This window comes from Pholis gunnellus (assembly GCF_910591455.1).
Source record: "Pholis gunnellus genome assembly, chromosome: 11".
Lineage (NCBI taxonomy): Eukaryota > Metazoa > Chordata > Actinopteri > Perciformes > Pholidae > Pholis > Pholis gunnellus.
The window spans coordinates 1,712,941-2,289,656 of NC_136538.1; the positions used below are offsets into that span (position 1 = coordinate 1,712,941).

A 576,716-nucleotide genomic window follows, 5' to 3' on the forward strand; every position below is an offset into this window, starting at 1 on the left:
GTACGTTGCTACTGCTAGCGTTGAACGCCAATTATTATTAATATAGTAATTATTATACAACGTCAAATCATTTGTTGGCTTGGAGTTCAAATAATAATGTAGTGAGGATTTCTTTGTGTACTATACAGAGCTGCACTCATGTCCCTGGTTGACACTATTAATATTGTCAGTTTTCCAATATACTGTATAGGCCATCCCATATTACACACAGAATATCAACAAAAAAAGTGGCAAACCTCTTTCCCTTTTTATTTTGTCCTCACTTTTACGTTACGAATAAGCCTACCTCTCACCTCTTGCAAGGCAAATCATTGAATTGATATTTGTACAGGACCGTTTTTCAATGCAAAAGCATATTCCAATCATTTCTTTCTTTAATTTCAGTATGGTATTTCCATTCAATCATACAGTACACCATAATGTTAACCCACACCAATGTTATCACGTTGTCTTTGTGTTATGGCAATAAGTAACTTTACTTGTAATATACAAACTATACATTATTTTGCTCTTTAATTAATGTCTGAACAGTCTTAGTGAAATAACAAATGTTTGGATACTAAAGGAACATTTACATACAGAATTTCTCAAGAATCCTCAAGATTTATTTTTAATGACCTCCTCCCAAAACTCTTTTACCTGAACAAAGCCCCACATTCAATGAATAAGAGTTTCTTTTGGCACAATATATTCAACGCACCATAGGTAAAATCACAGTCAGTGGCATATGTGTGGGTGTTAGAGAAAAGTTGGTGTCCCTTCAAGTGTACCATTAATTACTGACCCATCCTAGAGTGTGATAACAGTGAGTGGGATGTTTGTGTTGCAGGTGAGAAGCCATTCCAGTGTGAGTTCTGCGAGCGACGCTTCGCCAACAGCAGCGACCGGAAGAAGCACTCACAGGTCCACACAGCCTCGAAGCCCTACGACTGCAAGGCCCTGGGCTGCACCAAGTCCTACACCCACCCCAGCTCCCTGCGCAAACACATGAAGGTTCACGTCAAGTCGTCACCTACCTCTGAACCCCGAGACGTGTACGACACCATCCCTCATCAACTCCAACAACCTCATCAGGCTCTCCTAGAGCCCCTCAACCTTAAAATGAACCGCCTCTCTCCATCATTTGCCAATGGAAACACCAATTTTCCTCTTCTGTCCAATCACGCACTGGATATCAGCTCAGCCAGCGAAGTTGACCATAAGCTGCTTCTGCGGAGTTCATCTCCAATGGCGATGCCTCTGGATCTCTCTCTGTCAGGCCTGAAGAGTCAGCTGGCCCAGAGGCAGCAGAGTGGTAGGACCCGGCGAAGGAGCCAGCGCTCAGTCAACCCAGCCTTACCTCAGTTGTCTAACATTAAGGAGTGGTATGTCTGTACCAGGAGTACAGCACCGCATTTTCCTCTACTTCACCCAGACCACATCAAATCAGAACCTAGTGATGACGAGGAGTATGTTACGTAGGATGGAGGGACTGGGGAATTTGAACTTGAAGAACATATATTGTCAGGCCAGGGATGCTCTGTGGAATCATAGTTGCTGTACATTTCCAGAACCAGCAGAGTTGTGGTTCAACATCAGTGGCCCCTCTGAGATGGAGAAGGCTGTGATCAGATGGAGACTTTTTTACTCTGTCATCACTATCTGTGGACTAGTGTCACTATCTGTGGACCAAAAATCAGTGGCTCAAATGTTGCCAGAAGGGACAAGAGGAATTCCATCATAATGGTTTGACAAAAAACTGCAAGAAAATCCAATCAGTGTCAGCTAGATAACCTGGACTAACAAAGGGGAGAACGTTGTACAAATGGACCAGGGGGTGGTGGGTTCTGCTCTGCTTGCTGTTAAAGAATATGAAGAGGCTGTGTGTACATGATGACCTCTCTAGGGAGACATATTATTGACCAGTTTATCTAAGAGCTCCACCTAGATGAAGCAATTTCAAGGGCTACATTGACACTGATGGAAAGTGGTTAATGTTAACCTGAGCTACTGATGGCGCTGTACACATGGTAACACAGCAGGTCCACAACAGAAGGCACATGGTGTGGATGTGAGTGTGGGCCTGTTATGGCCTCAGTATGTTTTTAACAAACTAGTTTGTACAACTTCAGATAGTTACAAAAAGCAGCTGATTCTACTGTCGAAAACCGGGGTTCCAGATGTTGTTAGGTGATCCGACAAGCACTTTGTTTGAAGCAAACTGAGGCCTTTACTTACACACCGTTGGTAGTAACTTGTTTTCTGTAATCACAGTCTAATCTGACAAAGTAGCCAGCAGTAAAGCTGCAGTTTGAAGACAGTTGGGCTGATCCTTCTTTGTACTGATCATCAAGTGTCTCCTTATCCTCTTCAAGCCTATGGACCTCTCTCAGTGGGTTAATCACCTGTATCTGTTTACACTCCATGTGCAATTTAGTGAAGACCACAAGGTTTCCAAAATGACTATATGTCATACACATATTTCTTTAACATGAAACTATATTAAATGATGCAGAAGGCATCCAGTATTTTCCCTTTGATCAAATGGTGCCGCCATAAAAAATGGATTTGAAAATTGACTCAATGTAAGCATCATTGAATATAGGAAACAAGCAGAATGTATTGTGTAAGATTGTGTTACAGCTTGGAAAATGTTTTATGTTTGTTTGAAGTTACTGCATTGAGAACAATTTAAATGGTGAATAAGTAACTTATACCAATGTACATTATCCATCCACAAGTAGCTCCTTTCAAGCTGGATTTGAACCTGGGATGTGAGAAAACCTACTTGAAGCAGATTGTTTAAAGTACAAAGTAAAGGTCTTACAACCTGGGTAAACCTGAAGGTGAGCACACCTGAAATGTGTCTAATAATCCCTCGTTGCACAGGAAAACTGGGTGCACAACTACACTAAGTACAGTAGGGCAAAGTGATGGATGTTCACAAGGGATAGTTTGGGAAATGATTTTAACGTTCATCTTTGTTTTCTCTTCCAAGTAAGTTTGTCTAACAAGGCGTTCGTTTAAAACCTTTTTACTCTTTTTTTTTTTCCCAAGCTATTAACATGTACATTATTATTACTGACAGATGATGGACAAAACTGCAGCTAACACTCAAGTTGAATGAAACTTAAAACAGTATGAGTGATTTAAAAAGTGTGAGTCTCAATTTCATTCAGGTTTACTAACGACAAAGCTATTGAGTGAGTAATCAATCTGCAAGTTGAGAGTGGAGACAGTACATGTGCGATTATAAGTACAGAACAGAACTTTAAAAACAGAATTGTGTCGTTGAAGTTTTGATTCTCAAGCAATAATCTCTATGAGTGAGCAACGACTCACACCCAGATTATGAAGTTTGTATTACTATTACATAGTCAGCACGGCACCACCTCACCGCTAGAAGGTCCTCCTGGATTTCCCACAGCCCAAAAACAGCCTTTATGTCTGATTAATTGGAAACTGGTAAATGTGAGTGTGAATGGTTGTCTGTCCATATGTGTCCTGTGCTAGACTGGTAACCAGAACTGGTGCACCATGCCTCTCACGATGTGAGTTGTGATAGGCTCCAGCTCTCTGTGATCCTGCTCAGGATAAGCTGGTATAGATACAGATGGATGGATGTCCCTGGCATGCAACCACAAACTAAGAGCAGAATAAAATCCATTGCCTTTGATCTGGAAGTGTCATCAAGTTAGATGCTGCCTTTTAACTACCATCAGGCCACTTCCCAGTGTGCTCCCCCGGCTTTTTTGTTAAAAACACATTCAAAGTACCTGTGGGAAACTACGGTACTTACTAACTAAGGTTAAGGGCCCCTCATCATATCAAGGGCTCAGAAGCTCTCAGCTAATAAATACTAGTATTCTAAACTTACCCAAATTAGGTTGTTGCTTTCAAATCTTCTGAGTCCAAATCTGTCCCCAGATTGATAGAATTTGTCTTCTACACAATGATCATTGAATAACACATCTCTGTGTTCCTTTTCTGCAGTTTTATGAGAGAGAGCCTGTGTGATGCAGTATAACACCTGATCTCAAGTCATTGAAGGCTTCTAGTTCAGACACCCACTGAACCAAACGTTCCGTCTGTAAAAAATGTTCATAAATTCAACGCAGCAGATGAAATGCAAGATGAAGACAGCTAACACAAACTCCTGTGAGATTAACCTTTTCTTTCCCATCCCAACCCTCTGATTTAGCAACACTAAGTCACAATCATGTGAGTAAACAAGTGAATAAGAAATGAAATTAGAACCAACAAACCTTTCCAAACGTTCATGCTTTTGCAATAAAGTAATGTCAGTGTTTTTATCAACCATTTTTGTCGACTTTACTAATGGATTTTTGTAAATGACTCTCTGGAAAAAGGTGAAACACATTCCTACAGCCTCTGTCTGTCTATTAACAAGGCTCTCTTTAGGCTTAAAAAGAACAAGGCTTAAATCATGAGTTAAGTGTGAAGCTAAAAGATTTGATGCAAAATCTGACCACAGAACAGCAAAAATTCATATGCCTGGATGCCAGTCTCACTTGGCGCCAGCAGAGCATGAAAGCTCATTCTTGACCTTGGAAATATTATCCAACCATTATCGGTAATGGCTCGCGTTCTGGGCAGTTTAGAGTCACTAATTAACCTAACCGGCATGGCTGTATAGACTGTGGGAGGAAGCTGCATGGTTAAAACCCATGCTGATACCAGGAACATGCAGACTCGTCACAGAGGTTCAAACCTCAGCACTCTTGCTGTGAGGTAACAGTGCTAACCGCTGTGCAGCCCTTTGAAATACTAGTTGGACAAAATAAACCCTCAAAGCCCACTTTCTAACCATAAGACTATCTGATGTTCTGGAAAAAGAACATCAAAGTAAGTTGCCTACAATATTTCTGTACCACTAGCTGAACTGTAGGTGACAACTGTTGGGCTTGCTAGACAGCTACTTGCTTCCAGCCACATAATTCAGACCAACTAAATGAATCGGTAGCCTGGTGCTAGGTTAAATGATAAATTGACGTCAGGCATGAATAGGATCAATAGGCTGGTTTAAAGTTTGCATAAAACATACACATTTTCTAATTAGGAGGCATCTTCAATCTGCATTTCCCAACACAGTGTGTGAGATTGTTTCACACCAAACCTGATGACCCGTGTCCGTCTGTTTCAACAAGAGAAGACACGAGACACAAGTCAGGCAGTGTCTCAGTGATAAGAAGGTTAAAAGACAGTTCACAAACTGAATGAGTGGTTTACGAGTTAACAAGTCAATGTATTTTTTTAAAATTATTATTATTGAAAATACTTTGTAGCCCACATTACTGGTTGGAGGCACTAGCAGGTTTCTGATAGGTTACGGTGATTAACGGTCCACCGGTTTACAGCATGAGACACATGCAGTCCTCACAGAGCAATACAAATAACATCTATAGTGAATTTCTCATTGAATTGTTTTTCTCATGCACATGAAAATGTAATTTGTTAAATAAACCATTTAAATCTTAAGAAACTTATTATTAGTCTTTTGTTAAGCACATGTAGCTGACATCCACTGTATACATCAGCTTCTTAATCCCATTCCATGTCCAGCACAGGAACCTGGATTTTACAACGTAGATTTTTTGTGGATAAGAATTATTTTTGTCTGATTTGGTTAGAAAAAGAACTAACCAGTAGTATTATGATTATACCATTTGTTAATTTCTTTTCTCTTTTTTTTTACAAATGTACATGTTACAAAAATGTGCATATAGAAGCAAATGCAGCAGCCACTTTAAAATAAGTAGATGGTGAAGTATTCACTGCTAAATGAGTTTATTTTATTTATCAAGGCATCTGTAACCATTTTCTTTCAACAACAAAAAAAGGCTACATGAGGCTAAACAGGATCTGACAGGCCACATGTTTTGGAAACATTTTAAAATGAGTCATGTTATCCTGGCAGCCTATTGCTAGCAACTAATGCCCACCTACATTAAAAGCTACACATGGCAACAGGTTGGTAACACCCTCCCATTGCCTGAATAATGAAGATAGTAAATCTGCCTGTGTCCACCCCTCTGTCATCAAGTGACCAGGATTACTGACGTGGAGCTGACTCAGATTTTCAGTTGGGATTGTGCAAGCGTACACTTTTGTGTGACATGTGAATTTCTGACTTTCTGATGTCTGTGGAATGTAGCATTTAAGAGAGTATTAAGAGTATTACATATAGTGTGGCTTCATAACCTGAGGGTCAGGACCCTCACAATGGGTCACAAGATAAATCTCCATGGTCATGAGATGATTAACAGCAGAGGAAAACAAACAGTAACATGTTTCTGCATTGCAAAGTTATGTTTGCAGACTTTCTTTCAGTCTTACCTTTGTTATTTTTTTCATTACTGGATATTTTTTACTTTTTCGGGACTCTTAAAAGCAATTAAATAAAACAAGAGAAACAAATACAGTTTTAACTGTGTAGAGCAGAGGTCTTCAACGTTTTTCAGGCCAAGGACCCCAAACTGATAGAGATGGAGCAGGGACCCCCTACTATATACAGTATATTGTATAAAATTGTGTTTTATATTAAACTGGGCCTAGTGCCATGTATAAACATACCTCTTTATTGTGCATTCAATACTAAGCTGTTTAAATAATACACAGGTTCATATATTCCTGTTTTTATTTGAAATAAGGTACAGTGAGTAGGGTGGCCGTGCCACTGCCATTCATAAACATACCTTGTCAACTGATGCCAATATCAACGTTGTCTGTCAATTGCATGATAATCATGCATACAAGCTATTCAAATTGACGTTTTAATTTTAAACATAAATGTGGAAACGAAAATGAGTGATGGCCTATTAGTGCCTCTGCCATGAATAAACATATCTGTTATCTTGCATACAATGAATACAATGAATCTGTCCATTATTTTAATAAATAAATAATGGACAGATGAATCTGTCCATTATTTTAATAGAAAAAAAAAAAGAAGTAAATTGTCTAATCAACCAAAAATTTCGCGGACCCCCTGCAGTACCTGCGCGGACCCCCTAGGGGTCGCGGACCCCCTGTTGAAGACCTCTGGTGTAGAGACACTATTGGAGCAATAAAATGTCTCTTTGACTCCAGAGAGCAAAGTGTCCCCACATGCATCTATTAGGATTATTTGTTTTGCTACCATGGTCAATTCAGTCTGAAGGAGGAGAAGTAAAATGGAGATTTACAATGTTAAAAGATAATTATTGTGCTCATTTTCAGGTTCATATATTTTAATTGACAACGAATCAGTTTAATCAAATATGGAGTAAACAATTGATTACTCTGAACATTTGACACTTAGATGTACCAAAAGCTTGTAATTTAATAGAAGTTTCTGGTGAAAAAAGTAACATGACCTTGTGTTTCTTGTAATGCAAAGAGAAACTACATGACTGCAACAGGGGAGACCGAGGGCTGTTGATAGTATTACAATATATATGTTACAATGTAACAGGGCCACAACAGTCACTAATACTACCAGGGGCAGCCCAGAGGAAGAGCGGATCGTCTTCCATGGGTGTGAATATGAATTAGCTGAGTCATGTAAAGCCCTTTGAGTGGTCGGAAGACAAGAAAGGTGCTTTATTGTGCATTCCAACACACATTTATTTTTTAAAATCTTGACAGGCTTACATTTGAAATTGTATTCAGGGATTGTATTCAGGGATACAACACCAATATGAATACGATTTAAAATGTATCTTTTTTTGGCATTTAAAAAAAAAGCTAATATTGGCATTTTTCTGAGGAGAAAGGTTTTGGAAAAATGTAGTCAGAATGGAACAATGATTTTGAACAGGCATTGCCCACTTCCTTAAACTGCCCCAGGGAGGAGAGCTTTGGTGGAAGTTTAGCTAACCCAGCTAGGACCTGAGGCTACTCCACTACCCAGCATGCTCCTGGTTGTCTGATGTCCAGTCGCAGAAAAATAAGATAGATGAGAGCAGCGGGAGATCGGTGACTATTGAGCCCACATCTTCACAGAGACCTGGATCCATCGTTTATCCCGGATCAAGCTCCACTTTATGGGCGGACAGCAGGACACATTTAAAGATGATGGACAATGTTTTTTAGTTTTTTCCTCATGTTTAATTTTTAATGTGAAGATGTCGGCCATATTATCTGCCCAGAGAATTGGTTTTGTTGCTGCTGTTTATTCCTTGTGATGCAAATTAAAAAAATGCACTACAGGAATGCACCACTGTTTTTTTGTTTGTTTTGTTTGTCATGTGTTTGTTGTTTTACTGAATTTGATTGTGCATCTTATGTTGCATAATTGCAATAAATGATCCTTGAATCCTTAAATAAGATTCAAAAATATGAATCTACCCTTTATAATATTTGTTTTCCATTAAACAGGACTTTAGTCCCTAAAATGCCACTATTATAATACAAAGCTTCACATTTTGAGTTAACTTATTCTTCCAAAAATTGCCCCACATTAAATTCAAGGAATCTTGTTTCTTGACAGAAAATCCATATCCCACCAGAAAAAAAGCTTCGGGAGTATGACTGTCGTGTCTTCTAAAGGATTTTAGCGTTTCAATTTTTAAATTATCATTATTTTTGCAGGTATGTCAAATTAAGATTTTTAATAAAGTTGAGAGGAAAAAAAAGGTTGAATGGCGTTGACGCCTCTCTCTCCACCACTCAGGCGTCTTTAAAGTACGTCATCACGTCGGTGTGTGTAGTTGTCCGTCACAGTTTGGCAACATGGCGGCGCACAGGCTCCCTCCATCACTGAACAGACTGCTGTTAGCTGTAAAGGTGAGCTGCTCAGAGTGACCGCGCAGAGCGCGAGCTCCTTGAACATTGACAGTCGTGTGTTTACTATCAGCACTCGACGTACATAAGTAATGTCGGCATAGTCCATGACCTGCTAAAGTCCACTACCGAGAGGACAGTCCTTGATGGAACATGCATACTGACAACACAGACATATAACTTCTTTAGATGAGGTAAAAAGAAATACAGCCACGCTGCTGACGTTGTGGAAAAGTTGTTTGTTTAAAGCTTAACTTTAAGTAAATAAAAGTGTGTGGCATTTCTTTAGTCAGAAAGAGAATGACGTTAAATCAGGTGTGACTTTGACGTTATCTCACGCAGACGCGCTGTGCTCCAAACGGGTGTATACAACTATGTCATGGTATGATGGAACATTTCTTTTATCCTGTTAAACCATTGTTATTGCATTTTAGTTGCTTTCGCAAGACCCCGCTGGATAATGTTAATGAGTCCAGACTGGGCTCCAAAGATTTTGTTTTACTGCGTCCTCTAAGGTCACAGCCCGCTAGGGGCCCCCCAAGCCAAAATGATCGTTGGGCCCCTTGTAGCCACTTGTTTTTGGTCAAATTTAGCAGCAAAGGTAAATCTAAATGGTTTACACTCAGAATCCTTGCATGGATTTTTCGTTACTGAGCCTGCATGCTGACATACGTCTGAGCTTTTTTGCACATTATTTTCTACATTGTAAATGAATAAAGGATATTTAAATGGCTTAAAAACTACATATTGTAGTCTTCATATGAGTTGGTCATTTCCTCAAGGCTTGTGCATCAGCAGGCCTCACTCACAATTTTTTTCACTCATAAAAAAATATCATGCAACCTTACAATTGGTCTTTGCGTCAGACTTGTCTAATCTCTGTGATGGACATATATAATAGTAACTCTTGGATATTTCAAGGATCTGCTGGTAGATTTTTCATTTTGCACAGAAATCAGTGGAAAACAATGGATTCCTGTGTCCTGACATCACCAGGCAAAATGCAAATTTGTCTGAAACTTTCCAAGGGGTGTTATCAACGGGCATAGACCAAGATGTTTCTGGGCACATTAGAGTACAGAGATGACGTACGTTTGTTTGTCACCCCTGCACTTTTTTACAATCAAAATGTTTATGATACTTTCATGTTTTGTTCAGCAAGATAATCTCCACAAATTTACGCCACTTTCATGATTTGTATAAGTGTAAAGGCGATTGCCAGAAGTAAAAAGGTTATGTTTAGCTCTAAACGAACTACACCACGGTCACATGACTTTACATCGTTACTAAGTTAATGGCGGACTGGTGTTCTAGTGACGAGATTTAGTCTCATAATCTCATCGCTTGTTGGCGACGTAAACGTTTCAAAACTCATGAGTGGGGGTATTTGCTGTCGCATCTCATGTCAGAAAAAAAATGTTCAAATCTGGTAAACTTGTGTTAACCACGGACCTTATTTTCAGGCATCTAACCAAAAACCCATTCAGAAAACCTCTTGGCTTGATGAGGGAACCGGAAGTTAAAAAGAAGGCAATTCATTTAGGGGTTTTAGGACTCTATTGACTCTATTGAATAGACCTACAACCAATTAAATCAAAGAAACGTAAAGTAGTGCGGAGCGATGGGAAAATGCAAACCGACTACAGCATGCAGAGATGATGAGCTGTGATGTTGCAGCGTCAATATGTCTGTGAGTGAGTGTTGCTGTTTTTCGCAGCAGAATTTCAAGATAAAAGATGTTTTTACTTTGCCAGGGAACCAGACAAATCACAGAGCTTATGCTTTATTTGCTCTGCAACAGTTTCACATCAACTGCAACCATCTTGGTTGTTTTCGAAAATGCCTGAACAGTGTTCCTCATTGTCTCAAACGCACCCCATATTAATTAAACTGGTCAGATTTGCTGGAAATCTGTCCAAAGTGGACGGGGACCAGACACATCTGACCAAGCAAATAAGCCATGAGCTCACAGATCCGTCTGGTTCACAGGCAAGGATATCTGTACTAGTAGACAGAATACACTTGAATTCTGACTCCCAGTAGCATGGTTTTAAAATGATCAGTTCTATTTTTAGTTCGTTGTGGTTTAACTGCGGCAGAAAGTGCAAACCCACTGTTAAAATAGTTTTAAGGCCACTGTGTGCTGAGTTAAGTTCAAAAATAACTTTTACCAATAAAGCTTGTAGAAGCAGCAGGGGTCTGTAGCACTTTACACTTGAAGCAGCATGCGCCTTGATTAATGGTTGTGGTTAAGTCTTCCAACACAGAATGAGATCAAACAAAGGCTCGAGACTGACCATTGTATAATTATTCATTGTATCAATTTGCTTTACATTTTTTTTTTTTTTTGACAAATGTTTTTATTGTCTTTTCCACAAGACAGAACAAGGCACATCAAAAGGTACACATAGGCACTTGGAGATATTTCAAATAAAGATATCAGTGGCATGTTTTGTTGTTGGGCGTTACTGACTGTTTCTCAGCAGAAATAAAAATAACAGTAGAGGGTGACAGATATGTACATGCACAGATAGATGCATATTATACCCCACAAATAGAATCCCACATTCCCTAATGTGACCAGTGAGAGAAGAAAGGAAAAAAAAGGGGGAAGGGAAACAAAAAAAGGGGAAACGGTAGACTACAGAGTTACAACAAAATCTTCCCCCTCCAGAAACTCCATAAATGAGCCCCAAATCTTTGCAAAGATGTTATTTTTCCCTTTAAAACTACATCTGTACATTTCTCTAGGGCAAGGCAAATACAGGTTGATTTTCTTGCAACACATTTTACTTTGACATAGAAATTAAAAAAGGAATTGATACACCAAATTCCTCAGAAATGGAGTTGATTTAATGGTATAACCCCAACACATACCACTTACAACTACCCTAAGTGATCTTAACAGTGAATTAAATGAAATGATACAGTAGCCTTATATTGTGTATCTCTATTTGTTTTGCAGTATGCGTCATTCCGGACCAGATGCTGTGCAGTACACCCTAACGCGCAATACTCCACTGTCTACAGTCCCAATGAAACGGTAAGGCCTTCTCCCTGTTTGACTGTAACCATTGATGTATTCAACAAGCAGATGTTGACACTGAGGAAAATGTACAAATAGTTGTATGGCAAGATGTGGGTGGATATTGGTAAGTACAGGTGTCATTTTTTGAAACAAAATGCCCTGCTCAGGAGTTAGACGGTAAAGAAAGTGTTATTAATGACAAATAGGAGGAGTGACCTCCTTGTTGTGTCAATGATCAGCAATCCGTCTGCTGTTTCCCTCCACAGACTTTTGATAAGATCCTTATTGCCAACAGAGGAGAGATTGCCTGCAGGGTAAGATTGGCTGACACAAATATATGTACTGTAAATGAAATCCAACTCAAACTGTTATTGGTTTACAGTTGAACACATGAAGACATACACTCACTGGCGCTTGATCCCACACCACCGCAGATGAAGCTTGTAAAGAAAACTCAGTAGTGCAGAGTTTTGAACACTTTTGATCACTGCACTGTGCTTTTGCTGCTTTTTTGTGCTGCTTTTGTTCTTGGCAACCACTAGCCGTCAATATAAATCACTGCACTGTATTTGGCATTGATCCTTGAGTGAAGTGTTAATGTTGAGTGTTTTTCCATCAGGTGATGAAGACCTGTCACAAGATGGGCATCCAGACTGTAGCTGTTCACAGTGATGTCGACTCCAGTGCTGTGAGTCACCATCTGGGTTCATTCTTGCCAGCATCTACTCCTTTTTAAGCCTGGGTGTTTGTGGACTGAAAACTGAGTTTAAAATGTCTTGATTTTTGTTTTGTTTTTGTGACTCATAGACAGACAATGGGACTAGGTGGTAGCTGTGTTCTAAGTGTGTCTTCATCTCACTTTCTACTGCTAAGCTAACATCTGAATTCAACTTCTCGGTGTATGTGTGTGTCTAGGTTCATGTAAAGATGGCCGATGAAGCAGTGTGTGTTGGCCCCGCCCCTACCAGTAAGAGCTACTTGAACATGGACGCCATCATGGATGCCGTCAGAGCGACTGGAGCACAAGCTGTAAGCTTTGTCATGGCTCTTCCTACATTATGTGACTGTGGTAAACAGCATGCAGTACATTTTGTGTACTTGATAACGATGACACACAGAGCTGTGTCAAGAGGTTCACTTAATGCACCGTTAGCAGCTTACTTGTATGTGTATACTATCTCTCGGCAATCTGGGGAGATGCTGGTGGTGCCAAATACTTCTCTCCATTTTATTATTTATAGAATACAACCATGATTTTATGAGCTAGAAGCTATAACTTTGTGTTTAAAGGCCTTTGAAACAAATCAAGTTTATTTTTTCTCTATAAAGGTTCATCCTGGCTATGGGTTTCTCTCTGAAAACAAAGAGTTTGCAAAGCGACTAGTGAGTATTACACTGAATTGGGCACACACTTATTTTCACAGATACACACACACACACACACACACACACACACACACACACACACACACACACACACACACACACACACACACACACACACACACACACTCTCTCTCTGATGGCACAGCCTTCGAGAGCAATTTGGGGGTTTCAATATCTTGCCCAAGGACACTTTGGCATGCAGACTGGAGGAGCTGGGGATCGAGCTTCTGATTCGTGAACAACACGCTCTATCTCCTGAGCCACAAAAATCAGACATGGTAACTTTCATGGTGTTATTGTTTTGTTGCTAGGCAGCAGAGGGCGTGGAATTCATTGGTCCAGACACTCATGCTATCCAGGCAATGGGTGATAAAATTGAGAGCAAGCTGATCGCTAAGGCTGCTAAGGTCAACACCATCCCAGGATACGATGGAGTCGTCAAGGTTCGGACACACATGCATATATACACAGAGAAATGCATGCATGCAACAAGAACAAGTGCAGGAGAGGAATGTTCATGGCCACTCTTCCTTATTCATTCATTTGTAAAAATCCGTATTATTGTTTATGGACAGTAATGGGCAATACCAAAAGTATGGTTAACTGTGTCCTGTATCAGCAATAATACATTTAGTCTTTTAACCCATACACAAAACATTTTTTACCAGAAACAACACATTTAGAAAAACACCAACAGTCATCACATGCAAATGACTTCATGTAGATGAGAGTCCCAAACAAGACGAGGTACTGTTTCCTGACTAATCCACTATGCAAGTCCAGTGTTTATATTATATTTCATTATTCTTCTTCTCTCACAACCTGAGTGAGCCAATAAAACAACACTACACAATGACAGTTTAATCTAGAAACATGCAGTTCACAGCAGGGATGAGACCATAGTTGTCAGTAATGCTTTGGTTCATCTTCAGTAACCATAAGCCTCTCTCTGTGTCAGACTGCTGAGGAAGCTGTGAAGATCTCACAGGACATTGGTATGTCATCACTTCAGTGTGTGTGTGTGTGTGTGTGTGTGTGTGTGTGTGTGTGTGTGTGTGTGTGTGTGAGATCCCACTCAGTTCTTTTAATGCAACTGTTTTCCCTTTTACTCTACATACATTCACAGTCAAGGCAATTTCTCCAACTTGTTTTTCTGTAGCAGAATGATTGGGAAATGTACTTGTTCTTTGTTACAATAGAAAAGTTTGATTTGTTGTATACCGATTTCTGAAAACATGAATACATTTAATGGGCCACAGATTTATATCCCGCACAGATAATTTGGTTGCATGTGCCTTAGCTCTTAATTAACCACTTTTGCTAGCCATTAAGCTCCTGGACCACTCATCTTGGCAGAATTGGAATTGTCAGAAATGTGTTGCTTTTCTAGTCAAATACATATTGGACTTTTCAGGGTAGCGCACACATTTTCAACAGGGGTTGAGGTCAAGACTATTCCAACTTATATATGTTATATATTTAATTTATATATATATTTTTTTCTTGATTTACACATCCCCAAACTACTTTTTGTTCAGTTTGTTGTCCTGTTGGTGCAGGTAATCTTCATTATTCATTTCAACCTGGTTTATTTCCCATAGATGTGGACATTGTGTCGTGCTAACTTCTACAACAGAGGTGTCGAGTGCAAAGCCTCACAAAGCTTTTTAAATATACATGGCTTTTATATGAATAATTCCAAACACTTGTCTTTAAGTCCGACCGAAAGTAAACCCAGAAAGAAGCCGTCTAAAATGGCCGTTATATTAAACTGCACAGGGATCTACATTATGTGCAACTTGCTCATCGATTTGTTTACAAAAGCCTTCCATGTACCATGTGTTTGTGCTGGAGACATGGTACCAAACAAGTTTGTAATATTCCGAATTGCAGGAATAAAATGGCAAGATACACACAACTTTCATTGACTAATTTTACCGCTGCATGATAGAGACTCCTGTTGTGGCTAAACACCTCATTTATCTGTGACAAAGAAGTACATTTCCCAATCATTCTTTTAGGGATAACTGTTGTAGAAATCATTAAAATACCGAAACTGCCAGATTTAAACTTTGGATACAAACTGGAACTCTATTGGCAAGTATTACAGCTGTCTGACACTAGCTTAGTTTGCATTGTTGGATGTATTTTAGTTGACTGTCTAGTAGCCTACTTTGATGTTCATGTCACATCTTATTGCTGGAGGTACTTGTGGTCAAATGTATGTGGTTAAAACAAGGTGAACATGCACCTTTACAGTTGTGGTGATGCTTTCTTTGTGTTGTTGCTAGGCTATCCCGTGATGATCAAAGCATCTGCAGGAGGAGGAGGGAAAGGAATGAGGGTTGCTTGGAATGATGAGGAGACTAGGTTTTGTTTACCTCTTTCTGTCACTCTACCTAACATTTACTTCTTTTTGACAACTTTATTCATGATAATGCTTAAAGAAAAAGATGGGGAGTTAATCTACTTCTACAATTACTGTATGTGCTACTAGAATGACTTAAACTACTAAACCTCAGATACTACTGCAAAACCTTCTTTTATCATTAGAGACCTTGTTTCTATGTCTACTTTATACTACTACAGACCACTGGAAAGACTGATGTTTGTATTTGCGACCTTTATTTCTGATGCAGCTTTTGTGTGTATGTGTTCTGTTACAGGGAAGGCTTCCGGTTCTCGTCCCAGGAGGCAGCATCCAGCTTTGGAGACGACAGGCTGCTCATTGAGAAGTTCATAGACAACCCCAGACACATTGAGATACAGGTATAACATGCATGCACACAGATGTCTGATATTCAATATTGTCAATCTGAGTGTGATCAGGATGTATAGTTTTAATTATTACACTTCATTGACATGAATGTCAATAAATGTAAAACTTGCTGTTTCAAAAAAGCTATTGTAACAAAAAAGTCAAAGGATAACAATGACTCAATAAATTCCTATCGCCTGTCCTTCACCAGAGAGAACTATAGAATGCTGTTTGTGTTGTAGGTACTGGCAGATAGACATGGTAATGCTCTGTGGTTGAATGAGAGAGAGTGCTCCATCCAGAGGAGGAACCAGAAGGTGGTGGAAGAAGCCCCCAGGTTAGTGAGAAACTGTAAATGATGTTTGTTTTTGGGTTATCCATCCATGCGTAGGTCCATCCCATTCTCATGAACATGAAATTTGGCACAAACGTCCACTTGGACTAAACGATGAACTGATTAGATTTTGGTGGTCGAAGGTCACTGTGACCTTACAATACATGTTTTTGGCCACAACTCAAGAATTCATATGGTAATTATGACAATTACACACCTATGTGATGAAATGATGATATTTTTGGCACCTTGTATGGTGATCCCTGTCATCAGTGTGTGAATGGGTGAATGATGTAGTGTTAAAGCGCTTTGAGTGGTTGGAAGACTAGAAAAGGCGCTATACAAGTACAGTCCAGTTACCATTTTCTTTACCTCTGCACCTGCGAAAGTCATGGCTGGAGGCAATATGTTTTCAGGTTGTACGTCCGTCTGTACGTACATCCGTCCGTCCACTTGACGTCCGGATTAACGTCCGGTTAACGCATTGTCTTCTAGTAGTTTGATAAAGGTGACTTCCAATCATTCAGAGCTGAATTCCTATCTGTTTACTTGAATTGCAGTTCATCTGTTTTAATTCCCTTTATGTTCTCTAATATGTGGCTGAGTCATTAAGATTGATATATGAATATGTGCATGTTAGGGTTTTCACACCTAATTAGATAACTTCTGTCTTTTACAGGATGTAGATGTATTAGTGTGTAACTACAGAGTTTCATTTAGACAAAAGACCTTTTCATTGTCCTGTTGCTATGGCAGTGGTTCTCAAACTTTTTCTGTCACGCCCCACTTTGGAGGAAGAAAAATGTTCATGCCCCACCGCCCCAACAAAGTTGGAACAAAATGGTCCATGTTGAACTTTTATTGAAATAACATTGTGTGACGCCATATGCTCACACATATCAGGAGAATTTTATTTTAAATATGAGCTTTAAAATGTAGCATTCTGGTGTACTCTGAGAAGAACATTAAGTGATAAAACATTTACTTTAAGCAAAAAACTAATTTATTATTCAGTTATTAATCAGTATTTCAGCTCTATTATTATTAACCTTTAAAAGTTTGTCATATAAAAACAAAGATAGCAAGAGTAGCGAGAACCATCGCCTGTACAAATAAAGTGATTAGTTTTCATTACTGTATGTCTTCATATTAACTTCTACTGTTACTGTACAGCTGTTAGGATTGTGGCCAATCTTCTATTTGCAATTAATACGCATTCAATCCAGTTCAATTATTTAAATGAAAATGATAATCTACTCTGGCTAAGGTAGCTTATCAAGAGTAAAATAATAGCTGTGATTTAACTGCACGTGGGACTGTGGGACCGGAAGTCCACTGGCTGTGGTCATCAGTGTCTGTGTGTGATGAGAGGACAGTGAGCCCTTGTTGCTGTACTTTATCTCCTTGCATGTTTCATCACGTTACGTTTTTTCCTCCTAAATCGCGATAATGACGAACGTTAACAGTCCACAAGGTTCCGCATGCAGTGGACGTTAACTTAACCCAGCAAGTCTGAACTATAACGGAACTTAAACTGTAACGGAGGGAAAGACGCTGTAGACATCTTAACGCTGATTGGCCAAGACTCGACACGTCACATCAAAGATGTTTTATTGCGAAGATCACTACATCACCTTTTCTCCTCGTCTCACTCCAATCTGAGAAACGCTGGCTGGCCAGTTGACCCCCCCCCCCCCCTCCCCCTCCCAAAAAATAAAAAAACTCTACGGATCTACACGATTCACGTGGATGATATATTTTGATTCAAAATGGCGAATTTCGCCAAAAAGCGACAAGTTTGCAGGTATGAATAAAGTTCTGCATTTCCCCTCGCGCCCCACCTGCAATACCTAGGGCAACAGCTTTGGTCCAAGTTTACTTTCTGTTAGCCAGTCAACATTCATTGCAACAGGAAATACAAAGTGCCCATTTAGAATGTTAATGATAGTGTTAATAGCAAATGCCTAAAAACACTTAGTAACATCCTTAGGTGCCTCGCCAGCATTGTTCGGTATGTGGTGAATGTTTAGAAATTAGTTTTATTTGTTAAGGTGAATCAGAATTAAAATGTAAATGTTTCATATATGAAATGGTAAGCTGATGCCCAAGCCTAGGCCTAAAAGAGTGATTGTTCGACAATGTTATTTCATTTTGTAAGTCTTCTGCATCTACCTCGTACATCATTGCAGCAGGACATCGTGGCAGCCCAGCCACCCAAACAATATTCAGCATTAAGATTCTTACATTTGAGTTTTCAGTATGTATCTAAATAAGATGGGTTTGTTGAATATCAAGCTGTGGAATGTTAGACTCGCCATTTGCACCACTGAGGTGAGTCTGAGTGTCTAGTGTTGTGTCCTCTCCAGTACTTTCCTGGACCCAGAGACACGGCGGGCGATGGGCGAGCAGGCAGTGCTGCTGGCCAAGGCTGTGCAGTACTCCTCTGCTGGCACCGTGGAGTTCCTGGTGGATTCTAAAAAGAATTTCTTCTTCCTGGAGATGAACACACGACTACAGGTGTGTGTGCGCGCATGCATGCGCAATTCCAGAGTGGAATTGGAGTGCAATCCTAACTGCAGCTGTGACTGTGCATCTCTGCGCCATGGGAGGGCCACGAGGTACTTCTGGTGTCACCAGAATGACCGTTAAATTCTCTTCCTGAATATGTGCTAAAAGATGAGCAATCAGAGGAGCTGTGGGAAATGCGTAAAGGAGATCTCCAGGCCAAGGTCGGTGAGAGAATGCATCCACTCTTAGTGGAGGGTGGTCTTGTGTATTTATGGAGAAGCACAGTGTACATTTTGTGTTCTCTCATGAGGCAAACCGATCCACCTTCCCAATCCTGTCCCACAACATCTGGACAAGTGCGGGGCTCATTTTTTCACTCATTTATGGGGCAGACCCACATGAGACATTAAGTCTGCAGCACAGTATTGTGGGAACCTCCAACCACAGAACACAAATATGGTTTTCCAATATGCCAGGTCTGACTGCAGTGAGGGAAGGATGGGCAGCATTTGCCACCTTTTGTATGTTTCTCATGTGGAGTCCAGGGGGACCACCACATGGCTTGTGGACTTCGTACCTAGCAGGAGCATCACTGAGAGTGCTGTGTTCATATTCTCACCGAAGGAACCTGCAGCCGAAGTCAGTCTGCCGAGCTCTACACCTTGGAAACCTGGGAAATGAGTTTAGATAAAGATGGTGTGTATAGAAGAGCTTAACAAGTAACATCCGTCAGCCAACTTGTGCGACAGTGAAGCTGAGACAGGAGACAGGGGTAGATCAAGGGCCATGACATTGAATTAAACCGTGGACGATGTCTTTATGTGGAATGCCCTGTAGCCATTCAGCTACCAGGCCGCTTCAAAATGATCATTTTTATTGCACTGTTTTGAATGACGTTTAATGTGAAGTTGGCCAGTATATTTCCCACAACCCTGATGCCCAAACACATTTCACAATGTACATAATAGGGAGATGTATAATATTATTGTCATGTATATTTTTGGGCCATTGTGTGGCTTTTATTATAGAGACGGTAAAGAGATGACAGCTATTGAGTGTAGAGAGCTGGGGAACAACATGCTACAAAGGTTCCCAGCTGTGCCCCAAGAGAATAACAAACTTAACTTAAGTTATATTTACAAGCTTTTCCAGAGCTTTCAGCCACATCTCAAGTCATCATCAGTACATGGAGTTTGACTAGACAATCTTTAACGAAATCCATGAGAACTGAGCAAACTGCATCTGCTGATGAAGACTTTAAGTTGTGCCAGTAAGGGTTCCTAGGGTTTCATGCTTAACAAGCACACTACAAATGTGCTTCTAGAAACTGTATCCTCTGTGTTTAACCTTTGACCCCAGGTGGAGCATCCAATTACAGAGTGTATTACTGGCCTGGACCTGGTTGAGCAGATGATCAGGGTTGCCAAGGGTTACCAACTGCAGCACAAACAGAAAGATATCCCAATAAACGGCTGGGCCATTGAGAGTCGAGTCTACGCTGAGGTTTGTGCAAGATGTAGTAATTGTTGTGTTTGTAGAAGACATCTTGGTAACAATCTATGACGCCCATGTCTAAAATGTATTATTAACATACTTATGTTGTAATGAACTGCTTGTAGCACAGTCAAATTATAGTTGTAAGCAGTCCTAAATATTGATAATGCTTTTTTAGCAATAATCATTACACATCGTAAAGCATTATATATGATGTTCTATGTAAATATTAAATGGACTTGGACTAGCGTAGCCGGGGACGACCCGCTCTACTATTAATGTCCCACGATACATGCATGTTTTTGCAAGGATCATGGTGTATTATAATTCACATAGCTGTAATATATTATAAAGTTCACATAATGCATTATAATGTCATAAGTGACTAAGTGGTCCTAGTTTGCTTTATTATAAAATGATGGCAATAGATACTTGCAAAAAATGTCAGTAAGTGACCAGCAATTATGAAGTACTTTGATTAATGTTATAACATTATGAAGGAGGATTAAATAAAATGATTTCCATTTTAAACCTTTGCGCAACATTCTGCTTGAGCTACTGCTGTGAGTGAAACCTGTAGCTTTAGTGTTTTCCGTTTGTCCACCGTTCTACTTCTGTTAGGATCCTTACAAGTCTTTTGGTCTTCCCTCCATTGGACGGCTGTCTCAATATCAAGAGCCACTCAACCTCAGCAATGTAAGTGTGTGTGTGTGTGTGTGTGTGTGTGTGTGTGTGTGTGTGTGTGTGTGTGTGTGTGTGTGTGTGTGTGAGAGTGAGTGAGTGAGTGAGACCCGGGACTTAAAGCTTCACAGGGCAAGATGTTTGTGTAACAGACCACCACAACCTACATAACAAATTAGAGCTGCATCAGAGAAGAGCTCTCAACCCTCTCAGATACTGTAGTTTGACGTTTTTTACTTTTCAAATGATATCCTCCTCACACACAATCCACTCTGGCAAGTGTCCTGCCAATATGTTCTCGTCTGCGCCTTGCTCTGTCAGGTCCGTGTAGACAGTGGAATCCAGGAGGGAAGTGACATCAGCATCTACTATGATCCCATGATCTCTAAGGTCAGTGATGTATTGAATGTATAATGCTTTTGTAAATAATGTGTTTCTTATTTTAGGAACAGATGGTCACAACAAGAAAGTAGATTACAGAATTCCACCAGGGTTTGTGGTGCAATCATTTCCTCTGGTATCTATCTATAGTTGGTTACCTATGGAGCGACGCGAGCTGAAGCTCTTGCCAGGATGGAGGACGCTCTGGATAACTATGTTATCAGAGGTACACAACAGATTTTCACAATAATAATAATAATAATAATAATTAGCTTATTTTTCTTTCTGTAAAGAAGTTTGGTGATCTTCTCTCCAGGTGTGACCCACAACATTCCCCTCCTGCGGGAAATCATCACCCACCCCCGGTTTATCTCTGGTGACATCAGCACCAACTTCCTGCCGGAGGTTTACCCCGATGGCTTTAAGGGTCACCAGCTGGAGGAAGACCAACGCAGGGAGCTGTTGGCCACGGCAGCAGCGCTCTACATCACTGCTCAGCTCCGTTCACAGAAGGTCCTGGGTAACCAGAGGTGAGGACACCAGCAAGCTCCATGTCGTTGGGGCTACAAGGGCACAACACGCTCATTACAGTCAGTGAACCATTTCCTGAAAAATGCAGTTTATTCATAGAGCCTCACCACATTATCAACATAGTGGAAAATAGAATGTTGAAGTTAATATTTGGCTGACCAATTGTGCATGCTGTCTGGTAGTGTTGCAGGGCTCCACGCTTACTTTTATTTACTTATATTTTAGGGGCATTTAAGTAAAATAAATTAGGGACACAGTCATTTTATTATGAGAAATAATAACACATCTGCATTTAACAATACAAATACCATATGCACAAGATGCAGGAGCAAACGTATTTAGATAAGAGATTACTAAAAAGTAAAGAATATAGGGTGTACTTGGGACCTAACAAAGGACAGAATTGCATTGTGCTTCTCTTTACTTTCACCTTTCGGAGCCATAGGGCTCCATTTGTGTTATGGGAACCAGGAAAACACTCACAATTGTACAGTTGTTTTACAGAGTGGAGCTCCTTCCCTCAAAAGTTATCTTAGTACAAACACTGGCTGCAGAGAGTATGGAAACTGCAGTTTTGTCTGCCAATCAAGTTACTCAGTGGAGTTTTGCACATTCTTGAGTGCTCGCACTACACAGCTGCCCTGTGTTGGCTGTAGTAGACAGTTGGTGCAAGATGTCAAACTGGCCAATCAGTAGATAGTCCACTTTCTTGTTTTTATTATGTCTTTAGAAATAATCAAGATTTTACTTATTGAACATAGTGGAATATTTTGTCTGGATTTTGCTGACAAGCTAAATTGTTCAGCACCACCCAGAAACTAGAAACAAGTGGTAACATAGTCAAGTACTAAGTCATTTTGACTATAATTATTAAATAACCCAGAATATGATTAGGGTTTCTCTTGAACACTGGAATTAATTTATTAGGCTCCATGTTTCAGGTTAAATGATAATGATAATTTATGGTAACTCATCAAACCCGACACTCGGGAACGATCAGCCTCACGTCACTGAATGAAATGATGATACATGATGTAAAAAGTGTTTCTTCTCTCCAGCTCTCTCTGACTTTAATTGTATCCATAATAACAGTTATTGAGGGAAATATCAGATCATGAATAGACAAATCTTTCTAATAAATGAGGAAAGTTGTTTGTGGTCCTTTGGTTTAAATAGATGTTTATTGTAGACTGAACAACAAGACGGTGAATCAGAAAAGTAATCAAATATAAAACTTGAGTTTAACCACTGATCTGTCTTCACTCTGGTATGAAAGTGATGTTGAGAACAATCAGATCAGTCTGATCAGCTGCAGCGTCCAATCACATAACTGATGAACAATGAGGGGGCGTGTCGGCCGTTAAAATGTTCTCAAGTGTCCTCGTTCATGGCTCCTCAGAGATCCCTCCTCGCTCCTCAGAGCAGAAATAAGAGCTTGGTGCACAACAACTTCCAGTTCAAGCGAGGATTGAGGAAATTACAAATAAGAGACTTGGGATGTACCCACAGAATGCCACATATAAGGTGTCATTCAACTAGATGACACTGGTGTGTATGGTTTGCAGGGTGTTTTCCACTCCTGTGGAATGTAGCCATTGGGCGCTTTGTGTGGAGCTGGACGAGGGACGCCATTCTGTGGAGGTGACCAAATCAGGAAACATTTATACTGTGAGTATTTAATGTCTTTCCATGAACAAATGAGGTATATCAATATCTTTGGCCGACAACAGAGTGTCCCTGAAGCATTAGAATCGGCTCTACTGGAACCTTCAAGCTGTGATGCATTAGCATCAAGTATGTAAATCAAAACAGTCCCTGTGTAGATTTACAACAGGATGTCACTGTCTCTGGGTGATGAGTCTGAGCCATCGCAGCCATGAGGACACTTACGAACAAAATAATCTGTGTTTGTCTCTGTAGGTGGAGGTGGATGGAGGTAAGGTGGAAGTCAATGGACAGTGGAACCTGGCCTCCCCACTGCTGCCACTCACCATCAACGGCACACACAGGATGCTACAGGTAACACACACAGGTTCAGGTTGTTGAATTATATCATTTTATCATATCGTTTTTTACCTCACACTAAGCACACAGTAAGAGCTAAAAAAATCACCAGAGATTACAAAATTCTCGACGCTACAGAAGCAGGGCAGCTGATATTTTGTTTTTTGTTTAAGTGTCTGTCCAGAGATGCTTCAGGAAAGATTGTCCTACAGTACCTGGGCACATCGGTAAGGTTTTATGTCTACACAGATCTGCAACTACATAATCACACTTTATCCAACAGCCCGCTTAGATAGATTGAGAACTAGAGACAGCAGCCTGTGTGATAGTGTAGTGTGAGCTCCCACATAGAGAAGAAACGTGGTCATTTTTAAAGTAGGTCATTGGATCCAGAAGCCCAACAGATAAGATATTACTTATAAATAGAAGTATTTTAACTAAACATTTCCAGTGCTTTATTTTATTTACAGTCAGAGAATATCACACATCACAAAAGATAAATACATGTACTTTGTACATGTATATTTTGTACATTTTATTGATGGACAATCGAAGCAAACCTTAATTAACATGTATAAATTCTCCAAGAGACCCATGGCTGTAATTATATGTAAGAACTGAATTCCCAAATAAATGTTCAATGCCCTAACCAACACTCAGGTGACATCACTTTCACTTGAGGACATTTATCAGACTTCACACAGCTTTCTCTGCAGCCACAAAAGGGTCAAGTCTTCTTTATTGTACTTGTTTTTATTGTGTAAACTGTAGCACTGTAATAAACTCAATTTAGTTCCCTGTATACTGAATATTGTGTATTGAAAGAAAGACAATAAATTCTACCTTTTCCTCGCCAAGAACTTTAAACACTCCCTGCAGTTTTGTCTTCACTTTAATAGATAGCATTTCCCCTTGATCATGTTGCAGTACAAGAAACTTCTTTCCTGTGTTTCTTATACTGAGTATTTTTATGTAGTTTAAGGTTCGCGTTCTGTCAAAGTTGGCTGCCGAGTTAAACTCCTACATGCCAGAAAAAGTTCCAGAAGACACCAGCAGCCTCCTGCGTTCACCGATGCCAGGCACAGTGGTGGCTGTGTCCGTCAAGCCTGGAGATACGGTAACACATCCCAACATGTAGAGGTTTACTGCACACCTGCAGACAAGATCTACGGCAATTCTTAAGTCATGTCACTGCCTGGGAAATCTTTATCCACTTAACCTGATATTACAGGAGAGACTCGACAAACAGAAATTCCTAGTTGCAGACTATTTTATAGACATACTGATGCAGTGACAGGATGCCGGAAAAAAAATGCAGCAATAATGATGTCACTTCCCTCTTGGATTTGTCGGCAAAGAAAATTTGAAACGGAATTAACTTTCAGAGAACCTGATGTCATGCTGCAGCGGCTGATCGTATAACTGGCGATCAATGGCCCAATGAAATTGAGTGTCACTCATTTGGGCCATTTAAGTGACACTCCCACACACCTGCACTATCTTGCGCTAATCGCCGCAACGGCTGATTTGGTGTGAATGCAGCCCTCATCCTTTTGGCTGAATGGGAACAAATCCTGCAGCCAGTTTCCAAAATATAGTGGAAAGTCTGAAACCAGAAGAGTTGAGGTTGTTATTGCAGCAAACTCATGGTTTTGGAGTGACATGTTTAACTTTCACACATGGGTGGTATTTTCTTATGTAGTACATGTGCTGCAATACGTAACCTCTGCCCCCTTGGTCAGCCAAATCTAAGTTGAGTGAGCAGCGGTTGTTTAAATCATAAGCTTATCATGGCACCTATATTACAGTTATGTTTTACTGTACTGAGAGACAAACCGCAAACATTATAAGATGGACTCCAATGCGTGTGTGTGTGTGTGCGTGTGTGTGCGCGCGCCTGTGTGCCTGCAGGTTGCAGAGGGTCAGGAGATCTGTGTGATCGAAGCCATGAAGATGCAGAACAGTTTGACTGCTGCCAGGCAAGCAAAGGTAACGATATAAAAACACTGGCAGTGGAGCTGCTGTTATCGTCGTCAGTGACTACTTTACAGATTTGAATAATGACCCAGTGTTGGGGTGCAGTTATTGGGAGCATTATTGATAAATAATCATGGAGGTCTTAGGCACATATTTATTAAATCGAAACAAGGAAAATGATAATATTCTGTATGTATGGGCCTTTAGAATTTTCATGTTTTAACTTTTAACTGTGCGTTTGCCCTCCAGGTTAAGAGTGTCCACTGTAAGCCAGGGGAGACGGTGGGAGAGGGAGACCTGCTGGTAGAGCTTGAATAAAACACAACCTTTGACCTTTGATGTGTGACAGCAGCATCTGGATGAGCCTTACTCCCCTCTGTGTCCTCTGAGGTAGACCCACCTTGGCAAACGGACTGGACAATAACAGCTGCTTGATTAATGTTGCCAGTGGTCAGTCTGCGGAGTGGCCTCCAGCACAGTTTAGGTTCCCTGTTGGTGACTCAGCTGAGCTCTATAAACAGTGATGTCTGTTAGTCTCTCCACATTTCCGACTCATTCATGTTGCTTGTTTAGATGCAGCTGTAAAGAAAGAAACTCTTGTAAATCTTTCCATTCTGCTTCTGTTTTATGTGTTTTCTCAACCTGATTGCTAGTTTTGTTACCTTCAGTTCCCCCATATCATCTTTTTTTTTCTTCCATGTAACCCGTATGCTGTGTATTCTTGCAGCTGGTTTTGGTTTATTTCCCAAGGTTTTGAGATCACTACATAGGAAATGTCTGCTGCCACTCCAATACACTGGATATGGACCTTTTGTTTGTAGGCTGCTGATGAGGTTTTCTTTTTTTTAAATGTCCTTGATATGAGCACTAAAAAGAAAGTTCCATTCACCTTCATTGTATTGGAGTGGAGGCAGAAATCTCTTTATCTTAAAACCTCACTGAAAAAAACCAGAACTCTATACATAGCTCAAGGTAAGGAGGAGAAATGTCTTTTTGAAAAATCACTGTAACCAATAAAGTGCTCCTTCTTTTCAATATACAGTCACTTAGACTGAATTGCTGTCTGGCTACATACAGAAACAACAGTTAAAAAAAAAAAAGATTCCTCAAAATGACTAATGGAGAGTATATTATGCTGATGGCAATAAATGACTCAGGCTGTGGATGACAGGACTTGGACACTTACAGATGGGTGACAAATTAAATGGAAAAACCTGAATAATTAAGTCAAGAAACTCAAGAGGGTCTGGTATCCTTAGTATTCTGTGCAGGGTTTGGATCCACTTCACAGTTAATCACCTGATCATTCTGTTGGTCTGTCCGCTCATGATGGGTTTTGATTACCCGTTGGCCTTTGCTGACTGCTTACCTATTGCTGACTGTTTGATTACATTGTAACCTTGGTTTTCTGATTGAAGAGTTTCTCTCCCTTCGCTACATATTTGACGTGTACACGGAATAAAACCCCAGTGGTCAGGTAATATGGAATCTCCTTTTAGACACACTGGTTACCGGGCCCTCCCCTACAGTTTACCTATAAAACATCTGCTGGCATGGAATGACTGCAGTTCTCCTGCCACAGCCCACCTATACATTTCATGTCAAAAGGTCGAGGTAAAGCTTATAATTCATGGCCTGCTTCACTGAATCCCATCAAACAGTGAAGCTCTACAGAAAGCCAAGAACAAGGGCAAACCAACTCATGAAAATCCTGAAGGATGGGAGTTTGTCTCATGTTGGTCAGCTCTCACAAGAATGACTTACACCAATTTCACACTGACAGCAAAGTGAAGAAATGTATTTATTCCTGGCTTGGTACCAAAGCAATAATGTGGTGTGTAATGTTGGGTTGTGAGGGACAATGACTGGTCCAATCATCGTGCCTCAAGACCAAACTGTCCGTCTCTTAAACGTCACTAATGGCTCAGAATATACATTAGTTTTGTTTTTTACAGTTGGTTACACATAGTTCTGAATTTGGTTTTTCAAAACTCTTCATTGAGCAAAACATCAGTTGATAACTTTTTATTGCTTGAACACACAATGCATTAAAAATCAACATATTTTTAAGTTTCTCAAATAGGTTCACTCATACGCAACCTCCAAATCGTGAATTTACAGTCCCTTGTGCATGCTCGCATACGGTTTGAAAAACAACTTTTCAACTCTTCAAATTAGTCTATAATTTGCTACATCAACATCTAAAAAACAAACAAATATTCATTTCATTCCTGAATTATGAAAGACTCGTGCCCGCTGAGGAAAGGGGTCAGAGCGGACATATGGTGTGATCTGGATGAGAACTTGTGGCCAAATCCAGAAGGGTTCACTAGGACCGCTGTATATTTACATCTGAGGCTGTCCTAAGCATGCATGTGTAGTTAACACATTTGTTTTGTACTGCATCACTAGAATGACTTAAGTTTCAGAAAATAAAGCCAAGCATGGTGTTTAAGAGAACTGTGACATGTTTTTACAAAGTGAGCTCAGTATAGAGAAATGAATGGAACCAATTGTGAAAAACTAAAACAAGACAGAGCAGGAAGGCAGCAAGGTTCCAGAGACCCTTTTACAACATACGTCCCTCAATCCCTCAGTTTGCATTATTTGCAAGAACAAGTCATTGCTGGGAAACAGGACAGGGGTGTATCCGTGACGCAGCAAGACGCCCCTCAAGTGTGTTGCATTTAATAGAACACGGCACGGCACCCCCCCTCCCTAAATGGATGTAAATACATTTAGGGACACAATGTGTTAGCCACAAAATGGTGACACGTGTATGTTTCAACACAACAGCTCTGAAAAAACAGCTGTTAAGAAGCAAACACTCACAGCTTTATTTGCCTGACTGCAATTTCCAAATACAGACTCTCTGCACAGTCCAGCTGTGGGTCACTGCACTGTGTGAAGGTGGCATGGTATGAACCGTCTTTCTGTGTGTCAGATACTGGAAACAGGCTTGTTCAGATTATATGCAGATAGATACTCTATGTTCAAAATTACAACCCAGTCACATGCTCACACGCAAACATTTTAGGCTCACAAAGAAAGAAAGTTGTCGTCTGTCGGAGGCACAGTTCTCTCTCTGCCTGAGGAAATGAGAAAGTAAAGGTTCACATTGTAAAGTTCAGTCCAGTTTGATAGTGCTGAACGTTCCAGAGGTTTATGGGAGAAAACCAATTTCCAGTCAATAGTCTGTTGAGAGTTTGTATCCTTCAGTCCACTTTGACCACACTGTAGATCTTGGTAACAAACCAGAAACAGGCAAAGAAGCCGATTGCACCTGAGGATAGACAAGATATACTTTTAATTACATCACATCACGTTTTTCTTGACCAATGTGAGGCTGAGAGGCAGTGGATCTCCACCAATGAATCAACATTCTTTAGCACTGTAACTCTCAACCTGTTGCAATGTCACGACACTACAAGCCTTACTGTTTAATATTACAGCGTTTCTTATTGCTCGGTGCTCCCAGTCTTAGCTCAGTAGCTGCTGGCTAATCCGGGGAGCATTCAAAGAGCGGAGCCATTATCGCCAAGTTTAACTGTATTCCATTTGTTGCAATAAATGGTTAAAATCTATAACGAGAGTGTTCCTGACTGAAGTCTTACTTATTTAAGCGATATGCATTCTTTTCTTTTCGTCAGTTTTATTAAGCCACGTGTAGGCATGTTGCTGTTTTATAAAATCCAGAATTGTAGAACTGGGCACATGTCCACTGCCACAGAGAGACAGACATTGATGTAGAACTGTTTGCATATGAACGTGGAGAAGCTCTTATAAAAGCCCACCGTACACGACCTGCTCAGCAACAGACAGCAGACAGAGGACTGAACATAGTGGAGCATCTAGCGGCTATAGAGAGTTGGTGGAGACCAAACCAGAGCTAAAGGAAGAGTGAATATTGGACTTGGGTTAAGTGGCAATCGAACACGTTAGTTTGATTGGCTCAGGTCATGTCACTGTTCTGTCAATGAAGTTTGATGGCCCCATCACACATAGCGACACTGGAAATGAACCCGGTCACAACAGTTGTACACATTTTCAACTGTAAAAATGATTGAAGTCTGTGCAGATAGACAAGTCTTGATGTCCTCTGCCGCTGGATACCGTTTTACTGTAATATATCATCAATCGGTCAAGGACCAATGATCTAGAAATGGCACCTCCATCCTGACAGCACCCTCCACCCTCTAAACTGAGAGCTCTCCTTTTACCCCAATAATACATGTTGTAGCTGTATGCAGTAGAAAGATCACAGCCACGACAAACAAAAATGGAAAAATACATCAACCTTTATCCTTCCCTTCTTTTTCATACACTGTACGTACCTGTGAATAAGAAAAAAATGAGAGCCATAATCATGGTGTATCCGAAGTACAGGATGGTGCTGGCTAGTCCAGTGATTTGCAGCTTAGAGAAGAAGTAATGAATGGCGTAGACCAGGAAATAGACAGCAGTGAAGCCACTAGTCAGGAAGGAACGCCACTGCCAATGGTAGTCCTTTGAAAATGAAAACAACAGCCAGAGTTGAGATGTAAGGGAAGAAACACTCAGTTTGGTAAATTGAGGCCCTGACTGAATGGGTTAAAAGAGTGAGTGCCCCTGTTATACAGAGACTGGTTTGCAGAGCCATGAACCAGCGGTCAATGCCTGCGAGTGTTAAATCAATCTCAAGAACACAGAACTAAATCAAATCTAAACCATAGAATAGAGGGCAGCATTTCACCTCTACTGGAGTCATACAATCTAAATGAAACCAAATACTTACAATGAATAATCTCATTCATATAAAAAAGAAACTACTAACAAACAGCAGGAGAAGAATACATAAAGTTTAACCCAACTGCTGACATGATGTGAGAGCCGGTCAAAATAACACTGCTATCTTATAATCTTGAACATAATATATGTAATGCATTAATCATGCTGTTTACCTCAGCACATAAATGGAAGTAGCAAAGCAGGATGGTGGCCTCAGAGCAGGTGATGACCAGGATGATGAAGACAAGGAAAAGGAAGCCAAACATGTAGTACATCTGATGGGACCTGGAGGAAAGGCAGAACTATGTCCTTAAATGGACTACAGTAAAGACATCAAACATATCACTGTATGAAAATACATCATATTGTTGGTTTGCCAACATATTTGGTGATAGGCATTGATACAGTAGATTTTTTTAAACATTATTTTCTTTTGGCATTTTTGCCTTTATTGGATTTTCTATGACATGCAACAAATGTCCCCGGCTGCAGTCGGACTGGTTAGAATTTAACCCCTTGACATGTCATTAATGTCTAGCTCTGCCAAATTAGATTATTCAATTGGGGTTATGATATACCCTGTATAGGTTGAAGTTGATGAAAAGTCAGGTAATTTCTGTTAATGAGCAACTTTACAGTAATAGAAAAATACAGTTAATTACGATAATCCTGAGTATGTCCCACTATAATCTAAAAAACAAGTCTGAACAATGTATTTATGCTCGAGACACTTCAGAAGTACAACTATTTTACCAAAAGCTTTTACTTGATTGTATTCTGTTCTATTTATCATATACTTATTCTCCCAATCAAAATCAGTTTCTGATTAGGTGAGAAGTAAATCAATGCAGTTGCAGAATTGTGCTTCTTATTATATCTAGAAGGGCTAGTTTTAATACCTGTTAATGTGTTTCAGGCTTTCAGAGGTTGTGAGCCGCATCACCATTTCAGGATTCCCCACAGCTCTGACTAAAAACAACTCAACTGATTCTTAGCTTTCCATACTTACTTAGAAGCAAAAACTGAGCTGGCAAGTTGTGTTTAGACTTTCTATGACTAATAACGGTTTCTTTATTCTCACCAGATGGAGTTTAATATGAAGAACAGCTGAATAAATATACATCCAAAAGGCAGAATTCCTCCCATGATGATACCAGGGAAAGGCTTTGTGTAGAATGACTGCTCTGGGACCTGACGAGGAATCTGATTGGTCCGCACTGGGTGCTCAATACCCTTAAACAATCAGTCACAGTGTAGAAAAGAAAGAGAAGAGAATTAAACACGGGGTACACCCGGAAATAGTTACTCCAAAAAAAATGATGACAGAATGCATTACTTATAAATGGATGTACATTTATATTTACTTACTGCCTTCTTGAAGCCAAAGTATGCTCCTATAAAGGTAAGAGGCACTGAGATACAGAACCAAAGAGCCAATATGGCCACCAGGGTTCCAAATGGCATGGCTGCTGAAGACCCTTCACCCCACAGGATCAAGTTCATCACAAAGAAATCTGCAAATACCACCCTGAGCAGAGACAGAGAGGATGGTAAATGAAGGAGTTCATGAGTGTTCCTCTCATGTAGTAACCTTCTACCCTGGTGTTGTGTCCATTATTATGTTCAGTGTTTGAGTCAGTCTTACCCAGGACAGAGAAAGGCTGTCAGCAGAACGTTGGTCTTCCACTTCTCTCCTCCAAAAGCTGTCAATTAACCAAACATAAAGACAAAGAAGAAAAGGATTTATAGAAATCAAATCAAACTGGATTAGGAAAATAATGGCAAGCTGCAGCCCTACCTGGAATCATTTTTCTGCGTTTTCTTTTTTTCCGTCAACATAAAACACTTCCCTTTTTCCTCTCTCACTTACATTTGTAGAGGCGAGCAGCCACATATCCAGCAGGAGTTCCCAGAAGAACCCAGAGAACCAGAGCACATGTCATCAGAGCCCCACGGTTCGCAGGAGAGAGGAACCCAAGACAGGCAAAGACTGGAGAATGGGGAGATTACATGTGCCGTTAGGAGAAGTAAGGCCCTACTGATACTGGATCGTTTAGGTTAAATATTGATAACATTTTTATGTAGACAAATCATTTCAAAAACAGAACATCCACAGAACTATGAGAAAGGTGCAGAATTGCATCGCTTTTCCAACAAAAATATTACAATTGTATATAATAATGTTTAAAATTTTGACGGTTCCAAAATGAATGTTTTGTATATCTCCGTGGAAGACATCTGACATTTGGTTCCCGATTCTTACAAGGCTAGTGAGCCAATAGTACAATGACGGCAGCGTCACGTGGCATCTCTGTGCTGTCAGTGATCAAGCTGCCAGTTAGTGTGGAAAAAACGGAGAAATGGCAAAGTTTGACAAAAAGCACACCACTTAACGCCAGTTCAGCTACAAAAGGAGTCAGTCTCTGCCATGCCTGGCCTCACTGACACTGAAGTCTGGATGTCTTGAATAAATACAGTTGTTTGAAGGAGATGTTTTCACACCAATAAAAAAAGATATAATAAAAAGGGAATTGTGAGCCGTTTAACTTCCTAACACTAGCTCTAAGCAGTTTATAATACATCATTATACCTCCTCATGCCAAGATTTATTTTTGATACATTTCCTAATCATTTGAATTGTGTGTTTTTCATGCAAATAACCACTATAGATGACTACAAAAGGATAACATTTGGCAGTTTTGACCGTTTACACCGACTTCAGGGCGGTTGAAATGATTATTGGGATGGTGGTGAAAAAAAGTAGACTGTAGCCTTGTATACCAGCTGCTATAATAAAAAAACCAAAAACAACGGAAAACAAACAATCTGTAACAGCCGATATGGCTCATTAACGATCGGCAATTGTATCAGCAGCAAAATAACGTGATCGGGGCTTCTCCCTACTGTTCTCATGATCTGATCATTGATTCAAATCAGTGATAGGATCCACATTGGGACTTTTATGATCCTCTGCAACTCAACTGAACACAGTCTTACCATGCTATTGTGCATCTGTATAAACCGCTGAAATGAATCGAAAAGTTGATTTATTTTAAAATAAACTTCATTGTTCTCTGGTGCACAAACTTTGCAATGGAGACACTGATTCTAAATGACCTCAACATATTTCTTGTTGGATTATATTGGATTTGTTTAAAAACTAAATATAAATATTTATAACTATGTTTAAATCAGTGTATAATCACCTGAAACTAAGAATTGTAGTCTTTTCCTTAGCTTAGAAAAGGCCATTTCTATCGACGTCCTGTTGCACCTCCATGTTTCTACAGCAGCCCAGAACAGCTGGCGAGAGCTATCTGCGTTTGAAGGTAGGGATGTTTACCAAAACACTGTATTAAACGGCCCCGATCCTAAATGATTAAAGATTGTAGTATTTATAAGCTCCGACATTACTGTTTTTTTATTTAATGTTTAATGTTTTGATGAAGTGATGCAGCTGTGTTGACGGGAACTACGCTCGTTACTGTACGTGCAATAAAGTATTTGCGAGTAAAAGGCCAAGACTTTATCAATACCTCTTTGCAGCAAGAACGGACATGACAGACAAGAGGGCAGAGGACAGGAGGACTGACTGATACTGACGGATGTCTATGTTCTTCTTCATGCAATCTGCAACTCACCAGTAGATGCCACTAAATCTGACACACTGTTACTGTAAGATCTGTTACATTGCACAATGTAAATGTGTAAATGAGTTGTCCTGAAGAGAGGCAGGGCGGTACATAAGATATTTGTGCAATTTTACACCATCTTTCAAAGCCGGAATAATAGATTTTTTGTAATTATTTGATACCATGAGATGTTGCATGTTTTGTATTTTAAAAACTTGATTAGGCACGGCGAAGAGTCAGGCCTGGAACCCCGGAATCTATGACTATTTTTTTAAATTCTTATAAACAATTATGAAGATTAAAAAGACATACAAAGGGTGACGAAGGTCATAATGAAGATCTGGGTTCCAGAGCCGAGGAAAACAGACAGCAGCATTCCCTTCCTGGGAGGTCGGAAAACATCTCCATGGACCAACTTCCACCCAAACTCCTCCTGAGCATCCTCCTGGAGAACCAGACGGATGAACAGATATGATGACAACACACCCCTAACGTCCATCATCATTGCGTCACGTTCTAGTAGTGCCATGACTGCCATGACTGATTATGTTGAATATGATAGTAAATATAAAGTTCATCATTGCTGTAACTATGAACTTTGAACTATTTGCAAACTGTTAGACCACAGCTTCATTTCCTTAATCAGAGGTGATCCACACAGACAGGTACTCACCACAGAGTCCATCTGATTGTATCGGGCGATATCTTTATGCAGAGTCCTCAGCATGATCATTGCTACCATTCCAGACAGGAACAACACAATCACCAATGAGTTCATTATGCTGGGGATGAAAAAAAACACCCAAGCCAAGTTAGTTATGGCTGTTTAACAAATTTGGCTCATTTCTTAATTCATGTTGTATCAGTGGATTGTCTCTGTACTTTGAGACAACGGGTCAGCTGATAGACACCAGGGTTGATCAATGGTTTAAAGACACACAAACTGCTCAAACAGAGCATGCAGCTTAGAAAATCTAGTAAAGAAGGCCCCTATTGCTTAATAAGATCCAGATGCTTGCTTTCTCAGCACTTCCACATCTGTCCCTGCATGCTCTCAAACCTTGACGTGTAAACTGATTATCATTTGACTTTGTGTCAACAAATTTTGTTCATGAACTTCAAAACATCAGTGGCAGAAAATGCATGAACAAAGGCTCAAAACTACAATTAATTCTAGCAAACAAAAAGCATTCATACATTTTTCCAGAGTTGCAAATTATGGCAAAAAAAAGGATGTCAAATGTATGTCAGTGTGTGTGTTTTGAGTCTTACCTGAACCACTGGATGTTGGTGTGAGGCATTGACTCCAGGATGTAGTCCCATCTAGATGCCCAACGAATATTCTTGTCTTCCTACACACGCAAACATACACACACTGTTTGCATTAGGGCTGCAACAACGAATCGATAAAATCGATAAAAATCGATTATTAAAATAGTTGGCAACGAATTTCATTATCGATTCGTTGTGTCGCGGGATTATTACGCCACTCAATAAGTCGCGGAAATGTTTGCCTCTCGGCGCCCCTCGATGCTCTTAACTGAGTGTCCCGCGGGGTCCGAAGCTTTGCTTTGAAAAAATGAGAGTGTTCAAAGCAGGCCCGGTCGCCTGAATACCGCAGCTAGGAATAATGGAATAGGACTCCGGTTCTATTTTGTGGGTTTTTCTCTGAACTGGGGCCATGATTAAGAGGGACGGCCGGGACACTTCGTATTGTGCCGCTAGAGGTGAAATTCTTGGACCGGCGCAAGACGGACGAAAGCGAAAGCATTTGCCAAGAATGTTTTCATTAATCAAGAACGAAAGTCGGAGGTTGGAAGACGATCAGATACCGTCGTAGTTCCGACCATAAACGATGCCAACTAGCGATCCGGCGGCGTTATTCCCATGACCCGCCGGGCAGCGACCGGGAAACTAAAGTCTTTGGGTTCCGGGGGGAGTATGGTTGCAAAGCTGAAACATAAAGGAATTGACGGAAGGGCCCCACCAGGAGTGGAGCCTGCGGCTTAATTTGACTCTACACGGGAAACCTCACCCGGCCCGGACACGGAAAGGATTGACAGATTGATAGCTCTTTCTGGACTCTGTGGGTGGTGGTGCATGGCCGTTCTTAGTCGGTGGAGCGATTTGTCTGGTTAATTCCGATACCGAACGAGACTCCGGCATGCTGACTAGTTACGCGGCCCCGTGCGGTCGGCGTTCAACTTCTTAGAGGGACAAGTGGCGTTCAGCCACACGAGATTGAGCAACAACAGGTCTGTGATGCCCTTAGATATTCGGGGCTGCACGCGCGCCACACTGAGTGGCTCAGCGTGTCTCAGCGTGTCTACCCTTCACCGAGAGGCGTGGGTAACCCGCTGAATCCCACTCCTGATATTAGTCAATTTTTTTTTTAATTATTACTTTAACAGCTCAGGGATGTTCGAGCAACCTTTGTGCACTTTCTGAAGATTCTTTGCACTGTGAGTTCTGTTTTTGAATAAAGGGTTGGAAATTAATGCTTTTTTGTTTTTTTATCCGATTCATCGATTAATCGAACAAATAATCGACAGATTAATCGATTCTTAAAATAATCGTTAGTTGCAGCCCTAGTTTGCATAGTTAAGTTCCTTTACATCCAAATGTATACATGCATGCATATATATATCTATCTATCTATCTATCTATCTATAGGGTGGTGCCCCAAGGTGAATTTAATGCAAGTTAAATGTATTTCCTCAGTATAAATACTGGTAATTTCTCTACTCTACATCTTTTGTACCAGTTAATGCATTTACACTACATATTTTTGTGCATTGTATAAATGTATTTACACTACAGAGAAGAAGGTTGAAACCAGGCAGAGCACATGAGTCCAACAGATTACAGTTGGGTGTAGTTCGAGACGCAATGGCTCTCCAAAGCCCTGGAGAAAAGCTTTTAGTTAGGAAAAGAAAAAAGATTGGTAAAATCACATTTTTGCACTGCACTGGTCCAATCTTTAATTTGAAATGTTTTTAACTAACATAACTACATGTGTGTCATTACGTTTTTTACTTCCTCCACATTCCAGCATGGGCTGTTTTCAGTTTCTAGCCAAGGTCTTCTTTAGAGCCCAACAAAACAGCATAAACACAGAGACGGCACAATTGTACTAACCACAAAGTTGACAGAGTAAGTGTATGGGATCTCAAACACTCCTGTGTGTTTGTTTCTCAGGAACTTTGGCCCCCCAGAACAAGCAGGGCTATCTTCATTAGAGTCGTCATAGCTGGATGGAGAAAGTAAGACAAAAGAAGTCAAGTTTACCAGTTCATTTACATATTGAGATCTGATCACAATACAGGCAGGACCTACAAGAACGCTAATGAATACCTTAACATAGTTACAACATCTACTAGTCGATGGAACGAATGGCTTTCATACCAGTGGCATCCCCAAAGAGTTCTACAGTTGACCCAAATGTAGAACTACCCCACACTGAGCTGAAGTCAGAGGTGCCTAGCTCCAGAATGCTTCTAACAAATGTTTTAAATGAACAATGAAACAATATAATCAGTATAAGGTTTTTTTTTAAATTAACAATATAACCAATGCATAAATATATATGCAATATAAAGGGTGAGGATGACATCAGGATGACAAAACTGTATGACAGGTGGATGTAATATTAATCATATGTGAGGTCACTGGTTCAGGACAGCTCCATACCAGCTAAAACTGTCACCTTTTGGGTTCAATCTTGGCAGCAACCAATCGAGCTCCCAGTTGTTCATTCTCAACGATGTGGTAATGGATGGTGATGTCCACATGGTTAAAGATGTAAAAAGCATCCTTTTCATTAAAGTTAGACTGGAAAACAAAATTGAGACACAAAAGGTTGAAGGCACAGACAGGGTTATAATGTGGTATTACAGGAACAACTATGTGTACGATATGAAGCATTCTGACATTGTGGGCAGAAACAAATGACACTGTGGCAGACAGGGATGCATGCCGCTGACCCGTTTCAACCCCACAGCAAATCTGACCCATAGACACTAAAGACCAAGTAGAAAAATACAAAATAAAAACTGACGACAATAGGTTGATAGATTCCATGCATAGTGGCCTTAAAAACCTAATGTTACAGTATTTAGTAGCTGCCAACAGTGTCAGTGTCACTGATGTAACAGAGACCACTGTCTAATTTTCTCATTTTAATACAGATTGAATCTTGTAAATTACTAGTCTTTTGTGAATATGCTGGATTGATTAAATGTTAGTTATACTGTTGAAGAGGGCTTTGCGTGTGTCCATGTGCAACCCACTCACGTTGACCACGCAGGCATCTTTGGGTCGACCTGCTTCTGTGACGAAGCAGCCAATAGGGAAACCAGGATTACAGAACTTCTGTCCATCTTCAACATCATAGCACCAAGTGACTGGCATGTTATCCACAATCCTTCACACAGACACACACACACAACAAAAGCCTGTGATGCCCACTAATGTACACAGTGTACTGACAACAGCGTACCGAACTTGGTCTTTTACACGACACATGCCAGAGACTGACTTCTAAGATGTTATAACGATAAAAAGTATCTGCAGACACATTTACTAACACAATAGCACCACGCGTGTTATACACTTACCTGTTTAACACATCCCTTAATGTATTTCCATATGGATTCTCACATAAGCATTTTAAGTCCACCTCACATTTGACACCACCACATCACCCACCACCACTTGTTCTATATGAATCAATTTTGTTTTGTTTGTTGTTACATTTTTAAATCGCCACGTTTGTTAGTAATATACTCTTGCCTTATTTATTTATTTATTCGATCCACTACCAGACCATCTCTTGCCCACGTCCTGATGCCGTCTCACTCCCTTCTTCCTCTCCTTGCAGTTCTCCTACAACTGCTAACGGCCAGTGGAAACACAGTTTTTTTTTTTTGAAACTTCATCGTATTGGATTGTGATGTTTAATACAACAATAATTTTCATTTTTACAGAAATGCTTGAAGGCATCATAATGGAAGTCATGCAACCTCTGTTAACATCAGCTGTTAGTTCCGTTATAAGCAGGATTGTGATGGGGAGAGACTGACGGCAGACGACCCTGTCACTGTGATTACTCTGAGTAGCATGCATGGCAATAGATTGTAATATAATAAGTGTCTAATTAAGTTAGTTGTTCCAAATGTTTTAAAGAGTGTTCCTCCAAGGCTGTGACATCAACGTCTGTGCTGCTGTTTGCCGAAGTAAAACTATCATGGGGCACATGTGACTGGCAAATAATCGGAAATATGAGACTGACCGGCAGACGATCGATCGGTGCACCTCTAGTTCATGTACAAATTTGAAGAAATTTTGCTCAAGGTGGGAGATATCGCGCACACACACACACACACAAGAATGGACCGGACGGACGGACAAATTAACCCGCAAACATAATGCCTCAAGCCACGGCAGCATGGACCTTCAAAGTCCAAATTTTAGCCACCTAGGACAAAAACTGTTTAGTTGGAGTTGAATTGTGTCAAGCTGCTTAGATGTTGCAACATTTCTTGTGTACTTTAGTCCAGTTTGATATGTTCTGCTGTTGCATTAGTTCACTTGTGGAGATGTTAAAACTATGGTTAAAATACTGCCAGTTTTATCTGTATCTTGCCTTTTTTTGAGCTAGCATACTTCCTTGTCAGCCTCCACTCATATCTACTTTTGTCCAGAGGGCTGTGCTGTTGCAGTATTTGTACCTTGCCTGATGAACCACAGGGATTGTTTTACAACTCAGACTCCTCATAATCCCATGTCTCACACACCTTGTGATCTGAAACTCATTGTGTTGGCTGATAGCACACTCACGGGGACAGTACAGTTCCCTTACTACTCCTTCCAACATAAAGTTAGAACTACTGATCAAACCAACTCATATAGTTTCTACTATTTATCAAAATGAAGGTTGACAAAAATTACAAGTTTTCCACATCACACAGTTAATGTGTTTTGGTGTATGTGCAAGTCTTTAAAGATTTGGTTACATTTTCCTTCACTTTGTGATATGTGTATGTCAGTGAACCATACATACCAGTGATGCTGGTAGTTGAGTAACATGCCTTTCTTGAGGAAGTCCAGTTTGGCTTTGTCTAATGGGTTGTTGGTGTTGTAGGTTCTGGTACACACCTTCTGACACGCCGCAGGTTTCTTAAACTCAAACTGACACACAAGACATAGTTAGTATGTGTGTGCTCTTTGACACCGGAACAACTGGGTTTTGTTTGTTTGCCATCACTGTTAAGAATCAGTCTCCACTGTGCTACATTTATAACTAAACTAATTTGGAAATATAATTTTTCTTGACATTGTATTATGTCTCATTGAAAGTGATTATCTGGATAGTTTTGTTTAACACACTGACCAGAATTTCAGCATGATAGCAATTATGTGCTTAAGGATGCCTTATTCTTAACCCCTAACCTGTAATGTTATTCATTAGCCTGGTGAGGACCTGGGACACTTGTTACCTGTTCAGTCTGAGGGGTGGGCGATAGAGCAGAAATCTTTAGCACAGAATTTTTGGGGAGTTTTGCGGGGACGTTATTATATTAGGGTACTACAAAATTAAAAAAGGATACTACACACACACACAACATGAATCTACCAATCTTCACTCTATTGGCAATGTAAGGGAACATATCTTAAGAGAGTGAAGTTTATTTAAAAAAAAAAAGCGAATGTGTCTATTGGCTTCAAATAAGAATGAAAATTAGGTCTTGACCTAAATGTGTTTTGGAAGGAGGACCCTGCCCCATAATGTAAATGTAATGCGATTCATTTGTGGTATACCGCACACCCCTAGTCAGACTAATATAGTCCTAGAGCTTAAAGTCCTTCATTTTTAACGTCACATGCAGGAGGCCAGGGGAACAACTTGGGAGTCAGTGTCTCGCTCAAAGACATGCGGATAGGAGGAGCCAGAGAGGAGGACCCACTCTATTCCAAGCCCCCAAGTTGTCACAGCTATAATCCAATTTTCTGTACTTAGCCTAAAAAAAAAAAAGAGTAGATTGCATCTGCAAACAACAACCTTCTGTGTGTATTTTGTGTATGTAAACACTGCCACTGAAAGACTTCATTGAAGGAATATCACCTCAACAGTGAGTGAATGAGTGAGTGTTTCAATGTTTGTTGCTGTAAAAGTGTGTGTCTGTTTCTGTAGATGTGTTACCTTGTATGGTGAGGGTTCGATCCTCTCCCCAAAAAGAACCTGGCCCAGATTCTCCGATGGACGTTTCATTGTTTTCTCTGAGCAAAAGTCGAACCTACGCAAACAGGAGGCGACTGTTTAAAATATTGGGGCAGAATACATTAAAAACCATTTAATTAACATTATACAGTAGATTTCCAGATGAGAGAACTCAAAATGGATAAGACGTAGAGGCTCTCTGCACTGTTTCAGACAACTGCTGCTGTGTTTTAATCACGCTGAAATTATCAACATGCTTTCAACAGTTCTGATCATTGTTGGAAATAAACTTTTATTATTCCAAAATCTACCAGCCACTCAATACATTTACATTTCTATTGTTGGCTGGTGAGTGAAGCAAATCTACATCCAGTTATATGCACAATAATGGTTTTCATACCAGAATTTACTATTTACATTAAGTCTCATGTGAATAAAGCATGACAAAAATAAATTAAAGAAAAGAGTAAACAACTTATAGCATAAGTAGAGGTGTTCTCTGTTACAGTTTATACATTTAATGGCTCAATATTTACCTATTTATCCACTTTAGCTTTAAACTGCAACAATAATTCTATAATGCTTTTGGACAAAAATAATGCACAGGAGAAGCAAGTTGTGCAGCCTGAGGGAATAACTCAAAAGGGATAAAATGAAAAAAACATACAAAAGCTACAACAGACACATTGGTACAGTGTTAAGCACCTTGCACTTACGCAGTATATTCATAAGGAAGAACAGACTCCACTGAATCCAACCTGTTCACAAACAGCTCAATGGTCGACTAGAATTAAACAAAGCAGACAGACACATATTAGCAAGACAGGAATATTGCTTCAATCAGGCTTTCATTTTCATGTTGTTAGCTATTGATTCTTGATTGCTTGGTATTGGTGTTTGTTGAGAGGACATTGCAATAACATTTTAAAAACGTACCAGCTATGCATCTTTTCCAGAAACAATGTTCTAGATACTCTGGGTAAGTAAGAAAATGTGTTGTTTTTGTAATTTGGGTGAATAAATAAATCATGAAAAAGTTCAACGGATAAATGCTTTTTCTAGGCACTATACATACTATACATACACCACAGTCACGTTTGTTGTGGTTGAAGGCCCCCTCGCCAAGTGTATTGATAATGCCTGGTCACGTAATACAAAGTGAAACTCTGCCGACCCTCAACCGGTTCTGCGCCACTGCAGCACGGGCAGCGCAGACAAACAGCTTCTACCCCCCCATGCCAGACACCAGGTAAGCAAAGAACCTCGGCAAAGGAGCAACGTTCTACATGCACCGCCCGCACTGCGGTGGAGGTTATAACAGTCATCTCTTTACAGATCAATTTGACCCAGAAAGACGTGGTCACGGTCAAATTCAGATAAACGTGACAGGATCAGGGCTAGAGGCTAATGGCGATAGACAATGGCAACAGAGGTTGCACTGAGTTACATTATGAGGCCTTCATTTTGTCGGGTAAACGTGGCATTCCCAGGTAACACTCTCTCTCCAGTGTGTTCTGTGTCTACACCCCGGCCTCTTACCAGTTTGAAGTGCCTGGAAAACCTCTAAAGGAAGGCCTTCATGAGGCATCATGATCAGATGTCTGAGCTCCGCACCATACAAAGTAAGCTCCATTTGGCCGATTGTATCTGCAATCTCATTCTTTCGGTCACTACCCAAAGCTCATGGACATAGGTGAGGGTTGGAATGCCGATAGACTGGTAAATTGAGAGCTTTGCCTTCCAGCTCAGCTTCCTCTTCACTTCCTCTTCGGTGCTGATGCCGCACCGAACTGCCTGTTTATCTGCCACTCCCAGATAGCGTATGTGATACTCAACAGGTTTATTGTAATTGTCTCACTTCTCAGTCCAAAGGTCACAATTTATTGAAAGAAATGCAGTTAGGCATTGGTCAATTAGAACATTTCACGTCTTAAGTTTCCTGGCCACAATAATTGCAATTCACAATATTATCCTGCAACTCCCTACTTGCCAGAGCCCCGGGGTCGGCCATCCGACCTCTGGAGCTTGTCCAGAAAGCTGCAGCTCGTCTGGTGTTCAATCGCCCCAAGTTCTCCCACACAACTTCCCTTCTCCGTGCTCTACACTGGCTCCCTGTAAGAGCTCGCAACCAGTTTAAGACTCTGGTGCTAGCCTACAGGGCAGTGAAAGGAACAGCTCCTTCATATCTCCAGGCCATGGTCAAGCCCTACACCCCCGCCCGACTACTTCCCTCTGCTGCATCAGGGCGATTGGTTGCCCCGTCGCTCAGAGGTCCCTGCGGCCGATCGACCCGGTCACGGCTGTTTTCTGTCCTGGCCCCACAATGGTGGAATGAACTTCCCACTGACATCAGGACAGCAGAGTCGCTGCCCATCTTTCATCAGGCTGAAAACTCACCTCTTCAAGAAGTGCTACCCTGAGCCTTCCACTTAGCACTCATTGTATTCGTATTAGTATGTTGCACTTATTGTATGTTTGTTTCTGTACGTTTGCTCTGGTTTATGCTCTTAGATGCTTGTTTAAAAAAGGAGATGCACTTATGACTTCTGGTGACTAGTAGTTCTCTTGAATACCGATGTTGAATACACTTATTGTAAGTCGCTTTGGATAAAAGCATCTGCTAAATGACTGTAATGTAATGTATCCTGATAATAATCAAAATGTGTCAAACTATCCCAAGTAGAACAAGCAGCTGCCATCTTCAAGAAGTTGGTGAGTGTCTTCAAAATATGATTAAAACTCTTAAAATGGCACTAAAACATACTATAGTCACTTTACCTTATATTTTGTCAAGAAACAAATGTTTGTATTGCTTCTCAGATAGATCGTTTTTTAGTGAACATCCTTTTTTGTGAAAAACAAAAATAAATAAATAAGGTAATCATAAATCATGCCACTGCATAATCAAAAAATAGTGGATGTCTGTTCTTTCTTCAATATCTTTTTGTATTTCTTTCAAATCAAGCTCTATTATTCACTTCTTGATAGCAAGATATACAGCTTTTTTAAGTCACTTTGTGACGATATCAGAATGTTGATCATTTTTTTTAGGGTGCTGACGTCACAAAATATAACTACAAGCATTACTGTATGTTAATGTTTTAGTTTTTATAGTAACAGCCACATGGCAAAACAAATCTGCAATTGAGTTTCCCAGCATACATAAGTTAGTTTAAAAGCTTAAAATCCAAAATACGCCCCCTGACTTTGCAAACAATTTTCAAAAGTCATGATGACTAGTATATAGTAAGAATAAAATATTATTTTTAAAGAAAAAAATGTATAGAATATACAATAACATGCGTTACCTGTCCTGTAAAGTGTAATATATAAATATTGTCATCTGCGAGAAGTCTCAGACGTGAACTGACCAAGGCTCAAGCAGAACTGGGCTTGCATGTTCCTCAGCTGATCACAAGCCATGTGGGGCTCCCTGCAACAAATGATTGAAAGGGTCATAGTGCAGGAGAAAGCTCTCCCACAGGTCCTCCATGCAGACAATAAAACACAACATCTGTTCCTTACTAGGCAGGACTTTGATATTCTGGAATCTGTGAATAAGGCATTAAGTCCTCTCAAAGAGATATAAAATGACCTACATCTGGATAAAAGATTTTGGCCATATTGCCCAGCCCTCGAACCATCATCTGCAAAGAGTTGAGACTCAATTCAGAGGTCCCCAAACCATAGACTCTCCTCCCCCTGGCCGCGCCTTGAGATCTTGTCCATGAAAATCACAAACAGAATCGGTGACAAGGGAGCACCCTGGCGGAGGTTGACATCCATTGGAAAATGTGTTTGACTTTGGGCTGAAGATACAGACACAGCAATCACTTTGGTTTAAGAAGTACCTGATTGTTTGTAGTAAGGACCCAGTTATCCCATAAACCCACAGGACTCCCCAGTGGACACAGTTATAAGCCTTCTCCAAGTCCACAAAACACACGTAGACTGGATGGGCAATCTCCCTTGGCCCCTCCAACAGACCTGCAAGGGTTAAGAGCTGGTCTACTGTTCCACGGCCAATCAGTCAGAGCCTCCTTTCCAGTATCCCAGAATAAACTTTCCCAGAGAGGCTGAATTTTATTAAAATGGGAACCCCAAACCCAGTTTGCCACTCCACAGGCACTGTCCCCGACCTCCATGCGACACAGAAAGAAGCATTTCAGTTAAAACAGCCAGAGCCTTCAGCCTCTAAGGGCAAATCTCATCCACCCCTGGCGCCTTGCCACCAAGGAGCCTTTGAACTACCTCAATGACCTCTGCCAGGGATATGGATGAGTCTTCCACAGAGTCTGCAAACTCTGCCTCCTCCACGAGGTTGCGTTGACTTGCATGGTATGTTTAAGCTTTTTTCAGATAAAAATGAGAATTGGACAAAAGTTATATAGCTATCATGGTGTGTTCAAATGTAATCTTGTAAAATGTCGTTTTTGGTGAGAAACCTGAATAAATAGTTGTTAGAAGGAGATGTTTTCACAGCAATATAAACTAGATACATTTTGACCAGTTGAACTTCCTAACACTAGCTCTATGAAGCTTAGAATAGATCATTAAATCTACTATTGCCAAGTTTTTCAATAAAAATAGAATTATTTATTTCCTATTCATTTGAATTGTGTGTTTTCTGCAAATAACCACTATAGTTGACAACAAGTAAAATAAACATTTAGAATTGTATTCGGTTTACACTGACTTTGGGATGGTTGAAATTATGCCACGCAGTTGCTATACTAGTGCATTACCCTGTCAGAAGCATTTATATTGGAAAAATAAATATACTGCCATACACCGTTACCGTCCATGCTTCAAAATGATACCGTGATATACATTTTAGGCCATACCACCCAGCCCTATGTCTGTCATATTTTATGATAGAAAAAAGAGAAACATTTGATTTAGCGTTGTTGTGGTTAGTATATAAATGCAGGTTCATTTATGATTTTGTTAGATAGCTGGAGATGGGAGGAGACAGTTTTGCCCGCAGAGGCTGGAAATTATTACATCTTTCTATATTACATTACATTACATTACATTACAGTCATTTAGCAGACGCTTTTATCAAAAGCGACTTACAATAAGTGTATTCAACATCGGTATTCAAGAGAACTACTAGTCACCAGAAGTCATATAGGACTGAGCACCGCAATTCTTGCTGTGTGTGCATGAGAAACAGAGTGACATCCTTTGCTTTATTAGTGGTAGTAAGTAGTCAGTCTAACATGTCTGTTTGTTGCTGTGAGCAAAAAAGTTAGGAATCATTTAGTTTTTAATATTCTAATTAAGCCACTAAGTCAATATAATTTGGAAATATCTGATACTAGCTTGATGTCCAGAATATCGACGATATTTAGATTTATTTAGCTAAGGCTGTACAGCTAACTTTTGCTTCCTATCTAGCTTATCTTTGTATCCGTTAGCTTGCTGTTTGTTTTTTTTGGCTAACGTTAGCCACCTCACATATAGTTACATAAAGCTAACTGTTTATAAAGAACTACCGTAAGCTAGCTCAGCTACTGCCTTTTGTGTATTTATTTAGTGGTTGCACTATATATTGGATATTCAGTTATTTAGTTGTCAACATCTGGCAGCTAACGTTACACAGGTGATCTGTGACATGTTTACCTTGCAGTCTGGAACTTGGTCTTTTCCAGGCTCACAGAAGTTCACGGGTGCCAGACCCGGGAGGTAGAAGCCTACCGCTGGAGACAGCAGCGCAGCTCCAAGCAGCCAACGCAACATCTTTTCACCTGCCAATTTTCACTCAATGTTTAGACAGTTAACTTGCTCCTCTTCGCAGTTCAAACGGCATCTGACATCTACACTGGACAGCCACCAGCATCCGGTTCTGCAGCGGCCAACACGTCACAAGCCGGAAGTCCTGCTTCGTGAAGTGGCGCATTCTCCTTCTTTCTTTTTTGAGGTATATTGGCGGTTGGCAAACAATGAATTGGTGCATTACCGCCACCAACTGGTATGGAGTGTAGATCAGGATGTCTAGTACTTATATTTTTCCAATACAAAATAAATCAACTAATTAAATAAAATAAATTTAAAATGGGCTTACATTTTCTTAGTAATATTAGGTAGCCTAAGATACTGAAATATTATTTGATAACACTTACTTCTTGAGTTCTTTTGCAGAATGTCTATTATATAAAAATGTACTTTTATCTTGCTGAGGTTTCCAATTAGCTGCCTTCTCTCTTGCTCATGTTCTATTGTTTCCTCTTGCCCACAATAGTCGCATTTCCCTGTATCATGTTAGAAGTGGAGCATTGTGGGATCGCGGTGAAATAGTAGTTACCTAGATGTAACTCTAGTTCTATGTGCATAGCCAGTAGCGAAGCCCGTTAGCGGGCGGAGCACATACGAAATATAACCAGAATCAAGAGGAGCATACAGGCATTTTGCAATGTTGTTGCAACAGTACTGTAATTCTTACAAAAATAATAATGATACAATCAACATCATCCCTGTGTTGCGTGAGTTTTCTCCAGCTTCCTTCATTTACATTGTAAAGACATGCATGTTAATTGTTGACTCTAAATTGCCCAGAGGTGTAAATGTCAGCATAATTAGCTGCCTGTCTCTATAGTTTCAGCCCTATAGTGAAATGGAGATCCTTCCAGGGTGTACCCCGCTTCTTGCTCAACGTTAGCTGGGATCAAAGATAAGCGGTTGGTCTACGGGATGGTTGGATAATAATCATCATTTACATTATCAGTGTGATGATTGCAAAATGCACATACATTGCACTTAAAGGTAAGCCTAGCTCAAAATAATTATTAGAAGAAATTATAACATTTTGAAGTGAACTTAATTCATTTTTGGAAGTGATGGAAATGAGAGATAGGCCTATGTTTTTCTTAATTTAACAATGATAATTCTTGTGAAATGTGTGCAAACCTGCAAGAATGAATCCCACTAATTCATTATTTTTGACTGCATAATCCAGGGGATATGAAGATAATAAGGAATGTCAATAACTATTGTGAGTACGAGTGGCCAAAAAGACATTCTCACCCTAAGCATCTGGGCCATTAGAAGTCCCCTGTGAGTGGTGCAATGTGAATATGGGGTTTTTATGGAGTGCTGTGGAAAAGTTAAAGGTAATTATGGCCAAAGATGAATGAGCTGCTCTCCAATTGATATATTGTCCTTTACCCTCCATCATTCTTCAAAACAGAGATACGAAAACGCAACATCTAACTGTAGTACACAGAAAGTGCGAGACAGGGATTGGACCGCCAACTTGTGGTTAAGAGACGACCTGTTCTACCTACTGAGCCACAAGCACCCCTAAAATGTCTATAAAGTGAGAAAGACCACTCACACAATCTTTTCCACCTACTCACTTAACAAAGAGGTAAACAACTAGTAGGCATGGTATTGTGTTGCCAACACAATACCATGGCTGGTTTAACTGTATCTCTTCTCCCTTATAGCCAATCATTGGATCCTGTCTGTACTTTCAGGTCGAAAATTAAACTGCAGTGTGCTGTCTGGAACAGCAAGAAACGTTCTATGTGACATACGGTGGCCCTAAAAGCTCAGCCCACTGCAGATTAAGAAAAAACATGCAAATAGACAAAACACAAAACTTCACAAATTTGCACAGCATTTTGAAAAAACACTGCGAACAAAACCAAATGCAAAAACTCTCTGGAAGTAGCAAACATGACAACGGAAACTGTTTCAAGGGGACACTAAAAAGTGATTCACACGACTGAAATTAGGTTAGCCTTTATTATTATTAGTCTACTAATTCAAATAATCTGTAGAGAATAAACTCGTAATTGTTGTGCTATAGTGTAGCGTAGCTGCTTTAGGGCTAACATTATGTTTCTTTCAGAACCCATAATAAGGGATAAGCAAGTTATATTACGATAATTCTATCATTACAATCTTTTCAAATTTCTTAATCTTTTAATCAATTTGACTTTGAATAATCTTCTTTAATCAACACCAATATGGCAAGACAGTGTACACCCAACTTCACTCTCTCTGGGTTCAAAGCAGACTCTCCACTCAACTGTTGCACATGTTACTCTGAGACTATCCACTCTTTTACATTTTTGTTTTAAACAATCTCTGCACACAAACAGTTTAGCACCATTTCAGAATATCCGTCTAGGGTGTATTGATGAGGCGGACGCAGAATTCATTCACTTTATTTGGCCATAACTCTCGTAGTGTATCGATGCACATGTGCATACAACACCTTGATCAGGACCTTGTTCGCAGAAGTCAAGTAATGCGCATTACAACCATACAATTATATTATATGTCTGTGTAGAAACAGGTCTGCTGGGGCTGTCCAGTTGTGTAAACGTGTAGTCGTGTCTTCAATATTCATGTTTAGCTAGCTTTTTCATTCCTGCCTTGAATGTCTGGACATATCTCTCTGCCAGAACATTTGTTGATAGATATGCCGTGGTGTGCAGAATTCCATTCTGCTTGTCAAAAGTCCTCAAATGTGCGTGTCACGGTTGGGTTCAAGCAGACCATAAGAGGTAAACAGTCTACTCATCCTTGTAATGGTAGCTTGTGAGGTGCTTTGTGACATGCGAAACACTTACAATCACTTAGTGTATGAATCAACCATGAACATGTTGTTCAAGAAGGGTCTGCAGTCTATATGAGGTCTCTTGCAGGACTCACCCGGTCTCTCCCATTGGTGTAGCCGTGGAACCTGCTGAGGCACTCTTTGGTCCACGGGGAATGTTTCACATTCCTTGCAAATTTTCTACACATCAGTCAAGGTTTGGCCACCTTACAAATTTGCGAGCAAATTATTTAGTTTTCACTGTGCCTTGGTGCCCAGAATACATCTTCATGCGCAACACAACCTAGCTCTGTGGACAGCTCATTTCTCCTCATGAAAAAACAAGCCGAACTTCCATTACATAACTGTACACTTAGTATTATCTCACTGTTGGTGCATGTTGTCCTTGCAACTTGTGCGACATTTAGTGCTGCTCCTTGTAAATGCTCTGCCTGCATTAAGTGGACTAAAGCTGAAGTCAAGACAGTTCCTGTGTAGCTGGTCACAGGCAAAGGACAGCAGGAAGGTGCATCAGCATTACTTTGCTCTTCTGACTTGTTATAGACAATTTGTGTCATACGCTGATAATATAATTGCACACCACTTAATGTATGCAGTGGCCAGTGTCATAGGGGGTGATGATCAGTAACTACGTTTAAGTGCCTACCCCACTGGTGGAATCTTTTTACACACATTTTTTTTTTTAGCTGGGGACAGTATTGGGAGGCACGTAGTCCATTTTTCTGAAGCTGTTGTAGAACCTCCTGAAGTTTGTGGAGATGTTCATCACGAGCAGGTCATTACCACTGGTAAATCTTTCATCAGATTTTCCATAATCTGGCTGTTGATGGTAGTGTATTTCTTGGAGTCATCATCCAGCAACACCTGCTGGTAAACTGCATGGAAAGTCTATCTTAGAGAGGACCTTACCGCTCCCAAGGGTTGCTAAAAACCTCTAAATGAGGCAAAGGGTAGGTTTCCGTTTCAACTGTTAGAGTTGCCGACACTATAATCACCACATAGGCTGAATTACATGTCACTTTTCTCAACCGGCCCTAGGCAGTTCCCATTCACTGTGCTTAACTGGAGGTATAATGTTAGCTTCCAGGTTCCTGAGCTTCGCCTCTCCTCTGTCTTTCATAGCAAATGCGAGAGATCTGTGTTTTCAAAATTTTGGAGGTACATCAGGTTTATCTCTGATTGAGGCTTTAATGTCTTTAAAAGTCCCTAACTCCTCTCTGACCACCTCTGAGTATTTATCCAGCACCTTACTAAGTGCCTACGCTTATCTGCTGCCAGTTTAGCCTCAGTTTCTTAAGGTGTGTTCACACCAAACGTGATGAACGCGGCGCGAATCGCGTTCATCGCGCCGCCGGCATCGCCGGGGACTATTTGGGCCTTTCTCAATACCCAAGTTCACAAGTACAGAGAAGTACGCATATTGAGAAAGGCCCTTTTGTGTTCATTCGCGTGCATCGCGTCCATCGCACTGGACGCGCCGGAGAGGGGGCGTGGCTTATCGGCCTGAAAGCTGTTCAACTGTCCGCCATCAACCGTAGGAAAATAGCCTCTATTTCTGATCAGTACGTGTTGTGGAAGTCCCAGATATCACGGGGAACTAAACGCCGTCATGTCTGGTTCATAACATAGTCCGGAGGAGCTCCGTGGATTTCATCGAGCTCACTGTGTCTAGCGAGCCACACGTCGGCTGTTTACTACAGCTGTATGAACACACAATAAACTGACTTGGCTGTGATTTAACGGCAATAAACCGACAAAAAGGGACTCCGAAATAACTACGTAATGATGCCGGTTTGTACTTGTTTTATCAATGAAGCTCGGATCGATCGGTGCTAGGCTATGCTAACATTATAGCAGCTCCATCAACACTCACGATAACGTCATATAGACGTAAATACGGCAGCGTCTATTCATTGTTTGTACCATATGGTTTACACACACACATGTATACAGATAGTTTGGTCCGGTCTCTACTGATATGAGGTATCGTAGAGCTCTGGGTGAACATGGCGGCTACATTATTTATTTCCTGATTCAACAGCAGGACTTCACTGATGACGGGGAGAGCAACTCAACGCTGATTGGCTATCGCGCTGGAGCGTCACGCGATTTTTTCGCAGAAGTTCAAATATTTTAACTTCTGCGTTTGGGGCGTTTCGGCGTTTCGGCGTTTTGACGCGTCAAACGCGCCGCGCCAAACGCGCCAAACGCGCCGCGCTATCGCGCCATCGCGTTCATCGCGTCTGTACATAGACTTTGTATGTAATCGCACCGCGTTCATCGCGTTTGGTGTGAACACACCTTTAGCCAGTTTCTGCCACACAGTGTTGATCCAGTTCCCAAGCTTTTTTTTTTCTCTCTGTTTGTTCCTTGTGAAAGGATTCTCCTTCCAGCCACAGTATCTCATCTCTAAATCAACATTAGCTACAAAGAATGTTTCTTCACACAGTTTAGCATCTTCACTTGTTACAGAGAGTAGCCTCCTCTGTACAGCAGACATCTGAAATAATATCTGAATTATATGATCACATAACAAAAAACATTTTTAAACACCACTGAAGGATAACTGAGTTAAATAACCAACAGCCAAAAACTATGGCAACAATAAACGCATCTCAGTCGTATGTATTATGTTTTACTGTTCCATGGAAACAGTTTATGTTGTCATGTGAGCTTTCTGTATTTGGTTGTGTTTTCTCTTAAGACAATGAGTATGATTTCTTCAAGAGTTTTTAAGATCACCACGTCTGTGAACCAACATAATAGTGACAAATCATTTTTTAACTTGGAAGTTTAGTGTTTATGCCACATATATTTTCATTCCTTTGCCTGAGATGTCTGGGAACTGAAAGAGCTGCTTTTGATGAGTTTAAACTCCTGTCTGACAAGGGAAATAAAACCTAAAATAGCCCTCTTAATCAGATCTGTTCTGTCAAGCATCGGTTCATGGTGTAAAATCAAACGAACATGGCAGCTGCACACATGTTGCTTTTACAAAACTTAATGATTTAAAAAATATTTCATCATGTGAAATCATCAGAGAAATCAGCCTTGTTACGGAAAAAAACCTGCTGCGCTTTTTAGCCACGTAATATTCACGTTATGTGTGAAACAATTTAAAAAAAAATATTGGCTTAAAAAAAAAACACCACTGGTGTGTTAAGGACTTAAGTATGGTTGACAGCATTGGTATGTTATCAAATCAATTGCCTTACCAGGACAGTAATTGCAAATGGTTCAACCTACAATTCATTTCAGGTTTTAGCCACAGTCACTCCACGTGGGTGGCTCAAATACACGGAGGTCAGGAATGAAGTGTCCAAATCCTGCAGGACAGACATCCAGCTGCTATCCATCCATTCCACAGTGGAACTGCAATTGCACTTTCAGTAGTCTGTAGTGTAAGGTAGTTTCATGAAAGTGCTCAAGCAGCTGTGAAGAACAGCAACAGGTGTCTAGCAACAGGAGATGTTTCATACAGTACGTCTATTTGTGTACATCTCTTTTTGTGTGTCTCTGTAAAACAATGTCCAGTCTGGTAAGGAGTGTTCTCAAGAAGCCTCCCTTGGGCTGTCCTCTGGACATCTTTACAATGTGCTTCAGATATCACTGTATGGTATTACAACCAAACATCATGTCACCTGGTGGCAGACAGTCAGTATCTGTCATGGTCTCGGCTGTGCATGTCCCTGGTCCATTTGATCATAGTCTCTGGAGATCGATAGAGGAAGATCAGTTTGGAGTAAAGTTCCTCTTCTAGCTCCAGCTCTCCTGTCTCACGCACCTGAATCACACAGAAACAAAAGCTTGTGGATGAGGATTATAAAGAAATTATTTTCCATGACACTTCCAACAATATGGCATCAGCCCTGTGTGTTTTGAGGACCCATTATTAAAAAAATATATGCTAATGATCATAATCATGGAAATATTCTTGGTTCAAGAACTGCTAATTAAAATCTGGAAAACATATTTTACTCAATTCCTGATATGTGTGTGCACGAGTACAGTAAATACATAATGTGTGTGTTAATATGCACACACCAGAAAGATGTCTGTGCAGAGCTTCAGAATGCGGTCCACACAGGGCAGCTCCTCAAACATGATGGAATGGGAGATCTCACTGAAGAAGCCACGCACAAACTTCCCAATGACTAAGACCACAGACACATAAAGACCCATGATCCTGAAAGGAGAGAAAAGAAAAAGAATATTTACAATGAAGAAGGGAACAGTATGGATATCAAAAGCAGAGTCTCGTGGGACCCTAAACCAAGATTGCCCCCCCCCCCCCCCCCCCCGAGTAAAAAATTGCTGCAGTAATTATTTGAGACCATTTTTTCCACAGATTTGGTGATAAAGCCTTTTTTACCACTCTAGAACTGATGAAAATGATATACAATAGATAATATAATATAATTATATCATTATGTAACCCATTAGGTTACCATGGCCCCAAGAAAAATGTGGTATCCAAAACCTTTGACATTTGGGGATTTCAGAATTGCATTTTTTTTTGCAATTGGATGAAAGCACTTCTGTTATTGAAACTGCCCAGAAATCCCGTTTTTTTTCAATATACATAGGAAAGCCATACAGCCTCTGAATACCCTAGGTCTCTAGTTTATGGTTGTAAAGTTTCATGAGGCTGTAATTATCCTAGAGGTCAAGTGACGTCAAGTTTGAAAAAAAATGGACATGTCTGTAAAGGGGAAGCTTGTGGATACCCATAGAACCCATTCAGATATCTTTAGGTATGAGGTCAAGGGACCCCTTTGAGAATGACCATTCCCATTTCCCTCACCAAAGTTTGTAACATTATTGGGCCCCTTACAGAAAACCAAACATGACATGGTTGACAAAGCTAGCTTCAAAACAACAATAATTTAAAGACAGTAATGTTGTGACTCAGAGCATTACAAAAAAACGGACAATATGAAGAGTGTCAGGATACTGCAGGACATTGTACACACAGACAGACTTCTCAACCTTTGCCTTGCTGAAAATGACAAACCAAGAGAATTTGTGAGAACAATCATATCTTAAGCACTGGGCATAGACTTGTCAGAAACAGAGATGTATAAAATGAGGGTCAACCACTGAGGCCAATAATTATGCATTCTAACTTGCTCCAGGCTGGAAGACAAAGATATGAAGAAAAGAGGGAAATTATCTGGAACGACTGTAAGATCTCTTTCTTTCCTGACATGACCAAAGTAGTGGTTAAGAATAGGAGGTTTGCCGACGTTAGGAATAAACTTCATGACCTCGGCATCAGATTCACATTGGATTCACCCGTTGTCATCGCCTTTTCCGGAGTTGCCTTTACCAGTTTCTCTGAGTAAGAGGCACCAGATGGGTATGGGTACTCACGCACACTGCTGAGCGCCTCTGTGTTGAAGTTCTCCAAAGGAGAACGAGAGGGTCAACTCTATGTAATTGCAAGTCACTGGGAGGCACTCTCTGATGGTTGTTTGTGCTCATGCACCGGACAGGAGCTCAGGCTACCTGGCCTTCTTGGAGTCTTTGGGTGATATCCTGGAACAGGCGCCGACTGGGGCTCTATAGTTCTGCTAGGTTACTTCAACATGAGCAACAATGGAAAAACGTAGAGGGAAGTGATAGGGACTCAGGACTATTGTATCATATACCTCTTTTGCTATGTGTTTACCACGCATGTTCACATCGCAAGTGCGATGATAGTACGATTGATCGGTCAGCACTAGTGGTATGGATCGGGATTCCCCAGGTAGAGCTGAAAAATGCTGCTGGGGAGAGGGACGTCCGCAATACTTTGCTTAGCCTGCTGCCGCCACGACCCGGTTCCAAATAAGCAGTTGAAAATAGAAGAATGGATGGATGATTTGTAGACTCTTTATATGCCTCTGCATCCCTGTTGTTCAGTGAACGGGGCTCTGGTGGTTATTCCTGGATTTTAGCTAGAACCAAAGTGATCCTGAACCTTGGACCATCTTTAACTTATTTTACATGGCTCCTTTTATTCTATGAATATAAAAAATGTACATATCCAAGCCTTGTAAACGTTAGTGAGTGTGGGTTCCTTACCCATATCCAGCCAGAAAACCCAGGCTGGGTGGACTGACTTTGTCATTGAATATGACTATGGGTAAAACCCCACATGAGGAGGATGCACAACCTGCAATGGCAATGTCCCACCACTCCTGGTTCCCACTGCCATTCAGTGACCTGTCACTCTTCAGGGACAGGGTTATATTCAGGTAACCATCTTCATTACCTATAAGACAAACAATCAGCTGTGTTAAAACAGATACTTTATGGTTTGAATACAAAACACAAATGCTTTTACCTAGTCTGAGAATATGTATGTATAGTAACTGTAATAGAAAGATTTTTCTTTGGGGGGGGGGTCCTTATCGGATGGGAGGGTCCAAGGACAGAGGATGTCGTATGTTGTACAGATTGTAAAGCCCCCTCAATTTGTGAATTTTGGGCTCTATAAATAAAATTGAATTAAAAAAAATGTAATGCTGGTCATTAACCTAATGCAAGCACCCAAACAGGCACTTTACCAGCATTGTGATATTATTCTTGTGATCTGTGACACCAAGTTGGTCAAATCCAGTTAGAGGATACGCTCACATGTTAGACACTGTATGGACTGGACAACTTTTGTCAATGATATATTTACATTTTCATGTTAACCATTGACCTAATGTTTCCTTATGGAAAACCTGCTTGTTGGAACTATTACTCTCTACTGTACTTTGTAGAGAGTAACCATAACTGATTTGGGTATTTTGGCTGCCCTTTCCATGACTGGTGGAAATGATTCTGTCTGTAATATGTTTCATGCTATGAAAAATTGCATACATTTACACAGTAACTAAATTAACTCTGACCTTTATATAGTTGAGTGACTGGTTTGGCTTCAGCTCCATTGGGGGCACGGATGTAGTTCGGGAGTATATTAGGAACATGCCTGGGAAAGAGACAAGACACCAATTGTAAGATACAACTATGTGTATTATCTAAAACACAAAACACTAGTGTTTACATAAACATCCTTCCAGGGGGTATACCTACACAGGCTTGGTGCGATTGCCAACCAGTAGTGAGGCCAGATCTGCTCGGACTGGGTTTCCAGGTTCCAGGTCTATAGAGTGTTTGTCAAATGTGTGTTCAACCGTCCCTCCTTTACCTAAGTCCCTGTCAGAGACAGAAACATTACGAAAGAAAGAGAGATGGATGCAGTCAGCCTTTAGAAAGTAAAAATACATAATGAAAAGTAAAGGCCATTAGATGTAATAGCTATCCACAAAATATTACTTTTATTATCTCAAAGTATCTCATAGGACATTTATACTCTATGTGGTTTGTATGTGCTACAGCTTATTTTAATGTTGATATTACAAATGAATTGGCAAAACATTTTCTGTCTAAGGGTGGTGGCAGAAGAAAGCAATGTTGTAACATACTATAAAAAGCTGTATCTTTTACATGGTGGCTCTTTTAGGTCTCATCACATACTCCTGAAAGCTTGTCAGACTTAATGCAGGCTATCATTTGTAATCATCAGTATACTAATATAGTGTACAGTTTACTTTAGAGCAGTGGGTGCTATTCTTTTCATGTTTATTTATTGGGCCTTCCACCACGTTAAACAACGAGTTCACATTTACATGACTTTTACATGTAATAGCAATTACATTTTCCGTTTTCATTTAAAAAAATGCTGGTACCATCTAGGATGACTGAACCTGCAGGACAAAAGAACTGAAATCCTACTGCACAGTTAGTTGTTGTTGTTTTAATTTTCGCCTTTCAGCCACATTCCCACTTCCCTAGACCATTGCATTTGTATGAAGCTTTGTCATTGCCATTCTCCATCTGTCCGCCAGATAAACTCAGACTGAGACGTTACAATGACTCTGTGAACCTAAACTGCTCGCTGGCAGGTTTTCTTCAACAAACCCTGAGTTTCTCTCTGTCTTACAAATCCACACACTGAATTATTTTCTTATTGATTGCGTATTGAAGCACATTTGCCCACATATTCTAATATTACAACACTGAATAGAACTTTATTGTGTAAACTTATTGAAACTCTGACTCAGGCTCTTTTTCAGAGATACATTTGCACAGTCCATAAATAGCCTACATCACATGTGTCAAACTCAAATCCGGCCCGCCACGTCATTTTATGTGGCCCGCGAATCCGCCAGCAAAAAAAAAAAAAGTAAAAAAAAAAGAATTTTAAAATCAGACTTGATACAAATTACAATTATCCTCTGCTCTCTGTAACTCGCACAGCGGAGGTCCTCCCCGATCCGCGCGCGCACCAGCGGATGTGGTGGAGATGCAACAGTCGCTCTCCTGCAAGCACCGCTCTCCCGCAAGCAAGCAAGCAGATTAAAATGGAGACCCTGCCTTTTTTTTACCTGTGGCCATGGTGAATCGTGGTATCGCAGCTCCATTAATGATGGCTTTATTCATTCACCACGTACAAGCTTAACTGAACAAACACAGAGTTGATTGAACAAACTCTGATCAGCTTTTCTGGAACTGAAAACGCAGAGTTTCCAATTTAAGGGTTAGTCAATTCAGAGTTCAAGGTTAGACTCAGAGTTTGTTAATTAAACCTGCTTTCTGAAACAGGGCCCGACTCATGTGTCTAATTCTCCAATCACCATGTCATTATATACATATATATAATGTTGCTTTGTTCCATTGCATTCTTTTAGTGTTCAGTTCCAGTTTGCCCTATTTCTTGCCTGGTGTTTCATGCCTGCCTCCTCATCTTTACCTGCGTTTGGGTCCTTCTCCCATTGCCTGCGCTCCGATTGTGACAGCCCGGTTGTCTGTATTTGGGTCCTTTTCCCTGGTGCCCATGTTAACACTCCAGCCCCAGCCTCCCATCTGGTGTCTATACTCGTCGTTTTTCAGTCCCCAGGCCGCCCACCTGAGAATTCCTGCTTCTTTACTCTAAGGCCACTCATCCTTTTTGTTCTTCCCTCTGACCCACTACCCACATCCTGTGACAGAAAGCTTGTCGACTTACAGCTTTACACATTTTTGTATACTGATATACATCATTGTGCAACAGCGCATTCTTGGGCAAAATTCACAAAGATTGGACTGCAGCTGCTGAAAGCACCATGAAATGGGCCGATTTTGCACCAAATGTATGCATAACACCTGATTTGAATACGTGCAAATAGCACAGAAGTACTGAAACATTATTTCCTTGGCAGCACAATTTGAGTTGCATTTCATCCTTTGCAGGTGCTTGGAGCTTATTTTTGTCTTATCTGTGCAGGTTTTGCGGAAGCTGTGCAATCCTTGAATCCGTGAATTGTCAGTGTGGTATAACTGTTCCCAACATCATGTCTGTGTAAGCTGTCTTTCACATCCCTGGTATAAATGAAAACTAGGACAAGGACTCGCCTGGCACAGAACCTAATCTGTGGATTGTTTTCTCTTTCCCTGCATCAAAAGAAAAAATCCTGTGAAGGGGTGCCATTGTTTACAAGAGTTTGAGGTCACTACTTTACAGTTGTACCTCAGCAGTCAGTTGTCACGGTCAACTGTTCTTTGTTAGCTTTAACATGCTAATTTAGGAAATTTGACAATTACCCAGTTAGTTTGGTGATAATTATGTATAATGTATATTATAGTATAATGACATTTTGTTATTAGGAGAGTAAAGGTTTTACCTCTGGAAAGTCCAGGCCAGGCGTAGTGTTAGGTCAACAGGACTTCCAAGTAGTTCTTTAATGACTTCCTGTCTGCTGGGAGGGCTGATCCTCCATACGGATCCTGAACTTCCTTCAATCATGGCCGTCACGATATCCTCATAACTGTAGAGAGTGATGAACTGCATGGCTTTCTAGATGCACATACACACAAAATTATGCATGAAAAATAGATATACAGAGAGACAGCAACTCAAGTAGGATACACACACACACACAGTTCCAGCAGAAACAGTCCTGTTAATTTGAGCATCTGTGAGAGCTGTGCATGCTAAAACAAATAATTTAGTCCAAATTATGAGGAATTGTGATTTGAACTATCAAAAGGGATTCTTGGCATTGAACGTGAAACATGTATAACTCATGTTCATGTCCACAGAATGACGTAACTGTTTAAATACACTAGAGAATGGCACACGTAGCCTGACAGAACTATAAAGAACCTGTGTGATAATTGTTTTTATTTACTACAACACTAAGAAAGCAGGAAAGAAAGACAGTAGCAGCACAAACATATCAATCAAACTGAAATCAGTACGCACCGCATTGTCTCCAAATTCTTTGGTGAGTTGGTCATATTCAGCCTCTGTAAAGGGCTGGATGGACTGCTGCTGCACACTCATGGTAAACAGGGACTAGACATACACATAGAAAAAAATACATCAGTGGATTTTGCACATTTTATATACCGTGTCTCGCTATGTCATTTGCACCTATTTTCAATTTGACTGTACTATAGGTAGACTGTAAAGATCCATTGCTACTGAATTGATTTCCATCTGTGAATGACATTTGGCCTAATTTTTGCATACTATAATCTGATCTGGGATGTGGATAGTAACCCTCCTTCTAGGACAACTGGCAGAGACATCTAATGATAATCTATGGGATTTCACAATTTACTGGCGGTAGATGTACCTGCCAGATGATCAGAACAAGTACAGCCTCAAAATGTACAACAGAATTCCATGGAGTCACAAAAACGTCCATGTCTTTCAAACTCCAAATCCCCGGTTTGTACTGTAACACTGGCTTTCTGTAGTTTTAATCTGAATCTGGGATAACCCTAATTAAATGGTAAAAATGTACTTGTATAGCCCTTTTCTACTCTTTCTGACCACTCAAAGAATTTTCACAGTATTTGTCATCAATCACCCATTCACACTATTCACATTCATACACCGTAGGCACACGGTGTGTATGGAACTGCCAATCCTCTGATTGAAGGACTCCACTTAGCCATAGTCACAGCCACATCTGTTAATGTGATTTCACTTTAGAATTTCTGAATTTCAAAATGTCAAAATTCATGATTGCATTGGCAAGCCATATGGTGCTCAAACATAGTAAAAGTTGTAAGTTTAATATTAAGATGCCGGACATGTTATCTGACCAGATAATTGTTTTTGTTGCTGCTGTTTGCATTTTTCCTGATGCAAATTCAGAAAATACACTACAGGAATGCACTACTGTTTCATTTATTACATTTTTTTTGTCTTGTTTTCTCATGTTGCAAATCGGCAACAACTGCATTTCATTTTGTATCCCTGTGTTGCATAATGAAAAAAAAAGGATCACTGAATTCTTGAATAATCATTAATATATCAGTGTTTATTCCATTTGTCTAAGCAATTTATCAGTACCCGGAAAGCAGTTTTGGGTGGCTTGTTGTCAAATTGTATTAAGCAGGAGCTCTGCCATTGATTTAGATTCATCAGAACATTTTAAGTTGATTTTTTTCTGTTTTAAGAGACAGTAGAAGAGACTGCAATATGAAATGTCGATTACCTCATATCCTCCCAGCTTGACAGTCACGGTCACATCAATGGGGTGGTTGACCACACCCACAACTGATCTGACCAGTGAAATGAAGAGAAGGGGAAACCAGATGATGCAGATCAAGAAGAAGATGATGAGTCCACCCATGCCATATTTCACTATCTTCTTCTTCTTCTGTCCTTTGGGCTGTGGGTATTTCTGAGGGTAGAAAATATTTGTTTTAGAGAAAATAAATATTATTTTTGTTTTTTTTAAATGTACAATGTTGAGTATTTTCTTTACTTATAATGCTAAAAAAGGCAAACAAAATGTAAAGGAACCTGGCAGTGGGTTTTTGTGTCCCTGGCAATAGCCCTTGTTATGGACTCCAATGGCAAAACACATAGAGCCTTACAACAGGGTTACTTCACTGAACACCTTTTAGCTGGAATTCAGACACTGACGGACATCTGAATAAGTCCATCTTTCTACACCTGATGTATAATTGATCATGCATCATGTATACTGTACACATGTAACTGAAACCTGGAGGTCTTTTAAAGCTTTGAATCTGTTTTTCTTCTTTCAGATGTAAGTATGTGTATTGGGTTTGAGAATTCTGAAACACCTCTGGGTTCACAGCAGTACTGTCACTTTACAGATCCAGTGTTGACACTGACAGAGGACCCGCTGTGCTGCTTTCAAACCAGCCAGACAAGGTGGTGCCAGTTGTAGGGTTAAAAAAGTCTATCCTGAGACTTAAGACCATGGGGTCATTCAAATTGAAACGTCTCACATTGATGATAAAATCCACAAGTTTTACCAAATGTGTAAGGTACAGTCACATTAGTCATCTGTTCAATGAAAAATTGCCCTGCACTCAGCCTAAAAAAATGATGTGATATAGGTATTAACTTAATATTGATCCGTGATCACAGACTGGATGGTTTAGTTTATAGTCTGTAGTGTGATATACTACAAAAAAAGATAATAATAATAAATAACTAAAATGAGTTCTTCTTTACAAACACTGTGCATCACTGTTTCTGGCTGACCATACAAATTAACGACAGAGTTAAACAAAAGTAAACTTTAAGGTCCCTGGAGCCCGCCAATCGATCACAACAAAACAGGAAACATATGTTGAAGTCGTCAGTCACATGGGCTTCCATTGAAGTGAATGAGAGTCTGAATATTTAGAGAGACTGGTGCTAGTGTGGTTTGGTTTTGATCATGAAAACATTTTGTTGTTACTGATTCTGAAGAGTTACTGCCTTTCCCCTTTGATTGAATTTGCCTCGCCAAGTACCCTTATACCAGTCATTTGGTCTGGTATAATCATATCACAGTACTCATACACTTCATACCTTCTCTGTCTCACGGCTGCATTTAATGATGAAGATGTTGGCATAAATGTCCTCCACACACATCCAGTTTGACAGAGACAGGGTGGTGTCAGTCCAAACCCAATCCATCACTGCTCGCAGCTCCACCAAGAATGGCACCAAACGGAACCTACACTCACACATAAGCACAATATTAATATAATAATGCCAATATACTATATGCTGATTCTTGACCTATTTAACACTCTGTGTCCTGTAGTAATGATAACAGTTCACCTAATCTCTGTCATTATAGATACACATACTGTTTCTACTGGATTGTAGATATCCTTAAAAGAGAACTAAAAACAAAGCTGCAGACTGGCTTTGTGTCCATACCCTTGGAAGAGAAACAGGTTGAGGTGGTTGTATTTCTTGGTAAGGATGTTGCCAAGGATACGAGTGGGGTATCCACAGCGGATCTGATAGGCTGACAGGCCGAAGTAAATACACTTGACAAAGTACCAGAGCTGGGCCACAAAATTCTGATTGAACTTCCTGAACAGAGAGGAGAAAAAAGGAAGAATAATTTCTTAATAATCTAATTTGCAGTAGTATGCTGAAGACTCAACCCGTATTTGTGGTTTGGTTTTATCAGAATGATGCCTTTTTACTCTAATCTTTTACCAAGACAACCCAAATTACAAGTCACTCCCTGTGATTTAGTTCATTGGTAATAACCAGTTAATACCATCAATACTCCAATAATAGAAGAAATACATAATATATTTTGACTTCACCTCTCAGTCACAGCAGGCAAGATGAAGAACATCCACAGGTGGATCCCAAACACAAGAATCACCTGGAAGGAAGGAACGACAGGAGACAAGTCTGGTCATCCTAACAAATGGTGCAGGCCACTCTTGGCCCCTCCAAAAGATACATAAATGCTAATAATCTGAATACATGAACTGAACCTGGAAGATGAGTTTTCCCAAGACAGCCTTGCGCAGGTACAAGGCTCTGTCGATGATCATGGTGCTGAACTGAATGAGCAGCATCACCAGGAAGGCCTCAGGAACCTGGTCTTCTGACAGGGTGGAGGCTATATCAGCTGCTGCACTGTGTTTCTGAAGGTGAGAGACGTGTGTCATGTTGGATTTTCTCTATAAAATATTTATATTTTCAATAATGTAAATCATTGATAATTAATAAATAATTACAAAATGACAACTTCCATCCATCTCTCACCCCAAATGCCCAAAAGCCAAAGACTATGATGATGAAGTCAACAACATCAGTCAGAAACATGAGAGCATAGACATCTGTGGCAGCCCGATACTCAGCATGGAGAATACCCCTGAAGAATCCCTGCATTGGCCTGTAAACACTCTGAATACTGCAAAGGAAAACAAATTGGCATGAAATAAACCACTGTATTAGTGGGACTCAGTAACCCATTACACTGTTTTTAATCCCTCCTTGGATTGCAACTAAATTATTTGTATAAATATCTGAATAAATGACGGAATAATTAGTCGTTAATGTAAGCTATTTTTATAAAGGATTTTAGAGGGTGACTTGGTGACTTCGGCATATGTTGACATTATAGTCTCTATATCCAACTCACCCAGAGAGGAAGACTTGTTTTATCTTGTATCCCACAGCCAGCAATCTTTGACTGGCTGCCTCTCTCCTATTGCCTTTCTGCTTCTCCTTCACTGGTTCTGCTTCACAGGGATCTGCAGTCTCAACTGTGGACTCCACTGGAACAGTCCAAACCGGAACCAAGGACATGAAACACATTTTCTCTTTGTTACACATGCTATGTTACTGTGTTGTGGTCCAAATGACAAAGCCAAAAGATAATCTCAATACACAGATATCTGCATATGAATGCTGTTGTAAAAATCCTTGTGAACACGGCCTCATTTGGCTTATTGCTTAATTTACTGTTAAGCTTCCAAAAGTAACATTGGTATTTGTGACAGAAAATACAGATAGTTATGACGATTCCTGTAGCTCGCCTATTATTTATTCTTTATAATAATTCTAATTGGGATACAGCTAATATCTTCCTTCCACCTGAGAGACGTGTCCCACAAAGGTGCAGCCTTCAGGCAACTGAATGGTATTGCACTGAACCAGCACCAATTTCCCAGCAACAGTCTGGCCTCACAGAGACCAAAATGAATGGTGCACTCAAGTACTTTTCATCAGCTTGGAACTTTCAAAGCCACTTTGACGATAGTTAAAACAGTCCTGGGTCGTGACACAGGGACTGGGGATATGAACACAAGGCTTTTCCAAAATGATCTGACCCCACTGTCAATGTTTGGGAGGATCTCACGTCTGAAGGCAAACCTGTTCCTATGTGCTTGAAATAGCCACACAAGGCAAAGAAACTGCCATCATTGAATGGGGCTAGACACAATAATAAACAAATTCACATGATTGTTCACATGAAAAGTGACAGAAGTAGTTGTGGGAATTAATGAAAAAAATGGAATGCAGCTGGTGTCAATGTTATGAGTCACACAGTCCACACATAATGAAGCCACAAACCTTTGCTGAGTTGTTGTTTGGCTTTTTTAGGTTTCTTGCGGAAGCGAATACTGCTGCTTTTCTTTGGGACTTCCTTTATCACCTGCTCATTGTCTCCCAACATCTTATCCTCCCTCGGTCTGCTGGGAGGATTCAACCTGTCCTTTAGCCCAGATGGAGTTTCATGCCCATCCTTTGACCCACTGGGTGTTGGTTCAGTTGCAGGAGGTTGTGTGGTACCAGCAGCAGAGCTGGTACTTGGTTCAACATAGTCCACATTATCCTAAAGTGATAAACAATTGATTTTAAAAAACTAGGAAAGTAGTCTAATATCTTTAAAAATAAGTCTGCTAATAGTATTACATGATGTCACTGCTTTAGTCAATGGCCAAGAACATAGTCTTTGTTATTGATTGGGCAGTAACCAATAGCAACTAATATCAAGTATGTGAACCAACCTTTTGTAGTTGGTCCAGTTCAGTAGATGTTGAGCTAACTCTGCCCTCCTCCTCTTCTTCTCTACCATCCTTCTTCCTTCCATCTTCATCTCCTTCTCTATTTTTTCCTTCATCCTTACAACTTTCTGGTGAGGGGATCTGCTCCTCCAGGGGGCCCTCGTGGTCCCACAGGCCATAACGCTGTACAGACACACACAAGTGGACACACAAAAATACAAATGTGGGAGGATGAAATTGTGCTGGATGAAGTAAAAAATAACTAGCTTTACCCTGCATTACAAGAACAATTCTGTTTCTCAACATCAATTGATGAGAAGACACTGAAAGTAAAAGATGCAGACTTTTCCTCTTGGATAGCCGTAGGCCTCTAGTTTCATAGCAGTGAGGTACAGCTGTATTTACTGAACGCATATGTGGCCAAATAAAATAATGAACTGTGGGGTTTTCCCTTTACTAACCATCTCAGCTAATGATATTAGTTTTTGATATTCACTATATTTAAAAAATGTAAGCCCTCTAACATTTCTTTATTATCATATAAGGACTTAAAACATACATATTATTGTATGTAACATCAATATATTTTGTTTATGTTTCTAAAGCAATTTACATGTTTTTGTTGTTTTGGATTTCGTGGCTTTATTCAACTTAATCTAAGTCTTTATTTATCAGATAGTAATATTTATTATGTTGTACCTACTCAACAGTTTTATCATTTTATCCGTGCATGTTCTCTCAAGAGGCTCTCCAGATAATAAGGGAGAGGTCAGCCTGTCACAGGTGGTATTGCACTTGTTAAAGCTAAACAGAGTAGGCAGATAAATCATAATTCATAATTCATAAAAAAAACTCAGCCAGAGATGGATGTTGATAAGCTATAGCTGATGAAATTTGAAATACAAAAGTCAAATGAAGTCTTTTTTTGTTAATTCTTTCTGAAATCAAGGAAAGGAATAATAAATAATGGTTTTCATCACTGTAATCACTGTGAATACTAACTGACCATGAGAAGGGATCTGTGGAAGAACAGAGCCAGCAGTTGAAGAAGATCATATCTGATGTAATTGTCAGTCTTCTCCAGGCCCAGAATGCGAGGTGGGAAGAAAGGTTTGTCTTCATTTAAAGTCATCTCATAAGCACTGTTCCAAGGAAAAAATCCAAACTGGAAAAGGTATTTCACCACCACCATCACCTGGAAAGAGAACAACACAGCAATACAGCCATGTCAGTCCCGAAAGGAGCACAGACAAGGGAACATCACACATCACAGGTAATATCTCATGTTGTAAGATGAACAAACACAGGAGATTCTTCAAAGTTTAAGATAATGAGATCATCATTGTATGGTTGAGTCTGAGTCTGCCTTTCACCATGTCACAGCAGCCCTTCCTGAATACAATTATTTAATTATTTACAGTATAAATTGTTATTGTAATTATTTTATTGCCAGTATTGCAAAAGGAACGTACCCAGAGTGTTATTCAAATCAAATGAATCATTTTTGACTACTGCTTGTTGTCAACGTTTAGGCACATCCTCACCCTAAAATCATTGTAAAATCTTTCATTTTAAAATCTGTAATCATTTATATTCTTGGCAACTGGGGAAGTCCCTTTTTTGCAAATATCTGAAATGGTCGTGGTTGTTTAATGTATAGTTATACCGAACAAATCAATATCTTTACTTGCAACCACCGACCTCTATACCTCACATGAACAATAGTTTATTATGCCTAGGGAATAACTTTGGATTTGGCTTGTACTGGATTTTACAACTTTTGGGACCTAATGATTCAAATAAGGGCAGTTATCAAGTGTTTAGACCCCAAAAAATAAAAAATCTGCAAATTAGCCACTGCAAAAATTGGCATTACATCACATCTCTTTTCCTGGTGGCTTGGTTAGCACTACCCCCTATACTCAAGCTACGCCTTCTTTCATAACTTTCATAACCATTTCTTATAGACACTAGAGGTGTGTGAATGCATGCACACATGGTCGAAGCTATTGGAAATTCCCACTTATTACATTACAAATTGATAACATTACAGTGTGTTATTTGAAAGGGGGCACAGTGGGCAATGGGCACCCTGCAAGAATTTACACCAACTCTGCAGATCATTATCAAAATGATCAAAACTAGGGGCTGATATACATCAGACATGTATAGTACTGTACTTTGGTGACAGGAGATACTGTGTTAAGTGAAGACAGATATCTGCTGAGTCTTGTTGGCAGCTTGTAATAAGACCATTGTGAAGAGATGGTACAAAGCAGAACCACCAACGAAAGATGGATGGCTTAAAATTGTGAATAAAATATATGATATGGAACTGTATCATACAATAAGAGCGATGTTGAGAGAAATGGGAAAAAAGTGCAACAATGACAATGACATGTCTGTGATTCAGAGAGCAATGCTATTTTTTCAAAATATTGTTCTGTTTGGAACCCGTTGTGCTGGTATTTGTGATCCATGCAGTGAAATATTGAAAACAATAGTGCACAATTTTCCTGTGATGCTTTATGGTAAATAAGTTAGTTAGTTTCTTGAGTGGGTCTGTGTGTCTCTCAGTGCTCATACCTCTGTGTAGACTATAGCAGTCATCCAAAACCTCTTGGTTGGTCTTGGAACAGCCAACATAGCCCATAGGAACACAAGTATGGGGAGGAACAGTGATATCACAGAGGCACTGACCGCGTTGTTTAACACTATGATAAAATAGCAGACTAGCTCTGAATTGGCTGCCAGCAGGTTGTGCATGGCAAACAGTAGCTTCAGCAGACGGTTCTGGTTGTTATAGAACTCTCTGCTCTGTTCTAGCTCCTCAATGAAGAACTGCCTGCAGAGAGAGAAAGGGAAGTCACAACCATAGATTTGTATTCAAATATCATTATTATTAATAATTATCACCAGTCTTTTAACAAATGATAAAATCAATGGCAAGAGCGATGAAATAAAACACAATCTGTAATAAAACTATTATTTTCCTTTCACACATTCATGACGCAAACATTGTGGTAATACTGGAGGTCGGCGCTAAACACTGTGAAATCAACGTTGTCATGTGAAAACCAGTAGCTGCTGTCAATGTGGATTATTGTTGGCTTTATTTAGTCATAAGTTTCTTTATCTACCTTTCTCCCAGCAGCTCGCTGGCTGTTCTAGAGTGTCTATGTTGTTGTTTGGATGGCGCTGGTACAAGCTCCATGCTGCTAGATGGGGGTTCTGGACTCAAGAGGTTCCCAATGCTGTTGAGCCTTGGCCTGGGGGTAGACCGGTCTGTTACACCCCTGCTATCCACGTCGAGGCAACTGAGAGAGATTCAAACACACATACACATAAAATGTATGAATACATAAAAACTAAGAAAACTGAGGATCTAAAGGCCCCCTAACTGCCACCCTATGCAACAGGTGGGCACAACAAACACACTGTTAACTATTCTAAGAGCCTTTACATATCTAGTTGGTAAAAGAAGACACTAGTGATACACTCTTTTCCACACTAACCTGTGTCTGGTGGAGTCTGCATCAGTCTCGTCCAAACAAGTCTCCAGTGTGGAACTCTCACTGCCCTGAGATACCTGGTCATCTGTGCAGTCTGCTGTTGTATGCTGCCAATCAGAGGGAGACAGACCTAACTTAAAGTGTGTGTGTGCGTATTTGTCTGTGCTGAATGTTCAATTCCAAAAGAACAATGTTTGCTCAACAAAAATCTCTGTGTTATGTTTACCTGCTGTATCTTGTGTAAGATCAAGTAGCGTTCATTGCACAGAACAGCAGATGTCTCTCTGTACTGTTTAGTCAGCAGGTTGAGCCACTGAGTCAATCCATCCACCATGGCCAGAACTATTGCTAATAAGAAGCGCAGGATATCCAAGATCCTCTGAACCATTTCACCATGACCTGCAGTATCAAGACAGATAGAGACAGGGGGAGGAAAAAAAAGGTGATAAACTTTTACTGACTGTACATTTAGCAGAAACCTCCATCTACTATGAATACTTTTTCTACACTTTGAAAAGATTGTGGATAGTGACCTCTGAGGCCATTTATAAATGCATGTACAGGAATTACAAGGAAAGCAGTTTACTGCCAAAATATTCAAACATCTTTACTAGTTTTGTCTTGTAAATCTTTTTCGATAATGGCAACGGTACAAAAGGTGTGCTGTTGCATGTGCACGGCTGTCTTTGTATTGTCTAATGAATAGGGCTATACCAACCTAATGGAGTTGAGAATCTGAACTAATCAACGGTACTGGCTTTATGATGCCTAGTAAAATTATATTCAGTTTAGGCTCTTGTTCAGTACCACTTTTACTGAACACACAACCACTATACTTAAAATAATTATTAGTTACTCTCATGAGTCACTCTCATAATCACAATAACTAACTACAAACACATTACTTACTAGCCATATTTCAGTTCTATTGTCAAGCAAATTTCAAGCAATCTTTTGAAATGTTGCAGAAATGCAAATTAGGCGCGTTTCCATCAACTGTTTTTTTTAGCAAATAACTTGGCTGCAGCATAGTTTCGTCGCAAGTTGCCGCTTTAGTATTTGCATTACTCTTCTCCAGCAGTAAACAGAGTAGAAGAGGAAGAGGTTGCGAACGGGAAATAAAAGAAATAATAATAATAATACAAAATTATGGGAATATCCAGGAAGACAACATGATCTCATCCCTACTTGGTATATTTTGCCACCTCGGCAGAAACAAGGGCAGCCTTTTGCAGCCTCATGCAAATCATGGTTTGGCCTAAAATAGGTACGCTTGTAACGTAAGGTCATGGGACTCAGTGCTAGAGCACCACGTGACAGAATGTCACAGAACATGGTAGAATGGGACAGAATGTCAACTGACATAATTTCCTTTGGTTTCACAAGAGGCATGAACACTGGTCCCCAGATTAGAAGTACTGTTTTGACTCATTCACCAATTCTCCGTCCCACTCTCAGAGGACTTCTCGCAATCAAAACTACATTCCTTGCTCTGCGTGTCTAATAATGACGCAGATGGTTTTTATATGGTAGGTAGTTGAAAGCGTGGTTCGTCTCATACAGACGCTAAAGGGGGCCTTGTGTGCCTATATCATGATGCTGCCCAAGCATCCGTATTGGCCGCCCTGGGAGTGAGACCAGGCTGGGGAAGACGCCGAGGGCAGAAACAGCTGATCAGTCATGTTCCCCAGTCATGTGTGTGCTTTTTGTTAACGGTTTCCGTAACCCATTCAGGGCATAAACTATTTTTAAAAAACAAAAATAAATCACCTCCAATTAGCTCAAAAACGTTTTGCGCGATTGGGGAAAGTTTATTGATTTTTCTGTTTTGATACAGCATGCAATACTTAAAAAAAAGTACGTAAATGGAAACACAGGTACTGTAGAATGGAAACAGCAAAAGGTGAAAGGTGGAGGAGGAAAAGACAATGTGAACCTACTGGACTCCTTTTCCTCTGGTTCCTCTTCCTGAAGGCCAGGGTCCTCAAACGCATCATCGTCCCCACAACCTACACATACACACACACACACACACACACACACACACACAAACAGTATACATACTTCATTTTTTCTTGTGTTTTCTTTTAGATTAAACTTTTTTGTCATTACTGAGACAACGATATGCCGTTTTAGTTGCATCTAACTAGAAGTGCCAAAACTGTGGTGCAAGGTGACAGATGAGGGGAAGAAGCTGCAATGAGCTGCTGGTCCTGGAACTGAGAGTCCTGTAGAGATGTCCACCAGTTGCTTGTGCTGGACAGCCTCAGTGTGGGAGAGTAAATGGTAAATGGACTTGTCCTTATATAGCGCCTTTCTAGTCTTCCGAACACTCAAAGTGCTTTAACACTACATGTTCATTCACCCATTGATTCATACACTGATGGCAGGGGCTACCATACAAGGTACCTGCCCATCAGGACTAACCCATTCATACCCACACATACACCGAAGGTACAGCTTTCGGCAGGAATTTGGGGTTAAGTGTCTTGCCCAAGGACACATCGACATAGACTGGAGGAGCCGGGGATCGAGCCACTTTACCTCTGAGCCACAGCCGCCCCTAATCATTTTGCATTGTGCGTTTTAATTGACAAGGTTCCACCAAGAACTTGAACTCGGATCACTGGATTCCGAGTCCAGAGTGCTGACCATCACACCATCGAACCCAGAGAAGTGGAGTCCAAGTGATGCATTGGGCAGTGTTCACCACCCTCTGCAGCGCTTTCTGGTGCAAGAAAGATAAGTTGCCATACAATACTGTAATGGAATTGGTTAGGATGCTCTCGACTATGCAGCAGTAGAAGTTCACAAGAAACCGAGGAGACGTTCTTTCTTCAGTGCCCTCAGGAAGAGGAGATGGTTGTGTGCCTTCAGGGTCAATGTGTTGAGGGTCCAAGAAAGGTCCTTGGAGACACAGACACCTAGAAACTTTAAGCTGGCGACACGCTTAGCCTCTGTCCTGTTGATGTTAATTAATTCTGCACAGTGCACACAGGGACTGGTAAACATGGTCCAAGGTCTTTTCCCCTCTAGTGTGGTAGGACACATGATGGTGGAATTTCGGGAGTGCAATCTACCGGTTCAAGTGGTTGAAGTCACCTGTAACAATCAAGGCTGCCTCCAGATGTGAAGTCTGTTTTGGCTTTTGGCAGCATGCAGTTCTTAAAGCTTAGGATTTGCTTCGAACAGAATATATTTTGTAGTCAATGTATACTAGGCAGATAGAAAGGTTGTCACTTAACCATGAGATATTCCAGGTTAGAAGAGCAATGAATCTCGATAGGAGCAGTGTTTGTGCACCAAACGTTGTTAGCATAAATGCACAGTCCCCCACCTCTGGTCTAACTGGTGTCATCTGCTATTCTATCTGCCTGGAAGATGTAGCGCCAAAATCATAATGTTGCAATCCATAATCCTTTAGTGAGTAATGATCAGCAGCCGCAGCACATCAAACAAATTAATTAGTGATGCAGCCTGTGAGAGAACTGATATTACTCTTCTTCCTACATCAATATATTACAACTCATTACCTCACAAGCTACACATTATTGTAGACTTACAAGGTTCAAAGTGTCATTCTACAACACAGGGTTGCACAACAAAAATAAACTGTCCGCCAAAAGCGTTTTGTTGGCGTGAAACACTTGTCAAATACAATAGCTTGATCCGAGCTGTTATGGAGTCAGGTATCTGTAAAGATGTGGGCAAAGCAGTCTCTGATTTCCCAATGCTGAGTTAGCCTGAGGGTTATTTCATTCAATTTATTGTTCTTTGACCAAACAATAGCCAAGAGTAGGCTGAGTAGTGGAATACCCTTAGGTCCAAACTGGGTTAGCTTAGCTCTCTTCCCTCTCTTGCTGCGGCTGTCACGCTGCTTTGGTTAGCGTTTGGCCCAGTTGGGTTGGCTGGGTAGATGTTGTGGGCATCTCAAGGACACTTCATCCAATCCCTGCACTTCCTTTTCCTGGTGTCAATAGGTGTACTTCTGTCATGGGCAATATATGCTTCAGATATGGTAGATAAAGGTGAAAAGATAAATTAATACAAAACTGTCAAGAACTTTTTGGGAGCAACTAGCCACTGCATCTGCATGCTCCGCCATCACCATAGTAATAAAAAAAGGATGTAAGAATATCTAACCAATCGCAGAAAAAGCCTCCTGTTGTGAATCCACTCTTCCTTCTCTCTCTTTCTCTTTTCTCTCAATCCTCCTCAACTGTCGTTGGTGTCTCTGACGTTCTTTCAAAGCTGTTTTCACACTGGTCACCCATGCCAGGTACGCCAACTGAGGGGGAAAACAAGACAAAATCAACAATACAATAAACATAAGAAGTTTTTACACAGCTTGTTATCATAGCAGTGTTAAATGTTTCAAACATTTTAATACAACAACTGCAACTATATGCAGTATATAATATTATTTAAAACCAGATATTGTGGACATGTGACTCCACTGGACACAGCTTTACACAACTGTCTGCTGCAGCATTAGACCTGGTGATGGACTGTCTATGGTCATGTTGTAGCCCTATAGGTGTGTTTGTCCACAAACTCTGTGATGAAGGTTACGCTATTGTAACCCTTGGTCGAAGCACCGGCGGAGCCCTCTACTGGACTCTATGGGTAATACTTCAATTACAAATATAAGCTAGCATGATCAGATCATGCAAACCTGAATACTTGCCGACCCCACAGTATAAAGGGCAACACACAACTCTTTTCACAAGTCCTGTCTCAGTGTGCACAGACCCTGAAATGGAGCCTATGTCCAAGAGATGCCGCCGTACATTTGTAGTGGACACTCACCAAACAAGGTTTGCTCCCCTTCCAGTTGATCGTGATCCCCAGCTCGGTTAGCTGTAAGATCAACTGGGCTGTGTGGAACATAGCCCATTCTTTGGACTGAGCTATGATGACAAGTTCTTCAAGATAAATGAAGACCCTTACGCCTCAGTCACGCAGAAGTTGATATACCATGTCCACACATCTGCGAATGGCGCTGAGGGACAGGGCATAGCCGAATGGCAGTCTGTGAGCCAGAGACTTTACCCTGGATGGTGAAATGCAAGAACATCCTGTGTTTTTAAACCACCTCGACCTGAAAGTATGCAACTTAAATTCAACAGCAGCGAACAAGCTGTGATATCCTGTCTCAGACCTCAGAGCTGCCAGACCTTCCATAAATGTAAGGCTCGCTCATGGGAGACCGAATTAGAAAAGTCCACGAATGCAACGTTTCCAGCTCAACGGCAAATAAATTATTCACAGCTACTATATCAGATGAGGTATGCTTTCTGACATCATGCCGATTATAGCGTTCATGAATAAACACATCACTGTGCCACCAGCTGTGACCACTTACACTAGCGTGATCGTCCAGGCCCACTGCCTCCTTCACCAGAGATGGGGAATGGCTTTGACACTGGGCAGCTAGTAAACATCATATTTGGTTTGGGCCAAGTTTAATGAGACGCCATAAAGAGCCATGGAGGTGGAGAGGGGAAAGGAATATGCTCTTTGAGAAATGTAAATAGTTTAAATCTAAACTTTTTTCACAGTTTTAAAAGTATAAAACACATTGACAACATCAACTTTATTAACAGCATGGAAGGAGGGGGCGGAAAACCATAGTGCAGGTAGTGGTAGCAAAACATGTTCCACCGCAGTGGTCATCACTAACGGGAAGGGGGCGAGCAGGCTGGTGGCTGCTGAAAACCTCTCTCCTCGTGGTCCATGCCTAGGCACTCAAAGTAGGCATCATAAAGACCGTCTCGGCGAAAGGGCCGGAACTTGCCAGGCACTGACGAGGTTCTTAAAGGGATGACTCCGTCAATGGAGGAAGTCAGTGGGCCAATCGCCCTTTCTGCATTATATACTGTAGGGTCTGCATGCTAGCTACGCTTAACACATTTTCAAAGGGCATGATGGTAGAGTATTACCCATAGAGTCCAGTGGAGAGCGGAGCCTGTGCAAGTAAGAACTTGGCATCCATGATGACAAACATATCAATATCACATTGACCATAGAAATGGTACTGATATATTATATATGCAAGAACATTTTGTGAAATAGTTGTGTGTCTGACCTCACAGGCAGTCTGTTTTTGAGGCTTCTGTTCTTCAGAGTCCTCTTCATCCTCACTGTCTGATTCAAACAGGTAATACTCTCCTGAGTGGAGCACTGTGAATGGAAGAAACATATTACAATGTCCTCTAACTCACTATATATATATATATTACCTGATGTTATATGAGAAGGACTACCTCAGTCTCATAGTATGTTTTTCACCTATAAGCGACTTGAGTGTTTGCCATACCTGTAGCATGGTCCAGCCACGGCTGGGACCAATTTTTCTTCTTGTCTGTCTGGGTCTCTGGAACAAACGAGAAGATTTAGATTGGTAGAGGTACTGCACAGCACAAAGGTAATGATGGTTTTTATTATCTTTAAGTTTTAAAACATAAACGTAACCTGAGGGAGTAAAGGCCATGGGATCATTGAATTAAATGGTTCATCTTTATGGAAATGTAAATGTGCCCATGTGATTTCATGGCATATTGCCTATAAGATTAGCAAGACAAATATAATAGGGGGATATTAATCAATTTGTTTACCTTTCAAAAATAAAGTTGCAGCTTGCTTTAACAAAACAAAACGTGCCAATATATCAGGTTTGTGAGTCTCTCAGCTTGCTTTGGAGTTTAGTAGTAACAAATTGATTAATGCAGTTTTCCGTAAAATTATTAGCAGTAAAATGCACTCAACTAACAATGTGTGGTAATCTTTGTGAAGAACAATACAGTTTAGTTCACATAAAATCCTTATTTCGCCATTTTTTGGTATTTTGACGTCCTAACTCACATAGGTTCCATCATATACTGGACTCTATGGATAATACTCTCCTCCAATCATGAGTATGCATTCATCCACTGAAAATGTGCATAAGCATAGCCAAGCAATCAGGACATACCTACCCAAATACATGCGACCCCACAGTATATAAGGCAACACACCCCGCTGCCAAACTATCCTTTTTCTGCAGCAAACGGTGAAAAAATGAAAAAAATGTGCCCTCTGACTGCTTTTCTCCACGGATGGAATCGCCACTTCAAGGACCTCGACGGTTCCTGTTATGTACCGGCAATTTCGCTGGGACCGATCTCCATGACACCTACTTCGAATGCCATGACACTGACCGCGCAGAGAGCACTGTTCAGCAGCTAACATCCTCCCAGGCCTGGCGAGCACTGCCCAAGATTCAATGCCAGCAGCAGGTATATCACTTCCGATGCTTCGATGTTGTGTCTTGATGTGATTCTTCATTGCGATGAGAGTAAGCAGGAGCTCAAAAATGACGCTGTTAAAGTCCCTGTTGGGGCATCAGCTCAGCATGGTTGGATGCTAGGAGGCACAAGCGGTGCTTGGTTGGCATACCCCCCCTCCCTGGTGGGTGGGGAGGCTCCTGCCTGGGTATATATATACCCAGATGACCGATGGAGAACCGACACATCAACCTCTTTGAGCTACAGGCAGTGTCCTTGGTCCTCAAACACTTTAGGACGTAAGGTGGACGCCTTTGCACAATTACCATGGCCAAGTCAGCCATGATCTTAGAGAAATCTCATCCCTTCCCTGTTGGATAGAGTGAGGCAAGAGCAGTCGTTGGTCATTCTAGTAACCTCAGGTCGCCGGTATGCAGACATGACTCAGCCCTGGAGAGTCTTCCAGTTCTGGGGGGCTCTATCTCAGTAAGAAGGTGCATCTGGGCCGTTCTCTCCAGGCTTGGTTCCTGAGAGGAACAAGCTCAGGGGGGCTGGACTGTCTGTACAGGCAGCAACAGCAGGATCCAGCAATGCTTGTCTCACTTTTGCAGAGATGGTGGAGAGAGAGCTTTCTCATGGCACTGTGTATGCAGCGGCCATTTCTTCGTGCCCCGCGGGTTTTGGCGACAGAACGGTCTTTGGTCACCTTCTTGTGAAGAGTCTTTTAAAGGGGGTGAGGGGAAAGCACCCAGTGATGCGTGCCTCCTCCGCTGCCATTGGTGCTGGAGACCTTAGTGAAGGGTCTTTTTGAGCATCTAGAATGTTCTTCTCTGAAAGCATTGTTGCACTGACCTCAGCTAAGAGAGTGTGTGAACTAACTGCTCTGTTGCTGCACCCTAGTTGTTTCTTGTTTACCGTAGCATGGCTACCCTCACACCAGGGTTATACAGCTGTTGAACTCAAGGCCACATCAGACACACTGAACAGCTATTTGTGTGCTTTGGGGATGATGTGGGCGTGCAAGCCCTTTTCAACAAATGCCTGGCGGGATGGCTTTGTGTGTGCCTCTCCCAAGCCTATGGGTAGGCGGGAAGTGACCCTCCCACTGTCGTCCGTGCACACTCTACACGTGATGTAGCAGCATCGATGGTTTTGTTTGGAGGGGTGAATGTCGCGGATATATAGTATGTACGGCGGTATCGTGGTCTGGTCTGTTCATTCGGTTTTATCTCCTGGACATGTCGGAACCCTTTTCAGGATCTGTGGTCACTTGAACAACACAGCTCTGGTGAAAAGGGTAGGTGTGTGTTGGTTGTGTTGAAGCTGACCACCCCTGTGGGCATGATACACCTACATGTCCCTCTGCTCCTTGATGACCTGGTATTGTGATGTGCAGGATGTCTACCACCCTGCAGGGTTAGGCCATGACTCGACCCAGTATAGGTACATACTACGTGTTTTGGCTGGGGCCCCCACTCCTCCGCTGTGGCGGCCTAGGTTATAAAGAAGTAGGTGGGCTGCATCAGTCAGGAACAGTGTGGTTGGGTCAATGTTCTGTTGTGGCAGGATGTGCATTTATTGGATACCACCCACTGTACCCATAGAGTAAAGGGTGGCGCTTGTGTGAGTTAGAACGAAGGTTATATTATTGTTACCCTAGTTCTGTAGACATCTCTACCAAGGCAGCCTTGCTGCACTTGCCTGATACACTGTGGGGTACACATGCATTCAGGTAGGCAAGTCCTAATTGGCTGACTTCGCTTATAGATATTTTCAATGGACAAATGCACACTTGTGACTGAAGGAGAGCATTACAAAATTTAAGATAATTGACTCTGTGGTCACCCCCTCCTCCTGTCATTTTACTGATGCCTCACAAGAGATGTGTGAGCAGTTTTTTTAACTTTTTTACAAACAGAGTCAAGGACATCAGACAACAAATTACAAATTTCCAACTACTTTTAAACTTGCTGTGGTCCAACCTCTTTTTTAAAGAAACCCAATCTTGATTCTTCTGTACTTAGCAATTTTAGACCCATTTCTAAACCTCTGTTTCTAACAAAAGTTTTAAAGGAAGTGGTTTCAACACAGATTTTAGCTTTTATGTGTCTTAATAACGTTTTCGAGAAGTTTCAGTCAGGTTTTAGAGCTTTACATAGCACAGAAACTGCCCTCCACAAGGTATCCAATGATCTACTTTAAGCAGCTGACAGAGGGGAGAGCTTGATTTTAATTCTTTTAGACCTAAGTGCAGCCTTTGACACAATAGAACATGATATTTTAATCAACAGTCTTAAAACCTGGGTTGGCATCAAGGAAACTGCACTTAGTTGGTTTTATTCTTACCTTTTAGACAGAAGCCACTCGGTCACCATAGGCATTTACACATTACCTGTGGTGTACCGCAAGGTTCAATTTTAGGTCCAATTTTATTTTCCATATACATGCTCCCACTTGGTCATATCATCCAACGTCACAATGTTTCTTTTCATTGTGCTATGCAGACGACACACAGATATACCTTCCCTTGAGACCTGATGACCCTAGAAGCCTAGCTGCTGTTTTAGACTGTCTTAATGATATCAACTGTTGGATTGCGCAACATTTTCTTAAACTCAATAACTCAAAATCAGAAATCATAATATTTAGTTGTTTTCTACAAATTAGAACCATCGTCAAAATCAAAGGAATGCTCTCTCAACCTGAACTGGAAAAAGTAATTAATTCATACTGTAACTCCCTTCTTTCTGGCATCAACCAAAAGTCACTCTCTCGCCTCCAACTAGTTCAGAATGCAGCAGCTCGGCTTCTCACTGGTTCTAACAGACGACATCACATCACCCCAATTCTGGTCTCTCTCCACTGGCTCCCTGTATGTTTTAGAATTGATTTTAAGATTTTACTGATCACTTTTAAAGCATGTATGGGCCTGGCCCAAACATATATAGAGGAAATGTTGACCCCCTATGAGCCAGCTCGCAGCCTAAGATCCTCGGGTGGGGCTGTTCCAAAGCTGAGGCTGAAAAACTAAAGGTGACCATGACTTTGCCATCAGGGCCCCTCAGCTTTGGAACGAGCTGCCTGAGGAGATAAGGCTCGCAGAATCAGTAATCTCTTTTAAATCACTTCTTAAAACACATGTTTACAGACTGGCTTTTATATGATGCTTTCCTGTTCGAATTCTGTTTTCATTTGTTGATTTGACTAAATTATTTTAATAAATGCAGTTGCACTCGATTGTTCGGCCCCTATTGCGGGTTGGGTTTTGTTGGTGGGATTTGGAGGCTTTCGGCTGTTTTTCGGTGAACAGCTCGGACGGGAGCAGTTTGAGTGGCTGGGCACTGCTGGTGTTGCAGGTGGTTTCTGCGGGTTTGGCGCTGAGTGCCGCTTTTGGTGACTGCTGCGGTCTCTGAGTTGTTCGGTCCCTTCATGGCGGGCGTCTTTGGTGCTTGGTAGAGCGCCCTTTTGCTGTTGTGGATTCTGGCGGTGTTCCTGGGGAATCTTAGCCCATTAGCCCAGGGTTGGGCTGAGATTCCTCGGGGACGCTGTCGGGGCCTGGTGTCTGGCTGTGCGTCGCGTTTGCATCAGGTCGTGGCAGCGGAGGGCAGCTCTACCGGGTACTGGAGGTGCTTGTCATGGGGGGGTTGAGTGGTTTTGGGACTGTGGTTTTCATTGGTGGTGGCACTTTGTGTTGGATTTGGGGAGACCACTTGTGGCATTGGTTGTATTGAGCTATTTGGGTTGTCCTTGTTTGGGTTGTTTTTTGGGAGCGGCTGGGGGTTTGTAGATTTTGCGGATGGACCTGATTTGCGGTGGGGGTTGAAATATTTTGAGTGCAACTGTATATGAATCTGTGTGTGTATGTATATATGCAGTATGTATGTATATGTATGTATATGTGTGTATATGTATATTTGTATATATGTATGTATATGTATATATATATATATTTCTATTTTATTTTTATTTTATTGATTATTTTATTTCATTAATTTCTTAGTTTATTTTTAAGGTATCCAACGGTCTCACTGAACTTTCTGTTGTTACTATTGCCTTGTTTTTGCTGCTTTGACTGCCAAAGCACTTTGTGAACTCTGTTTTTAAAGGTGCTATATAAATAAAGTTATTATTATTATTATTACCCATAGAGTCCATTAGAGGGCTCTGCGCATACAAATCTAGGATTTACAAGGTTTACAATATCGTGAACTAAATTTTCAGATCAGTTGAAGAAATGAAATAATGACTTCAGTGCTGGGTTCAGTGCAAAATGATTAAGACCCGAAGGAAGCTTCATCTGCAGCTAAAAACAAGCAGTTGTGGTACACATGTTTACGTGCTTGTTTAGTTTTCTAAGTTTTCCAACAGTTTGACGAATATTTTTGCAGTCAGCCAGTCTTACCAGCATTCTGACTCTCGTTAGAATCTTCATTTGTTTTGTGTCCATCCCTGTACTTCTGCTGCTTCGTGCGAATTCTCTGCATCCTGAGAGAACATGACAGAAAAAGGGAGGGCAGAAGACAGAATAATTTAACTTCAACTCTCTTTGAAATTAATTCATAATATTTGCTGTGGGCTAATGTAAAGCCATGTATTCTATACCTACCTGTACCTGGTGTCTACCATGGTATATTTATACAGGGCACAGAGTTATCATCAAAGGTGGAAAACTAAACTAACTGAAAACACTTCAAACGCATAAATCTCACGATTGCATGGCCTATTGTTCACACAAATGTAACTTCACCACCTCCGATGAAGTGCTTTTCAGTGGGAAGCATTCTGGAGGAGAGAGACGGTCCCCAACAGAGCAAAAGTGTCTGTAAGCGAGGAGGACGCATAGAGAGAAAGTGATACAGAGCTAATGGTCAAAGGAAAGACCCCACACTGCATGTCAATATAACTGTAGGTTACAGTAGCGTATGGACTGTTAGTAAATACTAACGCAACATATTCTATTATGACTTTATTCTCAAAATGTCAATTATTTAACTAATTTTCTAACTAACTAACTGTGTGTCTTTATTAGTTACTATTGTTAAGTACAGTGATCATGTGTACAGACACAAACTTCTCAAAATTCTCTCTAGCTGTTAAAGCCGACTGACAGCTGATCCAGCTGTGATCAGAGCCGCCGTCATCAGAAACAGACGTCGCTTCACGTGACGCTTCAGAGGAAAGGACGTCTCATGTCTCTTAAAACATATTTCCTCGTTTCCTCTCTCCTCGCATGGTTTCCTCCATGCATCCCTGGTGGGAGGGACCAAGACGCAAGGAAAGGACCCAAGTGAGGGAAACAGGGATGCAATTAAGAGACTTGGGATGTACCCTTGGTCAGGTTCAGGTCCAATACTTCCTTATTCCTAACCCACATGTGCCAGTCTAAGTCCTCCTTGCTTCTCATTGGTTAGTTCAGAGAAGTGCGTTGAGAGTGTGCAAAATCCACTTCGCAATTTTGTGGCCAGGCTTCCTCCGAGGAAATGTGGTCCACAGGGTGGATCTGAAATAATGCATCATTAGAGGTGGGTGCATTAGAGGCTGTGACAATCATGGCTTATCACAAGCGGCCGTCTGTCTATCTACCTGCAGCAGGTTGGATAAGCAGATAACTTATCTATACAAACTTATACAAACTTTTGTGCTTATCAAGTACATGTTAAGATATTTCATTGGATAAGTGAGAAGTTTGTGGTGGGGGCACCATGGATATCGATACCAAATGTCAGGGCTAACCACCATGCAGTTCTTTAGATCTTTCACTAAACACCAAAAATGTCAACCTCATTGGGGCACAAGAGGAAAAATCAGAGGATCACCAAAATCAGTAGGATTCATCCCCTGGGAACCATGAAATTACAAAATGTAAAAAAAATAATTGCAAAGAGGTGAACGGACAAGAGTATTAACATTGCCATCCCTAGAGCCTTCACCTTCTATCAGCTTGTGTTGAAGGCAGCTGAATTTCATCATCCAGCTTTCCATCTTACTTGTTCTTTGATGTACCATTACAATGTTACTCCCAAAACAAATGTTATCAGCTGCACTTACTGTACTGTGAACACTTACGATCTCTTGAGCTGTGACAGAGATTTCCTCTCAACTTGTTGGTGGAACTTAATGTTTTTCACGATACTGGCTCTGAAGAGCTCAAACCCCCTGGAAAGAAGAAACGTCTATCAATGCATTTGTCAACAAGTAACTGTCATTAGGAAGTAGCTGGGGAGCCAATATCGATAGCAGCTTCATTTGAATTAACAAAGAAAGTGTGTTGAATTAATCATAGTAGTCCGTACATTTGGGATCTATCAACAGGGGTAATATCTGTTCTTGAAATTAGCATTTTTGATGTTCATCTTTTCATTGGGTACCTGTGATCTGAAGGGAACTAATAACCTGATGTGGTTTTCACTAAAGCTGTTGCAAACATCATGAACTGTCCATGGTGAAAGTAAAAAAGATACTACAATTATAATAACATTTTTACCTCTTATTCATCTCCTTGAAAATGTTCACATTTTACTGTCTTACAACATTAAATCAAAGTAGATCTAATGTGACATTAAAATCTGATGTGGAAATTGTCGACCAAACATGATTCAACATGATGATTGATTGTGTGTCCTTTTTGAAGTGAGTGAATATGTGCTTATGCAAAGATGTAGTTAGTATTGACTTTTTGTAATTAATTACGATCGCTTTTTAGAGATGTCGGTTTACACTTTGATGTTAAATGTTTTCTTTCTGTTGAGCAGTGTCAATAAAGAAAAATTAAATCTACTTGGATTCAGTGTTGTTAAACAATAAAACCTAAATACTTTTATATTTGTAATATTATATTTAGGCACTGTACACACAGGACAATGAAAGTCACCTTATCTTGTTAAATTGACAGTTAAGTTAAATCTGAGCTAACTCATTTCTGAAGAAAACAAGTGAAGTGAAATGCAATTGAAAGCCCTGGAAAATAGTGGAATAGTTGGTGGACCTTTAAGCTTGGAATTTTTTTGTTACATACTGTACATACTGTCCACAAAGTTCAAGAATAAACGTAAATGTTCAAATGCATTATTTATCATATATTCATCCTAAACTTTTTGGCTTGTGAAACATTCAAATTAAATCATATTTTCTTTGTCTATTTGTGTCGCCTGAACACAGTTCAGGACCTTGGAGAAAGATCTGAGAAAGGAATCTTTAGATTGTTTGAGTTGAAGTATTTCAAATAAATGCAATTATGTGTAACAGACATTTATTTTGCTTTAATATATATACTGTATATATATCATATTATCATAATATCTGGTGAATACTAGCATTGGAACAACTGCATTAGCTCACTCATTCATTCAGTTCATTGTCTTACCTCGAGGCCTGTTTGGCAGAAGCCTGTAGCTCTGCCATCACATGCAGGAAGTAGAAACTGAGGAAGACCCTCCTCTGCAGCAACAGGCAGAGAAAACAGATACCGTCCCAGATGATCCCAGCCTCTTCTACCGGGAGGCTGCAGGTCTTGTCACTCACTGCTTTTGCTGTTATCAGAAAACAAACAAACACGATGACACACACCTAGATAAAAAGGCATTCTGTAGAATTGTAAATGCTTCTGTCAGGTGTGAATGCAATCTTATAGATAAAAAAGCCATCTAATATAGAAAGCTTCAGTTTCAAACTCGTCGGAGAAGGGGGTTTTCTTTTCTCCTACTGTTAAATACCAAATCACTTGTCCTTCTTAAACCTCCCAAGATATACAGTATGAAACAAAATGCAGTAATACATCACCTTTGCTTAATAACATAGATACTATTCCTAATGGCCATGGTGTATTATTTCTACTTAAGCACTTACGGTCATAGTATCCTTTGACCGTGCAAACCAGGCTGAAGAGTTGAATCACCCAACAGAAGCCCTTCTGCATCTCAAACACAAACACACATGCCAGGATCTGAAACACACACACACACACACACATACAGAGAGGCAGAGAAATACAAAATTCAGTGAGAAAAGTTTGAGGCAGTCCTTAGACACCTGAAGACCTCCTTAAGACCTACTCACAATCGGTGAAATGCTGAAGAAAATTTGCCTAGTTATCATTTGATGGCTGTTGAGTTTGTCATCAAGCTCAGAGACCTAGAGTTCAACATCACCCTCTGTGATTGGATCCTGAGCTTCCCGACGGGCAGACCCCATGCTGTGTGGATAGGCACCCCCACTTACTCCACCCTGACTCTCAACACCGGAGCCCCACAGGGATGCGGTCTCATCACTCTCCTGTACTCCCTATCCATGCATGACTGCACCATCCACAGCTCCAACACCATCAAGTTGAAAAAGTCAATTCAAGTCAAAAAGATACGACCGTCACTGACATAATCACAGACGGCAACGAAACAGCCTTCAGAGAGGAGGTGAAACCCCTGACATCTATTAGCCAGGACAACATCCTAACTCTCAACGTCAAAAAAACTAAGAAGGTTATTGTGGATGACAGGAGGCGACAGAGAGAAGGACACGCCCACATCTGGTGGAGAGAGTAAGAATCTTCAGATTCCTCAGCTGTCAGCAAAGACCTGACCTGGACTCACCACACAGACGGGATCTCGAAGACAGCGAAACAACAGCTCTTTTTTCTCCCCCTGCTGAGGAGTCTCCAAATGGACTCCAGGATATTCTGCAACATATATAGATGCACCATCCGAGTATCCTGACCAGCTGCATCACCACCTGGTATGGCATTTGTACCGCCGTTAACTGTGGTGCTACAGAGGGTTGTGAAAAATGCTCAGCACATCACCAGGATAGAGTTGCCATCCATGGAGGACCTCTACACCCTGTGGTGCAGGAAGAAGTTCAACAGGATTATGAAGGACCCCAGCCACAAACTACTTTTCCTCCTGCTGTCGGCTAGTAGATGGTACTGCAGCATCTGATCTATAATGTCATCCATAGCAATGGGGTATCTCAGACCCCTCAAGAGTCGCTTTCAGCAACTTTATGAAAAAGGTCTTAGAAAGAATCTCTTTGTTAGTACCTTTTAGCCCGACTTGACAGGACTCTTGTCTCTTCACTTTGTGAATATGGCCCAAATTCTACAACTTAAATTAATGATGTTAACATTGCATGGACGTATTTTGAGATTTACCAGAGGGGGGGTTGCTGATCAATACCAGCAAGGCCAACATTCAACAGCGGTAAAGCTGGTTTATACTTATTTACTTACATTATACTCATACCTGTGGCGTAGTATGATTCAAAGTTAAGCCTCAGATTTAATCTTTTAACAGCATCACTGCAACACTTGACGGACGTAGTTGTTTAAAATATTTTTTAAATTATGTTTCTTATTTAATCTAATTCTATTCTAATTTAAAGTATTACATTTAGGCAGTGGCGGGCCGTCAGGGCCTGCAAAGCCTTCTCTGCTGGCCTAAACAGAATCACAAAGTTATAGCTATTTTATAATTTAATATTTTTTCTTAAATACATTTAATGTTTTCTTATATGTATTATAATTTATAAAAATATTTTTCCCATTATCTTATTTTCTCATTGCACAGCTACTGTGTTCCTCAGTTGCTCTGCTTCAGTGCAGCTTGTTTTAAGTAGAGCTTTTATCCAATCAGATTTCACCTCTGTGTCTCTAGGTAGAAGAGAGGCCCCAGCCTGCAGACTCACCAGTGAATCTATGTGCAGTTTAAGTTGAATGGGGACGATATTGTTGATTGACATAGTCTTCAACCAATCAGATCTTTAGTTTGAGATTCATGGACGCACCAGAGCGGTGTGCAGACCTACAGTTACGTCAGCATTACTGCAGCTGAGTCCAGATGCCTCTCTGCCGCAAGGTGCAGAGTGTGCCGCGAAACATAATGCTTGCAAGCAGAGCTTTGGTTGAAGCAGACAGAGTTCAACTGGAAATATTTGAAAGACATTTTACCTAGCTTTGTTTTTTTAATATCAAATGACGGAAGGAGGAGGACAAACGGATTTAGTGGCGGAGTTACTGGGAACACTTTTCTCAAGGACATTTCTGAACAAACAGGACAGTAAGAAACGACCCCACAGCTAGCAGCCCTGACCAGCCAGGAAAAGGATTTGTATGCAGCGTCGGAGAAGCGTTGCACATGTTATGACTGGGAATGTGTTTCATTTTAACTGAGCGTCGGTACTTTTGGAGAGACTCGAGTGGATCTACAACTCAACGACCACGTTCGCAGGGAAACAGCTCCACAACCGTGGCCCGCCCTTCGTCGGTCCACGGCCAAAGACGACCACCGAACGGCTGTCGAAGACGACCACCGGACTGCGGCAGAAAACGGACAACCGACCGGCGCCGGATCCGGTTGAATCGAGAAGGACTTCTTACTGGAACTGATGTACTGGGATTAAACTCTTTGTCAACAAAGAAAGGAGGATAGACAGCATTTGGTAAGTGAACTTCGTTTGTTTACCTCTACAGTTACTACTGTTCATTTGGCGTTTTTATGAATAGTATTTGAATGGCTCGTGCTCGTGTGGTGGAATGTGTCGATCGGCTGCAGGTCTGCTGGATTGATTTGTTGCTTTGTTGTCATATGAATATATGCGACTGCTCTTGTGAGTTTGTCATTGTGTTACATTGATTTGGACTATATAGTCCGTTAATGACGCAGCGTCCCGTCATGCTCGTATTCATGTATCTGCACTCTGCATTTCGTGTTTTGTATGCTAGGTGTTGAACTTCATGTAACATTTTATTTCATTTGTCAAATGTTGCAGTGTTATGTGAATATGCGGCTTTTACACGAAACAAATAATAACCCGTAGTAGCTGTGACGTCATAATGAGGTTATTAGAAGTGTAGAACAGCACTGAAGGCCCAGGTATAAAATCCACGGCCCGCCACTGCATTTAGGTTATACATTGCAGTCAGAGTTGAGTGCAGCAGCACCATCTCAGTCAGAGCAAAGTCACAAATATCGCTTTTCAAAAAAACACATTAGGTTAGTGGTTCACATTAGCGTTGACCTGCTGTCATATTAGTCATGTATATAAGGCTGGTCATGCAACAACATGTAACCTTCAGTCGCTGTATCTCTTTGTTTGGATTCTGTTGGGGATCTTTACAGACGTATCTGCCCCCCTTTTTGATCGTTTCAACAATTGATTCATGTGTCTTTGACGTACAAAGATAAAACTGAGCTTGACTCTGATATACCTAAGCTCAAAGCCTCATTTCTACTAATCATATGCAGGCACACACACCGAAAATTGCATTAAGAACGGCATGTACATCACTTCACTTTACTTTTGCTCTACCAAATACCAAGACAAAGGGTCCTAGGAACAAAGGAGCCCCCCAAAAAGCTGCAAACTAGCACCAAATGATGAGTTTAGTACTTACAGATAACATATTTTTAGATATAATGACTGCCACGTTGTAGATGATGAGACAGTCCCACATGGCAAGGCGGGTTCTGGATGATTTGACCAAAAACCTGGTCCCAAACAGCAGGAAAAAGAAGCAAGCGAGCAGGTAGCCCAATCCAAACACAGAGATTCTCGTGGCGCCGGTGATGAAGACCACTGACAGCACAAACCAGAAGAGGTGACGAAACACCAAAACTTTAGCCATGTCCAGGTAACTCCTGGAGGAAGACAAGAAAAGAAACATTTCATGTCCAAACAATACAGATTTTATCAACAATCTGAGTGAGGAAAGGCAGAGCAAGACTAGGTGCGATTTAAAAGGCAAGTCCAACTTCTTGTTTTTATTCAAAATTTCAAATTGCCATTTTGCTACTTAATACTAATTCAACCAACAGCCAAATAATGAAATCATTAGTCCAACCATACATCAGCTTGGACAATATTCATATCTAACTTAGCTCATGGCAAAAATGTTGGTATCTGTCTGTTGGTTATTAAGAAGTATAAAACTGCAGTACAATAATACCAGACATACAGTATGTATCTCCATTACATACATATCTACCAGAGAGCTAAAATCATATCTGGTCACAATGTTTATTATACTTCAGGGAACTTTATTATATTCCAGATTTGTTGTTTGTTTTATAGGCTGCATTTTCATATATTTACATCTTGTTTTTTGAATCCTAACTTACTGTTCCATACTATGCACAGGTATGTTTATGTTGTTTATATATATATTCTATAAGACAAATATCAGTGGATAATACATCCTTATCAGATTTTTTCCCTTCCTGAAAACTGACTATAGTCAAATGATCTGTCTTTCTGAATGACAGGACCTACAGCTGATAACAAATGCTAACAGAAGCAGAGCAGACAGACAGCAGGTTAAACTATGGATGACTGGTAAATTAGACAGGCAGAGTGATGGTAAGACGGACAGACTTATGCTGTATTTACCTGCAGTTGATGAAATTGGGTGCAGGGTTAAATAGTCGACCTTCCATTGGTTCAGGGTCATCTGTGTTCTCTCCTGCAAGGACCATCCACTCCTCTGTGTGCTCACACTCAAACACCTTCCACTGCTGGGATGCACACATCAGCAGCACAAAGTCCGCTTTGGACACACAACAACACAATACATCATCACCATCACCATCACCATCACCATCATCAAGGGTGTCTGTGGCTCAGAGTTCCTCTACCGGCTTCTCCAATCTATGTTGATGTGTCCTTGGGCAAGACATTTAATCCCAAGTTGCTCTTTAGCTGTGTCATCGGCATATGCACGGGTGTGAACGTGATAGTCCTGATTGGGGTAACATGGGGGGATTAATTACCTGTAAATTACCTGTTAAAAGGCACTCAGGAATTTATTTCTTCAATGGACTACATTTACCATCAGCACTGATTGGGCATCTTCATAATAAGGTGGTACATTTCCCCTTTAAATGCAACAACATTTACATTTCCACCACATTTTAACTAGATACTGTTCTCTTTCGCTGATTAATTTCAAGTGCTCCTATTTTGGGTTTTTTCTATCACTGTTCATAAGCTACTCAGTGAAACTCAACCCTTTCTAACGATGTATCACATGGAAAGTCAACAAGGACAAAGCAGAATTATGCCTGTGGAGCCACTGGAAGGTTTTAAGTGCGAAACATCTGTACTTTAGGTGCATTGACAATAGCTTAACACATAAAATAAATGTAGTGTTCTACTGAGTGCAAATAGGCTTCTACTAAAAGGAGAGCACAGAATGACAGCAGAAGACATGGCTGTTGTACTAATGGAATTGGTGCTGTGAAAATGTACACTATACTGAATTTTTAAGACCACAGTAAATATTGAGGTAGTGTTGAATTCAAACCACAAACAACATCAACTGCAAATTCAAACATCAACATATCAGAAAACACGGAGGGTTCTTACTAAAGTGTGATCAAACTGATGTAACAGGGGTAACTATAAATTATCTTTCACCAGTGCCACTATTTGAGAATATGGAGAATATGCAGTATTATTCAGACTATATAGTGACAAGGTGACAATCTATCAGGTAGACTTGTTTGGTTGATACAGATAACTTAATTGACAGGCACACGGATGCACGCGCACACAAACACACACACAATATGCACACAAACTGACCTATGAGGTTTTTGGAGTTCGGCACAGTGTAGAAGTCAGGCAGGAAGATCCATTTAACGAGAGCTGAGTTAATCAACACTGTAGTGTTCCACCGCCATGGGTAGTCTACAACAACAGGAAGACAGATAGAAAGGTAAAAGTAGGTACTCTATCTACGCAATGTCACAGAGAGTGAGAGAGAGAGAGAGAGAGAGAGAGAGAGAGAGAGAGATACATACATGTACAACATTTCAATACTACGCAGAGAAGCAAAAGTACGTTGTGAATGATTGTTCAATCTAAACAGAATCAGACAGATTATCACCTAATGATAGAATATAATGCAGGAAGCAATGATAGTAAAATTGTTTAATTTTCTGAATGTGAATTGCTTTTACAATAAAAACTTAGACCACACCTGGTTTAATTTAATGGTTTATTTAATGCCAACACTGTAAAATAATTTGTTTCTCTTGCTTTTTACTCACTATGAATATAATTACATACTGTAGTGTCAGCTTTGTAAATGAATTCTGTGGAGGAGCCCAAGTAAAGGTTGTGTGTGTGTGAGTTCATGTGGGTGTATGTTGGTAGATTATTGGGGTGCATGGGTTGCTTAAAATCATTTTCATCTAAACCAATGGATTATGGACATAAAAAACAGTATGTATGATATTTCACAGATGAAAGACATTCACTTCCAGAGAGTACAGGTGCTCTATCCATACTACAATAGTAAAACACATCATTGTTGCCTTTTATAGTGTTATCTTTTGTTGCACTCAACTGCCTAGTTGTATAGGACTCACCTATACAGAGAGCAGGCGGTATGCCCACACACAGAAGATACTGGTAGATCATGAAGATGGACAGAAAGAGACAATATTTGGACCAGATCCTGGCAATAGCTGCACGCCGCCGCCTCACCAAGATGGCTACCAACCAACAGCCATGGATTATCACCAAGAAGTTCATCCGCTGGCCAATCACATTTACCGTCATCAGGAAGCAAATCTTTTAAAAAAGAGAGCATGTTTTTGGAGATTTAAATAAAATGTAACTTTAAAAAAACAACGGAGTTTTACAACTTGATTATCTTTTTTTCCTAACAAAACAGTGATTATCTGAAACAGTCTACAAGAGGATACATTAGTCTGTCATTATCTTTTATCTAAAAAAATGTACAAAAGAAAACTTTATAGCAATTTGTAATTATCGCCTCATTCTATCTTGCTGTACGGCAGTTGTGAATAGGGAACATGTTTTGTGTTTATTTTCCTTCGCATATTTCTCGCCTCACAGGTTCCATGGATCGTGGTTATATCTGGACCCTGGTCCTGCCTCCTGCCATGGCCCTGCTGACACCCACTGCTACTATCATTATTATTATTAGTCACATTACTATGTCTATTAAAGTTACTATTAATGCACATTACTGACAGTCTTTGTGCTTTCTTTCCTCACAGGTTTCCGTGGATCGTGGTTATATCTGGACCATGGTCTTGCCTCCTGCCGTTGTCCAAGTTGACACCCACTGCTACTGTCATTATTATTAGTACTTATAGTACGTATTATTACTATTGCTGATACCATTACTGCTTTGTTATTCTACTATATCCACTTCTGCTGTTATTAGTAGTCGTAATCTTTCCATCATTATTCTGCTTACTACTCTCATTAAATGGATCATTTCTATATGCATTTAATGTGTTGTAACTCTGTTATGTTGTTCATTCTGTACACATGACATCTATTGCACTTCTGTCCATCCTGGGAGACAAATCCCTCCTCTGTTGCTCTCTCTAAGGTTTATTCCTTTTTTTCCTCCCCATTAAAGGTTTTTTGGGGGGGAGCATTTCCTGTACCGATGTGAGGGTCCCGGGACAGAGGATGTCATATGTGTACCGATAGTAAAGCCTTCAGAGGGAAATTTGTGATTTTGGGCTACACAAAATAAATTGAATTGAATTGAATTAAAGTGTTCTTATCAGAGGCCTGCAATGTTAACATAGAGTATGAATAGGGTTTTTATTATTGTTACTATTATTTTCATTTTCTTTGCTTGTATAAAATGGAACAGGGGGGAAATGATGTGGCGGACAGTACAGAGCGCTCAGACAGACAGATTATTATTGTGGATTATAAATCGTGAAACTTCACTGGACTACTGCAAGAAAGACCCACCAACTAAACGGACTGTGGTGAGATAGCGTGGGTTCACAGATTACGGAACAGCGGCGTCTCACCACGCTTCCACCTGTTAATGATATTATTTTTGGCCATGGGAATTTATTTACTATCGGACTATTTAAATTGAATTAAGGATTTTTGGGACTGATGGGACTCTGGGTTTGGGGTTATAATTTGTGAATGTCAAGCTTGTTTATTGTGTTGGAGTATAAATGGTAACCTCATGGCTTTTTGTTCGCTGTATGCTGACCAGGTTGGACATGAATTCATTTGATTTACATTAATAAATGTTGCGTTAAATGCAAGTGTTTTCCGATTATATATGATTTTTTTACTGACGGAGTGAGGAAAAGGGAAAGCCTTTCATTATGTTCTTAGCTTTCAGACATATTAGGCAGTCAGATTGTAGTTTCTGTCAACACCACGTATCAGATCCGCCCATTCCCTTGATGTATGTATTTTTTCCCCTTAGGTTTTCGAAGTAAAGTGACTGGTTAAATTATTTTTCCCTCAATAATTATCTTTATTAAATTGACTTTACTAAAAAGCCCAGTGATAAGGTGATCTCTCCCAGCTACCTCTAATCCAAACTTGTAGAAGGTGTAGTTGAGCAGGTACTTGAAGCAGGGTATGAGGCCCTGGTCTAAAGTGTCCCTGGTGGCAGCAGGGAACAGAGCAGGGATGGTGGGGGGAGATCGTTGGAGCTGACGGTAGTGGTGAGACTGGTGACGATACACTGTCGCCTCAAACACCAACAACATCAGCACTATTAAATGATTCTGAAAAAAAAAACATTCACGACACTAGTTAAATTATGAGTTCAGTCATTTACTGGAAAAGCAGACCCAACACACAAAAGAAATGAACATTAACATGACTGAAGTCAATGCTCTCTCTTTATATATATGTATGTTTTTTTCTCATCAATTTGGTTTTGGTACTAAAACTTGGGCATTATATTCAAAATTGTAGACAAAATATACAGCCCAAATCTTTTCACTTCATAAATCTAATAAAGTAGCATTCTAATTAGAGCCATACCATTCACTGAGGAAACATATATGAATGTACCTTGCTGTATCCCAGTACTGTGGCATCTTTCCTGATGCCAAACCATTTGGCTGGGTCCACTGGCTCCTTATACAGAGAGGAGTTCATCATCTCTTCTGTTAGCAGGTTGGTTTCATTTAAAGGCTGTGAGGGAAAAAAAGGAAAGAAACAAATTCATAAGCGGGACTCTACTCTGAATTACCTGCTGTTCTAGCTCATGGGGAAAAAAACAAGAGAGAGAAAAAGCAGTAAGGGTCCATGGTCATTGTCCTGAAAGAGCACTGCTGCCTCTTTAGTTCCATTCTCTTTTGTATTGCTTTACTTTTTATTTGAACACAAACTGTGTGTTGGGAAACTTTGGGATTTGCTGCCTTTGAAAAGTTGAACAATGCTACAGTCTTGGCAATACTCATCAGCCATGACTGTGAGGGGTTACTGAAGCTATTTTGTAATGACAAAAAGGATAACAATATATTTGTGAGAGGCTTTAGACTGGTGTTGATCAGTACCAGTGACAGAAACACTCCTCAGGTGCTGATAGTTCTAACACATACTTGCATTTCCAAATGCTCAGCAACAGAAGATGCTGCGTCATAATACAATGCTGCTGCAAAGGTAAAACCCCTTGATCTAAAGCAATAGCAACGCTTACTGGTCTCAAATATAGATCATTACAGCTGAGGGGATAATGTATGGGGATAAAGCATAAGCCTAAAACATTCCTTAAAAAGGTATGCTATGCAGCATTTTCCTAAAAAATGATGTATAGACTCGTACAAAAATAATCCCTCTCAATCATCTCAAGCCTACCAGCGTGTGGCTGTGTCTGTATCTGCAGAAACCCTGCTCCCTGCCTACGTAGTCAATTTAACTTTTTTTTTTTACTTGGTTGATATTCTTGACTGTTTATTACTTATTTATAATACTTGCTGCTTTGTTTCTTTTTTACCATGTACCTTGTTTGCACTGTCCACTTTGCTGCTGTGATCCTGTACATTTCTCCACTGCAGGACTAATAAAGGATGATCTTATTTTATCTTATCTTATCTTAAATGATGATTCAGTAATTGATGATACAAAATCTCTAAGAAAATTTCTACATTTAAGTCTGACAGCTGCCAGAACGTTGTTACTAAGAGGGAAACGTCACCATCAACTTAAGATTTCCCAATGGATTCTCTAATTATTACAAACCATTTCTCTGTAAATCTCTAAAGCTCGAACTAACAGGGCAAAGGGAAATACAACTGACACCCTTTCCAAGGCACTGGAGGAAGGCAAAAAGTTATACAACCCAAACTGTGAAATAGAGTCTGTTGCTGTATACAAATAATTATACCATTACTAAGATATGGTGCCATTATTGAGTACATCCTCACCTACTTCATCAGCATCTGGTACACTGCTGCCACAGCCATTAACAACTTCACATCTGTCGATAATCTTTTTGTACTGTGAACCTTTGTACATCCCCTAGAATGTATTCTAACACATCCTGCCTAGCTATTTGATTTTAAACAGTTGCATTGTACATTAAATAGTATTTTTAAATATATATATATATATATATATTATTTTTGTAATTCCTTGTATGTGAATACCGACTTGGCGATAAATTGAACTCTGATTCTGATGTCTTCTACAGGATAAGGATTATTTTCTGATTTATGTAACATATTGTGAGTAGGATAAAACATGCTCATGAGAACATTTTAATATTTCACTCATGCAGATTTTAACCGCTCGCACAATTTAAGTCGTCGTGCACCAATTCAACAACCGAGAGTTGTACAGGTAACTGCGCGTGAGAAATGAAACATAGGAAGAGGCAAAGATGGCAATTGCGTGTATAGAACTAAGCAGCAACTGCACTGTGCGGCCACCAGGCACGAGTGTCTGCTCGGCTACCGCTGAAGGGCATACAAGCTCTCTTTCTCTGCTCTCAAAGTTGAGTTCTGTTTTTGACCTGACTTTTAAATAAAAGAATACAGTACATAGACGCCGCATTGACTGCTTCAGCCTGTTGCAGCTCTGGAAGCTGCTCATGGATTATACACTCAAACTGGTACATGCAGAGTCCCAGCTCAGCCATACTGGGTTTGAAGAGCTCTGATAATCTGTAGTCTTGCATCAACTTCACGAACACACAGAAAGTTTCCTCTTCTGGCATCTGGATAAGTAGCAGTCCTACAATGAATGCATCCGGCCACTCGAAGCACTTTAACACTGCATGTCATCATTCACCCAATCACAACCATTCATACACTGAAGGCAGGTGCTACCGTGCAAGGTGCCACCTGCCCATCAGGAATATGTACATTCACACACCATAGGCACAGTCTGCGGGAGCAATTTGGGGTCGAGTGTCTTGCCCAAGGACACATCAACATGGACTAGCGGAGCCGGGGATAGAGCCACTGATCCTCTAATTCAGACCTGGGCATTGTTTGGTCCCTGGGCCACACCCGGCCCTTTGGCTCTCAATGGGAAATTAGGATTAAAACATAAATAAGTGTACATCATGCACAGAATACAGCTGCATTGCTGTTATTTTGAAGGAGACTGTTGCTGTTTTTTTTCTTAATTTACGTTTTCACACATTACGTTCGTGAATGTGTGCAAGCAGCAGTGTCACTGCAATGTGTTGGTGATGGGAGATGTAAGTTAGAATAAAAATGTCAGCCTATGTTAAAAAAGGTTGTAGCTCGTTGTCCACATTAATACGGTGGCAAAGAGACATCGTTTGTGTTTTAATTATATTTCGCTTACGAATTATTGATCCGGGAAGTCTGAATCTGTGAATATTCTTTTTTCCGACTTTATTGAACTTACAACGCATAGGCTTGTAAAGCTGTTTCCGACTTTAAATAGTACCGTGATATCAGCAATACTGCAACAAAAATTAAGAAAGCTTCCTAGAAATACTTTGCATTCAATTTGTGCAGTACTATGTCCACCTCACACAATATGCACATTCAAATTCTCCCCCTTATTAAAGTTATTGTTGCAACTTCAATGTGATTTATTGATAGTCATTATCTGTCTGTCTGTCATCCTCCAGGAGAGTATGTTGGTATTACTGTAATGACTAATACAAACATAACATCATGCCTGTTGGAACATATATTGTTGATGCAAAATGTGTGTGCACGTGTGTCTTACCAGGCTACAGTTACTGGAGTACTCAACAGGGTTGACAACACTGAGCTGGTACAACATCTTACACACGATGATGACACACACCCAGGCTGTTGACAGACAGGAAGCCATGGGCCCGAAGCGACTGTAGGGCATCGCCAGAGACCACAACACCACCAAGACCAGGTTCATCACAGATGGCTGCAAAGAAACAGGATAAGATTTAGGTCATAATGCAGCCTTTCATAATTTAATGTTTAAGAGCTTTACGTAAAGTATCGTATATGTGCAGATCATTCATCTCTCAGACTAAATCCAAAACAAGCTGTTCTGATCATGTTGATACTGAATTGATGCTGTGCTCCAAAATAGTGCCCCATTCATCTAGCACATTTGCCAAAAAAGTTCTTCAGATTTCTTCAGTTTTGGGCCTACAGCACATACACATTAGGATTATTCTGTGGGTGGCCCCTTTCAGACTCATGGCTGGCTCAATGGTTGTGTTATAAACAGTGGCGGCTGGTCAATAGAGGGCGCTAGGGCCTCGCCCACCTTGAGCCACAACAAATAAAATAAAATAAATATTAATAATAAACTATACAAATTGTCAATATTTGTGTTTTTGAAATATGGAGTCACACAGTAATATGTGTAAAACATATCTGCGGTAAATACAGGACTGTCTCAGAAAATTAGAATATTGTGATAATCCCCATACGTGTGATTTAGTTTACTGAACCAAGCTGAGTGTTTTTCAAGGCTCAGGAAACCCTTGCAGGTGTTTCGAGTTAATTAGACGATTCAAGTGATTAGTTGAATACCCTACTAGTATACTTTTTCATGATATTCTAATATTTAGAGATAGGATATTTGAGTTTTCTTAAGCTGTAAGCCATAATCAGCAATATTAAAAGAATAAAAGGCTTGCAATATTTCAGTTGATTTGTAATGAATCCAGAATGCATGACATTTTTGTTTTTTTAATTGCATTACACAAAATAAAGAACTTTATCACAATATTCTAATTTTCTGAGACAGTCCTGTATATGCTTTTCCTGCACGTCCTCTCCGCGTGTGCACGTCTCAGCTGGCTGGGGCGCTGGAGAAACTGCCCAAATGAGGCGGGTCTATGAAGCAATTTAGCCAATTGCTGATTAAAGATATACATGTGTGACATACAATTTAACCAATCAGCGTCCTCAAATAGATTCAGCCCAAACTGCACGTTCCCGTCCGGACTATTCTCTACAGGCGAGCGCGAGCACTGCTCCTCCAAGGCCCGTTTGAGAGGAGAACTTTGGCGGATAAACTGCAGGTGAAAGAGCTGATATCAGATCAGCCTGACCTCTCAATCAGACAGCAGACCAGCGGGAAAGGAAAGCAGTACATGCGAAGCTTCTCTAGTAGCTGTGCACCAGACAGGTTTGGCTAGCTGGATGTAGTCATGCTAATAACTTATTTAGCTTTTTAAAACAACGGAATAGATCCAGCACGGACAGTTAGGGAGTGAGGGACATGAAGCACCTGTCTGAGAAATGGATTTATAGTTATAAATAAATAATTATATATGTGTGTGTGTGTGTGTGTGTGTTTGTGTGTGTGTCTGTGTGTGTGTGTGTGTGTGTGTGTGTGTGTGTGTGTGTGTGTTTTATATTATAGTGAATATTATTATATGATATATATTATTTTCTATATATATATATATATTATTATTATATTATACTGAATATTATTATATGATATATATATTATATATATATATATATATTATTATACTATACTGAATATTATTATATCATATATATATATATATTACTATATTATACTGAATATGATATCATATATATATTATTATATGATATATATATATTATATTATACTGAATATTATATGATATATATATTATACTGAATTCCCTGTGAGGGTGACCAAAATAAGATGTCCTGACGTGTTTGTCAAAGTGTTATTTACTGCTTTTTTTCATGTTGGAATAAATGTTAAATATTTAACTGCAAAGTAGTAATGCGTGTTTGATACCTTCATTTTTTTTGCATTAAATCATTCTGGGATGTTTGCTGAAATTGATTGGATGTGGCACAGCCCTACCTAGAACATTTTCCACCAGCCGCCACTGGCTATAAATGTTGGATAATACCTTGTTGAATGCAGCAGCCTAAAATATGTATTTTTTGTTTACTGGTCAGTCCACTGCTAAGTTAACATTCTAGACGGATAAACAGACGGACAGAAGGACAGACGGACAGACAGACAGACAGACAGACAGACAGACAGACAGACAGACAGACAGACAGACAGACAGACAGACTACCTCTTCAAGTGAAACCCACACAGAGAAGAAGGCCACCATCTTGAGGATGTGGAGCTCCAGAAGCCTCCAGAGAAACACTTGAACTTTTGTGAGACTGTCGGAGAACCTTCCGGACAGAACCAACAACCTGTCCATCACCAGACCCCACTTACTGGGCATCAACTCTACTGAGCAAGGGAAGAGAAGGGATGGATGAACAAGAGTGAGAGGTTGAGGGGAGAAAAAGAAAAAAGAAAATATTTAGAAGAGTGTACTCACAAAGAAATACAAGATTATCAAAAGTCAACAAAAAAATGTTTTAACAAGGAAGATCACTCAGGTAAACCTCACTTCTTGCTCAAAATGCATATTGCTATAGCAATACACACCAAATCCATCACAGCAATCACTGTTCTCAACCAGCTGTCATTTTGATTCAATCAATTATTTTCTTTTGTCTTCTATAACTGCTTTGGCTGACTGGTGTCATAAACTAAATCAGAAACAAAGGCTTTAACAATAAGTTAAAATCAGTGGTGAAATAACCAAATTCATTAAACCAAACTAAGATTAGACCGACCAAAACAACTAAGACATGTGGCGGTTGAAAACTGTCTTCATGGCGTCTTCCTGTGATCACCAATTTTCAGCGAACCTGCCTTCAATAATAGCTTCCAGAGATGTGAAGTAAGGTGACGCTGTGCACTGGTTTAGCACCAAAAACTACCACTAGGTGCTGCTATACTATTTATTTTGAGGTGTAAATCAAGTCATTATTGATAGTCATATCTGTCTGTCTGTCCGTTTGTCCGTCCGACATCCTCCAGGAGAGTATGTTGGTGTTACTGTAATGGCTAATAGAAACATAACATCATGCCTGTTGGAACATATATTGTTGATGCAGAATGGGTGTGCATGTGTCTTACCAGGCTATCGTTCCTGGAGTAACAAAGCTTTATATGACTACAGAGTAGCTGGAAGACTCCTAGAGAAACTGGGGGTCATCACTATTATTTTAGATATAGTCAAAATACGAAATATATAGAAAGGCCACTCAGCACTGCATTTGTCTAATCATGCAAATATCCATGCAATGCTGCAAAAAAGAACAACATTAAGCAATGAATGAGTTGTGGCATTGTATACAATGAGGAGATAGAGAGAGAAAGTGATCAGTTTCATAAAGGTATTGGTACTGCTCAGTTACACTTTTACTTGAATACAGTTCCTGACTATTGTGGTGACCATGTGAATGCACATGTGGTAAAAACAAATTATTACAAATACATAATAATAAATCAATAACAAATATTAACTTTCTACTTTGCAGAATGCAAAATTTCAGAATGGTGTCAGTAAGTAGTTTGTAATTATAAATATGGGAACAATATAATTACTAACTTGTGTGTTAATAAGCAAAAATGTAATTGTAAAATGTGTTTTTAATATAAACTGCTACTGTTGTTTTTTCACCTTCGTCTTCAGATTCCTCATCAATGTTAGTCACCAGATCTTCCTCTTCAAAGTTCATTCCCACATTACCAGAGTCCATCTGCTCAGTCCTCTCACTGTGTTTCTTCCTGGAGGCAGATTGTCTCATTAGTTCTTGCAAAAGGAAACACGTGATAATAGGAAACTCCACCACAAAAAGCAGATGTTTGAATATAAATATTCATCTGTGGCTGTAAGCAGAAATATAGTGACCACATTCCAGTCTAACATATTGGTCATGAAAAGAGAAACATGATTTATGTTATGAGACTGGACCATTCTGTTAATTTTCCGAGACTTTAGTTCATGATAGGATATATATATATATATATATATATATATATATATTAATTAAATACATTGTTTGTGTGTCAAAACATTCCCTTGAAAAAATGTATATATTTATATTAAAAAATCAGTACTTTAAACATTTTCCAAAATGTCAAATATCAAAATGAATTAATTAAATGTATCATGTGACCTCTGTCTGTAAAATGAATTTCACAATGATTAGTATTCCCTTAGATAAGAAGGAGAATACAGGGAGTGTTTAGGACATACACATGATCTAGGAGTTCTATAATGTAGTGATCATTTCTGTATGTCATTCAACTAATGGTGTGAAATGTTGTCTTTTTATACCAGAGTGAAATAGCTTGAAACATTTTTCTCGGGAAACATGATCAGGTATTTGTGGGTTCATTCACTAGTTTCATATTTGTATTGTTTTTAATAACTTGGAGAGACTTTGACTGATCTGCAGCATGGTCACTTGTTCTTTTGGCATCGCTCATTCTCTTTTCACTTTCCATAGATGGAGCACTATCACCACAGGACCCTGTTTACTTCTAAGACACATGCAATATAACAAAACATATTTTCCGTATTCTGTGTAATTGTTCATTTATCTGAAATATATATATTCTTTACAGTATTTTTATACAGAAAGTCCTCTCTTTTATCTTCTTGTAAAACAGTGATAGTTTTGATGACTCATCTTCAATACAGGGGCAAATACAGTCCAGTCAAATGTGAATTGGAGTGACTAGTTAACCCTGCACATGATGTAAAACTGAACTTAAACGTTAGTTTGTGGGTTGTAGTGGGTAGCAGAATGATATCATAAGAGGACGTGTTGTGTTTGGATTTTAGCTGCAATAACTATCAAGAATGTGGTGATTGTCAGATTTATTCATTTATCCTTTGTCCTTCTCCTGATCTAATTAAAATCTCTCAGCGGATGTGATTCAAATCCAACTTGTATTTGGTGTCATTCAGGAATAAGTCACATGCCAGATAGCACAGTAGAGACATTCATACTTCCAATTCACTGTGGCTTTCAATAATGTGCTAAGACATAAGTACTAGGAGTGAGAAGGTTGTGTTACTTGTGTATCGGTGTAACATGCTCCAGGTCAGTGATTCTCATGAAGGGCTTGTGGAAGTAGTGAAGCTGCAGAATACATGCCAACAGGAAGAAGCCAGGGATCAGAATACTGCTAAAGAGTTCAGACAGAGCAAACGTCTCCAGACCAATTGCTGCCAACCTGAGGAGGACAGAAGAGCACGATTACAAAAGGTACATGGTAAATGGAGTTGCATTTATATAGCGCCTTTCTAGTCTTCCGACCACTCAAAGTGCTGTATACTACATGTCAACATTCACCCATCAATACACATATTCATACACTGATGACAGAACCACAGCCCCCCAGTTTCAGTTTTAAACTTCCATCTTTCCTTTTGCTACATTCCTGTGTTTTGTTGCACATAAAATCTGGACTCAGGTAGTGAAACTATACATGTTGCTCACAGAGTGGAAGGAACACGGGGTTAATAAGGACCCAACAGTATATTTGTGAGACAAAGATAAACTGTTGGGACAACCAGCCTAATTACCTCCATCTGCTTTGTAGTTATGCTTGGGATGTTTTGGGGTGTGTGGGCTATGAATCAGTTAAAATAGCCCTTTAGGCAGGGATAATGTTTAAATATCATAGAACGTTCTATTTAATCTAGAAATCACATACTACAAACTAATGATAACAGAACCAGTCTGCTGCTGAAAGAGAAGCAGACACAGAGAAGTATCAGCAGGGGACATGAAGAGAGAATGTAAAAGAACGTACTGCTCTTCAGTAAAACCAGTAAAGTTTCTCCAGTATCCAGGGAAGTCTTCAAACTGGTAAGTGTAGATGGATATCAGCACCAGCATAGTGTAGGCTACAACAAGCCACCAGAAGAGCTTCAACAGACGTCTCCACAGAGAATAGTACACCTGGGAAATAGGATCTTAATCATTTAATACAAGAGGAATTAACATGTATTTTTAAATATGTGCAAATAACAACAACAGTTTGAAGAGGCGCCTAAGTGTTTACAACAAAATTGTCAAAACTCAACTTGTGGTCAAAAACCAAGAAACACAAAGGAAATAGCTAAACACTAAGGGTTCCACTCAAACATTGTTCTGAAGTGAGAATTCTGTTTATAAAACATAAAGTATCTGATGAGATATCTAAATTAACCTTGAATCTTTAAAAATGAGGACAGCCAACCTGAAGCGGTGGTCTGTAGGCCTGTTCCTACCTGATAGAGACAGAGGCAGATTAGGAACAGCAGCATGTAGATGATTTTGTATCCAACAAGTTTTCCAGCAAAGGAGACCATGATGAACATCCCTCCACACACATAGATCCAGTATTTGGCATAACAGCTCATCACCATGCCTCCTAAAACCTTCAGCACTGACTCATTACCAGCCCCCTCTTGACAAGGATGAGGGGATAGAGAGGATGGAAAGGAAGAGGAGTTAGATGTTGATGGTAAAATGTAAAATGAAAAGTCATCAGAAAGATACTGTGCATGGGAAGAAGAACTGTAAAACAGGGTTAAACAAACATGTGTCATGCTCTGCAGACTAGGAACACCTTTCATCACTAGAAAGTTTGTGTTTGCGAACAAAGCTGAAGATTTTGCCTGATGGTGGCACTAAAAAAAGTCTAGAGTTGTAAAAAGGTGAATCCTCTGAGGAGGATGAAAAGAACGCTTGTGAAAGGACGCGAAAGGAGGCTGATGTTCACCCCAAAGCAAATTGTTGCTGAAGGATTTCACATTGGTGTCTACAAGATTTTATTTAGTTTGGTTTTGAACTTTTACTTAAATATGAAATACTGATGATATTTCTTACATTTTAAATTATACCCATTTTAATTCTAAAATAAATTGTAATAATCTCAAGACAATGGAGGTGAATGTCAATAGTTTAATATTGTCAAAAGTTTTCAGAGTGTTTTTTTTTAATGTTATGTTTGTGTTATGTGAATTATATAAAAAGCAATTGCTGCACGTTTTAATGGCTACAAAACAGAAACGTTTTGTTTCGTTTTGTGCTTGTGTGTGTAAATGTGGGTGTGTGTGTGTGTGTGTGTGTGTGTGTGTGTGTGTGTGTGTGTGTGTAAAATATATCTGACCTCCTGTAGTGACCTCCTGTAGGGGTGTAGTCATTTTCCTCTTCCTGCTGAAGTTTTCCTTCACTGACTGACGTAATAAAAGCCAGAAGGTCAAAGTAAACAGGAGCTGGAGAGAGAGAGAGAGAAAGATGGAAACAAATCGAAGGCAATAATTCAGTTCACTGGGTGTTTGAAAATTCAAGAAATAAATCTAAAAAAATGACCCATTCCTTTATTCAGCTGCTGAAATCAATAGAACTATTTTGGGCATATTTATTAAACCAATGCAAATTACCATGACGAGGAACAACACTTTGCAGTACTGATGATGTAAAAGAGCCAAGTCACAGCCGAGTTGATTTAAATAAACTGCCCCACAAAACTTGATGCCGGGCTGTTTATGTCAAGGAATAGAGTGCAGAGGTGTGTTCTCTGTAGCTAAACTTGGAATATCATTAAGGAGAGTACACTTACTCCAAATGTGAGATTATAGATTGTGATAGTTTATCAGATCCAGGGCTGGTGCTGTGTGAAGGAGCACTGACTTTGGCTGTGTTATACTGTTATACTTTAATCTGGCACAGCCAGGAGTTGAACTCGTGACATTTTGTTAACAAGACACATGCTGTACTAACTGAGTTCATAGTGCTGTGTGGAGAGATGAGCCCTACTGTATTTACTCTTCCTACAGCCAGCAGTCAGTGATTACAAATATATGGAAGCTCATAATAAATCACAACTTTGACTTCATCATCAAGTCCTCCAGTATCTATTCTCTCATCTTACCATAGCTCCCAGTCTCAAACAGGGGTGTTGGGCTCTGTCTAGTCCCAGTTGTCTGAGACTCATGGTGCCCACAGTGGTGGGCAGTTCAGGCTGGAGCTCCATGGCCCAGACATACTGCAGACAGCACAGAGCCAGGCCATAAAGCAGGATGAATGGAGAGCACAGTGTGGCTGCATGTCGTCTGCAAAATGAGACAACAAACTATCGGCAGTGCACAGCAAAAATCTATCCAACTACAGTATGTTGAAATCACTTTAAAACTTAAGATGTGTATTAGTCCAACACCAATCACAAGCAATATCATAGGAGTCAATTAATACAATCACCAAGCATCAATAATAACTGTAGCATTTAAAGGTAATCAATCCTGATTTGTTCAGTCAGCGCTACAGGTACCTGGCACGCAGGATCCAGATCAGACACGCCCACAACAGCAGCACAAAGGTCAGCCAGCTGTGGTATGTGATGCTCCAAACCTGAACAACATAGAAACAGCACATAAGAAAGATGTGGAAGCCATTTTGTGTTGCTGTTGTATGTGGGTCACGGTAACTATCAGCATGAAGAGACAAAGGTGCCAAAACCAGTCTGTGATATTAAAGTTACTACAAGTAACTTTCATTTTGTGTTGATTTAGGCTGTCCCTGTGGACAAGTGTTAGTGTTTCTGAGCACCAGACTCCCTTTAGAAAACCTAACATTTTACAGCAGCAGTGGTCTGCTCCACTCAGTCCTGGTTCTGGTTCTCCCGTGGCTCTCTACTCCTCAGCAAGTCCAGCAATACGGCCTGGGTCTCTAGTAAAGTGATGTTGGTATTGGCTCCCAGCGGAGCGGCGAGGCGATGCTCAGCTCCTGGCCGAAGGAGGAGACGCTTCTGCAGGGCGCTGAGCTCTCGTCTGACTTCTGACTGCAGGTTGAAGGCTGCAGTGAAACCGGATCAGGATCCATCCACGGTGGGCTGGTTGCTACTGGACTTGCTAGAGTCTAAGGTTAAGGAGTTTCTTTGAAACTGCTTGATTTCAACTGATTTCGCACAGAAACCGACCCGGTGACACCGATGACAGGCATAACTATATATAACTATATAGAAATAGACAATTTTCTCGCTGATGGTCTTATTTACTTATGAATGTCATACAGAGGCATCAGTATTAAATTGATACTGTTATAATCAGTTAAAAGATCCTCACAGTAACTTTAACTAATTTAGTTTGTGTTCATTGAGTAGACAGCAAAGTATACTGCATTGGCCTTTTATAAAAGATGACATCAATTTATAAATGTATAAAATCATGGTTTATATTAATAGTTACCATCATGGCTATGAGAGCACAGACATAGCTCTGCTGCATGACCACCTTTCCCAGCAGGAAAAACGGGCTTTCACTCTGTTGGGGGCCACTGGGGGCGCCACTAGCACCTGCCAAAAGCAACAATCATCTCAGTATGTAGAAAAACACATAGAATAAGAAAAAACAGCTGAGAAAGATCAAGATAACATCATGTATCATCATATCTGAGAAATAATTTAGGCTGTTGAAATGGTCTATAAAAAAAGGATAATTCAAGTTTATTACAGCTTGGCTGTTATTTTTATAGTTTGGTCATCATCTCTATCAGTGATGATAACATTGCACTTACACAGTTAATCGTTAATAACGGGTCAAGTAAGGAGGAGCAGTCAAACATGGAACCAAACCATTTATCCAGATCAACTGCTTTTTTTAGGGGTAAAACTGAAAGTGAGCACACCACATGCTGCTAATTCCTCATTGAACAGGAAAACTGTGTGCACTTCAATGAGTCTGTAAACTGTGATGGATGTTTACGGCAGACAGTTTAGGTAATAGTTTTACTGTTTGTTTTTGTTTTCTCTTCTACAGAAGTTTGACTAATCTGGGAGCTTTCTTTCCAACCTGTCTGATCGGCTGACCGCTCTGTTTCTTGACTTGTCAGACCTCTTCTTTAGTGATGTCACTGTCTTCCCAGATCGACGCAATCAACTTTAGTGAATACTGTAACACCTTGCAAGTTCCCTAAGTTATGTTTTCCCTGTATTCACATTGATGTTATCTTTGGGTTTCCTGTTTTATTTTGACACTCACCTCCCCCTCTCGTTTCAGATAACTTCACAATAGAAATAAGTACACAGCGTCAATCAATGCCACTTTTAAAAATATTCCATTTACAGCAGAGTTCTCTATAATTTACAACAGCCTGGCCCTATTTTCTTAAAAGAAATTCAGCTCTAAACGAACATTCTTGTAAGTGACATATTATTCTTACATAATGTTGCGCTGTTGTCCAACGATACAAAATGGTCTCACCATCTATGACATGAGATATGGCTTTATCAATACTATTTATTACTCATTTCTATCAGCACTGTTCATATTATATATCAACCCACATCGACTGCCTTCGGCTGCAGATTTGTGGTGCTGTGTGTTCACATCGTGTCGCTCTGCCCCATTCAGACAGCAATATGATTTCCTTGAGAAGCGTCTTTCCATTTTCATATTGTCATTAAACCTGATGAAAATGACTTCCTCCAAATTGTCAAATGAATTTATAATCATCTAAATCCTGAATAGATTTGCCCCTGTTGTAATGATATAATGACATACACTGTTATGTTTTAGTTACATAGATGATTTCTTAGAACATTTTTGCATTTGATACCCAGATCTGGCTCACTGTCTGCAGCCATAGTTCCTCCTCTGCTGCTTTCTGTGCCCATAGACAGGAGCATTAGCTGAAACAGACAAGGATGCAAACACATTTCAGTGGATATGTGACTACTGTTGGATTAAAGAATGGGACTTTTTCTCATGATTTCATTCCACTTGATATAACTCTCAGGTGTTGAATATGAAGCAATTCGTCCATACTTTCATTGTAGTTTCTTAAAATGGTCAAATTTTAATTACTTAACTACACAGAGAAATGAATATTTACCTGTGTGTCATCTTCATATTCATTTTTCTGTTGTTTCCATGACCTTAACTCCACCATCTCCTCCTCTTCTATTTTCTCCTTCAGCTGCTCCTCCTTAACCTGCTGAACACACAAACACAGCATCTGATAAGAAACACATGTCGACAAATGTGCTACAATCATTGTGGAAAAGTTAAAACAATTTAAAAGTGCTTGTGCTTCCTATCTCGCGCACTGATCATCTGCCGTTTAAAACCAAAAGAGCAACAACAGTGGAAAAAGCAGAAAACTGTAATTGCATTCACAAATTGTTTGCTCACCAGTACCGTAGTGCAAGGAGTGTCAGAGATGTAAAAAGGTATAAAAATGATAATACAAAATAATGTATGTTATTATTTAGTGAAATAAGAATTGCTTCAATATTAGGGCCATTACTATGTCTAAGTTATGGTACCAAGACCAAAACGGTACGACTCTTACACTCACTTTGAGAATCTTTCTTATTTACCAAATAAAGACAGAGTCCTTAGATGTTAAATGTTGTCTAAACATATGCAGCCATGCATGGACATGTACTGAAATAGTTGACAATTAGCAAAAAACCTTGATTTCAATTAGTAATTGTGATCAAAGAACAGGTAAACAAAGAGTAAGTGATGCGATATTAACTCGCTGAGCAACAGATTTGCAATAAGCACAACAGCTAACCGTCCAGAAGAGATTTTCTCTGTTGCCAAAGATCAGCGCCGTCTCGCCCATCATGCAATTATGAACCCATCCACATACCCAATGCCAACTTGTTTTATTCTTTGAAATACGTAACACATTTCAGTCGGCACCAGTGATGAAGAAGTAGCAGATACCTGGTTAGTTGTTCCATGATATCCTGTCTTGAGAACTGTTGCTATGGTAATATAGAGGAGGAACAGTATTCCTGGGTTGACGTAAACTGGCCAATCATGATCGGCATTAAGGTTTAGGTCATAGGGGGAGGAGCAGTTTCCTGGTATGATGATGTCCTTCAGACCAAAGAGTCTAGACAGGAACAGACATAAAGAAAAAAAAAGTTAAAGAGTGAGAAGGGTTGGGGACAAACAACAGGAGGCAGTTAGTAAATGAATGACATGTTGAAAAAATGCTTATTTATACTGTTATGAACAGAAGTATGTAAGGCAGCTGGAATATTAGGAGTAGGTGAAGGTGGAGTCAGTTGTTTAAGTTAGCACTCAAGTGGAGCTATTAAAATAACAGTCACCCACTAATTAGAAGGAGAGTCTGCTTTATTGGCCACATTCTGTCATGATCTTGGTTTACTTTGTTTCTGGTTCTATTTGTAGATTCCCTGCATCTTGTGTGTTCCTGTCTTTGTGGTGTTCCCTCCATTTTTCTTTTCAGCACCTGTGTTTGTCATGTCTCGTCCTGTTTCCTAGTTAAGTTTCTCTATTTTTGTCATTTCAGTATTTCCCGTTTCATTTTGTGTTTCTCACCTCTCCCCTCGTTTTAGATCACTTCACTTCCTGCCTTTGTGTGTTTTCCCGCCACTGTGTTTGTCTACCTGATTGAATCCACCTGTGTCTAATCACCTACACCTCCCTAGTGTATTTAAACCCTTTGTTCCCCTGTCCTCTGTGGATTTCTCTGCCTGTTTCTTCTTGACCAAGCTTTTGCCTCATCCCTGCCTGATTTATTTGCCTGATCTGACTGCCTACAGCAAGAGGGGCCCGGGTTCGATCCTCGATCCGGGTGGTCATTCAGTGGAGAGTTTGCAGGTTCTCCCGGTAGCAGCGTGAGTTCCCTCCGGGATCTCAGGCTTCCTCCCACAGTCCAAAGACATGCAGCTTAGGTTATTTGGAGACTCAAAATTGCCCGTAGGTGTGAATGTGAGCGTGAATGTTTGTCTGTCTCTACATGTGCCCTGCGATAAACTGGCGACCTGTCCAGTGTGTACACTGCCTTCGCCCAATGTCTCCAGCGCCCAGCGCCCTGCGACCCTGGGTAAGATAAGTGGTTTGGATAATGGAATGGAACTATCTGAACAGATCACTTATTCATGTGTACTAGGCCTACTTCCAAGTTTGAGGTTTTTCTTGTTTTCTGATTCACCATCTTTTAAAGAATAGTGGATCTGTGTAGTGTACCCATACAACCAAAAATGTTTCAGTGTCTGAGCACTAAAATATACACAGTCTGAACACAGACTGCATGTTATTATTGATGTTCAGAGGATTGTCAAACTGCTTATTTTAACCTCCAGAGAGACAAAAAATGAAAGAAAAAAACTCTGCTGTGCTGACAATGGCTCATTGTAGCAAATGCTAATCAGAAACTGAAATTTCCTCAATTCCTGTGTGATTAAGTTGCAAGTCAGTGGAATGTGGATATGGGAATTAGAAATGCCTGGCAAGAACCCTGGTGATGATAGATGCGAGAGAAACAGAGAGGGAGTGAGGTCATACATAATAGTGGAATGCTGCACTGCTTGTTCATCTTTCTGCAATTCAGCTTCGGGTGAAAAGGGGTTAATGGGTGATGAAGCATCAGCTGCTAGCTAGTCACTCCACACATACCAGTCCAGAAATCACACACTCCTCACATTCCTCTGCTCTAACACACACATTCTCTTTTCTCCTCTTTAAACTCATACAGAGATTCCACATTGCAAGGCAAGCACACTATTAATAGATATGAATGGTTTCCTGCGAGGAAGGAACACGAGCTTCAAGCCCACTGCCTGAAGAATATCACATGTCTTCGACTACACTGTGAAGACATCAAGGAACATGGCGGGAGTAACGAGGCTTTCTAGGTCACAGAGGAAAGAAGACTTAGTGAAGCACATAAGGAGTGATTTCGGAGATATGGAGGTGACTATGCTCCTTCAGGAATGTGGTTATGGCATATTGCAACCTGTTTTCACTCCCAATTCATCAAATACCACAGCTTGGTGCCCCTCGGCTTCTGATGCAGTGTCCGTATGAGACGTACTGGGCTTTCAACTAACTCCATTGTAACCAATCTGCATCATTATTAGATGGTCAGAGCAACTGATGTAGTGAAGAAAGCAAGAAAGTCTGCGCAGGGCGGGTGGAAGAGGAGGATGAATTTGTCAAACAAACACAGGACTTTCACCCAGGAGAAACCAAGTTTAACTTATGTAGCCTAAAGGTAATTCAAAATTATTTTAGGTAACAAACTTATTTAAACCCAAACCATGATCTTTTCCTGAACCTAAGCGAGTGGTTTTGCTGATTAACTATAACCAGGTAGTGTTGTTGCATAAGTAAACCTAAAAAAAAAGGAAATCTATATTGGAAGTTAATTTTGAAAAGAGACTCTATGCATGTAATGAGCGGAAACTGGCATGTCCACAACTGACGCTAGAAGGATGTCATAGTTTGAAACGTATTGCTATTGACTCAGCTGCAGTATTTGATGAGTTGGAAGTGAGAAAGTGTTGTATATCGATGACTGACACATTTGTGCAGCTTTCCTCCATGCTGCAAGTTCAACATGTTTGCATTTCAAGCAAAGTCAGTTTTAGACAGAGACAAAAAAATAGCTGTGGCTTGGGAATATTTTTTTTCCTGTGGAAAAACTGAGCAGGCACAGTAGGGGGTGCTGTTTTGTGCCTCACCAGTGACTTAGAAGTCTCAAAAACGGACTCACATGTCTTTTGTGGTCTGTCATCAAGCTGGCATGCAAAAGGTAGGTGAAGTCATCAGTGTACAGTAAACAAAATGTGAAAAGGATTTACTATAAGCCGGTACCCAGACACTTACTACCCTACAAAGAATGGGCCTTGCGATATACTGGGTGTATATATATATATTTTCACCCAACATACTTCAAAGCAAATGTTCTGTCTGCCCAGAGAAACTTTAGAACACATTAAAGTAAAAAAAACATGCCATTCCTTCCTGGGTTAAGGTCCAGGAAGTGTTGCTTCATGGGGACATATTGTTTAATGTATAATGAATAAAAACTCTGCATTCATTTAAGAAAGACATTATTTAAATAATGAACCTTATGTTGATTCTCACCACGGTAATGAAGTGGTTGAAATCCTTGTTAAAATCATTTGAAAGGGCTGTCACTAGATCAGATTTTCCCAGGACGATTATTATAAAACAAATATTTTTATAAATATTATAGGTTATAGTCAATACCAGTGTATTGCAACACACCTAATTTGAATTAAAACATTTCATGGTTGCATGCACAGTGTGCTACACTCTTACCTGGCCCACAGACTGTGTGGGGGGAACAGGGCCTGGGCCAGCAGACTCTGGTACACATACAGACAAACCATGTGACCAGCAGTGAAGAAGCCCACCATCACACACAGTGCATTGAAACCCAGGTGACTGATGGGAAGGTGGCACGCCCACCACGTGCACACGCCAATGAAAAGCACGAAGTAGATGGCTGAGAAGGCAGAGGGCAGTGTGATGCCTAGGATATAAAAGGAGAGGACATTTTCAGAAAGAAATAGAAGCTGGGGGTAAAATATGTCTTCTAATACCTCCAAAGCTATCTTTTACTTGTTTTATTTAGCAGGAGGTGCTCATTTTCACTGACAAATAATTTAGGTTTGCTCTTTAATTCCTTGAACAAATGTTAACCATATTGTTAAAGGCCATATTGTTTATTGCTCTGGTAATTAATGCATTCAAATTATCAATCCGAGACCCTGTTTTTTGTGCTTTTGCGCAGACAGTTTTTGCTTTTTGCTTTACTACAGCTAACGAGCTTTGTCATTTTTTGAAAGTGTAAAAATAAAAATAAAAAAAATAAACAGCTTCTTAAATGTCATATATGTAACATATAGTATATATTTATATATGTCATGATTCTATTGTGCACGTCTAGTGGAGATGATGGTGCAGATCTAAGTACTGTCAGAGGCCTTAACTCAAACTAATTAAAGGTGACATATCAGTCAAACAATGGCAGTGGCTTCTCTTACAGACTGGCCACACATGACATATTTTCTGGGTGTTTATGCATATTTATCATTTTGAAATGGTGGTCAGTGAACATCTGTCTCTGGATATGAATGTGTTTTTCAATGCTAAATATAAACAGCCTGACAAAGCAAATATGAGCAGAAATTTTAAGTTGAGCACCAAATACCAGTGTCTGGACTGCTTTTTTCAGCTGCTTCTTCATGTGTTGTGATAAATGTGGAAACCTGAGAAAGTAATGTTGTAACACAGATCCTACCAGCCAAAGCCAGCAAGCCGATGGCCAAGATTTTCCCCAGGTCCCGCAGAACTTTCCGAGCTTTGGTCTTCAGACGCTCAGCCAGCTGCTTGGCTCTGGTTGCTGTGGAAACCTCCTCATCAGGGTCACCGGGTAATGACCTTTCTTCTTCATCTTCATCTCCTGATGCCTCTTCCTCTTCATCCTCCTCATCCACCTCATCATCTCTGTTCATTTCTGTTGAATCAACTTCAAGCTAAAGTGCGAAAGGAACAGAGATAACAGTTATTATGACAGTACACTCACATTCAATTGTTGTCTTTAGTTACAGACAGTGCAAGTGCAGTGACTGCACAGGCGTGTATTTCCTTTGAAAGAACAAAAAATAACTTGTAAAACTGAGTCAGTCTATGAATGAAAATGTTTAACCAGGTTATGGGGGTAGATTTTTCTCAATATTTGTTTTTATTTATGAATCCAAAAGGCATTTGTGGATCTCAATTATACGCTTGTGGTTTTTATACAAAGAGTTTTGAGAAAAACTTTCGACCAGTCTAAACTAAATTGTATCACTCAGCCATTTTTGGATAGCATGTGACCGCCTGCTGAAAATGTCATTTCTGCATTTCAAGGTGACAGCAGCTTTTCTATTGAGTGTTTTTCTTTTAAAAAATGATTCTCAGTTGGCACTGGCAGTACAGAAATCAGTGAATCTTACATCATACTTTAGGTAATATGTGTTTCTTCGTTTGTTCTGGTGCTCTGCATAGCTCTGACATCCTCCCCGGTCCCCTTGCTGCTTACACTAGCATTGAGCTTCAGAGAGCAGATATGTGCAGAGTACTGGAACAAAACCACTGACGCGTGTAATAAAAGAATCACTGTCATTGGTTTCTGAAATACTTTCACACACGCTAATACTCACTGTGTATATACTGTGTATATATATATATATATATTTATATATGATTATATATGATATATATACATATATATATATATATATATACACACATATGATTGAGTGATACAAACAAACAAAATCCTGTCTATATATGACAAGATGAAAAAACAGCAAATTAGTGCTGAATGCAAGAGAATCTTGTTGATATAGTAATTTGCTGTGTGTAAAAGTATCCACTCAGATAGCGGTGAGTAGTTGGCTAAGGAAACCCTCTGAATTCTGAAATATAATGACTCATTTACGAGAGATTATCTCTGTAACACATAGTAGTTTTTGGAAATATTGTTCACTACAGTAGTTTACAAGCTGCTATTTCCAGTATAAAGGCTACACTACAACTCTATTACTGTGTATCTTCAACAGCTCATGACTATTTCATGAAGATCCAATCCTTTGCTTTTCCAATACCTTGTCAAGGAGTCAAGGGAAAATGTCCACCACCAATTTGTTTCCACCACTGCAGATTGAAGCTATGGCCGATAAACAGCATGGCTACTGCAGAGAAATGTGTCCCGTGAATATATACCGATTGTAACCTTTCCTACTAAACACAAAAGCCAGATGTCAGAGGTTGCTAGTGTTTTTAGCGGGGGGGGGGGTTATCTAGTGGGAAAGTGGCTTTAGATGGCAAACTAAACTCTGTGCCTAATGCTAAGCCAGTTCTATCAGTTACTAATCAACATGAGCTTTTGGTCAGGCAACACAATCAAGAAAGTGTTAATGCAGTTAAGGCCTGCCCAGGACTCAGGCTTGTTTAATTAGTTACTGGCACCTTGATGAGGCACTGTTAAGTGCAAACCTGCTCCATAAAACCTTACTTAAGTAAAGGAGGCTTACTAACCTAATCATACAGTTAAATTGCTTCATAAAACAGCACCTCCATATTAATTAATCAACTTTAACTTTTTTAACCCAACAAGACAGCAACCCCTGGGTCCATACTGTATCACAATCTTGCATACTGTACATACACATGACTCACCGATGTAATGTTGGCAGCAGCCACCATTTCTCTGTTCCTGACCAATCTGCTGCAGAGGACGATTGTTATCAAGGCAACCACACACACACCCATGTCAGGACACAGAAGGCGTAACACACTCCAAGGATCATCCAAGGGAAGCCTATGAGATGCAGACATGCATATGTGGATGTTAAGGGAGGTCAAAGATGTACCTGCAGGTAGGTGCAACTGAAAAATCACATATTTTGATATTTCCTAAAATATTCTACACGTCTTCTTCCTGTGGTGGCAGATCAAATTAATCTGCTCCTGTCTCATATTACTTGAAATATGAGGGCATATCTAATTTGTAGCATATCAGACTGTTGTCTTGACAATGACAGTGGCATGTATAACTGGTGCTTCACTAGTTACATACCTGGACAGTCCTATATGTCTGGTTATGGTGTCCCATTGTGAACAGTTATCACCTATGGCGATGTTGAGAGGAGGATATGTGTATAGTACTGTCTGGAAGCAGATATGAGCCAGTACAAATAGTAGACTGGTACAGAAAACCACTCTAATAAACCGTCCTGTGTGACCTGGAAGACAAAGAGACAAGAAAGACAGAGGATGGAGATCAAACCTGAGGAAACAGACCTCAATGTACAGTAAAATGTCACATAAATACAGAGTAAAATACACAAAATGAGGTAATTCTGGCATGTCAATAATGCTCTTGTAAACCATCTTACTCAGAGTCAGATGAGAAGATGGAATGTGTTTAGCGAAAGACTGGATGCAGTTGGAAATTGCTAGTATACCTCCATCAAAAGTGAGGGACAGACATTGTTGGTTTGGGTCTTTTTGGATTTTCTGATAGTAAGAAAAACAAAGCATAACAAAAAACGGTAAGACTTTATAATAACTACACACTATGAAGCATTAGTTAAATATGAGTAAACACTTAATTCATCCTTATGCTATACTAATGCTTCATAGTGTGTAGTTATTATAAAGTGTTACCAAGAATCCATTTTTTATAACTTTCAGAAACCAACAAACTGTAACACCCATTCTATTTAATGGTCAGTATGAAAATAGCCAGAGCACCTAGAAAATCCTGTTCACATTTTAACTTCCTTCACTGTTCATGTTCACTGCTGAACCATCAATCATTTTGTGTTGACATCCATGAGGAGCTATGCGTTCAGAAAAGAGATGGAGGAGTGTGATGAAAACCAGTCCAAAAAACCCCGCCCAGGACAGACCTGCTCACAGTACCAATACGCAGAGTCTGGATCATTGCTGGGTTTGCCTACCTATTTAAATCATGGCCTTTTGGCATTAGAATGTATGGAAAATGTACACGTTGATTTAGTTAAACATGACAGGACTGCTACAGATACAGCCACAACTGGCTCTTTACCGTGGTTGCAGCACTTATAGAGGACAGAAGATAATAGGGAAACATCATAAAAGATGTTGATTTTGACCGAGTAAAGCTCTGTAGTAAAGCTCTGTGGTAAAGCTCTGTAGTAAAGCTCTGTAGTAAAGCTCTGTAGTAAAGCTCTGTAGTAAAGCTCTGTAGTAAAGCTCTGTAGTAAAGCTCTGTAGTAAAGCTCTGTGGTAAAGCTCTGTGGTAAAGCTCTGTAGTAAAGCTCTGTGGTAAAGCTCTGTGGTAAAGCTCTGTGGTAAAGCTCTGTAGTAAAGCTCTGTGGTAAAGCTCTGTAGTAAAGCTCTGTAGTAAAGCTCTGTAGTAAAGCTCTGTAGTAAAGCTCTGTGGTAAAGCTCTGTGGTAAAGCTCTGTAGTAAAGCTCTGTAGTAAAGCTCTGTAGTAAAGCTCTGTGGTAAAGCTCTGTAGTAAAGCTCTGTAGTAAAGCTCTGTGGTAAAGCTCTGTGGTAAAGCTCTGTGGTAAAGCTCTGTGGTAAAGCTCTGTAGTAAAGCTCTGTAGTAAAGCTCTGTAGTAAAGCTCTGTAGTAAAGCTCTGTAGTAAAGCTCTGTAGTAAAGCTCTGTAGTAAAGCTCTGTAGTAAAGCTCTGTAGTAAAGCTCTGTGGTAAAGCTCTGTAGTAAAGCTCTGTAGTAAAGCTCTGTAGTAAAGCTCTGTGGTAAAGCTCTGTAGTAAAGCTCTGTAGTAAAGCTCTGTAGTAAAGCTCTGTAGTAAAGCTCTGTGGTAAAGCTCTGTGGTAAAGCTCTGTGGTAAAGCTCTGTGGTAAAGCTCTGTAGTAAAGCTCTGTGGTAAAGCTCTGTAGTAAAGCTCTGTAGTAAAGCTCTGTAGTAAAGCTCTGTGGTAAAGCTCTGTAGTAAAGCTCTGTAGTAAAGCTCTGTAGTAAAGCTCTGTAGTAAAGCTCTGTGGTAAAGCTCTGTGGTAAAGCTCTGTGGTAAAGCTCTGTGGTAAAGCTCTGTAGTAAAGCTCTGTAGTAAAGCTCTGTAGTAAAGCTCTGTAGTAAAGCTCTGTAGTAAAGCTCTGTAGTAAAGCTCTGTAGTAAAGCTCTGTAGTAAAGCTCTGTGGTAAAGCTCTGTGGTAAAGCTCTGTGGTAAAGCTCTGTGGTAAAGCTCTGTAGTAAAGCTCTGTAGTAAAGCTCTGTAGTAAAGCTCTGTAGTAAAGCTCTGTGGTAAAGCTCTGTGGTAAAGCTCTGTAGTAAAGCTCTGTAGTAAAGCTCTGTAGTAAAGCTCTGTAGTAAAGCTCTGTAGTAAAGCTCTGTAGTAAAGCTCTGTGGTAAAGCTCTGTAGTAAAGCTCTGTAGTAAAGCTCTGTAGTAAAGCTCTGTAGTAAAGCTCTGTAGTAAAGCTCTGTAGTAAAGCTCACCTCTATGTCAGTATCCTGACTAAACAAAAAACCTCCGCAATAAATGTTCCCATAAATGTAATTGTTTATTTAATATAGAATATAGAATACTGCCTGTTTTAAACAGTCCAAAGAAAGTTTCCAAAGCAAAAAGAAGTCTTCATATTCTATCAACTTCTAAAATGTTAATGGGTGACATGTTCGTCTTTTCATGTTTCAAACGGTCTTATCTCTGTGAGAGTTTGCAGGTCCAGTTAACGGCACACACAACAAACTAGATTACAGTATGGAGGTATCACACAGCATGTTCTGTTTGGCTACAACACTTTCATCTTTAACAACATTCAGAGCAGCAGAGTGCAAAGACTTACATGAAATACATGAAATGACCAGGACCTGCATTATGGGGTGGTGGCACGGAATGTGGTAATATTACTTGTTGGCATCACAGAAACAATACCAATAAACAGACGGTTAGGATCCTTTTCCTTTATGGACACACAAAGTAAACCTCCACATGACTATAGATGCAATGGTCGGCGCTGATAAACAGTGAGAAAGCCTGACAGTGGGCAGGAGAGGAGATGGATGGGTCAAACAACACAGTCCGGTGTTCGTGTCCCAAAGTGTTGTTGAGTTACTGTGCATAATACACAAACATACATTTGTCATGTTTTTCCTAAAGTGGTTTTGTTGCGTAGATTTACATATTTAAAAAAACTAACATATTATACCATTGAAACCTTAATTGTACCAGTTCCTTGTTATTCATCAATCTAGATAGTTTTGGAGATATTAGCCGGAGAGATGTTTGGCTTCACTCAAATTTAATGGGACTATAAGGCAGTCGGCTTTTTTGTGCTCAAAGTGCCAAAAAAAAACATTTGAAAATTTCAACAGCAATGTCTTTACCAGAATTCATGACACAGATACTCAAGGTAATCCACAGAGCTTGTTGTGAGCAGTTTCATGTGGGAACTATGGTTGAAATAAAATCGTTCCTACAGTCCATGAAACTGCTCACAACAAGGTGACCTGGGACCTGTCTCCTCTTCTCACAGTGAATCCACTGATAGATTCTCTCATATATTTAATCGTTTATTAGATAATTCTGCCTCTCAGAACTTACAAAGGTGCACTGCATATGCATAAGCATAATAACAAGACCCTGCCTCTGTCTGTCATTTCAGATCTTTCCATTCCATCTCTGACTTAGGCTCTCCATTTCATCATTTCCTCATAGCTTCACATTGGGTCTAATCTCCACTTTATGCCTTTCATCTGGTTGATGGTAAAATGGTAAATGGTCTGTACTTGTATAGCGCTTTTCTAGTCTTCCAACCACTCAAAGCACTGTAACACTACATGTCATCATTCACCCATTCATAAACTGATGACAGGGGCTACCATGCAAGGTGCCACCTGCCCATCAGGACTAACTAACATTCATACAACATTCACACACAGTAGGCACAGCTGCGGGAGCAATCTGACGTTAAGTGTCTTGTCCAAGGACACATCAACTAGCGGAGCCGGTGATCGAACCTCCAATCCTCTGATTGGAGGACGACCCTGCTCTACCACAGTTGCCCCCATTGAGTATATGTCCAATATGCATTACTGTGTTAGGAGAATAAAACAAGTAAATGCATAATAAAAGGTACATGAGGTCAGAGTGACCTTGACCTTTGACCACCAAAATCTAATCAGTTCATCCTTGAATCCAAGTAAACGTTTGTGCCAAATTTGATGAAATTCCCTCGGGTTATTCCTGAGGTATCGTGCTCACTTGAATGGACCGGACAAACAGACGGAAGGCCGGACAATCAAGTGCAAGTAGTATTTAGTTGAGTAAAGTGCGATGAACAGACCATCCAACATCCAACACGTGAAGATATGCTTTGTTTCATAAAACTTTTTTTTAAATGTGCTAATAAATGCTAATTTATAATATTCAAGTAGTCACATATACTGGTGTACTCCAGACCTCATCACTTAAGAGATCGGAAAAAAAGACACACTTTAAATGTGTAACATTACAGCATCATTGAGTTCACAGAGATTACTCCTCTGAGGACCATATAGACTTTGGTCTGACATCACCATCCTCAAACTTAAACACTCTCAATCCCCTCCTAACAGGATAAGAATAACAGACGTATGCATGACGTATCGTAGTATAATTCAATACTTGAACACATGCCAGTTGTTGAGTAATATCTAGCTCTGACTTAAACTGTCTCTTTATCCTCCCCAGAGCCGAACAGTTCTGCTTCGTATTAGTCACTTGATTTTCCCCGTGTGTGTGTCTATGCGTGTGTGTATGAGCATGTGTGTCTGTGTCTGTGCGTATGAGAGTGTGTGTGTGCACGTGTCAGGGTCCTGGCAGCTGTGTGGGTTTTCCTTTAGGGGAACTCCCCGTTGCTCTTTGTTGTCCCCCCCCTCTCTCCCTCTCTCTCTCCCTCTCTCTCTCCCTCTCTCTCTCCCTCTCCCTCTCTCCCTCTCCCTCTCTAATCTACCACTAGATCATAACTGCTTATACATACATATGTCAGCAGCATTTTACTCTTGTAGTTGGTTGAGAAGTTAATCAGTAAACACGTTTTTTTGCAGGTCCCATTGTTACCTCTTCTTTCATAGAAATGTCTCTATACGTGTCATGATTAGGCTTTGCCTCTGTGTTCTTTGTCTTTGTGTAGTGCCACACCCTCACTCTGTCAGCCACGCTTCACCTGCCCCTGATCAGCTAATCAAGCACTCCCTCCTCATTAGCACAACGCCCCTCACCTGTTCTAGTCACTATTTAGACCCGTCACACACTCACTGCCAGATCCTTGTCATGTCTACCCGCCCGTTCGGTTTATCCTGTTGCCTGCCTGCCCGCCCTGTTTCAGTTCTGCTGGATTTTTTCCCCTAGTCTCGTCCGTGGATCCCCTGCTGTGTCCTGTGAGTGTCCTGTATTTGAGTTTGTATAATTAAATATATGTTGCAAGCTACTCTGCCTGATCTGTGTCTGAGTCCTCCACCATGCCCAGTGACAATACGTCATGTTCTCTGAATTCTTAGTATTTTTGTTCCTGAGTTAACACTCCCTTCACCTCCACCTGACAGTCTGCTGTTCTGGATTTCCCGTCTCCTGCCTGCTTGTCTGCTCACACTTAGCCATCAAAGCCAGCACCTCGTTCGCGTCTTATTAGCCACTGGATCAGCCCCAAGAACACTAACCCTCTGACTAGCTCGTCAGAGTTTGTGTGTTGCGTTCTGGGTTCACTCAATACTGAACTAGCATGTGATTGACAGGTCGCCACCATGGCGTTGTCTGGTCTTTTTCATCCGTGTTTTTGTCATAGAACTCAAACCCTTTCAGTGTGTTTTGAGTTCATGAAAGTTAATTGCAACCTTTTGTTTGCCTAAAATGTCTTATTCAGCATTCGGTTGTACTTAGCTCCACCTAAAAAGCAAAGATGGAGCCAGCCAAAAAACAAGATGGTGACAACCAAAATGCCAAACTCAAGGCTTCAAAACGGCAGTCCACAAACCAATAGGTCATGGTGAAGACATCTATGGTATGACCACGATACATAGAATGTGTAAGCCTTTCTTATCTTAGCATTGGGCCTGGCACGATTAGGCTTTTGTCTCTGTTGTGTGTAGCTCCACCCTCCTCACTTGTCAGATATCAGACAGAACTGTCAACTCGTTTCACTCAGTTTCCATCTTTATTGACACCACTCTAATCGATTTCCATGGAGGGTGGGGGTTCGATTTTTGCAAACCAATCACTAGAAACCACCTTATCCAGCTTTTAGGACGACAAGACATATGTTGCCACGACAACCATGACAACATACTTTTTGACTATATTTTAAGAGTGGAGCAAAGAGTTAATAAAAACAGAACTAGCCTACGATGACGGGCAATATTGAGAAGATGTGCCATAAACGTAAAATCAATTTGTAAATCATGGGGTTCATATCAAATTCAAAACTAGTCTTCAACAGCCCAAAGCGGCAGTCAGAGCTTAATATTCTACAGAAGAGGGGTCTTGATAAACAAAGACACCGTGGAAAATAGAAGCTATGTCTCCACCCGGTATCTCATAGCAGAAAGATGGAGGTAAATAATAAATCTTTCCAGGCATCAAATCAGAGTGCTCTTCTGTACTTTTAATCAATTCACAACAGCCATGACAGCAGCAACAGTGTTGTATGTAGCGATCTCCACTGTTTTTATTACTTTTTGGTTCCGGCACACAGCTAACGGTTGATAACTGCAATAGTCCCGCCCTGGTGCTAATTGTTAGTCACCTGCTGTGCTTATTTGTTGATTTCTTTATTGCGAAACTGCTGTTTCATGTCACGATGCCGGACTAATCAGTTCGAATCAATTCGAAAGGTCTGGACCCAGGCAAGCTGCACGGTACGCAAAATCAATTTTGCGTGTGTCTGCGTTCTGAGTGTGTCAAGAAGCCTGAGCTGCAGCCTGAGAATTACAGCTAGGGGCGCAATAGCATGAAACAAGAGAAAGCTGATACTTGCACATTCCTCCACAGATGGCATGTTTATTTACTATTGTGGTCATGGAAACGCTGTGATTAACTCTGAGTATGTTCATCTGGGTTTGACTGGACCAGGTGTCGTCATTTGCATTCATGTACTTACGTGGATCATGTTTGTGCCCCAAGAAAAAAACTACTGATTACTGTAGTCTACTTAGTCTGTCTGAGCTCTGTCACACGATAATTTACACATTCACACTCCACACATATCCACATTGTCAGCCAAGGAACTCATTGTGAAGTTTGTGGCCAAAAGACAGACTCAAAACATTCCAGTGCTCCAATTTGTGAAAAATAAAATGAGGCAAATATTAATTTCAAGCACAGTAGAAAAAGATTTTGCAAAATATTGCTAACCTTTTCCAGCAATGTTAGGCCACTCAGCTTACACATACAATGCTCAAACCCTGTTACCAAGGGTGCTAGACTGTAGTTACATTAATACTGACTGCTGAAGTAGTTTCAAATGGGATAATACAGAGTTACATTTCATTGTACTCCTTTCAACAAAACATGATTATTGATATATCAGCAATCAAACCGGCTGTGGTTGTGGAAATATTAAGGAGCCGTTGTTTTGGTGAGACTTGTTCAAAGTTTACAGAGCTCAGAAGGCTCTGAAGAGGTCATTTTATTATTCATTATAAACAATTGGATTATTACCAGGCTCATTGTGTGGGATGAACCTGAACTCATATCAACACTGGTGAGAGGTGTGAATACTGTGTCCCTCGTTAAAATTAGGATTCAGTTTTTATCTCTTGCATAATCCGATTTAATAGGGGGTTGTTCACCACTGTTTCTTTGTATTACTACTTATCAAATGACTCGGTTATGAGTTGAATAAGTTTCTTGTGTTAACTAGGTTTGTGGATTTTGCTTAATAATGGGAAATGTGTATGATATAACAAGACAAAATGTTTCTCTTTATGACATGTTTATGACAAAAGTCTGTATTTTGTGAAACTTATAGCTGCATTAAAGGGAGGCCAAACTGAAGTTACAGTGATTGGAATCACATGTAATTTGACAAACGTGGGGTCTTAGGAAAAGCAACTAAGTGTAAAATGCCATAAGAGATCTGACATACAAACGATGATCTCACCTCTGATTGTGTGCTTGTTGGGACTCAGGAACCACGGCAGCAGCAGCAGGTAGAGGAAGTGAACCAGTGACAGGATGTTGTAGCGAAAAAGACAAGCTGCAAAGACAAACACCAGAGTGAAACAACAGCATTCATTTAGAGATACATTACGAGCTTCTTGCATGTGCAGTATGATCTTACATACCCAGAACTTTTGGTCTAGAAAGAGACATGAAACCAAACCTTTAAAAATAGATCAGTCTTTTGTTTTGGTAGACACTGATAGAAAACGTTGTTTTGGAGTAAGGACTTGGTGAATGAGTGTGTGAGGATTTGTCGAACTGTGTAAAGAATAGACAGAGCATTGATCTAATACCTGACACATTCCTGTGTTCTTTTTGCTACTGCGGACTTTAACACCTTGTCTACGCAGGCAGCACAGTGAAAGCAGCATGTGGGCGACTGTGACTAAGCGGCGAGCAGGGTCGGCGGTTCGATTCCCGGCTCCGCTAGTCACATGTCGATGTGTCCTTGAGCAAGACACTTAACCCCAAAATTGCTCCCGTAGCTGTGCCTACGGTGTATGAATGTGATAGGATCTGATGGTATCATCAGTGTGTGAATGGGTGAATGACGACAAGTAGTGTGAAAGCGGTTTGAGTGGTCGGAAAGACTAGAAAAGCACTACCAGTGGCAGCTGGTGGAACATGTTCTAGGTAGGGCCATCCAATCAATTTCAGCAAACATCCCAGTATGATTTAATGCAAAAAATATTAAGGTATCAAACACGCATTACTAGTTTGCAGTTAAATATTTAACATTTATTCCAACACGAAAAAAAGCAGTAAATAACACTTTGACAAACAGGACATCTTATTTTGGTCACCCTCACAGGGAATTCAGTATAATATATATATATATATATATATATATATATATATATATATATATATATATATATATATATATATATATATATATATATATAAATAAAAGCTGAGTTTTCACTGTTAATTTACCATCTCTATTAAATGTTGATGCCTCCATGACCAAGTTAAGCAAATGAGACTGAGGACAACTATGTAGAAGAAAAGATGTTCACTTTGCCTAATATGGCTAGCTGACAGAGTTCTCATGTGTGCCCTAGTGTTCTCGTGTTCCCAGATAGCAGTCGACTCCAGGGCGGATCCGCCCTCAGACCGACAGGGTCTGCCGTACTGTCGCACCCGGATACGCCCCGCCTACCGATCGCGCACCGTTAAACAGTGGATTCGCTGCGGACACCCGGCGGATCCGCACATCGAACGCATTTTCCCCAGTTCAAATACTGCAGGCAGCTAAGCAGCCACCATTAGGACCCACATAAGGGCGCAATAAAAGGGGGTGAGACGCTCACCTGCGGCATTTCCTCCCGAACGCAGACAACCCTGAGTGAGCAGCTTACCAACCACGAGGCCAGCCTTTGTTTGGTCACTGATTTGGTAAGTTCTCTTTCTTTCCTTTTTAAAATATGTTTAAAAGCATGATTTTTAGAGTGAAATTGTAGAAACGTGATGTATTCTTTTTAGGTCATAGCATTAAATCGAAGGTGTGTGAGATAATGGTTAAACATGTGTTATCTGCTAGTGTAGAAAGGTAGAGAATCACGTTTACATTGTTCTATCAAATGTTTGTGTAAGGTTCCTTTTTGTATAGTGTATTGTTTCTTTTTAGTGTTAAACAAAGACACTAGAGGAGCCAACCACTGTTTCACCATGCTTATTAGATAAGCATGGTGAGCACTATTTTAAACAATTGTTTAAAAATGAAAACACACTATATGTAATTTAAATCAAATGACGGCCATGTTCTGTTCCTCGTGTGTGTGTGTATGGGGGAGGGGGGGGGGGGGGGTGTGATGGTAAAGTTGCATGCAGATCTTTTTGTGTTTGAGTCACCTTAGCATGCTGTGCGTAGGTACATTTGATTTGGCAGTAGTTTAGTCATTATTTGCCTCCATATTCTGTGACAAATTCCTCTATTTCCGCCTAACTCTACACTGACTTCCCTGATGGTGCAGTTTTGCCCCATGTTTGTTTCTTCTGCTGTTCGGTTGTTTTGATTTATGCAGTCTTTTAAGACATGCATTGTCAATTAAATGTATATTTTCTGTAGCAGTCTCTATTTCCAGTTTATTTTGGGTCTATTGTGGATTTATTTGGCAATTTACACGTTTGCACTGTCATCCTCAGAGCTTTAACTTCGCTGAAAGGAGGCAACAGACGCGTCAACGCTGTCGATCCGTTATATCTACAGACGGACATTTTAGGTAAGGAACTTTAATACACAGTTGTTTGAAGGAGCTAAAACTAATAGAAGTGTCTGGGTGGTATACAGTTCACCCACTGCAACGAGGCTTATTCCCTAGGAGAATGATGGTATTTATGGTTGTATTAGTTGTAGCTCTTGTGTTCTACTGTGAGCAGTTCAAATTGACGCTATAGTTTTTACTTGGTGGGTGTTAATGTGAAATAAGGGTCAGAGACTGACAAAAACTGACCGACTGAATCACCATAATCACTGCAATCTATGGGATACTGGATAAAACATTGACTAAGTTGTCTTCAATGTGTACAACAAGCCTATTCTTGATGTTTAATCGTTACATTTTTACAGTATACCTGATGTTTTCACACACTAATTCACATACTCCTGCCTATAGAGGATTTTTGAGTAGTTGCTGAATTGTTTTCAGAAGTTCTTGGAACACAAAGTTATATTTCTGTGACTGACTCCGTTTGTTTCTTTCAGGATGTTTCACTTGATCGAGTTCGTGATCAACAAAACAGTAGCAGTGGTGCCACAAAGCTGGTATAGTGATGGTTCTGTTTTTGGCCTAAATACGAGAGTGACGACAGAGTGGACAAGGCTGTGAACAATGCAGAGGAACCCGGAACTGACTGGCAGACATGACGCCAGAAAAAGTAGATCATGCGGTATGCTAATTATCTTAATATTCTTATTCTAATAACAATTGGCAGTTTCAAACGGATATCGAAGATCATTTACCTTGTTATGTTATATACGTGGAAAATAATATAATTCTGTGCTGTGTTTTTCATTCTGTTAATTTTACTTCATTTTTAGATAATTACTTGGAGGCAAGACGACGGTTGAAGAAATCTCTGTCTTGCAACACATCTGAGCTACAGTCAGAAGCGGAAGAAGAGGCGATTCCTAGAAAGAGAAAGCCAGTGGCGATGTGAGTAATGCGTATGCGTTTTTCATTATTTTCTGCATGAACGTTTTGAAAAAAAGTGTCCAGTGTCATTCAGTGTTATAGTATCAAATGAGTATTTTTATAACTCACTTTATAGCCATTTCTGCGGGGACTCTGACTCTGACAGTGAGAAGGAAAATCCCCCCCAAAAAAAGCCAGAGGTCCAACCACTAGCGGCACAGTTGCCCCTCCAACTGTTGCCCCGCCACCTCTTCCACTTACTCTATCAACTCCACAATTGGACAGTGGAAGACCAGCAGGAGAGCAAACACCTTCTAGAAGCCAGGGACCTACTTGGGGAAGGGGTGGATCAGACACCATCACCTGCTGTGGTGAGTAATAACTCAAACCGCTATGGGATTCAAATTGAACCTTATAATCATTTCACTTTATAAAATGTTAACAATTGTTAATTGTATACCACATATATTACATGCAACACACACTGCAACATTAAATCCAAGTCAATATGATTTATTAGGATTGCATTACTGGAATTGTATACAAATGTATGTTTCCATATTAAGTGAAATCTGTCATAATTAATTTGTTAACCTTATTCTAATGTTTTTTTAACAGCTGCTCAACCCCATATGATGACCTTAATGCAGAACATTAAACACCAGCTAGACCAATTGATTGCCAGAGTGAACCATCTCGCCAGTAAGCAACACACAACTGACCAAGAAGTGGAAGTGACTGACGACCCAGTGCAGTTTCCATTTACGTCAATGGAGGAAGTGGAGCTTTTTGAACAACAGCTTCAAAATCCCTCCAACTCTCAGCTGAAGAAGAGTGGTGAGTTTTATTAAGCATCTCTATCAAATCTGATTAAAATCAACTATTGTATGTAATTAACACTGGATAATACCCTGTTAGATGAAAATGTATTTTAAAACATTCTGTAAAGTATCAGATATTAACAGTACTTTTTTTTAACCCTTTTTAGATTTCCTCCCTGGCAACCATCGGAGGACATGACACCAAACGGGTAACGTGGAACATCCTTGCCCGCATGTTCAGCGATGATGATGGCAGGAGCATCAACTGGAAGGGGCTAAATGGAAAAAAGGCCTTCCGCCAGATGACGTCAAAGACTTTGCGCCTGCGTAAGTAACAAATATTTAATGAAAACAATTTTAAGTCACCCAGAGGTCGTAGGTTGTGTTCAAACTTACAAATTAGCATGTTTCCCAGATCTTCTCCTTTTTAACGGTGCTAAATTCAATATTTGAACAGCAACTTCATTCTCTGCTCAGGTAGATATTACTCGACTGTATCTTTACATAGATTATAGTTATATGATACATTAGCTCTGAATATAGCATAGCAAACCTTTTCAATGCCACTAGCTTTTAGACTGCATGTCTGCTATATGTTGCACTGAGGGTTCATGAGATTTTGTATCTGCTTGTGATTACAGATGCCGTCAGAAAGAATCATTTTACCCGCGAAGCCACAGACAATGACGTTCTGAAACACTCAATTAGGTTCAACCTGGCAGCAGACCGGGGAAGCTCCAGGCGGCGTGCCACTGTCAACACTGAACAAACCTAAGTGTGTGTGTGATAGTGTACATAAAAATCCTTGTAAATGGATGTCTTTTAATAAAAAACGGTTTCTGATATCTATGGTTACATTTCTTTCTTTCCATTTCCACAAAGAATGCATTTATGTTTTGATTTTTTTTTATTAGATTTTATGTCGTGAATAAATTCAATGAGTATTCACACTTTTATAGAGCAATCTAGATGTTGGTCAGCTTGATTTGAGATATTTCTGTAGTTTTTGAGTAAGGGATCCGCTTCATGAACGGGTCCAAATCGGACCCGGGCCGAATGAGCCGCTTCATGAGCAGATACGGGCCGGATATATGCCGGATCTGGTCTGGATCTTTGACGCGTATCCATTCCGGATCCGGCGCGCTGCGCAAGTAGACTCCGATACAGACACGTTTTGCGGATCTGTTCTGGGGTTTATGATACCTCCAGGGCGGATCCGGAGCGGGGTCCGTTTGCTTTCTCAGACAGGTGCTTCGATCATGTCCCTCACTCCCTAACTGTCCGTGCTGGATCTGTCCCCGTTGTTTTAAGTTATTAGCATGACTGCATCCAGCTAGCCAAACCTGTCTGGTGCACAGCTACTAGAGAAGCTTCATGTTCTGCTTCCCTTTCCCGCTAGTCTGCTGTCTGATTGTGAGGTCAGGCTGATCGGGGATCAGCTCTTTGGCCTGAAGTTTCTCCGCCAAAGTTCTCCTCTCAAACGGGTCTTGGGCCAAATCCCAATGTCCTGAATTACCCACAAATCATTGCAATGTGACGTTAAACACGGGGTAACCAGTGGACGCATGGAGACGTAAAAAAAAAGGTAAACAAAGAGCACGGATCACGTGTGTTCACTCTGGAGTATTACATTTACACAGAAACATTAAGGGGTAAAGATGGAACAAAAAATAAAATCAGAGAATATTTATTCATCAAATATTAGATTTGTCATTGAAGCTGACAACGAGTAAATAGATTATATGAAATTACTTCTCATATTGTGAGTAAAGATCCTGGAAGACGTTCAGGGACAGACAAATCGGGGAGTACAAAGTACTCGCCGATTTGAAGTACTGATTTGAAGTACAAATAAATACACACAATTATACATCATATTTGTTGTCGTTTTCATGGTAACGTGATATGTTGCAGCAAAGTGTTGTCCCGTTCCTATTTACACCATCTCAAGCCCTCACAGCCTCTCACACTCAACCACTCACCAGGTGACGTCAGTAAGTCCTTGAGGGTTCAGGGTTTGAGGGTTTAGGGGGATGGGATTTGGCCTTGGAGGAGTAGTGCTCGCGCTGGCATTCGCGCTCGCCTGTAGAGACTTCTCCTGACGAGAACGCACAGCTTTGGGCCAAACGAATTTAGCTTGTCACTCATTTATATCTTTAATCAGCAATTGGCTAAACTGCTTCATAGACTCGCCTCTTTTGGGCTAAAATCGTTTGGCCCCAAGCTGCGCGTTCTGAGACGTGCACACAGGCGGAGAGGATGTGCAGGAAAAGCATATAATTTGCGCAGATATATTTTACACATATTACTGGGTACATTCCATAGTTCCAAAACACAAATATTGACAATTTGTATAATTTATTATTATTAATTTATTTCATGTTTTTTGTGGCTCAAGGTGGGGCCATGGCCCTCTATTGGCCAGCCGCCACTGGTACAGTCAATTTACTATTTAGTTAGCAGTGCAGCCCCTTCATTACCGCACACAGGATGAATGCACAGTACGTATTAGTTCATGCATGTTTTGGCAGCACATTATATAATCACTGTAGTTGGGTGCGGAAGATCTGCACTAGAAGTTAATTTGATCTGACCAATTTTTGGAAACTTGCATGCTTTTATAATAATGACCTGAGGGAGTAATGTATAACTTTATTAAAAGCCACTGCAGTGACCTTGAGGACAATGCATCTGATTTACATTGTGGCACTATCATCATTTCATCTCAGCGAGGGCCCACTGACAGGGCTAACTGTCAGGAAGAGTTCTCCAAGAAGAGAAAGCTCCACAGCTGTCTTTCTCTTGCACATATGGTACAACAAGAGGGATTTTATGAGGTGCTGCTGGCTTGAAGGAATTAAGACGATCTGCCAATATTTAGACCTGAAAATAAAGAAAGCGTGAAAGTTTATTTCCTCTTGTTAAACACATGCAGAGATAATTACTGGCTCACCAAGGGTTAAGGTCTGGACTAATCTCAGCCTGTTGAGATCACAGTTTGAGCATGGAGGTGAGAGGTTTACAGATTGTTGTTTGGCCCTTAATTGGCCAGCTTCACGTTCAAGTCACCGGACACACAACTGTGAGCCTTCACATGTGTAAAATAAAACATTGCACACATACAGGAAAAAACTCAAGCATACAGTTAAGAATGTTAATATAACAACAGGATATCAGGCATCTCTTCAACATGGTTAATACTGTATGATGTATAGTACATACATATGTAGATGGCAGCATTGCCCCTGTGCTTACTTCACTAGAGTAGCATGCATTTAATAATTTAATTGATAATAATCAAATGTTGATAGTGGATGAAATGTGGTCTACTAGTCACGTAATGTGCTGTGATTTTCATTCTCATACTCATACTGATTTGTATGAGTATGAATATCCACTCAAAGATTTCCTTTAATCACAGTCCATGACAACAAATCATTTTTTATAAATGCCTGGATTCCCAGAGGATGTAACTTGATGTTAAGGTGACCTCCTGACCTTTTTGCCAACATCAGGCAGAAGTATTCCCCTATAGAAAGGAAGTATCAAAATCTAACTGGCAGAGTCCTGACAAATCTGCTGAACCCATGATGTTCGCCAGAGATTGAACCATTTACATGTTGAACACTTCATGACAAACCTCCACTACTGCTAAATTTCAAATTATTTTTCAAAGTATTTTTTCCATCAAGTTCTGTGGGCTGTAATGAATTGGAGCCTCTAGAGGCCGTAGCAGGGCTGCAGATTTGCACTTTCACATTTGTTCCACTTATTCTATTGACTACATCAGTACAGATTTAAAATAAAGGTCAACATAAGTTACAAGCTCATTCTTTTGTCTTTTTTATTTCTCTCCGTCTTTCTCTCTCTCTGAGTTGCTTCATGGTAGAGTTATTATATGACTCAGACAATAACTGGAACACAGACAAAGAATCCAACACACAAGCACTCTGTTATTTCCTCCAGTTGCTAAAGCATAAAACATATTGTCTTCCTGCCTGTCAGCAGGAATTAGACCATATCAGAGGCAGGCTGTAAACGTCAGGTCTCCTACCTGGCTGCCATCTAAATCTTTTTACCACTTTAGTTTTGTCTCTGTATTGCACCATAAAAACAGACTGTTTTGTGAGGTCTATAAAACAGGAATCTGGGAGTCCATATACATTGAACTTGTATTACATTTCCTGATATGCAGCACTATTGTGAGGGTAAGCAGCATTCTTGAACAGAAATGTTTAGTCAGAATAAACAAAAAGGGGTATTGTTAAGTGTCCACCAAACCAGTCTTTTGATGTCCTCATTTATTAAGGCCAAAGGTTGTTCTGGTTTAATCTGCAGGACAACGCTAACTAAACAAACCCAGCCCTGAAAAAACACAAATAAAATTCCAGGATATGACAGTTACTGCAGCTTGACTTACATGTGTATGTTCCGATTCATTGCCTGGGACTAATGTCACTAACACATCCCTTTCTCTTTGTCTCTCTCCTGAAGTGTTTCTTGTTACTTACAGTTAGTGTATTAAATACAAATTCTGCCAATCACACATTCAACCACATTGCAAAGCCCAGGGCAAATCAAACCCAATCTTGACCTCAACACCTGCATCTACACTGTAATGAATTGCTGTAAACTTACTGTGGATTTACAAAAGTATCTTACAGTATTTCATAATAACTGTAACATACAGTTTAAATATTCGTCCTTCGCATGTAAATTAACATTTAATGCCGTCGGTTAACCATAGCGGCAGATAACTGTAATTTACCAGCATAATACAGTATTTTCTGTGAACTGGTGGAAATAGGCTTCTCTATACAAGTTCAGTGAGTCACTATCCAACAACATCGTATTGTTTGTTGATTATAGGCTATTTTTCCATTATGATGATAGCACATTTTTATTAATCAAACTACTCATAGCCCACTAATCATTTTTCAATGACAAGATGTGATCGACTGTTCCTGATTGTGACTTTGGACACAGCTTCAGTAGCCATCCTCCTGAGCACAGGCATGTGAAGATCAACCGAGAAGCCGAGGTAAAGTTACGCTTATCACCCGAAATTGACAGTGTCCAGTATTGTTATGTCTTAATGATTTTTGAACTGTTAACATCTCAGATAATGTTTCAATCGGTCTGTTGCATTACATCAGGTTGCTAAAATTGGTGAAGCAAGCTCTGTAACGTTAGCTAGCTCAAGCTCAAGTAGCTGTAATGTTAGTAACGTTAGCTAGCTAACAGCATAGCCAGCAAAGTTAACGTTAGTAATCTTAATCGCCAATTACAGTGTGAAGATGTAATGTTGGTTAGCTAACTGGTTATTTGTGCTATTATAGAGCCGACTGTAGGGAGAGGAGACCTGGAGTTCCCAAAGTATGTCTCTAAGATGAGGCAGTCAAATCCTCTCTCACAGTGTTTCATTTAAAGGTATTTTTTAAGGCATAAAGAAATTCAGCAGTTGAAAGCATAAAAGCAAAAGCACAACGTTTTAAAAAAACTTTACCAAACAGAAATACTTTGTTTTCACATACAGAACAAGCTGGGTGTTGAGAAGCTCCACCCTGCTGTCCAGTTAATCATCAAACACACCCAAAATGATGTCTATGGACAGACCTGATAACACTGTTCATTAACCACAACACCTATCTCTCTGCAGCACTCTGTCCTCTCTGTCCTGTTATGTTTCTTTTGCATGTCTAATATTCAGGCGCTGAGTATTTATTTTTGTTCAGTATCTGATGCAACAGCTGTTATGGTTCGATTTGTTCTTTTTATTTCTCTTTATTGGCAGGCCCTGGATGTTACAACACTTCATTCCAGGACTCAGATCTCTACCTCTGTTTCTCTTCCTCTCTTCCTCTCAGCACATTCACTCTTAGCAGTTATTTCTTACAAAATCTATTTGTAATAGTTGTGCATATTGTGCAAATCAGGAAGTCTTTGATTCAATCTCCTGAGCTGTTATCCTGCTCTGCACTGAACAACCTTGAAAATGACATTTGCCCCGACCTTTCTAGAGTTCAGAGCTACTGGTATTGAGATACGCTCTCTTATACTAAATTAATCTGGGGGGGTTCAGTTGAACAGGAACACTCAACTACAGAGGACCTGGTTGCACAACCTTTTGAGGCAATCAAGCAATTTCTGTAACTCTCAATGAGACTTCTGCACCTGTCAACAGGTATTTTGGCCCACTCCTCGTGAGCAAACTGCCCCAGCTGACTCAGGTTTGAAGGGTGCCTTCTCCAGACTGCATGTTTCAGCTCCTTCCACAGATGTTCAATATGATTCAGATCAGGGCTCATAGAAGGCCACTTCAGAATAGTCCAATGTTTTGCTCTTAGCCATTCTTGGGTGTTTTCATCTGTGTTTTGGGTCATTATCCTGTTGGAGGACCCATGACCTGCGACTGAGACCAAGCTTTCTGACACTGGGCAGCACATTTTGCTGTTGAACCACAATTCAAAAGCAATGTCTGATTTGTATTAGTTAATTTTCAGTACATTTTTATTTATTATTACTTTTGTCAGTTTCAAGTTATTTCAGTGACCATTGTGGGTTTTTCTTTCTTCAATGGAAGGGTACCAACAATTTTGTCTACTGTGTAGGTGAACATTACAGGTTGCATTCACTAAGAGGAATAACCTGGGACTAGACACTCTTGACACAATAAAATGTTGAGATACTGTCGGATATCAAACCAACCAGATTCTGAGAGAAGGACAAGCAAGCAACAATGCAACTGACGTGAAGTGCAGATTGCTCCGACAAGTGGTTGGAGCCCTTGGGAATGTGACCAAAGGGTGTCTCCAACAAACCACAGAAACATCATGTAACTTAACGAAAGAAACAACCACCCACCAATACAATAAAAAAAGTGTCCATCAACCTGATAGCATTTGTATGAATGAATGAATTTGTTTCCCACGAAAGCCAGCAACATGTGTCAATTTACGCTTGTTACATGCATACCGCCTTTTCAAAATAAACTTCCGTCTTTACAGGAAACAACTCAGTTGGGTTGAGCAACAAAACTACTTAGTTAGGTTTAGGAAAAGATCATTTTTTGGGTTAAAATAACTTGGTACTAACGCAAGTTATGTGGCAAATAAATCAACGTTGACTTCCCATTTTCACACTGGGAACAAACGGCGGTCTCCAGTGTCTGTGCACAAAGTATAATTCCTTTGCCACTGTTCACATTGTATAATGAACAATGTCAGTTTAGTGGTATTGCCTAATCTCATTGTTCTATTTATGCAAATGAAAAGTGTATTCTGCTACGTGTGAGTTCGTTGTTCGATAGCCAATGCTGACCTAAACGCGGTTAACGCTTTTTCACATTTGCACAATTATGACAATGAGATTAGGCAATACCCATAATCTGACATTGTTCATTATACACAAGAACAATGGCAAATTAATTATACTTCATGCACAGACCCTCCAGGCTGAAAGACCGCTGTTTGTTGGAGAGTAAAATTAACAGTTAAAGAACAAGACTTGTCATGACAGGAAACTATTAATTCAGACAGTCTGGTGGTTAATCACTTAACTTGAGCAATTTCATGAGTGTTTTACAAGTGTTGTTCATTTTAAATACTACAACTGTAATGTCTTAGTTTTGTTACTTCCCTTCTTCTGTGGCTCACCTTAAATGATAAAAGAGATTTGTTGATGAAATGCTAAATACAAAATATCAGAAAGTAGGACCAGATAATGAATATGGTTTTGGTTTAATTAAATTTATACCTACACACGCATTTTTATCAAAGCACTTCATGATGTATCACTTTTTGAGTTGATACTACACAAGCATATTCATTTTATGACTGACTTGCTTTGGCTTCAGCATGTATTTATCTGAATACAAACATCAGGTCTGATCCCAGCCTCAAACTGTGACAGATGTCGACTCCACACTCAGCATTATCACTGTTATCAATGTGTGTGTTTACATTAGGTTAACTATTAATAGGGAGCCAAATGACTCTTTAATGCAATTAATATACACACACACACACCGGTAAGAAAACACAGTTGAAACAACACTCCACAAATGAACAAAGAAATACATAATTTAACAGTTGCTCTTCAATTTTGTTCTCTTCAGTGGGAAACCCACTGCATTACTTATTTGGGTTAAAGAGTCAGCTTCACCTTTGTTTAAGAGGGTTATAAAATATTTAGACGGATGTATGCAGTTGCCTATATCACTGATTGGTGAATTGTATAAATCTGAATGTCCGACATAAATGCATGCTTATTTAAGACTGCAATCAGAGAGCAGAATCAGTCACACCCCTCTCTGCCAGCCTGTCTAAATGCTAGGTGGTGGTAAACCTTTCTAGGGGCTTTCAACCAGTTTAGGATGAGGACCAGCAAATTACTGACAAGGACAGCGGTGGATATAAGCAGGGGTGGGCTCGGCCCACCCTAATGTACGTGTTGCCCACCCAATCAGCTGTTTATTCAGCAAATATCTGAATGGGTGGGCAACCTACAGCCTGCCTCCAAAAGTCGCCTACTTCCCACTAGTGATGAGCATTTTAAATTATTTCCCAATTCACATACATTAAATTATTATAGAGTAGGCCTACTCGAGTACTCGCAAAACGTTGCGGTGTGCCGGTCTTCAGAGATGCCATCTGTGGTTACATATTACTGTCCACGAGTCTGTAGTAAAAGCTACATCGTTGGCACTTTGCAGATCAGTCTATAATTTCACTACGCTTTCCTGATACATCTTCTCTGCTTTCGTAGTTGTTGTTCGCTCATCAAAAACCATCAGCTCACGGAAGCCTTCTGCTTCCACAACGCTTAACGGGAGCATATCTTCAGTCACCATTTTGGTGATGAGCTATGGCTAATCTTCTCTGCCTTGGTGGCATCACAACGGCGCAGACTAACACTGTTAGCAAATGAGGTGATGAGATATTGTCTCTTATCTGTCGCCGCTGTTTTCTCCTTGTGCTTAACGGGAAAATTCATATTTCTATCTGTCTGAGCTAGGGATATAGTGTGAAAAATGCCTTCAGTTCTTCCAGGGGTGCTACTGCATCCAGTGACGTCCTTGGAGGCAAGGAAGAACTACAGAGTGCTAAGCAGAAAGAAATTGGATTATACCTTGAATGAATAATCTACTGACATTACTGAATGGGCAAAGTCTCAGGCCTGGCTTTCAGCAACAAAATGTCACTCAAATAGACATGTACCAACCAGGAAGAGACCACAAAGAAACATAAGAGAAAGAGACACAAAACCACGACAGAAAGATCAAAACGACTGCAAATAGATTCAAAACAGCTGCAGAGACAGACCACAAAGATACTCCCAACAACGACAAAGAGACACAAAACTATAACAAAAAGGGGCAAAATAACAAAAGACAAACAATTATTACAAGACCAAAACATTTACAAAGTGATACAGAACAACTAAATAGGCACAAAATGACCACAAAGAGACAAAAGTCAATGACAAAGAGATTAATGAACGGGCAAAGTGTCAGGCCTGGACTTCACAATGTCAGTTAAAGAGACACATACCAACCAGGGTGAGAAAATAAGAGACACAAAACGACTATAGGAAGATAAAAATTACTACAAAGAGATTTAAAACAGTTGCTTAGACACAATGAGACCACAAAGAGACTCCCAACAACTATGAAAATGGGCAAAACAACTAAAAAGAGACAGAAAGAAGACAAAGAGACACAAAAGATGATAAAGAGATGCAACATTTCTGCAAAAAAAGGGAAAAAACAACAACGGACAAAAAATAACTACAACAAGACCAAAGCAATTGCAAAACCCCTACAAAGAGACACAAAATGACCAGAAAGAGACACAAGCCAATGCAAAGAAACTCTCAATGACTACTGAGATGCTCTACTGCGCAAGTTGTGTGAGTCTGTTTACTGAGATAGTTTTGCTGTTGTTAAACATGTTCCACATTTACTTCAGATCATCAAGATTTCTTTTTCCTTTTTGATTCTTCATTCACCGTGGAGCTATACCAAAAATATAGATCAAACCTTGATTGTGCTTTGAACTGGCTCGAAAATGTGTATTTCCCATTCCACTTGCCAATTCCTTTTATACAAAATATATTAAAGGCAGAGCACAGGCATGTTGAAATCTGCTCTGTACCAATTTATTTTTTACTGGGAAAAAACAGCAACATAACAGAGATTCTATCATATCCAATCACTGCTAAAGGCAGCACTTTTACATCCACAGTCAGCTCTATGTGTTTATTCCACACCTCATAGAGAGGAAATATCAAAAAGTCTGATGTGTAAATCTTTAAAACTAAGATCAGTGACGCTACATGTGATGAAGGTGCTTTCAAACTCAGCTTTTGTGTGTGTGTGTGTGTGTGTGTGTGTGTGTGTGTGTGTGTGTGTGTGTGTGTGTGTGTGTGTGTGTGTGTGTGTGTGTGTGTGTGTGTGGAAAGAAAATGGCCTCTCTCACACACACATTGTCTGATTACACAGTGTGTTGCAATGGTGGTGCTGAGGACAATTTATGGGTAGTTGATGTTAAAATCATTGGTCCCCTGTGTGTACACTAAGCCAGCAACAAAGCTTCCAACATGTGTTCATATCCACGGCTTCCATGACAGTAAAAACAAACACACCACACATGATGAGGAGCCTCCAGGCAGAAATCTGACAGCAGCTGCAGGAGGAACTGAAAATTCCAAATGTTGAAGGGAAAATATCTCAATTAACTGTTGCTGAAGGATCAAATAAATGGATGTTCATGGAAACATTTCATGGAAAAGTTTCTGACACTTCCAGTATCAAAGTTGAAATGTGGCCTAATGAAGGCCTCAAAGAAATGTCACTAAAAACATGAATTGATCTGTTAAAACCAAAAATGACAGTATTAATTGCAAGGATATTGGAATGTATAATATTCAACAATGGAGAAAATCCTATGTTTGTCTGGAAGATGCAGAACATATACATACCATGAATCTGCAAACCAACAGCACCAATGGGCTTCAGTAGTTAATTAATAAATGGGGATAGAAATAAATTCTATAAACAATAATTCTTTGGTTCAGCTATTTATATAACCCAAAGCTATTGAAATCACAATTCTACCGTATCACATATAAATGGGAATATCATATTATAGCTGATATGACAGCTACATTTGCAATAGAATGCATTCAAAGAAAAACACATGAAACTTAATTATAGAAACCCTGGTAATCCAATGTCTTCAAAGAATCATGATTGATAAAAGTCGCTCAAAATACAAACTAAGAACAGGGCCCTGTTCTTAAAATGTAGTAGCTTAACTAATTCAGGTTAACAACCTGGTTCACAGGAAAACGTCTAGGTCATGATCTAGCTGACTGTCAATAAAACGGAACTTTGGCAAGTTTGGTTTATGGACTTGTTGCTCTTACTACTGTTCCTGATCAATTCGAAACCAGCTTTGTAGAAAAAATTCAAACTGATGTCAAATTAGTAACATTCTCATGTAGATAAATCAGTGGCCCATGTACAAGGTACAATAATATATGTGCAAGAGCAGAAAATGTGAAGACCATAAAGAGCAGATACTCTGCAACAAGACCTTATAGTATATCTTCATTGTATCTGCTTAAGCTAAACTACAGAGGCTACAGTGTTTCCTCTTAATGCCATGACCCGCTCCGTCTTAAACTTGCATTCTTTCTACTGGCCATCAGGAGGAGACTCCTCTGGTTGCAAAAAGAAGGCAGGTTGTATAGAAGTCGATAAGAAAATGACCCTACTTCTCACTTGAATTATTACCTCAGTAAACATGGTAAAAAGGAGTTTATAGTCTCAATCGCAAGTTTTCTTCAATAAAGCATGATGTTCATTTAGTAAATGATGGTCCTGTTTACAGTAAAATAGACCATAAAGCAGGGTATGTTTTAGGCCGGGGCTACCCTGTGGCTACAAAAAACTGAATTGGCTAAATAAGCCCCTGAAGAAACAAAATAACTCACCCACCCACTACTTGTTCTGGAGCTTTCAAGAATATCACACAGTCCTCATGGCAACTGAGAAAATTCAATCAGCTGATAAGGATCATGTAATATAGTGGAATGCTCAAGAACAATCCACTCATTTTATAATCTTTGGAAATAGTCAGTTGTCAGACTGGCCAGGGCAGCTAGTGTCTCAAACGTGTTAAGCAACCAATTTTGGAAGTGGAGCACAGTAGTTGACATTCTCCATCTATTCTGTATTTATGTTCAATACAAATGTCCAGATTTGGTGTTAAACTATACTAAATGAGAGAAACTTGCTAACCCCTGATACTTGTTCACTTGTCCCCTGTAAAGTGTAATTCAACAATGCTTGTCCTGGTCTACACATGTCATACATGACATCTACATTTCCCGTAAAGTCACTTTTGTGGTCAGCTATTCCATGAGTTAATGCTTCACTACAGACCAGTCAGAGCCTCGGAGCATGTGCTGTCCTGGCTCTGAACTCTCAAAATGTGCCACGCTCGCAGCACGTTGGCTCAAACAAGCAACAGCATGTCTTCACCATTAAAACGGAGGAGGAAAAAGAAGCCAGCTCTTAGGAAAACTTGACTAAGCTCAAGTCAAGAAAACGTTGTGGAGTTTAACACCTTTGGGAAGAACTGAATGAGCTACAGCTCATTGTTCTGGTGCTGTTGAGATGAAAGCCTAAACTCTACCACTCTGTCTGAGCTGAGCAAGAACTTCTAAACCATCTGCACTCCTCTCTCTGGCTCACTCCCACACACCCCACAGCTCACACACACTTTGAGTATTTCTCACTGAGCCATGAAGTCTTGTTAAATGGCTCTGATGTGGAATGGTTCTGACTCACTGACATAGCAACAGTCATACACAACACACACACAACACTCTCAAAACGGGTAGTTTTGTTTCTAATTGGATATTTGATATAAGGTATGCAGATCCCAGTTGTATCTCGTCTGATACACAAACCCAGGCTATGTGCTAATACCAGTGCTCTTTTTGGCTCTTTCAATTTAAAAATCTATACACCTCACTGTGTGGAACTGATTACAATGACCTCAATGGAGACTCTAATTACTCATCATTTCTTAACTATAAGTGAGCAGTTGTGTTGAATGCAGTGACTAAAATACAGGATTTAATGTGGACAGGTCATCTTTGGCTGATACCTTGTCTGATTCAATGATGTTGTCTACATCAGCCCAGTACCAATCCAGTACATGTCAGTGCATCAATGGGAACCATGGTCATTTAGATCAAGGTTTAGTTCCTTTTAATCCAATACCATTGATTTTGATTACATTATTTCTGCTAAAAATATTTGAACTTTTGATGATTGCTAGGTCTGGATCCTTTGGTTGATGATGTACTGGTGTACCCATCTCATATGCTTCGAGTTTTCAGGTCCAAGATAGTTTATTTCATTATTTTGTTTTCTTAATTGATATTCTTAACAAGTTACTTACTTTTCCAACGGATGTGTTGTGATTGTGGGAAAATTCAAAGCTATACCGTAGCTCTTTTATTTCTTTGTGAAGCAACACAAGAAGATCAAGCTTTTGAGGGTCAAGTAAGTGTGCACACACACACAAGGAGTTTGACTCTTGTACTTTGTTGCTCTAAATGTACATGCCAAGAAATAGACACAGCTAAAAATAAACATTTGACTACTATGGACAGATATAATTATGGAGACTAATCCACACGCCAATTGGCTTGTTCAGCTAACCTCAGCATATATTGCTAACAGCTTAGGCTGCACTTCCTGCGCAGCCTCTACTGGGCCCTTTTCCTGATGGTGTCTATGTTGGAAGTCAACTTGAGGTATTGGGAGCTGGTGGATTCCAGAAACCTGAAAGCTTCCACAGTGGAGACAATGGTGATTGGGCAGTGTTGAGGGGCTTCTCCTGAAGTCCACCACAGTTTTGAATGTGTTCAGCTCCAGGTTGTTCTAAACCACAACCTCTCGTCTGTATGCAGATGCAGACTCATCACCTTCCCTGATGACTGTTGTGCCGTCTGCAAATTTTAGGAGTTTAACAGACAGGTCTCCTGACGTACAATCATTGGTTTAGAGGGAGAAGAGCAGTTGGGTGAGCACACATCCCTGGGGGTCCCCAGTGCTGATGGTCCTATTTATTTTGAAAGGGCAACTGCCAGTAGTGAAACACTCGACCGGCCAATGTTGTGACTTCATCACTCAGTCAGGGACAGACTTTTGTGTTTATAGGGCTGGTCCCACTTTACTGCCAAAACTAAAACTAAAGGCAACACAAGTCACACTGCAGTGCATTATGGGACTACTTTATTAAACTTTTTTGCTTATTTACTTTATTGCATTACTTTACCAGCTGCAGACTGTGTGTGTGTGTGTGTGTGAGTGTGTGTGTGTGTGTGTGTGTGTGTGTGTGTGTGTGTGTGTGTGTGTGTGTGTGTGTGTGTGTGTGTGTGTGTGTGTGTGTGTGTGTGTGTGTGAGTAACTTCATTGGCATCTTTCACTTCCTTTGACTCAGTTGTCAAATGTGAACAGAAATACTGCAAATTCTAGCTAGTGACATCCTGTCAGAAGACACACACACGCTCCCTCTTTGCTTTTTCTTTCTCTCTCGGTCTCTCTCTCACCCAAACACACATACAAAATATGGAACGTCTTAAAACAAAAACACATTTTTTATAAACTGGTGTAGAGATAAGAGATAAACCCGAAGCCAAAAGAGCTTAAAATGATGGTTAAACTGCCTGTGTTTTGGAAACTAAATATTTGCCATTTGTGTGTGTGTGTGTGTGTGTGTGCGTGCGTGCGTGCGTGCGTGTGTGCGTGCGTGTGTGTGTGTTTGTGGTGGTGTAAATCTGACTGTGATTGATTTATGAGATTTTAGCCCTGTATCAGAGAGTAGGATTAGCTAACTTTGGTCTTAACAAAGGCTTTCCGGTATCACTAAGTGGGTTTGCTTTTACCTATTGGGGCATTCCATCAGAAGTAAATACATTTTTGTCCTCCCTTTCGTTTTGAAACATTTTTTTCCAGGTTATCTAATACAACCAGCCCTCAGAAAAGACACAACATCTTCCTCAAGAATAAACATTATCGATAACCAGAAAGCTTACAAACAAGGTTGTCTACAGGTGCAATACTTTTGGATCAAAATAATTCAATATCCAAATTAGGTAATTTTTATAATCAGGATTTTCAGTTATATGAAATAGCATTCATATCTCATTGGTGAAGCTCGGATTAGTGTTATTACTGCTACAAGCTACCATGTCTAACTGGAATTCTGTGTCATTTAAGCTGGCTCGAGCTGTCAGGTGAGAATCAACACATGCCATGTCGTAAAAGAGTTACAAAACATCTAAATGCTGAAAATGCCCATTTAAAAGCTTCTTTTTTGCCACATGGCTGCATGCACAACATAGTTGTGGTAAACTGGCAAAGGGCAGAGTCACTCTAGGAGGCCAACTATGGTACTGCCACAAAGTAATCCTGCATCCTCAAAAGTTATTTCCTAGAGACCTATAGTCATAATAATTTCTGAAAGACACCTCAACACAGAGTAAATGATTGGCATTACTGACATGCCCTTGGCCCTTGCACATTCAAAAGTTCAAAGAAAAAGTTCTCAAAGGGGATGAAACAAAAGCATGGAGGAATATATTAACCCTATCCATTTATCCAGCAATCCATGTCTATACGTATTACATTTAAATCTGACAAATGGCAGTTTTCATCAATCAAAAGTAAAGGAGCAGGTTCAAATTGTTGATCGGCAAATAAACAATAACAGAAGAAGACCTGCCCCTGCTGTGACTTTGATTGGCAGCTCCAGTTGGTGTTACCGCAGTAAGATACCCGAGGGCCGAGCACCAGAGCAGCAGAGAAATAGACCAACAAGTGTACGTTTTTTGAAAACAATTTTTGTATGATATTTCATTATACAATTCACTTCTGATAATTGTTGGTGCTTATAACACGCAACTTGATAGAAAACAACTCATGACCTGTTAAATAGACATGATTCGGCTAAAATTCCAACCCCACTTAGAATCAGAATTAAATTCATCTTTTCTCTAACAGTGCACTATCCCATTTTACAACAACAATGTTACACCATAGGAGTCCAGTCCACAGTTACACCTCTTCCTAACAGATTGGGGTTTTATTCAACTTAATAGGTCTCTAACTACCTCATCATCATGATCCTTATCCGTCACGTTGTCGCGACGACTGGTAGCCTCCAGTAATCAGACACCAAAGAAATGCTGTAAAAAGTAAAAGTTGTAGCGAGGTTTTTACAATTCTCTCCCGCTGCTTCAGCAGTTACAACCCAGTAGTGTTGGACTACATTACGCGTTTCAGCCTCACATCAATGTAAATGGAATTTGATAGTTTGACACATGTTCATTGTTACAGTTCCAATTATTTAAGCAAAATACAAGTTAGTTACCTGTTAACAGCACGGTGGGCATCAAAAAGCAGTAGAGCACCCAGACGATCACCTGTAGATCCATGTCAGTTGCCTACAGATCAATACTCGGTCCCCGATAATCAACAACGATATAGACTATCAATAACTAGCCTTCCATAGATCAGGGCAGAAACTCGCTAACATATACGGCTCCATTACCATTATTCCGATACTCGCTCATTATCTTCCATCAAAAAAACAAGAACAACTTTAGCAGAAAGTCTTCAAACAAACTTTCCAATCAGTCGATTGTATTTGTCTTCTTGTGTGTTTAAAGCTGTCCGCTGAGTGCGCAGCTCCAGATCGACTCCTTTCAGTGAAGTTATCGGTGAGGAAGAAAGGTTTTGTTGCATGTGTTCCTTCGGAGAGGCCCAGTCTGAAGTAACAGTGTTGTAGGTGGAAAATGTGATTCACAGGCAAGTCCGTCTGAAGGGCGTTCATAGAGGAGCTATTCTCCACAGAGCTGCTGCTGCCGCTTCTGTTGGTCACCTCCCTGCTGCACTATATTCCTCTCACTTCTTGTTCAGCCAACACTGCACAGCTTGTGACTCTGCTGCTCTGCTTTGCAACGTCTGTTTGATTACAAAGTGTTGCCATTAAGTGTCTGCTCAGCAAAAGAAGAGTGTCGACAAATAATGAGATGTGCTATTGGTAGTTGGGAGTTGGGTTGGCATGGGTTTCAAAATGTTTTGCTTGTTTATAGATTAGCATTTTTGACATGACAGCGTCAGTCAATACAAGTCGCTTGTGCTAGAAATAGGTCTTCCTTAAAGGTTTGGTGTCGGATATATGACTTATCCGACACCAACATAAATGACATTGTGTGTATCAGTGGCGCCTCCCAGCGTCCAAATAAACACTGTACAAGGTTGTGTGTGGAAAAATAGTGAAGAACATGGACATGGGGGGCCACGGGCGTGGGGGGTTCGGTGGTCCACATTGATAGATAGTACTGCCAACTTTTTAATTTAGTTTAGAGTGAGATCCGGTATCGATGAAGTCTGTGACATTACCCACAGCAGGGGTCGGGGTCATCACTCCTCAACCCACAGGAATGTTTCAAAAGTTCATCAGTCAAAGTCCCCATTTTAAAGAATTTATAGATTATAAAATAGGTCAATAATCCCGGTCACTGATGAATAAGTATGCTTGATCAGCATATTTGCCAGCCTCCAGACATCATAGCCTAAATGAGTGTAAAGTTCCTTCTGTCTGTATGCTAAGTTGCTGAATACTTTTGGTGGTTTATGGTGCTTTTTGATTAAATAGATTCCTGACAGTGCTGTTGGCTGCATGAACAGAAACTTGAATATGCAAACATGAATTTGTTTGGCAATATGTGTAATTTAGTTCATTGTTGTGACAGAACAATAACAATAATAATATTAATATATTGTTCTGTTATGGCATTAATGCCAACTAGGCATAACAAAGCTCTGTCTGTCATGACAGTAAGTAATACTGGTGACTATATTTACAGCTGAGTGAAGGCAGCAGGTGTCTGTTCTACCTGTAGACTCTAGCTGGAGTGGTGTTGCGCAATGTAAAGCCACAATGATGCACGGCAGATTTGCTGGTTACATTTTGTGCAGCCCGAGTCAGACTGTTGTAAAATAATCACAGAACACTCTGTGCTAAGGTGTACATCAAACCTGTTTTTTGATTAATTATTCTACACAGTTGCTTTTGGAGTTACTTTAAACCTTCTGTATATTTAGCTTACTGGACAGATTAGTCACGTCCAATATAAATGTTCTTCTATACACTTTGTATCTCCATTATGCACTTTAGCCCTACAACACTAACATTCATCAGCAAATGACCTCCCTTGGGTAGTCTCAATCAAAAAATACAGTGACACTATTTGACCAAGACTCTTAAACAATTGTATACATTTCCTCTTTACACTTTTACTATTTTAATATACTTTGTGGTCTTGTCATCCATGATGAGCTGTGGCCCCTAAAATGTCATCAGGTTACTCGAGGAGTACAGAGGCTATATAATTCAATTCAATTCAATTTATTTACAATCTGTACAAATGCGACATCCTCAGTCCCAGGACCCTCACATCGGAACAGGAAGGAACTCCCCCCCAAAAAAACTTTAACAGGGAGAAAAGAGAAAATCAATACTTGAATCTTAACAACAGTTACACAGCTCAGCAAAAAAAAATGTGATTCACTGAAAACTTCTCACTCCATATACACCATATTCCATACTCCATACTTATAACCCACTGAAGACCGGTCATTCTGATCCTGGCAAATCTGTGATCTGAGAATTACATGTTGAGTAAAACATCATAAAGTGGGAATCAGCCTGGACTTGTCTATGAGAGCAGAAGCTGAGGTTGTCGTGTGAGAAAATGGAGGTGTGGCGTGAGAGCAGACGTGTCACGTTAAATGCAGCCCAGTGGTCCTGTGGGCCGCTGGGTTGGTGGGACGGTGGGTCGTCAAAAGTTCCCAACTCCCCAACTTCCCTAAATAATTTTCAGCATCACAACCCCCGAAAAATATCTCGCTTCACAATCACAATTTCATCATTTCGGCAGGATAAGATTTGTAAAGTCTAAATGAGCCGCATGATTAAATTATTTTATCCCCATTCAAGTTAGCATAGGCCTAAACCGGAAGTTAGCCAGCCAACAAAAAGATTTGTTTATACTGTAAATATGTAATCAGGCCTCACTGACCCGACCCTAATAGCATGCAACTGATTATAATTAACTTAGCTTTTATTCTAGTTTAAGCAGGCTTTTAGGTTTTTAGAATATAAAAGAAAGTACTTGTAACAAGGCATTACAGCCATCCCAGAATCACAAGCCATGTTTTCACCTCCTCTGAACTAGCCTGACTGCTAGTTTGACAAATTAGTCATTTCTATTTCAGCTTACACAACAATTCTTATAGTATGTTTTGTATTAATGGCTCTCAGGACAGAATCCCAAAAAATACATCTGATAGAAAAGTAACATTGTTACCTTTCTCTGGGAGTTGTATTGCTTCCTTTTTGTAACCAAGAAGACAATCTAACTCAGCATGTGCAGAGTGAGTGTAAATTACAGAAAAGCCTGAAAAAATATACGTAACATGTAACCATCTTTTACTTTTTATTCTTTTTGGTGACCTCACAGATTTTTGTTGGGACCCCGTCAGGTTAGGAACCACTGCCCTATTCAAATCCATCAGGCTTCTTCATCAAGCAGTGATAACTTATTTATATTTTAAATGCCCATTAAGTCTTTCATATTAATGATCATTGTGTGTTGAGAACGTATTGGTATGGGGTAGGCTCTATATGTGGTTAAAATGCTGACTTCATCCAGTTACTTTCCCGTGCTCTGATACGTTGTATTCAAGGTGCCTGTTGGTCCGTGCACGAAGTAGCACAAAGTATGTGATTAAAAGGACAATGAGTTGATGTTAAGAGGTGTGTGCAGATTAAGAGATGATTAACACACAGTACTGAAATGTAAATGTGCTCATTGAAATGTGATAATGCTGTGTTAAATTAATCTTGCCATTGATCATGATATGTGAGTGATCGTCAAAAATGATTTATCATGTCCTTAAACTTTAGAGACATTCAGTTTCACACTAGAGTTAGGACATAATTCATGCTGTGCGATACCTCCATAATGTAATCTAGTTTGTTCTGTGTGCCGTTAACTGGACCTGCAGACTCTCACAGAGATAAGACAGTTTGAGACATGAAAAGACAAAATGATATGTTGCCAGGTTGGGATGTAAATAAAAGATGAAAGCTGTTCATGTTGCATGTATTAACAAGTCTAAATGAGATTCAAGGACACAGAGCAGATGTAAGCAGCAGGAAGGGTGCTGCTCTGTGTCTGTTATTTGCGAACATGTCATCCATTAACATTTATTTGCAAACCATTAACATTTTAGAAGTTGATAGAATACGAAGATTTCTTATTGCTTTACAAACTGTCTTTCAATTGTGTTAAACAGCATTCTATATGACAGTTTAATAAACGATTAAATGTGTCTGATTTTGTAATACGCGTATTTATTTGGGCTATGTTTTACACGGATATTACGAAAAGGATGAGTCAGTGTCGCCACACAAACACTGGTTTTAGAAAAAGATAATCAAAGAAGTAATACAAAAATAATCAAATCAACAGCAAAGCTGTTTACTAGTATTTTTTGTGATTCAACAAAGTGCTTTTAATAACTGCTTAGTTCATCATCATGGCCTATCCCTCTTTTATTATCCTACGACGTGGACCAGAGAGGCGTGGCTTCGGTAATTTCGCGCGAATTTCCTTTCTTCTTCCTGTGTAGCGTGAATGTTTCCGGAAATCTATTGTCGATGGACAGTATTTATACCGTTACCGACTTCAGAGAGTTGTAGATTAATTTTCACATTGCGGTTCCTGTGTCCACCTCAATCAGCAGGAAGATGTCTCAGGCTCGAGTTACTGATTTCTTTTCCCAGAGAAAGAAATGTGTCGCCGGTCCGGTCAAAGCAACCAACCAGCGCAGGAGCGCTGTTGTCGGCCGTGGCTCATCTGAGACCAGTACTAACGTTGCCAGTACGAGGTCAAGATCCGCCAAAAACAAAGGTGGTTTCCTTTGCTCGTCCTCCGTCCATGAAGAATTTGTCAGAGTTATTGACGAGGCAGTGGAGCTAAACGACGGAGTTTGTTCTATCGGTACCACCGCGAACGGTCCCACCAGTCCTCGGACACCAAAGCGGACCTCGGCCGAGACACAGTTTGACCTCGGAGCCGCCGTGTTTTCAGCCACCGCCGACCATAGCACGGCCAAAAAGAGACGGCAAGAGGAGGTGGTTACAGACGCTAAAGTTAATGTTCCGGAGAAAGCAATGAGGACGAAGGCCAGGAAGAAACTGGTCCTACCTCAAAACACACCACAGGTTACGTAATCTTTATTATTTTCTGGTGGAATCCAGCTAATGGCTGCTCCATATTTGAGTACATCTGTAAAGTTACGCTCAGGGTTGTGCCTCATCCACACTAGCTCAATGTATATCTGTACAGGCTCGTTTTCATCCTTTGTTTAAAAATAAGGCGGCAACCATAAACCGCTGTTTGCCTACTTTTTGTTGCGAGCTTGCGAAAAACACTGAATTGTTGCTATAGAGTGATACTGAACACGCTGTTGTGTGTGTGTGCAGGCTGCAGCCAAGTCCTTGTCCAGTGAGGTGACCCAGCAGCACTCAGCTCCGGCAGCCCCTGTTTCTGGACAGAATGCTGAGAACCATCATCACTTTGAAACCATCAGCTCTCCACAGAGGGGTCAAGTCAACAGCAAGATCACTAAAGGACAGGAAAGCAAGGTATCACATTGCGTTTGGACTTTCTGCAGATTATACCTCACTAGTGTGCAGTCACGCCACTGCGGGGCTGTCGGCTGCCTTGCTTGGGAGTGACAAAGTCACGACAGAGCTAAGCAGATTGTTATTGCCACCAGAATGCCTCAAACATTTGTGGTAAAACTGAATTATTAAGCATTGCTTGGTGAACTCAACTCAATTACAGTTGTATTTATCAGGCTCATGGTGTTGGCTAACTGCAGCAAAACTGTGTGATAGACTGATATTGCTGTTCATATCAAACGATGATTATGGTGTTATACTTTATTTTTCATATTGTTAGCAAATTCTATGGAAAAAAACAACAAGAATGTGTTAAAAGGCTCTGCAGTTTGTACATGGGATGCGTTGACAACTATGCAATGTATCCTTAAAGTCCCAAATTAATCAGCATGGAAATTCCCCTTTCTGCCAGGCTCTGCGTAAAGAGGGCATTGCAACCCTCAAGTCTCGCCTTCAGAGGATCAAGAAGCATGCAGATGAAATATCCAGCGCTTCAGCATCCACATCCTCCACTTCCTCGTCTCCAGTCGGTTCAGCTCCTCATAAAACAACCCCACTTGTTTCCAAAACCGCCTCTGATGCTAAGGCCCTCAAGTTCACTGTAGCACAAGTCAAAGACCTGGCAGCTAAAGCTCAGCAGAGGAAGGAGGAGAGAGAGGCCAAGAGCAAGCTCAGTGAGACACAAACCCAGGACAGGTGAGCATGTAAAAACACACTTATAGCCAAAAAACAATATGTACTGTGCAGGTGGGACACTACATTACCACTAACCAAAGCCCAAATCAGAAGCAAACGTGTTTTTCTTGTTCATAGTACTGAGCAGCCAGCATACCAGCGGTACCACACTCTAGCCCAGGAGGGCCCTCCGGGCCTGTCCCTGCCTTTCCAGTACAAGGTGCTGGCAGAGATGTTCAGGAGTATGGACACGGTGGTCGCCATGCTACACAACCGCTGTGAGACCGCCACCTTCGCCAAGATCAAACGGGGAGTTCAGGACATGATGCGCAAGTAAGTGGAATCACGGAGGGATGGCCTGGTTGTACTTTCTGGATATAAATGAGGATGAGTGATTCTTTCAAGTTTCAGGTTAGGGATGTAACTAAAACCATATTCGCACAGTACTAGTGAAACCATGGGGCCCCATGTAAGTTAGAAATTAACTGCCATGTCTATCTTTCGTGCAAGGCATTCGAACCACTGCACGGGGTGAAACACAACAGCAGTGGGAAATTTTAGCTGCTGCGCATAAATATAGGGTAAACACGGGCCATACGTTACCCTTTCCTTCTAAGGCAACAGCCCAATAACCTCAAAGCACTGACACTTTGCACTGTTTTCCTCAAAGCTCATACCACCACAAAAAACGTGCTTCTACACACGGATTTTCCAGAAGTTTTGGGATTTAAAAACCGTAAATCTTTTTAGGTTTTGTACATGAAATTTGACCGTTGCATTGCACTCTCCCTAAGCATGTAGGAGCAGTTGGCTGCTGCAAAGCGCCCGGGGGGGGGGGGGGGGGGGAGACAGACATACGGTTCAGGACCTTACTCAAGGACACTTCACAACCTTGACAGATGGAGCTGAGGGACACACCAACAGGACTGGCTGTCAGACTGCAGAAGCTAATGTTTGACTCTTTTCTTTGTCCTCCTTGCAGGCGGTTTGAGGAGGGCCACGTTGGTCAAATAAAGACGGTGTTTCCTGAGGCTTACACATTTCGACAGGAGAAGAATGTCCCGACCTTCAACAGCAGCATTAAGAAGGGCCGCTGCCAGCTCACCGTGGATCCGGTCCTTCTCTCTGGTTAGTTTATTAAATCACCACTTCTTCTCAAAATATTAGAAGTATATATCGTTAAATGGGATATATATATAAACTGGGTGTAATGACAACTGCCTTTTTATAGATGGTCATGATGATATGTCCTCTACCCTTTTTATGTGTTCATTTATTAACCGTAGTGTTTTTGTCCTCAGACCAGAATGAGGATCGGCCTGTCCTGTCAGCCTCTCGCCTCCTGGAGAGAAGACACATCTTCCACCTGAATCTGGTCTCAATTGTCAAACAGCATCACAAGGTCAGCAGCTGCTGCATTATTGTTTCATATAGTGAGAGTCACAACTAGGCATAGGCAGCAAATAGGGAGGAGTTTCGATCATGGCAGAATCCCAAGTTTGAAAGTAAACGCTGTGTGCTCTGAGATGGTTGTCTCCATTGACGCATGGAGAATACATTTTGGTGTCTAATTTCTGCTAACGAGTTTGCATATTACCTCTCTGGATTTATTATTTTTTCCAACACAACCTTGCAGACAGTTTTGGAAAAGTAATGGATATCTGCTTCAGACATACCTGTATAATTGAGTACATATGGTTTTCTGTGTTGGGTAACATCATTATCAGACCTGAGATGCGGCTACATTTGGGCAATACCAGGTCTTCACTTAGACAAGTAACTCATAAGACATGGTGATGATGATCCAGCTAACCTGACATCGATCTCTGCTGGAGGAGCAGAGGGGCCCTGTTCTCCAATGCTGGGGAGCCAGAACAGTGGGCTGCTGCTGCCGGGCCGCCTTGCCTGCTGAGCCAGGCACACATCTCCCCATAGCTCACCGTTCCTGTTTCCCAGCACCGTGGCATTTGCAAACAAACCTCGCCAAACAAAAATCCCACCAATGTTATTGTTATTAGTTTACATATTTAAATATTGTTATTCTTAAGTTAGTTCCTCTGGCAAATTTTTATACACCGGTTAATGGTTTCCCGACAACAAAATTGTGACTGGCTAAATTGCCTGTAACTTTGGAAAACCACTATCTACAGTGGCTGTTGAGCAAAAAAGTAAATGTCAAGCCCAGCTTACAAGTCCTGTGAAGATGCAGTCCATGTTTTTCTGGTCATATTCCTCAATACTCATGGTTTGTCTTTCATTTTAGTTCACATATACTGTGGTACATTGTGACAGAGTGTATGTTCATAAGTCTTTCACCAAAGTCATGGAAATGTATTGTTCTACATGTTTATGAACCCTGTCTCTGTCTGCAGATCTTCCTGTCCTTGTTAGTTCCTCCAGTGTCTGTTCCAGAAGACAAACTCACCCGCTGGCATCCTCGCTTTAATGTGGACACTGTGCCAGCCGTCTTAACTAGCTCGCTGCCTCAGCCTCCTGACAATGACAAACTGGCCACAGCTCAGGAGGTGCTTGACAAGGCTCGCTCACTCATCACACCCAAGGTACTGTGTTCATTTTAAAGTGGTCAATGTTCTGGCATTAAAATGGGTAATGTTTAAATGTCAGGCTTGTTTTTTATAATGCCGACTGGAATGTTCAATATATGAATTCCTCATCGGTCTGTCTAAATCAAATGGAATTATTCTTTTGTCCTGCATTTAGATGGAGAAGGCTCTGGTTTCTCTGGCTCAGAAGACAGAAGATAAAGCTGCAGAGAGAAAAGAGCCAGCATCTCCACAGAACCCAACAGTCCCCCAAGTGTCGGCTCCATCAACTGCCCCTGCAGCTCAGGTCCCAACTCCCCTGAAAGGAGTGTCCCAGTCACTGCTGGACAGAGTAGGTGGACCGGGAGGAGGGTGGGGTATATTAGTGCTGGGGTGGGCAGTTTGAACTTGTCTTGATGTGTTTTATTAGCCTGCTTGAATTGGCCTTTGCCCACCCAGAAAACCATGTTGAGATTAATCCATGTGTTGTTTTGTTGGCGTTTCAGATTCGTGCAAAAGAGGCCCAGAAGCTCCAGGCAGCCATGACACGAAACCCCACACAAGAGGACCGTCTGCTGATGATGTCACGGCTTCCCGAGCTGGCCAGGATTCTCCGGAATGTTTTTGTTGCAGAGAAGAAACCGTCTTTAATTATGGATGTGGCCTGTAACCGGACGGTGGCCAGCTACAGATCTGCTCTCAGTACAGGTTGGTTCAAACAATAAGAAATATCAGCAGAGCTGGATGGGAGTAGCTGAGAACCAACCTACATTTTTTTGTATTCTTATTTTTAACTGCTAGATGACGAGTAGAAAAGGCTGAGGCAAACAACATTTAATTAACTGTAGCTTTCAACATTATTTTTTAGTAGAAAACTAGTTGCTGTCTTCTAATAGCGTTTTGGAAAAGAACTGCAATGTGATTGGGTCTTCCTCCTCTCCAACAAACAGGTGAAATGGAGAAACACATCCGTCTTCTGGCAGAAGTGGCTGCTGATTGGCTGACTATTCATCCAATAAGGAAGGACTTCTACCTGAAGTTGAACAAGAACATGGAGCTCAACATCGTTCTGGACAAACTGAGCGGCAGACTCCGAGAGGAGGAGAGAATCTGAGATGCAAATGACAGAATGATGACTTAGTGAATTTCTCCCGCCCTTGATGTGAGTGAAGGCTGGTTGCTTTAAAGTGCAATATTTTTCAATGAATTTCACTGGTTTGTGGACAGTAGGCATGAATGTCTGACATTTTAAACACAGCTGGTTTTGTTGTGCCCTGTGGTCAAGGCCTTACAGGAATGGTCACAGATTGATCTATGCACAGCTCCAGGACGTCTGTATGTCCCAAAGGTACGACCAGACCCAGTCCTGGTATTTATTCCACCAACACAAGTGTTGTAAAGAGGTTGTTTTAACCACATTTCTGTTGTAGTGATTGTGTTTTGTTTTTCCTTCCATGAAAGTGTAACATCAACGTAGACTTCCAGTCTTTTTAGGGATACAGTTTCTACAACGTAGAACTGATGAATGTTTACATTTTTTGAGGTCACTGTTTGATAATGTTTAAGAAATACAAGCATCTGTCCAAGTTCTGCGGCCTCCATTTGTTATTAAATATTACAGTAAAGACAATGATTGCATTAAATATCCGACAGCTGGTGATAAACCCATCCTGTCAAGATTACAGGAGAAAAGAAGGAGTCATGGGTGTGTAGTGAGTGAGGAAAAAAAACATGTAGCATCTTTTCATACAGAAATTGCTGCCTTGTTTTCCCAGATGTTGAGGTTTCTGCCCACGCAACACAATGGAAATGGTGGGATTTCAATTGTGGTGTTGCAGTGGTTAAGAAAATATTTAAAATAAAGTATGGTCCCAATGCCATATTGATGAAACCATTCCCATTGTCAAGGCAAATGAAACACAAAAATAAAATCTGAAAATAATTACATTAGAAAATGATCTGGGCAAGCTAAGACTTTTGCTGTAGCACCATGAGGTTGGCATTTTATGGTTTAGAAACACATCTAACTATTGACTGGATTTCCATGACATTTGGTAAATTCAAGACCTTCAGAGCCACTAACATGGCTGTGTTCTCGTTTTGTCTTGCTTATACAGCATAGGTACATACATTACATTCTAAAGGAGGCAACGCTCCTTTGGAATCTTGCCTGAAAATATCCATGGTCGATCAGTTGCTTTGTCTCTATGATGCAGTCTCGGCACAGGACATTGTAAGAAAATGGCTTTCTTGATAGGATTCTTTAGTTGGCTTCCTGATACCATCCTCTGTTTCTGTCTGGAGAGTCCTTTGGTGACATATTTATTCTTTCTTGTGTTCCATCTGATTTGTCAACTATGGTGTTTAAGCTGTCTTTCGTCACCACGTTTGTTTTTTCAGTCTTTTGCTTCAATGGTAAAAGGTGTAGTGCCTTTCTAACCACTCAAAGCACTTTACACGTCATTCATACATTGATGGCATGGGCTACTACCAGTGGCGGCTGGTAGAACATGTTCTAGGTGGGGCCATCCAATCAATTTCAGCAAACATCCCAGTATGATTTAATGCAAACAAATGAAGGTATCAAACACGCATTACTACTTTGCAGTTAAATATTCAACATTTATTCCAACACGAAAAAAAGCAGTAAATAACACTTTGACAAACACGTCGGGACATCTTATTTTGGTCACCCTCACAGGGAATTCAGTATAATATATATATACACAGTATAATATAAAACAAATACATATATAGATATAAGCTATGATGAGTTTTCACTGTTAATTTACCATCAATTAAATGTTGATGCCTCCATGACCAAGTTGTCATGAAACTATGTAGAAGAAAAGATGTTCACTTTGCTTAATATGTAGCTTGACAGAGTTCTCCATGTGTGCCCTGGTGTTGTCATGTCTCCTTCCCTCCTCATCCCTCACTCCCTAACTGTCCGTGCTGGATCTGTCCCCGTTGTTTTAAAAAGCTAAATAAGTTATTAGCATGACTGCATCCAACTAGCCTAACCTGTCTGATGCAGCTAGTAGAGAAGCTTCATGTACTGCTTCCCTTTCCCGCTGGTCTGATTGTGAGGTCAGGCTGATCCGGGATCAGCTCTTTAACTGCAGAATCTCCGCTAAACTTCTCCTCTCAAACGGGTCTTGGAGGAGCAGTGCTCGCGCTGGCGCTCTCGCTCGCCTGTAGTAAAACAGAGAGCAATCCACAATTCAGATTACCACTGGTCTCAAGACTAACCTAAGCATCCATTAATATTGCATTTATTTGTTATTTGGCCTTCATTCAACTTTAATTTGCCCTTTTCTTTACTGTGTTGAAAAGTGTTACAGGTTGGGGAAAACTAGCAATATGGTCCAAAAAGGTCAAATCTAGTGGATGACCAGGGTCACTGGCTACCTCATACATCCACGAAGGCCCGGCTGGCTGTCTGAATGTAAACACACGCCTTTTAACTAAATGCATCTCATATTAAAACCACATTCATTAAAAAATGCTTTACTTTACAATATAGATAGATCTGTTAGTTTACTAATTTATTGGCGAAATGTATTAAATGACTTCAACATTTTCATTCTCATTAAAATATATATTCTACATTTGCAAGCGTCTATTGAGGTATTCAAACAAAGTTTCAACTGTTGTCATATTTTATGACGCCATCATACACAAAAAAAAGTATTTGATGGTATTATGGCTATAGAAATGTAATTTATGTTGCAGACCACCCAAATACAGGAGCGTGGCAGCTTATGGTTGTTTTTTAAAATATTAAACAAAGAATATGGACTGGATCAGAATAATTCCCTAGATAAAAATATGTTGAAAATGATTAAGTTGATTTCGACAATGCTCTGCACGCAACATTCAAATGTTGATTTAGAATTGAGTTTTAACAATATGATTGAAGCTTGGAACTTGTCCTCCACCTGTGTACTTATTTTTCATCTGTTTTTTTTTTTTTTTTACTTGAGCCACGGTCCATACCTTGGGGGACAACATTCACCACGTCACAGCCCATGATCTTTTTTTATTATTGTCACTCTCATGGGAACACTTCGGAAAAGTGTGCTATTTCTATTTTAATTTAGGGTCTATGCTTGTCTTATTTACAACTTCACTTCACATTTAGCATGATTCTGCTTCACTAACATGTGCACGGTAGTAAGAACAAATTGGCCATCTTCACATGTCATTAATCAGACATCATTTTGCATGTGCACTTATTTTGTGCACAAAGTAGGAACATTTCTACACACATTCCTGTGAATGAGGCCCACTGTGAGTACACAAGTAAAGACTAAGACCATTGGAATCCTCCAAATGACAAACAAATACGATAAAATAAAGCTTAGTGACAACAAAGAATGTATTTATGTATTTTGTTGTTTAGTAGGCAGCATTACATACCAAGAGAAGGTTCGATTCAAGTTAGCCGTCACATGGATAGCACAGCATTAAGATAAACTGATACACTACCTTCCTACACGAGTGTAAGACATTTCATATACAGACAGAGAATCTTTTTTGGGATAGATATAAAATACGATAAAAGAAAAAGTAAACCCATTGTCATTCAGTCTGCAACAGATATATTATTAAGCCTTTCTAATTTATATCAATCCATCCATCTCTCCTCTATGCTTCCTCCTGTTCAGGCATACAGGGATTCAAGGACTGATCCCAGCATGCATTAGGCAAAAGGAACAGAAACGTTTTTAGACTCCTTAAAGATCCATGGAATCCTAGCTGTCTCCATAAGCCAACGGCATCAGAGAATTAACAGATTAATGAATGAATAATACAAAAAAACTCATTTTTATATATATTTGAGTGCTGACTGAAATTGCAAATCAGTATGTGATTGAAATGACAAAAACTGTAACTTGTGCATGAGCTGAAGAGGTTTCTTTGGTGCTGGTTACACTTAGGAAGCACCTGACCGGAAATGAGTCAAATTTTGGTTTTACAGCCTTTGTGGTGGCTGCAGTGGTCCTCAGTACTGCACCAGGGAGAATACAGTGTGTGATTTCAGTTTGTCAATGCCGTTTAGCTCTTTGAGCTCGATCACCACCAGGCAGCCCAGAATCTCGGCCTGCTGCTTCTTCATCAGCTCACAGGCTGCATACAATGTCCCTGCAACACACACACGCAGAGAGACAGATATAGACACATCTGAATTGAACTTCAAAATACAAGATGGTGGGCCCGATGGGGCAAGTGGTTAAAATGTGAATAAAATAAAAAAACATTCCTGGAGTGTATTTTTTTAAATGACAATAAATAAGAACAAAGACATCAGATAGTATCCGTCATTCCTCCTGTCTGCTTTGTCTCAGCCAGCAGAGAAGTTTACAAGAAAATAAAAAGCTAAGAGGGACAAGAGTGACGTGGTGCTCATTTGGATCTCTCCATGCAGAATCCAAATTGAATGTCTCTTATCGACTGCCGTGAGGTAGGCCACCGCAGAGATGGCCATGGTGGATGCGTTGGAAAAGACACAGTTTGCTGTGTGGAGAGCAAAGAAACAGGTAGGTATGACTAGAACTGCTTTGTCTTCATGCTGTGTTCCTCCTGTCCTTGCAAGGCAGCTCTTCTCAAGCCGTATATATGGCAACAGCTGGAGAAGGGCTATTTCCAAACATGTGGATGGTCAAGCACGACTCTGCAATCCTTTTGGCAGGGTCATTGTCCTCAAACCAGAGGAAACAAACTGTGATGCGGTAGAATATTTGCCCTATATCCCCCGCCACAGCAACAGTTTTCTTGCAAAGTCAGTTTCCAGGACTCCCAGGAGTGTATTGTTGAAATCAGTGCCACTCAACAGGAGGTCATCAAGTGTGATGCCATTATGCTTGGCACTGTAGTCGACCACTGCCCATATCTGGCGTGGCTTACGTGGCTGATAAACCCTTAAGATTGGTAAACACAAACACTCATGTTCTCCACTGAGTAACGGGCTGACCCGCCTTGATGATCCTCTGCATGATAGTAACATGTGGCGTAAACGTCATAAGACCCTTGACTGCTTGTGGTGGAGATTGCACATTTAGTCTCTAAAAAGGGTAGTGAGTCATCCATGAAGACTTCCCTGTCCATTATTTTCAGGACGACTATCTTCTATGGACATGGCAAGATTGCGGTGCTCGCTGAAAAACTCCGGTTTCATCAAGAAGATCATTCATTTCGATAGCCCTTGGACAATTATTGTGAAGCACTGGAGTGTCAACTTTCTCTTTGACACAGTCTGGCTTTTAGGCTCTTCCAAAAAACACTTCTCCTACGATCACCCAGCAAAGATGGAGATGCTGGGCATAGGGCATGTAGTGGGGTCCTGTTGCACGTCTTGGCCGAGTAGGATACAAATGGCTGCAGTTGAATTTATAGCTGGGATTTTATCCTCTAATTGTCCAAAATTGTTGTCCACGCCATGTGAAATAACTTCTGACGCACATACTTCTCTGACTAGTTGGTCTTTCACCCAATCCCTCTCATGTGTTTATACTGTATATCACTCACTCAAGCCTCAATGCTTTTTGGAATACATATATTTGATTGGCCGAGTAGCATCAAGTGGTATGATTTACAACGCATGTAATTGGTCGGTGCGTTTCCTGGACTGGCTGAACGAGTGCCGTGAAGGCCTATGAGTGACCCCTGCTCTAACCGCTTAGGATGTGTAGTGTTTGCTGATGTGTTTAGCTCGCCGCCCTGGGGTTTCAAAGACTCCCTAGCATGTCTTCAAGTTGTACGACGCAGTGCCCTCCTTAATACAAAGAGCTCAAAAAAACTCTCAATTCTGTCTCCAACCTGCTGGATAAACTCTGGCGAGACAAATGTTGGCACATGACCTTGCAGTCCCACCTATGTCTATATTTTGACGTGACAGCTAGAGAGGCCCCTTCCCTTTGCTTCTTGCCTTGATCTCTTGTGGCTACTGAGGCCGCAGTAGTCCATGGAGACCCTAGTTGTCCATAGGGTGCTTAGCACTGTTGCACTATTTGCACGGGAACATTTGGGTTATATTCCATATCAGTAAAACTCAGCAACTGAATGTGTTTGATCTCTCATCAGACTACAACGACAATGAGCGAGTTGAGCGCAGAGTGAGTGGGAGACGGGCAGTAAAACCACATGGGGATGTGACTAAAAAGTGTCCCCAGTGGCGCTGCGGCAGTAAAGCAATGGTGTCCATGGCCACCAGAGTCTTGTTTACTGATAGCCAATGTAAATCCATAAGTTCAGCAGTAGCCTCTCATTGATGCAAGCAGAAGGAATTGTCAGTAAGGAGAAATATTTGACATTTTACATGTTTGTTTTTGTAAAACTTCCCTAGCCCGACAACCAGTGAACATGATGGCTATACAACGCTCACCTCCAGTAGCCAAAAGGTCATCAATGAGAAGAATCTTCTGTCCTGGATACACGGAATCCTCCTGGATTTCTGCTTCTGCCTGGAGGAACAGAAGTAAAATAGCATCAGCATTGTGCTGAGGGAATCTTTCTCAGAAGCAGAGACTAAAGCTGCTTATGGCTAACGGGACAATAAACAGAGAAATAGAGATTTTTTAGAGGAATGTGCACTCCAGTGCTCATGACCTTTGACTGGAGTAAAGATTCACATTCCAGTATGATGAATGATGAATGATACCCTGAAGGAAACAGCCAGAGCAATGCTGGAGTGGTTTCAGGACACAGGTATGAAATGTTATACACTAGCAGATAATCTCCCTGAAGTCATGTCCTTCGTAATTTAGAACCTGACAACAGAACAGTACAGCGAAGAGGGAGAATATCACTTGTATAGCTAAGTGGGTGTATTACTAGTAATATTTCTGCTAATATTAGTGTTATTACTACTCCCATTATATGAATAATTTCCATCATATGGATATGTTGTAATTGTATTATGATTGTTCTCATTTGCTTTACCTGCAGTTTCTTCCCTACATGTACACGTGTTCAATCTAGTGTTTTATAATACTTGCAAAAAGCCCTAGAGGAGGTTGCAGAAGGTGACCAGTGTGACCCAGTCCCACACATTCATTACTGGTCAGCGAATCTTTCCTCTGTGGTCTAGCATACATATGTTGGGAATCAGGCGAGTAAGACTTTTAAATGACCAGTCCAACATTTTAGGAAACATGCTTGTCTAACTTTAGATTCGAGAAGATCTATTCAGTTTGATTTCTGTATGCTAATGTACTGTCAAACTGTATTAGTATATGTTGTTTCTCTGTTCTTATGTGTAGAAATGTATATACAAGACATTGGCTTAAGGACAATTTATGTAAACATTTATATCAATTAAAACATTCTCTAGATGTCTGTATTCCCCAATTACCATTCAATCAACAACGTAAATTGAACATAACTGCAAGGCCAACAAACACAAAATCATTTGCGTGTGTGCATTTGTGTACTTTACCTTGCCATACTCCAAATCATACGCCACAGACACAGTGGTTCCAGGCAGTTTGCCTTTCTTTCTGACCAGGACAAAGCCAACACCCAGCCGCTGGGCAAGCAGAGGGCCGAACAGGAAACCACGAGCATCTAAACCTGAACACAAATAAATAAAATGTGGTACCCAGCTAAATATTATGCATTAGAAAGACACGTTGGTGCAAGACATAGAGCGGATATAAAATAAATACACCCTGCAAAGAGTTTTTACATGTCGTCTGTAAATCTCATCTATTTGAAGAGGCAGTTTTGCCCTGACCCAAAGTATATAACTGAGGCTGTCATGCAAGGTGCCAACAGCCCATCAGATGGAAACTAAACGATGGCGCAGCCTTTGGGTTATCTTGCCCAAAGACACTTAAAATGCAGACTGGAGGAGCCAGCCGATAAGAGGACGACCCGCTCTAGAGCAGGGTTGTCCTTCGGCAGTTCAATCCCTGGCTCCATTAGTCCATGTCAATGTGTCCTTGGGCACGACACTTAACTAATCATACATACACCATTTGAGGTTAAGAGTCCTGATGCGCAGGTGGCACCTTGCATGGTAGCCCCTGCCATCAGTGTGTGAATGGTTGATGACATCTAGTGTTAAAGTGCTTTGAGTGGTCGGAAGACTAGAAAAGGGCTCGACAAATGCAAGTCCATTTACCAAACTAGGCAAGCCCTGTAGCCAATTATATTTAGGGATACAGTGGCGACCAAGTCCGCCCACTTCCTGTAATAAGAATACCATTCGCGACCGTGCAGTTGAAAGCGCAACAACAGTAGTTGTGCACTCGGAAATAAGAGCGTGTGCTCAAAGCACGGTTTTCTCGTCGCAGGGTACAATATTGCTTGTGTAAGCATAGATTCTGTGCGCGGGTTATGTGAAAGTAATGGCAAAATGTATCTCATTTGCACACAGATTTTTAATTATTCAGTAGCCACCAGAGAAAAGTCTCACATTTCCATCATGCCTGCCTGATGCCAAGTGCTGGACTAAGTAGTTTGTTAAGTTTGCTGTTTTATGTTCCAAAATGCAAATAGTGAATCTCCACGCATTTGTATGGATCTTTTTGAGACCGTTTTACTGTGCCGATGTGTCTCACACAATATTCACAAGTAGAAGGTAAGATCCAGCACTATCCAGTAGATAGCAGTAATGCAACATTAATGGATAATAGAGAGAAAAACATATAGAGAAAAACAAATGAAGAACTGATAACTACATCTATAACTGGATACGTAGATGCAACGTAGGTACACGCACATTAACGTTTAGAGTAAAGGTGTGTCAATGAATACTTTTTAAAAATGTACAATTTCAATTATCTGTAGACTGTTCCTTTAAGGTTAAGAATATGGGTATATATTAAAAGGCGCTTTGCTTTGGCTTCTTACCTACTATCAGATCAAGCTGCTGGTGATTCTTCCTTACATGTTCTTCAAACAGGTCAATCACTGCTGTCAGAGCAGCTGGATCCTTCAGGATGGGACAAATATCCCTGCAGCATACACACATTCTATTAGTATCCGGTCATTTCAAATGGAAATCAATATGAAACACATATATTGTGAGATCACATACGATTTCTTTATTAATTTCTGCTTTGCACATATTTGATGTATTCTTCCATCAGCACACCTGATTAACCTAGTAACTAAAACAATGAAATTAAATCATAAACTGAGCTCGGGCTGCAACTGTTTTTGTTATGGATTCACCAACAAGTATTTCTTTTAATTAATCCTTCAGTCCAAAAATGTCTTCAAATGTGTTGCTTACACCAAAAGATATTACATTTATATTAATACAAGAGAGAAAAACAGTAAATTGTCACAGTGGAGAAGCTGGAAAAAGAGAATGGTTGGTATTTCTCCACCAAACAAATGCCTTAATTTCAGAAAGTAAAATCCACAGGGCGCAATAAGCTTCTGGTGAGAGCTGGAGACGCACCATTGTTTCCGGGTTGAATTACATATTTCTTCAAAAGATTGTGAAACGTGCTTTCTCTCATTTGGTGGGTGTGTCAGAGTGGACCCAATCAGCAGCTACCTGTAGGCCTATATAACCCTCAAGGATTTACTGACGTCACCTGGTGAGTGGTTGAGTGTGAGAGGCTGTGAGGGCTTGAGATGGTGTAAATAGGAACGGGACAGCACTTTGCTGCAACATATCACGTTACCATGAAAACGACAACAAATATGATGTATAATTGTGTGTATTTATTTTATACTTTGTACTCCCTGATTTGAACGTCTTCAGGCTCTTTCCTCACAAGATAAGTAACTTCATATAATCTATTTACTCGTTTTTGTCAGCTTCAATGACTAAATCAAATATTTGATGAATAAATAAATAAATATTCTCTGATTTATACTCCAGAGTGAACACACTGAGCCGTTCTCTTTGTTTACGTCTCCATGCGTCCACTGGTTACCCCGTGTTTAACGTCACATTGCTATGAGTTGTGGGTAATTCCCTTAGGCTAGGTCAGCATACCTTACGGAAAGGGTTCATAAAGGGCTCAAAATGTCTGCGAGAGAGCCCTCAAACACTCGACAGCGGGACAGTGCGGGAGCGCGCCTCAAAGTCCGTGAGTCCGTAAGGGGGGGACATTGGGATTTGGCCTGTGCGCTTAAGTGCATGGTGTTCAACGCACCTGAGGCCAGCCTTGACTTAAAAGCAGTTGCCTTCTGCAAACAGGTCATGTTAAACCACAGGGGGGACGTAAAGACAGACCTAAGTAACTCGATTTCCTACGAGCGATATGAGTCGGATATGCTTCGACAGCACACAACACAGCACTTACCAGAACTACACAAATTAGCGTGGATATGTCATAGCCTACTCTCGCTGTGTTTTACCCAGAAGGCCGTTTTGATTCACCAAAAAGTACTTCTTTTTTTTAAATTATTGTTTCTATCTTTTTAAAGATTATTTTGTATTGTATCACATCCAGAAGTTTGCCATCTCGGAGTGTTGGGACTTTGAGTCTTTTTATTTTTATCTGTTTAGATCATAGCCCAATTCCGCACCAATATATATTCTGTGTTCACAGGGCAACATGTGACCAACACATTAGGACATATTCAGTCCACACACAGCTCCTTCCTTCACCTGCTGTGTGTGGAGCACGTTCTACCGCATGACGAGCTCTCTTTCGCTGCTATATAGGTAGCGCGGAAGAGACGGACCTGGCACATGTAGCTTTAAACAGCATTTAGTATGTTACCTGAACAAGATGCCTTTCTTTGGAAAGTCTGGAAAAGCTCGAATGTGTCTATGGACCAACTGGAGTTTTGATTCTGTGTCGGCTGCCATTCTTGCTAAATGTGTCACTAGAGCACTTCTTCTGGTTTTACGGCGGTTGGCATCTAGCTTATTGGTGCATTACCGCCACCTTCTGCTCCGGAGTGTGGATCATACTTACAATCTTTCAGCCAAAACAAAAATATACCACACATTAACCTTTATTTTATACTCCATGTTTTACACTCTAGAGTAGACCTATACAGTTCTAGCCTGTGACAAGCACCCTTGTACCATATCATAGGGATTCACTTGTAATTCTGAAGGCCTCCAGGCAGATTTTTTTCCCTTAGAGACAGCATAGGGGCGAAATCTGATTGGATAAAAGCTCTACTTAAAACAAGCTGCTTCCAGCGCAAATCAGGAAGACAGTAGCAATGAAATGAGATATAGGCTAATGGAAAAATAATTAAATTATAAAATAGCTATAACTTCAGGATTCTGTCAGTGTCTAGGCCAGCAGAGAAGGCCTTGCTGGCCCTGACGGCCCACTGCTTAAACGTAAACAAAGCAAAATCTGATGTGCCACTCAAACTGTACAATGACATTTCATGGATTATAGGTGCAACTGAGTTACCAACACTGGCTCACTGTGTTGATGTTCCAGATGATTTGAATCTAAAAATGACATCTATTTGCCAAGACATTGTGTTCTCAGGGCCAAAAAGCATGACACCTAAATCATTGTGTCCTGGGCTAACTGTTGGCCATTTAGTTCTTCACAAATTGTGTCACTTCTAAATAGACTTGACCATTGTGCATCATGGGACACCATTGTCAGTTTAGACACTAGCCTTGCCCAACTTCAACTCGTAGAGGGCAGAGACAAAATACCAAAGGGACAATTGTGGGACAAGCTAGATACTTTGAGGAGGAGACACGGTCAGGTTGTGGAATCATACAAATTGTATTATGCTGCAAATTTCTGGAGCTGAACCTTAGTCAACAAAAAACAGATAACGGCCCAATCCCAATCTCCACCCTTACCGACTCAGGGACTTTGAGGCGCGCTCCCGCAAAGTTCGTGAGGGTTTAGGGCTGTCCAACTGTCAAATCATAGAGTGTTTGAGGGCTCTCTGGCAGACATTTTTAGCCTTTTATGAAACCTTTACGTAAGTCAGCATTGGATGCAGACTTTGCCTATGGGAATTACCCACAAATCATTGCAATGTGACGTTAAACACGGGGTAACAAGTGGACACATGGAGGCTAGGGGTTAAAGATGGAAAAAATTGTTGATTTTGTGATCGAACAAAAACGAGTAAATAGATTATTTTAAATTACCTCTCATGTGAGGAAAGAGCCTGAAGACGTTCAAATCAGGGAGTACAAAGTATAAAATAAATACACACAATTGTACATCATATTTGTTGTCGTTGTTATGGTAACGTGATATGTTGCACTAAAATGCTGTCCCATTCGTATTTACACCAAGCCCTCACAGTCTATCATGTGACGTCAGTAAGTCCTTGAGGGTTCAGGGTTTGAGGCTGTAGGGGGGACATTGGGATTGGGCCAGCTACAGAGGGGATTGTCCTCATTCAAAGCACCCCTTTAGCATTCCTGCAGAACAATACCATCAGTCTAAACAACAAGGGCCACAGAACTTGTTACATCGTGAAAGTATTCCATTACAGGCGGAAACATACAGATTGAACACTGTGTCTGCTACACAGACACACACACACACACACACACACACACACACTGCTGCACATTATGAGCGAGGATACATGAGAGCAGCCTTCACAGAAGTCTTTTAACGGCCAACACTCCTAGTTTATCAATTATTTGATTGAACGATGCGACTGATCACTGAAGTTTCATACCAGAGTGAAGACAGATCACAGGTTCAATTCAAGTGTATTACTCTGTATCATTCTCAAGTTTTATATTTCATGTTTTCTAATTCACCATCTGGTAAAACTATATGTTAATTGAAGGTCTGAACAACAAAGGGACAGACATATTTGTCTTTTTATGATCTTTTACTTAATAACTTGTATTATAAGAGAGAGCAGGAGAGTCTATGTTTCTGTCAGCAAGAAACACGTCAGGCTGAGTGTCGAGTTTGTTATTAGTTGCATAATTTCAATATTCCTCGAAACATTTAGCCCTATAAATACTTTCCGGGTTCAAAAGAAACCATAATCATATTCTGTGTAATTAAATAATGACTTCACGATCAGAATATCTATAAATACAGACCCAAACAAGGAATAAATAAGATAAACGCAATCTGCCAATAGAAATCAATCCTGCGCTTATAAACTGGTACAGAACACCGTATAAATACAGTCATATAAATGGGTGTCTTTATTAGTATTAGTACAGTACCCAAGTGAGCAGACAAACTCCCTCAAAAGTCTCTCCAGCTTTTAAAGCCGACTGACAGCTGATCCAGCTGTGATTGGCGGCCGCCGTCATCAGAAATGGACATCTCTTCACGTGACGATACAGAAGTATTCTCTTAAAACATATTTCCTCGTTTCCTCTCACTCCTTGTATGGTTTCCTTTCCTCCAGGAAAAGATACAAGTGAGGGAAACGTGGATTCAATTAACAGACTTGGGATGTACCCTGTGTTTGAAAATACTTTATTGGAAAAACAAAAAGTATCTAAATACAGATTTCAGTTTATATTAATAATTTAAAAAATGTGATCACTATTATTCATGATATCTCACACACACAGTCTGACCTCAGTATCTACTGTCAATCAGAGCTCTCCCGTGTGCATGTCAGGGCATGGCCTCTCAGCATCTCCCTCTTCTGTGGAGGTCAAAGGTAGAGCAGGTGGGACATGGCAATGGGCAGGGCTTGTAGTTGACAGGCTCCTCCTCTAGTGGGACAGGTTTTTGTCTAAGGTGGTCAGAGGTCATGAAGAGGACAAGAGAGGGCCCATCTGCTGCCTTGTTGCCAAGACAGGGCGGCAGCAGCCTATGCTGCAGCACCTGGCTGATCAGCTGATCTTCCTGCACCTCGACACAGACCAATGAAGTGAAGAGAAGCTGAGAGCGAGAGACATTCACTTCTACAGACAGAGACAGAGAGAAAGGAAGTAGAAATTTAAACAAGGCTGAGAAATAGAAAATGTATATGACCCTAATTGAGTTGAAGTTGAAAGTGAAATCTAAACACCAAAAGTCTATAAACGAACATACTGTCAATCAAGTATCACTTATGAACTTTGTCATAAGTCATAATTGAGAGGAATTATTGTTTTATGATTCTAAAAATAGTTTTTAGGAAATGCTGCATTGTATAAAATACAGTCACGCCATTTATCATTTATACTTTATTTATGCATCACTAAAATAGGATGTTCAGAACAAAACAATGTGTTTTCCATGCAGTAAAAATATTTGTTTCTTAACAAAATGTGAGGTAAAGTGATTGCTGTATGTTTTAGTGCCATTTTGAGCATATATTGATAATTATCGGGATAATATTGTTAATTGCAATTTTTTTGGCCATTTTTTTTCATGACATGACATTTTCATTGAGTTACATGGTGGTGCATTTTATAGTCAATCCCAATCTAAAACTCTAAAAATAACCTCCTTCGGTACAGGTTAGGTTTGCAAGATAAATGACCATGGTGATCTAGCAGGTAAAAAGAGAACCACCTTCGTGACTTTTCAAACTCTAACTTTAGGCTCAACATACCTTGCTAGTACATTCATCTTGCTTGAAATAAGGTAAATGAGAGGCACCCCTTTTGTGTGTGTGTTACCTTCAGTAGCTCTGGTGTTGATCAAGGTTTTGGTCCTCTCTGACCTACGTAGAGTCTCCTGAATGGCCTTCTGGGAGTTAAACTCAGCACCCTGCAGGACAACAGACAGGTTAACCATGGGAACCAGCAGTTTATTAGCTCAGCTGTGATTTATAGATAACCTACTGCTAAAAAGTGTGAACCTGCAGGGACTGAAGCTCGGCCTTCAGAGCCAGAGTGGTGTTTAGCCCCACCCTCTTGAGAAAGCCTGGATCCTGATTGGATACTGCCAATCTGCCACCACGGGACTCCACCCATTGTCTGGGGGCTACATAAAGCCAGATAAGAGGAAGAAAAAACAGTTATTGATTCTTCCATTGACCAGTGTTAGCTCTATTACAGTCTATAGTTTTTACTTTGAACAATGATGGATTCACTTGTGTACAGGAAGCTGCAGCAACTCCTGTTTTGTCTTTAACACATGGGCTGCTGTTGTGCTTCTGTGAAAGAAGGTCACTCTCTCTGATCTTTGGAGGAGATGAGAGATCCGCTGCACTGCCGTCTCTTTCTGAGACACTAGATTAATGACATCGGCCTATTTGTGTCATTACAGTCAGCAACATTTGATTCTGTTTGGACTTTTGTTTTCTTTAACAAAGCAGGAATTATGGTATGTCGAAATGGGCTCGTGAATGAGTAGTGTCACAGGGCTCAATAGCATTAAGCATGTTAGTACAGCCTGGTTTTCCACTCCAGAGTAGGGTCTCATATCCGCAGCTATAAATATAACAACCGCCGTGGTGATTCTTTAACCCCGTTTGAATCGGTAGGGAGTAGCTACCTAAACGCTGCGGGGAGAGTTTGTAGAGAACATTATATTTCCCACAATTTAAGCTTTTGCCTTTTCCAAATGCAATAGTATTATTCAAACGTATTGTTCGGTTCGTAATGCGTACCGAACCGCGAGCCTCGTACCAAACGGTTCAATACGAATACGTGTATTGTTACACCCAAAATATTATGCCGTTTACTGCAGCAGAATGTGAGATTAGCCTCGGACAGACACAGAGGTGCACACTTGCTCACAGTCGCATATGAGCGATCTCATTATGATTCTCCTGGCAGAGATAATAACCTCTACTGAAGACAACAATAGCCTAACTTTACTGTTAAGAATCTTTGCGTTAGTTTAATGTAGAGGAACCTTTGGTTATTTGCAGATAGATATATATGGTTCTGTTGTTGGGAGGTGGTTTTAAACTTTGCAGGGACAGAACACATTTGAAATGTTTTACAAAGCTTGATAAAGGACAACAACCTTAAAAGAAAACAAAGACTGACATTACATCTGAGTAACGGTTCAAACTCTAGTCGAGGAGCTGCAGAACGTTGTTAAATGTGTTTAGATAGGAATGTCCTGCTGTGCCCTGATACATTATAACGATTAGGGATGCACCAATACCAGTATCGGGTATTGGGTCCGATACTACTCCGATACAACTACACCTGATCCCACGAAGGCAACATGACGTTAACCGCTCTTCAGTTGGGCCTAATAAGCTGCCCAGCTGCAATGATAACCTGATGAATAAACAGGTTAAATCCAGAATTTATCACCTGCTTCAGTGGACGCGCAAAACAGGCAGTTCCCAGTTCCGATCTTGGAGCGTACAGACTTGCCTGTTAATGTGGCCTGACATGATCGGATGACAAAAGTTGCATTTAAAAGACAAGTGTAACCACAGCCTCAGGTCATTTTGGGCCTTAACAGAGACCTGCATTCATTTTGATAGGCTGTAACACATTAGCCTACATTTTTTGTAGAGCTTCATATCGATTTACCTTTAAAATATATGTTTGGGGCTACCCTCAAAACAATCAGGATTAAGCCTCGAAAAAATGGCGGCTCCGATGCCACAGTGCATAATCAACATTTTGATAAAGCACATCCAATAACAAAAATAATGCTAATAATAAATCACTACAAAAAATATATTTAATAATAACAATCATAATGCTGAGTTCTCCTGGGGGGTTACAATTCAGGCCTGGCACCCTGGGACCGCCCATTAGGCCAGGTCTGGTTGCTGACATGTATGTGATTACCACAGCAACCCATGCAGATAGGTCGGTGATGTCTGGACACAGAAAGATGATCTGATCACCTGCACATAGCAGTGCAGACAGTCTGTCTTAAAATCGGATTTGCCTGCAGTCTGAACGTAGCCATGGTCTGAGAGTGTTAGCTTATAAGATGTATAGCAATGTACTTGCGCCTGTCTGGACACACAGATGGTCACAAGTACATTTGCTGTTACACAACGTGGGGGCTTGGCGTGAAAATGACAACTGCGTAGGTCTGAAACTAGCAATGACAGTTGCCGTCGCTTTGCGCCGGGTGTAAAATAGGGCCCTCAGTCATAATTGTCAGACTGGTTACAGTGGTGACATCCTCTGCTCCACCTCTGACCTCTGATTGGCTGCTTAGGTGGGATGTCTCTGCTCTGCTCCGGTGTTGCCGCGAGATCCACCGGCTCTTCAAAAAACACCTGCAGAACAGAGACAGAATGAAGTCATTACACCCTCGCACACACCAGGACTACAGGGTAACATCATCACAAAAACATACTAGGACTAAACGATAATGTCATCACCTGTATGTTCGCACCTCTTCCCGTCTGTCCTTGGGGGAAGGGCTTCGGCTGTGATTGGTCACTTTGCTGACCAATCTTCAGTGGGCTGGCCTTCATGTGTGTGCGGCTGGTCTTGGCAGCAGAGCTGAGTGTGACGGAGAGGTCGAGCTCAGGACAGTGAATCGGAGAGGAGGAGGAAAGGGGAAAGGGGGCAGGGTGAGGAGATGGGGTAGGAGAGAGGAAGGAGGAGGAACTCATCCTGACAGGAAACAATAGAGACATTGATTTTCAGTGGAATGCACCCAAAAAAGAAACAGTTTGTACAGTTCATCTTGGAACATTTTGTTTTCATTTACTGGAGTACTTAAGATAAATGACAATATACCAAGGACCTTGAGACAACACCACCACGACCAGCCAGACCAAATGCCACTGAAAGTAGAGTTGACTGCCCAAAGAGGAGAGCCAGGATGGAAGCTAAGCTCACAAAGGGAGGACCTAAGGCCCCACGATCACACCGAGACACGTCGCTAGAAACGTGTCGCCAGCAAAATCATTGTTTCTCTATGGCACGCTGGTGTGCCAATGACTACATACATGAAAAGGCGACTTACACATTCCACCTGTTACATCCCTAAATATTATACACATACACCCAGTGTATCCCCTTAGCAAACCACCCCGCACCCCAACAAAGCGACCTTTCCCATCTTTGAGTGTGGCCACTTGATTCGGCTCACCCACCAAAGTGTCCTCAGAGCGCACATACCTACACACATACTGTGCATACATGCAGGCATGTGTATACTGTGCTCACACACATACATTTACAATTACTCTCTCATTTTAGTCAAATAACCATTTCCACGTTTAAACCAATGACATGCAACATTATAGATTCATACACATTATATTAAAGAATCATAATTAGTGATGCATTAATGAGTTCATTGCTTTAATGTTGCAGCTAGTAAAGTTGGGGATCTACTATATAAACTGCAAGGCAGCTGAATTTAAAATACATCAGTTGATTTGTATTCTGTATTCTCAATCGGTACAGTAAAAGTAACTAAAGTAATCAAATAAAAGTAGACGGAAAAGGTACAGTACTTCCGCATGAATTGTAGTGGAGTATAAGTAGAAGAGCATAACATGAAAATACTCCATCAAGTAACATTACCTCAAAAGTGTACAAGTAGTTACAGTATTTGAGGAGCTAGTTAAGTGTAGCGATGTTGTGTTACTTTTCACCAATGGTGTGTGGAATATTGTTGTCATTTGATCCCGTTACGTTATTTTGTATCATTATATTTAGGTCAATAAACCGTAAATCAAACTTAATCTGTTGGTTTACAGATAACTATAACGTTAGATAAGCAGTTAAGTTACACTGTAGTCAGTTAGCTTGTTAGATAGCACATTAAACCAGTCTTTGAATACAGATGTAGCCGTTAGCCCTGTAATCTTAGTGAACAAATGCAACTAGCTTCCACTTGCTGAGTTTTTAAGTTACTAGCTAAATCCTACGTCAGTCTCCGTTTACTGTTAATCAGACTGTTTGGCTTGTCTATTTTTTTCACAGAGTATACATTGAAGCTGATACAGTTAGCTTGTACAACTAACATATTCTTGTGTTACCTGATTTAGTCCGATCGGAAAATATCATTAGAAACACCAGACCTAAAGAGCATACAAAGGTCGCTCTCTGAAGATGATCCAACGTTAAACGTTTTTATTATCCGAAGATTTCAGGACAGTTATCATCCGTTTCTCCTTTAAATTACCCTCCGTGCACTATTCTTCTTTGGTTTTACCGGCCGACTACGGGTACATCCCAAAACTCTTATTTGTCATTTCCTCGCTCCTCGATCCTCGCTTGAACCGGAAGTTGTTCTGCACCGCCATATTGACGGCCGTCCCAAAGCTCTTATTTAGCTCGGAGGAGCGAGGATCTCCGAGGGAGGAGGGATCTCCGAGGGGCCATAAGCGATGACGCACGAGAACAGCCTCCTAGGAAGTGTCGGCTGCACGCCCTCTCATTGTTCATCATGTGATTGGACGCTGCAGCTGATCGGACTGACTGACTGAGTTTAACACCAGAGTGAAGACAGATCAGATTAAACTCTAGTTTATATTTGATTAGTTTTCTGATTAACCGTCTGATTTAAATATATGTTCATTGTAGACTGAAACAAAAGGAGCACAAACAACTTTCTTCATTTATTAGAAGGTTTTGTGTTTTCATGATCTGATATTTCCCTCAATAACGTTTATTATGGAAACAATTAAAGTCAGAGAGAGCTTTTTTCACCTGGGCCTTTTTGATTTCTGTTTCTAAACAAATAATTGGGTCCATAGTTCCGTTTCCGAAAACCGCTTTGATGAGGTGTTATCATTCCCCTGGACTTCATATAAAATGTTAATATATCTGTAATCATTTTTTCCATTATCTTACCTACATGGGATGTTAATGCTCTGGTTTCCTGATTGGGATAATCACAGCTTCTTTCCAAGGACTAGGTAGTCTCCTCACTTCCCAAACCATATTATAAAAAAATAACAATTTCATACTTCCTAAATGACCACCTTTCTTTTCATCCTTCCTTTACTTTTAGCAATTGTTTGATTTGCTGCTTTCAGTATTGTATCAATCTCCTCAATATCTTAATTTAATTCTATTTTATCCATTTCTCGCTCACATATATTCAAAAAGTTCCTACTTTGCCCTACTAAATACCCACTTACTTACTATATCTCCCTGTTCCTTACTCCTTTGTAATGATACTTTACAACTGATTGGGAAGTGATCACTACCCACTGATGTTTCATCTTCTATATCTCACATTTCGCTGCTAAATTTGTTGATCTAGTGCAGACGTGTTCCCCGTGTGGAGATCTAATCTAGTCCCTCTACCATCATTTAAACAAACCAAATGACTTTCTTCTAGTAACTCTTCTATTACCTCTCCGTTTGCATCTGTTCTTACTCCAGCCCATAACGTGCTATGTGCATTAAAATCTCCACATACCAACACCTTGTTGCCACCTATCCCTTCAATTTGTGCCAATCTATTCGCCTCTAATTTTTTACAAGGATTATAAAAATGAATAACTATGAACTCTCCTTCGCTTGTCCAGATCTCCAGTTACATATTCTAGCTCAGTTCCTAGCTTTACTTCTCTAAATGAAATGTCTTCACTAATAAATGTGGCACATCCTCCTCCTAGACCACCCTCCCTCCCACCCCTAACACACATCCAGCTATTCTGAAGTCCAAATTTGACCTTAACCATGTTTCCTGTATGCATATGACATCTGGTTTAGATACATTTTCAACATATTTTTTTTAAATCTTGTCCATTAGCCAACAAACTCCTAGCATTCCATTGTAGTAGGTGAAGCATTGTGTATTAAAACTATCCGTCCACTATTTGCTCTTGATTTGCTTGAATACGGAGATCATTTCTTACTTCCTCCCACGTTAATCCTCTGATATCTAAGTGGTGAACTGCTGCTTTAACAATTATCTGGATTCTCTCCGTCTTGGATTTGGCCTCCATTGTAGCATTTACTACCCCTGCTATGAAAGTGACTAGCTTTTTTAAGTCGATCACTATTTTTCCCTCATTTGACTGGTCTAGGACTGCTGAGGGTTGTTTTACTGCCTTACTTCTTCCAGCCGTCCCTCCACTCTGGCCGACCCTCTTCACTGTCTCTGCATAGGTGATTTTATTCTGCACCCTCACCTGCTGTATTTCCCTCTCCCCTTTCAACACCTCACACCCATAGTAAGCCACGCTGATCACCCCCGCAGTTACTTTGGTTGTTCATGTTTACGTTGCCCGTACTCGTGGTCTTCTCCACACCTCACACGCCTCCTTCTGCCTTTACACATTTTTGATGTATGTCCGAACTTTTGGCAGTTGTAACACCTCTTAGGCTTTGGAATAAACTCCTTAACAGTGTAACTCAAGTAGCCTAAAGAGACTTTCTGTGGTCTTTGCTCTTCATTTCTACAAACAATCAACAAGTTTGCGTCTTTCAAAACTTTCGCCATGAGAATATCTCTGATCAGATTTTTTAACACGGTGGTTAGTTTCACGGGGCTCATGGCAGAAACCCCTCTCTCTTCTCCAAACCTCAAAATGATTTTAAACTTCCAACTGTCTGGATCCTCTGGTCCTCCACCACAATCTCTACTACTCCTGATTCTCTTCGTGCCAGCGACAACATTACCACCTCCTTGCACACTCTTTTCTCAATACTTTGGCTAGTCTCCATACTGTTATCACTCTCTACCATGTCAGAATCTCCCCACTCTGGTCCATCCACAACACGGTTGTGTTGTGAATGGGCCGACCCGCCACAATGTTCTTCATGCCATTATGTTTCCCCATTCTGAAAACTTCTCTTTTTCGACCTCCAACTGACAGATGTGCCTTGATGACAGAATCATCTGTCAGGTTCCTCTCACTGTTTTGTTGTGTAGTTTTCACCATCCAACTTCTCTGACCTCTCGGTGTCAAGCTCCGCCTCCGCCTCGTGACAAACAAAACACCTAAAACCCGATGTGTTCTTTCTGACATCTTCCGATTTCAGTCAATTTCTATGTTCCCAACTACTAAACTTTCCCCATCAGTCCCGTTGCTTGCAAGAAGTTTGTAAAGCACCTTCTTCCCAGATTACTAGTAGATCCCCACTCCAGTATATTATTCAGCTCCTCCTCTCATCCCTAGTCTTTGCATTTATTCCAGCATGCTAGCTTAATCTTGATATGGTAACCTCTTCTCTCCTGCTTCCTCCCCTATATCTAACACTGCTCACTTTATTCTGAATTAAATGTAGGTGTCTACCCCTTGTCTCCTGGTCCCAGTGTTGTTGCCATACTCTGTTGATATCTTTCCTGATGATGCCCTTTCCCTCAGCTTTGGATAACTTGATACAGATGTCTACTTTGTTTTTCTTTAGTGCTTGTTTGACTAGTTTGTCCACTTTTTCATTTTCCTTTGATACCTATGGGCCGGTATCCATATAATTATAATTGAACTTCAGTGCCTTGTTCTATTGCTCTAGAATTGACATTATTTTTAATAACAGATCTTGTCAAGGGTTACTGTGTTACCAGACTCTTGGCCCTGATCTGGCTTAGGGGGTGTGGCATCAACTGACAGGGGGTGTAATCATGAGTGACAGCATAACACGGGGTACATCCCAAGTCTCTTAATAGCATCTCCATTTCCCTCACTTGCGTCCTTTCCTTGCGTCTTAGTCCCTCCCACCAGGGATGCATGGAGAGACGCAAAGAAACCATGCGAGGAGAGAGGAAATGACAATTAAGAGACTTGGGATGTACCCAAAGAAGGCTGAGGACCTTCCTCAACCACGTTGCCTTCATGAAACAATCCACCACGAGTAAAATACCTGCATTCAAAACCTTAGTCAAGTATGTTACTATCAGCAACATGTACTTTAAGTGCAGAAAGTAAAAGTACCCGGGCAGTAATTGCCCCTGACCTGTAGCGCAATCTGAAAATCTCCCCCTAGCGTATGTTGTAACACAGAGAGAAAAGCTCAAGAATGAATTTAAGAATTGTGGGCGTATTTAATCTTAAGAAATGATTTAGCATTGACGAAGGAAAATATAAATCCTTGTTTGATTTTTTAAACGAAACTTCTTTTAATGAAGATAATTGTGTTTCTTTTACTTTCTTTCTATTTGTTTGTTTAGTGTGTTTGTTTTCGCTATAGTTCGAAGGGAATAGCGAACTCTGGCTTATACTCCAGCATAGTAGGTGGCGGTAATGCGCCTTTAACGATAGTTGCCACTTTTATATAGAAGAGGAAGAGAACGAGGAGGAATTAGAAGAAAAAGAAAGTTGTTTTCCTAATGCACTCAAGAAAAAACTCCTACATATAGATGGTGCTTTCAGAAGGCTCAATGGAAAATATTTAAGGAATGTTGCAGGGAGCGAGCCAGCAATATTAAAATGGATGGGGAATGTGATGAGAGTAATAGTGAATTTACAATTATGATTAAGCTGCATCGAAAAGTATACAAACAAATGTGATAACTGGGAATAAAAAAATGCTGCCATGGTGGAATGAGGACTGCTTGGCAATTAAAGCAAAAAAACAGTGCTCTTAGAAACCTCAGAAATAACTTGAGTGTGGACCATTTAATCAGAATCAGAATCAGAACTGTTTATTGCCAATGAATGTTGCACATACAAGGAATGTGTCATGGCGGGTGGTGCATAACATTAAACAATAACATTAAACAATCAACAACAACCCAGTGCAAGAAATATAAACATATTAAAATGTACAATACAATATGAAAGAATACAAAATAAAGTGCACAACAAACAGATAACAGTATTATAAACAAGTATGATGAAGTGAAATATTAAAAGCGTCGAGTGTGTTTAAATAAAGAAACATAGGGCTGTGCAGGGGAGAGACCGGTAGGAAATTGTCCTGGGGATGACAGAGTCGGGGGTCCTGGGCTTTGTTAATGAGCCCAACTGGGAAGCGGAAGGACTCCACAGCGTCGATGGGGGAGTCACACACAGTGATAGGGGCAGGTGGGGCTAAAGAAGCATTACTACATTTATACAAGGCTTTGATGATAACTTATATGGACTATGGTTGCATGGTGAACGAAGCAGCAGCAAAAAGTCATCTTGAAAACATAGATAGACTACAATACAGAGCCATACGACTTAGCCTGGGAGCAGTTATTTTTGTTATGGGGGGGGGGGGGGGGGGGGGGGGTTCTTTGTATGTTTTTGTTTTTTAATTTATAAATAACACTATTATTGTGTTTAAACTGTCATAAAGTCATGATGTTGCACACTCCGGTACAGTAGGTGGTGGCATGCATCTAAACGTTGGTTTGTTGTCTGCCAATAAACTGAAAGAAGAAGAAGAAGAAGAAGAAAAAGTAGAAGAAGAAGAAGAAGAAGTCCTGTTTGACACCATACCAACCTTGCAATATGATGTCAAAAAGAGAACATCAGATCATCTGTCTGTTTATACAGTTGAGACGTTGGCCATTTTAACAGCACTGCAGTGGGTAGAGGAGGTTCGGGTCGAAAAGGTCATTGTCTGTTCAGATTCTAGTTCAGCACTATCCTCATTACAATCATTCACATCACATAGCAGGCAGGATTTAATGAATGAAATATACGAAACACTGTTCCGACTTAAGAATATGGGTATTTTAGTAGCATTTATGTGGGTACCAGCACATAGAGGGGTAAAAGGAAACGAAAGAGCAGATAAATTAGCAAAACAAGCTTTAGAAAGGCAGCACAAGACAGATATTTTACTCAGCAAAGCAGAAGTTAAATCAATTATCAAAAGAAACATTATTAAGGAATGGCAGCATAGTTGGGATGTAGGGGAAACAGGGAATCCATCTGTATGCTGTTCAGAGTGAAGTTGGCAAAGGGAGGCCATCTAGAAGAAGCACCACAGAAGAAAACATATTAACCAGACTGAGGATTGGGCATACAAGGCTGAACAAAACAATGTATCTAATAAATAAACACCCAACAGGACTATGTGAGCACTGTCAAGTACAAGAATCGGTAGAGCATATCATTTGTCATTGCCAGAAATACACACTCGAGCGACACAGGTTGAAGAGGAAGCTGAGGGTGGAGGAACTAAATCTAACAGATGCATTAAACTTGGGGGCAGGACAGTTATTACAATATTTGAAAGAAACAGGATTGAGCAATAGAATTTAAATCACTGAAATTATGAATCTCCCTTTTGTTTTGTTTTGTTTTGTTTTATTGATTTTGTTTTGTTTTGTTTTTGTTTTGTTTTGTTTTGTTTTGTTTTGTTTTGTTTTGTTTTGTTTTGTTTTGTTTTGTAAGGGGATAGGGTACTCTGGTCCACACTCCACTGCAGTAGGTGGCGGAAATGCACCGTTCACTGGATGCCATCCGCCATAAAATGTAAAAGAAGAAGAAGAAGAAGTCCTGTTTGACATGCAATCGACAAAGGGTCTGCCGATAAATGTGCAGCAATATGTTGGTGCCTGGTGGTAGTGTAACGTTAATGTCCAGGTGTGTTAGACTCATATTGGTTAAATGTGCTGTTACTCTGCCATCATTTCGTGGTGCTGGATATAGAGGGATAGATTTATCTGCCGGGTGCCTCAGACTAATCCAGAGCCGAGCTCGCAGCAGCCCGCCGCACGTTACTACAGGTCAGTGGTGTGGCCTTTGGGTTCCAGTTAGTGTACTGGGACACAATATATAATGTGCAACACACACAGATTCATTTTACGTGATGTGTATAGAATGAAGTCGAAGTAAAGGTACGATACCCGGCCCTAGCAGCGTACTTTTGTCCATTCCCATTTGATCATGTTTCAGTTAAACAAGAGCTATTCAACCTCTTCCTACGCGGTCGTTATCCGTCCAGTATTGTAAGTGAATAGTAGCGTAAGGCGATTAACCAGTCTATATGTACATCCCATACAGTGATTGAGGTTTTGCGACTTCCCCTAATGATTAGTCCAGCCTTAATTATTTTTTGAAGTTCTTCAAAACTTGGTTTAGTATTTACATAAGCCTGTTATTTTTAAGTGTTTTATACATACATAATGGGTGAAGAAAAAGATGATGCACGGTTTTATCAGATTGTAGATGTTAATAAAGCTCTCATATTACATCACTTTAACTTCCCAGTCATTGTTTCATTTCCAACCCAATGCCCTAAAATACAGCCACAACAACCCTATCACCATAAAATGTATTTACTATATTATACACTGTACCATACCTTTTGTGCATTGTAACATTGTTCTGTTCCTCTGACATTGCTGTAGCCTACTGATCTGAGAGAGGCCAGCACTGGGAGTTGTTGGAAGTGAAGTCTTGTCTGACTATGTTGTCTTCCTTCCAAGGCAAGCTGGTGCAGAATGGGATGGATAAGAAAGCAGTGGTGAGTCTTCACTGTATGATCTGTAATCTAATAATCTGTTTTTTCCCCTGGAGTCATTCCTCACAGTACACACAACAGCAACCGTTTAAAGTTGAAAACTTTGAAAATTCATAACAAAACAGTCATACGTGGTCTAACTTTCACCAGCAGACACACTCATAATGATGGCTGCAGTTTCTAGTTTTCAATTATTACCCATTTTACAGTGATTAAATACTAATCATCATGCGTCACATACCAAAATACATGCTCATATTGTAGCTATAACCCTTTTCATCATCATTTTTGTGGACCAGCCTGTTAACAAATGTCCCTCTGTCACTGTTTTCAGATTTGCATTGAGGGGAACATTGCCAGTGGGAAAACGACATGTCTGAAGTATTTTGAAAAAACTAGCAATGTAAAGGTACAATAAAACAGTCCTTGCTCTCACCAGGTGGTTCACATTCAGATGAAAATTAGATTCTTGAATCCACTGTTTCACTATCGCAATGTTATCTTGAGTTATGACCCTGGACATTGGAAATGTTCATTAATGAATTTGCTTCTCTTTTTTGGTTCCAGGTCCTTACAGAGCCAGTCTCTAAATGGAGGAATGTCCGTGGACACAACCCTCTGGTATTGGACATGATGGTGTTGTTATCATTTTTGTAATCCTATTGACCTGACAATCAGACTTTTAAAATCTGATCAGACCTCAAATTATTTGCAGGACAGGTTCTGGGAGCGATAAAATAGGACTTTTAAAATGAAACAAAATGAAAGATGTGAAGACCTACTAAAGGGACTACATTGTTTGTTGCAAGAATCTGAGACGGACAACCTACCTACATGGTTAAATACCAGGAGAGGGAAGAGAGAACATTTGTTTTCTGACTCCATTGTGAACTGACCTTTTAATTTCATGGCAATCTAATTGATTTGGATATGTCCTGTGTACCATAAATACTAGTGAACTTTGTACTAATGGTGGCACTATGTTCAGAAAAGTCACCAAAAAATATCAGGATCCATCCTCTGGGGACCATTTTCCAGCAAAACCACTTGGAAATACATCCAGTGGTTTGTCCAGTAGTCATTTAATTTTCTGTATATCTTCCATGCTGGTTGTGTTAGCTGTGTGTTTCTCTCAATGCAGGCTCTGATGTACCAAGATCCTGAGCGCTGGGGCATCACACTGCAGACATATGTTCAACTCACCATGCTGGATACACACCTGTCAGCCATGGTAAGTGTACTGTTCGCTAGAAACACACCAGTCTTACTGTGTACTAGTTAATATACGCAATGTCAACCTGCATTGCTGACACATTGGTAGTTGTGGACTGGTAATGCAAACATATGACCTCATCAGAAAATCAGCTGTGTGTACTTCAAGTTTCTTGTGGGTTCCAGACAGCCCCTGTCAGGATGATTGAGAGGTCCATCTTCAGTGCCAAGTACATCTTTGTGGAGAATCTCTTCAGAAGGTATCTGTGGTTTGAGAAACTTCCACTCCTGGATCAGACCAAAACATTGTGTGAATCAATGCATATAGAATATCATTTCAGCTTACCTCTCATGCTTGATGGATTCTGTTGCAGAACAGTTCAAGCTTTATGTCTATATAATACCAGGGGTGTAACAACATGTGTATTGGTATTGAACTGTTTGGTACGGGACGTTCAGTTCTACATGCGACATCCTCTCAGTACGCCCTTTGACCCAAACAGCTGTTTGGGTCTACTTCTCGCACACACCAAACAGAAATTCTGGAGTGCTAGTTTTGCTTGGAAAGTCTTGACAGCGCACCAGTTGCTGTCAACTGTAGCAGCGTTGCAGCATGCTAGTTGGTTACACCCGGTAAGCTGGGTTAACCAAGCTCAAACTGTATGTGGACCACACTCAATCGTAGATAATACAGATTTAAAGCATACGTATGGTTAAAGTGCCTGAGGCCCGCTACAATATGAGTTTATAGTCTAGTTTAGTTTAGTATTTGAATTTAGTCAGTCCATTGTGCTTGCCCTGTATAAACAAGCATAACCTACAGCCCAGTTTAGGAAATATGAACTGGTCTTTTGATGGAGCATTGCAGAATCAGAAATACTTTGACATAACATTAGACATTTCTGTTATTTACTTTTGTTATTTAATATAGTTGATGTTTATTGTTGACAATATGCCAGTATTTGAGTGCCTTAACTGTTAAAGTAAAAATGAAGGCCAATGATTAACTGTTAATGTTAATTATTTCAAAATAAATAAACATTTTTATTTTCCCTGGTGTACCAAAAACTTTCAAATCGTGACCCAAAAACCGAGCTACGTACAGGACATTGAATACCGTTACACGCGGGCAATACAACAACATTTTTCTGTCATGCTTTACTCATTTTATATCAATATATTTTATTTTCTCGAACCTCAGTAGGGACACTGTTAAGCAGACTGAATTTCTGTGTTCTTGGCTTATGCAGGGAATTTAACACCTGACAAATAGCATTGCCCCAAATAACCTAATACAGTCTATAAAAGTGTTGTGCTCGTTGGCAAAGTTACATTGTTTATATTAACATATTACTTACTCTGACAGCATACTGACACAAAATGCTGACATCCTGTTGGTTGATTTTGTTTCTCGGGCCGGCCAGCTCTGCTGCCAGTCTACCGCAACCGTCTAAAGCAGGGGTCCCCAAACTTTTTCCTGTGAGGGCCACATCACTGAACATATCGTTTGACCTAGGGCCCGATCATGGGGGGGGGGGGGGGGGGGGGGCCCCTGGTCTAAAGTTTAAAACTTTGAAAATTCATTACAAAACAGTCATATGTGCTTTCTCCACCAGAAATGTTTGTATATATTAAATTGGTAGGGATTATGAAGTCTATCTCTCAGTTTTTCTCAAAAACTGTAAAACTAATTAAACCCATCTCCTCCCACATTGTCTTTCTTAATTGACACCAAACTTGTTACACTGCAGTTTCAGACTGTCCTCCACAAACGATCCAGCCAGATTTTCACAATTATGAAAAATGTATCCCACAATGGATCAAAACACCATACTGTAAACAATACTGTGAACAGCTACTGTAAATTCTCCTTAAAAAAGATCCAATGTTCATGAAAAAGACGACAACATTTTGTCTTCTTTAAACATCAGTTTTTCAGTAAGTAATCTTTCTGAAAATAAAATATAGACATCTCTATGTTGTCTAGATCAGTGATTCTCAACTGGTGGGTCGTGGACCGTTTTCAGTGGGTCGCAGGCCTTTGACTGAAAAAAGAATCTTGTGCTTTTATTTTGAAGGGGATTTTTTATGCAGCGGAGTTATTCACACTCCGTAACAGTATTTGGCGTTAATGCCTTGTAATGCTAATAGACACCCGCCATTTCACAGTATAGAACAGGGGTCACCAACTGGCGGACCGCGGTCCGGATCCGGACCTAGACGCCGTTGTATCAGGACCCAGGACCTAAAACTGATAGATAATTGAGAATTATAACATTTTGATGGAGCTCTTCTATTTTGACCGGTGCAGCTGTTCCAGCATTTACGTCTCTTGTTCAGCAATGCAGGAAAAACACAGACCAATGCGTTGTAAATCACATCATCACGTGATGCAGCTCAGCCAATCAAATATGGGTATTCTGACACGTTTCCTGACTCGAGTGAGACGTACACACACCGTGACACACACGGGAGAGACGAGGAAAAAGTTCGCAGAGCAGGACAATTATGATGTGAGTTGTGAAAGTCAAATCAAAGGACGATCTCCAAAAGAGAAAAACGTCCAGAGAGACTAGAGTCTTTAACCAAGACTGGACAGACTCGTATAGGTGAATTCTACCCATGGGCATCCTAAAAACAGTCACACATTCTGAGAACTTTGTCCTGATAACGGAATTTTTGACACCAGTTTGAAATCTACCTTCAACACACCCCTGTAGATTCACAGGACTTGAGAAGTCAGTTGAAGCCTTCTTTGGTTTTTCACTTGGCAGATAGCTCAACAAGATCATGACTGGCCCTCGGTGTCGAAGGTTGTGCGTTTGAGCTTTTGGAGGTGTAGAATAAATATGCTAATGCATACTCAGGCATTTTGCTATGTGAGTTAGACACATGATTTCAAGGTTTACTAATCCTTCTTCTTTCTTTGACTCACTGCGCAGCAGCTATAATTGTTTGTTTTTTTCAGTGGGAAAATGCCAGAGGTGGACTATGCTGTTCTCAGCGAGTGGTTTGATTGGATCACAACTAACATTTCCATTCCTGTTGATCTGATTGGTAAGATTACACAATACAAAGAAAAACAAACACACATTTGATTAAGGTTTATACAATTTAAACTCATAGAAACATAGAGAATACAATTACATTATAATAAGAACATTGACTGGAAACTGAGATCTTTATTTTTTAAACAATGATAATCGCTATCCACCTGTATGGTAGGAGTGTGGTCCTGTTTTCATACTTTGTTCTAAAAAATGTAGATCAGGTCTGTCTTGTTACGCCTGTCTGGTTGCACACATCACACACTGTCGTCTGTCAATGACTGCAGCATATAAAACCTATATAATATAATGCCTTAAACTCTAACACTAAAGAATAATTTGATTTGTTTTTTATGTTGCCATCATTTTTAGACTGAAAGCATTTGTTGCCAAAATGTTTGTTCAGGAATCAGAAGCAGAGTCTGAGTTAAAGTTGGTTTATTCTACTGTGGATGTGATGGCAAATTGGCAACGTCTGCATGCCTACCCTGATTTTAAATGAAGAAATGATGAGTGCTTATAGGCATCCTATCCTTTTTTGCAAGTCTTTTGCCACTGCAAATCATACAAAAGGTAATCTTCCACAGAAATTGGACAGAGCAAGTCGTTTTCAGCCATCCCCCATATGTACCACACAATCAGCTCCCCCACATTCAGTCATGAAAACATGATATACTCCCTCTGTCTGATTTTAATTTGTTAAACAATCACGTCGGGTTCGATTACTTTTCTTCTCTGGCTCCAGTCTACCTGCAGACATCTCCTCAGACCTGCCATGAGAGGTTAAAGCGGAGATGCAGAGAAGAGGAGAAAGTAATTCCATTGGTGAGGACACACATTCAAACATAAGGTTTCACTTCGCAGAAAAGAAACATTGTCAACTAACTTAAAGGGAAATCAGTGGGGTTTTTTTTTTTAGAGGTTGAAGATAAACACGTAGGGGATTGGTCACTGTTTGTTTTGTGTTGTTTTTATTGTTAATTGATGAATTTACAGTTTTCTGCTGTGATATCCTCTGATAGCGCTTCCACTAGAGATGAGCTCTTAAACATCAAGGAAAAAACTCCAGTGGATTTACTTCCCACTTTTCTTTAATCATCAGGAAAATATTGGGCATTCTGGTGAAAGGTGTGTTCCACTTTGACCAGAAAGTAATTGGAATCCACATTGGCATATAGCCAATGTGGAACTAATTTAAGTGAAACACATCCTAATACAGAATTTGTTATAATAGATGGGTTTCAGTTTTATAGCCTATTGTGACATGTAGCCTTTTGGAAAAGTGTTTGTTTATGTTAATGTTTGAAATGTTCCTTATGTTATAATAAAAAAATAGTTTACCAAAGTTGACAATGCAAATGCTACTTCAGTCTTAGGAGGACTGTGTCTGTAGGAATTGTCTTTGACACTCGCGCTACAATTTATATATATCGCTTGTGTTGTTGGTCGTTTTGTTTGTTGGTTGTTTTGTTTGTATGGTAGGACAGATACCATACTATCATTTCAATTTATAATTTATAAACCTGATATTTGTACCTTGTTTTTGTTTGTTTGTTGGTTGTTATGTTTGTTTTTTTGTTGCTTTATATTTAATTATGTTTTCATACTATTGTACTGTGCTTATTGTTATGCACCAATCACCAATTCAAACTCCTTGTATGTGCCAACATTAAACGTAAATGCAATGAACCGATTCTGATATGATTCCGTTCACCAGGAGTATCTTGAGTCCATCCACCAGCTGTATGAGGACTGGCTCATCAAGCGTAACTCCTCCCCTTTACCGGCTCCTGTGCTGGTGAGTGACCATTCACATCCTGGCAGGTATCTGCTTTGGTTTGTGTAGATGTTGAACATACAGATTAACCTTTTATCACCAAGCTATGACCAAATGTGTTTCCACTTCATCCCTCTTGTTATGCAATGTTATTGATGTCCTGGGCCCTATTCCTCGTACGTGGCTAACTGAGTTAGCCGGATAATTTTCAGGATGAGATTACATAAGTGAGGCTTTTCGGTTCCTCGAAGCAAGTTTGGAAAAATCACCATAGCAACACATCCATAAGCCTGAACCTGCTCCAGAGCAGGCTTGAGCTAGATCCGCTGGATCAGCTCCACTCCCCCGGAAACAAGTGTCAGCTCCCTTCCTCAGAGATCCATCGATGAGGAAGCGATATTAGTCAGATTAGCGTTTTATAGGGAGAGAGTTCTTCGAGATCGCCAAGATCCGTTATCACATCATGATGACTTCCTGTACGAGCGCTATCGATTCTGCCGACAAGGAATCATTTATTTAAAGACCTTCTCGAGCCGTACATTGAACACCACACGCCATCTACTGTCTCACAGACTGTATCACAGCCTCGTGCTGTTTTGCGAGTGGTTCATGTTTGTACAGTGTCGGTGATGTGGAGAACATCGGGAAAGCCGCTGCATGCCGTGCTGTTCATGAAGTTTATTTGGCGCTTAATAAACTTATGGATGTGTTCATTACATCACCATGGCAACATGTTGTATTGATCACCATTCTGAATAATGTGTGTGTGCTTAGTGTTTACTTGCTCCCGTGTCCTCTTGATGGCTGGTTGAACTACATGATGGTTGAAAGCACTCATAATGATGTGACAGTATTATTAGTACACCTTAGATATCATTACTGTAGAACATGATTAAGGTGGACTCATGATACGAATAGAGAGAATTACACACAATTTATTTGTACTGCTTATTATGAATAATACACACACACTGATCCGCCCATACACAGATTCACACACATATTCAAACTCCTATTCTATATGATAATCTACACATACATGTATATACACATATATATATATATACATGATACATAAGCGCATACACCTACATATATCCTCATAAGTATCTATTAATTCGTATCAGTTAGATACTCTTTGGGCTTGTTTTTATCTACTTATTCTGAAAGAGTTGATATAATTATTTTCGCTATAGATCTCATTGGATGATGCGTTCCATTAAGCCTACTGCCAGCAGCACATTTAAAGAAATATCATCTGATTGATTGAGGTGATGAGGCTCTTAAAATTAACCGATACATGTTCCCAACACTTGCGCATTTAACGAAGTCTGCGATATGTTGCCATGTTTCTCGTCTAGCCCTCGCAGTGTTAGATTTCGTCATGATTATGGTCTTGAATTCCTCATATGCGTTCATGATCATCTCCTGCTCGTCAGCGGAGTAAAAAGAGGCTCTTTCTTTGCGTTTATTTGCCGTTGTACTGTTAGAAAATCATGGTTTCGGTGATCGACGCTTCCCCCTTTTGAAGTAGGACGGACACGCGCAACGATCCTGATGACTGATATCTGGTTCAAATTAATGAGACTGTTTGAGCGGATCAGCCTTTGAGGAACCGAGATAGCCTGATGTCAATCATCGAGTTAATTTAAGCTGGATAATAGGACATTTGATCGACTTAGTTCAACCACGTACGAGGAATAGGGCCCTGGTGTAATAGTGACCTTAAAATCATTTGTTTTGTCTCCACACCTGCTGGTCTGTCATTCTTTATTGTGTGTGTGTGTGTGTGTGTGTGTGTGTGTGTGTGTGTGTGTGTGTGTGTGTGTGTGTGTGTGTGTGTGTGTGTGTGTGTGTGTGTGTGTGTGTGTGTGTGTGTGTGTGTGTGTGTGTGTGTGTGTGTGTGTGTGTACAGGTGATTCCTGCTGACCATGACCCCCAGAAGATGCTGCACCAGTTTGAGGAAAACCGTGAAAAGATCTTAGCTGCAAGCTATCGCTGATACCCAAACATACAGTAACACATACACACACACACACACACACACACACACACACACACACACACACACAGAATTCTAAGATTTAGATTATAACTTTTTATAAATGTGTCTCTACATGGGACAACGTTGTACCCAACTACAGCTTAGCAAAGATGTGTTCATAAGGGCTAATTCTCAAAATAAGTAGCTTTTAATTAAAAACACTTCTTGTTAAATGCATTTGTGTGTACAATGTTGAAATGCTTCAGAAAAAGAACTAACTCCAGACCAGGTCAAATATTCAATTGACCCTCAGCTTTTCATTAAGAGACTTGAGTGTTTCTAATCGGAATCCGAAAAGCTCAAGTGTTTTTCAGAGCTTCTCAGCCTTTCACTTCAAACTGTGAGGTTAAACTGATTCATTTGACATCGTGGCAGTTTTTTGTTTACCTTTTATATATAAGTTCTCTTTTTGTTTCACTCTGTAAATGCACTCAATGATTATCCTTAGAACTTGTCTTTGATGTGTTTGGGTTCCAAACCTCAATGAGTCGGATCACATGATGTGGTCAATGCAGATTGCAATTCTTGACCTCAGGTCCATGTGTCAGTAACTACCACCATTCCACCTGTTACAAATATTTATTATATATATATATTTATTATAATAAAAAAAATGTCATGATGAAGACCATATAGGGTTTAAATGTTTCTCTGGAATTCATTTTAAGGAAGGTAACTTTGTTCTTTGTTTACATCTGTAATCCTATTGTTTGATTTTAAGCATATTTTTGCTCTTTTGTGTTGGTCAGATATGTTAGTTGAAGGAGTTTAGATATCATGGGGTAATGTGGCACTTGCTCACTGATCATAGATGTAGCCTGACAAACACTTTCAGGACCATATATAAAAAGAATATTCCTTTTAATTTGAAGTGCAGTTTTTTTCAGTCCTACACATATTGTAATTTTTCCAATGCTCTTTTAAGGAAATGAACAATGATTGTTCAACAGAGAGATCTTTTCTTTTCTTTTTTTGCTGTACCAGGAGTTGGATTTACTGTCAAAACCAAATTTAAAGGACTTAGTTATTTTATATTAATAAAGCAAGTGGTGTTCAATGAAAGTAGATACAAAGTAATGAACACACTGAAAACCTCGGGCAGGTACAATTATTCAAGCTGGTTGTTATATATATATATATATATAGAGAGAGATATATATAATTTTAATTTTTTTAAATTTAATTGTAATATATATTTTTGCAGGGACAATGCACAATTAACACTGATTGCACCAGAGTTAGCTAGAAGCTAATCTGCATCTGTTGTTCCTGGGCAGGTAGACACAAAAGACAACCACATGACAAAGAAATACACTTCCCAACCCCAGTTCAGAAAGACAGTCACCCGTAAAAGATGCTCTAGTCCCAATGGTACTGCCACTACCAGGATAGGCCAGGCATCCTTTTGGAGGAGGTACGAGATTATGAATATTTTTAAACATCAGGCATATATCTGAGTAAAAAAAAGAAGTTATCAAATTGAGGAAATTCAATTTTTTCAGGATGTTACATTTCTGCTGATCCCTTGTGTTTTTAAAAAAATATCTAATACTGTTAATAGAATGAGTACACAGGCTTGAGGGTAGACACCTGTTTGTGTGTTATGCAATAAAATAGATGATGAAAAATCAATGTACCAAATTGACAAAACAAAACTGACATAGACAACTGGTACTGGTTCTATAAGTTTAACAACAGTCAAATAAATGAGCTGAGGGAATCAGTAAATGAGCAGTGGAGTTGTCAGTATTTATACAGTGACAAACACAGAGATCAGAGAGGGGCTGACAAATAAGATCAGAGATGGGGGTGAGTAACACAGTCTCTTGAAATGGTGCAAAAACAGCATCTTCAGAAGATGACAGCAATTCAGGCCAGCTTATCTTGTCCTGTCCTTGAACATTGTAAGGCACCAATAGTTTGCTATTTGCAAAGACATGAAATGTATTTAAAGAGAAGTAAAACATACTGTATGTATGTACGTCTCTTCACATTTTCTGCTTGATCACTGATAAAGGACAAATGATATGGGGGTCAGGAAAAGTACAGTAAAACGGCCTGTGGAAGAATACATGGGGTCGGGAAATTTCCAGTACACTCTTACCTTATTCAAATTAAATTTAACATTACTGATGGCCCTCTTTGAAAGACAAGTTTGTGTTATTTGTAATGCCAAGATATTTAACATGTGTCAAAGATGTGATGACTTCATTATTTAAAATTTCAGCAATCCAACACCTAGCTCATTGCAGCTGTCAGCATCTTCTTTAGATCCAATTAATTTAATATAGAAAGATGTGAAAGTAAAACATTATGAAAACTGTGTCAAATGCCATCTTAAAATCTAAAACCACAGCTCCAACACCTTTATCTTTGATTTGTTAAAAAAAAAGGCTATTTGCTGTTTATGTCAAATGATGCTTTAGGAAACGAAATTGCATTGGGTGTATAGTACTTCCCCTTCATTGAAATGAGAGACAAACCTTTTCTGCATTTTTAAAAGTTATTGGGAGTTACTTGATGAGATCGTTCTTTCACCTGATTTAAAGATGGGTCACTACTGCAGCCTTCCAGGAATGAGGAACATCCAAGTTTGTAATTGCTAGATGTATCAGATAGTTAAAAGGCTTTCCTAATATAGATTTACAATTATTTTATAATAAAGACTACAACTAGACCCTTAAGGCAATCAAGTACTTTTACAAAATTCGGAGATATTTTCGATTGCGAAAAACAAGGAATTATTCATTTTAAGAACTTTTGATCTTGCACTCCAATTTTTGACCAAACACTACTGAATCTACAAAGAATGGATTAATGATTGTAGCAATTTGTTCTTTATCTTCCATGACTTTTGATTGTTCCTTTATTACCCAATTTTGAACTGATTTACCCTCCTTTTTAATTTAATTCATATTTTCCCAAACTATTTACTAATTCCCTTGGACTCGTTGATTGGTTTAATGAAATTAATCGGCCTGCCTCAGTTGTTTTATTTCACAACTCCTAAAAAAATATTTTCATGTGCAAAACCGGATTTAAGAGCTGCCTTCAATGCTAAGTATCTCTGCTTCATTAACCTCCAAAGATTATTATTATTTATTTTATTTTTTTTAAGCCTTTATTTAACCAGGTGAGTCCCATTGAGATTAAAAATCTCTTTTTCAAGGGAGACCTGGCCAAGACAGGCAGCAACATAAGAAACACATAGTTACAGACAGAAAACACAGAACAAGACAAGTTAAAAGAATATATTTTGTTCTGCAAAATTTTTACTTTCACTGATTCTGTCCAACAAAGAATACTTTTCTATGTCATCAGTCTGCAAAACATTATTCCAGTCCCTTTTGCTTTTTTAGTAAATAGACCGTACTTGTATGGCGCTTTTCTAGTCTTCCGACCACTCAAAGCGCTTTAACACTACATGTCGTCATTCACCTATTCACTCCTGGCAGGGCCTACCATGCATGCCTGTCCTGATGTGTTTGTGATGATTGAGTAACCCTGTTTAGGCCTTTTCCCTGTTACTGTCCAATGTATATTTAAAATGACCTAATTCAACAATTCAGTCTTGGTAACAATTTCCTTTTATAAGGATTTCAATTTGTAATTAACATTTTTTTTTTAATTATGGGGCTGGTTAATGCAAAGAACAGTTAAAGACATAAGAGGGGGCAATACAATGGAGACGGCAAAGTCTTGCAAGGAATAATAATACACTTTGCTATTTTTACGAAAAACATGACAACATGATAACGAGGCGAAGAAAGTCCAAGTTTGACTCAGTCAGCAAACTTTCAAGCTGCTCAGTCTTTGAAACAAACACACCTTTCCTATCAAAGCTAACAGTAGGGACCCATCAGCAAATTTCTCTAATTAACTAATTCGATAATGCTGATGGCATTGTCGAATTTGATTGTTTTGTTTTTTGTTGGATGGATATTTGTATTGCTTCTTGTATCTTTTTTTATTATATTTCTTGTATTATATTTCATGTTTGTTTTCTTTTATGGACCCTCCCAGCAAAAGCATTTCACGATTGTACTTGTGTAACAGAGCAACAATAAACAACTTGAATCATGAATCTTAACACAACTTATTAAAAGAATATCTTCTAAAGAAACCTGTGATGCAGACTCTGTTTTCTTCAGGCACAACTCATTTGTTGTGAAATATTTTTTAATTGTTTTGCTTGTGGGCTTAATCTGCAGTGTGCCACTGAGAAGTTGGCTGTATTATGGAACAATTAAGAAAAATATACTCTAAAATATACATACTAAATGTTAAAGGATCTACTTACAACATTTCCATTTATTCATTAGGCAGATGCTTTTGTCCATAGTGAGTTATAATCCAAGCCACAGCAGATCAATGAGAAGCCCATAGCACATCACAATCACAAAACCTTATTAAGAGACAAAGAAGACTGCTCACAGTCATGTTTGGTCATTTATCCATGGAGATATGGTCTATATTAAGGTTCATTCCTGCCAAGAAACTGAAAGGTGAAAATTATTCTGAAAAAAGTTAAAATTAAATTATGACAGTAAGTCAATTAAGACTTCCTAAACTGAAGTTGTACATAAGATTAGATCTCAGCATTTAATACTCTTTAGAGTGTACCCGCAGAGATCTTAAACCTCATCAAATTTGATTTAAAATATTATTTATTTATAACAGTACATTTTCATGACTAATTAAACATCGACAGACAAATCACAGAAAACATTAATAACACTTAAAAACCTCCACTAATCTGCTTCATGAGGACTATGTGGGTGTGGTTTTCTGATTGGCAGTACTGGCAAAACTTCTACAAAAAGATTCTACTTCAAATGTTGCCCATGGAAGAATGCGAACATCACCCTGTTTCAGCTAAATTCCACCGATGAGAAAAGGCCAAGAACACAAATACAGAAATCCCTCAAGTGAAATCACATTTGTACATTTGTGTACATGAGGGACACCATCGCTCATCCTAAGATATTTATTGGGAAAGACGTTTTTCAGAACTTGGTGACTGGCTAGTCATTTGTGTATTTATACATTGCTTCTTTCAATTACTTCTACAAGTAAGACAGGTACAAGTACAAGTGAGGAGGTACAATTTACATTGGAGTTTATTTAAAGTTCATTAAGTTTTTATAGAATGTGACAGTGAAAGTATCTTGTCTGGAGAACTCTACCGAAAGTCTATTCCCTTTAGGCTTGACTTGTGGCGGTAAACAATTGTTAGTTTTGTCCCTTATGAGGAGCAGTGACTGGGGTGAGTTCCAATTATCTTATATTATAATTACCTTATATCCTATTAACAGTGGACTCCAATGATAACAAATACCTCTGCAGCATTACCCACTTCCCTGCTGTCAACTCATGATGTTCCTTCACTGTAACTAACAGTTTTTAGTTTCTGTACTTCAGAAAACTACAATCTGTTTACAGCCATAAGTAAAGCCAACAAGGATGAGTGTTAAATAATTAAAACGACTCGTTTAGTGCACTGTTAAATCTTGGTTTACAGACTGATAACAGCTTGTATTGGTCTTGGCTTGCTCAGTAGTTTTGTTATTGATAATTTCCATATACAGTACATGTAAACTAGCCTTGAGAGCATGTTATTTCTTGTGATGCTCGACTATAACAAAGCTTTTTGTCAGCTGCTCCTCATCTCTGCCTGTTTCTGCTCTCACAGTATCCTCTACTTCCTGCTGTTCTGTATTGTCTCCTCCTTTACAGCTCTGGCAATCTGCTGTACTGGCGGCCAGTGTTGAGTGGTGACACACAGTGTGCTGCTTCTGCTCTTCCATCATTGCAGGATCAAACTGAGAGGATCTACTCGCTGACTTACCGAGGTTCTCCTCCTCTGCCTCTCCCTCTGTGTTTGCCTCTCTCTCTGTCTGACACCTCTCTTTATTTGTGTTTCCCTCTTCCCTCTTGTTTTCTTCTTTTCTCTTCACTTCCTTTTTGGTCTCTTGCACATGGAACTGGCACATGCTCTCTGCGAGCTCCCTTAGCCACTGCACCTCGTCCGTGGAGCTCAGAGAGGGAAGCTTTGGGTTGTCCGGTCTCTTATTTTGTAGGTCTGTAAAAATCAGAGTTTCATATTTATACTGCAGGTGACAGTACAGCAAGTAACAAAACCTTAGTTTTCCAAGGCAAAAATAATCAACAAATGAAACGTAAGTGCATAGAGGGAGACTCTTCTTCTTAGAAAAGAGAGTCTGTAATATTTCAACATAATTAGGGCGGGGCAATGATAATAGACTGACATTTTGCCATACAGTTTATACTGTGGTAGCTATCCTTTGAATAGATCTGGTTCTCTCTTGTTTTATCCATAAACTGTTACATTATTATGAGATTATGTATCCTGTGATAGGAGGATTTTAGACTCCTCATTCATGGGATAGAAATTTGAGCTACAGCTTTTTCTGGTATTCAGTGCACAATATATTTGAAATTGTGTACATATGTTACCTGAAATTTAGTACTTTAGATGTGTGAGTGTGTTACCTGCTACCGTCTGCTGCTGTGTCCAGGCAGGAAGCTCTGCTGTGGGCTGAGCCTCTCCATGTTTCAGGCTCTGCTCTGCTTTGGATGCAGCTCTCAGTGTGGTGTACAGAGAAATGGCCTGAGGACCCCTGAGCTCACCATCATCTCTGCTTCCAACAGTGTTGTGGCTGCTATTGGTGTCTCCTGCGGCAGGCCCACCACTGTTCATGTCATTACAACCACTGCCTCTGCAATCGTCACCAAAAACTTCATCACTATAATTTTTGCTGCGTATAGTTGTAGCAGAGACTTTGGTGCCTTTAATACACTCTATTTTGGGAACCTCAGCAGCTTTACTGTCACCACTGTTATCATTGGTGCTAATAGTGTGAACGTCTTTACTGCTGCTGTTTGCTCGTTGATGTTTGTCCCGTAGCAGAGGACGGCCCCTGAAGGCAAGGTCAGGGTAGGTCTTCTGCATCTCCATAATGGACTGGTCTAAGCCAATGACATGGCAGCATTGAGGCTTGGGCTGAGGTTTCACTGCAAGCCTGGTGTCCAAATACAGAGGTACCTGACGAAATAAACAAAGCTGAGTTCAGTACAGGGTGCAGTTGGTTTGTTAAGGCCGGTTATGTTTGTTATCCTGGTTCTTCAGTCTGTCATGTCGGGCTGGGTCATGTGCGTTGATGATGTATGCTGACATGCATTATACTTGCATGCTCATTCTTTATTTTTTATTTATTGCTAGACAAAACACAATAACAGAACAACAAGAGGTTGACAGGAACAGTGAATATAGCTTTGTAAAAGCATGCAAAATGAAAAAAATGAATTGGTAAATAAATAAAAGAGCAAATATCATAAATGATGTAATATCAATAATCATACGCATATTATTATACACTATAACAATAACAACAGCAATAGTAATGATGATAATATAAAGTAAGGTGCATAAAATCGGGGCACCTTCAGGGAGCTCCAGAATGGGTCAGCAGGATCAGTCCTGCTGGGTCAACCATTTTATTGCTTCATTTTGTAGTTATTGACATGAAACGTTTTTTTTAAGGCAATTTGTGTTTGGTGGTTGTTCTTTTTTTGACGGAGTGGTCCAGCTTTGGGACACTCCCAGACCCTTTACCTTTAGTTACTGGTAACTCATACTTCCTTCCCCATGTCGCCCGCTCAAAATGGAACAGTCAGAGTGACCCAAATTGAGCTCTACATAACATAACATAACAGTCATTTAGCAGACGCTTTTATCCAAAGCGACTTACAATTCAGATTCTATCACATACACCGTAGGCACAGCTATGGGAGCAATTTGGGGTTAAGTGTCTTGCTCAAGGACACATCGACATGCGACTACCAGAGCCAGGAATCGAACCGCCGACCATCTGGTTGAAGGACGGCCCTGCTCTCCACTTAGCCCCAGCTCGAGCCACCAAGGATGGGACAGAACACGGCCCCAACAGTTCCCATCCAAACAAAGTTATGGGGGCGGTGACAGGAAGAAAAATAAATACTCAAATATGCCGAAAAAAAAAAGGCTATTTTTTAACAGTAGTGCAATAATTTACCTAAGTTTATCTAGTTTTATATCACTTGTTCATACAAAATGGTATGAAAGTCTGACAGAAAATCCAAGTTGTCTGTCTTACTGAGTGCCATCGCGCATCTGTATGTGTGTGTGTGTGTGTTTACCTGACTGTGTATACGTGAGAAGAAACCATGTGGGCTAGCGTGACTGTTGTGATGCTGAAGCTAGCTAGCAGAAGTTAATATTAGCAGTAAGAGTTCAAGTTGAAAGATATGTAAGACGTTATGACATTGACATGACATTTTTAGCATTTTGCTTGGTGTAGATTCTTTTCTTTTTTTTACCTAGCTTTGTATTTTTAACACTCAAAGGAGGAGGAGAAACGGATTTGGTGGCGGAGTTAGTGGCGCCTTTCTGGAGAAGGACATTTCAGGAAAAAATGGACATCGTAAGAAAGGGTCGGCGAACCCCACAGCTAGCAGCCCTGACCCAGCATGGAAAAGGATTTGTACGAACGCTATTTCTGGCTAACAGCGCCGGAGAAGCGTTGCACATTTTATGGCTGGGAATGCATTTCATTTGCAACTGAGAATCTTGGTGTTTGGAGCTACGCTACGCTAACCTGAGGTGGCTAACCAAGGCAGCAACACGACACCATAGCACGACAGGACACTTACAAGCTACGGTGCTTTTGAAAACTTTTGCTGAGACCCGAGTGGATCTACAACTGAACGAACAACTACACAGGAGGACCTCTGGCTGGAACTGAACCGCACCGATGTTCTGTACAACCGCGGTATTAAACTCTTTGTTACCAAAGAAAGGCAGTAGCGTTTCTACTGTGTTAATTTGTCTATGGTGTCATTTTTATGATATGGTTAATATTGTTTCCTCTGATGTAAATAATATTTAAATGCCTCGTCATATAAATATATGTGACTGGTTCTTGTGAGTTTGTTCTTGTCATTGTGTTAATTTCATTGATTTTGACTCTATGATTTGTCCGTTAATGACGAAGCATTCCCTCATGGTTTAGGGTCCGGACATTTAATTTTCTGTTTGGGGATTTGTTTTGTTTTACAAAGCAAAAATTATGGTCTGGAGAAATGGGGATTATGTGGCGATTGCTTTAGCCCTGTTTGAATCAGTAGGGAACAGCTAAACGCTGCGGGGCGAGTTTGTAGTGTGCGTGCTGCTGTTGTTTTCCTGCTAAGCTAGTTTAGCATAGTGTGCCTCCCAGAACAGACACGCCTCACCAGAGTACAAATTTGTGGTTCCGGGGTGGGAGTGTCAGACAGCATGTTGCCAGGTTGAGCGCTGCGTAGTCCACCGAAAACATTATATTTCCCACAATTTAAGCTTCTGCATTTTCCAAATACAATAGTATTATTCAAATGTATTGTTCGGTTCGTAAGCCTCGTACCAAACGATTTAATATGAATACGTGTATTGTTACACCCCTAGAAAGAAATAATAACCCGTAGCTGTGGTGTCATAATGAGGTTATTAGGAGGTGGTTCAACTGTATTGGACAGCACTGAAGGCCCAGGTATAAAATGCACGGCCCATCACTGCATTCTCAACACAGTCAACCTTCCTCTTTTATATATACCTCTTCCATCTTCTTGTTCTCCTCTTCCTTTTGTCCTATTATTGTCTTCTTCTCTGTAGGTTCATCCAGTTTTGTAGACCCCATTCTCCTCTGGAGAACCTCCAGAAATTCCTGTGGTGTAAGGTTACAGCACATGAAAGCCATGAAATGACACTGATCTACTGTAAACCCTATCCTATGGCTGCCATTCATTTACATAAAGGTGTTGGGTGGAGGACTGGTAGATAGATAGATACTTTATTCATCCCCAGGGGGAAATTTGTTTGTTACAGCAGCAAAGATATACTTCAGCAAACGAAGTAACAGAGTAAAAATATGAAGTATGAAAAATGCACAATATATACAATAAAACAGTAGAACATATTAGATACTCAGTATCACTATCAGTATGTTTATTTTCCATGCTACTGAGATACACTGACAATGTGTGTGTTTATATATCCCCAAATGTGTGATCTAAGTGTTTTTTTTTTAATTGCATTCCTTTTCTAAAACTTAACTTATGTCATTAAAATGCAAATATTTAACATGGTTGGACGATTTGTGATCTTACCTGTGGTCCCAGCTGATCCTTCTCCAAGATCTTCAGGAGGTGGTCACATTCCACCCTGGCCAGCAGCAGTTCGAAGCCCAGTAGCATGGCCCTGTCTGGGTTAGCATCCTCACTGAGTCTGTATTCACTGAAATACAAACAGTTTAGAGGACAACTAAAGAGAACAAGACAAAAGGTGATGGATGAGAAGAGCGGACCAAATGCTACTTCACAAATGACAGAACCTTGCCTGAATCCAACATGATTTAGTTGGTACAACCCCAAACCCCCCAGTTTCCAAATGTGATGTGTACATTTAAGATCAAATGTGATTGAAAACATTGACAAGCATATAGGGGTTACTTGTGGTTCCTAGAGCCTCAAAAAGTAAGATGGGAGCCAGAACCTTCAGCTATCAAGCTCTTCTTCTGTGAAACCAGCTTTCAGTTTCAGTCTGGGGGACAGACACACTTACCACATTTCAGAGTAGGCTGTTATTATTAGTAGTTGTAATTTTTCCATCATTATTCTGCATATTACTGTAATAATATTAATATGCATTGAATGTGTTGTAACTCTGTTATGTTGTTCATTCTGTACACATGACATCTATTGCACCTTTGTCCATCCTGATAGAGGGATCACTCCTTTGTTGCGCCCCCTAAGGTTTCTTCCTATTTTTTCCCTGTTAAAAGTTTTTTTTGGGGGAGTTTGTCCTGTGAGGGTCCCAGGACAGAAGATGTCATATGTGTACAGATTGTAAAGCCTTTAGGCAAATTTTGTGATTTTGGGCTATACAAAATAAATTGAATTGAATTTAATTGAATTACAAAATTAGAACTAGAAAATTTCGCAAGAAATTTTGACAGTGTGGCTTCTACTGCCCGAAGACATCGCAATATACTGTATATACACGCCAATATTACCGGTAGTGTCATTGAGGTTCAATTGAGATATCGCTTCTCTCTTTTCTGCATTTTTGATTCATACTCATGGATTGAATCTTGTATTCGTGATGGACAGTCCACAAATCACTCCCGTCATTTCTGTATATACATCTTTGTTTGAGAAGCCTTTGGAGATATATACCTTTGTTTGAGACACATACCTTTGGAAATGATTTTTGTATTTAAGATATATACCTTTGGAAATTAAATTTCTGTATTTGTGATGGAAAGACTTGTACTTAACATGAACCTCATTCTGAGCTTCATGTTCAGATACAGTTACTCCGTGGGGCTTTTATTTTGAAAGGGTGGGACTGGGGTGGTGAGAGGGGGAGAGGAGACAATCATAGTGTTTGACACACATACACAGATGTTATTAAATGACAGGCTTCATCACAAGCATTCCAGTTAGAATTCACTCTGTGGAGCTTTTATTTTGAAAGGGTGGGGCTGGGTGGATGAGAGAGGGGGAGAGGAGACAGAATGATAATGTGACTGAAGCAATTGAATACCTCCAAGTCATGTGATTAGAGTAAACAGGGATTTTCAAAAAAACTACATGTCAAACATCTGCCCTTTATACCAAAACCATGTGGTGTTAAAAATGTGAGCTCCAGAGCAATATACAAAACTGGTACCCTCTGCTTTCTTTGAGAAATGAGTGGTCAGATTTAACATGGAGTCTAATGGAGCAGTTGGTTGGAGTTCATGTCGCTTAACTGCTCTTTGAGCCAAATGTGTAAGTCCGTTTACACAGACACTTGACTGCGATCAGCACAACAATTCCAAGCTTTTGGGTCCAAAATTGTGTATAAAGAGTAAAGATTGTGTGACTAAGAGCAATTTATTTGTAAAAATCACAGAATACTTTTCATGCTCTGCTCCACTCTGACCATGATGTCATCACTTTAGCACTTAACGAGCCGTGCAATACACACCCATTATAAAATCTGAAACAGACCCAAAATGTTTCTATGTTACTGTATGGCTAGTCAATATGGGTCCAAAGTTAAGTTGTTTTTTTTGTTGCTATCTTCATGGCGAAACTGTGCGATTTTGCTCCGTTTTTTGGCGATCTTTGGGAAAACGTCTGGGCGAATCTCTGAGAAAAGTCATAGCACACGATTCCCGATAAGGCCGCACGTTTTGATGCATTTCTTGCGCAGGTGTTGGCAACGCTGCGCGACGAGAAGCGCAGCAAACTTTTGAAAGATGATTAAGCCCGCAGGATTATAGTCAGTCTGCTTTGGCACAGCCTTTGTGCCACAAAGCCACACTGAAAAAAGTAAGTTTATTCCATAGAGACCCACATCCATTGCGGGGGGGGGCTAGGCGGCGCCTCTCACTCAAACAGCTGCATTTTCGGTAGATTTTAGAACTGTAACAGCAGAGTCAGGGTGGAATGAGGAGGCTTAGCAGGGGTCGCTTAATCCCTTTGAAAATATATTTTCAAAGGGATTAAGCGACCAGGTTACAGAAGAGTTAGTGGATAGGGATGATCGAACTGTCTTATTTTTCCACCCATCCGGCTCAATAACCACCTGTGTGAACACTGCAGGGAAAGCGCCAGCTTTCAGCCAGTCCAAACTGCCTTTGGCTCCCTCTCTCAGCCCCCAGTACCAGCTTCTATTTGCACAGTAGTATTTACTCTCCTCCCAACACTTCTCTTTCCCTGGATGAGGAACCCATGCAGCTGGGTCGGGCCCTCCTCTCCCCGCGCTGTTCCCCACTATCCATAAAACTGTGCTATCGATCTCCGAGACCAGTGGCTGGACCCCCTCACCCTGCTCATCTCTCATCGACCGTGAACCCTCTGTGAAGTGAATTTGTCCAGTTCTGTGGTTCAGTCATGTCCCAGTCTTCTGCCTCAGACCAAAAATTGCATTCATGAGCCTTGTCCTCCAACTAATTAACCCAAGCCGAAATCAATTATGATGCAGGGAATTGGGAGTTGTTAGCTGTGAAGCTCGCTCTGGAAGAATGGCGGCACTGACTGGAGGAGGCTGAGCAGCCATTCTTCGTGTGGACTGATCACAACAACCTACATTCAGTCTGCTAAGCGCCTCAACTCCCGGCAGGCTTGCTGGGCTCTGTTTTTTGGCCATTTATCTTTCTTACTTAACAACCATCCCGGCTCCAGAAACCTGCAGCCTGATGCAGGCTCCAGTGGGCACAAACTTCCTGGTTTCCAAGCCACCAAGGGACCAGCAGCACGATTTCTTTACAAAATGCCCGATCTGTGCATTTTGTTGCTCTCCCTTAACTCCTTATAGCCTCTGAGACTGCTGATTTGGCCGTTAACCATGTTTCTGGTTACATGGGATACCCTCAGACATTGACACCCCCACCCCTTTCTTCTGTCAAGCCCTGGGGCCACAATCAGTCTTTCTTTCGGTTATCATCCACAGATTAGGTGGTCAGAAAGAGCGGGCAAACAAGGACTAAGGGGCGGTTCTCCATTTTGTGGACTCCAAGAATCCCTATTCCTAGAGCTCTTCCCTCCCTTGGATTGAGTACACACACAACTCCCTGTCAAACACTGCAATAGGTATTTCACCATTTAAATGTGCTACGGGTTTTCCACATTACATACATTTAGCTTTTATCTAAAGCGATTTCAGATTCTATCATACCGTAGGCATGTAGCAATTTTTGAGGGTTAAGTGTCTTGCTCAAGGACACATCGACATGCGACTAGTGGAGCCTGAGCCGGGGATCAAACCACCGATCCTCTGATTGAAAGACGGCCCTGCTCTCTACTTAGCCACAGTTTCAACCTCCTCAACTTAATTTCTCACGTTACAAAAACAATCAAAGAAACTCATGCCCCGTTACATTGGACATTTTGAAATCCATCTGTTGTCAGACTCAAGCTTCCCTCACAAATGAGAAATCCCCCCTTGTTCCATGTCTCCCAGTCAGGGCTGAATAAGCCGAATTCTGCAAAGGGGCCCTCCTACCTGACCCGTGAGCCATATAAAACATTTGCTGTTGTCTCACAGTCCCACCTGACACCCCAGTGCTCCCACTACATTCCTCCCTCCTCTTCAACTGTTTGCTCCCTCTGCCAGTCTAAGAATACATAGAGCTATACAGAACAGTATGAGGTACAATTTATTATTCATCGAAAATAATATTTTCTAAAGAGTCTTGAGATGAGTGAGTATTAGCATTAACAATTAATAAGAAATTACTGAATGTGGATCAACGTAGGCTATGCTTGTACTGTCTGATCATCCAGAATCTCCCCTGCTGACAAATGTAAGCATAGAACCTGTACATTATAAATAAATACTATTTTGAATTGTATCAGCTGCATCAGGCCCATTCAAACTGGTTCCCACAGATTCCCTTTTATACATTGGACGATTTATACTATGGCTTGGCTGAATACGCTACTTGTTATTTTTCATGAGAGATGTGCATTTATCCATATCGCCCCGCAGCTAATCAACGTGTTAGCTCTCAATCCATTGCTTTCCATTTTGCATTAATCCAGAGTTGTAATCTGGATTGAAAGACTAGATAATCCTTGTCTTGTTTTAAAATGATGTGCACCTTTAAGGAGGGCCATCATGCCATTACGTACATATATTTTCTATTGCTGGAGTTTCATTTTGTGAATGCGCATATGAACGCATGTTTACTCGCAATGCGTCTATCTTTTTCGAGCTCCTGTTAATAACCACCGTTGCCCAGTGGTGTTAATCAAATAATCAAACTATTGAAATATTGAATAGTATTTCAAGAACACTGCCCTGTAGACTGGCGAGCAAGAAAGACAAAGGCCAACCGAGAGATGCACTGTCCAAATCGGTTAGCAAGACAAACAAACTAGAGAGAGATGCACTGCAAGCTAGCACCGCGATTTAACATGACTGTTATTTGCTGACATCAAATGTAGAGAGGAGAGAACACAAGTGTATCTGAATGCTGATCCCGCAACTCCTGTGTTTTTTTCCTTTCCACTACATTCTCTGATTGAAGTTCTCAACATTGACACCCGCTTTGACAGAAGGGGGATGCAGGGTCCTAACGTAATTTGAGGGGGCCAACATAACTTGCTTAGTGAGCGTATAGGGCCACCTGTCTGTGTCACGCTCTCGAGGGATATTTAAGGCGCCCCTGGGGGCCAGCTGGTTGCCACTGGCCCTAAGCAGCCACCAAATTTGCTTATGTCTTGGGCCAGCTCTTAAATAATGGCCATTTGAAATTGTATGCACACAACATTGCAAATGTAATTTCAATGCATTGGTTGCTAAATAAAACATTTACATTACATTACATTTCCAATCAATCATGACTTTGGCTTTAGACTAGCGTTTATTGCTGCTCTGCTACCGACCGAGGACCATTTGGTCCTCCAGCGAGACAGTTTAGCGAAGAGAGTGTCGTAGAATGCACTTTTCAGAAACAAATATAAAGAATGCTACACACATGCTATATAACAGAGTAAACAGCAACATCTGGGCATCACTACCATGTAAGTCATTTTTGACACACTCGAAACACAATTATACACAACTAATATAAGCAACTAGAAGATGTACCACAATATCACGTATTTGTTGCCATGACTCTGCAAACTACCACTCCTGAGAAAGCTACGAACAAAAAAGCTAACGGCTACATGGCCGAGCAATATACCAGAAAGCATGAGAATTCGACACAGAATCCAGAGATATCTTCAGAATTTCTCTCCGTAAAACCAGTACAGAGCTGTGAGCAAACAAATGCCAGAACAACCGCTTTACCGAAAAAAGAAATCACAGCCAGCACCTCACCTTTAGTTGAATTACGAAAAGACCCGCATAATTCCCCGTTTGCCAGCTAAACACTGCTGCTACGGATGTCCTGTGTCTTTGTCATTTGTTTCCTGGAGAAAGGGGGGTCAACCTAACTTGTGGGACCCCGGGGGGAGGGGGTCAGACTTTTGGCGAATGGAATTTTACGCACAGGGGTGCAAGGCGTTTTTTCGATTTTTACTGGCTCAAGACTCAGTCAATCAACACCCGGCTTCTACTTCCACATTGCTGAGACTCTGACACGTCTAAAGAGGTGTCATTTTCTAAAATTGACCAATCATAGGCTTGCTGAGCTTCCAATACACACGTGAAGACTGGAGCTCAGACGAGAATCATCCATGGTTTACAGCCTTAGAGAGGATTCTGGCTCTCAAAATAATGCCAAACTGCTGTATTGGGATAGATTGAACACTATTAGTGATAAAACAAGTGAAATATATAGTTATATAGTATATACAATTAGAATAGAACAGTAGCAACAGCTGGTTCCAAAATGAGAATTTGGCTTGACCTCGTGTGACCTGTCCGTACTAAAACCTCTATAACTTTGGCCTGCTTCACTTTATCAAAGCCATATTTTTTTTTGAGACTACTGACATGTGCTATGATTTGGGAGAGTTGTTAGACTAGCCAGGGCCTCATTTCAAGAACAATATATCAATAAAAGTGCTTTTTTCAGGCAAACCAGAACATTTTCAATTTGAGCTGTGTGCCATCTTCATTTAGTATTAACCAGTAACATATACACTGATATTTACACATCTGATCAAATCTCACAAGTGTTTCTGTTATTAGAACATCACAATTATTAAAATAGGCCTTGTAGTTACATAACTACAGTCTTTTTGGTATGGGTATGACATTTTTGAGCAGAGGCCTAAAAATAGGGCTAGGTTTTAAAAAGGTAGGATAAACGGATAATATGGACGGTGAATCATGGGCAAGTCTGCTGCCATGACTGTGTCTAATGAAGGGAGCAATATTGATGAAACACAAGGGTTATCACAATGACTTACAACATTGAGAAATTAGAAAAGCTACAACATTTGGGGAAGGACAAATTAAACAAGGCTATAAATCACAGGAAACTGCTTATGCTAAAGAGGGATGTAGCTGAGGTGCAATGAACACTTGAATTACTTGTCAACTATGGGGAAGAAAAAAGTGGACACAATGAGGTGGTGAGTTCAATGTCCACCGAGGAAAGGGGAAAAACAAAACACATGGTTTGGGGCTGAAATGGTTGTAGAGGAGGGTTTCATTACCGATGTGAAACAATAGTTGACAATTTATATTTACTTTTACTGTACAGCATTCTGGAGTTAGTGCTAATGTTTGGATCACAGGAGTCAGAGACAATCATACGAAGCCACCACTGGAACCTAATTCACTGAATAGTATACTAATATAATAGTGTAGCCTGATCGTTATCTGTAACTGCGAAGAAATACGACTAGCAGAATGTGGCCTACGAAGTAGCCTATGAGTGAGGAAAATGTATTTATATACAGACTTTTGTATAAATGATCCAGTAAGTGTGTTATTATAATTCAAGTTTTATATGTGCAAATCTAATTTTGACAACCTCTGGCGACTAAATCCTGGCGTACGCCTTGTGATGTTTGCCCCCCCCCCTGACCCCGGGGTTGGAAACCACTGCTCCCGAAGATCTTTACTTATTGTAGATACATTTTTTTGTATTTATACCACACTTGCTTTGGCAACATAAACATATGTTTCCCATGCCAGTCAAGACCATTTCAATTTAATTGAATTTCTCACAAAAATGTAAAAGAGAACATATGTACATTTGACGTATTATATCTTAGGTGCTTGACATGCTTTGCCAAGACATCTTAAGTCTAACTCACCTGACTAAAGTGCAGGCCTAATTCACTGTTTACAAGTGGATGTATGTATGGTGTATGTTTCTCCTGGCAGGGAGACACTATAGCTACCTTATTGCTTGATGTCTAAAGCATTTATTTTCACTCTTGTTCTGGTTCTTATTTTCCTTAATCCCTACCTTTGTGGAGTATCAGTATGGGGCAGGTAGCCAATAGAGCCCAGGACTGACTGAATGGTAGAACTGCTGAGAACTGGCAGGAGACAGTAAATAAATGGACCTGTAAACGTCTGAAAGAGACACACGAGAAAAATAAATACATTTATATTATTTATCTATTTATTATTAAATAAAGAAACAGTAGTTTATTAAGGATCGTTAAAATGTGGTCATTAAAGATTTGTGACCAAGATATGTAGAGAGTGGGACATTTTATAGTTAAAAAATAATTTCATAATTGTCAATGCTCTCTGGTGTACAACTCATGCCATGGAGACACTAGCTGTGTCCCAATTCAATACGAAGCACTCATTTAAGGCAGGTTTGAGTTTGTATTCAGTTTGTGTACACACTGAAAATGTGTCAAAATTAAGTAACTTCATTATTTAATCCGATACAATGCTTACATGTTGAGTATTCCTCAATTAACTTTGAATTACCCCTAGATACGGGGTACCCCTAGATACGGGGTAATTCAAGCACCTGAAAGGCAGTGGCTGAAGACAAACAAACGAAAGAAAGAAAAAGAAGAAAGCCACCTTAAGTGTCTTGATCTCTTTCTTCCAGGGTTGAACGAATAGATTGACGCAGATAGTTTCCAGCAGTTCGGTCGCTTTAATAAAAGCGTTCAGATATTTCCTTCCGTATGTGCCCTGTGATATATCCTGCCTTACAGCCTGGTAGAATGGGAACACGGTGAAAGTCTCTCTGGGTTCTGGCTCCCTCAGCAGATACTGAGCCGCCTTCTTCAGCAACGAGGGATCGCAGCACGGCCGAACCTCTGGACATGGCTGAGTGTAATAGTTCACATAATCTTCATAAACCTCCTGTCGGGAAACCGCCGCCTGTTCTTCTGTTCTGTAACCGTCCTTCATGACTGCCACGCCGTTTAGACAGTTCTAGAACATAAAATGAGGAAGTAATTACCCTAAAATAACCTTACGAGGAAGTGAAAGTGAGAGCAGCTTTTCTCTCATGGCGTATGTGCAAATAGTATAAACGTTTTCTTTTTTTTCTTAAACAGGTATTTATTCACAATTTAAAGTAAACCTGAGTTTACAAATACAATAACATAAAAAACAAAACAAGAATAAATAAAGCTTTTTACATCAGAACGAAACCGTAAACTACAATTAAAATAGATTAGCTTCTTTTGTGTTGGATACAAATAAATTAGAAGATAGGCTACTAATAAAGAAATTGGGTAAAAACGAGATTGAGGGTCCGTGCACGAAGTATAATTAATTTGCCATTGTTCACGTTGTATAATGAACAATGTCAGTTTAGGGGCATAACCTAATCTCATTGGTCTACGTGTGAGTTTGTTGTTCGATAGCCCATCCTATGGAGGACAGCATATGAATTAATTATAAATAAATGTATAAATAAATAAATGCTTAAATACATGTTTGAATACAGAAATAAATGAATAAAATAATCATTAAAAGCTGAAATAAATGCTGAAATAAATAAATAAAAGTATAAATAAATGCTGAAATAAATAAATTAATGTATAGATAAATAAATACAAGTTGATAATTAAACAGAACATAAAGAAATACATATATTTATTTCTACATTTATTTATGTGTCTGTATGCTAATGACGTGGAGGGTCCTGGTCTGTATTACAATACTTACTAACAATAGTAATAACATAAAACATAAGTTTAATCTCCAAAATGCTTAACTTTTAACAAATTACAGAGGTTTTCTACCCGTGTTTGCTGCCCTTTGGCATCATAGATTTCAGGCGAGTCAATCAGCTCCTTCCCATCTAAAAACTCAATTTCAGACTCTTTTGTTGTCTATTATCAAGTACTAATCATTATTATTGAAGCTTCCTTGTTAAATGACATTTGATTTATTCAGTGTAGGTAATGCAGAGACACTGCACACATGAGTGTCAACACTACAGCCTGAAACAGTCACCCAAATAGTTTAAGAAGTTGTTTTTATTTATTAAATAAATTGATAATATAATAAATCATTACATATTTTTACGGGGTGTGGTGGAGGACTCAAATGCAGACATAACCAGATGCAGTGTGAAACAGGTTTTAATAAGTCAAGAACACGATAGGAATCTTACAACACAGCAGGGAATCCAAGGACGAGACGAGAGAGGAAATCCGGCAGGGCATGCAGACTGGGAAACCGGGAACAGGACGAGCCAAACGGGTGGGTTGACATGGCAATGATCTGGCAAAGTGTGTGTGTGTAACTGTGGTCTAAATAGTAAGTGCAGCAGAGTGAGCAGGTGAGAGTGATAGAGCTGATGAGGTGGGTAACTAACAGGTGCACCGAATGAACTGATAGGTGAGTGAGAGATAAAGTGACAGGAGAGAAGGGGCAGAGCTGTGACAACATACAAACAATTCAGTGTTTGTGCCTGGCAGTTTATTCATGTTTAATTGTTGGAAAGTGGCAGAAACATGACTTTATGACAGTTGTATATTATGTTCATTGTTGTTTGTTTCTTTAATTTAGCTCTCATAAATTGATCGCTGGAGCAAAACGTTTGTAAACGCTGATGTTTTGATGCACTGAATTGCATTGCACGTGTTCATTCAATGTGACAATAACACAGACAAAGCATTATCTGTGTTTAGGCAGCATCGGCTAACGGACAACAAACTCACACATAGCAGAATACATTTATATTAACATAAGTAGACCAATGAGATTAGGCAATACTCCTAAACTGACATTGTTCATTATACAATATGACCAATGGCAAATTAATTATACTTTGTGCACGAGCCATTGAGAGCATCAATGTCAATACCTCACCTGAACAACTTCACCCTTTTGTCTTTTGAACAGGAACTGTCTGAAGACTCATTGGACTACTTTAAAATAATATCCATCTTCAACTGTAACCCCCAACATCTATGGCTGCTCCAGGACCCCTGCTTGCGCTTGGATTTGCTCTGCTTCTGCTCAAACTGAATGCTTGCATTATTCTCAGGCTGCTTCTGTGTGCTCATGAAGCAGGACAATGCACTACTGTTTAGTTTTATTTGTCATGATTCTCTTGTGTTGCAATTGGTCTACAACTGCATTTTGTTGTGCATCCCTGTGTTGCATAATGACAATAAATGATCCTTGAATCCTTGAGTTGCGCCAGTCAATGCAACTCAAACCATTGTATGTGGTTAATGACCGCAACAGCATGTTACTGCAATAGTCAACAGAAATACCACTGATAATCAATACCATTATATACCACGGCACCCACATAGCGGAGCATTACAGAGCTAAAATGAACTGTGCATCAAGCTAACGTTAGCTGAGACTGAAAATGTAGCACTTCCAACATAAGTATGTTCCGTTCAAGCTTGGTAACTATGGTAAATGGTAAATAGACTTGTATGTGTTTATCGCCTTTCTAGTCATCGGAGCATTTATGATGGAGCCACTTTTTACATTACATGTCATTCACCAATTTATAGGTATAGGGGTCATTATGCAAGGTGCCATTAAAGGGGGTAGAACCCCTGATCTTCTGATTGAAAGATGACCTCCTCTACCTCTTGAATGAAGATAAGAAAAAGTTTATTTAGGATTTGGCAATAATTATTTTTATACAAATGTTGACCATATAAAACAAAGTGTTGAGTGTTAGGAGGATTGTTCAACAGAACATTATAAGGAAGAACCTAGGCCCTGATAACATCAGTGCCAGGGTGTTTTAGAGGTTGGAGAGCAGTTGAGTAGTATATTCAATTTAGTTTGAGTCAGTGTTTTAAGGTGCCTGCAGAAAGGACAAAGAGATTTGAAGCATCCTTTGTTGTCATTGGTCTGTTGAAATCCATTAAATTAACATTGTACTGGATATTTCACTTATCGTAAACCATAAATCTGTCACTGGTTGGAATGTATTTTTATCAAGATCTTGTACTGCCTGATTTTTATTGTTATGTCTTAATTTTATGTTGACTGATTGACTTATCGTGGCTGCAAACCTGCACAAATCATCCAGTGACAATAATACTTTATACTACATACTCCAGTACAGTAGGTGGCGGTATGCACTGTATAAGCAATGGTTGCAATCTGTCATTAAACTAAAAGAAGAAGAGGGGGAAGCAGACGAAGAAGAACAATGTTCGTTTCCGGGATCGTCACGCTGACAAACCATCGTTCCATAATACGTCCATGTGCTAGATGTTAAACAGTTACCATCACAACAAAATAATTGGTTACGCTTACCGACCGACGTGGTGGTGTTTTTGTTGAGGTAAAGAACTTTGTGTTGTTTGACTGAGAATGCGTCTGTGTGTTGAATCCAGTCTGCTTCCACATTACAGCGGGTGAATGTGCCACTGGTGTTTTATGTTGCCGTTTTCCGTTCGTTATTTCTTAAAAGAATGTTTGATAAACATCAAAGCTATATTTATTAAGAAATGATGACAGTATACCTAATGATAAATGATCAAAAGTAATTTTCCCGTTAAAGTCCCCCATATTAGCGGGAACAAGCTACTTAGATGTGAGGACTTGCTGCAGTATTTTTTTATTTCTATAGACTATATGACTTATCTATTAATACCAATATATGTCTATTGTTAAATCATTCAATTGGTTATTGATGAATAATCTTTATCCCTGCTTAATATTCATTTGTGTACATTTGTCCCTGCTGCGAGTGGAAATCTTCTGCGAGCTGTTCATATTGACTGCTAGAATGAGAAGAATGTAAGTGGTGTATGTGATGAATAACTGAAATGGTCGACTTGTGATAAAAAGGAGGCTCAGCTGAAATAGTTATTGAAGTTTGGCCAAGGAGAATAGAACGTGGTGACTGCAGGTAATATTTACCTTTTTACAGAATTTAGGACCTGCTCAAATATTCACGATTCTACATGGGACAGTTCTATAGTCTATCAATCTCTCCAAGAAGTTTCCTGGAATCCTGACTTTACCTCTTCCTATACAAAGACACAGTTTGTTGTCTCTATAAGTATGGGGTCTGTCAACGACCTGGGTTGCAACCATTACACCATATCATTATCTTCCCAGCTATTCTAGAGACAGTGAGGCTACTTATAAATTGAACAAACCTATTCTAAACAATACAAAATAGGAATCACGGCCTGAAGGAATTTCCATCTCGGTGTACTAATTTAATACGAAAACACATCAGTTTTCCGTGTGAGTCAGAAGCAAGATCCAGCCAGCCTCTTTGAATCTATCACATGTGAATGCACTGTAACATCACGTAGATGTGTAACAAACAGCTCATTGACCACAGCGATTCATTGACTTACTTTTTTACACACGCACAATGAGATTCTGTTGAAGACTTTGAAACAGTTGATAAGTGTACCTTGAGTTAAGAATATTTGGTCAGTGAGTTGGTTATGCCAATAAAACCCTTCGCCTTTCCTGATTGGTTGTTTTGTATTGCCAATGTCATTGCTCCCAAAAAAGAGTGTATAATACATGCTGTGCTATATTTCAGATTTTAGTCTATCCTGCTGCAGGATCACATAAGCACAGGAATGAAGAACAGAAGTGGTGGCTGTCTGGACAGTCGGCTCAGACAGAGAGTGGAGCAGGTACAAATCCTTGTTCTCATTCTCCTTTGGATGTATGTAATGAGTTCAGATGTATTGATTTCACAAATGAGCCAAAAAGATTGTGTCATTTCACAGTTCAGTATAAACAGATAAGCTCTTTCCCTTTCACTGTACTGCATCATATCTTACACACTCACACGGCCATGGCTCAGTTGGGAGCGGGCATTTACTATTCGAAGCCTTAGTTTGAATCCTGATGGGCAGATGACTCCTTGCATGGTAACCCCTGCCATCAGTATATGGGTTCATCCCAAGTCTCTTATTTGTAATTTCCTTGCTTGAACCGGAAGTTGTTCTGTGCCGCCATATTGGCAGCCGTCCCAAAGCTCTAATTTCTGCTCTGAGGAGCGAGCAGGGATCTCTGAGGAGCCCTGAGCGAGGATGCACAAGAACAGGCTTCCAGAAAGTGTTTCACTTTTCATAAGTTATGTAATTGGAGCAGCTGATCGGACTGATCTGATTGTTCTCAACATCACTGGAGTTTAATACCAGAGTGAAGACAGATCACAGATTTATTGTAGGTCTGAACAACAAAAGCGCCACAAACAACTTTCTTCATTTATTAGAAAGATTTGTCTTTTCTTGATCTGATATTTTCTTAACTTTTATTATGGATACAATTAAAGTTAGAGAGAGCTGGAGAGAAGAAAAACTTTTTATATCATCATTTCCATTCAGTCACGTGAGGCTGATCGTTCCTGAGTGTCGGGTTTGATGAGTTATGTCATATTAATTTCCCCTAAAACATTGAGCCTCATACATTTATTCCAGTATTCAAGAGAAACCATAATCATATTCTGGGTTATTTAATAATGACATAACATTTCAAAACATACAGATGCAATTAATTAATAAATAAGACAAACTCATTCTGCCGGTAGAAATCGATCCTGCACTTATAAACAGAATGGTATACGAAATGCAGTTTGTTAAACGGGTAACCGGCTACATAAAAGAACACACCTCTACTCTGACAGTGATGATTACTGTGTCTTTATTAGTAAAAGTACACTGATCATGTGTGCAGATACAAACTCCATCTGTTAAAGCTGACTGATCCAGCTGTGATCAGCGGAAAACATGCAAGTGAGGGAAACAGGGATGCAATTAAAAGACTTGGGATGTACCCATGTGTGAATTGGTGAACGACATGTAGTGTAAAGTGCTTTGAGTGGTCGGAAGACTAAAAAGGCACTATATAAATAATAGTCTATTTACCATTTACACACCAAATCATCCATTTTTAGAGCACATCATACACAAGAAAATAATGCTAAATCAAGACATACAAATTATGCCATTTGGCAATCTTACCTTTTCAATACTCACTCACCAAGCAAAGTAATAATAGCAATAATAGATTAAATGTGTATAGTATTTATGTCAAAGAGTAAATAAACAGGAGGCGAGGATAAATGTCTTCATGGAACGATATGGTAACTGCCAGCCATCAGAGGATATGAGGGAGACAAAAGCAGTAATGTCATGTAAATCTAATATCCCTCTTGTTCTTGCATGAAGTGCATAATGCTTTTTCAGAGATTGGGTCTAAATATCTGATGTTGAACCTGACCCTGTTTGATGTTGAATTCTGGTTTCAGTATATGTCGACCTGCACCAGTGAATATGTGGACCTTTCAGCTATGGCCATGGAACTCCAAAAACTGTACAGGCAAGTGCATCATTTAAGGATTCAAGGATCATGTATTGTCATTATGCAACACAGGGATGCGCAAGAAGAAACACAAGACAAAAAAACAAACAAAACAGTAGTGCCTTCCTGTAGAACATCTTTTGTCCTGTGTTTAATCACCGACAACCTGTTGCTGGGTTTGCCTGAAGTCTTATTTCCTCTACCTTATTTTCATACATCAGACAGCCAGGAGTAGGCTGGGTAGTGGAGTAGCCTTCTAGCTGGGTTAGCTTAGCTTCCATCTCGGCTCTTCTCCCTTGAGCAGTTGCTTTCGGTGGCATTTTGTCCGGCAGGTCTTGCTGGGTGGTTGGCTGTTGGTGCTGATCGTCTCAAGGTCCATTGCTCTTAATCAGATCTCCACACTTCCTTTTCCAATATTGATGAATGTGTTCTGTCATATGCTCCAGTCATAAACACGAAAAAGAAGAAGGGTTGCCAGGTTACCATTGGCAAGCATTTTGAGAAATGTGCAACCAAGTCTTGGCCTTTGGTTGCCATCAGTGGCAACCACTTTTAACATGTAAAAAATGTGTGTATACACATATATGAAATAGGAACAGCAAAATGTGCACCCCAATCTCTTCAGATGTATGTGAGATGGAATTCAGCTGAAAGTAGAGATGATGGACAAGCTGATGTTTATGTTACTTGGGAGACCCACAATCCAAGACTTCAATGCTGAAGGGCCAATGGATCTGTGGTAAGAATCAGCACAAAGATCCAGAAAACCAAATTTTGAAAGGGAGAGAACTGATGAACAAGCAACCAGTGACCATTTTTGTGGCATCTGTGAAGAACATGACAACACTTTAATATTACAATTCAGTTACGTATCAGATAAAACAAACTACAAAATGTTTTGTTTTATTACTGTAATACATTTTTATTTATTTTATGTCGCATTGTCTGAGCTGATGTAAAACTGCATTTTATCTTAATTAATCTAAATATACAACCCTAGTTTCAGTTTTGGTAACCAAAAGCTGATGCCTGATTGGCAACATGGCAACCACTTTTAAAAGTTAATGTTGAGCACTGGTTTATCAAAGTATATAATCACATGTATAGAAGTACTTTTTCTTACTTACTTACATTCACTTACTCTACCTTTATTGATATGTGTGAGGTGAAACACCTGTCAGTAGAATACAATAAAGTTCAACAGCAGCACAAACTACAACCCTAAAAATGAGCATACAGTTGAATCAACACCTCAAAGGGTTTGGACAAAAACTGAACATTTGCACCTCCATAACGGTGGGGGTTATTGCAGGCTGTTGGATATGACTGCATTTGTCTTAACTAAACTGGACACAGTGTATGTGTATGTATGCTAAATAAAAGTGATGATGTGTTTGGTTTATATTGCATCTTTAGAATGGAGTATGGCAGGAGAAACAAGACAGCTTTCAGGATTCAAGTAGAGAAAGGTAAAAGAGGCAAAAGTAGATTGATGCCGTATTAAACTTCCAGTGTTCATGATCAAAATCTCTTGGAATAGGATCTGTGAGTTCTGATTTTTTTTCTTCTCCATCCTCTCTCCTAGTGTATGATGCAACCATGAAGGACTCCGGGCTGAATGATCAAGAGAGCAAACACTTGGCTAAGAGAGCCAAGCACAGCCACAATGACACTGGGTAAAGGACACTCCCTGCTTACTGCCTGGTTTTGAAGACTGTCTTTCACCTCAGGGCTCTAACCAGTCTGTCCTTCTAATGTACTCTCTTTTTAAATGTGCAAATTTATGACCTTACAAATCTGTGTGTTCACAGTGATGACGGCAGCAGCTTAGAAGAGTCTTCTGACAGTGATGACCATGTTCTGGAGAACACCGTAAGAGACACAGTGAAGGTTACATTTAAGGAATTATAGTTGAAGGTCATATGTTGGTCATAGAATTTTGACTGGTGGAAGCTTATATTACTGCTCTCTGTGGCTCCTCTTCTCACCAATATTAGTGATGCTCAGTAGATGGGTACCAATGATGTTCTGTGTGGTTTTAATCACCTGCTGTAGAGCTCTCCTGACCTGGGCCGTGCACATCCCATGCATGTTTGTACTGTTTCCAGTCAGGATGCTTTCTATTGCTTCTCTGTAGAAGTTGACAATTTGGCACAGGAATTGTGCCTTCTTGAGTTTCCTTAAGAAATACAACCGTACTGAGAGGTCTGAGGTAAGGAGATGGTCATTTATGACTTTTAAGAGGGCAGTTTCTGTGTTATGTTGTGTTCTGAAACCAGGTTTAAACAGTTCATAAATGTCATTTGTGGGTTTTCAATTGTGCATTCAAGCATTTTTTTTTTTAGAGAAAATGGAGATTTGATATAGGTCAGTGGTTATTTGGGATGTTAGGGTCAGGTAAAGGCGTATGGATGGATGTAACGGCAGCCACTTTGAGTGCAGATGGGAACTGACCAGTGGAGAGGGAGGAGTTTATTGTGGTGATAAGTGGGCTGATTCTTGGGAGACAGTTTTTACAGAAGTGGAAGGCACAGGTGGGAGTCTTCATGCCAGAGATTTGCTTCTGAAGGGCAGAGGGGGGTGATTGCGGAGAAGTCCGAGAGGTGCTGGTTGATAATAGAAGTTGGAGTATTGGACAGAGAGAGGGTGGAGTTGGCAGTGGCCAGCTCAGTGTGGATAGTTACTATTTTAGTTAGAAAAAGTATCTGGTGTGATCGCCCCCTTATGGTGTATAACAGCAATTCCCCATGTTCCAAGTTTCTGTATTGCAGAGTAGAGCAAGCATATTGTCGTGATGAATTCATGTATGAGGAGACTTTTATTGTTAAGGGATCGGGTGTTGAACAGGGCAAGCTTTTTTTTTTTAGGCTGTTTTGCATTCAGATTAGTTGAGATGATCTTGTGAGGGTGTGCAGATTGGCCACGTTCACGTGGGGTTTGTTGTGATGACGAAATGAGGAAGTAGGGAGACGCCACAGACGAGATGGAGTTTTCCGCTGTAGAATTAAAAACATTACTGTAGCAAGGTCATCTTAAAAGCCCCATTGCTCTTAAGTTCAGGATGATGTTGCATTCCGGGGTTAAAGACTGCGGTTTGAGTGTGAGGAGTTCAGTTATGGAGTACCCATGAGGACCCACCATGCTCACTGAGACTGATGTTATTTAGCCGAGGTTGGAGATCTTGTTGTGCGACCTTAAGTCAGGTCGCCAGAGCAGGTGAATACCAAAGGAGAATCTACAGCATTGCAGCTAAGACTAGGCTGGCAAGCCAGTGAGCAAGCAGGCTAGCACGCTAGTAGACTGGTTGCGGTAGTAATTATCTTGTTAAAGAGGCAGCGGTCCTCGCCTACATGGGAAAACCACACTGGGACTGAAGGAGAATAAGTCCGGGATTATACCTCAACAACGATAGGACCAGGCTTGACAGAGAACAAACACTGCAGCCAAGTATATTTCTCAGTTTGCGTTGGTTCGGGACCCCGTCACTATCCAGAAAGGAGGGCCAATCAAAGTGTAGTGAGAAGGCAGGTTGTCCAAAAACAGTCCAAAACATACGAAACTCATTTATGATCCATGCAAAGTTTAGCCAAAACACTTGGTTAGGTTAATTGATTAAATGGCTAAAAGCTGCTAGATTGAACCGCCGGGGGTTAGATTAGGCTTCAGTTTTCAGTTTGACGATTGTAGAAATCTGGAATCCGCAGTCACCGTAGTGTTGGGAACAAAAAGCAGCGTGTTTTTGTGTTATCTGCAAATATGAAAAACTAAATTATCATATATACAATGGCAGATGCAATCTAGCAGTGGCGCGTCACGTGGGACTACACGTTGAAGATGGATCAGACTATCAAAATAGAGGGGTAGTGTCACACGTGACCACACCTCGCAAGACCACAACATGGCAAGAGACAATAGACAGCTCAACGTGTGTGTGTGTGTGTGTGTGTGTGTGTGTGTGTGTGTGTGTGTGTGTGTGTGTGTGTGTGTGTGTGTGTGTGTGTGTGTGTGTGTGTGTGTGTGTGTGTGTGTGTGTGTGTGTGGGTGGGTGGGTGGGTGGGGGGGGGGGGGTTCGTAGAAGAAGAGAGAAAGCAAACAAAACAAAATAAATCCTTCAAAACAAAGCAGATCCTCACCACAGCGGTGAAATACGGAGATTGTTACTCTATCACACAGAGACCCGACTAGCGAAGTTAGCTTCGGCTAGCCATGGCTCTGATATTTCAACCGATAAAATAACAACTACCGACTTTGCTAGCGGTGACTGATCTATCTCAACACTGTTGTAACAGTATGAAATACCGCGAGCATATACACAACACGTTATAACAATCTTAAGCAAAACACAAACAAGATAATAAACACACAATTACCTAACTAAGCCCAGACACCAAGCTAAACATCTTACGGTGAGATGACTTCTTCATGGTCCTCCTTAGTGGTCCTTCTGACTTTCTTGGTTAAACCCAGATGCGGCGCTTTCAGCTGCGCTGCAATAATACCTCCGTGTTGGCGGAGCGGTTTCCTCGGAAATAAAGGGTATTCTACCTTCTTATAACCGGCACAAAGTCTACGTTAACAGGGAGAGAACGGGGCGTTATCAGTTCTCTGCCTCAGGATCCAAATTACAAAACAAAATTCGTCCTGCAAATTTAAGACTGACCTAAGTTCTTTTACAAGCAACAGTCCTTAGCCGTGCCTCCTTCTCTGACGCAAGTCAGACGGGAACGGCGGTGTATTTAGATGAGCTCTGGTGTTTTATCAACTCGGTGACATCCGGTCTTAGAACCGTAAGTCCACTGCAAGGTTGCCTTGATCAATGGGAGGCCAGCGTTGAGTTTGGGTGAAGATTTCACACATAGATGTTAAACGTTCCTTGGAGCTTGCTGTTATCTTCAACAAGCAGGCCCAAGTCTTTTCCTTTGTTCAGCGGCACATGGGGACCACAAGCACATAGTCAGACCCAGTGGCAGCTGGTGGAACATTTTCTAGGTAGGGCCATCCAATCAATTTCAGCAAACATCCCAATATGAATTAATGCAAAAAAATGAAGGTATCAAACACGCTAACTACTTTGCAGTTAAATATTTAACATTTATTCCAACACGAAAAAAAGCAGTAAATAACACTTTGATAAACATCTTATTTTAGTCACCCTCACAGGGAATTCAGTATTTTATTTATATATATATATATATATATATATATATTAGGGCTGTGAAATGATTACAAATTTTAATCAAATTAATCACAGGTTTCTGTGGATTAATCATGATTAATCACATATTACCGATTTTTGTCATTATTGTGCGTCTTTGCGGTGCTTTGATGCTCGAGTCCCCCGTTGCCACTCGCAAAACTTCCCCTCGTCCTCAACAATATTAATCGGTCTACAGCTTTTTGCAAACCATTTGGCAACTGTGCTCGTCAACTTGTCACAGGCAGACTTAGTGAGGGAACTACATTGTTCAGTGAGGGTGGTTTGGCGCATTCCACTTAAACTCCCCTCACCGACCAACGCATGCGTAGCGCTGAGATGGTACTTTAGGCTGGTAGTGCTACGGTGAAACGATAACGTCTTCCCGTTTACGTCCCTTTTCCTAGAGGCGGGAATTGCCCCCTCTCTACGGCAACGCTGATGGGACATATCTTCAACACCAGAAAGGACAAACATGAGACAGTCTGTTACATTAGTTTGTTTGGATAGCAGCTAACGTCTGACTGCATTAGAGATGTTTGGATTGAGACCTGTATGCTTTTGCTTCGATTATTGTTGTGTCACCTTCGTGATCTTAATGTTTTGGATATATCCTTCCACTGCATATTGCAGTCCCTTTTGCCTTGATCCGGAGAATATCGCGGAGATATTACTCCAAAAAGTATCACTGACACTGACAGATATAGCGCTGGTCCCCGTCCTCGCCATGCTTTAGGGTTGACAGTCCTGGGAGTTTTGTCGACGTAGCAACAGTAACTAAGGGGGCGAACGGTCAATTGTGGGTATATTGGAAGTAGTGCTGGGCGGTATACCGGTTTCTATTTCCTGTACGATAAGAATTTCCACATACCGCCATACCGGTGCATAGCCAGAACACTGCTGACAGTCTTCAACTGGCTGCTAAAGATGATTTTTGCTACTGAAATCTATGGCGGTGGAGCTAGTTATCTTATCTGTATTGAGACGGACCCCTAGTCATGGTCATAACTTTATAACGATTAACAACCCACAACTAACGCTCTTTAACAGAGCAAAACACCACAACACAACAGTCTGTGACACAGAAACAATTTGTAACACTAATAATTGTACATTTATAAAATTTCACCGCCGAACTGCATGCTGGGTACAGCTCACTCGCCTGCTAGCACAACAGTCTGCTAACAGCTGGGAGAGGCTCCGTCCTCCAGTAACGTTACATTACAGAACAGCGATGCAGGATAAACATAGACAGATGCACCGATAGAGTTTGACACATATGCAACGCTGATTACTGTAATATGTGTGGTATTTGTTATAAATGTACGTTGGTACATAGAGGGTGATAAGAAGCTGTACTTGGAGGGGCTTAGGACCCAGGGGAATGTAGGTGAAGGAAACCGGAAGAGACGCCACACAAACAGCTGTTCACCGCTCATCACGATCCTGTAGAACAGATTCTCAACTGGTGGGTAGTCGCGGACCCGTTTTCAGTGGGTCGCGGGCCTTTGCCTTAAAGCAGCGGAGTTATTCACGCTCCTTTCCAGCATTTACGGCACTTGTTCAGCGGTGCAGGAAAAACACAGGCCAATGTGTTGTAAATCACGTCACGTGATGCAGTTTAGCCAATCAAATAAGGGTATTCTGATACGTTTCCTTACTCCAGTGAGATGTACCCACACCGTGACACAGGGAGGAGAGATGAGGAAAGACATCATAGAGCAGATCTCATAAGAATCTATATGTGAAAGTCAAATATCTCTGGTCGATTTTAACAATTTAATTTGCTAAAAAGACCGCATTCACAAATCAGTGCTGCGAAAAGATAAAAGTGTTTCTTTTCCGCACACTTGTGGTGAGGTGTATGAGTTCGAAGAGAATACCGTGATATACTGTGGTACCGCTAGAGTTAGGCAAAATACCGTGATATACATTTTTGGTCATACCGCCTAGCACTAATTGGAAGCTCATTCTGCGCATACGTTAAATGCGTTAAAAAAAAATAAAGAATTAATCCTGTAATTTAATCATAACGCGTTAACGTGTTATTTTTCACAGCTCTAATATATATATACATCTATATATATATATATATATATATATATATATATATATATATATATATATATCAGTGGCGGACCGTGGATTTTATACCTGGGCCTTCAGTGCTGTTCTACACTTCTAATAACCTCATTATGACGTCACAGCTACGGGTTATTATTTGTTTCGTGTAAAAGCCGCATATTCACATAACACTGCAACATTTGACAAATGAAATAAAATGTTACATGAAGTTCAACACCTAGCATACAAAACGCAAATGCAGAGTGCAGATACATGAATACGAGCATGACGGGACGCTGCATCATTAACGGACAATATAGTCCAAATCAATGTAATTAACACAATGACAAACTCACAAGAGCAGTCGCATATATTCATATGACAACAAAGCAACAAATCAATCCAGCAGACCTGCAGCGGATCCACGCATTCCACCACACGAGCACGAGCCATTCAAATATTATTCATAAACGCCACGATAGACAAATGAACAGTAGTAACTGTAGAGGTAAACAAACGAACTTCACTTACCAAATGCTGTCTATCCTCCTTTCTTTGTTGACAAAGAGTTTAATCCCAGTACATCAGTTCCAGTAAGAAGTCCTTCTCGATTCATCGACGCCAGTCGAGCCTCCCCAGTTGTATTTCGCCGGTTGTCGTCGGTCTTCCGCCGCTGGTCGGTCGTCGTCTTCGACCGCCGTTCGGTTGTCTTCCGCCGCCGTTCGGTGGTCGTCTTTGGCCGTGGACCGACGAAGGGCGGGCCGCGGTTGTGGAGCTGTTTCCCTGCGAACGTGGTCGTTGAGTTGTAGATCCACTCGAGTCTCTCCAAAAGTACCGACGCTCAGTTAAAATGAAACATATTCCCAGTCATAACATGTGCAACGCTTCTCCGACGCTGCATACAAATCCTTTTCCTGGCTGGGTCAGGGCTGCTAGCTGTGGGGTCATTTCTTACTGTCCAGTTTGTTCAGAAATGTCCTTGAGAAAAGTGTTCCCAGTAACTCCGCCACTAAATCTGTTTCTCCTCCTCCTTCCGCCATTTGATATTAAAAAAACAAAGCTAGGTAAAATGTCTTTCATATATATCCACTTGAACTCTGTCTGCAACAACCAAAGCTCTGCTAGCAAGCATATGTTTCGCGGGCACATAGTCACGTGCCCGCCCACTGACCAATCACAGCACACTATGCACCTTGCGGCAGAGAGACATCTGGACTCTGAGCTGCAGTAATGCTGACATAACTGTAGGCCTGCACACCGCTCTGGTGCGTCCATGAATCTCAAACTAAAGATCTGATTGGTTGAAGACTATGCCAATCAAAAATATCATCCCCATTCACTTAAACTGCACATGGATTCACTGGTGAGTCTGCAGGCCTGGGGCCTCTCTTCTACCTAGAGACACAGAGGTGAAATCTGATTGGATAAAAGCTCTACTTAAAACAAGCTGCACTGGAAGCAGAGCAACTGAGGAAGACAGTAGCTGTGCAATGAGAAAATAAGATAATGGGAAAAATATTTTTATAAATTATAATACATATAAGAAAAAATTAAATGTATTTAAGAAAAAATATTAAATTATAAAATAGCTATAACTTTGTGATTCTGTTTAGGCCAGCAGAGAAGGCTTTGCAGGCCCTGATGGCCCGCCATATATATATATACACAGTATAATAATCAGTATAATATAAAATACACACATACATATATAGATATAAGCTATGATGAGTTTTCACTGTTAATTTACCATCTCAATTAAATGTTGATGCCTCCATGACCAAGTTGTCATGAAACTATGTAGAAGAAAAGATGTTCACTTTGCCTAATATGTAGCTTGACAGAGTTCTCCATGTGTGCCCTAGTGTTCTCATGTCTCCTTCCCTCCTCATCCCTCACTCCCTAACTGTCCGTGCTGGATCTGTCCCCCTTGTTTTAAAAAGCTAAATAACTTATTAGCATGACTGCATTCAGCTAGCCAAACCTGTCTGGTGCACAGCTACTAGAGAAGCTTCGCATGTACGGCTTCCCTTTCCCGCTGGTCTGCTGTCTGATTGTGAGGTCAGGCTGATCTGGGATCAGCTCTTTGGCCTGAAGTTTTTCCGCCAAAGTTCTCCTCTCAAACGGGTCTTGGAGGAGTAGTGCTGGCGCTCACGCTCGCCTGTAGAGACTTCTCCTCACGAGAATGCGCGGGAACGTTGATTGGCTAAATTGTATGTCACTCATTTATATCTTTAATCAGCAATTGGCTAAACTGCTTCATAGACCCGCCTCTTTTGGGCCAAATTCGTTTGGCCCCCCTAGCTGTGCGTTCACACAGGCGGAGAGGACGAGCAGGAAAAGCATGGCCAAATCCCAATGTCCCCCTTACGGACTCACGGACTTTGAGACGCACTCCTGCGAAGTCCGTGAGGGTTTGGGGATGTCCCACTGTCAAATCATCGAGTGTTTGAGGGCTCTCTCGCAGACATTTTGAGCCCTTTATGAACCCTTTCCGTAAGTCAGCATAGTAGCCTACGGGAATTAGCCACAAATCATTGCAATGTGACGTTAAACACGGGGTAACCAGTGGACGCATGGAGACATAAACAAAAAGGTAAACAAAGAGGACGGCTCAGTGTGTTCACTCTGGAGTATTACATTTACACAGAAACATTAAGGGGTAAAGATGGAACAAAAAATAAACATGAAATCAGAAAATATTTATTTATTTATTCATCAAATATTTGATTTAGTCATTGAATCTGTTTTGACAAAAACGAGTAAATAGATTATATGAAGTTACTTATCTTGTGAGGAAAGAGCCTGAAGACGTTCAAATCAGGGAGTACAAAGTATAAAATAAATACACACAATTATACATCATATTTGTTGTCGTTTTCATGGTAACGTGATATGTTGCAGCAAAGTGCTGTCCCGTTCCTATTTACACCATCTCAAGCCCTCACAGCCTCTCACACTCAACCACTCACCAGGTGACGTCAGTAAGTCCTTGAGGGTTCAGGGTTTGAGGGTTTAGGGGGGACATTGGGATTTGGCCCATATATATTTTTTTTTGTGGCTCAAGGTGGGGCCAGGCTCCATGGCCCTCTATTGGCCAGCCGCCACTGGTCAGACCCCAACATTAGCGTTAGCTAGCTCCATAGCTAAAAGCAAGCCTTGGCAGGCTGTCTGGTCTGGGGAATGTTAAACTTAAAATGTCTAGTGCGTGTTAGCTAATAAGGTACGCCTAGATTAAAACAACCAGGATCTAAAAGTGTAGCGTAAGATGTGGCTTAATACTGGATAAAAATGTCAATTTCTGATGGGGGAGCGTACAAGCACACACACAACACGTGCGTGCTATATAACATTGATGGATTAGATAGGTGATTACCTTTACGTCTTGCTTACTTATGCTTAAGTTATGACGGGTTTGAAATATGTATATTAACTCTTTTGATAGAGCTAGGATCGCAATTTCCCTCTCTTCCTAGTTTTCTGCTACGGTAGGCTAAACATATCCTCTCTGTACTGGACGCATAGAGATGAAATTGAAATCCATCCTGTCATCTGACCCTGGGCAAGATGGCTAACAAGCACATTTCTCAAATGCTGGACTGCTACTTAATATTATCTGCACATCCCAGCGTTGCCAGATGTACGATTATTATTGTATTTGTTCAATAATTTTGCCCTCTTTACAATCAATAGTCAAAAATGCCATAATATATGACAATATGACCATTTTATGATACTTATAATTAGTTGTTGGCTTTAGTCTGCGATTCCTCGTTTCAATTAATTTCTGAATGAATGGTACGTCTGCGTTGATGGAGGTGACTCACAAATACGACTGCTCCACACATTCGAAGGGCGCGTGCAAAAGATATAGCTTTGAATACATCAATAAGCCCAGTTTTTTGTTTCATTAGCTTAGCTTATGGCCTTAGTTTCCATGCAGAATATGAACAGGTTTACTGTCGTGCTGTCTTGTAATTTACTTTTCTAATAGTAGACTATTACAAAAATTGTCAGACTCACAGAGACATACCTCCTTCCACACATCCATACATTGTAGCTATGTCAGCTTGCTTTTAAAAAATAAAATACACCTGTAGGTCTAAAAAAACGTTTACGCCTATTTGTTCAAGTGGTTATGAATTACAAAAGATAATTTTCCTCATATGATCATTTTATGCCTCTGGAACGTTTAACATTTCCCATTTGGCAAAGCTGGCACAGTCCATTTTGACAGTGACATCTAACCTTTCCTTGTTTCTGATTTTTTCCATTCACAGCCCACCAACCACATGAACAGCTCTCTTGCATCTCTCTACCGGAAGGGTCACCCTGACTCCAGCAACTGCTCACCTAGGAGAGATCAGCCTGCTGCCAGCTGTCCTGCCAGCACAGCCAACCTCCCTCCTAGTTCAGGGACGCTGGTTTCCACGGGAGGCTGGTTTATTGATCGAGGCAGAGGGCCAGAGAAGAGCAACATCCTTATCGACCTGTGTGAAGAGGAGCCAACTAATACAGCAACAAATGTATGTTTTACTGGAGGGCATGATTGTGCACTTAACAACACAGTTAACATGCTGACATTGTAACTAAGTAGGTAATAACTGTTTTGGTGGTCATGCCATCAGTTGTAAGACTTATCTGTTGATACCAATATATCACGATAATACCAGCCATGCTGATATATTGGTCAGGCCCTGCTGCTCTTTGCTGGCTGTGCTTGTTAATAATGATTGACAGATCAGTGCTGAGACAAGGTGACCTCTATGTTGTAACAGTTGTATGGACTGTTAAAGCAGAAACCTGTACATTTGACCTGATATTCTCACCATAAGCCCACGATGGCCTTGAGAGTAAGATTTAGTTCAGGAAACACGTATTCAATGTTGGAATTTCATGATACTTACACGAGAGCTTTTTCTAATTAGCAGTGAATTATTTTAACAATTATTATTCTCAGTTTTTAAATTTAACTGGATGGATTATAAATAATACATAGAAATACATAAATACATGTTCTTCTCATTTCAAGTAAAATAAGGGCTCCATCTAAAAATAAAATACACAAACATTTTTGAAAAGCTTGCATTTTAAAAGAAAGTGCTTTATTTTAGAAAAATGAATGAAAAGGAAAGTGTGGCTGGTGTTAACCTCGTCCTCTTTTGTTAAATCCATTTCACATCATAACGGTCTCAGTCAACTTTATACACATCTACACATCTCAACATCTTGCCCTCAGTTCAGACTGGAGTGGGTATGTTTGCTCAAAAGATTCATGTTTGGTCTCGTAGTGGCGTTTCACATTGGCGCTTTCAATAATGGCCACGGTATATGAACATATGAAACAGAGTGGTTTTGTAGCACCAGCAGGAAGAATGAACAAATAGGAGTCTGTCCATTCTTTGTTAAAGGCTCTGTTTTCATGGTCCACTTTTCTCTTGTTAAGAGCACGCCGTGTGAAATTGCTTCTCCGACTTACTTCTCCCACTGCTCTCTCTCTCTCTCGTGACCCGTCTCTCCCCTGTCTGTGTAAATCTCACTCGGCTCAAGATGTGTTTCAGAATACAGATATTCGATTGGCTGAGTAGCATCACGTGAGATGATTTACAATGCATGTAATTAGTCTGTGTATTTCCTGGACAGCTGACCGAGTGCCGTAAAGGCTAGAAAAGCTGTGCAGGTTAAAATAGAAGCGCTCTGCCAAAATGTATAATTCTCAATTATTCATCAGTTTTACATCCGGGTCCGGATAGGACAGCATCTGGGTCTGGACCACGGCCCGCCTATTAGTGACCCCTGCTATATATGTAACATATACACAGGGGTGTTGATGAGATGGGTGTGCTATTGGCTAGATGGGTAGGTTCCAATGTTTTTATTGGGTGGGTTTACTGTAAAAAATAAGTGGGTATACCCTGTACACCTGGGTATACCTTCCACTACACCACTGCTAACACATATTTTACTATTACATCTGCCCTTCGTTAAATTAACTTATCCCTCTCTCTGCCTCAAATGCGAAATTAGTGAAATACGGAGCTTGTTATGAAATAGATGCAGTTGTTGAGTAGATTTGATGCAGGTAATGTAAAGCTTGTTACATTTGTCAGCTGATCTGAATACCCAGCGTTCAACATAAACATTTCATTCGGATGAGATCAACATGGAGGTTAATCTGCTGTATTTGTCATTCAGGATTGTAAAGTTAATTTGGCTCAATCAAGGTTTATTGCCAGTGACATGTAGGCAGCTGACATTGTTTGACACATGCACTTACTGCCATATATTTTTTGTCACCAGCAGACAGATGTGTCCATGCTGGAGCCTGAGAAATCTCACAAAAAGTCAAAAAAAAAGATGAAGACATCCACTGAAACTACAGAGTCTAGAATCCTGAATAAGAAAGGTACCACCATGTCTAGTTTGCCAGTCTAACTATAAAGTATAGATTATTTACCTACTGTTGAACACCACATAACGGTGCGTTGAGCTTTTGAAGTATTCCCTGTACAGCTGTAACTAACAACTGTTTTAATAATTGATGAATATATTTGTTATTTAGTTTCATGTGTAGGGTGTATTTATTTAGTTTGTTGAATTGATTGATAGTCTTATCAATTAGTTTACAGATATTTTTAATTACCACAGTCCACTGTGATGGCTGTGACAACTATTTTGCATTCAATGTATTTCTTTCTTTATACATGATTTCTCAGCAAAATCAAAGTCACCAGAGCTGCAGTATCCCACTCTGAAGTTTGAAGATGTAGGAGGTAATGAAGAGACGTTAACAGTAAGTACCTTTGACCTTGCTGCTTTGTTTGATGCTGTGCCAAATGTTCTTCTACAGTAAAATGGGGGGTGGCTGCACTGCATGGTCACTAAAATTGTAAGTTTTTGAATCCTACACAGTGAGGCTGTAATTTGGCAGGGTTGAGCATGTTATATTATACATTTGTAGTGTTTTAACTTGCAATCATTTTACATTGTTACAGGAGGTGTGTAGGCTGCTGATCCACATGCGTCACCCAGAGGTGTACCAGCAGCTGGGAATGGTTCCTCCAAGGGGCTTCCTTCTTCATGGACCTCCTGGCTGTGGAAAGACTCTGCTGGCTCAGGCTGTGGCTGGGGTGAGTACAGGAAAATGCTTGGGGAATAGTGTTCCTCAGTGCTTATGGACACCTTTCTCGTGAGATCATGAAGCTAGAAATGGTCTACAATGGTAATTCTTAGCTTCCCTTTGTTCCAATGTCTCGTGTGTAATGCTGGGTGTTATGACCAAAGTTTTATTCCAGTATTTTTTAAGATTCTGGCGCTTTCACGGTATGAGCTCGGTAGAGAAGGTTGTCCATTAACCAAAAGATCGACAGTTTGATTTCTGGCTCCTCCAGTCCACCTGTCCGAAGTGTCCTTGTGCAAGATAGTATTCCCCAAAATGCTGCCGAAGGCAGTGCCATCGGTGTGTGAGTGTGTGTGAATGAACAATTAGATTTGATTCTGGTGTGCTGAGTCAGTTGTGATTTTATTGTTATATGATTATACTTGGGCTATGCATTTTCTATAGTAGACCTTTAATACTCCAATAACACTCCTTCTGAAACATTGTAGAGATAAAGTGGTGTGTTTGTATATTTACTAGTGCTGAGCAACGATTACAATTTTGTATCGCGATTAATCGCATTGTTATGGCAAAGTTCAATAATGAATTCAAAAGTAGTGTATTGCGCACTTTTATTTTAAAAGTACTGCTATATGAACAAAAGTACAATAACATTTGGTTTGCAACCACTTTAAACAAATAAGGTGCTTTTTAACATCAGTATTCCCTTTACACAGTAGCAGTTCAAATTATAGCGTTAATTAATTAACGCGTTAACTTGCCCAGCACTAATATTTACTAATGGTATCACGGATCGGTTCGGATCACTTGTGAACCGCGGATAAATTGAGTATTTTATTTTTTTACAGTTTAATCATCATAGTGTGTAATAGTTTTACTGCTGCTGTTCCTTTTCAAGTAACAAGTTCCCGAATATCAATGCAGAGTGTCAGTGAACAGATATAAAGCAGTAATGTGTAATGTTGCACGGTGTATCGATACTAAAAAGGTACCGCGGTACCCGTACGATAAAAACCATACGATTTTGCATATTTTTAGTATCGATACTTATAGCGCGCGATCAGAGCGCACTCACTGTTCCGCTTCCTGTCATGCTGCCTGCACGCATTGACTGCAACGGGGCGGGGCTGCCCAGAGCTCACACACGCAACAGACAGCGCTCACTCACAGCCAGTGATCGCAGGGGAGACATGGCATCAAGTGCTTTTGCTGACCGTCCTCGGCTTGTTGGGTAAAAAGATGCCAGAAGTGAAATCTGGAAGTACTTTGGCTACATTGCAGACAGTGAAGGAAAGCCCACTGACATACAGAGACCCGTCTGCAAAACTTGTTTCAAAGCCACACAGACCAAGGGAGGCAACACGTCAAACATGGCAAAGGACCTTTCAGACAGACACCCCCAACTGTTCAAAGAGTTCAAAGAACGACAGGTAGTTTTCATTAATATCTTGCTGTAGGCTAATACTAATATTAATGCCATTTGTTAAGTGTTCAAAAAGCTGGGCAGGAACAAGCTGGTAAAAAAGGGAACCATACAGATGTTTTATTTATTACTATTACAGATAAATATACCAGTATCGTATCGTATGTGTGGTATTGTATCGAATTCTGGCATCGTATCGTAAGTATCGGGTATCAGTATATTATAGCAGGTATCGTATCGAAGTCATAATTTTGGTATCGTGAGAACCCTACCTGTAACTTATAATGATGGATAAGGGTGGTGGACAAAACCGTTATGGTATGTAGGCGTTGTTTAAAGAGAGACACACGACAACGACAATACATCAGGCATGTCCACACATATGAATCCACCATCCTGACCATCCACACACCCAATTCAGTATGTATGTATGTATGTATGTATGTATGTATGTATGTATGTATGTATGTATGTATGTATGTATGTATGTATGTATGTATGTATGTATGTATGTATGTATGTATGTATGTATGTATGTATGTATGTATGTATGTATGTATGTATGTATGTATGTACAGTTGTGTTCAAAATAATAGCAGTCCCACATCACTAGCAAGATAAATCACTGTTTTTGTAAGAATTTCAACTTCTACACTGCAAGTAAGTTTCTAGAAGGCTTAGTAAAGGTATAGAAAACCAACAGACCCAACAGGCATGACGTGCATGCTGCTGATTCTGTGAAACTGAATCATTTACTGAAAGGGGCATGTTAAAAAAAATAGCAGTGCCGAGTTCAATTAGTGAGGTCATTGATTATGTGAAAAAAATAGGTGTTAAACAGGTGGCCCTTATTTAAGCATCAAGGCAACTGACGCTGCATATGCTGGCTGTGCATTTGTCCTTGAAAAACAGAGTCAAATGGGTCGTTCAAGACACTGTTCAGAAGAAGAGCGTTCTTTGATTAAGAAATTAATAAAAGAGGGGAAAACCTATAAAGAAGTACAGAAAATGATAGGCTGTTCAGCTAAAATGATATCAAACGCTTTAAAATGGCAGCCAAAACCAGAAAGGCGAGGAAGAAAAAGAAAAACGACTATTCGAATGGATCGGAGAATAACCAAAATGGCAAAGGCTCAGCCAATGATCAGCTCCAGGAGGATCAAAGAAGATCTAAGGTTGCCTGTGAGTACTGTAACAATCAGACGACGTCTACGTGAAGCCAAGCTACCAGCAAGAAGCCCCCGCAAAGTCCCATTGTTAAAAAAAAGACATGTGCTGAAGCAGTTACAATTTGCCAAAGAACACATTGACTGGCCTAAAAATAAATGGCGTAATATTTTGTGGACTGATGAGAGTAAGATTGTTCTTTTTGGGTCTAAGGGCCACAGACAGTTTGTCAGACGTCCTGCAAACACTGAATTCAAGCCACAGTACACAGTGAAGACTGTGAAGCATGGTGGTGCAAGCATCATGATATGGGGATGTTTCTCGTACTATGGTGTTGGTCCTATTTATCGCATACCAGGGATCATGGATCAGTTTGAGTACATCAGAATACTGGAAGAAGTCATGTTGCCGTATGCTGAAGAGGAAATGCCCTTGAAATGGGTGTTTCAACAAGACAATGACCCCAAACACACCAGCAAGCGAGCAAAATCATGGTTCCAGACAAACAGAATTCAAGTAATGGAGAGGCAAAACCAAGAAATGCAGAGGAATTGTGGAACGTAGTACAATTGTCCTGGGCTGCAATACCTGTTGACCGGTGCCAGAAGTTGGTCGACTCCATGTACCACAGATGTGAAGCAGTTATCAGAAACCGTGGTTATGCAACTAAATATTAGTTTATGATTCTCAGGAAAGTTGAATCTTCAAGCATTTCTTAGTTTATACAGTACATTTTTGAGTTTGTAAAGAAATCTTGCATACAATACTGAACTATTAAAATAATGAACAGATTCATGGTTTTTGGTCGAGTTACAAAACGATCCATTTTCACTCATAACAATGTCCAAACACATAATAATATACTGGCCTCAGTAGTTGTGGATAGGCGCTGCAGTGTTTTAGCCAGGTATATCTTGCAAATATGATTGCACAAAGATTTGTGGGTAAATGTCGTTTAATAAAATAAAAAAAGGTATCCTCTTTTCAAATAATATTGCAGCGTGCGTCCTTGTGTCTGGGATCTTAGTTAGCTGGGGACTGAATAGGCTCTCGCTCAGTCACGGGGAACCTGACAGAGCCAGCATGTAACATGCGGCCTTGTGATTGGCACAGCAGCGATAGGGGCGGGTCCTCCTCTTTGTGTGCAGGAGGCTTGGAGGGACAGGACCAGGCTAGTCTCGCGCTGTGAGTGAACCGCTGCCCAGCTTGAGAGAGGCTCCTGTGTTTCGTTGAATGTGTGCATTTCTGTCTGAAAGATAACATCTTCTGCCTCCATTTATCCATTCGCTACAAAATGTTGGATTCATGTTAATGTGTATTTAAAGACATTTCAATTTGTGAAAACCCCCCTGTTGAAGACCTCTGCTATAGATAACACCCAAAAAGCTTTTAGACAAAAATAGCTATAGTTGAATAATTATTTTATTATTTTGTCTGAGCATTTAATTGTTGTAGTATTAAGAGCAAACGTATTACACAGTTTGCATCATGTCAAATGAAGTCGCTAAACTCATGATCCTGAGCCTCAGAGGACGAGTGGAGAGATATGCTGCACATGAACATGAGGCTTAATCCTTTAAAGTCAGATTTTGGTTTTGATGTTTGGTTCAGGTAAAGAGTGCTATATTCTTGAAACAGTTTTGGCCTAAGAAATAACCGCTAAAACTGCTACTTCAGTCAGGAACACTCTCGTTATAGATTTTAACCAGTTATTGCAACAAATGGAATACAGTTAAACTTGGCGATAATGGCTCCGCTCTTTGAATGCTCCCCGGATTAGCCAGCGGCTACTGAGCTAAGACCGGGAGCACGAGCATTAACCCCCCTGGGTTTACAGGACAGAGGTACATTTTTTAAATACATTTCATTTTTTTGCCAGAAGATGAACTAACAAAGAGGTGGAGGCTGGGGCGGAGGAGGCGAAGCTTCGCCAGCAGTGTGGTCTGTAGCAGCGTAGATGTAGAATGAATCAGTGAGAAGGAAGCCATATTTAAATAAACCTCTGTGAAGTGAGAGTGGGCTGTGATTGGTGCGTGGCCGATTGGAAGCTATGATTCAGTCGGCTGGCTGTCAGCTGGTTACAGCTGGGGCGTATAACTTCTGTGTCCTGCATGAATTTACGCTAGCTTCATTTTGTTGTTGGAGGCGACTGGCTAAGTGGAGAGCAGGCCTTCTATCAGAGGATCGGCGGTTCGATCCCCGGCTCCGCTAGTCGCATATCGATGTGTCCTTGAGCAAGACACTTAACCCCAAAATTGCTCCCGTAGCTGTGCCTACGGTTTAGAAATGTGATAGAATCTGAATTGTAAGTCGCTTTGGATAAAAGTGTCTGCTAAATGACTGTAATGTAATGTGTACTTGTTCACATGAATTTAAATAAAGTTATTTTATGATTTTGTGTTTCAGGAGCTGCAGCTACCCATGTTGAAGGTGTCTGCTCCGGAGCTGGTGTCTGGAGTGTCCGGAGAGTCTGAACAGAAACTCAGAGAGCTGTTTGACCTGGCTTTGGTTAGTAGTGGTTTCTTTAATATCAATCTAGATTTCTCAACAAAAGACTAGGGACTGGAGGAGGTATGGTCAGCACATCTAACCATATACCCAAGTAATGTTCATTTGGTACTGCCGATACTGTATAACAGGTATTTTGAATTGATAATATGTATACCATGTCTTTCTCTCTGAACTTTGATTTTTCTTTTCCTTGCAGAACTCTGCCCCATGTATTCTGTTCATAGATGAAATAGATTCCATCACCCCTAAGAGAGAGGTGGCTTCTAAAGACATGGAGAGGAGGATTGTAGCCCAGCTTCTAACTTGCATGGACGGTACGATACAGAGTGACATGTAAATACCTTGTGGAAATGTCATGCTTACTGTAACAAGCAGACGCGCATGAAAGACTAGACAAGGTGATATTTCAGCTTTTGAGTAACTGCCACCTGGCATTGAGCTTCTGTCTGGTCATAAAAGTTAACATTCTGTCAAATAGTGGATGGGTTGCTGGTCAATGAAATAATATATCAATAATAAGGAAAATATGAATTTAGGTACATTCTCTGAAAGGCGAACAGAGCAGAGCTGCAAAGCTGCTGCTGAAAGATGCTGTGCCCATTTACACACAAGGAACAGCAGCTAATGGTTTAGTTCTGATTTCCCTGTCAAGTTTATGCATTATTCATAAGCATACGCTGCCTCCCTCCCTTCCAGCACAGTCTCTGCTCTGTCAGATCGACACTGAGAAAAAGAGTCAACTGGTTGAACGACGCTGTCCACTGGGACTCAAGTATCCAACCAAATCTCAGCAAAACATAGGATACCACAGCTCATTCTAATGTTGACTAACAGATGGCGTTATTTACTTTTGCCTTTAATAATTATCAACCAACAAAAAATACTTTAAAGCAGTCAAAGGCTCGGAACCCATAGGGTAATGCATTTAGTGTTACTTGAAATATGGCCAATGCGTTTTGGCTGTAGCTGAAGTTATACCTTCTATTTCTATAAGTGTATTACCTGTCTAATTTTCGGGAAAGATATTAATCCCTCATAAATTTAACATGAATGAAATGTTGATGTCATTGTCTGTCCTCCTTGAAGATGTAATGACTAAACACCAAAGTATGGTTTACATTTTGTACAAGTGCCTTCATCCTTTCAAGTGTTGATTGTAAAAATAAATGTTATAACATGACATTTCAGGCATACTTCACAGGAACCCTTCCCCTGTAATTCTTCCACTCATGTTTGAATCTTTTATAACAAACGGACAAGGAAAACGCATCTGTTTTTGTTCAGAATGGAATTAGTGCAACATATTAAACTTGTCTGGTAAAGAGCTGCATGTGCAATTTTTGGCACGTGTAAACAGATGCCATGTAAGAAGAATGGCATAAAATATACAAGGATATGTTATATGTCACCTGAATTATCCAATACACAGATAAAGATTTAACTACCACCATTGCCTCACTGTCACTCAACCCAAATCTGATACCACTAAATTATGCCGATTGAGGCTCTGCTGGATATTCCATATTATACAAAAGATGAAGCGATTGTCAAGAAAAAATAAATAGTTTTGACTTCCACAGGTGAAATTATATTTTACTGGTGTTTGCCTCCTGACAGACTTGAACAGTCTGACGGTGACAGCTCAGGTCATGGTCATCGGTGCCACCAACAGGCCAGACTCCCTGGACCCTGCCCTCCGCAGAGCTGGACGATTCGACCGAGAGATCTGCCTTGGTATCCCTGATGAAGCAGCTCGTCTCAGGTCAGCCAAACATGATTATAAATGCTTGAGGATCTACAAGGTCATTCACAACAGCTGCATTTTAGTAGTCATCTACTACTCCCAAAAAGTAGTCGACTTGTCGATCAACTGCGGTAGATGTGTCAATTTTCTTTAACCCAATAACAATGATAAATTCTCATCAAAAGGGTCTTGAATACAACCAGTTGTGGTTGTATAATGGAGGCAGGATGCGCCTGTGAGACTGTTCACAAATGAGCCGTGATCGGATTGGACTAAACCCAGGAAGCTTTTCTAAGCTGGTTATACTGTTTGACTGAAGTAACAACGCGACTGCTTTCTGGCAGGGATAGCGGGAGGCATTGCCACTGCTTCAATTCAGCCCATTCTGGTGAATATTTATGCACCAGTTTATGGTTGAAACGTGCCAGCACTGCTCCACCATTGTAGAGTATGTGAATGGAAACGCATCTAACACATCCAACACAGGCATCACCCAGTTGTGTCGATCACTGGGACGAAGAAAAAACAAACTGGAGCCCAACTCCTTATCCCCACTGCTTTTAAGCAGCCTTTAGACCCAAAATCAGAATGGGATGAAACAATAACTGAAGTAATTGGTATTTACATTTTAGCAATAGCAAGTTTATTTTATAGCACATTTTAAAAATATGAAGTGACTGTCAAGGAAAAGGGGTGGGAGGGCAGTAAGAGATCTTGGTTGGTCACCAATGACTAGTGTTTTTTTTAAGTCTGTAAGATATGATATACACTGTTTTATGTTTTTTATCTACAGCAATTTCCCAACAAATACAGGAAGGTTGTTTACAGTAATCAGGTGGCTTACCACAATGATATGGAAAAAAAAAACTAATAGTCCGGGGGCATGCACTGGATAAAATGATGCAGTAAAAGCCAGAATTTGGTTCCTCTGGCATATTCTCATGCTACTATTCCACCATATTCACTGATCTTAATTATTGCAGTTTAATGAGTTTGCCTCTCCGACATTTGGTGAATTGGGCTTCTTTTGCCTTTTAGCTCACACAGTCACACAGCTATTAATAATTTTGGGTATCATCTTTCCCTTTTCTTCACTATTGACATACGCCACACCTAAATACTCTTATCAGCCAGTCATATACACACGTGGACAAAATTGTTGGTATCCTTCCGTCAAAGAAAGAAAAACCCACAATGGTCACTGAAATAACTTGAAACTGAGTAATAATAATAATAATAAAGTAATAATAAATCAAAATGTACTAAAAATTAACTAATGAAAATCAGACATTGCTTTTGAATTGCTTTCTGACACTGGGCAGCACATTGCTTCATTTTTGTGTCTGTGAACATAGAGCAGACTGGAATTTGCCAAAATGCATATTGACAAGCCACAAAGCTTCTCAGAGAATGTCCTTTGGACAGATGTGAAAAAAATGGAGCTTTTTGGCAAGTCACATCGGCTCTATGTTCACAGACACAAAAATGAAGCATACAAAGAAAAGAACACTGTACCTACTGTGAAACATGGAGGAGGCTCGGTTATGTTCTGGGGCTGCTTTGCTGCATCTGGCACAGTGTGTCTTGAATCTGTGCAAGGTACAATGAAATCTCAAGACCATCAAGGCATTCTGGAGCGCAATGTGCTTTGTTTTACCCAACGGAGCATGGCCTCATGTCTGCAGCAATAAAGACTCCAATAGATGTTGTAATAGCTTTAGCCCGATTTGATTCTGCCACAAACGGTTTCTTAAATGCTGCGATGATACCTTGTTGTTGTGGCTTGGCCCCCGTTGCTGACAGACCAGGATGGTGGCGCTTCATATGTGTGGACATGCCCGATGTATTGTCGTATGTTTTTCTCTTTAAACAATGCCTACATACCGTAACGGTTTTGTCCACCACCCTCATCCCGTTATTATAAGTTACAGGGAAGCCAAAATGCTCCCAAACTTGCGACTTAGATGATGCCGGGGGCTTCTGAAGTTCCTCCGCTCGCCATGAATTTCACTGTTGTGGTGGAAAACATTCCTATACCCGCTTTGCGTGAGTCTTTTAATGCTGAAATACATAATACCAAAACCCAGGTTGTCTTTTAAGTATTTATTCTCTACGCAGAGAAGGTTCAATCATCACAACAGAATGCGTACAGTCTCAGTGAGGAAGAACCAAAAAAAGAGTGAACAGGCTTTCTTTATACAGAATGAGCAACGGTGGGGGCCGATGGCCAATGTTACAGACATTTCGGTCTGACTGATAGGAACAACAATGAAAAACAAACGGCCAGCAACCAAAACAAGTGGCCCAAAGGCCTTGGCGCTGGAACATACAACACAGTTAGTTATCTATGTGAACAGGCAAGGGAGAATTCTTCTTTTGCACAACAGAGACACGGTGAAGTTCAACAAAGTTCAGAGCAAAATTACTTATGCATGAATACAATATACTGAGTAGAAATATATATACTACGTAAGTAGAAATATATACTAGGTGTATGCATGTCTCCCTGCGCTTGGCCTCTCCGTGCGCTTGGGGTACCTGTTTCACGCACAGTGGACTCAAAAGTGTCCGCAAACCGTCCCTTTTCTGTCACAAAACTCATCCACTCTTTTCAGACAGAATTGTACGTCCAGTTTTTTGTTCTGTAGTACTCCAAAAAGCACATGGAAAGTGGACAGCAAAAAACATAACCAGATGGGCTTTGGATTTCCTCATCATACATGCTCCAGAATGTGCTCAAAAAGCTCCTGTAGGGCAGCTCTGTTGTCAAAGAACGTGTTGACCAGTCTAGAGCTATATTGCCACCGTGTTGGTGCCACACAGGTGTCACTGGGGAACTGGCAAAAAACGCAGCGAGGCCATTGAGATGGGAAAAAAATATTTTACATTCTCTCAGCTTTGAGACCCCTTGAGTCGGCACTAAATTCAGCCGATGGGCATAGCAGTGTATAAATAAAGCCATAGGAGCCTTCTTTTTAACTTTAGCCTGCACTCCATTAAGTCCAGATGCCATGACCGCTGTCGTTTACGGCGTAAGAGATGCTTTTCAGTTGTTGTGTTCAATCATGGCCAGAATGGAACAAATTTCATAATTTGAAAGAAAATGTGCGGGGGGCATGGGTTTGTCATAGCATCATATATCATCACTAAATTTCCAGATTTTCTACAACTTTTCTCTTTATAGTTCACAGCTGATTTTGTTATTTTGTTATGCTTCCTGATTTTCCATTCAACTTTAATTTCAGTCACAGTGTTGCATATCAACTGCTTTTATACTTCCATCATTTATTCATCATAATATATAAAATATTTGTACATCTCTTATATTTAGCATTTATTCATGTCAATAAATACACACATCATGCAGTGGTTAGCTTTGTGACTACAATTGCTTTAAATCGTGTTTCCAGTAGATTCGTCATTCTTTGAAGTGAACACAGAAATATATGCAAATCATTAAGATTAAGGCATTTGCCAAATGACCACACTTTCTGACTGTTGATACTCACACAGAATGTCTTCTGCTTTGTCAGGATCTTGAAGACGTTGTGTCGAAAGCTGAAGCTGCAGGAGGACTTTAACTACCAGCAGCTGGCCCGGCTCACCCCAGGCTACGTGGGTGCAGACCTTATGGCTCTGTGCCGTGAAGCTGCCATGAGTGCTGTAAGCAGGGTTCTGCTGGAAATAAGAGGACAGAGCCAAAGCCCGAGCTCTACTAAAGAGCTTTTAACAAGCAGAGGTCAGACTGAGGCTGCTGTGACAGATGGAGAGGTCAGAGAGCAACAAACAACAGACATCAACCCTGTACCTCAAGAAGAGTCGGGACAGAGTCACCTGCAGGTATGGGGAGCTCCAATAATACACTTCAAAAGACACTTAGTATGAAACTGTCCCTTTGGCAGATGACCTCTTGCTCAGTCATAATGTAATATAAAAAGAAATTGCAGGTACTCCTACTTCATGTAAAACCATGTTTTTGTCTATTCATAGAAACCTTTGTCGTCAATGTTTATACACATTGACTCGTGTTTGGATGTTACGGATGTGTTTTCCTACTACCAACTATTGGTTTCCATTTTTTGTCTTTATTAATATTAACCTACAGAACCTTAAAACCCATGAGAAATCTGTCTTTGTGGCTGTTTGGTCTGTTTTAAAGTTTGACCCAGATTATCACTAAAGTGATAAAAAAAAAGTGTTTTTTTTTACACTTTTATCACAATGCTGTCTTTGTGCTTCATCAGACAGAAACTCCATGTTCTGTTCATTTTGTAGATTTCTTAGCTGTGGCCTCAGACTTGATGTATTTGATACATTTTGTTTCGTAATTTTAGAAGTTGTCACGGTTAGTCATGAAAAACCTGTGGCAGGACTCTGCAATCATTGAAATGCAATCTTCTTTTTAACCATATAAACAGGGCTTTTAAGAAAAATTAGTGAATTAAAATTTAAAAAATTGTGTAAGTCTTGGATTATAATGTTGGAATATAGAAAAAATACCTATTAGATAGGTTAGTCTTTCTTTAAAATCGTAATTTTATATTTGCTGTGCAAGCACTGTAGTTAAGCCGTTTATTGGATTTTTTGGTGGCACAAGATTTTAAGCAGGGATTTGTATTTTATACAAAACTAGAAAATGCATTTCCTGCAGAAAATGCTTTGGAATGCTGAAAGCTGAAATGAATCGCCAAAAAATTGCTGAAAATACAGAAATGGGAGAAATGTCTAACTGGCAGACTTGGAAGCTAAACTGTATTATCGAGAAGCTAAGAGCTGAATTTCAATGCAGGAAAAGCTTGAAGCTAAACGATTTTACTGTCAAAGTAATAGTAGTAAAAGTAGTAGTGGTAGTAGTAGAGCAATTAGGCAGTGGCGGGCCGTGCATTTTATACCTGGGCCTTCACTGCTGTCCTGCAGCTGAAACACAGCTACGGTTATTATTTGTTTAGTGTATTTACAGGTGTTGGCTTCATTTTTACACAAACTGCAGAGAATACGCCGAGACTGCAGCTGGGACTGCTGCACCAGGCTGCTGTGAGAGTAACCGCCTGTGAGTGCTTTGGGGCGGCTCACGGCAGCACGCGCTGCTTGGTACATGCTTTCACGTCAGAGTCAAAACACCAGAAAAGTCTCCAACAACACCAGAAAAAGTCGCTCGATTTGTCGCTAGTAGCTTTTGACAAATCCATGAGGGTTTGGAAAGTCGCCAGATTTAGCGAGAAAGTCGCCAAGTTGGCAACACTGGCTAAATATGTCCCCAGAGCAACATTGGACGTAACAATAGTTCCTATCACATATAAAACCAAACAAAAATCCATCTTCATAAAAACAAGTTGTACAAATAATAATATATGAACAAGCATATTAAAGCTACTGCAGATGTAAAAACAAACGCAGTTGACTTTACAAATGCTTATCACTTAAAGACAAATTCATCCTCTTTTCTTTGTTGACAAAGAGTTTAATCCCACGGTTAAATCCCAACTCGCAAATCCGTTTCTCCTCCTTCAGCCATTGAGTGTTAAAAAAAAAAAGAATCTACACCAAGCAAAATGCAAACAATTTCATAATTTCTTCAATTTTTTTCAATTTTAACTCTTACTACTCCAACTAAGCTTTTCCAGCTTCTTTAAGTTTCATTTCATGATAGTCACGTGCTCGCCCACTGACCAATCACAGCACATGCTGCACCTCACTGCAGCACTGCACCTGAAAACTGAGCTGCACGTAATGATAGCCATCTCCAGTTCTGTGTTTTGAATTTTGGTTGAGGGGCCTTTAGACTACAATGTCTTTCTTGCTTTCCTGTTATTCTAATGAGTTGTGTTATGTGTCCAGCAGGGGGATCTGTGGCACCTGCTGCAATTGTTAAAGAGTACTGCGACACTATCAGAGGAAGAGCTGGCTGGCCTGTCCATCCTCATGTCAGATTTCCTGGCCTCTCTGTCCAGTGTTCAGCCTTCAGCCAAGAGGGAGGGCTTTGCCACCGTGCCTGATGTCACCTGGGAGGATGTGGGAGCCCTGCAGGACATCAGAGAGGAACTCACCATGGCCATATTGGTAAACAAACTAAGCTTCTTCATGATTAACATCCTTGATCCAGACTGACCAGACTGCACTTAAGACATGAAGATGATTATCATCATATCTTTTGTGGCCCTCTCACATGTGTTTACAAACTTAAGTCATAGGTGTGGAGGAATTTTGATAATTCCTGAAAAACCAATCACAACTTTAATCTTGTTTGCCTTCGTCTTTTTAGCTTGTTGACTCTGAGTCACCCTGGACTTGGTTTTAGTCATCCTTTGTTACTTATGACTCAGCTGACCCCCTGCTGCATGGAGAAAGCTCTCTCCTGTGTGGTCTTGTTATGACATGTTATTCAGGATCAGTAAGGCTTTCTTTGGTTAATCTTCTGTGTATCCATAGATTGCCCTGTTGACTTATTCCATAACTGGGAACATTATCCCTTTTAATATATTAGAAATGAATTCTCGAGAAAAGTTTAGATGCACCAGTCAAACTGTGATCTGACTGATTCTACTCCTATTGTAGGATACAAATCACTGACATGTACTGACGGTGACATCATCCACAGCTGTTACACAATGAACATACAGGGTTCCTTGGTGTACATTGATGGACGTGTGTGTGTGTGTGTGTGTGTGTGTGTGTGTGTGTGTGTGTGTGTGTGTGTGTGTGTGTGTGTGTGTGTGTGTGTGTGTGTGTGTGTGTGTGTGTGTGTGTGTGTGTGTGTGCGCGTGCGCGCGCGTGCGTGTGTGTGTGTGCGCGTGCGCGCGCGTGTGTGTGTGTGTCCGTCCGTCCTTCAGGCTCCAGTGCGTTCTCCAGAGCAGTTCAGGGCTCTTGGGCTCAGTGCTCCATCTGGTGTGCTGCTGGCTGGACCTCCAGGATGCGGAAAAACACTGCTGGCTAAGGTTTCCCATCACACCAACACAATTAATTATACCTCATAATTAAGTAGTGGTAGTGAACTTAATACTGAGTAATACAGCACTGCAATATATTCAAACAGTCTTAGTGTTATCTAAAATGTTTAGCCTTACAATATCTAGTATTCTATAATTGTAATTCTATAATATAATAATTTTCACAAATTATTTGTAATCAAAATAGATCCTGAACGATCAATTTATACAGATTTCTAATGGCTAATTTATATCTATATTATTTAGAGAATATTTTTTTTCTGAGTCCTGTTATTGCATTCTCAATCCTCTTGTAATCAGTCCAAGGAATGCCCCTGAACAAAACAAACCTCTTCAGAGAGCTGAGCGTAGGACTTAAGTTGTTCATGAAGCTCCCTGCATCTGCAAGTTCTTTGATGATGCATCTTAAGCATTTTGATACAAAATCAGGTATCATTCAGGCATAACCAGTCATATGTGTTATTAAAGGAATAGTTAAGCATTTTGGAAAATGCACTGATTTACTTTCTTAATGAGAGAAATGAGGTGATCAATCTCATGTCTGTGTAGTACAGAGCTGGTGTCAGGATGTGGTTAGCCCAGCTTGGCATAAAGAATTGAAGGAGGGTGAAACGCCAATCTCTGTCCAATGTCCATACATAAGTAGAAAGGACAAAAATGAAAGTGGATTTAGGAAGAGTTGCATGCTGGAAATATTTGTTATGTAACAACTGCTGGTTGCCAGATTTGGTACCATTGTGCCTGTATGGACACCAAAACCTGTGCTCATTGACTGTATCTGGCAATCTGCTAGAGATGCTGCACATATGTGCTGGGCCGATGGAACTGTTCTTCGTGAAGAAATTGTTCCAGCATGTTTTGACAAAAGTTTCAAGTTTTTGTTTTGCTGCCTTAAATCTGGGCTAAATAAGTAAAAATGTGGGGTCAGATTTTTCACTGTTACTCTGTTGTCTCCTGTCAGGCAGTGGCCAACGAGTCAGGCCTCAACTTCATCTCTGTCAAAGGTCCAGAGCTGCTCAACATGGTGAGTCACTGAGCTGTTCATAGAGTCTCCCTGTGCATTGTTGTGCAGTTGGATTATAGTATAGCCAACAGATACTGACTTATTTCTGACTCATTCAGTTTGTTCTGCTAGTATCGCAGCAGTGTGCATCAGTAGCTGGTGGTTTTCAGCCTGTTTTCATGATCTCCTACCAGTTTGTGTTGCACTATATATTGTAAAAGATGGTCATCTTCTTTGTCCTTATCCACTACACCATGAGTCAGAGAAGGCTGTTGTTAATATTATGTGGTTCCACTAACTCAGGGGTCGGCAACTTTTACAATCCAAAGAGCCATTTTGCCCTATTTTTCACCAAATAAAATTTGTCTGGAGCTGCAAAAGCTATTTGATACCACAGCTTATAAAGTTTTATATATAGTTATAATATTATATATACAAAAACTATAGTTTGTTGTTTTTATGAAAGTATCGAACAAGAATAAAGACAAATCTTGACATTTTGTTGCTATTTTACCTGTTATAACAATATCAAACTCTTAAGAAGAGGAGAAAAAAACTTTAGTTTGCTGCAGCAGTTAAGAAATCGCTCTTTGTCGCTCATCTCCAGCGTGATACTTTTCAGCAAATGCTGTGTGCTTGTTCTGGAGGTGAAATTCAACATTAAATTTTTTGCACATATCAAGCATACAGGTAAGCCAAGACAGCATCGTTGGCAGTGAAAATAAATGAATACGTCCTCGCAGAATTAAACTCTATTTTCCTCCGTGACTTTTCTTTTTTGGATTTATCCATTGATAGTTTACCGAGGGTGGAGGTCTGAAAATTATGATTAGCAACCTACAGGGAAAGGCTCTTGGCAGCGACGTAATAGGATGTGACGCACATCTACGCCGGAGTTTTCAAAGCACCGAAAACGGAGGTTACAGGTATTACTGACCATGTTGTCTTTACTAGCAGCTGTTGTTCTGTTAAAGTCTGCATTGTTACGGAGGAAGCAGCCGTTATTGGAGCGATTAGCGAGCAGCGCGGCGTTATCAGACCTACGGAGCGGCCGTCTGAAGTCAAGTTAGCGGCTTTGAGCAACCAATCTACTTCCTGTTTACACCGGCAACCACCCGCATGCCCAGTGTACATTAATAGTCACGTGATATTCGATTTCAGGCGTTTTAGTCTGGACCGAGATCATCTTAAAACGAAAACGTATTAATGTGGATGTAGACTCAGGGAGCCGCAACAGAGGGGCTGAAGAGCTGCAGGTTGCCGACCCCTGCACTAACTGATGGATCTCTGTGCTTGTCTGGGCAGTATGTGGGAGAAAGTGAGCGGGCTGTCAGACAGGTCTTTCAGAGAGGAAGCAACTCAGCTCCTTGTGTCATCTTCTTTGACGAGATTGATGCTCTGTGTCCTCGCCGCTCAGGCCATGAGGTGAGAGGGATGAACTTCATGACTTGTAGCATGTTCAAAACATCAGATTCTACAATACAACACACCAGCCACATTGTGGAGCATCCTGTCAGTTGATGCCAGTAGCACACACTAAATGCATCATAAAGACAGGTGAAGCAGTCAGGGTACAGTAGCAGGAATGTGAGTAACCAGGGAGTAATTGAGATATAATTCCTTTCCTTTCTGGTGAGGTGATGCACATCCACCCTGGGACATAGAAAATTGCCATTTCCAAACAACTTGTCATCGATTGTGTGGAGGCATAAAAAACTGTGTGCTTTGATGAGAGTCATACGCCATCAGTATGTTGCCCTTAACAATCAAATATCAAGTACCTAAGCGTAATAGGTATCAAATACCTAAGCGTACCATAAAAGACCAAAAGTTAAACTTTTACGATTTCACCAATTACCAGAACTGTCGACTTTATACTGTTGCCACATATAACTAGAAACTGCTCCTAACAGAAAAAAAGATTTAATATCTTCTTAAGATAGAAAACATTTTTTTAGATCACATTTCCTATAGCTATAAGAGCAACCCACACATTGATTTCTGCATGTGATCTACTGTGTAATCATGGTTCATATAGCTTGCTTTTGTAGTGACTTAGTGATGTGTGTATGAACAGTGTTTGTGTGTATTCAGTCAGGAGCCAGTGTTCGGGTGGTCAACCAGCTGCTCACAGAGATGGATGGCTTAGAGACTCGACGGCAGGTCTTCATCATGGCTGCAACTAACAGACCAGGTACAGATCCAGACACACATGAACCTCACAGGGTAACCAGAGATATGCTGAAGTCTGAACCAAGCCGAGATGGTTCCAGCTTATTGGCTCAACAGAAAGGGAGGAGAGCTGGAATTGTATTTTTTGGGCAATTTTTTGACAGAAGTACTGCACTCAAGTAAAATTTTGATGTACTTTTATTTGAGTAATTCCATTTTATCCTACTTTATTCTTTTATCCACTTCATTTCACAGGGAAATATTGTACTCACTACATTTATCTCTCAGATATAGCTACTAGTTACGTTTCAGGTTATGATTTAACATAAAAATGTATACGTTTATAAAATACAGTGCATTGTTAAAGATTTATTAAGCCTGCTGTCCTTTATATAGTGTCATGTGTTGCTGGTCCTCTTCGAATGTTCAAGACCAAAAGGGGTCAAATTATCCAATATAATCATAACCTTACCCCAAAGAAATCATATATGAAAGAAAAGTCCCAAAACAAATATTACTTTTCTACTTTCATCTCCCAGTCATTATATTTCCACTCTACTCCATTTATCTTGTAACCCAACGCCAAGCTTGGGAACCAAGTTCATTCTTCATTGTCATGTGTACAAAAATTACAGCGAAGCAGATGTTGGCAATGGAAATCATAGATCTCAGGTTCCCTCTAACAATGCAATGTAAATGTTTAAAGAAAATAAAAACTTCAAGTAAATAAACATAATCTAACACATGAAATAATGCAAGTTAAAGATGAGCTAAGTTCAAAAGTATTATGTCCTGCGGAAAGAAGCTGTCCCTGAGCCTGCTTGTGCAGGACCGGATGCTGCTGCAGTACCATCTACTGGATGGCAGCAGGCAGATCACTTTGTGGCTAGAGTGATTAAGGTCTCTGATAATTCTGTTGGCCTTCTTCCTGCACCGCTTTGTGTAAAGATCCTCCATGGATGGCAGCTCCATCCTGTTAATTTGCTGAGCAGTTTTCACCACCTTCTCTAGAGCCTTACGGTTGAGGGCAGGGATGCAGCCGTTAAGGATACTCTCAATGGCGCACCTGTAGAAGTACTATCATAGACTTGAACCTCCTCAGCCTGCGGAATAATTAGAGCCATTGTTCGCTGTTCTTGTGGCCACTGTGGCTCAGTGATCGGTGGTTTGATCCCCGGCTCTGCTAGTCCATGTCGATGTGTCCTTGGGTAAGACACTTCACCCAAATTGTTCCCGTAAGCTGTGCCTACTGTGTGTGAATGTCGTAAACAACATGAAACCATGGATCCATCCTGATTGTATCAACGGTTCAGGCTGCTGCTGTTGATGCTTTAATGGTGTGGGGCATGTTTTCTTGGAACACTTTGGGCCCCTTAGTACAAATAGAGCATTGTTTAAATGCCATGGCCTTTCTGGGTATTGTTGCTGACTATATCCATCCCTGTCCACCACAGTGTACACATCTTCTATTGGCTACTTCCAGCAGAATAACGCACCATTTCACAAAGCTTAACTCATCTCAAACTGCTTTCCAAAACATGACAATGATTTTACTGTACTCAAATGGTCAACAGATCTCAATCCAATAGAGCACATTTTGGATGTGGTCCAAAGGTGCTCAATTGGTACCAAGTGCGTCAAGAAAATATGAGGAATGAGTCGAATGGATCCATGCTGATAGAAATTCTGACCTTACCATCTGAATGTTGCAACAGAAATCAAGACTCATCAGACCAGGCAACGTTTTTCCAAACTTCCGCCGTCCAATTTTGGAGATCCTGTGCCAATTGTAGCCTAAGTTCTCTGTTGGCCTTCAGGACCACTGGCACCACTGGCCATTCTCCTCTGACCTCTGACAAGGCATTTTCACCGAGAGAACTGCCGCTCACTGGATAATATCTACTTTTCACACCATTCTCTGTAAACCATAGAGATGGTTGTGCGTGAACATTCTAGTAGATCAGCAGTTTCTGAACCAGCCCTTCTGTCACCTACAACCATGCCACATTCAAAGACATTTACATCACCTTTTTTCCTCTTTCTGATGCTCTGTTTGAACTTCAGCAGCTCTTCTTGAGGATGATTGATATATATTAGTTCCAGTAACATCGTTTTAAATGTGTTAATAATTGGGCTGGCATGTATTTGAATTTTGGTGACTTCATATTAAGAAAAATATGTCAATTAATTCAATAAGTGTGTAAATTGCATATAGAGTAGTCAAAACAGGGTTCCCGTTCAGTGCAAGTGACTGAATTTTCCAAGATTCAGTGGAGAGGGACTGGGACCAGCATGGCACCCAGACGGAAATTGGATTTCAAATTCAAAGACAGAGATTTAAAGTGTATGTGGAGGAAAACCTTGCAGAAAAAGCTGCGAGGCACTTTGACATTGATCTGAGAAGAATTGGGTACTGGAAAAAAACAGAAAAATTAGCTGCTGTTAGCTGACAAGAGCAGAGCGCATCTAGCTGGAGGCGGGGTAAAGAAAGTTAGCTTGGAGCCTGAGAGGCTCTCAGTGGATTTATTGATGCAGGACAGACATATCTGAGTATCAAGAAAAATTATAAAAAATTAAGCATTGGAGATCTACTCTACAGTGAGTTATTGAGGAGAGATGGTTGTGGCCAACAAGGGTTGTCAACAAAGATTTCTACAGCGCAACAGCCTCGAACTTTGACATTGCACCACCATGGTGCGGAAAGACCCATATCAGCTCACGGAGAAACTCATATTTTCACATTTCACATGTTGACCACATTTTAGAGAAGGACATCATGGCAATGGACGAGACTGCAGTTTGGTTTGATTTGGTGTCTCCCACTACTACACAAGGAGCGAAAAATGTCGCCCTGAAAACCATGGGGGAAAACCCGAGAAAGCCATCTTACCTCGTTGACAAGGCCGATGTAACTAAATTCTTGCCTGTACATCCTCTTTACAGGGGCTGTTAGTAAAATGAATGGGATGTAGCTGGAGATCCCCAGCACAGTGATTGCCACATTGTTAGAAAAATTCACTCGAGCCGTTGTAACAATCATTAAACAGGACATTTATTCTTGCAAGAAGGAGCCAGAGTTGATTCATATACAGTATACATGGATCAAGGCTGCTCGGAGATCTGTCTCCGACCCTCGTGTATTTATACCAAGTAAACAACAGTGTCACAGGCAATATGTCACGAAAGCATAACACACACGAATTGCCGTCATACAGCATATTCTAAGTATCTGACAATTCGTTCTAGTACAAAGGTCACTTTTAGAATCGGAAAACGCCATAAAGTATTGACGCTGTCTACAACTTTATTTACCATTACAAGTAGTGCTGAGTGTTCTTAAGGATAGACTAAACAGCTGTGGCGCTTAATGTCAGAGGTTGTTCACACAACAAGGATCACATAAGGACACCAGACTTTGTAAGCACACCTTATAATTAGTCATTTAGATTTTCCCCAACACACATCAGTGAACGGTTGGATGAATAACACCCTGAACGCAGACTGACTGTAGTCTGTGGTGGGAAAATTCATCTTCCCTCCGCAGCTGCTGGTGTCGGACGCAAACTTCTGTCACATCAGTGCCGCCACCAGAGCAGAACTGAAATTCAGCAGTTATCCTGGGAGGTTGCACTAAATATATCCAAGCTGTAATGTGGAACCAACCCTTCAAGGTGAGCCGGTATGATGCCTACGATTAGTAGATGGCTAGAGATGCTGATAAGGATTACCCAGCCGGAGGTAACTTTAGAGCCCCCGCCTGCTTCTGGACTTCGTGGTTGCCGCCTGGGACAAGATGGACATGGATATGATCAGAAATCTTTCAGTTTGCGGACAGTCTGTGAAAACTGATGTGAGTAACGATGACCTCATGCTCCGCTTCAGGGAGGGACAAGCCTGCGTCACTGGACGGAAGGTGCACACTCGTGTCCGAGAGCAGAACCGGTGTAGGAACTGAAGTTGAGTTGCAGTTCGGCTTAAGATCTCGCGTCTATAGATGACGTCACACATTATGATTGGCTGTATGTGGAAGAGACTGAACTGATTGGCTGGGCGCTCCTACAACCCATCTGTACTCTGCCTCTGATTGGATATACCCTTCCAGGCGTTGCTAAATGCTAACGTTAGCCTAGCTATGATGCTAATTGGCACTGCGAACTAGACAGGACCTGGAGGAGAGCTTTTGGTTCTGTAGTCAGAAGGTTGGCTACCCGGTCCGAACAGCGTCAAGTTTGCTATTTCATCATTAAATTCACTTCGGAGAAGTTTTGAGGTGGGAAATCAAATGTGCACATCTCGAATATTGGCAGTTTTACAAAAATTGATGGCGAATCAAAAAGTTTGAGGTCTGCGTGGTTTGTCTGCATGTTGGAGTATCACCTGTCCTTCACTGTCCACGCACCTTTGGATGTAGAGCCTGCCCTCGAACATGCTCTGCGGCCCCTGGCTTTCCTCTCACCTGCTAGGCCAGCCCCGGTGAAGCCGATGGGGCACGCAGATTTTTACAAACAAAACTTTTGAAGAGTTTATTTTAGACTTATCTATTAGACACAGTTTTAATAATTAATTGTATTATCATTAATATAACTGCCTGATAGATAATTCTCTTGCAAAGACAATTGGTAGCCTCAAATAAAAATGAAAATGTAGTCTTATGTAAAATAATACCATTATTATTATTATTATTATTATTATTATTGTGAATAAAACTGTCTGAAAGATTAGACTAAAATCCGGGGCTGGAGAGAGACAGTTATAGCTGGGCCCGCAGAGCATGTCGCCCTGTCTAGTTTGTAGCCGGTTAGCTTTATAGCTAGGCCAACATTAGTATTTAAAAAGATATAGCCAGTTGGAGGTAGAGTAGCAGCGGGTCAGAGTACTTTAAAGTAAGTAGCATTTTAAATGCAGGTCTTTTACTGGTAATGAAGTATTTTTACATTGTTGTATTGGTACTTTTAATGAAGAATAATATCTAAATACTTCTTTCACCACTATTTTTCAATCTGTGACAAGGATTTTAATGTCTTGTCATGTCTTGTCTCTTGCCAGATATAATCGACCCTGCCATACTGAGGCCAGGTCGTCTGGATAAAACCTTGTATGTAGGTCTGCCACCTCAAGCAGACCGCCATGCCATCCTGCTTACCATTACTAAGGTACACGTTAACCAGAGATGCAGGAGAGGGCCCCAAAGATGCTTGATTAAAGTAAAATGACCCCTAATGTCATTTTATAAGCTAGATGTTTATTTTTCAATTTTACTTTATTTGTTTTGTTTTTTTAAACCAGTACAGGTATATGTTGGAAAGACATAGTTTAATTCACATTTGAAGGCGCTAGGCTACCACTTTCCCCCTGCTTACAGTCTTTGTGTCAAGCTAGGCTAACCACATCTAAGACCATGTTTGAATGCACAGCTGTTGATCTTCTGTAGGGAGGGACCAAACCTCAGCTGGAGCAGGATGTCTGTCTCGAAGAGATTGCCTTCGATGAGCGCTGTGATTGCTTCAGGTAATTCCCAGCTGGAAACAGCAGCTTTCCTTGTACACTTACTGGACATATTCATACTGTTTCTCCTCCTTTTAGTCTTGACGTGTGTGTGTGTGTGTGTGTGTGTCCGTGTGTGTGTGTCCGTGTGTGTCCGTCCGTGTGTGTCCGTGTCCAGTGGAGCTGACCTGACTGCGTTAGTGAGGGAAGCATCTGTTAATGCCCTGAGGGTCTACCTGAAGTCTCAGCATTCCCAAACTACTTCTTCTGGTAACTTGACTTATATATCTGCATACCTGTACTGTATTTAAAGATGCAACTGTAATGTGTTTTTCAAATTCGCATATTATTAGCAATCATTCTGGTATATATGTTGGGGGTGGGGTTGATTGATTTGGTATGCTGGCACTTTCCATTAAACCTAGTGCCAGAAATGTGACCTTCCACTCTGATCTTATGAGCCATTATCACCTTAATAAAATGGTACAATTCTGTTTTTAGTACAAGAAGGTTTTGGTCCCTATAGCTAATTTCCCTTTACATGACATATGTACAGTACGTAGAGGCATAAAGTTAGGCATAATTGAGCGCATGCGAGCAGACCGTACTAGCTGCTGTACTGCGTCACCTGGGCCCGCCTCAGCTCCACCGATGTGCCACCTCTTAAGCCATTTTTGGGTTAGGCTGTATCATCACTGTTAAGATGCCGAGGCCGAAGCCACCTACATTGAGCTTCACAACGGCTGTTCAGAAACCTTTAGAGACTACGCCCATAATTTAGATGGTCCAACGCCAGAATATAACAAAAAACAAACAGGACTGTGTCTCATGACGAGTTGACTGTCCTGTTCATTGACTTAAATGTATGTTCATTGTTACACACAGGTCACACATTCACTTCTGGCTCGGTCGCTGACATCAGGGTGAGCAAACAGAACTTTGATGATGCCTTCAAGAAAGTTCGTCCATCTGTGTCCAAAAAGGTAAAGTGTAACGAGTACAATGATTGCTGTATGACATGTAAAATGTGCCAACAAGGTGTAGTACATTTTTATTTTTATTTTAGACTGAAATACATGAACATACAGTCCCTCAGCTTTTAACCCTGTGTTATTTTTGACATCTCTTAAAAGTATTTTAGGACACAAAATGGTCATTCAAAGGAACAAGTTATTAAGAGTAACTTGTTTGCACAAATGATCAAAATGAACATTATTACTGGGAGCATGGGAACCATCCACTGGAGCAATGGTGTAAACCGTCCCTTTGGGATTCGCATCCAGTGACCCTTCAATTCAGGCCAGGCAGTCTTCGCTTTGAGTTGCTGATTTTCCATGTACATCATCAGAGTCCTTTCCTTCTTCTGCACAATCACCAGAGGCTATGGGCTGTGACCCCTTCTGCATAAGCTGCATTATATCTTTAACCTCCTCATACTTGTGGTGGAAAAAACTATTCAATAGTACAGAGTGAGTCCTATGATACTGAAATTAAGAAACATTGAAGAAAGAAGTTTGTTTTTAAAGTATTTATTCTCTGCGCAGAGAAGGTTCAATCGTCATACAGAATGCAATGCGGTCTGAAGGAGGAAGGCACCCAGTGTTGGTTGTGTACGACTTATAAAGGCCTTGAGCACATGGTGGGATAGGAGGAGTCACTAGGACATTTGGACAACAGTGCTCAATCACTGATCAACCATTGAATGGTTAATCACTGATTGGTCCACTGATTGCATCCCCATTCAGCCCCCTATCTAAGTTGACAGTATCATGCCCTTGATTAAGACACACACCTGATATTACTCAACCTGAGTAATACCATGTCTGACATTGATTAACTTTGTTAATACAAAAAAGGCCAAAACACTGAGTGGTCCGACAATAAAAACAGATAGATAAGTCATAGTGGACTTGGAAGAAGCCTATGAGAAAGCTGCTTAACTGGGATGTACAATGTCTGTGCAGCCTCACTCCTGGCGAACACGTCCGCGTTTACTTCCAGCAAATTCCTCAGCTGAGCTAGCCGCTGCTCATTTAAATAATGACTGTCAAGAGAGTAAGATCAGAGGCAGAGTAGAGCACATAATGCCTTCGCCATAATAGGAAAACAAATATTTTCTCCTCAAATGCAACAATAAAAACACCCTTAAACTGCAACAAATATGAGCTTGGCCTGTTGATCGACGTACTGTGTCAGATGGAGACCTCTGAGTCACCTGTAAGTCGGTCAGTCAGCTGCTGTTTGGTGTGAGAAGTGCCAGGGAGAGAGGCAGGGCTGACGTCCTTTTTTAGATCCTATTGATGGCACTCAGACTCAGCACGGCTGTGAAACCCACAACCATAGACTGTTCCTCTGTGTTCCCTCTGCAGGACCAGAGGATGTACGAGCAGCTCAGAGAGTCCCTCAGCAGATAACTACAAGACCAGAACCATGTAACCAGCAACGGTTCAACTCTGACTTAAGTTACTGGTGAATAGTTATGTAATAAATGTATCTTATTATGGTTGCATCATAATACTGATACCTGCTTTTATAATAAAAATGTATGTGCAGAAACCAGACTCGTGTGTATTATGTGTGTATATGCTAGAAGACAAAGGCTCTCAGGGGTACAAACTTTTGGAGGAATGCCAAATTAAGATCATTGAGATGCAGTGAAACTAATTCTCATCCATAGGAAACCAGGATCAAATACCATAATGTTTGTGGACAAAAATGTATTAAAAACTAATAACCGCAGCAGTGTATATAATAGAATAATAACAAAAGCAGTAATAGTAATACAAGATTTAAGGGTATGTTTTAGGTACTCTAATGGACATATCCTACACGTTTCGTGATGATTGACCCAGTTTTTGGTCTACTTTTGTGCTGAGCTAAGCCCATATGAAGTATAAGAATAAAACAAGCTTTTGATACATTTTAACAGTGGCGGGCCATATATTTTATACCTGGGCCATCAGTGCTGTCCTGCTACAGTTGAACCACCTCCCAATAACAACATTATGACGCCACAGCCACAGGTTATTTGTTTTGTGTAAAAACCTCATATTTACGTAACATTGCAACATTTGACAAGTGAAATAAAATGTTAGTAGCCATTTATTTAGTAGCCTTGGTTAGCTTAGCGTAGCTCCAAACAGCTCCAAACACCAAGAGCTCAGTTGCAAATGAAACGCATTCTTAGCCATTAAATTTGCAACGCTTCTCCGACGCTGTCAGCCAGGAATACCGTTCGTACAAATCCTTTTCCTGGCTGAGTCAGGGCTGCTAGCTATGGGGTAGACAGAGATGTCCAGCTTTTCCTGAAATGCCCTTCTTGAGCAATCCGTTTCTCCTCCTCCTTCAGCCATTGAGTGTTAAAAAAACAAAGCTAGGTAAAAAAAAATAATCTACACCAAGCTAAATGCTAAAAATGTCATAACTTCTTACATATCTTTCAACTTCAACTGTTACTACTAATACTAACTTCTGCTAGCTGCTTCAGCTTCAAAACAGTGACCAATCACGGCGCACGTTAATGCTGAGCCAGCTGCACGTTAATGCTGACGTACTTGTAGGCCAGCTAGCAGCTCTGGCATGTCAAAGAATATGCCCAACATGTCAAACTAAAGATCTGATTGGTTGAACACTATGACAATCAACAACATTTACTTTAATCTGCAAAGGGATTCACTTGTAAGTCTGAAGGCCTCAGGCCTCTCTTCTTACCTAGAGACACAGAGGTGAAATCTGATTGGATAAAAGCTCTACTTAAAACAAGCTGTGCTGGAAGCAGAGCAACTGAGGAAGACTAGCTGTGCAATGAGAAAATAAACTAATGGGAAAAATAATTGTTATACATGTATAACAATGTATAAATAAATGTAATTTTATTTATGAAAAATTATTAAATTATAAAATAGCTATAATTTTGTTATTCTGTTTAGGCCAGCAGAGAAGGCTTTGCAGGCCCTGACGGCCCACCACTGGGTCTCTCTTAAATTTAAGATGGTGCAGCAGACAACAAATAATAACAAACTGGCACACACTCAATAGGGGTTGGAAACCTAATTACGGAGCCAGGACACAGGAGTCATAGTCCGAGAAAAAAACACTGAATTTATGAGAAAATAAAACGTTCTAACTTTAATCTCTGAGATTAAAGTGACAAATACCAGAAAATTGCGAGATTATAAAGTTTTACATTTTCGAGAAAAAAAACGAGGTAATGAATAATAGTGGGAGTTTTTTGTTAAAGAACCACTTTGTTTCACTTTGCAAAGTTGGATCAACCTCATCACACCACAGATTCCACCGTTAAGCAGTAACGTGAGCCGCTGAGTGCAAAATATGTTATATTGTAGCGGACTCTCCATCCAACCATTCACATCTGTTTATCCAGGGTGTAATCAGGGTATTCCAGACGTCCCTCTCCCAAGCAATATTTGAGGATTCATTATCTGTTTTTCAACACAAGCAGTTATTATACTATACTGTATGTGCCTTTTCTGTGCTATTTTCCCTTCACACTGATCTAGTAACAGGTGAGCATGGTCTCTTAAAAGCATCAGTGTGTAACTATGGTAACGTGGTGCGTTAGGAGTAAAGTCTTTTCAATAGTTTTTAGTGTCAACTGTGCTGAAATAAAACACGACTTTGTGTTGAGTGAAAGATAGAAGTTGTTCATCCCTACTTTCCTGCATCTTTTAGAATATTGGTATTTATTTATGTCCATTAAAGGACACAGAGAGAACGTTGAAACATAGAACACAGAACATGAAAGAAAACATGTAGGTATCGTCCAGGACCTTCACCTTACACAACTTTAGAAGCAACGAAATTCAGTGTTACCAGTTTTGCACTCCACAATTTTTTCAACTGCTGTTTCTAAGGTAAATAATTAACTTTCAATGTGTTATGGTGTATATCTTTTAGCAGATTAATAAAAGACTTTCATACCTCAAAAAAGTAAAACCCATCAGTATCAACAGTGATGTGTATTATACATACGTATGTGTAGAGATGTGGACAATAATTGTGTATTTCAGGCTCCACATCGGGAACCTGTGCACACATCACACCCTCCATTAAGTTTTTGCTCCCACCTAAATTTGCCCCAGAAGGGAAGTGTTCCTGTTGTGTCAACCTGTATGCAGCCCTCCATACAGATTTTTGAAAAACTAAGTCAAAGTCCACAGATGCACCCTCCCCCTAAATAGTATATATTTTGTAATATTTTGTTTGTTTTACTTAACTCAACTTTACAATATTGTCTGTACATTTTATTTTATTTAGTTTATGGGCCAGATATGGCCTGCCAGACAAATTCATAAGGTTCCACGTGTCAAATGTATTGTTAGATCTAACCCACAAAGTCAGGGAGGTTGACTTTGAAGACAGTTTCAGGAGGAGAGAACCGGGATTCTCCCTAAGTGTTTGGGGTTTGAAGCCTGGTCTAAATGCCGCCCTTTTCTATTGCCAGGAATATCACTCTAATGGGTAAAAAGTATATATATTTGTTTTTTATTAATTCATTCATTTCATTGGCTTTTAAGTAGTTAAAATTAACTTTATTTCATCAAAGTGAATAAATTCATAACATTTAAATCAACACCACAAACAGAATTGAAAACAAAGCTCTGAAGGCACTGAGGAATATTACACTTTCAACTCACATACAACTCAACATTAAACTGACTTGTTAGTCAGTTTGTATGGAACATGACAACAGGTTGCATAATAGTGTGGTACATTAAGTGTTGTATGTTGAAGAGCAGAGCAATTTCTAAGAAATGTAATATATAAAGTAAACCAATGCAAGCCTTCCCATAAACTCAGCATCAATCTTTGATCCACTTGAACATACAAAGACACACACTGATGCTGTAAACCAATAGCAAAGCTGCTTTTATGTTGTTAACCTCCAATCGTGGAGTCCAAATGTCTAAATTCATTCAGTTGTATATTAATCTCTGTAGCAGAAAACAAACAGCGATGCTAACACCTTAGACATGGTTTGCAATCAGCCACCACAGATGGTGTAACAACCTGTGTGGGCTTGGGTAGGTGTTGTTTTGTTCTTACTAGCGTAATGCAAACAGTTACAAAATTAAAACTGCAAGCAGCGATGAACAGCCTTTTGCCTAATGCGCATGTCCGAGTTACACGCCACTGCTGGAAATGATGCAAATTCTGTCCCAATTCCTACTACGTGGCGCTAGAGAACACATACTAATTATGTCATGTTACTGTATATCATATGTGCACCAAACATTTAAATTTCATGTTAATTGGATGATTCTTTTTTTTTTTTTAGGTACTGCCAATTTCCTATTGTTAGTAGGTGGTGCAATGACCATATCTCGATATAGATGTGTAGAGTCCTTCAGGTCTGGACTTCTACAGCATGTGAAATTTGGGACAGATTGGACGATATAAAGTGAAGTTACAGTAGCTTTGCATGTCATTACGAAAGATTCACATTGCCTGTCTTGCTACAGCAACGCTGTTCCACAAAAACTCAAGAGACAAATCTGATAAACCTTCTGGGAGGAGTTTGAAAAAGTTTGTATAAAATACATGAAAACTACTAAACTAAATTAAGCACTAAATTAAAAATGGCCAACTTTTGGTTGAGCAGAGTTAATTACTGCAGAGTTAAGACTGACCAATTTAAGATGCTGACAAGTAGTGAGCAGAGGACAAGAGAGCTCTAATTAAATGGTTGGATTAAATAACTACTTTAAGCAGAAGCGTGCCTTCCAGATGTCTGTTCAAATTTCATTGTTGATTTTCTTTACTTTTACGCACATGCCCAGGGCACGTGAGCCTGTGTGTAATGGTAATAGTGTGGTAATAAACACTTATCCTCAGATATTGAAAGTCCAATGAGTAAAGAGCACTTGCATGTTCAGTGCACATCAGCACACTAGCTAGAGTGGCCAGCAGTGAAAGAACCTGACCACAATACAGATGCCTTCAGTAGACATTTAGGTTAGTTTTAAACCAGTATTGCACAAATTGAGAATATTTTGAGAAATTAGAAGATCACCATTGAGATTAAAATTCATCCTGAAGGGGACACAAACTGTTATGACAATCCACCCATCCATTTATAGTTTGTTTAGAATACATAGCAAAACCGATTTGTTTGTTTTGTAACCAGCCCTAGGTACTGCCAATAATCACACAAACAAACTCATATTTTCAATCTAACATCATAATGTCTTGGTCTTTCTGAACTTCATTACAGATACCTGAAACAATTTTCTCTTCCTGTAGAGGAAAAGCACTCTTTCACAATTTCCCCCCTTATTTCCCATGCTGAATTTATTAATTTGGAAAAGCTGTTAACTTTTGAAATGATGGACACTGAAGCTTTTTTTTCACCAGCTTTAGGTGAAGTTACTCCTGTTTGATATCTCCCCTCAGCTTCCTCTTCACTCGAGAGTAAGGGCTCAGTGCGTCGTCCATGATGAAGTCATACAGGACTTTCACCCAAGAGGTGTACTGAGGCAGGTCATCATAATACTCTGCTGCTATTTTCTTCACCTGAAAAGAAAGAGGAAACAAAAGAATAAAGACAGAATACTGCTTTAAGGTTGCATTTAGATTAGATTTCAAAGAGCTGTTAACAGTTTACACAGCCTATAAATACATGTTTGAAACATCATATCGTAGTTTCACTTTTGTGAGTAGTAGTGGGTATTGCTGATGTGACTTTGAAAAGAAACAACTGTTGTATTCTCCTTAAACATACATTAAAAAACACAATATTGTTACCTCACCATTTGTAAAACACACTACATTCAAACTTGACATAAACAAAATAAAACTCATCAAAAATATCCTGCTTAGCCGATGCAATATTGGCATTAATCTAAAAAAGAAACATAAGCAAAGGCTAGGGAGAACTGTATTCTCTAACTTTGATTTGAGTGTTTCAAACCAACACCAATCATGTCAGGCTGTTAATGGGTGGCCCACTGTTACAATTGCATTATTTATTTATGTGCACTGTGCCATTGCACAGATTAAATACCATAAACAGATAAATAATTAAATTGTTAGTTGCCAGTTGAATCTAATAATCATGGAGTGAACCTTTACAGTCCATACACACATTTATTGAGAGAACCAGATTGTAACCAAGTATACAGTCCCTGACAAAAGTCTTGTCACTTGGGTACAAGTTGACCTTAAGTGCCCCTCAAATATATTTGTAATACATTTTTTTTTTACAAGAAATGGCTAATTTCAATCCCAACAGCTTTTGAAATAATGTTTTGGTGCCAAACGAAACTGCTGAAAAGCATTCTAACGTTCACAGCTTGGTAAAGCCCACTGAGTCAGTTTTTGCAAAGACAAAAGTCTTGTCGCCTTGTCATATGATTCACCCAATCCCAGATTACAGTCTCACCTGTGATCAATAATTGATCAATCAATTAGTGGGGGTGTATAAAAAGAACCCCAGCACACCAGACCTTCACATCAACTGCAACTTGACCTCTGACAACATGCCTAAGATTCACCCCGAGACCAAAGCGTTGATTATCAAGAGGCTGAAGACCAGATCCACTGCTGAGGTGGCTGACACCTTCAATGTGTCTCAGCGTCAAGTACAAAGAATAAGAAAAAGAATTGAAGAGACTGGAGATGTTTTTGACAAGCCCAGGTCCGGCAGACCCCGCAAAACAACTGCTCAGGAGGACCGTTTGTTGGCTTGAAAATCCAAGGCCAGCCCCTTTGTCACTGCAGCAGAGCTCCACCAGGCCTGGTCACCTCAAGTCCCCGTGTCAACCAGGACAGTTTGTAGAATTCTGTCTCGAAATGGCCTCCATGGTCGAATCAGTGCCCAGAAACCATCACTAAACAAAAGGCAATTCCAAGGCCCACAGCCAGCTAAAAGGATGGACGCTGGAAAAGTGGCAGAAGGTGGATTTCTCAGATGAATCTTCGGTTGAATTACATCACAGCCGCCGCAAATATTGCAGGAGACCTACTGGAGCCCGCATGGATCCAAGATTCACCCAGAAAACAGTGGAGTTTGGTGGCGGAAAAATCATGGTCTGGGGTTACATCCAGTATGGGGGTGTGCGAGAGATTTGCAGGGTGGAAGGCATATATCAATAGCCTAAAATATCAAGAAGTATTAGCTACCTCTTACATTCCCAACCATAAAAGGGGTCAAATTTTGCAGCAGGATCGCATACTTCCATCTCTACATCAAAGTTCCTCAAGGCGAAGAAGATCAAGGTGCTCCAGGACTGGCCAGCCCAGTCACCAGACATGAACATCATTGAGCATGTCTGGGGTAGAATGAAAGAGGAAGCATGGAAGACGAAACCAAAGCATCTTGATGAACTCTGGGAGGCATGTAAGACTGCTTTCTTTGCTATTCCTGATGACTTCATCAATAAATTGTATGAATCATTGTCGAACCGCATGGATTCAGTCCTTCAAGCTCATGGAAGTCATACAAGATATTAAATATGGATCTCACAGCACCACTACTTAATTCACTGATGTTATGCAACATATTTTTGTATTTGAAGTAAATTATTTGTTCAATTTTCACATTACTCTCTGTAGGCGACAAAACTTTTGTCTTGCCAAAATCTGACCTTTCTGTGTTCATTAAATGATCAATCTTTCTTCAGTGACGCAAATTTATTTTAGTATATTAAACATAATTTGGGAGGGTTTTAGCTTTCATATGAGCCATTTCTGAAACCAATGGATTAATTAAAAGTCAGGTTATAAGCTGTTGTTTCTACAAAATTGATAAGTGACAAGACTTTTGTCAGGGACTGTAGTTCACAACCGTTTCATACAAATTTAAAGAACGTAAGAAGGGTCATGGTAAATAAATTATTTTTGAACCAACAATGTAAGAACATGACCCAATTATCTTTGGACCCACAGTGTGAAATCATGACCCAATTCTCTCATTTAAACATCTTCTTTTTTTTTTTACTATTCTCTCTGATAATAGATACTGATTTAATTAGTGTTATCTCAATATCAAAAACGTTCTGGTTTCTATAGCAACCCCAAACTCCCTTTGTCTCAAGATAAGAGAAATCTGTCTTGTCATGTTTGTTGACATCAAATCCCCTTTAATAGTTAGTTAAAGAGACAAACACAAGATCATAAAGTATGTTCATGTAACAAGTATCATAGATAATAATCATTTTAAAAAAGGGTTTCATTGAAACACCATTCTCACACAGTGACAAACAAGATGTGCAACCATGTTAGAGGATTTAGTTAAGCTCCCTGCCTAGACAGATTTGTATCCACCCAACTGATTTGTTCCTTCCTAACCTCATGTAAATGCAGGTGACAGTATGATTTGTGCCACCTGTGGGTAACAATGATCTCCATAGTCATGCAGCTGTACTAACCATGGGCAGCCTGCGTCCTGGGATGCTGGGGAAGTCATGGTGCTCATTGTGGTAACCCACGTTGAAGGTGAGCAGGTTGAGGGAGCCATAGTAGGAGTATGTCTCATGGCCCTTGAGGAACATGTAGTGCTCAGCTATGAAATGACCAGAGATGGGGTGCAAGCCCATCCCCAGCATTGAGCCAGCCAGCATGTAGACCACAGGCTTGGCCCCCCACAGCCAGCAGAGCAGGATGTCAAAGGTGAGCTGGAAGGCTATGTTGGTCACCTCCAGCTGAGTGATAGGTTTGGGGTTGATGCAGAGGGGCCGAATGGCATAGAACAGTGGTTGCAAAATAATCCAGATGAATTTGCGAAGGCGTGTGCAGAAGAACCAGCCTTCAAACTCAGTGGGGATATCTACATCTACCCCATCTCCACCCAGGTAGCGGTGATGGTCCAGGTGATAGCGTTTGAAGGAGGCAGAGTAGGGCAGGCCAATGGGCAGGTTGGCAAAAATGGCAAAGTAGCGATTCCACATGGCCTTGTTGTTTCCAAAGGCTGTGTTGTGGGAGATCTCGTGAATTGCAAGCGTCATTGAGTGGTTGATACAGCTGCCAAAGGCATAAGTCCAAAACAAAACCCATTTCCATTCCAAGTCTTTGACCATGTAGAAAGCTAAAAACTGTATCGCTACCATCATGCACACAATCCATTTCAGCCTTGGGTCAGGAACCATCAACGACTTGATTTCTGGGTATTTGGCTGTAGGAGAAAAACAAGAAACTTCGGTTAAACTCGGTTAATATTCATATGCTGAAAATAAATAATCATCAGATCATCTGATTTCACAAGGTAAAAAACATTTAAATGAAGGAATTCAGCTAAATATTTGAATAAAACAAATTTAAATAAAAAGAGAAAAGTTTTATACAGCTGCATTATTTAGTTTAAGCTAATGTAATAAACAAGCAGAGGGCCGAGTCAAGTAATGACTGGCACCTTGTGAAATGTATTCTACCATCCCACCATTGTTTAAGAGGTCAGAAGGGAGCAGCAAGAAAAAAATCATCTACAGTGCATGCTGGCATAACCACATTGTGATACACAAGCTTTCCAGTTGAATATCGTCAAATGTTAATTCTATTTCATTACTTCAAGAGGGATCAAGTGTGTGCAATTACTAGGTAGCCAGTGGAAACATTCAAAAAGCAGGTGAGAATTGTTACAGAATTTCACTTCAGGAATGCAGAACTCTTCATACCAAAGATTTGGAGTGCTTTCTTTAATTACTGAAAAAATGAATAGTGAACAGTGAAACGCCTGAAATGGAAAGTCCTTTGTGGGGTCCTTTTTAGGCTGAAGATTGGGATGTTGTTGTATTGGACTGCATTATACTAGAGGAAATGCCTCAGATACAACTTAAAATGTTGGATTGGGTATTGGCAAGTACAGGAGTCAATGCCCCAATCCGGTATCACTTCATCATATCATTTATCAGCTCATTATGTGACACAGGAACAATAAAAACACGTGTCAATCACTACCCGATCCGTACATGCAAACTAGTACTACACACTTCTGTTTAAACAGTCTTGTGCACTCTATTTTTTCTTTTATATTGCTATATTGTGAACAACAAATCTGTGTTGACAACTAAACAATATTTAGTTATATTTAAAATCAGTTTTGGGGCGACTGTGGCTTAGTGGTAGAGCAGGGTCGTCCTATCAGAGGATCGGTGTTCGATCCTCGGCTCCGCTCGTACACAGCGATGTGTCCTTGGGCAAGACACTTAACCCCAATTTGCCCCCGCAGGCTGTTTCTGCGGTATACGAATGAGTTTGAATGTCAGATAGTCCTGATGGGCAAGTGGGACTTTGCATGTGTAGCGCACTGAAACATGTTATTTCATATTTTTTGTCCATTTAAAATAATTTGCTTTAAATATGTGTTTAAGTTAATTCATATTTGTATTATTTCAATGGTTTTAAAACATTACTTAACTGTATACTTAGTAACTGTGAAGGGAAGAAATGTATTGTACTGAAACTTTAGAAGAGAGCGCTGTCGCTTTAAGGAAGAGTTTTGAAAACATGCTGTATGCAGGCTGAAGGCAAAAAATGTGCTTGTGCTTAACCTTGGGATCTGTTAATAAAAGTTGCAAAACGAAGATGGATGGACAGTTCATTTTAAGGGTGCAACACATGGTAGCCTTTGCCATCAGTGTATGAATGGGTGTGAATGGTAGAATTATGACATGCTACCGGTTTGAGTAATGATTAAAACACTGGATTCAAGGTATGTCTTACCGGGGCGAAAATACTTCAGCCAAACTGCTATCCCAACATTATACGTATATAACCTAACCTATATAAAAACAGTCAAGGGGAAAAAAAGAATACCGTGAAACCGCCCGAATCTTAAAAATACCTTGATACACATTTTTGGTCATACCGTATATGTAGAGGAAGACTAAAAAAAGTATAGTTTTACACAGAAAATGAAGTGCTTACAATATGAATTGTAAGCATGTAAGGGTGTTGAGCGGTTTGTCATACCGCTCAACACCCTTATCAGTCGGCTATATCAGACTGTCTCGCGTGCCAAATTTCAAGAGTTAACCAGTAGCCCAAGCACCTTGTTTTTGCGCTCAAACAAATGCATGTTATTATTATTACAATAATAATGATGATAATAATAATAATAATAAACAATAGACAAAAGAACAATAGACAATAGACTTTGTCGGTGCTCTGGCTCTAATAATTCAGAATGGGATTAGAATTTATTCATGGTAAATGGACTATACTTGTAGAGCGCCTTTCTAGTCATTCGATCACTCAAAGTGCTTTAACTCTCGGTAGTTGGCGTGATTTACTGTAACGAACCATTGTTTAGCAGGCTCATGTCTATACATCAACATTCATAAGGTGCTTTGCATTGACTATTTATTTATGGTTGTGTAGAGGGCGGGATGTGAGGCAGATCCAGCTGCGCACATTTACAGGTTGATTTGGGATATATAAAAGGAAACTGCTCACTGGCAGGCATCATCAAGGTTTTGTTAATCAGAATTCTACGCCATGAAAAAAGTAAGTGTTTTTGAGGAACTAAAAAGGCTTGAAACCTAACCAACTTGGCACACACACAAAGTCCAAAATGTAGTTCACAGATGTGGTTTTGGTGCTTGGGATTGGCAAGCTTGACCGCCTACTAAATTTTGACAAAGCAGCCCTCGCAGTACGTTTAACCTAGATGTACCAAATTCAGTAGGCACAGGTATAACATGTAGTCTTAAAAAAGTATCTTGGGGCCATGCTCTTAAACCCAACTGGAAGTCAGCCATTTTTTATTTTGTATGAATATCTCATGAACCTTTTGCCATTTACAGTGGCTGTTTTGTAACAAACTCCTCCTAGGGAATTAATGGGATTCACTTCAAATTTGATCAGTACAATCTGAAGACCTTTGTGATGGAAATCTATCAAAAGTTTGTGGTTTCATGGAGCGCCGTTGCCATGGCAACGAATTCATGCCATGACATGGCCAACTAAGATGTTTTTGAGGGGCTAAAAATGCTCTAAACGGAACCAGACTTGGCACACACATTTAAAGTCCTAAATGTTGTTATCCGATATGGTTGTGGTGCTTGGGAGTGGCAAAGGGCCTCAATAGCGCCCCCTACCAAATGTTATTGAAGCAGCCCTTGCAGTACGTTTGACCAAGATATACCAAATTTTAAAAAAGTCTCTTGGGGCCATGCTCTAAACTCAACTGGAAGTCAGCCATTTTAAATTGTATATGGATTTCTTTTTTATGCCATTTCCAGGCGCTACACTTCTCTGCTGTAACTCCTTTAAGTGAATTTATCAAATGCACATTTAGTCAGAACAATCTAAAGACCGTTGTGATTAAAAGTTATCAAAATCTTTACGTCGATGGAATGGCATATACGTGGCATGGTGGCCATTTTATGTGATTCCCAAGTAAACAAGCTGATGTAACTTGCTCAAATCTGTCCCAAACTTGGTAAAAGTAATGGCCTGCGGATGTCAACAAGCCAATTTTCACTCATAGTGCAACTACTGCCAGCAGGAATTCAGCGTTCTGTGACAAACAGCATCCACTTTACTTGACATGATGTGGCCTACACTTGATATAGAGCAACATATTGTATTCTTGTGCATGTTCTCTAGTGCTGCATGTTCTCTAGTGCTACTTAGTTGTAACAGGAAGTGGTGGAATATTTGCAATACATCATTTCCAGCGTCACACTCCACGCTGGAATAAAACCTGTAACTCATACGCACGGTGTCTGATGGTCATAGACATTCACAGCCGCATCAACCAGTGTCCTGCCAGTACCCCCAACGTGCTTAAAAGGTATGAGGGCTCGGTCACAGCTTTAATTTGTTTATTCAAATTATAAACGTTTTTAAAAAGCAATTATTTAGTCATGAAAAACAAACAACTATCGATAAGAGTAGTTTCTAGAAGTGTCAGAATCCTAATGATACACATCCCTGCCCCCGCAAGTAGTGGTGTGTTGTTTTTGTTGTAAATTCAGTTTTCTGCTGTGATACCCGGAGCTCTTTCACCAGGGATGAGCTCATAAACATCAGGGGAACAACTCGAGCAGACTTACTTCCCTTGATTATTGCACTGTGTTCATTGTTTATTGTTATGCACCATTCACCAAGTAAATTCCTTGTATGTGTAACGTACTTGGCAATAAACGGTTCCGATTACATTTGTTTGTTATTATGAGAAGATGATTGAATAAATTAATAAAACATGAATCAGACAAGTTTTTATATTTATGTTGGGGAAATGAATTGTTATATTAATCAGGAACTAAAAAAAAATACTTAGAATAATTGATGAATTTGTCAATAGATTAATGGACAAAGTATCTGTTAGATCATTTTTTTTTATATGTTAGCACTATAACATTTACTCCACTGTCTTCTCAAACCTGTACTCACTTATTCACGAGTAATAATAAAAAAGGACAAATAATAAAATGAAACACAATGCTGAATATTAAACATAATCTCAGTCCATTATCAAAACCCAAGTCACTCGCTTTATTCTGACACAGAGACTCTTAGGCTCAGTAAAGCACAAAAAGATCGAAAGTGTGGCTACATTTTACTCGAGTAGATGCTGAAAACTCTTGTTGTCACAAATGCAATAAAACCCTCACAAATAAGGAAGGTAACACCAGAAGTTTATCACGACATTTGGCCAACAAGCAGAACATAAATGTGCAGAAATGCAGTTTTCTACCGTTAGTCGAGCAGCCGTCCACTGCAGGTAACGTCAGCGATGCCATACAGAGCTTGATCATAGGAACAGGCTAACCAATGAAAGATAATCGCTAACCTAATTGTTTAGCTGCAACTGTATTTTAATGATTTGTGAACTTTTTGTAGATTGTTGGGCTGAGGCTGCAGCCATGACCCCGAGATTTAGATGCTGACTATTTAAAACAGAATAATATAACTTCAAGAAAACATTAGAATAAGTAACCTAGATGCAGAACATACTGTATTTGAAATAGTTTAGTTAGCGTTGAACATACTTCTCTGCTAAGCATGACAGGGCCATTTTTTTCCTTATAATTAAATTGTTTCCATACTCACATTGCTTTAGTATGAGTTGTGCAAAAAGGAGTTGGTCATTCTCTCATTATGTAATGTTTGAGAGATACTTATGTTATCTCTCAAAATGCCCGATCTTTAATACATTAACGCGAGTGTAAAGTACGTGCGTTAGCCCGGTGTTCTGGTGTATCTATCGATGGCAGTATCTAACGTTAAACCGTTACAGCAACTGTTTTGTGAGAAGCTCAAAAGTGAGTTAGCTTTATGTCATTTTAGGGAGTGGCGAAATGACTACTGTGACTTTAAGGTTATAGCTAACGTTACGTTTCATTGAGCTAAATAGCTGCAACTACTTTTTCCATTACATGACGATTTATACTTTGATAAAAGACATGTTGGTGAATGTCAGTCATTAAAACGCAAACTACTCACCAACGTTAAACATAGCCGTAGGAAGTTAGTTAGCATTTGGCAAACACACAGGCGGATGTGGAACCGTTAGCTAAGTTACATTAGCAAACCGAGTCAGCTGATATGGTGGTAGGATTTACACCCCATTCTACTTTTAACTAACGGCTATTCAACAACATAACTACCAAACCGAGTCAACACAGTTATATCCAAGTTAAGCTCACTATGTTTATCCAAAGCTTGCTTACGATAAACTAACTCACCGAGTATCTCTTTTCTCCTGTCGGCGTGCGGCTGGTCCGTATATACCCATTCGTAGTCCTCACGGGCGACCCGATTCCCCATTTCTTTGATCAACGTTATTGTTTTAAACAACTTTCTTTGATAAATAAGTAACAAAATATCACAAGGTCGTTTAAAAATGTTTTCCTTTTCTCTATGGTCCTTCCTCTCCTCTCTCTTCAGCCTATCGGCCCGCCTTGCTGACCTGATAGATCTGCTCTGCGCACCCTCTGCAGCTCCTCCTACCACTTCCCTGGGGCGTGGAGGAGGAATTGTTGAATGACGCAGTTGTCGAACTTTATAGGTAGTGAGACACTTTAACACATTTTACCAGTGGTGGGCCGTCAGGGCCTGCAAAGCCTTCTCTGCTGGCCTAATGTGAGATAAATGGATTTTTGGACAAACTAATTTTATATTTTAATGTGTGTTATATTTTAATGTGTGTTAGAGTTAAAACGGCCAGCAGGTGTCGCCATCTCACCACTAGGGGGCTGTCTGCGCATGGTATTCTCGTCCTTTTTAAAAAGAAGCGGTGAAGAAGAACAGCAAGAACCGTGTACCGTAGCGTAGCGAACAGGCACCCGAAATAAAACATTTGTTTTCAACGCTATTCAAGGTGTCTGCTGCCGTTCTTTGGTGCGCCCGTCATCAGACACTGACGGGTGGGCAACATATCTTTGCGAGCCAGCCAGGAGAAAGGTGTCTTCGAGCAGAATCTCCAGCAGTGAGAGGAAGATCTTTCTCCCAAAACGAACCTAGAACAACAGTTAGCTAACTGCAGTTTCATCATGGAACTTGAGGCGCTTCTGGACAGAGCCAGCTCAATTCTGACCAAACTACACTGGGATCAGGTAGTACAAGTCTGCACACACCTAAACTGTATTGAGGAAGATGACGAGACCATAATTGATAGGAGTCAGTCTAGATGTCAGCTAGTACTCCCCAAGATCTACCATCCTCTCGTTCTGAAAGAGCTTCACAAGGAGATGGGTCACTTGGGCACAGAAAGGACAGTTAATCTGATCAGAGACCGTTTCTTTTGGCCAAAAATGCAGCGTGACGTGGAGCACTTCGTGACAAATGTGTGTGAATGCCTCAAGAAGAGGATAACCAAACCGAACAACACGAGCTCCGATGATGAGTATCAAAACCACTCACCCATATGAGTTAGTCTCAGTGGACTTCCTACACCTGGAAAAGTCTAAAGGGGGGTATGAATATATTCTGGTGGTTATAGACCATTATACACGCTTTGCCCAAGCCTACGCAACTACCAACAAATCAGCAAAAACTGTGGCTGACAAACTATTTAACGATTTTGCTATGAAATTTGGGTTTCCTGGAAAAATCCATCATGACATGGGCAGGGAATTTGAGAACCAGTTGCTGCACCGTCTAAAAGAACTCTGTGGTATCAAGGGATCACACACCACTCCTTATCACCCACAAGGGAACGGACAGACTGAAAGATTCAACAGAACACTTCTCTCCATGTTAAGAACACTGACAGAGGAACAGAAAACTGACTGGAAAAGCTATCTTCCTAAAGTCCTGCATGCTTACAATTGCACCTCGAGCGATGCAACAGGCTACTCTCCATTCTTCTTGTTATTTGGCAGGACACCCCGGCTTCCAGTGGACATCCTTTTTGGAATTGAAAGGGAGGACCAGCCAGGCTCATATCAGGCCTATGTGGAGAAATGGAGAAAGAGGATGACAGAGGCCTATGAGATAGCATCTAAACATGCAGGCAGGTCAGCCGACAGAGGAAAAAAATACAGGGATAATAAAGATTAAAATGCAGCTGCCTTTTTGCTCTCCATCTATAAGCAGAACCCTAGTAGAGTCTTTAAAAAGGTGCAATGTGTAATGTCTGGCCACCTGGTCTGTGAAGTCAATGAGTTAGTCTTTTCAACCTCCATTCTTTCTAATGGCCATCAGGGCGACTCCTCCAGTTGCACAAATAATTCAGATTGTATGGAAGTCTATGAGAAAATGACTACTTCTCACTTGATTTCTTACCTCAGTAAACATTGTGAAGATATGTTTATGGTCTCAATCTCTAGTTTCAAGTAGACCATAAAGCAGGGTATGCTTTAGGACTTGCGAAATTGACAGGTCACTACCAGAGCCGTATATGGCGTCTCCACGTCACTCCCCCACAGTCCAAATATGGTCACTTCCGTTCACGGGTTGCAAACTTTTTTTTTTTTTTTACGTTTTAAACAAAAATGCTAGCCAGATTTGACACATTGCACCTTTAATCTGCAATTTGATGTTTCTTTAGCCATTATTTTCAAACTCTGCTAAACCATTTAAAGAAAACAGTTCCTACCTGCAGCAGGTTGGTCAGCATGATGAGAGTCTGCTCCCGGATAACAGCTTCACTGTCTCCCAGACAAGCGGAGATGTTGGGATAGTGATCCACGATGTTGGTGTATCGAACACACAGATCACACATAATCACAACCACATTGTTGCGCACAGCAACCTCCGTGCCAACCTCCAGCTCCCTGGCAAACACCGGCAGGTACTTCTGGACGAGTTCCTCGTGCTGCAGACACAGTTTGCCTGAGCCCTATGGGGTCAGATCAGTCTCAATAATCGCAAATGCACACAGATAGACTCACAAATGCAAACAGAAAGATTCACAAATGCAAACAGAACAATTCACAAATATATTCGATTTACAAATGCACACAGAAGGATTTACAAATATATTCGATTTACAAATGCACGCAGAACAATTCACAAATACATTCCAATGCACAAATAAATAAATTACGATTTATATAAATGTAAAAAAAAAAATCACAAATATATTTCTGCATTTGTATGTATTTGTGTGTGGATTTGTATGTATTTGTGTGTGGATTTGTATGTATTTGTGTGTGGATCGCACTGCATTCATTTGCAAATCGCTTCACATTCGTGTACGGATTTATGAGACTGTTCTGCCGTCGCTGGATTCACAAATGCGTTTTTTTCAACATAGACCTGTCTGTAGCCAATCAGATGTCAGCCTCATTTTCAACCAATCACATGAGCGCAGCTTCATACATATTCATACATATTGTAGCCGTCTGTGTTCACCCAGAGCTCTATGATACCTCATATCAGTAGAGACCGGACCAAACTATGTGTGTGTAAACCATATGGTACAAACAATGAGGCCACTAGGCTGCTAGCGTAATGTTGCGGTTCACACCAAACACGATTCGCGCCGCGTTAATCGCGCCGCCGTTCTCGCCGGGGGACTATTTGTGTTCATTCGCGTGAATCGGTGAATCGCGCTGGACACGCCGGTGAGGTGTAATCTCTATTTCTGCTTAGTATGTGTTGTGGAAGTCCCAGATATCACGGGGAACCAAACGCCGTCATGTCTGGTTCATAACATAGTCCGGAGGAGCTCCGTGGATTTCATCGAACTGTATTCTGTATTCCTCATATCAGTAGAGACCGGACCAAACTATGTGTATAAATGTTATTTCGGAGTTCCTTTTTGTTGGTTTATTGCCGTTAAATCATAGCCAAATCAGTTTATGTTGTGTTCATACAGCTATGGTTAACAGCCGACGTGTGGCTTGCTAGACACAGTGAATACAGTTCGATGAAATCCACGGAGCTCCACGGAGCTCCTCCGGACTATGCCGCGCTCCCTCACCGGCGTGTCCAGCGCGATTCACCGATTCACGCGAATGAACACAAATAGTCCCCCGGCGAGAACGGCGGCGCGATTAACGCGGCGCGAATCGTGTTTGGTGTGAACCGCAACATTACGCTAGCAGCCTAGTGGCCTCATTGTTTGTACCATATGGTTTACACACACATAGTTTGGTCCGGTCTCTACTGATATGAGGTATCGTAGAGCTCTGGGTGAACACAGACGGCTACAATATGTATGAATATGTATGAAGCTGCGCTCATGTGATTGGTTGAAAATGAGGCTGACATCTGATTGGCTACAGGCAGGTCTATGTTGAAAAAAACGCATTTGTGAATCCAGCGACGGCAGAACAGTCTCATAAATCCGTACACGAATGTGAAGCGATTTGCAAATGAATGCAGTGCGATCCACACACAAATACATACAAATCCACACACAAATACATACAAATCCACACACAAATACATACAAATGCAGAAATATATTTGTGATTTTTTTTTTTACATTTATATAAATCGTAATTTATTTATTTGTGCATTGGAATGTATTTGTGAATTGTTCTGCATGCATTTGTAAATCGAATATATTTGTAAATCCTTCTGTGTGCATTTGTAAATCGAATATATTTGTGAATTGTTCTGTGCGCATTTGTGAATCTTTCTGTTTGCATTTGTGAGTCTATCTGTGTGCATTTGCGATTATTGAGACTGATCTGACCCCATAGAGCCCGGACGGACGCCAACGGAGAGGAAAACATTAGATGTGTAATGAGACGGCAGAAATGCATTGAGGTTAAGGCTATGAACAATGTTTCTAACGGTACATGTACACAGGCTCCATCATTTCCACGCTTCCTATTCATTGTCTATGTAAGCGGCAGACGGTAACCTCCGGTCCTGAAAAGTAGAGCCAATGTGGAAGCTCATTAAACTTGCATTCACTCAAATGGCCAGCAGGGGCCACTCCTCTGGTTGCAAAAAATAAATGAGTCGATGAGAAAGTGACCCTGCTTCTCACTTGGGCCCTATTCCTCGTACGTGGTTGAACTAAGTCGATCAAATGTCCTATTATCCAGCTTAAATTAACTCGATGATTGACATCAGGCTATCTCGGTTCCTCAAAGGCTGATCCGCTCAAACAGTCTCGTTAATTTGAACCAGATATCAGTCATCAGGATCGTTGCGCGTGTCCGTCCTACTTCAAAAGGGGGAAGCGTCGATCACCGAAACCATGATTTTCTAACAGTACAACGGCAAATAAACGCAAAGAAAGAGCCTCTTTTTACTCCGCTGACGAGCAGGAGATGATCATGAACGCATATGAGGAATTCAAGACCATAATCATGGCGAAATCTAACGCTGCGAGGGCTAGACGAGAAGCATGGCAAAATATCGCAGACTTCGTTAAATGCGCAAGTGTTGGGAACATGTATCGGTTAATTTTAAGAGCCTCATCACCTCAATCAATCAGATGATATTACTTTAAATGTGCTGCTGGCAGTAGGCTTAATGGAACGCATCATCCAATGAGATCTATAGCGAAAATAATTATATCAACTCGTTCAGAATAAGTAGATAAAAACAAGCCCAAAGAGTATCTAACTGATACGAATTAATAGATACTTATGAGGATATATGTAGGTGTATGCACGTATGTATCATGTACTATATATATATGTGTGTATATACATGTATGTGTAGATTATCATATAGAATAGGAGTTTGAATATGTGTGCGAATCTGTGTATGGACGGATCAGTATGTATGTATTATTCATAATAAGCAGTAAAAATAAATTGTGTGTAATTCTCTCTATTCTTATCATGAGTCCACCTTAATCATGTTCTACAATAATGATATCTATGGTGTACTAATAATACTGTCATATCATTATGAGTGCTTTCAACCATCATGTAGTTCAACCAGCCATCAAGAGGACACGGGAGCAAGTAAACACTAAGCACACACACATTATTCAGAATGGTGATCAATACAACATGTGCCATGGTGATGTAATGAACACATCCATAAGTTTCTTAATCGCCAAATAAACGTTATGAACAGCACGGCATGCAGCGGCTTTCCCGATGTTCTCCACATCACCGACACTGTACAAACATGAACCACTCGCAAAACAGCACGAGGCTGTGATACAGTCTGTGAGACAGTAGATGGCGTGTGGTGTTCAATGTACGGCTCGAGAAGGTCTTTAAATAAATGATTCCTTGTCGGCAGAATCGATAGCGCTCGTACAGGAAGTCATCATGATGTGATAACGGATCTTGGCGATCTGGAAGAACTCTCTCCCTATAAAACGCTAATCTGACTAATATCGCTTCCTCATCGATGGATCTCTGAGGAAGGGAGCTGACACTGTTTTCCGGGGGAGTGGAGCTGATCCAGCGGATCTAGCTCAAGCCTGCTCTGGAGCAGGTTCAGGCTTATGGATGTGTTGCTATGGTGATTTTTCCAAACTTGCTTCGAGGAACCGAAAAGCCTGACTTATGTAATCTCATCCTGAAAATTATCCGGCTAACTCAGTTAGCCACGTACGAGGAATAGGGCCTTGATGTATTATCTCAGTAAACATCGTAAACATGAGTTTATGGTCTCAATGGCTAGTTTCAAGTCTTCTTCAAACAGCATGATGTTCATTTAGTAAATTATGCTTCATTTAGAGTCAAATAGACCATAAAGCAGGGTATGCTTTAGGGCAGGGCTACCTTGTGATTGACAGGTCTCTACCAGAGCCGTATACTGCGTCTCTATGGCTAAATCCCAATGTCCCCCTTACGGACTCACGGACTTTGAGGCACGCTCCCGCGAAGTCCGTGAAAAACAAAAAGGTAAACAAAGAGGACGGCTCACATGTGTTCACAGCCTGGAGTATTACATTTACACAGAAACATTAAGGGTTAAAGATGGAACAAAAAATAAACATGAAATCAGAGAATATTTATTTATTTATTCATAAAATATTTGATTTTGTCATTGAAGCTGTTTTGACAAAAACGAGTAAATAGATTATATGAAGTTACTTCTCATCTTGTGAGGAAAGAGCCTGAAGACGTTCAAATCAGGGAGTACAAAGTATAAAATAAATACACACAATTATACATCATATTTGTTGTCGTTTTCATGGTAACGTGATATGTTGCAGCAAAGTGCTGTCCCGTTCCTATTTACACCATCTCAAGCCCTCACAGCCTCTCACACTCAACCACTCACCAGGTGACGTCAGTAAGTCCTTGAGGGTTTGAGGGTTTAGGGGGGACATTGGGATTTGGCCTAAGTCACTCAGTCCAGATATGGTCACTTCCGTTCACTGCTTACAAAAAAACAAGATGGCGACGGCCAAAAGGCAAAACTCGAGGATTCAAAAGCGCAGTCTACAAACCAATGATTGAGGCGATGGTAAGCAGCTGTGCAATCCATTAGCACAGCGCTGCGTTTCGGGACACAGGGGAATCGAGTTGGTTCCCTCCTCATTTGCATAAAGTTTAGGTTTAGCAAACCATATACTAATCAGTGGCACCCAGTGCAATTTGCCACTTTTGGAAACTACCGAAAAAACTTTTAACGAACTAGTCGTTGTCGATCTAAAATGAAGACAGATTCAGCAACTGCTTGGCTTGTTTCTCGCCTAAATTGATTTCAGACACACATTTCGGTATCGGTTGCCTAGTGGCAGCCTATTAGGTGTCCAATGCTGGGAAGCGGCATGGCCCCTCACGTACAAAAAGAACTCCTTCTGGACACGTACCATCAGACATTACTAAAAGAGACAGAGTAGGCTGATATAGAGTCAGGGAAGGACAGTTTACCTAAAGTGATGACTCCATGGGCTCTCACTTTGCTAGGCAGAGAGTTTGCGTTGAACTGAGACAGAGGCAGCGATGCTGGCAGCTCCTCCTGGCACTCTGTCACCAACATAAAGAACATGTTACCACTGAATACAGGTGATGTTACATTTTTAAAGCACATAAGTGTAGGTTTCGTTTTGTTTGTTCTTTGGCTACTCCCAAAAGTAGTATCACAAAATACAATGCGTGTTATCAGATTTTTTTGAAACTCCCGAATATTAATATCATTATTGATATCAGTCGGGCGATACTCTGTCAAAACATTTTCTTCAACCTATCATACAAAGTAAACACTGGCAGGTATTTTAAGTATTAGGCTACGTTCAAACCGACAGAAGCCCCCGTGTGAAGAAATGTAGCCGACCCATTCATTTGGAGGAGATCTGTCAGTAGTTTGGAATGCAATTTCATTCAATATTTAACAATTAAATACATGAATAAATATGGCTATGAAACAAATCCTGAAATAAATAAATGCAAGCAATGCTACTACTAATAATAAAGATAGTAGCAGTGGGTGTCAGACAGGACCACGGCAGGAGGCAAGACCATGGTTCAGATCATGTAGATTTGAAAACCACAGTATCTCATTTCCCTAGATGTCCATGCACCTTACCAGCCAATTTGTCAGAACGTGTTGTCAGGATGGACTCCACAAGCAGCACCGTCCTTTTGCCGACCTTGCCGGGACATTGGAGTGACGCCACACCCAGAGTGTGGAGGTGTTTCACCTGGAAGAGAGCATTTTCAGTTCCACATTTACCTGGTATGGTGCAGCACCCTGGTCTTTGACAAAACAAAAAGCAATGAGACACATCGTCCACATTATTTTGCAAACATCTTTTTCTCTTACTTTCACCCCTCCGTACAGTCTAAATGCAGTTTCCTCACCTAAACACTGAGCTTTCTAAAAACTTCTTCAAAAGTCTTCAAATCTTAAAATGCTAGCTTGGTGTGTACGGGGAAAACAGTAAAAAAAACTGCTCAGTGAGGGTTTATGCCATCATTATCACAGCTGTGAAGCAGCAAACAGCATTTAGCCCCCTCTAAATTTCTTGCAATCACTTATTCTAAATATTAATATAGCCAATTACACAGCAGAGCTGTTGTCAGTAGCCTAAACTTATTTTGATCTTATCAGATGATGTAGTGATTCTAAAAAAAAAACATGCAGCAGCTTGAGAATGACTTTCAGAAACAGAAAAATGTGTAAATGAGAACAACTACATGGTGAATCCAGCTGCAATAAATTAGGAGACTGAAACGAGCCATAACAAGTAGATACTCAGCGGAGTGGCTGAGTGTGTGTGGAGCCTATCCAGCATTAAGAAGAAAACTTTCCGTCAGAACACTAAACAAACACTTTCCCAAAAAGCAACAGGTCACAACAGGCTGTACAACTGAAAAGCATCGCTTGTGCTGTAAAAACCAAAAATACAAAATACATACAAAATAGAAAGTAAAACTTGAGCATGAGGTGAAGCCTTTCAATTAGTTCCACCATGGCTATATTTAAACGTTCAAAGCACCCAGACATTTATCATCCCTATGATTGAGCACATGTGTTTTTATCACCCTGATGTGCCAAAGTTTGTGGTAACTGAACTGGTCAGTTAACGATGTGGCCCAGACTGTATTCTAAAAGTCTGGCTTTGACACTAGCAGAGAGATTGTCTGTTTTGTTGCTCCTCTTTCTGAGAATAGTGTGAGCAGCAGATGGTTTTTGAAATTACGTGTTTCACAACTGCTGTACACAGTATGTGTTGATCTCAAATAAAATGAACCATACTTGATAAAAAAAAGACATCTTTCAGGCCGATGTTTATCCAAGAAAAAGCAAGCGAAGGGTTAAGTCTCACCATCAGCTCCTCATTGAGGTTCTGGGCTCCCTTTTCTCTCAGGATAATGTCAGCTAAATACGCCTCACACACCGACACCAGCTCACCACAGTGCTGGTTAAGAGAAGCCTGAAGAAAAAATAAATCACATATGAAATGACAGAAAGCGGGAACTAGGGATGAGTCATATTTTTGATTAAATCATGATGTAGGACATCACATCGGGAGAATCTGTTTAACACTGGATGATGAGCTGTGACTTTGGAAAGTTTAGATTCTGTACATGATCAAAATAAATACGAAGATAAAGCCACCAAAAATGTTTTGGGAAGCATGAAAACCAAGGGCATAGGTTTGGCCTCAGCATTGGTAGGGACACTGCCAGCCCCCCCCCCCCCCGGCCGTATAAAAAAAACTGAGTTGATATTATGTTGAACAGGCACACTTTATTAAAATATATTAACATTTGTGAAACTTGGAACTGATTTAAACATAACAGTAATAAAACCAGTATACAAAACAGTATTCTGCACCAAATAAATAATAATAATAATAAATAATGAAATAAATGAATAAAAAACGTTCTGCTAAAATGCCAATATACAGTAACAGTATATTCTATATCCAAAATATATATAAAAAACTTTTCCCAGTTGTGCAGCCAAAAAAGACAAAAAAAAAAAATCTATTCTGCAGCACTTAATAGGCTATAAATAAAGTGTTTTCTTCCTTTATTTATGCAATTAGTAGTAGTGCTGGGCAACGATTAACATTTGTAATCTCGATTAATCGCATGGATGTTTTGCGATTAATCGCATTGTTATGGCAAAGTTCAATAATGAATTCAAAAGTAGTGTACTGCGCACTTTTATTTGAAAAGTACTGCTATATGAACAATAACATTTGGTTTGCACACTTTAAACAAATAAGGTGCTTTTTTACAGCAGTATTCCCTTTACACAGTAGCAGTTATAGTTCTTGCACTGTCTGTGCTCAGTGTGCTGACTGTATGTAAAACGTGTTCCACTGCTGTGCAACAGGAATAAAATGTTTCAATGTCAGAGCATGTGAATGCAGCTCTACTGTTGATCAATATAATTCTGTAACTCCGAGGTGATGATGGTTACCCAGCGATCAAAGAATAAAGACACTTTACGCACAATTTAGGTGTATTTTCCCTTTAACTCACGAGATGCCGGTAGCATGTTTTATACTTAATGTGAATATAATTCATACTTTGTTGGCATCTTATTCTGAAAACCGGATGTTCGTCTGAAGAAACCGGATGTTGTCTCACGTTAATCTTTCTGCTAACTTTCAAAGTCCTTCGCTTGCTCCCGATCTGTGCCATTTGAATGCGTTTACCGTGAGTTTCAGCATATAGGTGCACTAACATGTAAGTTGAGCACGGAGATCTGAGTGTCTGCTGACTTTACCGCAGCGATGTCCAGTAGTCTCCATTCCTCCACCGCTGCCAGCGAGCAACGGACTTTCAAAATAAAAAGAAACGCGCTATAAATAATTGTCGGCGTTAATTAATGAATGCGTTGACGCGATAATAACGCGTTGACTTGCCCAGCACTAATAATAATACGAATGACTTTGCAAATACATTGTGCAAAATATTTTTTTCTAACAGGCAATTCAAATTAACAAAATATTGGTGGGGACAATTCTTTCCCAAACTTTGGTCCTGACTAGTCCCTATGGACCATATGCAAACCTACGCCCTTGGACTGTCCCCTGTCGGTTGGTCTGTGGTGTTTCCTGGTCCGTGGTGTTTCCTGTTTATTTTGGACAATGATTCCTGGTATGTCTCTGATGTGATCCCTGCTCTTCTCTGCCATGTTTTCTGTTTAGTAGTTTTGTTTTCTTGGATTGTTTTTGTTATACATTTTTTGATACCCCTGCTCTAGTTTTTGTGTTAGACATTTTTCTTAGTAATTAAAGTCACCATAATTCAACCCTCTGTTTCACTGTGTCTCCATGCATTTGGGTCCATCCCCTATTACCGTTTTGGCCTTCAAAACCTGACAATGGAGCCAAATCCAGGCCAATAGCTTTGATCATTTGAAAAATCAAGTTGCGGTCTTGAACATTGAAAAATACAGCAATGTATTCAAAATAAACAGAATTTTGATTCAGTTCTGGAATTGTTGTGAATAAAATATTTATTTTCATTTTTCCCTTTCATATATATTTTGATATTTGAGGTCTGATATTTTCAGATTCAAATCTTATTTTTTTCAGTTTAGACTTTTGGCCCTGACACATAAAGGCCTCTGGAAACAACAGTACTCTTCACCATTGTCCGGCTGGGGTCCGCTACACTATTGGCTTGCAGACCGGAGCATTGGAATCTGTCTGGCCAGATTCTTGTTGTTGAATTAAGCATCAGTACAGAAACACAGGTACCATCCCAAGTTGGATGTTGGGAATTTAATACTGCATGAAAAAAGACTACGCCTCATTGTAATCAGCCTAATGAAAGAGATGAAAACGTTTAAAAAATAAAATTTGCGTTATAAATCACTAGCTTTACATAACCCATAAAAGATGACTATGTGACTTAATCAGGACCACATAAAATGTCACATCAAGGGATGGCTGGACTGGAGTACTCTGACAGATTCAGCCCATAGAGACAGTATACTGCCACACTTAATAGTTTTGAGTTTATTAATGAACAAAGTTAACTTTTAAAAGGAACATTGCAAATGGAACTAGAAATAATCAGAATCTTTTAATGAGGAATCTGACTTAATTACAGTCAAATCCTTTATCTAGCGCCACACTTACACCTGGTAATAAGCTTTTTCCTTGACTAGTTTCAGCCCGCGTTGTGATCAAATTTGATTTGCAAATTAGGTGGGCAGAGCAGGCGGGCTTGTCAACAAACAACAAACATGGTGAACATATCAAGACACAGACCACATGTTAATACCAGGGGTAAACGTACCTCAGTGCCCTGTACGCTTGGATTATTTAAAATTTTATATTTTTGGATCACATTGAAACACTAAGTCAAAAGGATACTTTTCAGAGAATTTGAATGGCAAAAACTAACATATATAAACATATATTTATGTGTGTGACCAAGCAGACTTGTCCAGACGTGTCCACGCCGCCACTACGTTACAAGTCGTAGCATAGCAATCTACCGTGCATTGGTGGAACCCACCATCCACACTTGTCTTCCAAATGCTGTCCACAGCTGTCCAAGTGTCCATCTGGGAGCATAACCAAAGTTGTATTGATAGTGAACTAAAGGTTTGAGTATGTTTCAAACTAAATTGGTCTTATGAGGTATCATCGAAACCTGCCTAAAGGCAATGTGGCAGAAATAGTGTGTGTGACCGTCAAGATTGTCTGTTTCAGAAAGTTATGAAATAGGAAAGGAAAAGAGGGAGGGGGCTACACTGTATTTGCTATTTGATGATGCACTCTGTTTGAAACATAGTGAGGCCTTTATGCTAGCAGTCACTGGACCACCTTCCAGAAGGATCCGGTCAGCTGAGCATGTCCATCTCTTTCTCCATAGCCTCCATGTTATTCTCCAGACTGTACGTGGCCCATTTGTTGAGCCTGCTGTAAAGAGGCAGTCCTTTATTCTCCCTGTAGAGGTAGACACCAGTCACCCTGTTCCAATTGGTGCTACAGATGGGACCGGCACTCTGGTGCTCACCCAGCTGCTCCTTCTCCTCCGTCTCCAGTGCCACAAAGCCAAAGAAGCTCTTAACGTTCTCCGCCGCCAGCAGGCGGGCGTGGACAGCCGCAGTGCGCTGGAAGAGGGTCTTTTCATTAGAGCGGTACTGGGACCAGTAATTCTCCTGCTGGTAGCCAAGTGGAGAGAAGCAGCGCTTCATGCACAGCATCAGGAACACCGTCAATGACATTACTGCCACCAGCAGCCAGCCTATCAGCTGAAAAGAACAGAGAGCATCGAGGTCAACACCATTAGTAGGTTCTGAGGTAATGGATCAGTTACATTTGTGTTTGCTGGTTCATATTTTTACCTTTGTCTACTCTTCCCCTCTCTAACAACCCTGCAGGAAGATCGCTGGGCCTTGAAGCAAATTTTACATAGTGGCCAAAAACGATGGATTACAATTTCCGGGGACCTTCATGTGATGCCACTGTGCCCAAAGACATTTTTTCCCCATAGACTTACATTTGGAATTAGATGTCTTTCATTTTAGCCATAAAGCTAAACATTTTATCGTAGCGACTATATACTAAAATAAGTGGACAAACATAAGTTATTGCTCCACATGTGCCAAAAAGTTCCAATTGTTCCATTAATGTAGCTTCAGAAACAAGCTACATAATGAAACTATTCTTGTCACAGTGTTCAGTGACTGTGTGCAGCCTCCTGAAGTCTCGTCTTCACAGTGAGATTGCCAGGTTTGGTGCTATTATGCCCAAAACCATTACTGAGTGACTGCACTGTATCTTAAGGCCTGCAGCAAAGAGAAAACTACCCATGTTATCGGCGCCACCACACCTCGTAGACAGGGATGCTGCACAGAAGCACTAGGCAGATGGATACAGCTGTTGTGCATCAATAAATAGTTCCAGCAGTAAGGCTGTAGGTGTATTTTTGAATGTTGCTGTTTCCATCTGCCTCCAGTCTTTATGCTAAGCTAGGCTAACTATGGCCACACTCCGGAAAAGAGTGTAATGAAAACAAACAAGATTTGTTTCAAGCCTCTCGCTTATTTTTTTGGAAAGAAAGCAAATAAATGCCTCCCAAAATGTGTAAGTATTCCTTTCATGGGATTTGATGGCAAATCAGATCGAAAGTAGCAGCTGGCATTTATTTTTCATTGATATTTAACATCCCTTACTTGTGTGCACCTGTAATAGCTACACTTAACCTGCAGACAAATAAAATAAAGTACATTACCTGAGATTCATATTTCAGTCGTCGCTCAACTTCGGCCCAGAAGCGTTGCAGCTCTGTTGGAACACTGTCTTGACATGGGAATTTTGCCATTACCATCGACCCCTGACCTGAGGGGAAGCCTTCCAGTGTGCCGGGGTCAATGAACTCGCTGAGGGCACACATGTACGCCTGGCCCTGCAGCAAAGAGAAAACTACCCATGTTATCGGCGCCACCACACCTCGACCGATGATGGTTCCCAGCAGCGCAAAGGCAGAGGCTCCCGACAGCTTCCGGCACCTTCTGAGCCGACACTCAGACACTAGGTCCCACGTGCTCTTGTTCATCATTATTCCAACGAGGAAAAACGCCAGTGCCGGAACACCGATGGCAGCCAGGCCGTAGAGATAGTTCCTCCCAGACGAACAAGGACATTCAAAGGCGAAAACGTTGTATGCAGTCTGGCTGGCCACAGTGCCCAGTGCAATCAGACCGTTGAAGATCATCACATCTTTACTCTTGAAGAAGAGGGACACAAACTTAAAGTTCTCTGTGACGAGTGCTGCAGCAGCCATGTTTGGATGTTGTGTCTTTACTGAGGATAACACTGAAGAGCTATGAGTTTTGTTTACAGGACTGTCAGGCTGCAGACAGAAGGAAAAGGGAAATAAATAAGAAACAATAAGTTTGAGATTTTTTTCAGTTTTAAACGAGCACTCCGCAGTATTTATTACTGTAGTCTGAATGACTGTTTTGTAATGAATGGATTCAGTTTAGTTGCAGAAAATAAGTCTAACACTTTCGTCATACTTACCAATCAAAAAAGAAGCCAGAGCCCGTGGAAAACAGGTTTTCTTTATTGAAAACAAAGAATGAAGTCATGCAAACTCACGCTCTGGCAGTGTCCTGAGGCTGGACATGTGACTCAGACTTTTTAATCCATTTTTATCATCCAGTGCAATTTCAGGGAAAAACTGTACTGAGAAGTCTCTGCTTTTGCGTGCAACTTTGAGGCTGTGTTAGCAGTCTGGGCACTTGTGGTGACTCACAGTCAGGAACTGCCCTCCGGTTTCCTCCCCAATGGAAAAAAAAATGTGGTCTGTAAATGAAAACATGTGTTGCTCACATAGCAATACCACAAAAAAAAGCGGGACAAACAAGGAACTGAGAGGCTGCTCCTGATGGCCAGTATGATTCTGGCTTAACCCAACAGCTAAACTGTCACTTACGAATAAGGAAGTCAAAAAAGTTTGACTAACTTCTTACCCTTCCTTCTCATTTGGAAAAATCCCAAATGATTTAGTTGTTTTTTTTCCACTTGGACCTGTACGCTCTACAATTTCTCCTCTACCCTTCTTGCTTCTTGGTTAGGGTTAGTCTCTTAGCACTGACCATCAAACATTTGGAGGAAAATTATTGTTTGCCAGCCACTAGAACAATCCTCTTGGACCCGAGCGAGCCCCATTTGGGGTTCAGAGCGAGATTTTTAACCGAAGAGAGCGTCGTAGAAAGCAAAGTTCATAAAGAAATTTAAAAAAGAAATTACATTTTTTTTTTTATTTTATCGAAAAAAGTCTCCTTAATGTAATCACATTAACCATTTTACATACTGCAAACACCATTATAAACTATTCTACTAACTAACTAAGAAGATTCGCCACAATATCATGCATTTTACGCCACAGCCGGCAAGACAACAACTCTGAGAATGCTTCGTTAATCTCGGGCATAGCGTCTCACCCGGCATAGCACACTGCTAACAACATTAGCATTCCACACAGAGTTCAACGGTATCGTCCAAATTACTCTCCGTCAAAGCGTTCAGGAGTTACAGCCAACAAGCCACAGAAAGCACAACTCCCACACTGCGAAAATATTATAACTGTATCATACCTTGAGTCGGTTTTGAGGGCCAAAACGGTGAAATCCGCAAATATTCCTTATTAGTAATGTGTTTGTTTGCTAAGTAGGTACGCCTGGAACTGAAGATGGCGTTTCTCCGTTCATCTGAGCCAAAATGGTGGTCAAAATGCCAGCGGCGAATCATACAAGGGGCTTGGGGGCTGACTGCTGCACGGTTTTGGAGTTTTATTGGCTGAAAATGTTGTCAATCACTTCATGGAACACACGAGTGTGTTCGTTTTGAGCACCCGGTTGTAACGAGTGGTCTCATGACAAGATCCGCCCGGCAGAGCCTGAGCAAGGGCTCCAGACAAACAGACAGAGACATCCAGGAGAGATATGACAGGTCAAAATGGGTCAAAATGGGTCAGAATGATGCCAAAATGAAGCCAAACATCTGTTAGATTGTACAATATGAGTGATAAATAAAGTGAAATATAGTGAAATATATAATTATAAAGTATATAAATGTACAATGGAACAGCTACAAATTCTGGTTCGAAAATGAGAATTTGGCATGTCTTTTTTTAGATAAACACCTATAACTTTGTGCTATGAATTGGGAATGTTTTTAGGCTAGCCAGGGCCTCATTTAATAAATTACAGTGCTTTTTCTTCAGACGAACCTGGGAATTTTCCCTGTTTGCTGTGTTTGCTGTGTTCAGCTACTATTAACCAGTAACATATACACAATATTAACTCATCTCATCAAATCTCACAATCCCTAGTGTTATTCAAGCTTCAACATTTTTTAAATAGACCTTGTAGTTACAGAATTGTAGTCTCTTTTGTATGGGTTACGATTTTCGAGAAGAGGCCTAAAAAAAGGCTTAGGGTCCAAAAGTGTGTATTATTTAGAAATATCTCAACAACTATTGGATGGATTCTCATTAAATTCATGTTCCCCCTCAGTATGAATTGAAATTGTCACTTTGGTGATCCTCTAAGTTTTCATCATCCCGTGTCACACCTCCAAATCCTATTTTTGATATTTTGGTTTATGACCAAATATCTGCAAAACTAAAGGCATTCCTGTGAGCCTCAGCTGTATTTTGTACTAATTAGCAAATGATAGCATGCTAACACTCTAAACTAAGATGGTACTAACATGATACCTGACATGCTAACTTTAGCATTTAGCTAAAACCACAATTTGGCCTAAGTACAGCCAATAGAGTGTAAATAAGAAGTGGGTGTGGTCAACTTGATGCCATCCATTAGTTTCTGGACTGCTGTATTTGAAGCCTCAAGTTTGGTGTTTTGGCCGTCAAAACAAAGTTCTAAAACACCCTTTTTTATTGTGTTTGCACCAAAAGAAACAATCATATTTCTTAGAATGCCGTTTTGAGGGACTCTTTTTGTAGATACTCTCCCAGCACAAAAGGAACCATAAGTAATGTTGCTGTACCAACATTGGTTGAACACACGAACCAGAACTGTCAACCGCCATTAAACAAAACCCTGTTAGATGTGAGAATGACAACACAAGAAACAGCTCGTACAAAAAAGAAAGGAAACACAGACAAATGGACTGCAAGCTAACCCAATAGCACAGACACTTGAAATACTGAAATAGAAAAAAAGTACTTTTTTGACTGCTATTTTGCTTGTGTTTGTATGATTGTGGCTTGTAACTGAGTTGTTTATTCCTTCTTACCTAAAAAGCTAAGAGAGCTTAAGGAAAGTAAACTATAACAACTCGGACAGCTTACGTCACTCAAACATTCCTATTGGCGTAGCTTACATCACTTAAACATTTCCATTGGCGTTGCAGAAAGAATCCCTTGAAGGCAGTGGTGGGCCGTCAGGGCCTGCAAAGCCTTCTCTGCTGGCCTAAACAGAATCACAAAGTTAGAGCTATTTTATCATTTTTCTTAAATTACATTACATTACAGTCATTTAGCAGACGCTTTTATCCAAAGCAATTTACAATAAGTGTATTCAACATCGGTATTCAAGAGAACTACTAGTCACCAGAAGTCATAAGTGCATCACCTTTGCTAAACAAGTATCTAAGAGCATAAACCAGAGCAAACGTACAGTGCAGAAACAAACATTACAACACGCAATACAATAAGTGCAACGAACTAATACGATTACAATAAGTGCAACGAACTAATACGATTACAATAAGTGCAACAAGCTAATACGAATAAAATAAGTGCAACATACTAATACGAATACAATGAGTGCTAAGTGGAAGGCTCAGGGTAGCACTTCTTGAAGAGGTGAGTTTTCAGCCTGCGCCGAAAGATGGGCAGCGACTCTGCTGTCCTGATGTCAGTGGGGAGTTCATTCCACCATTGTGGGGCCAGGACAGAAAACAGCCGTGACCGGGTCGATCGGCCGCAGGGACCTCTGAGCGACAGGGCAACCAATCGCCCTGATGCAGCAGAGAGAAGTGGTCGAGCGGGGGTGTAGGGCTTGACCATGGCCTGGAGATATGAAGGAGCTGTTCCTTTCACTGCCCTGTAGGCTAGCACCAGAGTCTTAAACTGGTTGCGAGCTCTTACAGGGAGCCAGTGTAGAGAATGGAGAAGGGAAGTTATGTACACTACATGTATTATAATTTATACAAATATTTTTCCCATTATCTTATTTTCTCATTGCACAGCTACCGTCTTCCTCAGTTGCTCTGCTTCCAATGCAGCTTGTTTTAAGTAGAGTATTTATCCAATCAGATTTCACCTCTGTGTTTCTAGGTAGAAGAGAGGCCCAGGCCTGCAGACTCACAAGTGAATCCCTTTGCAGTTTAAGTGAATGGGGACGATATTGTTGATTGTCATAGTGTTCAACCAATCAGACCTTTAGTTTGACATGTTGGGCGTATTCTTTGACGTGTCAGAGCCTTCTAGCTGGCCTAGCCATACGTGATTGGTCAGTGTGCTAGCGCGACATGTTGGGTGGTGACAATCCCAATATCTGCTGCCTCTGTGGAGCGACATGTTCAGCCTTCAAACGCATTAAAACCTATTCAAGAAATACAACTGGGGAGACTCGACTGTCTTCACTGGCATCCATGAATCGAGAAGGACTTCTTACTGGAACTAAAACGCACGGATGTACTGAACAACCGTGAGATTAAACTCTTTATTAACAAAGAAAGGAGGAACAGCAGCTAAATAGTGAACAGCAGCTCTGGTAAGTTAAATGCATTTGTTTGTACTTCTGCAGTAGCTTTAAGATGCTTGTTCATATATTATTTGTACATCTTGTTTTTATGAAGATTGGATTTTTGTTTGGTTTAATATGTGATAGGAACCATTGTTACGTCCAGTGTTGCTCTGGTGACATATTTAACTGGTGCCAGTGTTGCCAACTTAGCGACTTTTTAGCTAAATCTGACGACTTTCCAAACCCTCATGACGTCAAAAGCTACTAGCGACAAATCTAGCGACTTGTTCTGGTGTTATTGGAGACTTTTGTGACGTTAAAGCACGTACGTTCTGCACTGTCATGAACGAGCAGCGGGTTCTGCCCCTCCGCCGCCACAAAGCACTCACAGGCGGTAACTCGCGCAGCAGTCCCAGCTGCAGTCAGAGGAGAGGAGACGCACTCCCGGCGTATTCTCTGCAGTTAGTGTATTTACAGGTGTTGGCTTCATTTTTACATAAAACAAATAATAACCGTAGCTGTGTTTCAGCTGCAGGACAGCAGTGAAGGCCCAGCTATAAAATGCACGGCCCGCCACTGCTTGAAGGTAGCTCTCAGGGGGAAACTCCAGAACTGTTGGCCATTAGAAAGAATGCAAATTTAAGGAGGTTGCTGCTGACACAGCCTTACATAGCCGCTAGCTTAGCTGTAGACTTTTAGTCTTGTTCCTCTGATTTGTCACCCATCTATGCTATGCTTCGACGTGCAACTCTTTTAGCTTTTTTGGAAATAAATGTATATGCTTGCTTTCAGAAGTAAATGAAGAGCTTTGACAATTAGAACATTGATAAGAAGCACGCCAACAACAATATCTAAAAATAGCTTACATTATCTAACATTAGCCAACATAAACTACTGGTAATATCAGAGAAAGTGAGGTTGTAGCAACAAAACCCCTGAGACTGTTAAAATAAGCAACAGTGTATTTTGTTTCTCTGGATTTCAAATTTAATTTGTAAGACAAAGAATGTTATTTCTTCTTTCAAAATGTATAGTCTCACTTTAAAATGGTGAACATGTTAACAAACAATTGCCTATTTATACATCCAGTAGTTACGGAGCATCATCATCATTCATTTAAAGTAGTGTTTGTCTTTAGCTGCTAAGAAGCTAAAGGTTCCATAGCGCTGAGGGGAACTGCAGAGTTGGTGTAAGTTAACAGTGGTTGTACGTCAACACATACACAGATTTGATACATTGTTAATGTCGAAATATTTATAAGTGGCCTTAAAGCAATCTAAATACAATGAAGTAGTAAATAGTATCTTTGCGAGAGTCTGTAGACTAGACTTATTTGGTTCCAAACATTCATTTGCATGTTTCCATTAATCTGTGTGAGTGAGCTGCACGTCAACAGCCTGTATGCAAAACCAGCAAGACGTCGCACCCTAACATAGTCAAATTACCCTCGCAAAATGCTTTGGCCCCTAGGAGTTAATGTATTTTTTAGAAGTCAAAAACAAGATGTGGTGACTGAGTGAAAAAGAAGGAGAGAAGGCGATGGAGATGAGAGAGGAAGAGTAGGTATTACCCACTGTGCCCAGGTTAGGATTAACATGTTGTCCCTCTGCTGTTCAACACACACAAATCTTACCTTATGCAATCCTAACTCTTCATTACCACAGAAATATATATGATCTTTGGTTTATACAGTTGAACCTATGGGCTCAATTAACACCTCAACACCTAACATAATTATAGTGTAATAATATAGTTTTATTGTATAAACATAATACTAAAACACACATTTTTCTTACATTTTTGTCCTGTTTAAGACAAATTTCAATGACTCAAATCCAAAATGTTTGGGTCAAACATAAGGATGAAATAAAAAAGGTGTATGTATAATTTTTACCAAATTATTTTTAATACACTGGCAGGAAAGACAAGTGAGGAGTCAGAGAGAAAGAGACAGAGGCAGTTAGGTGAGAGAGACGTGTAGTAGCTTTTACTTTACTCACAATAATTAAGCATAGCCAACATTCATTTGCAGATGTTTTGTGATCATTTGACCCTCTTTTGTATTTACAGATTGTAGTGTGGATCACTCACTGCAACATTTAACTTGACAGATCATTTATGCTCCTGCCCACTGTGTTGGTTTTCAAGGTGTTATCCAAATGTTGGCTCTCCAAACCTCTTGCTGCACATATTTAGATCAGGGTAATAAAAAATAAAATAATGCCCCTGAATTCTGACCTCTGCATTTCTAAAACCCTGCGTACGGCCATGCTACACAGAGGTAACCTACACCTAACATGACGCTATAGCTTCATGGTAGTGAAGTCATGACATGATTCACCCTGCAGCTTTACAGCACATTGTGTCCTACACATCAGAGTATAAAGTCTTCCCGTTACGGTCCTCCCAGGTAACGCACGTTTTGGGTCTGTGGGCTATCCTTGTGACGTCCAGCTCAGGTTTATTATAGTACCATTTGTTGAGAAGCTGGTCCACCTGTTCCTGCTTTGACACCCCGTGAAGCCTCTCCTCTTCCTCATCCTCCCACTCCCCTTTGGGGTTGGTGACGAAGAGTGGGTGGGGAAGACGGAGCACAGCATCCTCCCTCATGTCCTCGAAGAACTGCACCACACACTTGCGGGCGAAGTCGCGGGCATGCAGGACGCAGGTCTCGTCGAAGAGTTTCTGCTCCACGTCGAGGTAGTTGCTCCAGTAGCGCGTCTGCAGGGAGGCGGCGTGGTCGTCGAAATAGGGCTTGATGAGGCGTCCCATTGCTCCCAGTACAATCAGGAAGAGGAGGATGGACCAGCCGACTGCCTAGACAGGGCAAGGAAAGTAGGCAAATACAAAGCCAACAAAAGCTGTCAGTCTGAAGTGACTGTGACGAGTGCACAAAGAATCGTCTGTCACTAGCACCAATTGTTCATAATATTCCCACATACGGAGGTCACAAAAGTCTGATCAGGTGACTAGTGTGTCAACAATTCAGCATTGCAGCCTCAAAAGCGAAATCAGCATTTAATGTGAAAGTCAGTTTTTCCAGGGTTGAGGATAGGCACTATGTATATCTTGCGATTGTGTGGGTTTTCTCATACTTTGTTTTATCCTATCTATTCTAATCTGTTATGACAACTCTGTGTTCATCAAGTGAAATGATTGGTTTCCCCATTTTCATAGTTTAACTTAAACTTGTGGAGCTAATATTTGCAGAGGACGTTAGCACAACATTAACTAACGTTAGCAAGATTTTCCATAAGTTACAAAACATGTATTCAGGGGATGCCGTTAGTGACAGTGTGGGCTCCGCGGTAGCTCCTACAGCTTGATGGCGCAGAAGCGGGCCTAGCGAAGGGTCAATTGCAGCATAGTGCCATCTCCAGGAATGTCAACTCTGTTCAATGCTTCAGTGTCATGAGAATTTATGGTAATTTATGATGCTATTTTAGAGCTAAAAAACTAAAGATTAAATGAATTTACCATAGCTTGATCGAATGTGATTCGTCAAAACTACACACACAAACAAAAAAAGAACACATATGAATGAATCTTTATAGAGATTACTAAAACCCAAATCAAGAGTCTGTAATAGAGCATGTGTCAATTTGATCATAAATGTAGTCACAGAGATATTATGGTTGTTTTTTGTGTCTTTCTAACCAAACATCTAATGTGATGGTAACGTAGCCGCTAGATAGCTCTCCCGCTGACAAGCTGTGTGGGTGGCTTGGGCGGTTTTATGGGCGTGACCTCGATTCCGCGGCTTTAGTCCTCGATCACCTCTGTGCACATTCTGAATCCAAGTGTCCGGGACGTTTTGGTTTCACCTTTGTACAGTGTTACAAAATGTTTTAGCTTCTGTAAAATATGCTTTTATCAGTTATATATCAGTTTTGGAGTGAGTCCTGCAGTGATAAAGTCTGAGAACTCATGAATAGACAGGTGACAGAGCTGTGGGGCCACACCCTGCCTCACTTCACAGGCTTACAGTAGTTGTTACTGGTTGGGCTGTATTGTAGTCATGACTGGGCCTAAAACTTCAAAGTTGTGGTTGCACCAAAAAGTTTTGAATTTATTATTGAAAGATAATCCCATATGTAGTTGGAGAAAGTGGAGACACTCCATCCATTTATACTGTCCATGGATCAGACTAGATATATAGGGTAAACTAACCCTTGACCCTGATTTTACAGAGCATACCGCCGATTGATGGTCTTCTTGACATGAAAAGTACAAAGATGTGTGTATGTAGAGACGAGGCTCTAACAGCTTACTTGAGAATAGCAGCGAACGTAACGAGAGACGGCTTTGCGGAAAGAGCTGTTCCTGAAGATAATATCCTCCTTGCAGGGCACTTTGGCCATGACTTTGATCACATCCAGACCTGTATCGTTGGGCAAACCTGCAAAAACACATAATACATCACACAAACCAATTATGCAACAACGGTAACATTATAGATTGCATTGAGGCCATGTCCACATTACTCCGTTTCCATTTGAAAACGCATACGTTTTGCTATGTTTACACTGAGCGTCCACACTACGCTGGAGTTTTAGAGCACCGTAAACGGATAAGTTTGAAAACGCTCCCGTGGTCGGATAAGTTTGAAAACTCTGGGGTTGCGTTTTTTTTGTGTGGACGGCCGAAACCGGATAAGTTTAGAAACGATGATGCCCACACCCGCGTTCGCTACTTGATTGGTTCTTAGCAGTCATGACGTGTCCTTCCCTGATTCGTCACATGTCTATCACGTGACCCTTACCCGGAAGCTCACGAACGACAACATTGATTACCGATCGACAACCAGTTTAATTTAACATGGACAACTACAGGCGATGCTGACCTTGTTGTCTTTACTAGCAGCTGTTGTGCTGTTAAAGTCTGCATTATTAGGGAGGAAGCAGCTGTTATTTGAGCGATCAGTGAGTCCAGCGGCGTTATCAGACCTATGGAGCGGCCGTCTGAAGTCACGGTTAGCAGTAAATGCTATTCACGAGCCTATCACGTGAAACTCACAAACAACATTGATTACCGATCGACTACCAGGTTAATTTAACATGGAGAACTGATTACAGGCGTAGCTGACCTTGTTGTCTTTACTAGCAGCTGTTTTTCAGTAAAAGTCTGCATTATTACGGAGGAAGCAGCTGTTAATGGAGCCATCAGTGACCAGCGTGACCAGTGGCGTTATCAGACCTACGGAGCATCTGAAGTCGCGGTTAGCAGTAAATGCTATTCAGTAGGACAGATAGTTCAGCCACCAGCAGAGCTACGAGTGAGAACAGACAACGACCCCGAGGAAACGAGTGAGAGACGTGTGTCGACCACATTTATGGACCCATAATCTAGCAAACTGTTATGTGTAAGTGTTGATTTTAAAGTAAATTTGATATGTGAGAGAGAGAGACCTGCAGCGCTGTAACTAAGTCTGAAAAATAAAACTTCTAAAACTTTCCACGAACTGTCTGTTTGAGTTCATAGAGGAAGATTTTAGAGAAGATCTTAAGTATCAAACACGACCTTTCATTATTAAAGACTACTTTATTACTCTGTCGTATTTTTTTTAACTAAGCAACCAATCTACTTCCTGTTTACATCGACACTCATGCACATTGTACGTGAAGAGTCACGTGATATTCGTTTTCAGGCGCGTTAGTATGGACGGAGATCATTTCGAAAACGATGCTGAAACGCCGTGTGGACGGAGATCGTTTTTGTTTGAAAATGGAGTAGTAGGGATGTAGAATGTGTTCTTCTTTGAAGCATGTTGCATGTTGCCGATACCTGAGAAGAGTGCAGGGTCTACACTAACACTGAAGGCACAGATGAAGATCTTTCCATCCAGCAAAGTGACCAGGATCCACACCATTGGTGCCAGCATGGCCCTCTGAAGCATGGCTGAGAACAGGTACCTGCAGAAGGACATCGGACACGTTGTCATCCTCACAATTTCCACAGCTTGACCCTCAAATATCACCTTTAGCATAGTGTCAGCAACATATGGCCCTTATAATATATTCTAGTCAGGTCCCTGTCACAATCACGTTACTGAAATTGCTCTCATCAAAGTTTCAAGAGGAGCTTCTAATAAACTTCAGCAATACATTTGATATGTTGGATACTATCGTAACTTCAGCCCCCCTTAAGACATCATATGGGGTCCCCCCATTAAAATAGGAGTAGAACTGACATTGAACTGCATTCCGTGACCATTTCAATAATGCAAAAAGAAAATGGCGAGTTAGTTGGGTAGCTTTTCTTTCTTCTGAGTGGCAGGGAGTGAGGCAGTGGAGTCATTAGATGCAGCACTGCCGCCGGAACCAGCTCACTATTCGGCTGATTTTCTGTGACCAGTGTGGCATTAAAACATGGCGCAATTAGCAAGCTAATTCACTAGCCAGCTGTTCGCTAGTTAGCTAGATAGCTTGCTAATTACATCATGCTTCACTAATACACTGGTTACAGAAAATCAGCCAAACAAAGCTGACAGTCGTCTGGGGATAACAATGTGCTAAACCATGACAAGAGTGGTGGATGAACCATTGTTACGACTCCACTGCTAGTTGTACTTGTTACACCAAAACCTTACCTCAGTGATTCCGTGATATGTGGTTGGTTTTAGTTTATATGGAAGTTAGCCCGGTCGCAATGACAACGGTACACATAAAAATGGAGGCCGCTCTGACCATCCTGCTACATTGATTTGAATGAGAATGTCCGTTCAACTCCAATTTCTATGGGTCCCACAGAGCTTAATTCGCCGTGTTTTATTTCATCTTTCCATGCGCCCTCCCTCATATTATTCATAATAACAATATTCCCCATTATAATTATGCAGATGATACTCAATTCTACATATATCTTTCTTCTGATGACTCCCACCCTGTTGAGAAACTGATTCAGTGCATTGACCCAAATAACAATCTCAGAACCCATCGGCTATCGGTCCGATTACAGATAAGCCTGTTGGGGCAAGGGACTATATATCTGTGGTTCTGCTGTTGCCGGCAAATACCCGGGCCAAGGCTTTCTCTTCCGTTCGCTGCTCATTTTATGCAGTGCGATTAGCAACTTGAGATGTGGTGTCTAAAGTTGGAGGTGAGAGATGACGTGTACGATCAGATTGTTTAACAAGCTGACAGTTTACAAGCTCATTTTAAACCAATTAAAAGCGTAGTCATCGCCAGTGGGTCCCAATATTGCTTTTCGGTCAATGTATTCCACCTCTTTTGCTCTCCACTCGAACAGTTTACCTGAATTCAACCAAAGGTCTGCTCGAATGCAGTTGGTCAATACTACTCGGACTACAAACAGAAGCCAGAACACGATGCCAAAAGCGTTTACTGCTACGTTACCGTTAAAGAAAGGTCTGGCTACAACCATTATCATTCTGGTATACAGGAAAACGATGATCTGGCTTGTTTGTATTTCTTTAAACCAATAACATTGGTCACACTTTAACGTGCTTGATATCGTAAATACTATTTTAGTAAATAAACATTTTTGACTCACTTAACCACAGCGGGATTTTTGGATCTGTTACCAACGGGTCTCATCCACTCGTCCATCATGACGCCTGTATGTCGGTTGACCAGGACCCCCAGGAAGAACAGTATGATGGGCGGGACGATCATCACTCCCAGAGAGTACAGTTTGTTGTACTGAGGAAGGCACGGGCAGTTAAAGTCGAAGCTGGTGTAGAGCTTGACACTGACTAAGGCCAGGATGATACAGATTCCATTGGAGATGGACTCAGAGTTCGACTGAAAGTACTGCAGGACTAACTTCATACGCTCCATAGTTTAAATATACGGTAGCCTGTAGACAATGTTCAGGGTGGAAGTAAAAACCAGTGATGAAAACAGATAGTTTCAGTTGTAATTAACAATGTTACAAAAATGTTTTAGCTTCTATGAAATATGCTTTTCAGAAGAAAATCTGTACATGAAGGTACATTCTCTTTACCTCACAATAACTACTCCTTTGTGAAGAAAAGTCTTGAATCCACAATTTAAGCAGTTTCAATAAACAACCTGAGCTTTTGTGGGAATATGCCAGCTACGGAGTGAGTCCTGCAGTGATCCAGGTAGTCTGAGAATGCATGAATAGACATGAGCAGGTGACAGAGCTTTGTGGCCACACCCTGCCTCACAGGCTTTACAGCAGTAGTTCCTTGTAGGGCTTTATTGTAGTCATGACTGGGCCTGAAACTCAACTTCAAAGCATATGAGACTGTGCAGAAGATCAATCCCCACTGCTGTACTTTTTTTTTAATTACTAAAAGGATAATCCCTTATGTTCATAGTTTAGGCCCTCATTTCTTTTGGTTATGATCCGTTGGGTCAAGATGAGCAGTTGGAGACCAGCAGATATATTGTAAACATGCCAACGCTTAATTTGGAGGACAAACAAAAAGTGAAATGATTCTAGTGCCACATCTTTTATCTGTTAAATACTAACTCTCATTGTCATTTGTTCTCAACTGTCTTTTTAGATCCAGCCACTCCTTCCTGCCCAGCAGTAAGCCCATCACCTGACCTCTCTAGCCCCCACTACCCCAATAGTTACAGTCCATCTCCATTTTCCACCAGATTGTCTAATATGCTTGCTACTTAGCATTCAAGTCTTTATCTCTGTCCACCTCATCTGACTTATCTCCCCTTCTCTCTCCTTTTACCATGTGATACATTTGTTTGTGTGATAGATGGATGGCTAGGTGGATGGATGGACAAATGAATGGATGGATGACTGGGTGGATCTCTGTGGTTTTAAGCGATTGTATTAAATGGTCCAAAATTGTAGTGTATTGTATAGCAGTCAAAGTGCAGACTGCATCAGTATAATAAAGAACCTGCATATGTGACACCTGTGTATTTAATATGTACTGTATTATGTCAAAATACGTGAATCTTCTGTAAACTAGTTGGCAACAACATACTGCATTTAGCTCATACCAATAAAGCTGTTTGAATGAAAAATGCAATGAAAATGGCATGTACCATGTAAAGATTAGGGTCCGTATTCATAAAGCATCCTAGTACAAAGAGTTGCTGGTATAGATAAAAAAAATATTCACAAAGCACTTTAGCCCTTAAGAGAGCTGAAAAAAACTATTTGGGAGGACTTTATAGGAGTTTCTTAAGCAGAGGAGAAGATGATGCAAAGACAGAGAGGTAGGAGAGATATTTTCCAAACGCTGAATGACAGTTTGTGGTTAAGCTCACTAGAGATGCGCTCACATCTCGCACTCAAAGCAATAACAGCAGAAATAGAGGATATTTGGAAACTGCAAATGTTCGCTGGTTTATAGATTTACATGCCTACCAACGACGCTGCTTGTACAGACTGGCCAGCAATCAGAGAAACTGATGAAAAGCTGAGCTTTGCCCCAATAATAATAAAATAGATTAAGTTCTAAAAATTAAATTCAACAACGATCAGCATGTGAAATGGCTGCGTGCAAGTAAGCTTGTGCTTTCACAAATTTTGTAAGCTACTTTTAAAAGTCGGCCCATGGTTCGTGATTTATTCAACAGAGATGTTCAATATATAAAACAGTATTCATCTTTCCCCTCATAGTACATATTTTGGTTATGAATGGCCAGCAATAAGCTGTATTGGAGTAGATTGTGCTTGATTTGCTTATTAAGCATTCTCTAAATGTTAATGTCTCCCCCAGGTTTAATTTAATTTAAATGTAATACATTTTATAATAATTACTTTGTCAAGGATATATGCATTTATGCTGGGACAACATTCCAAGAAAACCATTGTTGTTTAATTTGACCATATGTGTATTTTGATTTCCTGTTTTCTGAAAAGAAAGTGGGGAAAAATAAATAAAACAATATTCATAATTACACCATATCTGAAAAGACAAAATTCTGATTAGGGTCACTGGTTTCACTGTCCATTCTATGCCAATTATCACTAAGATTGAACAAATCACACCTGTGGGACACACACACACACACACGCACACGCACACGCACACGCACACGCACACGGCCCTAAAGTCCCATTCATAGAACTGGGCTTGTAAGGAAAATGGAGAGCATTTCTACTCAATACTAGAAATCAGAACCTGACAGGACAATGTGTTTTATGCCGCAAAACACAACATAAAAGTCATGAAATCATAGTTTATTTATATAAAAAAAAGACATAAAGAACATTTATGCTGAAGACTTTTGTACTATCGAGACAGTTAAAGTACAAGAGAAAATAAAAGTCTACAAATGAGTGAGTGTTCTCAGGTTAACGTGATCTCTGACGACTCTTTGGCATCGATCACTTTGAAGACTCCCACCTTCTCTTTCTTCACGCTCTCCTTTGCTTTGTCTGAAAAATACAAGTAAAACTTTACATCAGCTCACTGGACCAAATCATGATGGATTTTATTACAAGTAGTTATCAATGTAAATAGACAGTGTACTGTGAGAGTCAACTGTCTTCACTTTACAGACACGTTTAAAGGTTAATTTCACCCTAATTAGATAAATGTAACACTAGTTTTATTCAAATTAAGGCCTTTACACACCGGGGGTGTGACAAATAAACAGAAATGTGAAATGAGGAAATTTGCCTCATGTACACTGCTTAACTGCTTACCAGTCTCCGGAAAAAAAACAAAAAAAAAAACAAACTTCTAGGAGTGTAAAGCTTTTTACTGGGACATTGCACTGAAAAAAGCAACAATACTGGGTGGCAGCAGCAAAGCTTTATAGTCAGGTTTCCTCCAGGGTTCCCACTCTTTTCTAGAGATCATTTTCCAGGACTTTTTCAGTGATGAATAGCTGGTATGACAGAAGGGGATCGCGCCATACACTTATATGTTCCACTCTGTAGGATTTAAGAGTCCACGGCTTTAACTAATCGATTAAATCATATCTTATGTGCTTAGAAATTATGAGACTGTGATCATAGAATATAAAAATAAACAGTTACCAGCCAGTGGTGACTGACTTTTACACTTTATAGATTTTTTTTAAATGGCAACGGCGGCACATGTACACGTCCCATGAATTTTGCTTTTTTTTTTTTGTTTGTCTTAATTCGTTGTTTTTTGTGGTTATTACTGGAGCACTTATGGCATATGACAAAATACACTTAACATCAGAAAAGGTACAGCAGCCCTTGAGACGCTCCCCGCCCACAGCCGACCACCTAGCCCAGGGGTCGGCAACCTATACAATCCAAAGAGCCATTTTGCCCTATTTTCCACCATATAGAATTCGTCTGGAGCCGCAAAAGCTATTTGATATCACAGCTTATAAAGTTTTATATATATATATATATATATATATAGTTATATTATATATACAAAAACTATAGTTTGTTGTATTTATGAAATTATAGAACAAGAATAAAGAAATTCTTGACATTTTATTGCGATTTTCAGTGACAGTATCACCTCAAACGCCTACATTTGGAAAAGATCAAGTGTTCACTACTTGATTGGTTCTTAGCAGTCACAACGTGTTCTTCCGTGATTCGTCACACCCCTATCACCTGACCCTTACCCTGAAATTCACAAACAAAAACAGCCTTGATCACCGATCGACTACCAGGTTAATTCAACATGGACAGCTGAGTACAGGAGTTTCTGACCTTGTTGTCTTTACTAGCAGCTGCGGACGTCTGAAGTCATGGTTAGCGGCTTTGAGGACGATGGACACAAAACGGGAGGACTTTCCTCTCCTTATTTTGTTCTGCACAACTATTGTGAAGTCCGCAGATAAAATGTAAAAAGGAACAAAAGCAGTAATTGCTCTCCAGTAGGACAGAGACTTCAGCCACCAGCAGCTGCGAGTAAGAACAGACAACGACACAGAGGGAACGAATGAGAGACATGTGTTGACCACAATTATGGACCCATAATCTCGTAAACCTTTATGTGTAAGTGTTGATTTTAAAGTCAATTTGATGTGAGAGAGAAATAGAGCAAGACCCGCAGCGTTGTAACTAAGTCTGAAAAATAAAACTTCCCACGAAATGCGTCTGAGTTTATAGAGGACGTTTCATTATTAAAGACTAATTTATTACTCTGTTGTATTTTTTTAACTTAGCAACCAATCTACTTCCTGTTTACATTGGCACCCACCCGCATGCCCAATGTACGTGAATAGTCACGTGATATTCATTTTCAGGCATTTTAGTCTGGACGGAGATTATCTCGAAAACGATGCTGAAACACTGTGTGGTCGGAGATTGTTTTAGTTTGTTAAAAAACGAAAACGTATTAGTGTGGCTGTAGACTCAGGGAGCCGCAACAGAGGGGCTGAAGAGCCACATGCAGCTCTGGACTACTGCTGCCCGGTCGTAGAAAAATAAGATGGATGAAAGCAGCGGGAGGTCGATGACTGTTGAGCTCACATCTTCACAGAGATGAGGCTCCATCGTTCGTGTGTGTGTGTCCGTCCACCAAGGGCAATGTTATTGTGTTTTTATCTTCTGCACCTTATCATATAGCTCACTTTAGGGTTGGGCCGCGTTGAAATTCCCCCACTGACGACATGGCTTCAACAAAAATCACACGCACGCGCGCGCGCGCGCGCGCGCACACACACACACACACACACACACACACACACACACACACACACACACACACACACACACACACACACACACACACACACACACACACACACACACACACACACACACACACACACACACACACACACACACACACACACACACACACACACACACCTTTTTTTTGGTAATAATGAGCTGAAGAGAGACCCACACATAAATATCTATATGCATATGCTGCATTACCCATTAGTGTCCATAATGTATAGGCAGATTTTACGCAAGGGCAAGAGGAGATCAATCAATTTTGGCAGCTATTTAGAATTTAGTCTTAAAACAAAATATGCTGATTAGTTTTGGTCACATTTTAGTTATTTTTGATCCTTTTTTTTTTTAACTCGAAACGTTTTAGTCCAGTTTTAGTTGCCGACAAAACGAGTCAACCTTTAGTCAAAATGTTCTCTTAATTTTGTCAGCTACGTCTAAATTTAGTCTTATTCCTGTGTCAAATGCGTTCACAAACTGTAACCGAAAATGTGGCTGAATATTTAACCTTAAAGGGCCTTGAAGAGTTCGATCACACCGAGACGCGTCGCTAGAAACATGTCATCCGCAAAACCATTGTTTTCCTATGGGGCTCCTCTGTTGTGCGGTTTTTATACGTACATGACAGTGAAAATATTTTCAACTTTTCAACACCAGGCGCGGAGTCGCACCGCTCGTCAATGTCACAATTGAACGAGGCATCCAATCCAATGAAGCAAAAGCCGGGCTTTACTTCCACCGATTCCCTGTTTTTATAACGTTAGATGTGGTTGGAACGGACATTGATATACGAGTTTCCCCCTCCCCCTCATTCAACAGCAGAGCAACAGCAAGAGCTTGATGTCTGCATTGAACCCCCCCCCCCCCCCCCCCCCCCCCCGTTATTGTTGGAATGCTGCTTCTCATACAGTTATTCAGGTCTTAGAGATTTTGAGAGGACTTTTCCCTTTCACCCCCACCCCCCATTTCAGAAATAAAAGCCCCACAGAGTGTGTTCTAACTGGAATGATTTTGATGAAGCCTGTCATTTAATAACCTTGGTTTGTGTGTTTCAAACATTCTGATTCTGTCTCCTCTCCCCTCTCCCCCACCCAGCCCCACCCTTTCAAAATAAAAAGCCCCAAAGCCCCATGGATTAACTGTATCTCAACATGAGGCTTCTTTTTACTTAATGCTCTTTCGAATAATGTGACAACTACTGCTGCTGCTGCTGCCAATATTTGTAGTATTACTACTACTACTGATTCTACTACTACAACTTCTGCTGTCGCTACAAATTTTTTTTGAATGGGATATCTATGGAGAAAATCTTCAAATCCTGTTAAACCTCTTCAACTTTCAAAGCCTTCTTCTTCCTCATACTTTCAGCTACAGACACTAGTGCTGTGCGATATGACCAAAAATGTATATCACGGTATTTTGCATAACTTTGGCGGTACCACGGTATATCACGGTATGCTTTTCAAACTCATACACCTCACCATAAGGCCAAGTGTGCGGAAGAGAAACACTTTTATTTCAATGTTTTCGCAGCACTCGTTTAGGAATGCGGTCTTTTCAGCAAATTCAATTGTTAAAATCGACCAGAGATATTTGAATTTCACACATAGATTTTCATGAGATCTGCTCCATGATGTCTTTCCTCATCTCTCCTCCCTGTGTCACGGTGTGGGTACATCTCACTAGAGTAAGGAAACGTTTCAGAATACCCTTATTTGATTGGCTAAACTGCATCACGTGACGTGATTTACAACGCATTGGTCGGCGTTTTTCCTGCACCGCTTAACAAGCGCCTTAACAAGCGCCGTAAATGCTGGAAAGGAGCGTGAATGAGTGCGCTGCATAAGGCAAAGGCCCGCAACCCACTGAAAACGGGTCCGCGGCGACCCAGCAGTTGAGAATCTCTGGTCTGCAGGATCGTGACGAGCGGTGAACAGCTGTTCGTGTGGCGTGTCTTCCGTCTCTTCCGCTTTCCTTCACCTACATTCCCCTGGGTCCTAAGTCCCTCCCGTTACAGCGTCTTATCACCCTCTATGTACCAACGTACATCTACTACAAATGCCACACATATTAAACGTAATCAGCGTTGCATATGTGTCAAACTCTGTCGGTGCATCTCCGGTCTGTCTTTGTTCATCCTGCATCAATCTGTTCTGTTCTTTAATGTAACGTTGTGCATGTGATGAGCCTCTCCCAGCTGCTAGCAGACTGTTGTGCTAGCAGGCGAGTGAGCTGTACCCAGCATGCAGTTCGGCAGTGAAATTTTATAAATGTACAATTATTAGTGTTACAAATTGTTTCTGTGTCACAAACTGTTGTGTCGTGGTGTTTTGCCCTGTTAAATAGCGTTAGTTGTGGGTTATTCATTGTTGTGTTATAAAGTTAGAACCATGATCAAGGGTCCCTCTCAATACAGTTAATAGAACTAGCTCCGACTGTGACGCAAGCCGCGGCGAACAATGTATTTCGCCACCTGCTGAAGATCGACAGTTGTTGATAGGCTGTGCTCCGGTATGACGGTATATGAAAAATTCATATCGTACGGGAAATTAATACCGGTATACCGGTTGAACCGGTTGAACCGGTTGAACCGGTTGAACCGGTATACCGCCCAGCACTAACAGACACCATAGTTCAACATTTCAACTAGAAGGGTTTTCAGCAGTGCAGTTTAAATGCTTTCGGGCTACAACATTTTTCAGACAGGTAGTCTCCCATTTCTGCATTTTCAGCAATTCATTTCAGCATTCCAACGCATTTTCAGCAGGAAATGCATTTTCTAGTTTACATTTGATTGCCTGGTTGCACACGCACCCCAGCTCTATCGGCTCATCAGCTGTTTTACTGAACTCGCTTTGCCAAAGGGGCGTTTTTGATGCGTCCGCACCCGTTACAACGCGTCGATATGATCGGCCCCTTACAGAGGTGCTTTTACTGTAACACACAAAGCACGACCGCTCATTGATACAAATATACAGATCGTGGAATGTCCGCGACTCCTCACCCAGCAAATCGCTGCGATCCAGCAAGAGCTGCAGGTCCTCGTCGCTGATCACTTTCCCCCTCGATGCTTTCACCTCCCTGAGTGGGACAAAGAGACAAACGTTACCCTCCACTTCTGTTGGGAAGTTTGCTCCCATTTAAAAAGACAGTTTTGGTTCCTCTTTACGTAAAATTTGAACTTGTCTAGAGCGGAGGAGGACTTCTTACTTCTCTGTGCCTCTGGCTTTGAGCAGCGACATCAGCTCATCCAGATCGATGCAGCTCTTGCTGTGGCTCAGCTCCGCCTTCCCGCCTTTGAACTTATCTGTGTAGGGAAGCAGCAAGAAAGAAACTATCATTGCAAGTCCATATTTGGACAATACTTAAGACCACCCAGTGCTTGCAGTTCAAAATGTGGTGCATGATAAAATAATACTAATCTACTGCCATTTTCAGCTGTACAGTAATAATAATAATAATAAAGTGATTAGTTTTCATTGAACCCTGTTACTGTATGGCTTAATATTAATGGACTTCTACTGTTACTGTAAAGCCGTTAGAATTGCGGCCTATCTTCTATTTGCAATTAATATGCATTCAATGCCGTTCAATTATTTAAATGAAAATGATAATCTACTCTGGCTAAGGTAGCTTATCAAGAGTAAAATAATAGCTGTGATTTAACTCCAAGTTTTCAATCTATACACATCTCTGCATTAGCAACCCGCTGAAATGAAGGTACAGGCACCTTAACACTCTCTCATTACTTCAGGGCACTTGGGAGCACTGTACCTGGGACTGTTGGGACTGGAAGTACACTAGCTGTGGCCATTACAGTGTACAGCTTTTGCCGGTGCACTTCTGTCTGGCCGTGTGATGAGAGAGCATGTGAGCCCTTGTTACTGTAGTTTCTCTCATTGGAGCAGAGGCTGCATTTAGCATACCCTGCCGTATAATTTTTTTAAAATACTGTGACAGCGAGAAGCTGTACTGCTCTCCCTTCACGTCTGTTTAGACCTCCTCCACCTTTATCCAGGCCCAGCTCCTTCACATCTCAGCCCCACGTCAAGCTGTGCTACACAAACAGCATCCTCTTCCTGAAGCTCTTTGACCATCTCATCAGTATCTGGGCCTCATTTTTCATGATTGTGGTCATATGATTTCGTGGTCATAACTTTTATGACCACGAAATCATCCTCATTCTACTTTGAGTTAAAAAAAAACAACAACCTGCAACCAGATTCGCCAGTGTTCCGGTTTAACGTTAACGAGTGACCGCGTGAACTGAACCAGAACACGGTGGGTTGCAGGTTTACGTTACGTTTTTTCCCTCCTAAATCGCGATAATGACAAACGTTAACTGTCGACAACGTTTCGCATGCAGTGGACGTTAGCCTTAACCCAGCAAGTCTGAACTGTAACTGTACATAAAGTAACTTAAACTTTGGCGCCAATACACAATCCACCTACGTTAGCTAACGTGATATCAAGCTGACTAGCTTTCCATTATAAACAGGTTGGGAAGCCGGTGTAGACATATTAACGCTGATTGGCCAAGACTCAACACGCCACATCAAAGATGTTTTATTGCGAAGATCACAAAATAACCTTTTCTCTTTGTCTCACTCCAATCTGAGAAACGCTGGCTGGCGAGTTGACATTTCAGTGTAAAGAATTTGGATTCTACACGTTACAAATATGCATAGCGACTGCCCTTTCTGGTTGAAACCAGGCAGCAACCTCCAGTTTTGCAGAGTGATGCCAATGCTTAAAACTTGCATTCCCTCTACTGACCAGCAGCTACTCTGATCGCAAAAATAAATTTGATTGTAAATTAGTCTGAGAAAATGACTCTACTGAGGTAATAAATCAAGAGAGAAGTAAACATTGTAAACATGTTTATGGTCTCAATTTCTAGTTTCAAGTCTTCTTCAATACAGCGTGATGTTCATTTAGTAGATTATTGTCCAGTTAGAGTCAAATAGACTATAAAGCAGAGTATGCTTTAGGGCGGGCTTACTGTGATTGACAGGTCGCTGCAGCTACCAGAGACGTATACGGCGTCTCTACGTTACTCCTCCGCATTACAAATATGGTAACTTCTGTTTATTGATTATAAACGGCCATAATCCAAGATAGCGACGGTAAAATCGCCAAATTTGAGGCTTCAAAACAGCAGTCCACAAACCAATGGGGTACTTCATGATGACACTTAAAACCCAGCTATAGCAATTTATTATTGGCTGATCTGGAGGCAGGTGATGCAAGTGTGCTGTGATTGTCATGCTACACTGTAAGAAAAAAAATGAGCAAATGAAAGATGCGACATGGCCGAAATCTTCTATCCCTTTCATACTGCGATAACGATACATATCACATTATAGCATGTTTTCTGATAATCCAATAAATGTATAGTCTATGAAATAATCACATGGTGAGGCCAAAACATTGCGTTCAAGCATTTCGGTGTACCATAGTCGGTCTATGTTCCTGGATGTTGTGCTCTCTCGAAGCCAAACAGCTGTTCGCAGCCTAGCTATGTTTAGACTACCACGTGCAAGGAACGCAAAGCGTTGTCCAAATGACGCTAATAATACATATAATAGAAATTCAAATTTTTTGACATTGTTTGATGATAAATATCGTCATATCGTCCGAGATATGATGACACTTTTTCGTGTTCCAGAGGCTTTTTTTTTTTGTAAGGCACTTTGAAGTGCTGTCACTCACTCTTGTGGATGACCATCTGCTCCAGCTTCCTCTTGGCTGAGGCCTTCTCCAGGATCTTCTGGTCGATGGTGTTGGCTGTGACCAGCCGGTACACCACCACCGGTTTGGTTTGCCCGATTCGGTGGCAGCGGTCCTGAGCCTGCAGGTCGGCCTGGGGGTTCTGAGAAAGACGGAGCGAAGCATCAGCACACACTGACTGACACAGTTTTCAGAATCAGGTTTACCACACTTGATTTGTTGATCTGCCCCCACCCAGTCACTGTCGAAAATGATGACGGTGTCGGCGGCCGTCAGGTTGATCCCGAGTCCTCCGGCTCTGGTGCTCAGCAGGAAGAGGAACACCTGAGGATCTTTGGAAAACTTGGTCATCTGGGGGAAGGGAACGACAAACAACCTGATGATTATAGTAATTACAGAGATACTCCGACGTCCACTGAGCTCGTTGTTCCAAAACTCACATTTTCATCTCGGTCGGAGTAGGACATGCTGCCGTCCAGCCGGCTGTACTGGAAGCCCCGCAGATAGCAGTAATCCACCAGGATGTCCAGGATGGATGTCATCTGACTGAAGATAAGAATCTGGACCACGACGAGTCAATCACACAAACAAGTCAAAAATGTGAACAGATTTGTATGCTTTCATCTGGATATTTTTGTAATCATTGTTTTGATCTTTTTTATGTTGATTGCCAGGTGTGACAATAACATTCAAGTATATTTAAGCACGTTAGACAAGTACATTTCTTGTTGGACTTAAAAGGTCAACTCAATCTGCGTTCTTTTCCGGGTTTTTCCAAATGGAAATGCCCACTCAGCACATTAGCACTGATGTGAAAGCCAGCGCTAGCCGAGTCAACATTAGCTGTGCTAAGTTTGGAAATAGTTGAAAGGGTTAGTTAGGATTTTTTGAAGTGGGGTTGTATGTGTACTCCCGTGTTGTGTGAGGTTAAATTACTGTTTTTATGAATGGAGTCTTCGAGCTTTGAGGAGAGATTTAACGGCTTCAGTAAAGTCAGTATCAGTACAAGTGTACACTCTATTTAAAATATTTTCCCCACTTCGCATTGTCAACAGACAGCCCTTTCCGACGGGGAACTGTTGCCGTTATAATCTCCTCAAAGCCAACAGACTCCAAGGATCTCTAAAATGTATATTTGCTTCCTTTTTTCTTTTGTGCTGATCCGATCTGTGATCCAATCAGTGACTTGATCCGAACCATGAGTTGTATGATCCGTTGCACCACTATAACACAGCAGGAAACCACTAAACAGAAAGGCCGGTGCAACGACACGACAAACTGCCTATTTTTTTGCATTTTTCTTGCGTTTAAAAAACCTTCATAATGGCGCTAATATTGGTGGAAAAAAAGAGGGTTAACTGATTTATCTTACAGTAAACATAACCTAAACCTCCCAGACCTACCAGGGGTTGATTGTAAGTACTTGGGCCACAACTGAGCAGGACTACTCATCAATAGTTAGCTTGAAAGACTTCATTAATTCTCCACTTCGGCTGACATGTACTTGGGTCGTGGTTCACCTTGTGTCCCCGTTCCTTCAGTGCAGGCAGCAGTCTGTCCAGTATGAGAAACTTTCCGGAGCTCTGCACCAGCTGCTCGTCAATCTGCAGGACGTACGCACAAGTGTGTTAAGAGGGGAACTCGTCGCAGAGGGGGAAAGATCAAAACTAACGTTCCAAAGTTAAAACAGAACCTGTAGCTCCACCTTTACTGTATGTTACCTTGAACTCCTGTGTGGCGGGGTCGAGGGGGTACTCCAATAGGTAGGGGTGGTTACATGTTTTCCTTAGCAGCATGAGAATATTCTGCAGCTTCAGGTTGATCTGGGTGTCCAGCGGGCTCCGGACATCCAGCACCGGAGACGAGCTGGAGGAGACGAGAGGAGTCACGTTATGCTGCATTCATATGGAAATCAGGCAGACGGCAAAACGGATATCATGTTAGTGGCAAGAGCACGACAGTAAAATTAGGCGAGGCCAGCAGAGAATACCTGCGTGCTGCGATGATGATGAAGCAATAATTTAGCATCAAGTGTCACAGACTAAACTAAACAAAATTAAATGGATTTACCGTAAATCCACCTCACAGTAGCTTTACTGCCTCATTTGTCTGTGACTATTTGTCTGACCTTTCAACTGGATATTATGAAGTACTTCACTGGCAAGATGAGGCAAGTATAATATTTCGTGGGACGGATAGTAAGGCTCCGGGTAGTCCTGAATTAAAATGATTTACTTCTCCTCCATTAATTTACCGTAGACTGATATTCACTGAAGAAAGGGATAACTGCCGGCTCACTGCGGTGTTCTAAAAGTAGATTTTTATCTGTTGTCAGAGCATGCTTGCGCACCACGACGGTGTCACTCTCAATTTTGAGTGCGCTTTCCACGCGACTACATTGAGGATGTAAAAATAAAATAAAACGCACAACATGTGAACGGCTCCTAAGACTGATTGTCTTGTCACAGGTTGTGCTTCTCTTGCAATCGGGGAGATCATCTTTGTAGAGGACGTGCCTTCAAAACATGGCAAGGGTTGTTATAGGACCAGTACCACTGCCTTTCAAACAAGATACCGTTTATATGGCTGAGAACAAAAACAGACTATGGAGATCAATGAAAATAAATCAATAGGCAAGTGATATTAATTAAGAAGATAGAGAATGAAACCCAAGTTGAGTAATCTATTCAGTATTTTTCGTGTGCAGCTGGGACGCTCACTGACCTCTGCTGATCGTGCTCCTTGCGGACCATCTCCAGATATTTCTCCAGGTCGTACGGCGTGTCCCCGTCTCGCTCTTCGTAGTCCACCACCTTTCGACAACCGCGCTTCGGCCGCCCACTTGCCGTCAACACCATGGGAGCCTCTGACTGAATAAAACCAAGAGAGCGGGCGTTTTCAGTCACTCTGCTTTTTACTAGACTGCACTGATGAAGGCTGAGCTCAGATGCCCGTCACTAACTGTTTAAGCTCTTTGTATTGCAGCTTTAAACTATGACTACTCACTGTTTTACATTAGACAAAAAATAAACTTTATCTTTAGAAAGGAAGATTCTACTAACAAAAGATGCAGAGTGGAACTTTAATTTATCAGCATATCTGCAATATCAGCTGATATGCTGACCTGGCAAAAGGTTAAAAAGAGTATTTAACACAGAACTCATGGAGAATAAACCCAGACCAATTCACAGTCCTCACAGACCTTTTCCTGGCCCAGCATCTTGGCGAGGGTTTTGTTGACCGCAGCGGTGTAAAAGGCCTCCTGTTTGGCTGTCAGAGGAGCGTACACAATGATCTCCTTCTTCGGAGGAATCTCCAGTGTCACGTCTGACTTCAGCCTCCTCAGCAGGAATGGAGTTAGGATCTGAAACAATGAGAAAACTTAAAAAAAAAAAAAAAAAAGGAAACTTCTTTTTTCTTTCTGTAACCACAGAAAAGCCTAACACAGGGGTCCCTAATAGGCAGACTGTGGACCCAGACGCCATTGTATCCGGACCCAGGACCTAAAACCGATAGATAATTGAGAATTATTTCATTTTGATGGAGCGCTTCTATTTTAAGCGGAGCAGCCTTTTCAGCCTTTACGGCACTTGTTCAGCGGTGCAAATCACATCACGTGATGCAGCTCAGCCAATCAAATATGGGTATTCTGACAAATTTCCTGATTCAAGTGAGATGTACACACGGGAGAGACGATGAGAGAGAACGCAGAGCAGGAGAATAACTACGTGGGTCAGAGAAGTTATTTCACATGACATTCTCCAAAAAGAGAAAAGTGTTCAAAGAGACCAGAGTCTTTAACCAATAATGAACAGACTCTTATAGATTAATTCTTCCCACTGACAGTTTAAAACCAGTGTGTCTCACATGTTCAGACCGTGACGATTAATAAAAGCGGTAATATGAAGTGCCACTACGAGACAAAGTACAACTCTTTTGAGCAAACGTACCCACTCACATCTGAAATGAAGTCACAGAAAATAAATCTAAGAGTCCAATATGATCAGAATCCTGACACATGAATTCACTGTCCAACAATGATGTTAACAGAGAGAATAGAGCTGAAACAAGTGGTTTAATAACCACAGATAAAGTCCATGCACACCAATTTCTCTTATTAGATGAGAAGATGAGAAAAATATAATAGTGACTTTTTATTGCTACTCGCAGGTGAGCGACATCGTGCGCGCGGATCGGGGCGGTGTGCGCGATACAGAGAGCAGGGGAATTGAAAACGCGCGACCATGTAGTGACAGACATGACATGCCGGCGTGTAAATAAATTAAGCACAAGTACTCGTCCTTCAAGCTCCCGTCTCTCTGCTTCTTCTTCTTCTTCTTCTTCTTCTTCTTCTTCTTCTTCTTCTTCTTCTTCTTCTTCTACTCTTCTACTTCTACAGGGTGCGCGCATGACAGCTCTCATCTCGTTCGCCCCCTGGTGGTTGGCTGATTCAGGAAGCGTTTGATTTGATATGTAGCAGAGCACGTATTTTAAACGTTAATATCGCAGACGATCATGCTCATTTAATCGTGGCAGACAAAATCGTGATCGCAATTAAAATTCGATTAATTGTGCAGACTGAAAAAAAATCATAATGCGTCTCTGGTATTGTTCAGGGGGCCGGACCAAATGTGGAGGCGGGCCGCATCCGGCCCGCGGGCCGTAGTTTGGGGACCACTGCATATATAGATAGATATACATATGTAGGAATTTTAATTGAATACCCCTGGCCTAACTGTTCACACGAAAAGGCAAGGCAAATGTTTTGCACATGGTGACCTTTGACCCAAACTTCGAAATCAGTTTAACATAGCGTCGCCGAAGACAGGAGGAAATCTCAACGCTGATGGTCTTTTGCGACATGATGCTATTATAATTTCTTGTATTTACGTCGCCTGGCGATGAGTTGACTTTCTTATGAAATTGTCCCATGCGAAAACAAAGTTTACTTTGAGTGAACATATTTAAAAGGGGATCAATTCAAGTAAGATGTAGTCACCATTTGATCAAAAAAGTCTATATACATGTTTATGATACAGTTTATAATGTGATATGTTACTTATATTCAGAATAAAGCACGTTTGTCTTCAGGATATATATATTAAACACTCAATCAACACATGATAGCATGTCAAGGCAATTGCAATAGTCTCCCATGACTGCACTGATCAGTGATGGGTCAGGAGGACTGACCTGATGCAGCATGCTCAGGATGTTCTGCTCGCGTTCAGTAGCCACCACGGTCTCCGCTTCACCGATGGTGCTGATGTCGAACCACGACTCGAAGCTGCATGGCAGACAGGCCGACAAGGGGTTAAACATAAGCCATGACTTAAAGCTAAACAGCCAGCAACAAATTAATTATAGATGTCACATCCAACCGAACCGATTTGAGCAGTGTTCAGTTACAAATCCTTTGCATTTGATTAGACCGCTAAAAAGTGGGCAGGCTTAAGAGTTTAGCCCGATACAGAGCTACACAGGACTTTTGGCTCTACACACACACCCTTACATGTTGTTAGATCAGGAGAAGATGAAGGAGAGATGACAGGGAAACTTTGTTCATTTTCAGTGACACAGAGCCAATTGAAAAAAAGTTTCCCTTGAATCAATTAGAGCGTAATTTTTCAATTGTTCCCAGTGAGGAGAGATCGTAGGGGAAAAAACGCTACATGCAAAATCTTTTTTTCTGCGCGCTCCGCCTTTTTTTGTGTGGCCGCTCCGAATGCTTCAAGTTGAAAATTGATACCTCTTTATAAATCTATACGAAGTATGAAGCTGACATCCTACGCTTGGTAAAGTAAAACTGAATAGCCCAAATAGATAATACAAAGCAAAAGGAGCGATGCTAGTCTACCATATGATGGTGATTAGAGTGGTGATATGTTATCAAGATATGGCTGTCATATAAACATTTAGCGCCGACTGAAGCTGAGCAGGGGTTGACTTCTCCAGTTGCAAAAACTGATGGTACGGTATCTATGATAAAATGACCCTACTTCTCAGTGAACATTGTAAACATGGGTTGATGGTCTCAATCGCTAGTTTTATGTCTTCTTTAATACAGCATGATGTTCTTTTAGTAAATGATGGTCCATATTTACAGTAAAACAGACCATAAAGTGGAGTTTGCTTTAGGGTGGGCTTACTGTGATTGAGGGCGCTTTTTGGGGTTGAATATCATTTTGATTCCGTTCTGGAATTGTTTAGAATAAAATATTTATTTTCATTTTTCACTTTCATATATATTTTGATATTTGAGGGCTTATATTTTTCAGATTCAAATCTTATTTTTTACAGTTTTAAATATATTTATTTCACTTTCAGACTTTTGGGCCTGATCTGGCGTGGGGGGCGTGGCATCAACTGAGAGGGGCGTGTAAATCGTGAGTGACAGCAAAACAAAGAGGGTTGAGGACCTTCCACAACCACATTGACTTCAGGCAACGTAGGCACCGCGAGAATTAAGGTTAAACACTTTCTGTCAGTGGTGGGCCGTCAGGGCCAGCTAAGCCTTCTCTGGTGGCCTAAACAGAATCAAAGTTATAGCTATTTTATAATTTTTCACAAATACACTACATGTATTATAATTGTTTTCCCCATTATCTTATTTTCTCTTTGCACAGCTACTGTCTTCCTCTGCAGCGTTGCTTCCAGTGCAACTTGTTTTAAGGAGAGCTTTTATCCAATCAGATTCAGCCCCTATTTCTCTATGTAAGAAGAGAGGCTCGATGCCCTCTAGGTAGACTTTGCAGATTAAAGTATATGGGGACGATATTGTTGATTGTAATAGTCTTCAACCAATCAGATCTTTAGTTTGACATGTTGGGCGTATTCTTTGACGTGCAATTGGCACCGAGGTAGCCTCCTAACTACGTCTGCATTAACGTGCGCCATGATTGGTCAGTGTGACTTTTTTCACACAGAATGCTAGCTAGCAGATCTTAGAGTTTAGTAAGAGCTCTGGTTGAAACGTATGTAAGAGAAGTTATGACATTTTTAGAGTTTTGCTTGGTGTAGATTCTTTTTTTTTACCTAGCTGTGTTTTTTTAACACTCAATGGCTGAAAGAGGAGGAGAAACCGATTTGGTGGCGATTGTCTGGACAAAGTCGTGGCTCAGTGTTTTGATGGTGCAGTGGTCATGGCATCTGGACTTAATGGAGTGCAGGCTAAAGTTAAAATCGGCTGAATTCAGTGCTGACTCAAGGGGTCTCAAAGCTGACAGAATGTAGAATATCTTTTTCACATCTCAACGGACTTGCTGCGTATTTTCCCAGGTCCCCAAAGTGCACGCAGCTGCTCGACGACATCTGCCAGCGGCGTCTTCCTCGTGTGGCACCAACACGGTGGCAATATAGCTCCAGACTGGTCAACACGGTCTTTGAAAATAGAGCTGCCCTGCAGGAGCTTTTTGAGCACATTCTGGAGCATCATGACGAGTATGACGAGGAATCTGTGCGCTGTGCTGACTGCTACAAAGCCCATCTGGAGAACTTTGAGTTTTGTTTTTTGCTGTCCACTTTCCATGGGATTTTTGAGTATTCGGATGTGCCGTTTGGAGTACTACAGAACAAAAAACTGGACGTACAGTTCTGTCTGAAAAGAGTGGATGACTTTTGTGACACTATTGAGAGAGAAAAGGGACTGTTTGCTGACATTTTTGAGTCCACTGTGCGTGAAACAGGTGCCCCAAGCGCACGGAGAGGCCAAGCGGAGGGAAACATTCGTGCACGGTTCCAGAAACTCCACAGCGATATCTTGGACAACATTCTTGCCCAGGTACGAAATCGATTCAAAGACCACGAGAAATTCATGTTTCTCTCCCTCCTCGACCCCCAGCAGTTTCAGGCATATCGGAAGAAATTCCCGGATTCTGCCTTCTCCAGCTTAACGCAGAGTCACGGATCTCTGTTTGATGATCTGGCACGGCTTAAAACAGAAGTGACTATAATGTATGCCATGACTGGCTTTGAAGGAAAAAGTCCTGCTGATCTACTGTCTTTCCTTCAGCAGAAAGATCTGGTGGAGAGCATGCGTCAACTTTACGCACTGGCATGTTTGGCGGTGACGATCCCGATATCGACTGCCTCTGTCGAGCGGGCATTTTCAGCCCTAAAACGGATCAAAACCTATTCCAGAAACGTAACTGTGGAGGCTCGACTGTCATCACTGGCGTCCATGGCAATCGAGAAGGACCTCTTGCTGGAACTGAAACGCAGGGATGTACTGTACAACCAATGTTTACAGTTTACAGTTCAATGACGCTTTGTCATTGAACTTTTAACAAAGACAGGAGGATGGACTTTGTCTGTAAATAGTGAGAAGCATTATGGTAAGTGAACTGCTTTTGTGTTTTTACATCTGCAGTAGCGTTGTGTTAATTTGTCTATAGTGTTTTTATTCAGTGTGGCTTTGTGGCACAAAGGCAGTAAAACTGCCTTTGTGCCACAAAGCACACTGACTGTAATCCTGCGGGCTTAATTGTTGGAATGCTGTTAAATTTTCTAGTTATATAGTTAATATCGTTCCCTCTGATGTGAATAATATTTGAATGGCCCGTGCTCTTGAGTGTACGGTGTTTTAGTGCTGCAGTTTTGATGGATTGTTTTGTCATGCTTTGTTGTAAATAAATGTGACATTGTTCTTGTGAGTTTGCTCTTGTCATTGTGTTAATTACATTGATCTTACTATATGCATTCTCCGTTAATGACGCAGCATCCCATCACGCGCGTATTCATGTATCTGCACTCTGCAGTTGTAAGTGTTGAGTTTCATGTAACATTTTATTTCACTCGTCAAATGTTGCAGTGTTATGTGAATATGAGGTGTTTACACGAAACAAACAATAACCCGAAGCTGTGGTGGTTCAACTGTAGTAAGACGGTACAGAAGGCCCAGGTAGAAAATGCACGGCCCACCACTGCTTTCTATACACCATATTCACTTGAATGAAGCGGGAAGGGTTAACCCAAGATGGTAACGGTAAAATCGCCAAACTCAATGCTTCAAAACAGCAGTCCACAAACCAGTGGGTGAAGTCACAATGAAAATCCACTTCTTATATACAGTCTATGAGTGCTACGCTATGTGGACACAGGCCGTTAAACCTCAGTGACATCATTTTGGAAATGAATACAAAGTTTTTGCCCAAATATATCCAAACAATCATCTCTTCCTGTCCCTCCAAATCAGCTACTAAGATACACAAACGGTGAAGTGTGGTTTTATGGTTTACGGTGTGTGGCTAGCTAGTCGCCCAAAAGTCTCATTTAATTGAACGATGATTTTTAGTAAACGCCCCCAAGATCAGGATGAGTCAAACATTTGAAACTGTGTTAAAGAAGAGTAAACACTCGAATACTGAATTTGTTATACATTAGCATAAAACAAGAGATAAATAAACAATTAACACAGAACTGTGAAAATAATTTAGAATTTCACTGGTACCAGCACTCTGTATGTAATCGGTAACAGAAAACGGCATGGCTCCGTACCTCTTGAGGTCGTCGAAGACCTCTGGCAGGAGGAAGTTGAGGAGGGACCAGAGCTCGGCCAGGTTGTTCTGCAGTGGCGTGCCGGTCAGCAGCAGCTTGTTGTCGGTTGGCAGCAGCTTCAGTTCACGCACCAGCCGGCAGTTGAGATTTTTGATCCTGTGGCCCTCGTCCACTATCAGGTACTTCCACTGGAAGCGCTGGAGCGGAGCACAGACATGGCCCGACTTCTTACACAACACTCATGACAACAGTGAAATAAAGGCGGCGACTCAATTATTTATAATATCTATTAAATCTATTTTCTGGATTCATCGTTTTGTCTCTAAAACCTGCATGTTTCACTGAGCCGGTATAACTGTTTGGTAAAGGATGAGCAGGGATCCTACCTGTAGGAACTTTCTGTCTATCATGGCGATCTCGAAGGAGGTGAGTATTACAGGGCACATGCTGAGGGCCCCCTGAGGTCTGCGGATCTGCTTCAGCCGCTTGGCCCTCTCAACCTGGGGGCCATGGTAGAGCAGCACCGACACCTGGGACGAACACACGACACTGTTCAGACCGCTGAATTACAACAGACGAGGTGCGGGTCTATTTTACTCAACAATACACCTGCAAATCTACAACTTCTATGTGTTTAAAGAACCAGTCGGACGAAGAAAGTCATTTACACTTCCACGAGACGAAGATGAGAGTCACGTCCTACCTCTGGCGTGAAGCGCTTGAATTCGCTGATCCAGTTGGACAGAGTGGAGAGAGGGGCCACCACCAGGAAGGGGCCCATCACTTTCTTCTCTATCATCATAGCGATGTGAGCGATGCACTGGATGGTCTTCCCCAGTCCCATCTCGTCAGCCAGGATGCCATTGATGCCGTTCTCCCACAGCATCTGGGAGCAAAAAAGGGGCTAAATCGTCAGCAGTGCACAGTAATTATCACTCACTTCAAAAACTATAAAAAGGAAAAAATAAATATCTCCTCTCTTTTTCCACTCGGGTGGAGAAAGGTATAGCAAAACGCCGTTACACAAGTATCTGCAGCTTTAATTCAATAAGTAACTCACGCACTTGCTACGTCACATTACTTGAAGCTCAGAGCACCAAAAGTTTCTGTAGGATTTCTGTCGTCTCTTATATTAAAGTTACTACAATGAGCTTTCACGTTGGGTTGATTTTGGCGGTCCCTGTGGATGAAAGTATTAGTGTTTTTCCGAGCACCAGATTCCCTTTAGAAAACCTCTCATTTTATGGCAGCAGGCATCTGACAGTCTGCTACATGTGGTCCTGGCCGGAGCTACCGCCTGCAGGTTGACGGCGGCAGCGAAGCCGGAGCTGGGTCTGTCCACAGTGAGCTGGTCTCTGCTGGTGGCCCGCTGAAGAGGTTTCTGGTGAAAGTGCTTGATTTCATCTGATTTTGCTTAGAATCCCGGTGGCACCGATGACAAGCATTAAGAATAACTATATAGAAATAGCCAGTCTTCTCTCTGATGGTCTCGTTTACTTACGTAGGTCATATAGAGGCCCCGGTATGAATTGACAGTTAAAAGTTCCTCGCAGTAACTTTAAAATATCCCGGCATAAAATCAAACATTATCTTTAACTCAATGAACAAACAAATGAATAAACTATGACAATTGGTCAACCACTCACCCTCAGCCACTCTGTGCCCTCTATCTGGTACGACCTCATGACCCCTCCGGTGAAGAGCTGCGGCTGCTGGGCGGGGACCGGCTCGCCGTTCACCTTCCTGTCGGGATGCAGGAGATGCTTGGCATTGTCTCGCACCACCTCCGAAAGGCGGTTCTTGATGTCCTGGTTGGAATCGCACATCTTCTCGATGTCCTCTGCTTCTAGTTTCCTCTGGACCGGCGCCTTGTCCTGATCAGAAATGTTTGATATAGACAAGCATGGTTGGATGCGTACATTCAATGACCCTACATACAGTTTACACCTCCATTCCCTCTTCTGGATTATTACATATCTTGAAATTAGGGGTATGAGATATGACGACATTAGATAGTGAATGGTTAGAATTCCTCCAATATCTGCCTTCACATCTAGAACGTACTATTCTAAAGTGCACAGTCTATCAGTTTGCAGTTCTATGGCTACAGTGACTTCCCTGCGTACAGCTGCGCCACGCCACTGCTAAATGATTAGAGCTACTGCTATATAAAAACATATCCTCAAACGCACTGGAAGTGATGTAATGTAGCTCCGGTGTGTTTAATGTTGAGTGAGCCCAGCGCCATACTCCATTGTAAAAAAAAACAGCCTTTTAAACGCTACATTTTTTTTGGCAGCAACTGGTCACGTGGTAACTTGCGAGGCCATCTTGCCTCGTGAGCTCTGATTAAATCGACATGCAGCTAACACACCGGTCATACCGTTGTTCTGATGAAAACTCAACTAAAAGCAGTTGCTCCTGGTGATTTTCACCACTGTTTTTTTAGGAAGAAGGAAATAATGAAGTAAACAGCTTTACAAGTGACGTGTTCCCTTTCAAATGAGCGGCTGTGCGGTGAATCTCATTTATGCTGATGCAAAGAGAGGTTCATGTGGTTCGAAAAGTGACTAATAACCATTTAAAGAAACTTTAAATACATTTTAAAGTGTGGAACGGAATTTGGTGTGTTGTTTTGTGACCTTGTTAGGCTACATATTTTATACAGGGAAATAGTAGTAGTTTGGATGTATGGAAAAGAATAGAGATAAGATCGTGATCCTGTCTGAAAAAAATAAATAATTGTGACAAGATATATTCGCCATATCGCCCACCCCTACTTGACATATCATCTCCCCAGATGGAAAAAGTAAAATGAGCCATTACCGCTTCCTCCACTTTTGCTTTCTTGGCTTGCGACAAGATTTCCTGGAAGACAAAAATCAAGCCATGAGAGCAGATCAGTAAATGGCAAATCTGCAAAAACGGGCTAAAAAGTCAAACGAAGCCTTACTTCTTTTGACATGACGTCTGCTATTTTGTAGTCGTCATCCCTCTTCCTCTTCTTTTTATCTAGTCCAATGTGGAATAGAGTCAAAAACGTCACATTCATATAAATAGATTTCATGATTTGAAAGTCCCTTAAAAGCAGTTCATGCTATATTTCGCATCAGAGCAAATATCAGAAGATCTACTCACCTTTCTCTGGCTCTGCACTGTTTGTGTTCTGCATTTAAAAAAAAAATAATAATAAACTTCTATGAATACAGTTGGAACAGTACTTTAATGGTAAGCTTTTTCTTTTTATAAAGTAAAGCTTTCCTCACCTTCTTGGCCTTCATTTCAGATCTCTCCTTCCTGAGGTTCTCCTGCAGGCAGAAAAAAAAAGGTGTGATTAAACTTGTAGCCAGCAGCAGGTGGCGATACAAACAGCACAGGTCTTTACCATGTGGCGTTCACACAAACTGTACCTCGCTCTGTTGTTGCTCCATCTTAGTCAGCAAGAACTTGGAGTAGATGTTGCTCTTCTGCAGCAAATGCTGCAGCCTCTTGAACCGCATGTCATGAGATTCCCTCTCCCGTGTTTGCCGGGCCTAGAGGTGAGCAAAAAATAAAATCATACATATAATGTCAAGTTTGATACTTGTGCAAATGCCGTACGAAATATTTGCACCTATACCAGAATGACTTTCTTTCAATACATAACTTTTGAGGATTAGGTTCTCCTACAAAATGGGCATGTGTGCCAAGTAGTACTACACACCTGTGGTTGAACACTCTTGTGCACCATATTATATCCCTGATACTGCTACATTGGGAACAGCAGATACTTTGTACATTAATCAGAGAAGCTAGTGGGCAGCACAGTCCTGCTTGGCTAAATATTGGAGCTAACAGTTAACGTTGACAGAGGTCGCATTATGATGCATTCAAGCTCTATTCATTTAAAGTATTGGGCAAAGGTAAATTATAACTATCATGTGTTCAAATGTTATATTGTAAAAAGAAAAAGATTTGGTGAGATGTTCTCTAGCAATATAAAATAGATATAAGAGAGGGAATTATGAGATCTTCCTAGCATTAGCAGCTTATAATAAATGATTAAAACTACAGATGACAATATTTCTTTTTTTAATCAAAGCAAACATTTAAATAGAAATATAATTATTTATCGTATCATCTGATCTGCGGCCGTATGTCTTGGACACTCGGGTGAAGAGAGGAGCAGTGCTGTCAACTAATCACCACCTGGTGGTGAGTTGGATCAGATGGCGGGGGAACCGATTGGAATGACCCGGCAAGCCCAAACGTATAGTGAGGGTGAACTGGGAACATCTGGCGGAGGACCCTGTCCGGGAGGTCTTTAACTCCCACCTCCGGAAGAACTTCTCACATCCCGAGGGAGGTTGGGGACATGGAATCTGAACCATGTTCAAAGCCTCTATGGTGGACGTGGCCGTTAGGAGCAGTGGCCGGAAGGTCATCAGTGCCTGCTGTGGCGGCAACCCGAGAACCCGGAGTTTTAGGGAAGCCGTCAAGCTGAAGGAGACCTTCAGGGCCTGGCTGGCCCAGGGATCTCCTGAAGCAGCTGAGAGGTACCGGCAGGCCAGAAGGACTGCAGGTGTGATGGTCGCGGATGCTAAAAATCGGGCATGGGAGGAGTTCGGGGAGGCCATGGAGAAGGACTTTCGGTTGGCCTCAAGGAGGTTCTGGCAAACTATCCGAAGGCTCAGGAAGGGAACCAGACGGGGGACATCGTCGGGCGGTGGAAAGAGCACTTTGAGGAACTCCTAAACCCGACCGACCGGAGAGTGTGCTCGAATTATCGGGGTATCACACTACTCAGCCTCCCGGGGAAAGCTTATGCCAGGGTGCTGTAAAGGAGGCTCCGACCGTTTGTCGAACCTCTGATTCAAGAGGAGCAGTGCGGATTCCGTCCCGGCCGTGGAACAGTGGACCTGCTGGCCTAGGAACGCCTTGGTATCCCCCAGTATGAGCTGGAAAATGTTGCGGGCGAGAGGGAAGTCTGGGTCAGCCTGCTGCCACCGCGACCCGACCCCGGATAAGCGGAGGAAAATGGATGGATAATTTTTTATTTCCTAATCATTTGAATTGCGCGTTTTTATGCAAATAACCACTATATCTATATATCTATATATATATATAAATAAATAAAATATAAAAGAACATTTTTGACGATTTATGCTGAGATAAGTTACTGTGTATGTGTGCATTTTCTTTTCTTTTTTAACTCCCGGGTATTGTATCAGTACTAAATATCTTCCAATAGGTAAGTTCAGGTATCGGAGACGTTAAGGAAAAAGCTTTATCGAAACACATCAAGGTTAAACACAAGCAGCTGTACAATAACTTATTTTAACATACAGTCTGATAAGGGACAGCTTTTGATACTCAGTGGTATTGTGAGGAATGTAAGTGCTTCTAATTACTATTATATGTGATACAGTATATTTACTTAAGGAAGTTAAGAGAGTGGTCATTTTGTGCATTGAATGTCTGTGTGAGGGGGTATGAGGAATGTGCTGGGAGCGGGGGATGGACGAAGGTGGCTGTGAGCAGAGGCTTCTGATCCTGAAGAACAATGGGTCATCGGCCCGGGGGGGGGGGGGGTTATTGGAATCCAGCCAATCACTGAGATGTAACATGATACATTTCAGAGACTCTGGAGGGACAAGGAGCTGTGAATCCCAGGAGAGACTCAGACCTACTCCTGGCCATGGGGCAGCCATACCTGTCTGTGGTGTGGCCCGAACAGGGCCTCATATTTATTGGAATTATAGGTTTGTTTTGTTATTGATAGTTTGATTCAGTTTGTAACTGTTTTTATGTTTGTATAGATAATAAATCCATTAAGATTTTGACTTAAACCTGCTGTTTTGATTCAGAGGCGATTGAGGAGCACATGGCTAGGGGGTTTGGCGAGTTCTCTCCGTGAACAGGAGCTTTTGTTTCCTAACAGTATAGACGATTTAATACCCAGCCTTAGACATGATGCAGCGTAACAAACATGGAAAAAATGGGGGAGCACACATCCTATGGAATTAATAAGCAACACACCTTTTCCATTATCTCTTTTTCTTTCCTCTCCCCTTCCTCCATCAGCTTATTCTCTTCATCCTCCATTTCCTTGGTGATGACCACCTCAGATGTCACATTCTCACATTTCACACCGATGTCTTCAAAGAAGAAAAATAAAAAAACAGTGATAGTCAAGCCGTCATAACATTTCAGAAAAAGTTGTCATACAAAACAAAGAAAAAAAGAATTGTCTTAATGTCAGTAATAAACTGGGGAAGTTTCATGGTGATATCTTTTAGTTGCCCCCCCCCCATCCTATTCACCTGTAGTGTTGTGATTTTACAAAACATATCTTTAAAGGCTGTTTTCTCTAAATCATTTTTTCCTCAGACTCTGAGCCAGAAATCTCCACTACAGTACCACTACCGACAGTACATACACCAAACTTTCCAGTTTCATTCCCATCTATATTCTCAGGGTATTTACTGAGAGGTTTTTCATACATCATTCATTGCCTGATTAATAGATGATATTCCTAAAACATGGCAAAATAGTATCTGTATTGCTGTTTTATTAGTGACAAAGGGATATCCCAAATTCCCTCTGTAAAAACGTTTGAAATCCAATACAGTAAGTCAACAAAATGAAACAATGTTGAACCTGGTTTTATCAAGATTCTGGAAATGTAGGAAAATTAGCACATATTTGGTAAGATAATGTCTCATTTACATATTAAAAACCTAAAAGTTCTGGAAACTTGTGATACAAAATAGCCTTATTGCCATAAAAAAAACGTGGAACGTGAAAAACTCCTGATTTTGCCAGGGTACTTTGTGACCGACCATTGGCAGCTCCAGTCTCCATGGTTGTGCCCAGCGGCTCCTCAGACTCGTCGGGTTTTGGGCAGTGAGGGGACCTACTTCGAGATTCTTCCTTCACGCTGTCAGCAGGACGAAACACACAAATCAAAACCAGTGGCTGAATTATTGTTGCTGGTTCAATTCCAAAGTCACTTTGCAGAACACGACTAAGACCACACAGTCTGTAACCCGGGGGAGTTACATTCTACACATGGTGGCTGTAATATCTGTAAATACGATATAATCAAATATGACAAAATGACAACTCTCAGCATCGACAAAAGGATTACAGCAACGTTACAATTAAAAGTTGACGTTACAGCTTTAGATTTGTTGTGATCAGTCAATGAAAATCGGAAACAAAACGATTAAACTTACCGGCTCATCGTTACCAACAGCGGAGCGGACGACTGGGCTAATGTGTCAACGTTTCGGTTAAAGAAAAATCGTTTTTTTGCCTAACAAAATAGCAACGTGGGTTGACGTTACACAAGCAGGAAAATCAGCCAGTTGAATAACGCTAACTTAAAGTTAGCTAGCTAACAGTTTTCAAGGTATTTCTGGGTGTCCAGGGCCGCGGATATCAAAGTAAACTCAAAAAAGAATGCTGTCTCTGAAACTATGCAAACTCGTCCACTCTGCAGGTAGCACAACGTGTGGTTCTGAAGCACGATAAGTGGCTAAAAACGAAGAGCACACGTCCGGTCCATACCTTTCAAAATAAAACTAGTCATGAGGGAGCTGGCTTGAGAAGGTCGCGTCAATATCTTATTTTCCAGACTTTACTTCCGCTATTTTATACAGGAGTTCGGCGCACTTGATGCAACTAGGGGTCTTATAATGGGCGGGGCTATTCAATTTCGCGCCAGTTAGGACGAAACTACTGCATGTAAAATAGGGTAGTGTGTGATTAGAGTGTAGATATTATAATATTTTAGAAGTTGATACGAACATTCTATTAAACAGAACTAGTTAAAATCTTACAAATTGAAGTATGAAAAAAATAATTGCAGACTACAAAGGATTTAATGTACAAAGAAAAACATTTAACAACACAGTCACCCCTCTGAGCGGAAATATGTGGCACACCTAATCTGATATTTCCCGCGAATGCTGATTGCTGGTGTATTAATACTCTATTATACGACGTTAATAACGTCATCATATTCCACCTGTATCTTAAAAAACATTATTTTTAAAGCAGCAAACAGTAGTTCTATAAATAAATGACAAACTACGCTTAGTATATTTATATCATGCAGCTTCTAGCAAGATTTCTTGCAATGAATAAACAAATGCATAAAACTAAATGCATTTCATGCGTGTAAACTTGCAGTCAACTTCACTCACACAGGCGAAGAGGAAGTTACAGTAGTCAAGAGGGGTGAGATCATTGACTGTATATAAGAAACAAATATTAATAATTAATCCTGAACTATGGCTTTTATCAGTTCAAATTAAAAATATAATTGTCTGCCGTAATGATGTTTTATTATGCTGTTAATTGCATAAGAAGTTGCAAGTAATTCAAGTTATTTAATTTAATAATGCTTGTTGCACTTTAAATTATTGTTGGTCATCTTTTCTTCTAGTGGTTGTATTAATAGATTAATAAATTAGTTTATGCACTAGTTGCATGCACACTGAACAGTGTGGTCTATTTACTCGATGTTGTTCACAATAAATTGACATATTAATGCACCTGATTTTGTAGCATCACAAAATGTGCTATAAAAAAATAACTGCCTTGATTGTGCACTTAACATAAGTGCAATATTAAATGGCTGGAATACCCATTTTTTAACCTCCATTCCTACTTGCTGTCTGCGTATCTCCATCAATGTACTGGAGCTCTATTGGGTCCGTGTACGTTTTGATAGTTTGTTTTTATCGTTTAATCGATGGCACATGAAAATAGAAGTAACAAGCAAACAAGAATCACATCAAATGATGATGGTGCTAGAGGAACTGTTGTAATTGTGCACACAGGTACAATGTTAATTTATTTACTTATTTACATCATGCATCACAGAGAGACTGTTTACTTCATTTTTCTTTGGATTTTTACCATCAAGTTTAGACAGTTTAATAGACCTGAAAATGTCAACCTACATTTTTTGACATTGCTTCTATTAGCTGCCAGATACATGAAATTGAAAACAAGATAGAGACAAGAACGCCTGATATCTGTTACTTTGCTTCTGTGCTTAGCCCTGTAATAAATGAATCAGTGAATAAACTGGGACTCTGCAGACCTGGAAGTGTTTATTGTTGAGCAGGGTCAGTGTGGGGTTACAGAACTCAGAGTCCTCCCCCTTCCAGCTGTTCTCCTCCAAGAAGAGAGGTGGGTCTTCCTGGAAGTCGTCCATCTCCCTGAATGTGTCGTCCAGAGTGAAGGACAGGTAAATTATGCTTAGGGTTTAATAAAAATGAACCAAACGTCTCTTTATTTTTCAATTGTCATTATTTATTGCTTCATGAACTACACATGCTCACGCTTTCATGACATGAAAATAACAAGTAAATATATGATGTATACAACTAGGTTGCACATTAACATTAAACATCAAATATCAGATGAAATAACCTGCATTAAATACATCTGTATCATTAACATAGATCAGGGGTCTTCAACGTTTTTCAGGCCAAGGACCCCCAAACTGATAGAGAGATGGAGCAGGGACCCCCTACTATATATATATTGTATACAATTGTGTTTTATATTAAACTGGGCCTAGTGCCATGTATAAACATACCTCTTTATTGCATTCAATACTAAGTTATTCAAATAATACACAGGTTAATATATTCATGTTTTTATTTTAAACATGTGCAAGGTACAGTGAGTGTCAACTGATGCCAATATCAACACTGTCTGTCAATTGCATGATAATCATGCATACAAGCTATTCAAATTTACGTTTTTATTTTAAACAAAAATGTGGAAACGAAAATGAGTGATGGCCTATTAGTGCCACTGCCATGAATAAACATATCTGTTATCTTGCATACAATACTGAACTAATAAAATAATGGACAGATTCATGTTTGAAAAAAAAATAAGAAAACATTTTTCGCGGACCGCCTGCAGGACCTCCGCGGACACCCTGTTGAAGACCTCTGACATAGATAATTAACAAAGACACGGGTAAATATATAACTAAATCTATGGTTGAATACACTTATACTGCCATCTACTGGTAGAAATGGTAAACACGTTTACTCTGCGTCTCCTCATACAGGCTATGCTCTGCGTTCACTCAAGCAACAGCACGATACGGTGGAAAAACAACTATCAGTGCTAACAGGTAGACAATCATTCTCAATTCTTTGGTTAAAGCAGTCTTATCTTTTCTGACAGACTTGTTCTTTTAAGTTAACACTTTCTTGCTTGCTCCCCTATGAAGGTTTCTGTCTGACTTTATTTGAACAGGATGTTCCTCTAACAATTACTATAGTTGCAGTTTCTGCACATACAACCTGTTTCCTATGCTGACTCTGGCAATTATCAGAGTAAGTTAAACCCCAAATTAATTAATTAACTTATCTTTTCCATTCAGTCAACATAGAAGCACATATGATTACATAATGATAAATGATAGAAAAACACATTAAGGCTATCATCATTAAATTGACACTAAATATATGAAATTACATGTAAAGAATACATCGATATCTGAGATCAAAACACTCTTAGCTTAATCAATATAAGGAAAGAAATCGTAACTCATCAAAGAGAATGAAACTTAAATTAGGATAAAACATATGAATAAAAAGTAAATTACACTTTACGATAGCACTTTCTATATGGCTATAGATTACAAGAGTCCTGTTTCATATTTGTCAGAGGCGTGAAAACCCAAATATGCCTAAAAGTATCCAATGTGTAGCCTAAGTGTCAGCTAGATGCCCAAACCACAGAACATTGTTGTTGCACTTTTTAAGGTCTCGCATCTCGCTCCTCGGGAAGTAGATGTGTTAGGTAGCATCAACGTTCATCTGCAGTGCACAGCAGTACCACAGTTTTACTCTGTTTCAAGTATTTGTTTAATCTTCAATTTAATAGGGCGATTAATCAATTGGTCAATCTATTATTTAACTAGAAGAATAGAGAGATCTGTTTTGGGTGTGGTGTGTCTCGGACATTTTTGGTGGATACCTCAACAATAGTCTTTGTGACGTGTGGCAGTTTATTAAAGAAAATGAAATCTACTCAAACTGAGGATGGATTCAGTCCTCTCTCTGACCATGGAAACTTCACCGATGACAATCATTTTTGGACAGAAGAGTGCTGTGTTTTGAAACAGCTCTTGTAAGCCAAAGCTGTGATGATGGAAATCATGTGAGCAGATAAACTGCAGACTAAAGAATTAGAAGAATTGAGATACAGCAATACAAGTCAAATACAGGAATGTAATCACAATGCGATGCCACCACTCATTTTGAAGGTTTCTGCTTTTAGGGGCATATTTGACTTTTGCTTGATATGTTTTTTCTCTCATATTACGGTCGCAGTTTTCAACAGTTTTCAACAGCCCTCCTCCCAAAGCAGTCTTCTGCAGACCAGTGTTATTTGATGGGAACTTAATTTTACGAGACAGTGCCATGCCGGTGTGTCCAACATGATAAAGAGCTCGTAGTCTGTTGCATTGGTTCCCAACCCAATTCCATTCTTTATATTCACTCTGTGTGTGTACTGTCTAACTCAGGGGTGTCAAACTCATCTTCACTCTGGGCCACATCAGCATCACGGTCGCCCTCAAAGGGCCGGTTGTAACTGTAAGACTGTGTAAATACCTCTCCTAACATATTGGTAAATAACTGTCTATGCATTTGATTATTGTTTATTTAAGTGTTAAAATATTGTACATGCAGTTACATGTATAAAAATGTAAAAATATGTTTAAGCACATTTCTGTTGTTATAACTTAAATCCTTTTAATTTAGTGTTACGAAACCCACATTACTCTATCACACTTTTAAAGAAAATAGCAAAGACAAATATCAAACACAAGTTATTACAATAACTAAAAAATATAATTCAAAGCTTTCAAGGGTGCGTTTGCACAATCCCACGTGAAGTATTTCATGTGTTGTAAAGCCACGTTAGTCTTCAATGTACTCACAATACACTTATATGTCAAATGTAGGGTAACCTGCCAAAGAGCTGCTTCTATGACTGTTGTGTTTAAGTATCTCATAATTTCGACTATGGCGATATTTTTGTTATCAAGTCTAACTTTAAATTTATTTTTTATTTTCCTGGCGGATTCGCGAGCCACATAAAATGACGTGGCGGGTCTTGAGTTTGACAGCCCTGGTTTAACTGAATCGTTCCAAAGCCTGATGCTGCGTTGCCGCTATTGCCAAAACAGGTACACTATGCTTTACTAGAAATATTATATACACGACGAGGAAAACTTACCCCCCCTTATCATTTCTTTCTGACCTTTTTCATTGAAAACCTTTCCTTGTCTGCCTTTCCAATGTCCAGTCTTCTCCCCTTGATCCCATATTTCCCACTCTTATTTTTTTGCATTCTCCTTCTTCTTATTTTTTGTTTTTCCCTTATGCAAGCACAGCTGCTGAAACATTTAGTTTTTAAATGGGATTAAGAAAGTACTCGACTTAATTATTTTCTACCTGTAACACAACTAGCATACTAGTTCTGTTTGGCAAGAAGTATCTGCTTCTTGACGATACACTTTTCAGCAGAAATTGTACTTCCCGTTTGACAAAAAGTACTTTCCAAATGAATAATTGTTGCAAGCACTGGGTGACCCACACGTTTTAACAGTTTCTGGGAAGTCTGATCGCATGTGGGTCACGTGCTTGGCATCGGTGATGTTTTTAGAGAAGTGCCTCAGAAGTTTCCCCTTTCCTGACGTGGACGGACATGCCAGTCACTTTGTGTGTCTCTCTCTCTCTCTCTCTGTGTACACACACCCCAACACACACTGAATTCAGTCACCTTTATTATGAAAACAAGAGAACATTGTATTTTATATATGCAATTATTTACGGAGATGACACAGCAATTCGCAAATAGACCCTATAATGGCAGTAGATACGCCAAAACGAATGTAGAATAAATAATTCAAACAGGTTTTTTTCCCCCTCGACACATCTCACCCAAGAATCGCAGACAGGCCCATCCCATTTCATACAGTCTGGTAGTACAATATTTATTTTTCAGTTCAAGTGTTACATGTTGAGCAACAAACGTACAGTTGTCTTCAGCAACGAATGTAATGCAGAGATAAAGAGTTAAGACGAGTCCAATGACACATTGAACATTACAGAACTGGCAAATTGTGTGTGTGTGTGTGTATATATATATATATATACACATACATCCAAGTCTGTTGCACTTTAGATGCAGTGAGACACTGCTGTGCGGAGGTTGGTGAGCACAAAAAACACCTTCAAATGGGGACAGACTGAGTGAGACGCATGCCGACACAAACCGCAACGTAAATCACAGAAAGGAAAAGAGAAAAGAGAAACGGACACACACACACACACACACACACACACACACACACACACACACACACACACACACACACACACACACACACACACACACACACACACACACACACACACACACACACACACACACACACACACACACACACACACACACGGTGTAGTCGGGGGCCGGGTTGAATGATGGCCTATCTGTAGAGTTAGCCATCGATAAACTGGACAGTATGACAAGAAGGATGCTTTATTTGTTTTTGGTAGTGCGGCTATACTATGTACAGTACAAATGCGGGCAACTTCATCTTGTTCTCACGGGGACGTATGAGCCACGTCGTCCCCCTGTCCTGTGTACTTTGTGGCAGGTGGAGTTTGGAGGGGGGTGGTTTCATCTCTCAGCAGCATCCTCCTGTCGAGGGCTTGACAGTGGTGCCAGGGGTCAGCTTCACGTTGGACTTCTCCCCTCCTCCGGCCGTGGCCCCGGGGCCCATCCTCTTCTTGATCTCAGCGGCCATGGTCATGAAGGCCTGCTCCACGTTGGTGGCGTTCTTGGCGCTGGTTTCCAAAAATGGGATGCCCAGAGAGTCTGCAAACTCCTGGACACAATGGAGGAGGACAAGACAATGGCATTTTAGGCTGTGAGGTTCTTTACTTAATTTTTTGATTTCAAAATTGTTGTAGTAAAAAGCTAAATACTGCGAAATGGTGGAAAAAATTATATTCTAAAATATGTCCGTGGCCACTTTGGCTTCAGTTAAGAAGATATGGAGACCATCAAATACTGACATAACAGACGCCAGAAAAGTGTTGTTCAGATCTGCTTTTGCTAGGAACAACACACTTGAATATAGCATTTATTTATTCAATTTTTATATTTAAGCAAATACATTAGTAGTTTAAGTAGTATAAGTGTTTGTATTTACTAGTTATGTTAAATATTACCAGATGGTGATTTTCTGTTTATTTCTTGTACAAATAATGCAGATCTATATATTCATTGTTACTGAGGGGGGCTATTTAAAAACTTATTTTTGACCAAAAAACTTCTTACGTTAAAAAATTTAAATAAAATCTTAGTTGGATTGTAAAATTGCAAAATCAAAAGAAACATGCCAATTATAAATAATTAACAGATTAAATTAGTTCTTAAAAATAAAACCAATGTTTCGAATAAATTATAAATTTATGAAATTAAATAAAATAATCACTTTCAATGTTCTATTTACATTAAAGATCACTTTGAATGATTTTGAACTAATGATGTAGTAGATAAGCAAAGATTTAAAAATCTGGGTGGTACACATTTGGTTATGGGATGTACTGCTAAAAAAACAAATCTTTTTCACGTTTGCTATATTATGGAGCGATGTAAGTACGACTTGGCTGTGACTCTGGGTCATACCTCGGCATGGGATCAGCCTATTTGAGTCTCTCACTTTAACAGGGAAGTTATCTTTTAACTATCTACTTTGTGTCATACTAATTTATTGAGACGGACTCGCTTACCAGCAGAACAAAAACAGTCTGAAGCATGAAAATGTTTATGTACAAAAGCTTGTTTGTGTGGGAGTGAATACCCAGGGGGCCTTACCTTTGCCGTCGTGTAATCCACCACCTTCTTTGTTGTCAGGTCGCACTTGTTCCCAACCAAAAGCTTGTTGACATTTTCACTGGCATAGCGGTCGATCTCCTGTAGCCACTGTTTGACGTTGTTGAAGGACTCCTGAGACACGGGACAGTTTAACATCAGTGCTGAGCTGAATCTGCTACAGGACAACAGCAGCTTCCACAGAGCCAGAGTTAATATTTTTTTGTTTGCAATGCACTTTTTTTCAGTTCAAGGAAGTCAGTTTGAAACCCTGCGAGGACAGACCATGAAATGAGACAAGAATGATGCAGCTTATGAACCTTGAGAGTTACACAAGCGGGGCCTTATCCTTCCATATCTCAAGCTGAACATAAAGAGGACAGTGAGTTGCTTAGAGTTGGTTGTAACTTCTAAAACTCTCACTATCACGTTGTGTGTGTGTGTGTGTGTGTGTGTGTGTGTGTGTGTGTGTGTGTGTGTGTGTGTGTGTGTGTGTGTGTGTGTATATATTAGAGCTGTGAAAAATAACGCGTTATGATTAAATTAAAGGATTAATTCGTTATTTTTTTTTTAACGCATTTAACGTATGCACAGAATGAGCTTCCAATATACCCACAATTGACCGTTCGCCCCCTTAGTTACTGTTGCTACATCGACAAAACTCCCAGGACTGTGAACCCTAAAGCATGGCGAGGACGGGGACCAGCGCTATATCTGTCAGTGTCAGTGATACTTTTTGGAGTAATATCTCCGCGATATTCTCCGGATCAAGGCAAAAGGGACTGCAATATGCAGTGGAAGGATATATCCAAAACATTAAGATCTTGAAGGTGACACAACAATAATCGAAGCAAAAGCATACAGGTCTCAATCCAAACATCTCTAATGCAGTCAGACGTTAGCTGCTATCCAAACAAACTAATGTAACAGACTGTCTCATGTTTGTCCTTTCTGGTGTTGAAGATATGTCCCATCAGCGTTGCCGTAGAGAGGGGGCAATTCCCGCCTCTAGGAAAAGGGACGTAAACGGGAAGACGTTATCGTTTCACCGTAGCACTACCAGCCTAAAGTACCATCTCAACGCGACACATGCGTTGGTCGGTGAGGGGAGTTTAAGTGGAATGCGCCAAACCACCCTCACTGAACAACGTAGTTCCCTCACTAAGTCTGCCTGTGACAAGTTGACGAGCACAGTTGCCAAATGGATTGCAAAAAGCTGTAGACCGATTAATATTGTTGAGGACGAGGGGAAGTTTTGCGAGTGGCAACGGGGGACTCGAGCATCAAAGCACCGCAAAGACGCACAATAATGACAAAAATCGGTAATATGTGATTAATCATGATTAATCCACAGAAACCTCTGATTAATTTGATTAAAATTTGTGTCAGGAATTATTGTGGTAAAGCATCGGTGGAGTTTTGGCAGAGGGGGCCCAGTGGACACAGCGAGCATCGTGAGCTAACACAAGGCTGCCTTTATAGACCATGTTTAGCAAACACTGGGAGACACCTTGTAGTAAAGTCAGACAGGTTTTAGACACTTCACTGCCTTATACCTAAATGCCATCAGATTACATCATGCTTTACAGGTCTTGAAAACATGAATTCCTGGTGTCCAGAAATCTGTCAAGTGCAACGAAACATTTTCATTGGTTGCACCAGTGTGCCTGACATTTACTCGGTCTATCTCCATCTGTCTGTACCGTTATTTTTTTCTCCCCACCTGCATTCTGTGAAGCCCCGCCCCCTACACCCAAGAAAACTAGAAATACTGCCTTGTGGTTGTGTGCCAACCACAAGGCATATTTAGCATATGAATTAATGAGCTACGGATCAAAACGTGTTTTGTGACGTCACACTGACCTTTGACCACCAAATTCTAATCAGTTCATTCTTGAGTCCAGGTGGACGTTTGTGCCAAATTTGAAGATTTTCATGTTTGCGTCCTCTGACTCAAATAGTTCTAGTGTAAAACCTCCATTTAGATGAGCACTCATAAAAGGAGAAATCCATTGAGGAAGAAGGACCCATTTCCCCTCATCCCAGAGCAGAGAGCATTGATTTGAGTAAAGTGAACAGAATATGGTGTAATATTACACTGACCTGGTCTGTGACATCGTACACTACGATGATACCATGAGCACCTCTGTAGTAGCTGGATGTGATTGTACGAAACCTCTCCTGACCCGCCGTATCCCACTGTCAAAGGAAAAAGATGAATACAGTTGATGAAAACTTGACAAAAACGCACTTTTTTATATCTTTAAATGTGAGTGTCAATAGTCAAACAAATTCAAGTATATAGTGCTAATTAACAGTTTAATTCTTTATTTTGTCAACAAATACACTGAAGTATATTTTGACTAAATCCCACACACATTGTCCTTTTGCCACAAATACTCAATAGAGCAATAAACGTGAATTAATCTGCCGCTGAAAATAGTCCTAGACAAATGCACGATTTCCTCTTGTTTGAGTAACTTTAGCTAAAAACTACAGAGATCAACTGTGTCATGATAATTCTGAGCTCTTTTTAAAAATAAAACCATATATTTGAGGGTCATTTTTTAAGACTTATATCTTCAATAAGAACTATTGACCTTGAAAGGGATTTGTTGACAATAAGAGAAGTCTAGACTAATGCCTTTAATGTTGGCAGTCGTACAGATGTCCTGAAAAACTGACTTTATGAGTGAGCCATGGTCACTGAAGGACACTGATATGAAATTGAAGCAGTAGGTTACTTACAATTTGAAGTTTAATGGTCTTTCCATCTAGTTCTATGGTTCGTATTTTGAAGTCCACGCCGATAGTGCTAATGTAACTTTCTGTGTATGTGTCATCCTGCGAAAAGAAACAGTCAGTTAGTTGGCTCACACATCCTGTTCACTTCCTTCCTTCTTCACTACATACACAGCATCAGTCACTACTAGCACCTGTGGGAAGTAGCCACGGTGTTGGCACAGGGAATGTTTAAATTGTATAGAAACTGGAGCATGTTTCACAGTAAATGAATGAGTTACAGGCATGTTAACTGGTATAACTTAGTTTCTTGTTGAGTTAATGAGAAACCCAGTAAAGATATATATTCTATAATGTTGTCCTGCTGAAGACAGCTTTCAACAGTCTGCATGAATTAAAATGGAGTTCATATAAAACACACTGTTTGTATTGTTTGGGGAAACTCACTGCAAATCGGAGAAGAAGGCAAGACTTTCCAACACCAGAGTCACCAATGAGGAGCAGCTTGAATAAATAGTCACTGTCAGGGAAAAGTAAAGAAAAAAATGTAGTTAGGGGAAATCCAGAAATACTGTAGTAGTGTCACTTATTGAGGTGTATGTTGTACATGCTTTGCAGTATAATTTTTCATCCAGCAAAAGATGCTGGGGAACTACGCCTCAAAAATGTCCTTTTTGTTTTTAGTTCAGGTTCATCTGGTTATTTGTCAGTTGGATCCATTTGCACATTCGTTTGTGAAGTTGACGGGTCCGTCGAACTTTCCATCCTACAGTTAAACAACTGAATTTGCTTTTGTCTTTGAAAGAGATGCCAGTGCATGCACATGCAGTGTTGTCTGGTTCCGACTGTCACAGAAATATTTAATACCACTAATGCAACAATTATTTCAAAAAATATTTTTTTGGGGTGTACATTTTCTTGCCCCTGTTTTTTATATGTTAATAAGTGGTTGCCACTGAGGGCAACCAAAGGCCAATAATTGGTTGCCAATGGTAACCCAAAGATTTGCGAGATAATAAAGTGATACATTTATGAGACAAAAACTTGGATATTCCAGATAGTGTAATGTAACTCAATGCAACCTCTGTCGGTGTTGTTAGCTGCTAGCCCTGATATTTAGCCAAGCAGGACTGTGCTGCCCACTGGCAGATCCTGCCGATTTCAACAAGGTTTTGCTGGTCACAATGTCGACATCTACAAAGCTTATAGATAGATAGATATACACACACGCACACACACACACACACACACACACACACACACACACACACACACACACACGGGGAATCTTTAACGGCAAGCCTAGAGGGATAAATCACAAAGCGAACCCGGAGCGCGTTGAATTCACAATGCACAGGTTGAGCGAACCGCAATGCGGACTTGAAGACAGCCTCCACAGGAGGTCCGAGTATGGTTAGTTTCATCAAGGTCTGTGTTCCTCTGGTGTTGAAGGGCTGAAATGGACCAAGTGGGAAAACCCCCTCAGTTTGCTGATTGTTTCAAGATGGTTACTAAGTAAAACTTTCCGACATCTAAACATCAGGTTCACAAAGGTGACTCTACCAAGCTCAGCCCGAGCGGCTGCTTTTTAATGCGTTACCAGTCTAATAGGCTTAATCTTCACCTATTTTAAGATTGGAGTGGAGGTATTTTCAGTCCCTAGAATTGTGTCGTCTACTGTGGGCTGTGACTGACAGATGCTGAGTTTCCATTCTCAAAGAGCATTGTTGAGGCCTAGAACAACATGCATACTTAGGGTAGGGCATTCTACTATTTCATTAAGCCTAGTGACCCACCTTAACACTGTCATGCAACAAGGCGGGTCTAGACAGCCTGCAGCCAACATACAAGCTAAACTTCTTCCTGCATCTCTTGTCATTACACCCAAATAAAATTAGGCAATATAATGATCATCTTTCACTTCCCCAATACACAGAACAATATCTGAGCTCAGCTATGAAACTCTTTATCGACAACCTGCTAGTGTTGAGCCTCTTTGTTTCTTCCTTTTCCTACTGATCCTCTGCAGCACCACACTCCTAAAGCTGAAAACACACTACCACCGCAGCGCCGCGGCACATTTGACGCCCAGCAAGCAACTTTCCGACATCTAAACATCAGGTTCACAAAGGTGACTCTACCAAGCTCTACCAAGCCTTGCACCAATAGAAGCTCTACGGCTTTCTATTGGCTCTAGCTCTGCAGCGTGTCAACAGAAAAATGCAGGACTTTTACGTGCAACAGAATATTTGTACATTGTAATCCAACAACTTTTACAAAATTAAAAAAGGTCAGAGTACTTCTTCCACCTCTGTAATTGCTTTGAATAAAGTGTGGACACCCACTAATTAAACTTAATTTATCAATTTAAGAGCTAATCTGTTGAGCTATGGCTCGCCAGGCAACACATTTCTTTTTGTTGCCGTTATCTTTATGACGGGATTGTGTGTTGTATAGCTCGAATGCAACAACCAGTCCCTATTGGTCTCTCCTCGTCCATCCTTTGACACATACGACATCAAGACGTGAGGAAAGGAAGTCGAGCTGCCACGGGAGCAGAGAAGAAGAGCTGGTACAGGAGCCGAGATGTACAAGCAGGAAGTGAGAGGGAAAATAATAATTCCTACTCTTTTCTTTTAATTTCAAGAACTTCTCTTGCATGTTTTTAGCCGAGGTGTTAAATCTTGAGCAAGGACGTGGACTTCTTGAATTGTAGTAAAGAAGAATGTGCTACCTCCCAGTTTAAGTAGGACACTGTTGTCCTGGTTACAAATACATTCCAGGACATGAAACTTGCTAGTACATCTCAATCACACAAAACAGCATATGTGATATTTGTAATAACCCAAAACCTCCAACAGTTTTATTAATGAGCATATAACTGCCACTTAATCTTGCAATTTTGTCTCCGTGTTACTGTTCTTGTCATTTATTTTCTTTTTTATTTAATTATTCATCATATTCTTAATTTAGTTGCCTTATATACCTCCTATTTATTTGACTTTCTCTAGTTATCTGTACTATTGCTGTCTTTTTGCTTCTGTAAAAAGCAAATTTCCCCTCTGGGAATCAATAAAAGTTATTGTTCTAAATCTGATTGTTTATCTTATTGTAGTAAAAGTAGCAAAGTAGTAAAAGTAAAGCGGAGAGGGTTGTTGACTTATTCATGAGTGAACTGAACATGTTAACAGTGGGCTTTAAGTTATGAAAATGTTGAGAGTGACAGAGCCATAGTCAGGTGTTGGGATGTGTTTTATATATCTGTTTATGAGTTTGAGTGATTTGTTACTGTAACTGACTGGAGATAAATACAATTCATACAATAATGTTAATCAGACCTGCTTTTCTGCAGTGCTGTGTAATTCTTTTTTTTCAGATTATATTTAAAGTTAAATCATGATGAATACACTACGCGTTAACAATGCTTGAAGTTACAAGTTATGATATTCTACTGTGATTGAATGTTTTTACAATTGAATAGCTAAATAAAGACATGTTATTCATATCGATTCATGCTACAATTCATCTCATTCTAACACATAGGCCTGGCCTACACGAAAGGGCACTTTATAAGTTGACTGGATCCAATGTTGTGACAGTGAACGATACAGAAGATAAGGAACTACTCCTAACGCATCCACTTTAACAGAAAAATAAAATAAATGGCCCATGATTGTTTGTTTGTCATTTGAACTGGAAGTGTTGTCTTCAACATACTAATCATTTATCTAAAACATCCTCCCTTTTATTTTGACAGTGACACTCATTAAGTAAGAAGAAGATCATGGCCCTTGCTTAGGAGTATCTAGTCTACACCAAGCAGGTGAATCATTAATACAAGATGGGGAATAGAGATCGAATATCACCATTTAGAGAAATTACAAGATAATTAGGGCAAAAGAGTTTTTAGATCGAAGAGTAGAGTAACAGCTTGTCAAACAAGGAAAAACTGTACTTCAAAAACAATTTCCAATCCACCCATGTCAACATGTATGAATGCAAAACCAAAGACCGATGAAATTGCTCAACGCTGCTGTGTTGAAATCGAGGGCTTGTCCGACAGCATGTGACCTACACATGACTGAGAGGCTGCTTCAGCACTAGACCATATGACTAAAAACCGAGTCATGCCCAGCACCAGGTAATAGCGTATAACCAATGACTGTACCTGGACCGTAAACAGATAAATGCTGCTGCAGTATGTTTCCAGAAAAGAAATAAGTAAGCTATCACAATGACATACGCAGAATGAAGTATAACCATCGACAACGGGGCAGGATATTTAAAAAAAAAAATGTAACGTTAAATTGGGGAACCTTTGTTGTAGAGTCTTTTTTCGTAGATATTAAATTAATGCTGGCTACTTCTAGCTAGCTATTCTAATGTCGCTAATACATGTGTAACGGAAACCAATATTAAGGGCAAAGATAGAAGTTCGCGTTACAGTTAAGTAAGCAACTCAACAAGGCGCCTTTGTCCTGTAACGTTTTTTAAGGTTATACGTTACACCGCGGCGTGAAACGCAGCCAGCGAGACAAAACCAGTCACTTAAGCTACGGCCGCTGGCCCAACAACTGGCTTAAAATGAAATAGCAAATGAGTAATTTGTTATTTGTTACCAATATCTATCGAATGGCAAGTTTTACCGCAAACATTCCACCGATATCACTGGGAAATGGTTAGTGTCTCAGGCAGGTAGGCACAGGTGGACGTTAGGGCAAATGTCAGCTGATGCTAGCCGCTAACTTAGTTTGACTGCTAATTTCAAGTTATTTGTGCTAACTTACTTGGTAGCACAGAGGTCCCCTTAGCTAGCTGGCCAAAATGTAACACAATGATTCTTTAATATGATACTTACTATTCGGGATTCATTGTTGACTCGTTGTATAGCCTATCTCCTCTCGTCAAACGTCTCCTTTTCCCCTGTCTGCAGATAAACAGCGGTGTTCAGATATGTAAACGGAAGCGCTGGCTAGTTTACACTGCTCCCAAAAACCACGACCGGCTAGTTGTTTGTCGGTAAAAATCCAAAATGGCTGCAACTCCAACCAGGAAACACTTAACATTAGCCAGCTGGTTAGCCAAGTCAGGAATAACGCAAAATACGTAGCTTGGTTTAACGGGTCTTTTCAAATCAGACTGTTGACACTGCAAACCTAAAGCAAATAAACAGGTGATATCTGTAGATATCTAGCTAACCTGCCCCCTTATCTCTCTCTCGCTCTCTCTCTCTCTCGGACTGTGTCGTTACCGCAACAGGGAACTGTCAAGCCCTGGGAAGGATTACGTCATTTAGTGAAACGTGGCAAAGAGGAGTCAGTGCCCTGTGTCAAGTTGCATATTACACATAACTTCCGGTGAAATACGACGACGTTTATGCTGTAAAACGAAAACACAAATAATATTTCCGGTCATATCCCACTTGCATTTGACCAGCTTGCGTAGTTTACCATACAGTTCAACTGTACGCTTTGGTTGCCAGTTGATTACATACATGATTGACATTTGTATTGCCCCTTAGGTTCCAACAGTATTTATTAGTGACAATAAAACACATCATCAGAAGTGATCAATATAATGTCATGGTATTGCAAACATGCACTCATGCCAGAAACATCTGTTCTAATTCACCTTTAATTAATCATAGTTGTGACATCACTGGTTTTGTTGTTTTAGGAAGTAGGCGTGAATAGAGGAAGACAGGTAGCTCATGTCAGCACTTGTACACAGTAGGCTACTATTAATGAGTCAATAAAAAAAGAAGGTATTTTTGCATTTTTTCCTCAATGACACATGTAGGGAGTCATTGTACTGCACAACTTTTTGGGGCCTTATGGTATATAGTATATGCTTGACAAACAGTTGGTAACTGTCTGAGACACTGCGGGTCTTCCTCCACAGTTCAACATTATTTTTATTCCATTTTTTAAAGTTCAGTCGCAATTGTTTTAACAAATAAATATATATATTTTTATGATTTATGTAAAATCAACATATTACTTTGTAGTTAAAAGGGCATTACATTTGGTGATGAGCGCAATATGACTTGTTTAAGACTCGAAGTTTAGCATTTGACTTGGTAATTGTCTTGACTTGGAATTTGAGTGCACAGACTTGAGACTGACTTGGGACTTGCAAAACAAGGACTTGGTCCCACCTCTGTCCCTACCCTGCTCCACATCTTCCTGTCTGTGTTGACTTCTAGTTCACCTGGGATCCTGTAATGGATCACTGAGGGTGCACCTTTGACCCGATTTGCTCATATATATGGTAATGGTAATTGTACTGAGTGGGACCAGGAGCGTTTGCCTTCTCAACCGACCTCTACAGGGGTGCGTCGCTAGAAGACACTGAGCGGCTGCTTCATGGCCCACGATCTCCACCTTAGTGCTGTCATACCTCAGGGCTGTGACGTCTGGTTTAATGTGGGCGTTCCGTACCATCTTTCTACACTGACTGCCGCTCTCTCATTCACGACTTCCACTTGAGCAGCACGCTTCTTTTTTCCTCTCTGGGTTGGAATGATCTAATCAGTAAGCTTCGTTATCCCTCTCTTCACATGAACGCCTGTGCACTCTTTCCACACTCCATGAACTGCTCCCATAACATAACATTGATGGCCTTGTCGACATTCTCCATCCCCAACACCAAGATTCCATCTGGAAACATGAGCAGCATGCTTTCACTCATAATTAATAAATGTAATTAATAAAAAAAATGGAATCAATGCCAAAGTCTTTGAAATCGTAAAATAGTCTAACCTGATTGGCCTGTCAGTGCAGCAACCTTTCCAGTTTCCTCTAAATGTCTATACCAGATAGCACACAATATAGAAAACACACAAAACACAATTTAAAACACGCTTCATTTAATGACTAATAGAAATACAGTATAGTGAAAACTTTGAACTTTTGGGGTTTTCTAAAGTCTTTTTTAGTGGATAAGTTTACCCAAATCAGCAAAAACTCAAGCAGATGTATCGAGCCGACAGTGACAGTAATAGCACACAGATTATGGAAGAAATTATACGGTGGATCATTTTTCAATACTGTGGGAACCACAAATGGACTTCCATTCATCCCCATTGTTTTGTAGTGGAAGCAGAAACCTCAGAAACAGTTCTAGCCAGAGGGTGAACAGAGTCTTCAAAAATATTTGTTAACATTAGAACACATAACTTTGGAATGAGTGAAAACGGATCAAAAGGCTGTGTGTTATGTTGGACAGTGACCTGTTAAACCAGCTGATAAGAAAATGTTAGAAAGTCATTAATCCCTGTGAGAAAAATCATGTTCTACAAATTCAGATTACAGTTTAAGTAGCCATATCATTCAGAACAGCACATGCTGTATGACTGTAACCTGCCAACTGATCAGAGATCAGACTAACTGGAGTGTATGCAGGCCAGACACAGCTGTTCATGTCCTCAAATATTGATTGTCTGATTTCACAGGAGTGGGCCATCAAGATAGTTATGCGTTTTTGAAAACGCTATTAGAAAGTGTTGGGATAAATGATACATTAATAAACGTACAATCCAATTTGTCAATTAATAATTCCATGTTCTTATTTTGACTTTAAAGCTACTACGAGGAACTTCCATTTTGTATTGATTTTGGCGGTCCTGTGGACAGAAACGGTTGCGTTTCTGAGCACCAGAATCCCTTTAGAAAACCTCTCATTTTACTGCAGCAGGGTCTGACAGTCTGTCCCACTCAGTCCGGATTCTGGTTCTCCCGTGACTCCCGTCCCTCCAGCGGGCCCAGCAATACGGCCCAGGTCTCCAGCAGCGTGGTGTCGGTGTTGGCTCCAAGTGGGGACCGGAGGAGCAGCAAGGCGAAGCTCTGCTCCTGGCCAGAGAAAGAGCCGCTGCTGCCGGGCGCGGTGCTCGACACTTCATGCCGGAGCTTCCAACTACAGGTCGAAGATGGCAGCGAAGCCAGATCTGGGTCCGTTTACGGTGGGCTGGTCGCTACTGTTTGGAGTCTGAGATAAAGGAGTTTCTGGTGAAGCTGCATGATTTGGCTTGAGTATGCGCTGAAGCATTAAATATAACAGAAAAATATATAGAAAAAACAATCTTCTCTCTGATGGTCTTGTTTACTCATGTAGGTCTTATAGAGGCATCAGGATTAAATTGAGACTGTTTAATAACCAGTTAAAAGTTCCTCACAGTAACTTTAAATGATGAAGTAATGATTCAATCATAAAGATTCATAGTGATATTGCATAAAACAACCCAAGGCACGAAACGTTCCCCTTCGTTGAGGGAGACGGCGCAGGTGCTAATCCAGGCTCTGGTCATCTCCCTCCTGGACTACTGCAACTCTCTACTTGCCAGAGCCCCGGGGTCGGCCATCCGACCTCTGGAGCTTGTCCAGAAAGCTGCAGCTCGCCTGGTGTTCAATCGCCCCAAGTTCTCCCACACAACTTCCCTTCTCTGTTGGATAAAAGCGTCTGCTAAATGCAGTGGCGGGCCGTGCATTTTATACCTGGGCCTTCACTGCTGTCTTACCACCTAATAACCTCATGATGGCGCCACAGCTACGGTTATTTGTTTCTAGGGGTGTAACATCACGTATTCGTATTAAACTTTATGGTACGAGGCTTACAAACCGAACAATACGTTTGAATAATACTAATGCATTTGGAAAATGCAGAAGCTTAAATTGTGGTAAATATAATGTTTTCGGTGGAGACAACGGTCTGTGTGTCTGTTTAGTTTCCGACCCGGAAGCAAAACAAAACACAACTGCTATGCTAAACTAGTTTAGTCAGGAAAACAACACGCACAAACTCACGCTACATTCTCCCCGCAGCGTTCAGGCAGCTGTTCCCTACTGATTCAAACAGGGCTAAGCAATCGCCACACAATCCCCATTTCTCCAGACCATCATTCTTGCTTTGTAAAAGAAAAACAGCTCAAACAGAAGTATCCAGACCCTAAACCCACGAAGGACGGTATATGCTTCGTAATTAACGGACAACGCATATGGTCAAAATCGATGAAATTAACACAATGACAAGAGCGATTTCACAAGAACCAGTCACGTTTATTTACAACAAAGCATGACAAAAACAATCCAGCAACACTGACACTAAAGAGCAAGGGCCATTCAAACAGTATTTACATCAGTGAACATCCATAAACGACACAATAAGCCAAATTAACACACTGCAGATGTAAAGAAAACAAAAGCAGTTTCACTTACCCAATGCTGTTCTATTTAAATACAAAGTCCATTCTCCTGTCTTTGTTCACAAATAGTTCAATAACGCGGCTGTGCAGAACATCCCTGCGTTTCAGTTCCAGCAAGAGGTCCCTTTCGATTGCCATGGATGCCAGTGATGACAGTCGAGCCTCCCCAGTTGCGTTTCTGGAATATGTTTTGATGCGTTTTAGGGCTGAAAATGTCCGCTCGACAGACGCAGTCGATATCGGGATCGTCACCGCCAAACTTGTCAGTGTGTAAAGTTGACGCATGCTCTCCACCAGATCTTTCTGCTGAAGGAAAGCCAGTAGATCAGCAGGGCTTTTTCCTTCAAAGTCAGCCATGGCGTACATGACAGTCAGTTCTGTTTTAAGCCGTGCCAGATCATCAAACAGAGATCCGTGACTCTGCGTTAGGTTGGAGAAGGCCGAATCCGGGAATTTCTTCCGATATGCCTCAAACTGCTGGGGGTCGAGGAGGGAGAGAAACATTAACTTCTCGTGGTCTTTGAACCGATTTCGTACCTGGGCAAGAATGTTGTCCAAGATATCGCTGTGGAGTTTCTGGTACCGTGCACGAATGTTTCCCTGTGCTTGGCCTCTCCGTGCGCTTGGGGCACCTGCTTCACGCACAGTGGACTCAAAAATGTCAGCAAACCGTCCCTTTTCTCTCTCAATAGTGTCACAAAACTCATCCACTCTTTTCAGACAGAACTGTATGTCCAGTTTTCTGTTCTGTAGTACTCCAAACAGCACATCCGAATACTCAAAAATCCCATGGAAAGTGGACAGCAAAAAACAAAACTCAAAGTTCTCCAGGTGGGCTTTGTATCCGTCAGCACAGCGAACAGATTCATCATCGTACTCGCCAAGGTGCTCCAGAATGTGCTGAAAAAGCTCCTGCAGGGCGGCTCTCTTTTCAAAGACCGTGTTGACCAGTCTGGAGCTATATTGCCACCGTGTTGGTGCCACACGAGGAAGACGCCGCTGGCAGATCTCGTCGAGCAGCTGCGTGCGCTTTGGGGACCTGGAAAAATACGCAGCGAGGCCGTTGAGATGTGAAAAAAATATTCTACATTCACTCAGCTTTGAGACCCCTTGAGTCAGCACTAAATTCAGCCGATGGGCATAGCAGTGTATAAATAAAGCCAGAGGAGCCTTCTCTTTAACTTTAGCCTGCACTCCATTAAGTCCAGATGCCATGACCGCTGCGCCATCAAAACACTGAGCCACGACTTTGTCCAGACAATCGTGGTCCTCCAGAAATCGGATGAGAAGAGCAGCAATGTCATCGGCTCTCTTGTTGCCGGTAACATCGTCAAATCTGACAAACCTTTCCTTGACGCCGGTATCTGTCACATAACGGACCATCAGTGCCAGCTGCGCTGTATTACTCACGTCAGTTGTTTCGTCCACCATAATAGCGACAAAAGGCGCTTGATTTATCTCCCGTCTGATCTCCTCTCCCATCACTTCAGCTATCGCACTGATCAGGTCGTTCTGTATTTTGCCTGATGTCCCGGTAAACACTTTGTTCGTGGAAAGGTGGTAGTGCAAGTCTGTGTCGTGCTCGGCCAAACAGGAAAGTAGCTCCACATAGTTGCCCTTATTTGTGGACTCCTTACGTTCGTCGTGTCCCCTGAATGAGAGCTCCTGTTTACCCAAAAAGATGACACAATCTATCAGTCTTTTCAGTATTTGCCTATTCTTCTTAACTTTTTCGTTGTGGAGCTCCGTTTCCCTGCGAACTTGTTTGTTGATCTGGAGATCCATTCGGGTCCCTCCAAACGTTTTCAAGAGCACCGTAGCTTGTACGTGTCCCGCTGTATTTTGGTGTCGTGAAGCGGCCTTGCTCAGGCAGCTCAGGTTACGAAATCCAGCATGGCTCCATACACCGAGACGTTCAGTCGCAAATAAAAGGCATTCCCAGCAATACAATTTGCAACTCTTCTCCGACCCTGTCAGCCAGGAATAACGTCCATAGTTTGTGGACTGAAAATGGCGCACAAATCCTTTTCCTGGCTGGGTCAGGGCTGCTAGCTGTGGGGTTGGCCGGCCGTTTATTACTATGTCCAGTTTGTCCGGAAATGTCCTTCTTGAGAAAGGCGTCCCCAGTAACTCCGCCACTAAATCAGTTTCGCCTCCTCCTTCCGCCATTTCATATTAAAAAAACAATATTACACTTGAACTCTGCCTGCTGCAACCAAAGCTCTGCTAGCAAGCATGTTTCGCGGGCAACATAGTCACGTGCCCGCCCACTGACCAATCACAGCACACTCTGCACCTTGCGACAGAGAGGCATCTGAGTTGCAGTAATGCTGACGTAACTAGGCCTGCAAACCGCTCTGGTGCCGGCCATGAATCTCAAACTAAAGATCTGATTGGTTGATCATTCATCATTCAACTTAATCTGCACATGCCAGCACTGGGAGAGTCTGCAGGCTGGGGCCTCTCTTCTTACTAGAGACACAGAGGTGAAATCTGATTGGATAAAAGCTCTACTTAAAACAAGCTGCACTGGAAGCAGAGCAACTGAGGAGCACAGTAGCTGTGCAATGAGAAAATAAGATAATGGGAAAAATATTTTTATAAATTATAATACATAGAAGAAAAAATTAAATGTATTTAAGAAAAAATATTAAATTATTAAATAGCTATAACTTTGTGATTCTGTTTAGGCCAGCAGAGAAGGCTTTGAAGGCCCTGACGGCCCGCCACTGGCTAAATGACTGTAATGTAATATATTTATCTAATGGTATCTTTTGGTGAATTTAGGAGAAATCTTCAGCTCAAATAGACAAAGTAAAATCAACACCTAAATGTGTATTTTGGTTATTTTCTTTTCATTTAGTTGAAAGAAAACATGTTAAAAATTGACCAGTCCTGTAGTGTTTCGCCTTAATCACAGACATTAGAAGTCACAGAATCAGTGATCAGATCAATACAATGGTGACTTTAATCCTGAGTAGAAAAGGGCATAATGGAACATAATCATTATTCACTGTGATCGGTTCAGTTTAGACACTCAGTTCCTTCTTCCATTTATTGTTGTAATGGAGAGCAAGAATCAAGCAGATGTTAAGCCATACATACCCTGTATGTATGTATGAGAGCCTTGCATTATAAAATAGAATTGTTGGAACAATGTAAGACAACAGCGAAGTAAGTGAAAAAAAAACTATCACAGACAAGTCCTGCAGTCTGTTCACAAAGTGGACCCCTGGACCCCCACAGGGCCCGGGTCCTCCCTTCTGCTCTGCTGGACTGGACCTGGCCGGGTGAGGCTGTCCATGGCGGACAGGATGGAGGAGAAGAAGTGCTCGGTGTGTGTCTCCAGAGTTCCACACCGCCTCTCGATCAACAGCAGGGTGTCTCTTAAAACTGGAAACACAGAGAGAGAGAGAGAGAGAGAGAGAGAGAGAGAGAGAGAGAGAGAGAGAGAGAGAGAGAGAGAGAGAGAGAGAGAGAGCATGCAAAAAAGAGCATCATGAGAAAAAAAGATGGGGCGACGCGTTTGTTCACAATGACTTAAGCGAGTGAGCAGACTGACGTGGAGACGTGTTGTTGATGCAGCCGAGGAGAAGCCGTCCGGTGTGCAGAACACAGGAGGTCAGGGGCTGGTGGCTGCTCACTTCTCTCTGAAAACTCTGACAACGAGAAGTGTCACATTTCACCGTCAGCAGAACAGAATGGGCATGAAGTAAGTGACAACTGTTACGGTTTATCAACTCACTAAGTAGGGTTGGGTTTACTGAGGAAAACACTTTTCTTTTCCGATGTAATGAACACGACACACACATTTATACCCTTTTCCCACCGAGATTAGTGCATATTTAAACATGGGAAAACCCACATAAAAGACTCTCTTCCCGTTTTTGTTTTGTTTTGTCATGTTTGACGTCACAAATGCGACAGAAAACGATGTTAGTAAAAGGTGAACATTTTACGGTGGTTACTTTTTTAAAATCCGTTACTTATTTAAACTGATTTTTTTTAAACTTTCGAAACCACAGTTGGTGATTGTTGGAATGTTGGAATTACTAACCAAGATGGTTTTGCTGAGTTTTTATTTTGTTTCTGTTTAGTTTGACTGAACTTTTTTTTTACAACAAACAGTAAAGTTACTGTTTCTGTCAATGGAGTCGGGTAGGTTTGAGGAGTGCATATACTGTAAAGGCTGTTTCTAACTTGGTGAATCAAGGGTATATATTGAACAAACCGGAGTTGGTGATTGAACAGATTGTTTTGATTAGGTTTACTTTGTTTCTATTAAGTATGAATGAAGTGGTTTTTACAATGATCAGCAAGGTAAAATGACTGGAGTCTTGTGGATTTGAGGAGAGCATATTTTTGTATGGTTTGTACGTTAATGAACTGTAATGTCCAAATCCATGTTGCTTTTATTGATCATTATCTCCGCCTGGAGATAAAAAAATTGGTCTTGTGTGAGTCTCTGTATCCAACCATGGCTAATCTCGCATACTGCTGAACAAAACTGCACAATATTTTGGTAAAGTGGTAAATGGACTTGTAAAGAGTCTTGCCCAAGAACACGATATGGTGGAGCCGGGGATTGAACCGCCGATCCTCTGATTTAAGTACGACCCGCTCTTCCTCTTGAGCCTCTAGTTTCAAGTCTTCTTCAATACAGCAGGATGGTCATTTTGTAAATTATGGTCTATTTAGATTTAAATAGACCATAAAGCAGAGTGTGCTTTAGGGCAGGGTTACTGTGATTGACAGGTTGCTGCCGCTACCAAAGATGTATATGACGTCTTTACGTCTCTCCTCCACAATCCAAATATGGTAACTTCTGTTCCTCAGTTGCAAAGAATGAACATGGCGACAGCCGTAATCTCACATGGCGACGGCAAAATCGCCAAACTCAAGGCTTCAAAACGGCAGTCCACAAACCAATGAGTGATGTTGCGATGACTACGTCCTCTTCTTTTATACAGTCTATAAAAACGCATTCTCACACTTGCCACTCAAAGTTGCTGAATTTTTTACAACACAGAAAAAAAAGGAAAAAAAAGAAAGACAAACCAAGATTTAGTTTTTTTTGTAGACATCTTCATATTCAGCAAACCCACAGGTGAAATCACACTCACGAAATGTGTGGCCACCTATAACCCACTGTGGTAGAAACAGAAGCACATGTGCATCCATTCTGAAGTATAACAGGGCCTTGAGGCTCCGTCCTCACCTGATACTCAGCCAGAGACGACTTCACGCTGTCTATGTCCACCGTGGGTGCAGCCAGCAGCTCCATCTTTTCCGACACCGTGTACAGCTGCTGGATGAGCTGCTCCAGGTGTGAGCAGAAGACCTGGAACACACACACACACGCACACACACACACACACACACAGAGCTCACACTGTCATTTGTATGGAGGACTGCAGTCACGCTATTGTCCGGAAGGTCAGATCGTGTCTCTACCTGAATGTGTTGCATCAGGGAGTTACTTTGCTCCCAGTCGTCCCGGCTGCTTGTCCGCCCGCCGGGCAGGGTGAGGCCGCACAGCTGCTCCGCCAAAACCTCCACCTCCCTGAGACTGGATGGACTCAGTCCCCCTCCTACAGGCTCCACCCAGGCTCCAGAACTCCTCCTCACTGTCTCGGAGTCCCTGTGATCAGCTGCTGATGGACAGGAGATAGATCATTTTTTTAAGGTGACATTTTTCAGAGCTGTAAAGCACCACAAACTCAATTCCATTTGCAAATAGAAATAGAGGGTTGGGTTAGCACGATTGGAATATACAGCTGAACAAATCATAGTTTAAGCCTCTTCAATCGAACCACTAAGTAGACTGCAGAGGGCCGAAAGAAAAATGGCTATCCAAAAATATTTAGAGCCCAGTTGCACTGTTGTGGTTCAATAATGATCGAGGGTCACTTATGCTTTCTGGACTGGAAAACAAATTAAAAATCAATATTTGAGTGAAAAAATAAATACAGACACATACATACATATACAAATATACATACATATACACACACACACACACACACACACATACAAATATACATATACAATGACATACATATACAAATAGATACATATATATTACAACATATACAAATACCTATAAATATATATACACATACATAATGTACTTTCCATATGTATCCTCCACCAATGTTTAGCAAATAGAGGTTAGCATAAGCCAATGGCACAATTATGTACCCATTCGACAGTATAGGTGAGAATCTCAGTGCTAATAATGTTCCTTACTACAAATATTTCAGTTTTTTAAATTCATTTCAAGATTCAAATGATACCTGTTCATTACTTAAACTGGAATAAAGTCTCTTACCGGTCTGAGCAGCTCTCCTATCCTCTCTGCCCGTTTCATCTTTTCCTTCATCTGTGTCTTGATTGCCGCCCGCTCGCTCCTCGACTGTAGCCTCCTCATCTCTGTCTTCAGCCTCCCGTTTCTCAGGCAGGGTGATGGCGGACAGGATGGTGCCTGGCTCCAGAGACTCCCAACTGGTTGTGACAGGCCGACTCAGCTGGGCCGTCACCTCCCTCACCTGTACACATGGACCAAACACTCTCTGCCTTTAACATGAGAAAATGCAATAACTGCTGAACATTAAAGCTGAAAAACATTGATCCGCTGTGTCCGTGTGTCCCTCCGCCATTGTGTTTAACTGTACATGAAGTGTACTTTTGTTTAAAGAGCTGATAATGTGTCCAAAATGTACACATTCATACACAGCGAGTGGTGAGGACAGCTCTACACATGCTCCTTCTAATATGAAGTGAAGGACATTTATCCGAGCAATTAAAAACAAACAGGAAACGTGAAAATACAGAACTTTCTTTAATCTAAATATCTTCTATATATTGTTAAAATGCTTGTATATGTACACACACACACACACACACACACACACACACACACACACACACACACACACACACACACACACACACACACACACACACACACACACACACACACACACACACACACACACACACACACGAACATTTTTAATCGCATGATTTGTTTGCATTGTTATGCGCAAAGTAATGTATTGCGCACTTTTATTGTAAGTACTGCTATATGAAAAAAAGTGCAATAACATTTGGTTTGCAAACACTTTAAACAAATAAGGTGCTTTTTAACAGCAGTATTCCGTTTACACAGTAGCAGTTAAAATACAGTTATGATTGTGATAATAGATATTCAGCCGGTGTTCACAACTTTATTTTCATGTGTGTAACAAATGAAATTTGAAAAATACACTTTGAAAACTGCAAACCTATCTACGTCATGTTCTTTTCCTTTTTTTTAATGTTTGATAAATTCTCAGTAGAGATAACTAAATTATATGCTTATTATCCATATTACAAACAAAACAACGGGCATTTTTGGTATTTTTTGGTATTTTGGTCAGACACATATGCAACGCTGATTACCGTAATATATGTGGTATTTGTTATAAATGTACGTTGGTACATAGAGAGTGATAAGAAGCTGTACATGGAGGGACTTAGGACCCAGGGGAATTTAGGTGAAGCAAGGGAACCTGGAGGGGGTCTGCACCATGGCAGTAACCTGCATGAGGAAGTTATGCAAATAGAGAGTTGCAGTTAAGAGCAGTTTGTTCTCACGTGCTTATATGTTCATTTGAAAACACGACAATATGTATTTTGAGATTGTCACGTTTGATCCTGTAACGAGACGATCACGCGCGTGCGTGCGGGGGTGGCAGCAGCAGCAGGAAGTGACGCCACACAAACACAGCTGTTCACCGCTCGCTGCCCGGTTCTTGTGTTAAAAATGAACGCTTAATAATAAAAACAAAACAACTGCGTTAACACGCGATAAAATAATTGTCGGTGTTACCGCGATAATAACATGTTAACTTGCCCAGCACTAATATATATATATATATACACACATTACATACTGTATATAGGTTACCGCTACACAAACCAGTACTTCCGTCTTTGCAGGTAGATTTTCAGACCATGTGGAAATGAAAGCAATCTAAAAACGTACTCTAAAGAAAAAGATCATCAATAATGCAAAGTATGAGTGATTTAGAGTGAATAGTTTAAGGCACCAGTGTGGTCCTTCAGTACAGACCCGTCTGGACAGCAGCTGCAGCTCCTCCATCTGATCCGGAAGTGGCCAGAACTCCTCGTCCATTTCCCTGCACACACACCTGAACAGCGGGTGAACATTGGCGGAGCGGGGGAAAGCAGTGGAGGTGGAGGAGCGAGCGTCAAACCGACTCATCCCACCTCCATTCTCACTGCAGTCCAAACTGTCCAGGGACAGACCCATGGGGTCTGGACCATCTGAGGATTTGTTCAGCCCCTGCGGGTCAGGTGACCCGTGACATGCGCTGAGAGAAAAGTCCAACCCTGACAGGCTAGTGGAGCTACAAATGTGGTCCAGTTCGATCCCCGAGTCCTGCAGGATGGAGTCCGTTTGAAGGAGTGAGTCTCCCCGGAGCTTGGAGCTGTCCCCCTCAAAGACCACCTGTCCTGGTCTCAGAGGGTAGGTGTAGTCCAGCAGGGCCTGGTACTCCCTGTTTGGGTCCCAGTCTGCAGAGTGTCTGTCTGGAGATGGGGGCAAAACTTTGGGGATGGCACCGGCCCAGTAGTTTGCCTGATGCAAGGATATCGGAAGTCCTTTTATGTCTCCCCTAGAAGAGCACAGTTTGGTCTCTCTCTCCCTACCCCCCCGCCTGAGCTGGGTCTGGCCTTGCCTGGAGTGCGTTGAGCGAGGGGTGTAGGTAGGATACAGGACAGGGGAGTTCAGCTGCGGCCTGTGAGGAGGGTTCAGTCTCTGGACCTCCAGGAGGGAGTTGGAGAGGCTCCGCTGAGCTGATCTGCTGCCGGGGTAGGGTGATTCAAAAGTGGGTTCTTTGTGGTGCAGCCTGGCCCTGAGATCCGAGACCCCCAGGGGTAAGCCTGTGTCTGTTCGAGAGACGTCACTTTGAGAGAGGCTGAAGCTCTCTGGGATCAGCTCTGATCTTGGTCTCGTCAAGATATTTGCGTCAGCGAGTTGCAGGTCATCTTCTCTTCTGCCAACACACAACTGTTTGTCCTACGAAGCAAGAAACTGACAGAATTAAAACATGACACTGGAACATTGCTGTCTGTTAAAGACTCAGTTCTGTAATGGTTCTACTCAGACTTGACAGTTCGGTTCAGCTCAACAGTAATGACATGAAAGAAGAAGAGCGGTCTCACTGATGGATGTTTGAACTGACTCTGCTGTTGAAGTCTCATCAGTGAATCCACTGATACATTTTCCTCACACATATTTTAGAAATCTGCTGTCTGTTTTTGAACAACAATACACAGTTCAAAATAAGTACAATGCTTTAAATTAGACTGAACACAGAGTAGAACATTTAGGCTAATACTGTCTGATTATTACAACATATTTGGACTAACGTGAAAAAAATAGGACAGAAAAAAGAAATAATTCAAGAATGAAGTTAAAATTTAACATAAATAAATTACAGAGCTAAGGGAGGGGGGGTAATATCAAGAGAAAAAAAACGATGTGAAAAAAAAATTCTTTAAGAGTTTATGAGAAAAGACTCACCAATTTATGAGAAAAAAGAATTGGCTATTCTCTGAGATTATACGGTAAATTTTTTGCGAGACAAAATGATCTGAGACTGAATACTTGAGGTTTTTTAAATAGGTTTTATGTTTCTTGTTAATTTCTGACTTTATAAACTTGGAGAACATTCACATCTTTCTATTAAATTTCTTTTGAAAATGTACGACTTAAATCTCAGACAATATCCAAGTTTTTTCTTGTAAATATCTTACTTTATAATCTCAGAGAATAAATAAGTTTTTTCACAAATATTACACCCCTCCACTTTTAAAGAAAAGAGAAATCAATAAAACAGAATGAGAAAATAAATCCTCCTCACCTTTTCTGTCTGCATCGGTTGATGTGTCTTCTTTAAGATAGATGCGTGTTGTTCTGCAGAGAACAGAGGCTTTCTCGTTACGTACTGTCTGCTGGTCAGATACCTGGACGTGGGAGCCATAGTGACACTTTTGTGCAATTCTCCTCCGTCCCTCCCTCTCTCCGTCTCACCTCTTCCCCCGTCTTTGGTAGTCGGACTTGGCCATCTCCTGCCAGGTTTAAACTCTGTGAGAGGCATCTTCCACCTCGGGCTGTGTGCCTTGGCTTCCATCGGACAAAGTAAAATGTAGAAAGGTCCTGTCAACTAAAGGGAATAGAACAATTCCGTAACTTTCAGAACAAAAAAGGTACAAATGTTCTGCTTTGCATCATTGAAACGCTATTTAATTTGTTTTGGTTTCATTCGTGCACCTTGAAGGAACTGCAAGCTTGTGGCTCAGTTTTTTATCCGGCGTCTTCTCAAGAACAACCGTCATGTTGCCGAGTTGAGGTACACACAGGAGAACTGTAATGGAACGGGGAACAAGCGCAGTACATAAAGACGAGAAACATTAATTTTATGGGCACTTGGGGGCAGCAGAGCAAGCTGGAAACCAGCATGACATATTATCCCCATATAAAGTTGGAAAACAGTTGCCTATTTACAGACGGAAGTTCTGCACAGGTCTAAAAGCACACACACACACACACACACACACACACACACACACACACACACACACACACACGCACACACACACACACACACACACACACGGCCCATATCTGTGTCTTTAAAATCTCAACAATTTAAATAAGTGTCTTTGTTTGCTGAAGGAGGTAACATGATGGCAATTGAGCTTATGGCCCACTGATAAAAGTATTGCAATATGTATATACACTGCCTGGCCAAAAAACAAGTCGCCACCTGGATTTAACTAAGCAAATAGGTACGAGCCTCCTATTGGATAATTTGAGATGTTGAATAAAGAAGAATGTGAACCACACTGCCTCAACATCTGGAGTAAACTAATCAGGAATTTCTGTCCTGGCCTCACAATGGTGGAATGAACTCCCCACTGACGTCAGGACAGCAGAGTCGCTGCCCTCTTTCATCAGGAAAACTCACCTCTGAGCCTTCCACTCAGAGTCCAGACCTTAACCCCATTGAGTATCTTTGGGATGTGCTGGAGAAAACTTTGCGCAGCGGTCAGACTCTACCATCATCAATACAAGATCTTGGTGAGAAATGAATGCAACATTGGATGGAAATAAATCTTGTGACATTGCAGAAGCTTATCGAAACAATGCCACAGCGAATGCGTGCTGTAATCAAAGCTAAAGGCGGTCCAACGAAATATTAGTGTGTGACCTTTTTTTTTTGGTGGCGACTTTTTTTTTGGCCAGGCAGTGTATTTGCAGTGTTACGAACTGTGGCAACATTCCGGGGAATGCAATTTTTTGTTATTTTTCCATGTTATACAAACACATAATGGAACAATGGACAAAATCTAAAATTCTTAAATATGATTGATTTATGTATAAGGCTTTGCGTAGGTTTGCTCCACCATCTCTAAATTAATTCACAGAGGGCTGACCGTGGCATTGGCACCAAGGCCACCACTAGAGGGGACTGTGAAGCTTTGTTTATACTCGTGGTTAGAGACGAAGCGCGAGCCTCCACAGACGGCGCGCAACCGCCAAGCATGAACGGAGGACGTTTATGCTGTCTGCACCTCATTATTCTCTAAAATACCAGAGGGGGTACAAACAAAATGAACCGTGAAGAATCAAAAAGACAACGAGTTAAACCCAGGGATATGCCCATAGACTGTAGGTGTAACCGGTAAAAAGCCATAAATCAACCTCTACAATGCCAAGCAGGGAATGTAATTAACTGTAAAGTCATAACTCACATTGATGGACTACTTTATTACCTTTGTACAAACTCTGTAAATAAATTTAGTATAAAAAAGTATTAAAAGCATTATAAAAAAACAAACAAATATCCTGTAAACAATTTGATTTGGCTGCAAAATATAAACTAAAATTAAGATTTTTAAGACCTCCTGTTGCTAAAGCAGTTAAAAGTGAATTGGCCTTCTTTGTATAATTCCTAGAAATGTAAATAGTGCTTTTATCAGTGAACTATTTGTGACAGTCACGTGATCGCGCGGCAAGTTACAAAACTTCTGGAGTGCACGACCAAGAACTGTGACGGCTTGGAGCCTACGTGCTCTACGCGCCAGCCATGATCACGTAATTTTCTGGAGCGCATATCTCGCCGCCGGCTTCACTACACCGATTATAAACTAGGTTTGAGGTGGCACATGGACAGAGGCAGCACATTTGGACAAACTGTGCGGTCAGTAAATGGGAGTAAATACTGGAATGGGCTACTGGGTACTTTTGAGACCCATCTCTAACAAGTGCTTAAGGCAAACCAGAACTGTAATCGCTTTTATCTTAACTTGTAGCACAATGTATTTTTTCCTTTTTACTTGGTATTTTAGAATTATATATAAGGGGGGGGGGGCCTTCAATCAGAGGATCACAGGTTCGATCCCCGGCTCCGCTAGTCCATGTCGCTGTGTGAGCAAGACAGTTATCCCAAAATTGTCCTGAATGTGTATAAATGAACCTTGAATGGTAGCCCCTGCCATCAGGGTAGGAACGGGTGTGAATGGTGACATGTAGTGTTAAAGCACTTTGAGTAAAAGACTAGAAAAGCGCTATACAAGTACAGTCCATCTACCATATATATTGTTTTGTCACCTGGATTGTCTGTTTTTGTTACCTGCCTAGCACTTTTTGATAACTTCGGCACATTTACATCTTGTATTTTTTACTGTGCTCTGTCCCTATCAAATAAAACTAAAATCTGAAAAATAGCATGTTAGTAGCTCATTTAATTTCTCATTCAATTACATTTTTTAGTCAAATAGAAATTTGAAATCAACCAGGACCAAAATCTTAAGGATTGTCAATTTAAGACCAAACCTGACTGCCACCGATTCTGATAATTCATTGTTTAAGTAACTTATTAGGGGACACATTATTTGGTTTCAGCTGCTCAAATATCTGGCTCTAAAGCAGCTAAATGCTACTCTATTGTTACTAATGTAAAATGTGCTGCTTAGTGTGTATCATATCAATTACACACTCCTTGTAAACATTGGTTACGGATAAACACATATCTGAGAGGAGCGCGCGCGCGCGCGCGCACGCACGCACGCACGCACGCACACACACACACACACACACACACACACACACACACACACACACACACACACACACACACACACACACACACACACACACACACACACACACACACACACACACACACACACGGTTGCTTAGAGAGTGGAATGTCTCTACCTGTTGCTGTGGGATCATTAAGCAGTGAAATGATACGCTCGCTCGTCACCTGACCGATCTCATTAAGACTGCATGCTCAGACCTGCCCTCACTCGCCGCACCAACGAGGAAGAGTGACTGTCCGTCCACATCGGTGGAGCAGCAAGAGACTATGGTTCACGCTAGTAATGTTTTGTAGAAAAAGGTGCTGGCTCAGCTGTCGAACTTAGTGCTGATAGGATACCAAAAAGTTTCTGTTTTCCAAACATTACTTCAGAACATCAGAAACAGGACTTAATAGAAGATTTAGCTAATTATTGAATTAATTCATTAAACCATAAAAAAAAAATTCGACTCCATCAGCATTCTTTTCAGGTTTGTCAAATGAAACGCCCCCTCAGGCATCAGCAAAAAGCTAATCAAGAAGTTTGTGAATAGTGTGAAAGCCAACGCTAGCTGTGCTGAATTCGGAAATAACTTAAAGGGTTAGTTTGGATTTCTGTGGAGTATGTGTTCTGCAAGGTAAAATGACTGTTTCTGTTAATGGATTCTGGTGGCCTTTAAGAGAGTGATACAACGGGGCTGTCTGATGGCGAGGTAAAGCAGCTGAGGACGGGAACAGCAGAAAAACGTATATAAGCCACCTAAAAAAAATTCTGTCAGTTTAAGCGTACGCTATATTTAGAATATTTTCACCGCTTTACCTTGGCGTCAGACTGCCCTTATAGACAGGGAACTAAGGCCCTTATTTTGCTCTCTGCAAAGTGTGAATAATTTAAGTATTAAAAGCATTATTTAGTAGAATAAATAGCACCCCTAGTGGTGAATAAAACCTAGTGGTTAATAAAAGTGTCACAAGAATAAGAGGTCACAATGTATTAAAAGTCACAATATGTTTACTTATAGAGGGTATTATATGTTTACAGTAAATGTACCTATAGAAGTGTTAAACCATAAAAGTATAATCTTTGAATGTATTAAACCAAATGTATAGCCACTGTATGTATTAAACACTGTAAAGAGCAGTCAAGAGGGAGAGAGAGAGGGATTTGAGTGAGGCTTTCCAGAAGATGATCGTATGAGGTGATAAGCAGAGAATCGACAGCACCTCAGGAAGTGGTCAGCAAGAAGGATGAAACCAGGAGGGGGCTAATAGATTTCGGCCAATCACTGAAGCTGCATTTTCAAACAATAAGATACTGTATTTTCAGGCCAAAGATCAGATCACTTGGGACCTTCGGACAGATAACTAGCCTTTGCTGGACTATGTGGGGGAATTTCATTTGATCTCTGTTTCATGAAACATATTTCTATCGATAGTGTAACACAGTTTGCAACTGTTTTAGTTTCTGTTAATTATTAAATACTTTTTCATCATAACTTGAGCCAGCTGAGTTTTTTGGCACGGCTGGGAGACGTGCGGTCTTCCACAGTTATGAGAGGTTCTCAACCCTAACAAAAGCTGCAGACTGCATTGACAAAAACAGTAATGTCCCTTCGTAAAATAGCATTTTGACATTAAAAAAAGTACTTAGACCAAAATGTGAATGTTTGGATATGTTTACATAAGGATCACCAGATGGACGTCACAAAATTATATAAAAAGCTAAAAAAAAAATATATATATATATATATAATAAAAATATATGAATTGGAAAATAAAATGAACATGATCTCATACAGTAATGCGCAACAGAGCGCACAGACACCACGTTGTTATGAGACTTTTGTCGACATTAAAACGAGCATGAACTCAATTTGTATTCTAAAATCATGTCACTGATGCTTTGTATGTGCCTCACAGGGGTTGTGAAAGATGGCATGCTGTCTGCCATGTTTATCACACAAGTCCCGGCAAGAATTTAGGACCTCATGGTCGCCCTAATCTGACAGTGACCGATCTCAAAAGACAAAGATACAGTTCATGTGATCGGATTTAAATCAGGAGAGATATAATCCAAACAAAGAATAGGAATCTGAATCTACTCAGCGCAACAGACACATTTGGGTCGGTGCCAAAAAAACATTGATGTTCAATATACAATTACAGTGAAAAACACCCGTCATAATTTCCCATGGCGAAACGTCAGTCGTATAAACTTCAAATTCCGGCTGCACTATATGAGCAAAAATATACGATAACATTAAATACCACCATAACGATGTTACTTGCGATAAATAACCAGGTATTTAAGCGTCTGCCTTTCTGTTGCTTTTCAATTCATGCTAATACAAAAAAATGCTTGTTGAATTAAAAGGAAATTATTTCCAAAATTCTTTTATTGAACAAACTGAACTTAAAACAGCAGGCACCAGTGAAATGAAAGATAATAGGGATTTTTTTTAAAGTAGTTGAGCGTGTCATTAGATAACTGCACTTTTTCTTTTGCAATGTAATCGTGCAAGTTGACATCCCGATGGCGATAAAAAAAAATTTAAATGGCGTGGATGGTTGAGGTGTGTGACTGTTGAGAACTTAACCTTTGGCCCCTAACGTTTGCATGTATTAGCTGCGCTACCAACCCTGCCCTGAAGCCACAAGTTGTTGCAGAGATCAGGGAGGCTGTGTGACAGCCTTCGCACCACACCTTCCGGACTGACTGCTGCCTTGTTTGAATATAATTGAAGCAGGCTGCAGTGTGCGCTTGGTGGCATCGCTTCCCCTTAACTGTGCTCTAAAATCTGCATCGGTCTACTTGACAACATGGCAATGAGAGGACACTACATTTGAATCTCAATAAACAGAGCGATGTCAGTGGGCATGTGTTCAGTACAGTTGCAGCTTTATAGTATGTCAAAGCAAACACCCACCATTTATTAAAAGAGGTAGAAACTATCATTTAGTCTCAGTGATGACAGGATCAACACATATGTCCCTGTCTCTTTCCTCTTCTGATTATGAGGTAGTAGGTGAACCTCTCTTACACTATTCTACATTGTGATAGGTGCGCCTGGTTTCCATGGTGATGGCCTAGAGAGAGTGGCACTAGACTTAAGAGGGAAATGTCAATTAAAGACCACAGCAGAACAAGAACCCCCAAGATTGACAAACTTGCTTTGATGTTGATCTGTAACGCTCTCTAACAGCTGGGATAAATAGTACTATACACAATAAAACTGGATCTTTGTCATGTTGTTCAGCAGCACACACGTACACACACGTACACAGCCACAGTAATGGCTGCAGTTTATAAGAGATCTCAGCAGCATCACCATTAAAGAGGTTTTAAAAGCTGCAGTTGAGAACTTTTATAAAATTATGGTTTTGTAATATTTGTTTAAACTGTCAGTTTGTTCTGAGAGTAGCACATGAGACAGATATTCTTTTGAAAAAAAAAAAAAAAAAGGGTTCCTGTCCCAGGAGTCTGACACAGTCAAACTAGGCTGCGCTAGTCAAATATGATGATTATGACATGTGATGGGATTAAGATTCTGTTACTGCAGTTACTGTCTTCCTCAGTTGCTCTGCTTCCAGTGTAATCAAAGAAAGGAGGATGGACTTTGTCTTTAAATAATGAACAGCAGCTTTGGTAAGTGAACTGCTTTTGTTTTTATATCTGCAGTAGCTTTAATATGCTTGTTTATATATTATTATTTGTACAATTTGTTTTTATGAAGAGTGATATTTGTTTGGTTTTATATGCGATAGGAACTATTGTTACGTCCAAAGTTGCGCTGGGGACACATTTAGTCGGTGCCAGTGTTGCCAATGGAGACTTTCTCACTAAATCTGGTGACTTTCCGAACCCTCTTAGCAACTTTTTTTGTCAAAAGCTACTAGCGACAAATCTAGCAACTTTTCTGGTGTTTTGACTCCGACGTGAAAGCACGTACCGTTCTGCACTCTCGTGAACGAGCAGCGGGTGCTGCCGTGAGCCACACCAAAGCACTCACAGGCGGTTACTCTCACAGCAGCCTCGCGCTGCAGTCAGAGAAGAGACACACTCACGGCGTATTCATGTATCTGCACTGTGCAGTTAGTGTAGTTATAGGTGTTGAGCTTCATTTTTACATGAAACAAATAATAACCGTAGCTGTGGCGTCATAATGAGGTGTTTCAGCTGCAGCACAGCAGTGAAAGCCCAGGTATAAAATGCACGCCCGCCACTGGGATATAGTAACCGTTTGAGCAAATGAGATGATACGTTATTTTCATAAAAGTTACCAACTGCAGCTTTAAAATTATGCTGAGGTCACCTTCTTTCAGGGGCATACAGGACTGTCTCAGAAAATTAGAATATTGTGATAAAGTTCTTTATTTTGTGTAATGCAATTAAAAAAACAAAAATGTCATGCATTCTGGATTCATTACAAATCAACTGAAATATTGCAAGACTTTTATTCTTTTAATATTGCTGATTATGGCTTACAGCTTAAGAAAACTCAACTATCCTATCTCTAAATATTAGAATATCATGAAAAAGTATACTAGTAGGGTATTCAACTAATCACTTGAATCGTCTAATTAACTCGAAACACCTACAAGGGTTTCCTGAGCCTTGAAAAACACTCAGCTTGGTTCAGTAAACTAAATCACACGTATGGGGATTATCACAATATTCTAATTTTCTGAGACAGTCCTGTATATACTGTAGCCATTACAGTATTCATAGTTCCTATAGTTAGTACCAGATTTCAAACATGAAGGTCTAAATAGTGTCCTTTAAAAACTCAGTCTAAAAGTACTGGAACTATGTAGTTGCTTTGCCCGCAAATTGCCAGAGAAAGATATGAAGTTAGATACATATCGGATATCCTCGCAACAGCAAACGTATCCATTCCAGCACAATACACAATTGCAGCACAATACATCTCATTAGATATTCGTTTATGTTTGAGCCTCACACTTAATAATATGTCAAACACAGGGGACAGTGGTTGGAGAGACCATGGCAACAAAGCGGTGACACCAAACACAAGTGACCTACACAAAGCGAGGAGCCCTTGTAGTCCTTCAGACGAAAAACGAACCAAACCGAAAACATAACCAGCAGCAACGATAATGTCTGGCTTGGTGGTTTAGCAAAGATGGAAAAAAATGTGCAACACGTATTAAAAACGTACTGACAAAAATATTGTAATTGGATGGGTGTTTGCTTATCAACAAACGCTCATAACCAATGGAATCAAACTGTAGCCCTTTCATTATTCTATGGAATCTTCTCTTTAATTCGGCATCCCTTTGATGCACCAAGCCGAGCTTCCTTTTCATAAGATCTCTCAGTTAAGTGTTTGACACTTGGAAATGTCAGACCAACCATGTTAACGTTTGATACTTGACGAAAACCCATGCAAGCTGACTGATAACCCGCTCAAGCAGCAGCTACAGCCCTGCCTCGGTGTCAGAACAATACAAATGGCGGGTACTTACAACATTTAACACCGTTAGCTTAGCTAGGAGCGTCCGATTGTTGAAGCTTCACAGCCGTTTTGTTGCTGAAGCCTTACCCCGCCCCTTCCTCGTCCTTCGTGCTGCCTTCATGTGCTTTTCCTCCAACTCAGTCTTGTCAGGCGTTTATGTCAAGACTTTTGTATTCTTGAGATTTAGTTACACCCGACACGTACTCTACATGTTACATTTGCTACACGTGACCCTTCTTTATTAGAAAGACGAGTGTTAGAACCGAGCGGCAAGCACATTTATCATGTATGACATGGACCGTACGAAGAGACTCGTGCTTTTTCTTCGCATTGAAACCCTGACTGCATGAGCGCGCCATTCATACAACTTGTATTGCTTTGCGGGGTGAAAATAAATAAAATTACAATATTGCCGATAGCATTTGAAGGCAACACAAATTCAATTTCAAACGGCAGCAGGCGGATGTGGCTCTATGCTGCCATTTAGCGGACAAAATAAGAAGTGCATATACATCTTCATATATTGCAGCCCCCCACAACAATTGCTAAAACACAATTTCTGAAACTAAGGCCCCCTACACACAAAAAAACAAAAACATATATACAAAACACTAAATATCTTACATCTCTTGCGAAAGCAAAAACACATTCAAAACTATATAAACTCATAAATGTGGAATATTTGCATCACAAATCACAACGCACAAACACTAAATAAATAGCTCTCGCCACACGCCACCCGCACACTGATGTGCAAAGTATAAAAAGCATTTATCTAGAGTAATTTTCATTTGTAGCATACTGTAAATATAGACTATGAACACAAATGCAAAAGGAAGAACAGAAACATTTGTTTATTGTCAATACTCATTAAGTGAGGGTATTTCATTTGGGGTGTTTAGCGAACAACACACACACACACACACACACACACACACACACACACACACACACACACACACACACACACACACACACACACACACACACACACACACACACACACACACACACACACACACACACACACACAGGCTTTTAGTTTTCAATGTGTCAAATTTAGATAACCGAGTGTAGTTATTTGCTAAATAAAAGAGATAATGCGCTTATGGTTTAGCATACCACTGCTACAATTTTTCAATGATTGTTCGACAAGTACAAGTTGTTTTGTGTCTTGGCAATGGCAAAAAGAAACCTGTAACTTATTAATAAAAGGATTTGTGTCTTTGAAAGTATTAGTATTCTGGAAAAAAACAAACAGATGTTGTCTGGTTTTAACTTATTGTTGTATTTGATACATTCCTTTGGTAACCTCACATGGTAAAACACAATCAATGTGCAAAACATGTCTTGGAGCTTCAAATGTTTGTCATTTTTAAAAATGATTTAAACATTGCCAGGATCTACTTCGTTAAGATGTCCATTAGTCTGCTGACATTTCTACGTGTTCCCTGTTAGTATTAATACAGTCACAATCAGAAACAGTTTAAACCTCATTCTCACCTGATCACAAACTTGAGTGAACAGGCGACGGTTTAAAATATACATCTCCATAACATAAGTGTGATTTTTTTATGTGTGCGGAACTAGAAGTCGACGCAGCGGCCCTTCCTCTCCCAGTCTCCGTACCGGGTGGGCTCTGGTCCCCGAGGACCCCCCTTCTCCTTGGTTGCGGGGTTCACGTCATCAGGGAACTCTGGAGGATGACAAGAGAACAGTTCGGTTTGAAAATATGCCGCTTTAGTGAGGACTTTCCTCCCACAACTGCTTAAGCAAACTACAGCATCTAAAACAGTTTCAACCAGATCTGAACATTAGAAGCATCACAAGGGGAGGATTTACTGCAGGACTCTTGTATTACACTGCATTTGTTTTAGCTTGATGTACCTAAAAAACTGGCAACTGAGTCTATTTACTGTAAAGATTATCAGTTCATGTTTATCTATGGGACAATGTGGACCTTGTGTGTATATAATGAGGTATTATGATCAGATTCTTCATAAACACATGCAGGCAAATACACATTTTATTACATTTACACAAGTGGTGGGCCGTCAGGGCCAGCAAGGCCTTCTCTGGTGGCCTAGACAGAATCACAAAGTTATAGCTATTTTATAATTTAATTAATTTTCATAAATGCACTACATGTATTTAAAATATTTTTTCCCACTAGCTTATTATCTCATTGCACAGCTACTGTCTTCCTCAGTTGCTCTGCTTCCAGCGCAGCTTGTTTTAAGTAGAGCTTTTATCCAATCAGATTTTGCCCCTATGCTGTCTCTAAGTAAAGAAATCTGCCCTGAGGCCTTCAGAATTACAATTACCCTTCGCAGTTTAAGTAAATGAGGACGATATTGTTGATTGTCATAGTCTTCAACCAATCAGATTTTTAGTTTGACATGTTGGGCGTATTCTTTGACGTGTCAGAGCTTCTAGCTGGCCTACAAGTACGTCAGCGTTAACGTGCGGCTTAATTGGTCAGTGGGCTAGAGTGACTGTTGTGAAGCTAGCTAGCAGAACTTTGTAGTAGTAAGAGTTAAAGTTTAAAGATATGTAAGAAGTTTTTTACGTGACATTACATTTTTAGCATTTTGGCATGTTTGGCGGTGACAATCCCAATATCCACTGCCTCTGTCGAGCAGACATTTTCAGCCCTCAAACGCATTAAAACGTATTCAAGAAATACAACTGGGGAGACTCGATTGTCATCAGTCCATCAGTGCCATGAATCCAGAAGGACTTCTTGCTGGAACTGAAACAATGTACTGTACAACCGTGGCAGTAAACTATTTGTAATCAAAGAAAGGAGGATGGACTTTGTCTTTAAATAGTTACAGTAGCGTTACTACAGTGTTAATTGTGTCGTTTTTATGATATGGTTAATATTGTTCCGTCGTGAATAATATTTGAATGGCATGTGCCCTTGAGTGAGTGGCGGAATGCTTGTTTTAGCGCTGCAGTTTTGCTGGAATGTGCAGAGGCCTGTTGAATCGTGTTATTTGGGTTTCATGTTATTCTACCTGCTTTGTTGTCATATAAATATGTGACTGGTTCTTGTGAGTCTGTTCTTGTCATTGTGTTAATTATATTGATTTTGACTATATGCATTGCCTGTTAATGACGCAGCATCCCGTCATGCTGGTCTCATAATGAGGTTATTAGGAGGTGGTTCAACTGTAGTAGGACAGCACTGAAGGCCCAGGTTATAAAATACACGGCACGCCACGATTACACTGATATGGGATTCAAGGTCCACTAACAACAACTGATCTGTCTGTCGTGAATGATACCAGCAGGCTAACCAACAACATTATTTTATTGAAATGTGAATTGGACAACAAAGGCTACACTTTTAGTTTGACACATTTAGTTTCCCACTGTCAATACAACCTTTAACAAGTTGAAATTTGTAAGAAATGCCAGTTTTAGTGACATTCTTCATGATGTTTTTGTCTATTAAACAGGCAGCAATAAGATAAACAGAGGAATTCCATGATTGTGTCCATTCACAGTAAAAGAAGTACTGCAGCGGTTGCTTAACATTACTTAACACACTTAATTTCAATCATTGGAATTGTTTTTATTTATTGGACGAAAATACATATCCCACAGAAATACTACTTATTTGTTTTCGTCCTTTTGCAATTTGTTTTCTTTGATATTCTGTTTTTTGGGTCTGAGTTTGAGCCTTAATTAAAAAGACAGAAAAGTTCCCCCTTCTTGGTTCTCACTTTGCAGAGCAGCTTGGCTCGCTTCCTCGGGTCCGTCAAACCGACCCTGCGGAGTTTTCGCTTTCTTCGGCGGCTCCTTGTCCTTCGCCGCTCCGCTGGCTGCACGGGAAAAACCTGCTCGAGACACACGGGAGACCAGAACGGATGGCGGGGATTTCAGAATAAAAGCTGGCTCAGTAGACGGCAGCCAGTTGCACAACGTAGGACACAGTCCCCGGTAAAAGACTAACACTATGGCCCAGATATGCCCTTTGCTAACGTTACTTTGATGAATATCCAAGTTCAGCTACAACATTAACCATTAAGTAGTCATTCTGTAACATGCTGTAGGACGTATAAAACATGATAATGTTAAAACAGCAGGTTTGTAAATGTAGCTTTTGACTCACAAGAAAAGAGGCTACATTAGCTAATAGCACGCACACACACACTGACCTGTAAAGACGGACTCGGTAAATAAACTCTTGGACAGTACAAGTTTGCTGGTCGGAGCACATAACCGCAGAAGAGACATGTCTGAAGAGACCTTTCTTTCTGCTGTCCTCCTCGGACGCTTACACAACTCGCGTTATGTTGTTGTCGTTGTGTGTCGCGCTCAATGTCATCATCACCTAGCGACGGAAAATGTCGACAAGGCAGTGGATGTAATGTATATTCGACGCCAGTAGGTGGAGACACATCCCTAAATAAAGTAAATATAAAAATGTCGGTCCTATTGTTATGATGTTTTATATTTTTTAAAGCTTTACTGACAGAACTTCAGTAGACATAGCTTCATATATAGAAACTCTGCATGTACTTATATTATAACACGTGATTTGGAGGAATGAAAAAAGACAATTATGGTTTCGCACCAAACCTGATTGATGACTTGGATCAGTTTATCAATATCCAAATGGTAGCCTTATTCAAATATTCAATATATGGCTTCCAGGTCTTGGCAAAGGATTTAGGTGACTTGGGTCTGTATGTGCAAATCTAATCCCTCCAAGTTTGTTTGATGTGATTTAGGATCTGCTTGAGCTTACTATTTAGTGAGGGGGGAACAGCGTGTTTCCACTGAAATAAAATTAGTTTACTCGCTAATAAAGTTATAAATTCCAGAAAACGGTGTGCTGCAGGTGTGCACCCAACTCTGGTTGCAAAAAGAAGTCAGATTGTATAGAAGTTAATGAGAAAATGATCCTACTTCTCACTTGATTTATTACCCCAGTAAAAATTGTAAAAATAAGTTTATCAAACAATAGCTTCAAGACTTCTTCAATACAGCATGATGTTTAGTAAATTATGGTCCCATTTAGAGCAAAATAGACCATAAAGCAGAGTGTGCTTTAGGCGTGCTTACTGTGATTGACAGGGTGACAATGCTAGCAGAGCCGTATACGCCGTCTCTATCACAGCGTCACTCTTCCAGTCAATATACGGTCACTTTCATTCTCTGGTTGCAAAATCCAAGATGGCGATGGCCAAAATGCCTAACTCGAGGCTTCAAAATGGCAGTCCAAAAACCAATGGGTGATGTCACGACAACTACGTCCACTTCTTATATACAGTCAAGGTACACATGTATAAATATATACTACATGCAACAGCATCCTGGTTGCATGTAGTACAGCTACAGCTTTCTACAGTTTCGGGTTCCTCATAAACAGGATAAGGGCTTTTCCGGATTTCTGAAAACGGGATATAGTGTTTATGTATAAACATATAAACAGGATAGTCCAAAAAACAATCATGAACAGTTTTTCATATTCATGGAAACACACTGTGTCAAATACTGAGATGGAAAGAACTATAACAAAAAATATGTGCCATGCAGAGTGGTATATATTTTTATCAACTGACCACCTTTTCTCCCCAGGGTGAAACCATGTGTGTGTGTGTGAGAGGAATTCCAGGAGGTTTCAGCCTAGCTCTGGCTTAGTCCAGATATTTCTGAGTGGATGATTAAATTCTCCTTTAAATTCCTCTTCAACCTTTTAGAAAGCAGTCCTGGAGAATGTCACGTCACACACTACACACGCACACACACACACGCACACGCACACGCACGCACGCACACACACGCACACGCACTCGCACACGCACGCACGCACACGCACGCACGCACACACACACACACACACACACTGCCAAACAGCTGTCTCAGCATGCACTGCCGACTCCAATACACACCTAAAAGGTGTTTGGCAACAAAGTATAATATATAGCAACAAAGTATAGTATATAGCAACAAAGTATAGTATATAGCAACAAAGTATAGTATATAGCAACAAAGTATAGTATATAGCAACAAAGTATAGTATATAGCAACAAAGTATAGCAACAAAGGAAAACAATGTTGTGTACAGCATCCATCCTTCTGAATTTAGTTTGGAAAGAAAAGGGAATTGGAAACCATTGTCACATTCTAAATTGAACCCCCCCCCCCCCCCCCCCCACACACACACACACACACCTTATATATCTGGGAGCTGACTCTCCTGCAGAATGACCTGTTTCTTGTCATCTTTCCTCACCAGTGCTTTTGCACTTCAAAATGCCACTTTTTCAGCCATCCACAGCCACAGACTTATTCATCACAGTTTGTGATGAATGGGATGGTTAGATTACTCGAAAAAGTTGGATTCACGTTCGCATTCTCATCGTATGGGAATTTCCGAACATATGAGCAGCATTTGTAAAATGAGCCTAAAAATCTGAGTCGGTTCACATCAACATGACCAAACATTAGAGGCATGTCACAGCCCAGGAGATAATATGTATTGTACATTTCTGAAAACCATGGATATGTTGAATGTGGACGTTTGTACATTTGGTCAGAGCAAGTGATGTAGTATATCGAGTGTCGGAAAGTTACATGGTATAATAATGAGTATAACGAGGTATAAGGTATTAGTATAACTAATGAGGGTAGGTGGGAGTAGTGGTGGTGGATGGGTCAAACAAACAGGACTTTTTACTCCTCCAGTGTTTGTGTGAAACCAAAATAAAATGTTCAATTTACACCTGTTACGTAACGTTTCATGAGAAAGTCTGCTAAGGCGGTTGTTATTGATTTACACTTATGTTATTACTTCACATTTCTGCGTCATGTTGTGTCACATTACACTGTTACGTTACCATTATAACATAAACCATGATAGTAGTTTTGTTGCCTAAACCTAGCCAATCGTTTCACAACGTTACCCACGTGCCATTGTGTGTTTTTGTAAGCATGATACGAGGCTGACATGAAACGTATTTATGGTTTAGAAACATCCACATTCAATGTATCTCTTGGTTTCCAGAAAATGCCAATTATGATATGATGGTACATTACAGAATTATATTGCGGATTGTAACCAAAAACAGAGTTGATGGTGGTGGATTTCAATTAACGGGATAATCGTGAATATCCTCACACTTAAATACAGGAATTGCCACATAAGAAAGAACAGACTCACACAATGTTGCTGTTTAATTATCCTTTATTAATGCAGGAGGACCTTTATTTGACATAGTTTGTTCTTAACTCAAGAGCAACATGATCTCATCTCAACTCATATTTTTCTGGTTCGTGCAGTTAACGTTGTGCACGTGGTTAATGTTGTGAAAACGGTGGCGTTGGGTTTAGGCAACAAAACCATTTTTGGTTAGAAAATAATATGATTGTAACGTAAGCTCGGTATGTAGAATATTGTGCGACTCAGGGGCGTTTCATCACATGAACATAATGTCATGTGATGTAATGTGGGCAGTAAAAATCACTCAGCTTTGGGTTTCACATGGGACATGAACAGAGGTCCTGGTTTTGGTTGTCACACCCACCCTTAGAGGACTTCTCACTCTTAACACTACGTCAGTTCCTCTGAGCATCTAATAGTGACGCAGGCAGGTTTACACTAGAGTCAGTTGAAAGCCTGGTACTTATCATACAGACTCTAAAGGGTCTCGTATGAGGGTATTAAAACTCTATGGGCCACTGACCGAGCATCAATATTTGACACCCTGGCAGTGAGACCAGGTTATTAACAATGGTTTTCACAAAAAAAAAAGATTTGTCTGTGGTGCAATACAATTATTTGTTCTTTTAACAAAATATATACTAAAGTGATTCCGGTATGTTTTAGTGCTATTTTAGGAGTTTTAAAGGGACTGTGTGTAGGATTTGGAGCCACCAACAGTGAGGTTGTGAGTGGCCGAAAAACGCAAATGGCCCCAACTTGTCCGTTCTGGGCTATAGGCCTACTGTAGAAACACGGCGGACTCCGTGAAGAAGACCAGCTCCATATATGTAGATATAAATGACTCATTCTAAGGTAACGAAAACACCATTCTTATTTGAAATCATTCTTATATTCCATTCCTGACAATAAATCCCTAAATGCTACAGACTGTTCCTTTAAGCATATTTTGATGATTATCGGCATAATAATTTGTTAATGCAGGTTTTCTTATCAAGCCAGTCATTATAGTACTTTACTGCTGCATACTTCCACGTTTCTAAATAAAGTTGTAAAATGTGGGAACCTGCAGTCAACCAGCCTTGGTGTTGTCTGTTTATATTGGTTTTGCGTCCCGGTGTTTCTCACCAACGGTTGTTTTACTCTATTGTTTTCTAAATATGAACACAAAGCTGCCTTGTGTTTCAAATTCAAGAATGGACACATCTGGCTTATTGTCATTATTGTAAGATATGTATAATGTGTCATGTTTATAGTTGTGTTTTGTGCCAGATGATCAAAAACATAAGAAAACATCAGTAAGTGAAAAATTAACAGTGAAAACGAGGAACTATTTTTTCGCCCTTAGGTTTACTCAAGAGTGACCAAATCTATATGCGGCATGGAAATAAACATTTGATAAAAAATGTATTTTCCAAAAAATCAAAGTAACATATGGCTGAAAATGCTAGCTAGACTTTGAATTTAGGGAGAACTAAATTAATTTCAGTGTCTAAAATATATTATTGTCATCAGTATGAATGCAATAGTTTGAAGCATACACGCACACACCACTGGTCTTTGTTTGTGTTTCGTCTCAGCTCACAGGTCTGAGATCTGCTTCCACACAACATAAGAAAATACAGTTTGTACAAAAATAAGAGTCCATAGGAATGTGAAATGTATTAAACGGTGTCTTAAATGTGTCTTTTAATATGATTTGTATTTTAATCTGAAGCTTGTGGCCCATTTCTTCCTAAATTATTAAAAAAGAGTAAAATAGACAGATATCCTGGTCCATTGCTGTAAATCATCTCATGGAGTTCCTTCTTACATTTCTGATAGATTGTGTTTGAATTCATATACAAAGGTGCTAAAAACAAGTGCTGTTATTTTGCTGTTAAGTAAAAAAAAGGACATAAACATGGCAGATAAACACAGACTGATGCTGATGTACACAAATATGAAAATATGCTGCTTATGAAACATCAAGTCCCTTATAGGTCAACTATGGTACAGCAACTCACTGATGCCAGTCTGTCCTGGTCCTCTCGGGGCCTTTTTTTGTTTTTGTTGCACTTTTATTGAGTATTGTATATTGTTCATCATGATGACTCCGAAATATTTCCAAAAAATGTCAGTCTGCAGGGCTGAAGACCTCTCAAGGGATCCAGATCAGCTGCGGACCTTAGATGGGTGGTGCTGATGGACCCCGTCTGAAGCTGTTGTTAGCTGCAGCACCAGTGTGATAAGAGCAGAAAGATAACCCGAAAGCCAAGATCGGGTCTCCACTGCGCGGGGGCTCCTCAGCGGGCCACGCGGCGCGTGTCTCTGCCGCATACCGGCGCATGACGTGCAGCTCTACTCGCAAGCCGACACGCTGCTGATCTTACCGGTGTTCTCAGACCACGGCTGCAGGTTCTGCAAAGCAAACAGCGAGCTGTTCTGTAGGCACAGCGGGTCCGGGGTCAGCGGCTGGTTGATGGTCTTCTGAAAAGCCTCCTGCTGCAGCTGCATGAGGATCCGGTTGGCCTGCTGCCGCTCCGCCTCGCGCTCCTCCGCAGTCTGCCGCCTGCGAACAGCGACAGGGAAACACCGCGGAGCCGTTCACACACCGGACCGACACAAGCCGAATACATATAATGTATATTAATCCGAATATTATAACAACCTCATAGCCTATATAGTGGACTCACTGTTATCTCTGTAGGCCTAGTGTTCTCATATTATGGCTATTAACTAACCGATTATCCGATTAGTTTATTTCAGTTTGACATGCAGTGCACATTTTAATGATTTTCATAGTCCGTGAATTTAGTTATTACAATTTCCATAGCATTATCATTGTCATCAATAAAAAAGATAAAAAGACAGGCGTCGTTTGTTTCTAAATCAAAACAGTAAACATTTCATAATGTGCGAAGAGACAAAACTGTGGAATGGGTGCCATTTCCTGTATATTCCCTTAAAAGACAAACCTGCGTCAATTTTTAGTGTTAAATAGTCAATAGCAATCTACAACAAATTGATAAACTATAAAAACTACGAGTAAAATATGAAAAAAATGAATAATTTCTTAACTTCTTTGATTCTTGTTTGTCATATGCAATGATATGTTGTTGGGTATGTTGATGTTGCCAATTTCAAGTCTCCAACTGATCATGTGACATGACAATACGATGGTGTGTGTGTGTGTGTAGGGTCATAATAGCATGCACTGCAGGGGCGGGACCTTACACACCGCTGCAGGTGGATATCAGTTCAAGAGAACGGAGGATAAATAAATAAATACTGTAATATTTTCAAAATCAGTCACTCAATTTCTCATAATTCTTAGAAAGTAAATAAAACAAAAAACAAAGAAACAGACATCTGTTTGTTAACATTTTCCTAGATTCTTATTGAGTGCCCTGGGTATGTTTATGTGCACAAACGAAGAAAAGTAAAATTGCAGTCTTTTTAAGAAGACTCGTTTATAATTACCTTTTATTTTACCAGAATGTCATTTAACACTTTTTTTTATTGAATATGCTGAAGCCATTTAGGATTATAAGGGGAGACACTGCAGGTAAACAAATAATTAACTAATAGATATCGCCATAGACTTTTAGACTTCCCCAGGTGATTATTTACATTGAGACAAATATTTCTTGTTTTACAGGTTTTCTGGAAATATATGATTGAATATGCAAATTAGGTATTATTTTATTAAATGTGTGCGGAATTTAGTACGTTTAGTACGACATATGAACAAACTCCTCAGTGAAAATCTTCAGAATATTGATAGGAATGAATAGGGAACGTTTTGGTAGAGTATGAGCGAAAACGTATTTGGAGAAAACAGCCTAAAGATATTGTAAAAATGAATACAGGTGAATGGGCTAAAAACTAATAGATATCACTATGAAACTTCCACAGTTGATTACTTACATAAAGGCAATTCTTTTTTTGTATTACAAGTTATCAGAAATTTTATATTGAAATATGCAAATGAGGCAGTGTTTGGTAACTTTTGGTGAATTTAGGAGAAATGTACAGACACAAGGTAGTAAAATAAACACCTAAATGTGTATTTTGGATGTTTTCTTTCCACTAGTCTGAAAGAAGACATGTAATTGTCAAAATTGACAAGAGCATGAAAAACACATTTTATGTTTTTACTAACCAGCACATTCCTTTTTGATGAATGATTTGCAGGAAATAAGAGTTAAGTAAGCAATTTGTCTTCCTTTTTTAAAAACCAGCACTGTGTTTTCTTTCTGCCTCTCAGAAACGTGTAGAAGGAGCTATTTGAGCCTTTATTGCTAACTGACATTGTATTTACTCCATTTTATTGTGTAGTGCATGTGGACCAGTCTCTTCATAACATTCAGCAAATGTTCATTTGAAGAATTCTATACAGTCAGAGTTCAGCCTATTGTTGCCTACAGCTGGCTAAAACGCATGCAGTCTAATAATAATAATAATGTCTTTTTATTGTCATATACACGAAATTTAACCTCTACATTTAACCCATCCCTTATAGGGAACAGTGGGCTGCTGAAAATCGCCCGGGGAGCAGTTGGGGGTCTAGTGTCTTGCTCAGGGACACTTCGACACATGACACATCCTAGCCAAGGATCGAACCGTCGACCTTGTGGTTACCGGACAACCCTCTTAGCCCAGTGTGTCATGGCCGACCCGTCTACAACAGTCCTGCAATAAATCACGTGTAAATCTAGTATTTTGTCCACCCCATTTGAACTGCAAGGGCACAAATCAGAAATCAGAAAACCACATTGGTTTGAAGTAAGCGTACGATGAAAACAGTCTGAACAGGGACTAAAGGGACCTCCTGGAGCCCCGTTTAAACCAGAGGGCCCCTTATAGGTGCCAACCGGGCCTCCAGAATGCAGAGCCTCTTTGGGCATCTGCTCAGTATAGAATGCATTGGTAAAAGCTTTAAAAAAAAAAAAAAACAGGACCTCACCTCCATTTGGTACGTCTGTTTTGGAACCAGGTTTTGACCTGGGCGTCGGTCATCTTCAGGGCTTTGGCGAGGGCGGCCCTCTCCGCCGACGCCAGGTACTTCTGCCGGTGGAAGCGCTTCTCCAGCTCGCAGATCTGCAGCCGCGTGAAGGACGTTCGGGGCTTCTTCTTCTTCGGGGGCGTCCTGTTCTGGTAGGGGTGACCTACGCGACGCGTCACAGTGAGGGGTGAGAGGGATACTGGGCGGGATGGGAGGACGGGGACGAGAAAGGAGAGAACGGGACAAGTCAGGACGGGGAGAATGGCGCAGGAGAGGATAGTGCAAGTAGGGTCAAGTCAGGACAGTACAAGTCAGGACAGGACAGGACAGGAAATGACAGTGCAAGTCAGGACAGTGCATGTCAGGACAGGACAGCACAGGGCAGTACAAGTCAGGACAGGAGAAGGGACAATACAAGTCAGGACAGTATAAGTCCAGACAGCACAGGACAGGAAAGGACAGTACAATTCAGGACAGAAGACAGGGAAGGAAAGGTAAGGTTAGTCAAGTAGTGTCAGGACAGTATAACAGGAGAGAGAGAACAGGACAGTATAAGACAGAACAGGACAGGAGGACAGGACAGGTGAGGGCAGTTTAGTCAGAACAGGACAAGACAACAGGTCAAAGCATGGTATTTAGGTCAACCAGACAGAAAATCAGTGAGAGAGCGCTGACAGAACTTGTGTTACATAGTGTTTACAGCACAGCCTATATGTCCTGTAATTTAATTTATAACAGTTTCTGTTTTAAAATTCAATGTAGTCATTTTATATATTTTTTAAATTACCATAACACCTTTGTGTGTGTTTTTTTTTCATTGTATTATTATTAGGCTTATTTATTATATTATAACATTATTTATTCAACCCATAACCGAAAATCTTCTACAGAACTTGTGTTTATATATATATATATATATATATATATATATATATATATATATATTTAACCCATGGCATAGGCCTAATCAAAGTGGAGAACCTGTTTTCAGCATACGGGCACATTTTTAATGAAATAATTGATCACAATAATTTATTACTTTGATTATTACTACGTCAACACAAGCCAGTCAAGTCAGAAAGGGCTTACATTTGACACTGTATCAGTTTAACCTTTGATATAATGGCTTTCAAGGTAATAAAGAGACAGATTTCACAGCACACTGTCTCCAGAACATTATTTATCCACAAACGAAATACCACATGTCAAATAACACCCTTAAAGAATACTGGCAGTCTATACATTAAATTAGTAATAATAATAATATTCAAGATAGAGTTCTGTCTACAATATCTTACAGTGATACTGTAGTACTGCTTATAGACAAGGAACAAGTGTTCCCAATTTTAATGACTTTAAACAACCGATTTCAGTAAAATTATAAACATAATAGCATTTTGGTTTATGTTGAGTTTCTTAATATAACGGTTATTTCTTTTTTGTACTGAAAAGCAATAAATAAAGCAGCAATAAACAATACAAGTTAACTATGGAAAAAACCATACAATTTAGGAAATAACCTTTTCCCGTTTTTTTCCAATTTATTATTTTTAAGTTAAAAAAAAACAAACAATTATGCAACGTGACACGGGCTCCCTTAGATTTCCAATTGATGTAGAAAATATGTGAGTCTTCATCGACCTCAAATAAATGACATAGTGAGTCATTAATCACTGATTCACACGCAAGCTACACAGGCAAGCAAATGGAGATACACATGTAATTTATTATGGGCTATAATTGAATTATAATAGGTCATTAGTAATATTGGCTTTGCTAAAGAAGATTTACAACAAACGGCTGCAGCTGCAGTTGTATTTTCTAAACATATTGTTTTGTATTTTAAATAATCCTATATATAACATTATACCTATATTTTTTTTAATTTAATTTATATCGTATTGTATTGTATTTTTTAATTTATTGGACTGACTTTGACACATGTCGTATTATACTATGTTATGTGTATGTATTATATTATATGGCTACCTGTGAACCGGTCTTTGGTGTAACGCCGGTTGCTCTCCATCCAGGGGAATGTGAGCGCGTTCAGGTTGTTGATGTTCCCGCTCACCGGCAGCCCAGAGGAGTTTCCGCAGCTTAGAGGCCGGTGCGCGGGGACCCGGATGACCCCGGCGGAGCTAACGTTAGTCCCGTTCGCATTCACGCCTATGTTCATGTGATAAGCCCCCCCGAGGGAGGCCATCCCGCACGAGCTGCCGGTGCCATTGTATCCGGCGTTGCCGTATGTGTATCCGCCGCCACCGCCGCTGTTCACGCCGTTGCTCGCGCCGCAGTTGTAGGCCCCATGTCCGTAGTCCGGCTCGTGCATCCTCGCGCCCAGCATGCAGCTCTGCTCCACGTTGCTGAGGATCTGGTCAATGCCGAAGCTGATGGGCTCTACGTGCGTGTGCTGCTGGAGATGCGCCCCCAGTATCCCTATGTGGTCCATGGCCTTCCGCGAGCCCCTCCAGCTCCGGCGCGAGGAACAGAGTTCGCTCCACGCGCCGCTCCCCTGGACTCTTTTACGTATACTGGGCTCCTTCCGCTCGAGCTCCGGTCGTTATCTGTAGGCTCGTGAGTGTGGGCGCACGTGTGTGCGCCCGTCTGTGTGTGTGAAGGAACGAGAACCGAGGCTGGACTGTTTTTCTCCTGCCCCCCCCCCCCCCCCCCCCCCTTCTTCTACCGCGCGAGGACATCAATCACAGTGCCAAATAGACAGCGCGAGATTAAGACCCAATTTTAGGGCCGGAAACTCGATTGGCTAAAGACTGTGTGAGCTCTACGGAGGCTTTATGGCACACTTCATAAAACAGTGTTTAACAGCTGGACAAGACCAACAACACAATGGACAGACATGCTTCACACTTCTGTTTTTATTTTTTATTTTATAACCGTGCTCCTAATGATTGCAGCAACACGCTGCACAGTGTTTCCATTCATGATTCCCTACAATAATAATAATTAATAAAAAGAAAATAAAAGGAACTAAATAAAGATGAAAAAGTAAAGATGAAAATAAAAATCTAAATTAATAAATAAATACAAATTAAATAATATATCGCTCTGATTAGGCAGGATGGTACACAGAGCTGAAGGGCCCGTTGTCTTGTTGTCAGTCCATTAATTTAGCTCATTGAAAAGCCTCCAAACGTCCCACAGCACACCATTAACAATTCAGTTGAAGCAAATAAAGACCGTCTACTTCAGTAAAACACTCTATAGTTTATAATTTCAAGTCAATTTCTAAAATGTTTCTGTTTTTCGATTCATTCTGCAGAATTTCGCGCAACCTAATAAATTGACCCCAATGGGTTCAAATTGCAGGGTATAAATCACTGAAAGATGATTGATGTGTAATGCGGGCGACTCATTTATTGTTATGGAGCCGGCGTCATTATTAATTCATGTTCAGAGTGATGACATGGCTGCATACGCGGATTCGTTCTCATTTGTTTCTGTGGGAGCTGCTGCTGCTGCTGCAATATATATATATATATATATATATATATATATATATATATATATATATATATATATATATATAAAGTAGCCACAATCCCTGAGTTAAAGTGGGATTTTAATAACACAAATAAATGATTCGTCATTGATATTCGGCTGCACTCATTACAAATATTAATGAATCCGAGACGATCACTGACTATATATACAGCGGGTTTAAATTAGAGGGGTGTTCATTCCGCAATAATAAATGGCTGCAACTCTGTTTAATCGTAGATCATAAATAACGAGCGGCAGTTTGTTTCGTAACAGCGCTTTATTAATGATTATTCCGCCGGTTCCACCAACTCCACAACAATTAAATGAAAAAATTTAACCATGTGGCCCATTTATTTTTCTCCCCTTCCCTCTAAAAGCCACTGGGACATAATTATTTAACGCGAGGGCATTACAGTATTAATATTTGATACACCTCGAGCCGTTCTCATTGGCTAATTGACCGGCATCATATTTTAATGCATGCCGGTATAGCCTATCCGCACGGTAAAGCGCATCACGCCCGTTTGGATGTGGACCAACAATGAACATTAGGGACTGGAAAACGGCGGCTACATCAATGAGCTGAAACGCAATAGTGGACTAATGCAGGGCAGTGCATATAGATTTTATTTGGGACGTATGCTGTGTTATTTATAATCAGATGGCAATGGAATACATAGATTTCACTTAAACAAATAGAATAATAAATTAATATAAATTAAATTATTAGTGGAGTGTGATGTTCTGAATATTCAATATATTTCGTTGAAACTGGACATAACTATCTGCAGTGGTAAAACAAAATATATACTTTTGTTATTACTTTAATTAATATTATGCAAGTATTCAGATTTCCACGTGAAGGTTTATGGACAGGAGGCTATGTGTCAGGCCTATGGCAGTAACACTGGCAGTGACATCTTTTCAAACTCAATTATCGAGCGACCATTTCTATCTTAGTGGCTCCAGTGTCCTTATGGGGTTTGCAGGAGAAAAAAAAGGAAAAAGAAAAAGATCTCTTGCTTCAAAAAGAGACACGTATTGATTTATCCTTCCACCAAGCAGGGCACACCCTCCACAGGCCGAATGACCCCAGTGGCCGAGGCTGCCACGGTCCATCAGAGGCTCAGCCTAAACTGTGGAGCGTATACTGTGGTATATTCGTCTGATGGCAGCTTAACGAGTCAGTATGGGACAGTATGAACGTCCAGGTCAAAAATAATAGCGATTCACGATATTCTCCCGATTAAAAAAAAAAATAGTTAAATTCTAACATGCAGTGGTAATCCCGTATAACTTACATTTCGTTAAGAAACACATATTTTTTATTGCATCACAGATCTTTTTTTTTTTAAGTAAAAAAGTTAAAAAAAACGGTTTTTCACCTCTCTACCTGCTTTTTTCAAGTCAGTCATCTAAGTATATTCATGGTTATTCACAGAAATGGAAATTCAACACCCTCAAATTTATTGTATTTTTTGGTAATTTTGTATCACGATCCATGATAAAATCTTATACATGTTGGTCTTATGTCTGACAATACACCTTGGTCACCTTTCAGTAAAAGTCACCACATCTTTCTCTACAACAGGCTAATGGCTATCACTATATGCTCACATGTTATACAGGTTCTTCCAGAGGTTCAACATTTTAAAGAATAATTACAGAAAAAAATGATATTGGGAATTAAAGCTAAAATAAATAAATTAAAAGTTTAAAAAAAACATATGTAGTTCCAGTCCAGTGGTTTTTTGTTTTGTTATTTTGTCAAGCGACAACTCCTGGTGCTGAGAAATCAAGACAATGCATAAGGGCCAAAGAAAATTGTAGTTCCTCAAAATGGCCACTTGAGGCTGGCTCTCAAAGCCAGTCAATCTCCGTATGTTAAAATACCCAACTTTACAGCAGAGTTACAGCCTGGTTAAAAAACGGTTTTGGTCTCTCTTTAATAAAATCACCGTTCATGGCAACTGTACGGTGGGTCAACTTTTATACAACCCACCGTTTAAATTATATTATTGGCCGCTTTGAGTGACAGGTGGGTGTCGTCCGAGGTCACTGGGTCAGCCCACCTCAGCTCCATCAAGAACCATCTCTTTGCCCCTTCTTAGAGTTAGGCTGAGTTGTCACTGCCAAGATGGAGATGGCTGGACCCTCCCACTTTGAGCTTCACAACTGCTACTTCCATATTTTACACAGACTAGGTTTTTTGTATGCTTCTCAAATCTTTTACTTTCAAAATGTGCTTTGCATTACTCGTCAGACTGGTGTATTTTTTCTTATTGCTGTGGACAACGAACATTGTTAGACTGACCTAAAGCTGTCAGTCCTGCAATAAATCTATCTGTTCAGTTTGTGTTGCCCTACAAAGGTGTTGACTAAACATTATGGTCATCGGTAGCTGTAGTATGTGCTGCTGTTAAACTTTATTGTGTTTTACTAAGAAGCAATATTTCAACTGCCCTTACTATATTATATTAATATTAAAGACGTGTCAGTATTACAGTTGCGGCCTCCAAAAGTAGCATAAAAATCATCACTTTAAAACACTTTCAACTAAAACGGAACATCAGATCTTTCACAAACAACAACTCTTCCAAACTAAAAGATCAAAAAAGGTAATTTGTCACTGCCATCCACAACAACTCATTAACGTTTTCTGATCTGAACTTGGATCACACCCTTTGTCAGTGAATACTCAACTGGTTATTAATTAATCAATTACACAAAGTAATGATAAGCATTTTCTGATCTGTCACTGCTATGAGAGGGTTGGCTCAGGCAAAGGGTTAGGGAAGGAAAACTGCAGTCTCATGTCTCAAAGTCAAACTATGCTTTCAGTCGTACTCGACTGTGCTAGTTTCAGCTCGTTGAATATGCAATGAACTGCCAATTGAGTGTAGATGATGAATATGGAATCATGCCAATATCATACAGTCACGATATCAGAGTTTAACAATACAGTAACTATATTGTTGCAATATCTATAGAAAATGTGAAAACAAAATCAAAATGTAGGTGTAGGGAGGTGGAGAGAGAGTCTAGAGCTAAAACTGTATGTATAAAATGATTTGAGACAGACAGGATTAATTACACAATATTATCATATGTGTATGAACATGAGCAGTATATCATTTTTAAATATCAGGATTATCATCACTGGTATATCACAACACTTATAGTCCAACAATCTAACCTTAATGGCAGACGGAATCAAAATTATGAACCATATTCAGCAATCATTTATATAGAAATGCCTCTGCAAAGGCAGAGGCATTTTTTTAAATGTAAAGCACCCCTGAGATATTTGTTTGTGTGCTGATTGAAAGAGTGGGGGTTGATAGACAACCCTCTAACACGTTAACCTGTTTAGAATATACAGAATGACTGAAGGCTGAAATTAAAAGACGATGCCATTAATGCTTTGAGAACTTTTTAAGAATCACATATGATTCATTTTGAAATAAAAGGGGTATTCGGAGAGCGTAGATCTCACCTGAAGCCGATCTGCTCATATGTGACATATTTATTCTCTTTTTTCCCTTTCTGAAGGAATGAGTGTGTGTGTATGAGTGTGTTTGTGTGGGGCAGTGTGGGGTCTGCCTGAGTCCTTGACCCTTGACCTGAAACGCACTGGCGCCGGCTCCATCAGCTTTTCCTCTCAATGTAAGATGAGCTAACCTCCCTAACCTCTGGCTAAATTAGAGTCTGGCAATGAGGTGGAGTAGTCTAATGAATAAAATGTATTCAACATGGACTGTGCACTTGCTGACTGCTAATTTAACTAGTTTCTTAACTGCATGCAACGATAAACTCTTATCATACCTGAATAGAGTGAAGGAAAAAACTATAAATACAAAGATAGGATATTGGAATCATTTGTGCATCAAATTCATTTAAAAATATCTGGAATTTCACAGTATATGGGAAACTTTGGCACAAATATGTTGATGTGTAAATGAATAGCTGTTTACTCATCCCATTAAAAACTACAACAGTAAACTGAAATGGTTAAGCATGACGTGTTAAAAAGTCATAAGTCCATATTTTAGGTAGTCACAAAAAGAACACCACATCAACTCACAGACTGACTGACATAAAAGGACTGACTGGTGTACAAGAGCAGAGCTGTTGAAACACTGAGATTTTAAGTAAGAACCAGTCTGTGATAAATGCATATATGAAGTGGATGTAGGTACCGTGATGTCACCAATTGGTCAGCATTTTGGCCGTCGCCATCTTGTATTTTGGCCTTCTCCATCATGAATTTGGTCATCTCCATCTTGGTTTTTTGCTGTCACCATCTTGGTTTCTGGCCACTGTCATATTGGTTTTTGGCCGTCGCCAACATGGTTTTCGACAGGAGAGGGTGGAGCTAAGTCCAACCAAACAGACATTTTTTGGAGACCAAAAGGTGAAGATCCAAACTGATGTGTACCTTTCGTGGTTGAATAGAAAGGGAACCTGGAGGTGCTGTATTTGAGACTGACAGAAGTTAATAAAGTCTCTCTCCGTCAGGTCTGAAATAACAGTTTGAGGTACGGAGACGCAGAGATAAGTGAGTGTTCATCCTGTTTGTTTAGTAACACAGGAAAAGGCAGCCACCGAAGGGAACCTGCGTTGTATGGACTCCACAGAGCCCCTTAGCTCAAGCCAATGCTGCTAGCACTGACAGAATACAGCCTAAAGTCAATCAAACAAGCCCAAGGCAAAGACGAGACAGCAATATTAGGTAGAATAAAAACAGATTTAGTGTTTTCAAGCTTAGAGAGCCTTTGGCTTTAAAATATGAAGTATCATTTCAGTCTGCACTAGAACCACATATACATTCATGCAGTTGTGAAAATGTAGCCTCTTCTCATACAGCGTTCGTAGCTATACCAACAACAATTAATACGTTGTATTTCAGGCATGGTGGGTCAAACTAAAACCGGTCCTTAACCCAGACTGCTGTTCGTGCCCAGTGTGAAACCAGAAGTCAATGTGATTCATCTGTCACGTCACTTCCATACTAAGGTAACGTCACTTTCAGAGTTATTTTAACCCAAACATCGATCGTTTCATAAACCTAACCATGTAGTTCTGTTGCCTAAACCTAACCAAGTTGTTTACTGTGAAGACGGAATTAAATTTGGAAAAGTCTGTATGCATGTAAAGAGAGGAAATTGGCTCGTGTTGCTGGACTTTTGTGGGAAAACTATGAGAAGTAACCTTTTCGTAAGATATCATATGAACCGTTGAGGATACGTTGGAATGTTAGATCATCTCCGTACCACCAGTACCATACATATTGAAACTATATGTATGCTGCTATGCCACGTATATTATGTATAAGTTTAGCCCTGCCATGGCAGCTAAAAATAGGTCAAATGTTGGTTTTGACCATTGAAAAGGGCTGACCTGGCTTCATTTACAAATATTCCAGCACAGGAGTACCAGCTTGGTGTGTGGGCACTTCAAATGGCTGCCATATATAGTCTGCTTGGTGCTCTCTCTCTCTCTCTCTCTCTCTCTCTCTCTCTCTCTCTCTCTCCCCTTCTCTTTTCCACTTTATATTTGAACCCAACATGTCCACTGTCTCATGTGGAAAACACTGGCACTGTGACAGTCTTCTTCTTCTTGCAGGCAAAGGGCTGCTGTTTTCCTTCCTGTTGCATGATTGACAGCTCCCTATCAGAGCACTTATCATCCGAATGTCAGGGACTTCCAGAAAATACCATTTTCGGGTGATTGATGGAAGCCAGTCAGTGAATGAAGAGACAGAGAGAGTGAAAGAGAAAGAGTGGGTCAAAGAGAAAGCAAGAGCAGACAAACCTCCCCAATGCATCTGAAACCAGAGAAGCTCTCATGGGGAAAGTGGTTTAAAACTGGGCTAAAACTTGTTTTTAAATGTTTTAATTGAACATATTATTGTTATTACAGCATTATTTAAATGTAGCAGCTCCCATCTACACCCTAATATGAAATGCTCTAGATCAACCAACTTTAGTCCATGTATAAATCTATATAGATGTCAAATCAGGAACTAGGAAAATAAAAGATTCACATTTGACTATCCATTTTGTCACTGACAGTCACACAGTAAAAATACTACTACCAAAAGATGCTTAACATCAAAAACATGAAGTATTATTAATTGCTCACGTATTTCTTGAAAGTAACTTATGAGGTATTTTTTAAGACACTAACATTACTGTATATAATTTTACCACTCAATGCTAAAAAAGACTTGACAAACAAATCTAGATTTGTTCAAGTATTACATTTGCAAATAAGACATAGATGACATGAATAAAAGACACGAGTCTCTAAGCATAATTACAACAGGTCAGTTACAGCAATGTTAAAATAAGCAACATGATCTTGAGATATGGTTTTAGATATATGTTGAAACATGTAAATTAGATGCTATCTTATTAAATATGTGCTAATTTGCATACATTTCCAGTAAAGAAATCTGAACAAATTTTATATATAATGTATATTTGTTTCACTCCATAAATCAGAAAATACTGTCAACATAGATAGAATTGAAACTGGAAAGTTTGGTGTGTGTAATGCTACTGAAGAGGAGATTTCTGGCTCAGTCTGAAAAAAAGTTACGTACTTTTTAAAGACACTACATTTGAATAGGGTAAAAAAAAAAAAACTAATATATATCACCATGAAACTTCCCCAGCTGATTAGTTACATTAAGACAAATGAGGCATTACCTGAAGGTAAGTTTTGGTAAATTTAAGATAAATCTAAAGACCCAAATAGACAAAATAAACACCTAAATGTGTTTTGGATGTTGTTTTTCCACTAGTCTGAAAGAAGAAATGTTATGGAAGCAAAATAGTCCAAAATCTCATAATTGACCAGTTCACAAAAAACAATGTTGTTGCCTGTAACTAGGACTTACAGTAACAAACCCTCTGACCCACAACTTGCTATACTTTTCCCATATAAGGCCTTCAGTCAGTCAGGTTCAGCAGCGTTGACCTCTTGAGAAGAACAGATTGAGAGGCTGATAGGAGGAATGGGGAGGAAACTGAGAACGCTTGATGCTTGGCTCGAGCTTTGAGAGTGGAAGATGGAACTTTTTAATGAAGAGATGTGTTTTCACTGTGATCTCTCTCAAGTGGAATTATAAATGGTTGCTGTGTGAATTTCCACTGAGGAAGTTCCATGGTGGCTTTCATCAAACTCAATACTAAATGTGGGCCTTGAAGGGCAGCCATGGTGCTTCTCTGGTGTCCCCGCGTAACAAGAACAATCGTTTTGTTTTCATTAGCAACTTCCATAAAAATACCAGAAATCCTCAAATATTTTATGTTTTATCTACGTCATGCAGAGAGAACTTTATTTGAAAAAGGTTTATAAAAAAGACATACCATTATTCCTAATTCCTAAAAGGACTTTCTAGAATTTCTTTTGTCTCTATTATGCAATCAAACAGAATAGGTTTGAAAGTAGACTTTCCACACTGCAATTAAAAATCTTTTAATGCAAGTAAAACAATTGTGTAATAATGCAAATGCAGTTTTATTTGTGAATCCAGAAGATTTGTTTGCGAATCCAAAAGTTTGGTTTGCGAATCTACTAGTTTTGTTTGCAATTCCAGAAGTTTTGTTTCTATATCTCTATCCTCTATTGTGGACATTTGGTTGCAATGACAGCAACCTATGCACAAACATGGTTATTGTAATTAGCTTCATTTTGTGTCAAAGGAAAACTAGAACATTGAGACTTCTCAGTCCTTAACTCTCTGGAAATCAGAATAATTTTTTGTTTCCCTGCATGCAACGTATAAACACATTTGTGTATTGTATACTTTTGAGTAGTGGGGCGACTGTGGCCGAGTTGAGAGCAGGCCGTCTTTCAATCAGAGGGCTGGCGGTTCTAACCCCGGCTCCGGCGCGTGCATGTCGCTGTGTCCTTGAGCAAGACACTTAACCCCAAAATTGCTCCCGTATGATAGCATCTGAATTGTAAGTTGCTTTGGATAAAAGGGTCAGCTAAATGACTGCAATGTAATCTGAGAGTATTTTGTAATTGTACAAAGGTAATCCGAGGTATGTAATGCTTTAGCTACATGTTTCATCTTTTGTACGGAGCAGCATATCTCAAACAGACTTCACTGATTCAGACGGATGGATACTGACCTTGGAATACAAATACTTTCATCCACCTTAACAAAATTGGATGAAAGGCATTAGATAGGAAAAATCCCATCCCAGGTGTATTTTCTTCAGAAAAATCTGAAGAAAATACACCTGTTTTATTGATGTGCATAGTGTGATTCTACGTCTCCAAAATTTAAATAAAAAGTTGGATGGGTCACAGTGGAGATTCAAAGTGAGTAAATGTATTAGAAATGGTTAAATATTCGCAAATTGGCAGTTTGAATCGTAAAATATCATTATCGGCTCTCAATCTGTCAACCCTGTTCACAGTCGGCTCTGATGGTAACAAATTAGAGCAACATGTGTCATTAGAGCTGAAATCATAGACACAACAACAGAGCTGTGATACTGCAGTCCATCGCTCGAGCCGATGTGAAATGTTCATTTTTAGACCAAACACAATCTATCACGTGGCCTCAGTCTGATGTGACTGTGTGCAAATGCCACCATGATGATTACAATAACCTTTACGCAGGATGAACTGAAAGCCAACTTATTTTTAGTTTTTTTAATCACATGGAGGATAAAATGTTTTCTCTAATGTATGTTTTTGATTGTGTTGTCACCATTTGCCCACAGTGGAATGCTGTCATTGGTTCCCACTAAAGAAAAATAAACAACGAAAAACACAAATACAGTTTAAAAAAAAATGGCTTAGCAATTTCCCAGACAGCTGGTCACTGTATTTTTTAACAAAGTTATTAAAACAAAGCGGAAACAGCACATTTGTTTGGGACTACTTTTGGCGGCGGATTAATCCACATTTGGTGCTCTAGTGCAGTGGTTCTCTAATGGGGGTACTGTACCCCTGAGGGTACGTAAAGGCACTCCAGGGGGTATGTGAGATTTTTTTAAAAATAGATTTAAAATTAGCATCCATTCAAAAATCCTTGAAGAATTGTTATTTAATAAATATTCAATAAAATATAAGTGTAAGTGTCTGAATTTTATATCCAGTAGGCTATTCAATTTCATTATCCTAAACCAGGGGACGGTAACCCGTGGCTCCGGAGCCGCATGCAGCTCTTCGGCCCCTCTGTTGCGGCTCCCTGAGTCCTCCGTCCACACGCCGTTTAAGCATCGTTTCCGAGATGATCTCCGTCCAGACTTAAACGCCTGAAAACGAATATCACGTGACTATTCACGTACACTGGGCATGCAGTGGGTGCCGGTGTTACGTCCTACTGGTTTTCAAACCTACTGGTTTCCTTCCGTGTGTGTGATGTGTTCGGTAACAGCAGCAGCTGTTTTCTGCCTCTGTTGCCAGATTCATCACACATTCACAAACATATTGCTGGAGATCTAAAAGCCACATCTCATATATATATTGCGGGGATTACAATTGTATAAGTGTAGCATTACATCACAGCCACGTATGAAGAAATACATTGAAGAAAATATATTTATGGAAAGATCGCATCAACCTGGATTCGAACTCTGTCGAGCAAAATAGTAATATATTCAAAAATGGCCACGCTGCGCGATCCGCCACTTGCATCTAACGTCGCTGTCTAGCGGCCTTTCCCTGCAGGTCGCTGATCATGATCTGCAGACCCCCGCCCTCGGTAAACCATCAATGGATAAATCCAAAAACAGAAAAGTCACGGAGGAAAATAGAGTTTAATTCTGCGTGGACGTATTAATTTGCTTTCACTGCCAACGATGCTGGCTTACCTGTATGCTTGATATGTGGCGAGACATTTGCAAACAACAAAAAATGTAATGTTGAAAGACGCTTCCAGAACAAACACAGCTTTTACTGAAAGTATCACGCTGGAGATGAGCGAAAACGAGTGATTCCTCTGCTGCTGCAGCAAACTCTCCTCTTCATAAGAGTTTGATATTGTTATAACACGTAAAATAGCAATAAAATGTCAAGAAGTGTCTTTATTCTTGTTCTATAATTTCAGAAATACAACAAACTATAGTTTTTGTATATATCATATAACTATATATAAAACTTTATAAACTGTGACATCAAATAGCTTCTGCGGCTCCAGACACATTTTATTTGGTGGAAAATAGATCAAAATGTCTCTTTGGATAGTAAAGGTTGCCGACCCCTGAACTAAACAACGCAATCTTCAGTGTTGACAGTTTAATAAATCAGACACTGATGATCTTTTTTTCAACCAAAAATGCTTTGCGGACTTCCGGTGGAGAGGGATATGGAGTAGTCGTACTCTCCCGTAACCTTTTCAATTAGTACTCTTTTTATACCCAAAAAGTAAATTAACAGCTTGCGCAAAGGCAGGTACTGTCCTTCTGCATCATGACCAGCAGAACTAAACTGAACAAGAAGGAAGATGCTACAAAAGACGAGCCGGCGCCCCAAGCTAGTCAGGTTAGCATGTCTGACCTGACTAGCCTGCTGGAGGAACACCGCAAGTCCATATCATCGGCCCTCTCTACCAAACATAAGACTGCGTTCGCATCTATCAAAACCAAACTAGATGTGATACAAGCCACAGTGACTGAAAATGGCGAGCGAATCGCAAGTCTTGAGATCAACGGCAACTTAAACGAGGATCGCTTTCAGGCCCTTGAAGCCTCGTGCTCTACGCTGACCGAGCTATGTGCCAAAGCTAAAAATACTGACTTGGAGCTGACGAAACAACCTCAGAATTATCGGGCTGCCGGAATCCATTGAGGGTCCCAGACCCACAAACTTCTTTTCCGATGCCCTGGTGGAAATACTTGGCGACAAAGTGCTTGAGACCCCCCCAGAATTGGACCTGGCCCACCGCACATTTGCAGCTACACCACGTCAAGGAGACAGACACAGACTGGTGATTGTGTGCTTTCATCGACATCAAACCAAGGACCTGGTGATCCGAGAAGCCTGAAAGCGAAGGAACGACCTCAAATACAAGGACACTCCGGTACGCATTTATGAGGACTACTGCCCCGACGTCCTGGAACAGCGTGTGGCCTACCGCGACATCATGGCGGAGCTATACAACTTGGGCCTGCGACCAGCCCTGCTGTACCTGGCAAGACTTCAAATTACTGGCAAAGAAGGTAACAAGAGACGTTTCTCATCAGCAGAAGAAGCTGCCACCTTTGTCAGAACACGACTGGACTCATAATGGTGGTAAAAACCCACCAAAACGAGGCGCAGACCTCGGTTCGCTGGAGCAGCTGGTTAGCTGGTGAAAGTTAGCATTGCTACACTCAATCAAGCCCGGTTATGGCGGTAAGAGTTTTGTCATTATAACTGTGTTCGGTAGTTAGAGGCAAGCTGTCCTCTGAACTTAAGCTCTGATTTTTGCACTGTTATTACTTTACACTGTTGTTATTAAACCGCTAAACACTGTAGCACCTCATGACACTTTGAAACTTTCCTTTTTTTTTTTTTTTTAAATATACCAATACTTTGCTTACAATCTATGCCTGCACCTGATAAGGGTAACACTGTGAACTATGGGAATTGCGACCAAGAGACAGGTAGTATTATAAAAACAGGAAGCCTTAGAGGATCTGGAAATTGTTACTGTTCCCTTACTTTATTTTATGGGTGTTGTTTTTTAAATTTTATTTGTCTCCCTCCTCTCTTCTTTCAAAATTAGTCGAAGACCCTTGTAAGAGCCAGTTTGTATTCTTAGCAGTTTTTTGTATCTTATGTTTATTGCAATAGTATGTGTGTTATGCCCTTTAGAATGTTTACCATATAATAGAGGTAATTAGTAAAGGTAATTGGTCATGTAGTAGAATGTGCTTCAAATGTGTGTTTTTGCCCTATTAAGATAAAGGCTCCTCTATTCTGTCCTGCTATTGGATAATATTTGGTTGACTCCTTTTAAGTACGTTTTTCAGTGCTAGTTAGGTTTTGATGAAGCAGGATGTGGAGCAACAATTTTTCTGACCGCAAATTAGAGATCGCAGAAGACCGCAGATTATAGACTTTTTAGTTTTAGTACTCCAGTTATTACATAAGGACTTTGTTTATTTTTTGTTTACATGGAATAAAACTACTTTTAACTACGAGCGATGAGCCTCATCCTTGGACAGCTAATAAGCAACGTTTAGCCTGCAATAGGACATGGTGGTCTACGCGAGTCAGAACCCTTTACATCCTGCAAGAAGTGGCCAAGAAGGACGGTAAAATAAGCTGCCACTACAACCCTAATGGTCGCTTTGTAGCAGTCTCAGGTAGACTATTTAATACCCCTGTGATATTAGCAAGTGTTTATGCCCCTGTCTGGGATGACGTTAGTTTCATCACCCACCTCTTCTCATCTCTCCCTGACATAGACAGCCATTACTTGATCCTGGGAGGTGACTTTAATCTTACTCAGGACCCCAATCTTGACAGATCTTCCCCCAGACCATACACCATCTCAAATTCTGCAACAGCACTGAAGACATTTACAGAACAACTTGGCCTCAGTGATCCATGGCGATCCGCTAATCCATCGGCAAGGGCCTTCTCCTTTTTCTCCCACGTTCATCACACGTACTCAAGAATTTACTTCTTCCTCATTGACAATAGACTTTTACACTGGACCAACTCCAGTACATACCATAGTATTGTGATCTCAGACCATGCCCCTACTTCAATTGACATATGTTTTCCTAATCATATCTTTTTATCAAGACAGTGGAGGCTATCTCCCACAGTGCTATCTAACACACAGAAATTTCAAACTTTTTACAGATCAATGACACCCCCGTCATCGCTAGAGGAGTTCTCTGGGAGGCGTGTAAAGCGTACCTACGGGGCCAAGCTATCTCTTACACCTCATACCTGAAAAGATCACAATCCGCTAAGTTGGTAGAGATATCAGACCGACTTCAGGAGGTTGATGTGGAATATGCTAACACTCCTACCCCTGCACTTTACAATGAACGTCTCAAGCTCCAGGCTGAGTATGACCTCCTGTCAACAGTTAAGATCGAAAAGCAACTGCTACACTCAAAGCAACATTATTTTGAAATGGGAGATAAGGCAGGTAAACTTTTGGCTCACCAGACCAGGGCTATGGCGCTGTCGAGACTGATCCCTAGGATTAAGTCCCCCTCAGGAAATGTGGATCGTGAATGATGTTTTTTTGAGTTATTATTCAGATCTGTACTCATCAGACTGCCCACTTGAAGTGTGGAGGGGGCATAACTTAAAGATAAAATAAAATAAATTAAGAAAGCAGTCTTACAACTTCCTAAAAAGTCAGGCGGTTTAGCTCTACCCAATTTCATCCAATATTACTGGGCCTGCAACATCGAAAAGCTACGTCACTGGATGGATGATGGGCTAAGAAATGGCCCCCTGTGGGCCGAAATGGAACTATCCTCTTCCAAGATTTCCCTTCAATCCCTCATCACGGCACGACTGCCACTCAAAACCCACGGGATCTCAGAAAATACAATAGTTACTAACTCTCTCAACATCTGGATACAATTCCGTAAACATTTTGGACTGGACAAACCTTCTACTTTGGCTCCAGTCTTTAGAAACCACTTATTCTCACCTTCTGTGTCTGACCCTACCTTTTGTACGTGGCGCGTCAAAGGCTTACGTAAAATTAAAGACTTTTATAAAGATGGAGACTTTATTGATTTTGCAGGACTGTCATCTAGATTCGACCTGCCTAAATCAAATTTTTTCCGCTTTCTACAGATTAGACACTTCATTAAATCCGAATATCCTCACTTTCCTAATCATCCCCCTGGATCTCTGATTGACTCCTTGCTTACTCTAGATCCTGCGCAAAAACGCTCCATTTCAACTATCTATGGTCTTATTGAATCCCTTAACCTAGACCAGACATCTCATCTGAAACAGACCTGGGAAAGAGAAATTGGTAAGCCAATATCCGATAACCGTTGGGTTCGCATTCTGGCCTTATCCCACTCCTCCTCTATTTGTGCGAGACACGGGCTGCTGCAATGCAAGGTTTTGTTTCGTGTACACTACACAAATGTCCGTCTGGCTAAAATCTACCCGAATATGAATGACAGCTGCAATAGGTGCAAACAGTCACCTGCCAACCATACCCATATGTTTTGTTCGTGCCCAAATTTAAAAGATTTCTGGGATCAAATATTCAATACACTTGGGACAGTACTAGGTAGAAAACTTCCCGACCCCGAACCCCTTACAGCACTATTTGGAACTCAGCCCCCTGAAGTACTTGATCTGCCATCGACAGGACGACGCATACTGGCCTTTACAACACTTTTAGCTAGACGCCTCATACTATTCAAGTGGAAACACGTTCTCCCGCCTTCACATAAGAGTTGGTTAAAGGTCTTAAAAAACTTGAAAAGATCAGATTCTCACTTAGAGACTCCAATGAATACTTCGAAGAGACCTGGAAACCTTTCATAAACTATTTGAAAGATGCTGCAATCCAAACAGTGAACTAACAGATGCTGCCCCCCCCCCCCCCCCTCCCTTTTCCTTTTGTCGTTTATTTATTTTTGTTATTTGTTTTCCTTGTCTTAATTCTATTATTATTATTATTAATTATTATTGTGGTTGTCATTCTGGGGATCTTTTGTTTCTGGTTGTATCAATCTTTATACCATACCTCCTCAGAGTGATATTTGTTTGTTCGTTGAATTTGTAATTTCTGTATTGAATGGCAGTTTGTCACAGTTAAACTACCTCCAAGAGAATCGCAACTGAATGTAATATCCTGTATATCCCAACTGTTTGGGGGGTAGTCCTGTTTCTTCCTCTGTCTAAAGTATTTATAAAATCAATAAAAAGATTTTAAAAGAAAAATGCTTTGTGCTGGTTAGGGGGTACTTGGCTGAAATTTTTTTTCACAGGGGGTACATCACTGAAAAATGGTTGAGAATCACTGCTCTAGTGAGTATTTGGGGCAGCAAATCCAGACGGTTTATGTGGGATTGACTCAAAATATACAACAGAATGTGTGTTCATGGTAATGTATAAACATGTCAACCAGTGCAATAGTGCAATATTATAATTAAGATTCCAGAAGTTTTGTTTGGGATTTAAGAAGTTTTGTTTGCGATTCCAGAAGTTTTGTTTGCGAATCCAGAAGTTTTGTTTAAAACAAGGGGGAACAGCACATTTGTTGGGGACACAACACAAAGTGATCAAGAACATATCAATATTTATTGCAAGATGTAAACAATATACTGTTAAATACAAACCTCTCAGGTATTCATTTATGTAAAAAAACAAACAAAGACATTCTCCTTCAGGAGAACATGGCTGGATATAACACATTTGTAAATATACGACTGGAGCTAACCCGGTGCGTTGCATATTAGTTTACATTTACTTATTTAATTATTCATTTTAACCAAGCATATCGATCTCCACTGTTCGCACTTTTTTTCAGTTGCATATCCGGATGGCAGCCGGACGGATCTGCTCATTGTTTGCAATAAGCAAAATATGTGAAATTGAGCGAAATCCCACTTTCAAGACGTCATCAATGTGGGACGGACAAAGGAAAAGACCGTTTCATACGTCGTCAACATGGGACAAACGTTTCGCTCAGGAACTGATACGGAAGTGCACTTTACGCGATGGAAAACTCCGACCCAAGTTGAAAGGGCGCGCGGACCCGGGCCATGAAAGAATGACTGCACTGCTGACAGGCCTCCAATGCCCGTCAGTGTGTTTCTTAGTTTGCTGGCACGTCCACATTATGTACGATGAGCATCTAGCTAGCCTTCCAGCTAGCACTAGATGTCCTGAGACAGGCGCACGCTAACGCGTCACCTCCGTTGTAAATAGAGCAATCCAGGTGACAGATGGCTAACTGTACGATAACGACAATGTTAGATGATCATTTATCTGTTTATATGAGTGGAGTGAATGACATTGATATGCTTGGTATGAAATTAATAATTAAATAAGTAAATGTAAACCAATATGCAAAGCTCCTGGTTAGCTCTAGTTGTATATTTACAAATGTGTTATATCCAGCCATGTTCTCCTGAAGGAGAATGTCCTTTTTTATTTTTTACATGAACGAATGCCTGAGAGGTTTGTATTTAACAGTATATTGTTTGCATCTTGCAATAAATATTGATATGTTCTTGATCACTTTGTGTTGTGTCTATTTGCCATTTCTGTTGAAAAATGATGGGTTTTGAGTTAGTGATGGCCTTTCAATGTCATTTATAAGGCATAAATAGTCCCCACTTTAGATGAGGTCACGCAAAACACTTTACTAACGGGTAGTAACTACCTTAATTAATCATGAATTAACCATGAATTGCAGTATTAATACGCGTTTATAAAGCATATATTAACATAGTCCCTAACTATTAGTGCATATCTAAATCATTATATATATATATATATATATATATATATATATATATATATATAAATGCATGAATAATGTACATCTAAATACGTTCATAATCATTTACTTACACTTTATAAATTATCTTATTAATCATCTACAACTCTTTGTTTGTAATATATATAATACTTCATTTACAAATAGGGAATCCATCATTTATAAAGTATGAAAACACAATAATGAAACACATAATAGACAAGCTTATTAATGAAGAAAAAAACATTTATTACTGTTATGAATTGCATACTAATGAGTGTTAATGTAGGAACAATGCTTTATAAATGATGAATTAAGTGTTTACTCATGCTTAACTAATGCTCCATAGTGTGTAGTTATTATAAAGTGTTATCAGATATATTTTTGTCCTGTATTGATCAAAATAAGTGTCATTGGGCACATTGTAACCATATGCTAGTTTTTCACAAGACAGCACAAACTGGTTTCACTCAGGGTTTATGAGGCGACTGTGCTTCAGAAACAGAAATCACTCTGGAAAACTAGCTTTTGGATTTATATCCCGATGCCTACCCCCCCCCCCCCCCCCCCCCCCCCACACACACACACACACACACACACACACACACACACACACACACACACACACACACACACACACAACAGGTGGACTGCGTCCGAGTGGAACGGTAGCCCCTGTCAGCACCCAGGGGCCCCAACGACCCCCACTATCCTCCCAGTGCATTGTGGGCGCCTCCATCCTGTTCTATAGGCCCTGGCAGGTCGAGTGCACACTTCCTACAAGCTGCGTCAAAATTTGGATGGGATGAGTTCTGTTCTGGTTTCCAGCTCTTATTCATCCATCCAGTACGGGCAGCTGGGAGACATTAGCCTCCTCCGCGGAACAGATGGGATCATCCTGCTGGACAGAAAAAAAAACTCTGACTCCTGCAGCCTCTACTGCACTTACATACATCTGTTTCAGTCTTGAGCTTGGTTTTAGAGGTTTCTGGAAAGAGTTCATTCTGAAATCAGTCCGTAAACAGGAAGTGTACTTCCGATGGAAGGTTGCTATATGTTCTGCTGAGTGTATAAAACACAGTACAGATTAGCATTTGAATATAAGAGAGACTGTGTTTGATTTATTCCAGAAAGAGTTGCCCGGATCCAGGCACACACAGGAAAGTACGTTGGGTTACGCCGAATGAAGATGTATTGGACGTGTTGACTGTGCCTGCGTGCCAGCACACACACACACACATGCACACATTAAGATACTAGATGCAGGGTTTGGTACACACACACTTAGGTCTGTCATCACAGGGAATTGGACAGGGGTACGAGCAGACATGATGTATTTGGCTTCGCTCCCAATTGCACAGCAAAATACACCCAAACAAAGCCGTAGCCTAAACATACCCCCCCCCCCCACACACACACACACACACACACACACACACACACACACACACACACACACACACACACACACATTAGGGCTAGAAACTACGTTTCTTTTTAAGTGTACACAGTGACGAACCAAATAATTTTTTACTTGCAACACATTCAGCAGGCATTGGAAATCAGCAGCTAAAACTGCTGTGATACTGCATTGGATCATTGTTGTGTAATTTGCTATGTATATGTATATTCGTCCCCACCAAATAAACATGACATGAAGTAAATGAAATACTCAAACTAATGTTTCAAATACAGCAGCTTGGTCAGTGCTCCCCTTTTCACACTGCCTGTGCATGGCGGGACGTCTGCCGCTGTTATTCCGCCTTCTTGTTTAGTATTAAAGGTACGGAGGCGGAATGGGGGACAGAGTTGTTTCTCTGCTGAGCCAGTAGTGGAGGTAGTCACAGAGCAGAGCTAAAGTCTGAGTGAAAAAGAACAGCCGGCGCTAAATTTTGATGATGTGAGAGATTTAAAAGAAAAAGAAAAGCTAGCAGCAGTTAGCGGCTAACCTTGGGCATCAGAGAAAGGAATTGGGGCAACAACGAGGTCCGGGAGCAAGATCACCTCAACGTTCAGTTCATCCACCACTGTTGTTTAGGAAGCAAGTTGCTGTGTATGTTATAAGTCACACAACATGGCAACGCTATTTATTGAAATGTCCTTTTTTTTTAAACAAAAATGCATTTATCTAATAAACCTCATTGCCTCATTTATTTATCTCAGGATTAATTCCATAGCCATATTTATTTATTGATTCAATATTGAATTAAATGGCATCCCAATGTTTGTAATTTACAGACCATTTACAAAAAGACTTTAACACAGTGTTAAAATATATATATATATTTTACAGAAAAAAAATGTAAATGAACAAACTATTATCAAATGATTACAAAACGAAAATCTGTAAAAAAAAAAAAAAAAGTGGGGTTCAAATGACAATAATAATGTCACACACACTCACTCTCTCACACACACACACACACACACACACACACACATACAACAGACTGGCTGGTGCCTGTGTAGCCCCAGGGGTGTGTGTAGCTGCCTTAATGACGTGCTCACATCCAGGTTGCGCTGCGGCGTCTCCTTATCCTCACTCAGGGTGGAGGGATGAGCTGCAGCTACTGATTCTACCTTCTGTTGTTGCAACTACTCCTTTTTTGCTTTTCCCATTTTCCCCTTCCCCTTTAGCTCCATTGCTCTCCGTGCAAATCCTCTCTTTCCTACTCTGTCCCTCCTCCCCCTTCCTCCTCTTCTCACCCCGTCTCCTCTCCTCTCTAAACCATTTCAACAGATCTGTCTGAGTCCAGCCAAGACTCACTCTGTCACTTCATTAAGTTACAATCACACTGACAAACTCGAGTGCAGCAGTCACCGATGTTTTTCCATTGTCTTGTGCGTGGAAGGTTGTGGTTTGTATAGTTTTCAGTTAAACAGTTCAAGCACAGGCGTTGCATTAGTGATCTGCAATATTTAATAGTACTTTTTTTGCAAACTGGCAAATATTGCATCCAAAGTATTTGTGTGTATGTGTGTGTGTGTGTGTGTCAGTGATTTAAACATCCGAATTGATATCACAACAAGTGAAGTGGTGAATGTCTAAAAGGCGAAGACAGACTGAAGAAACACACTGATTAGAAGGTGAGAGTTGAAAGAATGTGTGTGTGTGTGTGTTTGTGTGTGTGGTGAGTGAACGGACGAATATACTTTTCCCTCTGTCCCACTCCCTGGTTTTCCAGACGTCAAAGGTCAGCTCTAATTGGCTTAATGGACTGTCCCGACCCAAAACAAAGCATATCTCAGGTCAGCTCGGATCAGAGGCTGAGGGGACCTGAGAGGAGCAACAAACCAGTAAACAGGTTGGTGTTAGACACAACACAACATAACAGATGCAGCCAGATAGAGTTACTGAGCAGCTCTCTCTGTGGACTCAGAGAGAGGTCTTTATCCAACCCGTTCTATCTCTCAACTCGTCAAAAAACAATGCTTGGTCAGTAGCCCACGTTGTTTGATACCCAACACTGGGCTTTCAACTAACTCCAATGTAAACCCACCCACGTCATTATTAGACTTTTAGAGCAAACGACATAGTATGAAGAACAAGAAAGTCTGTGCAGGGCAGGTGGGAGGGACGGTTCGATGGGTTAAACAAACACAGGACTTTGACCCATGAGGCCGCTGTTTGTTTCCCTTGTAAACAACGTTGACTTACTTTACTGTGACTTGCGTAGTTATTTTAAAATACAGTTATTTTGCATAACAAACAGCTATTTTGAGTAACATACAATGCAGTGGCGGGCCGTGCATTTTATAGCTGGGCCTTCACTGCTGTCCTGCAGCTGAAACTATTATTTATTTCATGTAAAAATAAAGCCAACACCTGTAAATACACTAACTGCAGAGAATACGCCGAGAGTGCGTCTCCTCTCTGCTCTGACTGCAGCTGGGACTGCTGCACGAGGCTTCTGTGAGAGTACCCGCCAGTGTGTGCTTTTGGACGGCGAAGGGGCTCACGGCAGCACCCTCTGCTTGTTCACGACATTGCAGAACGTACGTGCTTTAACGTCAAAACACCAGAAAAGTCTCCAACAACACCAGAAAAAGTCGCTCGTAGCTTTTGACAAAAAAAGTCGTCATGAGGGTTTGGAAAGTCGCCAGATTTAGCGAGAAAGACGGCAAGTTGGCAACACTGGCACCTGTTAAATATGTCCCAAGAGCAACATAGGACTTAACAATAGTTCCTATCACATATAAAACCAAACAAAAATCCATCTTCATAAAAACAAGCTGTACAAATAATAATATACAAACAAGCATATTAAAGCTACTGCAGATGTAAAAACAAACGCATTTAACTTACCAGAGCTGCTGTTCACTAAAGACAAAGTCCATCCTCCTTTCTTTGTTAATAAAGAGTTTAATCTCACGGTTGTTCCAGTAAGAAGTCCTTCTCGATTCATGGACGCCAGTGAAGACAGTAGAGTCTCCTCAGTTGTATTTCTTGAATAGGTTTTAATACGTTTGAAGGCTGAAAATGTCCGCTCGACAGAGGCAGCAGATATTGGGATTGTCACCACCCAACATATCAGGCTAGCCCACTGACCAATCACGTATGGCTAGGCCAGCTATCAGGCTCTGGCACGTCAAAGAATATGCCCAACATGTCAAACTAAAGATCTGATTGGTTGAACACTATGACAATCAACAATATCGTCTCCATTCACTTAAACTGCAAAGGGATTCACTTGTAATTCTGCAGGCCTCGGGCATAGGGGTGAAATCTGATTGGATAAAAGCTCTACTTAAAACAAGCTGCACTGGAAGCAGAGCAACTGAGGAACACAGTAGCTGTGCAATGAGAAAATAAGATAATGGGAAAAATACTTTTATAAATTACAATACATGAAGTGTATTTAGGAAAAATTATTAAATTATAAAATAGCTCTAACTTTGTGATTCTGTTTAGGCCAGCAGAGAAGGCTTTGTTGGCCCTGACGGCCCACCACTGATACAATGTTACTTTAGGCAACAAAAATAGTTATTTTACGTAACAAAAGTTTGTTATGTAGACAGCATTAAAGTTACATAACAAAAAGTAAGGTAAAATAAGTTATGATTGACTTTTGGTTTCACACAGGACATGAATATTAGCCTCCTACGTAAAAGTCATACAGACTTTATTGCTCTTTATACTACGTCACCTGACTTCCTTAGCGGCCTCCCTGCATGTCCTAGCTCACAATTACGTGGGTTGCTTATTAATTCCAGTGCATTACTTTTCCTTGGTATGAATACGAACAGTGGATGAGGACAGCCTGAGATTTTTCAACGTAAATGTAACTGTTTTTTTAATAGTTTCTGCAAAGTGGAGTGTAAATACAGAGAGTTTGGGGGTGGTTGAGTTAGAGTGAGAAAAACAGTTCATGCATTTTTGAAAGATGTTTATTGAATGTAAAAGCAAGCAAAGTGATCCACAGTTTAGTCCACATTGACTTCTGTTGGGCTGACTGTGGAGAGAGTTATGAAAAAGTGAACTAGGTAGCCCACGGTAACAAAGGTAAAGAGATTATCACCAAATTTGCAGCTCTGCTGATCTTTTCAGCCTCTTTTATTTCATTATTATTTTATTTTTCAATAAAAATAAGAAGTATTACAGAAAGTGTGCAATTAGGATATATAAAAAATATATAAAAGGCTTTGTGATAGTAGTCATTAAGTATTTTTACAGCATAACATGTAAATAGGCCTGATAATAAGAACAGGGCAATAAAACCGCTTCAATGCTGCAAACAATAAAGAGAATAAAAGCATTTTTTTGTAAGTAAAACCATCTGAATACAGTATTCTATGCCAAACTTGTGTTCAGCCTGTTGTGGAGCGGCTGGTATCTGCTAGTTTTTGTGTCCAGGGCTTCACCTATTCTCTTCAGTAAAAGTTAAACACAAACACATTGAATGACAGCGACCAAAAGGATTTATAGAGGATGGGATCTTTGAAAAATACTGGCACAAACAATACCAAACCAGATATAGATGCTGTCAGTTTTCTATTTAATCCTTCTCTCACAGACTTAGTCCAGTTAAATGCTACAACTTGGGCCCTAAGCCGCAGAGTTAGGGGCCACACCACATTTTGCCCTATTATGTATTTACGGACCAGCATCAGTTTGGCTAACAGAGTGTGTGAACTCTGTGCTTTCCAGCGCATAAATATCTGTGAGCGTGACAGGCCTGAGAGGCATGCAGTCAAGCGCTTCCGACTGGCCCCAGGAAGCTGGAGAAACACACTCACTGAGGAGTTATGATAGCTTCTAACCCTCGACCTTGTCCTGGAAAGTACGTTTCGAAACCATGTATGCCTTTTTGTCTCTGAGACAGACACGTCCATAGTGACGAGCAGAAACTGCCAGGGCTCCTTGACAGGACTTCCAGAGGGTTCTCAGGGAATAAAGATCAGTTTAAAACCATTCGGATTTAGTTCAATACACAAGTGTAGAGTTAAAATAAAAGGCCTGAGTTTAATGGACCAATTTTAGAAAGCCTAACACAAAACAAGCTGTTTACATATAAAAAGTTGTTGTGTGATTCGGCAATGAGAATATCGCTTGAATATGTTAAGTCCGTCTGCCATGTTGCGTCTCCTTTTATCACAACTTGCATTACCCGTATATTTAACACTGGTAAGATACCAGCAGAGGGAAGGGAGCTCAGATCATCCCACTGCACAGAAGAGGATCCATTGAAGACATGAACAATTATAGTCAAATTGCTAAATTCTAAATTCTAAATTCTTGCAAAATTTCATTGTCTTCTGTCTCGATCACCAGGTGATGTGATTGGTCAACTTTACACTTTAGCTTCTATCTTTATCTTTTGAACCTGCTTTCACAGCTTGACATCCTGGATATATCCTTCAAATGCATATTGCCAACCCTTTTGTCTGCTTTGCTCTAAAATTGCTTTTTGTTTTATTCCAAATTGCTATTCAGGAAGTGCAGTTAGTGACAGTGTGGGCTCATGCGTAGCTCTGAAAACTTTAAGAAAACTACATAGGATGTACTTTACAGTATTAATGTATAATATGGAGTGGTTACTATACAAGTATGTGACTTTTTTTATTACTCTATGACTACTGTGACACATGACTATGACCACTTTGGAAAGTAATTACACAATGCTGAGCTTCCATGATAAATGTGAGTCATAAACCTCCAACTGTCCTACTAACCGTTTGTGTGTGTGTATGTGTGTGTGTGTGTGTGTGTGTGTGATAGAATTATGATATGTTTGAGTTAGTAATAAGTAGGGGCAGCACGGCAACACTCAACAACATAAACAGTGTCACAGTTTTAAAAAGTCCAGACCTCCTTCTACCTCACTGTCCCATCACTGTCTCTATTGCTCTCTCTCTCACACACACACACGCACGCGCACACACACACTCACACACACACACACACTCACACACACACACACACACAGTATCTCTTCCTCCTTGTCTCCACCTTTGGTGGCTTGCTCTTTTCTTGTCATTGTCATTCTCCCACCCAGGGACAGCACAACATTACCATGTGTAGGTGCGTTCCTTGTAAGTGCAGCATAGACATAGACACAGATAAGTTCCTGGTGTTTGTGTGTGTGTGTGTGTGTGTATGGGAGGGGCTGTAAGTTTAACAACCTTTAATTGACCAAACTTTTGTTCGACATGCGAGGAAAACATGGCCACATCAATCCAGCGCCAATTACACACGGCTCCATGCCGACCGGGCCCCCATTCGCCGTGACAACCCGGATGATTGATCACCAACAGCAATGATTCTCTAACCTGATCAGGCAAATTACCGCGGCGACCACCGGGGCCATCTGAGTCCTGCGTCGCAAAATTAAATCCACTAAGCTCATCACCTCGACTCAGTGACACTTACGACACACACTCACACACACACACACACACACACACACACACACAAACCGATTCTCTCTCTCTCTCTCTCTCTCTCTCTCTCTCTCTCTCTCTCTCTCTCTCTCTCTCTCTCTCTCTCTCATGTCAACACACGCTCAGACACCTAGGAGACTCTCACACACACACACACACACACACACACACACACACACACACACGCACACACCAGGAAATTATCTGTGTGTGTGCGCGCGTGTGTATGCCGCTTCATTCTCCTGTCCCCTTTTCACAGAGAGACAGAGAGAGAATCTCTACCGGGGCCTCAAGGGGCCCCAAGCACCAGGTGATAGAAACGGTAGGGGGACATGAAGACGTATTAATGTACTAAAGACTTAATGAACCTCCATCCAGAGCAGAGGCGGAGGAGGAGGAGGAGGAGAAGGGAGGGGAGGGGGTGGAGGGAATGGTGTTTACTTTATTACTTTACAGCAGATTAATGGGGATAATCATTTAAGTGATGGAGATGGATTACCCTCTCAAAGCTGGCCGCAGCTACGCACAGCCACCCACCTACAGCCAGAACAGACACACACACACACACACGCACGCACACACACAGCTGAGATGAGGTCTGTGTATGTGTGCCTGGTCTGGTCTTCACATATCAGTCAGGTTATGGTGCTGTACGCAGACATTGTCTCTCTATTGATGGTCTCATCAGGCTCAGTCAGTGTACTGATGTGATGCAGTTTGATTGATTACATATCTTTTGTTTCCACGAGAAGACTTGAGCGTGAATAGACTATAATGTGACAATTAGAGCAGTGTATTATCATTATTGTTTTCTGAAGTTTCCATCTTGGGTTAGGGTTAATCAGAGATGCATCCACAGTGGGTTTAAATTACACATCTGTTTGGAAAAAATGTAATGTGTGGTTTAAGAATAAAAAATTGTATTGGTCCTAGACCCATGGTTTGGCCAGTATGTTAAATGTTTTCCAAAGTCCGGCGCTCCGCTTGGGCAGAACATATAATGGAAATGTAGCGTGTCTGACTGTCATGCAGGGCAATGGGATGTTTGTCCTTCAACAGACCAGCAATTAACCATAACCGTTTCCCTAACCTTAGTCAAGTGTTTATACTATATATAGTTTTACTATAACCATACCTCAAACATAGTTTATTTGCTATATCCACAATTCCCTAATCTTAATCATACTATATCTGCCATACGCAGATATTATAGAAAAAAAACATCATTGAACACAATCAAGGGTTCTGCAGAATGGTCCAGAGATAGGGTTGTTTTAACACCACATGTTTAAAGTCAACGAATGATACTAGCTCGCCAACTTGACACATGGAAAATACAGATTTTAAGTTAAATATGCCAAACATCAGACATATACCAGTGTCTTGGTTCTCAAACCAAAATAATACTTTTTATATAATGTTCCTCACTGTGGTGGGCCGTCAGGGCCTGCAAAGCCTTCTCTGCTGGCCTAGACAGAATCACAAAGTTATAGCTATTTTATAATTTAATAATTTTTCATAAATACACTACATGTATTATATATTTCCCATTATCTTATTTTCTCATTGCACAGCTACTGTCTTCCTCCGTTGCTCTGCTTCCAGTGCAGCTTGTTTTAAGTAGAGCTTTTATCCAATCAGATTTCACCCCTATGCCCGAGGCCTGCAGAATTACAAGTGAATCCCTTTGCAGTTTAAGTGAATGGGGACAATATTGTTGATTGTCATGTTCTTCAACCAATCAGATCTTTAGTTTGACATGTTGGGCATATTCTTTGATGTGTCAGAGCTGCTAGCTGGCCTAGCCATACGTGATTGGTCAGTGGGCTAGCGTGACATGTTGGGCGGTGACAATCCCAATATCTTCTGCCTCTGTGGAGCGGACATTTTCAGCCTTCAAACGCATTAAAACCTATTCAAGAAATACAACTGGGGAGACTCGACTGTCTTCACTGGCGTCCATGAATCGAGAAGGACTTCTTACTGGAACTAAAACGCACGGATGTACTGAACAACCGTGGGAGGATGGACTTTGTCTTTAAATAGTGAACAGCAGCTCTGGTAAGTGAACTGCTTTTGTTTTTACATCTGCAGTAGCTTTAATATGCTTGTTCATATATTATTATTTGTACAACTTGTTTTTATGAAGATTGATTTTTGTTTGGTTTTATATGTGATAGGAACCATTGTTACGTCCAATGTTGCACTGGGGATACATTTAGTCGGTGCCAGTGTTGCCAACTTGACGACTTTCTCGCTAAATCTGGTGACTTTCCGAACCCTCATGGCGACTTTTTTGCCAAAAGCTACGAGCGACAAATCTAGCAACTTTTTCTGGTGTTGTTGAAGACTTTTCTGGTGTTTTGACTCTGACGTGAAAGCACGTACCGTTCTGCACTGTCGTGAACGAGCAACGGGTGCTGCCGTGAGCCGCCCCAAAGCACTCACAGGCGGTTACTCTCACAGCAGTCTTGCACAGCAGTCCCAGCTGCAGTCAGAGAAGTGAGGAGACACACTCTCGGCGTATTCATGTATCTGCACTCTGCAGTTAGTGTAGTTATAGGTGTTGAGCATCATTTTTACACAAAACAAATAATAACCGTAGCTGTGGCGTCATAATGAGGTGTTTCAGCTGCAGGACAGTAGTGAAGGCCCAGGTATAAAATGCACGGCCCGCCACTGGTTCCTCGGTATTTGACGAGTTGCGAGTAAGAATGTGTCTGCTGTAGAAAAAGCCCCATGATAATGTACCTTAAGGGTCTGTTTCAAGAATTTTTGCAAATGTAGGGGAATTCGAAGTGCTCTCATCCTGTGTTTCCACTGTTTTCCATTGAATTTCTTATCAGCAGCAAAGGAACATGAATAGAGCATTGTCAGGGAATCACTAACGTAATTTTTGTCAGTTTGCATGTCCATCTATATGATATAAATCACAATTAACTAGCAGTCACACACTGAAACTTTACATTAGTCATTTGTTACTCTCTGTACTCTCACTTAACTCTGTAAGTTAAAAATGTAATTAATTTTTAGTTTTCCTGACATAAGGATACCATCATTGACCTTCTGTCTATTACAAAACTATGAAAAATGTTTACATTTGGGGCAAGTGAATATGTTGGTATATGAAATGCTTTTATTGTAAATGGTAAAAAAGGCTTCTGAAAACAATGGATTTGCTTTGAATTTAACTTTGTCTCGGTATGTCCGTGGGACATGATTGGTGGATTGCTGCCACTCCAATCTGCCAGCCTAAAAAAGGAATAGAAAAAAGAACACACATACACACATATGTTTCCATCACTTTAGAGGACATTACATTGACTTACATTCATTTCCTGGAGACTTATCTTAACCGTAACCATAACTACAACAATAAGTACTTGCCTAATCCTAATGCCGAGTTCACACCAAACGCGGTGCGAATAATTTGCTCTGCGTTTGGTGTGAACGCACCTTAAGGGGAAGCTGTGGCTCAGAGGTAGAGTGGGTCGTCCAATAATGAGAATATCAGCAGTTTGATCTCCGGCTCTTCCAGTACTTGTACGTGTCGAAGTGTTCTTGGGCAAGACGCTGAACCCGCTCGCTCCTAGGCTGTCCCCTCGGTGTGCGAATGAGCATTAGTTCGGATCCTGATGGGCAGGTGGCACCTTGCATGGCATCCATGTATGAATGTGTGTGACTGGGTGAATGTTGACATGTAGCGTGAAGCGGTTTAAGTATATTTACCATTTGACCTTAAACGCTTTAATGTCATGATTTATGTAATAGGGACGTCCAAATGACCCCATTTTGTCCCAAGACTATAATTAGATTTAAGTCCCTACAAGACAGGTAACCCCCCCGAACACACACACACACACACACACACACGCACACACACACACACACACACACATACACACATTGTGTGTAGACAGAAAGAAAGAAACAAGTTCATTAAAACACAAAACATAAATTTGCAATATTGCCAATGGCATAATGTACCAGTTACAGAAACGTCACTGGCTTGTTCTTTCAAGGACGTCATCTTCTGACATCTTACCAACATTTATTATTATTATTATTAACACACACAGATCAACATTCTGTTTATCAGAATTCTTTTGAAATTTCTTAAAAATGTGAGCAGCATTTGGACGAAAACAATAAATATGACACTTAAGCTGTTTACTGGTAAATTTGGACTCAAACTTAAATAGATTCATTAAAAAAAAGAAGATGAATCTGTTACACATACTTGTTGCCGGTCTGGACTGCAGTGCTGATTCTCCATCTGGAGTCTTAAACGACAACTCGTCTTAATCCTTAATGAAACCTAAACAAATTCCAACACTCAGACTCTTGACGTGGCTTTACAGCAAAACGCCACTCTGCTCCTTGACTTAACCCACTCCTGACTTCATTATAGTCATGCGGGATGAATCGGGATCGGCCCACAGTAACGTAAAAAAGGCTGCTTGGGGTTTGCAACTGTAAATAAACATTAGGCTAATGGAGACGTGGAGTGTGGCTGGGGGGCCTGTCGCTCAGCCTGCTGGGTGATTGAGTTTAGCGCTGATGTGGAGTTGATGGAGAGACTCGCGGCTCGCTGAAAGGAAATCAAGACGCTATTTTGTCACCCACGTCTGGCCTCGTAGACGAGATATTGCTTTTATCCTGAGGCAATAAAAGTGTCAAACACACACATACACACACACACACACATACACACACACACACACAGGCGGACACTTATTCTGACGCTCTAAAATACACACACTGTGTTTGTGCACGCATGCAGAGACTATTGCAAATGCATACGATTGTGCACAAAAAAGCATGGCTGTAAACACACACACATGTTGTACACTGTAACTCCAACAAACACGGGAAAATGTGAACTTGCACTGACATATGGGGACACGCACGCATACAGACTCAAATCTGCATACAACACATGGTGGAAGGAGTTTGCTCCTACACACATCTGCACGCAGTGAAAGATAAAGATGCATACACATTTATAGAGACAGAAAGACACACGAACACACCATCCACCAGGAGGTTTAATTACTGTCCTCTCTTTTGGTTTCCCTCTCTCCTGCCCACTGCTGCAAGATAGATCTCAGTGTCAGAGCGGCTGACAGATTGAGACAGAGCACAGGTACCACCGCATATGCACACACGCACACACACACACACACACACACACACAAGCGTATGCACAGCATCCCTCCTTCTTCCCCAACACACACACATACACTCCTTGCCTGTCCCCTCCCCCCCTCGCCGTACCTCTGCTATGTCTCCCATACTTCCATGGTTACGGGGGTTCACAGTGTGAGTAAATATTGTTCTTGAGTCAGTATGGTTGGTTTGGATTAAAGACTGCGGGCTGAGCTCAGTTTACGGTGCGGCATCCACACACACAAGTGCTCCACATAAACACCACTTTACAGTGTAAGAGGAGCACATACATCTAGTTCGCTGTTGGTGGAGTGGACTGTGAAAAGAAGGGGGAAAAAGAGTCTCTCCCCAGTTCTTAGAATAGGAGAAGGGGAAATATCTTTCACAGCTTTCTGAAAATCATTTTGTTTTGATCAAATGTTTACAGTTTATAGATCATTTGGTACTTTGGTTGTTAATGTTGTCGCATTTTTTCTGAGAAAAAGTTGTAGTTTAAGAATTGTGTAATATGAATGTAATCCCGGGGTTTGTCCACATGAACGCCATTAACTATCATTATCTTCTGTCTGCACAGACGGCAGTACATTTTCCAGGAATGGGGCCTGAAACCTGATAAAAGGTTGCATGCTCAAATCCATAGTTGTCCCCATCCACAATCATCAATGCCAACAAGTAAATTACCATACTTTTACATTCATACTTTGACCAGACCTTCTGCAACAAACTATAGTATTTTGGTTCCACCCACTGAGGTTTGACCATTAAGATGAGGAAAAGCTCATTAATAATTATCCTCTTGAGCCCGAGATCCCCCTTTAAAACCTCTGGGACCCGAGCGAGCACCATTTGGGGTACAAGGCGAGATTTTTAATCGAAGACAGCGTCGTAGAAATCAAAGTTCATAAAGAAATTTAAAAAAGAAATTACATATTTTTTTTTTATTTTATCGAAAAAAGTCTCCTTAATGTAATCACGTTAACCATTTTACACACTGCAAACACCATTATAAACTATTTTACTAACTAACTAAGAAGATTCGCCACAATATCATGCATTTGACGCCAGAAACGGCAAGACAACAACTCAGAGAATGCTTCGTAAATTGCGGCCATAGCGTCTAACCCGGCATAGCACACAGCTAACAACATTAGCGCTTCACACAGAGTTCAACGGTAGCATCCAAATTACTCTCCGTCAAAGCGTTCAGGAGTTACAGCCAACAAGCCACAGAAAGCACAACTCCCACACTGCGAAATATTAGAACTGTATCATACCGTGAGTCGGTTTTGAGGGCCAAAACGGTGAAATCCGCAATTATTCCTTATTAGTAATGTGTTCTTCTGCTAACTAGGTACGTCTGGAACTTAAAATGGCGTTTTTCCGTTCATCTGAGCCAAAATGGTGGTCAGAATGCCGGCGGCGAATCATACAGGGGGCTTGGGGCTTGGGGGCTGACCGCGGCACGGTTTTGGAGTTTTATTGGCTGAAAATTCTGTCAATCACTTCATGGAACACACGAGTGTATTCCAAATAAGCACCCGGATCTAACGAGTGGTCACATGACAAGATCCGCTCGGCAGAGCCTGAGCAAGGGCTCCAGACAAACAGACAGAGACGAGGAAAATGCATCAAGGAGAGATATGAGAGGTCAAAATGGGTCAAAATGATGCCAAATAGCTCTGTTATGATAGATTGTACAATATGAGTGATAAACAAAGTGAAATATATAATTATAAAGTATATAAAAGTACAATGGAACAGCTGCAAATTCTGGTTTGAAAATGAGAATTTGGCATGTTTTTTTTAGATAAACACCTATAACTGGGGTTTGCTTCACTTTATTTACACCAAATCTTTTTGTGAGGTACCTGCACCCTTTGTGCTATGAAATGGGAATGTTTTTAGGCTAGCCAGGGCCTCATTTAATAAATTACAGTGCTTTTTCTTCAGACGAACCTGGGAATTTTCCCTGTTTGCTGTGTTTGCTGTGTTCAGCTACTATTAACCAGTAACATATACACAATATTTACTCATCTCACCATCCCTAGTGTTATTCAAGCATCAACATTTTTAAAATAGACCTTGTAGTTACAGAATTGTAGTCTCTTTTGTATGGGTTACGATTTTCGAGAAGAGGCCTAAAAAAAGGCTTAGGGTTCAATTAATGTCACCATTGACGTCTAATGCCAATGTTCTGAGACAAATCAGGAAGTGGTGTATCCTTTATGTAGCAAGGTGGAATGTAAAGGTGTGTGGATTAGCATGTAGCACATCATTTTTAATTTCCAGTTGTAGCAACACATTTTATTCAGATTAAGGCATTATGAGATAATTACTGTTTCGTCTGGGTCATTTGTGAATTTTTTACGTATCTACGAGAAAATTCTTCTTGCATGAGGCCTTCTGTGTTTTGCTGAGACACACTGATTGTGTACATGATTTGGTTTTTATTTTATTTTACAACAAAACTTCTGAATTTACTGATGTTCTAACATCCACTTATTTTGATCATATTGTACTATATCATAGTTATATTGAATGTTATAAATATTATTATATTACACAGAACTTTTTATGTTGATATAATACGAACACAAAACTCTTGCTCCGGTACAAATGGATCTCCATGCTGTGTGGCAAGATGAATTTGCACCCAAAATGCTATCAAAACTTAATCGCCAATGCAGCCGCCATGATTTTTAACCAAGAAAGATGCAGAAAAAAGGAGAAGAGAAAACAAAAAACTTTAAAAAAGAGATGGCGATTCGCACTGGACTAATATTATGAAATGACCTCTGTGTATGGTGATATATGTATGGTGCTGTATGTAATTTGAGGTGGAATTTTTACTCGACAAATTACGGACATGGTAGATTCATTCTTGACTAAGATCACAGATGACCTCCGCAATTATTACAAACTACCTAAGGTCTCCAGGAAATAGTACCGCATGGATAAAGCTTAACAAGCATAAATTAAAATAAGTAAATGTTGACTTTTGGTTTCATACAAGTCACAAACAGTAGCCTCCTGAGTGAAAGTTCTGTTTGTTTGACCCATCCATCCACCAACAACCTCCTCCCTACATGGACAGACAATGATTAGAAACATTTTTGTGATACATAAAAAAAAAAAATAATGTGCTTCCCCTAAAAAGTGACTGATGATGTAGTTTTGTTGTATGAGGACGGAGTTTTTAGGAGACCAGGTTGGATGTTGTTGAACCCAATTTTAAACAGATTGACACTGGCTGTCATTGAAAATAATCTAGTGTTTTAGCAGAATCGTCCAATATCACTGTTCCTGTCTGGCAAAAGGGGTGTTGCAACATACCGGTATTGACCATAACCTTGATATTTAAAAACGAACTAATGATATTGTGTTAATTATAATGTTAAATCCTGGCTCAAAGGCTGCAACAAAGATGAGTAGATAACCAGATGAGTTAACAGTAATAAATAGGCACATATATTGTAAAGGATAACGATATCTAACCAAAACAAACGAGGAAAGTCAGTAATTTGTTATGTAAGCATGTGTGGATGGTGAAAATGGCTGATGCAAACAAAACCATAATGGCAGCTGTGTCAGCAGAGGGAGAGAACTCCATGTTGAGGTGGTGAGCTTTTATCACCAAAACGCCACCGGGCTCAGGTGTTAACTATCGAGACAAGATTAGGAAGAAGTTAGAGTCTCTCTCTCGACCTCTCTGAACTCGTATTTTGAATGTAATTCTTTTATAAAAAATAAAAAACTGTGAAAAACCCCACTCAATTATCAGCCACCTGCACCCAGAATGCACCTGTGAAAACACCTGTTAGCAGTTACAGTAGATCACTTAGAAATCAGAGCTTGAACGCATTCAGATTTGCGCAACAATAGAGGCCAATTCTGGAGAGAGAGTTAGAGTGCAGTAACTGCAATAGACTGTATTTAGTTTACGGTACAATAACGCAACTATGTTCATGTCATCTTAGTTGTTAGTTGTGTCTGGTATTGTTATGAGTATATGAATTTTGCAAATAAACCCTCTGCATATGTGTTCATAGCCTATATTTAAGAGTTTTATACTGCAGTTAGCATGTGGAAATAGCTATTTATTTGATGTGTGTAAAGTTGTGGTATCATTTTTAGAATAGTTTACATAGTTTTGAATGTGTGTGTTTGTTTTTGTAAGATATTCTATATGTTGCTTATGTTTGTTTTTGTAAATAGTGTGAATGTGGAGAGCACTAGTTTCCAAAATTGTGTTTTAGCAATTACAAAAAACTGTAAAACCTAACATTTTATTGTAGTTATCAAATAATTATTCAGTTAATGTTGTAAATAATTTTTGTATTTTGTGACAATGTATTACATCATCAGTAGAAATAAGTGGAATATCAGACTTTATTTAGGAAGGGGAATTAGATCAATGTTAGATTTGGACATGTTATTATGGCCATTAAACATTGTAATTCCTCATTGTACTCTCTGAATCAGCCCAGCTTCTCAGCTTTCTCAATGTAAAACACATTTTAAATGAATGCAGTAATGTACCTTTAGTTCACATTATCATAATCATACTGCTTGTTGTCAAAGGTTATACATCAACATGCATAATTAACCAAGATGAAAAATGAAATGCAGCACACACATACATTTCCGTGGCATTTCACGTGGTGGAGGATGAGGCAGTTTTTACTAAACCTAAATGTACTTAAATGCAACATGCCCTCCATGTCAAACTATATGAAAACAAATATCCATACTATATATGACATTGATTGTTCATAAAGGGATAACTTCATGCTTTGGATTAGCATCAATAACTTGCACATGATAGTGTTTCTAGTCCTCAAAACTGTTGGTATTTTGAGTCACATTTCTGATGTTTACTAAGGGAAGTTTCACCGAGAGGATGCCTGCTCTATTGCATTTCAATTGAGGTCTACATTTCTTTATTATTTTGTTACCTTTCAAATATTGTTCAGATGTAGTAAAAAACTGTGGGTTTGTGACCATTGCCTTGTTAAAGATAATGCAACAAATATCACAAGTGGTACACCATTAACTGCACTGATTTGCTGCAGAAATTGCAGATCTCGACATGAGAGCCCTGACGGGAGCTAATTTCTGCCTTCAAAAAGAGGTCATCTGAAAGAAGGAGACCATTTCAGAGCCATGATGTCATCTACTGGCTTCAAGTTCAAGCAGCTCGCCTTGAGTGGTGACTGTGTGGTCAACGTTTGAACTGTTCTACTGCAATTTTATTCTGCTGTAGGTTTGGTTTTTCCTCTTTACTGCCATAAGAACTTCCCATTATCTTAGCAATGGAAACTGTGAAAAAAAATCCAGGATACATCCCATTATTAACAAAGATGTGTACAACAGACACAATTTTAACCAGAGGCTGTGAATGCAGCTGTTCTTTAACACAAACCTGCAGCAGAGCGGACACAAGGAGCTGTTGACTGGAGTAAGTGCATGTACATACTTTTTGTAGGTCTCAATGGTGATGAAGTAAAATGATCCTGGAGTTGTTCTTTCAAATAGCATACGCAGGGAGGACACGCCCCCTTGTGGTTCATAGCGGTAGATCATGGTAGAATGGAATGTTAACTAAATGCCCAGCATCAGTTTCAGCGTCTAACGACCAAAATTAAACGAGTAGAACAAGAGACCAAATTATATCAAAAGCAAATAATCGCTGGGTATCATCAAGAAAACTCAAAGTAAACTTTAATCTTATTTAGTCCTGAATAGATAAAGCCGAGTGGTAGTGACATGAGCAACACAGACAAACCACTATGAGAACACACCACTGTGTAAACAACAAGAGCATTAGACAGAGCTACACTGCAGTCCGTAGCCAGACACAAAAGGTAATTTTTTAATTAGAATTTTTAAAAAACTGACAGTGGTATGAAAGCAGCAAAAAGTGTCTGAGCATGTCAAAGCCAAACAGGAAACCAGACGGACACATGGAACTGTGGGAGAGAGACAGAGATTTCATAAAAAAAGAGAATGTTAATTAAAATTGTAAAAAATCAAAAGATTGTTTCCATGCCAATAGATAATTTCAAGACACCACAACAACTTCAATGACACCAACTCAAATAGAATATTAAATGTCTCCACTACTATCAACCTACAGAATATAATGCAGCATTATAGGAACACTGTTTAATTAATGATCTTTGTTGGTAATTTCTTAATTAAATCTCAAATCAACCCAGACCCTTGCCTTCACTTAAGAGATGAAAACAGGAAGCGCTTCCTGTCCTGTTTTCAACGTGGTTCTTCCTGCTGCTGTAGGTGAACATTTTGGCCTTTCCTACTGTAGCCCATGTATCCCTATTTTAGTCAGTATGGGGCCCAGGTTTGTTAATTCAGTAAACTTTATTTACAATACAGATTCTCCTTTACCGAGAAAAGTCAAGCCAATACTGAAGTGCCTTAAACTTTCATTCTTTCCAATGGCCAGCAGGGGGCGACTCCTCTGGTTGCAGAAAGACGTTTTTCACGTTCTAGAGAAACAAGACCAGTTTAGTTTACCACGTCCAGCAATCAAACTGTTGGCCAGCACTTTTGACAGAATTGTTTTACACCGTACAGAGAAGAGACATACAATGCCATCCTTAGAGCTCCATTCTTTGGTAAGACATTTTAAGCCAGAGAAGATTCCTATCAGCCAGTTGATCCTGAGACTCTGTCTGAACAGCCTCAGGACCACAACCAACCTCATCAAACCAAACCAATTAATCAACTAATAAAAAGGAAAGTACATCACATATTGGAAGGAAACAACCAAAACACAGATTACATTCAAATGTTGTCTGACACTAAAAAGAGACTTCCTTAATCCTCAATTAATATATACGTAACAGACATAAAGAAACTCATATTTAATTGGGAAAATGCCCAAATGTGAGATGTGATGACCTGAGGAACCTGATAATGGCTAAAGGAATTATTAGTTATTATTAATATATCAGTCAACCTGGTTAGCAGCCTTATAATTCCATTTGTTTATTAAAACCTGACTGATATAAATTATTTGAACTGTAAACCATTTAGTGAATCCATTTGCCATTAGAACATGGTTGCTCTGCATGTTTGTTATTAAAATTCTGAAAATATTTTTTTTTCTATTTGATCATTTTCAATAATTCCAAGCTCTTACAACAACTGATACTAATCACTGTGTGATAGACGATATAATGTAGGCGATAAACACAACCACTCAAACCATCAACCCTCAAAGAGTTCTTTAAAACCTCTTGAACCCTAAGCCTTTTTTAGGCCTCTTCTTGAAAATCGTAACCCATACAAAAGAGACTACAATTCTGTAACTACAAGGTCTATTTTAAAAATGTTGATGCTTGAATAACACTAGGGATTGTGAGATTTGATGAGAGGAGTAAATATTGTGTATATGTTACTGGTTAATAGTAGCTGAAGACTGAACACAGCAAACAGGGGAAATTCCCAGGTTCGCCTGAAGAAAAAGCACTGTAATTTATTAAATGAGGCCCTGGCTAGCCTAAAAACATTCCCAATTCATAGCACAAAGGGTGCAGGTACCTCACAAAAAGATTTGGTGTAAATAAAGTGAATCAAACCCCAGTTATAGGTGTTTATCTAAAAAAAACATGCCAAATTCTCATTTTTGAACCAGAATTTGCAGCTGTTCCATTGTACTTTTATATACTATTTAACTATATATTTCACTATATTTCACTTTGTTTATCACTCATATTGTACAATCTATCCTAACAGAGCTTTTTGGCATCATTTTGGCATCATTCTGACCCATTTTGACCTCTCATATCTCTCCTGGATGCATTTTCCTCGTCTCTGTCCGTTTGTCTGGAGCCCTTGCTCAGGCTCTGCCGAGCGGATCTTGTCATGTGACCACTCGTTAGATCCGGGTGCTTATTTGAAACACACTCATGTGTTCCATGAAGTGATTGACAGAATTTTCAGCCAATAAAACTCCAAAACCATGCCGCGGTCAGCCCCCAAGCCCCAAGCCCCCTGTATGATTCGCCGCCGGCATTTTGACCACCATTTTGGCTCAGATGAATGGAGAAACGCCATTTTAAGTTCCAGACGTACTCACTTAGCAGACGAACGCATTACTAATACAGAATAATTTGGAATTTCACCGTTTTGGACCTGAAAACCGACTCACGGTATGATACAGTTCTAATATTTCGCAGTGTGGGAGTTGTGCTTTCTGTGGCTTGTTGGCTGTAACTGTAACTCCTGAACGCCTTGACGTAGAGTAATTTGGACGATACCGTTGAACTCTGTGTGAAATGCTAGTCCAGTTAGCTGTGTGATATGCTAAGGGTGTAGCAATGGCCCGGTTTTCGAAGCATTCTCTGAGTTGTTGGCTCGCCGGCTGTGGCGTAAAATGCATGATATTGTGGCGGATCTTCTTAGTTAGTTAGTAGAATAGTTTATAATGATGTTTGCAGTGTGTAAAATGGTTCACATGATTAAATTAAGGAGACTTTTTTCGATAAAACAAAAAATAAAAATTAAATTTCTTTTTTTAATTTCTTTATGAACTTTGATTTCTACGATGCTCTCTTCAATTAAATATCTCGCTCTGAACCCCAAATGGGGCTCGCTCGGGTCCAAGAGTTACTTAAGTGAAGACCTAACAAAAAGTCCTGACTTTCCACATATGTCCTCACGCAGAAGGTCTAAAAGTCAAACTAGTCCTCACAAAGATAAGTGTACAAGCAATACACACACACACACAGTCGTGTTTTCATGACTTTTGGGAAGAATACATTGACTTTCATTAATTTCCTGATACCATAACCTCGACACAACCTTACCCTAACCTTAAACCAAGTATTCAACTTAAAATGTAAGGATTTATGTTAAAAGGTGATGCCAATGTCCCCATTTTGTCCCATAAAAAGGAGGGTCGTCCTCTGGAGTGGAATTATACCTACCAGTTTCTGGGGCTTATGTTCCTGAGCGTAACTGTGCACATAGGGATCTTTGTCTGTTGTTTAAGTTTCTCTTCACATAAAGTTCTGCACTATTGTTATTCTTTATGAGAGTATAAGTTTGTAACTTTTGTTTGCACCATATATAACAGACCATTTTTTCTATGCATTAAAAACAGTTTGGTCCTGTAACGACGCACCGCCGTTACCTACTGCGGACAGTATTTGAAAGGTGATGTGATGACGTTACAAAGGAAAACACACACAATGTTATTGGATAGATTTCTTTGTAGGACTGTGAATGCTGGGAGCCATGGGCACAGCTAGGACAAAGATGTTCCTTTTAGTTCTCCCTGCAAACAAACAAATAGACAATTGCAATGAGTGACTGATTGAACCGGCCAGATTGTAAGACTGTCTAATTAGTTATGTGGCAGAACAATATTGTGTGTATGTATATTGCCAAAATAATAGTTAATTTATATATGGCAACAACTCACCTCTGCCTGTTTCCTCTTCTTAGGGTGTTCGGGCTAAATAGTTCACCGGGGGCTTGAGCACCCATTTATAGTTCCGGGAAGTACCAACTACAGGAAGCGGGTAGGGGTGAAGTAAAGATATGTGTTGCTCTGTTTATTTAGATTAATTATTTATTCATAATTTACTCTATTTATAGGGATGGTAAATATTGGTAAATTATTATTGATATCTTTGGGGTTGATGAAATCATTGTTATCGATTTACTTACCCGTAAATGGTCTGTCTGGTCTAATTAGAGTCACCAGGTGTATAAAAGGGAGCTGAGTTTGTTGTGTAGGAAGTCTAGTAGACACTGGTGTGATCTTTGAATATCCAAATAAATGAAGCTTCAGCTGAAACCTCGTCCGGACTCCTGATCTGCTCATTTTCCTCCATGGCTGCTCGGGCATCCTAACAGTCCTAATCTTCTAAATATCACAAAGTAACCTGTTCTGGAAAATGAATGACAAATCGTTCAAATTAAACAGATTTCAAACCTTTAGCCCAGGGATGGCCATGAAAAATGTCCCAATGAAATATCTTTTTCGTTAGTCTCTGATCAGACATCTTCACAAGTCTAATCCAAAGTCAAAGCATTTGACACTGATGTCTGATCCCCATAATGGCCAAAACAGAAGTAGATTTGTGAACCACCAAGAAGGATCGAACAGCTCTGTGATGCACAGTGTTGCAACTTGTGTGGTGACTGAAACCCCAAACACCAGCATAGTCAGACACAGGACATACACATGAGCTATAGAGTTGTGTATAAGTATGGAATCCTAGCCGCCTTTCTCAATATGCGTACTTGTCTGTACTTGTGTTCTTGTGGACTTGTGAAACGTCATCAGTCTCAGCCCAAGTACTGTTACAATTCAAAGTTCACATCAAGCCAAGCCAGGTCCAAATGCCCGGATGTGGCTCGCTCCGCCCATTTTACCGGGGATGCATCGGAGGTGACTTATCTGTACTTGGGACAGCCAAATATCCCAGAATGCATTTTGCATTTGCATTTTGCCTGATCTTGGCAGTATAGCCCGCCAGCACCGGGGGCTCAGCGCTCACGTTACCTGCCTAGAACAGCCTGATCTCGGCGAGTATTTTTGAAACTTGCCGCTGGTATTGATGTCTCTATAGTGTTTTCCTCATCGGCAAAGCATACAGCAATCCGGATCTGATCTATATATATATATATATATATATATGTATATATGTATATATATATATATATATATATACATATATATATATATATATATATATACATATATATATATATATATATATATATATATACATATATATATATATATATATATATATATACATATATATATATATATATATATACATATATATATATATATATATATATATATATATACACACAGCCAGAAAACAAATCTGTGAAGTCCTTTTCCCATTTTGTAGTACATCTTCAGATGTAGTCAAATTGATCAACCACAGGGTGTCAGTAGAGGAACAGCAGACGAGTCACCTCAGCACTGCTTCTCTGGGCATGAGAGAACAATTAACCTGAGGAAGACCAACGAGGATCCTCCCAGGGCCTTTTTCAAAACTCTATTTTGATGCTTTTTTTATGCACTCTGGCACCTTATTCAAAGTACACACAAAGTACATTTCATGAAACGTTTTCTTTCCAGATTAACTGAATTGTGATGTTAAACATATTAGTTGTTAGTTATTGGTCATAGATATAGTTATTAGGTATTACATGTATTTATGTTAAGAGTGGAGAAATGTATCTACAGTACATTTACTCAATCTCTCTCGCTCATGATTGCGAGGTTATGATTTAAAGGAATATCGCATTACATATGATTGAAGAGTTCAAGTAATACATGGAAATCTTTTTTTTCAGTTGATCAAGACTAAGTGCTTTGTCACTGCAAGCCTGCAGTGACAGCGTGATACAGAAAGGTCGATTTTGAGAATTAAAAAAAGAAAAAAAGAGTTGAATTTGGTCGGGGTTAATAGTGTAAACTGCTGCCAGGAGATTGCAGAGTATGTATCCACTCAGCTATATTTACCTTTTTAATACGGGCCTGCAGACATTTTGTAGGTGCTATATCAGAACATTGCTGACAACAATGCTCATTTCATCAGGGATGAAATTGAGCTGGTCCACACGTGTTACATTAGATGTGGGGTCCACACTAATTGAAAAGCACTTGGCTATTTTGACACACAAAGAGACATTTGAGGGACATATGTGATTTTTTTGTATGATGAAATTGAAGAATTCTGCACCAATGGGCCCAGTGGCATCACGTGATAGACCCCAGAAGTTGTAATTCACCTCTTTTGGCCACTATGTCAAATTTGGTTCAAAGTTCAGCACTCCTCCTTGGGGGCATGGCTGTATTAAGGACAAACGCTTCCACGCTGGAAAGTCATGTCAAGTAGGGAGTTACTGACCTTGTTGGTCCTTCCCTGCTCCTAGAGTTCTGCCCATCTACACACCTGCTCTGAATCAGCCTCATTAGATTTTTTCCCAGCCAATCAGCTTCTCGCCTGTACTCCTGCAATAGGCTCGTTCGAGATGAGCCAATCCTGCGTAGAATCGATCGCTGGACAATGCATGCAGGTTAGATTTTAGAGCCAGGCGCCGCAGTTGCTCTCCATCGACTGCATAACCCATGGTATGATGGGAAACGCCTTGCTGTCGCCAGAACAAAGAGCTGATTGGCTCTTAGATTTAACAACAAACAGCACGTTTTGTATTTTTCTGTGTAATTGTAATATTTAATGCTCAATTGTTGGCTATTAGTCTCATGTTGTGCAATGAAGGTTTAATCTAAAAACATCTTGTGTGATTGATAATAATAAAGCTTATGTATACACACGAGCAACAAAATGTTTCACAGGCAGACAAAAAGAACAAAGGATAGCATACAATGAAGATAAGCGGTCCAATTTGTGTGTGTTCACAGTCAGCGTGGAGGCACACTACAGACACATGCCTGTCAGTCTTTGTCCGCGGAACATCCACAGCAGCTGTTCCTTAGCTTACAAGGGGACCCGAGGACTCTCCGTCCAGCTCGTCTGTCATCGTCGCATTATTAATGGGACGGCATCGTTAGGCAGCAAAGTTTAGTCACATATGTTATGGGGGATGGCAGAACGATCAGATCCTGGCCACAACTGTCATCAGTACAAGAATAGTGACTCTGAATAAAGAAAGAAGCGTAATGTCATGGAGAGTGGAGCAAATGCAGGAGAATCCAAAAGAAAACCGCCAAGAATCCAACAAAGACGGAACCAAAAATCAGGACTTGTATACAAACTATCTGACGACAGAATGAAGTGCAGGTGGAGAGATGGAGAAGCTCAGGTGAAGGGGAATGAGGTGATCAGACAGGGAGCTGATTGGCTGTGAAGAACTAACGAGGCTGATTCAAGCAGGTGTGGAAAATCGCAAAGGAGGGAGAGGCCGTACAGGAACATGTGAAGAAAAACACAGAAAACAATTCAGTCACACACTGAGTGGATTTGATGTACCATCCACTGCAACTTCCTCTTTATTTTGATACGTTATAACCATACTGTATATAAGAAGCGGACGTTTAACCTTGGGGGTTGACCGGTGGGGGCTCTCGGGTCAAAAAAAAGTTTAGCGTACAGTGTGTCGTACAAAGCACTTTTCAGAAACGAATATAATGATGTTACACACATGTTATATACTCAGCTAAAGAAAGAAGTCTGGGCAACATAACAATTTTACACACTGCAAACACAATTATACACAAACTAATATAATATACAAGAAGATGTACCACAATATCACGTATTTTTCGCCATGACTCGGCAAGCTACGCACTCCGGCGAGCTCTACTGACAAAAAGCTAACGGCTACACAGCCTTTACGAAGAATCACGAAAATGCATTAAAATAGACCTTGTAGTTACAGAATTACAGTCTTTTTAGTATGGGAATGCAATTTTCGAGCAGAGGCCTCAAAATGGGGCTATGGTCCAACGAGATGTGCCGCCTAGAGGAACTTGTATACAAAAATGTGCATAAAAATTCTGACACTAGCTAAGTTATACCTGGTTATATACCAAACAAAAGCACAAATGGCCCAATATATAATATTTGTATGATGGAAATATATACTTTATTTTGATATTAAAAAGTCTGGAGGATGCATTTAAACTACTTTTTGCAGTCCGAAAGAAGTTAACACTGGGCTTCACCTGCCACTACCTGCTTATGTCTGTATGCATAAATAATAAAGTTGATGTTAGTACGTACATGCATGTAAAGCTTTCTGCTTGCATCAACACATTCGGATAATTCTTCTAACCGTGTTAACCTACAATATGTTTTTACTTTCTCATATTCAGTTCCATTCATCAATACACTTGGATTTACACAGGTGACCCACACGAGCCCGTACTATACAGAGGCCTTATCCACCCACCCCCACCCACACACACACACATACACACACACACACACACACACACACACACACACACACACACACACACACACACACACACACACACACACACACACACACACACACACTCTGTAAATCCCAGGCAGCTCTGACAGGCCACATTAAGAAGAGCCTGCTCAGCATGAACACATCATAAAAGTGGACATGCAATTTCTGTTTTCACCAAATAGCCAGCCGAGCTCGTTCTGCATCCCTGACTTTAATACACTCGACAAGCAGCTTAGCAACCGAGGAGAGGGAGAGAGCTCAGGCCCTTAGGGAGGAAGGGCAAGAGGCTGAGTGTGTGTGAATGGGGAGGGGGGGAGAGAGAGAGAGAGAGAGAGAGAGAGAGAGAGAGAGAGAGAGAGAGAGAGAGAGAGAGAGAGAGAGAGAGATGCCTTGGAGCGCTGCTAAATCCATTTCTCCATCTGAATTATCAACTAGAATTTGATTAATATGCAAATTCGGAGGGGGAGGGAGAACTTCTGCGATAATTCTCTTTGTGGATAGTAATTAATCACCGGTTAAAGTAAATTAATACATATATCAATTTTGTCAGGGACACGCTTAGTTCAATAGCCCGTAAAATTGAAGTTTGAAGTGTTAAGGGGCTCTACAGGAACGTTATAACTAAAACTTTCAAATCTGCCCTATTTAGTGATCAATCAAGCTGTGCCCTGCGGCAGAGGCAGCTCATTTCTTCAGCACCGTCCAGACACTCAAACACAGAGCTCAGGAGCTTGCTCAGCACACACACACTGCTGCTCAGTTAGAGCTGCAGCAGACTCCCACTCTCACACTGCAGCGCAGCACATGACAGCATACGATAGGACAGCACAGCACAGAAGCATAGCACAGAACAGGATAGCACAGCATAGAATTGGACAGCACAGCACAACATAGAATAGAGTAGGACAGAACAGCATAGAATAGAACAGCACAGCATAGTAGAACAGCACATTATATAATAGAATAGGACAGAACAGCAGAATAAGACAGCACAGCATAGAATAGAACAGGACAGGACAGTAAAGAATAGAACAGCAGAGCATATAATATAATCGAATAGAATATGCAGGAAAGGACAGCATAGAATAGAATAGGACAGTACAGCCCAGGACAGGACAGCACAGCCCAGGATAGGACAGGACAGGACAGGACAGCACAGCATAATACAGTACAGCACAGTACAGGACAGGACAGGACTACAAAGGACAGGACGGCAGAGTACAGTACAGTACAGTACAGTATAGCACAGCACAGGACAGGACAGCACAGCACAGTACAGCACAGCACAGGACAGGACAGGACAGGACTGCACAGGACAGGATAGGACAGCACAGTACAGGACAGTACAGCACAGTACAGTACAGCATAGCACAGCACAGGACAGCACAGGACAGCACAGTACAGGACAGCATAGCACAGTACAGGTCAGGACAGCACAGGACAGGACAGCACAGTACAGCACAGCACAGCACAGCACAGCACAGGACAGGACAGTACAGGACAGCATAGCACAGCACACAGGACAGGAAACCGCTGCACTGTAAACCATTTCACTCACTGGATATAGCCTAATGCTAAAAGAGTTAACTATAACCATATAATAATGACTGCATGTTATTATTATAATTTTAACAATAGTAATCAATATGGTGTTAATAATACCAGCAATAATAATAATAGTAGCAGTAGTATTAGAAAACAATATTCAATTGCAATGGAGATCTGATATATATATTATTCATAATATATATATATATATATATATATAAATACAGCAGTAATTATCCTGATTATAATGAAATAAGGCTTTCTACTACTTTTATGTTATTATTGTTATTATTCATTAATTGCTTATATAATAGGTGGTTGCACCAGATATTAGTCACGAAAACATCTTCTAAAACAACTGTTTGACTGCTGGCTGTTTTATGTGCACAAAACAAGACTGACATTGAATCTCCAAATTGACTTGTGTTTGTATAAAAAATACTATTAATTATTGTTATTATTATAAAAGTTAAAAATAATAATCACCGAAACAGTGCTGACATCCATGGGGAATTGGATAATAATTCAAATAACAACTAAATAAAATGTACAAAAAAAATTACATAATAATAATAATAATAATGGTATACATAAGAATAGCATGTTAAGTCTGCATTTGATGTAATAACGACGAATATTGTGCTTGAAGATAAATATATTTGTGATTGTGTTGGCAGGCCCCAGATGGTAGCAGCCAGTTGTTTAGAGGTCCAGCAGGAGGAAAGGGAGGGAGGGTCCAGTTGTTTAATGCATCAAACTTCAATTTTCCGGCCGATTGAATAAATGATTCTTCTTCTTCTCTCTCTCTCTCTCTCTCTCTCTCTCTCTCTCTCTCTCTCTCTCAGCGTGTTGGTAGTGTATGCCCCACATCTCCCCCTTAAAGAAACACGTTTTCCAGCAGTGCTCCATGCTTATAATGAAAAACTGAAGCACTCACAGAATGTCCATGTGCTGGACATATTCTACAGTGCACATAGATTAAATAAGGAAATCGAATATATGATATTTGTATGCATACTAATGGGGGAGCCTTTATACGGGAGGACAGATATTTTTATTTTTTTATTTATGAACTATGAATTTACGAGTCACACATTTAATTTCATACAATTCCTCAACTAAGAATGTATTTTAAAAACACAAGTTGACCACTTATGTGAATATGTGCTTGAGGGGTTTTTGCAATGGGTCCTCATCTCTTTAATACGGTGCAAGAAAAGGGCATCATCTAAAAATAATATCTGTTTTTTTACAACAGCTCTGAGATCTTTGCTCAGATCTGAGCAATGATGAAGACTAAATTAGAAAATGATTTTGCAGCAGTCCTCGAGCTATTGCATCGCTTTATTAAGTCACTGATAAAAACGTGGTATTGTTTTATTCGTATATGTATTCATTTCATCTTCAAGCCAATGTATTTCAAGCCCTACACCCACGCAGGGCTCTGACCGGGCCCACTCAGCCCCGCATTCACATTCATAGCCGCATATTAATGCGGCGGGCCCCGGAGAGACCGGCGTGCGTGTCTGCTTTTATGTGCGACACAAAAGGGAAAGGCCACGTCGTTGAACAGAACGGGTTAAGTCAATCCATCACGGTGACTCGTAATTGAGAGGAGAATCCTTAAAACCATATGGCCTCTAAAAAACACTCTCCTCATGGCCGCTCTTTTGTGCGCCGAGACCCGCCGGGGCGGTGCGCGCAGGGTGAAACGCTTGTCTCCATATTGCGCGCTGCTGGAGAGCGGCCCCTAAGGGGAACACACACACACGCTTCTGGGCCTCTTCGCTCCAGTTTATGTTTCTGACAGAGAAAAATACACGGAGGAGGTCAGAAGGCAATTTACCACAATCCTCCCAAAATGAGTTTTAAATGAAAATATGAAAATGATTCCATTATTACATGATATCAATTCATTCCATGGAATATAATAAATAGAAATGTGCGAAAAGGCTCGATATTGGAAAAGTTTATTATTATTATTATTTTACATCGTTAGTATAGTTTACATTACAATTTGTACAGTTATATGCGTTCTATATATCCTAAAGGCACTTAAAAGGTTGTACAAAGCATTATAAATATATTAAAATCGCGATTTATTACAAGATATTCGCACATGTTCTGCGTGTGATTATCATTTCAGAACGATGAATATATGAAAAAATGTTTTCCAGAAGAAGCCTTTTAAGCCTTTTTTTCAACGTCATATTCAAAGATAACATGCGGTGACGTAGTGAGCAGAGTGAGCACCTGCATGTTTGCTTCCTTGCCTCATTCCTTTCTGAATGTCTCTGTCGCGCGTTGTCCTGAGCGCACGAGCCCTGTTCTTCTGCAGAAAGCAGGGCCCGTGGCTTCTCTCAGTTCAAAAGCACCGAGACTGTTGTAGGTTTGCTGCGTGGGAAACCACGTAAAAGCGTAAATGATGAAATCCTCGTGAAGAAAGAGTTTTCTGTCCGCAAACACTTGACACTTTACACGGCGACGCACTTATTATTTAGTCATCCACGTCAATCTCCTCATCTTCATCCTCCGAGCAACACTTGCTGCTCAGTTGGTCTGTGCACCACGACGATGCGGGTGAGGGAGGCGACATGCGCGCTCTGCTGTAGTCGAGGCCCTCGGCGTTGTTATGCCGGGCCCGCGAGGAGACCGGGTCGGGCTCTGCGCGTGCGCGGCCGGGCGCGGATACGGTATCCCCGGCCATAACACCGGCCGCACACCTCTCCAGCTCGGCCAGCTTGGAGAGCTTCTCGAGTGCCACGGTGCCCGTGACCTTGGCGGACTCCACGTCCGCCTTCATCTCCTCCAGGTCCCGCTTGAGCTTGGCCCGCCGGTTCTGAAACCACGTGATGACCTGTGCGTTGGTCAGACCGAGCTGCTGGGCGATCTGGTCCCGGTCTGCCGGGCTTAGGTACTTCTGGTACAGGAAACGCTTCTCCAGCTCGTAGATCTGGTGGTTGGTGAACGCAGTGCGAGACTTCCGCCGCTTCTTCGGGTTGTTCCTCTGGCCGAAGACCGTCAGACCGTCCCGGCCTAGGAGAAAGAGACAAATTAGGTCATCAAGGTGACAACAAAATGCAAGCCTTGAGCAATGCTACTGGGTCCAAAAAAATAATAATACTACGGTTAACCAATTACTTCAGAGCTCCTCAAGTAAAACTACTGAAGCGGAATTACTGAATTACTTTTCATTCTTTTATTTATTTATTTTTTTGTCCGAGTCAGTATGATCAATTATCAGATGAAATTGCTCACATTTTCGTGCATGACAGTTGCTTTTTATAATAAATAAATAAAACGTTATTTTTAATAGTATAGGATGCTTCGGCCTATTTATATTGAATGTGAATTTGAAAATGAATTCAGCTTTTTATTATACAGTTATTTTCGTTTGTATGATAAAAACAGCATAATGTTTTGGGCTGTATTACAATTGAACTACTTTTTTATGAATGCCTTAATGTAATACTATTATACATTTCGCTACACTAAATTAATAATAAATCGAATATAAACGCAATTGTCCACTTTTACTTTACACAAATTACGCAATTATTCTGGAATCACTAGTAATAATAATAATAACAATACTAATAATAAACTATAAACTACACTATCAATCAATACAACATTACGCACCCATGTTTCTTTCACTAAACGCAGTATTTATTCATTAACAGTTTTCAGAAAAGGAAACACTGCTACTACAATACAAATACAAATAGTGAGCGTGCACATAATTCCCATTTAATAAAAACAAGTGTTTTACCCTCGGCGGCCTGCAGCACGCTGACCTCAAGGCCCTTGAAGGTTTTGCTGGCCAGCTCCTCCAGCGCGCAGAGCGGGGAGGTCTGACTGAGCAGCGCCCGGCCGGACAGGCCGTGGCCCGCCGAGGGCAGCTTCTCTCCGGCGGAGACATAGTGCGCCGTGCCGCTCAAGAAGTAGCTCTTTCTCACCGACGGCTTGTTGAGGATGTCCTCGATGCCGAAAGGCGTCAGCGGCTTGTTGGAGTTGGCCGGCGGCGGCAGCTGGTCCAGCGGACTGCGCCTCCGCTCCTCCAACACCGCTGGACACTTGGAGTCGTCCCTGGAGGTCATGGCGGGCTCACGCGGTGGTGGTGGGGGTCACACCTGACCGCAGTGTAGTTCGGAGAAGATCGATTCTAAAAAAAAAAAGGCAGACAGTGCTGTGCTGGAGGCGGGGAACGGAGAGGTAACGGGGGCGGTGACGATGATCCGCAGCTCGGATCACAGGTGCTTCTCCAGCCGCATTTCGGCCGCCGAGCTGCAGGCTGTAGGGACACTTTTGACTTCCAGCCCCACCGCGTCTCCGAGCCACTTTTCCGGGGAGAAGCACGGCGAGGCGCGAGCCGAACCCATCCGGTGGCAGGCGATGCACCAAAAGCAGCAGCGATTGACCACCAGTCACAAGTTATTGCTGACTGAAAGGCAATCAATTTCTCTCTCTCTCTCTCTCTCTCTCTCTCTCTCTCTCTCTCTCTCTCTCTCTCTCTCTCTCTCTCTCTCTCTCTCTCTCTCTCTCTCTCTCTCTCTCTGCCAGATATCGGGGAGCGGTAATTAGAGGGCACCGCTGAGGGAAGGGAGGAGTCCAATTAGAAAGCAGGCCCACTTAACACTTTCTCTCTCTTAAATTAGATACTTTGTCACAAAAAAAACAAGCAAATGTTTTCCCTCCGCGTGATGTTATTCTCATTAGCATATACACGCGGCGTATATTTACGTACAATTACGTTCAGAATGAGGGAGAGCGCGCTGTGTTCTGTGAGTGAAGACAAAGAGAGAGAGAGAGAGCGAGAGAGAGAGCGAGAGAGAGCGAGAGAGAGAGAGAGAGTTATGCCTTGGAGCGCTGCTGACATATAACACTTGACAGAGACAGGCAGAGTTACAGAGGAGGGCATCACCCCCGGCCTCAGCACCCCTACACCCTCCGTAAAGCACCGTGATATAACTCAGAAGCAAAGAAGCGGCTCCCCCGGAGCACAGCTCCCTGCGGGCACAGCACGGAGGACCAGAGAAAATAAAACACCCTCCAGCTGCTGATCACCAGGACACAAATATTAGGAGACCTTTTATTTGAGAGATCGGAAAATACCTGCAGCACATTTGCCGGTTTCACATTCTTTCATTGTGACTTTAACCCGTCAAAATATAGAGGCGGTATAAGAAAACATTAATAGGCACATGAATCTGTTTTTACGTAATATAAAAAAAACAAAAAACTAAAGTCATGATTAAGCAATAGCCTACCAATCAAAACTGTTTCTTTATAAACCCTCTCAGATGTCGTCTCAATAGATGGATTATTGTTTTCCCTTTATGTTCATATGTTTGTGTCACAATGTTTAAGGACACAGAAGAAAAAATCAATTCAGTCTCTTACATTTTTCAGTTTGTCATTTACTTTTTTTCTGTTAATTTTACTGCTGGTAACTTTTAGTTTCCGACGTTTGTGTCTCATGCCTAAAATTGATCTAATACATAAATTAAATAGGTTCATGTAGTTAAAATTAAATGTTTAAGTTAAGGTTGTTATCAGTGAGTCCGATCAAACAATACATAAACAAACCATGCTGAATCTGGCTGAGCATTCGATTCCAACTTTTGATATTTGACACTTTTCAGTGCTCAATGTGGGTTTTTTTTGGACGCGGGGGTGTTGGGGGGACGTGGACTCTGACCATGGAAACAGAAACAGAGGCCTGGCGGCAGTTCCCACTGCCTTGCCCAACAGATAATCTGATAGAGCTATTTACTGCTAGGGTGTACTATTACTACTACTAGTGGTAATATTACAGTCATGTATTACTAATAGTATGGTAATACAGCAGATCCTAGTAGTGCCAGACCATAATTGATTTATTTAGAATGTATTCCATAATGTCAGATATTACATTTGATTTATTCTCATCATGTAAACAAAAAAAATATAAAAATGTTACAATGCATTATAAACATGCTTATAATGTGTTATAATCAGCTTAGAGCATTATATGATTATAGTTATTCAGTCATTCATATTCATAATGATGAATAACAATAAGCATAAGAAATTATAAAGCATTTTATAATGACTAATAAGGTCATACTTCATAATTGCTGGCTACTGACATTTTGTTTTGCATACAGAGTTTCATGATTTCCATGGTTTAATACATTATCTTTTTTTTCATAATGCTTTATATTGTGATTATTCTAAGTTGTAATTGTTTGCTTTGGGTAAAGTGAAAAAATATAAATCTCATTGAAAAATAATTTTAACTTTACTTAAAGCAAACAATGGCCACTTAGAAGAACTTATAATACATTACAATGGTCATTATAATGCATTATGAAAAGATGATAATGGTTTATAACTGTGGGGATTTTAATACACTATTTTCCTTGCAAAAACAAAATGTCAGTGAGGGACCAACATGTGTGAATTATCATATAGACAAGTCATTATAACATTTTTCAAAATGTGTTATGATTATTGCTATAACTCATTAAGAATATTCACACATGCTTAAAACTATAATTATACGGTGCTATAAGAAAATTATAACACAATATTATTGTATGTTAATGCAATATAGACAATAAAAAACCTCAAGGTAGACAGCTTGTTTTTTCTTATATATTATATTATATCTCCAAGGTCAAGTTATTCTTGAAAAAACATCGACAATTAAATTGATGATCATGCTACAAAATTAGGAAATACATGTAAACAGTCAACATGAAAAGGATATTTATATTTTGTCCTTGCCTTTATAGTTATTTTATTTGTATTTTTATTTGTATTATTTTCATTTATGTTTTTGTTGCATTTTGGGGCATGGAAAAGTGATCATCAGCCCATGCATTTATAGCAGTAATCCAACAGATACTGATGGATGGATGGAGATGGATAGATAGATAGATAACTATATATCTATACAGATATATATATATCTATATATATAGATATATATATATATAGATATATATCTATACAGATATATATCTATATATATATATATATATATATATATATATATAGATAGATAGATAGATAGATAGATAGATAGATAGATAGATAGATAGATAGATAGATAGATAGATAGAGTTTGTCCATTAGTCAGCCCAACATTTAGTAGCAGGCCATACAAAGGGTGGATGAGTGATTAGGGGAGTTTAGGGAGGCCATCTGCAGTCACAGCCTTTTGGAGCCCTGACAAAGTCCTCGGACAGTTTTATTCCGTAATTTACTCCTGCTTTGGTCATGCTGTGACATTTGATTACACGCCTTGTCTTGGATCTTTTCACAGCGCGCCTCTCGCCTGCACACCTCGCCTGTTTTATTCTCCATCGGCAATCTCAACATCCGTGCTGATGGATGTGATGTCTTCACCCGATACCCGCTCCCAAATGGAGAAACATTCACTTTTCCACGTAGGTTTTAATTTCATCTTTGGGAAGTGCAAAGTGCTGACCTGGGGGCCTCCCATAGCCACTATGTTGTAAATACAGACCCCTGTGGCTGCACGGGCCCCCACGGACACTGCTAACATTAAAGAGCTGCTCAGATCTATAATAATAAACGGGCTTAGTTCTCCCATGTTTGTGACTGTAACTGTTAACTACAATAAGCACACATGCTAAATGATGTTAAAACAGGACGAGATTTAGTCCATTACTGTTTTTCAGTTGTCTGGTCACCGTAATGACTATATAGTGAATTCTGCTGTATTAAATGCTGATACTCGGCAGAGTAACTGACTGTGTGTGTAGTCTATCCAGTCACAGATGAATGTGTGGCAGCAGCTTCATGTCCTCTTTTTTAAAAATTAAAAAAAGGCAGCTTTATTGTCATTTCCTCAGTACTTTACATACAGAGAAGTTGAAAAATCGTTCCTCTCTAGTCCCACATAGTGAATACAAATAATAAATAATAAAGTGCAAACACAACATATATTAAGAAAGAAAATATTAAGAAAATATATTTAAAAAGAAACCTATCCTTCTATAAACCTCTAGTTGAGCATACAGCATGACTGTTGCCATTAAAGGGGACATATGCACATTTTCAGGTTCATACATTTCAGAGTTTCTGCTAGAACATGTTTACATGCTTTCGTGTTTAAAAACACTTCATTTTTTCACAGTCTGAATAAACCTGTTTTTGACCTCTGGTCTGAAACGCTCCGTTTTAGAGCCTGTCTCTTTAAGACCTCCCGTTTTCAGGTCTTCAGCTATCTGTACTGTCTCCATCTTATCCATCTAGTAATCCACGTATTCACAAACAAGGAATGTTGTCAATGTTGATTTATTTGTCCCAGAACTTCTGTACTTAAGTTACGTCACTTCCGTAGTTATTTTGACCCAAACCACGATTTCCTTCTAAACCTAAACCTAAATTGTTTCCTGTGAAGACGGAATTTTATTTTTAAAATACTGTGTCCATGTAACAAGCAGAAATTGACACATGTTGCTGGACTTTCGTAGGAAAACTATAGACTGTATATAAAAAGTGGATATAGTGAAACACATTTCTGGGGTTCAGAAACATTGACATTAAAGGTATCCCTTTGTTTGCAGAAAAGTACAATGCTTTTTCTGGCGACTGGGTTGGCATCATAGACTGTATATAAGAAGTGGACGTAATCATTATGACGTCACCCATTGGTTTGTGGACTGCTGTTTTGAAGCCTTGAGTTCGGCGATTTCACTGTCACCATCTTGGATTACGACCATCGCCATGTTTTTTCGCAATCAATGAACAGAAGTTACCATATTTGGAATATGGAGGGGTGACGTAGAGATGCCGTATACGGCTCTGGTATCGACAGCGACCTGTCAATCACAGTTAGCCCGCCCTAAAGCATACTCTGCTTTATGGTCTATTTTACTCTAAATGGTCCATAATTTACGAAAGAAACATCATGCTGTATTGAAGAAGACTTGAAATTAGAGATTGAGACCATAAACTCATGTTTACAATATTTACTGAGGTAATAAATCAAGTGAGAATTAGGGTCATTTTCTCATAGACTTCCATACAATCAGACTTGAGTCCCTAAAACGCATGGTATAAGTTTGAATACATACATTTTGTGAGAAAAACTGATAAAGGTATTAGCTTTGGCTACATTTTTTGACTTTGGCAGCCCAGAGTGAAAGAGTAAAAAAAAACTGTCAGGATGGATAGGTCAAAAACATTCCACAGATAACTCGTTTTCAATCTGGTTTTGGATATTTGCACAAAAACATGTCATCAGAATGAAGTCAAAGATGCTATGTAATCATAGAAAAAGCTGTTCGAAAGTCCTTCTCCAGTTAATGACCGGGCCCAGGGGGCAGGATGGAATCATGTGACCAGCCTCACTCTACCAGACCGCTGTCTTCACTGACTGTGGGCTGTGACTAAAGTGATTTATTCATTACTGATGACTGATGACAATAGTGCGATATGTTCATTAATAGTGAGCGGTGCCAACCCGACCTTCCACGTCCCTCCCCCCGTCCAGCTGCAGACTGTAACAAATTGCCACTTTGATGAGAACAAATCTGTTTCTCCAATTACAATGTTCAGTTTCTTCACTGCTTGACTTGTATGTCTTGATGTGGGAGGTGAGGAGACGATTTGCCTGTGCTTTTATGACAAAAAATATTTTCACAGTGGAACCCACAGTCACTCTTTGACGATCGATTACAGGTTTTCTAAAGTACCTACAAATTCTCTTAAATTGTCTTTTTTCTTTTTTTAAATGTTCTTTATTCACTAAAAGGTTGGCCTGTTTTTGCCATGACAGGCTCTGTTTGTTATTATAAGTGTCTGACGGCATTATCGAAAGAGTTTCGCCAAGGAAAAGTCTCGCTCTGAGATTTTGTTTTAAAGTCTCACAAGGTGATGTATTGCCGGAAGGCAGCGGTGGAAACACTGCGCTTGCTAGCCAGGCAAGGTTTGTTGTGTTGTGAGTACTGAAAGCGTAGCTAAGCGTTAATAAAAATATTTCCAATGGCATGGCTGAATATTTAGATGATTTCCACATTTTGGATGTGGTCCTTGAGTACGAGCGGCCATCGAGGCCGCTCGTACTTATTTGAGCCAGAGTTAATGGCTAGGGAGACTGGTGGCGTTCTACAAGCACTTTAAGTGGACGTAACGTTACACTGATGCTGCGCAATTGCCCTTGCAGCTTGCTTTGCGGCTGCCGGTTACAGCGTTGTCCCTCAATACTGGACCAGTTTGAAAAATGGTGTCACTTAGACTCACAAACGGAAAAATAGGGTCCCAGGTTGACTAATATCCAAGTTATCTTTTAAGGGGAAACAGAAACAAAGTGCAAGAGATGCAGCCCAGTCGATAGGAAAAAATATTGGCATTGTACGTTTTTGCAATGTTTTTGCGTTTGGTCAGTGAGGTAGTATATTGAGCAGCCGTTATTAAAGGTTACGTGGTATAATAATGAGAATAACCAGGTGAGAAAGTTCAAACAAAACACCGGACTTTCAGGTAGATAGATAGTTAGATAGTTACTTTAATAATCCCGCTAGGGGACATTTTATTTCCGCTACTGCAGCATTTATAGATACAGGTAAAGCAATACAAATAACAGAGTAAAACATATTAAATATAAAAATGCACACTATATACAATAAAATAGAATAATATTAAATCAACTAACAACAGTGTAACTGTGTTATAGTTGTGTGATTGATTTTGCCAGAGGTGATTTATTGTAAAGTCTTATTGCAGAGGGCAGGAATGTGCTCCTGTATCTGTCCTTGTGACAGTGGAGCTGGATGAGTCTGTTGTAGAAAGTGCTCCGCTGTCTCTGCAGTAGGTGGTGGAGAGGGTGGTCCGGGTTATCCAATATGGATAATAGTTTCTTCAGTGTCCTCTGCTCCACCACCTTCTCTAGACTGTCCAGTTTGCAGCCAATGATGGAGCAGGCATCTTTAACCAGTTTGTTAAGTCTGTTGGTGTCTCCAGCTCCAATGCTGCTCCCCCAGCAGACTACGGAGAAGTACAGTGCACGGGAGACCGCAGTTTGTGTCTTGTGTAATAACAAAAGTAAATGTTGGCTTTACACTTAGTACGTAATGTTACATAAGAAAGTCTTCCAACACAGTTTGTTTACATGTATGAGGTTGTGGATAGCTTCTTACTTAGTGTGTCTTTGTGCTGGACTGAATTGCAAGAATGGATTGACAAGATTCACAGTGTGCAGTTTTTATTGACTACAGCTGGATGGCAAAGACAGACTCCAGATACCACAATAATGTATTTTTCTCTCAGCTACCACGGTGATGTCGAGCTGGGTAAAGGGAAATATACAATCACATGCTTTTGTTGTTTGCTGGTGGGTCACATAATGTGTAATACCTCACATAGCGTTTTACATAAGTGTTGAGTATGCAAGGTGATTGACCCATATGTAGATCCCTATGCAATTAGCCAAAATGGCCATTGGGTAGGAGGCTTGTTCAGCTTGCATCAATGTATACATTGTTTTGCGCAAAGTCTCGTTTCCCCGAATCTCTCCAATGAAAGCAGAGGGTCTAAAGTAAGCACAACACATAGAACCACACAGCCTGATCTTACAGAAATATATAAAAGGACCAAAACCTCTGAAAAGTGGTGGCATATAATATTAAAATAATTCAACAATATAGTGTTAAAATTATGTCAAATGATCTTTCCTTTTTGGTCTTTACCTAACCAATTCTATTTGTGTTGCCTAAACATTAAATTGTTTAACCTAACAACGTAGTTTCGTTTCCTAAACCAAACGTTAAATTCTTTAGTCTAAATATGTAGTTTTGTTGCCCAAACCAACCGTTAAATTGTTTTGCCTAACAACATAGTTTGCTTACTAAACCAACCGTTAAATTCTTCCAAAGGGGCCGCAGGAAATTGTAACACATTCTGTGCCACCACCACGTAATGCGTTGTTTGGAGGTCATGGTTATTTCACATATTTCTGTCAGTTCCTGTTGGAACCACACGAGTCACAGTCATGGGAAATACACCAGGTTGAAATCAACTTAAATTATCCTTTAATTAATGACATTAAGATATAATCTCAAAATGATGCCTTTTCCCCCCTCTGAAAAGTAGTTGGCAGTCATCAAGAACAACAAATATTGTTATTGCTAGAGCAGCGTGCCATTTGTCAGCGAGAACTGTGCAACAGGAAAATCAACGTTTAATTAAAGGCATGGTGTTTAGCAGCATCAGACAAAAACAGGGCCTCTTTAATGCAGACGGTCTCAGCTGATTGCTGTTTTTTGACAGGAAGCTCAGAGCACCGATTAGCTGCCCCTATCACCTCTGGACTAATGGGAAATGGAATGGTACGATCAGGAGAATAAATACAACAGATAATAGTGAACCTGCAGTTAATTGACAGCACGCCTCTGTAATCAGTCTGGCAGGTGTGTGTGCATCAATGTTTGTGAGGACCAATTTGAGTTTTTTAAACCTCTAGTGTGAGGATATTTTTGGAAAGTGGGGATATTTTAGCTTGTCTTCACTTCTTTCAAGGCCTGTTTGAAGGTTCAGGTTAGAATTAGGTTTAGGTTAGGGTTAAGGAAAGTGTTGTTGTTAAACATTTAGCTGTGATGGTGAAGGTTAGAGTAGGGGGCTAGGAAAAGCATTCTGTCAATAAGTGTCCTCACAGAGAGATGTGTGTGTGGGAACTTGTACAGCTATCTTCGTGAGGACCATGGTTTTAAATCCTTACAGTGAGGACAGTTTTGGCAAGTTTTGTCCAGTATTCATTTTGGGACAGGCCTTCATAGGCCTAGGCCCTAGGGTAAGAGGCTAGGGAATGCATTATGTCTGGCAGTACAAGGTGTGTTTTTTACCCGTCTTGTGGGGACATAAATGTGATTGCACCGTCACATTGTGGGGACTTGATTTTTTGAACCTCACACAGCCTGTGATTGGCTGATTTGCGCATTTCTTGCAGATCTGAATCCGGAAGAGTGTGGGCAGTGTAGTGATATGTTCGAGTTGTTTGACAGAATTTTAAGCCAATAAAATAATCAAAAACCGTGATCCGCCCCCATGGGTCAAACCCATTGGCCAAAACTGAAATTATTACTCATTCGTCATAGAAGCTCGTAGAGACTCAGTTGTTTGGAAGAACGAAGGACAGAAAGCTGCTGCAAATGGAGGAAACGGATTAAAATGTCTTCGAGGCGATTTTCTTCCAGAAAAACATCTAAAAGGTATGGAGCGTTTCAATATTCATGATCATGGGCTGTGTGATGATCTGCGGGAGAATAATTGTAACTTTGTAATGGTGAGAAGTAGAAGAATTCGGAAGCTATGGTTTGATTCAGTGTCTTGTGCTAGTGCTCCTGGATATGCAGTGAAAGTGCCGTAGATCGCGGCTGGGATCGGCAACGGTGAACATTGCTTGCCTTCTCCTGGCGAGAAATAGGTGAAATTGTGGTAGTACTTGTAGTATCTAGAAGTACTTTGTCTATATATATGTTTTTGAGTGATTAGGTCCATTTTATCAGAATTTCTTCGTCATGTAGGTTTTTGAAATAGTTTAAAATATAATTTCATTCGTTCTCAGAAGTGATTTGTAGGTTAAGGTATGTCTCCAAATGAACGTAAGTCAATGTAATGTTCCCACAAGTCATGAAAATACGACTCTGTGTGTTTGTGTGTGTGACTTAAGCAGTTGCAATGGAATGAGACTGCAGTCAGCTTAGATCTGGAGGGTCTAACTTAACTAAATGATATGCGTTTGTGGGCGTTGCATTGCTTGGGTTCTCTATGAGTGCATTAGTGAGGGCTGATTGGCTGTCAATGAGAGATTACAACTGGGAGGAGAACACAGTCTGTCACTAAATTATGACATCATTAAAATGACGGTTTTGAATAAATAGAAACGGTTAATGTATCAGTACCCCCCTGAAGAGGCACAAGGAATGTTTATGTTGCAATTACTGTAATAACTGTGTATTTAAGTGAATTAGCATAAGTAATGACTCTATGTGTGTAGGCTACAGTAATGCTAACGAGAAGAAAAGGCTAACATAATTGTTGCTTTGTGTTTTGTACACAGCTCTTACGTTGATTTGGGATTTAGAAATAAATCAATCATCAGTCAAGTGTCAGACCATCTTTCGGAGTAATATGCTACACTGATATCATTATTCTAATTCATATTCATATATTTGTTTTGGAAGGCAATTACAATTATTGTATTTTTTATTCACTGGCAGGTACAAAAATATCAGCATGGCTAGTGTCAGGAATTTAAGTATTACAAGCATTTTTGGTATGATTAATAGCACCCCTAGTGGTGGCTATTAAATGTCATACTATATTAAATGTCACAATATATTTACTTATGGAATGTATTATATGTTTACAATATGTTTACTTATAGAGGATATTATATGTTACAGCATATTTACTTATAGAAGTGTTAAACCTTAAAAGCATAATCATTGAATGTATTAAACTAAAAAGTATAGTCACTGTATGTATCAAACACTGTAAAAGAATAGTCATGAGGGCCAGAAAGGGATTTTTGAGCTGGGATTTGCAGATATGGGAGTAGCTGAGATGCAGAGGTGACCAAGCGAGGATGTCGGTGTATGCTGCTTTAAGGAAGGAGGGGGGCCGCTCCAGAAGAGGAGGACTGACCAGACCAGCTGGTCAAAGGCCAAGGAGGGGCTTATTAGATTTCAGCCAAACACTGAGCTGATACGGACACTTTCAGAACACAAAGGACACTTTCACACTTTATTTTTTGCCTTTTCACCACAGACAGACAACATACACAAAACAAAAAGATAAAATAAAAAAAAAAATAAAATAAAAAAGGATCTGGATTGCTCTGTCTCTTCAAAAACATAACTCCTGTGAGGTATTCAGGTTGTGTTATCGTTGACATGTAAACATCATCCATTTCTCCCACTTCTCACGACATCGCTCCACTTCAGTTCTTATTCTATGAGTTAACAGTTCCATATCATATATTTCATTCACGATTTTCAGCCATTCATCTTGTGATGGTGGATCTGCCTTGTGCCATCTCTTCATGATCAAAGGACACTTTCAAATATAAGACATTGATCCTGAGGAGATTCTTCAGATCTCCTGACTTTCATTTTACAGATAACTGGCTTGGCTGGACTATTGGGTGAAACAAGTGAGGTCTCTGGTCCTAGGAACATAATACTATCGATAGAGTAATTCAGTTTGTAACTATTTTAGCTTCTGTCAATTATTAAATACTTTTTTGATTATAAACCGGATGCAGCTGATAACTTTTGGCACGGCTGGGAGACGTGCGGCCTTCCACAGTAGCGAGAGGTTCTGGACTGAACACTAGATACTACAATAAGTCAGAAGAGTGAATTATGTTCTTTGTAGATTTGGGTGAATTGGCACTTTCAGATGTATCCTGATTCCTTTTGACACTTGACAAAGATTTTTGCTTTTCACAAAAGGTTTATTTTTTCTTCTATTTTCCATTTATAGCAAGGGTTTATCCAGCTAGAATGAGTGGAAATGGCTCTTTGAGAAAGCTTTTGATGAATTAGAGCACAATGTGGATTCTTCTATGAGGACTAATCCACTTTTAATAAATACCTACATTAACATTAGATCTTAACAATACCAAAAATGTGGCACATAACAGAGGGAGCTGCAGCAGCAACAGTCCTGGCAGTAAAATAATAGTGAGAAGTGTCAGGTAATAATTTATGCTAAACTTGTGGTATAAACTTTAATCATGCAGCACTTTTCAAAATGAAGTACTTAAAACAGAATTAACACATTTTAGAAGTGAAATATGGCAAATGCAATCAGACAATTTATCATACAATAATATCATGGAATAAAATACCCCAACATAATATACGATACAATCTAAACCAAGGAAGGCAGTCCATATGGGACAAACAAATTTGACAAGGAGCATGCAAGGAAATCCAAAGTCCAAAGATCATGCCGTGGTTCAAACAAGCAGACACATTTCAAAATTCTAAATCCAGGAGTGAAGTAACAGACAACAGATTAAAGCACAGACAAGAAGCACATGGCAACTTCTATGAGCTAGCATTGGCAAGCAGTGTGTGGAAAAGGACTGTCATAAACTTCAGGGCTTCTGGTAATCATCTGGTAGTTGGATGAAAAAATGGCATTAATGAAGGGGCCTGGGCCAAAGGGGGGAGGGACAGAGAGACAGACTCTGGCAAAATGAAAGGTCACTGTTGAATATTACACCCAGGTTGCAGGTTTCCTACAGGTTTGACATTTGTACACAGGGAGAATAATTAAATACAAACAAACAAGTTACTCCTAATTTTTAATGCGTTTTTCTAAAAAAGCCACCAATTCATGTCAATTTCCACTCACAAACTTTTTTCAAAATAAACTAGTTCCGTGTAGGCAACAAACCTACTTTGTTAGGTTTAAGAATGGATCATAAAATATTTAGGTTCGACAACAAAACTCCTTAAAGATTGTCGTTTGGGTTAAAATAACTATGGAAGTGAGTTTACTTAAGCCCGACCGCAGAACATTTGGTCCTCCATCGAGAAAGTTTAGCGTAGAGTTAGTGTCGTAGAATGCACTTTTCAGGAACGAATATAATGAATGTTATACACATGTTATATACCAGATTAAAGAAAAAAGGGCAACATTATCATGTAAGCCATTTTTACACACTTCAAACACAATTCTACACAACTAAAATAAGCAATTAAAAGAATTACCATAATATCACTCATTTTTCGCCATTGCTGAGCCGACTACGCACTGCGCTCATAGCTACCAAGAAGAAGCTAAAGGCTAACACGAACAACCGAAATAGCAGAAAGCACACCAATAACACACAGATTCCAGAGATATCTTCAATATTTCTCTCTCTGAAAGTATTACAGAGCTATGAGCAAACAAGCACCAGAACCACAAACCGCTTTATCGATAATACTCAGAAATGCACCTCACCTTTACGCTGGTTTCATATAGACAAAGGCATAATTTCCTGGTTCTGAAGCTGAAAAAACTTTTCTATGTATATCCTGTGTGTCACTGAACTGTTTCGATTTGACTTTCGGCGTATCGGATTTGACGCTTCGCGAGGGACGGCGCGGTTTCGATTCTGACTGGCTAACGATGCTGTCAATCTTTCCCACGTTCCCGCAGCTCAATTCTATAGGCTCTGACGGGTCCAAGGAGGGTTCATTCACTGAAATCGACCAATGGGTTGCTGACTTACAGACAGAGGATTTGGAGTCAGCCAAGCTCCATGAGGCAGAGACACACAGAGAGGGCTCAGAGAGGATTCTGGGTCTCAAAATGAAGCCAAACTTCTGTATTTGGATGTATTGAACACCATTAGTGATAAAACAAGTGAAATATATAGTTATATAGTATATCAAATTAAAATGGAACAGATGTTTCCAAAATTACCATTTTGGTGACCTCGCCTGACCTCTCTGTACTAAAACCTCTCTAATTTTGTTCTGCTTCACTTTATCAAAGTCAAAAATTTGCAGAGACTGTTCACATATTGTGCTATGATTTGCGAACCTGAAACTTTTCAATTTGAGCTGTGTGCCATCTTCATTTACTCTCAACCAGTAACATATACACTGATATTTACACATCTGAACAAATCTCACAAGTGTTATCTTTATTATAACATCAACATTATTAAAATAGACCGTGTAGTTGCAGAAATAGACTCTTTTTAGTATGGGTATGCAATTTTCGAGCAGAGGCCTAAAAATAGGCATACGCAAGTTACGTGAGAAATAAATCAACATTGACTTCTCATTTCACAAGGGAAACGAACAGCAGCCTCCTGGCTGGAAGATCGCTGTTTATATAACCCATCCCCTTCCTCTAACCACCCACCCTGTGTGGGCGTTTGCTGTCTTTATTCTTCCATGTTCGTGATTATGTGTGTAACATACGAAAAGATTTTGAGGGATACCAACGAAAACTGGCTTTATTGTCCTGCATGACTCCAAGGTATCTGAAACTGTCTCACCATAGAAGGAAATGGGGTTCAGGTAAGGGCAGTGCGTGTGGGAGATGGCGAGAACCAGTTTCTTTGTCTTATCAACACTCAGCTGTGGATAGTTATTATTGCATTATGAAATTGAATGAGAGGTGTGGAGTTAACTCATCACAGAGTTCTTAACATACAGAAGTGCAGTGTACTTAAGTATGTGGTGATAGTTCAGTTGTTAGTGTACAGAGGGCAAAGAAAAAGGGGCTGAGGACATAGCCTTGTGGAGCTCCGGTGTTGCTCGTGGTGATGGTTGGTTAGTGTTTCCAGGTGGGGGATGGAGTAGACATGCTACAGCATCCTTAGTTCCTCTCTTTGCATTATAGGCAAACTGGTGGAGGTCCAGTTGTAGACTGACAGCTGGCTTGAGTTTTTCGAGGCATTTCATGATTATTGAGGTTAGTGCAACCGGCAATAGGAATTGGGTTCTGAGGGTCATCGGCTTCCTTTGGCACCAGTATGATAGTGAATGCTTTTCAGAGAATGGGAACTGTTGAAGTTTTTTAAGATTTGTAAAAGAGTGAGCGACGGACGGAAAGATCTATGGCACAGGACTTCAGCTTGCCTGGATGCTGTTGTGGTAACCTCCTGCATGAAGGATGCAGGGTGAGGTGAGTGGTAGAGCTCTCAGCAGCTCTTCACACTCAATAGAACATAAGAAAATAGCTTTATTGTCATTGCAGAAGTACAGCAAGATTAAGTTTGAAGCTTTCTTATCAGTTCTGTAATTACTAAGGTAAAAGAAAATACAAATAAATAGCAGTAAATTGGCAATGATGTTCTAACATATAAACGGTACACAGTAAAGAACGGAACACATGACAGCAACACTTGCAGTAACATTTTCGATGCAGGGTTTTTACCAGGCGGCAACCTCCGTTTCTGCCGAGTGAAGCCAATGCCGAAGTGTCTTAAACTAGCATTCTCTCTACTGACCAGCAGGGGGCGACTCCTTCAGTTGCAAAAAGAAGTCTGATTGTATGGAAGTCTATGAGAAAATTACTCTACTTCTCACTTGATTTATTACCTCAATAAACATTGTAAACATGAGTTTATCATCTCAATCTCTAGTTACTTCTTAAATACAACATGATGTTCATTCAGTAAGTTATGGTTTATTTAGAGTAGACTAGACCATAAAACAGGGTATGCTTTAGTGGTGGGGTTTACTGTGATTCACAGGTCACTGTTAATCTGTATACGTCACTTCTCCGCATTCCAAATGTGGTAACTTTCTTTAATTGATTCCAAAAAAAACTACATGGCAAGGGCAAAATTGCTGAACTCGAGGCTTCAAAACGGCAGTCCACAAAACAATGGCTTACATTACAATGACTCCGTCCACTTCTTATATACAGTCTATGTTTTTTACCTGTAATGGCATAGTTTTTACAGTGTAGTATTAGTACTTTTACTTACTAAATACTTTCTCTACCACTACAAACCACAAAACTAATTCAGTGTGGCTTTGTGGCACAAAGGCAGTAAAACTGCCTGTGCCAAAGCACACTGACTGTAATCCTGCGGGCTTAATAATAATAATGTTTATCCAAAAGTTTGCCGTGCTTCTCCTCACACAGCGTTGCCAACAGCGGCGTGAAAAATATATCCAAACGTGCGGCCCAATCAGGAATCGTGTGCTATGACTTTAAAAGGGATTCGCCCAGCGGTTTACCTGAAAATCGGAGCAAAATTGCCCCATTGACTTGAATGGGGTTTCGGCATGAAGAGAGCAAAAAAAACACTTAACTTTGGACCCATATTGACAAGCCATACTTTAACGTAGAAAAATGATGTGAAGTTTAAAATGTAGACAAAACGCTGGACGTTATTGAGCCAAATGGACATTTTGATAGCTAGCACAGTTTTCATGAAGTCACAGATTAAGTTTCAGGAAAATTTGGGTCTGTTTCTGCCTTTATAACGGGTGTGTATTGCGCAGTTTAGAGTGCGTGATGTCACCGCTAGGTGTGAAGAGCAGCTTCAGAATCTTGTGAAAAAAATATTTTTCTTTTGCCACTGACTCCACAATTTTCACTCTTCATATATATTTTTTAGATTCTAAAGTAGCTAATCTTGTCCTTGTCGTAGAAAAGTGATTGTGGAATCCAGCACATTTACACATTTGGCACAAAATCACTTAATTGAGAGGAAAACTTAAGTTAAACTTAATTTTCTGCTCCATAGAGACCAATGTTACATTTTGCTTCAAAAACATCTTCCACAGAACACAGTTCCCCATTTCTACATCGCCAGTTAAGCCACATTTTTTACACTACAAACCACATCAGCGCGTTAGGCAGAGTCTTATCTTTCTCACGGTATCCATATTTTCAGACTCCTGCTTTTTGTTAAAAGGAGGCAGGAGTTTTGTTCAAAATCACTGTTTACTGTAACGTTTCTTAATCAGTCCGCTTCTCCAACCAGGTGCGTCCTCACCATGGCAACCAGTTACACGCACGCACGCTCTCTCTGTCTGTCTCTCCACACACACACACACACACACACACACACACACACACACACACACATGACTTGGAGATATTCAGTCAAAGCCATTGTTAGACCGTCTGTCTGTCTGCCTGTCTCACTCACTCACTCTGTCGCTCTCTACTCACTCTCTATCTTTCTGTCTCTCTGTGTCTCTCTCTATCATACAGTCATTCGAATCCCCCCCCCCCCTCCCATTTCAAAATTAAAGCCCCACAGAGTGAATTCTATCTAGAATACTTGTGATGAAGCCTGCCATTTAATAACCTCTGTGTTTGTGTGTCAAATATTATGAATATGTCTCCTCTCCCCCTCTCTCACCCACCCAGTCCCACCCTTTCAAAATAAAAGCCCCATAGAGTAACTGTATCTTAACATGAAGCTCAGAATGAGGTTTGTACAGGCTTCTCAAACAAAGATGTATATGTCCAGTACAGAAATGACGGGAGCCATTTGTGGACTGCCCATCATGAATACAAGATTCAATCCAATAGTATGAATCTAAAATGCAGAAAAGAGAGAAGCGATATCTCAATTGAACCTGAACGACACTACCAGTAACATCGGTGTGTGTAATATTGCGACGTCTTCGGGCAGTAGAAGCCACACTGTCAAAATTTCTTGCGAAATTTTCTAGTCTTATCACTACACCTCTGTCCTGGTACTGTAGTACACCACTACCACAGGTTTGAAATGCCACCTCGCAACTGCATCGATCCATCACTGGCCTCTGCAGATCAATCCAAGTATTCCTGAGGCTATAGAAGAATCAAACGGTCACAACCTTCTAGACCCACACTGATTGGATGAAAATGTCAGTGTTCGTGGAGTGGTTGCTGTAGAGACAGGCGCACACACTCACACACACTGAAATAAAAACAAAAATGTAGGTTTTGGCAAGGGATGTGTATTTAACTCAGCTTTTAATCCAACATGGACAAGAAAACAGTTAAAACATCTATAGTTCCATGACAACTGGGCAAACTCCCTGATGTAGATGAAGACCCTGCAACATGATTGAGAGCTTCAAAAGCTAAGAAAGGGACCTTGAGTCAAGACTGTTTAGTCAAACTGTTGTTTACATGGTCAAGAATGAACTCCACCTTGACTATCTGTCCTAACCGCTAAAAAAGAAAAAGAAAACCGATGTTGACGGGGCTGTAACTGTACATTGTGAGAACCATAAAAGAATGTATATGTGTAAAAATCAGCAAATATGATATTATTATATACTTCAACAACCATCAGCGGATATTTATTTTAATATCTAAGATTTGACTTTAACGAATCAGTCATTTAAGTAAGTACAAGTCTCTATAACTCCCATCTTATCCAAGGAACGCTGGAAGAACTGGCTGGTTTAGTCTTTATGTGTGTATGTGTGAGTATAAAGTAAGCTCATCTGTGTGTGTGTGTGTGAGAGAGAAAGAAGTGGTAAATGTCCTTTTGCGACTGACATTTTCCTCTAATTCAGCTGGCCTCCCAGGCTGCGCCACACTTGAACTGCGAGTAATGAATCACTTGGCCTGCACAATATCTACTCCTGAGGTGTGTGTGTGCGTGTGAAAATGCCGCTTTTGGTTTACCATACATGACACATCTGTCAGTAGATCAAACACACAGACACGCACGTCGGGCCACCTCTTTACATGCCATTGTTTTTGCACATGTGCAGCTATGCTGTACTTCTGAGCAGATGTGTGTTCATACACACATGTATGTGTGGGCCTACGTATTGCACAATAACATATCTCTGGACTCTCAGATTGCTCCGAGATTTATTCCCCTTCCAAGGTAGCAGAAAATTGACTTGTTTCATGGAGGCGGGCTATTGACACACTACTGACTACTGAGAGTGTGGGGGGGGGGAGAGAAATATATATTCACCTAATGTTATGTGTGTGCACTGTATAACTAGTAATTTGCATGCACTGAGGCCCGTGCCATCCACCTTGTGAGGAACAGACATATTCAAAACGTACACTATGGTGTGTAACATTAGACTTAAAAAGAGGACGTAGTCATCGTGACGTCAGCCATTGAATTGAAAACTCTTGTTTTGAAGTCTCGAGTTTCGGACTGACTACTGCCTGGTAGTTGGTTCTTGGCCCGCACATATCTATTGGAATATGAAGGTATATTTAGGGCCCGAGCCACCGACAACGTCGGGCCAGCGAAGGCCCTATTGAAATTGTAAGGGGTATTATTATTCCTATTATTAGGGCCCGAGCCACCGACAACGTCGGGCCAGCGAAGGCCCTATTGAGTTTCTAGGAATTATTATTAGGGCCCGAGCCACCGACAACGTCGGGCCAGCGAAGGCCCTATTGAGTTTCTAGGAATTATTATTAGGGCCCGAGCCACCGACAACGTCGGGCCAGCGAAGGTCCTATTGATATTGTAGGGGTTATTAGGGCCCGAGCCACCGACAACGTTGGGCCAGCGAAGGCCCTATTGATATTGTAGGGGTTCTCGGTCATTTTTATTCTGATTTTTATTTTTGTACTTTGGCTGCATATTTGGAGTATTTGCCATGCATGAAAACTCACCAAATTTTGCATACTTGCCAGGTCTGGCGAAACTTGGGGTTTGATATAGAAGCCATATTTGCGTGAAAAAAAATGGCTCTCTAGCGCCCCCTACAAAGCGGACCGGCGACGCCCCTCGGCCAGTTTGTCCGATTGACTTGAAATTCAACACACATGTGCCAAACCACTAGATCTAAAAAAAAGCCTCTCAGACCCCTAAGCTCCGCCTACTTAGACTTTCCGCCATCTTGAATTTAGTGTAAAATACATCTTTGCGAACTCCTCCTACACGCTGGCTCCAATTAATACCAAATTTGCTGTTGATCATTAGTGGATGTAGATCACTCAGATTTATCAAAGGCTTTTTGATATCTCTTTGCGTTGAAAAGATATGGACCAATGAACTTCCTAGGGGCGTGGCTTAATATCAATACATATAACTCAACCCATTGTCCAAAATTCACCAAACTTTCAGCATATGTGCACATCGCATACCGTAACATACCCTGAGATTTTTGTTGCATTCAACCAATAGGGGGCGCTACAGTACACCCGCAAAGTTGTGTTTTTTGGCACTTTTCGCATTTTGCAGCCTTCGTACTTCAACGAACTCCTCCTAGAGCATTTATGCGATCGACTTCATATTTGTTCAGGGTGCTCTTAAGACCTTTGTGATTAAAAATTATTAAAAGCTAGCGCTTTCATCGAAGAACCTTGACGTTGCGTGGCGGCCATTTTGCATCATTTTTATGAAAAATCAAGTTGTTATAACTCTAAGGTACATTAACCAATCCACACAAAACTTCTTGTGCATGATGCCACTTCAAGCATGAACACACACAAATTAAAAAAATTTCAATAACTCATAGCGCCACCTACTGGCTGAAGGAAATGTTTTTTTTTATACTTTCATTTATTCCACCTAGCCAGGTGACCCGATTAGTCTCAAATTGTGTTAGGATGGCCTTAAGACATTGATGAAGAATCGCTATAAGTATTGTGAGTTTTCGTTGAACGCTGTTGCCGTGGCGACGCATCGTTCGCCATGCAAAATTGAAGTTGTTATAACTCCAAGGTACATTATCCAATTTGCACAAAACTTATTGTGCATGATGCCACTTCAAGCCTGAACATACCTGATTTGAAAAAATTCAAAAAATTCATAGCGCCACCTACTGGCTGAAGGAAATATGGTTCAGTAGGTTAGGATGCTCAAAAATTCATGGGACTTTGCACATGTATCAAAGGCATCGGAAGAAGTATGTGGTATGATTTTTGGCCTTGTCCGTTTTAAATTGCCTCTGTAGCGCCCCCTACAATATTTCAAAAGAGCAGCCCCGGCGCTACGTTTGGGCTACATGTACGAAACTTGGTAGGCACATGTATCCTGTAGAGACTTAAAAATAAGTCCCTTGGCACCATGCTGTAAAACCTACCAGAAGTCGGCCATTTTGATTTTGGTGTCATTTCTCCATAGCATAGTAGGTTAGGATGCTCAAAAATTCATGGCACATTGCACATGTGTCAAAGGCATCGGAAGAAATATGTGGTATGATTTTTGGCCTTGTCCGTTTTAAATTGCCTCTCTAGCGCCCCCTACAATATTTCAAAAGAGCAGCCCCGGCGCTACGTTTGAGCTACACGTACGAAACTCGGTAGGCACACGTATCCTGTGGAGACTTAAAAATAAGTCTCTTGACACCATGCTGTAAAACCTACCAGAAGTCGGCCATTTTGATTTTGGCGTCATTTTTCCTTAGCATAGTACTATTTGCAAAGCATCATTTCCAACATCAGGCGGTCCACGCGGGATCGACGACGTCTCGCTCGCGGACGCGCAGTCCAGCGGTCACGGAAGTTCTCCGACGCGCAGGCCGGATGTCCGCCGGCCGCCCCCGACGCGCCAGGGAGGCGAGGGCCCGTTTATCGCTGCTCGCAGCTTTAATTGGGTCTTTATTACGCAAACAAAAACAAATGTGAAAAGTGAAAATATATAAACTGAGAATAAATTATTTGTTAGTTTTGCTTATGAAATTAGAATTGTTGGATGCAAAAACCTTTGCTTTAAAAAAAACTACGCTTTCAAAACGAAAACCTACCAGTTGAGTTTGGATGTAGTGGGCGGGGCATACGCTGCTGAATGAGCCAGGAGTTTCTAAATTAATAATCAGTTAATAATTCAATCAGTTGCTATGTTAAATTACTAATTTTCAATCATTTATAGTTGTTGTAAATAAAACAATGTATTTATCAATAACTTTTATTTCATTCACACATATATCAATATATACGTACATACATTTATATATATATATACACTACCGTTCAAAAGTTTGGGGTCACCCAGACAATTTCGTGTCAATTTTCAGTTTCTTCGCAATTTCTCGCATGGAATAGCTTCATTTCTAAGAACAAGAATAGACTGGTGAGTTTCACGCGAAACTTCTCTTTTTCTGGCCATGTTGAGAGTATAATCGAACCCACAAATGTGATGCTCCAGATACTCCTACGTAGATATTTCATTAAAAACCAGAAGTTTCCACCTAGAATAGTCATTAACCACATTAACAATGTATAGAGTGTATTTCTGATTAATTTAATGTTATCTTCATTGAAAGAAACAGTGCTTTTCTTTGAGAAATAAGGACATTTCAATCAGGAGAGACTTGTTTTATAGTTTAACAATGATTTATTACACATGCAAATATGAAAAGTGCAAAGTCTTTGGCAATTGGACTCCATCATGAAGTACTATCACCGAGGGTAGGGATACCGAGGTCCAATAGGCCTAATCCCCCCTGGAGTCCAGACACTGGTGGTGGTGGTGAAGGGAGTTGCTCCAATCTGATGATGAATCAGGAGCATGAATGTGATGCTGACTGGAGGTGACTGGGGTGGAGGAAGGTCGCGTCTGCTTAGCTGAAATGACAACTGACAGCAGCAGAGAGAACACTTTTAAAGTTGACCGCACAGATATGATTGGCTTAAGGAAACTGTGCCGCATCTAGTTGGATAGTTAAAAGTGCACGCCCCCAATCAGCTGATAGAGTAATTACAAGGAGAGGAGAGACAGAGATTACCCGTTAGTGTCTTCCTGACTGAACTTGCGCTCCATTTCAATCAGGAGAGACTTGTTTTATAGTTTAACAATGATTTATTACACATGCAAATATGAAAAGTGCAAAGTCTTTGGCGATTAGACTCCATCATGAAGTACTATCACCGAGGGTAGGGATACTGCGGTCCAATAGGCCTAATCCCCCAAAAGAAATTTATTTATATAAATAAATAAATACCTTACTGCTGTGGTGAATTTCCTAAGAACATAGAAAATTAGTCACGAGGGAATTCAAGGCTAGAACGTGAGTGAGTAGATGTTAGACCAGAGGTAAGAGGTCAAGGTTAGTCAAAGCCAAGGATAGAAGAATGTCACGAAGGACTGCAGACTAGGATAGGTTGGGTCAGGTTAGACCGCAGAAACAGGATAGTGCGGGTCTAGATAGCCCATAGTGAAGTATGGTAGGATTTCAACAGATCTTGAAATATATAGTGGGTCGGCCCTGCGGAGGGCCCGAGCGCAGGACGGGATAGGTGAGGGTCAAGCTAGACCGCAGACAAGGATAGATTGGGTCAGGTTAGACCGCAGCTTAGGATAGTCGGGGGTCACGTTTAGACCGCAGTGCAGAATAGGGGGGTTCAAGGGAGAACGCAGAACAGCACGGTTGGGGGTCTTGCTGCCTCAGCACAACTAGACCGGGCCGCCCGGGAAACTAGAACATATGTCAATCTTTTGACAGGTCTCACAACATTCGGACTGCGAAACTAGAAATTGTGTCCTTGGACCGGTCTCTTTTCACTTGGACCAGGAAATGAGAAATAGGGCACCTCAGACCCGTCTTTCTTTTGGGAAAGGAAAGCGGTCCCGTCGGACCAGGAAACAGACACGTTAAGCCAGGTCACGGTCACCTAGGAAACACAGTCACGTTAAGCCAGGTCACGTTCACCTAGGAAACACAGTTACGTTAATCCAGGTCACGTGAGACCAGGAGATTGAGAAACAGTGTTTGACCAATCAGATGGGGAAAACGGTCGAGTCACACCAGAGGAAAATAGAGTATGGTAAACACAGCAGGGAGGGCACGGTATTATACCGTGATGAGAGACTATCCATTAGCATGCTAGAGAAATATCTTTAGTGTTATTAGAAGAAACATTTTCAGAAGGATATAATGCTATCCCCTGCTATGAGCCGATACTAATAATATGACCTATCAATAATATAACAATCGACGTGAACATGTCACCACCACCAGTTATATGCATTCCTTACCGGATTTTAAGGCTTCAATGATCTTGCTTCTCAAGGATGGTGTTGAGATCAGAGTGGACGTAAGACGTGAAGGCAGAGGATGACCAACGACCCAATTTTGTAGGGTAGTAGAGGAGATGCCTTGGTTAGCTGCCGAAGTAGCGGCCCTATTCTAAAAAGAGTGCCCAGAGTGTAGCTGAGGTGAGAAGTTGAGTCTAGTGAGGATAACCTCCAACTGCTATCACGTTTTGGATAAAGGAATGTTACATGGGGTAAGAATAGTGGAGCAACTAATAGGTCTTACCCGGAGGAACTTAAGCATGGATTTGAAAGGGCAAAACCCAGTCTATCTAAGCCACAACTACTGTGCAGCACCTCCGCATTTGGAGTGTTTAAGCCATGAGTTACCAGCCAAGTCACGTACCAATTAGACCACAATGGTGTGAGTCCAACAGACTTGAGAGCCAAGGTCTTATACCGTGATGCGAAGATCCACTGGAATAGAATGCGAGAGGTAGCTTTAGAGATAATAAAAAGAACATTTTGCATGAATGAGATAATGCTATTGGACAAATTAAATGACATGCAAAAATGCCGGAAACAAAGTCAACATGACACCACCACCAGTTATATGCATCACTTACCGTACACATTTTTAAGGCTTTAATGAGCTTGAGTTACCCTTTGAGTCTAGTAAACCACAGGCCTTGACAGAACCCCCAAAACCCGTGGATGGCCTGCATCCGTGTCGACGTTTTAGTAAATCAGCGAAAATCACCAGCTTGTTTGTAGAATGTTACACCATTCCAGTGACTGCACAGCGATCTGACACACAGGTCAGCGCAGCACCTGTCATCAAGGTAGATTGTGCATCTTAGGAAAAGGAAGATGTCATGTCCAACGAGCAGGAGGAGAAGCGCATCCCTAGGGGAAGAGCTTGAATTGAGGCAATTAGACTTGATGTATAAATGTCCAAGTATGTTTTGCCACTAATCCGCCTTAACCAATATGGACAGACTCTTACATGTTCATTCCTCCCCTGCAGTTTAACCCAGTGTGTTTCATATGTCCAGAGACCATTACGATTATACAAAGCAGCCAGGTGAAGCGCCACTAAGCAACATCTTTTGAGCAAACGCACCCACTCACTCCAAAATATTAGAGGCACTGATATGAGCTACGAGCCCAATAATCCGAATCCTATCGCATGATTTCACTACCCAACTATGATGTGAAAAGAGGAATAGAGCTGAACCAAGTGGTTTAAACCACAAATAACGTTGCTGCACACAATCCTCTTTAAGATACGATGTAATGTCATACTTTCATTTACATCGCATCACCATGATTGCACTGAATTCTAACGCTGCGTAGCGATACAGTTCCATTAAATTACTAACATTAGGTACTTTATCTTTTGAGATGAAAGTTCTTAAAAAGCTTCTGTTATGTCATTTAATCTATTAAAGCAACCCTTACTTACATGACATATTCCTTCGACTTCTTGATTTAATAATCAGCTGCTGACTACATACAAACGTTGCTACAACTGTTGGGCTACGTCCATTTATACGGGACTAAATCATCACGCACTTTGATGTTCCGGACCTTTGCATGAGGAACTCTCAAATTGGACTTTGTAGAACTCTATTTCAATACCCAGCTCTATGCGTTATTATTCTCTAAAACACCAGAGGCGTACCAACAACATGGCTGTGAAGAATAAAAGATGTGTTAACCATAGATATACCAATAGAATGTTGGTATAGCTAACACAAGCCATGAACCAACCTCCACAATGCCGAGGAGGGATTGTAGCCAGCTGTAGCCTCATATTCATGAACTACTTATCGCCTTAGCCAAGCCCTGTTAGGAAAGAAGTAAAGTATTACATGTATCATAAAGAAACAAAGGTTAAATATCCTGTAAACTATTGGATTTGGCTGCCAAACATTTACTCAAATTAAACCCTGCTGTTCTGAAGCATCTCAAACGAATTGGCCCATCTCCTATAATCCCCAGACATGTCAGTGTTTTATCAGTGCACTATTTGTGATATACCATTGATCATGAGCACTGCCCGTGCCAGATTGAATTCGGAGGTGCATGACCAAACCGTGACCACTTGCGGGCCTACCCGCATCACGCGCCTGCTGCGAGTACACATCGCGCCCTTCACTACGGAGATGATAAACTAAGTTTAACTGCTGCTTAGTTGTGTTTATTTCTGCTCATAATGATTGTAGTCTCGTGAATACGCTCCACTTCCACTACTGGAACAGGCGCTATCATACTGATTAAATGAGTGATGCTCCGGAGCTCCAGACGTGTGTCAGACCCATGATTTCCTCATTTGTCGGTAAATGACGAGGCGCGGAAACAAAGTCTCTGTTAAACCGCGAGGAGCCTGAACTGTCCTGTGGAGCTGATTTAACATGGCTACTGGTTGCCGCATGGAGTCCTGATGGCGCCGATGTTAATATAATAGAAGCAGCATCGTTTACCAGAGATTGAAGACCAGCATCGATGGAGTGGATGAAGCTACCCAGTGGAATTTACGGTGTTGTCTGCAATGGAGGCCAGGAGTTGCTGGTGGAGAAAGAGTACGGGACGCGACTCCGCCCGCGGAGCTCGGGATGAGCCTGATTCTTCCGGTGCGCCCACCGGCGATGGATCGACTGATCGCGAGTAACTGTTAGCCTTACTCGGATACCACCGCGAACTTCTAGCTGAGCCAAGAGGGCCTCTTGCTTGTCTGTGGGGAGCTGCTGCGCCGCGCTGGGCGAGTGCTCCTGCGCCGGCCACCTGGCGGGCTGAATGCCAGCTCCGGCTAAACATCGATGTTGAGACCCGACTCTTCCAGAAACGATCAAAGTCGGGATCCGTCATTGTCTCAGTTACCCACAACTAGATGTTTAAAAGGGTAAGGGGAATTGTATCGCCTCGCGTCTGCTTAGCTGAAATGACAACTGACAGCAGCAGAGAGAACACTTTTAAAGTTGACCGCACAGATATGATTGGCTTAAGGAAACTGTGCCGCATCTGGTTGGATAGTTAAAAGTGCACGCCCCCAATCAGCTGATAGAGTAATTACAAGGAGAGGAGAGACAGAGATTACCCGTTAGTGTCTTCCTGACTGAACTTGCGCTTGAGCTCCATTCCTAAGTGACGCCAAACTTTTGAACGGTAGTGTATATATTCATAAATATATATATATATATATATATATATATATATATATATATATATATATATATATATATATATATACACATGTATATACATATATATTTATTTCTCAATGAATCGTTCTAGTAGAGAAAAGAGCCTGGATACTTCTTAAGGCAGAGGACAGTTAACAAAAATAACAGCAGCAAAACAAATGTCAGCAAACGTGTTTATTAACTTGCAGTAACACATATGCACATACTATATATTCTTTCTATCAATTTTCCCCTTTTTTGCTTGCAAGGCAGTCACCCTACCCTGCAGGATTATTTTCTCCAAAATTGTCAGAATCGCATTGAGAAAATGATGAAAAGAGAAACATTTATCAATAATGTCAACACAAGGATATAAACTTAGAAGAGTGACACAATGTACACAGCAGAATATACAGAAATTCACATAGAAATCATTTACATGGGTGTCTTATTGTGGGTTTAAATAAATAAAAGAAAAAGGTGACAGTCACAACTGTCATCTCTGTGACATCAACAATAACACATCAGAAGTGTATTGTCCTCTCAACTGGTTGTCCTATTAGTGAAGGCTTTATATAGGATGAGAGCTAATTCAACTGTAACCTTAAGTACAAGATGGTCAAATGGAGATATTACAAAAGGACTATGTCTTAATTCCAAGCTACGGTTGCTCAATGTTTGTCCCCGGTTAAGAGGCCGTCGTTCTCCCCCCTCAGCTCCTGGCTCCCTGTAACAAAACAAAATGTAGATTTAGTTTTATTTCACATCACAAAACAGAATTAGCAAATTCTGTTTATCCGTGTAGTTAATCTCAATGTTACTGTACTAAAAAGTGATATTTCAGGTTCACAACCTGTCTACCTGAGCTCCTGTTAGTCTGTTATATGGACATAATATGAAGTATAAATCATCTGTAAAATCGTCACAATTTCAGTAAGATATCAGTCAACCTCTGAAGTTTGAAAGTGAAGGCATTAAAAGTTACTTTCCGGATGCAGGCAGACAAGCTGCCGCTAACATTAGTTAGCTTGTCCGTTCACGTTAGCTAGCTTGTCAGCTACAAATGTCACGTAACTTAACCGATCTTTTTAACAAACGTGATGTTATAAGCTCCCGGTAAGGGAGTAACGTATGTTAACGCATGTACATGCATGTTACATACACTTTGCCTGAGGCATGACTATGTTAGCTAAGGTTAGCTACGCATGTACGACACAATTTAAAATAAATCCTATGAGCTTGGTTTTCTCCGACCGAGAAAGTGAGGCTTCATGTCAACACAGCAGCCCTCCATGTCGTTCTTTAAAAAAAAGACACTCCACGACACTAACATGAAAACAAAGTGAAGTGCTACTACATTTAAAATAATTTTGACAAAACAGAGCAATATAATGTCAACTTACCTCCATGTCGCTCATCACAGTAACCTCTCATCGGAGTTGACAGTGGAAGCAGATACGAACCCACCAATATGAGCTTGTTTTACCTGAGCTCATTCAGCAGCGTATGCCACGCCCACTACATCCAAACTCCTGGCTTATTCAGCAGCGTATGCCCCGCCCACTACATCCAAACTCCTGGCTTATTCAGCAGCGTATGCCACGCCCACTACATCCAAACTTAACTCATAGTTTGTTATTTTTAAAGCATAGTTGTTTTTTTGAAAACGTAGGTTTTTGATTTGCAGCCCAAAACTCTAGTTTCATGAGCAAAACTAACAAATAATTTATTCTCAGTTTATATATTTTCACTTACAAACTTGATTTTTGATTGCAGTGCGAGAAATTTGCGTAATAAAGATACAAATATACCTTCATATTGGAACCCCTTATTGAAAAAGTGTTGCAACTGTCGTAAATTCACATCACAGACGGAGTAATGTAATCTGCGGGGTGGGAGATAGCTGTAAGTAAAAATGGCCCAGTTGACATTTATATAAGAGGATATTGATGACATAACGCCACCTCTCTGATAAAGCTGCTCATTTAACCAGTACATCATTCACAGCCTGCAGAGACACCACGCAGAAGCCCAGTCGGTGTGTGCGGGTGTACGCTCTTATGTCTACCTCTGCAAGACCCTATTTGAGTTTTAGTTTTTTTCAGAAAGTGAGGACTATTTGTCCTCTCTTCTTCAATAGATTGTTACAGGGAATTAAATCCGCCAAAAAGAACTGAATGACAAAACAAACTGGAGCACCTTGCAGTCTGTAAATGAACAGCGTGCAGGACAGAGCAGAATCTGTTTTGTGCTCAAGTCAACAGACTTGAGTGAGTGTAACTGATGTTTTTGAGCATGAAAGAGGCTTCTCTCCCTCGATATCAAAACTGCTCATCCTCGTGTTTTGGCGATGAACTCAAACTCCAAAGTGAAACGTCAACCTGTCCTGCTCTTGCCTTCTGCCGCCTACTCTGCTTTTAAATATTACCAAACTGACTGCCAGCGGTCAAAATGGAAGCATTACATATTTGACATGGTGTAATAAACACCCACCTAATCCGAAAGAGTAGGGAGCAGCATTTCACCTCTACTACTAAGTCCATACAATCTAAATTGATATGTTATATGAAAAAACTACTAACTAACAACAGGGCAAGAATATGGTAAATGTGGTCCGGGTTTGCAGGGACAAGGGAACAACTCGTGTTTTGGTTCCGTCCTCCCTGCCGACTGGAGTTACTGCTATGGGTGGGAGCGGAGGCCTGCGGCAGCTCCAGGCGACGTCCTCCGGTTCTGCTGAGTGAAGCCAATGTGGAAGTGTCTTCAAACTTGCATCCTCTCTACTGACCATCAGGTGGCAACTCCTCTGGTTGCAAAAAGAAGTCAGATTGTATGGAAGTCTATGAGAAAATGACCCTGCTTCTCACTTGATGTATTACCTCAGTAAACGTTGTAAACATGAGTTTATGGTCTCAATCGCTAGTTTCAAGTCTTCTTCAATACAGCATGATGTTCATTTAGTAAAGTATGGGCCCATTTAGAGTAATATAGACGATAAAGCAGAGTATGCTTTAGGCGGACTTACTGTGATTGACAGGTCGCTGCCGCTACCAGAGCCGTATACGGCGTCACTACCTCACTCACATTCATTGGCTGCAAAAAAAGCCAAGATGGCGACACCGAATGCTGAACTCGAGGCTTCAAAACGGCAGTTTACAAGCCAATGGGTGACGTAGGGCTGCACGATTATGGCCAAAATCATAATCGTGATTATTTTGATCAATATTGAGATCACGATTATTTATCACGATTATTCATTAATGACCAGTTACCGGACCTTAGATGCTTGGCGGCGGGGGGGGGGGGGTGTGCTACTCGCAGGAGAGCGACTGTTGCATCGTGCGCGCGGATCGGGACGGAACACCGCCGTGCGCGATACAGAGAGCAGGGGAATTGTAAATGCGCGACCATGTAGTGACAGACGTGACATGCCAGCGTGTAAATAAATTAAGCACAAGTACTCGTCCTTCAAGCTCCCGTCGCTCTACTCTTCTACTTCTACAGGGTGCGCGCATGACAGCTCTCATCTCGTTCGCCCCCTGGTGGTTGGCTGAATGTTAATTGAGGAAGCGCTTGATTTGATATGTAGCAGAGCACGCATTTTAAACGTCAATATCGCAGACGATCATGCTCATTTAATCATGGCAGCCAAATTCGTGATCGCGATTAAAATTCGATTAATTGTGCAGCCCTAGGGTGACGTCACAATGACTACATCCACTTCTTATCTAAAGTCTGTGGGCAGCTCTAGGGGACGGGCTTCAGTTAGTGGGTGTGGCGGTAAAAAAAGGTGGCAGACATAGATGGTCAGGAAGATAAGTGAATGGATTGTGCTGGATGAAAGCGCATTAATAGAGTACACATGGAAACAAATACTAACACACACACACACAATACACTCCTCAGGCCTGCAGCTAAGCTCTATCACAAAGGCACGGTGTTTGATGAATAGGCATCAAAGCACATCCACACCCAGGTGAGTCAGATCTCACATTAGGCCTATTCTTTTTTTATGGCTACTCACTCTCTAAACCAGCCAAAACACACACACACACACACACACACACACACACACACACACACACACACACACACACACACACACACACACACACACACACACACACACACACACACACGGGGAAGTAAAGCTGGTGAGCTGGGCAGTTTTTCTGCTGTTCTCAGCTCAGGGATTCCTAGCTTCATTTTCTAGCCCACGCTCCTGGGTTCTATAAACCTCGGAATACACACATTATATTGCTACCATTGTGCACACTGTCCATATTGTATACTTATATGCAAGACATAGACTGATAATATGTACTGTAGTTGGGGTTTCATTGATAATGGGTCAAGATCAGTGATTGTCTTGACTGATTGTATAGAATTGATTGACACGACAGTCAGTGGTGGAGGAAGTATTCAAATTCTTTATTTACTGCAATATAAAAATACTCCAATCCAAGTAAAGTTGCTGCATTGAAAATGTCATTTCTGTAAAAGTACATGCATGCACTACTGATTTAATGTATAAATTACGTTTTCCCTATTTCAATTTTCTAATTTCAAAATTTTACAACCAGAGTAGTGACCAGCTAGACAGTCCATTGGGGTCCACAATCTTTAACCTAAGGCATTCTGTCCTCTGGGCAAGACACTAAAGGTAGTATGAAGACACGGTCAGGTATTGCCAGTATTGTCCAGTTAACAGCTCCTGGCAGGAAAAAAGATTGAGGGCTACTCTTGTCAATCATTGAAGTTCCCCTTTACCACAATGCCATTGACACAGTAGGCCCACTAGAGAGGAGTAGTGCAGTCCAAGTACATATTGGTCATCTGTGGTTATTAATATACACTGAAGGCTTTCCACTGATCAAGACACGCCAGATAGTCATCTGCTCCATCCAGTTGTTCTCCATTGGGACATCCAAAAAGATCATCTCTGACCAAGGCACCAACCTTAGCCATTCATAATCAAAACCACAAATATGAACAGTAATGGAACTGCCTCACAGCCGGTTAGCCGTCAAATTTCTGTCGCCAGAAAAGAAGCGTTAAACCAGCCTGTGCTGGTGAGCATGGTATGTCTTTGCACCAAAAAAAAGCAGTAGCCACACATTGGCTAGAATTATTGTCAGCATGTGTTAAACAGAGTAGTATGGATGTGCACCAATGACAGTGCCAATACTGTAAAAGAGCTTCAAATGTACAATATTATCCTGCAATGAGTTTGTGTGTATAAACCATGGTAAAATAGTTTGCATTAGGACTGTAACGAATAGTTTTAAGCTTCATTCATAAATTTGACATTCAAATTCTAAATCAACATTTATATATCTATATGAAATATGAGGAGAGAAATCCACAACTTCATTCGAAAACCTCAAAAGAAGCTTCAAATTTAAAAAAGGAAATAAAAGACATTCAGTACAATTCTAGTTAATAGTGCTTCATATGTGGATATATGTCGATCTTAGTGTTCTGAAGCAGTTGCTTTTATTTTTTCAGAACTGTTTTTTGAATGACGCTGATGCAGATGGACATTCGCAAGAATGGACCGGATGAATGGACGGACAGACAACCAGAAAACACAATGTTGTTGGCTCAGTCATGAAAAAAAACCTCCAAACTGATGTAGCAAAACCAAAGATATCATCTTTTTTTTATTCCACGCATTCTTCTTCCTTATCGCAACCTGGTGCCTACATTACCCACAATGCAACGGTCTGCCAACAGTTTGGAGCGACTGGAGGTGTGTTATGCTAATTGTGGCTAATGTGAGAGACATCACTTGAGGACATTCATTGGACTTCACAGAGCTCCCGCTGGAGACACCAAAGGCGTCCTCCAACTTTTTTTCTAAATGCAGTAGAACTCCCCCATCAACAGCTGTACTTTGTGTCTACTGCTAGTTAGCTAATGTTAGCATGCTAACACGCTAACGATGGTGAACATGGTAAACACCAGTATGTTATAGTGCCTGTAGACTCTTAAGGCAGTGGTTCTCAAACTTTTTCTGTCACGCCCCACTTTGGAGGAAGAAAAATGTTCATGCCCCACCGCCCCAACAAAGTTGTAACAAAATGGTCCATGTTGAACTTTTATTGAAATAACATTTTGTGACGCCATATGCTTACACATATCAGGAGAATTTTATTTTAAATATGAGCTTTAAAATGAAGCATTCTGGTGTACTCTGAGAAGAAAATTAAGTGAAAAGACATTTACTTTAAGCAAAAAACGAATTTATTATTCAGTTATTAATCAGTATTTCAGCTCTATTATTATTAACCTTGAACATTTTTAGTCATATAAAAACAAAGATAGCAAGAGTAGCGAGAACCATCGCCTGTACAAATAAAGTGATTAATTTTCATTGAACCCTGTTACTGTATGGCTTAATATTGACTTCCACTGTTACTGTACAGCTGTTCTATTTGCAATTAATATGCATTCAATTATTTAAATGAAAATGATAATCAAGAATAAAATAATAGCTGTGATTAAACTGCACGTGGGACTGTTGGGACCGGAAGTACACTGGCTGTGGTCATCACATTGAACAGTGTCGGACAGTATGATGAGAGGGCACGTGAACCCTTGTTGCTGTACTTTATCTCCTTGGAGCAGAGGCTGCATTTAGCATACCCTGCCTTATCAATGTATTTAAAACTGTGACAGCGGGAAGCTGTACTCAAGTCTGTTTAGACCTCCACCTTTATTCAGGCCCAGCTCCACCTTTATTCAGGCCCAGCTCCTTCACATCTCAGCCCTGCGTCAAGCTGCGCTACACACTCTCCCTGAAGCTCTTTCACCTCATCATCTCATCAGTATCTGGGCCTTTCATTCTACTTTGAGTTAAAACAAACAACCTGCAAACAGATCCACCGGTGTTCTGGTTTAATGTTAATGAGTGACCGCATGAACTGAACCGGAACACGGGGGGGGTGGCATGTTTCATCACGTTAGGTTTTTTTCTCTTAAATCGCGATAATGACGAATGTTAACAGTCCACAGAGTTCCGCATGCAGTGAACGTTAACTTAACCCAGCAAGTCTGAACTCTAACGGTACATAAAGTAACTTAAACTGTAACGGAGGAAAAGACACTGTAGACATCTTACCGCTGATTGGCCAAGACTCGACACGTCACATCAAAGATGTTTTATTGTGAAGATCACCACATCACCCCCCCCCCCCCCCCAAAAAAAAAACCCCTCTACGGATCTACACGATTCACATGGATGATATATTTTGATTCGCCGAAAAGCGACATGTTTTCAGGTATGAATAAAATTCAGCATTTTCCCCCGCGCCCCACCTGCAATACCGCTGCGCCCCACAGTTTGAGAACCACTGGGTTAAGGGCATTGGTGGCCCTATTTAGGGTACTTAACAGTCAAATTGCTTTTTGTCCTTATTTACTAAAAGATCAAACTGAGGTTTTGTACATGTAAAATGGAAGAAGTATGGTGCAGCTGAAAACTTTGTGTTTGGGCTCATGCAATATGTATTTTATCAGTTCCCATTTATAATATTGGAGAAGTAAAAGGAAAAGTAAACCCTTAACATCTTAATTATCACCACAGAACACTGAGGCAGAGGAAACCGTGTCCAAAACTTAATGTCTGGGGAAAAGCAGGTGTAAAATCGTCCGCACTGTTTCTGTAGAAACTTACAGAAGAAGAGAGACTGGAGTCAGGTCCAAAGAGCGAGTGGGGCGAGAAATACAAATTTCAAGATGCATTCCAGAGTGACTTCAAGTCCCAGTGGAAAGGAAGTTAGTGCGTTTTTAACTTCTGTAGTACAAGTATTCCCTCATGAAATGGAATATATGAGTGGTGAACAGTTACAAAAGGGATTTAATAAAAATCCTTTGCATTTGATTGGACCTCTACAAAGTGGGCAGGCTAAGAATGTAGCGGCATATGGAGCTACAGAGGGCTGTTCTTTGTTGCTAAAAGTTGTTGATTGATGGATGGATGGATGTCATGATATTATTGGTCAAAACTGGGTGGTACTTGCTTAGGTAAGCATACGGTCATAATTTTGTTTTACAGGAAGAAAAGAAGCTTGGATTTTGATATCAAAATACTAAGATATTTTGCATAATTGGATAGGTACCCAATATCGGGATGTGATCTAAAAGGGTTTAAAAAGAGGTGTCTGTTTCCTGCACGTCTTATTTTCACGTCTAAACAACCTTTGTAAAACTGACTCATGTTTCTGGTTATCAAAATCGTTTCAGAAAAAGTTTGTTCTGGTGTTTCTTTTCACAAGCAATTGGGTCTTTCAGGAGTTGATATTTGGACTTAAACACGATCCGACACCTGTGGCCGGTGCCAACACCTGTGGCCGGTGTTAATCTTGTGTGCACCAGCATGCGGATACTGTCACGTTACAATGGCCACAGTGATCCGTGCTTCCAGCAAGCTTGAGTTGCTGTTCTTGTGTCCCTGGAACAGGTGCAGGACTTTGGCACTGGTGGTTTGGCTTAGTGCTCAACAGCCGAGAGAGGTCGGAAAACAAATTTTTTACTGCACAAGGTAAAAATGCGCAAGGGTAAGAAAAAGCTGTGGGTTTCTGAAAAAGTCAGATGAATGGAGAAATGCCTTTTGAATGTTTGCATAGGTGTCAACCAGTGGTATTGTAGACTGATCAGATTTCTCACTTTAGTAGCTTTACTAAAAATAGATCTTCTTCTTTATGTTAATAGAGGTGGCATTATCACCACACCTACTCTCGGTCGTAGATCATTCACTGGTCTATTTACCACCACACTTCTTTCCACGTGGCTAACATGTCCATTTACTACCGTGCGAACATCGTTACAGTCAATGAAGTCCAACAACCCTTTGACAAGCGTCTTTCAACACAACACAAAAAGGATGCCTCTCTCGTTTACCCATGTCACTGAAGGCTTGCTGTTAAAAATGAGCCAACTGCTTTGTCAACACATTAGCCTCGGGCCATTCGGTCTGGGGGAACATTTCTCTGGCCTCATTCGTGTCCAAACATATCTCCGCTGTCACTCCGGATTAAAAGTTGTTGGCTGGGGATTCCAATGCCTTCCACGGTGGACTCTGGACAAGAATATCTTTTAAGTTTTCAGTTTTTTCGAACAATTGTTAGACTTGAACCTGTTCAGGGCGTATCCTACCTTCGCCCAATGACAGACGGGATTGGCTCCAGCCCCCCCTTCGACCCTGAATAGGACTGGCGGTTACAGATAATTGACAGATGGATGGATGTAAGACTTGAGATCTAATTTTGGAAAACAATGACTGTCCTAAGTCTGGCAAGAGCTCATTCCCTACTGTGTCTCATCATTGGACCAATGTAATAAAATGATTAGTTGTACATCCCATAGATGCCATGCAAGTGCCTAGGATTGCTAAGTAAGCACGACCAATAAACTACAGTGCCAAATGCACACGCAGAGAGAGAGTTTGTGTATAGATGAATCTAAATGCATTTAGTGACTATTTCCAGGTGCACAGTGGACTAGGTACAGGATATATTCAGGGTTACAGAACTATGGGACTGTTGCCGGGGATCTGATTATATGTGTGAGAATCTGCGTGTGCAGATTGCTAAATTCCTCCGCGAATCGCCACCTTACCGTGGTGGAGGAGTTTGAGTGGCTCACTGATCCTGGGAGCTATGTTGTCCGGGGCAGTAGCCCCTGGTAGGGTCTCCCAAGGCAAACAGGTCTCAGGGGAGAGCCCAGACTAAGAGCAGTTCAAAAGAACCCTGATGATAAGCAGCCCACGGACTTCAGCCACCTCGCCCGGACCAGGGAAACCGGGGCACCCTCCCGGAGCCAGACCCAGGAGGGGAGCTCGTCGGCGAGCGTCTGGTGGCCGGGCCTTCGCCCATGGGGCCCGGTCGGGCTCAGCCCGAAGAAACAACATGGAGCAGCCACCCTGTAGACCCACCACCCGCAGGGACAAGCATCGGGGTCGGGTGCAATGCAGACCGGAGGCCTGGGCGAGCCGATTGCCGGCAGCATAGACTAGCTCTAGGGACGTGGAACGTCACCTCGCTAGCAGGGAAAGAGCCGGAGCTGGTGCAGGAGGTGGAGCGATACCAGCTAGATATAGTTGGACTCACCTCCACACACAGTACTGGCTCTGGAACCAAGCTCCTGGAGAAGGGTTGGACTTTGTCCTTTTCCAGAGTTGCCCAAGGTGAGAGGCGCCGGGCGGGAGTGGGGATACTCATGAGCCCCCGGCTGAGCGCCGCTGTGTTGGAGTTCTCCCCAGAGAACGAGAGGGTCGCCTCCATGCGCTTACGGGTTGCGGGGAGCAAGGCTCTGACTGTGGTTTGTGCTTATGCACCAAACAGCAGTTCAGAGTATCCGGCCTTCTTGGAGTCGGTGGGAGGGGTCCTGGAAAGGGCGCCGCCTGCCGACTCCATAGTTCTCCTGGGGGACTTCAACGCTCACGTGGGCAATGACGGAGAAACCTGGCAGGGGTTGATTGGGAGGAACGGCTTGCCCGATCTGAACCCGAGTGGTGTCTCGTTATTGGACTTCTGTGCTAGCCACGGTTTGGCCATAACGAACACCATGTTCGAACATAAGGTGGCTCATAAGTGTACCTGGTACCAGAACACCTTAGGCCGGAGATCAATGATTGACTTTGTAATCGTATCATCTGATCTGCGGCCGTATGTCTTGGACACTCGGGTGAAGAGAGGAGCAGAGCTGTCAACTGATCACCATCTGGTGGTGAGTTGGATCAGATGGCAGGGGAACCGGTTGGAAAGACCCGGCAAGCCCAAACGTATAGTGAGGGTGAACTGGGAACGTCTGGCGGAGGACCCTGTCTGGGAGGTCTTTAACTCCCACCTCCGGAAGAACACATCCCGAGGGAGGTTGGGAACATGGAATCCGAATGGACCATGTTCAAAGCCTCTATTGTGGACGCGGCCGCTAGGAGCTGTGGCCGGAAGGTCATCGGTGCCTGTCGTGGCGGCAACCCGAGAACCCGGTGGTGGACACCGGAGGTGAGGGAAGCCGTCAAGCTGAAGAAGGAGGCCTTCAGGGCCTGTCTGGCCCAGGGGTCTCCTGAAGCAGCTGAGAGGTACCGGCAGGCCAAAAGGACTGCAGCTGCGGTGGTCGCGGGTGCTAAAACTCGGGCATGGGAGGAGTTCGGGGAGGCCATGGAGAAGGACTTTCGGTTGGCCTCAAGGAGGTTCTGGCAAACCATCCGACGGCTCAGGAAGGGAAAGCAGGGCCTACCCCAGGCTGTTCTCAGCAGGGGGGGGGGGGGACTGTTGACCCGGACGGGGGACATCGTCGGGCGGTGGAAAGAGCATTTTGAGGAACTCCTAAACCCGACCAACATGTCCTCTGCAGAGGAGGCAGCGCCTGAAGACCTGGGGGGCTCACCCATATCCCTGGCAGAGGTCGCTAAGGTAGTCAAAAAGCTCCTTGGTGGCAAGGCTCCGGGGGTGGATGAGATCCGCCCTGAGATGCTGAAGGCGCTGGACACTGTTGGGCTGTCTTGGCTGACACGCCTCTTCAGTGTCGCATGGGGGTCGGGATCAGTGCCCATGGACTGGCAGACCGGGGTGGTGGTTCCCATTTTCAAAAAGGGGGACCGGAGAGTGTGCTCGAATTATCGGGGTATCACACTACTCAGCCTCCCGGGGAAAGCTTATGCCAGGGTGCTGGAAAGGAGGCTCCGACCGTTTGTCGAACCTCGGATTCAAGAGGAGCAGTGCGGATTCCGTCCCGGCCGTGGAACAGTGGACCAGCTCTTCACCCTCGCAAGACTACTGGAGGGGTTCTGGGAGTTTGCCCAACCAGTCTACATGTGTTTTGTGGACCTGAGGAAGGCTTTCGACTGGGTCCCTCGGGGGTTCTTGTGGGGGGTGCTGCGGGAGTATGGGGTGCCGGACCCGTTACAATGGGCAATCCGGTCTCTGTACGACTGCAGTAGGAGCTGTGTCCGCATTCTCGGCAATAAGTCAGACACGTTCCCGGTGGGTGTTGGCCTCCGTCAGGGCTGCCCTTTGTCACCGGTCCTGTTCGTGACAGCCGGGGGGTGGAGAACGTCAAGTTCCGGGGTCTCGGGATCACCTCTCTGCTATTTGCAGATGATGTGGTGGTCCTGTTGGCCTCCTCGGATTGTGACCTCCAGCATTCACTGGGGCGGTTTGCAGCCAAGTGTGAAGCGGCGGGGATGAGAGTTAGCACCTCCAAATCCGAGGCCATGGTGCTCTGCCAGAAACCGGTGGATTGCTCCCTCCAGGTGGGGACGGAGTGCCTACCTCAAGTGAAGGAGTATAAGTATTTCGGGGTCTTGTTCACGAGTGAGGGTAAGATGGAGCGGGAGATCGACAGGCGGATCGGTGCGAATGCAGCAGTAAAGCAGGCGCTGCACCGGACCGTCTTGGTGAAGAGAGAGCTGAACCGGAAGGCAAAGCTCTCAATTTACTGGTCGGTCTATGTTCCTACCCTCACCTATGGTCACGAACTCTGGGTAGTGACCGAACGGACAAGGTCGCGGGTACAAGCGGCCGAAATGAGTTTCCTCTGTAGGGTGGCCGGGCTCAGCCTTAGAGATAGGGTAAGGAGCTCGGACATCAGGAGGGAACTTGGAGTCGAGCCGCTACTCCTTCGCATCGAAAGGAGTCAGCTGAGGTGGTTCGAGCATCTAATTAGGATGCCTCCTGGATGCCTTCCATTGGAGGTTTTCCGGGCACGTCCAACTGGGAGGAGACCCCAGGGAAGACCCAGAACACGCTGGAGGGATTATATCTCCCAGCTGGCCTGGGAACGCCTCGGGATCCCCCAGTATGAGCTGGAAAATGTTGCGGGCGAGAGGGAAGTCTGGGTCAGCCTGCTTGGCCTGCTGCCACCGCGACCCGACCCCGGATAAGCGGAGGAAAATAGATGGATGGATGGAGAATCTGCGTGTGCAGATTGCTAAACAGTGCCCCACCCCCAAGGAAGTGCTAGCTTTATGTCCACATCCAAAGTGTTAAAGTCCCAGTGAACCGCAAGTTAGAGTGTCTTTATCTTTTGTACTGCTAGTATTCCTCAGTGAAAAGGGGAACATTTGAGCGGTTTACAGTTAAAAGAGGGATTTATATCAAATCCTTCACATTTTCTTGGGTCGCTAAAAAGTGGGTGGGTTAAGAAACGAGTGCAATACGGAGACACTGGAGAGTAGGGTTTTAATTCAGAGTCCCATGTGTGGTTAAATTTAAGAAAGAAAATAATTTTGTACGAAGCTCGGGGAACATCCTGGTTTGATATGAAACTATGTTTTTGCTTTTTCTTTCTGCACTACAGAATGTGTCTGATGTCACTTTTATGTGGTGAAGGGAGGACGTTTGGAGGGTGATGTGGAACGTTGAAACACTCCACGTCTCAAAACACTGAGAGTGGATTTCACAGTGCAGTAGGAGACATCTTGTGGGCAGTCGTCAAACTTTTGAAATGAACAATATTTTACATTTTCATAGATTTTTTCAAAGAGGGACAAGGAGATGTCATTCTAAAACATGTGTAGAGGGGATCTTTAATGAAGAAAACACTTTGTACCACTGCAGATTTTTTTCATTCCCTCACCCTTACCTTAAGTGCTGTATCTAAACAGAACCATCAAAAATGTGGTTCTCACAATGAGCAGGTATCATAGGAAAACCAATGAAATATGTTGTCATTGAACATGTTCCTACTTACATGTCTTTCAAAATGGATTTGCTACTGCAAAATAGTACAAGTAATTTCTAGACACAACGATGCTCAATTAAAATGTTTGAACTCAAACTACAATCTTTTCCTAAACTTCACAACGTAGTTTTGTTGCGCAAGTCAACCTAAAAACTAAGTAAGCCTACGTTGTCAGTTTTTTGGAAAATAGACCATATGCATGCAATCTATGAACCCATCGGCTATCGGCCTAACAACAGATAAGACTCCGGACAAGGGGGCTATATTTCTGGGGTTCTGGTGTAGCCAGATATCCGGGCCAAGACCTCCTTTTCTGTGTGCTACCATTATTAGCACAGACTGGAGTTGGAGTTGAGAGACCGGATTGTTTCACAAGTACCAAGTTTAAAAGCTACTTTTACCCAACAAATCAGAGGATAACCGATGTATTCCGAGATTGCATTTCAGCCATTGCTTTCTGTCTCTTTTCGCTCTCCAAACTGACTGTTTACCTGCATTCATCCAACCTCAAATGTGATCGGTCAATACTACTTGGACTACGAAATAGTATTTGATTTCAATTAAAAGCATTTTCTTTTTTTAGTTTAGAGGGTATGATTTGCGAGAAAAACACTATTGTAACTATTACTTTCTAGGCAGTGCACACACACACGCACACTTGCACAGAAATGACAGCTAATCTTTTTTTCACTTAACAATTTAGCCAAAGGAAACACCAAACAAATAATGTTGAAGTGGCAGTGGTACTTTTAGCAGGACAATTTGATAGGCTGATACCGGGGCTCTTACCAGCAACCCTACAGCTCCTAAAATGCTTAGAATGAGTTCAAATGCAGATCAAATTTCTTGTATTAAACACCAAAGTATGTTGCACGTTTCGTACTACCTTGTCATTTGCAAGAGCCTTCATCTTTAAGATTGTCAAAAGAAATGTTTTCATGTCATTTCACCTATGGTTCTGCCGAGTGAAGACTGAATTGAGTGTGCTTGAGGGCGGGCTTTCTGTGAATGACAGGTCGCTGCCGCTAGCAGAGCTCTATAAGGCATATCTACGTCAATCCTCCAAATTCCAAATATGGTAACTTCCGGTCATTGGTTGCGACAAAAAAAAACATGGCGATGGTCGTAATCCAAGATGGCGAACTCCACTTCTCCTATGAATTGGGCTATTGACCAAGCATCATCATGTTTGGGGTTACGTATTATAAGGAAGCCAACAGACTAGCCCAGCAGTCAGGTCTTTTTTGGATACAAGCTGGTACTAATTTCCCAGCAGGCCAGAGGACCAGAACCATGTTCAGCATGTAGTCATGACTCCCTACAAGCCTTCAGATGAAAGCTGCCCACTGAGAGGTGTCTGATATCGGCCCATGTATATGGATTACGAGGGGGATTGAGCATTAACTCCCTCGCCAGTCCAAACCTCCAGTGGCAGCCTTAAATCACAGGCCGAGCTCCACAGGTGACGTTTGGCTTTTTCCACTCGGCGCTGTTCACCTGATGTACCATGAATCTAAAGCAAACCACACACACACGTATACACCTATTAAAATGAACTGGAAGTGAACTCTTAGCTGCTGTCTTACCAGAGGTTCATGTGTGTTTGCATGTGCCTGCAGGGCACTATTTTCTCCCCCATTAGGAGAATGGGAATCCCTCTCTGCCTCATCATCTGCTCACAAAATCCCCTGTGTGTGTGTGTGTGTGTCCTTGAGAAAGAATAAAAGACTGTTATGTGTGAAGCACAAGGAGAGACAGTGATTGAGTTATAGCAGTGGTGGGCCGTCAGGGCCAGCAAAGCCTTCTCTGCTGGCTTAGACAGAATCACAAAATTATAAATAATGTTTCATAAATACACTACATGTATTTTAAATATTTTTTCCATTAGCTTATTATGTCATTGCATAGCTAGTGTCTTCCTCAGTTGCCCTGCTTTCAGCACAGCTTGTTTCAAGTAGAGCTTTTATCCAATCAGATTTCGTCCCTATGCTGTCTCTAAGTAAAAGAAAAATCTGCCCGAGGCCTGCATAATTACAAGTAAATGCCTTTGCAGTTTAAGTAACGATTAAGGGACGATATTGTTGATTGTCATAGTCTTCAACCAATCAGATTTTTTGTTTGACATGTTGGACGTATTCTTTGATGTGCCAGAGCTTCTGGCTGGCCTAGCCGAGTACGTCATCAGCAATGTGCGGCTTGATTGGTCAGTGGGCTAGCGTGACTGTTGTGAAGCTAGCTAGCAGAACTTTGTAGTAGTAAGAGTTTTTTTTAACCTAGCTTAGTTTTTCAACACTCAAAGGCTGAAGAAAGAGGAGAGACAGATTTGGTGGCGGATTTACTGGCAATGCCTTTCTAGAGAAGGACATTTCAAGAAAGGCTGGACATCGTACGAAAGCCCTGACCCAGCCAGGAAAAGGATTTGTGCGCCACTTTCTGTCCAGCAACTACGAACGGTATTTCTGGCTAACAGCGTCGGAGAAGCGTTGCTCATTTTTTGACTGGGAATGCGTTTTATTTGCAACTGAGCGTCTTGGTGTTTAGAGCTACGCTGGATTTGTAAACCTGAGTTTCCTGAACAAGGCATTTAACAAGACACCAAAGCACGGCAGGAGACTTACAAGCTATGATGCTTTTGAAAACTTTTGGGGAGACCCGAGTAGATCTACAACTCCTCGAACAAGTTCGCAGGAGAACCTCTGGCTGGAACTGAACTGCACCGATGCACTGTACTGTGGTATTAAACTCTTTGTAAAGAAAGAGTTACCTTTATTTAACCAGATAAGTAAATTGAGAACCAGTTCTCATATGACAACCTACCCAAAGAAGCAGCAACAGGAGAAAAATTGATACAAGACAAAATAAAACAGACACATCTAACAATAAAAATAAAGAAGAAAATATAGACAATCCAAAAGTTATACTGCCGAAATTATATTTTCAACATGAGCAGAGCAGCTCATCACAACACAAAACAGCCACAAAGTAGTTTGCATATTTATCAATTTCAGGAAATACGCTTATTGCCCACACAATCACATAGGCAGTGTCTAGTGCAGGGGTGGCCAACCCGCGGCTCCCGAGCCGCATGCGGATCTTTGCCCGGTTTCATGCGGCTCTTACATTCATATCGAAGTTTGTATTTGTGTTTTTTTAATGTGCGTGTTCGCTTCGCTTGAGTTAAATACGGTATTTTCGTCAAACGCGCATGTTCCTCGTCGACCCATTTAACGCCGAGACGGACTGTTTGAAAGCCCCGCTAGTCACAGATGAGGATGCGGCTGAGTTGGAGATGATCGATCTTTGTGAGGAGGACCAACTCAAACCTGCTTTAAGGGAAGGGACCATTGAGTTCTGAAAAATACCCCAATATATACCCCCAAAAAAATACCCCAATATATACCCCCAAAAAAATACCCCAATATATACCCCAAAAAAAATACCCCAATGTCAAACGGGCTGCACTTAAGATACTGTCAATGTTTGGGTCAACATACATCTGCGAGTCTGTGTTTTCTACCCTGAAACACGTGAAATCAAAGCATCGATCTGTTCTGACTGACACACATGTGAAAGAATTGCTTCGAGTGGCAACAACGGAATACAAGCCAGATTTGAAGAGGATTGTTCAAGGCAATGAATGCCAGAAGTCCCACTAAGTAACATGCATAGTAAAAGAAAAACACTATTGTAAATTATTATATTTTTGTTTGTGGACTTGGTTGAACTGAGAGTTTGTCTGTGTGAGACAGTGCACACAATGTTCATTGTTGAAAATGACTGGCCTGTGGTCTTAGGAGTCAATTTCTGTCATTATCATGTTGGTGTGTGACATTTACAATAAATCTGGCTGAGCAAAGGTATGTGTGTGTGTGAGGAAGGGATAGGGTGACGTTCATGTGTGCCCATGTGTATGATGTGGCTCTTTGCGGTAACACAGTAAAAAATGTGGCTCTTGGTCTCTGACTGGTTGGCCACCCCTGGTCTAGTGCTTTACTCTTTCCGTTCTTACCTTTCATAATAAAAGCCCTACACAAACCGTATATGCGGCATTACTGCTTACAAGGGGGCATTTCAAGAAGAGGCAACTACACAAAATAGTACTACTGCCGAGAGAATGAATGACTTAAAGAACGCTCTTTGTGAGTCAATAAAGGACTAAAGAAGGGAACCCAAATCGAGACACAAAAGGTTAATAATTGCAATGAGGAGGAATTGGCAGGGAGGCCATTAAAAACAAAAGAGCAGGAGGGCGAAGCCGGAGGCCAGAGCCGCGCAGTGTGCAGCGCTGACAGCCTTAAATGGAAAAAGTCCTGACTCTACTGTACACCACACCACAAGTATCATAGGCTGCACCGCATGATGCTTGTCTAGTTGCAGGGAAAACAATCACAGTACTCAGTCAAGCCATTAATAACAGTTTGTGAGTTGGCGCTCGTCTGTTTATGTGTGTGTGTGCCTATCTGCGTGGTGCGTGTGTGCTCCAGGGTGTTAATTTCCAGCGATGGGATGAGTCTTTGGCATCCCAGCGTGATTCATATTAAAAGTCAATTGGCCTTAAAATTTGGCCAGACCCCCAAAGTCTGCGGCGACAGTGAGATGTGGCTGTCAGCTAATGGCGGGAGCAGGCCGCGGTCGTACTGGCTGAAATTGAAACTGACCACGGAAGCCAATGAGCCAGAGAGAGAAAGAGTCACAAGACTGACCATTACGCTGATGACATCCTCTCTGCTAACTAGCCCACGCTTCCACTCCACTTCTTCCCGTTCGAGCTCCGAGCGCTGGGACTGGTGACCAGTTGGTACATTTTTCATTCTCTGTGTGACACATTGAGATTCATTGAGATTCATGGAGCTCCCGATAGAGCTCTTAACTCCATATGTGCTGCATTGTTGCAAAAACATACTAGCACCAGCAGCGTGTGCAATGTGTGTCTTGTCCGCAACCTCTTGGCCTGTAACATTAGCGAGAGCTATCAGCGTCTCCCTGCTCTTAATTTCTCGCCTGCGTGCCTGCGTGGTGAGGTATGTCAGCGCTGGCTGGGAAATAGAAAGTGATGAAGGCAGAGAGGCCATCACCCTCCTGCTGCTCCTGTGATTTCACCGGAACCTCAACTATAATTACTGCGCACGCCATTTGCAGCAACGCCGAACTTTTTACCACTTAGCGGCCAAAGCAAAACTTCTCCCTAACTCCTCCGTAGACTCGATGACGGTAAAGTTGATGTAGCTGCAATGAAAGATCTAATGTTTTACTTTAAATATGATCAATGTCTTCACGTTTTCAGTTCCAAAAGCCAACAATGCCCTTCTTCTTCATCGGTGTACATCCGTGAATCCGCGATGCAACCCCTCCTTCTCCTTGCTTTCACTGGATCCATCTTGGTGGCACATGCACGAGGCCCGGGGCAGCTCTTCTCACAATGTGAGTAAGGCTTTTGTTAACGTTTCATTCTTCTCTCCACCCACATGACAGCAATGAACCACCATGGCAGTGAAACCCTCTGGACTGTGAAATCTAGCTTTGTCCATACTTTTACCCTCCGATTTCTCCATTAACAGCAGCAGAGACCACACAGACCACCTTGTATTTCAAAGAACATTTCCCTACCCTCTGAAACCACCAAAGTGAGGATACTGGTATCATAAAACTAGACAATCTAATGAATCCATTGTTACCAACCATGTCAAGCTAGCTTGTATTGAAGGGGAGCTGAATAACTCTCCAAAGGGAAAACTGGCATAGCGATTTTCAAAAGGGTTACCTCAAGATATGCGGGAAAAAAATGGATTCTATGGGTACCCACAAGTCTCCACTTTACAGTTATGCCCCCTTTGATAATCCAAAGAAGTTTTGGCCAAAAACCATGCAGTATGAATGTGTAATTTTTGGCTATAAAAAATATATATATTTCTGCATACCGGGGCCCCTAAACAATCTTGAGATTGGATACAATTGGTAATCAAAGCCTCATGAAACTTTGCAACCACAAACTATAGACCTTCAAAGCATTCAGAGGATGTGTGGATTTCAGAGATATAGTGGCAATAAGAATACCAAATCGACACCAAATCACAGCATGGCTTTTTTTATGGTGTTCCTCAAAGTCTTGGTGTCTCAATGTGGATTTTTTTAGGGATTTTTAATGATTTCTCAAGTGTCAAAAAAAATATTGTCAAGTTTAGCGCCAAATCTGTGGCTTCAATGGTTTCAACCCAGAAATTGCTGCAGCAATTTATGAGGCAAAAGCGAAAATGGCAATGGCCATCGTATACTTCCATCATAATGTTCTAAGCCCTTATACACTTTTACAATTAATCCTGACTACTTCAATCTCAAATAAATCTTTAGGTTCCCATCTCTTAGATTATGCTACCGCTTCTATAAAGCATCTACTGTTGACCTGCTATCTCCCCTAAAGATCCCCAGCCCCCGCTAAAAATGTAAAAATCAGATACATAAGTGTCTCAAAAGGTTAAAAAATAAAAACTTATTTTTAGAAGAAATGAAGACAGGTGTTATTACTTTGTGAAGATCAACTTTTTTGCTGATGTGGCCAACACAACGCAGCTATCTGTCCATCGATCATCATAGCAATGTTACATGCTAGCATGTGGCTAATGCCAACACCATCAATCACCTTGGCACCGTACTAGCACATGGCTAATGTATTTATCATTAATCTCATCAGTGCTGTCTTTCCACATCATTTCAAGCCTTCGCCGTGATTCCTAGCACTAATTTGATGGTAATGAACCCATCGATGGCACAGTGCTTGATGAATACATTGATAAATCACCTTCTGGTGGATTTTGGACAGGCCACATCTGATCCCATCGGATGATCTGTAGATCTTATTCTGTTAGATAAGCGTGTAGCTGTGGAAGAACTGGCTGATGATTTGGATGGGATGATCAAAATAGTTAGAACTGACATTTGTCAGCACTTCTTGTGTCTTGAACCTTTTGAGTAAATGATAAGTCTGCACCTGCAATTTTCTTGGCCGATTGCAATTTCCGATATTTCAAAAGTGTGACCTGCCGAATCCGAATCTTTTGCTAAGAACTATGATTGACAGCAAGGCTCCAGAGTTAACTTTTTTCACCGCCATCCCAACAAATAAATTAAACCATCTAGGGCTGCACAATTAATCACGATTTTGGCTGCCACGATTAAATGAGCATGATCGTCTGTGATATTGACGTTTAAAATACGTGCTCTGCTACATATAAAATCAAGCGCTTCCTCAATTAACATTCAGCCAACCACCAGGGGGCGAACGAGATGAGAGCTGTCATGCACGCACCCTGTAGAAGTAGAAGAGTAGTAGAAGTAGAAGAGTAGAAGAAGTAGAACAGTAGAGAGACAGGAGCTTGAAGGACGAGTACTTGTGCTTAATTTATTTACACGCTGGCATGCCACGTCTGTCACTACATGGTCGCGCATTTACAATTCCCCTGCTCTCTGTATCGCGCACGGTGGTGTTCCGCCCCGATCCGCGCGCACGATGCAACAGTCGCTCTCCTGCGAGTAGCCCCCCCCCCCCCCCCCCCCCCCCAAGCATCTAAGGTCCGGTAACTGGTCATTAATGAATTATTGGCCATAATCGTGCAGCCCTAAAACCATCCCAAAGTCAGTGTAAAAGTTAGAAGAAGTGCAGCAACGTCCTCCCGCTTCCATCAAAACACTCATCACATATGGTCAGTGTCATAAAAGACAAGAAAACAATGAAAGAAACCATATTGAATATTCAAAGCAGAAGTATCTCTGTCAGATTACACCGAGGCACCGATCAAAGACTCTCCAACTCCAACTCCTTCCGGACACAGTAAACCAGATCACCAAATACGGACTGAATGACCAATTCCCACACAAAATAAACTAAAGGCCAAAGTTCGTTAACCCATCATCACACAACACAGACAAAACAACATACTTGATTGTGGACAAATTAAACATGGATGGTCAGCACTCCTTGGCTTGTCTGTTCTGCTATGTTACATCTAACAATCATTGATTGTAATGTTATATTAACATGATATGAACCTCCATCCCACCTAAAGCACATGAACATAACAGACACACACTGATTCCTATATGCACAACCATTTATGTTTTTCTTATTAATGTGTTGAATCATGTTTGTTTACATGTTTGTTGTCTACCTACCATTGCCTGTAGGACAGCGAGTGACAGCTTGAGTAAATATGAGATTTATTCTCCATCCTCACCTACATCCTCACAAAACAAACACCCACGCACACAACTTAGGGGCAAGCACTCACTAGTCTGCTTCTCAATCATTGCTCCACTGAAATTCCTATGATATAATACACTTGGTACTGGCTTTCAAGGTATAATGAATAAAATATGCAATCATTTGAATAAATTAAAACCAGACATATTCCTTATTAAATAAACCCACATGTCTTGAGTTTCAAAACAATGAGGTGGATCCATGGAAACCACCATTAATAGATATCTCCACCGTTACTGACCCAGAGGGCAGATTCCCTGTCTTAAATACATCAAACCCAGCCCCCAATTCTTTCATAGATTCTTCACATCCTTATATAATATCACAGACTCCAAAATGAAGATTTTGACACAGTTGTCAACCCAGCAAGAATGAAAATGGCAAACCAGCGAGACAATAAAACAGTACATGGAGGAGTTTGGACTTGGCGACAGTCAAGTTGTCATACCTAAGAAAAATAATGGGTTGTAATTAGAACTTATCCCATAAAATCAACCCGTATGCAATCCACGTAATCATGAACCACACTGCAAAAGCCCACACTGTGCAGGCGGGAGTGGAGGTTGATGGGACAAACAAAAAACGATCTTTCAGCCAGGAGACCGCTGATTTTTTCCAGTGTAAAACAAGAAATCACTTCAGTTGCAGTGTTTTTAACCCGAACAACGTTCTTTTCCCTAAACTTAACCAAGTAGTTTTGTGGCATAACCTTAGCCAAGTATTTCACAATCTTTTCCTAAACCTAGCCTAAACTAGGGCTGCAACTAACGATTATTTTAATAATCGATTAATCTGTCGATTATTTGTTCGATTAATCGGATAAAAAAACTAAAAACAAAAAAGCATTAATTTCCAACCCATTATTCAAAAACAGAACTGACTTCTTCAGAAAGTGCACAAACAGGTTGCTCGAACATCCCTGAGCTGTTAAAGTAATAATAATTTTAAAAAATGGACTAATATCACGAGTGGGGTTCAACGGGTTACCCACGCCTCTCGGTGAAGGGTAGACACGCTGATCCACTCAGTGTGGCACACGTGCAGCCCCGGACATCTAAGGGCATCACAGACCTGTTATTGCTCAATCTCGTGCGGCTGAACGCCACTCGTCCCTCTAAGAAGCTGGACGCCGACCGCACGGGGCCGCGTAACTAGTTAGCATGCCGGAGTCTCGTTTGTTAACGGAATTAACCAGACAAATCGCTCCACCGACTAAGAACGGCCATGCACCACCACCCGCAGAATCCAGAAAGAGCATCAATCTGTCAATCCTTTCCGTGTCCGGGCCGGGTGAGGTTTCCCCCGGCCGTCCCTCTTGATCATGGACCCAGTTCAGAGAAAAACCCACAAAATAGAACCGGAGTCCTATTCAATTATTCCTAGCTGCGGTATTCAGGCGACCGGGCCTGCTTTGAACACTCTTAACATCTCCGCGACTTATTGAGTGGCGCAATAATTGCGCGACACAACGAATCTAGAATGAAACTCTTTGAATAATCGATTTTTATCGATTTTATCGATTCGTTGTTGCAGCCCTAGCCTAAACCTTTTCCTGTAAAGACGGAAGTTTATTTTGAAAAGACCTTATGCATGTAACTAGCAGAATTTGACACCTGTTGCTGAACTTTTGTAGAAAAACGCACAAATAGATATCATATGAACCATTATATGAATTCATTACTTAACATTACAACCACATTCTACTATATTAATACTATTATTAATGTATCCACCATGTGAAACTTACTTTATTATTGATCTATTTTTTCTTTGTTAATGTATCATTCTCCCATTTCCCCTCCACGTCCTTCATATTAAATCTTAACCTTTTGTTTTGCTGTTGCCGTTGTATGTACCGTCATTAACAACCTTGTCAAGTCCCCGCTAATGTATTATTATTCTGTTCTGTTTTATCTGTTACATTTCATTTCACGAAATAAATAACAATAAGACAACATCCAAGATGTTTGTTTCAACCACCACATTGTGTGGACAGTTAAAGCCCATGTGAGTGCATTACTCCCACAAAGCCCAGCAGGTGGTCAATATCTGAGGATGAGTGGTTTGCATCTACTTTGTGAAGGAGTAGTTGTACTACATGCTTAAGTATACATTAGCAGTGGTTCCTACAGCCTCTGAACACCCACACAGGTGTTTTCAGTTATTCTGGCTGCTCAGGTTGAAGGTGGCCGGAGCTTTGATGAATGAATTCAATAGGTCACAGTTGCAACACAGCTAACAGCAGATTCAGGCTAATGACACTCAATCTGTCTATACACGCCCACACAGTCCCGAGAAGAGGTCTGATCAGGCAGATAAAAGTTACTGTGATGAACTTTTAACAGTCTTAATTTAATACCAATGCCTTTATAAGACATATGAAAGTAAACAAGAACATTAACAAGAACATTGTCTATTTCTATATAGTTATTCTTTATGCTCCAATCTCACTACCATGAGATTACCACTCACTAATCACTACCACTCAGATCCAGCTTCGCTACCGCCCCTTCCAGTTAAAATGCAACGCTAGTTGTCCATGTCTGAGTTACAGCCTGTGGCTCTGGGTCAACCATCAGGTGCAGCAGGCCTCCAAACGCAGTGGAGTACTTTTAGTCATATCAGGGCACAAAGCAGTGTGAGTAGACATCCTTGTGAATGTGTCTATGCACAGTATAGCCCAACTTCCCACAAACCATCTCGCCATTAACCCCATCCTGCTCTCCTCCACCCTTGACCGCTGCTCTCATATGGGAGCAGCTCCTTGTTCATTAGAGAATAGCCTCGAGCCCCAGGCAGCACACAGGCCTTCTGACTGCTGCAAACATGGCTTCCATACATGGTTTCTAACGGATACAGTACTGTGTACATTTAAATAATTACTACGGCATTAGTTTTGCCAGTGTTACTGCCCTACCATGAGATAAACAAAAACAAAAATGTTACGATTATCAGCTCAGTCTGGCTCTCTTTGAGGTCTTCACTGAGCCAGAGATGGATGATCTTGGAAATACAAATGTCCCAAACCGGTTTATCAACTGGCTCATTTAATTCTTGGTTTCCAGCCCAGCAACGAGCACGTTCATGTGACAGAGGCACAAGCCAATCACATCCTACATAATCAGATTCAGGGCAGAGATGAAATGGTGATATCCTTGGGGAAAAAGGTTACGGTGGTAGCAAAGAATGCTCAGCAAGGTGAAACGTATTCAATACAACCACACATCTAGGGTAGAATAAGAAGCTGTAGAAACAGTGGGAAAAGTGTCCATAAATTAAGCATAAGGCTAAGGCTATAAATAAGTGTTAAGAATTAATACCTATCCATTGTATATGGTTAGAATTTTCGACATAGTAGTTTCTAGCTTGTATAAAAACAATTTGCCACTGGACTTTCTGACCAAGACCAAGCCCCATGACTGTCAGGTTAGGAAAGCATACATCCTCCCCCCTTACCCAAAGCACTGGTGTTCCATAGGGATGTGTGCTGAGCCCTCTCCTGTATGCCCTCTTCACGCATGATTTTCTACCTGTCCACGCAGCAAATACCATTATCAGGTTTGCAGAAGACGCAACAGTCATGGGCCTCATTCTGAACAACAAGAAGACTGAGGAGATTGTGGTGGACATTGGAAAGACAAGGGGAATGCATCTAGGCCCAGTGTTAATATACGGCAATGTGCGGAGAGTCTCCAGTTTTAAATTCCTGGGCCCAGCATCACTGAGGGCTTCTCCTGGGCCATACACACTTCAGCTGTCAATGAGAAGGCTTAACAACACCTCTACTTCTTTAGAAGGCTGAGGACAGCCAGGCTGAGACAAAACCTTCTCGTGAACTTTTACCGATGCACAGTGGAGACTATCCTGACATACTGCATTACCCCTACCAGGAAGGACAAGAAAGCTCAGCAGAGGGCCAACCCTAAAACATCATTGGGACGTAGCTGAAGTCTTAGACGTCCAGCAGACCCAATGTCGGGGGCAAGGTCTTCAACACTTTTCAAACTAATTCCCTTTAGCAGGCAATACAGCACGATACAAGCCATGAGAGAAAAAATTGCTTCTTCCCCAAAGCAGTCACATTGTTTAATAAGGGCTCTTCTAACGTCTTTTTTTAGATGTCCAGCAAAGGTTCACATCATCAAAAATATGTGTACTCATCAGTGGCGGGCCGTGCATTTTAAACCTGGGCCTTCTGTGCTGTCCTACTACAGTTGAATTACCTCCTAATAACCTCATTATGACACATCAATCCAGCAAACCTGCAGCGGATCCACGCATTCCACCACATAAGAGCACGAGCCATTCAAATACTATTCATAAAGACGACACGATAGACAAATGAACAGTAGTAATGTGAGGAATTTAAGTTTTAGAGCATTCCTAGTGCTTGATATTATATGTTACAGTGTGTTTACTTGTAAGAGTTTAGACCAAGAAGTAATTTCATCATCAGAGGTCATTTCATACTGTAAGAGGAAGGTGTGAGGACTGTACTGGAAGCGGGGGTTTGGCGAATCAAACAAGGGAACTGGCCACAAGAATGTAAGGAGGTGTCTGCCAGGGGTTGGAACGAAGCTGGCTGACCTAGGTGAGAAGAACAGAACAATGGGTCATCTGCCCAGGAGGGGCTTATTGGATGAGCCAATCGTGGGAGCTGATTGATGGGCTCAGGGATGTAACTTTGGGGGGACAAAGAGCTGTGAATCCCAGGAGAGAGTCAGACTTCCTTGGGGCCATCCAGTGAACACACCAGTTTGCTGGGTGGCCTGAACGGGGTCTCACATTTATGAAATATTATGTTTGTTTTATCATTCATGGTGTACATCAGTTTGCAGTTGTTTTGGCTTCTGTTGGTTATTAAATATCTTGTGATTTTGATCTGGACCTGCCGATTCCTGTCCTCCATCAGAATGGGAGCAAGGGGGGGGGCTTCTTCTCCTCTGGGCTGGTTTTCAACATGCGGCCTTCCACAGTTCTGAGAGGTTCTGAACCTAACAGTAACGTTACTATGTAAACAAAAAAACGCAGTTTGTCACTTAGCGAAACTTAAAGAGTTTAATGCCAGTACATCGTTTCAGTTCCAGTAAGAAGTCCATCTCGATTCATGGACGCCAGTGATGACAGTCGAGCCTCTCCAGTTGTATTTCGCCGGTCTGCTGCGGCGGGTTCGCAGCGGGACCGGGATCCCGCCGGCCGGCGCAGACCGCACGCCGGGCCGCGGAGCTGTTTCCCTGCGAACGTGTTCGTTGAGTTGTAGATCCAGTCTCTCCAAAAGTTTTCAAGTGCTATGGTGTCCTCAGGTTAGCATAGCATAGCTCCAAACCCAGCCATAAAATGTGCAATGCTTCTCCGACGCTGTCAGCAAGAAATACCGTTACCATACAAATCCTTTTCCTGGCTGAGTCAGGACTGCCAGCTGTGGCGTTGACTGACCATGTCTTACAATGTCCAACTTTTCCTGAAATGTCCTTCTTTCTTGAAAAAGGTATTGACAGTAACGCCGCCACTAAATCCGTTTCTCCTCCTTATTCAGCCATTGAGTGTTGAAAAAACAAAGTTAGGTAAAAAAATTAATAAACTACAACAAGCAAAACCCTAACAATATTATAATTTCTTCCATATCTTTCAATTTGAACTCTTACTCCTCCAACTAAGCTCTGCTGGCAAGTTACGTTTCATTTCACAATAGTCACGTGCTCGCCCACTGACCAATCACAGCACACACTGCACCCCACTGTAGAGCTGCACCTGCAAACTGAGCTGCACGTAATGCTGATGTAGTTGTAGTTGCCAGCTAGAAGGCTCTGGCACGTCAAAGAATACGCCCAACATGTCAAACTAAAGATCTGATTGGTTGAACACTTTTGTTGGAGCCATAATGTGGTTTTGTTGTTTTCTTTTGTTTTTGAGGGTAACACAGGGTGAATTTGTGTGCAGTACTGGCATGGATCAGTGGGTGGCACATTGCCCTGAAAGTGCATTTAGGTAAGTGCCTGGTAATGAGCCAGGTGTGTGTGTGAACGGGAAGCCAACAGTTTTTGACCGTCTCAAAGCAACTGGTCGTCTCAAAGCAACTAGTCGTCTCAAAGCAACTAGTGGTATCAGGGCAACTTGTCAGGTCAATGTGGAGTCGCAGGTGATATATTATCCAGTCCAGTATCCTATGTGTTTCTGTTATGGTGTCATGTAACCGGAATAAATGGATCAACGGATCGAAAGAAAGACAGCGCATTGGACAATGAAATGTTTGTGGAACACGCATCCGAACAAGTTCTCCCGTTCACCCCCCAGTGGCATTTAGATAGAAAAAATGGATATTGGTTAAAGTCACTACAACTATGACAATCAACAATATCGTTCCCATTCACTTAAACTGCAAAGGGATTCACCTGTGAGTCTGCAGGCCTCTCTTCTTACCTCGAGACACAGAGGTGAAATCTGATTGGATAAAAGCTCTACTTAAAACAAGCTGCACTGGAAGCAGAGCAACTGAGGAAGACAGTAGCTGTGTAATGAGAAAATAAGATAATGGGAAAAATATTTTTATAAATTATAATACATGTAGTGTAAAGAAATCAGTAGAATTATAATAGAATTCATGTAGAAAAATTATTAAATTATAAAATAGCTATAACTTCGTGATTCTGTTTAGGCCAGCAGAGAAGGCTTTGCAGGCCCTGACGGCCCGACACTGGTACTCATGTTGGCAATGGAAGTGGCATTGTGCTACTGCCATCCAGACGAGTTACCAAGCTTTAAACTGTTAACATCATCAAAAAGTCTGGTTGTTGCATGTTCGGTTGTCGGAATCAATATCCCAACAGCGGACTCAACTACAACAGAATTCCGTCAGAATCATGACCATTTCGGTATTCCGGTTGAACGAGTGATTGTGTTTACCGGTGACTCTCACTTGAATGCATTTGTGGTTGCTCGTAGTAACTCATGTAAATGGTCGGCATAATAAACACAGATGAGTGTGTATTTAAAATTGATTGAAGGCTTTTACGAGGACACCTACATGTTCTGTTCATGAGAACATGAACAGAACATGTTCTCATATCACTACGAGCAACCACAGACACATTCGGCTGAGAATCACCCATTAACACATTCACCTGTACAATCGAAACACCAGCGGCTTCTATGGTTGCAAGCTATTAATCATGTTGACTACCACTGGAATAATAAAAAATGCTGGTGTTTGCATCGCCTTTTTAAAAACTCAAAGTCAAAACTCTGAGTCTATGTCATGGTGTTTGACTTTCTGTACATGACCACAGGTAACGTAATGTCTTGCTAGTGCAACGTTACAGGCTAGGTTTCTCAACCAAATGTATTTATGTATATGTCTGGCCATTAAATACTCGGCCACTTACAAATATATTCTACCCACTCACACAGTAGCACACAGATCTGAAAAGTACATCTGTTAAGTTGTGTAACCCACCTGTTAGGTAAGTGCACACTGGACCAGTATCTAGATTTGTAAGGAGAGTTAATGAACAGCAGTGGCGGGCCATCAGGGCCTGCAAAGCCTTCTCTGCTGGCCTAAACAGAATCACAAAGTTATAGCTATTTTATAATTTAATAATATTTCTGAAATACACTACATGTATCATAATTTATACAAATATTTTTCCCATTATCTTATTTTCTCATTGCACAGCTACTGTGCTCCTCAGTTGCTCTGCTTCCAGTGCAGCTTGTTTTAAGTAGAGCTTTTATCTACTCAGATTTCACCTCTGTGTCTCTAGGTAAGAAGAGCGGCCCGAGGCCTGCAGACTCCCAAGTGAATCCCTTTGCAGTTTAACCTTCCTCCTGTGTTAGCTTTCTGTTACCGTCTCTTATGTTAACGGGTCGGTTTTGACCCGTGTCTTAAATCAGCTGTAAAATACACTAAAAACAATTATCTATCATCCAATTTGTTTCTCATCTCTTGGTTACCTTGTTAGGCTTCCTTATCCATGAAAATATTGGTTTTAATATTTTTGGTGTGGGCCTCTGGGCCTTTTCTTTGTCAGTATACCCCTCGATTTCAATTTAAAAAATGGTAAAATGAACCTCAAGAGAATCATATAAATAAATAAAGGGTTGTTGTGTTACCTGACTATTATTGAGGGGTATTAGAACACATCTCTTAAATAAATTTGTTTTATTTATTTTTTAATTTTAATATTATTAACTATAGTAACATCTATGGTGTTAGGGTCAATTTCGACCCATATATATTTACTTCAAGAAAAAGGCTAAAAAGTATTTTTTTCAGCAATAGAACTTTAATACAAACACAAAATAAAGAGCAGAACAAGTCATAACACAAAATATAGATTTGCAAGGTCAAACAAACAACAACCAATCAAGCAAATCAAACCAATATAAATCAATTACTAGTTCCAAAGAACTTGGATGTGTATGTGTGTGTGTTTAGATGCATGTGTGGCAAAAAGTGACACTTTTAGTGTGTTCTTTGCAGAGATATTTCTTGCAGTTGAAGCACAATACGTTTGTCTTTCTGTCCTTACTGCTTGGGCAGACCTGGCTACTCTTTCTCTTAGAATCAGGTGGCCTGAGTGGGGTTGTGGCTGTGGCTGTTCTGGTTGGTGTTGAGGGAGGGCTGGCTGAGGAGGATGCTCTTTGTGTTGCTGATGGTGTGGACGGAGTGCTAGGTGAGCTCTGTAGTTGTCTGACCAAGGCTGCAGCATCTGGGCCTCGGGGCACCCGTTCCCTTCGCTCAATGTGTGGATTGACAAGGGAATTTCCAAGCTCCTCAAGAAACATTCTCCGCTTGCTATTTTTGGTTGAGTTCCACCCTTGGTGGATGTGGGTCCACAACACAAATGCATTACATGCAGACACATCGAGGATGTTGTAAAACACAACCATTGGCCATCTCCTGGTCATTCGCTGGCAAGTGTAGGTGGCAGTCAGCTTGTCCAGGGTGTCCACTCCTCCTTTGTTTTTGTTGTAGTCGAGGATGATTGTGGGCTTTTTGTCACTTCTTGATGACACAGCTGCATCTTTGTGAAGAGTAGACATAAGTATATATATGAGATATATATATGAGACAACAGTGGTGGTGTCTGTAAAAGCAAACTTTGCAGAAAGTGGAGCCCTGTCCTTCACCTGCAAGATTTCAACAGGCAGCTCAGGTTTATTTTTCTTCACTGTGCCCACCATGGTAAGTTTCCTCCTGAGAAGTTCTTGTCCAAGGTCATAGCTGGTAAAGAAATTGTCACAAGTGATATTGTGACCCTGCAGTCCAGTAGTCATATCGAGGACCACACGTTTTCCTTGGTTTTTCTCAGGGATGCCACTCGCAGCTTTGCCTGTGTAAATCTGTAGATTCCAGGCGTAGCTGGTTTTTGCATCACAGGCTGCCCAAATTTTTATGCCGTACTTCCCTGGTTTACTGGGTATGTATTGCCGGAAGGGGCATTTTCCTCGGAAAGGGACAAGATGTTCATCCACTGTCACCTCTGGCCCTGGGTTGAACATCAGTGGAAGGAGCTGCACCCATCTGTCCCAGACATCCCTGATGGGGGCAAGCTTGTCGGATCTTGCTCTGGTGTCTCTGTTGTCAAATCTGAGGACTCTTGATATCATCTTGAATCATTTTGTTTTTGTGCAGGTATACTGGATAACAATGCAAAATGAGAATCCCCTAAAGCTCACATGATTGGGAGAGGAGCTGGCTGTCACTGTGTTGGCTGACAGTGCACTTATGATTTCAGTTTTGGCTCTAATTATTGCTTTATAATCTTATTTTTATAACCGGGTCGAAACCGACCCTAACAACACAAAGGTCATAATTTCAACCAGAGCATTTTATAATTTAGTGATACAAAATGTTTTTGTTTTATTTTGTTGAAATAGAGGTTCCTGACAAAGTAATAAAGCCTTGATGCAAATAAACCAATTTATGTGGTTCTTTTATGCATTTAAAACCTAAAACGGGTCGGTGCCGACCCTAACACAAGAGGAAGGTTTGAGTGAATGGGGACGATATTGTTGATTGTCATAGTCTTCAACCAATCAGATCTTTAGTTTGAGATTCTTAGATGCGCCAGATCGGCCTGCTGGCCTACAACTACGTCAGCATTTCTCCAGCTCACTTTGCAGGAGTGAGGTGCCGTGTGTGCTGTGATTGGTCAGTGGGCGAGCACGTGACTATTGGAAAAACGAAACTTAACTTGCCAGCAGAGCTTAGTTGGAGGAGTAAGAGTTCAAATTGAAAGAAATTATAACATTTTTAGGGTTTTCATTGGTGTAGTTTATTTATTTTTTTACCTAGCTTTGTTTTTTTAGCACTCAATGGCTGAATAAGGAGGAGAAACGGATTTAGTGGCGGAGTTACTGACAACGTCTTTCTCAAGAAAGACATTTCAGGAAAAGCTGGACATCTTAAGAAATGGTCAGTCAACGCCACAGCTCTCAGCCCTGACTCAGCCAGGAAAAGGATTTGTATGAACGGTATTTCTTGCTGACAGCGTTGGAGAAGCGTTGCACATATTATGGCTGGGTTTGGAGCTATGTTACGCTAACCTGAGGACACCATAGCATTTGAAAACTTTTGGAGAGACTCGAGTGGATCTACAACTCAACGAACACTTTGACAGGGAAACATCTCCACAACCGCGGCCCGACGTGCGGTCAGCTCTTTAAGTTTCGGTAAGTGACAAACTGTGTTGTTTTTTTTTACATAGTAACGTTACTACTGTTCATTTGTCTATCGTGTCGTTTTTATGAATAGTATTGGAATGGCTCGTGCTCTTGTGTGGTGGAATGTGTGGATCCGCTGCAGGTTTGCTGGATTGATGCGTCATAATGAGGTTATTAGGAGGTAATTCAACTGTAGTAGGACAGCACAGAACGCCCAGGAATAAAATGCACGGCCCGCAACTGTAATAGGACACCACAATGAGTAAACAGAACACAGAGTTAAGTTTAAAGCAAAAACATTGTAATGGCACACATTTAATAGAACAGCTTCACTATTGACAGTATTCATCCTTTTTTTTTAAATGTATTTGAAACTGGGTGCAACCAAAATAAAATATTTCTCCTCACAAAAATAAGAAAGGCAGGTGAAGAATGGCAAAGGTCCTCCATCCAGTTGTTTACATGGGTAGCTTGCCATCCCTCTCTCCCCAGGGAGAAAATCAAATCCAATCCAGAATTCAAGGCCAAAAACTTTGCCTGTATAACATAACAGCTTTTATAGCATACACAAATCTGTCCAAAATCTTCTAACTGTACAGTTTTAGTTTAGCCAATATCAAACCAGAACCATTCAATGATCAACCCATGAATGTAGGATTCACAGTTTAAACATTAAGTACTCATGTTAGTAAGATAATGTGAACATAAATTTCACTGTCACAATATGACATATCGTGCTTACTGCACAGCACCAGCACAGTTATGTACAGAATTAAGCTAGTTTTATAGACTATGAAATTTAGCATCATAATTCCTTTCTCTGTTCACACAATGTAAATAGGACACACACACACACACACACACGCATACTCATATTACACACAAATATTCTTGCGCTACAACTCAGTGGCTGAAGCACCACGAGGGCTATAAAAAGTCACAGAGCTAGTAGCATATGGCTAATATATAAGCGTAATATGTAAGGCAAGTGCTTAGATAGTTTGTAACTCACCGAGAAAATAAAATGAGGGTACGATGTTCTCAGGATCTTTCAATAGCTGACTGAATTATAACTTGCTTAAATAGTTTTAACATCAAGTACAAGTAATGTGTAGTATGTGATATCACTTGGTAATTTCAGTGTCTCTGCCGTTCTTTCTCAATGCTCAGCTTGCCATCACATTGGACTGCGTCTCTATAACCTGAGTGAAGGACTTGCGTTGTTTTGCACCTACAGCAATCAATTGTTTAACCTTGAACCATTAACTTTGTTGAGTTTCTTCCAGTAGAACACTCACAGATGCAATATTAGACCTTTAAGCTAAAACTAAATAATGAATTAAATATAGAATAAAATAAAGGGGAATAATAAAATAAAAATAATAATCGGGGAATGGAGATAAACCTAAATGTTATAGTTACTATTTGGTGGTTAATGTCCTTATAGCTTATTGCTTATAGTTTGCTTATAGCTAGCTATAAGCTAGTTTATAGCATGACAAGCTATTCCACAACGCCATACGTTGCCAAATGGCATGCGCCCGCGTTGGTACATCATCTCTGTTTACAAACTGAGGGTCCATAAAGTGTCTTTAACAGTCTTTTTAGATGTCCTTTGAATGTTGACTTTTGATGTCCACAGTACATCTTCAGAAGGTTCTAAAGTAATGTTTGTATGTGGTCATCCTCATTTCATGCATCCTTCCAGCAAGCTATTTTGGCCATTTCCTTGCAAACCAGTTCATTGAACATGTATTAACAATAACCAACAACCCAAGATTACTGTACGTTTGGTGCAAACAAACCAACCAACCTAAACAAACATGCCAAACAACAACTTTGGTACGATATATAAGGGGAACCCCACTTGTTTTTGCGTGGAGTCAAAAAGACGCCATCGGAGGGGACTATCGTGGTTGAGAAGATGGACCCAGCATGGCTTATACATTTTGCAGCGCGAGCTGGAGGTGAGTTGTTCTTTGAGAGTATCCGAACATCCAGTTTGGTTGCGTTTCCCGGTGAGCTTTTTCAGGTTTTTGCTCAGTATTCCATCGCTGTTTCTTTCATTTCTTTTATCGAGTTCATGTCTGACGGGGCGAATTGAACCCTAAATCTGGCCAATTATTCTCTAGTTTTGGGGCCAGCATTAGCCAGGTAGAATTTGTTAGCATGGTGACAGACCCCACTTAAAAGTGAGGTAGCTTTGTGATATTGGGAAGCCTGAAGATATCTTGATAACACAATGAACTCTCTTGGTGATACAACCTAACCCTGCCAACATATTCAACACACATAAAGATAGGATTTTGAGTAAATATATATTTGTATTAGTGCTGGGCAAGTTAACGCGTCATTATCGCGTTAACGCATTAATTAATTAACACAGACAATTATTTTATCGCGCGTTAACGCAGTTTTTTTTTAAATTATGAAGCAGACATTTTTAACACAAGAACCGGCCGGCCAGCAGCAAGTGGTGAACAGCTGTTTGTGTGGTGTCTCTTCCGTCTCTTCACCTACATTCTCCTGGGTCCTAAGTCGCGATTAATTGCAAAGAAAGTCACAGTAGCCTATATCTTGTAAATGTAATGTAATTTAAACTAAACTGTATGGAAATATAACACTGATGAACTAGCATAGTAACAGGGATGTTACCAGACCACTGTCTGTGATTGAGAAGATTACTGTCAGAGGCAGCAGATTGTAAAGCACATACACACACACACACACACACACACATATTCCCCAAAAGATGTCACATCCATGCCCCGGCTCACTGCTGTTATTACAGGCACAGCTTATTGGGAAACTGCTACATTATGAGAAGTGTCTAACAAATCGCTTATGCTCCTGTAATTGGATTACAGCGGCAGCTAGCTCCCATCGCTGAGACCTGGCAGGCTGCATGCACACATGCACACACACCAAAGTATTTTTCAGGCTGTGTGTGTAGGTGTGCATTTGTGTGCGTGTGTGTGTGTGTGTGTGTATGAAAACCTGCAGTGTGTCTCCCTGCGAACACAAAGAGAAAGAATAGCCTCATTAGATTTAATTGACCTTCAGGCAGTAGTACGATATTTTAGAATCAGCAAATCTCCGTTTGATGATGTCATCCCATGGCCAACACAAACGACCACTATTCTATTCACAATTTGTATATTATCGGACACTTTTGGGGGGAGCTTGCACCCTATATTTTCTGTTTCATTGACAACATACTGTATATAGTGGAACGGTAATCAGAAGACAGTAGTGCATGTGTCTAAGACAAAACCCTCCTACTGGGGACTGAGTTGGTATTTCTGCCCACTGGCAACTTTTGCAAACTATTTTAATTTTTAAAAATAAGGAACATTTAAACATTTCTGTAATACTCTGTACAAAGACTGAACAAAAGGCAAAAAAGTACAAAATACGGGTTGCTTTTTCCAGCACATCTAGGTGATGCCGTCAATTTTGTTAGCATGTTTGGATGTGTTTCCATTCACATGCCTTTCAATAGTGGCACACCATTCTTGTCCGCACTGATCTCACAGAACAAACTTGTCTCCTAAAAATGACGTTCCCCCAAAGCTAAAATACATTCTCAAATATGTTTGAATAGAAACGTATTTTCTCCCTTTTTTCCCTCGTTACGTTTGTGTTTGACGTATTACAAATACGTTTCTAATCAACATTTTAACACTTTAATTTTCCCCTATCCACCACCACCTCTCCTTCGCACTGATTTGAAGCCGATTACGCGGTGAGAATACTACAGCACGGCACCTGTCTCCGGCAGAAATGCGCTCACCCACGCCCAGGAACAACACCGAATTGTCGGCCGAGATACCACCAAAACACGCCGCCTGTCCAGGCCGAGCAACGAGCAACATTTACGTGGCTACAATACCTCCACAAAGGCCCGCGGGTAAAATCCGGGAGTAACCGTGACTCTCTTAAGGGTTAGGTTTGGGTGGGGATGTGGCTTCCTGGTGGAAGTTATGGTTAGGGTTAGATGGATACAAATAAATAAAATATACCTCCACAAGATCCCGCCACTCTCGGCTCATTCCTCCACAGCAACGAGGCACATCACCCGGCCACAACACCTCCAGAACGTCCCCCGGGTGAAATCCGGGACTTGGTTTTATGGTTCCGAGTGGCGGCCGGCGGGCGCTCACCTGTTGGCGCCGGACGCGCAGCCTCCAGCCGCCCCTGCCGCGAGGCACCCCGCCGTCAGGTCCGTCCGCCCTCGGAACAGGCCGCGGGGCAACTCGTGGGTGGCGTGGGTAGAGGCGAGGCAGAAAAATAATAAAGACTTGAGTATGGCAAAGATATGTTGATTAGAAACGTATTTGTAATACGTCAAACACAAAAGGTAATCAGGGAGAAAATACGTTCATTGTCAAACGTAATTGAGAATGCATTTTAGTTTTGGGGGAACATAATTTTTAGGAGACAGGGCTGCACAGAAATACATGAAATGACCACAACCTCTTGACAGCCCATTACATGGTGCCAGGAACAATACAAATGGCAAGTCAGTTAGGATCCTTTTTCCTGTTGGACACACAAATTACCAGGTTCAACAGAAATACGGGTTGATCAAAGTCCTTGTAGGGAGAAGGTCGGGGTGGATGGATGGGATAAACACTGAACTTTCACCAAGGAGACCAGTGTTCGGGCGACTGTGGCTTTGAAGGTAGAGCGTGTCATCCCTCAATCAGAAGATCGTCTTTTTGATAACCGGCTCCTCTAGTCTATGTCGAGGTGTCCTTGAGCAAGACACTCAACCCCAAATTGCTCCCAAAAGGCTGTGACATCGGTGTGTGAATGGGTGAATGACATGTAGTGTGAAAGCGCTTTGAGTGGTCTTCTAGTGTAAGACTAGAAAGGCGCTATACAAGTACAAGTCCATTTACCATTTGTTTGTGCCGTTACGTAGCCAAAAGTCAACGTTGTAAGTAATTCCAACCCAAATATGATCTTTTCTTTTGGCTTGTTTCGTGGCGGCATGTACATTTTACACATTCCATGCCACGACCTCTACCATCCCTCAAAACAGAAATATGTGAAATGACCACGAACTCTTAACAGCACGTTAAGAGTTCGTGGTCATTTCACATATTTCTTTGAGATCAAGTTAAACTCTCTCAACATACTTGAGAGTGGAAGCAGAGGGAAACATAACCTATGGGATTACTAGTGAACTACTAGTATTGTCATGTTTTATCATTCCAGAAAAAAAAATCACAAACAAAAGACAATATGTTGTTCCAGGGGCAGTTATTTTAAAGTAAATTAGTGCAATTTATATATATATATATATATATATATATATATAAAAACAACACAGGGAGAGTTCACTGCATTGTGTGTGTGTGTGTGTGTGTGCACCAGGGGGTAGAATCCGTGTCCAAAAACCTCCACAGATCAATCCCAGGCAGCCGTCCTCTGTCAGCCTCCATACTCAGTTTTTATGCTAATGCAGCAGTTTATTGTCCAGAACGTGTGATGCTTTTGTCTGGACCAGCTTGAGCTGATCACTGCTTGACAGCTTCAATGTGTGTCTGTGTGAGTGTGTGAGTGTGTGCAGACATTATCATTAATGGAGGGAGGACCCGGCAATAAGCCAGCCCCCGTCCCGGATAAGCAGCTGAGTCTGTCAACACACACACACACACACACACACACACACACACACACACACACACAGTGTGAGGCACTTCATTCATCATCCTGATGTTAATTGGTACAGGCTTAAATAAACCTCTATTACCCCCCCTCTTAACACACATGACCTTTTTGGAGAGCTCATGTAATGTCTGTGAGTGCTACAGCAGGGAACATACTCTTCATCAGATGTTTTTTATCTGATTGGATACACTACTAATAATACACCTCTCCCCTTGTAGTCTGGCTTGTTTTATGTGGACACAAAGTACGATAGTTTATTTTAGGACTGCAATAATCCTTATGTGAACTATATTCCCCATGAACTTTGATTTCTATAATGATTCTGAACAAAAAGAGGGCCCGATGGGAGATACAAGTTAGCCTCAGTTTTTAACATCTGTGACATTGTTTGCTGCTGATTTTGAAGAACATGTATTCTTAAAAGAGAATAAAATGTTAAAAGTGACCGTTCCACCATTGCCAGAAGCTTTAGTTTTGTGCTGGAAAAAGTCAAGCTCAGTCAAAGTTATTTTACATAATAGTACATTCCAATATCTCAATGGGCGGACTCCACCACTAAAGCAGCAATGAGAACTGCAGAATGTGATTAATGAAAGTAAATACACTCATTGGCTCTTGGTAAAAATGGATTTCAAGAATGTCTTCATGATTATTACTCTAGGCCACATTATTCATGTATAAAAGGTAGGAGACTGGACTTTGAACAAATGCTTATAGTTTATTGCAGGGGATAGGGAATGGACTTGAGCCAGGAGTTAACTGATCAGAAGTTGTGAGAGATAGATCCCTTGGTTTTTGACATATCACAAAAATGTTTGTAATGTTTTGCAATCCTCAAAAGTCTGGTGGATGGGTCAAACTGACACAGAACTTTCACCCAGGAGACTGCTGTTTGTGTGCTGTGTGAAACCAAGTCAATGTTCACTTATTTTAATTCACATCTGTAAATTAAATAATGTAACAAATGTAGTTATTTTAAACCAAACCATGATGTTTTACTAAACCTAACCAAGCAGTTTTGTTGCATATTCGTTTTGTTTTGTTTCAATTTCCAAAGTTAACCACGTAGTTAAAACTGCGACCTACGTTTCCCTCAAAACGTGATTGAGAATGCAGTTTAGTTGTATGGGAAAGTAGTTTTGTTGGAGACAGGATTTGAATTTGTAGTCTTTTTTAACTTGTTTCCTCTCTTCTCTTCTGTTTTTTCTTTAACGTTTTGTTTAACGTCTTCTAGACTTGTTGTTTTTGACGGTCAGGCAATGGACCGTAACTTTTTTCAACTTTTTTAGTGGTTTATCTGTTACTTTTCCCCCTCTTTGTAACGGAGAGCTATGCACAATGGACTGGGAGCATTGTTTACTCTCGCGACTAGCTGCTTGCGCTGAGTAGACTGCTGCCCGGCGCGGGGCCTGAAATCCCAGAGGAACTGCGAAGAAGACGTCGGGGTTGCAGAGCTGGCGTTAAGCTGAAGGCGAAGAGGAGGAAGTATAAACCTTCGGTACCGGCAATTTTAATGGGGAACGTGAGGTCCTTGGCCAATAAGACGGATGAGCTCTGCGCGCTGGTAAAGACCCACAGGGAGTACCGCGAATGCAGTATCATGTGTTTCACTGAGACATGGCTACACTCGCATTTCCCAGACCACAGTGCGACCATACCCTCGGGCGGACAGAGACGTTGTACAGAGCGGTAAGAAGAAGGGTGGTGGGATTGCAATGTATGTGAATGAGACGTGGTGCAATCCCGACAATGTGTGTGTGAAGGAACGTCTGTAGCCCGGACATCGAACCTCTAGCCGTGGGGATGCGTCCGTATTATTTGTCGAGGGAGTTCTCATCCGCCATTGTTGTCGCTATGTACGTTCCTCCGTCAGCTGACGCAGAGGCAGCAGTGGCTACCATCCATTCCACTGTGTCTAAACTGCAGATTCGAGATCCTAGTGCATTTTTGGCAATTACTGGAGACTTTAACCCCACCACACCGGATAGAGCACTGCCAACTTTTCACCAGTATGTTAACTGCCTCCCACGGAACAATACAACTCTGGACCTACTGTATGCTACAGTGACGTACGGTGAGGTTCGTGGCTGGTGAGGCACTGACTCTTTCAGAGTCAGATTTACAAAATATGAACCCAATATAGAGTATTTTAAATCACCATTCAATTGGCAGCTTGCACATTGACTACCGGTTGTTTTTAATATCAGAATTCTTTACACACACATAGGTAAGGTACATATTTGATTGCACCAGGAGCGTGTGTGCCGCGATCTGCGACCTGTTTCAGAAGCGGAGCGCTCGCGGGCGCCACCCGCGATAATCTGTATAAGAACCACGGATTTATAAAGAGAACAACAAACACATAAAAGGTTACTTTACCTGTCCGATGTTGAATTGCTGTTGATTTGGTCACATTTCCCTGTTTTTTGAGAATTGGTAAAGCTTAGATATTTAATCTTCAATGTTTGCGGTCAAAGCAAAATATAAGAAGAAGAAGAGAAGTGTAGAAGAAGAGTAACGACAGAACAAGCATGACCCCAACTCGTGGGCTCTCGCACGCCCCCTTCATTGAGGCAGAGGTACTGTTTGCTCCCCTCTGTGCTTCAACACTGCGGTTTCTGTCAGATCAGCAAGACTAAATATGTTCTACACACACGTGAAATACATTACATATTCTATGGAAAGAAATGGCATATAATACAAGTGTCAACAAATATTACAGTGGTGACAAACAATGAGAAATCAAAAGGCACGCGCTCAACCCAGTCTGTGAGGAATTGCGCAATCTGTGGTGAGGCACAACTCGCTGCCTCACCTCGCGCGTCTCCTCTGTTTGAACAGGACATGAGCAAATTCAGCGATTTTGGCTATAAAAATGCTTAAAATGATTGAAATCATACAGAAATTACATTTATAGCACAGATCAGTAGATACATATTATTTATCAGTAGATACATATTATTTATTTTATCATTATTTGTTTTTTACTTTTCATGATGGCAGGTGAGGCTCTGCCTCCCCTGACCGCACGTCCCTGGCATGCTAATGCCATGGATGCATACAGGGCTACTGCCCTTCCCCCCTTGGTCTGACCACAACTTGGTCCTGTTAACCCCAAAGTATGTTCCTCCACATCAACAGCATGACAGACTGCATCACGGAATACATTAAATTCTGTGAACACTCCACGATACCATCCCGGACTGTACACTGCTTCCCCAACAAGCCATGGATCCTCAGTGACCTGAAAGTTTTTCTTAATAAGACAAAGCAGTTAGGAGACAGCTGGAGAGACTCCACCAATGTAAGGCTGCACGACCTGACGGCATCAGCCCCAGGGTCCTGAAGATCTGCGCCATCAAATTGTCTGCAACACCTCTTCAACCTGAGCCTGAAACAGGAGGAAGATCCGATGCTGTGCAAGACGTCATGTCTGGTTCCTGTATCAAAGAAGATACAGGAGATCATTCCTGCCCACTGCAATACGACTCTACAATAAATGTCCTCTGGCCAAATCAATCACACAACTATAACACTGTTTCCCTGTACCTATAAATGCTGCTGTTGCAAAACAAAATTCCCTTGTGGGATTAATAATCTATCTATCTATCTATCTATCTATCTATCTATCTATCTATCTATCTATCTATCTATCTATCTATCTATCTATCTATCTATCTATCTATCTATCTATCTATCTATCTATCTATCTATCAGCTTGTTGTGGAGTTCTGCCCCAACCTTGCAAATAAATTTGATTCATGTAGCTTTAATAACCATCAGTTTGACAAGACGTAACAGAGTAAAGGTATCCTAACAGCACCTATTTTTATGCAAGTAAATAAATAAGGGGAAAACACAGGAAATTGACCCTTCAATTTCACACTGGTTTAGTGGATTTGGGGCTAATATTTGTTAAATGAATCGTGATACTTATTACCTAGAGAGGTTGGAAGGAGATAACGTCTAGCGTTAGCGCTTCTATGTTTTGCTAGCTACTGAAGGTATAATGAACGTAAACACTTTCTTTAACCCATTTTTGCTGCTGAATCAGTTTGACATCCTGGATATATCCTTCAAATGCATATTATAGATCATTCCGTAATGCTTCTCTCTGTAATCGCTTTTTTGTTTTTCCGAAAATTATATATTTTTTTCAGGGACTGCAGTTAGTGACAGTGTGGGCTCCATGTTAGCTCTGACAGCAACCGGAGTAGCAGTGGGGGGCAGGGTTTAGTGAACTGTCCAGTCGAAAAATAATAATTTTTTAGGTTTGGCTGAGGTGGAAACGTTGATGAATCAAGAAGTAAAAATTTGTGACAAAGTTAAATAGAAACAAGCTTAGCAAATCAATGATGTACACGAAGCGTGTAACATTAACTAACTGAAGCCTTCCTCCCCAAAATGTCATATTTCCATCGTGGTCTTCCATTGTTTGAGCTGTCCTCGTCGTGTCCTCTTCATTTTCTGTTGCGCAGACTGGAGAATTAGCTCCACAAGCTGTTTGTCTCTGTCAACCGACTCCTAATATGTAGTGGAGGGAAACACACATAAAGTCAATTATTCGTATGTCAATTTTCTGGAAACTCAGTTAAAATGTGTGTTACATTTGGACGTGAACTTGAATATAACGTTGAAGATAGTGTAACTTTATATGTATTCTTTTTATAAATAAGTAGGAAAAACATGTTTATTTTATTGCAGGCCACACCCAGTCCACTGCTGCTATTTAAGTAATAAAGTTTGCTTTTATTTATTAAAGGAAATTGCTTGATGAAAACTTGTGAGTGCAAACTGTATAAAGGTAACAAGTAGAGTCTGATCCTATGAGAGCCTTGATTTTAACGTATTTGTTTCATATTGCTTTGGGTTAATTGATAAAAAGAATAAGAAGCTTTTTTTTATTTCTGCTGAAAATATTATTGTGATGCAATAAAAAGGCAGGTCAGAGTTTGAATGAATCTATCACATAAAATTGAACTATGAGAGAGAAGTATCAGCGCTCTGAAGGTAATTTATTATTGGTAATATTGATGGGTTTTACGCTCTGGATTCTAGGCTCTGTGTGTGTGTGTGAACTGTGTACTAGAATTTGACCTCTAATCTAGTCTAATCCTTGTTTCCATTATAGAAAGCAGCCTTCACTCAGACCCTGGAGGCTACACGCACACACACACACAGACACACACACACACACACGTTTGTCTTTTTATACTTGTGAGGACCTCATTTACACAATGCATTACCAGAATCCTGACCCGAACTTTAACCACCACAACCAAAAACCTAATCCCTTAATCTAACTTTAACCTAAACTTGTCCTCACTACGATGGTTTTAAACTGAACCTGGTCCTCAGAAAGATAGCAATACAACCCCCTCCACACACACACATACACACACACACACTTCCTACAACCTAGATTTTATTAAGGCCTGCAGGTCTTGCTTGTGTGACATTTACAGCGTGGATAGGAACAGAGAGTGGACTGACCCTTCTGAGCTGTCAATCAAACCACAAAGTTTAAAAAAAGAAAAGAAAACAACTCAGGGTGTAAATGATTTATTTTAAAATATAGTCAGTTCTACTGTTGTCCTGTACGTCCTCAGACACGGATGAGCCAGATAAAAATGCATGTCTCAGTCAGGGCTGTTAGTCAACACCACTGAAGTTGGATCCGAGACAAGTCCACGTCCAAAAAGGTGCTTGATGCGAGATTAGGAACATTTGAATTGCCCCTCAAAGGCTCTCGACATGGCGATGGGTGAGCCGGCAGCTAACCGTGCTATCGAACAAACAGTGCAAACTACGGCAACAGTGCTGACAGAGTTTACCTGAGGGGGAACCGGAGGGTTGGCATCAGTTGAGAAGGCTTTATCAGCTGTAACAGTCGTATGAGGTCAGTGCAGAACGGCGGCCATTAGCTAGCCAGTTGGGCACGCTCACATGCACTAAAAGCATTCATGTCAACAAAGCAATGAGAAACTCACACTGAAAGACTTCATTCTCTAAGGTAGACTTTACTCCACTATATCTGTAGATAGACAATAGTTTATGCTATATTTATGCTCTGAATCCCAAATACTGCACCTTTAATAGAGTTGTAAGTAAAACTGGCAAATTGTAAAAATACCCCATTAAAGTAGAAGGCCTGCATTCAGATTTACACTTCATTAAAAGTACAGGAGTGGCAAAGTATCAAAAGTAAAAGTACTCGTTAGGCAGAGTTTCATTATCTGTTACACAACATTTGATTATTAGAAACAATATATTCGCATGTAATCAGCAACTTAATGTTGAATATTTTTTAATAAACTGATCATTTTTGTATGTAAGTTTTGTATTTAAAATATTCATCTGTCCAACTATAGCTATCCAGCATTAGTTGAGTAAAAAGTGCAATATTTCCCTCTAAATGGAACAAAAGTATGAAGTAGCATAAAGTAAGGTACTAGTGCCTAAAAAATTGACGAAAGTACAGTACTTGAGTAAATGCACTGAGAAACTGTCTGATTTAATACAGCTTTAAGCAATGAGGTGATTTATATGAAAGCGTGGGGACATGTTACAGATTTTGATGCACAAAACCACAAGCCAAAAAATGAGGATGCTTAAATTGCTACATGAAAAATATACACTGAGACATAAGAACTACCTGTACTTGTAAACAACAGTGCTGTCATATTAAAAGCAGCTGGACAGGAGCCACAAATTGTTACATTTTGTGTCTGTTACTTTGTTCTACACTACAAAACGCAGCTTTAACCTGTCGGACTCCGTAAAGACGAAAAAAACGTATTAAATCGTTATGGAAATCATATTGTATTTGTGCTAAACTTCTTTTCTAAACTGTTCTGTGTGCCTCTCTCTTTTAACACAGGCTTCTCTGTGCAGGTCCGCCCAGGGACCTCTCTCTCATTCCAGATGTTTGGACCTTTGTCCTCTCCTCTTATCTCTCCGTCCCATTGTGTGCATGTTGTCCTTGTGTCTCTCTCTCCCTCTGTGCGTTTCTTTCATTTTCTCATCTGTGTGAATGATGTGAGTCTGTGTGGTCTGTCCTCCAGGTCTCCGGGGTAGAGTGAATGTATGTTTGGCGACACCTGAAGCTTACATCCAGTTTGATTTATTCTTCATAAAACCTGTCCGTCATGCACTTAACAGTCGCACACGTCAATAACCCTCTAACATCAAATTATCCACTGATGCCGTTATAGATTGTAATTTTACAGTTTTTAATGCACAATTTTTTTAATGTAAATATCATCTGTCCCTGTCAAAATATATCCTGCACACACAGACATCTTTACATGTACATACCATCCAGTCTTTGTATATCCATTCAGTATTTATTTCACATTACAGTCATTTATCCAAAGCGACTTACAATTCAGATTCTATCACAACTCATACACCGTAGGCACAGCTACAGGAGCAATTTTGGGGATAAGTTTCTTGCTCAAGGACACATCGACATGGAACTAGCAACGCCGGAGACGGGGATTGAACTGCCGATCCTCTGATTGAAGGATGGCCTTGCTCTCCACTTAGCCACAGACACCCACAACTTATGAAACACATGTTTTTTATATAGAAGGTTATATTTCTTAATTTATTGTTGGTCGTTGGTACTTTTATGTATATTTATACAACATTTACATATTGTTTTTCTCTACGTGTTGCTTTGTTTTAAAGTTGATTCTAATTTTATAATTTCTTTGATTGTCTATACTCTAAATTGTATTATGTTGGTCTATTCTCTACACACAGAGATGGGCAAAAATACATCAAAAATGTATTTTGATACAAAATACCCCCAAATAAATGTATTACAACAAAATACAAAATACTGGTGCCAGAAAATGTAACAAAATACATGTATTTTGTATTTAAAATATAGGAAATACTTTTTTCTAGATTTTCTGTTTTCTCACAATGTGGTATAGCAGAGCATTCAGGTTTATATAATGTACACAAAGCTCTGGTGAACCCCACAAAAAGGAAGAACAGTCACAGAATGTCAATGTAACTAAGCAAAGCTATTGAAAGACAACAACTTGATTATGTATATATATATATATTTTTTTTTATTAATGGGACTTAACAGCCCATAAACGTTGGCTTTGTATCAACAAGAAAATATTCATCACATATGACATACAAGCTCCCAATCTCCCTCTTCCTATAGCTAGCTACTCCACTGATAAGTTAACTTGCTAAACACTGGCTATGCACTAGCCTAGACAGCATGCTAGCGTCATCAGCATGTTAGCATTGATTGATCGCTAGCTTGATATTATAACCATCACCATGTATATACAATAGGCTATGTAGCCAGACCCAGACATAAAGTATACATCAAGCTAGTTGACATCTGTCACACTCAGATACAATATTTAACTTGACAGACAATCTGTTGAACTTGAAGATATGAAGACTGAGCTCGTGAACTGTTTTTTGATTCGTGGAGAAAGTATTTTGAGTATTTTAAATACAAAATTACTCCACTCTAAAGTATTTTGTTACAAATTACGTTAGATTTTTAATCGGCCCTATCAAATACAAATTACAAAATACTCAAAAGTAATTGAAATACGTATTTCAAATACAAGTAATATAAATACTGCCCATCTCTGTCTACACACAACATCTATTTCCTGTCTGTCCGTCCAGGGAGAAGGATCCCTCTATTTTTCCTGGTTAAAGGTTTTTTGGGGGGAGTTTTTCTTGTTCTGAATCGAGAGTCTGAGGACAAATTTGTGATATGTATTATTGAGATGTATATTAAAATTGACTTGCCTTGACTAGTTCTTGTTTTCTACTTTTATTGGTTCTTTATCACAATCTAAAATTGACCTCTGAGCCTTTTAGGTTTCACTTCTTTAGAAAACAAAATCTGGTATGAAGTCTCAGTAATAGCAATTAGACCATCATGAGGAACTTAAACTCTTTACTGACACTTGAGGTCCCTACTACCACCAGTGTGATATCAATACAGTAAATATGCACTCAATCAAACTGTATCACATATTCCATCAGGCTTAGGCTGGATTTAACTTTAATACAAGACCTGTATGGGCTCCTTATGTCCATACAGGTCTTGTGATGAAACTGTTTCAGAATGTTGACCTATAGGCTGACTAAGTGCATGAGTCAGCTTTTCTCAAGTCTCCCGATCTGTGTGCGTCTTCCTGGCTCTGGCCAGACCTGGTGTCTAGATGGTGACCCATCATTTTACGAAAATTTGGAAAATCCTTGCGAAACTTGCTGCCTAACAACCTATCCTAACCTTAACCATTCAAAGTTTTGCAAATTTTGAGGTATACCCATAGACTGTATGGGTATACCGCTAAATTTACCATCTTGACACGACAGTCTCTCTGTGAAGCATCTACAAACAGATTTGCAGAGTGCTCTTTCGCTCTGACTCTCGGTACTGCAGGAATAATGAGATGCTATATCACTGCACTGAGAGGCCTGGGAGCCTCCTGATTAAAACAAGCACACACACACACTTGCAGGCTGTCTCCCAGCATAACTAATGGGAGCTTTTCACGGTGGTGACAGCGAGCGGCGCGCGCTTGTCTGTCTGAGCATTATAGCTGTTACGATAATAATGAGAACAAATGAGAGCCATCCATTTCCTGCCTTGCCGCTGATTGGTCCTGATGGCCAATATGGCGCCGGGTAATCCATCTTCGAGCCCCTCCCCCTGGCGACTCGCTGGCAACCCGCTGGGAGAGCGTCAGCCAATGGAACAGCAAGTGGGTGAGGGAGGAGAGGGGGTGAGGGCATGGAGCGGAGCGAGTGGAATACAACACCTAAACATAGCATTGAAATGAGCTCATCATGGCATTATCACTCGTACTTCTGCTACTACCGGTACTGGGGTCGCCTCTCCAAAGGACCGCAAGACCAATCGGACATTTGAGATGATTAATGGGGCAGTGAGAGAGAAAAACTAACTTCTGCACCACAAAGTTTTTGCTTTGTTTTGTAAAGAATTTGATCTCTTTGGGTCTCAAACTGTTGTTTAAATGAAACAGAGGGGAAAAGGTGATGCAACTGATAACAATTCATAGAAAACATAACAAGGGGCCACAACTACGAACCGCTTTTAGTTTTAAAGAGGTCACAAGCTAATGAGGAGAAAAAACACAGAAAAACTGGAAACCCTCTGAACTGTAAAGTAGCATAAACTGGAAATATTGAAGTACAAGTATCTCAAAATTGTGCTTAAGCATGGCTAAGGTGCTTACTTTCCACCACTGACTACTGGCACTACTATTTGATAATACAAGCAATTTACAATAAACACTACTACCAACTACCCCAAAAAGGTTTTTGCTTAACTGGGACAAAAAGTAATAAACATCAGTGTCATTTTAGTTTCTGACCTCAACTTTAAAGCTCATTGAAATACATTGACCAACACTGCCTTTTATTATTTGCACAATGAGCAAAGTTGTGACCTCTACTGATTCAGCAGGCTGCAGAAAAGATTGTTCATACTTTTGTTTCTTGACTACTGTAACGTTTGCTTACCAAGAGCAGCCATTGCAAAGCTACAGACTGTCCAGAATGCTGTTGGTTTTGAATTCTGGTTTTTAACAAAAACTAAAATGAGAAATAATTTAACTTCCCTTTTATACTAGAGATATCATTTTATAATCATCTACGAGCCCTCAGATCCTCCACAGATGCTCCTTTAACTGTTCCCAAGGTTACCACAAAAACCTTTTGGTGATGCTACTATAAGCTGCTACACCCCAAAAATTCAACACTCTGCCGTTAAATATTTTCTGACTCGGGACAGTTTTAAATTTCAACAATCTTTTTGATATGGCCTAGCAGCTGTCGGTTTCTTTTATGATATATTGTAATTTTTGGAAAATAGAAAAAAATGTCCTCTCCTCCTTGATGTATATGGTTTTAAAACTTGTATTTTGGTCGTTTTTGTTGCTTGTGCTGAATTCTGTGCATGAAAGGTTCGATATAATTAAAATTCATTCATACTTTCTAGTACTCTAAGCACGACTACTATTGTTATTACCCCTGCTACTACTACTATTCTATCCTCTTGCACAGGTCTTATTTAGCAGTGTGAGTGTGATGGATGTGAGGCTGCTCTCCACAGCCCCACCAGCTGTCTTCATTACAGTGAGTTCCTCCAGCCTCCCTGTCATACAGGTCAACAACATGGCCACCAGGGGGCCTACATGATTCAACCTTAGCACACTTACGGTTGTCATACTGTGTGTGTGTGTGTGTGTGTGTGTGTGTGTGTGTGTGTGTGTGACAGGAGAGACAACTCAGTTAGAAAGCCCCTCCAGTGGACATTCAGGCAGCAGGGAGGGACATTAATTTGGGGGGTGAGTTAAAAGAAACAGAGAAGAGGAAAATAAGATTAAGAAAAGGAATGAACTAATGAGGAATGGAAAACGGAATGGCTTAAGGACTGGTATCTATAATAAAACCATATAAATATTTCATAACACTCAAGATAAGAAAGAAACATTTCTAATAAACAGAACACATGCAACAAGAAAAATCAATGAAACAATAGCAGCTATAAAATTCATAAAAGCAGATATTGAAGACCTCATCCAGGTCACTTCTCATGGTATGTTAAGTTCTGAGAGATTTTGATTTACTATGTCAAAATGATGAGATAATAAGCCACAACTTTAGGGTAACATTATTAGATAGTAAGTCAACAATTTGATATTTTAAATGGTCAGTGTGTAGGATTTGGTGCCATCTAGCGGTGAGGTGGCAGTCTGCAACCAACCGAAACTGTAGGAAAACTGACGGAAACCCCCCACCACAAAAGCATGAATGTCCCTATCTAGATGCAGTGCTTGGTTTGTCCATTCTGGGCTACTGTAGAAACATGGTGACTCACTCAGTGAAGAGGACCTGCTCCATATGTAGCATAGACTGTACATAAAAAGTGAACAAAGTCACTGTAATGTCACCCATTGGTTTCTGGGCTTATGTTTTAAAGCCTCCATATTGTTTTTTTGGAATCAGAATCAACACGAAAGGGTGGAGCTATAAGTACAATCATGAACTGAAAACACACTGCTCTACTTTATGGTCTATTTCACTCTAAATGGACCATAATTTACTTAATGAACATCATGCTGTATTGAAGAAGACGTGAAACTAGAGATGGAGACCATAAAGTCATGTTTCCAATGTTTACTGAGCTAAAAGTTGTTAGAAAGGTCACGTTTTCAATAAAATTCATGTTTTGTTGCCTAAACCTAACTAGGTTATTTGTTGTTGCGACAGAAGTTTATTTTGAAAAGACTATATCCATGTAACGAGTGGAAATTGACATGTGTTGCTCGATTCTCGTATGAAAACGCACAAAAAAATGAGGAGCAACTCTTTTGTTGTAATATGACAACCCATTTCTCCCAATAGATCCCCGAAAATGCTACACACTTTTCTTTAATTGATAGTCTCGGCTGGTCTATAGTTTGACATTCAGCTGTGTAGCAATCTATAATATATTTATATATATATATATGATTTTTCATTTTACTGTATAAGCTTTAAAATCTATCCAACCCTGTATATGGACAAAAGACAAGTACAGAAACATGAGTAGGTGCACTTTTTGCTCTCGGTTTCAAGATGCAATGATACCAGCGGTGGAAAGTACATTTACTCAAGTACTGTACTTGAGTACAATTTTGAGACACTTGAACTTAACTTACAGTATTTACATTTTCTGCTGCTTTATAATTCAGTGTGGCTTTGTGGCACAAAGGCAGTAAAACTGCCTGTGCCAAAGCACACTGACTGTAATCCTGCGGGCTTAATAATCCAGAATTCTCCAGAAAAGTTTGGCACGCTTCTCCTCACACAGCATTGCCAACAGCGTTGCCAACACCGGCGCGAAAAGTATATCCAAACGTGCGGCCCGATCGGGAATGGTGTGCTATGACTTTTATAAGAGATTCGCCCAGCGGTTTTCCCGAAAATCCCGAAAAACGGAGCAAAATCGCCCCATTGACTTGAATGGGGTTTCGGCGTGAAGAGAGCAAAAAAAACACTGAACTTTGGACCCATATTGACAAGCCATACTTTAACGTAGAAACATGATTTAAAGTTTAAAACGTAGACAAAACGCTGGAGGTTATTGAGCCAAATGGACATTTTGATAGCTAGCACAGTTTTCATGAAGTCACAGATTAAGTTTCACGAACATTTTGGGTCCATTTCAGATTTTATAATGGGTGTGTATTGCGCAGCTCGTTAAGGGCTAGAGTGAGGGCATAATACTCAGAGTGGAGCGGAGCAGGAAAATATTCTGTGATTTCTTCAAAAAAATTGCTGAGTCCCACAATTTTCACTCTTCATGCATTATTTTTTGCAAAAAAGTTAGCTAATCGTGTGCTGGACTAGAGAAATGACTGTGGAATCCAACACATTTACACATTTTGCACTACAGACCTTAATTGACAGGAAAACCAACTTTCTGCTCCATAGAGACCAATGTTAAATCTGACCACTCATTTCTCAAAGAAAGCAGATGGTACCACTTTTGTATATTGCTCTGGAGCTCACATTTTTAACACCACAAACATAAAAAACACATCAGCGCGTTCGCCAGAGTCTTATCTTTCTCACGGTATCCATATTTTGGCACTCAGACTCCTGCTTTTTGTTAAAAGGAGGCAGGAGTTTTGTTCAAAATCACTGTTTACTGTAACGTTTCTTAATCAGTCTGCCTCTAACACCATGGCAACCAGTTACACACGCACACAGGCTCTCTGTCTGTCTCACTCACTCACTCACTCACTCTTTCAAAATAAAAGCCCCACAGAGTGAATCCTAACTGGAATACTTGTGATGAAGCCTGCCATTTAATAACCTCTGTGTTTGTGTCAAACATTATGAATATGTCTCCTCTCCCCCTCTCTCACCCACCCAGTCCCACCCTTTCAAAATAAAAGCCCCATAGATTAACTGTATCTTAACATGAAGCTCAGAATGAGGTTCGTACAGAAATGATGGGAACTAACGCTCCCATCATTTCCAAAGGCTTCTCAAACAAATGTATTTATCTCAAATACAGAAATGATGGGAGCGTGAAAGATGTATATGTCCAGTACAGAAATGACGGGAGCCATTTGTGGACTGTCAATCCAAGAGTATGAATCTAAAATCCAGAAAAGAGAGTAGCACTATCTCAATTGAACCTGAACGACACTACCGGTAACATCGGCGTGTGTGTATATTGCGACGTCTGTGTATATTGCGACGTCTTCGGGCAGTAGAAGCCACACTGTCAAAATTTCTTGCGAAATGTTCTCGTTATAAATATTCATTTCATCAGCAAATATTGTACTTTTAACTCAACTACATACATTTGATACATTTAGTTACTGGTTACTTTGCAGATTCAGATTTATGACGCAAAATAAAACTAAATAAGACAAATACATTATTATTTATCATAGGTTAACGAGTTGAGACTTAATTGATCCCAGTTAAAATAAATATTAAAACTACTCAGTAAATGGAGCAATACAAATTAGCCCTACATTCATTAGCAGCAACATTACAATGGTTAACACGTAAATGCATCAATAATTACAATATGACATACATTATTCTGAAATGGGCCATTGTGCATAATGATTACTTTAAATGTTAGACCTCTAAGTATATTTTGATGCTAATGCTTTTGTACTTTTAATTAAGTAAAATGTCTAATGCATGACTGTATTTCTACACTGTAATATTGCTACTATGTTTATTTCAACCTGGTGTTATGTCCAATAAATCTGGCCATTGTGACTCAATGGGTCGTGCTAACTTGACACGAAACATGATTGACTGAAACTGAAAACCGAAAGTAAAAAATAAAAGCGAATAGTTATCATCATGCGAAGATATTCTATGTAACTCTTTTTATCCTATTGTGGATTATTATGGTACATTTAGAGTGAAATAGACCATAAAGCAGAGTATGCTTTAGTGCGGGTCTTAGAACTTTAAACTGTGACGACCCTCCTCCTATCATACACTAGGTGCCCTGTTGTGTTTCGTTTGTTACAGGTGCTGATCGGAGGCTCGTCAGCTGGATGAGCCACACCTGTGCCGGTGTGGCTCTGCCTTTAAATACACTCTCCAGTTGGCAGCCGCTCTCTCTGGGAGGAAGAGCCTTGGTGGCACTGGCTTAACACAATTGCATCTGTTTATGTTTGACTACTATTTAACTTGGTTTACTGATGTTGTTAAAAATATATGCTTCTTTTTAGCAGCCAGCTCGTTGTCTCCCAGCTCAAATTGATTAAGAACAAGCCGGGCTCAATGAAAGTTGGTACGATGGATGACCACGGTGTGCTTGTGTTAGCCTAATATAAGTCACACTGCTTTCAATTCAGTCTGTCTACTACTAATGATTAACCTGGAGCTAAACTCATGGGAGAGAAGAGGATGTGGAATAAAGGACAAGTGAGGTCGCCACACACACATGCTCACCCATGATCCCTGGACCTGGTAGACTGGAAGTGATAACATCAGTTAATGTTACTCCATATGTTTTTCCATACCGTCAGAGACTGTCAAGACTGATATTTTGGCATGGAGAAAGTTAGATCTTGAGATTAGTATAGTACTACTGTATATAACTACAAATCCCAAGTCATTATTTTCCTTGAACGATACTTAATATATGTACTCCACTACATTCCAGAGGGAAACGTTGTACTTTTTAATCCACTATATGTATCTGCGTACCTAGCTGCTTTGAAAATCAATATTCAGAATCATATAACCAGTATGTGAATCATGATAACTACATGTATACAATGAATTTAACTACCAATCAGTGCAGTAAAACAGTTCAAATTTGCTTCACCATAATCAGTCACAACATCAAAGTGCTGCTTAATGCATCAATAAATACAAAACATTGTGATATGTAAAGGTATAACTCACAGATGGTCACAAATCCTGATTTTTGGAGGAACTGACCATATCAAGAAAGTATATATTAGTCTCAAACCTGGGGGTGAATTTACACTCCAACTACAAATGATGTACTGATTATGTATACTGATCATTTTGAAATACATGCTGTATTGTTTTTGATATTTTAATGTACTTTTACTGTCATTCCAGGCAGCCACTGATTTCCATTCAAATGGCAGACTGTTGAAACTTGCCTCAATTTTGTAATCCATCAGAGTAAAAATCAAGGCTGCTCTCACTTTATTTGACGTGGCATTAAAGTAGTGAGGTGAAGCAGTGCAGACGTTTAATCTGCAATAAAAAGTGCATCACCACTAAAGCATGGTTAAGATTTTTTATAGTGCCGTTTAGTTCTTTTTAGGCACTTACAGCAGAAACAATTTTACACAAGTATGCCACGGACGGGGCTTGCACACAGGTAGCAAGCAACAAACTCATGCTGCCAGTCACTAACACATTGACTAATGAATCATCAATCAATGAATTACTTCGATAGTAACCCGTTCCATAGACCTTATATGCTTGAGCATCACACCAACCATGGCGTTCAACGGGATAGAGATACCTCCATGAACAGCTTTTATGAATGCTCTGATTGATAGATATTTATAGTTTGTGACAGTTTAGTTTAGTTAAGTTTGAGCAGTTTGCACCAAGGCCTTGTCTAATGTGCTCCACACATTGTGGATTTTGGATGTGTTCTGTGACTTTCTCTCTCCCCCTGACCCGCCGGAATTCCCTCTTCAGAAGCTCATGTGCACCCACACTTTCACTCTCACAAACACTCAATACAATCTATTCTAAGGCACTGAACAATAAAAACGATAAATAAACCATGCATGGTTAACGTGGAAACAGTGGTGGTTAGGTTAAGACAACGAAAGCAATTAGGGTAAGAAAATACCTCATGGTTTGGCTTTAAATATATATAACATAACGTTAGCTACGGATGTTAACATCATGTGACTCAGTGGTGTAGCATCACATGCCATAATCTGCCCACCGTGCCCACCTCCACTCCTACCCACGAAGCTCCAAGTCTCTGAGGAATAGCAGATATTTCTACAATTGAGAAACAAATGTCAGGGCAATTAGAAGTGCCAAGTCATGTTATTTTGTTAACATGATAACCTGTCTGATTGCAGTAGTAATCCTGCAAAATTCTGTACAAACAATTAAGATACTAAATCATAGTCAGGCTCTCTCTATACCCAAGCGTAATCTTTTAGATTTTGTCCTTGTCTTGGAAAAGAAGAAATGTGTTTGACAAATATTGTGTGGAAAGCAGCCCCGTGTACTGCCTCTGCATAAAGGCAGTGACACCAGCAAACCAAATAACTACTGCTCAATCTCCAAATCACCATGTTTAGCCAAAAACTCATCAGCTAAACAATATTCTAATGCGTCACTTTCGATCTGAGCATTGCATTTTTAACTCCCATCGGCCTGGCTTCAGACCTTGACATAGCATTTTGATAGCAGCATGTAAAGTAGTACATGATATCATCTCTGGATAAGAAGGAGTGTTGTATTGCTCTATTCAGTGATTTGACTTAGGCATTTGACAAAGTGGATCATACTCTTCTTTTGGACAGACTTAGGTAATTGGTTGAGACACAATGCACTGGTTTCACAGTTATCTTACTGACAAAGCTCAAGCAATAGTTGAAGTTACAAAAGGGGTGGCTCAAGGCTAAATACTAGGTCCTACCCTGTTTACATTATACATGAAGGACCTGGGTTCATTGATTAGTGAACAGCTCTATTCATTATTATGATGACGACACATTTATTTACTTATCACTGCCCTCTATTGACAAAGCTTTGTAAAATTGAAATCCTGATTTTGTGGCTATTCAAAAGCCCTGAATCCTCAACTTAGGCTTTTACTGAAACCACATAAGACTGATTACATGATATTCACCAGAAGTTACAGTACATCAGTATAATAAATGGAGCTCTAATACAAAAAGTCCCATGTTATAAGTACATGGGTATCTGGTTAAATACAAAGTTGTCTTTTAAAATTCAGATTGAAGAACTAACCAAGAAGTCTAAATCTTAATTAAGTTTATTTTATAGAAATATACAGTGTCGGATGCAGATTGTAAAGGCAGTATTTTGTATCAGTACTTGACTATGCAGATGTGATTCACATGTATGCTGCTGCCCATACCCTCAAGCCCATTGATGCTGTGGATCATACTTCTCTTAGATTTATAACAGGTGACCGTTTTAGAACCCATCATTGTAACCTCTGTGAGAAAGTAGGGTGGAAATCACTTACCTCATGAAGGGAACCACACTGTCTCTGTTTTATTTACAAAGCCATCCTAAATCATCGCTTTTTAAACTCAGAAATATGTGATACCAACTCGTTCACAGGAATACATTAACTTGGATCCTCGTAGATGGAATACACTTCAGGACTCCCTTAAGTTAGACACATTAATACCCCTTGAACAGTTAAAGCTTCTTTTGAAGGTGTCTACTTCGTCCCTGTGGAATGTACTTGCTCTACTGTTTTTTGTCTTGTTTTTGTATTGTTGATTGATTTAGGGTTGATTTAATAGTTTTTGTTGTTTAACATTCAAATTATCATTTCTTTGGGAGATTTTGATTATGCATCTGCAGGGCACCAGCTTTGTACTCAATTTGTTTTCCCTGATTAAATAAAGCTTATGTCAATGACACAGATGGGTTTACAATGGAGTCAGTTGAAAGCCAATCACGTTTCATAAAGATGCTAAAGGTTGCCTTGTGCGTCAGTACCAGACACCGAGGGGCATGGCAAAGCGTCGGTCTTTGACGCACCACAACCATAGATCTCCTGGTCTTATGTTCACCAAAAAGTTAATTTACATTTCACATGAGAAAATCTGAATCGAATTACCCGATAGTGCTTGTATCCCCTTGTGATATTTACAAATTCATAGTTCTGTAATAACATACAATGCATTTGTAGGTTAATAGCAGGGATGTTAGTGCCAAAGGGCAGGATTTTATGAACAAAACCAGCCTTTCATGCTGCAGCAGTGGCTGTAAAATCATAGGATTAACAAATGTGTAATGCTCGGCGGGTGATTGTGAAAACACTGCCTTACTTCTCTCAACTGAAACCAAAATAATCAGTGGTATCCTTATCCTTTCAGTGGTATCCTTTACATTGCTAAATTTCGCAATAACACTGGTAAGGAAGTCAAAGTGTGATATGAAAAGTAAACTTAAAAGACCAATGCTGTTCTCCTCTCGTTTTCTCCTCTTGTTTCCTTGCACTCGTCTCTTCTCTTCCTCTCCTCCCCACCTTCCTCTTGTTGCTTTCCCTCCTGTCTTCTCCTCCTCTTGGTATATCTCATTTCCTCTCCTGTTCTCTCTTATTCTCTCCTTCCCTCCCTTCTCCTTTGCTCTCCTCTCCCCTCCCTCCCCTCTCGTTTCCTTCCCTTGTTTCCTCCTCTCCTCGTATCATCCTCTCCTCTCTTCTGCTCCATTCTCCTCTCCTCCCTTCTCCTCTCCTCTCCTCTCCTCTCTCCTTCTTTGTAAATTCACTTAGAGTTAATTGCTTCCAGCAGGCTTTTCTCTCGGTCTGTCACGCTGCCCTCCGTCATGTGATGACACTGTGTGGTCTTGTTATCGGGGCCTGTGGATTGCTGCTGGGTGGAGGAGAGGCCTGGCACACTGCACGTGAACTGGCACGACCGCTTTGACCAGGCTCGCTACTGCAGCCATGAAATCCTCTGCATTGTAGAAAGAAGCCCTTCTGCTATTTACCGTTTGGGTCTGGAGGACAGATTTCCTAAATGGCTGAGGAAGTTTTAATTCCAACGTCTGGGAAAATCACATCGGTAAGTTCAGACCGCCTGCATGACTTGGGTCAGATCCAGAGCCAGGGCCGTCAGCTGACTGATCCCTATTGTTTTAGACACAGAGACCCAGCAGCTAATAGCATTTACTACCTACTTACAAACTTTGACTGCATACTTGGTATGTATAGGATCAGTGGCTGCACTCAATAAGACTTTATGAGATTCAATGAAGACCACCAGACATAAAATGTACTAAAATCATAAAATGTACTATCACTGTAAAAACTGTTGAATTTTGGTCTCAAACAAAAAGTCAAAGGCAAAATTCTTCAAAACTGTCTAAAGTTGTTGGGTGAACACTGTTTTGATTGTGAGTCATATACAGAAAAACAAAATGAGTCAAGGTTCTAAACAATATTAGTTTTCAACCAACTACACTGCAAGAAAATCTGTGTTTCTGGACCAGAAAACTATGGAAATGTGCCATTCGAAAAGTCATTTTCTATCAAAATGATTTAACGTTTGACATTACAGAAATGTACTGGTGTGCCCATACATTACAATAGGTATTCATGTATCTGCAGCTCTTAAATACAATTTTAATTCATGTAACACTTCTAAACTCCAATACAGTTAATGGCCTATGTGTCCACCTAAAATATGCTGTAATGTATGAATCTGTAAATAAGAAAAGTTAAAACAGGCAGCAATTGCCAAATATCGGTTTCTATTCATGGCCAAATAGCCCTCTTAAAAAATGACTATGTAAGTACAAATGTATAATATAAATCTACATGCCTAATATTCGGATTTATAAACAGAATAGCCAGAAATACGAAAACATTGGTTTCCGTGCGAAGAGGTTAAGATACAGAAAATGTCACTGAATTTAGTTGAAATGTAGTATTTAAACAAGGATTTGCAATGTACATACTGTGCAGTTTATTACAAATATGCTCAACCCATATTGTAGTTTATTTTGTTTAATTCATTTGAAAATGATCTTGGGGCCAGAGTTTGGCCACCACAGCGTTAGACTGTATCATTTCATTACAACTGGCACTAAACCGGTTGTACTGAAACCGGTTTAGCGCCGGTTGTACTAAACAGTACAACCGGTGTTATGGGTGCATTTCTGGGCTAGGGTTCTATGTATGTGTGTCAGTGTTACCAGCCAGGAGATCGCTGTTTGTAACTAAGTATTTCACAATCTTTTCCTAAACCTAATGAATTCATTTTGTTGCCTAAACCTAACTAAGATTCTTGTGAAGCTGGTAATATATCTAAAAAGAAAGTACGCATGTAACAAGGAGGCGTGAAGCCAATGTGGAAGTGTCTTAAGACTTGCATTTTCTCTACAGACCACCGATTGCAAAAATTCTGATTGTATAGAAGTCTATGATCAAATTATCCTACTTCTCACTTGATTTATTACCTCAGTAAACATTGTAAACATGAGTTTATGGTCTCAATCACTAAGTTTCAAGTCTTGATACAGCATGATGTTCATTTAGTAAATGATGTTCCTTTTAGAGTCATATAGACCATAAAGCGGAGTATGCTTTAGGGCAGGCTTACTGTGATTGAAAGGTCTCTGCCGCTACCAGAGCCGTATATGGCGTCCCTACGTCACTCCTCTGCATTCCGAATATGGTAACTTCTGTTCATTGGTTGCAAAAAAAACAACAACATGACGACGGCCGTATTCCAAGATGGCGACGGCGAAATTGCTGAACTTGAGACTTCATAACGGCCGTCCACAAACCAAGGGTGAAGTCACGATGACTACGTCCACTTCTTATATACAGTCTATGTTAACAAGCAGGAAATGGACACGTCAAGGCTTTCGTAAAAAAAACACGAAAATTAAGGAATAGTTTTTTATGAGATATCATACTGTTGTATGAGGATGCGTTGCACCATGACAGGTTCAGAAATTCTGATATTCACACATATGTGTTTGTGTGTATGTAACATAAGGAGAGAAGTGAGTGCGATTTTTCCAAAGACAATAACGTACATGTAACCCATTTACATTTATTTATTCAGATAAATCTCATCCTTCATATTGCTGTCCACAACATTTTTGTCACTTTCATGCCATGTCCCACTTGGTTATAGATTGCAATATTTGTGCAAGTCTTTCTCTAGCTGACATCACATTTCCAGGCATTATTCACATATTCTTCCAAATGCAGGCTCTTTCGTCATAGTTTCTACATTGATATTTTGAAGTTTAGCTTGACTTTTCTTTTCGTGACTTAGATACAGGTCACACTGTAAGCAAAAAGGTTCTGACTTTCAGCTCTCTCAGAATTGGCTGCCGGCCATGCCCTTTGACTTGGCTGCAGAGAGGAATGTGAACAATGCAAACAAGAACATTTTAGATGAGCTTCATTCCTAATTAATACCTTCGTTGTTTAGGAACAACTGACATTTTCTCCTAAAACATGTCTATAAGAACAAACATGGTAGCTGAGAAGTTTCTCATCAGAGAACTGAACATTATTTGCAGCTGTGAATGAGCCAATCAATGTGAAGCTTGTTGCCAACAGCTAACAGCTGAGCTTACACTATGCTCAGGGACGCACACATATCGGTCCCCATATATGGTTATCGGCCAATATATTATGAGCATGTCTCGTCATTGTTACTCAGCCATTAGTAATTGTAATAAAAATAAATAAATGAATGACTGAATATAGCATGTTTCCCATGAAAGGAATGACTATGCACATTATTTTAAGAACTGTATACAACCAATTCAACCATCTTGGATTACAGCCCTCGCCATGTTGTTTTTTTCGCACCAAGAAGACAGAAATTACCATATTTGAAATGCGGAGGAGTGACGTAGAGACAACATATACGGCTCTGGTAGCAACAGCTACATAATGTAGCAACATAATGTACTAAATGAGCATCGTGCTGTATTGAAGAACACTTGAAACTAGCGACTGAGACCATAAAGTCATGTTTACAATATTTACTGAGTTAATAAATCAAGTGAGAAGTAGTCATTTTCTAATAGACTTCCATACAATCAGACTACTTTTTACAAATGGATGAGCACCCCTGCTGGTCAGTAGAGATAATGCAAGTTTTAAGACACTTCTGCATTGGCTTCACTAGGCAGAACCAGCTGATAATACCTGATTGACCAAACAGCTGCTGAAGACGCCTGGTGTCACAGACAAGGACACAGGCCTTAAACACTTACAAAGGACATGAGCCTATGTTAAATGTTAAACATTGACTAATTATTAAATGCATAATAATTAGTCATTTAGATTTTTCCCCAACAGTTTTAATGGTGCCGTGAATTACGCATATGATGCTCGTCAATTTATAAGATCATTAGGCACATCTCATGTCACATGTTTGTCATAGATTTGTCGGAGGGTCATTTAGATTTTGTGTGAAACAGATCAGTGAACTACTTTTTGTCTTCTACTCGTCTCTCGCAATGTGCTCTTATCACCTACAATTATGTATTTTATCCAGCGACTCTTTTTTATCAGCTGGGAAGCAAAAGACCCGTTGTCCTGGTGCAAACACACAGGCATCTTAACTTCAGCTGGAAATGGCACTTATGCGACTTTTGTAGTCATTCTAATTATTTATTTCAATTATTTCAATTAAAATGGTTTAAAATAATTATTTGTCTCTCTTGACGACGATATTTTTTCCAAAATAAGATCCCACGGTGGTCAACCGGAAGGGGCGGGAATTTGCCTCACTGTGGAGAGACTGCAATCACTTTTTCCGACCAAACATTATTACATTTCTGCTGAAACGTTATATTTTCTTAAGCTTATTGTGCTCAATGAACATCTTATAAGCGCCTACTTCTCCTAGCAAGTCCTGACTGGTTAGGACACATCTAGAGCTCTAGATAGGTGTCATTTCCTTATTTAGTAAAGTTCAATAAATGCCTTTACTCCTAATCCTAAAAGTAGGACTCACTTACCCCACCACTCTCTGGATAAAACTTCCCTAACACATGTCTGTGTCCTGCTGTCTACAGCAACTGACTGGCTCCTTGTTGGCGGTGGCGTTCCTTACCTCCTTCGGGAGCTCCATGCTTTATGGCTACAACCTGGCTGTGGTCAACTCCCCTGCTGTGGTAAGACGCATGTGCACACACTCACACACACACACACATGCACACACACAAATACTATGACCTTAATTTATATGCAGATCTCCATTAAAATAACAAAGAATAAAACATGACTAGAAAAGAATGCTCTTATCGGTCATTATTACCATTTCCTAGAAACACCCAATTTCCAAAGAACGTGTTATGAATGCTGCCGTTCATTTCTGATATTTAAAAGATGCTGAAAACCAATTTTCTGAATTCTGTCACTCTACAATGTTCTGCCATAATTTGGTTATTTGACATCTTTTCTGCCCTGGTTGGAAGTGGGCAGAGCTCAGTTGGAAAATGGTGAAGTCCATTTACTCCATGCACCTATCAGAAGTTAGCAACTGGATCCAAATGAGATGACCTATGTGTGTTTTTTTCCTTATGATGCCAGATGACTGTCTCGCTGTATTAAGAGTAAATACATGATATCTAACAAATATTGTTGCTTATTTAATCATAAATATTCAATGTCAAGATTTGTACGCTTGAATTGAGTAAGTGCGTTGTTGTACCACTCATGGTAAAATAGATTTTTTGATATGACTTTCAATATTTGGTCCGAGAAAGTATTCTCAATAACAGAAAGTTCAGAATGGAGCCCCCAACTCTTACTGTATGTTAATAGGAAACTCGGGATATAGCTTTTTTTCAAAATAAACACTGTTTTTGCTTCACAAAATAAAAGCCACATAGAGTAAATCTATCCTAACAGCAAGCTTAGGATATAGGATGCGCACCAAGGACCAGGCACACTCAAAATGTCTTGCCAAATGTTTTACATGATTATATTATGCCACAATGTTTTGCGAGACACCCATAAGTCAAGGAGAATGGAGAGAAACTTATTCTGTGTGCATGTGATTGTGTGGTGATAGTTGGGAGTTTTGTATCAGTCTATGCCAAACCCCCAGGAAGAGCGCCGGGCTTTGAAGCAAATTTTACATAGTGGCTAAACCATGAAACTACACCGCTCTGATCCGTCATGTGATGCCATTGGACCCAAAAAGACCATCCCATAGACTTAAATTGAGAAAGGGACGTCTGTTTTTTGGAGGTAGATCAAATTCCCAGTACGAACACTTTTGCTTCTTCTGTGGTTGTATTGCCTGATGCTACTGCCCAATGCTGGTGTGACAGTCTGCATGTCTTCAAATAATGCTTGTTGTCAGATGTAATTCTTGTTCTGACTGTATGCCAGTAATGGGTGTGTTGGAAATGTTTGGATGTGTTATGCTGTCTTTTTCACTTTTGATTTGACGTCTTTAAGCCCCTACCCTGTTCAAGAGACTTTTGCCAGGCCGTCATTGTAAATAAGAATTTGACTTTGCACCAAAAGCTGAATTCAGAGATATTTTTCTTCCTCCGTTCATGTGAATGAGCCCTCGTGACTGAGGGCTTGGAGACAGGTTAAAAAGAAGCTCTAGTTCACTTGCTTCATTGGCTCATGGATATGGACGATAGCTTGAAGATCTGTGAGATTTTGTCTAAATTTTACTCTTGGAACGTCCAACTTTTTCGCTTCATGCGCTACTGAGCAATTGTCATAGAAATGAATGGGGACCCGCCTTCAATGCTGTATCCAGTTCTCTTTATATGTCCATGGTCTATGCTTATTGTCTTTGTGTGTGTGTGTGTGTGTGTGTGTGTGTGTTTACTGTATGTCTGACAAAGTGTACTTGTATGTGTTTGCTGGACACAGACAGAGTGTGTGAGTAGTTGATGGTGATAGTACGTGTGCGTGTGTGTGTGTGTAGGACGGGGATGCTTGTGATGAATGGGGACTGCATGAAATACAGGACTTTGAGGAATGCGGTTCCTGGCCCAGTCACTGAGGATAAGTGGTGGCTTCTCTTTGTTCAGAGAAAAGGGTTAACTAACCTAAGACATGATATGATAGATATGATATGTACTGCACCACTTGCTATTAGAATAAAGTTAAACAATGATTAATTAATTTCAATCACTAAATAGAATGGTCATATGGGTATTGGAACGCAGACATAATTACTAAAATGTGTCAGCATCTATCTGTTTTCTCTATTTGCAGTGTTTTTCCGTATTTGATCGTGTTTTCTCTTTTTGCATTGTGTTTCTGTACTTAGTTGTGTGTTTATATTTGCAGCATGGTTTTGTATTTGTTTGTGTTTTTCTCTATCTGCAGCTCTGTGTTATTGGTGAAGATGTTTTCATAATTAGCTTTTTTTTTGTCTATTTGCATGTGTTTTACATATGATTATATCAGCTAAACAGCTAAACAGCTGGCAATGCTAATAATGCTATTTAAATATTGGTAGGCCTAAATGTAAGCATTTACAAGGGCATATTTGCAACAATTTTACCCTTGACATCAAATAGCACTTATGTTTTTCTAATGCTGTTTTTGGAAGCAGAATACCAATCTAATTCAGTAATGTACCTACTATTTTGTCATCCTACTATTGGGGATATACCTTTTCTCTCACATCACTACTAATATCCAAAAGTTTTGCTGAAACTAAAATGTGTCTGGTTATACTTTACCTTGGAATAAAAGAGCCCTTCTGATGTCTTTGTCTTTAGACAGAGAGCAAGTCGCATGCATAAAAGCTTCTAGTTGCACGTGTCTTCCTCCTGCAGTTGGGGCTATTGATGCTAGTCCACTACCCCGTGCCTTCACATGGTAAACTGATTAGGAGGCTGAGGTCAAAAAAAGACTTTGGGATTTGATTGAAGCTGAAAATATGCAATTGAAAAAAATAGAAAGAGATAAAGAGGGTGTGTTAGTACTGGTCTCTCAAAAAAGGCTATCTTGGCCACATGATAAAACATGGTTTCCTGTCTTACCAGGAAGGAATGCCCTCTGTTTGGCTCGAATAGGTAGAATTGACTGTATAGTTAATAGCCCATCTATGAGGATTAAGTTCGTAGTTAATTTTACCAGTAGTAGGTGGCGGAATGAGCTAAGCAGAGATACACATATTTTACAATTGCATATGCAGCCGTCTGTTATGATGTGGTGTGTACACTGACCCAAACACAGACACAGGACAGCAGAGTTCTTTCTAAACCCAGGTTTCTTTAATACTCTCAGGCAGGAATAAACAAAAAACACACAGAATATCCAAGTGCTGAGGCAGCCAGGCGCCACTAGGGGCGAATAGTTCCTTCTCTCTCTCACCTCCGAATCCGAGAGAGAGAGAGAGAAAGCCGCTCCTACTCCGAGTGGCAGAAAAAGCCGGCAGGATATAGTCACGTGGGACGGAGGCGCACCAGCGCGCTCCGCTCTGGTCCAAGCCGGAAAGTGGCTCTGCCGCGTAGTAGACTAACTTTCTATTTATATTGTGAAGTTTGAAGAAGAGCTTTTCTAAATCAATACATTGCCTGTTAATTCCAGCTTGTTATATGCTTGCTAGCACTGGCACACTGAAATAGGAAGTTGTTCCTGTTTATTTCTCAATTCTTATTCAACTGTGATCTTTGCCTCTTTCAGTTGTCAGTCTGGTTGAACCATTGAAAAAGCATATAAGAACATTCTAGAGACTGCTAACGGAAGTGTTGTTGAAAGTGTTTTAACTCTTAATATGTGTAAGAACCAAAATAGATGGTCCAGAATTACAAATATGGCCAATAAAATGATGATCAAAAACAGATGGGATGTATATATAAAACAGGTGAAACTAAATTATTGATTATTATTAATTCATCTTTCATTCACACATGAACGATGACGGTTATCATTATTTCTGCCACCTTTCACACCACCTTCCACTCCTGACCTCCCCTACTTCCTGTCTCTGCCATCCCTTTACCTCTCAGTACATAAAGGACTTCTACAATAAGACTGCACTGAGTCGTAATGGAACAGGACTCAGTGGGGAGACCCTAACCCTCATGTACTCTCTCACCGTGTCTGTCTTCGCAATTGGAGGTCTGCTGGGCTCTGTCATCGTGGGCATGCTGGTCTCTCGCTTTGGCAGGTAAGGAGAAGATTCCAGATTCTAGACCAGTTCTACACCAGTCATGGTTTGTTTCCTTTATTATTAGATTATAAACTAAGTAATACAAAATTCAACACATAGGGTAATGATAATTTAAAAAAGAGTACTCTCTTTGTCTTCTTAAAGCACAGGAGCCCTTCTAGTCTTACATGACACAAATTGAGTCCTTAATTCAAAGCAACTTAACTTTGCCTGTTTGGCCTGGAGCAGTGGTTCTCAAGCTTGGGGGTCCCGAGGTCATTTCTGAGCGTCGCCAGATGGTTGTCGAGAAAAATCTAAAATAACATATTTTAGACTGGGGAATGGATTCTGTGCCAGTGATATAACTGGCCTCAGAGCAGATTATATTGAGTGTGTTTGTGAGAGTCATCGTGTGCGTGCTCATGAGAATCTGACGGGGGATTTCCGGCAGGTCAGGGGGAGAGAAAAAGTCACAGAACGCTTAAAAAAATGGACACCTGTGCTATAGCCGTTCAAACTAAATTGTCATCACAAACAAAGCATTATTTATCTACATTTATGTATCAGCGCATTCGCAAAAATCACTCTAAATCAGCAGGGGGAGGCGCATGCAAACAGCTGTGAATTTCTTTCTCCCTCTCTTTCTCCCTCTCTTTCTCCCTTATTTTTCCGTTCTCCAATTCCATTTTATCCAATGGAGGATAAAATGCAATCGGAGCCACAAGTTCTATTTACGACCACAAAAAAAGCAAGCAGGCTAACTGTTACCGGTTCCGTCTTTCGATCTCCTCCGCTCAGTTTCAGCACTATGGAGAGTGCCTCACCTACACAACAGCCCCTCCTAAAATTACTCATTACACCATTTCACAGCACAAACCCACTTGCTTAGCGGGTAGGTTTACAGTAATCATATATATGCCCAAATGTTGAGTCACCAACAAACATTAAACAACTCGCAAGCAGAGATGGGCAAAAATACATCAAAATGTATTTTGATACAAAATACAAAATACCCCCAAATAAATGTATTACAAGAAAATACAAAATACAAAATACTGGTGCCAGAAAATGTAACAAAATACATGTATTTTGTATTTAAAATATAAGAAATACTTTTTTCTAGATTTTCTGTTTTCTCACAATGTGGTATAGCAGAGCATTCAGGTTTGGGCTATATAATGTACACAAAGCTCTGGTGAACCCCACAAAAAGGAAGACAGTCACAGAATGTCAGTGTAACTAAGCAAAGCTATTGAAAGACAACATTATGTATATATATATTTTTATTAATGGGACTTAACAGCCCATAAACGTTGGCTTTGTATCAACAAGAAAATATTCATCACATATGACATACAAGCTCCCAATCTCCCTCTTCCTATAGCTAGCTACTCCACTGATAAGTTAACTTGCTAAACACTGGCTATGCACTAGCCTAGACAGCATGCGCTAGCGTCATTAGCATGTTAGCATCGATCGCTAGCTTGATATTATAACCATCACCATGTATATACAATAATAGGCTATGTAGCCAGACCCAGACATAAGTTACACATCAAGCTAATTGACATCTGTCACACTCAGATACAATATTTAACTTGACAGACAATCAGCTGAACCTGAAGATCTAAAGACTGAACTCTGGACTGTTTTTTGATTCGTGGAGAAAGTATTTTGAGTATTTTAAATACAAAATTACTCCACTCTAAAGTATTTTGTTACAAATTACGTTAGATTTTGAATCGGCCCTATCAAATACAAATTACAAAATACTCAAAAGTAATTGAAATACGTATTTCAAATACAAGTAATAGAAATACTGCCCATCTCTGCTCGCAAGCTATGTGGGGACTTTCATAAGGCCATTTTCATCAATCAAATCTTAATTGATGAAGCCACTCGGATTAACATCACTGTGAACAACCAGATTGAGGTAAGGATAGGGTGACCAGACGTCCCGGTTTACCGGACACAGCCCCGGTAGCATGAGGTGTGTTCCGGTGTCCTAAGCGTTGTCCAAATTATGCACCTAATCACAAAGAATAGCGAAGCAGTAACGACAATCTGCTCAAAGTATGCATGTAAATGAAGATGTAGTTTTGTGTTTTTTAACTCTCACTATTCAGGCTAGTTTTAGCCCGCAGAGCTGTATTTGGATTTGCATTGTCCTGACACCTTACCCAATAACCCCCCATAGACCGCCCAACCAATGGGGGTGGATAGTGGCCAATTGGCAATGCCAGCCTGAGAGACACTCAGCAGCATCTGGTGCTGACACCAACACGAACACCTGAACACTCACCGTTAACGCACGGTCACAGTGAGTCTTTTTGAAAATTGAGAAAATGACACAGATTAGCAGGGTACCGTAGTGTTTCATATACATAATTGAAATAAATGAGATAACACAAGTTTAGGAAATAAGGCCCCCAGAGACACCCAAACACCGGCAGTAAAGGCACAAGATCAGGGCCTTATACCAATCATGCCTCTGTCCTCTGTATTCAAAGCTGTTGGTAACCCTGTCCCCCGGTGTCCCGTTGTCCTTCAGAGAGCACAGTGTCGCCTCGTCCCCCTCTGCCCTTCCGAAGTGTGCCAGTCCTCAAAGTGCAAAGGAAAGTTTGCTTATATTTCAGTGTGAATCATCTGAAAGCTCCATCCGCCTCCACTGTTCCATGGAACTTCAGTGGACATCTACATGTAAATGAAAAGCAGGCAATTTATAATCCCATTTACAGGCCGATCAGTTTCTTCACACAGCAGTGTTTTATGGTTAATCACGGTTTATCACCAACCTTGTGGGCTGTGTTAGCGTTTTACGGCTAATCGGGATTTATACATGCATACATGTCCATCATTATGACTGTGTGTGTATATCAGGCGAGAGGGGGGGTTACTGCTATCGACCACATACTGCTGCCGTCCTCACTGTTTCATAAACCTCTGGGTCATATGCTTTTATGTATATTCATAATGTCTGCCTACTGCTTGTGTGTGTGTGTGTGTACTTTAAGGAAAGGCACGGTGGTAAAAACAACAGTGCTGGTGTTTATTGCCGGCTCACTTATGGGCTTCAGCAGGATTTGTGGGTCACCCGAGATGGTCATCGTTGGCCGCTTCATCACAGGGATTCACTCAGGTACACAAACACACACACACACACATTCACATACACGTCTGTATCCACTGGGACATGTACACTATGCAGCCAAATGTATGTGGACACCCCAAGCGACGACCTCTGGTTCTTAAGAGTGAAGCCAATATGGAAGTGTCTCAATCTTGCATTTTTTCTAATGGCCAGCAGGGGTTAACTTCTCTGGTTGCAAAAATAAGTTAGGTTGTATAGAAGTCTATGAGAAAATGATCCTACTTCTCACTTGACTTAGTAAACATTGTAAACATGAGTTTATGGTCTCAACCGCTAGTTTCAAGTCTTCTTCAATACAGCATGATGTTCATTTTGTAAATTATGGTCCTTTTAGTATCAAACAGACAATAAAGCTGTGTATGCTTTATTGATCGGTATCATGGCACTGAGGGCAACTGCCCATGCATCGGTATTTGACACCCCAGGAGTGAGACCAGCAAGTAAAAGTAATGCTTTTCTTACATAACTGACTACCGTTTACATTGAGTTTGCAGGACCACATCCAACAATCCCATTTTAATTTTGTTATTTGGTAACGTTCAGGCATCTATCTACATGCTTTGTTCGAGTATCCACATACTTTTGTCCATGTAGTATCGGCCCCTCTCTTGGCTGATTTGCTCAGATACTCAATGTTTGTGTACAATATAGTCATACTACAATCATACTATGAAGTCTTTATAGAACATGTATTATTAATCAGTGCATTGTTACATAGATCTTCTTCTCTGCTATATATTACACTGCAGGCATCTCTCTAAGTGTTGTCCCAATGTACCTGGGTGAGATAGCGCCTAAGAACCTGCGAGGCTTCCTGGGTCTTGTGCCGAGTATCTTTATTGGAACCGGAGTCTTTGCTGCCCAAATCCTGGGCCTACATGAGCTTTTGGGAAAGGTATTTAAACGGCTTTGCAACATTATTGTGCCAGACAAAGCACATCTTGGATGGATTAAATTTGACTTGAGATGTCCTGATATGTCCACCATTCATTAGAAATGTATCAAGTGTTTCTCGTAAACAGCCGATGGCATGTTTACCTATACAATAAATACATAAAAATAAAATAAAAAAACACCATATCCATCATATCACTTTTGTGTCACTGACTGGTAGACGTCCTAACATTTTCAGTGCTGATGAGCGTTTCAGCATGTGTGTAAGTATGACTGCGTTGTATAACTTTTACAGGAGGAACACTGGCCCCTCTTTCTTTCAGTGGTGGTGGTGCCCACCTTCATCCAGTTGATGCTATTACCATGGTTCCCGGAAAGCCCCAGGTACCTGCTGATGGAGAAGCACAACGTCCATGCCACCATCACAGGTCAGTGTTGTGGCACAGCTGCACATCAAGAAGGGGGCGCGTTACAGAAAGAAGACAACGCTACATTTTGCCAACATTTTCGCATGAAAACCAATCAAATTAGAATAATTGCGCGTAACTGGCCCAGTAAAATGTTCAGTAGTAATCCATTTTGAGACATGTATTTTTTTATTGCACTATGGCAGTTATGAATTGTGTTGAGTTTCATCACTATAACAACTAGAAAGGTGTACTCAGTAGAGAGCAGGTCTGTGTCAGCAACCACCACTGCTCTATTCTGTGATTGAATGAATACAACCCACAACTGGCTAACCAACTGTATAGACACCAATGGCCTGTTAGGCGTCGTAAAACACATATTCAAACTCTAAGCCAAGCGTTGATGTACGCTGGCAATTGGCTGGAAGTTGACATGACGCGTTATAGAATCTTGCCAAAAACAAAATAAAAATCACCAAGCTGTCTGCCCGCTGAGCAGCAGCTGGGAATTGGCGATGTACTCAGTAGTGTGTGTACTGGTAGTTCTCTTATCTGTTAGCCAACGACCAAAACAATAAAAGTGAACATACTGATATCCCCCACTGTATGGGGGGTTGTTAAGAGTAGTGAGTGAGGAGTCACCAGGCAGTCAATGGCAGTTTATAACAGGTAATGTGTGTTTTGAGAAAGTTTGAGTCCCTGCAACCCAGAGAGGTCCTTGAGCATGCAGCTTTTATGCCATTATAGAGTTTGCTGCAGCAGAATGGAAGATTAGCCGTGGACAGACAGAAGTGCACACTCACTCATGGACACACAGACACAAGCAAATGAGTGATGGCATGATTCTGCAGGCGGAGATAATAATAATCAGAGCTACAAATGATGTGGGAGAGGAGCAGCATGTACACACAGAACAAGATGGGACTGGGAATTATTAAAGGCACTGATGACCGGTGGACAGACTGTCCAACTAACTGACACCAGCATACTTAGGCAGGGCAATATTCTGTACCAACACTACTGTTATCTTGGTTAGCTAGTTAGCTTGTTTGACTTTCCGTATGAAATACATCAGCTGGTGTAGCTGCAATGACTTGTGTTTCGTATGTGTTATTGTTTCTGTCCATAATGTGCCGTTACCATGCTGCTTCCTGTCCCCTGTCTCTCAGCCCTGAAGTGGTATAGAGCCAAGTGCAACATCCAGGCCGAGATCGAGGAGATGCAGGAGGAGCAGCGCTCCCTGTCGTCAGTGGAGACACTGTCGGTGTGGAAACTGTTACTGGATGACACAGTCCGCTGGCAGGTGCTTAGTGTGATTGTCATCAACATCGGCATGCAGCTGTCCGGCATCGATGCTGTAAGGACTCTTTGAAAACAGTAATGTATACGCAGAAGAAGAGGGCGTTAGCTTGCTCTACTGTCTCCCACAATGTCTTTTTGATATTACTTAATAGCCTACTATCTTTGGTAAGTCCAAATTTTAACCACAGTTTAAGGTGCTTGCCCATGGAGCAAATACTCTTTAGAATAGTCATTCCAAGCATTCCAGTCATTGGTGAAGTCTTTTTTGACTTTGTCACGCCAAGTTTAAAACCATAAAGTCAAAAGAAATGTATGACTATGAAGTCTACATATTTCATACAAAATTGTTCCAGGTTTAAAAATAAATCCGACCTCACGTTGTGTCAATCGCGTTTACACAATGAGAACGCAAACTTTTATCCGCCTAAAGTTTCCGAAACAGTTTCTACTTTCTGTGTTTTTTCGCATCTGTCAGAGGCCTTTAGAGTTTTTTGACCACACGTCATCATCTAATGGCAATGTCATTCATTCATTAGCCCAGACCAGCGCTACCATTGCACCCCCGAAATGAATCCAGTTTTGTTTCGTATTGCAAATTTTTGCAACAGATAGAATAATAAAATGTATGGGACTCAGTGCGCAAGGTTTCTGTGCGTAACCTTTTTTTTGAATCACGAAAAAATATGTACTTTGTGTGCAAAGGCCTTAATTCATGTGACTTAGTCCACACTGACCACAGCAGTGTCAACACAACTATTAATGTTACATATACATACATTGTGACCTGTAATTATACTAGCATTTGCCTAAAAAACGGGGCCCAAAATACTCTGATCATATAAATTACTGTTACTGTCTGGAGGGCGTTCCAATGTTTAACAGGTGTTTGCTGCAAGACAGTATCAACAAACATGTTCTGTTTCTATATCCCTTCTTTGAGCTCATTTACCATCAACTGTTAGTTGCTAAATGGTGTCTGTTAAATGGAGTCTTTAGGCTACAGTGATGAGCAGCACAAACTCCTGACGAAACAGCATCAGATGTTTTTTGTCAGTTCTGGCTCTTTTTCACTTTCCACTTTATCTCCCTCACATCCCAATGGTTCAGTTTGCACTTTCCCTTCCTTTGTCCGCCCAGACCACTCCCCGATGTTTCCACCGCTCCCTCATCTGATTGATCTAGCTTATTAGACAAGACACTAAGATGAAAGTAGGCCTAAATGATCCCTCATTGTTTTATAAGCCTCACGTGGTCTAGTGAATGAAGCCAAAAGCTTGTGTCATCATTTTTCCTGCCCGTACGAGTAGCCAAATTCCCCCTCTGAATTATGCCCCGGAGATTCATTAATTATTCAAATGATTACCAGGGTGCCCGGGCCAGAAAGTGCACACTGTAAGCACTGGAGCTGAACTCATTAGCACGCCCTTCTCCAGGCTGTATTTTTAGCTGCTAATTAGCTCTGCTGAAACAAAGTGGAGCAGTGCTGAAGCACGCACATACTGACAACAGCGCTGAGAATGAGGATGATTATGTTGGTGTTGGTGACGGAAACAACAATACTAGAATGAGAAGAAAATTAATCAATCAATATAACCAATGAGGATGATAGTGATGCGGGTAAAGGTGACTTTGGTGACCATAGTAACGAGGATGACAGTATTGATGGAGATGATGATGGTAATAATGATGGCCAAGATGATAACTACGCATGACAACAATGATGATGATAATAATTAGAATAGTGGTGACCATAGTGATGATGATGATGGTGATATTGTTGATACTGGTGATGATGGTCAGGAAGACCAGAATACTGATGATACCCTGAAACAATGGTAAAATTTAAAAAGTGACTCCGTTGACCATGAGGATGAAGATAACAGTTATCATCATCATCACACAAATCATCATCCAGTGTTTGCATCTATACCTACTAAAATAATGCACTGCAATTTGTATCTATAGTCCATGGAAATCAATTTGTATGTAGTCCAGGTAATCATGAAGCAGATAGCAAAAGCTCACACTGGGTGAGTGGAAGGTTTTGTGGCTGGGTCCAACAAAAAGCGTTCTTTCACCCAGGAGACCGCTGTTTGTTCCTTGTGTGAAGCAAGAAGTCACTGTTCATTTATTTGTCACGTAACTTGTGTTATTCCGTAATGGCACCGTAGTTATTTTAACCCAAACAACGATCTTTTCTTAAATCCAACTAAGTAGTTTTATTGCCTAAAACTAACCAAGTAACTCACAATCTTTTCCGAAACCTAATTAAGTGGTTTTGTTTCCTAAACCTAACTAAGTATTCTATGATATTTTCCTAAACCTAAGTATCTCACAATCTTTTTCTGAACCTAAAGAAATATATCACAATCTTTTCTTCTTGGTTATGTTTGATGATGATAATAACAAACATGATCGCAAATCATTTACTACATTGAAAATTATAGCGATTATGGTGAGGATGATAATAATGGCAACAGTGGTGACGATGACGAAGGTGACAATGACGAACAATGATTGTGACTATGACGATGACACTGGTGACTGGCAGATGCTTGAGGTGATCTTCAGTCCTAAGTGCATGTGACAGTTGGCAAGCCTTGGCACAGTTCCTGGCATGCCACAGGATGTGTGTGTGTAACCGTTAATGCCAGCCGTGTGTTTTAGTGTACTTACCTACCTGGTCCTCTAACCATCGCCGTCTGCTGTCTCCAGTTTATACCCCTCCCGTCCTGTCCTCCTCCCCCCTAAAGCCTCAAATTAAGTTGAATTGAATGTGAGCAAATATCTGCCGTCTCTCTGTGGCAACGCCGCGCCACCTGTGCAGAAGGTTCTAAATGTCTTCCTCTTCGTTTGGATATTAACACCATCGTATTTTTTTCTTCTCAAAGCATATGTCACATTATGGGGAGAAACATTTTTTTACCTTTGCTTCTGCTCACAGAGGACTTGTAACTATTGGGCTGTTTTGGGAAACTGTTCACTCAAATCCAACTTGTCCGATACCGCCACTTGGTCAGTGGTAGTGGTGCACCAGATCATAAAACTCATAGTTTGGATCGGATCACGGATCAGAGTCACAAATCGGGAAAACCACCGATCATTGATGATCCAAATTGGCAGATAAAGTTCCCTTTGTTGTTTGATTTTAGTAGCTGGTCTACAAGGCTCCAGACTATTTTATTTTGCCTCTGTCCCAAACATTTTTGTTGTTTACAATGTAACATTGCCAGAGATCGTTGACTGGAAAAGCATGAATTCCAATGTCCTGATCACATATTTAAGTTCGGCGCGCAACTGTATGGATCATGGAATGGCCCTATTCTTCAAACTGTGAAGCTAAAGTGTCAGCTTTGGACCTGTCAGGGAAGCTTTATTATGAATCCCACTGCTCTTCTTGCCAAGACCCGCCCTGTGCAGCACTCAAGCTCTAGGATTGGCCATGCGTCCATGCTTGCCGAAGTACTGGTAACCTGATTTGTTCAGGTCCTATGCCAATGGGCCTGTCCTGACCCTAACTATGTGAGGTCTACGCCCAACGTTGACAAATCGTCTCTGCCTAAACGGGTCTTGCCAAGAAGACTATATTGGGATTCAGAATTACGCATCAGGGAGCAGGTGTCCGTTTCCGCTTGTTACATGCATAGCATCTTTTTAAAATAAACGTAACATGTTCACAAGACCTTTAAGCTGTAAACAGTGTTTTTTCAAAATGAAATTCCAACATAGGTTTACTTATTTTTACGGTTTACTGAGACAACAAAACTACTTGGTTAGGTTTTGGAAAAGGGTTCAAATAAGTTTGTGTATTCATCACACTGAAATTACATGTTTAAAGCGGTATTTCTCATTCATTATTTTATTTTAGCCACATAGCAACAGTAGAACAAGCTGCAAACACAGCATTGACGTATAATTACCATCAGGTCCATGTTGCAGTAATCTCCATGGACACAGACTGTTCCCAGGCTGTCCATTTGAACTCATAGTATAACATTACTGAATAGGTCAACACCACTATACAAGCCTTTAGTTATGACGGATGGGTCCTAAAACATACAACTTTTCAAATAGGAGAGCAGTGTTTGTGTCCCATGTGAAAGAAGAGTCAACATTTATTTTTTTTCAAGTAACATACATATATACACGTACATATTTTAAGTTAAATCACATAGTGCTATGTTACCTGGGTTGCATAATGTTACATATGTTACGTTATTTTACACACTCATTTTAAGCCAAACACCGATCTTTTTCTTAATAACCTAACCAAGTAGTTTTGTTGCCTAAACCTAACCAAGTTTATTTTTTAATGTTATTAGTAGAAATTGACACCCGCAAAACCGATGCTGGAGGGGTACGTAGACCGTTATAGATAGAAGCTCAGGGCCGCTGACCAAACTGCCGTATTTGGCGAGTTGAGAGTGAGTGTGCCATGTGCCCTGTCACACAAACCTATGCTGGTAAAACAGAAAAGTTTAGAAAATTAAATAATTGGAAGTTTTCATTATATGGAACTTCCTCGGCTAGTGGGCAAAGATTAAAGCTGCTTTGTTTAGGATTTGAGCATGTCTGACGTTGGCGCTTCTAAAAAGACGAGGTGTGGCAGACAGCAATGTGTACCACTTGAACATTGGGAAGCCACTTCAAAAATGTTTGTAGAAAGCAGAAAGCTGAGGTTTTATTAATTCAACGTCACCTGTTAATGTTTATCTGGTTTAATCCGACTGACAGAGAAAGATTCTAGATATTTGGTGCGGGTGACCTCTCTAAAAATCACACAAGCCCCTTTTATTTTTTAGGACATTTGATTTTTGTCACCCTCACAAGCAATTCAGTATAATACAATAATATATATATATCATATCATAATCTGTATAATATAATAATACATATATCATATAATAATATTCACTATAATATAAAACACACACATATATATATATATAATTATTTATGTACATATATATATATATAACTATATATCCATTTCTCAGACAGGTGCTTCATGGTCCTCACTCCCCTAACTGTCCATGCTGGATCTGTCCCCGATGTTTCAATGCATTAGCATGACTGCATCCAGCTAGCCAAACCTGTCTGGTGCACAGCTACTAGAGAAGCTTTGCATGTACTGCTTCCCTTTCCTGCTAGTCTGCTGTCTGATTGTGGGGTCAGGTTGTTCTGATATCAGCTCTTTCACCTGGAGTTTCTCCGCAAAAGTTCTCCTCTCGAACGGGTCTTGGAGGAGCAGTGCTTTGTCAACTTTTTTTTTCTTTTTTGTGGCTCAAGGGGGGCGGTGGTGCCCTAGCGCCCTCTATTGGCCTGCCACCACTGCTCACTTATCTTAAAATGCTTATTTTGTTTACCACAGATCTGGTTCTATACCAATGACATCTTTGAGAATGCAGGTATCCCAGCACCAGAGATCCCGTACACCACAGCAGGAACAGGAATTATAGAGATCATCGCTGGACTCATTGGGGTAATCTTACAAAATAGAGAGGTGCAATTATTTTTGATGTTGTGCCAAGAAGTATTTTTTAAATATGATTTATTGATATGAGATAAGAAAATGAAAATGAAATTACAGCGTGCAGACCGCCAAAGTCTACGTTTACATTTTTAAAGGCAAAGTTTTGAGTTGAGGGCTACCTTAGCTAAATAAAAGGAAGCAGGAGAAAATTTAGCTTTAGAGAATTATAAATGTTGTGGTTATGGCTCATACTGGGGCAGGATCAGCAAAGAGAAAAAGAGAAAAAATTGACCGAAGAACAAAAAAAAGCTCAAAGGGACCAAATTGTCCCAGTTTTCAAAACACAATTAAGATACGTCTAACATTATACTTGTTTTTAGTACATATACCTACATTTACCATGTTCTGTCTTACTCATTATCCCAATATAAAACCATAAACAAGGCAACACGCATCTGAATTTAACACTGATATCATGTCTGTATGTGTGTCAATCAATCAATGTGTTGTTGTCAAGGCTGCTGCTATGATGATTACTGCTGTTTCTGACAGAATGTGTCAGTACACGGTTAGTTGTTATGCTGCAGAAAAAGTCATTATTTTAGAAAGAACTCCATGAGGTTTAATGTTTCCTTCTTAAAGTACTCAAAATGGTTACATTTTCCGAAGTGCACGGTGGAAATGCCAGTATAAACATCATATTAAAATGGGAAGATAGCCATATACAATAGCTGGCAGTAAATGTGTCACGGTTAGCCATTTATCTGGCAGCACGTAAGTCTAAAACAACAAGCAGTGTTTTTTATCTTCTTGTCTGTTAATCTAACACGATAAAAAGATCAGTGTATCTTTAGCAGTGTTAGCAATTGTATTTTGGACAGAGGCAGGCTAGCTGTTTCCACCTGCTTCCTGTCTTTATGCTAAGCTAGGCTAACCACATGCTGACTCCAGCTCAGTGTTTAAAAACAGACATGAGATCAATATCCATCTTAACATCTCACTCTCAGAAAGAAAGCAAAGAAGTTGTTGAGTTATTCAGTGAAATGTTCACTAAATGCAATCTATTGGTTTTGTGTACAGGGACATGAATTGTCTGTTTTTCTTGTGTTGCTCAGAACAAAAATAATGCCAATGGAAAGTCAAGTATGAATTTACGTGACTAAGCACCAGTCAGAGCAAGTTACGTACTTTATAATATAGAAAAAGACGACTTTTGGTGAAATGGTCCAACAAACAGGACTTTCAACTTCGGTTTTATGGTTCTGGCTTTGTTGCCTGAACCGAACTGTTTGTAATAGTTTTCCTAAACCGAATTACTGGGTTTGTTGCATATAAACTAAACTGTTGGTTTTGTTGCCTAACCCTAATTTAATTTTACACGTAATGTTGTACACAAAACCAATATATTGCATTTTGTGACTATTTCGCAAACTGTGTGTTGTTCCTTCAGATACATTTACATTAAAGCACACTGAGGTTTACTGTATATATCTATAGAGTGTATTCATAATGTCTTCTCCTGCAGTGTTTCTCCATAGAGAGGCTGGGCAGGAGGCCACTCATGATCGGGGGTTTTACCATGATGGGCATCTGCAGTGCTGGAATCACAGTGGCCCTCATTTTACAGGTGTGTGTGTGTGTGTGTGTGTGTGTGTGTGTGTGTGTGTGTGTGTGTGTGTGTCTAAAACACCCAAACCTTTGCAAGGCAAGGCCAAAGAGGCAGCAAGCAAACCCCCCTCTCAGCAGCTGCTAATGTGCACTTTGAGCATCAGCTGAGCTGCTAAGTCAGACACATTGGGAGTATACTTTTTCTCCCTGTATGAAATTCGGAATTTGATGACAATGACATATGGGTACTTCCAGCGATTGCAATCCCAGTCGACCTGAGGTCCACAGGTGCACAAAATAACTTCAAATTGATTCTCCTGTTAAGAGAAATCAAAGCAGAAAATGTAAAATCTCCATCTTTGTTGTCTCTTCTCCTTCTCCATGCAATATATCTTCCATCATGCTTGATATGTTTGAAGGAATACATCGCAGCCAAAATGACCATTTTTATATAACAATTCTTACCCCGAGCTTGCACGTCTTTATGAAGGCAATACAATGTCAAAATCCGCGAGCACAAATGAGATCCATGCTTGCGCGTGTGTTGAGGTCCTGCGCATTCAAATCAAACAGCTGAGCACATATTTTACTAGTGCGAGCAAAATTGCAGCCTGCGAGGAGAAAACCATGCTTTGAACGTGAGGGGCGTCCCATAGACTTCTATGACTGCTCTTCTGCTCGTGAAACTTTCAAGTGCAAAAGTTTTTCTTTTTGACAGTAAGTGGGCGAACCCATTCACCATTGTATCACTAAATTGAATTGGTTACAATCCTCGTCTTTGGATTGGCCGGATATCACTCCCGACACAGACGCTAGGTGTCGGTATAGAGGTGGTTTTCAATCTGCCACTGAACACTACTCCACTACATCTCAGAGGTAAATATAGTACTTTTTACTCGACTACATCTCAGAGGTAACAGGTTTTGTTAACTTTTAAGACTGCAGAGACGGATGAAATAACAATGTTATTAGCGTTTTGAAACACAATTATATTGCTGCATTAACGTGTATGCTGCATGTTTTTAATTCCTTTACATACTGTTCGTTAGTTTAATCTACACCAATGCATCATATTCTAGAAGATCATCGTATGAATCTAGTGTCTGTACATTATTTACCTCTGTGCAGTGGCAGGCCGTGCATTTTATACCTGGGCCTTCTGTGCTGTCCTACTACAGTTGAATAACCTAATTATGAGCCACAGCTAAGGTTATTATTTGTTTCTAGGGGTATAAATATACACATATTCGTATTAAACCGTTCGGTACGAGGCTTACGAACCGAACAATACGTTTGAATAATACTAGTGCATTTGGAAAATGCAGAAGCTTAAACTGTGGGAAATATAATGTCTTCGGTGGACTGCGCTCACGTAGGGGACAACGGGCTGTGTGACCTCTCAACCCGGAACAAAAAAAAACAAAAACAAAAACAGCCGTTTATTTCCATCCATACACACATCACCCACATTCACTTCCTGCTACCCTTTAACCCCCCTTGTCACCAGGGTTACGCCGCTTCTCTTAAAGGGGCCCCGTGAATTTGGTCCCTTCAGTCCCCTACAGTATCATAAAACCGACACGATAGAAAATCTAACAGTAGTAACGCTACTGCAGATGTAAAAACACAAAAGCACTTCACTTACCAAAGCTGCTGTTCACTTAAAGACAAAGTCCATCCTCCTTTCTTTGTTAACAAAGAGTTTAATACCGCGGTTGTACAGAACATCGGTTCAGTTCAGTTCCAGTCAGAGGTCCTCCTGTGAACGTGTTCATTGAGTTGTAAATGCACTCGGGTCTCAGCAAAAGTTTCATTCTTAGCCATAAAATGTGCAATGCTTCTCTGCCACTGTCAGCCAGAAATACAGTTAGTACAAATCCTTTTCAATGCTAGCTGTGGGGTTGACCGACCTTTTTATACGATGTCCAGTTTATCTGGTCTTGAGAAATCCGTTTCTCCTCCTCCTTCAGCCATTGAGTGTTAAAAAACAAAGCTAGGTTTATCTTTTAAAGGTTTAGCTTTTTTTAGGCCTCTTCTCGAAAATTGTAACCCATACAAAAGAGACTATAATTCTGTAACTACAAAGTCTATTTTAAAAATGTTGATGCTTGAATAACACTAGGGATTGTGAGATGTGATGAGATGAGTAAATATTGTGTATATGTTACTGGTTAATAGTAGCTGAAGACTGAACACAGCAAACAGGGGAAATTCCCAGGTTTGTCTGAAGAAAAAGCACTGTAATTTATTAAATGAGGCCCTAGCTAGCCTAAAAACATTCCCAATTCATAGCACAAAGGGTGCAGGTGCCTCAGAAAAAGATTTGGTGTAAATAAAGTGAATCAAACCCCAGTTATAGGTGTTTATCTAAAAAAAACATGCCAAATTCTCATTTTCAAACCAGAATTTGCAGCTGTTCCATTGTATATTTGCAGCTGTTCCATTGTATTCCTTTTATATACTATTTAACTATATATTTCACTATATTTCACTTTGTTTATCACTCATATTGTACAATCTATCATAACAGAGCTGTTTGGCATCATTTTGACCCATTTTGGCCTCTCATATCTCTCCTGGATGCATTTTCCTCGTCTCTGTCCGTTTGTCTGGAGCCCTTGCTCAGGCTCTGCCGAGCGGATCTTGTCATGTGACCACTCGCTAGATCCGGGTGCTTATTTGGAATACACTCGTGTGTTCCATGAAGTGATTGACAGAATTTTCAGCCAATAAAACTCCAAAACCGTGCCGCGGTCAGCCCCCAAGCCCCAAGCCCCCTGTATGATTCGCCGCCGGCATTTTGACCTCCATCTTGGCTCAGATGAACGGAAAAACGCCATTTTAAGTTCCAGACGTAGTCAGTTAGCAGACGAACACATTTGTCATACGGAATAATTTGGGATTTCACCGTTTTCGCCCTAAAAACCGACTCACGGTATGATACAGTTCTAATATTTGGCAGTGTGGGAGTTGTGCTTTCTGTGGCTTGTTGGCTGTAACTCCTGAACGCTTTGACGGAGAGTAATTTGGACGATACCGTTGAAATCTGTGTGAAGTGCTAATGTTGTTAGCTGTGTCATATGCTAAGGAAGAAGCAATGGCCCCGGTTTTCGAATCGTTTTCTGAGTTGTTGGCTTGCCATCTGTGGCGTAAAATGCATGATATTGTGGTGTATCTTCTTAGTTAGTTAGTAGAATAGTTTATAATGATGTTTGCAGTGTGTAAAATGGTTTAGATAATTAAGTTAAGGAGACTTTTTTCGAAAGAATAAAAAAAATAATTATTATTTCTTTTATTTATTTATTTATGAAAAGTCCATTCAACGACATTCGGAACCAAGCCTCAGAACCGAACGGAGACCTTTTGGGCTCGCTCGGGTCCAAGAGGTTAAAAGAAAATAATCTACACCAAGCAAAACGCTAAAAATATCATAACTTCTCTTACATATGTTTCAACCTGAACTCTTACTAAACACTAAGATCTGCTAGCTAGCATTCTGTGTGAAAAAAGTCACGCTGGCCCACTGACCAATCACGGCGCACGTTAATGCTGACGTACTTCGCAGGCTACCTGGGTAGCAGTGGCACGTCAAAGAATACGCCCAACATGTCAAACTAAAGATCTGATTGGTTGAAGACTATGACAATCAACAATATCGTCCCCATATACTTTAATCTGCAAAGTCTACCTAGAGGGCATCGGGCCTCTCTTCTTACATAGAGAAATAGGGGCTGAATCTGATTGGATAAAAGCTCTCCTTAAAACAAGCTGTGCTGGAAGCAGCGCTGCAGGCTGGAAGCAGAGGAAGACAGGAGCTGTGCAATGAGAAAATAAGCTAATTAGAATTTTTTTTTTTATAAAATAGCTATAACTTTGTGATTCTGTTTAGGCCAGCAGATAAGGCTTAGTTAGCCCTGACGGCCCACCACTTCCTCTGTGGAGTGGAGTAAAAGGTACATTTTTTTTCCTCTGAGATGTATTGGAGTAGTGGCAGATTGAAAACCTAGCGTCTGTGTCGGCAGTGATATCTGGCCAATCCAAAGACGAGGATTGTAAATGTGTGTTCTGACCAAACGCGACGCAAAGTATTCATGTGAGTAGATTACATACAAAGTCTATGCACAGACGCGATGATACTGGAGTGACACGTATTTGCGATGGTGCGGCGCGAATGACGCAAATTCTCGAAAAACTTCAACTTGGGCGACGCGTGACGCTGCGGCGCGATAGCCTATCAGTGTTGAGATGCTCCTCCTGTCATCACTGATGTCCTGCCGTTGTTAAATCAGGAAAAAAATACTGTAGCCGTAGGTGGGCACCCAGAGCTCTATGATACCTCATATTAGTAGAGACCGGACGAAATTATGTGTATAAACCATATGGTACAAACAATGAAAAAGACGCTGCCGTATTTACGCCTAGATAATGTTATTTTGAGTGTTGATGGGGCTGCTACAATGTTAGCATAGAAGAAGCACCAATCGATTCAAGCTCCATTAAGAAAACAAGTATTTTGAAAGTTATTTGCTTGTCGTCTTGCGAGAACTAACAAAACATTAATTCAAACTTTTTATGAATGGGCATCATTATGTAGTTATTTCGGCATCCCTTTTTGTCCGTTTATTGCAGTTGAATCACAGCAAAATCTGTTTAATTTGTGTTCATACAGCTGTAGTAAACAGCCGACGTGTGGCTTGCTAGACACAGTGAATAAACCTCGATAAAATCCACAGAGCGCCTCCTGATGATGTTATGAACCCAGACAAGAAGGCGTTTAGTTTCCCGGGATATCCGGGACTTCCACGGTTGATGGCGGAAATAAATGGCACGAATTAAACACACACTCACGCGTGGATCTCATTTGTGCTCGGTGACTTTGACATTGATATGCCTTCATACGTCTCCGGTGAAGGGAGGATCACAAAACAGAGAAGAGGTCACATTCAGCAAACAACGAAACTATATCAAAAACATCCATTTCAGACAAATCATGCAGCATAATCTAATCTTATCCAGTAGAATGCTCACCACTTTCCAAGCACATTTCTTTTCCGCTAAAATCATACTATTTAAACATTTGCATTTGCATACATTTGTCTCACAGCTGTGCAGGTGCATTACTCGTCTGTGTCCTGTTAATGTGGAAGTATTAAAAGTTTCTTGATGAAATTCAACACTCAATGAGTTAAAAGATATACAAATGATCGGTTCTAAAGGGGGAGGTATTCCTTCAAGCCGCTGCAGGATTGTACACGACTCCTTTTACTGAAATGTTTTCAGTCAGCATACGGATACCACATTTCTTTCCCTTCATTGTATGTTATCTTTCACCTGGCCTAAATAATAAAAACTCTCTGCATGTTGACCCTTAATGGCAATTTAGAGTGCCCCATGCAGACATGAGGGCACAGAAAGACCCCAGCTTTTCTGTTTTGTTTTTTTCTGTCGCCATCCTTGTTTCCTTCACTTTCCCCAAGTTACGTCCTGATAGGAAACGATTGGAAGTGAGGGAGGAGAGGAAACGAGCAGGAGAGGACAAATACATCCCAGGTGTTTAAGAGGGGGATTGAGTGTGGGGAGGAACAGCTGCGTCTGTTTCACTTTCGCTCATCGGCACGCACCTTATTCCCGCTTTGCCCGCGTGGAACAACAGCATTACATCGCAGGGCCTTGCAGCGGCGGCGGGCGGAGGAGATATCGGGGAAAGGGTGGAGTTGAGTTTCCCATCAGAGAAAATAACCAAAATGTCCTGCTGCTCCTTCTTCCCCGCAGGCTCACTTATCGTTCATGCGCTACGTCAGTGTCGGCTGCGTGGTCGGCATCATCGCCGGCTTTTGTATCGGCCCAGGCAAGTTGTTCTATAATGCATGATAAAGGACCAAACTCAAACTGTGCACACACTTGTGATAGTGGAACCTCTTGTATGGTTATGCACTATTAATATCCTTCTATGCTGTAAACATGACACCATTAAACTGACCTGACCTAATTGCATTAAGTTGCATTAAGTTATGCATTAAGTTATTCATTATATCACACGGTGTCCGAGGAGCTTAACACCTGTGTTCTTATCATGATGAGTCCCGTTGTCTTTGTAAATTAAATACGAGTGCCAGTTGATCCTAATTGGTGTGTAAAAACACCTGGCCAATCCAAATAAAAAAGCCATGAGACTGCAGGGCCATGTGCACAAACAGAAACTTGAAACACCCCAAACAAAGGTCTAAAGAGGCTGGAGCACAGGACGCCAGTGGAAATTAACGCCAAATGAGCGTTTTTAAATAGCAGCATCAGTAGTGGATATAAAAAACAAAATAAAACATTCAAGGGATGCTATTACTCGTTAAGTTTTGATGTGATGAGTTTATTCATTTTAAAAACGGTAATGATTTGTAAAATAATGAAAATAATTGTATATATAAAAAATGATAAACGATAGAAATACTGTTGTAACTTAAATCCCATAATATAGTACAACTTAAGAATTGATGAAAATGCAATAACCAATTATTTTGCATAAACACATCAGCACTCAAATGTGCGTAATTGTGCTCTTGAGTGTAGTAGATTCTGTTCTTACCTAAGAACAAATCCCAAATAAGATATGTGATATATGCTTTAAATATTATAGTAGGTCAGATCTAATCTTACGAGTGTCGTCGTTACAGAGTATTCAAGTTGATTGCCAAATCTAAAGATTTAAACATTATCACCATTCCTACACAGTTCTCCAACCATGTATTGGATGCGCATGTATAGCTACATACTAAACATTATACCTGCCCACTTCCTTAAAAAAACTAAACATACAAAAACTAAAATGAAACTGAAAAGTCAAAAATAAAATAAAATGTTAAAGCTATTACAACCTTGGATGCCACACAGCTGTGAATGAGCCAATCACTGTTTCGCATATTGCAAACAGCTGATTCCAATTAGCCATTACAAGCACAACTTTAGTGCTCTGACTGAACACCATGTTTCATTTACTAAAGCTGGAACCTTTGACTTTTTTTTTTTTTTTTTTTAAATGACTTATATGATGAATCAATTGTGAAAATAGTTTAATTTTCTGTCAATTGAGTAATCAATTAATGGACGTTAGCATTTTAGCTCTGATGTAGACTGTCGTCAAAGATCCAGAGTTAGCACTCACTCTGGAATTTTTAGATGTCAGTTATTCCAATTAAATCATACATGTTACTGGTGTGGAGACACAATATGCATGGAGAGATACCACTAGAGGTCATTTCAGATCTGATTGCAGCTGAGGAGGGATCATTTTATTTCTTTAGCACAACAGAAATTTAGGTGACACACAGCACCGCTGACATGGTTGGTCTGCAGAGGTACAGGTTGCTTTGTGTTATTAAATGGCTCCCTCTGGAGGTCATACCCTAAACATTCTATTAGGGTTTCTAATTTGAAGAAATGTTGTCAAATCTGTAAAGAGAACATTCATGAAAAGTGTTACTTGTTGTTCCACAGTGTCCTACACTGAGTGATACTGTTGCCTATTTATTCCCCCAAAGCAGTTATTCATGTGGACTAATCCATGTTCTATGGCCTCCTGTAAGAGAGACAAATAATGCAATTTTAATGGTAGAATATGATAATAAAATATTAGTAATATGCATTTTTTTGATATACGACTCTCCTGTCCACACACTGGCCCTCGCCCTATCAGCTGGTTCAGTTCTCTTATTAGCGTTTCATGAGCCATATTGGTGCGAGAGATGATGAATGAACATGAATTATATTTTCCATACACAGCCACTCCTCAGTAGAACTGTTTTTTTGATATATTCTAATATTCTGCACGTCTTTTTTCTGTATAATAAGAAAAACAAGTTACTTGATTTGTGAAGGCAAAATGCTGCTTTAATATAGCAAGACACTACAGGCAGACTATTGTTTTTTTCATGCACTGGTCAATTTGGGGATTTTGAACTTATTGTTTCTTTCAGACTGGTGGAAAGAAAACATAGAAATTGCACATTTAGCTTCTTTTTTTTGTGACTACTTTGCCTTTTTTGCACCTGTAGATTTGTACTAAATTCACCAAAAGTTAACATTAGATAATGCCTCATTTGCATATTTAAACATAACATTTTAGAAAACAAAATATCACCGTATTGTAATTAATCAACTGGGGTTAACGTTTCGTGGTGATATCCATTAGTCTTACCCTATTCACTTGAAGTGTCTTCAAAATGTAATTTTACAATCCTTCTCTTGAAAATGAGTTATTCCTCAGACCAGAAATCACTTCTTCTATAGCACTTACATACACCACACTTTCCAGTTTCATTCCTATCTATATTCTAAAGGTTTTTAGAGTTTTTTAAAAATTATTTTATTTTATTTACTGTGATAATAATAAACAACGAAATTCCCTCTGTAAAATACTTTGACTCTAATTCATCAACAAAAGGAAAACAATAATTCAGAACCTGACACAATCCAATGTCCAGATTGGTCTTCTGGGAATTTATCCAAATTAGCACATATTTAATAGGATATTTAATTTGCACATTAAATTATAAAACTTCTTTTATAGAAAGAAATAAAAACAAATTCTGCATAATGTGTGTCTATGCGTAATGAAAGACACAATCACGTTGTATTGTGGGAAATGTAGGATCAAGAGTTTTTGGAGTTTCACCAAGTTTTTAAAAAAATTTTATTTCAATGAGCAGTCCAACCTAATCAAATTTCAATTCTAAATCGGTAGCATGGACCTTTCAGTGAACTCATTCAACAGAAGTGTGTGATTTGTATTAATGTTTTTATGTGTTTGGCTTTGTTGCTGTTCCAGCGGGAGTTCCCTTCCTGATCACAGCAGAACTATTTAAACAGTCCCACCGGCCGGCGGCCTACATTGTAGGAGGATCACTGAACTGGCTGTCTAACTTCACCGTGGGCTTCGTCTTCCCCTTTTTACAGGTGAAAGCTATACATTGTGCTGCCCTGCGTGAGCTTTTGTCTTTCCTAAATGTCAATGCTCTGGCTTTTTAACAACCACAAATGTAATGTGATCGGAACTGGTAAATGTGATCTCGGTATGCTTCCAATGTTAGAAAACAATTATTTAAAGCTCCAATTAGCTTATGACTGTGGTTTTCCCACTTTTACATTTCTTCTTGCAAGCCTGCATCTCTCTAAGTGTTTCCCATATTCCCTTCTTTATTGCGAAATATATTGCTGTGACATCCACCATTGGTCCTTGGCCATGAGCCAATCATTACATTTATATAGTTATATGGTATGCACCTTAACCACTAGGACAGCAGATGCCCCTCTTCCTTTTTTTCTAAAGAATTGGTTGTCTTGTTGGATACAGCTGCAGTAGTGAAATAGTGGTCGCTGATGTTATTGTCTTTGTAGTGATGTGGCAATGACCAAATTTAGCTCCAGGAAGTTGTTGCCAAAGCAAAAAAGAGAACAGTGGTAACAAAGGCAGAACATGCAACAATGAATGCATACTACTCTTCTTTCCTGCACTAGAAAAAAAGTGCTATAGTGATAGTAGTGCTTGTCTTGCTGAGTCCCACATGGTTCCACCTTGATCAACAGCGCTGTGGAGAGATCAGGCGGTGCTAGACAGGAAATGGTGGTAGATCACATACATCCACACTCACAACTCGACAAATCCGGACGCTTGGGCATTGGCCCTCGTCAAACTATGACCTTATAGGTACCCGGTTAGTTTTGGACATGTCAGGGATGACGTGTCAGTTTATGCTCGTTACATGGGTAGCATCTCACATGAGTGACGTTACCAACATTTACTTTTAGTTTTGCATGGGACACGAATAGCAGTCTACCGGATGAAAAGTCTGGTGTTCGTCCGACCAGTCCGTCCTCAGTGGACTTTCTCTCGCAGACCATCTTTCAATGATGCAGGCGGTTTTACATTTGCGTTAGTTGAAACCGCGGTCTATCAGACGCTGAAGGGCTCTGACTAAGCGTTGGTATTTGATGAGTCGGGAGTGAGACTGGGTTGGTAGATCAGGATGCCATAATGGATCGGGCAGTATCCCTAGTTAAGATATGATCACGTGGCATTCACTTCTTATGGAAAGGGTGGTAGACAATATAACACTATACCGTATCTGTTGACTAGGAGTTTAATTACCTTGAACAACGAAGTACAGTAGATGTGATGTGTGGTATGTGCTTGATTTTCGGGCCCTTCTGTATATGCATCTTCAAGCCAGATATATGGAGCTTTCAGAAATGTTTCCCAGTCATGATTACAACCCCTCTGCTTTTATCCGAAATAACTATTTTCCTTTTGGATCAATCACTTGTTTCATCTAATTTTTCTGTCCTTATCTCTCAATCCTTCCAACGATCCTCTATCCATCTGCCACATCTAACCATCAGAGGTCAGCGGGGTCTTACTGCTACTTGGTGTTTGGCAGCATTTGTCTGTCCGTGGCCGTCTACGTCTACATTGTCATCCCAGAGACAAAGAACAAGACATTCATGGAGATCAGCCAAATGTTCTCCAAGAAGGAGGCAGTCCTAGAGACCCAGGGCCTGATCCACGTGGACCAGCTGAAATTGAAAAAGATGAACAGCTACGGTGGGTTGGAACATGCTTCACTGGAGTTTGACAGCTCTTCGTCTGTACCTTAATCGAGCTTAAGGTTCTCACTGTGACTACAAAACAATTAACAACTTCTTCTTCACCATTGTACTGTTTTGATGTGTAGACATACCACCTTACCTGAACTGAGTGGGCTCTGGTTGGGTGTGCTGTATGTACAACAATTAATAGCATGCAGTTGTGGTATTTGCAACTTCAATCAATTTAATGTTTCAGTCTGGCCGTTGTTGAGGCTGGAACTTCACGAGAGGAGGTAGGCTGCAAACTTTCGCCGCTGCTGACTTCCAGCAACGGAGACTAATCAAAAACGAACTGGATCCAATTAAAAGTCAAAAATAGTAATTTAATAAAAAGATAGCAGATACAACTGCAACCACGAAGGTAAACAATGCAAACTGATGCACTCAATTGCAACCTAATGTTTTACAAATGCAATCTGAAATACACCATGCATGGTAATGTTCTCGAGAACAGAGTCCACGTGCAATTTCACTCACAGATCCGACCTGGCCGGTTAGCTGAAAAACGAATATTGCCGCGAACTGAAACTTTCTCTCTAAAACATTCTTTTTATGTTCTTTGATGGCCGGAAAGCGTCCCAAGCCGTCGCAAAACATAAAGGCCGTCATCCGGGGTCAGTGATTGGTTTCCGATTGATCTGACCCCTCCTCCATCGATCCGCTGCTCATCTCAGTGGCTGGGCTCCTTGTGACATCACCTCTGACATCACCTGGGGCCGCATGGTCCTACCCAGGAGTCCTCTCTGTTGTTTTATGGCAGTCTGCTCCTCATCAGTTGTCTCCGGTTCTCCTCCTCCTCTGTTGGTCATCGGTCCAGCTCCTCTGTGTCCCCTTTGATGTCCCCTTTGATGTCTCTGGTGCTCGACCTATTCCCTTATATGGTCGTGAAGAGCCTGTCCTCTGCATTCCTCACTGACCCTATCTCCCCTGATCTCTCTGCCTCACGGCTCAGAACCCCCTAACCTATGTGACTGTACTTTGGTTCAATACTTCAAATGATTATGATTAAGACTCCTACAAGTAAACTTATTGCAAACATATAATATCTTCCATAAGTAAACATCCTGTAAACCTATATTACATTCCATAAGTAAATATATTGTGACTCTTAACATAATTTACATTCTCATCATTGTGACAATTTTATTCACCACTAGGGGTGCTATAAATTCTACTACTAATACTTCTTAATACTGTAATTCTCCACACTGTCCATTTGTAGTTAATGGCTGAGATCTGTGACCAAGGCGGCATCACTGGAAATAAGTCTGACAGGACAAGAAACACAAGCAGTCAGACATGTTGGAAACAAACCTCCAGGTTGGGCATTCTGATGGAAATTCTCTCGCAGGTTACAAACCTATTTCCAGCATTGACTTGCTGTCCTTACTGTAGTTAAGCACACAGTTTTTCCCTGTTCAATAAGGGTTTATTAGCAATGTTTCAGGTGCTTCAACTTCAGTTTGGCTTCCAAATAAAGTGGCTAAGATAATCAGAACAATAAGTTGGTTTGTTTATGCAACTTCAATGTATCAATGTCCAACCTTGTTGGTTTCACATGGGACACGAACAGAGCTCTCCTTGGTGAAAGTCTTGTGTGGACCTCTTTCATACACAGACTTACGCAGACTCGTCGAATACAAACGTAATACACAACGTTCACAATGCAGTTTTGTTGCATGGAAACTTTTTTTTTTTTGGAGACTGGGCTGCAATGTCACCATGTTCCCAGATCTCAGCAATTACTTTGACGAGTACAGTTTGATCATAACTATTAAGAATGATGGACAAACTAATATAATATAATAATTAGCTCTTATTTTCGTAGTTCTGACCATCGGTTTAATCAGTACCCACCAAAGGGAGGGGGTGCAGAGTGCCGAGATCTCGGAACAGTAAGGCGTCACTAAAAATAGCTAGCTAGCTAGCTAGCTACATCCATGAAAAATAGAGATAGAAAATTAAAGTGAGGATGAGATCTATGTAAAAGATGCTGAAAGCTGACTTACAAAGAAAACTATAACTCTCTCTGATCTTCTTAAAAAACATCTTCCATCTATCTGTAAACTGTAATGGATGTTTACAACGCATGGCTAACCACATGGTCAGATACAATGGGTCATTGGGGGATGGGATGTCTACTATGACACTTTTATAAAAAATGTCCTGTTAGTTTAAGTACTGTTTACAATAAAATGTGCACCACTAGCTGTCAGCCACTACGTGCCTTTATCCATTGTTTGAATCCAGAATTTAAGTTGTACATGAGCGTCCCACATGGCAACATGGCAAGACAAAAGGCAACAAACAAATACATTTTGGTATATAAACAAGGTTTGACTTAACAAAGTTATCAGAGCTTGTGAACCTTTTAAAAATATATTTTTTAAACTATTCTATATTGCAGTAAAAAAATGTGAAATCCCAATACGTTTGCATGTTTTGACTACGTCATCTTTTGTATTTTAGGGTCATATCACTTGTTACTATTTTTTCCATGTCATTTTTACGGAAAGTAAGTATCAGTACAATCTGAGTTGTACAGTAAAATGGGCTAAATTACTTATTGTACAAACAGCAAATTCATGTTTCTTTGAATATATGGCAACATATATAAGACTTTTTGAATTGTTTAAAGATAAATTAAATAATATTGTAATATTGTGTCTTTGTCTGTTTCAACACCTGGTTTACCATCTCTCCAGTAGCAATCTACATCGGTGTCATATCCAGCTCTGGGTAACATATAGTTATGAGAAAACTATGAACTGCACAGCTCCTACCCTGTTTTCTTTGCTTGATTCATAGTCAGATCTACAAAAGCCTGATTGTCTCCAAAGTTTAGGACTGAAGAGTTTAAAGTTCCTTTCCAGGCTAGTACTTGTAGTAACATATTTATAGTTAAAAAAAAAAAACTGCAACGCAGAAACATTTACTCAAGGGTATTTTATTAACACTGACAAGATTGCACATACCATCCAACCTAAACCTTAAAACCAGGTTTAAACTCTCAAACAGGCCTTTGAAGAAGTATGTCCTGACTTCAAAAAATGTCCTCACTCTGAAGGTCTAAAACTCAAACTGGTTCTCACAAAGATAGATGTACAGGTGCACACTCACACACACACACACACACACACACACACACAAACCATGTTGACCCATATTGCCCAACACCAAACCTAACTCACTCCTGACCCTTAGTGGTCAGAAAAGGAATTACCCTACTAGTCCAGTCTAACAAAGAGACACTCGCACAGCTTGTAGATGAATAATGTTAGACAGTGGTGAATTGTGGAATACACTGACTACACAAAATATACAGTGTGTTCGCATGTTTTTGATGTGGGACACGCCTGCCACCTGGTCGCATGTGAATGCATTATGCTTTTGATGTTTTTCCTGGTACAATTTGCCTAATGAAGTTCAAATCTGTGTGTAATTCAGAACAATGTGTTTCATCAATCTATACTACCATGTTGCCTCCTCCCCATCTCTATTTCTTTCTCACACCCACACAAGCCACCCCATACATCCCAGATTTGTAATTAATGGCAGTGGCTCTGTCACTAATAAGCATTCTGGTGATCTTTAAAGTAGTGTGCTCCCCTCCGGTCATAAAAGCCTTTCTGCATGTGTGTGTCCCTTGCCAAGTGGCTGTCAGTGGTGCTGATAGCATCGCAACAGGGAGGCACAGGACAGTGACAAATGTCTGTTATCATGGAACAAGGCCGGTGACAGATAGAGTGGCGACAACGTTACTGGGTAATACAACTAGATGGATGATCCAGCAGCAACAGCTCCACAACAGCTGCTGTTATTAAAACCAGAGAAGAAGAACAGAACACAGGGGGGGAAACAGGGGTACAATAATGTGGACATAGGGCAACCAAATTAGCCCACAAAAGATACAAAAATATCACACCTAACAATTTTACACTATAGAACTTGTTAAGCCATGAAAGCAAATACAAGCCTTTCAACCAGGAGACTGGGGTTTGTATCACAAAGAGTTGAGTTATTTTGACAATACATGTTTTCTGTACTTATATAACATTTTAAGCCCAACCATGATGTTTTTCTTAAACCTAACTTAAGTGGTTTTGTTGCCTAAACCTAAGCAAGTATTTTGTTGGAATTTACTTTACTGCTACCTTAGTAAAGTGCCATAGTTTGACTCGCTTAGAAAGTAACACCAAGAGTACTGATCAAGTTACACCGATTACAATTGAGGGTTTGCATCGGCCTGGAGTCACAGCATGTCCCGATCCACACTCCATTCCAGTTGGTAGCTCCAATGAACCATAATGTTGTTTTCCAGGAGTTCAGTGCCATTTGGCTGTTTTTGCACTTGTTGGAAAACAAATTAAATACATGTCGGATCTCCTTGCACAACCTTAGTAAACCAGCTGAAGGTAGAGGTGCGTACACAACCAAGTGGACTTGAGTGTTGAATGAAAACTGGAGCGTGAGCAGTCGGCGCACCTGCTATGTGTACAGTCCGCTTGGCGGTCACAAATAGGTGTTTTTTGGACTACATGCGGACGACCACATGCAGACTTGGGCAGATGACGACATTTACACCAATGGACATGGCAAGTAGGAGTTGATCTTTAGAAAAAACACTAACAAATGCACGTGGAAAGTTGGAACGCAGAGAAAATGACACTCCATCCAGTGGATGTAGGGTAATGTAGCTAGCTTAATTTATCCTTCTTCGTGAGCAAAGATTGCCTTTAATCTCTGAAACAAGGAAATCTCTCCTCCGTGTTCTGGATTTCCAACCTTACTCTCGCTCATAATTCACTCCTCAAACTACACTTTTTTTTTTGCGTTTCCTGTTACCTGTCTCTGTTTCTCTGCCATCCGTCTCTCTCTCCTCCCCTCTTCTGTCTCTCATAGCTGTTGGTGGCCGTGTAAATGTTCTGGCAGATAGCCGATGAATTTGGCACTTCTCTGCTACAGGCTGTAAGTGTTTTGTCACAGAGTGTGTTACAACTGGGCCGGCCCATTCTTTATCCTTTAGCACTGTGCTGCCACACAGACAGACATGTGAATCATTTGAATGCTGCTGCTTCACTTTCCGCCCTTCCTTTTGCAGGTTTACCTTTATATGACTGGACCTTCTCATACACACTGCAGTGATGGAGCAATTAAGGAGACCTTTAAAGTTAATGTCATATAACAGCGCGGACCCATCAAGGGGCCCCGAAGGGGGTCGTAAGATAAACCTGAGAGGTCGCAAGATGATTAAAAAGTTTGGAAATGCCTGTTTCAAGCTTTTCTCAAAATTGTGGGGTTTTTTCTCCTCACAGCAAGCCAAAATGGGAACCTTTGACTGAATGTATGTCCACTTTAAAGCAACTACAAGGAGATTTGAACTGGTTATGAACCAGTCTCAATAGAAACTGATGCCTCTATAGGACCGAGACCCTCAGCAAGAAGATTGGCTATTTGTAATATAGTCATTGACCGAAAAACAAGTGAAGGCTAAAAGACTGCTCAAAAACAGTTTTCGAACTTATTTCATTATTCAGGTTTTTTTTGGTGGACGGAGGCTTCATCAAAAAAAATTTGGAAACACTACCGTATGCGCAAAAAGACAAACAGACACGAAGAACATGATGTAAATGCTGCAGTATTGTTGCTTATCCCGTGGAGTAATTGTTTTGTCTGACTGCCGCAGACCATATGTAGAGCCACAGTCAAGTCAATTTTATTTACATAGCCCAATACCTCAAATCACAAATTTGTCAGGACACCGTCACTTTCAAATGAGATAAAACTTCCCCCAAAAAACTTTATTAGGGAAAAAAAGCTCAGGAAGAGCAACAGGACGGACTGACATGCAATAGATATTGTACAGAATATATCGACATAATAAAATTATAGTATAGACAATCCAAATGACAACAATTATGCATATAGACTAGAAAGTCCGATCATTGTTGGTCTGTGTCTTAAGGAATAAATGTTTGACACACAGTGCATTTTGTAATCTAATGATGATGGGAAAAATACTGCAGATACGCTTTTAAAATACAGCATTTTACAACTCTGGAAAGCCATGACAGCAGCAACTATTTTATCAGGATGATCGCGAGGGAAACGGTAGAAATACGTTGTTCACGCTACAAAGAATTTGGTTGGCCAACGCAGATGAAGGTAAAAGCCAGTTGTTGTTTTCTTTGCTAGGTCAATAGACTGGCTCCATTCAAATGAACAGAAGGGCTTAGGCTTCTGACGGTCTGAATGTTGCCATAAGGTGGTTTGACAGCTACATCAATAGTAGGGTCAATAGTAATAGTTGTGATGTTTAACACAAATATTAAACAGCATGAACAAAACTGTCCCATTTCAATGTGTTTCATTAATCAACAAAAAAAAAGAAAGTTACAGGATCACAGTTATCGTCTTCATGGATATTATATGACATTATATGATATTTGAAACTCTTGACAACACATTTTTACAGTATAGTTGCATTTCCCCAAAAATATTACTCCAATGTTTTATGTCTTTGAAAACTTGTGAATGTCTACAAGAATGTAGGAAGACGTTATTAAAATGTTTGCCTATGCCCAGCTGCAAAATAGAAGTTTGGGATTGATGGAGACACTGGTGAGTAGAAACTAATGAACGTCTACCATGATGTCACTGGTCAGGTAACAGGTGGACTGGCTGTTGTCCCAGTATCAGTCTTCCAGAGATGGGGTGGATGGTGGGGGTAGTTGGGGGGTGTGGGTCCTGGGCCTGTTTGAAATGTAAATCCACATTGCCTTGCGCCGGGGGCCACAGACAGCCACAGATGCCGGTATGCTAACGCAGCCCAGCCAATAAGCATCCGAGGCCGCTCCCAGAGCTGAGGCTGGTTTCTGCCGACTGCTCCGCTACTCACATGTTTATTCTCCCACATCATTAAAGCCAGTCACATGTTGATTGCAGCCTTTCAGTCCTCAATGTGTATGTGTTAGGGCGTTTTTTCAACCTGTTGGCTTTGATGTGGATGAGCAGTGTGTGTGTGGTGTTAAGTGGAAATGTAAGGCCATTGGCCCGGGGGTAAAAGATTAATGATGAACCATTTAATAGTATCCTAACTAAACTGATATGCATTAAAGGTAATTAATTATTATTTAGCTGTAGCTGTTTGGATTTGTTATAGCAGCAAATGTTATGAACATTCCCAAATTGAAATGAACAATGAAGGGATTTTATAAATAGTCACTTTGACAAGTTTTGTCACCTAAAATGTTTTTAAATGACTGACGAGAGGATAAATAGGACTGAACAGCACATCAGTATTGAACATTCATTTGTCATTTACCAGATGTTTCACTGCATTACACAAAAGATGAAATGATTTGATGACACATCCCTGATGCCTGCTGATATTCTAAGCTTTAGTTTATTGTCACCAAATCCCATGTGAGGATCCAAAGTGAATATATCTACTAACAAGTATAGTGTGTGTGTGTCACAGCCTGGTGTATCTTCTTCCTCTGTGACAAAGAACTCCATTAGAAACATATCAATGAGCCACACTATAGTTTATGGAGTCAATCCCACATGCACCGTGAACCAAATGTGGATTAATTAAAATAGTCCCCAGCAACTGTACGACTTCCTCTTGTTTGATTTATGTTACTTACAGACTAGAAAGCTGTTTTAGGAAATTACTGAGCTCTTTTTGGGAGCTGTTTATTTATTTTTCGTCAGTAGGAACCAATGAGTTTGGAGATGAGAGCCACAGAAATAGTAAAAAAAAAGTATTGAAAGATGGACCAACAAATTATTGTTTTGGATCCTTAAAAGACAGTAAAAGAATGCCAGAATTTTCCTTTAATCACACTTCTTCGCTTGATTAATCTATTTTTAAAAACCTGTATTATATATGGAAACAGCAACAACAAACAATACTCAGATGCAGTATTGTTGTATGTCAGGAAATAGGGCCATCTGGAGTTGTGAGCTCTCCAGTGGTGATGTAACATAATCTGTTATTATAATTATTGTGCTTGTTTCTGGTCCTGTACTCATATTTCCTTTACCATTGCTTACTTGTTGGTTGCGTTTTGTGGATTGCTTGTATGGGCTTCTGTAGATCTGTGTTTGTTGCTGCACGTTATACAAAATATTATTTATTTTTGAAATGGTCAAAAAAGTGAATTGTAATTGTAAGCATACAGTAGATTATTAAGTGGAGTTAGTGTACTGGACTGCACTTAACAGAAAGCGCCACTAGAGGGAACTACTAATGTATTGAAACCTGCCTCATGACACAGAAGTAAACAGCAGGTGGAAGTAAGACATAATGTGGTAACAACAGTTCACTCAGACTGTGGGCCCTGTCCAGACCCTCAGACTGGCCCCGGGGCTCCCGTGCAGCTTCCCTCTATTTGATTTCACAACACTGCTCCACGGGGTCACAAAAACATCACCCCGGCCCTCCTCCAATTCACTGCCTTTTCACTGGCAAACGTGGCATGGACATGTCATTACTCCATTCATTTACGACTCCACCAAAACCCCAGAAAACAACAAATCGCCAATACGCGGCTCAATACGCAAGGTGGCCCTCAGTGTCTGTGACCTGACGGGCCCCGAGCTCTTCCATTGTGCGAAAGGGAGTTTACCTTGAAACTCTTATTTGAAGTCATTGTAACTTGCAGCAGGTCATTGTGTAATAGGCCCTCATCTCGACAAGTAGCGACAGTTCACAACTACCTGTAATGGTGGATCCCCCCAACAGCGTTCAAAGGGGAAACCTGAGTGTCTGCCTCTACGAATAACAATACAACTGTTTCCCAGTTGTGGGACCTCTGTGCTTGGTCCCTGGGATCCCACAGTGGGTCTATTGGGCCCTGCGAAGCCTCTTTACGGTCACTAATACACAAAACACAACAATAGCAGCCTCTCCAGATGCCACCATGATTGGCTGAGCTGTGACTTGAGCCCGGCTGTAAAAATACCATCAGCTCTTTGGGGTTTTGGAGAGCTGAATGGCAGTTTGATTGGGTGTTAATAGCGGTTTGGTTACTAGAAGTGCATGTTTGAGCTAATTGTCCCAAAAGCTGTGCTTTGTTGATTAGATGGCTTGGTTTTTTCTGAGTGGTCGGGATTAACATATGTGTTTAATGTCACACTAAACACCTTTAAAATCAGCTACTAGCTCGTTCACAGTTGTTGTTCTTCAATTCGTTTGGAAAACTGGCCGCATGATGACGACATGATAACACTGACAGTGCAGCTAAATCCGTGTTGGACAATGCCAAGCTTTCAAGTCCAGCTCACACAATCAAAGAGCTTCTTCTTACTGTAAGATGAAGGGAAGCCGAAACTTCTGTTCCGTTCCAAATATTTTTTACTGTGAAGAGTGGGATCCTCCTCATACATGGCATCCAGATACAACCCTGTCTCAGATTCCCATATAATGAAATTGCCTTGAGAATTTGACACACAATAATGTATCCTCTTTAGAAGGCCTTTAGTGTCTCTCACAGTAATGTTGGTGCAGTTTCGGGCTTGTGGTTTGTCTCAGGAATATATTAATATGTGTTAATATATATTCACAAAACACAGTCAGTAAGCAGCTGTGAGTTAAACTTCCAACTTCTATGTTGTCGAGGTGTGTTGCACAAGTGGTGTTTGGTGCCATTTATGTTTGTAGTGTAGGTTTCAGCACCGACTTCAGTTATAGGCTGTATCGGGACATTTAATATTATTATATAATTTATTATGATTATGATAATTTTTTTTAGTCATGTCAGTAGACAAGTATCAATTTCTAATTATATAGTCCCATTGGCAATAGAACATTGTATAGCAGCTAACCACCCACCCCCGGATCATGTCAATCGTCTTTTGCATTTTTATGTTACCTGAAGGCCATGGTAGTTCTCTGACATGGGAGGGGGTGAGAGGAGGGGTATTAAGTTGGTTGCAATCTGCATCACTAGATGTCATTCAATCTTACACACTGATCCTTTAAAGCTTGAAAGTTGGCAAGAGAACAAAAAGTTTTTGGGGTTACCAATGAATCATTTGTTGGGTTCAAATTCTACGTTCTATGCTTTGTTGATACTCAGGAATCCGATCTATACTCCTGAACACGCAGAGAAAAGATGTATACATTTTCTCCACTGACAAGTGACTCAGTAAACAAAAATGTATCACAGATGCAAAGACGTGTTGTATTTTGACACAGGATGCAGGTCTTCCTGGGAACTTGGAAACTACCTGTGGTGGAAGAAGTATTTAGATCCTTCACTGCAGTAAAAGTACTACACTGTGAAAATACTCAACTACGAGTAAAAGTCCTGCAATCAAAACCTTACCTAAGTAAAAGTATTACAGCTAAAGTGGAATTATTCATCAGCGCAGTAAAATTGTCAAGAAAATTAAAGTTGGTACTAACATGTATTTCCATACCGAAAATCATTACTGAAAACAATAACTGAAATAGATGTGGTCCAATCAAGTTGAGGGGAAGTGGATGAACCAACATAATTTTCTGCCGTATGTCATGACAGCTTAACTAATGAAACACACTATCAATCAATGACTAGTATCTATTCAATTCCATAAGGCAACATTACTACAATATGTTTCAAAGATGAACTCATAAATGATGTTTCACAGTAACATTTGCTCTGAGCTCTAATGCTTAGGTGGGACAGTGCTTGGCTATGGGGATCTGTGGTCAGAATGAAGGATGTGTGTCCAATCTTGCTAGGTGGAGCTCGGTCCACACGGAGAGCCCAGCACAAACTGACCATCTGTAACATGTGATTTTAGCAGCGGCCACATTCTGGACCTGGCCCGGAAGATCCGTCTCTGATCCGTGAGGTTGACCTAGGTCAACTTTTTACTTTTTAACTCTTGTATTTCACTCTTATCCAACTTACATTATGTAGCCTGCGAAGAAATGTAGAATATCAGATGTGGAACGCAAATGCCAGGCCAAACTTTAAGAGTACAGATAAGAGGCATACTGTGCTGCACATATCAGACATGCTTTAGACACCCTTGTTGGGGTGACTGGGATACGTTTTTATTTTGAAGGCTACAATATAGAGAGAAAATGTTAACTAGAGCCAGTGCTGGCTAATTAAGCCCATTTCACACTTTCATGCACTGCAGCCATGAATTTATCTAGACATTGCTCGCGGAGGAGCTGTATTTGAGAACATAAATGTCCAAATCATTCTAACCAGACTTTCCTGCCAGCTCCTGAGTATGTGTAAATAGAGCCGCTCAATGTCCGAACAATTCACAGCGAGGGGATGGGCGCAATGATGACGTTTCCGTTCGGCATGTCCGGCATCCTGCACACTCTACCCACGCGCCACCACTCGCCTAAACCAAGCAGAGTATTTCCAATAGATGAGAACATCTGACGCGGAAATCTCTTGATGTGTGCTACATGTGTGAAAGAGAAACTCCAGATAATGTCCAGACCTGATTCTCTGTACATTGTCCTGAGAAAAATTAGCTTTAGCTCGTCGAGCAAAAAAACAGCATAGCAAGGTTCTCAATGAAGACACCAAAGAAAGTCCATTAAATTAAAGGCAAAGGGTATAATCAAATGACAAAACACACAAAGAGAGGCATTTTTTTTTCCAAACTGATTTATATAGCAACACAATGTAGTTTTATCAGCAAGATCATGCAGCGGATTTATTGAGTCTGCATGCACATGCAGACATCTTGTGTATTCACAACTGATATGAATTGCTTGATAGCAATTAACAAAACCATAGAGGTGTTGAGAGCAGACATGCAGTTTCATCAATACACCTATGGTGGGCTTTTTTCATGCTAATGCAGGGAAGAAACAATGTTCCTTCAAATCGATCTTAATCAATCTTTGATTTCATTGTAAGATACCGGAGCAGGTTGGATAGCAGGCCGACATATTTTTTCAACAGTGGAGCTAAATAATCAAAGATAATTAGATTGTCTTAGATTAGATGGAGCACAGTGAAAATGGCAAGTTTGGAAAAAAGCTATGAAAACTAAAACTTAACTTAAAACACAACACAAACTGTCCATGCAAATGTGACATTCAACCAGTTTGTTAATAAGTAAAACCAGACAGATTTAGATGTAACTGCCAGCAATGATGGCTTTGCAGCCATTTTACAAGTGTTTTGAAGAGCAGGTGAAGCTGTGCCCACACAGTTGCTACTAACGGGAAAGACAGAAACTTGGAATAACATGGAATTAGCACATTAGCCTAGCTGACCTTTAAAATTCAATCTAGCAATGCTAGTTGTTCAGGTCAGCTAACTAGCCTACTGGATGTTGAGGACCAATTACAGGCCTAAATCATTTTTGACCAGACTACAATTTACAGTTCAGGGTTACATCTACATAAATTGTGTGTTTAAATTGTGATTGTCTGGCAGAGGCGAAGCGCGTAGACCACGGAACGCATCTGGCACATGGAGTGGGTGGGTTGCAAATACATTCGGAGTGGGTGGGGTGCATATGCACGGCCACAGACAAAGGCCAATATCACAGAACACTTTTTTAGTCCGACACCCAGGCCAGGGCAAGTCTGAGTGGGCTATTCATTTAATGAAATAAAATGAATTGATATAAGCATGCAATAGCCTCTTCTTTTGTAATTATGAATGATTATGTGTCAAATCAGCACACACACACACACACACACACACACACACACACACACACATGTTTTAGCTCAAATTAAATAGTGAATGTTTAAAAGTGCTGCCTTCTGTCAAACTGACCACATTTGCATGACTTACGCCTCCTCTACAACAACCACAGGAACTAACGTTTAAAAGGACATCACATTCTCCATCTTTCACTGGCAAAAGAGAATATTTCCCTTCCCTTTTCTTTTTTCCTGATCCAGCTCCATGTGTCCCAACCAGTGTTTTTCACCATTGGAGAAGCGAAGATATCTCATCGCAATTTGTCTAAATCACAGCACAGCCCTCATGTAATGAGTGGGCCACCACAGCAATGATGGACAGCGTGGACAGTGGCTAGCAGGCCACAATAATAACTGGTGGGAGCTGGGGTGAGTAGGAAGAGAATGAGAGCAGGAGAGAGTATGAATGGAAGGTACAGGAGAGAGAAAAGTTGCTGTAGGAGAGGATCTGGTTGTTGGTGTTTTTCTTCATATTTGTCATGAGGACTATACTAAGCATGTAAGAACATGTCATGTGATGTCATTGTGATGTCATCAAGGTTAGCTAAGCCCGGTTTCCAATACAGTTTTGTAACAGAAAGCCTCCGTGACAAACTGGGGGTGTGGATTTTGAAGGACCAGGCAGGCGGAACATGGATGTATAAAGAGGACTGGAAACAGACTTAGCGGCAGGGCCCCATTCATCCTTGTGAAAGCTGCTCAGTGGCGCATGAAGCCAATAAATTGCTCGGTTCTTCGAGCGATCTTCGGCATTCACAGTCCAGTTGCCAGGAAAAATGTTGTCATTGTACATTTCTACCAAGAATACGTTGAACACAGACCTTTTGGGCATTTGGTTGTAGTACAATGAGCGACGTGCAGAGTGACGTAGTATATTTAGCATGAGTAACATAGTATGATAAAGAGTATAAAGAACAAAAACGTCTGCCAAGGGCGGGTTGGTGGTGGATGGGTCAAAGAATCACAGGAGACCACTATCTGCAGTCCCGTATGCAACCAAACGTAAACATTGACTTTATGCTTTTACATGTTGTTACCCAGACTTTCATTTGAAACATCATGTTCCAAATGAAAGTCTGCTAAGGGCAGTTGTTATTTATTCATTGTAGTTTTTACGTTACATTTGCTGCGTTATTATTGGAACACAAACCGTGATATTTCTTCTAACCCTTACCCTTACTTGAGTTGCGTCATTGTCTAAACCTAACCAGTCGTTTCACGATGTTAATCACGTGCCGTTGTGTTTATCTGCAAGAGATATGAGGCTAATATGAAACACTTTTTGGTTCAGAAACGTTGACATTCAAGGTATCCCTTTGTTTGCAGAAAAGTACGATGCCAACATCTTTTTCTGGCAACTGGGTTGGCATCCATGGGCCCTGAGCAAGTATTTTCTTTAACCCCAACTCCTAGTCCCTCATTCTCTAGCTCATTCACATGAATGGCAGCATGACAATTCTAATTTAGTCCTAATAATTTAGGACCCAAAGCTTTTAACTTAATGACCTAATGATATTTAAGCATTCATACTGGAGAGTTGATTTAACTAAATAGTAAATGGACTGTATTTGTATAACGCTTTTTTAGTCTTTCCGACCACTCAAAGTGCTTTAACACTACTTGTTATCTTTCACTCATTCACACCCATTCATACACTGATGGTAGGGGCTACCATTTACCTGACCATCAGGATCTATCTAACATTCACACACATACACACAATGTAGGAACAGCTACGGGAGCAAGTTGGGGTTAAGTGTCTTACCCAAGGACACATTGACATGCTACTAGCGGAGCCGGGGATCGAAACCGCCGAGTTACAAACATCTCTTTCTCAATGTAAGTCAATAGGAATACGTTTTTTGTTTTTGTTTGTCTCTTATAATGCTCCAGTGGCAGGCTGTGCATTTTATACCTCGGCCTTCAGTGCTGTCCTACTACAGTTGAACCACCTCCTAATAACCTCACTATGACGCAGCAGAGATGCTTCGTCATTAACGGGCAATGCATGTCGTAAAAATCAATGTAATTAACACAATGACAAACACAAACTCACAATAACCAGTCACATATATTTATATGACAACAAAGCAGGTAGAATAACATGAAACCCAAATAACACGATTCAACAGGCCTCTGCACATTCCAGCAAAACTGCGGCGCTAAAACATGCATTCCGCCACTCACTCAAGGGCACATGCCATTCAAATATTATTCACATCAGACGGAACAATATCAACCATATCATAAGAATTACACAATAGAAAAATGAACACAGTAGTATATCTATATTTTAAAAAAGCAGTTCACTTACCAAAGCTGCTGTACACCATTTATCATTTCAGTTCCAGTAAGAAGTCCTTCTCCATCACTCCTCAGTGATGATAGTCGAGCCTCCCCAGTTGTATTTCCTGAATACGTTTTAATGCGTTTGAGGGCTAAAAATGTCCGCTCAACAGAGGCAGTAGATATTGGGATTGCCACTGCCAAACATGCCAAAAATGTAATGTCACGTAAAAACACATCTTTAAACTTTAACTCTTACTACTACAAAGTTCTGCTAGCTAGTTTCACAACAGTCACACTAGCCCACTGACCAATCAAGCCACACGGTAATGATGACGTACTTGTAGGACAACGAGAAGGCTCTGGCATGTCAAAGAATACGCCCAACATGTCAAACTAAAAATCGGATTGGTTGAAGACTATGACAATCAACAATATCATCCTCATTTACTCAAACTGCAATGGGATTCATTTGTAATTCTGAAGGCCTCCGAGCAGATTTTTTTTACTTAGAGACAGCAATTTGATTAGATAAAAGCTCTACTTAAAACAAGCTGCACTGGAAGCAACGAAACTGAGGAAGACAGTAGATATGCAATGAGATAATAAGCTATTGGGAAGAATATTTAGAATACATGTCAGTGTCTAGGTCAGCAAAGAATGCCTTGCTGGCCCTGATGGCCCACCACTGTAATGCTCCCATTATTATAGAAGTGCAGTTGTAAATCACTTTTCAACTTCAATTATTTTTCTTTGTGAAACCAGCAGCAGCTAATGCTAACTATAGCTGAGAACTATAGCTTTTCCACATGCAACTACTCTATGTCACAGTCAACATTCATCTGCAACGTTCAGGGACAATGTAGTCAGGTATGATGTTCATACAGAGAAGTGTAATGTCAATGTATGGAGGCCTATTAAGTGTTAACCTTAAACAGTATCCTGTGGTCATGTCTAGTCCCATTGATACATATGACACATACATGCAAATAAGACAGCATTACATTTTTCTCAAAAATACAAATACATAGAACCAATGTTGATGTGGAGATTTAAAAAAAAAGAGTTTGGATTTCTCAATCCTCAATGGATTGCTCAAGAGATGCTGGAGATAATGATGAAGAGGAGGTAATTGAGGAAGAGGATGGAGAGTGAAGTGCCAAAAGGACAGAGGAGGACTGGATGGGTGGAGGGACAGAGTCAACCCGGACACAGAGGGTGAAAAAAACGGCGGCTGGCGAGGCTCCACAAAACTCAACACAAACACATGACCACACCCACACACACTTGCTACGAGTGTGTTTCTGACTCTACACAAACAAGTCAACATCAGCTATTTCAGCTATGTATGCTATGCTCTGTGTCTCTCCTTCCCTCTCATTCACACACACACTCTGCTTTTTCATTCTCTCTCTCTCTCTATGACTCTCTGGCTTCAGCTCCCACAGACACTCTAACACCCATTCACAACTCCACTGTGCTGACACACGGCATGCTCTGCAAGAATGTTGCATAAAGTCAGAGAAGCGACGACTTATGGTCAGTTCTTTCTCCTCGCTCAGAAGTTCAAACACGACTGTCTTTTCTGAAATTGAATTTGTGCATCTTGTTGATATTGTTGATATTAAATGCTAACATTTCTTTTTTTGGAATGCAACATTTCAAAATCTTAACTCATGGTTTCTTATAGAGCTTTCGAGCACATCTCATGGCCTTCCCTCAGCCAACGGGAGTTTTCCCAATAAAGTTCTGTGTTCGCAGTAATTGTACAGTTTCTGCTTATTACACGCATACAATCTCGCTTCAAAATAAACTTCCAACGCAGGTTTACTCTGTGTTTAGGTTTACTTTGTTAGGTTTAGGAAATGATCTGACAACCAGGGAACACGAACCTCCTCATGGATAAAAGACTTGGTACTTGTTTGACCTGTCTACCCACACTCACATCTGCCCCTAGCGGACTTTCTCGCTTGTATTATACACCATCTAACTTTCAATAATGGCCTCTCCATATACTACGCCACTTGCTCTGTGCTTCACTCGTTGTGATACATCACTTGCTCTGACTAAATTCAAAAACTTCCATTTCTCAACATATCTGTGATTTGCAGAAACGTACAATTTCTCCCTTGGCATCTAGGCTGACTAATTCTCTGTATATTGGAAAGCTGTTATGATAACGATCTGGTGATCACAATATTAAGTTGGAAGTAAGTTTGTCTTGGTTACATCATTTCTAGAGTTGTCTCGGGATCCTATTTAAACTCAAAACTAATTCAGATTAAGGCGTTGTGATTCCATTCAGGAAAGGTGCTTTATCTGTACATGACAAAAAAAAATTAAGGAAGAGAAAATTGGCGAATTCCACAAAATTCTCTTAAAATCAGCCCCACGTGCTACTTGAGAACAAATCTGTTTGGTGCAGCGAACAGCGGATAACGGCATCAGATATAAGAATACTGCACATTCATCGGCTCGTTCGTCGATGAATCCAAAAACCCCACTTTTCTCACAGCAGAGGCTGAAGTGTGTGTGTTAGTGGTGATGCAGTGACTCCTCCTCAGTAGCATACAGTTCCAGCGATGGATGGATTGTTTCTTCTGTTGGTCTCATCCTATAGGTGATTGATCTGTTAACAACTATTTCCCTTACAGACCTTTGATTGAGTGCTGCTTGTCTTTTGCCTGAAAGGATGTGTGTGTGTGTGTGTGTGCGTGTGCGTGTGCGTGTGTGTGTGCGTGTGCGTGTGCGTGTGCGTGTGTGTGTGTGTGTGTGTGTGTGTGTGTGTGTGTGTGTGTGCGTGTGCGTGTGTGTGTGTGTGTGTGTGCGTGTGTGTGTGTGTGTGTGTGTGTGTGTGTGAGGCTGGAGGCTGGCCCGGAGCGGGTCTCAGCTGGATGTCTTTCAGCTCTCTATTTATGAGCTCTTCTTTACATATTCATTCCGCTACTGTTAAACAAAGGCCACACATTGCCTTTCTCCCTCCGTGACTGTAGTGCAGTGTGCGAGTGTTGGGGCGACAGAGAAGAATGAGGAGGAAAGAGAGAAGACAAACTGACTTTTTTTGTTACATTCCTTCCATCATTCATTTGCGGTCAACAGATACAGTCAGGGGTTCCGATCCAGGATTCATGTTGTAGATGATATTTTGGAGCATAGACTCAATATCCTTTAATTTCAGTTCTTTGTTATTTCCTCCAAATGCATCTGAACCAGAATGAAGTGAACAATCAGACTTTTTGAGGTGGGTTGTCAGCTTATTAGGTGGGATTCACTGCAGGTTTTGTTCAATGAAGATGTTGTTGAGAGATTTATTTGACAAGCCGATAAAAACCAACTGATTCATGCACGCATGGACGTTGAACACATTTGCATTGCAAAAAGCAACGCATGCTTGCACATTCCTGACATCCTCCGTGGCTGTAAAACACCTCAAGGGGACATTGCAGTCAGACTGGGCTGCCAGTGCCGATGACAGTCAAAGCGGAAGACAAGCACAACTCAAAAGTCACACCAGTTTTAAGTTTCCATGCAAATATTCAATGCAATTTTGAACACAAACGTCCAGAAGATCTGCAAAATAAAACGTGAATGAATGTTGTGTGAATATGAGTTCAGTGGTCGATGGAGACGAACAGTTAATTCTCAGTCAGGTGCCATTTAAAACCACCACAGAAGAAGAAGAGGACACAACGAAACAAGGTAATTAAATGAGCTCTGGTCAATTTATGCTCTGGAAGAAATTGCCTTTCAGCGAGAGGAAATGTTTTTTGTCAGAAAAAAGAAATTAATGATTTATGACACATGCCATAATGTAATTTATGACACATTATGTTTGGACCAACTGATATATAAATTTCAAGGTACTGGATTTGTATATGCCCTTCTTCGATAATGGACCTTTGTAATCATAACTGTTTTGTCTTTGTTGTCATCGTCGCTTGCTAGTTGCTTTGGTTGTAATTTATTTAGCTTTTTTGTGTTTTATTTTTCTATTTTTCTGATTTAGACATAACTTCCATGCACAATACTTTTCGTCGCATGCGCAGACATAAACTAATAAATAATCATATCAAAATAAATGAATAAATACAAAAGCTTCAGTCAAACCACGGAAAAAACATATGGAAAAGATTATGTAAAGATTTCTGTTTGTCTCATGTATTAGTGTGAGGAGGGACGCAGATTTTTTAATATCTTCAATAGAGCTAGCATGCTTCTTGTACAATCATCAGCATAAACATTTATTTTTAAATATTTCTACTTTTTTAATTTCAGGTGTTTCCATCCAGTTTTTTTATATGTGGAAATTTAAACTGCAACACCTCAAAACTGCAGGACATGCTAACGAGTTTCAGGTAACACACTTTTTCAACGCAACATTTGAAAATGTTAACTTAAGGTCCACTTACTAGCTTTTTTTGGAACTTTTGGTCACATCTCACAGTCTTCTTCAGTTTTTTTTCCTTTGTAAAGCAACTTCTTCTTTTTTTCATTTTGTAGTATTCATACCATCAACTCTGGGACAGTTGGGGTCTTTTATTTCTAATATGATGACGTTTTCTAATTTACCTATTTAGACATAAAAGCGGAACAAAATTTAGTTGGGATTCTCAACTAGAACATAATATACAAAAGGGACTATGGAGCATTCATCTTTGTTGATTCCCTCATTAGTCATTCTTCATGCTTGGTATCTTGAGACTCATCTGATCTGATAAGTGGTGAAATGATGCGCCACTGCACATTTAGACGTCCCATCATGCATTTTGTTTCTTAAGCTTTTCTACCCACATTAGTGAAGCATATTTGTTATTTGCATCATTCCCCATGTTGGTTGTGTCATCCCATCTTATGGAGGGAGAGAGAGAAAGACAGAGAGAGCTGACAGCTGGCAAGATAACAGGGTCCTTGTTGCCATGGTGAGGGGATTTGATTGGCGGCTGGGGGGGGGGGGGGGGGGGCTGAGGTTGATGGATAAGGACCCCCCTGCTATTCCAGTGACAGCTCCTGTCAGAGGGCCAGCTCGTCTCACATCAGATGTATCAACTGGTACAGCCCGCTCCCACCCCCAACACGCACACACACACACTGAGAGAGCAACCAAAACATTTAGCTTACCCACCCCTGACCAACCCACTTTATCGTAAATTTATGTACAAAGAATGTGCCTACACTGGACATTCACTGTAATCTTGATCTTTAAAATGTGTTCAAAGTATTCAGTGTTTTTCCCCAACTAATCAGAGTACAAAGACAGCATTTAGATCATCAAACTAAAACTGTCCATTAAAACAAAAACCTGACGTATTAGAGCCGTGAGGAGGATTATGTTACATATTCCTGCATTTTTAATTGACTGAACAATTCAGTGCTGAACAATGAATTTGCAAAGTCAAACGTTTGCCATATATCCTAGATTACTTTAGACCAGGGGGGTTAGCTCAGTCATTGGAGGCTGATGATACTGACAAACGTCCAAAAAAAAGGAGAATACGTTTTCCCAAAACGTCCAGCGCACTTTGGATTAGAGGTTCAAATAGCCCAGGTGTCAGACTGAGCTCCCTGGTGGCTATATCAGTCTGCTGATAGGCACAAACGCAGAAGACAACGTGTTCTGGGAAGGTGAAGAAGGTTCCCTGTCCAAATTAGAACAAACAGGCTGGGTGAGGACAGACTCAGTCCCACTTAGTTTATACTCGCCGTATGCAAGGTGCGTGAAAATGACGTAATCACAAATTTTGTAACTTGGTGTGCACGATCACGTGACTGTCACAAATAGTTTACTGATAAAATCACTGTTTACATGTCTGGAGATTAAACAAAGAAGGTCTATTCATTTTTAGATGCTTTAGAAACAGGAGGTCTTAAAAATCTTAATTTGAGTTTATATTTTGCAGCCAAATCAAATTGTTTACATGATTTTTAACCCTTGTTTCTTCATAATGCATGCAATACTTAACTTCTTTCGTTACAGGGCTTGTACAAAGGCAAAAAAGTAGTCCATGAATATGAGATATGAGTTTACAATCCCTGCTTGGCATTGTAGAGGTTAGTTTACAGTTGCTCCTACAGTCTATGGGCATATCTTTGGGTTACACTCGTTGTCTTTTTGATTCTTTACAGTTAATTTTGTTTGTACGCCCTCTGGCGTTTCGGACAATAATGCAGCGCACAGCACAGAGAGTATAAACGCCTCCGTTCATGCTCGGAGGTTGTGCGTCGTCAAGGTGCCAAGCGCAAGTATAAACAATAAAGCTTTAGTCAACTATCATTTAACTCACATTCAGAATGTCTTTGTTGGCCCCCTATTGAATCATGATGATCATGATCAGTCGTGTGCAACGATAGGACCAGGGTGTTAGCTAGCTAGCTTTAGCTTAGCACACTCTGTGGCAATGTATCCTCATACAACAGTTCGTATGATATCTTACAGTTATTGTTTTGCGTGCACTCTCCTACAAATGTCCAGCAACACAAGCGTTCTTGAGCACCTGCAGGGCAGAGCGTCTTTAGGCAACTTGATTGAGGTTGAGAAAAACATCCTGGTTTGGGTTGAAATAACTACACAAGCAGCTTTACTTGAGAACGGAAGTTACTTGACAAATAAGTAAACGTTGACAGCTGTGGATGGGTCCCAAAAGTATGGGGATTTTAGGCCTATGAGGCTGGACTTGAGCACAGTGGTACATTGAGCCAAATTGCTAACATCGTCATGCTAACATGCTCGCGGTGATACAGCTAACATGAATTTTGAATTGAATTTTAATTTAAGTGTCATGCTATTTCATGGCCCATCCCTCATGGGATTATAAGAAAGCTTAACATCAAACATTAACAATAGTTTCCAGCAGGTGGTCCCATATTCATTCAAATACTACACTATACTAAAATAGATAATCATCATCAATATCACCCACTCATTACTGATGTTCTCTTTTTGAGCTACAAAGCATTCCTTAAATAACATGCCAATTATAATGTCTTTAGTTCAAATAACCGTTGTGTATGCTGAACTTTCCATTAACAAAGCACAATAAAAAACAAACTGAAACCTGCTATTGTTATCCATCCATTAGCTACACCTGCTTATCCTTTTGGAGGGTTGCGGGGGGGCTGGACCCCAGCTGACATTGGGCGTGAGGTGGGGTACACCCCGGTCAGGTTGTCAGTCAATCACAGGGCTGACACATTCACGCCTATGGGCAACATTTAACCTAATTAACTTACCCATGCCCCTTTCAATAAAAAACATACATACACGTACTCTTCTTCGAACCCATATTTATAATGTATGTGCCACACATTTTCATCATCCAAGGCACATTTTGTTGCATATCCAGTTTAAATATTTATTTGGATTGCCAAGTGCCAACCACATCAATAAACATATTCCATAGCATGGCAATACCAACCTTCCACTGAGGGTTCCCAGCCCATATCTCCTGTGTTGTTTGCTAGAATTGCAGCATCTCTATGAAGGCCCAGGAAACACCTATTGAGACAATTATGCCTTACCATGCAGTGGAAATGAGGCATTACGATAGGGTGTTAACAAGTTCATATTTGCCAATAAGCACAAAACATAAAGTACATGGTCAGAAAACAAAGTATTGAAAAGATGATCTGTTGATGGCACTAGATGAAAAATCAGAGGATCATCAAAGTTATTACAATTATGGAAACTACTCATCATCAATCTACTCACAAATCCATCCTTTTGTTCACAGAAGATTGATGCTAATGCTCAAAGGCTCTGGTTAAGACAAGCAAACTATCCATCTTCGATATGAACGTTCTCTGTACCACAGCAAAGCTATATTCAGACCGACATTAGCACTGCCCCTCTTGTTTTCAAGATGACTATGTCAGGTGTAGAAGTTGAGGTCGTGCATTTACAACTTGTAAACCGTAAAGTGTTTTAGTTGCCTAAATCTAACTTTGCCTTAACAATATTTTTTTTCCATAAACTTTCCCAAACAGTTCTCATGCATTGCTGATAGAAATTGTAGCAATATATTATTTTAAAAAGTGATAACATTAGACATTGGTAAAAATAAATACTACCGTTGAACATATTGATTGCATTGAATGCACTACCTAAATACAATTGTTTGTAAAGTACACATTTTCAGTATGACAAAATAGGAAATATCGGTTTGAACCTTTTAAAACCACACAGCTTGGCAGTCTTCCGCTCAGTTCGAGCGCTCCCACATTGAAAAGAAGAGAAAGACGAGAAGGTGTGTGCGGAAGGAGTGAATGTGCTGTTAGTCGATCTAGCTGGACAGCGAAGGTCTCCGCTCGGGTGGGACCTCGGGGTTATCAGCCTTTCTCAGATATGAGTGACCTTCTCTGTCGCCACCCAGGGGTGATAGGCCCGCTGACAGGGCGGAGCGGAGATAATGCATCCGATTGACAGCCTCGTCTTCCCCCGCTTGACTGTAAGCCCTCCTGCCATGTGCCATTCCCACACTCTTCAGGTATCCCAGTCCCACCAAGAACATTCCACCGTAGCTCTAGTGCTGCCTAAATACGGACTGGTGACTGAAGAGGGCATCAGACATTTTTTTAAATACCCCCTGTAGTATATATTTTGATGGGTATGGCACCTCAGTTTCCTGTGGGTAATGCCACTGTGTAGGGGTCAAAGGTCAAGGTTGCGCAGGGCAATGATAGGGCATGTCATCTGCACATGATCATTTATTGTATGTAGAATAAGTCATTAAGCATTTAGCAAACATATTTATCGCAACAGCAAAGAGAGCTTGTGCTAAATTAGACGTAAAAGTACTCAAATGTGTATATTGAAATGTCTTCATTATAATGTTCAACAATTGAAACATTTACATGACATTAAAGCGAGACAATGTACATTTTGAAAGAAGAAAAAAAAAACTAACGTACCTCGAACGAATGAAAAGTTGATTTCATAAGAAATAAAACACACCATTGTTCAATTCAACACTCTTAGGGATTTTGCCGTTACGGCCGTACTTGGTCTGGTATGACCAGTAGTTTATGGTGGGTAATGTTAGCAGACTTAAGATAGATCCTGATGTTTAACTTACAGTACTGCATCAGTTCTGTGTGCTACAGTAATACTGAGTTTCAGCTTTTAACGGATAGACAGCATGTCATCAGCATGCATGTTTGTTTGTTTTCCTGCATGTGGTCTCATCCCACCATCGCCTAGTGGTGATATCTTTAAAGCAACTGACCGAGGCGGAAACTGGGACATGAAAGGGAGATTAATGTACCATTGTCACTTGAGGCCCCAGTGGCCGCTGTTCAGCAAAAGTTACATCGTCTAATGAACAAACATTACGTAAAGAATACTTTTATAGAGACTCTATTAAAACAATGATGACATAAATATGTGTGCACACAGTTTGGCAGCGGAATACAGCTGATATACAGCTGATATGGTTGCGATTCTGCCGGAATACAAATTTGAGCCCGATTTAATTCTGACAATCGAACATGCAACAATCGGACATTTTGACATCTGACAACTATTTTTTATTAATGTTTAAAGCTTGCTAACTCGTTTGGATGGCCGACACCTCGATGGCACATTCATATTTTTTGATGACGCCAGCTGTAAAAGGGTTCATCAAAATGGCGCCTAAACCAGAAACACAAGGAAGCTTCAGCAAATCAGCTTCAACTTGTGAATCCACCATGATCAACAATCAGTGGCGGGCCGTGCATTTTATTCCTGGGCCTTCTGTGCTGTCCTACTACAGTTGAATTACCTCCTAATAACCTCATTATGACACATCAATCCAGCAAACCTGCAGCGGATCCACACATTCCACCACATAAGAGCACGAGCCATTCAAATACTATTCATAAAAACGACACGATAGACAAATGAACAGTAGTAACGTTACTATGTAAAAAAACACGCAGTTTGTGACTTACCGAAACTTAAAGAGTTTAATCCCAGTACATCGTTTCAGTTCCAGTAAGAAGTCCTTCTCGATGCATGGAGCCAGTGATGACTGGCAGGTTCGCAGCGGGGCCGTGAGCCCACCGGCCGGCGCAGACCGCACATCGGGCCGCGGTTGTGGAGATGTTTCCCTGTGAAAGTGTTCGTTGAGTTGTAGATCCACTCGAGTCTCTCCAAAAGTTTTCAAGTGCTATGGTGTCCTCAGGTTAGCGTAGCATAGCTCCAAACCCAGCCATAATATGTGCAACGCTTCTCCGACGCTGTCAGCAAGAAATACCGTTCATACAAATCCTTTTCCTGGCTGAGTCAGGGCTGCCAGCTGTGGCGTTGACTGACCATTTCTTACGATGTCCAACTTTTCCTGAAATGTCCTTCTTGAGAAAGATGTTGTCAGTAACTCTGCCACTAAATCCGTTTCTCCTCCTTATTCAGCTGTTGAGTGCTAAAAAAACAAAGCTAGGTAAAAAAATAAATAAACTACACCAACTAAGCTCTGCTGGCAAGTTAAGTTTCGTTTTCCAATAGTCACGTGCTCGCCCACTGACCAATCACAGCACACACTGAACCTCACTCCTGCAAAGTGAGATGGAGAAATGCTGACATAGTTGTAGGCCTGCAGGCCGCTCTGCTGCCTAAGAATCTCAAACTAAAGATCTGATTGGTTGAAGACTATGTCAATCAACAATATCGTCCCCATTCACTTAAACTGCACATGGAGGCACTGGTGAGTCTGCAGGCCTCGGGCCTCTCTTCTTACCTAGAGACACAGAGGTGAAATCTGATTGGATAAAAGCTCTACTTAAAACAAGGTGCACTGGAAGCAGAGCAACTGAGGAACACAGTAGCTGTGCAATGAGAAAATAAGATAATGGGAAATATTAAATATTAAATTATAAAATAGCTATAACTTTGTGATTCTATTTAGGCCAGCAGAGAAGGCTTTGCAGGCCCTGATGGTCCGCCACTGTCAACAATATAATACACGGTTAGATCATCTACCATTTCTCAGCCAGTCTAGCAGTCTATTTAAATCTATGCTCATTTGGATGAACCAAGGAACAACATTATGGCCACCAACCAAGATCTTTCTCCCTCAACGTCTGACTAAATTAACACCCCTTCCTTTAAGAAAAGAAAACGCTCCAACATCTTGTATCAATGTTCGTAGAATAAGCAGTATGAGTTTGAGTGTCCATGAAAAAACATGCACAGTAGACATATAGCATCATGGCTCATATTTCCTGAAACAAAAGCGAGGATTATTACATTTTAATTGAACTAGTCTCTGAACAAGTTTACAATTATAATACAGACTTTGATGCATGTGAATATAAATCCTGCATGTACAATAATTCATAAGAAATACCACTCAAAAGACTGTTTAAACTGTGATGGGGGGGGGGGGGGGGTTAAGCTTCATTGCGTTCTTGAGCACACACTGGATCCAGCGGTCTTTTAGACTCTCTGTCATCGGCAGGTTCACCTGGAGTGCCATGCTGAAGCTGCTCCGCTAAGCCCCGATCCGGGGCCGTCCCCCCGCCCCGCTCTCCCCGCAGCCTGACTCCTGCAGGTAGTGCAGTGCTGCACTCCAGCTCTATCATCTCAAAGCAGTGTATGGTAAAGCCATCAGGGCCCGGCGTCCCTTTGAAGAGGGGGACCGAAAGAAACACAACAGCTCTGAACACAATGATGCGTCTCCCCTTTCCACCGGCTCGTTTTCATTTCTTTTTTAACTTTTCTTCTTTACCAAAATTCCAGCAAGGCCCTGTATTACTTTCTGCTTTTTCAATTTATTTCCCCTCTTGCTCGCTGCCTGATCTCACCCTCCCTCTCGGGCTCTCACTCATTCCAATTAACCCTAACCTGCCTGTTGATTTTGCTCTTACTTTCAGTCTCGGTACCTTTCTATATCAACACTGACACCAAAAATGTCCCTGTTTTCTGACCAGTGTAAGCAGTGAAAAAAGGCTGCGCTTTGTTACATTTTTGTCACTGTGTTTCCTACAGCTACAATTTACATTATAAAACACTGTAAATTGATTTGTTCATACAAATGCACTGGAACAGAAACTGGAACTGGAACCGAAGCGGCCGACAGTCACTGCCAAAATCAAAATTACTTACTTTCATTCCCAAATGCAAAACAAAAAATTCAAGCAATTACCATCCCCTCATGAAACATTTAGGCCAGTATTTCCAGTGTGTGTGTGTGTGTGGTGCGTCTGTCAGAGGTGTCACACATGCTGCTGCACTCAGCCCATTTGGTGGTCGTCCTCTCAGGAATGCGAAGACTGCAGTCAACCTGATGTGGCCCTGTGTGCTCACTAATGTCATTTTCATGGCACGCCACTGTAGGTGACACTTACATGTGTCGTAAAATATGCTTGTTTTTATTGTTGATATTCACTGTGTTGGACATTTGGACATTGTTTTATGCCAAGAAACATCTTTCAATTTATTTGTTTAGAAAACTATTGACTCTGATTGTACAAATTGATTGTATGTATCTGATTGTATGTATCTGGCTATTACTGCATTTTACAACTTTTACGTCGTTATTATTTTTATAAGTGATTTTTAAGTGTTTGTGTTACAGATGTCTCTTTCGCAATTTAAGTGTATGTGAAAAATAGTATTTCTGGGGCCCGGTGGTATCACCTGACAGACACGGAAGTTGTAATTAACACGGTTTGACCACGATGAAAATTTGCTTCAAAGCCTGGAGTTCTTCCTGGAGGCTTGGCGCAAACTTGAATGCAATCCATGGCACATCAAAAAAACGCCATTAGAGGGTAACCTACGCTTCAAACGTAGTTTGTTAAACATAGTTAGGGCCACTGATTAAGCTAAGCATGTACTGTGTTGCATTTGCACATGAAAATAATGTCTTTTTGCTCTTCTTGCAGTCTTTTTTCACCAGGACTCAGAAAGTTAGTATTGCCAGGTAGTTTGGCCCCTTTTTAATCCAGGCCTTTATTTGGGACAGAGGCTGAGCCCCAGTTATTATTTGAGCACAACTTTTACTAAACATACCATTCAACTTTCTCAAAGAAGTTGTTAGAACATATATAACAATAATTTATTACACATGCATAAAATTTGAATAGTGTAAAGTCTTGGCAATTTGACTCTATCCTGAAGTAGGATAATAGAGAGGTAGTAATGCTGAGGTCAGATAAGGCCAAATCCCCCTGGACTCCAGACACTGGTAGTGGTGGAGTGATGAAGGGAGTTGCTGCAATCCGATGATGAATGAGGAGCATGACTGTGATGCTGACTGGAGGTGAAAATGTTTAAAGTTTGGCATCAACGATGTGATTGGTTTAAGGAAACTGTGGGCGTTCACATTAAATTAACCAACCAGATTTTGCACAATCAACTGATAGAGTAATCACAGGGAGAGAGAGACTGAGAGATTATGAATGAAAAGGAGAGTAAAGAGAGTCTTCCTGACTGAACTTCCGCTTAAGCTTCATACATTACGAAAAGGTTTTGTTTGTTTTATTACGAAAGTCCAGCAACATGTGTCAATTTCCGTTTGTGAGATGCATACAGTATTTTCTAAATAAACTTCCCGTCTTTACAGGCAACAAAAGTACTTACCTCTTTCAGGAAAAGAGAAGATGGTTTGGGTTAAAATAACTACGGTAGCGGCATTATTTAAGAACGGAAGTGACGTGACAAATAAATCAACGTTGACCTATCGTTTCTCATGAGGCACGAACAGCGGTCTCCTGAGTGTAAGACAGTCTTTAGTTTGATCCATCCACCTCACCCTCTTGGCACAGTGGACAGATGCAGGTGTCTTCAAGTTTTTCAGAGAACACTGGGAATCAGACCCTCTACCCCTTTTGCTCGACAAGACTGACCATCCCATCTCCTACCGCGGGCGGAAGACTGCTGTTTAATGTGGGACTTTTCTCTCTCCTCCTCTTCCTCTTTTATGTTGTTAGGACTTGATGTCGTACACACACACACACACACACACACACACACACAGGTGTGACGATAACATGTGAGGTGTCCTATCTCCTGGTTATGCTGCAATCAGATTTTATAGACAGGGGTGTTTAGTTGCAGCTGACAAAAATGTAATCTGCAACCCAATTATCAGTGTCCTGCTCACACAAAGACTCGCTGAATCCATTCGACTTGCAGAGTCGTGCGTTGATCAGAAACATCTTTCTCTCTTTGCAACCCACCACACACATATAGGTAGAGCTATGAGAAACATAGGACCAGTTGGAATTCAAATCAATTGGATAGACCCCACCTCACACACATACACACCCTCCTCACACAATGTGTCCATCAGTGTGAACTGAGCAGCTTCCGCCTCAAACCCACGCTGCTGTACTCACCAACTGTGGGAACAGCTTCCCACGCTGGTTTAGACTCGTCTATCTCACCGCCTCGCCCACGCCTACACGTGTGTGTGTGTGTGTGTGTGTCTGCGTGTGTGTGTGTGTGTGTGTGTGTGTGGGTGTGCTTAGTACTATGTGTGTGTGTGTTTGATTGAATACCGAATAGCTATGTGCACGTGCAATGGTTAATTATTTCGTATTTGTGTGTTGTTATGTACAACTTGTGTAAAACGTGTGTATATGCATCCCAATTCATGTGTACATTTATAAGTATGTAGATAGTATGTCATTAAATATATATAATGTAATAATATACAAGTGTCTTTAAGCAAGTGACTATGCATGTTTATGTTTTTGAGAGTCTTTTGTTATGCACGTTCATTTGTTTCCACAAATGTGTTAGTATAGGGCATTCATAGATGTAAGTGTGTGTATGTGTGTGTGTGTGTGGGTGCCAGCAGTCTGGTTGCTGCAGCGCTCTCAGACATTCACTCAAATGTCTCTTCCCAAACTGCCAGATGTCAGTCCACTGCATTTAAACAGGTAGGCCGTGTGTGTGTTTGTGTGTTCTCGTCACGGACGGCGGACACCGAGATCATCTGCTTCTCTTGTGTGCTCTAAGGGCCAACAGCTCAAGTCATGAAACACATGTGAGGCTCTCTGTCGAGACTCTTGACCTCTGCATCAACATGATCCTGTGCCACCAGGTCAGAGTCACAGTCCAGCTTTGGCTCTGTTAAAACTCCATGTGTGTGCGTGTGTGTGTGTATGTGTGTGTGTGTGTGTGTGTGTGTGTGTGTGTGTGTGTGTGTGTGTGGGTGTGTGTGTCAGAGAACAGCTTCCATTTGACTTTGATTTAGGTGTGTGTGTGTGTGTGTGTGTGTGTGCGTGTGTATGTGTGAATGTATGTTGGAGTTACCGTGGTGGTCCTCGACAAGATGACACCCACAGACTGGAAGAGCTTCACAAACGTTTTAACGTGCATTTTTTTCCAATGACAAGCTCTGCTTGCACCGAAGATTTCATTTTTTTGTCATTACTCCTAAAAAAAAAATATTCCCACGAAGCTGTTTACACGCCTAATGAAAATGAATATTCCCCTAATATTCTCGTTTACATGCAGCCGTGCATTTTCCAATCAACGTCAAACCTATTTAGTGAAACAAACCAGCTGGATACCTAGTTGTCTCTTTCCCTATTCTTACCAGCATCGTCTGATCCATTTGAGGAGCTCGCCGCAGCCTCGTCACCAGGGGCCGGCAAAATCCCATGTTGATGCCATTCTCGGCTGTGTTTGACAGGGGTCAAGGCCCTAACATGTCGTTTAACCCGTCACACGATGGAAAAGTGGAGTGGCAGGAGCCGTTTGACACCATCCGGCTTTTCTGCGTCAAAATATATTTCTTTCCAAGTTTTCCACCGGTGGCATATTTGTTTGACCATGCCTCAGCCTCCCTCTTTCATTTACTTCAACCACCTTCATGAAAAGGGTATCCAAAAACTGGTTGATATCCAAATCCTTCATGATGCTTAAAAAGTAGGAGTGTTTCTCCTTCTACTCTTTTGGGCATGCATCTCTCCACTAACCTTACAAACTGTTGGCTAGTTAGGTTGGTTATGCAAAGTGTTGAGACCCATATTACCAATGCACTGTATACATGTCCAGAGAATACTCCTAAAAACCTAAATAATATCGACATATCCAACATGTCTTATTTGGGAAATGCTGATGTATTTTGTGGATGCCATCTTTCATGGCAAAGGCGTTTTTTTTCTCCTCTGCTCATTAAAGGCCACTTGCACCACTTGTAACGACAACATTTTCATTCATACCTTTTGGGAATTGCCAAGTGGTCAACAACATGGATGCAAACTTGACCAACACAATCTCACTCCCAACTTGGGAATAATGTCTTTTCATAAGAAATGTCCAAAGTAGGTTTACTTGCTCTTTAGGTTTACGCAGAACTAGTTGGTTAGGTTTAGGAAATGATTGCGATTTGGGTTTATTCAAAAGTAAGTCTGCTTGTTGCGGAAATGTCGTTAATAAAGTACCCTAGCTACGTAATTCATGTGACTGGGGAAAGTAAAGTATGTAAGTTATCTAACAAACCTAAAGTAAAATAATACGTTTGTTATGTGAAATAAGTCTCTTTGTTAGGTAATTGACATTTGTAAAGTATGTATGTTACCTAATAATAATAATAATAACAATAATGCATTTTATTTGTAGCGCACTTTTCATTTAGAGAATCTCAGAGTGCCACAGAGCCAGTACATAGTTAAAAACATAGTTAAAACATAGTAAAAATATATTATAATAAAAAAACTAGTAAACATAGGCACAATAGAGAACAGTGAAAGAACAGAAACAGGTGACAATGTAACATAACAACGTATGGTAACAATGTAACGTAATAACTTAAGGTAACAACGTAACATAACGTAACCTAACAGTGTAACATAACTACATAACAAAACTATGTAACAACGTAATGTAACAACGTAATGTAACAACGTAAGACAACAGTCATAGATCAAAGGACGCTGTAACATATGGATCTTCGAATGTGCTTTTCCACCTTCAGAGCTGCTGGCAGTTTTATTTCAGTACAGTGAGAAAGTCCTTTTGAGTGATGTAGCCTAATCCATCATAGTCAGTTACATTATGGTTATGTAGTACTGCAGTCTCCATGTCCCACTACCAGTATCGTTACCACACAACCATCATGTCACTTTGAAAACAGTAAAAGCAGATATGATGCTTACAGTTATGGATGGCTTATCTCAAGACAGTTTCAATTTAACGCAAGATGAATGGAAACTTATGGATCCCTACAATCTAAAACTGAAAAATGTTAAGTCATGGAAAGCACAGATAGTTGGTAGTAACTGGCCAAAACATGCAAATCATTGGTCACTTAAAGGTATTTTGAGGAGTGTTCCATGATGTATTCTTTTTTAGCTGCTGCTTATTGACAATGTAATTCAGAAGGAAGCACAAAAATACAGAATATTTATCCATAAATATGTATAAATATTTAAAATAATTTCAAAATATGTAAAAATATGTTTTCCATAACCCCAGGCTGGTGGAGCTCTGGTCATGAGTGGAGGAGAAGAGAGGAGAGAGAGGTAGAGTATAAGAACAGAGGGGGAAGGGTGTCCCCCCCCACCCCCCCAAACGCAGGGCTGCTGATGGATGCAGGGCTCCCGGGGTTAAGGGGAGGGCAGCAAGGCCCTGAGCCACAGAGTGGCAGCTATCTGCCGCTCATCACACACACGCACACACTCATTTCCAATAGCAGTTTTTAGTGAGAAAAAAAACAAACACTTGTGCACCTCACCTTGCATGCACTCACCCACTTCACGTCTCACATGTTGGGCTTACATACTGAACTTTTATCCTCTCATGCATGCAGTCACACTCACACACACACACAGACACACACACAGAAGAAGATGCTATTTCCATTCACAGCCGTTCACTGTGTTTAGTAACACTGTCACATTACACCATCAATTACACCGGGAGGATATGGACTCAGCCCCATCCCCCACCCTACCCTACCCTACCCCACCCCCCTCTGGAGCGCCCACTGGTGGCTGCACACTGCAAGACATCCAAACCAAACTTCACAGACAGGCTGTTTGATTCGGGATAAGCAACTCTAATATGCCTTATAAAGAGATGCATCAAGGTCAATATGTACATTATTTATTCAAAATTCTGCAGCTGTCTAAGTCACCATAGATAAACTGTTTTTCTTTGGCTTCTGATCGTCCTGGTCCTTGAGTATTCTCAACTCTGCAGACTGTTCCTTTTTTTTACACTACAAACAGCCTCTCCAGCTAATGTAACGACACCTCAAATGCCGTTTTATTAATCAGACCGTGCTGAGTTTCTATGTAGGCTACTATGTATTGGCCGATACCGAGCGGGTCTAATTAATGGCCAAAACAATCAATAAAGTCTCAACTGATAACGACACATATCGCGCTCACTCTGTAATAATAAAAAGGAATGGGGTTTGAGGGTAATTAATAACTAAAATGGGCCTATTTTCACGTCATTTAACCGGGTCTGAGGTGTGAATTTCCCGTCCCGCATGTCCACGCCGCTTCAGTGTTTCACCCTGTCAAAGCTTTGGATGAAGGCGTGAAAAAGTCTTTTTTTAAAAACCTGTTTGTCTCCGTATTCAGTTCTCTTTATCAAATGAAGGGAGGAGGGGGGGTTAAAAAAGAAGCGCTAATCGCCTGTAATCCTTTTAATATGTCTCACACTTTGCTCTGTCAATACACAAAGCCCCCCCACCCCAAAAAACAGTCACGGGCACTCAGGATAGAGGAGGGATGAGCAGAAGGTCACCGGGTTACCGATCATCACTAATAGAGGCGATAATAAATATATATATATTTAAAAAATGTATATTATATATATTTATATATATTCCTTCATATATATATATATACAGACTTATGGTGGTAGCCCAGGCTCCTCCTCGCCTCTTTCTCCCCCCTCTTACCAAGCTCCTCAGGTAGAGAGATGTTTTAAATCAAGGGGGGGGGGGGGGGGGTTAGGGAGGGGAGAGTGCTTTTGTCCGCAAAGGGGAAAAAATGAGGGGGGGCTTGTTCTCAGCAAGATCGCCCTGCCGTTTCTTAACCGGGGGGTTGCGTATAGAGTGCGACCGACTGACACGGCAGCGTTGTGTGGGATGGGAGCAGAGAGAGAGAGAGAGAGAGAGAGAGAGAGGGAGAGGGAGAGGGAGAGGGAGAGAGAGAGGAGCAACGTCCAGCCCCTGCAGTCACAAGCGAGCGAAGAAGCAGCAGCAGCAGCATAGAGCATTGAAGGCAGCCCGAGTCTCCTCTATACGCACGGGATCTCTCACACACACACACACACACACACACACACACACACTCACACACACACACGCACCTGAGGGCCGCAGAGGATTACAAACCAGGAGGAATAGTCTGACAGCTCGGGACCAACTTGTTTGTTAACATGAATATATATGTATAAATATAGGGGTACAAAATCCTGCAGCGCTTTTCCCAAAAAAGAACTTCAACGCACAGCTCCGCTTCTGCAAGTGCACTTAGACTTTGCGTAGCCTTCATTCACTAATCACTGCTACTAGCCAGTTATGGACTTTTTTTTTACGAGGAGTGTGCTCGCTGCGCATGCATGAGCCCCTCTCTGTCCGTTTTTTTCTTCTTCTTCTTTTTGTGTTGTGGATTTCGGTAAAATATTTGGACTTGAGTTTTTGACTTGCGACGAGGTCGGCTGGACTTCGCAGCCCTGGTGAGAATTTACTGGAAGAGCCTTTTTTGAACCTCCATCCAACATGCGACCTATCGCATCCAGACTCAGTTATCTGTGAGTGCCTCTATCCTCCCCTGCACCTTCATCTCTTTACGCACCGCTCCTCCGCGCAGCTCCCAAACTAACTTAACGTGTCTTCTCCTTCTATGCAGGTGTCTACACTTGTTTGCATTCTGCTACTACGCTCAGGTATGTCACTTCCTTCCATTTCTTTTTCATTATTTTATTGTTTTATCTTATATTGAGCGTTAAAATGCAGATTATATCATGTGGGAATCTAAGAAAAACGCATATGGTGATCGAAGCTCGCGAAGCACGGCGCAGGGTTAAAAAGGTGAGGGGTTCATCGCAACATTATGTAATAACGATATCGGATGGCTGCTGGGGAGGGCGCGCGACCCGCTTGGCATGGTTTGCTGATTAACGCACACCGGGCCTGGCACGGGACGCGGTGGCACAGACGAGAGGCAGAGGGGAAACACTTGGGGGGGAAATATCATTGGGTTCAACAGTAAGCACGGGGATCCAGTGTTTTCAGTCAGCAGCGAGTCATTCCATCACTGACAGGGATATCAGATGTATGAAGTTAAAACTGGCCCCGCGCGCTTCGGCGCGCATTCTCTCCTCGTGCGCACAACCTGTAATCACACCACGCGTCTGTTTTGGAAGCCGTTAATTTCATTTTAGCAGCAGCGCTCCTGGAAGTTGTTACACTTGTCACTCGGGGGAGGTTTATTTTTAATATCAGTAAAATACATAAATAATAATAAAAAAACTAAAAAGACGAATGAACACATACTGATGATTGTGGTGACATCTAATTTCTGACAGGTAACCAATCAGTCCCCGCCTAATTTCACGCAGCATGTAAGCGAGCAGAGCAAAGTGACGGACCGCGTGAGCCGCAGGTTGATCCGGGTCTACCAGCTGTACAGCCGGACCAGCGGCAAGCATGTCCAGGTCCTGCCCAACAAGAAGATCAACGCCATGGCCGACGACGGGGACGTGCACGGTAAGAGAAAAACACCCTGCATATCAGTAGAGACACAAGCTTCCTTTCTGTGGTGCCCAACGGCGACAAAGATCCTCCTCTATAATCCGCCGAGTTCTTTTAAATATTAATTAAGTGGATCCCTTAGATTTTTTTTTTTAATAGATTCAAATAATTACATTTTCTTTATTTTTTCTATATATATATGTTCAGCCCAAATGCAATGAATAATCTCGATAAAGGTCATGTTTATTTTCCATTTACGCCATATACATATTCAATTGTCCATTTAGGCTGCAATTTTAATGTCGCCATGCATTTTTTTTTTATCTCCCCTCATCACATTTTATCTCCGCTGGCCTGCACATGTATATCGTTTTACAATTCCTTTTTTATTTAAAATTTTTTTTTAAATCTTATTATTCTACTTTTTTTTGTTTAAGTCATTACTTTCGATTTTGCTCTGTGATTTAAATTATTCGCAGAATTATTTTTTTCTGACTTGGCTTGAGGTCAATATTCTACATTAAACTTGTGCAGAAGGCCTGAAGCATTTAAAAGAAAATCTGAGATGTGAAAATGAGATGAAATAACTCGAAATCTTTGTAGCATATTTTATTTTTATTTCTTCCATAAACAAGTGGGAATCGGAATAAACAAGGAGAGAAGGGATTAGAATTGGTTCCCATTCATGCAGTCTATTTCCATCTGGTTTCAAAACGCCAAAGTGGATCCCCTCCCTTATCAGCCGCATTATGTGAAGCCTCTACCTTTAAACAAAACAATTCACTGACTGAGGTGGTCTTTGTGATCGAAAGTTTCTGTTAACTCTGAGCTCACAGAAACCGTCCGCCGGATTGTAGGCAGTGCTGGAGGTGATCCTCCAGAGATCCCACCCCGGTCTGGAAGAGCCATTAGAAGTCAACTCAGTTCTCTACCTTCCGAACATTTCCTGCATACCCCCCCCCCCCCCCCCCCCACACACACACACACACACACACACTCCAACCCTCCACCTCCAATCCCATTCCATCCGGTCTGAACCAAATTGGGCCTCGCTGAGCTTTGCAGCCGCTCCAGCCTGCACTTTTTTTGTTATAGTCCACTAGAATACCTATATTCAAAACGATACGTTTGCTGCACTGGGGAATCAAATTGTAGTTATTGCGTTCATGTCACGTTGTGTGTCCTCAAAAAGAGAACACAAGCTATTCATGTCACCTGGAGTAATTCAACGGGAAAAAAGCCTCCCACGTCTGTCTTTGACTCAGACTCGTCTCGGCTGAAGCTGCCAGTTCTAGCCACAGCTGTAATTCTCGGATGTTGTGTAGTGGTTAGTCAGTGGGTGGATGACCCCAGTGACCCTTGAGGTCGATGCCATGGACGCACTTTTATACGAGGTGGCGTGGGTTAGAAAAGGTATCTTAATATTTCTGGAGAAACATCGACGACAATGTAACATCGCTGTATCTGTCAAAAGTTCATATGATTTCTTGCTGAAAAGCAACATTAAAACAAAAAAACTTTCCACAAAGCCCTTGCTCTATGAACCGTCCGCATGTCTTTCAGTATGTCTAGGGGAAATAGAGATAAATATGAAGCTTTATGTGTGAGGTCAACGCAGATTTATTCGA

At 40.7% G+C, this 576,716-nt stretch overlaps 22 protein-coding genes across 31 annotated transcripts in view; 7 read left to right on the top strand and 15 right to left on the bottom strand.

The window, feature by feature from the left end:
• The window catches only part of LOC306703528 (uncharacterized protein), a 7,283-nt gene extending 3,463 nt beyond the window's left edge, over positions 1-3,820 (top strand). The window contains exon 2 of the mRNA XM_079169526.1: positions 830-3,820. Coding sequence (XP_079025652.1) covers positions 830-1,461 — 632 coding nt within the window. The 3' untranslated portion in view covers positions 1,462-3,820. The remainder of the gene's footprint in view (positions 1-829) is intronic.
• Positions 3,821-8,702: 4,882 nt separating this feature from the next.
• Positions 8,703-29,128, top strand: pcca (propionyl-CoA carboxylase subunit alpha). The gene is made up of 23 exons (XM_079169503.1): positions 8,703-8,766; positions 11,729-11,806; positions 12,058-12,105; positions 12,411-12,479; positions 12,707-12,820; positions 13,121-13,174; positions 13,489-13,620; positions 14,136-14,172; positions 15,469-15,547; positions 15,844-15,946; positions 16,178-16,272; positions 18,636-18,786; positions 20,137-20,280; positions 20,893-20,967; positions 21,274-21,342; positions 21,484-21,559; positions 21,650-21,863; positions 23,430-23,532; positions 23,785-23,883; positions 24,042-24,095; positions 24,845-24,985; positions 25,780-25,857; positions 26,095-29,128. Exons 1-23 carry the CDS (start codon positions 8,713-8,715, stop codon positions 26,161-26,163), a joined length of 2,136 nt encoding a protein of 711 aa, XP_079025629.1. The 5' UTR covers positions 8,703-8,712; the 3' UTR covers positions 26,164-29,128.
• On the bottom strand, positions 28,991-47,293 carry tm9sf2 (transmembrane 9 superfamily member 2). Of its 4 annotated transcripts, XM_079169505.1 has the most exons (18): positions 47,089-47,229; positions 44,772-44,896; positions 42,180-42,247; positions 41,446-41,539; positions 40,306-40,433; positions 38,538-38,667; positions 37,951-38,075; positions 37,383-37,494; positions 35,517-35,596; positions 34,918-35,026; positions 34,557-34,689; positions 32,483-32,602; positions 32,258-32,315; positions 31,981-32,140; positions 31,694-31,845; positions 30,786-30,897; positions 30,180-30,351; positions 28,991-29,128 (listed from the first exon to the last, which is right to left on the bottom strand). In XM_079169505.1, exons 4-18 carry the CDS (start codon positions 41,512-41,514, stop codon positions 29,061-29,063), a joined length of 1,728 nt encoding a protein of 575 aa, XP_079025631.1. In that variant the 5' UTR covers positions 41,515-41,539; positions 42,180-42,247; positions 44,772-44,896; positions 47,089-47,229; the 3' UTR covers positions 28,991-29,060. The 4 variants fall into 4 exon arrangements, with proteins under 4 accessions (XP_079025631.1, XP_079025630.1, XP_079025632.1 ...); XM_079169504.1 differs by lacking the exon at positions 44,772-44,896 and having other exon boundaries at positions 47,089-47,293; XM_079169506.1 differs by lacking the exon at positions 44,772-44,896 and having other exon boundaries at positions 42,169-42,247; positions 47,089-47,132.
• A 2,354-nt stretch (positions 47,294-49,647) lies between these two features.
• Positions 49,648-143,930, bottom strand: piezo1 (piezo type mechanosensitive ion channel component 1 (Er blood group)). Of its 2 annotated transcripts, none has more exons than XM_079168875.1 (54): positions 143,563-143,930; positions 123,089-123,184; positions 115,073-115,238; positions 114,673-114,814; positions 112,748-112,982; positions 111,763-111,976; positions 108,388-108,559; positions 107,546-107,647; positions 107,270-107,342; positions 105,901-106,007; positions 104,985-105,064; positions 104,589-104,769; positions 103,824-103,929; positions 102,940-103,118; positions 102,480-102,628; positions 101,739-101,897; positions 100,333-100,439; positions 98,881-99,044; positions 96,576-96,752; positions 93,435-93,557; positions 92,942-93,142; positions 90,983-91,187; positions 90,195-90,299; positions 89,001-89,157; positions 88,009-88,252; positions 84,471-84,567; positions 83,989-84,154; positions 82,692-82,781; positions 81,028-81,110; positions 75,680-75,736; positions 75,449-75,543; positions 73,504-73,648; positions 71,301-71,369; positions 69,587-69,759; positions 69,364-69,467; positions 68,989-69,165; positions 68,435-68,693; positions 66,855-67,043; positions 65,852-66,031; positions 65,415-65,676; positions 64,480-64,615; positions 64,101-64,248; positions 63,827-63,979; positions 63,650-63,711; positions 63,249-63,407; positions 62,892-63,039; positions 61,555-61,743; positions 60,309-60,401; positions 59,728-59,900; positions 57,098-57,220; positions 56,914-56,993; positions 56,099-56,288; positions 54,077-54,218; positions 49,648-53,816 (listed from the first exon to the last, which is right to left on the bottom strand). In XM_079168875.1, the coding sequence occupies exons 1-54, from the start codon at positions 143,624-143,626 to the stop codon at positions 53,688-53,690; spliced, it is 7,779 nt and encodes a 2,592-aa protein (XP_079025001.1). In that variant the 5' UTR covers positions 143,627-143,930; the 3' UTR covers positions 49,648-53,687. The 2 variants fall into 2 exon arrangements, with proteins under 2 accessions (XP_079025001.1, XP_079025000.1); XM_079168874.1 differs by having other exon boundaries at positions 98,881-99,047.
• Positions 143,931-147,934: 4,004 nt separating this feature from the next.
• On the top strand, positions 147,935-153,831 carry cdt1 (chromatin licensing and DNA replication factor 1). The gene is made up of 10 exons (XM_079168535.1): positions 147,935-148,488; positions 148,750-148,911; positions 149,363-149,646; positions 149,764-149,958; positions 150,608-150,753; positions 150,927-151,027; positions 151,998-152,186; positions 152,347-152,520; positions 152,675-152,876; positions 153,119-153,831. The coding sequence occupies exons 1-10, from the start codon at positions 148,012-148,014 to the stop codon at positions 153,280-153,282; spliced, it is 2,094 nt and encodes a 697-aa protein (XP_079024661.1). The 5' UTR covers positions 147,935-148,011; the 3' UTR covers positions 153,283-153,831.
• Positions 153,832-154,781: 950 nt separating this feature from the next.
• Positions 154,782-163,981, bottom strand: aprt (adenine phosphoribosyltransferase). Its single transcript, XM_079169145.1, has 5 exons — positions 163,862-163,981; positions 162,027-162,130; positions 160,609-160,742; positions 159,556-159,634; positions 154,782-157,316 (listed from the first exon to the last, which is right to left on the bottom strand). The coding sequence occupies exons 1-5, from the start codon at positions 163,948-163,950 to the stop codon at positions 157,177-157,179; spliced, it is 546 nt and encodes a 181-aa protein (XP_079025271.1). The 5' UTR covers positions 163,951-163,981; the 3' UTR covers positions 154,782-157,176.
• Positions 163,982-166,495: 2,514 nt separating this feature from the next.
• ppp1r35 (protein phosphatase 1, regulatory subunit 35) lies at positions 166,496-172,170 on the bottom strand. Its single transcript, XM_079169218.1, has 6 exons — positions 171,924-172,170; positions 170,307-170,544; positions 170,123-170,201; positions 167,856-167,980; positions 167,674-167,764; positions 166,496-166,971 (listed from the first exon to the last, which is right to left on the bottom strand). Exons 2-6 carry the CDS (start codon positions 170,541-170,543, stop codon positions 166,694-166,696), a joined length of 810 nt encoding a protein of 269 aa, XP_079025344.1. The 5' UTR covers position 170,544; positions 171,924-172,170; the 3' UTR covers positions 166,496-166,693.
• A 6,129-nt stretch (positions 172,171-178,299) lies between these two features.
• Positions 178,300-191,414, top strand: tk2 (thymidine kinase 2). Its single transcript, XM_079168944.1, has 10 exons — positions 178,300-178,507; positions 179,210-179,247; positions 179,579-179,653; positions 179,812-179,865; positions 180,386-180,475; positions 180,643-180,716; positions 183,425-183,513; positions 184,249-184,328; positions 185,221-185,301; positions 187,196-191,414. The coding sequence occupies exons 1-10, from the start codon at positions 178,315-178,317 to the stop codon at positions 187,280-187,282; spliced, it is 861 nt and encodes a 286-aa protein (XP_079025070.1). The 5' UTR covers positions 178,300-178,314; the 3' UTR covers positions 187,283-191,414.
• Positions 191,415-192,759: 1,345 nt separating this feature from the next.
• LOC306703104 (uncharacterized protein) lies at positions 192,760-206,201 on the bottom strand. The gene is made up of 6 exons (XM_079168943.1): positions 205,860-206,201; positions 205,282-205,391; positions 197,525-197,651; positions 196,972-197,082; positions 193,838-194,390; positions 192,760-193,406 (listed from the first exon to the last, which is right to left on the bottom strand). The coding sequence occupies exons 1-6, from the start codon at positions 206,193-206,195 to the stop codon at positions 192,940-192,942; spliced, it is 1,704 nt and encodes a 567-aa protein (XP_079025069.1). The 5' UTR covers positions 206,196-206,201; the 3' UTR covers positions 192,760-192,939.
• A 3,222-nt stretch (positions 206,202-209,423) lies between these two features.
• nvl (nuclear VCP like) lies at positions 209,424-251,905 on the top strand. Of its 2 annotated transcripts, none has more exons than XM_079169288.1 (24): positions 209,424-209,562; positions 210,787-210,883; positions 212,506-212,576; positions 213,975-214,027; positions 214,144-214,234; positions 214,370-214,430; positions 224,094-224,339; positions 226,114-226,219; positions 226,530-226,606; positions 226,809-226,943; positions 231,930-232,031; positions 232,231-232,348; positions 233,652-233,796; positions 237,312-237,618; positions 239,617-239,838; positions 240,609-240,713; positions 241,687-241,749; positions 243,034-243,153; positions 243,823-243,922; positions 248,947-249,053; positions 249,332-249,408; positions 249,563-249,654; positions 250,270-250,367; positions 251,754-251,905. In XM_079169288.1, the coding sequence occupies exons 2-24, from the start codon at positions 210,827-210,829 to the stop codon at positions 251,796-251,798; spliced, it is 2,598 nt and encodes an 865-aa protein (XP_079025414.1). In that variant the 5' UTR covers positions 209,424-209,562; positions 210,787-210,826; the 3' UTR covers positions 251,799-251,905. The 2 variants fall into 2 exon arrangements, with proteins under 2 accessions (XP_079025414.1, XP_079025415.1); XM_079169289.1 differs by having other exon boundaries at positions 226,117-226,219.
• Positions 251,906-254,919: 3,014 nt separating this feature from the next.
• On the bottom strand, positions 254,920-266,252 carry degs1 (delta(4)-desaturase, sphingolipid 1). The gene is made up of 3 exons (XM_079168750.1): positions 266,034-266,252; positions 259,773-260,515; positions 254,920-256,917 (listed from the first exon to the last, which is right to left on the bottom strand). Exons 1-3 carry the CDS (start codon positions 266,113-266,115, stop codon positions 256,771-256,773), a joined length of 972 nt encoding a protein of 323 aa, XP_079024876.1. The 5' UTR covers positions 266,116-266,252; the 3' UTR covers positions 254,920-256,770.
• Positions 266,253-278,580: 12,328 nt separating this feature from the next.
• Positions 278,581-280,892, bottom strand: LOC306703526 (calcium homeostasis modulator protein 2-like). Its single transcript, XM_079169524.1, has 2 exons — positions 280,326-280,892; positions 278,581-279,342 (listed from the first exon to the last, which is right to left on the bottom strand). Exons 1-2 carry the CDS (start codon positions 280,875-280,877, stop codon positions 278,929-278,931), a joined length of 966 nt encoding a protein of 321 aa, XP_079025650.1. The 5' UTR covers positions 280,878-280,892; the 3' UTR covers positions 278,581-278,928.
• Positions 280,893-287,280: 6,388 nt separating this feature from the next.
• On the bottom strand, positions 287,281-293,348 carry calhm3 (calcium homeostasis modulator 3). 2 transcript variants are annotated; one of them, XM_079169148.1, is made up of 5 exons: positions 293,284-293,348; positions 292,831-293,136; positions 291,103-291,230; positions 289,590-289,717; positions 287,281-288,135 (listed from the first exon to the last, which is right to left on the bottom strand). In XM_079169148.1, exons 2-5 carry the CDS (start codon positions 293,115-293,117, stop codon positions 287,686-287,688), a joined length of 993 nt encoding a protein of 330 aa, XP_079025274.1. In that variant the 5' UTR covers positions 293,118-293,136; positions 293,284-293,348; the 3' UTR covers positions 287,281-287,685. The 2 variants fall into 2 exon arrangements, with proteins under 2 accessions (XP_079025274.1, XP_079025273.1); XM_079169147.1 differs by having other exon boundaries at positions 292,831-293,320.
• A 2,104-nt stretch (positions 293,349-295,452) lies between these two features.
• On the bottom strand, positions 295,453-320,608 carry hells (helicase, lymphoid specific). The gene is made up of 23 exons (XM_079168571.1): positions 320,346-320,608; positions 319,950-320,047; positions 319,147-319,265; positions 316,539-316,661; positions 316,395-316,436; positions 316,267-316,294; positions 316,082-316,140; positions 315,955-315,996; positions 314,775-315,002; positions 313,832-314,014; positions 313,515-313,658; positions 313,129-313,325; positions 308,827-308,920; positions 306,836-306,997; positions 306,358-306,503; positions 305,355-305,499; positions 305,154-305,237; positions 304,074-304,193; positions 303,868-303,984; positions 303,616-303,775; positions 301,114-301,210; positions 300,908-300,984; positions 295,453-295,659 (listed from the first exon to the last, which is right to left on the bottom strand). Exons 1-23 carry the CDS (start codon positions 320,351-320,353, stop codon positions 295,571-295,573), a joined length of 2,562 nt encoding a protein of 853 aa, XP_079024697.1. The 5' UTR covers positions 320,354-320,608; the 3' UTR covers positions 295,453-295,570.
• Positions 320,609-325,931: 5,323 nt separating this feature from the next.
• LOC306702692 (ras-related protein ORAB-1-like) lies at positions 325,932-336,043 on the bottom strand. The gene is made up of 6 exons (XM_079168347.1): positions 335,642-336,043; positions 331,231-331,303; positions 330,790-330,885; positions 330,145-330,240; positions 328,045-328,176; positions 325,932-327,049 (listed from the first exon to the last, which is right to left on the bottom strand). Exons 1-6 carry the CDS (start codon positions 335,653-335,655, stop codon positions 326,849-326,851), a joined length of 612 nt encoding a protein of 203 aa, XP_079024473.1. The 5' UTR covers positions 335,656-336,043; the 3' UTR covers positions 325,932-326,848.
• A 3,963-nt stretch (positions 336,044-340,006) lies between these two features.
• Positions 340,007-341,767, bottom strand: LOC306703478 (zinc finger MYM-type protein 1-like; the record flags this gene model as incomplete). The annotated part of the gene is made up of 1 exon (XM_079169456.1): positions 340,007-341,767. The coding sequence occupies one exon, from the start codon at positions 341,765-341,767 to the stop codon at positions 340,007-340,009; it is 1,761 nt and encodes a 586-aa protein (XP_079025582.1).
• Positions 341,768-342,932: 1,165 nt separating this feature from the next.
• Positions 342,933-358,681, bottom strand: cep68 (centrosomal protein 68). Of its 3 annotated transcripts, none has more exons than XM_079169402.1 (9): positions 358,627-358,681; positions 350,325-350,418; positions 349,915-350,217; positions 348,099-349,067; positions 346,314-346,530; positions 345,437-345,633; positions 345,201-345,323; positions 343,545-343,641; positions 342,933-343,375 (listed from the first exon to the last, which is right to left on the bottom strand). In XM_079169402.1, exons 3-9 carry the CDS (start codon positions 350,182-350,184, stop codon positions 343,200-343,202), a joined length of 2,049 nt encoding a protein of 682 aa, XP_079025528.1. In that variant the 5' UTR covers positions 350,185-350,217; positions 350,325-350,418; positions 358,627-358,681; the 3' UTR covers positions 342,933-343,199. The 3 variants fall into 3 exon arrangements, with proteins under 3 accessions (XP_079025528.1, XP_079025526.1, XP_079025527.1); XM_079169400.1 differs by having other exon boundaries at positions 345,437-345,636; XM_079169401.1 differs by having other exon boundaries at positions 345,437-345,636; positions 349,915-350,418.
• A 780-nt stretch (positions 358,682-359,461) lies between these two features.
• sdhaf4 (succinate dehydrogenase complex assembly factor 4) lies at positions 359,462-362,946 on the bottom strand. The gene is made up of 3 exons (XM_079168446.1): positions 362,783-362,946; positions 362,348-362,461; positions 359,462-360,312 (listed from the first exon to the last, which is right to left on the bottom strand). Exons 1-3 carry the CDS (start codon positions 362,859-362,861, stop codon positions 360,203-360,205), a joined length of 303 nt encoding a protein of 100 aa, XP_079024572.1. The 5' UTR covers positions 362,862-362,946; the 3' UTR covers positions 359,462-360,202.
• A 2,861-nt stretch (positions 362,947-365,807) lies between these two features.
• tlx1 (T cell leukemia homeobox 1) lies at positions 365,808-373,360 on the bottom strand. 2 transcript variants are annotated; one of them, XM_079168955.1, is made up of 3 exons: positions 372,770-373,360; positions 370,742-370,943; positions 365,808-368,344 (listed from the first exon to the last, which is right to left on the bottom strand). In XM_079168955.1, exons 1-3 carry the CDS (start codon positions 373,230-373,232, stop codon positions 368,134-368,136), a joined length of 876 nt encoding a protein of 291 aa, XP_079025081.1. In that variant the 5' UTR covers positions 373,233-373,360; the 3' UTR covers positions 365,808-368,133. The 2 variants fall into 2 exon arrangements, with proteins under 2 accessions (XP_079025081.1, XP_079025080.1); XM_079168954.1 differs by having other exon boundaries at positions 370,742-370,979.
• A 48,398-nt stretch (positions 373,361-421,758) lies between these two features.
• lbx1a (ladybird homeobox 1a) lies at positions 421,759-423,361 on the bottom strand (the record flags this gene model as incomplete). Its single annotated transcript, XM_079168866.1, has 2 exons — positions 421,759-422,297; positions 423,034-423,361. The coding sequence occupies 2 exons, from the start codon at positions 423,359-423,361 to the stop codon at positions 421,759-421,761; spliced, it is 867 nt and encodes a 288-aa protein (XP_079024992.1).
• An 84,550-nt stretch (positions 423,362-507,911) lies between these two features.
• Positions 507,912-539,487, top strand: slc2a15a (solute carrier family 2 member 15a; the record flags this gene model as incomplete). Its single annotated transcript, XM_079168305.1, has 12 exons — positions 507,912-507,956; positions 511,945-512,043; positions 515,866-516,026; positions 519,023-519,147; positions 519,909-520,054; positions 520,349-520,481; positions 521,630-521,817; positions 527,134-527,244; positions 528,761-528,862; positions 534,616-534,691; positions 537,662-537,789; positions 539,233-539,487. 12 exons carry the CDS (start codon positions 507,912-507,914, stop codon positions 539,485-539,487), a joined length of 1,569 nt encoding a protein of 522 aa, XP_079024431.1.
• A 34,626-nt stretch (positions 539,488-574,113) lies between these two features.
• fgf8a (fibroblast growth factor 8a) overlaps positions 574,114-576,716 on the top strand; it is a gene marked incomplete at both ends in the record, with an annotated part of 5,155 nt that continues 2,552 nt past the window's right edge. The window contains 3 exons of the mRNA XM_079168853.1: positions 574,114-574,145; positions 574,244-574,280; positions 574,923-575,103. Of these exons, the coding sequence (XP_079024979.1) occupies positions 574,114-574,145; positions 574,244-574,280; positions 574,923-575,103 (250 nt within the window). The remainder of the gene's footprint in view (positions 574,146-574,243; positions 574,281-574,922; positions 575,104-576,716) is intronic.

Excerpts from the sequence above, each read along its gene's own strand:
- pcca (XM_079169503.1), top strand. The coding sequence starts at position 8,713 with ATGGCGGCGCACAGGCTCCCTCCATCACTGAACAGACTGCTGTTAGCT. Across the intron at positions 23,533-23,784 it reads AATCAGGAAACATTTATACT|GTGGAGGTGGATGGAGGTAA; the intron begins GTGAGTATTTAA and ends TTGTCTCTGTAG. Across the intron at positions 24,986-25,779 it reads CCGTCAAGCCTGGAGATACG|GTTGCAGAGGGTCAGGAGAT; the intron begins GTAACACATCCC and ends GTGTGCCTGCAG.
- tm9sf2 (XM_079169504.1), bottom strand. The coding sequence starts at position 47,205 with ATGTTGCGTTGGCTGCTTGGAGCTGCGCTGCTGTCTCCAGCGGTAGGC. Across the intron at positions 34,690-34,917 it reads ACAATCAGATGGACTCTGTG|GAGGATGCTCAGGAGGAGTT; the intron begins GTGAGTACCTGT and ends CTGGTTCTCCAG. Across the intron at positions 29,129-30,179 it reads CATTTTTTTCTTATTCACAG|GTGCAATCGGCTTCTTTGCC; the intron begins GTACGTACAGTG and ends GTCTATCCTCAG.
- piezo1 (XM_079168874.1), bottom strand. The coding sequence starts at position 143,626 with ATGGATCTACAGGTGATCGTCTGGGTGCTCTACTGCTTTTTGATGCCC. Across the intron at positions 114,815-115,072 it reads AGACATATAGGACTGTCCAG|GCTTCCCTTGGATGATCCTT; the intron begins GTATGTAACTAG and ends TGCATCTCATAG. Across the intron at positions 104,770-104,984 it reads ATCTGGATCCTGCGTGCCAG|ACGACATGCAGCCACACTGT; the intron begins GTACCTGTAGCG and ends CTCATTTTGCAG.
- cdt1 (XM_079168535.1), top strand. The coding sequence starts at position 148,012 with ATGTCTCAGGCTCGAGTTACTGATTTCTTTTCCCAGAGAAAGAAATGT. Across the intron at positions 148,489-148,749 it reads TACCTCAAAACACACCACAG|GCTGCAGCCAAGTCCTTGTC; the intron begins GTTACGTAATCT and ends GTGTGTGTGCAG. Across the intron at positions 151,028-151,997 it reads TTGTCAAACAGCATCACAAG|ATCTTCCTGTCCTTGTTAGT; the intron begins GTCAGCAGCTGC and ends CTCTGTCTGCAG.
- aprt (XM_079169145.1), bottom strand. The coding sequence starts at position 163,950 with ATGGCAGCCGACACAGAATCAAAACTCCAGTTGGTCCATAGACACATT. Across the intron at positions 160,743-162,026 it reads GCAGCTTGATCTGATAGTAG|GTTTAGATGCTCGTGGTTTC; the intron begins GTAAGAAGCCAA and ends ATTTGTGTTCAG. Across the intron at positions 159,635-160,608 it reads ATGATTTGGAGTATGGCAAG|GCAGAAGCAGAAATCCAGGA; the intron begins GTAAAGTACACA and ends CTGTTCCTCCAG.
- ppp1r35 (XM_079169218.1), bottom strand. The coding sequence starts at position 170,543 with ATGAGTTCCTCCTCCTTCCTCTCTCCTACCCCATCTCCTCACCCTGCC. Across the intron at positions 170,202-170,306 it reads GAAGAGGTGCGAACATACAG|GTGTTTTTTGAAGAGCCGGT; the intron begins GTGATGACATTA and ends TCTGTTCTGCAG. Across the intron at positions 167,981-170,122 it reads ACCTAAGCAGCCAATCAGAG|CCCCCAGACAATGGGTGGAG; the intron begins GTCAGAGGTGGA and ends GGCTTTATGTAG.
- tk2 (XM_079168944.1), top strand. The coding sequence starts at position 178,315 with ATGTGCAGCAATATGTTGGTGCCTGGTGGTAGTGTAACGTTAATGTCC. Across the intron at positions 179,866-180,385 it reads TCCGTGGACACAACCCTCTG|GCTCTGATGTACCAAGATCC; the intron begins GTATTGGACATG and ends CTCTCAATGCAG. Across the intron at positions 183,514-184,248 it reads CATTCCTGTTGATCTGATTG|TCTACCTGCAGACATCTCCT; the intron begins GTAAGATTACAC and ends CTCTGGCTCCAG.
- LOC306703104 (XM_079168943.1), bottom strand. The coding sequence starts at position 206,195 with ATGAAGGACGGTTACAGAACAGAAGAACAGGCGGCGGTTTCCCGACAG. Across the intron at positions 197,652-205,281 it reads CATACTGATACTCCACAAAG|TGAATACAGACTCAGTGAGG; the intron begins GTAGGGATTAAG and ends TTTGTATTTCAG. Across the intron at positions 194,391-196,971 it reads AGAACAAGAAGATGGAAGAG|GTACCTCTGTATTTGGACAC; the intron begins GTATATATAAAA and ends TTATTTCGTCAG.
- nvl (XM_079169288.1), top strand. The coding sequence starts at position 210,827 with ATGAAGAACAGAAGTGGTGGCTGTCTGGACAGTCGGCTCAGACAGAGA. Across the intron at positions 214,235-214,369 it reads CACAGCCACAATGACACTGG|TGATGACGGCAGCAGCTTAG; the intron begins GTAAAGGACACT and ends GTGTGTTCACAG. Across the intron at positions 240,714-241,686 it reads GAAAAACACTGCTGGCTAAG|GCAGTGGCCAACGAGTCAGG; the intron begins GTTTCCCATCAC and ends GTCTCCTGTCAG.
- degs1 (XM_079168750.1), bottom strand. The coding sequence starts at position 266,115 with ATGGGGAATCGGGTCGCCCGTGAGGACTACGAATGGGTATATACGGAC. Across the intron at positions 260,516-266,033 it reads CAGGAGAAAAGAGATACTCG|CCAAATACCCAGAAATCAAG; the intron begins GTGAGTTAGTTT and ends TTTCTCCTACAG. Across the intron at positions 256,918-259,772 it reads CAGGACGCAGGCTGCCCATG|GTGAAGAAAATAGCAGCAGA; the intron begins GTTAGTACAGCT and ends CTTTCTTTTCAG.
- LOC306703526 (XM_079169524.1), bottom strand. The coding sequence starts at position 280,877 with ATGGCTGCTGCAGCACTCGTCACAGAGAACTTTAAGTTTGTGTCCCTC. Across the intron at positions 279,343-280,325 it reads GACTGAAATATGAATCTCAG|CTGATAGGCTGGCTGCTGGT; the intron begins GTAATGTACTTT and ends TGTTCTTTTCAG.
- calhm3 (XM_079169148.1), bottom strand. The coding sequence starts at position 293,117 with ATGGAGCGTATGAAGTTAGTCCTGCAGTACTTTCAGTCGAACTCTGAG. Across the intron at positions 289,718-291,102 it reads AGACCCTGCACTCTTCTCAG|GTTTGCCCAACGATACAGGT; the intron begins GTATCGGCAACA and ends GTGTTTTTGCAG. Across the intron at positions 288,136-289,589 it reads ACGTTCGCTGCTATTCTCAA|GCAGTCGGCTGGTCCATCCT; the intron begins GTAAGCTGTTAG and ends TGCCCTGTCTAG.
- hells (XM_079168571.1), bottom strand. Across the intron at positions 305,500-306,357 it reads AAGGAGCACGATCAGCAGAG|CTCGTCTCCGGTGCTGGATG; the intron begins GTCAGTGAGCGT and ends CGTCTCCTCCAG. Across the intron at positions 304,194-305,153 it reads TGAAGGAACGGGGACACAAG|ATTCTTATCTTCAGTCAGAT; the intron begins GTGAACCACGAC and ends GTCGTGGTCCAG.
- LOC306702692 (XM_079168347.1), bottom strand. Across the intron at positions 330,886-331,230 it reads GCCTTCTTCTCCGATTTGCA|GATGACACATACACAGAAAG; the intron begins GTGAGTTTCCCC and ends TTCTTTTCGCAG. Across the intron at positions 327,050-328,044 it reads TGGATTACACGACGGCAAAG|GAGTTTGCAGACTCTCTGGG; the intron begins GTAAGGCCCCCT and ends CATTGTGTCCAG.
- cep68 (XM_079169400.1), bottom strand. The coding sequence starts at position 350,184 with ATGGAAGCCAAGGCACACAGCCCGAGGTGGAAGATGCCTCTCACAGAG. Across the intron at positions 343,642-345,200 it reads CGTCTCTGGCTGAGTATCAG|AGTTTTCAGAGAGAAGTGAG; the intron begins GTGAGGACGGAG and ends TCTCGTTGTCAG. Across the intron at positions 343,376-343,544 it reads CATCAACAACACGTCTCCAC|TTTTAAGAGACACCCTGCTG; the intron begins GTCAGTCTGCTC and ends CTGTGTTTCCAG.
- sdhaf4 (XM_079168446.1), bottom strand. The coding sequence starts at position 362,861 with ATGTCTCTTCTGCGGTTATGTGCTCCGACCAGCAAACTTGTACTGTCC. Across the intron at positions 362,462-362,782 it reads TACCGAGTCCGTCTTTACAG|GTTTTTCCCGTGCAGCCAGC; the intron begins GTCAGTGTGTGT and ends TGTCTCGAGCAG. Across the intron at positions 360,313-362,347 it reads GAGCCAAGCTGCTCTGCAAA|AGTTCCCTGATGACGTGAAC; the intron begins GTGAGAACCAAG and ends GTCATCCTCCAG.
- tlx1 (XM_079168954.1), bottom strand. The coding sequence starts at position 373,232 with ATGGACCACATAGGGATACTGGGGGCGCATCTCCAGCAGCACACGCAC. Across the intron at positions 370,980-372,769 it reads CACCAAAGACCGGTTCACAG|TATCCCTCTCACCCCTCACT; the intron begins GTAGCCATATAA and ends CATCCCGCCCAG. Across the intron at positions 368,345-370,741 it reads AACAGACGTACCAAATGGAG|GCGGCAGACTGCGGAGGAGC; the intron begins GTGAGGTCCTGT and ends CGCTGTTCGCAG.